Source organism: Hyperolius riggenbachi, chromosome 3 (assembly GCF_040937935.1).
Source record: "Hyperolius riggenbachi isolate aHypRig1 chromosome 3, aHypRig1.pri, whole genome shotgun sequence".
Classification (NCBI taxonomy): Eukaryota; Metazoa; Chordata; class Amphibia; order Anura; family Hyperoliidae; genus Hyperolius; species Hyperolius riggenbachi.
Window position 1 is genome coordinate 172,205,993 of NC_090648.1, and position 576,716 is coordinate 172,782,708.

The 576,716-nt window shown below is 43.3% G+C and overlaps 6 protein-coding genes and 1 long non-coding RNA gene across 15 annotated transcripts; 3 read left to right on the plus strand and 4 right to left on the minus strand.

The window, feature by feature from the left end:
• Nucleotides 1-28,299: 28,299 nt before the first annotated feature.
• LOC137563158 (uncharacterized) lies at nucleotides 28,300-274,774 on the minus strand. 6 transcript variants are annotated; one of them, XM_068275266.1, is made up of 5 exons: nucleotides 269,630-274,774; nucleotides 236,589-236,701; nucleotides 113,943-114,137; nucleotides 65,616-65,770; nucleotides 28,300-28,406 (listed from the first exon to the last, which is right to left on the minus strand). In XM_068275266.1, the coding sequence occupies exon 1, from the start codon at nucleotides 274,076-274,078 to the stop codon at nucleotides 270,392-270,394; it is 3,687 nt and encodes a 1,228-aa protein (XP_068131367.1). In that variant the 5' UTR covers nucleotides 274,079-274,774; the 3' UTR covers nucleotides 28,300-28,406; nucleotides 65,616-65,770; nucleotides 113,943-114,137; nucleotides 236,589-236,701; nucleotides 269,630-270,391. The 6 variants fall into 6 exon arrangements, 5 of the variants coding, with proteins under 5 accessions (XP_068131367.1, XP_068131369.1, XP_068131370.1 ...); XM_068275268.1 differs by lacking the exon at nucleotides 65,616-65,770; XM_068275269.1 differs by lacking the exons at nucleotides 65,616-65,770; nucleotides 113,943-114,137 and adding an exon at nucleotides 231,237-231,310.
• On the plus strand, nucleotides 103,658-223,409 carry LOC137563160 (uncharacterized). The gene is made up of 4 exons (XR_011030274.1): nucleotides 103,658-103,833; nucleotides 113,622-113,747; nucleotides 191,910-192,027; nucleotides 223,351-223,409. It is a non-coding gene; the product is annotated as an uncharacterized lncRNA (long non-coding RNA).
• Nucleotides 274,775-283,969: 9,195 nt separating the features above from the next.
• On the minus strand, nucleotides 283,970-297,353 carry LOC137563162 (large ribosomal subunit protein eL43). 2 transcript variants are annotated; one of them, XR_011030276.1, is made up of 5 exons: nucleotides 297,278-297,353; nucleotides 295,551-295,679; nucleotides 295,376-295,458; nucleotides 291,156-291,239; nucleotides 283,970-284,111 (listed from the first exon to the last, which is right to left on the minus strand). XR_011030276.1 is itself a non-coding variant. In XM_068275273.1 (4 exons), exons 1-4 carry the CDS (start codon nucleotides 297,278-297,280, stop codon nucleotides 284,048-284,050), a joined length of 279 nt encoding a protein of 92 aa, XP_068131374.1. In that variant the 5' UTR covers nucleotides 297,281-297,353; the 3' UTR covers nucleotides 283,970-284,047. The 2 variants fall into 2 exon arrangements, 1 of the variants encoding a protein (XP_068131374.1); XM_068275273.1 differs by lacking the exon at nucleotides 291,156-291,239.
• MFAP1 (microfibril associated protein 1) lies at nucleotides 297,337-310,986 on the plus strand. 2 transcript variants are annotated; one of them, XR_011030275.1, is made up of 10 exons: nucleotides 297,337-297,543; nucleotides 299,978-300,197; nucleotides 300,297-300,435; nucleotides 302,031-302,218; nucleotides 304,091-304,199; nucleotides 304,276-304,436; nucleotides 305,599-305,758; nucleotides 308,119-308,208; nucleotides 308,973-309,821; nucleotides 309,935-310,986. XR_011030275.1 is itself a non-coding variant. In XM_068275272.1 (9 exons), exons 1-9 carry the CDS (start codon nucleotides 297,465-297,467, stop codon nucleotides 309,153-309,155), a joined length of 1,329 nt encoding a protein of 442 aa, XP_068131373.1. In that variant the 5' UTR covers nucleotides 297,337-297,464; the 3' UTR covers nucleotides 309,156-310,986. The 2 variants fall into 2 exon arrangements, 1 of the variants encoding a protein (XP_068131373.1); XM_068275272.1 differs by having other exon boundaries at nucleotides 308,973-310,986.
• Nucleotides 310,987-323,127: 12,141 nt separating this feature from the next.
• HYPK (huntingtin interacting protein K) lies at nucleotides 323,128-331,184 on the minus strand. The gene is made up of 4 exons (XM_068275276.1): nucleotides 330,980-331,184; nucleotides 329,247-329,302; nucleotides 325,205-325,256; nucleotides 323,128-323,566 (listed from the first exon to the last, which is right to left on the minus strand). Exons 1-4 carry the CDS (start codon nucleotides 331,139-331,141, stop codon nucleotides 323,471-323,473), a joined length of 366 nt encoding a protein of 121 aa, XP_068131377.1. The 5' UTR covers nucleotides 331,142-331,184; the 3' UTR covers nucleotides 323,128-323,470.
• Nucleotides 331,185-338,139: 6,955 nt separating this feature from the next.
• SERINC4 (serine incorporator 4) lies at nucleotides 338,140-417,346 on the plus strand. Of its 2 annotated transcripts, none has more exons than XM_068275274.1 (13): nucleotides 338,140-338,305; nucleotides 338,516-338,714; nucleotides 343,329-343,496; nucleotides 346,080-346,258; nucleotides 358,284-358,363; nucleotides 369,252-369,345; nucleotides 371,624-371,835; nucleotides 376,019-376,114; nucleotides 380,462-380,588; nucleotides 389,015-389,087; nucleotides 389,220-389,265; nucleotides 393,216-393,369; nucleotides 415,583-417,346. In XM_068275274.1, the coding sequence occupies exons 2-13, from the start codon at nucleotides 338,628-338,630 to the stop codon at nucleotides 415,794-415,796; spliced, it is 1,530 nt and encodes a 509-aa protein (XP_068131375.1). In that variant the 5' UTR covers nucleotides 338,140-338,305; nucleotides 338,516-338,627; the 3' UTR covers nucleotides 415,797-417,346. The 2 variants fall into 2 exon arrangements, with proteins under 2 accessions (XP_068131375.1, XP_068131376.1); XM_068275275.1 differs by having other exon boundaries at nucleotides 338,140-338,229.
• A 5,886-nt stretch (nucleotides 417,347-423,232) lies between these two features.
• Nucleotides 423,233-516,787, minus strand: LOC137563165 (ADAMTS-like protein 5). The gene is made up of 13 exons (XM_068275277.1): nucleotides 516,289-516,787; nucleotides 493,945-494,014; nucleotides 480,807-480,970; nucleotides 477,491-477,551; nucleotides 477,308-477,410; nucleotides 471,445-471,572; nucleotides 467,041-467,164; nucleotides 460,346-460,429; nucleotides 449,546-449,709; nucleotides 447,396-447,564; nucleotides 442,836-442,934; nucleotides 427,654-427,725; nucleotides 423,233-427,548 (listed from the first exon to the last, which is right to left on the minus strand). Exons 1-13 carry the CDS (start codon nucleotides 516,303-516,305, stop codon nucleotides 427,214-427,216), a joined length of 1,590 nt encoding a protein of 529 aa, XP_068131378.1. The 5' UTR covers nucleotides 516,306-516,787; the 3' UTR covers nucleotides 423,233-427,213.
• Between the last annotated feature and the right edge of the window lie 59,929 nt (nucleotides 516,788-576,716).

The following is a 576,716-nucleotide window of genomic DNA, read 5'->3' on the forward strand; positions in this document are numbered from 1 at the left end:
TGTTTAGTGTCATAATCTGGAATGAGGTTCTAACTTTCTTATTCCCCCACACAAATGAGTTGATACATTTTTTAACATCTATGAACCACTGGGACTGTATAGGGATTTGAAGTGTACGGAAAAAGTATAAAATTTTCGGTAAAATGAACATCTTAAAGGCAGCGATCTTTCCCGACCATGACAACCAGAATTTTGAAAGATTTGCACATTCCTGTTTGACTGTGGATAGTAATGGGAGGAAGTTGTGTTTATATAGTTCTGAGGCGTATTGAGTTAATTGTATGCCTAAGTAGGAGACCGCTCTCTCTGCCCAGGGAAACGGAAACTGGCGGGATAGCTGATCCTTAAGGCTTGGAGGAATGTTTAGCCCCAGGATAAGTGATTTGTTGTTATTTAGTTTATATAGGGACACAGCCGAGAAGGCTTGAAGATCTTGTAATACGCCTTGAAGGGATACTAGAGGGTTAGTTAGAATTAAAGCCACATCGTCTGCGAAAAGGCTGATGACGTGGGTGTCCTTTTTGATTTTAACTCCTGTTATGTTGGGGTTGGAGCGAATTTTTTGAGCTAGTGTTTCCATAATTAATACAAAGATTATGGGGGAAAGGGGGCATCCCTGACGCGTACCGTTGGAGATCTTAAAGGGTTTAGATATAAAGCCAGCCGCGTTGACCCGAGCAGAGGGAGCGGAGTATAGTGCCATAACTGCCGACAAAATCGTTCCCGTGAATCCAAACTTGCTGAGTGTAGCTTTCAGGAATTGCCAATGGACTCTGTCGAAGGCCTTCTCCGCATCCAAAGTAAGGAGGAGAGAAGGCCTCCGACAGAGCTCCACATGTCTCAGAATATTGACCATGCGCCTGGTCGCATCAGTGGCCTGACGATTTTTAGTAAATCCTACTTGGTCTAATGCCAAAAGAGAGGGGGTGACATTCATTAATCTGTTAGCTAGAAGTTTTGCAAAAAGCTTCACATCAGAATTCAGTAATGAGATGGGGCGATAGTTTCCCAGTTCAGTTGGTGTTTTCCCTGGTTTTGGTAGGACTGTTATGAGAGCTTCTAAGTATTCCGCTGGGATTGAGCCTGACTTGGCCATCTCATTGAACAGGTCCGTGAGGAACGGAGAAAGGACGTCTGAGAAGGTAGTAAAAAATTCATTGCTGAAACCATCGGGGCCTGGTTTTCTGGGGATGAGAAGGGCGAGTTTAGTTCTTCTATTTGGGCAGCTGATAGCTGGGGTAGGTTTATAGAATCTAAGAAGGATGAGATGGTGTCCTCAGTCGGGTGGATGATTGAGGTATCTGAGGCTAGATTGTAAAGCTTAGAGTAGTATTCGCAAAACATATCTGCTATTTGTTTTGGATTTGATATGGTCTCTTTCGTTAAGGGATGCGTTAGATTGTGGATTTTAGATTTGGATTGCCTATGTTTTATTAGTTTCGCTAGATACTTTCCCGCTTTATTGCTTTGGGAGTAGTGATTGGTTTTAAATTTTTGAAGAAGGTGGACATATTGGTCCTGTAGCAGTAGTTTGAGCTCCTGTCTTAGAAAAAATAGGTTTCGCTCATTCTCTATCGAGGGGGTGTGTTTATGGATTTTTTCTTTTTCACCAATATGTTTCAGCAATGTATCGTACTTCTCTGACCTTTCTTTCTTAATAAAGGCTCCTTGTCTTATAAAGGTACCTCTCATTGTGGCTTTAAGAGCCGACCAGATAGATGAGAGGGCCATATTAGGTGTACAGTTGAACTCAAAAAATTCTCGGATTTCAGAGGATACCTTGTCTTGGAAGGACTTATTAGATAGAAGTGTATTATTAAGCCTCCAGAAGTATGGTTTGTTTAAGGCTAAATTATCATCCAGTGAGATGTGTACAGGCGCATGGTCCGACCAGGTTTTCAGGCCTATGGAAGCAGATAAAACTTTTTGTAGTAGGATTTTGTCTGTCAGAAAGAGATCTATCCTGGTATGAGTTTTATGTACGTGGGAGAAGAAGGTATAGTCTTTCTCTGAGGTATGTAATATTCTCCAAGAATCATAAAGATCATTCCATACCATTTGTTTATCTATGAAAGTCGTGAGTTGTGGCTTTTTGGAGGAGGTATCCAATTTTGAGGGACATGCATTAAAATCACCTCCTAAGAGGAGACGCCCCTGCTGTAATGGTTTGATCGTGGAACATAGTTTTTGGAAAAAGGCTCGCTGGCCCGTATTGGGGCCGTATACCGCTACCAGTGTTAGTAGTTCTTTATTAATAATACCTACGAAGATTATATATCTCCCTAAGGGGTCGAGCGTGACTGACTTAGGTTCCACTTTAAGGTCCCTGTGAAATGCCATTAACACTCCTCTTTTCTTTTTTGAAAATGTACTGTGGTATATTAGGGGGAAAGATGCATTATTACACAGACCAGTGTGTTTTTCTAATAGGTGAGTTTCTTGTGCAAATACAATATGTGATTTGAATCTCTGGACCTCAGACCAGAATAGATGTCTCTTGTAGGGTGAGTTGAGACCTCGAACATTATATGAGGTAATATCTAAGGGCATTTGTAATAGGACATGCTGACCAGTAGCAGTAAAACTATGGGTGGATCATAATTTTCTGGAATGATTGTCTCAGCGCGGCACATAGGTATCTCTTTGACAGGTATATGGATCATAAGAACAGTGCAGATAATAATATTATTAAGTATGCTATCAATCAGATTGAGAATAAACAGCATAGATATGCACAAGTCTAGGAACATTATCATTGTCATAAGAACAGGTAGGGTAACACAAAAATAAAACTTTGGGAGAACTGCATAGGAGTAGGGAAATCCTATTGCTGAAATGGTGAGGAAAGTGTGACATAGTTCAGAAGTGCACACTTCAGTCAGGGGGGAAAGTGAATATAACTCCAGGGAGTTACAAATTATGGCCATTTAGTGCAGATATTCGTAGATATGGAGAGTCTCCATGTAGGTAGTTATTTCTTCTTTTGGCTGTGCCATTCTTGCGATAGTTTAGATCCTCCAGGGTGTCTTGAGGCTGGGGCGGAGGCTTCCGGGACTGAGATCCGGAGTTGCTTGAAGATTTTATAGCCTATGTCAGAGGATGCTATTGCGTAGTGCTTATTATTATATGAGAAGAGTAACTTGGTAGGGAAGCCCCATTTATACTGAATTTGGCAGTCTCTAAGTGCTTTAGTAAAAGGTTGCAACGCTCTTCTTTGTTGCAGGGTATGGGCGGACAAGTCAGCAAATAGTTGGATGTTAGTATAGGGGTCTGGCAGAGAACCTGATTTACGTGTTGCTGCTAACAGGTCTTCTTTCACCTGAAAAAATAAAAAACGGGCTATAACATCTCTTGGGGTTGAGTCCGGTAAGTATTGAGGTTTAGGGAGGCGGTGTGCCCTGTCAATTGTAAGTTCTATCTCAGGTGTATCGGGTAAGGTTTTTTTTGTGAGAGACTGCAGGAAGTGCTTGAGCTCTGAGGGTTGTACCTGTTCAGGGATCCCTCTGAATTTCAGATTGTTGCGGCGGTTACGGTCCTCCATGTCTGCTGCCTTAGCTTTTAGCCAGTCAATGTCAGAGGATTGAGATGTGGAGGTATCTACCATGACATTATGCTCCCTTATAAGATCTCCTATTGCATCCTCCGTGTGATTAACTCTATCTCCTATCTCGCTTATCTCAGTCTGGAGGTTGTTAGTGATAACCGCAATGTCCGCTAGTAGGGATGTTCTAAATGACATGAGGATTTCTTTAATAAAAGCCTGTGTGGCTGGAGTCTCTGCCGCTGGGAAGGCCTCCATGGAGAGTGCGCCCGATGCAGTGAAAGATGGGGCAGGATTAGGGCTTACCCGTTCTTGAGAGGAATCCCTCCGTGGTCTGGACTTAGCCGGGCTGTCCGAGGGAGATGCACTGTCTGCTCGTTCCCCTTCATTTTCCGCTTCCCTGCTGTTCAGGTCGGCGTGGTGTTGAGTAGCGGCTGAGCCGGCGCCATCTTGGGCCTGAGCAGGGCGGCGGCTGCCTCGCGGTTGGAAGAAGTCTTGGAGCTTCTTAGGTGGTTGCGGAGGTTTCTTCCGCTTGTTTGTGCCTGCGACATCCATGGCTTCTCCGTCTGCCATTCTGGACCTAAATCGGAGCGGTAAGGAGGTGCTTTGAGCCGCTTTTGTCTGCACTTGAGCAGGAGCTCGGCTACAGCGCGTCCGTCTTCTCTGTTGCGCAGGCCACGCCCCCGTCCACCAGGGTTGTTGACAGAGGTGCATGGCTCTTCTACTGACCGCATATACAATTGCTCCATTATTATTGCCTGATGAAGCAGGATCAAATTTGCGAAATGCATTGCATTGTTTCCCGGAATATGTAAATAAACCTGTTGTATTTGACAAACACATTGGCAATTTTTGTGTTTGCTTGCAGGAGGTAAGTTCACCACTGCCTCCTCATGTTTTAAACTTTTTAGATATTTTTATCCTTTTGGGGCCTCTGTATCCATACTACGCCATATCCTATTAAGTTTTCTCCAAGGTGATATTATCAAACCTTATTAATAAAATATGTTTGAAGCTCCCACCAAACAAAAAATTGCTAAAAATAAGATTGACATTACTTTTTTTACCTACAGTACTTTTTAGTATTTTTGCAATAGCTACCGTATTTTTCGCCTTATAAGACGCACTTTTTCTTCCCCAAAATGTTGGGGGAAAAGTGGGTGCGTCTTATGCGGCAAAGGTACGGATTTTGGGGTGCAGAGGTGCGCAGGGTAGCAGTATATACATTACCTGCTCCTGCCGCCGCGCTCCTGGCTCCAATCCTGCCCGATCCTCTTCTTCCATCTACCGCTGGCCGCTGCCCCCGCCGAACATCGCTGGCCGGACCTAATTAGCCGCAGGGATACGCTATCATCACACGCATGCCGCCGAACAACGCTGGCCGGATCTAATTAGCCGCGCAGGGATACACGATCAGCACACCACGTGCGCCGGGGTCACGCATACGCGTGCGTGACCCGACACACGCTGATCTCGTATCCCTGCGCGGCTAATTAGGTCCGGCCAGCATTGTTCGGCGGCATGCGTGTGATGATAGCGTATCCCTGCGGCTAAATAGGACCGGCCAGCGATATTCGGCGGGGGCAGCAGTGGCCAGCGGTAGATGGAAGAAGAGGATCGGGCAGGATTGGAGCCAGGAGTGCAGCGGCTGGAGCAGGTAATGTATTAAGTGTACTAGAGGACACTTGCAGAGGGGGACACTGGCACAACAGGGGGGGCACAGGCACAACAGGGGGACATGGCAGGCACAGGGGGAACAGGCACAAGAGACACTGGCACAACAGGGGGACACTGGCACAACAGGGGGGCACAGGTACAACAGGGGGGCACAGGCACAACAGGGGGACATGGCAGGCACAACAGGGGACAACTGGCACAACAGGGGGCCACAGGCAGAAGGGACACTGGCACAACAGGGGGACACTGGCACAACAGGGGGACACTGCCACAGGGGACACTGGCACAACAGGGGGACACTGGCACAATAGGGGGACACTGACACAGGGGGCCACAGGCACAACAGGGGACATGGCAGGCAGAACAGGGGGACACAGCAGGCACAGGGAGACATAGCACAGGACCAGCACAGGGGGACACAGGAACAGCCAATCACTACACTGACCACATAGAGGAACATAGGCAGGCAACATGGGAACAACAAATCATAACACTGTCCCCTTATGTGGTGTAATAGTATGTAATGTAATTGGAAAGGGGAGTTAAAAAGTCCTTAAGACACCCCTGCATCATAGACACACCTAGGTTTAGTTTTTTCTTTTTTTCCTGATTTTTGCCCTCTAAATCTGGGTGCATCTTATATGCCGGAGCATCTTATACGGCGAAAAATACGGTAAGTGCTGAAAAGTCATTGTTTAGATGAAAAATGATCTTCTAGGAGAAAATTCAAGAGAAAGGTTAATTAGATAGAGCCCATGTGTAACATGTGTAATTAGAGCCCATGTGTAATAAGGGCCCATGTGTAACACTGAGGTTGCAGGTAGCTCCAGCCAGCGATGACTATGTGGGACCCAAGGCTGAAGTGGCCCTGTCTCTAGCTTGTTCACAGTCCTTTTATTGTTTGTGTCCCCCTCTTTCTAGCTGCTGGACATTTTAACTTAAATTTGGTGAAGAAACTCAAGGACAGTGGTGAAAGATATGCACGGATTGGCAAAAATAAATGAATATTTGTAGACGCTGAGCCTGCAGACTGTAGTGGGTACTGCAGCAGGTATTCCAGAGACACTGATTAAATAGGATAGAGTTCCTGTACATATCTATTGAATACACATTATATCCAGCATAGCAAGCATTCCTGCAGGCTCTACATTTGTGAGTAATGCCGCCATTCCCTTTGAAAGATCCACTATTCATGAGAGACGTGGGCTACTGCACATGTGCGCCTCCTCAATCACGCTCCCATGTCTGGGAGCATTCTGGGCTTACGCAGTTCTGAAAGACTTAACTGCACATGCACAGAGCACTATGATGATCTTTCGGAGGCAGCGGCACAATGATGAGGATTAGGAGGCCTGCGAGAGCCCTGATAGACTGCGAGAGGAAAACTACCCTTTTTTTCCCCAACCTCAGGTTTTCTTAAAAGGAAAATTGAAAAGTTGGCACAAAAGAGGAGCAGATGCTAAGATCAAGGTCCCTGATTGGTTGTTCTGCAGAGAAAAATATACTTGTGTCGTGTTCGCTTTAAATATCCAATCATATTTATTGAAATCCCTGAGGCCCCCCCCCCACCTCCAGTAATATAATCATGCATCTCAAGTGCTGAAGTATGACTAAGTCACAGATGAAGACTTTTTGTTTTGATGTTGGGCTTGCTTTAAAAATATATACTTAGTGCAAATAAAAATAATGTCATGTACAGTACAAAAAAACATTTTTATTGCCACAGTTATGTAGTTAGACCTTCAGTTTGGTGTCTTTTGACATTGGAACACTATGTATACCATTTATGTAGAGTCCTTTAATAGCTAATCTCTGACTTCAATTTAATGTTAAAATGAACGGAACATTTAAAGCGGGATTGTCACCATAAAAATCAAATATCAACAGCAACTGGTCTCAGTGTATTAAGTGATAAAGATGCTATTCCTGCATTCAAAACTTTCAAAACTGTTTCTGCTGTTATGGTTTGGAGTTATCACATACAGTACTTTAGGAGCACTGACCCTTTAGTAGTCAGTGCCAAACAGTTGCATGATGGGGGGTTCTTTTTATCTATAATATATTCCTCCTCTTCCATTTATTTCCCTGCCTAGCTGCCTATCTGAAACACAATCCTCTGCTTACTTGTGTTTACAAGCAAGGCTGAGATGACTCAGCGATTGGAGGAGAAAAGAAAAAAAAGGGCAGAAATTACATCAGGATTTAGCCTAAACTGTGGGCAAAAGACATTGTTCCCACCAGGAACAGAATTCTCTTCATTTACTATATAAAATTCACTGAAATTTACAATACCTGTGTTATGTAAGTAGATCAAGTATTTATCTACTTATCGGTATGTGTTTTTTTTTCCTTGGCATAGTATGGCTAATCCTCCTGCTTTATAAAAGCCCTACTCAATGCACATAAAAAATAATTTCTCCAAGCCTGCAGCTCCTTTTCTGTACTTGTAGCATACAATTAAAAAATGATCCCAAGTGTCTTTATTTCCATGTTTTCACCTGCATCTGACTGTGTAACCAGAGTGAAAATGTCAGAGGCAGGAAGGTAACAGGAAGGCATACTTTTGGACATAACAGATGAAGCTACCGTATTATGTCACCAAACCACCTCATATCTAGTCCTGCAATTATGTCAGCCTTTCTCACCTCATAAAAGTACAGCCACCAAGTTACCCATAACCCCATAACTTGTGCAGACACTGTGTCACCCGGATTCGATATCTATTGCAGGACACCATGACGCCCCTTTGTCCCATAACAGTGCTGCCACCATGACTCCCTTTGCCTCCTCCAAAAAAAGGAGGTGGCAGTAGTACTTGATTTATTTTTAAAGGGGAGAAATATGGTTACAACTGATATGGGGAAGAGGGGTAATGGTGGTCACACTCATTTTTTGGGAAATGGAGTGGATGGTGGCTGCACTTATTAGAAGGTGTAAATTGGGTGTTGTGGTGGCCACACTAACCAGGGTGGAGGAGATGGATGGGGGCTTAATAGCTGTGAAGATGGGTGGATTAAGGTAGCACTCTAAAGGCTCATACACATGAGCCACAGCGGTGGCTCGAGCGATTAAAAAAAAAAAAGCAGCGACAGCTCGTCGCCAGGTCATTCTGTGCAACAGCCGTACACACGGCGCACAGAGTGACACAGATTCAGCGGAAGCTGTCGCCGAAGGTTCCTCCCCCCTGCTGTCCCCCCGCCGGAAGCTCCATACATTGTGTATGGAGTTGCTGTCGCTAGTCCGCATACACACGGCGGACTAACGACAGTTGGGTTGATGTTGCGGCGACAGCTGTTGCCAGCGATTGGCCACGCCAATCGCCTGGCGACAGCAGCGACTAGCGACGGTTCAGGGTGCATGCTTCATACACACGGGAGACCTGTCGCCGCAACACGCGCGTGCCACGTGGTTGCGGCGACAGTTGTAGCCCGTGTGTATGGGCCATTATTGTAGGGAGGAGGGGAGTTTATGAGGACTGCACTAGCTTTATGACCCTGGGTGTGGGTAGTGATGCAGGAAGGGATGTCCCGTTTACGATCAGATGTCTTCACGTGTGTGTGTGTGTGTGTGTTATGGGACAATAAATTGACACGAGTTCCAGCAAGTCTTTGTGCAGACCCTTCCTTTGTAATTTTCATTATTATTTCTGGCCCCTGCGGTTTTTGCCCCAGATGAATCTCTTAAAGCTGTAGAGAGCATGTCATTAATATCCGCAGTGCAACCCTGCCATATGTACATTTCAAGACTGGGGCAGCAGTGGGGATCAGTCATGTAACTGCAAGTTCTACACTGCAAGACAGCTCATGGGTATTCCTTAGTACTGGTCCAAGCCATATCCCATAGAGCCATTATCAATCCATACCCTGCACAGATGAGGGCAAATAACTTCTGTTGTGAAGAAGGCAAAATTTACATTAGATTTGTATTATAATGCAAGTTAGGAGTGAGAGTTGGGAGAGAATATTTTTTATGTGTCTGAAGTTAGACTTTGAAGGGATACTGTTGCGAGAGGGAAGTGAGAGTCTGCCTTCTTCCTTTTAAAAAGTGGACCTGAACTCTTGCACGGGACAGAAGGAAAACATAGAGACATGCACCCTGTATGTATTTAAAGAGTTTAGCCTATCTAATTACTACTCATCTGTGACTAATCGCAAGTGTAATTTGATCTCTCAGCCGTATCAGCATCCTGCCTTGGCAGAGCAGCTAATTTGAAAACACAGGATGTTAACCCTTTGTCTGCTTCCATGAAAGCAGAAAGTAGACACACTGCATATTTATTGTAGGATTAGTATCAGCTGTAACAAAGAAATGTTTCTCTTTTAGGCTGTATTCTCAGTGGGACGTTGCGTTTTAATGCGATGTTAAAGTCGCAACGTGTCTGCGTTATGAGGTAACGCACTGTAAGCAGTGAGTTACCACAACGCAACATTTTTTAATGCGATTTTAACGTCACACTGTGAACGGCCCATAGGATTAGCATTGCAGTGTGGTAGGCTGCGTTATAAGACTTTATAACGCATGACCATAACATCCCACTGTGAATGCGACCTTAAAGTTATTATGTTGTTGCTTATCTTTAAGAGCAAAGAGGAAGTTCTGAATTCAGGTCTGATTTAAACTATTCTGTGTCTTTAATACTTTTGGCCTCAGACCCAGAACGAATATGAACATCAGGTGCTTTAATTTTAAATTGCTCATATTAGCCACATGCTTGTATCAGGTGTGTGATTCAGACACTACTGCAGCCAAAGAAATCAGCAAGACTGACAATGTTTAAAAGTAAATACAGTGGCTTGCAAAAGTATTCTGCCCCCTTGAAATTTTCCACATTTTGTCACATAACTGCCACAAACATGAATCAATTTTATTGGAATTCCACGTGAAAGACCAATACAAAGTGGTGTACACGTGAGAAGTGGAACAAAAATCATACACAATTCCGAACATTTTTTTACAAATAAATAACTGCAAAGCGGGGTGTGCGTAATTATTCGGCCCCTTTTGGTCTGAGTGCAGTCAGTTGTCCATAGACATTGCCTGATGAGTGCTAATGACTAAATAGAGTGCACCTGTGTGTAATCTAATGTCAGTACAAATACAGCTGCTCTGTGACGGCCTCGGAGGTTGTCTAAGAAAATATTGGGAGCAACAACATCATGAAGTCCAAAGAACACACCAGACAGGTCAGGGATAAAGTTATTGAGAAATTTAAAGCGGGCTTAAGCTACAAAAAGGTTTCCAAAGCCGTGAACATCACACGGAGCACTGTTAAGCGATCATTCAGAAATGGAAGGAGTATGGCATAGCTGTAAACCTACCAAGACAAGGCTGTCCACCTAAACTCACAGGTCGAACAAGGAGAGCGCTAATAAGAAATGCAGTCAAGAGGCCCATGGTGACTCAGGATGAGCTACAGAGCTCAGGTGGGGGAATCTGTCCATAGGACAACTATTAGTCGTGCACTGCACAAAGTTGGCCTTTATGGAAGAGTGGCAAGAAGAAAGTCATTGTTGACAGAAAAGCATAAGAAGTCCTGTTTGCAGTTTGCCACAAGCCATGTGGGGGACACAGCAAACATGTTGGAGAAGGTGCTCTGGTCAGATGAGACCAAAATGGAACTTTTGGCCAAAATGCAAAACGCTATGTGTTGCAGAAAACTAACACTGCACATCACTCAGAACACACCATCCCCACTGTCAAATATGGTGGTGGCAGCATCATGCTCTGGGGTTGCTTCTCTTCAGCGGGGACAGGGAATCTGGTCAGAGTTGATGGGAAGATGGATGGAGCCAAATACAGGGCAATCTTGGAAGAAAACCTCTTGGAGTCTGCAAAAGATTTGAGACTGGGGTGGAGGTTCACCTTCCAGCAAGACAACGACCCTAAACATAAATCCAGGGCAACAATGGAATGGTTTAAAACAAAACATATTCATGTGTTAGAATGGCCCAGTCAAAGTCCAGATCTAAATCCAATCGAGAATCTGTGGCAAGATCTGAAAACTGCTGTTCACAAACGCTGTCTATCTAATCTGATTGAGTTGGAGCTGTGTTGCAAAGAAGAAAGGGCAAGGATTTCAGTCTCTAGATGTGCAAAGCTGGTAGAGACATACCCTAAAAGACTGGCAGCTGTAATTGCAGCAGAAGGTGGTTCTACAAAGTATTGACTCAGGGGGCCGAATAATTACGCACACCCCACTTTGCAGTTATTTATTTGTAAAAAATGTTTGGAATCATGTATGATTTTCGTTCCACTTCTCATGTGTACACCACTTTGTATTGGTCTTTCACATGGAATTCCAATAACATTGATTCATGTTTGTGGCAGTAATGTGACAAAATGTGGAAAACTTCAAGGGGACCGAATACTTTTGCAACCTACTGTAAATATGATAGCCTTCATATCACTCTCCCTGCAGTGTACCTTTAATATTATAGAATACTGTATTGATCATTAGGTGCTGAAAATGATGAATACATGCACATATTCCACAGGTTCACAGAACACATTGCTCTCGTTACTCATGCTGCTCATAATGCCATCTAAGGTTATATCAGAGATTTAAATTAACAGTAAAACGTATGTGAAATCTATGCATTTCCTTCTATGCTTCATTGACCATATTTAATTATCTCTATGGTTTTGTCATACCACATAAAGCTTCTGTTTCATGCATATTTTAGGTGCTGGCAGATTGTATCCAGTTGTTGTGGAGCCTAAAGGACAAAAATGAAATTAATGATGCGTACAAATGGAAAGAGATGAGTGTATTGTCCTGGCACTGAACAGGTGTTTATGTTCCAATAAAAAATTGAGTAACAGGTATGAAAATATGGAAAAGGCTAAATAGTGCGAATCTGTGTATTATTTTGCTGCTGTGATTATACACTCAGGTATATATATTAATGACTTAATTCAACAGATAGTGCCTTATGCTCGGTATTAGAAGTTAAATACACTAACCGAGACATTGCACTCTGAATGAATTTTACTGAAGTCAGAGAAGTACAATGTGGATATTGGCCACTTCTCGTAGGTTTTTTACTTATCTGCAGAGGTACCAGGCAACTTAGGGAGAACAACCAGGTCATAGTGAAAAGGAACTAAATGGACCAAACAGGCAGCTACTAAACTAAATGGAACGTGCAGTAGAGCCTTCTTAAAGCCCAGCAATGGGAACTTTTATGTATATACCATCTGTTAGATCAGTAATCAGAGCAACCAAATACAGGCCGTCCCCTACTTACAAACAGGTTGCATTCTGGGAGACTGTAAGTTGAATGTATTTGTAAGTCAAGTCCTGTGTTATACATAGTGAAACGTTAATAACTGATTTACTTTCGGACAACTCTGGATTTGGACATACTGTATAGTATAAACTATGTTTTTTGTTTGTTTTCAATGTGCTTTTATCCGCTTCAGGACCACGGCAACACTTTCATGGGGCTCTCTGAAGCAATGCCACCTGCCCCTACTCTATAGATATGAGTTAACTGGGCAATGTACATTCTCATGCAGTCACCAACACTGCATAGTCCATGGGCAGTATGACAAAGTCAGAAGGTGGACAAACACAAGAAAGTAAATGGCGAATACTGTACATTAAAGGACCACTGTCGCCAAAATATTAAAATGTAAAATACATGTAAACACATACAAATAAGAAGCATGTTTCTTCCAGAATAAAATGAGCCATAAATTACTTTTCTGCTATGTTGCTGTCACTTACAGTAGGTAGTAGAAATCTGACATTAACGACAAGTTTTGGGCTAGCCCATCTCCTCATGAGGGATTCTCAGCCGTTATTCTTTATAAAGACACTCCATGAAAAGGATTTGAATAAAGATGCTGGTGAGCCTACGTGCTCGCTGCACACTTTTTGGCAGTTGGAAGGAGCAACTGCCATTCACTAAGAGCTAATGAAAATAAATAAAACACTGAGCATACCCCATGAGGAGATGGGCTAGTCCAAAACCTGTCGGTAATGTCAGTTTTCTACTGCTTACTGTAAGTGACAGCAACATAGGAGAAAAGTTATGTATGGCTCATTTTTCTCTAGAAGAAACATTCTTTTTATCTGCATATGTTTACATATAATTTACATTTTAAAATGTTTGCGACAGTGGTCCTTTAAATAGAACCTTGGCCACCTATGCTCCAGGGCCCCATAGCAGCTGCTATGGCTATTGGCACTGGAAAGCATGGCTCTGGTCTTAAAGCATACCGTTCAGTACCCAAGAGGTTAATAAAAAAGCAGTATTGTATAATTTGCATATGACGACATCATTTGGTTGTATCTCGGAAACATTGTAACTCGAGTCTTTTGTAAGTAAGGGGCTTCCGCTATTGTCTTTCTATCTGTTAAACATGACTTCATGTATCTAAAAATTTGGTCCTGAGTTTAAAGGGAACTCAAGGTAAGAGGGATATGGAGGATGATATACTTATTTCCTTGTATTGTCAAAAGTAGAGTCAAAACCCTGATGCAACCATATGGATAATCCAGAAAACCTGAGTCAGCTGAGTCAGAATACCCGATCTGCTGCATGCTTGTTTAGGGTCTAAGGCTAAAAGTATTAGAGACAGGGGCGTAGCTAGAAATGACTGGGCCCCATAGCAAAAAGATTTTATGCCCCCCCCCCATGACCTGCCACCCCCACGGACCTCGGACCTCCCACCCAAACATTCCTCCAGGACCCTCCACCCCAACCTTCCCACACACCCCTAAGTACAGTATAAGTGGCCAGGTCTGTAGGTGTCCCCAGGTTAGGTAGTAGTCAGGGGCGTAACTAGAAATCACTGGGCCCCCTTGTGGCAACAGCAATTTAAACTAAATACTGTACAAACGTTTTAACTCATACATGAACATTATGGAAAATCCAAGTTGAAACTAAACTGTAAAGATAAACAATTTCATCCATCCTACTCCTGAAAAATAAATTCATTTTTTTACAACCTCCCAGTTTTATTTTCTATTTTAAATGAGGCCCCCAACAAGACAAATTCAGCAATCATGAGGCCCCCAACAAGACAAATTCAGCAGTCATGAGGCACATAAATAGACAGCATTTCACATAAATGGGCAGAATGCCCCCTTAATATGGTAGACACCTCTCACCTGGCTTCTGAATTCTCCTGTACTGGCTGCTGTGCCTGGCAATACTGTTTTTGGCTGGATTGGGGATGATGTGTGGGCTGAAAGGCCTGGCAGTGATGCTGTGGCCTGGCTGGCGGTGATGCTCTGGCCGGGTTGGCTGGCGGTGATGCTGGGCTGTGCTTGGCTGGTTGAAGTAAATGTTGGCCTGACTGGTGGTGATGCTGTGGCCTTTTTGACAGTGATTCTGGGCTGGTTGGCTGGTGGTGATGCTGGGCTGGCTGGCCTGGATAGTTTAGGTAGTGACAGGTGCCCCCTAGTTGAGGTAGCGCCAGGAGTCCCCAAGTTAAGGTAGTGACAGGAGCCCCCCCAGTTCAGGTAGTGACAGGAGCCCCCCAGTTCAGGCAGTGACAGGAGACCCCAGTTCAGCCAGTGACAGGAGCCCCCCAGTTCAGGCAGTGACAGGATCCCTCCAGTTGAGGCAGTGACAGGAGCCCCCCAGTGTAAGTAGTGACAGGTGACCCCCAGTTGAGGTAGTGACAGTGACCCCCCAGTTCAGGTAGTGACAGGGACCCCAGTGCATGTAGTGGCAGGAGCCTCCAGTTTAGGTAGTGAGTGACAGGGACCCCCAGTTAGGTAGTGACGTACCCCCAGGTTAGGTAGTGAGTGACAGGGACCCCCAGGTTAGGTAGTGAGTGACAGGCGCCCCCCAGGTTAGGTAGTGAGTGACAGGCGCCACCCAGGTTAGGAAGTGACAGGAGCCCCCCAGGTTAGGTAGTGAGTGACAGGAGCCCCCCAGGTTAGGTAGTGAGTGACAGGGACCCCCAGTTAGGTAGTGAGTGACAGGGACCCCCAGGTTAGGTTGTGAGTGACAGGGACCCCCAGGTTAGGTTGTGAGTGACAGGGACCCCCAGGTTAGGTTGTGAGTGACAGGGACCCCCAGGTTAGGTTGTGAGTGACAGGGACCCTCAGTTAGGTAGTGAGTGACAGGGACCCCCAGGGTTAGTTAGTGAGTGACAGACGGCACCCCCCAGAATAAGTCAAGCCGCCCCTCCCCCTCCCTCCGGGCCCGCTCTGGGCTATTTTTGGGGGCTGGAGGGGTCGCAGCATGAGGGGAGAGCTTGGTGGCACGTCAGTGGGGAGGTGGGACGGGCCCCCTCCTCCCTCACCTCGGGCTCTCCCCTCTGCGCTCCCCTCCAGCATTGAATAAAGATTGTATGCAGGCGGCGGGGCAACGGCAGATACATACCTTCCGTGTGCTCCACGGATGCTCCTCTCTCTAGCTTCTGGCGCGACTTCCGGTATAAACAGGAAGTCGCGTCAAACACTAGAGGGAGAACCATCCACGATGGAGCGCACAGAAGGTATGTAACTGCCGCTTCCCGCCGTCTGCATACAATCTTTATTCAATGCTGGAGGGGAGCGCAGAGGGGAGAGCCCGAGGTGAGGGAGGGGGGCCCATCCCCCCTCCCCACCGACGTGCCACCAAGCTCTCCCCTCATGCTGCGACCCCTCCAGTACCTAGCGGGGCATCCCTGTGATGTAGGGCTCGGGCGGGCCCCATAGCAACGCTATTGTTGCTATAGCGATTGCTACGCCCCTGATTAGAGACATAGGATCAGGAAGACTGCCAGGCAACTGGTACTGTTTAAAAGGAAATAAATATGGCAGCCTCCATATCCCTCTCACCCCGGGTTCCCTTTAAGCAGCTCAACTAAAAGAATTGACAGCAGGTTCTGAGGAGAAGCAGGATACAGCATGCTGTTCAGATTACAAAAGGGTTGGAGCTCTGACCATACTCTGAGGAGATTGTGGTCCCAATCTCTGGAAGTCTGCTGCAGAAAGTAGTATTATGGTAGAGAACAGAGGCGCCAAAAGGATAAAAACAATATTTAAAAGTTTTAAAATTATTGCTTAGGAGGCAGTGGTGGACTCACCTCCCACAAGCAGACACAACAACTGTGTATTCACAAAAGGGACATTTATTGGTATACTCCAAATAAGGTTGCAACGCGTTTCGCAGGCCAAACCCGCTTCATCAGGCAATTACAGGAAGGAGCACACAACAGCAGTATGTCCAGATAGCACCTGGCGCCTCAGTGAGGCGCCAGGTGCTATCTGGACATACTGCTGTTGTGTGCTCCTTCCTGTAATTGCCTGATGAAGCGGGTTTGACCTGCGAAACGCGTTGCAACCTTATTTGGAGTATACCAATAAATGTCCCTTTTGTGAATACACAGTTGTTGTGTCTGCTTGTGGGAGGTGAGTCCACCACTGCCTCCTAAGCAATAATTTTAAAACTTTTAAATATTGTTTTTATCCTTTTGGCGCCTCTGTTCTCTACCATAATACTGATTGTATCCACCTTTGGTGGAGGGGGATACCCCTTCTTGTTTTTCAAGCCTACAGAGAGCGACTTCTTATTCCTGAGTGAGGACAGGCTAATCTCCTCACCTGCCTACACAGTGGTTGCCTGGAGGTAACCCTGGTTTGTGAGTATACAATTCATACTCTTTCCAATTATCCAATTACCTTGACATACTACACCATATCGGGCTCTCGGTTCTCTCTTCTTCATGCTGCAGAAAGTGACTGCTGAAAGACCTCTCAACCACCAGGTACTTTCAAAATTATTCTGTGAATCAAGTAGCACATCCACAGACAAAAACAAGTTCTGCAACATGAGTGCCAACATGGGACCGGGACAGCATTTGTGCCTGGAATGGGCCTTTAAAATATAAAGTGGTTTTATACAGCTTCAAATAAATTGAAGAATGATTTAGTTTTTGTATTTAGCATGGCAGTGAGACAAGTAAAATTATTTTTATCTGACGGCACTGCTGCGCCTCTCATTGAATAAGCCTGAAAGACAAAATAAAGGTCATATATAATTATCACTGTGCATCCCAGTATGTATTCCCTCTGACCTAAATCATTTTTCTTCTTGAGGTTTTCTGGACAGACAACTACTAGATGTTATCTGACCTCACAGTGGGTATTCTCTGTATGTTCTGTTCTTGGCTATAGCAATTTCAGTGCTAGACTGGTTAGTACTTATTAGGTGATTTGTCTGCGGACCAAAGAAGCGTAATTACTCAAAACTGTAAAGCTGTGCATAGAATTAAAGCGGACCAGTCACTTGATTGATTGAAAATTATGGCCTCATTGAAGCTCTTTTATGGGCAGCTCTCAATCTACAGTGGCCCGCACAGCCAGGACAGGAGGTGAAGATTTGGTGCAGGTATTTTCCTGTCCTGGCTGTGAGGTCTTACTGTACATTTTAATGTAAAAGTTATGCTGGGGATACACGGTACGTTTCTGTACCGTGTATCGACCAGCTGATCCGGCTAGCTGATAATATTCACCTGGCCCGATCAAGCCGCTCGACCCCCGCCTGCTCGATTCCCGCCTGCGGACAATTGCAGGGAATCGAGCGCTGATAAGGAAGCGCCGGCGGGGGCGAGCGGTAATCGATCCGCACGGACGAGCGGGGACGCGGCTGGGGTCGATCCGGAGGTTAACTACTTCAGCCTTCAGTCGTTTTCACTTTATGCATCCGAGCAATTTTCACCTCCCATTCATTAGCCTATAACTTTATCACTACTTATCACAATGAACTGATCTATATCTTGTTTTTTCCACCACCAATTAGGCTTTCTTTGGGGGGGGGGGGTACATTTTGCTAAGAGCCACTTTACTGTAAATGCATTTTAACAGGAAGAATAAGAAAAAATGGAAAAAAATTCATTATTTCTCAGTTTTCAGCCATTATAGTTTTAAAATAATACATGCTTCCATAATTAAAACTCATGTATTGTATTTGCCCATATGTCCCGGTTATTACACCATTAAAATTATGTCCCTATCACAATGTATGGCGACAATATTTTATTTGGAAATAAAGGTGCATTTTTTCCGTTTTGCATCTATCACTATTTACAAGTTTAAAATAATTTTTTTTTTTGAAATATTTTATCTTTACATTGATATTTAAAAAGTTTAGACCCTTAGGTAAACATTTACATGTTTTTTTTTTATTGTAATGTTTTTTGTTTTTTTTTGTATTAAACATTTTATTTGGGTATTTTTCGGAGGGTGGGATGTAAGCCATAGTTTTATAATGTAAATGTGTCTTGAGTTTTATTTTTTTCACTTTTAGTTGTAGTTTTACTTTTTGGCCACAAGATGGCGGCCATGAGTTTGTTTACATGACATCACTCTAAGCGTAACATACGCTTAGAGCGACGCATGGGGGACGTTACAGCCAGAAAAAGCGCAGCTTCCGAGAGAAGATGTCGCTTTTTCAGCGGGGGAGAGGAATAAGTGATCGGGCACCATAGCCCGATTCACTGATTGCCAGGCTAACGAACCGCGGCCGGGAGCGCGCGGACGCGCACACGGCCTCCTGGGCGTAGCTAGGACGTCCAGGAGGCCAAAGTAGTTAATCGAACCGCCGGTCGACCCGTGTATTCCCGGCATTACCCTTCAACGATTTATAAAGCTTTGTAGAGATGACTCATCATTAAATGCAGTATTTTAAAGATTCATGTGGTATTTGATTTCTCATTGCAAGGCAAATGGATACAGCTGAGATAAAATTACGATTTGTAATTATACTGGGATGTGAAGTGTGTTGCTCTTTTTAGTCTACTGATGGTTTGGTGTAATGTTTTAGACCTGGTCTAACATTCAGTAATTACACAATTCACAAAGGCAAACAAGGCGTAACCACGCCCACCTTTTCTGACAGAGATTAGACCAGCTGATTTCTTGTCAGTAAAGTAATTCTGTGAAGTATTTTAGATGTGAGGATGGAACCTTTTGAATTGATTATGCAGGAGTTTAATTGTATGCAGAGGAGAGCTCAACAAAGGAGAAGGATATCAGTCATAGCTACTTGTTTGTGACTTGCATCTTTTGATCATTTACCCTGCTTTACTCACCTAATTGTCAAATGGTTTAGACCAGGTCTAAAAACAGGTCTTAAACATTTGGTAATAGTGAATTCCCCTTTGATGCAACTGACCAAACCATCAGTAGACTAAAACCCATCAGTAAACTGCTTAGTGAATTGTGGCCATAGAAGACAGTGGCAGGCAGAGCTATGTGGCCGTCTGAAACCAGAGAGAGGCGAGTTCCCTGCCCGCTGCTCTCATTTCTGGAAGAGGGAGCCTGAAGTGAGGGGGAAGAGTAGGGCCCCCTCCCCTCCACTGTGTGCCCACTGCCCCCACTCCTGCCACTAAAAATGGCCCTGGGCGGGCCCCCCACAAGCCTTCAACTCTTGCAAGGGTTATTACTACACCCCTAGCTACATAATTAAATACACCCCCCCCCCCCCCCCAGAAAAAAATAAAAATAATAATTAAAGACAGTAGTCTTTATTTATTTTTCTTATTTATTTTTTCAATCACTGCATGTTTACCACTGAAATACCACACTTTTACCACACCACCCACACTTTTTATGGAAAATTACAGAAAAATGGTCACATGCCCAAAACGTTTCATCAGACATCCCCCCCCCCCAGGATAAAAAAACGATTGTGGTATCCCCCCCCCTCAAAAAAAAAAATGACCACACACAGCTACCAGAGCCAATGTAAGCTGCATTATGTGTGCAACGCTGCAATTTTACTAGGGTTTTTTGACCCAACCTCATAAATCTAAATAATTGTAGACTGATCTAAGAAAGAAAATTCATATTTAGTATATCTTTTTTTTTTGTAGGGGGCCTTTTTGAGCCCTTATAATTTCTGAGTCACCATGAGCTATCTGGATACTCTGCAATACTTTGTCTCCACACTGACAATTATGAACACAGATAGTGATGGAGAGATTAGTTTAAAGGTCCGTACACACGCCGGACTTTAGGCAACGACGGGTCCGTCGTTGCCTCCCGCTGGGTGGGCGTGCCAGCGACAGTCCGGCGTGTGTACGCTCTGTCGTCAGACTGATACAGCTGTTTCTGAGCGATCCGCCCGGCGGATCGCTCAGAAACAGCCGTATCAGTCTGACGACAGAGCGTACACACGCCGGACTGTCGCTGGCACGCCCACCCAGCGGGAGGCAACGACGGACCCGTCGTTGCCTAAAGTCCGGCGTGTGTACGGACCTTTAGGCTCTAAGCTTTCAATAACCATCCAGACAGGCAGGAACTAACACTGCTGATCGCCATCTCAGGAAAAGCACACGTTCACACGGTAATAATGAAAGATAACAAACAGTAATCACACAAACTACAGCACTACAGCTATGGAGTAAGCTGATCACTATGACAGGCAAAGCAATGTAGCAAGGGGAGGCTTTTATGTGGACATCCACCAATGAGAGCAGACATGCAAATTCCAACACAGCTGAATAGTAATCACTCAATCCTGTGCTACTCTGAAGACTGCAGGCTGATTGCGCATAGATAGGCTGCTCATTGCAAATGCATACAACACTTTGCAGCAGCATGTGTGCAGGGAATTCAGCACAGTCTGGCTGCAGCAAAGAGAAGATGCCCCAAGAGAGATCATGACACCTGAGAGCATGGGGGGTGAGGGGTGACAGTGGCAATACAATAGCAATGCAGAATTCAGGTTCCTGCACAAGGCGGTATAAAGCTAGCAGCAGTGGAGGTGTGAAACTGAACAAGAGGTCTCTATATATTTTACCTGTTATCTAATGCTGCAAAGTGATAGACCAGGTAAATGACTGATATCAGGAAAAAATGGAGTGTTTACCTGATCTACCACAAATTGTAAGGTGTGTATCTACCATCAGGGATGAGCTGCGGATAAAATCTGGATGATGAGTTTCATTCGGATTTCATCCTCTAATTACTGCACCTGAGTGGTTGTGTGCGCAGGGGGGGAAGGGTTAAACTTACCCAGCAGCCTTCCTTAACTCATCCCACGCTGCGTTCCAAGCCTCAGTCACGTGACTACTACGCTTCCTGCTTCAACCGGGAAGGAGGAAGTGTTTGTAGTCATGTGACCGCGGCTTGGAATTTAGTGTGGGACGCGCCGTGGGACGGGTTAAAGAAGAAGGCTGCTGGGTAAGTGTAAACCCCCCTCCCTTCGCGCACCTCCCCCCCCCCCCCCCCGCACACACCTGCTCAGGTGCAGTAATTAGAGGATGAAATCCGAATGAAACTCATTCGGTTTTCATTCAAATTTTATCTGGAGCCCATCCCTGTCTACCATTGAATCCGTTTCCATAACCTCACACACGGCTGCTTGGAATGTTATTGCTAGCTCCAGGCTGGAGGGAAAATAATGAACGCATCACAGATGTTACATTTTGTGAATTAGCACTTTTACCGCACAAGTCATTATTGTAAAGGATAAGCGAAGTGAAAGGGATATGGAGGTTGCCATACTTATTTCCTTTTAAGTAATACTAGTTGCCTGGCTGTCCTGCTGCTGAACCTCCGCCTCTAATACTTTTAGTCATAGACCTAGAACAAGCATATGTATATCAGGTGTTTCTGACGTTATTGTCAGATCTGACAAGATTAGCGGCATGCTTGTTCCTGCTGCTATTCAGACACTACTGCAGCCAAATAGACCAGCAGCCTCCATAATCTTCTCACTTCAGTTGTCCTTCAGGCCTCTTTCACAGTGGGACGTTGTGTTTGATGCGACGTTAAAGTCACACAACGTGCCCCTAACGCAGCGCATGTAGGTTATGAAATTGGACGTTATTTTGCACTGGGTTATGTGTATCTTGGTGCGCCGTTTCGTCACATACTGATGGAACGAAAACAGCGCATGCGTTACATTTAAAAAAAAAAAAAAAAAACCTTACTGAGCATGTGCAACACACATAACGCAGCAAATGTATTGCTAAACGCACAGCATGCAGCACTTTCTAAATATTGCTACATGTTACACACAACGCAACATGTGCACTGTGAATGTCGCACAGACTTTGTATTGCTGTGCGTTAGGCTGCGTTATAAATTTCCCGTCCCACTGTGAGGCTAGAAACCCACTAGGAGCGCTTTTCTGAGCGCTTTGTGATTTGAAAAGCTCTAGCTAATGTAATGCTATGGGTGTGATCCCACTTGAGTGATGTGATTTTATAAAAAAATCCCCCATAGCATTGCATTACCAAGAGCTTTTTTAAATCACTCATGCTTACAAAGCGCTCCCAGTGGGTTTCTGGTCTGAAAGAGGCCTTAAGGTTACCTTTGCATGTCCAAGTCTCATTTGTACAGCATGCAAGCCTGATTTGTAGGATCACTGTAAACCATACATTTTAAATGCAAGGCTATGCTTTTATAATGAATTAGATGGATTTATAATGTGGAGGTTTGTTCTTAGGTTTGATGTACACCTTATGGAGACTGATGGGGGATTTAGGCAGTGATTTAACTATTTAAAGCTCAAATACCATTATCATTTGAGATCTACCATTATAGTGTACCAATCAATAGTAGGGATAATCACAGATATGTAAATTGTTTTGAGTTGATGCATATTTATGCAAATTTATATTCAAATATATGCAGCTTGAAAATGGACCAATCAATTTAAACCTGGGTTTAGATGGATTGGTCTGTTTTTAAACTGAATAAATTTGAATAAAAATTTGCATAATTTCGGAACAATTTGCATCTCATTGATCATCCCTAATCACTAGTACTACCATCTACCAATCACTATAGAAGGAATACCCAATGGCCACATATCTGGAGAGGTTATACCAACCAACAGACAGACAGACAGACCCTGAACCTGTACTGTCTGAGTGCCCACAGCCTGGAGATGGAGTCAGGGCGGCACAGACAGACATTGAAGCCCCGTCATGTGCCTGCAGTGTGAGCAGGGGGCCCTGGAGGATGTGGCCCACTTCCTGCTATTAAATACGCAGCAATGACACCTGCCCACTTCCAGAGATTCTCCACCCTCATCCTGTATTTAACCTCCATAGGTCCGGAGAGGAAACGCTATATCCTACTGGAGGAAGAGGAAACAACGGTGCAAATAGCTATCTGATATGTCACTGCCTGCCACCAACTGAGAGGAACAAGATACCCTATGGACTGTATAACTATTAGGCTACTTTCACAGTGGGACGTTACAGGCGCACGTTAGAGCAGCCTGTACCGCAGCCCAACTCACAGTAATGAAAAATCAATGGGCTGTTCACAGTGCCCACGTTGTGTTACATTGTAACGTTGCACGTTCTATGAAAGTGCAGCATGCTGTGTGTTATACGCGGTTTTAGCCGTGTTAGACTGTTTGCACATGCTCAGGAATGTTGTTTTATTGTTTTTTGTGTGCAGGAGAGGAGGAGGGGAGAGTCTGCTATTTTGCCTAGCCACATGGCTAATTAATATTCACTGCACTGTAATGCCGGTTCTCTCCCTGCTAGCAATGAGTCATATGAATCATTCTCTGCCTGCCAGGAATGATTCATATGAATCATTATCGGTTTCTGCCTGCTAGCAATGATTCATATGAATCATTATCGGTTTCTGCCTGCTAGCAATGATTCATATGAATCATTATCGGTTTCTGCCTGCTAGCAATGATTCATATGAATCATTCTCAGTTTCTGCCTGCTAGCAATGATTCATATGAATCATTTTCGGTTCTCTGCCTGCTAACAATGATTTATATGAATCATTCTCAGTTCTCTGCCTGCTAGCAATGATTCATATGAATCATTGCCGGTTCTATCGAATGAAAACGGCGCACCAAGAGCCGCATAACGTGGCTCTATGTAGCGTCCACCTTTAGCACCACCATGCGTTGCGTTAGGGGAACGTTATGCGACTTTAACGTCCCCTGCAACGCAACGTCCCACTGTGTAAGAGCCCTTATACTGCTCCCTATAGTACCCTCCCCACCTCTCTAATCCCACAAATGCCCTCTCCCATGCATTACTCAGTTTTGCTTTGCCAATGCTAAATGTATTTGGTCTTGCCAATAAAGCTTTTTTTTTTATTGAATTGTGTGAGTATGGCTCCACATAGAATGGTGATGATCAGGTGGTGGTGTCCTAATCTGATCTTTATAATTTTGCACTCAATCATGTGTGTTGCTTCCTTGAGGTGGTGGCATCAAACATTAAGATTGAAAGCCTGGTTAATAAATGAGTTTTGAAAAAGTGTACTGTATATTAAACCCTAAATGTGGTTGGCCGCGCAGTTAAGGTGAGTGTAATTATTATAAACCGTCAAGCAAGAAGTTGAAGTGCAATTGGGACTTGGACATTTTAGTGCTGATCTTTATGTTGAGCTCAGTGACATAGCTAAGGAGCTTTGGGCCCAAATGCAAGTTTTACACTGAGCTCCCTCAAACACTCCATACATAACATAATAGCAATAGCACAAAAACCTTACTGGTCACAGTATCAAAGAGGTTTATATAGGGAGGGGAATAGTTTGTAAAGGATAACTAAATTTAGAGGGATATGGAGGCCGCCATATTTATTTCCTTTTAAGCAATACTAGTTGACTGGCTAACCCACTGACCCTTTGCCTCTAATACTTTTAGCTATAGACCCTCAACAAGCATATGCATATCAGTTGTTTCTGACATTATTTTTAGATCGGACACGATGCTTGTTTCAGGTGAGTGATTCAGACACTACTGCAGCCAAATAGATCATCAGGGCTGCCAGGCAACTGTTATTGTTTAAAAGGAAATAAATATGGCAGCCGCCATATACCTCCCCCTACAAGTGTCCTTTAATGATTATCACTATTCTAAGCACATAGAAAGGGGATTATTGCTATCATAGTAGAGCGAAGGCATAATACAGAAGCTGTAGGATTTTATGAAGTGGTTCCCTCTGGTTTAGGGCCCCCCTATGACCACAAGCTGTGTATCCTTTTATTGTTATGCCACAGAGTGATCTAAAATGTGTCTAGACTGTTGCTTCCTCCTCACATGTCCTATACCGTAAGTGATGTCTGAACTGCCTTATAGCGGTTAGTTTCCAGCTGGATAGTGCAATGTATAGGGTGAAATGTGTGTTATTGCTTTGTGAACTGAGTCCAAATGATTGTTCTGGGTGTCAGTAATGTCAGTTCCAGGCATGCAGTGCAGGGACAATATGCAAACTAATAAGATCTTATTATACTCCAGTCAAAACAGTAAGAACATTCTAATTGGTTGCTTTGGGTCACTACACTTTGATCTCCTTAACTAATTAAACCAATTGATGTAACTGCACTGATGAAACCCCCTGAAGTCCAGCTCTGTGTATCCCTGATAAATTGCATAATTTTCAAGGACAAGGAAATGTACCGAAATGCGCTGAAAACATCCCCTTCATATATTAATATTCAACAAGCATGTTTACTCTCCCTGTAATGATTATACGGTTTTACGGAAACACGGATCACATCAGTGAGAGACATATTATGTAGGAGGGTTATTCTTATGAACGTAAACAGTGCAATCTGCAAATGTCCTTGTGGGTCATTGCTGTTTATGCTCGCTTTCTGAAACTAGTCACATCTAGAGTCATACAATGAATGCGCATCATCACGTGGCTACAAGTTATCAACTTTAAAGTCAAGTGTACGTGAAAATATAATATACTACTGGTAAGAAGCTGCCATGTCAAAGCAGACCTTCAATTCAGAACTTCCTCTCTACTTTAAAAGATAAGCAACAGCATAATAACCTTTCAATAAAAACAGTTCTTTGTTACAGCTGATACAAATCCTGCAATAAATATGCAGTGTCTCCTTTCTGCTTTCATGGAAGCAGACATAGGGGTAACATCCTGTGTTTACAAATTTGCTGCTCAAGTAGTAGGACTCCAAACTACAGCTTGAAAAGTGCAAGGTGCTAGCAGCAATGAAGACTGAAGAAAGCCCAGGCATTTGCCTGGTGTCCTTCAGTCCTACTGATCCTCACATAATCATTTTTTGTCTTGATCAATTTGGGGTTGATTCACTATAACAAATAGAGTGCCTTATCAGAGTTAATGTATCTTATCAGAGTAGCATAGCGAGCGCTACGAACTTATGCCTGCTTCTTGGCAATAACGAGAACTCCACTCATCCTGCCCTGAGCCCCTGCGGGTCCATTCACTTTAAAGAGAACCTGAAGTGGGTTCGAAGAATCCTATTAGCACACAGAGGCTAGGTCTGCATATAATGCCCAGCCTCTGTTGCTATACTGTTTTCCCCCAGGCCCCCCCCCCTGCGCTCTGCTGTCCCCATAAATCACACAGCCGTGCTAGCGACGCGCAGCATGTTGATAGCCGGCTGTTTACCTCTGCACTTGTCACTCTCGACGCTCCCCTGCCTCCTCTATATCTCCGCTCCCCGCCTGCTTCCCTTCCCTTCAATCAGCCGGGAGGGAAAAGACGCAGGTGGGGAGCAGCGACAAAGAGGAGGTGGGGGAGCTGCGAGAGTGACAAGTGCAGAGGTAAACAGCCAACTAGGGATGTCGCTAGTGCGGCGTTTGATTTATGGGGGCCAGCAGAACGCAGGGGGGGCTTGGGGGAAACAGTATAGCAACATAGGCTGGGCATTATATGTAGACCCTGCCTCTGTGTGCTAATAGGATTTTTGGAACCCACCTCGGGATCTCTTTAAAGGACATTATCCCCGCACTTTGATTAATTGATTTGATTAAGTTTGCAGCGCTCACTACGCTACTCTGATAAGGCATGTTAACTCTGATAAGGCATGACAGCTCTGATAAGGCACACTATTTGTTATCGTGAATCAACCCATTTATCTTCATTGCTGCTTGCACCTTGCACTTTTCAGGCTGTAGTTTGGAGCTATACTATTTGAGTTTTGATTTTTTTTTCTCCTCCTTCAGGCCTTGTTCACATTGCGTTCAGCTCGCGTGTCCGTCCGCGGTGGGCTTATTTTGAGGTGTTTTTTTCTTTCCAATTCCCGGCGCTCGGGTGGGCGATTCTCTTTTGTGGTTAGCGGTTTCCAAAGCGTTTTTCCTGAGAGTTTTGGTAATTCAGGAAGTGAACTCTTTGATCCGGAAAAGAAAAAATACAATGTATTTATTCTTAAAAACGTGAACGCAATCGCTCCACAAGGTGGTTTTGTGAGCGTTTTTCCTATACCTTCTATTGAGGCGGAATCGCCTCAAAAATGGCTCAAGCACCGCTTATCTAAACGGATCGGAAACGAACCGCTTAGATATAAACTATCTCATAGAAAATCATTGTGTAAGCAATTCAGGGCGATTTTGAAAAATCTCCCACTCTTAAAAAATAACAAAATCACCTGCAGTGTGAACAAGCCCATAGCCTGATCTATTTCTTCTTAATTGCTGGCACTTATGCACTTTCCCTCTCATGGTTATTATTATTTTTTGTCCTATTTTTGTCTTATTTATATGGATTTACTTATGTGCTTATTTGGTTGTATTTTGTACTGAATATTGTGTTTCTATATATAGATTATTGCATATAATTATTTGGATCAGCAGAGACCTTGTATAATTAGTGATGGTTCAGATTTACATATTTATTATTCGTGACACCATGCACTCCACCTGTGGGTGGTTTTAATTGGTTTTAATTATGAGTGTTGGTTAATGTCTCAATAAAATTCATTAATTTTTGTGATTACAATGTTGGGTCAGTTTGGTGCTTTTTGAATAGGATCCTTTTCTCTCTGTTGTTTAAGGTATACAAAGGAGAGAAATAGCAAAAAATAAAAATCTTGATATGCTAAAACAGAAAACCGAGAGCCCGATATGGTGTAGTATGTATTGGAAAAGGAGGAAAATATGAAACGTAAGTATTTATACTTACAAACGAGGGTTACCGCTAAGGCAACCACTGTTGAGGCAGGTGAGGAGTTTAGGCCTGTCCCCACTCAGGACTAAGAAGTCGCTCTCTGTGTATAGAGGAAAAAAGGGTGTAACACCCCTCCACCAGGGGTGGACTCGTAGTATTGTAAAGATGTACAGAGGCGCCAAAAGGATAAAAATCACTAAAATTGTTCAAAATGATTGGGAGGCGGAGGTGGCCCAGCTCACCCAACACAGACACGATGCTGTCGATTAAAGCAATAACAGGTTTATTTACATACTCCTAGATACAACTGGCAGTGGCAACACGTTTCACAGGCAAATCCCCGCTTCATCAGGCAATAAACAGGAGTATCACACTGAAAAATGACAGAAGCAAAAACATAATCAGATGGCTGTGTGTGGCATTTTAGCATTATGTATATATGTGGTGTCAGACAATATTCACATGGAGTGTGTTAAGGATACTAATAATAATGTGCAATGTGGGTATGAAAATTATATAAAATATTATTATATATATAATGTGGTTCAAGATCAACCATTTGGTCCAATGTGATCAGTGGCGTAGCTAAGGAGCAGTGGGACGGACGAAGAAGACGTCAGACAGGTAAGATTGACCCCCTCGCCCACCCTGCACAGGTTTACTGGGAGATATCAGAATCATAATCAGAATATCCAGATAGAACTATCCGGATGTCTCCCGGATCCGGATTTGAGCAGCTCTACTTATGTGTCCTCCTCATGCAACAGCTTTACAGTCTCTTCTCTGCCTGGCTGACAGAAGAAAGAGGGGGATGGTGGAGAGATGGGCATGTCTGACCGTGAACTGGATAATAAGCAAAATTATCACATTTCTCATCTCTTAAATTACAGTCAGCATTTATACAACCTGCCTTCTGCTAGCTGATAAGGACTAGCTTTCATGTCAGGCTGGAGAGTGAAATGTGGTGATCTCTTAAAGCAAACCTGAGACGGGGATATCAACATTTTTACATACCTGGGGCGAAACTTTGGATGCCCCCATCCCTGCCACTGTGTGCCCACTGCCCGCTCTTCTGCGCTGTGCCCCCTCCTCCTGCCGCTAAAAACGGCCCAGGGTGGGCTCCCAACCACCTGCATTCTCTGCAGGGGCTATTGTTACGCCCCTGCCTGGGGCTTCCTCCAGTCCCCTCCAGCTAGATCGCTCCCATACCGCCGTCCTCCACTGCTCACAACAGAAAGTCCTCCGGACCAGGGCATACTGCGCACGCTGGCTGTGCGCACTCCCCATCATGCTCCCGTGGCCGGAATCGTACTGCACCTGCGCATGGAGGAGCACGCACAGCCTGACTGCGCCTGCACCGACTAGCCCTGACTGGACAACTTACGGGGCCAGTTGCGGAGGTTGTGGGCAGCGGAGGATGGCGGCGTGGGAACGATCTGGCTGGAGGGGGCTGAAGAAAGCCCCAGGTATGTATACATATTTGATATCCCCTCGTCTCAACTACAGTTTAAGGTGGCCATATACTTACCGATTTTCTTTCATGGCTATCCGATCATTTTAGTAATTTGAACAATTCTGCCAGAAATTGATGCCACAAACAATGGGTTGATCTCGTCGATTGAGCAGGATGCTAAATTTCAGTCAATTGGCCACAGGTTGGGAGGGCATTGCAGGTAGCGTTCGATTCAGCAACCGACGAAGCTACTTCATCTGCTGCTTCTTCTTCTCTTAACACCAGAGTCCCGGGACACCTGTGTGACATCCCAAAAGCTAGAGGCCAAATAATAGAGGCCTCTAGTGGTCACAATAGGTACTTGCCACAGTGCCCCTAGTGTCTGTCCTCCACAGCATTATGTCCCACATGCGCCCGGGTCTTGGGAGTGAAGAAACAGCAGCCGGTGGGGAAAGAGACCTGGACCGCACTGCAGACAGGCGAGATCATGCTTCAGCCACAATGTGCAACCCAGGGTGGCTGCTGAAATCGATTGAAAATCTGTGTGTAGTGTGTGGGAGGATTAGAGTAGATACTGTATATACTCAAATACAAGTTGGCCTTGTGTATAAGTCGACTCCAATATTCAACCCTCTTAAGCTGAAATTTTTATTGACTCATGTATAAGTCTACCCAGCAAAGTTAACGGCTGCACTTGGGGACCAGGAGGGGACGGCACTGCATGCAGTATTGCAGTCATTAACCCCTTCTGTCCCTTAAGTGCAGTCAATACCTCCTTCAGGCTCCCAAGTGCTGCAATTATTCAACCCCTTCTATGTAGCCCAGTACTTCCCCCCCTACCCTTTTCCATGTTAATTGTTGTGGCCAGGACTTTCAGACCAGTGTTTTCTTGACATTTCCTTTCCTCAAAAGTTCACTTACCACTGGGTAAATTGCTGCAAATGAGAATGTCACTATTAGTACACACATTACTCAGTGTTGCCAGTGACCCCTATGAAGTGAATCAGACCTAAATTTCTAGACTTATACTCGAGTAGTATATACAATAGATCTCTCTTTGATCAGATAATGATCGGAGAGGTATCTATCTGTTGGCCATAATATTTAGTGTTTCGCCCACCTTTAGCCTGCTGCCTGCACACACAACTTCATACAATAAAACTGGGTTACAATGTAAGATCAGTAAAGGTGTGAATAATAAATTGGATATATTATATTGTACACAATACATTCCTATCTATTCCAGTCCTTTGAAAACATGACATCAGTCATATGCTGGAAGCTTTACTTTTGTGCTTTTAATGGATGGATCTGCTTGGGTGTGGGACACAACATAGGAAAAATAACTTTGCACTCTTCTCAGACTAAGCTCATCTGCAGTGATAACATAGCTCCCAACTGTCCCTCTTTTGGAGGGTCAGTCCCTCTCTGGGAATGGGAACCAAATTCCCCTGCCCCTCTTTCCCCCTCATTTGTCCCTCTTCCAGGACTGATGTACAGATCTATGTAACTACGTATTTTCTACTACGATATGTGTTTAACTTACTCTTAACTTAAATTTTATCCCTATCCATTAAATTGATATATTTTTATTTTCAAATGTTAATATGAAGGAAAATGAACCAGGATAGAAAGTACCAGTGTGGTTTGAACTGTAAAACCGTATATTTTTCTTATGTAATCTTTATGGTGTGCATGGCTAGGGGGTTGCCAGGGGCATGATTAAGGGTGTGTCAGGGCATGAGTTAAGTGTCCCTCTTTCTTATCTCAAAAAGTTGGGAGGTGTGGTGATAATGATCTAATAGCTGCCTTTTTTAACACTGAATTTTGGAGCAGAATACCTTTTATACTTGTATCTGGTTAACCACCTTATACTACTACACATTCATTGACGGTGAAAGCATTCGTTTACAAGGTGCTCATCCCATGTGTATGGATACCGCTAGATCAACAAGCCTGTATCTGCGAGCCTTGCGACCAGTTCTGGACATATCCACCTATCTACTATGGACAAGCATCTCTTAATTATCTTAGATTTTCATGTGTGAAGAAGATCGTCTATTACCTTTCAGTTCAGTACAATAGTAAACAGGGCCGTTTCTTGGGTAGTGCGGGAAGGGTGACCGCCCTGGCCACAGACAAGAAAGTAGAAGAACGGGGGCACAGGCAGAAGAACATAACTGTTATGGAGCTGGTGAGGTGCGGTGCAGCCAAATGGAAGAAAAAAGAAGACTACCAGTGCGATCACCTTCCTTGGCTCCTTCTGGGCTGCCTGCGTCCGCGTGATGACACCTGATGTCCTGTAGCAGTACTGCAGGCTATCAGTACGCAGCGCCCATGGAGGAGTCGGCTTTCCGGGCTCTCTTCGCCTGTGTGTTTTCTTGGTCCCTGCTTCCTCCTATATAAGCGGCTGTTAAAAAAGGCAGCTATTAGATCATTATCACCACACCTCCCAACTTTTTGAGATAAGAAAGAGGGACACTTAACTCATGCCCTGACACACCCTTAAAGAGAACCCGAGGTGTGTTTAAAGAATGTTATCTGCATACAGAGGCTGGATCTGCCTATACAGCCCAGCCTCTGTTGCTATCCCAAACCCCACTAAGGTCCCCCTGCACTCTGCAATCCCTCATAAATCACAGCCGTGCTGTGAGGCTGTGTTTACATCTGTAGTGTCAGTCTCAGCTGCTCCCCCGCCTCCTGCATAGCTCCGGTCCCTGCCCCCGTCCCTTCCCTCCAATCAGCAGGGAGGGAAGGGATGCAGGCGGGGACTGGAGTTCTGCAGGAGGCGGGGAGAGCAGCAGACTGACACTATAGAGATAAACACAGCCAGCTCTGACAAGCTGTTTGTCAGCAGCGTGGCTGTGATTTATGAGGGATTGCAGAGTGCAGGGGGGCCTTAGGGGGGGTTGGGATAGCAACAGAGGCTGGGCTGTATAGGCAGATCCAGCCTCTGTATGCAGATAATATTCTTCAAACCCACCTCGGTTTCTCTTTAATCATGCCCCTGGCAACCCCCTAGCCATGCACACCATAAAGATTACATAAGAAAAATATACGGTTTTACAGTTCAAACCACACTAGTACTTTCTATCCTGGTTCATTTTCCTTCATATTAACATTTGAAAATAAAAATATATCAATTTAATGGATAGGGATAAAATTTAAGTTAAGAGTAAGTTAAACACATATCGCAGTAGAAAATACGTAGTTTCTCTCCGCTCCCTGCACCTTCCGGGTCCTATCACCGCCCCCTTCCCTGCACTTCTCATCCTTTGAGGCCCATGTAATCCGCCTGTACCAACCTCTCCCAGCCATCATTGCGGTCCTATATCACCCCCCATCTGCTCCAACTTCACTCTTCCTGGACAACCTGGCCTCCTGGCTCCCCCACATCCTGTCATCTGACCTCCCCACCATCATACTCGGGGATTTCAACTTACCTATCGATGAGCCTATCTCCACTGCTGCCAAGCAGCTACTCTCCCTAACCAAATCCCTTGGTCTCTCTCAGCACACAAATTCCACCACCCACCGCGCTGGTCATACTCTTGACCTCATATTCTCAAAGTCCACCTCCCTCAGCAACCTGGACATCGCACCTTTCCCTATCTCTGACCATCACCTCCTCACCTTCACTATCTCCCCACCTACAACTTCTCTCCCCACCCCTCAGCCTGGTCGATGGCAGAGAGACCTACGTAATCTCAGCCCAAATGTCCTAGCAAGTCCCCTTCTCTCCCTCTCCTCCCACCTACCCACCCTAACATGCCCCAATGAAGCGGCTGCACAATATAACCTTGCCCTCTCATCTGCTTTAGATCAAGCTGCCCCCTCAATCTTCCGCCCTATCAAGCCCCCCAACCCTGGCACAACACCCACACACGTAACCTCAGGAAAGAAACTCGAGCAGCCGAACGGAAATGGAGGAAATCACATCTCAATTCTGACTTCCAAGATTACAAGGCCAAACTGTTACTCTTCCACACTGCCCTCTCTGTGGCTAAACAAAGGTACTTTGCAGCACTGATTGGAACCCAAGCTTCCAACCCTCGACAGCTTTTAACTACCTTCAATTCCCTCCTCAACCCCACTCCTCCCCCTCCCAGCTCCTCCCTCTCAGCCAATGACTTTGCCAACCACTTCACCACTAAAATTGCAACAATACGCAATGAAATTTCCCTCCTCCATCCCTCCCTTTTCCAATGCCTCCCAGGTCGTCCCCTTGCCTTCCCTCCCAGCTGCTCCCCTGTCTCATCCACCCCTCACCTCTTTTGCTCCTGCCACCATTGATGAAGTCAGCCTGCTGCTAGTGGCTTCCCCCACCACATCCTCTCCCTGTGATCCGGTACCCGCGAATACTCTTCGTCCCCACTTCCCTGACCTGGCCCCAGTCCTCACCTCCTTGTTCAATCTCTCCCTTTCCACAGGCATCTTTCCCAAAGCATTCAAACAGGCCACTGTGCTTCCCCTGCTGAAAAAACCCTCACTCGACCCATCCCTACCCTCAAACTACCGCCCAATCTCCCTCCTTCCCTATGCTTCTAAACTCCTCGAACGCCTAGTCCACCAGCGCATTACCCAATACATCAACACCAATACCCTACTTGACCCCCTACAGTCTGGATTCCGACCTGCACACTCAACTGAAACCAGGGCCGGGCCGAGGCATAGGCTGGAGAGGCTCCAGCCTCAGGGCGCAATGTAGGAGGGGGCGCACAATTCATTCAGCTGTCATTCCTAATTGTGTTTGAAGCAGAGAGAAATAAGAAAAGGGGATACATAGCAGTGACTGCAAGCCAGATAACTAGATATTAAGGTGTTGGGGAGGTTGTGGACCCTGTGGCCCTCCTAGTCTAATAGCAATCAGTGTGTGACGGCTGGGGAGGCAGGGATGGAGGGGCGCACTTTGGTGTCTTAGCCTTGGGTGCTGGAGGACCTTGTCCCGGCTCTGACTGAAACAGCCCTCGCCAAGGTGGTCAACGACCTTACGCTTGCCAGGGCCAAAGGCAGTTATTCCATCCTTCTCCTCCTTGACCTCTCTGCAGCATTTGACACTGTAGACCACTCCCTCCTCCTCCAATCACTACAGTCCATGGGCATCCATGGTCTTGCCTTGGCCTGGATCTCCTCCTACCTATTGAATCGCTCCTTCACCACTTCCTTCAATGGCTCCTCCTCAACCCCTGCCCCCCTCTCAGTTGGGGTCCCCCAGGGCTCTGTTCTAGGCCCCCTTCTTTTCTCCATATACACTTCCTCAATTGGCAAGCTTATCTCCTCCCTGGGCTTTAATTACCACCTTTATGCAGATGACACTCAGATTTACCTCCATACCCCCGATCTCTCATCCACCACCATAAACAAGGTCTCCTTCGGTCTCTCAGCAATTTCCTCCTGGATGTCAGCTAGGTTCCTAAAGCTTAACCTAGACAAAACTGAGCTCCTGATCTTTCCACCCCATGCTGCTGCACCCATCCCAGATTTCCACCTCACAATCGACAACACAACCATTCTCCCTACCTCCCAGGCCCGCTGCCTGGGTGTCACCTTGGACTCTGACCTCTCCTTCATCCCACACATCCAAAACATCACCAGAGCCTGCAATTTCCACCTCCGTAATATCTCCAAGATCCGCCCATTCTTAACCCCGGACACGACCAAACTGCTCATCCATGCCCTCATCATCTCCCGCCTTGATTACTGTAACTCCCTCCTTTCTGGCCTCCCCCTGAAACGCACTGCCCCCCGTCAATCAGTGATGAACGCGGCTGCAAGACTCATCCATTCTTCGCACCGCTCTGCATCCACATCTCCCCTTTGTGAATCCCTGCACTGGCTCCCTATCCGTCTCAGGATAAGTTTCAAGATTCTATGCCTGGCGTATAAATCTGTGCACAAAACACGCCCTGCCTACATCTCAGAGCTTGTTCACAAGTATACACCAGGTCGCCCCCTCCGTTCCTCCAACGACCTTCGCCTCACCACCCCGCGCATTTCACACTCCCACGCCCGCCTGCAGGATTTCTCAAGAGCTGCCCCCACCCTCTGGAACGCCCTTCCACCACCCATCAGACTTGCTCCCTCTTTCAACACATTCAAGCAAGCCCTCAAAACCCACCTCTTTATGATGGCCTACCCACCTCCTACCACACAGTAACTCTCTAAGGAATATTTAACAGCCCCCCCCCCTAGTGTTTCCACCCCTCCCTTTAGATTGTAAGCCTCTGGCAGGGTCCTCCACTCCCTAGTGTTATCTACAGGATCATGTGCTCCTGTCCTATGACAGCCTGTACTTGTATTACTGGACCTACCTAACCAGCCCATATTGCATGATCATGTATTTTGTACAATTTGTATGTATAACTTTGTTCTATGTATATAACCCTATGTATGTCATCCTTGTATCATTGTATATATTTATTGTCCAGCGCTGCGTAATATGTTGGCGCTTTATAAATACAATAAATAATAATAATAATAATAATAAAGTAGGCAGATCTACTTGTGACCTGTGACTGTGTGACTGTCCCTAAAGAGTAAGGGTTCGCGAGTCCACAGGGTGGGGGGGAAGTTGGCGCAATTTTTACACCCTTGCCCTGGGTGAAATTTAGCCTAAAAACTGCCTTGGTAGTAAAGAGGAATAACACCTGCACTGAATGAATGCTGTATATGATGAGAAGTAAAGCTGCAGGCAGTTCTGGTGCAGAGGGCTCCATCCAAACCTTGTTCTAATGCTAGAGTTTAATTTGCTTTGACTTAACAGAACACTAGAAGCCATTTACTCAATGACTCTCAAGAAGGCCACTTCCAGAGAGCACAAATTACTAGATGCATTCAAGGCCTTGTTATTATAACTGTGACATTGGCTTGTTTAGCAAAGAGTAACGGGATGACACAGTTTTGCCTCATTTCAGCTAGTGCACTAAATGAGCTGTTCTGGAAATGTACAGACCAATTATTAGTCCTGCCATGCCTGTGACTGCAGTCAGCTGTATGTCAATACAAACATCCATCAAACTGCTCATCATCATCATTGCTGGAGGTGTAAACAGCACGGATCAGACACAGAGGAAAAGGAGTTACATTCCAGCTTTCTGAAGGAAGGAAATACTTCGTACTGTACATCAAAAGTCTGCCTGGAAGCAATCAGCAGACGCACAGCCAGTACAAACGTGTGTTGCCTGTGCAATGCCATAAAAGTAAAACTACTCACTCCATGTTCAAACCATAGTTCATAAAATGGGTCATATGCACATTGCTAAAAATAAGACAAAGAAAAGGCCTAGCATGGAACATAAAAATATTTTGCCTGAAGTATGGAAAACATGCGATTTCTATCTTGATATAATTATATACTGTGTGCTGTCATTCTGGGGCGCCACAACGGTAGAAGAATGATTTGTGCAGTCAGCTGGTTTCTGCTGTTTTTGTACTTGTTGCGATTGTACAATTAATCCTACAAATGGAAGTCCACTGATATGGGTTGTACCAACATTAGCAGCACGCTGCCCTGCAGTGCAGTAAACTGGAACTACAGAGTCAACCAGTCAAGTCATTTTAATATATTCAGTCCAAAACTTACAGACACACAGGGCTTAATGCAATTAACGTTTTCTCTTGAGTTTTCTCCTGGGAGATAATTTTTCATCTTCTATTTTAAATAACTTTTCAGCACTTTGCAATTGGAAAATTACCAAAAAGTATGTGAAAAAGTACTATCAAAATTATTTTGAGTATTGTCTTTCTTCCTGGTGGTTCAAATTGGATGGCCAAGTTTAAAAATAACCTAGGAGAAAACTCAGGAGAAAAAGTTAATTGCATTTGAGCCACGATATCTAAAACATTGTACATTGCTAATTAATGGAAATGTATTATCATATGCTTTAAAAAATGGTAGGATGAGCTAGGGCTTTAACATACCGTATATACTTGCGTATAAGCCAAGGAAAAATTGGTTGACTCATGTATAAACTCCCCAGTATAGCCCCTCCACAGTAGCCTTATGTGCCCCCAGTACAAGTCAGCCCCCCTCCCCATAGCCAGATTTGCCCCAAGGATGATACAGCTGTGTCTCAAGACATCACTAGATGGCGTAATAGATATGAGACACATTGATTGCCACAGAATACCCGATCATTGTACCGTTGACACATTGCTTGCATGCTCCGCACCAGAAGCCAGTGGACACAGGTAGTTTTGAGCAGTGCACTCTGTACACCATGTTGAAGAGGATAGGGGGTACGGACACAGCAGGGAGCCAGCTGGCAAGAGCAGGATCACTAGTGCACAATCCTTACGCTCCTCTGCCAGTAGTAAAACCTGTTCCACCACCATTCTGCTCCACTGACTCGCATATAAGCCAAGGAGGTAACTTTTTAGCACATTTTTTGTACTGAAAAGTTAGGCTTATATATAATTATATAAGGTACTTATATAAGGTACATTTGTTGTTTTCTTTTAAAATTAGTAACATTCTTATTGGAAAATGCCACAGAAAGGGATAAACAATACAAACAATTGCAACAACTACAGAAACTGTTTGCCAGAAATTGTACCCTGTACAATGACTAACCTACATGTTTTAGTTATCTTATCCATAAATGAACTAGGACGTGAGACTATTATCCCTTCATATGCCCCAGAACACTATAATATTCGAAGGTGAAGCACAAAGGAGGTAGACAAATACTTGGGTTTCACACTTTGTAGAATAAGTCAAGCGGCCAGAGGTTCCTTTATCCAAAAGGCTGTTAAAACAATAGTAGACATCCTTTGGCTCTATGTTGCAGAGACCTGCAGCCACCCAGTGCACATATACTGACAGGTGGACATCATCTCATAAACCAAATCCAAAGAGTCAGATCTCCAATCCACAAAATAAAAACCAATTAAAAACAGTTACAGAAACTAATACTCACATACAGTAGTGGGTCCTTGCAAACATGACGTGGTGCGTAAACAAGCCTTAAAGAGGAACTCCAGTGAAAATAATGTAATTAAAAAAAAAGTGCTTCATTTTTACAATAATTATGTATAAATGATTTAGTCAGTGTTTGCCCATTGTAAGGAAACTGTCAGGACCATGGTCCTGATATCACACTATGGGAGGGGTTTCACCACAATATTAGCCATACATACCCCCCTGAAGATCCGTTTGTGAAAAGGAAAAGATTTCTCATGGGAAAGGGGGTATTAGCTACTGATTGGGATGAAGTTCAATTCTTGGTTATGGTTTCTCTTTAAAGGAAACCAGAGACGAATAACAACAAAAGTTTTATACATACCTGGGGCTTCCTCCAGCCCCATCCGCACGGATCACTCCCACGCCGGCGTCCTCAGCCTTCTCCAGCTCCGGTACCGGGTCCCGTAACTTCAGCCAGTCGCGGCCAGTCTGACGCAAGAGTAGTACGCTCTCTACGTATCTCTCTGGCAACTGCCAGAGCGATGCATAGAAGGCACACTTCTCTTGCGCAGACTAGACATAAAATCGAAGTACCAGGAGGCTGAAAGGAGCTTTCGTTGACATGGTATCAACTGAGAACACTAACTCTTGAAGCTCACACAGTTAATTGCCTTCATGGATTTGAACAGAAATACACACCAATCCCAGCAACTGTGTGCTGTGAGACTGATCTTCAAGCAATGTCCATCTCATTCACAGGCATATTCAGACAGGAGAGGCACAGAGTTCATGTTAACACTTTCAAGAGACAGAATTCCTATATTTCTGTTTAGAGCATCCAGAGATCCACCTTAATGATTTTAAGGCAAGAACAGTGCCAATATATTTACAGAGAAAAAAACAACAGTAGCCCAAAAATTAAAAAAGAGATGTAGTGGCAACAGTATAAATTGAAGGGGACTAAAAATTAATCATTGCTTACATTTATCTCACTTGGTCTTAGCACAGTAGGCAACGAGATTACTTGAAATTAAGTCAAGTCTTATGTTCCAGAGTCACTTGGGCACCCTGAAGTGATTCCCTCGGTAACCCATTTAGCAGTTTTGTATGAAAGTGTGGGTGGTTTGAAAGTTTATGGAGTTTTCTGTCATGCTGCCCCTACCCTTTGGAACTCCCTACCACACCCAGTAAAAACAGCCCTATCATCGCTGGGTTTATTTAAATCCAGACTGAAGATCCTCCTGTTTAGTTTGGCATTTGCGGACCTGTAAAATTCTTCCTCTGTACCACAATTTACCAATCAACCAAATACTGGTCTGAGCCATGCTTATGCGATTTGAGTTCTACGGGAGAAAAGCACTTTACAAATGTAGTTTGTTGCTGTTATTGTACAGATGCTGAAAATCAGATACAAGTGGATGCACAAATGCGTGTCACAAATTTGTGTCCAGACCCTAAGGGACTTTCTTGTGGTAATCCAGAGTATGCATGGCTATGTATGTTGGTTAACCAAATGTGAATACAATACTTGCGTTTACAAAGGGCCAGTTCTAGACTTTTTGCCACCTGAGACAAACTTGTGAGAATGCCACCTCCCCCCCTCCCCCGATAGGTAGCCTGGAGGGGGTAGCAGCCAGGAAGGGAGAGCAGTGGGCACAGTGGTGGGGAGGGGGGTCAGACCCCCCCTCACCTGGGGCTCCCCCTTCCATGTTCCCCCTCCAGCTATTAGTGGTACATTTGCCAGAAGCGAGCGGGGAAACAATTACTTCCTTACGTGCGTTCGACCGCTCGCTGTGTCAGTTCCTGCAATGCCGTCCACTGTACTTCAGTGGCTGGCATTGCAGGAAGTGATGCGGCGAGCGGTGGAACGCAAGTATGGAAGTAAGTACCTACCATTGTGCCCACTGCTCCACCTTTCTGGCTGCTACCCCCTCCAGCTCGGTGCCCCCCCCCCCCCCACAGCCAGGCGGGTGCCACCCCCCACTACCTGAGGAACCTGCCTCACCTCGCCTCAAGGGCGGCCGGGGGCTGCACTTACAGTAACCTCAATGTACAACGATGAAAATAACAACCTTTAATCCAGTCTTTTTAAAAACATTGCTGTAAATTACTCATTTACTTAAAACGGGTATGTCCAAAAACAGGCATCTGTGCCTAGCTGCTAATTGACATGATGTCCTCAACTGTCTGCCTGTTGTACATTTTACAGCCATTCTGACACTTCTTCATTTTCACTTACAATGACTTGTTTTGTACTTTAACATAGGTAGTAAAGATGCAACCATACTCAGATATTATCCACAAGACCACATTGCAGAGTATTCAAAAAGTATGACCTTTGTAAGTCAATTAAAATTTGACATAATTAGAACTAATTACTAAGGATAAAATAGTCAGGCACAGTGGATCAGACATCAAGATGTCTGTATGACTACTCTATCTATTCACAAGATTGGCCTAAGGCTAACATGCCAGGGAAGTTGAGAATGCTGTAACACGTTCCACGTATCTTCATACTTCTGTAGGACAAGGTTTTACAAACCATACATCATATGATTTTTCGTCATGAATTTATGATTTGGTACAAGTCTAAACTGGCTTTTTCTGGGTTTTGTAGTGCCCTGAAGGAAGCAGTCTGAAATTTCCTTATTGGCTTGTAAAGTTTGTAACACTGCATGCTTGTTTTTAGAAATAATGGCCATTGTTTCTACATCCTTCTTCTTCATTGTGGGATAATGCTTTGCTCATAAAGGAATTGAATCACAAAACTCCAGTGAAACTTCTGTGTGCTGATAGCACAGGGCAGCTCTACCGGGGTTTACGAGCCATGCATGTGTTTTGCACTATGTGTACACCGTATATTACGTACATGGCGTAAACACCAGGGGTTTTGCCAATCAATCCCAAAGGGAGCTATGACACAGGAAAAACATTTTATTCCGTATAAGGCCTTTAGAGTTCCCAGTATTGAGCCACACATACACAATCAATTCATGTCCCCTAAACATTAAAAAAAAAACATTATTCCAATATATCATTATTATTCTATCAAGCTTGTCAATACATCAGTTGCTCTGAATCACAATGCCCATTTAAGGAAGAATGACCAATTAAGGTCTAGGTTAGTTTAAATATAAATAGGTAGATTTCCCCGCATCCCAAAAAAAGATGCCAGTCTAGGGCTAATGGGATTTTTGATCATGGAGTTTATTCATTCTTATACATTGAGCGAATTAGTGATTATTGAGTCAGGTCAGAGTTTTATTTGACATATAAAATTACAAATTCCTAAAATTGTATTTACAAAAGCAAACATCAGCACCTACAGCTATCACACTGATGAAACAATGTATTTGTACATATATAACCATAGCATGCCACTTTTAAGCAATAGGGACATAACGATGTGATGTTCATACTGTAGAACCAGTCTATAACCATAGAATAAGCTCCCAGCGAGTTTATATGCCCGTAAGTATTATTTATATCTCTTATAAGTACAATTCAGCCGAGGTAAACACAATTCTCGATGCGTTTTGGGAACAAGAAGCACAGTAAAGTTCACTTCCTCAGAAGTAATTTCCAGGCATAATTTACTTATTTAAGATGCAGGCTGGTATCTAAAAATTGATGCAAAGAAGGCACAATGAACATACTGTAGCCAGAGTTGACATTGGAGAGACATAGGGCACAAAGGAATGGCAAGGAGCAAATGAGGTAGGGACAGAGGAGAGAGAAGGGATATGGGAGTGGATTGGAGGGATAAAAAGGGAGGGAAAGGGAGAGGGAAGAGGAGGAATGGGAGGCTGGGAAAGGATAGGAAGGGTAGGAAATGGAAAGGATAACAATCAACCTGTATCCATTTGAATCCCCCCAAAACACATTGTGCAGCCAAGAACACATTACATGGTGTTGTCAAAAAAAGGAAAGAAGACCTGAGCACCAATGGTGAAGTGAATAGAGAAAATAAAATGTCAAAATGAGTTGTCTGTATATAGTATTGTATTCACATAAAAGTAAATAAAGAGGATGGACCATAGTTGTAGCTGAAAATCAACAGGACAAATTCAGTATGCTTCGCAGAATAAAGTATGTGTCCCTTCCAGAAGGGCAAGTTGTAACGTACCCAGGTGAAAATACCACCACCTAATCAAGAGATGATGGTAATTGGGTGTTTACACCTAAATGCATAAGAAAATGCATATGTACTGTATAACAAGCTTTCCCATGTAATTCAATATGTTCAATATGTTAACACACATTGGGCTTGATTCACTAAGACAAATAGCATGACTTATCAAAGTTAAAGCAAGAAGTTTTAAATCAGGATGATACCATTTATTGGCTAACTAAAAAAGAATAAGAATAAGCAAGCTTTCGGCCCTGCAGCCTTCGTCGGGCTTACATCCTGTTAGTTAGGCTGGTGGTACAGTCAGCTATATACATGCAACGTCAAAAGGGGAAAACTGATTTTTTTCAAGCATAAATACGTCATTGTTAGTATTTATAAGGAAGACGTAGGGGAAGTGAAAGGCGGTAATTGGTGGCATGTGAGTGGGTGGGGACACACACCCATAGAGGTAACGGTATGTAATCCACGCCCATCACACATGGACTGGTAGAAAAGAAGGAAGGGAAAGGATAATGGGAAGGGATGGGGGGGGGAGAGAAAAAGAGAGATGGGAATGGGAGACAGGAGAGGTAGAGAAAAGGGAAGTGGGAGGGAATGGGAAAGGAATCCATACACTTAGCATACCATGAATACGCTCCGAAAATGCCCCCCGTTTATTGTCTAAAAACCAATAAGATACATTTAGATCATTTAAAAACCATTTATTCCTTCTTATTTTTACTAGACCTATTCAGTTTTCCCTTTCAACACAATTCACATATTGCGCTAGATGTTACATGTTTGTAGCTCAAAAGCAGCAACCAAATAATCTTTACACATTAGCTTGTAACCCAATAATTGCACCTGTCATGAATTCACAAAGTGTGTGTGTGTGTTTGCGTGCGTGCATGGCCCTCAAATTGTCCTCAAATCCACTTAGTCTCTATTTGTAATAGGCATTTACATGAGTACAGTATTATTATTATTATTATTATTTAGTATTTATATAGCGCCGACATATTACGCAGCGCTGTACAATGTATATATATATTGTCTTGTCACTAACTGTCCCTCATAGGAGCTCGCAATCTAATCCCTACCATTGCCATATGCCTATATTATGTAGTGTAAGTACTGTAGTCTAGGGCCAATTTTTAGGGGGAGCCAATTAACTTATCCGTATGTTTTTGGAATGTGGGAGGAAACCGGAGTGCCCGGAGGAAACCCACGCAGACACGGAGAGAACATACAAACTCTTTGCAGATAGTGCCCTGGCTGGGATTCGAACCAGGGACCCAGCGCTGCAAGGCGAGAGAGCTAACCACTACGCCACCGTGCTGCCCATCAGTATGTTGTATATGTTTTTTTATATATGCCAAAGTTGCTTAATTATTTCCATTACAGTCCCAATTCTTTGGAGAAAATTAATGTATTTTAAAATTACTCTATGTAGAACATAATCATGATGTGTAGACTCAAACCTGGCACTATTCTATAAATACCCCTTCATATCATTAAACCACATCATTTATCAAGCACAATATAGTCATTTACAAGGAATTAATACATGACATCCTCTATCACACTGCACCTAAAATACTACATCTGCTAGATCTCTCCACAGATATGATAATAGCAGCCACTGAGTGCATGATAATTATTAAATGAGAAAAAAGTACTGAAACCATGAACATAATGCTGACACCATTTACCACAATGTAGTTTATGTGGTACTTTCACACCGTAGTGCTTTCCCGTAATAATTTCTTTTCTTTCAGAAAAAATTACTGTGACGCAAAGAAGGTGGTTAAGAGTGAGATATCAGATGACAAAATAGTATGAAATGTAGGCTAGGAGGTGCGTCAGACGTAGATAATTACATGTAAAACCACAGAATAAAAACGATCTCTAATAACAATAAATGGGACATCCTTGCTTAACTGTTCCATTGTGATAATGAGGAAGCTCCAACGTTCAGCCTCTGCCAACACTTGGTCATATCTGAAATGTATATTTGATGTACTTGTTGCACTGTGCACTGGAACTTTATCACTGAGCACGTATTCCCCTGACAAAGCCTCCCATTGAGGGAGTGAAACATGTAGAGTAGGTAGAGGGTCATATTTATTATATGTTAGTATACTAGTACTGTCACAAAGTAGTTGTGGTTGATCACATATGCCCAGACAGATACATAGGCCTGCAATTCTAGATACTCTGCTAAACCCCAACCCCTTAATAGGATTTTAATTGATCTAGATCTGCAGCTGATACATTTTTAATTGTAGTAATAAAAGTTATATTTTTCTTCAGGTTAAAATACATATTTGTTAACGCTTTGGTCAGCAACAGAAAGAGAATCTCAACAGGACTTTAGGTAGTGAATATATAAACTTCCTCAAACACTTTGCGACTTTGGCAGTTGGATAGAGCTGTAGGTTTTAATTTGGTTGCATTAATTTAATAAAACAGCTACATTTAGCAAAGCACACTTGAATTGCTCAGTCATTTGTTTTCTGGCAGATTTAAAAATTAGAATGTGGTTAACAAAAATTATACATGGTTATCCATAGTGGTGATTGGCGTATTTTAGGCCCCTTCTACATATACAGGTTAAACCTGCTTTGTGTTACCCTATTTTGTGGCAAGAGGCTGCAAAAGCAATGAAAGTCTATGGAGACTTTCATACTTATTGTGGTCCCTTGCGATGCACTGGAAGTTTCCGATCTGACGCAAAGGCAACAGTGCGTTACTGCAAGCACCATGTTTAACGCATGTTGCTTGTGGTAATGTAAGTCTATGGGCGACACACATAGTGTAAAGGATGGAGCCCAGTGCATTGCAGCATACATGCACAGACTGACGGGAATCCGAGGAAATCCCAGTGACGTACTGCCTGCCCAACAGGGGGCAGCGCTATGCATATGACCCTGTTGGCGCACTTTATCAAAGGGTCATATGTCTGTCATTTTTTTGTGTTACTATCGGATCCGGCAGGAGAATCAAATCCCCACTGCAACGCAAAAAATAGGTGTAAAACTGTCCTTAAAGGACCTCTGTCGTGAAAATCTTAAAATGTAATATACACGTAAACATACACAAATAAGAAGTAAGTTTCATCCAGAGTAAAATGAGCCATAAATTACTTTTCTCCTATGTTGCTGTCACCTACAGTAAGTACTAGAAATCTGACAGCACCAACAGGTTTTGGACTAGCTCATCTTCTCATGGTTTTCGGGGGTTTTCTTTATTTTTAAAAGCACCTAGTGAATGGCAATTGCTCCGTCCAACTGCCAAAATAATGTACAGTGAGCAGGGAGGCTGGCCAGCATGAGCTTATAAATCTTTTTTAGGGAATGTCTTTATAAAGAATAAAGGCCATGCTGAGAATCCCCCATAAAGAGATGGACTGACCCCAAAACCTGTCGGTAATGTCAGATTTCTACTACTTACTGTAAGTGACAGCAACATAGGAGAAAAGTAATTAATGGCTTATTTTACTCTGGGAGAAATGTACTTCTTATTTGTATGTGTTTTAAATTTGAAGATTTTTGCGACAGTTCCTCTTTAAGGCTACTTTCACATTGGGAGTTGCATTCCCTGTAAAAACAAGAACGCAACGGAAAGTAAAGGTGCACAACGAACGTAAAAGGTGCACCATGCATTATTCACACAAGCATACAGTCAATGAAAGCACTGTGACTCTTAATGCATGCAACTAAATATAAGTATATTCCTGGTCTCTGCATGAGTAATTTGTCCAAGGGCCAAAACACACTGCACTTCCCTTGGCAACACAATATACACAAAGCATTGCATCTGTGTTGCTCTTCACTGTAGCTTTGCCCCACACAACCAGAGCAGCCAGGATCGTCCACCAGGCAACCTAGGCACGTACCTGGGGCCTAGTGGGTGTCAAGGGGCTCACCTGTCACCTTCTCTGACCTCTCTCCACTCCAGCTTACCAAAAGAGCCACAAGGGGGCCCAAATCCACTACTCTGTCCAGGGTCCCATTACATCTTAATCCATCTCTGCATTCAGCTATGCTGCATAGGACAGCTCTGTGGTGCATCTAAAATGCATTCAGCTCTGTGGTCAGTGATTTGCCCTGGGCATCAGCAGGTTAGGAAGCAACATAGGTTTTAGTTATGTCTTTAGTAGTACCATTGTTCTTTCATATTTACATGCCTGGGGAAAGTATCTAGCATTCTATTTATTCTGTTATAAAACAAATTTGCATGTTAGAATGTCATGTGAACATAGTGATGTTTCTGCAGAGAGCATGTTTGCATCGTTGTAAAACAGGTAAAGTGCGGTGTACTCTGCTGAGTATGAATACACCTCGCTTTGCTCATTCAGGCAAAAAGGTGAGAGTTCCTTCTCTAGTGAAAGCATACTCCGTAAGACTCATTTGTGCACATGATGGCTTCTAACCACAAAGAATGTGATTATTTTTGTTACATGTGCAGGGGTCATATCAGTCATTTTCCTCTGCTTTTACAGGAAGCCTTCTATGAACTTTTAGTATGCCTTTGTGGAAAACTAAATGGGTTTTCCAGTTTTTCAAACAGAACTATAGTCTTTCTTAAGTGTTTCATAGCTGTCATGTGAAAGAGATCAGCCTAATGTAGAAAAAGTAAAAAATCTTACTAACACTTGGAAATTATATGGCTTGTATAGATGCATCGGGTAGCCAATGTCTTTATTTTACATGAAGGCTCTAGATCACTGTCATGACTTGAAGTCAATTTTTACTAAAATCCAATTCCATAAATATCTCCCCACTCCCACCTAAACTTGTTTTTTTTGGAGAGTCATGCTGCCTAAAAATGGTATTTAGGGGACATGTTTTCTAAACATGTTATTTGTGGCACATGTCTGTTTAATTATGTTTTTGGAGGCACTAATTATGATGTAATATTTGTGTAAGTGTTGCTGTGGAAAACAGTAAATAAACTGTCTAAATTGTCTAGTTTAATACCTCTCATATGGCTGTTTGTATGATAATTAGGGTCTACTTTTTTCTTTGGGAGAAGGGGCAGCGTCAAATGATTTATTGGGGGCACATCTGCATTGGCCGTGGCCTTGTGCCTTACAGCTTTTAACAGCGAGCATGTCATTATATAAATTTAATGTCAAATGGTAATTTATACTACACATTTTCCAGGTTATTCCATTTAACAAACTATGTCCCAACAGGGGACCTGACCTATATGTACAAAATTAGTGACATAGAGAATATCACTTGGTTGGTTAGCTGGGTATGGAGTGATGTACACCCGTGATTAACAGGTCACAAACATAAACGATTTATATGCGAAATCAGCAACTAGCAAATGATTGCCATTGTAGGTCTGTCTCGCACACCTACACCTACCTAGAGCAATTGCTCTATCACCTTGCTGTGATGTGAATAGCTACACCCCAGTATTTGATTTCCAGCCACCTGGTAGGGATCAGCAAAGACCTCTCATTACAAAGCATTGTGTTTTTAATAAATATATGTATTGATACTGACTGGTGCGAGAAAGACCTACAATGGCAATCATTTGCTAGTTGCTGATCTCGCATATAAATATGGGACATAGTTTGTTATTGTGTATTATTCACCTGTACTCCAATTCGGATTGTTTGTGCTAGGTTATTCCATTTCCAAGGGCGTGACTAGGAACTGATTCATAGTGCCACGGTGTTGTCTGTATTTAAGCAATAACTTTTTGAGTTGTTTTAAATAGCGGATGTGGGGTTTCTCTATGTGACCTTTGAGGCTTATACAGGTACTTTTAAAAAAATTAGCATATTGTGATAAAGTTCATTATTTTCTGTAATGTACTGATAAACATTAGACTTTTATATATTTTAGATTCATTACACACAACTGAAGTAGTTCAAGCCTTTTATTGTTTTAATATTGATGATTTTGGCATACAGCTCATGAAAACCCAAAATTCCTATCTCAAAAAAATTGCATATTTCATCCGACCAACAAAAGAAAAGTGTTTTTAAAACAAAAAAAGCCAACCTTCAAATAATTATGTTCAGTTATGCACTCAATACTTGGATCCTTTTGCGGAAATGACTGCTTCAGTGCGGCGTGGCATGGAGGCAATCAGCCTGTGGCAATGATCAGGTATTATGGAGGCCCAGGATGCTTCGATAGTGGCCTTAAAGGGGAACTTCAGCCTAAAAAAACATACTGTTATTAAGTTACATTGGTTATGTTAATTATAATAGATAGGTAATATAATTTTTTACCCACCACGTTTTAAAAGAACAGGCAAAAGTTTGTGATTCATGGAGGCTGCCATCTTTGTCATGGGGGCAGCCATCTTTTTGGTTGAAAGTAGGTGACAGGGAGCAGGAGACACAGTTCCAACTGTCCTGTGTCCTGATCATCCCTCCCAGCTGCACACGCTAGGCTTCAAATGTCAAATTCAAAATGTAAAAAAAAAAAAATTGCACCAAAACAGCAGAACGAGAGCAACAACATCAGTAATCCCATCATGCTTTGCACAGCATCAGGGAAAAAAGGCCGGGCAGTTTTCTTCTGTGCAGCTAAAAATGAGGCTTGGGTAAGAGAAACAAAGTTCTGATGCTGTGAAACTGTTAAAGAAACACCAGGCCTTTTCAGTGCTGCTGAGTCGATTTTTAGTCCGGAGGTTCACTTTAAGCTCATTCAGAGTGTTGGGTCTTGCATCTCTCAACTTTCTCTTCACAATATCCCACAGATTCTCTATGGGGTTCAGGTCAGGAGAGTTGGCAGGCCAAATTAGCACAGTAATACCATGGTGTAATGGATAGCGAAGATGCCGCCGCAGCAGTGAGCGGCATGGCGACTGTCTCCACGTCTCAGCCGGCGGTTTCTGCCACACTAATACATGGTGGAGTTTTGCCTGGGACTGTGAATGGCGGAGAGGCCGCCGCAGCGGTGAGCGGCATGGCGGCTGTCTCTGCGTCTCAGCCGGCGGCCTCCGCCGCGCTATTACATGGTGGAGTTTTGCCTGGTCCTTCAGTTGCACATAGACTGAGGGCTACGCGCGCCAGGCGACAGGACCTTTATGCGCATAGAAGGGGAGTCAGCTGATCGGCCGGTCAGCTGACTCCAGCAGTGCTCCTGATTGGCTGAGTGACTGGGGCGGCGCTATGGGGCGCTCTCAGTATATATAGGACATGCCTGTCAGTAGCTCCTCGTCTGCTGTTGCAAATGCTATGTGTTAGCACTCAGACCTTAGTCAGATCCCAACATGTGCTAGAACCAGCAGGAGCTGGGGATCCACACTTAGTCAGATTCTGTTGATAGCTAAAGTACTAATTGAATTGTATTATTTGTTATGACCTTCTGATAAGCCTTGACTACTCTTCTGCCTACTGATTCTGTGCTTCTGCCTATCTGATCCTGTTGCCGACTCAGCCTGAATACTACTCTGATTTATCCTTCTGTCTTTGCACCGTATCTGTCCGTCTGTTGCCGAATCTGCTTGTCTGACTCTTCTGCTCTCACCAGTGAGTCTAGTCTCTGGTGAGGGATTCTCTGTACAGTTTTATCACCTGCTCTTCAGGTAATCAACAGCTGCAGTACAGTCTGAATCACCTGCTCCTCAGGTGATCAGTAGCTGCAGTACAGTCTGAATCACCTGCTCCTCAGGTGACCAGTAGCTGCAGTACAGTCTGAATCACCTGCTCCTCGGGTGACCACCGACTACAGTCTGAATCACCCGCTCCTCGGGTGATCATTATATGTTGTATTACTGTAGCACCAAACACCTATCCTTACATACGATTGTCCTGTGACTTGCTATACTAGCATTATTGGTGATTCTGCAGACCACTACATAATCAGGTATAGCATCTGTATTATTGGTGATACTGCAGATCACCAATAATCAGAAAATCTGTTCTTGCTTACACCATTCGTTACATATGGTCAGTAAACCATTTACCAGTGGTTTTGGCACTGTGAGCAGGTGCCAGGTCGTGCTGAAAAATGAAATCTTCACCTCCATAAAGCTTTTCAGCAGATGGAAGCATGAAGTGCTCCAAAATCTGCTAGTAGCTAGCTGCATTGACCCTGCCCTTGATAAAACACAGTGGACCAACACCAACAGCTGACATGGCACCCCAGACCATCACTGACTGTGGGTACTTGACACTAGACTTCAGGCATTTTGGCATTTCCCTCTCCCCAATCTTCCTTCATACTCTGGCACCTTGATTTCCAAATGACATGCAAAAGTTGCTTTCATTCGAAAAAAGTACTTTGGACCACTGAGCAACAGTCCAGTGCTGCTTCTCTGTAGCCCAGGTCAAGCGCTTCTGCTGCTGTTTCTGGTTCAAAAGTGGCTTGACCTGGGGAATGCGGCAGAGCTGGGACAAGGTCCTCCAGCACCCAAGGCTGAGACACCAAAGTGCGCCCCTCCATCCCTCCCACCCCAGCTGTCACACACTGATTGCTATTAGACTAAGAGGGCCACAGGGCCCACAACCTCCCCAACACCTTAATATCTAGTTATATGGCTTGCAGTCACTGCTATGTGTCCCCTTTTCTTATTTATTTCTGCTTCAAACACAATTAGGAATGACAGCTGAATGAATTCTGCGCCCCCTCCTACATTGCGCCCTGAGGCTGGAGCCTCTCCAGCCTATGCCTCGGCCCGGCCCTGGAATGCGGCACCTGTAGCCCATTTCCTGCACCCGCCTGTACACGGTGGCTCTGGATGTTTCTACTCCAGACTCAGTCCACTGCTTCCGCAGGTCCCCCAAGGTCTGGTATCGGTCCTTCTCCACAATCTTCCTCAGGGTCCGGTCACCTCTTCTCGTTGCGTCGTTTTCTGCCACACTTTTTCCTTCCCACAGACTTCCTACTGAGGTGCCTTGATACAGCACTCTGGGAACAGCCTATTCATTCAGAAATTTCTTTCTGTGTCTTACCCTCTTACTTGAGGGTGTCAATGATGGCCTTCTGGACAGCAGTCAGGTCGGCAGTCTTACCCATGATTGCAGTTTTGAGTAATGAACCAGGCTGGGAGTTTTTAATAGCCTCAGGAATCTTTTGCAGGTGTTTAGAGTTAATTAGTTGATTCAGATGATTAGGTTAATAGCTCGTTTAGAGAACCTTTTCATGATATGCTAATTTTTTGAGATAGGAATTTGGGGTTTTCATGAGCTGTATGCCAAAATCATCAATATTAAAACAATAAAAGGCTTGAACTACTTCAGTTGTGTGTAATGAATCTAAAATATATGAAAGTCTAATGTTTATCAGTACATTACAGAAAATAATGAACTTTATCACAATATGCTAATTTTTTGAAAAGGACCTGTAAGTGCGATTTAAATTATACTGATGTTTTCCCAGTGAGCAAAAATGCTGTCACACTGTTAGTTTTAAATACTTCTAAGCTTAGTGTGTTATCTGGAGGGTGGATGCACTTTTTAAAGTACTTTATTATTATGGAATATTGTATTTCGCTTTCTTTTGTAAAAAGAGTATTGTACATACTGTATCTATTCATGGTTCTTTATCCCAAACATTTCATTGAATTTGGTTTGGGGGGGGGGGGGGGGCACACTCCTAGACTACTAGATTTGATGAAGATGTGGAATATCATCTTACTACACAAAGTTGTTATGGCAAGTTATACATTTGGTGATGCCCTAATCAAGTCAGGGAGGTCAAGTGTAACCTTGCCACTTTTTATTCTTGTATATGTTACGGCCAAAACCAGAAATCGGCCAATTCTAGAATTCCAAAAGGCTGGGAATTTCTGACATTGGCCGGCCAGTTCTAGAACCGGCCAATGTCAGTCGGCCAAAGTCCAAAATGCAAAAATCCCAGAACATCCCAGGACTTTTTATTAGTTAGTTACAGCTGATACAAATCCTGCAATAAATCTGCAGTGTGTCTACATCCTGCTTTCTTGAGAGCAGACATATTGTTAACATCCTGTGCTTTTAAATTAGCTGCTCTGCTCTGGCAGTCAGGTGACACAGGGGAGAGGGGGGATGCATGGCTGGGGGGTGCTTTGCTAGGCGCTATGCGTGGCTGGAGGGGGGGAGGCTTTGCTGGGCGCTTTGCATGGCGGGGGGTTGTTGGGTGCTTTGCATGGCTGGGGGAGGGATTTGCTGGGCGCTTTGCATGGTTGGGCGGGGATTTGCTGGGTTTTTACATGGCTGGGGTTTGATATGCTGGGCCCTTTGCATGGCCAGGGGGGCTTTGTGCATTGCTGGGGTAGTTTTGCACGTCTGTGGGGGGTGGGGGCTTTTCTGGCTGCTTTCCATGGCTGGGGGGAGGGATTTGCTGGGCGCTTTGCATGACTAGGGGGGGATTTGCTGACCGTTTTGCATGACTAAGGGGGGATTTGCTGACCGTTTTGCATGGCTCGGGGGGGGGGGGGGGGGAATATGCTGGGCGCTTTGCTGGGCACTCTGCATTGCTGGGGTAGTTTTGCATGGCTGTGGGGGCTTTTCTGGCTGCTTTGCAAGGCTTTGCCGTGCACTTTGCATGACTGCGGGGGAGCAGCCTGCGCTATTTCCAGACCCCAGATCAGGGCGACCAGAGCGGCGGAGAGAAGCAGCGCAGCGCGCACACTACCCGCCCTGACCCATACACTTCACATGCGGAAGTGAGCAATGACGTCACTTCAGCATGGAAGTGTATGCGTCTTGCGGGTCCGGGTCGTCCTGATGTGAGGTCTGACTAGAGGCAGCGGAGAGGAGAGCGGCACTTCGGGACTTGGCCGGCCACACTTATCCAGAACGCGTTCTGGCCGGCCAAAGTCCGGAGAAAACGTTTATTTCTGACATTGGCTGCATCAGCTGGCCACTTCTAGATTTGACCGGCCAGAACCCGAAGTGGCCAGACTTCGGGTTCTGGCCGTAACATATATAATGGTACAGAGTTACAGAGTACCCAGCAAGCTGACTCATATCTTAAGCTCATATTATAGTACAGTGAGGCTCAGATGGTTGAACGTGAGGGAGGTAGGGTTTTTTTCAGCTTAGATATCTGTGTAATGTAAAATATACCTACACTATAGTGTATACCTACACTGAGAGGCTATGAAATGTGCATGCTTATGTTTTGATATCAATGATTTCTGAATCACAAACCTAGTTTTTAAAGGAAACCTGAAGGAAGAAGTATATGGAGGCTGCCATATTTATTTCCTTATTTCCCAACTGAATCAAGCATGTAGCTAACCTTCTCAGATTTTCTTTTTTTAAAGATTCTTTTATTTTCAAAGAAGAAAAGAGAAAATACATGAACGTTGGACAAAAGTGTCACAAATAACATATCAACTTACATATAAAAAGTATATGGTCAGATTTATGCAATCAAGTGACTATATAATGTAGGCATACATGAAGGTCGATCACCCAGAATGGCTCCGCAGACATATAGATAAGAGTGCATAAGTAGATACAAAAGAGGGAAAAGATAACCTGATTAGAATTCAGTTTCGTAGAAAGGAAACTGTAAATTCAACACAGCAGGTATGTCATTTATAACCTATAACCTGGCTTCCCTGGGCCCAGAGGGATCATACACCAGGGAGCCTATAGTGGCTGGAGCTAAGCATACCACATGTGTCTAAAACACAATACCCCCCCCCCTCAATTTACAACGAGGATATGACAGGGACGAAAGAGAAAGGAGAGAGAGAGAGAAAGGTGAGAGGAGAAAGTTGTGAGTGGACGTGACGAGGACCCAGGGCAAACCGGAGGAAGAATCAGCATAAAAAGCAAGTACTCCCTTCACGCCAGGAGGAGGAAGATGATTGAGGGAGAGCCCCCAGGCCTGCCAGACTATATATATTCCCAATCATTTAGCTAATCAAGAGTGATCGGTAGCATTGTGTCTCTTGGAATCTAAACCATCCAGGTTTTCCAGTACCTTCTCAGATTTTCATCAAAAACACCTGATCTGCATGCTTGTTTAAGGTCTATGGCTAAATGTATTAGCGACAGAGGATCAGCAGGACTGCCAGGCAAATGGTATTGCTAAAATTAAATAAATATGCCTGCCTCCATATATCCCTCTCGCTTCAGGTTCCCTTTAAGTCAAATTAGGCTGAACATAGACATCATCTGACTATTAGCTTTGGCTGCCTCGTGATTCCCATAAAATCCCACTTGGTTTTCTGCTGAGCAGTTAGTGCTGTGCGAAAAACAAGAGGATGCGGGAGGGAAGGGGGGCTGGATGGTTGGAGGATCAGGAAGTCTGCATCTTGTGCTAGCAGTATACAATAGCCATGGGTACCAAATATCCAAAGCAGCTGATTACCGGAGACGCAGGAGAGGACAGAGATGCATGTAAAACTGTCACCTAAAATGACAATACCAAAAAATTTATCCTCAACTCTTGTTTTAATAACAACTGCAGCATTCTAGAATCTACCTTGATATCTGCCCCAAGGGGTACATAGAGAGAAGAAAAATGACAGGATATCTCTTTTCTGCTGTGTGTAAAACCAAGAAAAGACATTATCTTGGTTTCCATTTTAATCCATTCCCTGTTTGTACAGAAATAGTGTATTTATCCCTACATGCAGTTCCATAACACTAAAGCCCATCTCAATCTGTATATCAATCCAACTCTGATCTGTTCCTGTTAAACCTTCCAACCACCCTCCTATTTCCTTAGTGTAAAAAGGCCTTGAGTGTCTACAAGACCGGAATGTCAGTGCATTAGAACTGACAGCCCATTTAAAATCATTGGACTGCTTCCATCCAATGCGTTTTTTGAGTGAGGCGGGCTAAAAAACTGACAGCACATTCCTTCTTTACGAACACTGCATTAGGTCAGAGACACACTACTGAGTGCTTTTTAATCAGTTTTTATAAAAAATAAAAAAATAAAAACACTCCCATCGACTTGCATTAAAATCACGTCAAAAAAGCAATTTTTATAAAAAATCACGATCACAGCAATTTTGCCATAATTCTACAGCGATTATAATGCAAGTGAATAGGAGCATTTTTAAAAAAACATAAATGGAATGAAAAGCGCTCGGTGGTCTGTCTCTTCCCAAAAGGAACATTGAGACGCTATGGAGAACGCAAGTGTTAACTGTGTATGAACATGTATGGTGCCCAGAAAACCAGCATGAAAAGACGTGCCTGGAGCCGTCAGATCAAGTGGAAATACGGCCTTATTTAGAAGCCATACAAACAGCTAACACCACAATAAAAATATATAATGGTACAGTATAATAGTACAGTGCTGTTATCAGATTGAAAACCATCATTGCTGTTGAATGAATTTAGTCATAAAAAAAGATGGAGATACATTTTCTGTCTGTTTGAAAGGTAGATAGAAAGCCAATGATGGGTTAACATGTGACACATAAAAAGTAATTGCTTCGGCTATCATAACGTGATTCATTTCTCATATCTGATTCTGCTTCATCAGGAGAGTCCTGAGAACCCCGAGGATATGCTAAACGAAATATACAATCAACCAATATACAGGTCCATCTTAAAACTGATAACACAATCAATCATCAGAAAAAAAGGAAAATAAAAGTAAAGTGTCACAGAGAAGAGGACCCTCCTGATCTACTGCAGGTGAGATATTCAAGGTATTATACCAGAAGCAGATGTGGATTTTTGTAAATAATTAATATAGCCAGGGCTGGATTTCTGGAGAGGCCACAATGGCCTGGGTCTTGGGTGGCTGCAGCCCAATTGGGCACCTGAACGTGAAAGAGGGATTGCTATATATGGAAGAGGAGGCTGAAAATGGGGAGAGACACATGAAAGAGGGAAACTGATGCCCAAGGGAGCTGTTCATGAAGGGGAGGGACCTGCAGCACGTGGATGATACACATGGAAGATGGGTGCCGCACATGGAATGGGAGGGGGGCTGCTGTACCTGAAAGGGGAGCCACAACATAACTGGCCAAGGGGAATAAAAAGTATAAATCAGGCCTTAAAGGGACTCCGAGCAGTGCAGTAACTATGGAAAGATGCATACCATTTTGAAGCTCTCTTTCTCCTCTTTCCAACTATATATAAACCGCCGCCTACGCCTTTTAGTTTTCGCTACTTTCGCGGCGGCGGTTTATATATCGTTGGAAAGAGGAGAAAGAGAGCTTCAAAATGGTATGCATCTTTACATAGTTACTTGTATTACACAGGACGACACTTTCCCCAGTGTCAGCAGCTCCATTCAGCACAATGCAATGAAATACAAGGAACCCAGGGGGATATAATTACAAACATCATGCTGGTAGGTGTGAGGATATTATTAATTAGTTGTGGGTATGCTTAAAGTCATAACCACAGGCACTGCTCGGAGTCCCTTTAAATATAGGGCTTGATGGACGGGAGGCTGGTAATTTTTCCATGCACAGGCAGCATACAGGAATTTTCCTGGTCTTGGAGCCAGCAAAGTACACCTGTTACTCTATTAGTGCCACGCTCATTTCTATGGTAACGCGCCTTACCCTGCACGACACTGTAGTTCTTTTCAATGTAAAGTGATTTGAACCCCCCTAAAATTCAAATAGAGTTCCCATGAGGGTAAAAACCTTTCTGTTTTGGCCTCATATATAAAACATGTAGAAATGAGCAGATTACAAATCACTCAAGCTGTTTTTCATGTATACTTTACACATTACATCTGCACAGACTTCATCACACTGATTATAGAAACTGCATCAGTCCTATGGAAAATCTCACCACTCTCTCCCACATTTCATCAACATGTCACCTACCTTCATTAAAAAGGCACTCTCCCTTCATTTACTCCCCACCATTCTCAGAGATACTAAAGCAGGGCTCCTCCTTCAAACCCATATCACTTCACTTACATAGTACAGCATGTACACAACATCTTCTAATACTGTATAGATAAACCCAGAAGAGGAGATCATTTTGTGTTCATTCATCATTAATATAACTCTCAAAGTCAATCTCTGTATTATCTTTACCTGCCATTGATGACATAACTTGACATGACATTAAGTTATGATTTTTACTTATGTAAATAAAGCTAAAGAAAAGAACATGGATGCATGGAGACAAAGATGTCTTCCATTTAGAAGACGTAAAGCATGCAATAACAACAGGAGGTCAAAATGAAAGGCCGTGTCAGCTGTTATGGGTCAAGGATTTGGTACTGAGCAAGGTATCATATGCAACTTGGACAATTAGAGTTTATCTGTTGCAATGTCCCTGTAAATAAAATAAAATAAAATAAAATAAAATGATTGGATGTACCACTAGGCAACTTAAGGTTGGAGTGGCAACTTATATTTAGAGTAGCGGAACACATAATGTACAGTGGCGTAGCAATAGGGGTTGCAGAGGTTGCAACCACATCGGGGCCCTTGGGCTAGAGAGGCCCACCCTCAACCACAGTATTAGCTCCCTATTGGTCCTGTGCTGATATTATTTACTTCGATAGATGCTTTGAATAGTAGTGATCATTAACAAACTTGTTCCCCATCCCCTTCTTGCACCTCTGACACTGTGGTTGTCCTTGGCAGGTTTTAGTGTGCAGCAATTGTTATGTATAGAATGCTTGGGGAGGGCCCCAATGTACAACTTGCACCAGGGCCCATAGCTCCTTAGCTATGCCACTGATAATGTATATGACAGTACGTATACCGGTATTTAATATTAAGAGAAAATGCCCAAACTGTAGAATTTCTGTCCATTTTGCAGAGGAGCATGATGATGATGATCCCTAGGCCTTTATGGTATGGCTGTTGAAAGACATAACCTATTGGAGGAGCTGATAAAATGCATACATTATAAACACAAGGTTCAAACGTGGAGATTAACGAGAAAGTGTAATATTGCAGACAAATGAACAAGATACAATCCCTCTATTAAAAGATGTGAATTGGTGTAGCTATAAAGGTTTATGGGCTTGATAAAGGAGTCCTACTTTAAAGGACAAATTATGTGAGAGGTATATGGAGGCTGCCATAATTATTTTCTTTTAAGTAATACCAGTTGCCTGGCAGTCCTTCTGATGTATTTGGCTGCAGTAGTGTCTGCAGGGCCGGATTTGTACTTACCAGTGCCCTAGGCCTGCTGTCACCAAGCGCCCCCCCCTTCCCGCCACCACCACCACCACCACCAAAAAACATTCTGTCCAACTGTCTGACTAGCGATCACTGGTTTGAATGGGCTCATTTCAGTTGTGCTGCTGTGCCCCTCATTGAACAAAGAATCAGTGGATGCTCTGTCCTCTCACGATGGAAATTTGCGCTCCTGCTCGAATGTGCACAGCAGCCGATAGTGTTCTGGGAATGCATACTTGAGAAATTACGGTGATGTATGATCGGTACTCGTCAAGAATAACACTATACTGGCCTCGGTTGCTGTGCACATCTGGGCAGGAGCGAGAAATTACAGGGAGCGCAAGTGGCCAGAGCATGCGCTGCTTCTTTGTCCTCTGTGCGACTGGCTGCAGTCGGAGCCACAAACAGGTGGCAGGGCAGAGCAATGGAGAGAAGCCCATCCAAAACAGAGACCAGGTAAGTAGCAAACATCCTGTCAGGACCTACTTTGGATGTTTGGTTGTAATTAGTGTGGACCTGAACTCAGAACTTCCTCTCTGCTTTAAAAGATACTCAACAACAATAATAATAACCTTTAAAGAAAAAACATTTCTTTGTTACAGCTGATACAAATCCTGCAATAAATAGACAGTGTGTCTAATTCCTACTTTCATGGAAGCAAATATATTAACATCTTGTGCTTTAAAATAAGCTTATATGCTGTGGCAGTCAGGTGACACAGGGAAGATATCAAATTTGTGATTAGACACAGATGTGGAAGAATTTGAAAGGCTCTCTAAATACATACATGGTGCATTTCTCTGTTTTCCTTCTGTCCTGTGCAAGAGTTCAGCTCCACTTTAAAGCATCTGAATGACATTTATTTATATTTGCTGAAAAATCTACGTATCTCTTTTGAATGCTGAATGTACATATGGTGGTGGCAGTATACAGGAACAAAGTCTGAAGAAGGTTTATTAGCAGAAAGATTACTCTTTTTCTTTTAAGCCAATAAATGGTATCATCCTGATTCAAAACTCTCTGCTTTTACTGATGGCTAAGATGGTACAATGTTCTACTGCTACAGGAAAGCAGAAGGATGCCAAACCAAACACACTAGCATAGAGGTAGTAACAGCTCAGGTGACAGTGACAGTTTTGCAATGAAAGGGAAGCATACTGCATTTTTATTCCAGGCTGCAGCAGTTCTCATAGATGGTCGGAGCTGAAGGACAGAAAATGAGTCAGGAAAGAGTTAACTTAAGCAGAGACAAGATCACTGGCTAGGAAGAAAAAAAAGCAATAAATTAGGCCTAGATAAGAAAGTGTAATTTACAACTGCTGGGGTCAGTGTCACAGCTGTAAAAAAGAAGGCAAACAAACTAGCAGAAATGTTTGTGAATGCCTGCATTAGAACTCAGCGGAACTTAGTTTTATCTGCTTTGTAATGTAAATCCCTGGTATTTCACACATCCACTTGTACTGTATGTCGATCATATAAATAATTGGATCATCAGGTGACAGTTATGATTGATCCTGATTGTTATAATACATCAGGAAGTGAGAGATGCAGGGATTGGGGAACTCTGGAATTCATCTATTAGTGCAGAGCAGGGCGCTGGCTGGCTGCGCTGCGGGAACAGAGGAGATGATTTACGTTGACATATGCTCTCTCCAAGTCCTGCCGCCCTTCTGATCTTATCTGATTTTATCACCCTAGGCCATGGCCTTTGTGGCCTTTGCAGAAATCCGGGCCTGAGTGTCTCAATAACACAGGAAACAAGCATGCAGCTAATCTTGCTAGTTCTGAAAATAATGTCAGAAACATCTGATCTGCTACATGCTTGTTTAAAAGTATTAGAGGCAGAGGATCAGCAGGAGTGCCAGGCAACTGGTATTGCTTAAAAGTAAATACATATGGCAGCCTCCATATCATTCTCACCTTAGTTGAAGTTTAAAATCTCTATTGATTATGCTGGGGGTTGAATTTAGTGGGTAGTGCTTTTAAAAGAAAACAGGTGTTATGTTAACTGAATGTAGGAAGGGGTGGTGGAATTTTGTGTAGTCCCTGACGAAATCCATGTGGATGTAACGTGGTTGGTACTAATATAAAATGGCTTAGGTCATTTTTGATATACACATTTGTTTATGCTTTTTTTGTATGATTCTAATATGTTGGTTCTAATATGGCAGAAAGGAGTATTATTTGTGTTTTAAACTGAATGTGAACTGGAAATAAACTGTTCATATAAGCAACTGGAGTTTTTGAATTAAACCTAAATAAGATTTTCCTGAAGGCCCATATTTTTATTTTGGTATTAGGCAGGGGTGTAACTAGACTTAATAAGGCCTACCTGCATACCTGCAAAAATGATAGCATGGGGCCCCCTTGGTCCCTGAACCCCAGGAGGGTCACCTGATTGGGAGTCGACAAATGGCTGCAGAGAGTGTTATGCTGTGAAGCAGCATCTGAAAGCAGGAAAACATTACAGAAGCTCTTGTCACTAGGTACTAAGCATGGTGGGAGGAGGTGGCAGGGACGTTTTTTATGAGCAAATGGGTAGGTTTTTTATTTGCTAATTGGCTGCACTTGCAGTTGGAGAGAGGGAGAATGAAGGTCCCCCAAAGCCTTTGGGCCCCCCTATGATGGCAGTGGTCACAAGGGTGATTTCTCACCTTCATTTCTAGTTTAGCAATGATAGGAACTAAATGCAAACATCACAAACAGAACTGAGGCTTTTGAGCAGAGCAGATTGTCTAAATGATGGTTCTATTATTGGAGAAAAGTTAACTTCAGATGTACTTGGCTAGTTTGCTGGCATGCTTTAAACCTTACTTGGTAGCAAGCTGCTCCTGTGTGGACAGACCACAAACAAATCATTCCAGGCTCCAGCCCCTGGACTCTACAAGCAAGGGGAGGATGAAGAGGAAGATAAATACGGTGTGTGATTCCTTATCTTAGTAGCTAAACATTGCTGGAGACCAGAACTTGTATTTTACAGACAGGAAGTTTGAATCAGGATTCTCTAGCTCGAGCTCAAGCACTAGTTTAGTGGAAAATTTAGAAGAAAAACAGTAAGCTTTCAGCTAGTAAGTCTTCTTCAGACTCTATTCCTGTTGACTGACAATGTTAGAACATACAATCAGAAGAAGGTAGAGATTTTTTTGGGGCAAATATAAGTGTCATCCAGATACATAGTTAACTGTATGTTACTGAGCAGAGGAGCACACAGATTGGCACAGTGATTCCCGGGGGTGGGGACAGTTCCCCAGTGTGCCCAATTGTAGTGCCATCATTGGCTCCACCCCTGACCAGTGACATGCTTCCTGTTAGACAGGAAGTACGTCACTGATGTTCAGCCGATCGGTGCAATGCACATTGCACTGCCTCTACAACAATCTAAATAGATTGACTCCAATGCAAATGCCTGCCGCGTGTACTGCTCGGGAATGCACTGCAGAGGCTGCATAGTCTCTGCGCCGTCAGAACCACTTCCACCGCATTGCGTTGCTGCACTGCAGGTAGTGTGGCCAGTCTTATAAAGACTAATGGCCACTACGACGAGGGAACAGTGGGGGAGCGTACCGCGACACAACGTGACCCACCATGTGTGAAAGGGGCCTCACCTTTCAGGCAGAAAAAGAAACACAGCCTGGTTATAAATATACTTTCCACTGCAAATTCACATGTTTATCTCATTGTGTGATGTGTCACCTTGGTTACACTTTAATGTAAGCAAGGGAAGACTATATGAGGGAGATGGTGCCACTCCAGAAGGCTGACTTTTGTATAATTCTGCACTATATATAGATACAGGACACCTTTTTTTTATGCATTTTGCCCGGAGCTACTCTTTAGCTGGTTTAGCACTATTACCTAATATAGTAAGAACCTGTTTTACTCAAATAACCGTATGTGAAAAATGTTATTAAGAATCTGCTAATAAAAAGGATTTCTCAAAGTGTAATTTTTTTTATCAGGAATAAAACACGCAAACAACAAGAATAGATCAAGCTGCGAATGTGTAATGGAAATTTCCATTCTTGCTAAGTTCCAGAAGTGCCATAATTCACAACATGCAGTTTGTGAACATCACCAATTGAGGGGGGAGGGAATCATTGCAAATAGGTTATGCTTTACTGAGAATGTAAATAAGTACTGAGCAGAATTTTCCTACATAAAGCTGCTGGAGCCATCCTTTGACTCTGGCAAATGTCACAACTCACATTGAAATGTGAAACAAATATAAACCACAATTATGTAAATATGTAAATTCCACGTTAATCCTGCTGTACTAATATCTAGTCGCAGCATTTTTATTGTGAAAGTACTTCAATTTTATGTGTCTTTACTGCAATGATTGTTACCCTGCGCGTCTTGCGTATTAATTAAGCCGCTTGTTTCCCAAGAATCTGTTTTAGAAGAAAATTATCTACAACATTATTATTACTACAAGACTCTCATAAATACAGAAGTAGTACTAGGTTGGCTTCTTAACCTGTTGTGTGTATCTCATGTATCCATACTTTCAGGGTGTATTCCTGTTTGTTAAAGGGACCTCTTTACTAAATGCCTGTAAATTTGCTGTATACATACAATGCATGGCACATTTACCGATACATACACCATTTAAAGCGGAATATAATCCTGCATTTCAACTTTGCTCTAAAACATTATTTACAGCATATTATATGCAACCAGCATTTTATTTTTACTAGACCAGCATTGGAAGGGTTAAACACAGAGGTTTAAAGTTCGGTGGAGAGATATGCAGAAGTTCAGATAGATGCATTTAACTAAATAGAACGTAACAAGTGATAAATGTTACACACTCTTTGGCTGTCCTCCAGCTCCTTCTCAGTCAGAGAGAGTGAGTAACATTCCACACTTAGATACATTTATATAAACAAAATGTATCTATGTAAGCTTCCGATGGTCTGCATATCTCTCCAGGAACTTTAAAGCTCTGTGTAACCCTTCCAATGCTGGTCTAGTAAAAAAAAATGCTGGTTGCATATAATACACTGTAAATAATGTTTTAGAGCAAAGTTGAAATGTAGGGTTATATTCCGCTTTAAAGGATGCACGAGGTAAATTATAAAAAATTCAGATTTACTTAGTCAGTCAGTCTCTCGGGGACTTCTCCGCAGCGGTCACCAACCTGGTCAGGTCGGCGGCTTCTGCGCATGCATGAGCGCGCGGCTGCACTGCTCATGATCACACTCCTGTGGCCGGGAGTATTCTGCGGAGGGGTAGAAGTACTGTGCCTGTGCTGAACACTGCCGTCGACAGGAGTGCAACCACGAGTGGTGCAGCCGCACTTTCATGCATGCGCAGAAGCCGGCGACCTGACCAGGTTGGTGACCGCTGCAGAGGGGACACCCTCTACACCTGCACAGAATGCTCCTGGGGATGGGCACAATCCGGTACAGGTGCGGTTGTGCACTCGCGCATGACCCCTGGGAGACTAGTGGAGAGCGGGGCTGCGGCAAGGGACACATTGGCTTCAATTGGCTGGAGGAAGCCCCAGGTAAGTAAATCAGATTTTTTTTTTAATTCACCTCATGTATGCCTTAAGTAGATTGTACTAGGTGTACACAAATAGTGCAATTACGGAATAAAGGAAGAATGGGGGAAACGGTGGGCATGAGGACTGCACCTGATACATGGCTGCTCCCCCCGTTTTCAGTATAATGTTTGGCTCTGGTATCCTTTAAGGCAGGGAACACACCTGACTTCCACCATTCTGTGTTTATCAGTGACGTCCGAAGCGGCGTGCACAGAGAGCAGCCCGTTCTGGGTGTCAGTGTGCAGGGGGGTAGTCAACCGGCCCCCTGCAGCTGGAGTGTCCCAGCCGCCACTACACCCTTGCCATCAACTCACCTGCTTCCTGGAGTCCAGCGATGTCAGACTTCTTGTTACCGCTGGGCTCTCCCCCTAGTGCTGGCTTCGCTTCCTCGCGTTTAATGCAATCAATGATGCAGGAAGCAGCACCAGGCAGTAGGGGAGAGCTGAGCGGTGACAGAAAGTCTGCTAACATCAGTAGATTCCAGGACGCAGGTAAGATGAAAGCATGTCTTAAGTTGCGCGCTATACTCTGCATATCCTAGGTGCAACTATTCCAGGCTATCAATGCTGGGGGCAACTATTCCAGGCTACCTACATACTATGCTAGGCTATCTATACTTTAGGCATATATTCCAGGCTATCTATACTATTCCAGGCTATCTAAGCTGGGGGCAACTATTCCAGTCTATCTATACTATTCCAGGCTACCTATACTGCAGCAACTATTCCACGCTATCTATGCTTGGGGCAACTATTCCAGGCTACCTATACTATTCCAGGCTACCTATACTGAGAGCAACTATTCCAGACTACCTATACTGGGGGCAACTATTCCAAGCTACCTATACTGGGAGCAAGAGACTACCTATACTGGGGGCAACTATTCCAGGCTACCCATACTGGAGGCAACTATACCAGGTTATCTATACTGGGGGCACCTATACCTGGCATTGCCCACCGTGGCGTGATTAGCATGCCGCACTTCTTTCCTTTTTTTGGAGGTGGAGGGTGTCATTTAATACCCAGCACCGGGTGTCAAATGCCCTAGGTAAGCAACTGGTGTTTATGTGTGCAATCGTGTTTTCCCACTCAAGATTTTCTGTATTTGCTCGCAATTTTTCATATGCGGCACAATACATTGTAATTACGAAGGCATGAATCATGCAGAAAATATGTGCCAACTAGCTACTAGGCACTTACACAGTTAAACTCTTTATGAGAAAAGAGAATGATGTCACATGCTAAGAATATCCGTGAAATCCATATCTTGCGCTGGACAATGATCATAATCACTTTAATTAAATCTCTACAGCAAAGACTTTGAACTACTAGACCAAACACAAATATGGCATAGCAGTTCTGCTGCTATTCATATTTTCAGACTATTTGGATATTATTATTACACATTTATTTAACTACAAGAATTTTTTCACAGCATTTGCAGAAAACTTTAAACAAAATAGCTATTTCGATTTAAAGCAAACCTGAGCTGAAAATTCAAAATTCAAAATAAACATACACACGTCATACTTACCTCCCGTGTAGTCTGCTCATCAATCTCTTTCTCCTCTCCTGCATCCTGTTTTTACCCTGTGATTAATGTAATTCTCCATCCTCCATTTAGAAAATGTCCATTAGCTCATAACAGCTTCCTGGTCAGCACACTGTTAAACTGTAATATAACTTGAGCTGTAGGAAAGACATAGACATTACCTTGCACATCAGTTGTCTTTTCAGTTATAACTGACAGCGACCGTTATATAACTACATCACCTGATATATATCAGTTCTGACAAAATCTTGTAAGGGATCTTTTTTTTTTAAATGGTGAGCTTTTGAGAGGAACTGACAGCAAGGTAAGTATGTAATATTCATGTGCAGGTACACCATGTGTTTATTTTAAATCTTTTTACTCTGTTCAGGTTCACTTTAAAGGGAATGTCCAAGCAAAATAAAAAAATGAGTTTCACTTACCTGGGGCTTCTACCAGCCCCATGCAGCCATCCTGTGCCCTCGTAGTCACTCACTGCTGCTCCAGTTCCCCGCTGGCAGCTTGCCGACCTCGGAGGTCGGCAGGACGCATTGCGTACATTTTTACGCATTCCCGATAGTGCAGGAACATTAACGCATAAATTTTTACGCATTACTGGTTCAATGCGTAAAAATGTACGCATTGAACCAGTAACGCGTAAAAATGTATGCGTTAATGTTCCTGCACTATCGGGAATGCGTAAAAATGTACGCAATGCGTCCCGCCGACCTCTGAGGTCAGAAAGCTGCCAGCGGGGACTGGATCAGCAGTGAGTGACTAGGAGGGCACAGGATGGCTGCATGGGGCTGGTAGAAGCCCCAGGTAAGTGAAACTCATTTTTTTATTTTGCTTGGACATTCCCTTTAAGCATCACAATCTGTAAATGATGACCCCCCTCTCGCAAGTATTGCCATTCCTCCCCCGCCAACCTCCAAAAAAAAGAAACGCAAGAATAGATGGTTTCATTCTTTCCGTGACTCTTTTCTTCCTACACATGCCGTATTATCATTATTATTATTATTATTATTATTATTAACAATCATTTTTTTTGTAAAGTGCCAACATATAACATAGCGCTGTACAATAAATAGGAGTTGCAGATGACAACCCTTAAAACATAAATACAAAATATAACAAATTTAAAATCTAAGAGGTAAGTCAGTGTGTTTTTCACATCCCCATCACTAACGGTCTTTGCATGAAAAGCGTTCATTGACAGCAGACACACGGAGCCTGGGTTTCCTACAGCTGCCTGCTGGGAATAAAACATTCTAGGAATGCAAAGCAAACTTTTCCAGAGTTCACCTTGCAATAATTTCACAGGCAGCTTTGCTCATCAAGGGAGTAGACAGCATGGAGAATATTCCTGATATCTGAGGGCAGATCATTATATGAGGTCAAGAATTCACACTTTCAATTATTTTTCTTTGCTTGCTTTGTCTGCTGAATTCTATTATTGCAGAAGTGAAATATCCATTCTACACCAACTCAGAAATGAATACATGAATACAATGAAAGAAAGTGTTGGAGGATCTAATCTCCTCTCCTGGCAGTAAACAGTCTCTGCTTTTTGAGAGGAGTCTTGGACTCTGTCCAGACATTACAAAGCCTTTGCTTTCGCTGACCTAACACCTTCCTCTACAACAGCAGCATCATCCTCTGATTGATGCTACCCTGATTCCAAATTCTAATCTTGTCTCACCTTAAATGCCCAGCATTTAGCCTGCACTGGTTTCCTCATGTACTTGCAGAATTTTGGTTAATACAAGAACATATATATTATCTCACCCCGAATAAAATGCCGTTTTCACATTCAAGGCTTTAGTATTCCCTCTGTGAGGCCTGGAACCCACTGCAAAACGCTATCGCTAATCGCAAGCGCTAGCATTTTGTATGAGCAGTTTGTCAGCGGTTTCATGAGTGTTTTAGGAAGTGATTTTACAAAGTGTATCAATTTGCCAACGATTGTGTAGCGATTAGCGATTAGCATTTTAAAGTCTGATTGGTCCTTTCAATTAATTTTAATTTTGTTACAGTGTGTGGTAAGGTTAAAACGCTAGCAAAATCGTTCCATGCAGGTTTTAATGAGCGATTAAGCCAGCGTTTATATACTTTACATTGAAGCGCTAACGCTCCCAAAATGCTGCATGTCCTGCGTTTGTGATTTGAGGAATCGCAAACGCTCCAGTGGAAGTTGCCCCATCCATTAACATTAGCTGAACCTTTTGGCAAAACGCTAGCATTTTGAATCGCTCCAGAAATGCTCACAAAACCGCTCTTGTGGGTTCCAGCCCTGACTGATATAACCTAGTTACTCCAATGATAGGGCTATGTAAAGTAAAAACATATCATTATGAATGCATGCAGAGGACATAAAACTTCTGTGTGGCCAAGAAAACATTGTAATTGCAGAGAATTTATAAAAGGTCAATAGTTTAAAGCTATGTACTCACGCTCAATTATTGTTGCCAGTCAGGGTTCGGGAAGCAATGCCTTGGGCAACAATGCGGGGCCCGATACTGTACAGACTTATTGTTAACACTCAGGCTAGCGATGCGTTCTGTTGCTATAGAAGGGGGCAAAGGGACGACTTTGGCACATGATGGAGAGGCTTCACATGGGCAGGGGGAGCAAAAAACTTTAAATCCATCGGGGCTGCTTTGGTGTAGGACCCGTCATGTGAGATCCTTAACTCCCCTGTTGGTATGATTATTTCTGAATTTTAGTGTCTGAAGGCGGTGCAATTTTTTCACATGCTTTTAGGCCCTAAAAATCATACTGCTAGATAGATCTGGGGCAGCCTTGCACATTACTCACCTCCCATGGATCCCGTTTGGGAGTTACTGCTCTGAGCTGCAGATTTTTGGCCTGAGCCTGACTCAGGGTTACGGCTAAGAAGGTTAAGCAATGTCAGGAGGACACTGTATACACATGACCATAGGCCAAAACGGTAATTATCTGCCATTAGGGATGACTTATATCCAGTGTGTGCACGTAGCTTGAAGGATACGTCCAAGCTGAAAAAAAAAACAGATCTACTTACCTGGGGCTTCCTCCAGCCCCTGGCAGCCTATCTGTCCCTCGGCCCAGCTCCGGTGTCCCAGCATCCCCTCCGTTGCAGATGCCGACCTTACCAGGTCAGCATCCACTGCGCCTGAGCAAACGCGTTGCCGCGCGGCTTGTGCTTGCTCTTACGTGGTCTGGAGCATCTTCACAGGCGCAGAACGCTCCAAACTAGCTCCTTTAGACTTAACTGTATCGGAGCTGAGTAAAAGTTAAAAACATCATTCATCTGAGACAGTCAGAACTTTAAACCTTTCTTTTAACCTTTAAATTCAAAATTTGACTATAGATTTCCAGAAAAGTTCAGTTAAGACATAGGACTGGAGATATACACTTGAGTTTATTTTCATTTCAGGTTTGTTAAGAATCTATTCATTCTTCAGGAACAGGACTTTCTTTTTATAGTACATGTGCAAAAACATAAATCTTTTTTTTTAAGTCATTCCGCTATTTCTTTAAAAAAAAATGTACAATTCATTAACTTTATTGACAACAAAAATGTATTAACATACTTTGGAAATATGTGGAAATTGGAAAGTCACTTTTCAGAAAGCAGAAATGTTGTCTGAAGCGAAAATCAGCATTTTTGAGCATCCCTATCAAAAGGATTTCATCATCTAAGCACCTTTTTAAAATGCTGGTGATCAGAAAAACACTTGAAAGCTTTTGCAATGGGAAACAGCCCCTGGTGTTTATGCAGAGTGCCATGCTGCCAGTGCTTACAATGCACGCTACATTTAATAAATGCATGCTGATGCTGGCATACTAGCTTGTCTCTAGTAAACCAAATCTATCTGCTAAATAGCATCTGTGTTCCTTTTATGAGGTGCATTCATTCTTTATCTTTTCCTGCTGAGCAGTGTTTTAAATTCAAATATCCCAGGTCTGTTAGCAAAATGAACTTTCTCTTTAATCACAGTTGTGATTGGCCTTCCTACATTATGCAGGTACCAGTGGTGTGAGCTGTAGTACATAGGGGTGGTATTCACTGCAACATAGGTTTGAAAGACACACACTTTCATCCTATAATGCCCAGCATGATCCCAGACTTAAACTTAAAGTCATCTGGCCAATAGGGATAAAGTTCATTGTGGTGACAAAAAAGGGCTATTTTACAGTACATGTGATTCTGATTTCCGATTTTGATGCAATTTTACATGAGATTCCAATTTTTGATGTGATTAAAAAAAGTCCTGCATTTTTTCTCAGTTTTTCTTCGTGTGTTGCTAGCGTTCAGTGGAAATCGAAATCGAAAATGGGAATTGCAATTTACAGTGCAAAATAAGCCTGACAACTACTAACAAGATCTATAAAGGGACAGTGACTACTAGAACAAAAACTGAGGAAAAACCATATAAAGATTTGATAAATGCTACCGCCCTCTGTTTTATTGGTAAAATATAAAGGACCATGTTCTCCTCCCTATTTCTAACTGAAACACATCCCTACCCTACAAAACTCAACAGGTTTTGTCTCCTTAAATGGGGATGAGGGGGGGGGGGGGGGGGGGTTTGCCTCATGGGAAGGGTTTTTATACCCTCTAACTTTGCTCACCACCGTAGTGGGTAAAGTGAATTGCAGAAAAACAGGAGGTAAGGTTCAATAGTAATATTTATTGAGCTACAATCCTGTTATAATAATTATCTAGGCTTGCAGAATCATAGTTAAATTGTATTTGAGTAATTAGTGAGTACCAATATTTTTACCAAGTATTGTAACATCACCCAGAGAAGATCGGGGTACCTCAGCGACCTCGGAGGGGAAAATACCTGGCTGGCAACACAAACGGACGGCATGTCTGCTTGTTCTTCAAGAGCCCCAACTCGAAAGTATTTTCCCTCCTTTATATAGACAGAATTCAATGTCTGCACAGGCGTAGAACATGTTTCATCCGTTTACCTGTGCAGATAAGGGTGTGTGATCACCATGTGCTTGTATCAGTGCACCTGTGCAGACAAGATACATGACTGCGTGATCACAACGTGCTTTAGAAGCATCACAGAACACGTCTGACTATTGTTGCTTATGTGAAAACTCTGCACATTATCTCATATTTGACTAGTGTTGTAGATAGCAGCACTCTCATGGTCAATCTTCCATGAGAATGTTATGGTTAGAAATATCTCATAGCCAGTTTTTGATGAGAATGAAAAAATGTGTTACTTTGAATTATAACTGCCTGTGTTGTAATGAACTATCATAGAACATTAAATACAAAAAAAAAAGCTAACATATATACCGTGAACAGTAATCTCTTATCAATCAATCAATCAATCAGACATTCATGTCACTTTTGTATCTCATTCGGCCCTCGATTAGTGTTCACGAACCATATGTTGCAAACCTAACCCGAGACCGACGACACAGTGGAAGCAACACATAACAATTCCAAAGGAGTCGTCACAAGTATCATACAGATACACAGAATTAAGACTGGATGAATTAAGAAGTCCAACATTTTGGTAGCACTTGGAGAATAACCCATAAAAATATCCCACCAATGGTAAGAGGTTGCATCTGTAATTGCAGATCCAACTTTCACTCATTCTCCTGAAACAATTGTGGTAGCAATGACATGTTGTGCAAGAGTCTTGTTTAATAAAACAATATGGCGTCAGATATCTTCGAAAGCTAATAATATATTGTGTAAACGCGTGAGATTGAAGTCCCAATTAGGCACCTCAGGCATAATTGGTGACCAGAATTTGGTAACTGAGGTCTCCATATCCCCCTGCAAAATGAAAGTTTCATTATGCCAAATTAAAGAAGAAATATTAGAAAGAAAATCTGAAAAGGGAGTCTGCATATGTGGAATCACTTCTGTATTTGTGACCAAACACACTTGTTGTGAAGCTATTTCAACCATCATCTCATAGGACAATGGAAGAATTGTCCATTTACATACATTGACCGTATTCTGCAGAAGACAAGGTTCATAGACTGCCGACTGCAACTTACAGATTTTACCTTCCAGAGTAGAATCGCAAAAGGAAAGGTCATGAGTTTGATTAAAGATGTCAACATATAGACCATTAAATTCCGGGTACCAGAAATGCTGAGACCCAGGAACTCCCATAATCAAAGGCATGACTACAAACTTGCACATGACAAAAGTTTTGGTCACATTATACAGGGAGATTACACCAAAAACAGGATGCATCATTCATTGCACACCATTGCCTCAGCTTCCAAGTGTATCCACCAGTCTTGTGGAATTGAAGAATTAAAGGGAACCTAAACTGAGAAGGATATGGATTTTTCCTTTTAAAATAATACCTGTTGCCTGACTCTCCTGCTGATCCTGTGTCTTTAATACTTTTAGCCACAGCCCCTCAACAAGCATGCAGATCAGGTGCTCTGACTAAAGTCAGACTGGATTAGCTGCATGCTTGTTTCAGGTGTGTGATTCAGCCACTACTGCAGCTAAAGAGATCAGCAGGACAGCCAGGCAACTGGTATTGTTTAAAAGGAAACGTCCACATCTCTACTCAGTTTAGGTTCCCTTTAAACACTGTTCTCCAGACTTGCTCATTGCCAGTCATAAGAGCCTGTTGCATACTCGATTTTTGTTGAAGTTGATGCATAGTTTACTATGTACACACTGTCCAATTAACAAATTTAGTCAATTTAACATCGACCTTATTAGTAAAATATAATGAAGCATTAATCAAAGAGTTAGTCATGGTATCTACACCTGCAGATATTTTAGCAGGATGATATATAAAGTTGGCATCCATTTAGGCTGCAAAGTCATTATTGATTTTACTTCCAGCATTATGTAATCTATTAGTAAGAGTCTCTATATCAAAACCATTAAGAGTTCCAGTAAGATAACCGTAGCCACCAAGCAAGGTGTCTTACCAAGCTTGTTTGACTCGGCCCTCTGGACAAGTCTTTGAAGGAGTCAAAGTTATCTGTGTATGTAGAACAGTCTTTTGGGCATGTTGTCCCACCTTTTCACAGGTGGAAGGAAGTCTCTCATCACTCAATTGAAGTAGACATGGGTAATGTGGTCTTTTAGCAGGTTTAGGCGCCTGCCACACAGTTCCAGGAAGAATTAAATTAGCAACTGTACAGCAGCCTCCAGCTCAGCACTTCTGATTGGACTGGTTTTTGTGCAGTTTATCATCATCCATTGGGAAGCAGTTGAATTTATAGGCACTAGCTTAGTACCCGGAGTTCAGGCTCCAACCCCCGAAGTGACCAACAACACAATACCAAAGAGTCCGAGCATATGACATGCATGACATTGATCTAAAAGTACAAACAAGTATAAATAATTCTTGAAAGTAACATTTTTCTTGTAGGCCATGCTCCCACTGCTCTTTTCCAAACAAAATTATCAATAAAGTTTTTCTTCCCTACAGTAACTACCTCAGCTTTATCTGGAGGACCAGTCGGTCCTTGAACCCAAATTTTGTCTCCAACATTTACCAAATTAGTGGAACCAAAATATTCATCACCCCTAACTGGAGGGCTTCCCTCTCTACAAATAAAGGAATTAGGGTCCCTTTACACTTAATCAGCTGCTGTCAGCTGTAACCAAAATAACAACTGATGTACAGTCCAGCGTCCGTGTCTCCCTATGGCCTCTTTCACACTATACACTGAAAAATTGATGCCTTTTCACAATGTATTGCCATTGCGGGGGGGAACAAAAAAAACAAAAAAAAACTGTATGCGTACTAATGCATACCAACGCATTAAGTGTAAAAGAGCCCTCAGGAGAACCTGGGCTATACGACTCTCTGGCCTGTGTATACACAGTGTCATCCACCAAAAAACTTTGATCCATCCTAGCTTGTACCACCCCACCAGCTAGATTTTGGTATAAACCAAATCTTTTATTTGTATCATTGTATCATTCTAAATTAGAATATGCATACATTCTAGCATCTTTAACAGAGGTATTCTTGAACATATAATACACTCTATATCAGTAAGGTCTTAAACCAAACTTCATACAATTCATTAGAAACAACTCAATTCACACTTCATCATCACCACATTCTGCCACTTCATGTCATTCAGCTAGTCAGTACAACATTCAACCTAAAGAAACCAGGCATTTCTCTGCCAGACACACAAATCTCATTTAGTAACTAGTGACCCTAGCCCGTTTAAAAACAATCTAGGCCTTTCGGTGCGCATGCGTGTGCCTGCCGCGCACATGCAACCGCCGTGCGTGTGCACTTATACGCCGCTGCGTACACGCCCGGCGCCTCTGGCCCCATCCTCCCTCAGCTCTCCTCAGTGTCTCTGCGTCCCTCCCTGCACATGCGCAGTGCAAAAAAAAAAAACACTTTGACACAGGGACATAACAGACGCAGAGACACAGGCATATTATATAAAGGTATTGTGTTTTTCAGTCTAACTATGCAATATTTTCATGCTACATTGCCATTTCACATACAATTTTATTTCTTTCACACAGTCTCATCTAATCTAGCTTTTAGCTCATCAGGTAAACAATTTCACACCGGCACAATTATAGCTAGAAAACAAGGGAACCAGAGGAAAAGTTGCTGGCACAGATATCACCCTGACATCAACAGAATAATCACATTTAACCCTGTAACCAAAATGTGAGCATTTGCAGTGTTTTTAAAATTCTAGCAAAACCTAAATTAATCAGCCATATTCTTTGCTGGTCTATAATTGCCCAATCATCATTCATTTTATTTCAACACTGACTTCAGTAACAAGCTTAAATGAACAGTACACTCACAGTGCTGCACCAAACAAGACACACACACACGCACACACACACACACACACAAGAATGTTGTGTTACTATTTCTCACCTCTTTAATCTTTTATTTCATCAAATAAGATGCATATCCCATCAAGTAAGAGTTAAAGGTCAATGTTTTTTAGAGCATGTACCCCTGAATGAAAAATAATGCTTGCCAAGCGCCCCCAGCTGAGGAGAGCAGCATCTCAAACACTTACTGGCTCGCACACATTCCTTAGGAGCACTCAACACTCATGCACAATTTTTTTTTCAAACATTCCTCTATGCATTCAGTTAAACAAAACCAGACATATGAATACACAATTAATGAGGACTCACTATAACGGATTCACCATATAAAGCATTCACTAGAAACAACAAAGTTAACCCACCTGTCTTGTCCAGTTTATATTACCATATTACTCTACCAGTGCAGCCGGGTACTGTCACTTTAAGGAATTTGCTTTACAAGTTTAAACACAGCACTCCAAGTTTCTGTGGAGAATATACTCCGAAATCTACGCAACAAAGACACAGACTGTTAAAAAACTTAGTAGAAAGACCTGAGATTCACGGTCAGGATAGTGTCTGTCCCTTGTTTCCCATCCCTATTTTATCATGGGACCCCTCTAGAGTCTTATCTACATCTAGAGAGAACAACAACATCACCAGCTTTAACAGGGACCCCCTCTACAGTCTTATCTACATCTAGAAAGAACAACAACATCACCCGCTTTAACAGGGACTCCTTTAAGTACATTAACAACATTAAGGGGTTCTGCCCTAAGGCATTTGCATCACCTGGCTTAACAAGGACCTCCTCTAGAGTTTTCACTACATCTAGGGGTTCAGAATCTCCTAATTTACTCTCCCATGACTCTGCAAGCCCACAGCACAAGTTTGCTTCTGCAAAATATTGTAGGCAGGGGCTCTCGTTCCAGCCGGGAACCTCTACTTCTTCTTTGGTTTTTTGATCCTTTCTTTTAAACATCTTAAAACACTAAATTTTGAAATGGAAACACAGACCGGGATATCACAAGATATACTACTCAGTTATAAATATCAACACTCTTCTATCACCTCAGGCAAATCTCGTGAGGGGTAGCTCACAAGGCCTTGTGTACTGCTACTTGACCAATTGTTTATTTCACCTTTCGGTAGGCACTAGGACCGTCTCCTCTCGCTCCTCCACTCCCCGTCTCTAAGGTTCTCCCAGTGGCCCGTGAAATAGGGCTGCTTTCACTGAGATCATTTAAGGAAGCTTTGGCCTGGTATCACAGTCCTAGTTTCAGCCTCAAGTGGCTCACAGTACACGCTAACTGTAGACCAGGGTTCCCGGGCCAATAACAAAGCACCCACATCAATGGACACACTCAGCCTACCCCAGGACAGAGCCTGAATCTACCTATCAATTTTAAATTTTTGGCAATCTGCCAAGTGGGCAGGGTTTTTACTTAGAGGTGACCCTTGGCAAACTGCAAACTATTAACTAAACAATATTGAAATACCACAGTCAGTTCTCAAGATATTCAACTTTGAAACTTTTGGCAAAATGCCAACAGATGCAAATAAGACTTAGAAGACTAACCATTATATCCCTGTTGGAATTATTGCCATAACTATAATCAGTACAGAGATATTCACATTTGAACCCTTTTCTGACTTTTCTTAACCACTTGAGGACCTAGGGCTTTCTACCCCTTAAGGACCGGCCACTTTTTTTCCATTCAGACCACTGCAGCTTTCACGGTTTATTGCTCGCTCATACAACCTACCACCTAAATGAATTTTGGCTCCTTTTCTTGTCACTAATAAAGCTTTCTTTTAGTGCTATTTGATTGCTCCTGCGATTTTTACTTTTTATTATATTCAGCAAAAAAGACATGAATTTTGGCAAAAAAATGATTTTTTTAACTTTCTGTGCTGACAGTTTTCAAATAAAGTAAAATTTCTGTATACATGCAGCGCGAAAAATGTGGACAAACATGTTTTTGATAAAAAAAACCCCATTCAGTGTATATTTATTGGTTTGGGTAAAAGTTATAGCGTTTACAAACTATGGTGCAAAAAGTGAATTTTCCCATTTTCAAGCATCTCTGACTTTTCTGACCCTCTGTCATGTTTCATGAGGGGCTAGAATTCCAGGATAGTATAAATACCCCCCAAATGACCCCATTTTGGAAAGAAGACATCCCAAAGTATTCACTGAGAGGCATAGTGAGTTCATAGAAGATATTATTTTTTGTCACAAGTAAGCGGAAAATGACACTTTGTGGAAAAAAAAAAAAAAAAAAAAGTTTCCATTTCTTCTAACTTGCGACAAAAAAAAATGAAATCTGCCACGGACTCACCATGCTCCTCTCTGAATACCTTGAAGTGTCTACTTTCCAAAATGGGGTCATTTGTGGGGTGTGTTTACTGTCCTGACATTTTGGGGGGTGCTAAATTGTAAGCACCCCTGTAAAGCCTGAAGGTGCTCATTGGACTTTGGACCCCTTAGCGCAGTTAGGGTGCAAAAAAGTGCCACACATGTGGTATTGCCGTACTCAGGAGAAGTAGTATAATGTGTTTTGGGGTGTATTTTTACACATACCCATGCTGGGTGGGAGAAATATCTCTGTAAATGACAATTTGTTAATTTTTTTTACACACAATTGTCCATTTACAGAGATCTTTCTCCCACTCAGCATGGGTATGTGTAAAAATACACCACAAAACACATTATACTACTTCTCCTGAGTACGGCGATACCACATGTGTGGCACTTTTTTGCACCCTAACTGCGCTAAAGGGCCCAAAGTCCAATGAGTACCTTTAGAATTTCACAGGTCATTTTGAGAAATTTCGTTTCAAGACTACTCCTCACGGTTTAGGGCCCCTAAAATGCCAGGGCAGTATAGGAACCCCACAAATGACCCCATTTTAGAAAGAAGACACCCCAAGGTATTCCGTTAGGAGTATAGTGAGTTCATAGAAGATTTTATTTTTTTGTCAAAAGTTAGCGGAAATTGATTTTAATTGTGTTTTTTCACAAAGTGTCATTTTCCGCTAACTTTTGACAAAAAATAAAATCTTCTATGAACTCACCATACTCCTAACGGAATACCTTGGGGTGTCTTCTTTCTAAAATGGGGTCATTTGTGGGGTTCCTATACTGCCCTGGCATTTTAGGGGCCCTAAACCGTGAGGAGTAGTCTTGAAACGAAATTTCTCAAAATGACCTGTGAAATTCTAAAGGTACTCATTGGACTTTGGGCCCTTTAGCGCAGTTAGGGTGCAAAAAAGTGCCACACATGTGGTATCGCCGTACTCGGGAGAAGTAGTACAATGTGTTTTGGGGTGTATTTTTACACATACCCATGCTGGGTGGGAGAAATACCTCTGTAAATGGACAATTGTGTGTAAAAAAATCAAAAGATTGTCATTTACAGAGGTATTTCTCCCACCCAGCATGGGTATGTGTAAAAATACACCCCAAAACACATTATACTACTTCTCCCGAGTACGGCGATACCACATGTGTGGCACTTTTTTGCACCCTAACTGCACTAAGGGGCCCAAAGTCCAATGAGTACCTTTAGGATTTCACAGGTCATTTTTGTTTCAAGACTACTCCTCACGGTTTAGGGCCCCTAAAATGCCAGGGCAGTATAGGAACCCCACTAATGACCCCATTTTAGAAAGAAGACACCCCAAGGTATTCCGTTAGGAGTATGGTGAGTTCATAGAAGTTTTTATTTTTTGTCACAAGTTAGCGGAAATTGATTTTAATAGTTTTTTTTTCACAAAGTGTCATTTTCCGCTAACTTGTGACAAAAAATAAAATCTTCTATGAACTCACCATACTCCGTACGGAATACCTTTGGGTGTCTTCTTTCTAGAATGGGGTCATTTGTGGGGTTCCTATACTGCCCTGGCATTTTAGGGGCCCTAAACCGTGAGGAGTAGTCTTGAAACCAAATGTCGCAAAATGACCTGTGAAATCCTAAAGGTACTCATTGGACTTTGGGCCCCTTAGCGTACTTAGGGTGTAAAAAAGTGTCACACATGTGGTACCGCCGTACTCAGGAGAAGTAGTATAATGCGTTTTGGGGTGTATTTTTACACATACCCATGCTAAGTGGGAGAAATATCTCTGTCAATGACAATTGTTTGATTTTTTTTACACACAATTGTCCATTTACATAGAAATTTCTCCCATCCAGCATGGGTATGTGTAAAAATACACCCCAAAACACATTATACTACTTTTCCTGAGTACAGCGGTACCACATGTGTGATAATTTTTTGCAGCCTAGGTGCGCTAAGGGGCCCAACGTCCTATTCACAGGTCATTTTGAAGCATTTGTTTTCTAGACTACTCCTCGCGGTTTAGGGCCCCTAAAATGCCAGGGCAGTATAGGAACCCCACAAGTGACCCCATTTTAGAAAGAAGACACCCCAAGGTATTCCGTTAGGTGTATGGCGAGTTCATAGAAGATTTTATTTTTTGTCACAAGTTAGTGAAAAATGACACTTTGTGAAAAAAAACCAATAAAAATTAATTTCCGCTAACTTTTGACAAAAAATAAAATCTTCTATGAACTCGTCATACACCTAACAGAATACCTTGGGGTGTCTTTTTTTCTAAAATGGGGTCACTTGTGGGGTTCCTATACCGCCCTGGCATTTTACAGGCCCAAAACCGTGAGTAGTCTGGAAACCAAATGTCTCAAAATGACTGTTCAGGGGTATAAGCATCTGCAAATTTTGATGACAGGTGGTCTATGAGGGGGCGAATTTTGTGGAACCGGTCATAAGCAGGGTGGCTTTTTAGATGACAGGTTGTATTGGGCCTGATCTGATGGATAGGAGTGCTAGGGGGGTGACAGGAGGTGATTGATGGGTGTCTCAGGGGGTGGTTAGAGGGGAAAATAGATGCAATCAATGCACTGGGGAGGTGATCGGAAGGGGGTCTGAGGGGGATCTGAGGGATTGGCCGAGTGATCAGGAGCCCACACGGGGCAAATTGGGGCCTGATCTGATGGGTAGGTGTGCTAGGGGGTGACAGGAGGTGATTGATGGGTGTCTCAAGGTGTGATTAGAGGGGGGAATAGATGCAAGCAATGCACTGGCGAGGTGATCAGGGCTGGGGTCTGAGGGCATTCTGAGGGTGTGGGCGGGTGATTGAGTGCCCTAGGGGCAGATAGGGGTCTAATCTGATAGGTAGCAGTGACAGGGGGTGATTGATGGGTAATTAGTGGGTGTTTAGGGTAGAGAATAGATGGAAACACTGCGCTTGGGTGGTGATCTGATGTCGGATCTGCGGGCGATCTATTGGTGTGGGTGGGTGATCAGTTTGCCCGCAAGGGGCAGGTTAGGGGCTGATTGATGGGTGGCAGTGACAGCGGGTGATTGATGGGTGGAAGTGACAGGGGGTGATTGATGGGTGGCAGTGACAGGGGGTGATTGATGGGTGATTGATAGGTGATTGACAGGTAATCAGTGGGTTATTACAGGGGAGAACAGATGTAAATATTGCACTGGCGAATTGATAAGGGGGGGTCTGAGGGCAATCTGAGCGTGTAGGCGGGCGATTGGGTGCCCGCAAGGGGCAGATTAGGGTCTGATCTGATGGGTAACAGTGACAGGTGGTGATAGGGGGTGATTGATGGGTAATTAGTGGGTGTTTAGAGGAGAGAATAGATGTAAACGCTGCGCTTGGGTGGTGATCTGATGTCGGATCTGCGGGCGATCTATTGGTGTGGGTGGGTGATCAGATTGCCCGCAAGGGGCAGGTTAGGGGCTGATTGTTGGGTGGCAGTGACGGGGTGATTGATGGGTGATAGGTGATTGGCAGGTGATTGACAGGTGATCAGTGGGTTATTACAGGGAAGGACAGATGTAATTAATGCACTGGCGAATTGATAAGGGGGGGGGGGGGTCTGAGGGCAATCTGAGCGTGTGGGCGGGTGATTGGGTGCCCGCAAGGGGCAGATTAGGGTCTGATCTGATAGGTAACAGTGACAGGTGGTGATAGGGGGTGATTGATGGGTGATTGATGGGTAATTAGTGGGTGTTTAGAGAAGATAACAGATGTAAACAATACATTTGGGAGGAAATCTGACGGCGGGTTTGCGGGCGATCTAATGGTGTGGGTGGGTGATCAGATTGCCCGCAAGGGGCAGGTTAGGGGCTGATTGATGGGTGGCAGTGACAGGGGGTGACAGGGGGTGATTGATGGGTGATAGGTGATTGGCAGGTGATTGACAGGTGATCAGTGGGTTATTACAGGGAAGAACAGATGTAATTAATGCACTGGTGAATTGATAAGGGGGGGTCAGAGGGCAATCTGAGCGTGTGGGCGGGTGATTGGGTGCCCGCAAGGGGCAGATTAGGGTCTGATCTGATAGGTAAAAGTGACAGGTGGTGATAGGGGGTGATTGATGGGTGATTGATGGGTAATTAGTGTGTGTTTAGAGGAGAGAATAGATGTAAACAATGGATTTGGGAGGTGATCTGATGTCGGATCTGCGGGCGATCTATTGGTGTGGGGGGGGGGGGGGGTGATCAGATTGCCCGCAAGGGGCAGGTTAGGGGCTGGCTGATGGGTGGCAGTGACAGGGGGTGATTGATGGGTGATTGACGGGTGATTGACAGGTGATTGACAGGTGATTGACAGGTGATTGACAGGTGATCAGGGGGATAGATGCATACAGTAAACAGGGGGGGTGGTCTGGGGGGGGGGGGGTCTGGGGAGAATCTGAGGGGTGGGGGGTGATCAGGAGGGGGCAGGGAGCAGGGTGGGGGATAAAAAAAAAAATAGCGTTGACAGATAGTGACAGGGAGTGATTGATGGGTGATTAGGGGGGTGATTGGGTGCAAACAGGGGTCTGGGGGGTGGGCAGGGGGGGGTCTGATGGGTGCTGTGGGCGATCTGGGGCAGGGGGGGGGGAAAAATCAGTGTGCTTGGTGCAGACTAGGGTGGCTGCAGCCTGCCCTGGTGGTCCCTCGGACACTGGGACCACCAGGGCAGGAGGCAGCCTGTATAATACACTTTGTAAACATTACAAAGTGTATTATACACTTTGTATGCGGCGATCGCGGGGTTAACATCCCGCCGGCGCTTCCGTATGGCCGGCGGGATGTTGCGGCGGGTGAGCGGCGCCAGGCGGAGGCGGAGGATCGCGTCACTGATGACGCGATCGCTCCGCCCATGCCCCTACAAGGACCGCCGCCAATTGTCAATACGGCGGTCCTTGCGGGGTGCACTTCCCGGCCGCCAATTGTACATACGGCGGTCGGGAAGTGGTTAAATTTTGAGCTCTCGGTGCACAGAGGAACCCCCAAGTAAAATATCAAGTCAATTCAAGAGGTTCAAAGTGATTTTTAAAAGAAAGGACTGCTCGCAGCGCCAGTTTATGTTTTGCCTCACGGGAAGGGTTTTTAAACCCTCTTACTTCGCGAACCACCGTAGTGGGTAAAAGGAATTGCAGAAAAAATGGAGGAAAGGTTCAATAGTAATATTTATAGAGCTACAATCCTGTTATAATAATTATCTAGGTTTGCAGAATCATAGTTAAATTGTACTTGAGTAATTAGTGAGTACCAATATTCTTACCAAGTATTGTAACATCACCCAGAGACGATCGGGGGACCTCAGTGACCTCGGAGGGGAAAATACCTGGCTGGCAACACAAACGGATGGCATGTCTGCTTGTTCTTCAAGAGTCTCAACTCAAAAGTATTTTCCCTCCTTTATATAGACAGAATTCAATGTCTGCTCAGGCGTAGAACATGTTTCATCCATGCACCTGTACAGATAAGGGTGCGTGATCACCATGTGCTTGTATCAGTGCGCCTGTGCAGACAAGACACATGACTGCATGATCACAATGTGCTTGTATCAGTGGTTAGAAATATCTCATAGCCAGTTTTTTATGAGAATGAAAAAATGTGTTACTTTGAATTATAACTGCCAGTGTTGTAATGAACTATCATAGAACATTAAATACTAAAAAAAAGCTAACATATATACCGTGAACAGTAATCTCTTATCAATCAATCAATTAATCAATCAATCAGACATTCATGTCACTTTTGTATCTCAGGGGGCTTTTTCAGGAGTAATAAATAAAGTGATGTAGTCACATAAATATAGCACGTTGGCTTGATCTATATATTTCCATAGTGGTGCCCCTCTCATTCATTCCCATCTCCAATTCCCATAAGCTATCACCCTAAATGATCAGTAACAATTTTTGGGCGGGCTTAATGTGCCGGTTTGTGGTTGAATTGATTTCCATAGATAAGAAAAGCGCATATTATCCATAAAATGCACCGTGTTGTGCATTGCTTTAATGTGCATGTAAAAATGCATGAGATGTGAACAAGCCCGCTGATTAACATGGGCTGTGAGTTCTGATGTATTTTTATGCGGCATTAAAACTGACAACATTACATTATTGAGTATATTCACAAATCAGTAGTAAAATTGCTGTGTGCAGGCAACGCACGCCAGTATTACCGCTATTTATACAAGTAATGTAGTGTGTATTGCACAGATAACATAATCCCAGTTATGGACTGGTAACATGAATTATACTAGCAACATTTGTGTTGTGTATATACTGGTTGCGCTATTTGCCCAATGAGTGCTATATTATAAGTGCCAGTAAAAATGCCATGTGCTACTGCTGTTTTGTGAATATACCCGATAGTGTGTATGAGCCCTTAATCAGGTAGGGGAATTTGACCATATTTAATGGGGAACAGTAATTAACGGCACCCGGAATTTGTGCTCAGCAGGGTGAGCTGTCATTCAACACACCCTTTGCCAAAATAATGGGCGGTGTACATGCATGTCCGCCCGTATTACCCTTTCCCCATCTTTTAAAAAAATATAAATGATCTTATGATTAATGAAAAGCTTATCTCAATGCTAAAGGATACAGTCCCAGACTTCCAGCAGCCCTGGCTTGACTGGAGGGACAGAACTAGGATTCACAGCAATTAGGATGTAAAGTTCATACGTCACATTCTGAATGTTATTTCTGCAGCTGTACTGAATTATTATCTGCCTTGATGTAATGTATTATTATGACCAAGGTTGTCTGTTCTGTTCACCTATTTGAACAATTTACCTGTTTAATTTGTTTTCTTTTGAATGTCTGTTCTGCTTTGTAACAGTTTCAACTTGACCTGATGTGTACTACATAGAAAAAATGTTCTGTTAGCAGTTAAATAAACACTTTGTGCTCACATGCTAATGGAAATTGTCGATTGTCACTGCTCTTCATGTAGCTGTACATTGTAGCATTCTCACTGACAACTTGCACTCATTTATAAAGGATCAGTCTGTAGGAAGTGAGGAGGCCACCATGGCAGAAGATATGGTGAGATGGCAAAAGTCACTTTACAAAGACATGAATGACAAAGGCCAGATTGAGGAAGCAGGGCAGTGGAAGGCTTAAAGAGGAACTCCAGTGAAAATAATGTAATAAAAAAAGTGCTTCATTTTTACCATAATTATGTATACATGATTTAGTCAGTGTTTGCTCATTGTAAAATCTTTCCTCTCCCAGATTCACATTCTGACATGTATTACATGGTGACATTGTTACTGTGGGCAAATTATGTAGCTGTTTCTATCTGGTCTGGCTTTAACAGACAGCTGTAAGCAGCTATTTCCTGTCTGAACATTGTTACATTGTGGCAGTTTGCCCAGAGTACCGTACGGTACCAGAGCCTCTTGTGGGAGGGGTTTCAGCAAAAAATCAGTCATACAGCGCCCCCTGATGGTCTGTTTGTGAAAATCATTATTTTTCTCATGTAAAAGTGGGTATCAGCTACTGATTGGGATAAAGTTCAATTCTTGGTCGGAGTTTCTCTTTAAGGTGTGTAAACACACCCTATTCCCACTTAAAGAGAGACTGAAGCGAACAAAAATTGTTATTTTTACCTTCTAGTTTGCTTCAGTACTCTCATTAGATGTAAACTGCCGCATCCCTGCCGCAAAACAAGGGTTTTAGACCCCCCAAATCCCCGGGGGGCAATCCGGCCATCGCTTCCTGAAAGAGGCAGAGCTTTCAGCTGCAGCTCTGCCTCTACTGATGTCAATCGCCACGGATCTCTGCCTCTCCCTGCCCCTCTCACTCTTCCTTCAAAGAGAGGGGCTGGGAGAGGCAGAGATCCACACAGCAATTGACGTCAGGAGAGGCAGAGCTGCAACAGAAAGCTCTGCCTCTCAGGGCAGCACAATCCACGACCAAGATGGACGTGGATGTTTGCCCCGGGATTTAAGAGGTCTAAAGCCCTCGTTTTGCGGTGGGTATGTGGCGGTTTACAACTAATGAGACTACTGAAGCAAACTACGAGGTAAAAATAGCAATTTGCTTCAGAGTCTCTTTAATTTGTGTTACTTGCCATGATCTAACCCAATCCTGAAGGTGATCCTGCACCGAAAGCTGTACAGACACTTCACTATTCAACCGCCAAAGTGCCAGGAACATTACTATCAAACTGTCCTATAGGTGAGGAATACAAGATAAAATTACAAATAATCGTACTGTACAAAGTCTATACTGTTCTTTACTTTATTTTACCTGTAACCCTATTTTTATTTAGACCATCTTTCTGGTATACATTTTGTGCAGTGCCTCAGCCATGTACTCATGCTAGACTGTTCTTGGCTAACGAGGTTGACCAGGGCCATCTCAGTCAAGAATCTAGTGTGTACAGGTATCCTCCAAGGTTTATCAAGATCCCCTAAAGATATGGCGTGCTGGATCTTTAAAAGCGCGTACACACGCCATACTTTTGCCAACGGGTCCGCCAAGCCCTCCGCTAAACGGATCGTTCAGAAACAGCCTTATTACAGGGCATACACACATGCTACTGTTGGCTGAACGTCCACCCAGCGGGAGGGTCTGGCGGACCCGTCGTTGGTGAAAGTATGGCGTGTGCACACGCCTTAAGTCTTTAAAGAGAACCCGAGGTGTGTTTAAAGAATGTTATCTGCATACAGAGGCTGGATCTGCCTATACAGCCCAGCCTCTGTTGCTATCCCAAACCCCACTAAGGTCCCCCTGCACTCTGCAATCCCTCATAAATCACAGCCGTGCTGTGAGGCTGTGTTTACATCTGTAGTGTCAGTCTCAGCTGCTCCCCCACCTCCTGCATAGCTCCGGTCCCTGCCCCCCTCCCTTCCCTCCAATCAGCAGGGAGGGAAGGGATGCAGGCGGGGACTGGAGTTCTGCAGGAGGCGGGGAGAGCAGCAGACTGACACTATAGAGATAAACACAGCCAGCTCTGACAAGCTGTTTGTCAGCAGCGTGGCTGTGATTTATGAGGGATTGCAGAGTGCAGGGGGACCTTAGGGGGGTTTGGGATAGCAACAGAGGCTGGGCTGTTTAGGCAGATCCAGCCTCTGTATGCAGATAATATTCTTAAAACCCACCTCGGGTTCTCTTTAAGCGACAGTTGGTGGCTGACTATTGTTCAACTCTTTACCCTACCTGCAGAGGCTAAAGCATTTATACTTGTTTACTAAAGCATTTATACTTACCTGGGGCTACTTTAAGCCCCCTTTAGGCCATTGCCTCCCTTGCTGTCCTCTCGGGACGCCCCAATTGTCCGCTGGTGGCAAAGTCTCTCCCTAAAGTTGCCCAGCCACGCACCCATCATGCTCCTGTCCCAGTAAATTCTGTGCATTCCAGGTGATGGAAGGAGGCGCAATACAACATTACTGAGCTGACTGGAGGGAGAGACTGTATTGGCCAGCGGACGATCGCAGCGGCCCGGGAGGATGGCAACGGAGCTAGCGGCCTAAAGGGGGCAGACGGAAGCCCCAAGTAAGTATAAATGCTTCAGTAAATTTCATCTCAGGTACACTTTAAGCATTTGTAATGTGGTTTAAAAATAATCCATGCAGCAGTAATATCTGAATTATTAACTTAACACACAAATCTCTGGCTGTGAGACAGGAGGGGAATTCTAGAAATCAGTTCAAGCCTATCTCTACATTTAAACACCCTGGCAGAACTCCACATCAAATGCTTGGCTGATAAAATATCCTTGTGACAGTAGAATAATTATTTATTTAAAAAGATTGGCTCTACAGCCCTGCGGCAAAGAAGAGTATCAGGGCTTGTTTCCACTGTTGCGACGCGATTCGCCGGCATTCCGACGCTTGTAAAAACGCATGCGGATGCGTTTCTGCATGTGTTTTTGCCCGCAATTTCGCGTGCGATTTCGCATGGCAGGGTGCCATGCGAAATTAACCATGACACTGCCAGGGCAAAATAACATTGGAAAAGGTGCGAAATCGCACGCGAATCGCGGGTAAAAACGCATGTAAAAAACGCATGCGTTTTTACTATTAAATACATTAGCGGCGATTCGCACGGATTCCCGACGCAGGTGAAATCGTTGCCTCTTTTGTGCGTTTTTTCTCCGCAACAAAAAACGCACAACGCCACCGCAGGAGTGGAAACAGCCCCATCCACTCACATTACATGTGCGAATCCGCATGCGTTGGACGCATGCGGATTCGCGATAGTGGGAACGAGCCCTCACACACAGCAATCGTAGTGTTGTAACCTTACCACATATTAGTGCATTTCATTTAACCGCTTGTGCTTCTACACTGACTGCATCACTGCAACGGATTTGGCCACAATCCACAAACCAGCCCACTCTTTATGAACTACTTTCATATAGGGATTCTAATGACATGCACATTTGAAAAATGGTGCTTTTTTTATTATTCTGTTGCATTTTACGTAGGTTGTGGTTCTTGCATATAATAATTCGTAGGAAGACATTACACACTCTCTACAAAGGATGTGGTCTACCATTAACTATAGAGATTAAATCTGTTCAGTAGTAAGTGGAGTTTTTGTCTGTGTATAACACTACTGATAGGTGTTAAATGAATATTATCAACGTTCATCATCTGAAAGGAAATATACTGGTAAGTGTGATCGCTTCAGGGAAATGAAACAATGAGATATTATTTCTGTAAAGGTTCTTATGTTATCGTATCTCTAAAGTAAAATAAAGGAAATAAAATAGTTTCAACTGGACACTTTTCTTCTTCTGAAAGATATTTCAGGACTCCTACATAGAAGCTGAGTGACACTTACGGTATATGCTGATGTGAATTGTTTAAAGAGTAACTGTTACGCATAAAAACCAAAATCAATTCTCTATTTTTATCTGCAATACTGATAAAAAGGATTCAAAAAAGGCAATGACTAACTTCAAAATCAATCTTATTTTTTTTATTACTGATGAATCCTCATGTCCCCAGCTCCCCAGACACAGCTAGTTCAGCCTGATTGGCTGCAGCCTGTGTCACTCATGCCTATCCCTCTCTCATTGGCCACCTCCACATCTGCCACTGTCTGCCCCCTCCCCGCACTCCAGCCTGACAGGCATCTCCACCACTTTATTCGAGGGGCAGTGGGCACCTCCGCATCCATGGGGATCCCCAGCCCTGCTACCATTTCCAAAGGGATTCCCCCTGCATTTACCCTCAACCCTACAGCATCCCCACATGGCCCGCAGCATTATAGAGCTTAGCAGGGAAGAATATATGTAGCGCACACAGACTCGCCTCAACATGGTTCCAGGCGATGGAGCGAGACGAATGGGATGCTCCAGGGTTAAGGGTAAATGCAGAAGGAATCCCTATTGCTATGGTAGCAGGGCTGGGGGGTTCCCATAGATTCGGGGGTGCCACTAATGTAGGCTGGGGGGTTCTCATGGATTCGGGGGTGCCACTAATGTAGCGCTGGCTATTGTTGTGGGGAGGGGGGGGAGGGTGGAAATGAACTCAGCATCGGCTTTGCTGAAGGGACTAAAGATGGCCCCTGCCAGGGAACAGGATTTTCTGCATTTCCTTTTTTTTATTTGATAAAATTCACTGAAATCAAATTGTGGACAATGCAATACATCTGTCATGTAAGTAGAGCTAGTATTTATATACTTATACTGTATGTGTGTGTTTTTTTTATCTTAGCATAGTATGGCTGACAGCTCCTCTTTAAGCATCTCACTGAAAGTGTGAACAGATGAGTTAATTTATTCCATTAATTCAATCTAAAAAATATTTAAAGCGTCTATTTCTTTTCATTTTTCTGATTATGAGAGCGCTTAGCAGCAGAACAAAAGACTACAAATTGCAGCAAAAACTGAGATGGAAACCATAAGTATGAATGAGAAAATATTTATTGTCAATTAGGGAAAATACATGCAAGTGAGCACAGTGAAACCAGCATACATAGTAACATTTATAGTTACATAGTTTGGTTGAAAAAAACAAGACCATCTATGAAGTTCAACCAGAAAGAAAACAAAAACAAACAAACAAAAAACACAACCCTGAACTCGCACATATCCCAGTTGATCCAGGGGAAAGCGAAAAACCTACCAAGGCTTTTGCCAATTAGCCTTAAAAGGGAAAATTTCCTTCTCGCATCCAGATGGCAGTCAGATAAATTCCTGGATCAAGGAAAGCATCTGTCAGTAATCGCGGAAGAGCCGCCGCCAGGAGTCAGCGGCAGGCGGCTCTTTCCGCGCACGATGTGGCTAAACACGGGGAGGCAGCCGCCTCCACTCAGTCTGAGGCGGCTGTCCCCGTGCAGGGCATGGCGGAGCGCGGAATATCCGCCGCGTCGGACGCGGCGGTTAGCGCACGTGTCCCTGCTGCGGAGACACCGCAGAGCAGGGCTGCTGTGGCTGGGACTCGTAGTCCCTTCAGGTTTAGAAGGACACGCGTGTACGTGTGGAGAGGCAGGTCATTTATAGCAACCAGAAGTGAGTCAGCTGACCAGGCAGGTCAGCTGACTCTGGCTCCACTCCGCATTGGTCCAGCACTTGGGGAGGTGCTGGGAAGATGTGTGTATATACATACTGCTGGCTGGTCATTTCTCTGGTGTCTGGCGTTGCGATCACATACGTGGGAGCACCCAGATCCGTAGTCAGATCCGCAAGTGTGCCGGGACCAGCTGGAGCTGTAATCCTACACTTAGCTAGAATCTGTTAGCTTAAAGTACTAGTTTGATTGGGATTATCTGTTTTGACCTTTTGCCTGCCTGACTATCCTCCTGAACTCTGATCTTGTACCTCGATATTTCTGATACTCTGTTGCCGAACCCCGGCTCGTCCTAAGACCCTGCTTCTGCCTCCTGATCTTGTGCCTCGATTTATATCTGATACCCTGTTGCCGACCCCTGCCTGTACTTAGACTCCGCCTTTGCCTCCTGATCTTGTACTTTATCTGTCCGTGTGTGTACGACCTGGCTTGTCCGACCTCGAGAACCGACCTTACTGTTAGAGGCGGTTCCCCATTCTGTTAGTGACTCTTTCTCCAGAGGGTTACTTTCAGACAATCCTTCCTACTGTCAGCCTGACTCCTCCCGTCTTGGAGAGTCCAGGTCTGCAGGAGGAATACGTGCAGTACTTCTGACTGCGCTGAGGCTTTGTCCTCAAAGTGTTACTGTTACACCAAAACACTACACTCTACTCAGGTGAACAGAGGTTAGCTGGTATATCAGATTATCGGTGATACTGCAGATCACTTATAATCTGGTATACATCTGTATTCCCAGTGATACTGCAGATCACCGGTAATCAGATCCTCTCTGTGCTTCACCGATCGTTACAGAACGCCAGACCAAAAAACAGATGGACGCATGCACTGACTCTCTGACTGTGCTTGCCACTTCGGTGGATAGCATTCATCAAGCACTGGGTCAGCACAAAGCTTTAATTGATGCTCTATCAGGCTCTGTGCGAACCCTCCAGACGTCAGTTGATTCGGTGCGATCCCCTCCTAGTGATGACATTCGTATGCCCGTACCTGATAAATTTTCCGGCCACAAGTCTGACTTTCGGAATTTTAAGAGTAGAGTGTTATCATATTTCGATTTGAGACCGCGATCCTCGGGAACTGAGACCCAACGGGTCATATTTATTAAAACTTTGTTGACTGGTGACTCCCAGTCCTGGGCATACAATCTGCCCCCCACAGATACAGCTCTGACCTCGGTAGAGGAATTCTTTAAAGCCATGGTAGTAATATACGACGACCCAGACCTTGCTGCAACCTCTGAGCGGAAACTCAAACTTTTGCGGCAAGGCAAAGGCTCGGTCGAAGATTACGCGGCAGAATTTCGTCGGTGGTCAGTTACGGCCAGGTTTGATACCTATGCTTTGTTGGATTATTTCCTGTCTGGGCTGTCGGATGAGGTCTCCGATCTAATGTTAAGCCAACCCGAGCCCAAAACAGTCGATGAGGCCATCTCATCGGCCATTCGAATCGACCGTAGGCTACGTCATCAAAGACAGACTAGGGGCACTCATCGGGTCAGGGTAACATCTTATGCAGCACCTCCCGCAGCACCCCTGGTATCTCCGTCTCCTTCGGTCTTATCATCTCCCGTCATGCCTCCACCTGAACCGATGCAGATTGGTCGGTCTAAGCTGACCCAAGTGGAGAGAAGACCGAAAATGACGGAACAGTTATGTTTGTACTGCGGTGAAGGGGGGCATAGGGTACGAGACTGCCCCATTAAGCCGGATAAGAATAAGCCGGGAAACGCTACCGCCTAGGAGTTGTAAGGGGTGACACCCTGGGCGCCCAACTCACATCCCTAAGAGAAAAACGTTTGCTCCTTCCGTGTACGATTACATGGGGGGACAAATTTGAAGCCACGGAGGCCTTTGTTGACTCAGGCTCCGCGGCTAACTTTATGAGTTTAGAGTTTGCAGAGAAGTTGGGCATTCCACTCGCCCCAGTAAAACCACCTATCCAGGTTACTGCTGTGGACGACTCCCCACTACAAAGGGACCGTCCACTGTCTCAGACACCAGAGGTGGAGATCATTATTGGGGTCCTGCACAAGGAGGGTTTAAGTTTTTTTGTGTTACACATGTCTACCTCCACAATTGTCCTAGGTATGCCCTGGCTGCAGCTCCATTCGCCGCAGATTAATTGGGCTGCAGGACAATTAACCAGTTGGTCGGACTTTTGTTCCCAGCAGTGTCTAGGGAAAGTGACTTTAAGTCAGACCAAGATTCACGTGGAGGGTGTTCCCGAGGAATATTCTGAATTTTCAGATGTACCAAGGCTGCTGATCAGTTACCTCCTCATCGCCCTTTCGATTGCCCCATTGATCTCCGTGCTGGTTGTATGCCCCCTAGGGGTCACCTGTATAACTTGTCCGGACCAGAGAAGATGGCTATGCAGGAGTATATTCGTGACAACTTGGCCAAGGGCTTCATTCGGCCCTCCCGGTCGCCTGCTGGGGCCGGTTTCTTTTTTGTTAAGAAAAAAGACGGAGGTCTTCGACCTTGTATCGATTACCGGGGTCTCAATAAAATCACAGTGAAAAATCGCTATCCGTTACCATTGATAGACGACTTATTCACGCAGGTCACTAACGCAAAGATCTTCTCTAAATTGGATCTGATGGGTGCATACAACCTGATCCGCATTAGAAAGGGCGATGAATGGAAGACGGCCTTCAACACACCCGACGGGCATTACGAGTACTTAGTGATGCCCTTCGGGTTGTGCAATGCGCCAGCCGTCTTCCAGGAATTGATCAATGAGGTATTCAGGGAGGTATTGGGTAGATTCGTGCTGGTATACCTTGATGATATACTTATCTATTCCAATAACCTCTCCGAGCACAGGGTCCATGTTAGGTTTGTGTTGAACACATTAAGACAAAATATGCTTTATGCTAAAGTGGAAAAATGTATTTTCGAGGTGACCACTGTCACGTTCCTAGGGTATGTAATTTCCACCTCGGGCCTGTCAATGGATCCTGCCAAGGTCACAGCCGTGTTGGAATGGCCACAGCCAGTGGGGTTGAAGGCCCTACAGAGATTTTTAGGTTTTGCGAACTACTACAGGAGGTTCATTAAGGGGTACTCCACGATAGTTGCCCCCCTTACCAGTCTCACGAAAAGGGGGCAGATACCAACCACTGGTCCCCTGAGGCCGTGGCAGCCTTTTCTCACTTGAAGAAATTATTTTGCTCAGCGCCTATTTTGAGGCATGTGGACACGTCCTTTCCCTTTATTGTGGAGGTTGATGCCTCGGAGGTTGGGGTGGGGGCGGTGCTGTCTCAACGGTCAGGGTTGCAGGGCAGATTACATCCGTGTGCTTACTTTTCCCGTAGGTTTTCACCCGCAGAAAAAAAATACGATATAGGCAACCGGGAACTTCTGGCCATTAAACTGGCGTTTGAGGAATGGCGCCATTGGTTAGAGGGGGCAGAACACATGATCACAGTTTACACTGACCACAAGAACTTGGAATACATCGAGGGGGCTAAGAGACTAAGTCCCCGTCAGGCCCGTTGGTCTTTATTTTTTACGAGGTTCAGGTTTATAATCACGTACACTCCAGGCAACAAAAACATCAAGGCAGATGCCCTCTCCAGATGTTTCGAACCTGAGACAGCACGGCCTCCCACTCCTGAGTCCATCGTCCCGCAGAGACTAGTGTTGGCAGCCACAGAGACCTGGGAGGATTGGACAGAGGTTTTGGGTCCCTTTCAGCAGGATGTTCCTGAGGGAAAACCTGAGGGGGTCATGTTTATCCCACTACCATTTCATTTACAAGTTCTGCAACTGTTTCACGCCCATAAGAATGCTGGTCATCCTGGAGCTGCCAGAACGCAGGATCTGATTGCCACGTGTGCTTGGTGGCCTTCTTTGGCAACGGATTGCAAGGAGTATGTCAGGGAGTGTGCGGTGTGTGCCAGGAGTAAACCCTCCCGGCTGGCACCTGTAGGAAGGTTGCAGCCTTTGCCCAACCCCGAGTGAGCCATGGACCCACCTGTTCATGGATTTTGTGGGGGAATTGCCCAGGTCTGAAGGTATGTCGGTCATTTGGGTGGTAGTCGACCGTTTTAGCAAAATGGCCCATTTTGTGCCCCTGAAAGGACTTCCCTTGGCTCAGGAACTGGCCGAATTGTTCATCATTCACGTCTTCCGGCTGCATGGCATTCCGGAAGACATTGTGTCAGATAGGGGAGTCCAATTCGTGTTTGGATTCTGGAGGGCATTTTGCCACCAAATGGGCATGAAATTGTCCTTCTCGTCAGGCTACCACCCACAGACTAATGGGCAGACTGAACGAATTAATCAGTCTTTGGAGCAATTCCTAAGATGTTACGTTGCGGAGGCACAGAGTGACTGGGTAAAGTTTCTGCCTTTCGCGGAATTCGCACAAAATAATTTGAAGAGTTCTTCTTCCGGTTTCTCTCCATTCCAGATTGTGACAGGGAGGTCGCCCAAATTCTCCCCTTTTCCCGTTGTCTCTTCTCCATTTCCAGCACTGGAGGATTGGCAGAGGTCACCCAGGGACAATTGGGGAATTGTTAAGGGGAACTTGCAGAAGGCGTTCCAGAGTCAGAAGGGTCAAGCGGACAAGAGACGGTCCGTGGAATGGAAGTTTTAGCCAGGGGATTTAGTCTGGGTGTCCACACGTCACTTGACCTTGAAGCAGCCATCTGCCAAACTGGGCCCCAGGTTTGTGGGTCCATTTTCCGTGATTAAAAGAATCAACAACGTCACTTACGCCATTGATCTTCCTGCCAGCATGCGGGGCGTAAGGTCGTTTCACGTGTCCTTACTCAAACCTGCGGTTCATGTGGGTCCCACTCCTCCTCCTGTGATGGTGGAGGACCAACCTGAGTACGAGGTGGAGAAAATTTTAGACTTACGCATTATACAGAACTCGGTACAATATTTAGTGCATTGGAAAGGGTATGGCATTGAGGAGAGACAATGGGTACCTGGGAGTCGCATGCATGCGAACGAATTAAGGGAAGAGTTTCATGCCTTACATCCAGAAAAGCCTGGAAGGAGCTGTCCGGAGTCCACTCCTCGGGGGGTACTGTCAGTAATCGCGGAATGGCCGCCGCCAGGAGTCAGCGGCTCTTTCCGCGCACGATGTGGCTAAACACGGGGAGGCAGCCGCCTCCACTCAGTCTGAGGCGGCTGTCCCCATGCAGGGCATGGCGGAGCGTGGAATATCCGCCGCGTCGGACGCGGCGGTTAGCGCACAAGTCCCCGCTGCGGAGACACCGCAGAGCGGGGCTGCTGTGGCTGGGACTCGTAGTCCCTTCAGGTTTAGAAGGACACGCGTGCGCGCGGAGAGGCAGGTCATTTATAGCAGCCAGAAGTGAGTCAGCTGACCAGGCAGGTCAGCTGACTCTGGCTCCACTCCGCATTGGTCCAGCACTTGGGGAGGTGCTGGGAAGATGTGTGTATATATATACTGCTGGCTGGTCATTTCTCTGGTGTCTGGCGTTGCGATCACATACGTGGGAGCACCCAGATCCGTAGTCAGATCCACAAGTGTGCCGGGACCAGCTGGAGCTGTAATCCTACACTTAGCTAGATTCTGTTGATAGCTTAAAGTACTAGTTTGATTGGGATTATCTGTTTTGACCTTTTGCCTGCCTGCCTATCCTCCTGAACTCTGATCTTGTACCTCGATATTTCTGATACTCTGTTGCCGAACCCCGGCTCGTCCTAAGACCCTGCTTCTGCCTCCTGATCTTGTGCCTCGATATATCTGATACCCTGTTGCCGAACCCTGCCTGTACTTAGACTCCGCCTTTGCCTCCTGATCTTGTACTTTATCTGTCCGTGTGTGTACGACCTGGCTTGTCCGACCTCGAGAATCGACCTTACTGTTAGAGGCGGTTCCCCGTTCTGTTAGTGACTCTTTCTCCAGAGGGTTACTTTCAGACAATCCTTCCTACTGTCAGCCTGACTCCTCCCGTCTTGGAGAGTCCAGGTCTGCGGAAGGAATACGTGCAGTACTCCTGACTGCGCTGAGGCTTTGTCCTCAAAGTGTTACTGTTACACCAAACACTACACTCTACTCAGGTGAACAGAGGTTAGCTGGTATATCGGATTATCAGTGATACTGCAGATCACTTATAATCTGGTATACATCTGTATTCCCAGTGATACTGTAGATCACCGGTAATCAGATCCTCTCTGTGCTTCACCGATCGTTACAGCATCCAAGCCCTCTTTAAATGCAGATATGGGGCTTGATTGACAAAGCTGTGCAAATGCATAGCATGGCCGTGCTATGGGCTTGATTCACAAAAGCGTGCTAAGTGTTAGTACGCCAGTGAAAAGCTGCTTATAACGTGCAAACTGCCTTTTCGCGTGCTAATGCGTGAGTAAGAGTTTGCGCGCGTAAAGTTTTGCGTGCGTAAAGTTTTATGAGCACTACTTGCCGTGCAAAATCAGCCGCTTCATGTGCAAAGTAGTGTGATAAGCATACTTTGCACGCGAAGCAGCTGGTTTTGCACGCAAAATAGTGCGCAAAGCCGCAAACCTAAAATAGCACGCGAACAGTAACAGATTTGCTGTGCAAACTACTTAGCACCCTAGTTTGCACGTGCAATGCTTTTAAGCCCCATCTACACGATACGATTCTTTATACGATTCGATTACGATTCTATTTACGATTCAATTAAATCCTACATGTCCGATCGGGATTCGATTCAATTCGATTTGCCATTGCAATGGCAAATCGAACTGAATCGAATCGAATCCCGATCGGACATGTTGGATTTAATCGGATCGTAAATAGAATCGTAATCGAATTGTATAAAGGACCGTATCGTGCAGATTAGTCTTTAGGCATGCTAACTGTGTTGGCACCCTTTAGTGCATCAAGCCCTATGTGTTTAGCACTCAATGTGATGCACACAAAGGTTTACGTGCTTTACCACGGCACAATGCGTGCAATGTGTAGCGGCAACGTGCACGTAAAACATTGCGCGCATAAACCTTTGCGCGCATCACATTGCATGCTAAACGCATAGCACGGCTTTGTGAGTCAAGGCCATAGAGTTTGCCATAACTACTTTCTGAGGAAAAAAGATTCCAGGTTTTAATCACTCTCACTGTAAATGACCTCTTTCTAAATAGATGGCAGAACATTTTTTTTCCTCTATAGGCAGATCATGCACCTTATCCATTGTACAATCCTAGAGACAAAAAGCTCATCTGCCAAGCTTCTGTATTGGCCACGGAGGTTAATCAGGTCACCTCTCAGTTGCCTTTTTCCAAGCTACATAAGCCCAATTTGTTAAACCTTTCTTGGCAAGTAAGATCTTCCATCCCTGTGATTAATTTAGCTGCCCATCCTTATAGTCAATGTCCTTTCTATAGTGTGGTGCCCAAAACTGTATCTGATGCTCAATATGTGGCCTCACAAGTGATTTATACTGAGGGAATTGTATACTAGCACCTCAAGATTTTATTTCCCATTTTATGCTTCCACAAATTTTATTTGCTTTAGCTACCACTGCTTGGCATTGTATATGATTACCTAACTTGTTATCAACAAGTATTTCCAAGTCCTTCTCCAACTCTTATGTTCCCAGCTGTATGCCATTTATTTTATATGGTGCTCTACCTTTGGTACATCCAAGGTGCATGACCTTACATTTATCAACATTAAATTTCATCTCCCATGTGACCATTTTGTCAAGATCCTGTTATACTATGTCGCTAATCATCTTAGTGTTGATAATTATGCATAATTTTGTATCATCTGCAAATATGGCTACATTACTCTGTTTCATCTACTAAATCATAAATTAATACATTTAAAAGAATTGGACCAAGTACTGACCCCTGCAGTACCCCACTGCAAACAGTTTCCAGTTTTGAGTATGTTCCGTTTACCACCACTTTTTGCCTTCTATCCCTTAAAGTGGACCTAAACCCAGAACGTCCTCTCTGTTCTAAAAGATAAGCAACAACATAATAACCTTTAATAGAGATGGCCCAAAAGGTTCGCCCACGAACTTATTAGCATGAACTTTGGTGGTTCACGTTTGCAAATGAACACAAACTTTATGGCGGTTCGACCCGCCCCCTATATAACATCATTAGGGTCAACTTTGACCCTATACATCACAGTCATCAGGCACAGGGTAGCCAATCAGGCTACACTCACTCCTGGAGCCCCACCCCCCTTATAAAAAGCAGGCAGCGTCAGCCATTTCACTCACTCGTGTGGCTGCAGTAATTAGAGAAGGGAGAGGTGCAGCAGAGACATTAGGGAAAGTTTAGTTAGGTTACAGTTAGGCTCGTTAGGTTGCTCTTTCTTGCTGATCTTCTTGCTAAAAGGCACTCCTCCTCCTCAACAGCTCTTTTGAGAGCTAATGTTGTTCTTGTGATCTATTTTTTTTGTGGTTGTCCCACAGACACTTCTGTTGCATATACAGCCCTGTCAGTCAGTCTTAGCTGCTGGACCTTGGCCCCTTGGTAATTACTACTGTGCCACTGCCAGTTCGAGCCATCTCTAACCTTTAATGGGAAACATTTATTTGTGACAGTTTACTGATAAACAATAAATCTGCAGTATCTACTTCCTGGTTTCATGGGAGCACAGAAATGGTTTACATATTAGCACATAACTGGCACACACCCGAGGCACAGAGCTGACAGCTCAAATTACACTTGTGATTACTTGCTGGGAAGGGAGAATTAGACAGGTTGTTCTCTATAAACACACACAGGGTGGACACAGTTTGGATTTCTCTGTGTTTTTCTTTTTTTGTGTGCAAGAGTCTAGGTCCACTGTAACCAGTTCTCCATCCACATACAGTACACACATTTTATACAAGTCCCTGTATCCTCAACTTCTGCACCAGGCTATTGTTGGAAATAGTGTCAAAAGCCCTTGCAAAGACCAAGTATACTACATCAATTGTTTTTCCCAAAATCTACATTTTCATTTACCACTTAATCAGGGGCGTAACAAGTAATCACTGGGGCCCCCTGAGAAACTTAGGATGGGGCCTCCTCCCTCCATCCCCCTTGCTGACTTATCCAGCATCACTACAGTACAGAGCACTTGGGGAGGGGTAGAGAGGTTGGGGGCTGGGCGTTGTATAGGAGAGCCTGATGCACACTGTATAGAAGAGCCTGCTGCACACTGAATAGAGACTGTCTACAAATCTTTGTCTACAAAACTTTGTATGATTTATTATCAGTGGCTGAGCAGATGCATTCATTACAACAATTGTGCAGAGAATAGAAAGCTTTTTTTCTTCCGTGCCCAGACTCCTTAAGCATCAGTACAGGACACAGCATTGGGGAGGGGTAGAACAGCACTGTACACAAGACCCTGCTGAACACTTAATATGGACTGTCTACAAATCTTTGCCTGCAAAACTTCATATGATTCCTTATCAATGGCTGAGCAGATGCCGTCATTACAAAAATTGTGCAGAGAGCAGAAAGTTGGCAGTCTCTCAGGGCAGTGAAAAGAGACTACGTAGGCTCTCTGTGGCTTCTGGGCCTCCTGCATCTGCATCCCTTGCAGGGTCTATTGTTACGCCCCTGCACTTAATAAAAGCTGAGCATGTTTATGAGACAGGACCTGTCTATATTAAAACCATGCTTTCAAACTGAAATAAGATTATTCTGTGCTACATAATTTTGTAAAGCATCCCGTAGAATACCTTCAAACAATTTACACACAACTGATGGTAAACTCACAGGTCTATGGTTTCCTGGTTGTGATTTTTTTCCCTTCTTGAATAAGGACAAACATCAGCTGTATGCCAGTCATAAGGAACTGACCCACTTGAGTATAAGACATTGCAATCCTAATGACACATAACTAACTATGCAAAATAGACATCTATCTACCTATCATCTATCTACCTATCATCTATCTATCTATCTATCTATCTATCTATCTATCTATCTATCTATCTATCTATCTATCTATCTATCTACACAGACAAAGACAGAACAGCAGACAGGGACAAGGAAAATCAGAGTGAGAACAAGCAGGAATAAAAGACAAGAGATCAGATCAGAACATAGGTTTCAGAGCAGCGAGCATAGAACACAGCAACAGGACAGCCAAGCTAAGATCTTTTAATACAGATGTGTTGGCCTAAAGTATGTCCATGTACATACTTGGTTGGGGCTCAGTATGAATTACTGCATCAGTGCAGCGTGGCATGGAGGCAATCAGCCTGCGGCATTGGTGAGGTGTTATTATGGAACAGTGATCATTAAAGTGTACCTGAGATGGGGTAAAAGTTCTATTTAACGTACCTGGGGCTTCTTACAGCCCCCATAGCTTTACAGGTCTCTTTATTTCCTCCTGAGCTTCTTTTTGCCACTGTGCCCCTTCAAAAGCTGAACCAGCCATGGGCTACTGTGCATGCATGGTCCAGGCCGCCCGCCTCTTCCATTACATTCCTAGCCACAGGAGCATGACCAAGAAGGTCTGGAGCCGGAACCCCCAATGCACAGTAGCCCGGTGACGGGTGATCTTTCAGAGGGGCTCAACGGATCAGACTGGAAGGAAACCAAGGGACCTGTTAGGCTACAGGGGGCTGGAGGAAGCTCCAGGTAAGTAAAATAAAACTTGTTCTTCCCTTCTCAGGTTTACTTTAACCACTTCGCCACCCGGGTACAGTATATCTACGCTCCATTGGACTTCAGTTCCCCGCCCAGAGCGTAGATATACGCACCCCCCGCCGCTACTGCCGCTGCCGCTGCTGTCCGCGCTCCCGCTCGCACTCCCGCTCGTAATCACGCCGCCGGCCGCTCACCCGGACGGAGATCAATGACCGGGAAAATCCATTCCCGTTCATTGATCTAAGCCCCGCAATGATCCGCTGCTTCTCCGCTAAGCAGCGCGATCATTGTGAAAAAAAAAAAACTCTCTCAGCCTCCTAGTACTTCCTCCAAGCGTCCGGAAGGACGCTTGGAGGTCGCATTAAACAAAAAGTTACTGTTGCCATCTTGTGGCCAAATAGTAAAACTACACCCTAAAGCATTTTTCACATACAAATAGACTACTTTTACACAAAAAATTAACTCATTACCTCCCACACTCTCCAATTTTTATTTTTTTTGTAATTAAAAAAAAAAAAAAAAATTTACAATAAAAAAAATACATAAATAGTTACCTTAGGGACTGGACTTTTTAAATATTTATGTCAGGAGGGTACAACACTGTTACTTTATAAACTATGGGCTTGTAAATAGTGATGGACGCAAAACTGAAAAAAATGCACCTTTATTTCCAAATAAAATATTGGCGCCAAACATTGTGATAGGGACATAATTTAAAGAGACTCTGAAGCGAGAATAAATCTCGCTTCAGAGCTCAAAGTTAGCAGGGGCATGTGTGCCCCTGCTAAACCGCCGCTATCCCGCGGCTAAACGGGGGTCCCTTTACCCCCAAATCCCCCCTGCACGACTTGGTCGTACATTTGGTCGCTCCTGGAGGCAGGGCTAACCGCCGCAGCCCTGCCTCCAGTCGCGTCTATCAGCGGCGCATCGCCGCCTCTCCCCCGCCCCTCTCAGTGAAGGAAGACTGAGAGGGGCGGGGGAGAGGCGGAGATACGCGCAGACAGACGCGCGTGGGGCAGGGCTGCGGCAGTTAGCCCTGCCCCAACCAGGAAGCACTCCCCGGCTGTACCGAGGGGATTTGTGGGATCAGGGACCCCCGTTAAGCTGCGGGATAGCGGCGTTTTAGCAGGGGCACACATGCCCCTGCTATTTATGAGGTCTGAAGCGAGATTTATTCTCGCTTCAGACTCTCTTTAAACGGTTTTATAACCGGTACAAATGGGCAAATACATTTCATGTATTTTAATTACAGTAGCATGCATTATTTAAAAACTATAATGGCGGAAAACTGAAAAATAATGTTTTTTTTTCCAAATGTTTTCCTATTTTCCCATTAAAACACATTTAGAATAAAATAATTCTTGGCATAGTGTCCCACCTAAAGAAAGCCTAATTGGTGGTGAAAAAAACAAGATATAGTTCATTTTAATGTGATAAGTAATGATAAAGTTATAGGCAAATGAATGTAAGGAGCGCTGAAAGGTGAAAATTGCTCGGATGCTGAAGGAGTAAAACCCCTCAGTTGGGAAGTGGTTAAGTCAAACTTTTGGAAGCATGGGCAGGTGCAAAGTCCTGCTGGCAAATTAAATCAGCAGCTCCATAAAGCTTGTTAGCTCTTGAAGCTTCTGAATTTATCCCACATTCTTGAATGGGATGTACTTTACAATCAAGGCTATACTTATCCCTGTTGCTTGTGCATCATTTTTTGCCCAATATCTCACATAATGCCCCAAAACAACTGCTTAATTAATGTGTGAGAGTATAACAGTATATTTTACTTTCAGAAACCTGGGATACCAGTCTCTCCCATTGTAGAAACCATTATATGGAGGGGGTTGAAAGAAATGCATTCAAAGGAACACCTAGTAACTGGTTCAGTAGGTGGATTATACATGACAAAAAATGCTCACATGGGGAGATACAAAAAGTGACAGAGCAGCCTTTTGTGGATTTATGTTACATGTCAAAGTGGGTGATTTAGAAGTACAGTAGTGGTCTGGAAACACCCATGTGAAAATCTTTGAGAAAGTAACAGCTGTTTGTTTTTATCTGCCATGCATCTGTCAAAGTAGCCTCTTCTCTCCCAGCACCAATTGTCACTTGACTGCAGGAAGCTGGTAACTGTTTGTTCAGCAGCATTAACATGAAGCCCCCAACCTTTCATTATTTTCTCCTACGTTTTTTTCCTAGGACATGATTTCGAAAATAACTTTTCAGCACTTTATCATTGAAAAAATACCAAAAGTAGGTGAAAAAGTAATGTCAAAATTATCCAGTGTATTTTTTTCAGCCTGGTGGCTAAAGGCATTTTATTGACAAGATGTAAAAATATCAACTTGGAGAAAATTAAGGAGAAAAAGTTAATTACATATGGCCTACTGTGGCCCTTATTCAATTAACTTTTTCTCCTAAGTTTTCTCCTATAGGATATTTTTACACCTTATCAATAAAATGCCTTTTAAACCACCAGCAAGCAAGAAAATACACAGGATATTTTTGACAGTACATTTTCATCTACTTTTTGGTAGTGCTAACAAGTTATTTTAAACAGAACATGAAAAATTATCTCCTAGGAGATCTTCTGAATTTTCTCCTAGGAGATTATTATTCGTCTTCTATTTAAAATAACTTTTCAGCACTTTGTAATTGTAAAAGTACCAAAAATTAGGGGGAAAGTACTATCAAAACTATTTTAAGAATTTTCTTACTTGCTGGTAATTTAAAAGGCATTTTATTGACAAGTTTGAAAATATCCCTTAGGAGAAAACTTAGGAGAAAAAGTGAATTGCATATGGGCCCGCGTGTCTAAAATACTGTAAAATAAATACAGTGTTTCCTTAAAGGACCTCTGTTGCAAAAATCTTAAAATTTTAAAACATATATATGTAAACATATACAAATAAGAAGTATGTCTCTAAATGTAAAATGAGCCAATAATTACTTTTCTCCTATGTTGCTGTCACTCAGGGCCCGTTTCCACTATCACGAATTCGCATGCGGTGCCCGCATGCGAATTCGCACAGTCAGTACAAGTGGATGGGACTGTTTCCACTTGTGCGTTTTCCTGCACGTTTTTCTGTGCAGAAAAAATCTGCAGGGTAGGGCCCTCAGAATTCGCCTGCGTGTGGAATGCAGGCGAATCGCACGCAATGTATTTAATAGGGAAATCGCATGCGTTTTCCCCATGCGTTTTTTGCCGCGATTTTGCATAGGTACCCATGTTAATTCACACAGGCAGTGACATGGTTAAAATCGCATCACCCTTACCTATGCGAAATCGCATGCGAAATCGCGTCAAAAAACGCATGCGGAATCGCACCCGCATGAGATTTTCCTGCGGTGATTCGCCGGCGATTCCGCAACGCTATAGTGGAAACGGGCCCTTACAGTAAGAAGTCGAAATCAGACATTACCGACAGATTTTGGACTAGCCCATCTTCTCGGGGGGGGGGGGGGGTTCTCAGGGTTTTCTTTACAGGTAGTCCCCAACTTACGAACGACCCGCCGTTACGTATGACAAAGAATTTTTCAAATTGGACTTGTAGTTTTTGAGAAAATTGATTTTAAAAAATTCAAAGAAAAAATGGCTTTTAAACTTGTATAAGCAGGCACAGAAGGCAAAGGTGACACAGAGGGGGACACTGGAGGCAAATAGGGGCACAGAGGAGGTACAGGGGACAGAGAAAGCACATTGTTCTGACTCAAGAACAGATTCAGGTTAAGAACGGACCTACAGTCCCTATCTCGTTCGTTAACCGGGGACTACCTGTATTTTTAAAAGCACTTAGTGAATGGCAGTTGCTCCGTCCAACTGCCAAAAAAGTGTGCAGAGAGCAGGGAGGCTGGCTAGCATCTTTGTATAAATCTTTTCAGGGAATGTCTTTATAAAGAATAAAGGCCATGCTGAGAATCCCCTATGGAGAGATGGACTAGCCCAAAATCTGTCGGTAATGTCAGATTTCTAATACTTACTGTAAGTGACAGCATCATAGGAGAAAGGTAATTCATGGCTCATTTTACTCTGGAAGAAATGAACTTCTTATTTGTATGTGTTTTAAACTTTAGGATTTTTGCGACAGTTCCTCTTTAAGTCATTGAAAATGGCTATTACTTTGAGAATCCGCACAAAATAAATGTAGTTCTAGCATTACAAGTATCTCCACCCGTATTATATCACAATTCACGCACTCATTTCAGAGGACACCGGGATCTGAGCACATGCCCTTTTGTAACAGTGGCTTGTGTGAGATTGTTTGTGGATGTTGGCCCAGTTCCCTAACCCAACAAGCCGTGAGAGAGTATTAAATAGCCCTCTAATCACAGGACATAATCTGTTTACATAGGTATTACATAAAATAGGTGTGGTGACTACAACTGAGAAGCTTGATGAGTTTTGAATTACAGCACCAGAGATTATAATGTGTTTTTGTGCAAACAGTTATATGTGATATAGGGATATTATATTGTACCTCGCAACTGTGCATAAAGGCATGTAAATTAACCTTTCCATTTGAAATCTTAGCTGAACAGGCAAACAACTGTAACCATAGACCAGGATGTACAGCCAACGTGCCGTTGAAGGGATTATTGTCAAATGATATACCGTGAATAATGTTATTCTGCAGAATGAGACAAGAACTAGAATGCGTCATGTGTTATATCACTGGATTTATCTGTGCTGTGATTGAATGCTGCATTCTGTGTTAACTGAAATAAAATATGCAACTCACATCAATAAGTATATATACCATTGTAAATTATATCCTTATCTTATCAGCCATTGACGTACATTTTATTTTTCTATCAGGACATGAAAAACAATACAGTAATACAGTAGAATCTCTCTTTAGTAAACTCTGGCTATAGTAAACTCTAAAGTAGTAAACCTCTGGCTATAGTCAACTCAGTGCTCAGGTCCTGACCATGTGCCTGTATACAATGTATGACCAATCCTGATATAGTTGACTTCAGATAAAGTAAACTACTTGAGAAGATCCCTTGGAGTTTACTATAAGGGGATTTTACTGTATTCTTCTTTGTGCCCTAAACATTAAGAAATATCCAATCAGAGTATCAGACTTCTATCTTCTAAAAAATGGAATGAGGCATGAGATAAGTTTCAATATCCTGACCTGCTTGGTCAGATTGGGAAACACTCTTATTCTCATGGACATGGGCAGTGCCATATGGTATATCCTGGTGTCATCTGAGTTTAGGAAGAAAGACAGTGGACAGATTTGAAATGAAATGTCTATTCTCCCCTAGATAAGCTGTACCAAAATATGTAAGTCCATCTCTCCTCCCCGCCCACCCCTCCCCCCAGAATAAGCATATGTACTTGGACATGTCAATCAAACTAACTTGTTATGAAGAGTTCACATGTGTGCTGGCTGTCCTAGATAGACAGTAGGGGACAATTGTGAGGAGATGACCTCATAGTGGTGAAGTGGCCTAGTACAAAATCACTACAAAATCACAATTAATTTTGGAAGCAAAGATCCTCCATTTTGACAACTTGGTTGCTTTTATTGCCATCAGTGTTAGGCTCCCTGCACACTGCAAATCCGTTTTGCGATTCTGATTCCGTTTCCGATTTGCAATTCCGATTTTCCCTGAATGCAATCAACAGAAAAATGGAGAAAAAAACTCAGCATGCAGTAACGAATAAAAATCTGAATCGGATGTTAAAACCGATTAAAAATCTGAATCGGAATCGCATGCAGTGTGCAGGGAGCCTAAAAGCTGTTTGTGATTGTGTGTTTTAAATGCAGAAGGATAATAATTGTTGCTATGTAAATTGACCACATCCCTCAGCACCAGTTTTTCTCCTTATTTAGGTCGCAAGAGAATAAGCATGGCTAGCTTTTCTTGTGTATATATGATTATAGCAACACATTGTGTGTCAGTGTACGCTCTGTTGTAGCAGTGAGTGGAGGAAGGCAGTTCAGCATGATGAATGTGGCAGTGCTTCCTGCTGCCTAGAAAACTGTGCAGCATTACACTTTACTGCAGCGCACAGAGTGGAAAAAATATGATCCAAAGGGTCCATGCAAATAGATCCATTGTACATGTCCATTGCGTATCTGGTGTTCAGTGTGGTACACTACAACGCAGCTGAGGCAGTGTGAACTGCACTGATGGGAAAGCTTTCAAGACGCACCAGAGATGCTCTTTAGAACCTCTTTGGCACTCTTTTGGGGAAGAGTTTGTGCTTACTACAATTGACTTAAAGCGGACCCAAACCAAACATTTTTTTAATTCAAAATATTTCGTTGCACCACTCTGACACATACAAAGATAAATAAACACTCCTTCAAGCCTATGAGCATTTCAGTGCATGCTTTTCACCCTCCTCTTTGCATAACTAGGGTTATACAGGTGGCAGCCATTAGCAATTTCTCCTTTTCTGGACACCATCTACTCCACCAGTTTGCCGGATTCTGTCCCGGCAATATGAAAGGAAGGGAGGGGTTTCTCCAATAAATGTAAAATATTTTATATTTGTCATCATGCAGCTGAAAAAAGGCTGCTATTTATTATTATAATTTAGAAAATAGATTTTATTTCTGAAATCTTGTAGTTTTAGTTTGGGTCCACTTTAACTGCATTTCACTTAAAGGGAACCTGAACTGAGTAAAATTATTTCAAATACACACATGAGGTAACTTCAAACGAACATTACATAGTTACCTTACCATCAGTTCCTCTCAGAAGCTCACAATTTTCTTCTGACAATGATCCCTTCCAGTTCTGACAACATTTTGTCAGAACTGAAATATATCAGTTGCTGTCAGTTATAGCTGAGAGGACAACTGATGTGACAGTTACTGTCCATGTTTCCCTATGGCTCAAGTGGGTTATGTTACAGTTTAACAGTGTGCTGACCAGGAAGCTGTTATGGGGTAATGGCCATTTTCAAAATGGAGGGAAGAGAATTCTCTTGATCACAGTGGACAAACAGGACGCAGGAGAGGAGAAAGAGATTGATGAGTAGACTACACGGGAGGGAAGTATGACTTGTGTATGTTTATTTTGACTTTTAATTTTCAGTTCAGGTTTTCTTTAAGCAAACTTACTGTTTAAAATTTTGAAATTTCCTGGCAAAAACTGAACAAAGTGCAGGCAGGAATTTTGACCATTCACAGTAGTCAGTTCATTTCTTGATTTGTTTAGAATGTCTTTGATCTACCTGAAGGTGACAACATAAGTAATAAAAAACATTCTCAGTTTTTCCATTTACTTCTTTTATTAAAGCAGAGATGAAAAGAGGGAACCTGATGCGGTGCAGAATTGCTTCATAGGCAGTACTGCGGAGATCTCCTGGCATAATGCAGATAGTTGATGGGCATGTCAAGTGAGCAGGAGATGGTACAAGGGTCTAATTAATCACTTCTAAAGATCACATCCCTGTGAGCATGGCCATTATTACCACCAGCATAGAAAGTATAGTGCACATTTCAATGAAACAAATCTCAGTTCACGATAGTGTTAAATCTGAACTCTGGGCTCCAAACATATAAGTCTATGTCAGCCCCCCATTTCCTCCTTAATGTTGTTAGGTATTTAAATTACTTCATTAGTATTGTTCAAATTGATATCACATGACACATTCTGGCTCTATGATACCTCTAGGTAGTGCTTATTATAGTAAAATTCTTTAGCGCAATAGGGGAAGGGGGTGTCTATGGGGTATAGTTTCCCAAAAAAATGAGTGTGGTTAATGATTTGTTACATGCCCTTTTTCTATATGCTATAGATCACACACAAAGCGGTTTAATATAGTTCTCTCCATTATAGGGCTCGAAATATACGGCCCCTCTGATTCTGTATGTGTAGATCAGGCTGGTTTGCTATGTCTACACTGTTTTTCAGCATGATGCTTATGTCAGGGCTTACTAACTCTGTCCTCAAGTACCACCAACAGTGCATGTTTCGTAGAAAACTACGCAAAATCACAGGTGACTTAATTAGTGTCTCAGTAGATTTCCACAAAACCTGCACTGTTGGTAGTACAAATTTATAGACAGCAATTTTCAATGAACAGGACAAAAAAAGTGAGTGCATGTGGGCATTTTCAGTGTTGCTTGCGATTTTTCACCATAATCATTTTCGCATCAAAAATGGCAATTTTTTATTTCAAGAAAATTTTTCGCATATTTCATTGTACTTTCGCAAAATGCAAAAACTAAAAAAAAGTGATTTTTGGCAAACACTAATGTGAACCGGGCCTAAATTAGAGCTTTGCATTGAAGGTAATCATTTTTCGAAAAATAATGCTTACATATGTACATGATGAATGAAATAAAGTTGTCAAATCAATCACTTTCTAAATCTGATTAGCCTTGTGCAAAGTTCATCTACTGCTAATTTCAGTTCAGTGTAGATTGTAGACATTGCAATAAAGGCAAACTTTTTTCTTATAAGGATACTTTGGCACATTTTCCATTACACTTTAAACACCATTGAACTTCATATAATTAGCATTCAGAATATTAGAGACATGATAAAACACAATTGTTTTTTGCATCAGGGGTAAGGGAAATCATGCAAACAAAACAACCTATAAACCAAACAAATTAGCTCACAATGTAAATCATTGTTAGGATGATAGCATTACAACTTGCAGTAACAGCACTCTGATGTAAAGCACTACTGCAAGAGACTGGATATAGCTTGGAAAAGTAGGTCTCAAAAGACACAGTCGGCTTTCCTAACAGTAATGGGGGGAAACATAGTACCTGTAGGGTAGGGGTAGGCAAAGAGACCTAAGGAGTCATCACATGATTAATATAGTCTGTCTGGGACTGTCAATCAATCCATAGAGCTCAGATTAAGAAGTATTTGTCAAAAATATATTTTTGTAAGAAAGTAATCTCTTCATGTTTCGAAACATTAATTGCCATAAACTACTCCTTGATACTAAGGATGGGATTATATTTCCAATATTTAGGAATCAAACTCTTAGCAGCGTTAAACATGAATGGTAAAACTAATTTCTTGTACGACTTAATTGGCTGACAGATGTTATGAAACAGTATAACCCACAAGTCATGTGAAAGTTGTATGTCAGTAACCTTATGAATCATATGATTAAGAGATTCTCAGACAGGACTCAATTTGAGGCAGCTCCACCAGATGCCTGTAATGATCCAGTCAGCTGTCTGCACAGACAGACAGCTGTTTGACCATTCCTTAACTCTGAGGGCTGCAGGTCTCTTGAAAAGAGAGCTGTCCTTGCTTTGCAAGTTTCAGACCTGCTCTGCTGCTGAGGAATTTGCATATATTTGTTATGCAGATTGCCTACCTGCCTCTTTTGAAGGCTGGCAGTATAAATACCATGTTCTCCCAGAATCCTTTGTTGGTCATCTTTAATGGTTTGTTACTGAGAAACTCTCCTAGAGTTTCAGCCCTGTTTGTTTGTCAAAGTTTACCTTAGAGTATATTCCTTGGGACTGCACTAGGCAGTTCTTCTAGTGCAGTCAGGTTAATGTTTATCTGTATTGCCTGTCTTGTCTTGTCCTTACGATTGCACTGTCGCCAGCTGTTGGCGATGGTGAATCGTTTGGTCCAGTACCTGGATCGCACTTGCCCTAGCGTTAGTGGCAGTGCATCTCTCTAGTCTATGTCTTGGAGTTTTTCCGTAGCTGCGGTTGCTATTGGTTACTCCTTCTGTCTGTCTTGCCGTGTGGATCACACTCGCTCTGGCGGTAAGAGCAGTGGATCCTGCTAAGCCTATTCTTGTACTCTGATCACACTTGCTCTGGTGGGAAAGAGCAGTGGATCCTGCTAGTTCTGTTTCTGTACTTGGATCACACTCACTCTGACGGAAAGAGCAGTGGATCTTTCCTGTCCTGTCCCTGAACCCGGATCGCACTCGCTCTTGCGGAAGAGCGGTGGATCTTATCTGACCTATTTCTGTTTCCGTTCATCTGTCTGTCTGGAGCAAACGCTTGCGGTTGCCTGAGGGAAGGCAGCCGTTTAGCAAGCATTCCTGTTATTTGTTTATTTGTGTTCATTCGTTAGTCGGAGTGGCGTGCTTGTCTCTGTTGCGCTTATTGTGCGGAGTCCGCGCCGTAAACGCGTTCGCTGTTGCGAATGAGTGCGGTGTTCGTGTTTAGCTAGCGTTTGTTATTTTCCTCATCTCCTCATTGTTGTGTGCTGTGCCTTTGTTACTCTCGTGCTCTGTTCTGTTCAGCCTTGTGTCACTTCTGGCAATCTCCTCTCTCTTGCGATTGCGTTCCCGCTTTGTTTCTGCGAATGTGTGTTCGCCGTCGCTGGGTGGCGACTAGATTGGGGAACACACATTTAGTCTGTCTCTGTGCTCTCTCTTTTGGAGGGCTATCGTGCCCTACTTTGCCTTTATCTGTACAATTCCCATCTGGCATCTGTGGCCGTGCAGAGGCTGTGCTCGTCTGCACTCCACAGCTCCATCTGCTGGTGGGAGTTGCCCTCTACCGGTGCATTGCACCTAACCTGGGTACTATCTAATTATACACTTGTGGAGGATTTCCGCTGTGTCAGCGCGCCTCTTGTGCGCTGACCACGGAAATAGAAACCCGCAATCGTTACAATGCCTCCCTCTCCACATCCCCTCCAACAGAGTTCTGTGCAGTCATGGGGAAATTTTAAGACGCTATAGGGAGTTCTATGTCATCTAAACAAGATTTTATAATTTGCCTCCTTGATCTTAGAGCTAGTAAAGGAGGCGACCCAATTTCGCACTCCCACTTTCATAGAAAATTAGGATAGACAGGGAAAGAGTAGGATAGGACAATCCCATAAAGAACTGAAATATTATGGGCAGGTTTTTCGCTTTGAGATAACGACTCAAGAGCTAGGAGGTCTGCTGAAGATTGAAGAGGATTCCAGTGTTTCCAGTTCCAAAAGTTCAAGGGAAGAATCCCAGTGCTTGTCCTTAAGTCTTCTAATGGTGATATTTTTAAATCAGGCATAAGAACATCCCTCGGTCTCAACTCACACTTCCTAAAATAATGGCTTTTTTATCCTGGGGGGCATAAGAGTGGAATTACATCTAATCCACTTCAGCATTTAATCCACCAGACTTGAAAGATGTGTCTTGCTGTGGGGACAGCTAGGTAAGGTACATGGAATTGGAACTGAGGCACTCAGATTTATTCTTTCAATGGTTGTTAAACTAAAATTTGCTCCAGGCAAAAACATGTTTTACTGTCACTAGAATAGGTCTAGTCTAAGGTCCTGTTAAGATGTGATGCCCAATAGCACATTATTATATTGGGCATGCCCAATTCTTCCCTATCTTTTTTGTGTATAAAGTATCCAAAGCAAATCAACTTTTTTGATATTTGAAGAAAGTCAAACTTAATGTTCATCTTTAGTAAGCATCGGTTCCGGAGAGGCCTGATGTACTGGGAGTAGCTGGTACTAATGAGACCTCTGGGTGGGACCAAAGCTCACAAGAGAAGAGCAACAGCATGGGTGACAGCATGCACACCTCAGCTAGGCTAGCCTGTCATGCACTTCAAGATTAAAAATAAGGCACCTAGAGACTTATATTATTTTTAACTGTGTTTCACTATCTCCCTGGAATTCATTACATAACTGAGCTGCCACACTGAGCTCTTGTTGTGAGGATTTTGATCTTAAGCCTCATACAACAGTACAAGGCATGTCGCCCAGCAGGGATCAGTACCTGAACCCTTACGCAACACTGCAGACAGGGCCGCCTCTAGCCATTTTGTCACTCCAGGCGAGAAAGCCTGTGGCGGCCACTACAACACCCCTCCCAAATGGGGCACACAGGGTGACAAAGGGAGGTACTGGGGGACAGAAAGAGGCATGAGGGTCAGAAGAAGTCATAGGAGGCACAATGGGAGACAAAAGGAGGCACAATGGGGGACAGAATGAGAAACAAAGGAGGACAGAAGGAGGCACAGGAGGACAGAGGGGCAGCGGGCGGTACAGGGGGACAGAAGAAGGCATGAGGGCCAGAAGGAGGCACAAAAAAGGACAGAAGGAGACACAGGGGGACTGAAGGATGCACACAGGGGGACAGAAGGAGGCACATAGGGGGCCAGAAGGAGGCACAAAGGGGGGCATAAGAAGGCACAATGGGGGACAGATTGAGGCACAAAGGGGGACAAAAGGAGGCACAGGAGGACAGAAGGAGGTACACAGAGGGGCAGCGGGCAGTACAGGGGGACAGAAGAAGGCATGAGGGCCAGAAGGAGGCACAAAAAAGGACAGAAGGAGACACAGGGGGACTAAAGGATGCACACAGGGGGACAGAAGGAGCCACAAAGTGGGGCAGAAGGAGGTACAAAAGGGGCATAAGGAGGCACAATAGGGGACAGATTGAGGCACAAAGGGGACAAAAGGAGGCACAGGAAGAAAGAATGGGGCACAGGGGGACTGACGGAGGCACACAGAGGACAGAAGGAGACACAAAGGGGGCAGAAGGAGGCATAATGTGGGACAGAAAAAAGCACAAAGGGGGCAGAAGGAGGCACAGGAAGACAGTAGGAGGCATAAAGGGGAACAGAAGAAGGCAGAGGGGAATGTAAGGAGGCACAGAGAGACAGATGGAGGCAGAGGGGGACAGACAGAGCCACAGGGAGACAGAAGAAGGCACAAAGGGGCACAGAAGGAGGCACAGGGGGCAGATGAAGGTACTGGGGACAGAGGTGGCACATGGGGACTGAAGAGGCACATGGAGACAGAATGAGGCACAAAGGGAGACAGAAGGAGGCAGAGTGGGACTGAAGGAGGAACAGGGGAGCAGAGGTAGCACAGGGGGACAAAGAAAGTCACAAGGGGACATATGGAGGCACAGGGGGACAGAAGGAGGCAGAGGTGGCACAGGGAGACTGAAGGAGGCACATGGAGACAGAAGGTGGCACAAGGGGAGACAGGAGGACAAACAGGGGGTCAGACATGGCACAAAGGACTGAAGGAGGCACAAGGAGACAGAAGGAGGCACAAAAGAGACAGAAGGAGGCACAAAGGGGGGAAAAAGGATGTACAAGGCACAGAGGGACACAGTGGCAGCTGCCTGCAACTTACGCTAAGCAGATGCAGCAGAAACAAGTAATAAAACGCCTGTGGGGGTGGGGCTTAGTCAGGGAATGTGGCTTCATCCAGGGGCGTGGCTTCATCCAGCAACATGGCGCCCCCAGGACCAATTTCACTCCAGGAAATGGCCTGTACTGCCTATGTCCAGAGGCTCCCCTGACTGCAGAGCTGACGCTGTACAGACACATCACTGGAGGGCTAACGGAGTGGCACAGGAGTGATGTTATGCAGTGGATGGGGCAAGTGAGCAGACCAATGATCTCAGCTGCTGCTCAGCTGAAGTGATCCACCAAGCAGTGTCAGGGGGCTGCTGTACACACGCTGGATTAGTGTAGAATGTGTACAAGGCTCTAGAGGTGCAAAAGATATGGCTCAGCAAACAGAAAGGTGATTCTGTGTGATAGCTACACTGATCATAAGCAGTAGAATGCTATGCTTTGCTCTACTTACATTTATGTCTATACTGGATATGGCATCACACTATAGCATGGCTCCTTCCAGTTCTATCAGCTGCAAGGGAATTATGATTTTTACACAGAACACAGATTTAATTAATTTGGTGTAAAGGCAGGTAGAATAACTATATGGACAATAAAAAGTTGAGAGACAATTCTTATTGTATGTCATGCCAGACTGGAATTCTACTTTAAACTAAGTCATGGTACACAAAAGTCTATTTTTGATATCACATGTATCCAGTCAAAACAAATAGCAACTGCAATGTTATTTTTATTTAGTACTAGCAGTGGAATCACAAGCCTGGCTTGCCTGTGCCTGAGGGACTGAAGGCATTACAATCACCGAGGACACGTACAACACAGCTGACAGCCCAGATCAATATATTGAGGCACAAGATTGTACTGGTGAGTGGCAGCTTTTTAATAGAAGGCCTGCATTTACATGTTATCCACAATCAACTTTCACTGTCAAAAACTGAAATCAAAATGCAGAGGGGCCAGTAATGATTTTTGTTTCAGTGTTATGGTTGTTTTAAAGCAACGCACTAGTGTCATTTAATCTACAGGCCTTTTTCTTCAAAGCTGCTTCAATATATTTACCTCATGTTTTTCTGATGAAAGTAAACTGTGTGCTTCAATAAAACTCCAGTGACGTGCGCCATCTAATCAATATGGTATTGCTTCAACTTTCTCCTTTAATAAGCTTCTATTGTGAAGTCATGTTTTTTGAAGCCTCTTTCTTAGCAGCTGGTTATTCCTCTCACATCTGCCACACACGCTACTCCTGTTTTTCCTCTGTAAATATTACCATGACTTTGTTGAGTACCAACATCTCTGCTATGCTCGACAAATAAATTACATTTGCCATGGCTAACAACAATTAAAAATAAAGGACAACTCTGTAGAGCATCATTGGATTTGCCATTGAATACAAATAATTTTAGTGTTCAAAATAATACTTATTGAGAACATAAAAGGTCATACAGGAAAATGCAATTGTGCATAGTAGGCTCATTTTACATTACAAGCAGTATATTTTAATGAATCAAATAATGTGGCAGTGAAAGAACAGCTAGTATTAAAGAAACAAACTGTGGATAGGAAACGACCAATTCATCACAAAAAGCGAAAATTGCTCGCCAGAGAGTAAAGCTTATAATGCTAAGGGAAGTCTGTCTCAGTAATATTTAAGGTTAGATCAAGGTTGGTAAATGCATCTACTAAGCCGAGGGCAAAGAAAGGATGTGGTCCCAGTAATGAGGTTAATCATTGAGAACATTGAACATGGGCAGGCCTCCCCTATAGTCCAGCCAGGGTTGCCACACTTTTTCAAAATGGGGTAATGTATCAGACATTCTGGCATTAATGAGCTCATAAATTATCTTCCTGTCAATACACTGGAGAATATTGTCAAAATTCAGAGTAGTTTGCTTTCATCGAGTGGCAATATAGACTTTGACTGAGGCAAGTATGTGTTGAGCCAGATTGTGGGGAGCATATTTCATGCCAGAAGGTTGGATACCTAGAAGAAACATCTTGATATATTTGGTGATTAGCTTGATAAGCACACTAGAGAGGAGGCCTCCAATTCTTGTCCAGATAACTGAAGCTTCTGGGCAATCCCACCAACTTTGGATCATGGAACCTGAGTTGGGGGTAGCCTCTGAAACAATTGAGAGAAACAGATTGGTAAATTTGTGAGCGTCTCTGGGGAACTAAATAGGTTCTATGGAGTAGCCAAAGCAAGAGAATAGAAATAGAATTGAATACATTTTTTTAATATATTCATTTTAGTTTCAATCGTATCCATTGTTAAAATTACAACATATTATACATTGGTATGCAAAGGAATGAGGAAAAGGTTCCCTAATATGGAGAAATTCAAAATTTTTTGGTACAATCACAATCTGAAAGCAGTGGTCACTTGGACCGTGAACAAAGAACAGTATCTGTGTATGTTTTTGTCTTTCAAAAATTATTGGTATACTGAACAAAAGAATAAAGTGGTGCTGGCCACTCAAGGTACTAAGTAGAAATATGCAGCTAGCCTTTATTATATACCAAAAAAACTTGATTCCTCTTAATGTACAATAAAAACATTTCATATTACAAGAATGGATATATCAGGGTTCTACCTCCGGCACCAGCATGCAAACCAGACTGATCACTCAATAAACATGCATACACGGCCGTATCTGCCTATAATCATGTGCACTAAGTACCAAGGAGGCAAACGATGGCTCCAACCGCAATAACATAAACCCAGAAACCCCAAGTCTCTGTGTTGATGCTTGCACAATAAACTGGAGAACTGCAGAAGCCTTTCAACTCAGTCCCAGCAGCCTAGAAGCTCATGCATCATCGTACAGACACAATGCATCAGTGGTAGACAGGAGTTGCCTTCAATATGAGGTGGGATTCAAATGCAACATGAAGATAAACAACTTCAGGATTGATCGTAGTGGGTATGCTTAGTAGATAATATTTCACCACTGCCCGGCTGGCATTCTGGGCATTCCAGATATTTTCCATAGCGGATTTTGCCTCCCGTGGGTGTTCTCATACCTGAGTGCTGTCCCTCCAAGTAGAAGTGAGCCGCTATGTGTTTCTGGTATGCCACTGGTTTCGCCACGATCTACCCACACGTCAGTTTGAACACCCAATGGGGATCAGCAGGGATACGGAGGTCTGACTCACCATTCCGTCCCAGCTCCACCCATCTACACATTTTGCCCAATCAGGGCTTCATCAGGGTGTAGCTTAGTGCTTAGGGAAGTTCGCATTTATGCTGTTACCAACCAATAATGTTGACTTACAAGCAGAATATGTAGTATGTAGTATGTGGTAGCGCACCCAGGCTATGCATATGCATAGGTTAGGATTTAGCTAGTGTTAGGTCCTCTCCCATAGGGGGATGACTTCTCCGCAGTGGGAGGGACAAGTACTTAACAAGTTGCATGCAAGCTGTTACAGGAAACCAACATCCTCCAGTGGTAGACAGGTTATGTGTATGCGAGGTGTGTATTTTATCCCACAAGTGGGGCTTGCACTCTCTTGCAGGTAGGCACTTATCTGTTTTTAAGTAGTGCTGTTCATTTCTTTGCTATGTACTAATTTAATTCATTTTTGGTCAGCTGCTCCCACATAGCAGCCTTGCTTTTGATGTATATGCAGAGCTTCTGTATGGGTTCAAGGTGCGTTTGCAGTTTCTGGGGGGGGGCTCAGCGCACCTCTGATGGTAGGTCATTCAGAGGCGGCCTGGTGATGCGCTGATCCACCTTTTGCGCAATTTTCAATTTTTGATGTTTCTTGGTAGCGCACCCAGGCTATGCATATGCATTGCTTAGGATTTAGTCAGTGTTAGGTCCCCTCCCATAGGGGGATGACTTCTCCGCAGTGGGAGGAACAAGTACTTAACAAGTTGCATGCAAGCTGTTACAGGAAACCAACATCCTCCAGTGGTAGACAGGTTATGTGTGTGCTAGGTGTGTATTTTATCCCAAAAGTGGGGCTTGCACTCTCTTGCAGGTAGGCACTTATCTGTTTTTAAGTAGCGCTGTTCATTTCTTTGCTATGTACTAATTTAATTCATTTTTGGTCAGCTGCTCCCACATAGCAGCCTTGCTTTTGGTGTATATGCAGAGCTTCTGTATGGGTTCAAGGTGCGTTTGCAGTTTCTGGGGGGGGCTCAGCGCACCTTTTGTAGGCCATTCGGAGGCAGCCTGGTGATGCGCTGATCCACCTTTTGCGCAATTTACAAGCAGAATAAGAAGGGGAGTATGGCAGCGCCATCTTGCTTACTGGCAGATGTTGCACATCCTTTACTAGTGTTAATTTTAATTAGTTTTTCTCATACAGCCATATTGCTTTTCTTCAACTTATATGTCCCAGATGCTGTCCTCACCATAGTTTCCTACATTAATCCCCTGGTAGTACACAGCATAACATTATCATGTTCCTTGTTTTTTTCTATCTCTCATTTTCAAAAATGATTGGCCTCAAAAGTTTTAATATTCCCCAAATTTGCTCTGTCTGAATAAAGCCTAGAAGAAAACTAAAGAAGTATAAGGTTTAAATTAAAATGTATATTCTAATCCAATGGTAAGTCACATGAATCACCTTCAAAGCAAGGTCTCAGTACTAAAGTGGACACAAACAAAAAACTGATCATAAAATACTGATTTTGTATGAACATTCACTTAACTAATTGTTGTCTGAAGCCTCTCCCATTGCAACCGCAAACAAAATTACAGAAACACTGCATGTGTTTGCATTATGTGATTTTCCTGCATAAGCTTTTCGCAATTGTGTTTTTCATACATTTGCATTTTTAAAGATGATGGTAGCCAGAAATTAATGCAGCAACTCACTCCTCCAAAATCTGAAACAATGGTGGAGCAGCAGCTACAGTAGGTAATATTGGCCTCAATTCACGGAGCATTATCAAACGTTTATCAAACGTTTGATAATTTACCTCATGGGTAAAATCTCATTTTAAATTCACTAAGGTGTTATATATTTATCGAATGTTTTACCGGTAAAACCTTTAACAAATATATAACACCTTAGTGAATTCAAAATGAGATTTTACCCATGAGGTAAATTATCAAACGTTTGATAAAGTGTTTGATAAACGTTTGATAATGCTCCATGAATTGAGGCCATTGTCGCATTTTCTATTTATAAAGCTGTGGGTGCAATAGGTGCCAATAGGGTGGTCAAAGATTTTTTTAAGTTTGGCTCCTCTTTAACCACTTTGTCACTATGATGTATTAGACCATGGGCCAGCAAATGACATGGTAAGGGAAAACATTCTTAGCAGGTGTTGTATGTTGGACAGACTTGTGTACATAGAACACTGAGCCCTAGTGGAAAAACTGAAAATTTAACATTTTCTCCTATCAAGCCCAAAGTGCTTGAGAGCTGTAGCCACTAAGGATGCACTCAGAAGGCCATCTTGGAGCATTAGCAGTCTTATCCAAGGTTTCCTTACTGAATAGGTACTGGATCCAGGCAGGATTAGAACTCTGGAGTTGTATGACAAAAGTACATGATCTAGTCACTGTAATTGGGCTTGTCTTTGTGTTAAGCTAACGCTAGGAAACAGTGAGCCCATTGCACAACCCAATATCATCTCAATGACTGCTTAGCAATGCAGGTATTGGCAGCCAATAGAAGCTCGGTCCGACAGCATTAAGTTTCTAATGAAGACATGAAACAACAGAAGAATGGGAAACCTTTCACCATGGGAATAAACACAGAAGAGATTAGAAGATAACATTGTGACTAGCCATAAGCCTACTGATCACAACTGGATCAGCTGTGCAGGACAGAAACACCTGTTCCAACATGAGTGCCTCCTGATTGAATGGTTTTGAACTAGTCTGGGTGATATGTCAGCACAAGGTTTAAGTTGACCGATAACTATACAATCTTGAATGTACAATATTATCATTTTGTGTAGTTTACCAGGTTACTAAAACAACCACTTCAGAGTATTCTCAATCTGTTGGTCCTTATACTATGTTGATATGTTAAGGTAGCCATACATCTAGTGATGATGAGCAGATTTGACCAAGAGACAAATCTCTCTCTTAACTACTTCCCGACCGCCGTATATACAATTGGCGGCCGGGAAGTGGACCCCGCAAGGACCGCCGTATTGACAAATGGCGGTGGTCCTTGTAGGGGCATGGGCGGAGCGATCACGTCATCAGTGACGCGATCCTCCGCCGGGAGTCGGAAGCCCGGCATTTTGCCTCTGCTCGCCGGCCACTTAGCAGAGCCGGCGAGCGGAGGAATCCGTAAAAGCAACCAATCAGGATGTATAAGGCACTTTGTTAGGTAAACAAAGTGCCTTATACGTGCTTCCTCCTCGCCTCGTGGTCTCATTGTTGCAGAGACCACTAGCGAGGAGGAACCACTTCGTAAGTAACTCAGCACACTGTTGTTTTTGCCCTCAGCCTCCCTGATCACCCACCCCAGGCCTCATACCCCCCCTGATCACCCCAGCAGACCCCTGCCTAGCACCCTTGCACCCCTGCAACCCCCCCCCCCCCACCTGCAACTAACTAGCGACGCTGCCCCTTAGTTTAGGTCCCTAACTGCCTCCTAGTCACCCCTGATTCCCCCCCTACCTTTAGATCACCCCCAGACCCCATCCCAGACTACCCCCCTGTATACTGTATACATCTGTATACAGATACCTTACCCCCTGATCCCCCTCTGATCCCCCTCTGATCACCTGTCTATCACCTGTCCATCACCCCTCAGCACCCCCACCCATGAGAGCAGACCCTAACTGCCCCGCGGGGGTAACCGATCACCTGCCCAGGCCCTCGATTGCCCTCATACCCCCCTCCTGATTACATCCCCTGCTCTTTGTTTACATCTGTCCTCCCCAGCGATCACTAACTGATCTGCGATCAGTAACCCCCTGTGTCTGTCTCTCATCAGATCAGCACTCAGTCTGCCCCGTGCGGGCTCCTGATCAACCCCCCACCCCCTCAAATCGCCCTCAGACCCCCCCCCTAATCACTGTCCAAGTGCATTGTATTTGACTGTGCTGCGCTTGTATTCGATTGTGCTGCGCTTGTATTCGATTGTGCTGCAATTGTATTTGATTGTCCCGTGATCTGCTTCGATTGTCCCGTGATTGTTTGATTGCCTCTGAGACCCCACTTCCCACCAACCCCCACCCCACCCCACCACCACCCCCACCCCCCATCACCTTCCGAGTGCATCAGATTTGATTGTGCTGCGATTGTATTTGATTGTCCCGTGATCGGCTTCGATTGTCCCGTGATCGGCTTCGATTGTCCCGTGATTGTTTGATTGCCTCTGAGACCCCACTTCCCACCAACCCCCACCCCACCACCACCCCCACCCCCCATCACCTTCCGAGTGCATCAGATTTGATTGTGCTGCGCTTGTATTCGATTGTGCTGCGATTGTATTTGATTGTCCCGTGATCGGCTTCGATTGTCCCGTGATTGTTTGATTGCCTCTGAGACCCCACTTCCCGCCACACCCAACCCCACCCTCCCCCCCACTACACCCAACCCTCCCCTCCCCCCCACCACACCCAACCCTACCTTCCCCCCTACCACACCCAACCCTACTTTCCCCCCCACCACACCCAACCCTCCCCCCCCCACCACACCAACCCTACCCTCCCCCCCACCACACCCAACCACCACCTTCCGAGTGCATCAGATTTGCTTGTGCTGTGATTGGAGTCGATTGTGCTGTAATTGTATTTGATTGTCCCGTGATTGTTTGATTGCCTCTGAGACCCCACTTCCCACCAACCCCAATACCTCTCAAATACTCCCTTTTTGCTAGGTAGGTGCTCTTTTTTTCTGGGTAGTCTCGGAGGAAAACCCCATAAATTTAGCAATCCACAATGGCAAGAAGGGGGCTTTCCGATGACGAGGTATACAGGTACATGGACCAGTCGGATGAGTTCTTTTGGGAAGAATCATCCGTCGAATCTTCCGGGTCCGAATTTCAACCTGTAGAAAGCAGTGGTTCCCTGACCGATAGTGATGACGAGGCTATGGTCCCGGCTAGAGCCAGGCGTACCAGACCCCAAGTCGTTAGACCGCAGGTGGCGCAGGATCCGCCTCAAGGGCAGCAGGGTGGTGCTAGCGCTGTTGATAGTTTTCTTGGTGAGGCAGGCACCAGCAGCGTAGCATCTCCTGGACTTGGTACCAGTACTTCTGTAGACCCTGGCGAAGTGATGAGCGTCAGCATGGAAGTTGAAACTGGTACGGTGGCAAGTGCAGTAGTACCCCCGTCGCAGCCACCAAGAAGAAGACGGGCCCGTAGTACCCATAGACTCCCAGAGGTGCTGGCACAACCAGATTGGCAATCCCCTGATTCCGCCGCACCCGTAGTGCCCCCTTTCACTGCCCAGTCTGGAGTCCAGGTGGCGACAGCTCATCTAGGAACGGCCCTAGACTTTTTGCAGCAGTTCATCACCCAGGTTCTCTTGGACTTAATTGTGGTTGAGACCAACCGTAAAGCCACACAATTCATCACCGAGCACCCGGAGAGCATGTATGCCCAGCCTTTCGGGTGGAAACCAGTCCAAGTTTCCGACATTAAAATCTTTTTGGCCCTTATCCTTCACTTGGGACTAATGAAACAGAATGTATTGCGGGCGTATTGGTCTACGAACCCAGTACATCATGTTCCCTTGTACCCTGCTGCCATGTCCAGGACACGATTTGAGTCCATCCTGCGCTTCCTGCACTTCAACGACGACGAAACCTGTCATGAAAGGGGAGACCCTGCTTATGACCGGCTCCACAAAATTCGGCCCCTCATAGACCACCTGTCCTCAACATTTGCAGATGCTTATATCCCTGAACAGAACATCTGCGTAGACGAGTCCCTCTTACGCTTTACCGGGCGCCTTGGCATCAAACAGTACATCCCAAGCAAGCGCGCCCGGTATGGGGTGAAACTGTATAAGCTCTGTGAAAGGGCCACAGGCTATACATGTCGTTTTAGGGTCTATGAGGGAAAAGACTCAAAATTGGAGCCGGTCGGATGCCCTGACTACCTGGGGAGCAGTGGAAAGGTTGTGTGGGACTTGGTGTCACCCTTGTTCCGGAAGGGGTACCATCTTTTTGTGGACAATTATTACACAAGTGTGGCCCTCTTTCAGCACTTAAAGTTAGAAGGAATCCGATGCTGTGGCACTGCGCGGCCTAGTCGCCAGGGCTTCCCCCAACGGCTCATTACCACCAGACTTGAACGGGGGCAGAGGGCCGCCTTGCGTACTGAAGACCTGCTCGCGGTGAAATGGAGGGACAAGAGGGATGTTTACTTTCTGTCCACCATTTACACAGACACGACAGTCCAAATTCAACGGGCAACTAAGGTCATTGTAAAGCCCCTTGTCGTCCACAAATATAATGTCAACATGGGAGGGGTGGACTTCAATGACCAGAGGTTAGCGCCCTATTTAATTACCCGGAAAACAAGACGCTGGTATAAGAAAGTGTCTTTTTATCTGATTCAATTGGCAGTTTACAACAGCTTTGTTCTCTACAGTAAGGCTGGGAGAACTGGATCTTTCCTCCAATTTCAGGAACAGATCATTCTGGACATCCTGTATCCAGGAGGTGCCAGCCCCCCCCCCCCCCCCAGATGCAACTAGCCGACTGCATGGTAGGCATTACGCCTATCAGATTCCGTGTGCCCCAGGTCAACGCATCCGAAGAAAACGTTGTCGTGTCTGCAGCAGGACTGGAAGAAGGAATGACACCAATTTTTATTGTCCCCGCTGTCCTGACCAGCCTGGCCTATGCGTAGGGCCGTGTTTTGAGAGGTACCACGAGCAGGTACACTATTAGAACCTAGGGAACTCCAGACACAGGAGTAGGCACACACTCATTGGTCTTTTGCACATTGTCGCAGGGAGAGGAGAGGTAAGCTTGAAAACCAAACGGGTAAGCATAAAAGTCGGAAGAAGGATCGGTTTCCATGCTTGATATTGCTGATCTGTCCTGGGTTGGCGATATAAGACGGCATGTTTGAATTTCCCTTGAGTGTGGACACCCCCGGTTTATATGTGATTTGGGCCTATGATGATGCTTTAATGCCACACAGAGTCATCTCTATTGGCAGGCATATTGCTGTATCCTACAGGCATAATGCTGTATACTAAAGTTCTGAGGCCCAGTCACATAAGTAGGTGGCTCACCCTGAGTGCAGGGTGGCACGGGGTGTCTCTCTCCTGAGGTTATCACTGCCATTGATGTGGAGGAAGATCTGCCATTGATGTGGAGCAAGGTATGTTTGCCGTTCATTTTTCCTTTCAGCCCAGAGTGCATTACTTGTATACCCAATATAAGGAGTATAGCAGAAACTCCTAATACTGGCCATACATGTAATGATTGCAGAGACCCTAAAATGCCAGGACAGACTCCACAAATGACCCCATTTTGGAAAGAGGACACCCTAAAGTATTAAGTGAGGTGCACGGTGAGTTCATAAAAGATTTTAGTTTTTGTCACAAGTTAGCAGAATTTTTTTTTTATTTTTTTTTTTAACAAAGTGTCATTTTCCGTTTACTTGTGACAAAAAAATTTTTTTTCAATGACCTCACCATTACCCTCATGGAATACCTTGTTGTGTATTCTTTCCAAAATGGGGTCATTTGTGGGGTTTGTTAACTGTCCTGGCAAGTGGGCGGGGTGCTAAATTGTGAGCACCCCTGTAAAGCCTAAAGGTACTCATTGGACTCTGGGCCCCTTAGCGCAGTTAGGGTGCAAAAAAGTGCCACACATGTGGTACCGCCGTACTCGGGAGAAGTAGTATAATGTGTTTTGGGGTGTATTTTTACACATAACCATGCTGGGTGGGAGAAATACCTCTGTAAATGACAATCTTTTGATTTTTTTACACACAATTGTCCATTTACAGAGTTATTTCTCCCACCCAGCATGGGTATGTGTAAAAATACACCCCAAAACACATTGTACTACTTCTCCCGAGTACGGCGATACCACATGTGTGGCAATTTTTTGCACCCTAACTGCGCTAAAGGGCCCAAAGTCCAATGAGTACCTTTAGGATTTCACAGGTCATTTTGCGGAATTTGATTTCCAGACTACTCCTCACGGTTTAGGGCCCCTAAAATGCCAGGACAGTATAGGAACCCCACAAATGACCCCATTTTAGAAAGAAGACACCCCAAGGTATTCCGTTAGGAGTATGGTGAGTTCATAGAAGATTTTATTTTTTGTCACAAGTTAGTGGAAAATGACACTTTGTGAAAAAAACAATAAAAATCAATTTTCCGCTAACTTTTGACAAAAAATAAAATCTTCTATGAACTCACCATACTCCTAACGGAATACCTTGGGGTGTCTTCTTTCTAAAATGGGGTCATTTGTGGGGTTCCTATACTGCCCTGGCATTTTAGGGGCCCTAAACCGTGAGGAGTAGTCTGGAAATCAAATTCCGCAAAATGACCTGTGAAATCCTAAAGGTACTCATTGGACTTTGGGCCCCTTAGCACAGTTAGGGTGCAAAAAAGTGCCACACATGTGGTATCGCCGTACTCGGGAGAAGTAGTATAATGTGTTTTGGGGTGTATTTTTACACATACCCATGCTGGGTGGGAGAAATAACTCTGTAAATGGACAATTGTGTGTAAAAAAAATTAAAAAATTGTCATTTACAGAGATATTTCTCCCACCCAGCATGGGTATGTGTAAAAACACACCCCAAAACACATTATACTACTTCTCCTGAGTAGGGCAATACCACATGTGTGGCACTTTTTTGCAGCCTAACTGCGCTAAGGGGTCCAAAGTCCAATGAGCACCTTTAGGCTTTACAGGGGTGCTTACAATTTAGCACCCCTCAAAATGTCAGGACAGTAAACACACCCCACAAATGACCCCATTTTGGAAAGTAGACCTTTCAAGGTATTCAGAGAGGGGCATGGTGAGTCCGTGGCAGATTTCATTTTTTTTTTGTCGCAAGTTAGAAGAAATGGAAACTTTTTTTTTTTTTTTTGTCACAAAGTGTCATTTTCCGCTTACTTGTGACAAAAAATAATATCTTCTATGAACTCACTATGCCTCTCAGTGAATACTTTGGGATGTCTTCTTTCCAAAATGGGGTCATTTGGGGGGTATTTATACTATCCTGGAATTCTAGCCCCTCATGAAACATGACAGGGGGTCAGAAAAGTCATAGATGCTTGAAAATGGGAAAATTCACTTTTTGCACCATAGTTTGTAAACGCTATAACTTTTACCCAAACCAATAAATATACACTGAATGGGGTTTTTTTTATCCAAAACATGTTTGTCCACATTTTTCGCGCTGCATGTATACAGAAATTTTACTTTATTTGAAAAATGTCAGCACAGAAAGTTAAAAAAATCATTTTTTTGCCAAAATTCATGTCTTTTTTGATGAATATAATAAAAAGTAAAAATCGCAGGAGCAATCAAATAGCACCAAAAGAAAGCTTTATTAGTGAAAAGAAAAGGAGCCAAAATTCATTTAGGTGGTAGGTTGTATGAGCGAGCAATAAACCGTGAAAGCTGCAGTGGTCTGAATGGAAAAAAAGTGGCCGGTCCTTAAGGGGTAGAAAGCCCTAGGTCCTCAAGTGGTTAATCGAACCTGATTAAAGAGAGATCTGTTAGCACCCCATACACCACAGGCCAATTCCCGATCGATTTCAGCATGAAATCAATTCGGAATCGGCCTTGTGATTCCGCATCTGCAGCCTCGCCGCCCCAACAATGCCCCCCTAATGTCAAATGTCCCCATTGTGTCCAGTGCAAGTGATATGTTACCTGTCCACGGCCTCTGCTTGTCCTCTGCTGATTGGCAGGATTCTCCATACACACGTCTGACGTCACACACACGCGCTCTTACTAGGCAACCACGTGGGATGCACGTGTATGCAGAATGGAGGAATCCCGGAAGCATTGGAGGACAAGCGGAGGCCGCAGACAGGTAATGTATGACTTGCACTGGGCACCGGGGGGAACATTTAACATTAGGGAGGGGGATTTCGTCCCATTTGTCGATTGTCCTGAAATTGCACGCCGTTACCACCACCCGATCAAGCAAGTCAGCCCAACATATTGCAGCATGTGCAATTGACTATGCAACCAATTTTGGGACCGAAATTGGTCTCATTGCCGGTCGGGCAATCACTTGGCGGCACCGATTTTTAACCGATTCGATTATAATAATCTAATCAGTTGCTCGATCGGCCACCAAGTCACCTCATGTATGGCTAGCTTTAAGATTGTACAATCAAGATTGTATGTTTACCCTGAAATGTAAAATACTTACCCCATATAAACTGTAAAGGTGGCCACACACCATACAATTTTTTAAATATCTGTTCAATTTAAGAATTGCAATCAATTTTTCTGACTGATTGCAACATTTCAAAAAATATGACCAATGTACCACACACCTATGTTCAATTCTTCCCCAATTATGATAAAAAATGATTGGAAACTCTGAGAAAACTGCTAAGGTGTGTATATTAATAATTTGACAATCTGACACACACCATACAATCTTTAGAGAAATTGAACAAAAATATCTGGCAGTCCGGATAGATAAAAATCGAAAAAAACGGGAAATCTGATCGGATTTTTCAGTCGAATGAAAAAAAAGCTTTCGATTTTTTCGGGAGGTCCGATCGTTTTTATCGAATTGCCGTAAAATTGGATCATTTTATTGTATCGTGTGTGGCCACCTTAAGTCTGATTTATCAAAACAGAACTCCTAAATAGGCCAGACACACATTGATTTTACCATTTGACTCTCGACAGATTCCATCACTGTGATCAAATCTGTTGGGAATCAACGCCACAAAAATTTCGAATAAATTATGGCCTAAATCAATCGAAAATATTAATTGGACCAGATGGAAGTTTTTGGTTGATAGGGGGCGGGGCAGGAGCTGTGGTCAATAAGCCACCCATAGTGTTACACTATTGTAAATCATTCTGCAGTGTATAGAGGTATTACATTTCGATGAGAGAGGAATCGATCACTTAGGACCATTAGGCCAACATTTGTATGTGTGGCTACCGTTACTAGATATTTAAGACAACCGCTCCACTTTTTCTTCAGTTTTCTAGTCTGCTGTTGTCTTTGGTAAGCCCATTCGGTCCACAGTCCATCACACCCTTGCAGGGCCGGTTTAAGTAACAATGGGGCCCTAGGGCAAGATTAGCCTGGGGGCCCCCCAACAGACACCACCCTGACCAAAAAGCGTCATCAGAGGCCCTTTGTTGCAGCCAAATTTCCCTCCTGGGCCCCTGAGCTGGCTGCTGACCCTCCCCCAATCATCCCCCAGCTTAACAGACTCTGCAGTGTCCCTGGGGAGCAACAGTTTAGATGGGGAGGGACAACTTGGGGGCCCCTACAGGCTCTGGGGCCCTGGGGTAACTGCCTATTTTTTCCTATGGTAGCTCTGGCCCTGCACCCTTGTACAATATAAACTTCTGTGGAAATAACTAGTTAAATGGGGTAAAAACTCTCAGAGGCTTAATGACCAACTACTGTTTAATGTATAGAAGCAGTCTTTATATTTTAACACATGAAAGAAGTGAAACGGTAGAAATGAGAACTCAGAGTAGCTTAAGGAGCCTTGATTATCCTCTAATAGGATATAGAGCAGTAGAGGTGACTTATTAGTGACTGCGTTATGCAGCAAGGTTATGTTTAGAAAAGACACTGCCCCAGGCCGCTGATGAAGGTGCTTTTAATTAACAGCTTTGCATTTCACATGCTCTTACGTCTCCATGCATGGTCACTGTGATAATCTAGTAGAAATAACACAAGTGGATTTTTTTTTTTTTTATAATAGAACTCATTTACCAAATGGAAAAGTTTTATAGATCACATCTACATATTTTAATGTAGTCAGGCATCTCAAATGTAGAGCATTTATGAAGCTCACAATGTAATAATCAATATCTACCTGATTTTAGTTCACAGTTTTTATGGCCTTTTAATTTTGCTTTCTATTGGATTCTATGCTTTGCTATAATTCTTCTTTAAGGCATGTCTAAAATGTACAAGTGCTCTCAGCAATCACATAAACCATTCACATACACTTACGTAGTTACATTATACTGTATGTCAACGGTCTACTATGCTAATATTTGAGTATATACAACACAGTTTATTTATTTTTTTAAAGTGGCAATGTGCCAGTCTGCAAGCACAGGGTGGTGACCCGATCCGCCAGCAGTGCACCCAAGGCTTCCACGATGCAACCTTCCAATTCGAGGCACTCTCCTCTACCCTATGCAGTTTGCTCACCAACACAGTCATGCTGCCTAGCCACAGGATTTACACTTATTAGCACTGTGCTGCTCATATCACCAAGCAGCTAATGGTGAACAATTTGAGAAGCATTGTCTGGCAATGCATATGCCACCTGCAAGCCCTAGCTGCTCTCTTTGATCAGAACGCTGATTGGCTGGGCTCTACAGCGTAGTGCATATTACTAAATAGGAGAGAGTCGAATGCGCCTCTACCTAATCTCTCTTCACTGCTGCACTCTGGGCTGGTGCCTCTCTCACATCTGTCTCTGCCCAGTATTGCATAAACATGCGATCTAAATTCATATTCAGGGCTTTGCAGACCAGAAGTGACCACATGCTTTCCCAAACACACTTTTATTCCCATTTTATATTACAACTGAAGTTTGTTCATTGTTATCAGCATGAGTTCTACTTTACACAAGCTTTCTTTCAGGGCCGGATTTGTACTTTCCAGTGCCCTAGGCCTGCTGTCACCTACCGCCCCCCCCCCCCTTCCGACTGCCACCAAAAAACATTCTGTCCAACACTCTGACTAGCAATCATTGGTTTGAATGGGCTTATTTCAGTTATGCTGCTCTGCCTCCCAATCAGCCAAGAATCAGTGGATGCTCTGTCCGCTCAATAATTCTTGCAATTTGTGCTCCTGCCCAAATGTGCACAGCAGTGGATAGTGTTCTATCTGCTTTGTAATGTAAATATGTAAATCCCTGATATTTCTCACATCACACCAGGAATTGTGAGAGAGATGCTGGGATTGAGGAACTCTGGAACTCAGCTATTAGTGCAGAGCAGGGCGCTGGCTGGCTGCACCGCAGGACCAGAAGAGATGATTTACTTTGACATATGACCTTTTCTCTCTTCTTATCTTATCAGATTTTATCACCCTAGGCCATGGCTTTTGTGGCCTTCCCAGAAATCTGGCCCTGCTTTCTTTAGGATCCTTTAAGACTGCATCTCCAGCAATCTCCAGGTATCTGCAGTAGGATATCACATGTGATCCATTACACATGGATTGAATCATTAAAGAGTACCTTGGGTTAATTGAACATATCTTCTGAACAGTAATAATCCTTTTTAACTTTTAATATTTGTGTAAAATAATCTCTTGGCAGAAGCTGTGTCCTCACTATTTGATTCTGACTATCATTTGGATGGCTCAGACACCACCGCCATCTAGTGAATGGCTTGTAGGCATCTACAAGTAGCCTGCGGTATGTCATGAAAAATCACTCCCTATAATGGTCATGGGATCAGATTGGTGCAACTAGGTTGGAGGAGGAGGAGAAGGGGAGGTCACTTCTTCCATAAACACCTGTGAGCTTGGATGAGCAACTTTTGAGCAATGGAGTGTGGCTGCAGAAAGTTTGATAGGAATTCATGCAGAAAAAGTGAGAATTTGGGGGTAAAACTGAACCCTTCAACTTTTACCTTAATAGCCAGGAAAAATGATTGACCTGGGTATAAGCTGAGGGTAGGAAGGTGGTAGTCTGAGGGTTGCTTGGGTAGTTCAAAGTTGTAAACGGTGATCCTTCATTGTCATTGTTCTTAGATTATCATTTGTGGACAGTAGAGGAAATGACAGCAGCAACCTCTTCAAAAGACTATTTAAATCCAGATATACATAGATACAAAGTAAGGATCAGGATGTCCAAGCAGGTGGGTGGCAGGGACAGGTGTAGCCGAACTACTAACAGCTGTTTCACACTGCTATTCACACTTGGTCACAGCTGTGCGGTCCCAGGCAAGAATAGCAACGCAAAACAGGTGCCTGGTTGTCCTGATCTTTACTTTGTACCTAAGTATATTTGCATGTATCAGGCATTAAACATTTTTTTCAAGAGTTTGACGGTGTCATTTCCTCTTCTGTCCACAAACAGGTTTTTGACACAATCACGATATACTTTTAGATTAAGTCCGCTTCTGAGTGTCCCCCGGCATATGCAGGGCATGTCCGCTTCCCCCGAGTGCCCCCCTCCTCCCTATGCAGCCAGAATTGGGGTGTGGTCAGTATTACAGTGCACAGTGTGGTGTCTTCTATTTCGTTTCAAATGTCTAATGGGTTAGCATATGCAAATCAAGAATGAGTTACAAGTGATGTAATTACCCACAAGGCTGTGCATCAGTACGCCGAATTTTAATTAGGCCTACTCTGTGGAAGGGATGTCACCTTTTCAGCTGGATTTCCATTGGCTGCAGGACTTTTTCCCCTCTGAGAACTGGTTTTTTTCTGACGAACCTGCTATCAGCCTAACACTGGTGGAGAGTTAATTTCCACCTTAAATTACCTCTTAAAAGATTTCACTAGGGGACTGAATTTACACACAGGCAAGCTGATAGCATCTCCAGCCTTAGCCTGTAACAATGTGACAAACAGAACATGGCTGCCCTCATTGTATCACAGGAATAAATAATCATAAACTTTTGAAGCTGTTTGCAGCTAGATTTGCTGTGTAATCTAAACTTTAGATAAGATATGTAGACAAGTTACTTGTTATAGTTAGTTTTTCATTTCGGATCCGCTTTAAATGGGGGAGGAAACCGTTTGTTAATGATTACCACTATTCAAAGTTCATATAGAAATAATAGTTACCAGCAAAGCACCAATGAAGACCCAATGCAGAGCCCACTCTGGTCTAGGGACCCTGGTAGGGTCAAAACCTCTACATTTCCAATTGCTAGTGCTACACAACTGCCGAGAGAACTTTAGTAAGTTAGCCCCTATGTATTCTAGATCTTAGGGTCTCATCGGGTGGTACGCATACAGCGTGTGGTACTTCTGAAGCTTCTGGGGGTACAAAGGCTTCATATACTTAACTAAGTGTAACAAAATTTAGAGCTTTAGAAAAATGATAAATACTATATAAACAGCAGCACCAAATTAGTATTTTAGCTGAATAAAAGCAATAGTAATACTAATACTAATTTTTATGTACTATGAATATATAGATCTTCATCATGGGCTACTTGATACATTCTTCATCAAGCCTGGGGAGGTACTTGGTCTGCAGAGGCTTTCAAAAGGGGTATGTACCAATAAAATGGTGAGAAACACTATTCTAGAAACTCTTAGGCAGGTGGCAACACTAAATCATCTGAGGACCATTTTCTCCGACTGATGAAAGTTGCTCTCTTGAAAGGCATGCAATATTCATTGTAGGTGTTGCTGGAGATTGCAATCAGAATAAGTAACACCAAGTTGTTCTTTCTTTTCTATTCTACATTCACCAACAACTCTGAGCCAATATTGTTATGTTAATCATGCAACACAACAGATAACTGGATAACATTTTCTGACATGCCGAGCGATCTTGATGGATGGAATGGGAATGATTTGACATTATTTTTCTCAATCCAAGTTGAATTATCACAATGCAGCCATTCAGTTCTTACAGCTAGAATTCGTGAGTGCATACCTTTAGCTAGGCATACAATTTACATTTTAATATATTAGGACTTAGATTCCATATAAACAAATGTAACAAAAATGTCTTAAACACTGAGGCTTCGTTCACAGTGGCCGTTGAAGAACGCAATGGAACAAGAACACGGTACTGCATGGAATCTGCACATTTCATCGGATGCAGTGAAGCATACAGTCAATGAAAAGTATGAGTCACTCTAGCTGCTAACGCCCACATGTTTTGCAGTAACACACTGCATGTAGTGCGTTATGATGCTGCACGCCGTTATACCACAATGCACCTGGCCTTGAAGGTTAGGGACATTAGACTATAGCTATGGTAGGGATTCATTTGAGAGCTCCTCTGAAGGACAGTAACTGACATCACAGTGCATATACTGTAAGTATTTGATATTAATAGTGCTTCCTATTTCTAGCTGCCCTGAAGAGTCCAATGGTAGCCCTCCCCTTATACTGGTCCAGTTATAATGCTTCGCATTTAGGGAACCCAACTATAGTGCTTCCTTATTATAGTGCCCCCCCATTAGGCTGCTGCCCTGTTAGTTCTCTAACATTTGTCTGCTGCTCTTTTAGCTCTTCCTTGCTTTTGTGCTGCCTCATTAGTGTGCTCCTCTAATATTTTGCTCCCCCCCTTAATGCATTACCCTATTTATGCACTCCCCTTTTTGTGCCCAGCTATTATTGTGCTGCCCCGTTTGTCTGCTTCCTCCCTATTGTACATCCCCCATTGTGTACTCCCCTTGCTGTTGTGCTCCCTCATTTTTGTGCTTTCTCACCATGTGCTCTCCCATCCTTGTGCTTAGCTGACAGCAGAGTATTCTTACGTCTTAGCAAACACTTTCTTTTTCTTCCTTGAATCTCCTATTTCTACTGTGCTCCTTGCCCCTCCCATTGGCCTCATCAATCAGAAGTGATGGTCAGAGAGCAGAGCAGACACGGGAGAGTGCTTAACTATATATAACAGCCACTCCACTGCTAGCTGAAAGAATGAAACATCTCCTCCAGGTGCCCAGTGTAAAGTATACATTACCTGTCCACGACCTCCGCTTGTCCCCCACTGGCTCCCGGGATTCCTCCTCTGCATACACGCGCCCCTTATTGGAAAACCACGTGGGGCGCGCGTGTATGGACAGCGGAATGCACCTGGAGCAGTGGAGGGACAAGTGCAGGCCACAGACAAGTAATGTATACCTTACACTGGGCACTGGGGGGACATTTTTAATTACGGGGGACAGCGCCAGGGGTTCCGCTGCATTTGTTGATCGTCAGAGAAATTGCATGCCCTAACTCATGAAAGAATAAAGTTATGGTACAAGCAAGCACACCATTGTTTTTCTTGTGAAATTCATAGTAAGTTTGATGTGTCACATGACCCTCTTCCTATTGAAAAAAAAAATAGGATTCAAAATGGCCGACTTCAAAATGGCCGCCATGGTGATCACCCATCTTGAAAAGTTTCCCCCCTCACATATACTAATGTGCCACAAACAGGAACTTAATATCACCAACCATTCCCATTTTATTAAGGTGTAGCCATATAAATGGCTCACCCTGTACATCCCACCCCAAATAGCCGCAAATTATTTGCTTCTTCTACCTCTAAATCGTGATGTTTCCGCCACTGAAATCGCTAATTTGGTTGTTGGGATAATTACAGAGCTGGTGCCATTATGCAATTATTCTCTATGGGGTACCAAGATTACCTGAACCTGGTGTGTGCCATATTTACCTGTCTCTCCAAGAGAGGGGAGAACCTTCAGGCTGGGAGGCAGAGCCAGGACAAGGTCCTCCAGCACCCAAGGCTGAGACACTAAAGTGCGCCCCTCCATCCTTCCCACCCCAGCCGTCACACACTGATTGCTATTAGATTAAGAGGCACCCCAGGGCTCCCAACCCCCCAACACCTTAATCTCTAGTCATCTGTCTCAGTCTCTGCCATGTATGCCTTTTTCTTATTTCTCTCTGCTTCAAACACAATAGGGGAATCATAACTGAGTGAGTTGTGCGCCCCCTCCTACACTGCACCCTAAGGCTGGAGCCTTTCTCACCTCTGCCTCAGCCCAGCCCTGCTAGGAGGACACCACGCGTTTTCTGACCTGTGTAGTTTTCATTTTTTGCTACATTATAATTCTTTTTTTGCGTTTTTGGTCCGTTTTGCATTTGTGTTTTTTATTTTTTGCAATAATCAATTAAGTAAAATATAATAGCATAATATAAAAAAACTCATCAAAAACATATACCTCTGCATCTCCATTGAGATACATTATGTGCATTTTACATGCGAAAATTATGCAGCAAGTTGTGCATTTTCAAAAACACATAATGTAAAAAGCACAAACTGGATGGACGGATCAAAAACAAATTCATTTAAAAACAGATCCGTGGACACAGATAATTTTAACAGGTATCAGTTTTCGATCTTTGACCCGCCGTTCCGTTAACGCATGATAAATGCGACAGACTCTTCCATCCGGAAAAATCACTGCAGTCCGTTCGGCGGAACGTGTAATGGATCCGTTCTACCGGAGCAATATGAACGGATCCTACTCATTAACATAGGATCTGTTCACCTCCGGTAGGGTCTGCTCCATTTAGCTCTGCTAAACAGACTGTTTTTAAGGCTATGAACCGGACCTTAGTGGCAAAAATGCATGCATTTTAAGCAACACAAGCGTTTCTGCCTAGTGTGCTCCTAGCCTGAAACTGTGTGTATGTGTGTGTATATCCATGTCATTTGTCTGTTTCATTTATACAGCACCATGGAGTATGTTGCTGCTTTATAAATGAATAATAATCTATCCTATTAGTTTGCAGATACTTGGTAGAAAAGCTTTGTTTTGTTGTTTTAGAGCTATAAATGTGCACATATCCACTGGCTTTGCTAGCACATCTGATTAGCGGTTTTTGAAACAGTTATGGCTGGGAGCCATTTTTCCTACTTGAATAATCAGCAGTAAGAGAGATGCTTTGTTGTTGATCATTGATCAGTGACAGCTTTTGTAATACATGCCAGGTGCCTGTTAAAACGATACAGTGATTAAATGTCGGTTAGTTAAAATCTAGCTTAATAATTCACATGCAAGACATATTTGAATTTGCTGTTCAGACAGACCGGGTCCATGTGGGAATGTAAACTGCCTGATGAAGAATTAGAGATGTACTCAATAATATCATCAAAGTTTACAAGCAAACATTGCAATGCCTATACTATATGTATTTATTTGTTCATTCTTAAAGTGGTATTGTCATCAAAAACTGTATTCAGTATTGAAATGGATCAGTCAAAATTACCAGGAAGTGTATTTGACTGGCCAAATCCCAAGATGAATACAATTTACATTAAATATGCACGCAATGCAGAATTATTAGTATGTCACTAACTATCTCTACTTCATTGTTAAAGTGGTATTGCCATCTAATTTATATATAGTCTAAAGCATTAAAACCATCTGAAGCTAGCCATACACTTATTGTTCCAAAACAATTTATTCCTTCCCGAAAATAATTGATTCAGAAGAAATCAAATCCTACCATACACTGCACATCAATTTCCAATAGAAACTGCAGAGTTGCATGGTTGGATGCAGTGCAAAGCTATAGGTCATCGATCTGCCAATACTCTTTCCCCGTCCCCTGATTGTTTTACATTTTCCATCCTTTCTGACCAATTCTTTCAATTGATTTTTATCTAAAATGGATCAAAAATCGATCGATCTGACATGTTGGAATATTGATTCCTAGAAAATGAATCGAATCTGCAAAGAATCAAATACAAAAATCGATGAGCGTACGGCCACCTTGACTGGCTTTCTAGCACGGGCGTAGGGCTCGAGGTCGCAGCGGTCGCACCCGCGACTGTGTCCGGCTTCTGCAGCCTGAGGGGAGGGGCCCGGGGCCCCCCATCTGTGCGTGTTTATACTGGCAGCGGCAGCACTTAATTAACCTGTCCGGCTCCGGCGGGCTCCATTTGCGGCTCCCAGCCAGATACAGTGCATGCAGACACATCCACGCACTGTCTGCCTACCTGGTCTCCAGAGTAATTATCTCCCCTCCCTCGCTCTCTTCAGACAGCAGCGGCCACTTCAGTGTGTGTGACTGCTATACGTCACACACACACACAACAAAGTCATGCTGTCTGGGCTGGCTCTGATCTCTGAGGAGATTACTCGTCATCTCCTCTCTGCAGCTTCTGTCACTCACTCCATCCTCACCTTCCGGACCGCCCCCTCCACGCTCCAGTTGGCCCTTCACTGATCTCTGGCTGGCCTGGCTCCTCCCATATTCCTCGAGTGAGCTGCAGTGTGGGAAAGTCGTGTTTGTCGCCTGCAATTCTGCTGGACTGCTGCCATAGATAGTCTCTCTCCCTGTGTCCCGGGTCTCTCTGTGTCTCTCCCTGTGTCCCTGTCTCTCTCCTTAGCTGTCTCTCTCCCAGTGTCCCTATGTCTCTCCCTGTGGCTGTCTCTATCCTTGTGTCCCTGTGTCTCTCCCTGTGTCCTGGTCTCTCTCACGGTTTCCCTGTCTCTCTCTCTGTGGCTGTCTCTCTCCCTGTGTCCCTGTCTCTCTCCCTCTGTCCCTGTCTCTCCCTGTCCTCGTCTCTCTCCCTGTGTCCCTGTCTCTTTCCCTGTGTCCCTGTCTCTCTCCGTGTCCCTGTCTCTCTCCCTCTGTCCCTGTCTCTCCCTGTCCTCGTCTCTCTCCCTGTGTCCCTGTCTCTTTCCCTGTGTCCCTGTCTCTCTCCGTGTCCCTGTCTCTCTCCCTCTGTCCCTGTCTCTCCCTGTCCTCGTCTCTCTCCCTGTGTCCCTGTCTCTTTCCCTGTGTCCCTGTCTCTCTCCCTCTGTCCCTGTCTCTCCCTGTCCTCGTCTCTCTCCCTGTGTCCCTGTCTCTTTCCCTGTGTCCCTGTCTCTCTCCGTGTCCCTGTCTCTCTCCCTCTGTCCCTGTCTCTCCCTGTCCTCGTCTCTCTCCCTGTGTCCCTGTCTCTTTCCCTGTGTCCCTGTCTCTCTCCCTCTGTCCCTGTCTCTCCCTGTCCTCGTCTCTCTCCCTGTGTCCCTGTCTCTTTCCCTGTGTCCCTGTCTCTCCCCGTGTCCCTGTCTCTCTCCCTGGCTATCTATACTGAGGCACCTATTCCTGGCTATCTATACTGGGGCACCTATTCCTCACAGCACGTATTATTATTATTATTTAGTATTTATATAACACCAACATCTTCCTCAGCACTGTACAGAGTATATTGTCTTGTCACTAACTGACCCTCAGAGGCACTCACAAACTAATCCTTACCTGGCTATCTATACTGGGAGCACCTATTCCGGGGTTACTTATACTGGAACACCGATACCTGGCTACCTATACCCTAGGTACCTATACCTGGCTATTTAATGTAGGGGGGGGGGCCCAGGTCCAAATTCCGCATCGGGGCCTTGAGGTTTGTAGCTACGCCACTGCTTTCTAGGGTTAAAACTCATGTTTTACACTTCATTTAATCTCTGACTGGATTACTGGACTGAATTGTGGACAGTCCAGGAGGTGGAGAAGGACGGCGAGGGACCAAGCAGCCTGAAAGGGGCTGGAGGAAGCCCCAGGTATGTATGAAACCTTTTTTTATCTCAGGTTTACTTTAAATTTTTGGTTTGGTTTTGGTTTAACGTAAACTTGACTTCAGGATGAATAAGGTGTTTGTGTCCTAAATTCCTCTTTGATTCTCCAGTTATTCTTTAGGGGAGAACATCAGAGGGTCCAGAACACCACTGAGACTGTTCCATTACATTTAGTACTTTAGGGAATACAATACAAATGTTATTGCTGGAAAACTGTGTAATGTGTTATGGCTTTTACTGGTTAAAATTTAGCACAAACCTACAATGCAGAAAAGGTCACTCCACTTTGAGTGATGTCTACTTCCCAGGAGAAATATAAAAGTCTACGAATGTTATGTAGCCAGGGTTCACAAATTTAACAGTGTATGCCATTCAACTCCCACTGATACACTGCTTAAATATGTACTCTCAAAGGTAACCATGACATTTTACAAGACAAGTTCTCGTGTTAATACCTGTGACAACAAAAAATTACAGTACTTAACAAGATTTATCCATCTACCTATCTTGCATTCTAAATACTATGAGACCTTAGTATCCCTCTCTGCACAAAATAATCATTGAGGAAGCGATTACATTGTACTAAAGAGCTATCAATCAAGGCTTTGCTATAGAACATATGCAGCGCTATTATTGTTATTGATTTATAAAGCGCCAACATATTGCATGGCGCTGTACAAAGTAAGAAACAAACATGGGGTACTTAATACAGACAGTGGTGTACACAAAATATAGACATTGGTACAAAAATACAAAATTGGTACAAACAGTGATAAATGTAACATAATAAATAAGATAACAAATTGCAAGACACAAAATTAATTCAAAATGTTTAAGACACAAAAGGGTGGGAGAGCCTTGCCCTTATGAGCTTACAATCTAAAAGTAGTGGGCAAAAGGTAGGGTAGTATACAATATTCAAACCTAGAGACAGTGTGTTTTTAGATAATGTAGTAGGGAGTACAACTTGGCCAGAGGTTGAAGGCGGAATGGCCTAAGTTAGAAGTTGTATGCTTGTTGGAAAAAGTGAGTTTTGAGGCAGTGTTTAAGGATTTTGAAGTTTGGAGAGTGACGATGTGTTGTGGAGGGGCATTCCAGAGATGGGGTGAAGCATGTGAGGAATCTTGTGTACATGAATTGGAGGAGGTAATTCTAGAAGAGGACAAAAGTAGCCTGTGTGCAGATCGGAGATTGTGGTTGGGTTGCTATCTGGAACCTAATGAGGAGATGCACAGGGGAGAGATATTGTGGAGAGCTTTGTAGGTTAGGGTTAAGTGTTTGAAATTGATCCTCTCATTAATTGGTAGTTAAGAGAAGCTAGTTTATACTAGTTTACTCTGCTGAGCGATGAGGATTACCTCTGCTACAAATCGAAGAGTCCTACAGACTCTAAAGCTCTGTACACCTGTTAGACCGTGGCCGTCATAAACAAACAACATGTTAGACGATAATCAATTTAAAAAAATTGCCCAAACATCAGTAAAAGAAAGTGATTGTAGTTTATATAGAGTGATCCAACCTGGCTGATCATTTTGGATGATAATAATTGTTAGTCGTTTGTACCCAACAATTGATCCATTCAAAGTACTCACAAGTGCCAAATTTCACACTTCCAGGTCCTCAATTTTGCGTTTCCGCTAATGTTACGATTGGTGGACTGTTGTTGCGCCATTGCTGAATTCGTATGTCGCTGTCGATGTTTGCTCACTGTTAACTGTTGGGAACTGCTCTTTTTCCAATGACCACAGTTTAGTGTGTGTATGGATCTTTAGTAGTTAGTAACCTGTAGGACACTGCAGAATGTATTGTAACTTTGATGTGTTTCCCTCAAGCTGTCATTTCATTCACTACAGCTCCTTAAAAAAATAAAGGACTTGGAAAGCATTTTCAATCACTCAGTAACAAAATGAATAGCACTTATGATTGGAATTTGATATACATCGTAGGCTATATAATTACATTAACTCTCCCCACAATTTAAACATTGATATGGATTCCACCCAGTCATGTTATATTAGTGCTTGGTATAATTCTGCACACTACTTAATACTCAAGGGTGTTGGCATGGCAAATTCAGCCCAGCCTCCCAAGGTTATAAAGCTCCACATTGCTATAGTCACCTGCCACATCATACTGCTTGTTTTCTGCTTCAGACAGAATACAGTAGTTTCTTCCCTCTCGCCTTCACCTTTTGTTAAATCTGTTTGTTATCAGCCTGAGGAAGAATCATATGTCTGTACGAGCATTGCCAGGCATGTGAGAATGTCCCTGCTCAGGGGAAAATTGATCCACTGGTTTAGAGGAATCTTACAAAATTTCTGTGTAAATCCTCATACACTTGCTAGAGAGTTCTCAAACAAGATCATAAGTCGGGACTGTGTGTACGGACTCTCTGATGCATCACCATGAGATCAAGAGTGCAGAATCGTCTTGGCTAAGGGCATTGTTCTCCTACTTAACCCTCCCACTGGAAGCAACGTTCTGTGCCATTGTCCCTCCTCTCCCTATCCATAGCAACACGTTGCGAGATGTAGCCTTGTGATGCATCTTTACAACATTTGGCCCTGAAATGTTGTCCAAGGATCTAGTCCCAATACCTGTGGGTGACATTCTTCATGTGTGTACACACTTTAAGTCTATTCCTTTATCTGCAATGATAATTGTCAGATCATGCTTTGCATGGTCAAGAACAGGGGCCTAACTACTAACCATGGGGCACCTAGACAAAATTTCGATGAGGTTCCCTCAGTGTTCACACTTCCTCCCATGGTGACCCACACTCCCCCATGATCTGGGGTTTTTTCTCATGGTTCATATACTTGACTCTCCCCACTCATAACGAGTGTGGCCACAACAACCCCTGCTCCATAAGGAGGCTGTATTAAAGGAGGGATTAGCAGTTTGCCCTCCCCCCAATGGCTCTGACCCCCGTGACCACAGCGGCTGCTCCCCCAGTGGCTACACCTCTGATAAAGAGCCATTGCTCTTTCTATACTCAGCGTTGCCCTAATTTTAAAAGTAACAGAAGTCAAGCTTGTCTTTTCTGGCAGCACTATTTTAAACAAAAATTAGATGATTGCCACATTGGCTAACAATTTTGATCAGACATATTTTCTCTATGAACTAGTAGACCTTCCAGGACCACTGATCTCAGGTAGTGTTGGGCGAACAGTGTTCGCCACTGTTCGGGTTCTGCAGAACATCACCCTGTTCGGGTGATGTTCGAGTTCGGCCGAACACCTGACGGTGCTCGGCCAAACCGTTCGGCCATATGGCCGAACTAAGAGCGCATGGCCGAACGTTCCCCGAACGTTCGGCTAGCGCTGTGATTGGCCGAACGGGTCACGTGGTTCGGACCCGAACGCGCTCTGATTGGCCGAACGGTCACGTGGTTCGGGTAAATAAATACCCGAACCACGTCATATCTCCGCCATTTGTCTGTGGGTTTAGCTTTGGGTAGGCAGGCAGGGTAGTTCGCGCTCCAGCCACGCTAGCCAGGGTCCCCCCTGTCATTGTGTCACTGCTGGGAACAGTAGTACACCGCTTGCTCAGCCACACTATATAGCATTCTGTTTACTGCCACTCTGTGTACCTCGCTCAGCCACACTATATAGCATTCTGTTTACTGCCACTCTGTGTCTGCTGGGAATAGTAGTACACCGCTTGCTCAGCCACACTATATAGCATTCTGTTTACTGCCACTCTGTGTACCTCGCTCAGCCACACTATATAGCATTCTGTTTACTGCCACTCTGTGTCTGCTGGGAATAGTGGTACACCGCTCGCTCAGCCACACTATATAGCATTCTGTTCACTGTTCTGTGTCTGCTTGGAATAGTGGTACACCGCTCGCTCAGCCACACTATATAGCATTCTGTTTACTGTTCTGTGTCTGCTGGGAATAGTGGTACACCGCTCGCTCAGCCACACTATATAGCATTCTGTTTACTGTTCTGTGTCTGCTGGGAATAGTGGTACACCGCTCGCTCAGCCACACTATATAGCATTCTGTGCACTGTTCTGTGTCTGCTGGGAATAGTGGTACACCGCTCGCTCAGCCACACTATATAGCATTCTGTTCACTGTTCTGTGTCTGCTGGGAATAGTGGTACACCGCTCGCTCAGCCACACTATATAGCATTCTGTTTACTGTTCTGTGTCTGCTGGGAATAGTGGTACACCGCTCGCTCATCCACACTATATAGCATTCTGTTCACTGTTCTGTGTCTGCTGGGAATAGTGGTACACCGCCCGCTCAGCCACACTATATAGCATTCTGTTCACTGTTCTGTGTCTGCTGGGAATAGTGGTACACCGCTCGCTCAGCCACACTATATAGCATTCTGTTCACTGTTCTGTGTCTGCTGGGAACAGTAGTACACCGCTCGCTCAGCCAGAGTATATAGCATTGTGTTTACTGCCACTCTGTGTACACCGCTCAGCCAGACTATATACCATTGTTTACTGACACTCTGTGTACACCGCTCAGCCAGACTATATACCATTGTTTACTGACACTCTGTACACCGCTCAGCCAGACTATATACCATTGTTTACTGCCACTCTGATTCTGCTGGGAACAGTAGTACACCGCTCGCTCAGCCAGACTATATAGCATTGTGTTTACTGCCACTCTGTGTACACCGCTCAGCCAGACTATATACCATTGTTTACTGACACTCTGTGTACACCGCTCAGCCAGACTATATACCATTGTTTACTGAAACTCTGTGTACACCGCTCAGCCAGACTATATACCATTGTTTACTGCCACTCTGATTCTGCTGGGAACAGTAGTACACCGCTCGCTCAGCCAGACTATATACCATTGTTTACTGACACTATATAGCAGACTATATAGCATTGTGTGTACACCGCTCAGCCAGACTATATACCATTGTTTACTGACACTCTGTGTACACCGCTCAGCCAGACTATATACCATTGTTTACTGCCACTCTGATTCTGCTGGGAACAGTAGTACACCGCTCGCTCAGCCAGACTATATACCATTGTTTACTGACACTCTGTGTACACCGCTCAGCCAGACTATATACCATTGTTTACTGCCACTCTGATTCTGCTGGGAACAGTAGTACACCGCTCGCTCAGCCAGACTATATACCATTGTTTACTGACACTCTGTGTACACCGCTCAGCCAGACTATATACCATTGTTTACTGCCACTCTGATTCTGCTGGGAACAGTAGTACACCGCTCGCTCAGCCAGACTATATACCATTGTTTACTGACACTATATAGCAGACTATATAGCATTGTGTGTACACCGCTCAGCCAGACTATATACCATTGTTTACTGCCACTCTGATTCTGCTGGGAACAGTAGTACACCGCTCGCTCAGCCAGACTATATAGCATTGTGTTTACTGCCACTCTGTGTACACCGCTCAGCCAGACTATATACCATTGTTTACTGACACTCTGTGTACACCGCTCAGCCAGACTATATACCATTGTTTACTGAAACTCTGTGTACACCGCTCAGCCAGACTATATACCATTGTTTACTGCCACTCTGATTCTGCTGGGAACAGTAGTACACCGCTCGCTCAGCCAGACTATATACCATTGTTTACTGACACTATATAGCAGACTATATAGCATTGTGTGTACACCGCTCAGCCAGACTATATACCATTGTTTACTGACACTCTGTGTACACCGCTCAGCCAGACTATATACCATTGTTTACTGCCACTCTGATTCTGCTGGGAACAGTAGTACACCGCTCGCTCAGCCAGACTATATACCATTGTTTACTGACACTCTGTGTACACCGCTCAGCCAGACTATATACCATTGTTTACTGCCACTCTGATTCTGCTGGGAACAGTAGTACACCGCTCGCTCAGCCAGACTATATACCATTGTTTACTGACACTCTGTGTACACCGCTCAGCCAGACTATATACCATTGTTTACTGCCACTCTGATTCTGCTGGGAACAGTAGTACACCGCTCGCTCAGCCAGACTATATACCATTGTTTACTGACACTATATAGCAGACTATATAGCATTGTGTGTACACCGCTCAGCCAGACTATATACCATTGTTTACTGCCACTCTGATTCTGCTGGGAACAGTAGTACACCGCTCGCTCAGCCAGACTATATACCATTGTTTACTGACACTCTGTGTACACCGCTCAGCCAGACTATATACCATTGTTTACTGCCACTCTGATTCTGCTGGGAACAGTAGTACACCGCTCGCTCAGCCAGACTATATACCATTGTTTACTGACACTCTGTGTACACCGCTCAGCCAGACTATATACCATTGTTTACTGCCACTCTGATTCTGCTGGGAACAGTAGTACACCGCTCGCTCAGCCAGACTATATAGCATTGTGTTTACTGCCACTCTGTGTACACCGCTCAGCCACACTATATAGCATTGCGTACTCTGCCAGTCAGTGTGTATATTGCTGGGATCAGTAATACTCCACTCACCGTCAACCACTATATGAGCTCAACATGAGTTCCCCAGAGACCTCCGCTGTGAGCAGCACTCCCAACAACAGCAACAGCCAACGCCCCACGCAAGCTATAACATCCACCCCAGCAGCCAGTGGTCAGCAGCAGCCCTCCCCGGAGGAGAACGTTGTGTCCATCAGTCCGTCGCCAGAGCGATTAATGAGGGCTGCCATTGAGGAGATGATGGGGCCTGATGTGGAGGAGGAGGTCTGGCTCATGCCAGCATCCCAAGTTAATGTTGAGGACGATGAGGGGTCTGTGTCTGGGGATGTTGGGGTGGCAGAGGTGGTGGGTGGGTCAGACTCAGGAGAAGAGTTGTATGATGAGGATGATGATCGGGACCATCTGTATGTGCCTCAGAGTCCGACCCCGGAAAACATGTTGTATCGTGTGTTTAGGTACTAAAATCTGCGTTCCCTCACAGTAGTGTTGGGCGAACAGTGTTTGCCACTGTTCGGGTTCTGCAGAACATCACCCTGTTCGGGGTGACTATATAGCAGACTATATAGCATTGTGTTTAATGCCACTCTGTGTACACGGCTCAGCCACACTATATAGCATTGTGTTTACTTCCACTCTGTGTCTGCTGGGAACAGTAGTACACCGCTCACCCGCCACTGTATAGCATTGTGCTCTGTGTCACTGCTGACAATAGTGGTACACCGCTCACCCACCACTGTATAGCATTTCTGTACTGCCACTGTACTGCTGCCAGTCAGCGTGTACTTTAAGGATAAGTGAAATGAGGAAGAAATCCGGTGAAAGAGGGAGGGGCAAGGGAAGAGGTGTTTCCCCTGACGGTTCACGTACAGGCCACAGGGGAGCACCCAAGAAAACCCACTCAATACTGCCCATGTTGTCCAGGACAACAACCCTCACAGATCCAAAAGAACAGGACCAGATAATTACTTGGATGACCTCTCAAGCGTCCAGCAGTGGGTTAAGCAGCACCAGCACATCACGCACGAGGTCCGAGTCCTCAGCCAGTTAAAGTCTGGGCTTTCTTTGAAGACTGCACTGAGGATGTTACCATGGCGATTTGCAAGGTGTGCAAGACCCGCCTGAGCAGGGGGAAAAGTATTAACAACCTCTCCACCACCAGCATGAGCCGCCACATTCTATCCAAACATCCCACTCTGTGGGCAAACGCGGCAGGACAGGGTACCACCAGCAACACTGCCTCCCTTGGGTTCACCAGACTCACCACCAGACCCGCCTCAGCAGCAGCAGTAGCCCAGCCATTGCGTGGTTCACAACATTCACAAACATCAGACGATGCTGACACTGTCACTTTCCGGACTAGTGCTCTTGAGGTCTCCCAGTGTTCATCAAACACAACAACCAACAGCCCTTCGGTGTGCAGCGCTACGGTTGAGTTGTCTGTCTCTGAGATGTTTGAGCACAAGAGGAAATTGCCAGCAAATGACCCCCGGGCCGTGGCAGTAACAGCCAGCCAGCATAGCCAAGCTTCTGGCCTGCGAAATGCTGCCATATCGAGTGGTGGAGACAAACAGCTTCAAGGGCATGATGTCAGTGGCCATCCCACGTTACGTTGTTCCCAGCCGCTACCACTTTGCGCGCTCTGCAGTGCCTGAGTTGCATGAGCACGTGGTCAGCTAAATAACCCGAAGCTTGAAGAATGCCGTTGCCTGCAAGGTTCACCTCACCACTGACACCTGGACGAGTGCGTTCGGCCAGGGTCGATACATCTCCCTTACCGCGCACTGGGTGAACCTTGTGGAGCCTGGCAGCGATTCCTCACCTGCTACGGCGCGGGTGTTGCCCACGCCGCAAACAGCTGGATAACAACAGCAGCACCTACCTCTCTGACTCCTTCTCCTCCAACGCATCTCAAAGCTGTACCTCATCCGGAAATGCTAACCCAGCACCAGCAGCAGTAGGATCGTGGAAGCAGTGCAGCACAGCTGTTGGCATGCGTCAGCAAGCGTTGCTGAAGCTGATCTGCCTTGGGGATAAGCAGCACACAGGGGAGGAAATTTGGAGGGGAATAAAGGAACAGACGGATTTGTGGCTGGCACCGCTGGACCTGAAACCGGGCATGAAGCTAGACACCTGGCACGAACTGGCAATGTACGCAATAGAGGTGCTGGCTTGCCCGGCAGCCAGCGTTATGTCGGAACGCTGTTTCAGTGCTGCCGGAGGCATCATCACAGATCGGCGTATCCGCCTCTCCACAGAAAATGCAGACCGTCTGACTCAAATTAAAATGAATCAATCCTGGATTGGAAACGACTACGCAACACTCCTGGACCCCAACCAAGTAACATGACCGATGAACATCTGGGATGGTTTAGCGTTTCCGGTCCCTGTTTATTGAACCTCTCATCTGTATTACATTTATGACTGCATGGCGGCAAAAAGCATTGCTGCTATATCCGCACGCTTTTTGTCCTCATGCAAGGCCTGGGTTGTTGTGTCTCACAAAGCGTGGCCTTCTCCTCCTGCGCCTCCTCCTGTTCCATCACGTGTGCTGCTGCTGCTGCTGCTGCTGCTGGGTTACCGTTGCCGCGTGGTCCCTGTTTATGGAACCTCTTATCTTTATTACATTTATGACTACATGGCGGTACAAAGCATGCTATCCGCACGCTTTTTGTCCTCATGCAAGGCCTGGGTTGTTGTGTCTCACAAAGCGTGGCCTTCTCCTCCTGCGCCTCCTCCTGTTCCATCACGTGTGCTGCTGCTGCTGCTGCTGCTGGGTTAGCGTTGCCGCGTGGTCCCTGTTTATTGAACCTCTTATCTTTATTACATTTATGACTACATGGCGGTACAAAGCATGCTATCCGCACGCTTTTTGTCCTCATGCAAGGCCTGGGTTGTTGTGTCTCACAAAGCGTGGCCTTCTCCTCCTGCGCCTCCTCCTGTTCCATCACGTGTGCTGCTGCTGCTGCTGCTGCTGCTGGGTTACCGTTGCCGGTCCCTGTTTATGGAACCTCTTATCTTTATTACATTTATGACTACATGGCGGTACAAAGCATGCTATCCGCACGCTTTTTGTCCTCATGCAAGGCCTGGGTTGTTGTGTCTCACAAAGCGTGGCCTTCTCCTCCTGCGCCTCCTCCTGTTCCATCACGTGTGCTGCTGCTGCTGCTGCTGCTGGGTTAGCGTTGCCGCGTGGTCCCTGTTTATTGAACCTCTTATCTTTATTACATTTATGACTACATGGCGGTACAAAGCATGCTCTCCGCACGCTTTTTGTCCTCATGCAAGGCCTGGGTTGTTGTGTCTCACAAAGCGTGGCCTTCTCCTCCTGCGCCTCCTCCTGTTCCATCACGTGTGCTGCTGCTGGGTTAGCGTTGCCGCGTGGTCCCTGTTTATTGAACCACTTATCTTTATTACATTTATGACTGCATGGTGGTACAAAGCATGCTATCCGCACGCTTCTTGTCCTCATGCAAGGCCTGGGTTGTTGTGTCTCAAAGCGTGGCCTTCTCCTCCTGCGCCACCCTCCTCCTGTTCCATCACGTGTGCTGCTGCTGGGTTAGCATTACCGGTCCCTTTTCCTGGAACCTCTTATATGTATTACATTTATGACTGCATGCCGACAAAAAGCATGTTACCTGTGCAAAGAAAACAGACATTTCCCGCATTTAAAAGACAGTTTTCCCTTTGAAACTTTAAAATCGATTTTCTCAAAAACTATAAGCTCTTTTTGCTAAATTTTTTTTTCCTCTTGTACCCACTCCCAAGGTGCACATACCCTGTAAATTTGGGGTATGTAGCATGTAAGGAGGCTTTACAAAGCACAAAAGTTCGGGTCCCCATTGACTTCCATTATGTTCGGAGTTCGGGTCGAACACCCGAACATCGCGGACATGTTCGGCCTGTTCGGCCCGAACCCGAACATCTAGATGTTCGCCCAACACTAATCTCAGGGTACATTGTGATTGGGCATTGTCACAAATACATTCATGAATTGCTCTTGGCCCTACCTAGGATAAGGCTAGTTATTTAGCCACACTTCTCCCTTTTTGACTCTTGATTTCTTCAGCTTGTAGTAATGGTTCAGTGATCCAGTAAACACGTTTATGTGAAACAATATAGAAAGAAAGATCTTGTGATGGTAGTAATGTACCTGCTGTTGAAAATCTTGAAAGGGCTCGAAACTGACTGTAGTTATGGTGTATTGATTTTTTTTTCTTTTTAAGATCCTTCTGTGGCTTAGCCTTGTAGCAAGAGGTAGAAAACAGGAGGTGGAGACAGTTTGTTACAGTGATTTACTATAGGACCTGAAGCCTGATACATAAATTTTCCTCTCCACTACAGAGAAAAAGATGTTCCTCTCTCTTTATCAAACCTGTCTCAGATGTTGGCAGAAATGTCACAGGCAGCTGCCCGGTACTGGTGCACATGGGTCATAAAGCCAGAGAAACCATTGCTAGTTCTTGGATAAGTAACAAAAAAACTTGATTTGCAATAGATAAAGGCTAGATCCTGATGCAGTTTTAAGTAGAGAAAATAAAACAATATATTAACAAGCACTTAAAGTGACGAGGCGAAAAAAAAACTTATGATATAATGAATTGTATGTGTAGTATGGATAATTAATAGAACATTAAAAATCAAAGAAAATAATTTCATATTTATATTTTTAGTTATATAGCTTTTTTTATAACATTGCCTCATTTTCTAATATTTGCATTTTACAAACTAAACTCTGTATTTTAAACTATGAAATAGAGCAGAGCTAATGACCCTTTGAACTTCCCTGCAGTAAAACCTTACATAAAGTTGTCTTTCACTGATTCTTTGATGTATAAGTGCTTCAGAAAACAGCGCTGTCTTCGGACCAACTTGGGTCAGAGAACTCAGAAAAGCTCTTTTACATAGATACATAGATAACAACTGAAGTTCCTTAACTCTTCCTGAACTCAAAACAATATGAGACTCATATCTGTGCTACTACTGTTCTATTTCTTAGTTGTACTACACATACAATTCATTGTGCAAATCATTGTGCAATTCAGATGAAAACAGACATAGTGAACAGGCCCATGGGTGGTTCTCTTCTACCTGTCCATTTTCCTGCTGCCACCTATACCTGAAAACAGTGCAGCAGCAGACCTAGTGTAAGATGACTCCTATTAATAACAGGTTCCGGATACAGCTAATTGTAATATTTGGAGCCTCGTATTTCTGCCAGGCATGGTCGGACTTACGGTATACTTTTTTTGACCCTAAGCCAACATTCTTATTGCTCCCTATCCATGTGCAACCCTTTATTCTGTGTGTACCATCCATGTACAGCAGTCCCTCTCTTTCCTGTACTGCTCCTTTGAGCAGCATATCTTATTTTCCATGTGTTGTTCCTTATTTGCAGCCTCTATTTTCCATTAACAGGCCTCTCTTCCATATTCAGAAACCTCTTTTCCATGTCCAGCTGGCCCCTTGGGCTTCAACCGCCCAAGGCCAGGCCTTTGTGGCTTTTCCAGAATTCCAAACGTTGCTGCCAGGGCATAGATTTCAATAATCCAAGGAAAAAAGGCCTTGCTCAACTGGGAGTGAAAGAAGTTTAAACTTTAGCTGTAATACAAAAACATCAAATAGACAAGAGGTAAAAGCTGGCACATATCGGAGCTAGTCTTGCTCCTTGCTCATAGTAGATTTCAACGATTTGACGGGGTGGCCATCCCATGTAATACAAAAACATCAAATAGACAAGAGGTAAAAGCTGGCACATATCGGAGCTAGTCTTGCTCCTTGCTCATAGTAGATTTCAACGATTTGACGGGGTGGCCATCCCATGTATTTTTTTTATAGTTTTCAAACAATTTTTTGTCTTCTATGGAATAATAAATTTTTATATACTTACTAATTAAAAGGCTTTTTTTGTGCTGTATTATCTAGGAGTACATGCCCCACCATTACTATTTACACTGCCACAAAGGCATTTCTATAGAAACGTGTTCTTTTTCCCCAGAATCATTTTCCTTTTAATACTCATACAGTCAAGGTTGCAATGAAAAGAAAAAAAAAACAATTAGATGCTGACACACTAATGAATGATTAAAGAACTGACCTCATTAACAATTATAGATGCTAATACATCATGTATTTCAAAACTAGAAGCTGTGCAGGACTATTCCCCTGTGCTGCTGCTGTAATGATTAGAGTTTTTACTTAGGATAGTGCACTGAATGCCGTAGATAACATTGTATTGAGACATAACTGACCATTTATTACATTCTCAGTAGGTGTTGGGTGGTGTTACTCTATTCCCCTTCAGCTGACATCCCAATGAAAATGGAGATTACAGCAAAAAAAGAAAAGACATCTACAGTATTTAAAGAGGAACTGTCGCGAACATCTTAAAATTTAAAACACATACAAAAAAGAAGTACGTTTCTTCCTGAGTAAAATGAGCCATAAATGACTTATCTCCTATGTTGCTGTCACTTACAGTAAGTAGTAGAAATCTGACATTACCAACAGGTTTTGGGCTAGTCCATCTCTCCATAGGGGATTCTCAGCATGGTATTTATTCTTTATAAAGACACTCCCTGAAAAAGATTTATACAAAGATGCTGACCAGTCTCCCTGCTCACCGTACACTTTTTTTGGCAGGTGGACGGAGCAACTGCCATTCACTAAGTGCATTTTGAAAATAAAGAAATCCCTGTGAACCCCCCGTGAGGAGATGGGCTAGTCCAAAACCTGTTGGTTCTGTCAGATTTCTACTACCTACTGTAAGGGACAGCAACATAGGAGAAAAGTAATTTATGGCTCATTTTACTCTGGAAGAAACGTACTTCTTAACTGTATAGTTAACATAAACGTTAAATTTTTTCCGTGACTGAGGTCCTTTAACCTCCCTGGCGGTAAGCCCGTGCTGAGCACGGGCTATGGCGCGCAGGAGGATTTCTCAGGCCCTGCTGGGCCGATGTGCATAATTTTTTTTTTGCAACACGCAGCTAGCACACTCCTATTGCCGCCGCTCTGTGCCGATTAGCCGTCGCTCGCCGTGCCGTGCTGCCCCCCCCCCCCCCCCAGACCCCGTGCGCTGCCTGGCCAATCAGTGCCAGGCAGCGCTGAGGGGTAGATCGGGACTCCCAATGACGTCACGACATCGGTGAAGTCCTGCCGCCCGTCGCCTTGGAGATGGAGGAAGCCCTCCAGGAAATCCCGTTCTGTGAACAGTATTTCCTGATCGGAGATCGCCGGAGGTGATCGAAGAGGGTGGGGGGATGCCGCTGCACAGCGGCTATCATGTAGCGAGCCCTGAGCTCGCTACAGGATTTAAAAAATAAATAAATAAAAAAACTGCTCTGCTGCCCCCTGGCGGTTTTTAATACACCACCAGGAGGGTTAAAGCGGCACTTTTAAGTCATCCCACCAAAAAATGAGTTTTACTCACCTGATGCTTCCCTTAGCCCCCTGCAGCTGTCCGGTGCCCTCGCAGCCTCACTCCGATCCTCCTGTCCCTGCCGGTGGCTACTTCCGGTTTCGGCGACAGGCGCCGACAGGCTGGGAACGCGAGTGATTCTTCGCGTTCCTGGCCACAATAGCACCCTCTATACTGCTATTGCGGCCGGGGGGAGGGGGGGTCCGAGCTGGATCCGAGCTGGATTGTGGGCACAATTGCCCCAAAATGCAGGAAACCATGCGCTGCGATTCTGTGGTGAATCAAAGCGTATGTATGGAAACAGCAGACAGTGCAATCTATGCACTGTCTGCTGTCCCGATCGTATTTCCATAAGCGCAGCTGAAAGAACGCAAATTGGAAACGAGCCCTTGTTTTTTTGGGTTTTTTTTTTATTCTGGTCGTGGCATAGAGTCAAGCATGCCACTGGTAGAGTCAGAAGATCTAAAGACATAATGAGGATCTGACTAATGAGGAAGTATTAGAACAGTGAATCAACGCAACAGCTGGACTAGTAATATTTTCCAAAGACAGCTCAGAAAAGCCATATTCCTCAAGGCTTATTCACAGTGGGGCATTGCAGAGCTGCGTTATAAAGTCTTATGCAGCTTACCACACTGCGATGATAGTCATATGGGATATTCACAGTGCGACGTTAGCGTTGCATTGTAACGTGTAGCGCAGGGGCGGACTGACAGCTCATGGGGCCCCCGGGCAATAGGAGATTTTGGGGCCCCCATACCAGTGTTTCCCACCTTTCACGTTATATTTTTACAGACTAAGATATAATATTTTATTGACAACAGTAAATATGTTATATTTTATACTGATAAAAACCCCTGGGTAGCACGTAGCGCGGCGTGCCAAAAAATGGGTGTGGTCAAACAACAGAATATGGGTGGGGAAAAATATACATGACCTTAGCAGTGGTGTAAAAGGTCTGCCGGGGAAGTTTGAACTCTGCCATAGTGTTTCCCCGCAAAATACATGTAATCTGACAGCATTTCACCGAAAAATCCATGCAATTTGGCAGAGGTTCTTCCAAAATACAGATAATATGGCAGACGTTCCCCCAAAATAGACGTTATCTGGCAGCAGCGGTTCCCCCAAATACACATAATTTGGCAGCAGCAGTTCCCCCATTATACACAACCTGGCAGCGGTTCCCCAAAAATACACATAATCTGGCAGCTGTTTCTCAAAATACACTTAATCTGGCAGCAGCAGTTCCCCAAAAATAGTTAATCTGGCAGCAGTTCCCCCAAAATAGGTGCCCCCAATATAGGTAACCAGGTCAAAAGGTATCCCCAGTGGAAGTAACCAGGTCTATAGGTTTTCCTAGTGCAGGTATCCAGGTCTATAGGTGTCCCCAGTATAAGTAGCCTAGTCTACAGGTGTCCCCAGAATAGATAACCAGGTCTATAGATGTCCCCATGTAAGATAGCCAGGTCTATAGATGTCCCCAGTTAAGATAGCCAGGTCTATAGGTGTCCCCAGTATAGGTAGCCAGGTCTACAGGTGTCTCCAGAATAGGTAGCCAGGCCTATAGGTGTCCCCAGTACAGATAGCCAGGTCTATAGGTGTCCCCAGTACAGATAGCCAGGTCTATAGGTGTCTCTTGTATAGATAGCCAGGTCTATAGGTGTCTCCTGTATAGATAGCCAGGTCTTTAGGTGTCCCCAGTATATGTAGCCAGGTGTATAGGTGTCCCCAGTATAGCCAGGTCTATAGGTGCCCCCAGTATATACAGCCAGGTCTATAGGTGCCCACAGTATATGTAGCTGGGTCCATAAGTGCCCCCAGTATATGCAGCCAGGTATATAGGTCTCCCCAGTATATGCAGCCAGGTGTATAGGTCTCCCTGGTATAGCCAGGCGTATAGGTGCCCCCAGTATATGCAGCCAGGCTTGTAGTGTCTCCAGGAGGGGAGACAGCCAGTGAAGGAGGGCGATGGGCAGAGCAGCGGAGAAGGGAGGAAGTTCCCCCCCCTTTTCTCACCTTGGGGCCCCCCTTCCTGGCTCTCCCCTCCAGAATCGGTAAAGTGTCGGCGCAGCGGGTAGCGGCTGACAGCGGGCGGAGACTTACCGCTGTTCGATCAGTGCTCCCTCCGGTGGCTGAACAGCGATCTCCGCCCGCTGTCAGCCGCTGCGCCAACACTTTACCAATTCTGGAGGGGAGAGCCAGGAAGGGGGGCCCCAAGGTGAGAGAAGGGGGGGAACTTCCCCCCTTCTCCGCTGCTCTGCCCATCGCCCTCCTTCGCTAGCTGTCTCCCCTCGTGCTCAGGGCTCTCTGGCGGGCGGCGGGCCCCCCCTGACCACGGGCCCTCGGTCCGTGCCCGAGTGCCCTAATGGTCAGTCCACCCCTGGTGTAGCGTTATGGTAACTCACTGCTTACAGTGAGTTACCTCTAAAGACGCATGTTACCAGGTACAGGAAAGCATGCTTTTTACTGCCTGTGTGCTCTACTGTACCTACTGTATGCAATGGTAACGCAGCGTTAATGTGCGTTACCACCATTTTTTTGCATTACGTTGTAATGCTGCGTTGTGACTTTAAGGTCACATTACAATGCAACGTCCCACTGTGAATAAACCTTCACACTTAGGGCTCGATTCACAAAGCTGTGATAAATGCTATCATGGCCGGGATAAGCTCAGTGCGCGGGTTAGCGCGAGTAATAGTAAAGGTTTGAACGCATTATCTTTCCCCGTTCACGCGCTAACCCATATGTTAGCACGTGAACAGGAAAGTTAATGTGTGCAAACCTTTACTATTACGCGTGCAAACCTGTACACGTGCTAACCCGCGCACTGAGCTTATCACGGCTGTGATAGAATTTATCACAGCTTTGTGAATTGAGCCCCTAAAGCGCAATACTGCAGACAAATGTTAGCTAGTGTAATGGAACATTTAGTGTAGTTTTAGAAGCACACATTTTAAGGAAAACCTGTAATAAAGAAAAGTGCCCCTGGGGAGTCCTTCACACCTGTGCAGCATTGATCCAGCAATGGCTGGCTCCCTCGATCAGCAGCAGATGGAAATATTTACCTTGGAGATCCAGCGCTGGTGCAGTACCAGTTTCGCCCTTGGGCTCCGGCAGATATAGCCTAGCCCCCTATAGGGTCAGCTCTACTGCTGCAGGCCCTACCTTGTCGGTGGATTTTCGGGGGGGTCCCAGCGCTGGATTGGGGCTACACAGGAGGACGGGGGAAGCCTCATTAGGATCCAGAAGATTACCCCTCCCGAAATAAGTACCCCATAGGGGCACTCTTTTCCTTATAGGTTCTCTTTAAATTCCAGCAATAATTTTACTTAATTTCACAGGTTTGATATACCGTATTTCCATTGCCCTAGGGGCCCTTTTTCAAATTGGACGGCATGCAGGAAAAAAATGGAGAACATATGCAGATACGTAAAGCCATGCATGGCACGGTTAGAGGGATTCAGATGCGTCTCATGTCACAGCTGTGCCGGCATCGCAGTTTGCATCCAGTACATAAACTGATAAAGCTGGAAAGCAAAAAGCTAAATACCTGACCTTCTCATTCACTGAAACGCTTGACTCTAATTGGCCCATTCCAATGCACTGATAATGTTAGGGATATTTTTATTTTGCCACACACAATATGTAACTTTGGGGAGGCTTGGTTAAAGCAGCATGGTCACCGGGTGTGCTTCAGGAGAGCTTCGGGAACCTGTGCATAATCCTCTTCCATCCGCGGTCCCAGCTAGCCAACTAGGCTTCTAAATATATTCATCTGGGGAACACTGGTTAACCTTCCCAGACAATTATTTATTTGAGGCTCTGTTCCCGCCGAGTTGGAGGTAGTCCACATGCCAGGGACTAAATTTTACAAGAGGGCCTACCGTACTTCCGCGGCAGCCACAGGTGCCTACATCATCACATGGATGCTCTTCCTCTTGTCCACATGTAACAAGAAAAGGGTGAGCCTGCCCTTATGCCCCAGCAAGCCTAAAAACTTTCAGGGGTTGCGCCCAACCTCAGAGACACACATATTCCAACATATTACATGGCGCTGTACTATATGCATTCCTGTGGTACCAGCAGCATCTTCCCCCATCACCCCCTGCAATGGTTAATAGGTAGAAAAGACTAGCGATGTCCCTAGCCCAGGACGAGTGGGACTCTATTTTTCAGGGTATGAGTAGGGCCTCCATTAACTATGACCTCAAGGAAAGAGCTTATAAAATCCTGTATGACTGGTACAGAACCCTACTCAGACTGCACACTTCGGGTCTTGAACTCGCAGATGTGCTTTAAGAGTTGTGGGGCACCAGGAGATCAGGCCCACTGCTGGAGGTCAGCAAATTCTGGAATGTCTGCTTCCATCTGACATTTTTGGCTTTACAATCACAAGGGATCCTTTAGTGGCCCTCTGCCATAAGTCTATCCCTGGACTGTCTAGGCCCCAGAACGCTTTGGTTAGCCAGCCACATTTGTAATGCAGCACAGGCCCTGTTGGGCCTGAATTGGAGATCCCTTCCTTGACTTTTCCCAATCCATACAATTCAGGGTATCTATAATATGGAAAGACTCACCTCACCAATCGGCCCTCGTGATTTGAGGATAGGTGGGATCATTAGTCCACCTGGATGGTAAGACCAGATTCATAGGTCCAGATGATAGCAGGCTTGAAAGCATAGCCCAGTCCCATGCCTTGGTTTCTCTTTCCCACTCCCTCCAGTTGCATGATTGACATGTACCCTTTTACCATTTTTTTTTCTCCCGCCTGTCCATTGTAAGACTAATTGGATTGTTTTGCTTTTTCTTCCACATGACACTCTTGTTTGGATGTCACTGCTAAAGATGTTGTATCCTCATCAAGACAAGTTAAGAATGTTTTGTAACGTGTGTTTTATCATGTTTAACATTGTAAAAACTTCAATAAAAAGAAAGTTGATAAAAAAAAAAAAACCTAAATATGTAACTTTAGATTATTTTACTCAGCAAATAAACAATTACAGTATGATGATTTACACTGTTTATAGGGGTTTAGCTAGCATAGTCTATAGGGAGTTTAGTTGCTCCAGTATGGCTAGTATAGTTACCCCAGTATAGCTAGTATAGTGCTCCAGTATAGCTAGCATAGTGTCCCAGTATAGCTAGTATAGTGCCCCAGTATAGCTGGCATAGTGTCCCAGTATAGCTGGTATAGTGCCCAGTATAGCTAGCATAGTGTCCCAGTATAGCTAGCATAGTGCCCCAGTATAGCTGGCATAGTGTCCCAGTATAGCTGGTATAGTGCCCAGTATAGCTAGCATAGTGTCCAGTATAGCTAGCATAGTGTCCCAGTATAGCTAGCATAGTGCCCAGTATAGCTAGCATAGTGCCCAGGATAGCTAGCATAGTGTCCCAATATAGCTAGTATAGTGTCCAGTATAGCTAGTATAGTGTCCAGTATAGCTAGTATATACTCAGACACAGACCATACTGGGCCTGCGCAGTACGCTCCTGGTGACATCAGCGGGATCTAGGACACAACAACACAGGCGCAGTTGTTTTCAGCCTTTAAAGTCTGAAATTCTAGAAGTGAACCGGAGGCGGGGCCGGAGCATCGGTGAGTGGCTGCGGGGCACAGGATGTCTGTGGGGGACTATTAGAAGCCCCGGGTAAGTTCAACTCATTCTCCCCCGACCCCCCTACATTGTCCCTTTAACTACTTTGGCCTCCTGGACGTAGTAGCTATGCCCAGGAGGCCATGTGCGCTCCCGCGGCTGATCGCGCGTGTGCACGCGCGCTCCCGGCCGTGGTTCGTTAGCCTGGCAATCAGTGAATCGGGCTATGGTGCCCGATCACTGATTGCTCTCCCCCGCTGAAAAAGCGACAGCTTCTCTCGGAAGCTGTGCTTTTTCTGGCTGTAACGTCCCCCATACGTCGCTCTAAGCGTATGTTACGCTTAGAGTGACGTCATGTAAACAAACTAATGGCCGCCATCTTGTGGCCAAAAAGTAAAACTACAACTACAAGTGAAAAAAATAAAACTCAAGACACATTTACATTATAAAACTATGGCTTACATCCCACCCTCCCAAAAATACCCAAATAAAATGTTTAATACAAAAAAACAAAACAAAAACATTACAATAAAAAACAACAACATGTAAATATTTACCTAAGGGTCTAAACTTTTTAAATATCAATGTAAAGATGAAATATTTCTAATTTTTTTTTTATTTTATACTTGTAAATAGTGATAGATGCAAAACGGAAAAAAAGGCACCTTTATTTCCAAATAAAATATTGTCGCCATACATTGTGATAGGGACATAATTTTAACGGTGTAATAACCGGGACATATGGGCAAATATAATACATGAGTTTTAATTATGGAGGCATGTATTATTTTAAAACTATAATGGCTGAAAACTAAGAAATAATGATTTTTTTCCGTTTTTTTCTTATTCTTCCTGTTAAAATGCATTTACAGTAAAGTGGCTCTTAGCAAAATGTACCCCCCAAAGAAAGTCTAATTGGTGGCGGAAAAAACAAGATATAGATCAGTTCATTGTGATAAGTAGTGATAAAGTTATAGGCTAATGAATGGGAGGTGAAAATTGCTCGGATGCATAAAGTGAAAACGACTGAAGGCTGAAGTGGTTAACCACTTGCCGACCGCACGCTTATACCGTGCGTCGGCAAAGTGGCAGCTGCAGGACCAGCGACGCAGTACTGCGTCGCCAGCTGCAGGCTGATTAATCAGGAAGCAGCCGCTCGCGCGAGCGGCTGCTTCCTGTCAAATCACGGCGGGGGGGCTCCGTGAATAGCCTGCGGGCCGCCGATGGCGGCTCGCAGGCTAAATGTAAACACAAGCGGAAATAATCCGCTTTGTTTACATTGTACGGCGCTGCTGCGCAGCAGCGCCGTAAGGCAGGTCGGCGATCCCCGGCCAATCAGCGGCCGGGGATCGCCGCCATGTGATAGGGGACGGCCTGTCACAGGCTGCACAGGACGGATAGCGTCCTGTGCAGCCCCGATCCCCGGGGGGACAGGTAGGAGAGGGAGGGGGGTGAATGTCGCCGCGGAGGGGGGCTTTGAGGTGCCCCCCCCCGCCAGCCACACCCAGGCAGGAGAGATCGGACCCCCCCAGCACATCATCCCCCTAGTGGGAAAAAAAGGGGGGTGATCTGATCTCTCTGCCTGCTACCTAATCTGTGCTGGGGGCTGTAGAGCCCACCCAGCACAGATCACATAATACAATGCTGGTCCTTAAGGGGGGGTAAAGGGTGGGTCCTCAAGTGGTTAAAGAGACACTGAAGCGAAAAAAAAATAAATTATGATTTAATGAATTGTATGTGTAGTACGGATAATTACTAGAACATTAGTAGCAAAGAAAATATTTTCATATTTTTATTTTCAGTTATATCGTTGTTGTTTTTTTTGTAACATTGCATCATTCTATAATATTTACATTTTACACACTGCTCAGCAGTTTAAATGTTTTTACAGTTTTGCAGAACCCTGGTTGTGAATGGTTGGTCTACGTTATATGTGTTGTATGCAGAGCACTATGGAATATGATGGCACTAAAATAATAATAATAATAATGAGAGACAAGACAAGGCTGGTATACAGAAGACCATCAGTAGACTTGCAAACAGGAAAGGAATAAGTGGGCTAACAGGGATATACATTGGTGGTGTTTAGATCTCACAGCACAGTGCACCCACCAGAGTGAATCATTCAGTATATTCCATTTAATGTTGCGGAAAATGTGTCAGTGCTGTGTAAATGCATAATCATAATAGTAATGTCTGATCCCACATTTATATGTGCAAATGATCAGATACATCCAAGTATTTTATCTGTCTGGGTGGCTGTGAGCAGCAGATATCCTCTATTTTGTATCATAATTACCATAACAATGTAATTACAATGCAAGAATAGAAGAAAGAAAAGTATAAAACTAAATTGTGTCACCTGGGAAATGAAAACAAACTGAAGTACACCAGAGATCACCAGCGGGTGAGAAGACCCACTCTTCAGATGCCGTGCATATGGCAGACCTCAGTCTTTGTCACCTGCTAACTCATGATGAAGTCTTCTTCAGGCCAATCAAGAGGACATTTTTTGTGCGTGACAAGAGGTTTCTTAGAAAATAGTCACATCTGCCAGCGGCATAGGGATTCTCTAACTAATGTATAAAATAAGCCTTAGTTATGCTGACAGTGTTTTGCTTTTGCAGGTGCAAAGTATTGGAATGTATTCAAAGCAGACATTCAGCTCCTTCCCAATCATGCATATCACATCCTTGATACAAAGCCTATTTTTAAACTACAGCCTCCCAACAGGGAAACATACACATCCATACATGGTTCTTTGTCCAATTCAATAGGGTCATTGAGGTTCCTGATGTACAGATAGTAATAGGATATGCAGTGATTAACTCGGTAGTTCTCTGCACCTAGCCTCTACAACTGTTCCCAGACAGAAGCATCCTGTCTAGTGGTCCAGGATCCAGGACGAATTGCTGCATTTGACCATTAGGTTTAGTAATTCAAGACCAAAAGCAATTTATTTGTTTTGGGCTAGACTCTCTTCCACCCAAGGTCCACACACTCTATGGGAATTTTTCCAGGATCAACTAACTGATGCCCAGTGTAGGACTGGGAGCTGGAAAAGTTGAGGAAATCCACTTGCTGGCCAAGCAGCAGTAATCAGGTGTTGCTGCTCACAGTGAGGACTTGCTGCAGTTTTCTATTGGGAGTGATACTGCTGCTTGGCCAACCGGTGGATTTCCTAAATTTTTCCACCTCCCAGTCCAACACTGTTGATGCCCTCCTCACCTAGGTCCCAAACTTCCCAGGCCTGAGGGAGCCCATCACCCAGGATCACTTGCAGGGAGGGGGGGGGGGGTGCTGCTGTATTGGCTTCTTCCTCACCTCACCCTTCCCCTATCTATCCCTAGAGTCCATATGGTTGCTTTTTGTAAGTTTTCTATTGGATTGTTTTACAGTGCTACTGTAACAATGGTCCTTAGACAGATAAAACACAAGCTGGACGTACTGGTAAATGAGAACCGCGCTTAACAAAAAGCAGAATATTGCACACCACCAGTAACAGAAAAGAACAATGGTGTGGGACACTTTTCCATCCTTTAGGTTGACTGGCTTGAAGACACTAAGAATTTTATAAGGTTTTAAATCCTGTCTTTCATTCAGAACTTAAAAAGGATAAGCCAAAAACACAAGTGACTCAACATCAGGAGAAACAGTAAATATAAAAAAGGCAATTTCTGACGTAGTCACCACTGTACTGCTGGTGAATGACCTGCAGTAGACCACTCAAACACTGCATTCAACTATAAACACGGATGAATCATTTTTGTCCAAACAGATCATCAAATTGTTTTGCATGCCTGATTAACAGGAATAGATAATAAAATCACTCTATGCAGTTTTCCAGGCATTTGCATAACCATTCTTATAAATAAAAGATAACGAGAGCACATGATGACTAAAACATATTTTTCGTAATTTCTTGAATTTAGACATCATGCAATATACTATGCAAAATGCCTGTATAGATTATAACTTAACCTGAATAAAATAAATACAAAAAAATCATTTGCTGGACTGCTGCAGAAACTTCACATATTATAATTATTTGGGGTTTGCAGGTTGAGAAAAATGAGGGAGATGGGTTTTTATTAACACGAGACATCAGGACACATCCCAAATAATGTATGATAAAAGTAGTTTAATGTCTGAGAATTTGGAGCCATGCAAGGCATGGATAAGATGCTGCTTTATTGGATCCGACCAAAACAAAGCTGCTCTCTCTCTCTTTTTTTTTTTCTTCTAATTTCCAGGCTTTTGAGGCTCAGTCAGCAGGGAATACAAGGTACAGAGCGCCTGTGTGATTGTCACTTAAAGGACAAGGGCCAGTGACTTTCCAGTCGCCATCTCAAAGACAGCAGCTGTGTCATAAGGCCTGTATGAAGTCAGCCTGGCTGAGCAGTATGTGCTGTCTTATCTTTCAGCTGCAGCTTCTTTCATCTCCCAAAAGAAAGCCCTTATCACCGCTTAGTAATACCACCCCAATTCCCCATTCTGCGGAGATAAGTGCTTGGGAGCCTGTGCGCACATTGAAGGCACACAGACTGATTTCCAGCATAGCTGTGCATAAATAACAAGACGCTTCATCAAATATGGATGAAAAGCTCCCACACTTTTAGCTTCAAAAGAGTTAAAAGCCATGTAATGGACTGCACATGCAATAGATTAAGCATTATATTAACTAAAATGAAACAAGGAAGCATAGTTCATGTTATTCAGCAGTTAAGGGTAATATCCTGTGAAATGATCCTTAGATGTGTCTTCTGAAAGAGAAATACAAATGAGCTTCCTTCCAGGAAACATCAGATTTGTTTTCTTCAGGATTTAATTAAATACAGCATTTTATTCTATGTTTAAAATTACAGCCAAAGAGATAAATAAATAAATGCCAGCAATGATTCTTGTGACAGGCGGGAATGAAAAGGAATTTTTGTGATTTAGACCAGTGAAGTAAGAGTTCAAGAAGACATCAGACCACCTGATAGGACATGGGGTCATCTGATGACAGTTGTTATCTGCGTGAAAGCACACACCAGAATAGGCAGTGTGAGCTCCAGTGGACCGCCTGGACTTATTAACCACATGTTGTTTTCACCTTATGGATGAGAGGAATTTTCACATTTCAGCGCTTCTCCCTTTCATTCCCCAATAACTTTTTCACTACTTATCACAACAAAATGATCTATACCTTTGCTTTTTTTCACCACCAATTAGGCTTTCTTTGGGTGGTACATTATGCTAAGTATTATTTTATTCTAAATGCATTTTAATGGGAATAATAAGAAAAAATTAAAAAAAAAATGTTTCTCAGTTTTCGGCCATTATAGTTTTAAAATAAAACTGGATAAAAGCCACACATTTTATTTGCCCATTTGTCCTGGTTATTGCAACATTTAAATTATATCCCCAGTACAATGTATGCTGACAATATTTTATTTGGAAATAAAGGTGCATTTTTTTCAGTTTTACATCCATCACTAACTACAAGCACATCAATTAATAACAATATACCTTCTTGACATACATATTAAAAAAACAGTATTTCCTAATATCTCTGTAGGTGTAATTTTACTATTTTTGGCCACAAGATGTCCTCGCGAATTATTTTCTGTTAGCGTACTATAAGTACGCAAATAGGAAGTAATACGTGGCTGTGTTACTTTGGAAGTGACGCAGGCATCTCATTGATGCCGGTGATCACGGGTACCTAGAGGGGAGATGAATGAATGGGAACAAAGTTAGTAATTGGCTAGACTGTTCCCTGCTGTCTGCTAAACTGCTAGCTCTGTATTGTGTGAGCCGTGTTATACATCAGTTGTAGCAGAGTGTCTGCTAGCAGTTTAGCAGAGAGCAGGGAAAAGCCCAGCCTGTCGTTTCTTATCAGGCAGAGCTGATGTAATGACGCAGCTCAGCTGTATAGGAGACAGAATTGATGTTAAGAGCTATTTTTTTAACACAAGCTATATGGTGAAATTTTTGCTGTCCATATTAAATAACTGATGGTGGGGTAGTGTTGGGCGAACAGTGTTCGCCACTGTTCGGGTTCTGCAGAACATCACTCTGTACGGGTGATGTTCGAGTTCGGCCGAACACCTGATGGTGTTCGGCCAAACCGTTCGGCCACATGGCCGAACTAAGAGCGCATGGCCGAACGTTCCCCGAACGTACGGCTAGCGCTGTGATTGGCCGAACGGGTCACGTGGTTCGGACCCGAACGCGCTCTGATTGGCCGAACTGTCACGTGGTTCGGGTAAATAAATACCCGAACCACGTCATATCTCCGCCATTTGTCCGTGGGTTTAGCTTTGGGTAGGCAGGCAGGGTAGTTCGCGCTCCAGCCACGCTAGCCAGGGTCCCCCCAGTCATTGTGTGTCGCTGCTGGGAACAGTAGTACACCGCTCGCTCAGCCACACTATATAGCATTGTGTTTACTGCCACTCTGTGTACCTCGCTCAGCCACACTATATAGCATTGTGTTTACTGCCACTCTGTGTCTGCTGGGAACAGTAGTACACTGCTCGCTCAGCCACACTATATAGCATTGTGTTTACTGCCACTCTGTGTACCTCGCTCAGCCACACTATATAGCATTGTGTTTACTGCCACTCTGTGTCTGCTGGGAACAGTAGTACACTGCTCGCTCAGCCAACACTCCTGGACCCCAACCAAGTAACATGAACAATGACCATCTGTGATGGGTTAGCGTTGCCGGTCCCTGTTTATTGAACCTATCATCTTTATTACATTTATGACTGCATGGCGGCAAAAAGCATTGCTATATCCGCACGCTTTTTGTCCTCATGCAAGGCCTGGGATGTTGTGTCTCAAAAAGCGTGGCCTTCTCCTCCTGCACCTCCTCCTGTTCCATCACGTGTGCTGCTGCTGCTGCTGGGTTAGCGTTGCCGGTCCCTGTTTATTGAACCTATCATCTTTATTACATTTATGACTGCATGGCGGCAAAAAGCATTGCTATATCCGCACGCTATTTGTCCTCATGCAAGGCCTGGGATGTTGTGTCTCAAAAAGCGTGGCCTTCTCCTCCTGCGCCTCCTCCTGTTCCATCACGTGTGCTGCTGCTGGGTTAGCGTTTCCAGTCCCTGTTTATTGAACCTCTCATCTTTATTACATTTATGACAGCATGGCGGCAAAAAGCATTGCTATATCCGCACGCTTTTTGTCCTCATGCAAGGCCTGGGTTGCGTCTCAAAAAGCGTGGCCTTCTCCTCCTGCGCCTCCTCCTGTTCCATCACGTGTGCTGCTGCTGCTGCTGCTGGGTTAGCGTTGCCGGTCCCTGTTTATTGAACCTCTCATCTTTATTACATTTATGACTGCATGGCGGCAAAAAGCATTGCTATATCCACACGCTATTTGTCCTCATGCAAGGCCTGGGATGTTGTGTCTCAAAAAGCGTGGCCTTCTCCTCCTGCGCCTCCTCCTGTTCCATCACGTGTGCTGCTGCTGCTGCTGCTGCTGGGTTAGCGTTGCCGGTCCCTGTTTATTGAACCTCTCATCTTTATTACATTTATGACTGCATGGCGGCAAAAAGCATTGCTATATCCACACGCTATTTGTCCTCATGCAAGGCCTGGGATGTTGTGTCTCAAAAAGCGTGGCCTTCTCCTCCTGCGCCTCCTCCTGTTCCATCACGTGTTCTGCTGCTTGTGCTGGGTTAGCGTTACCGGTCCCTTTTCCTGGAACCTCTTCTCTGTATTACATTTATGACTGCATGGCGACAAAAAGCATGTTACCTGTGCAAAGAAACATGACATTTTCCACATTTAAAAGACAGTTTTTCCTTTGAAACTTTACAATCAATTTTCTCAAAAACTATAAGCTCTTTTTCAAATATTTTTTTTCCTCTTGTACCCACTCCCAAGGTGCACATACCCTGCAAATTTGGGGTATGTAGCATGTAAGGAAGCTTTACAAAGCACGAAAGTTCGGGTCCCCATTGACTTCCATTATGTTCGGAGTTTGGCGCGAACACCCGAACATCGCGGCGATGTTCGGAGAACGTTCGCGAACCCGAACATCTAGGTGTTCGCCCAACACTATGGTGGGGTGTAAGGCTTGGTGGTGTATTCTCCACAGTCAGCATGCAACGCATGAGCTGGCGTGGAGGAGGTACACACACTAGCACAAGGAAACAGGCTATCCCTAGTATAGTGGAGGGGAGGACTGACTCCAATAGGAGATTGTGGCGCACAGAGCCGGTGCAGATCTGACAGCCACAAACAATGCTTTCGTTATAACGTCTCAGCGCAAAGTAGCGCTGAGCGCATAAACCAGAACTGAGGAGATCAGGACAGGAAGACAGAATGAACGCTTGCTAGCTAGCGGCTACTTAGCGACAGCAAGCGTCCAAAACCAGACAGACTGGAATGAGGCAGCCAATGCGATGCGGCGATGGCGTGCCTCACAAAGACAGGACAGGATAGTCAGAAAATAGCAGGATTAAGATAGATGAACGTAACACAGATAAATATACAATAAGTATGTTTTCCTAGCGTATTACAATTACAGCTATCAATGAAACTATTTGTAACGTCTGACTAACATATGTATATATCGGCAATGAACCGATATATGACATAAGCAAGAACGCTGACTAAGACTGGAGTAATACAGGGGACAGGACTCAGAAGGATTCGCTATCTCTTCGCAGAGATGAACGCAATCCACAAACGGTAACAGGACAGGATTCAGAAGGATTCGTTATCTCTTCGCAGAGATGAACGCAATCCACAAACAGTAACAGAACAGGATTCAGAAGGATTCGTTATCTCTTCGCAGAGATGAACGCAATCCACAAACGGTAACCAGGAGCAGGGTAACTACCTCAGCACGGGTGGTCACGGTACGCGCAACCTACCAAAACGTGCTGGAAAGCTGACTAACTGCACACAGGATATAAACAGTTCGTGTACGTATACATCAGCGACACTGATGTATCAACGTAACACAAATACAAGGAAAATAATAAACGTGCTGGTATGCATATATATGGGCAATGAACCAATATATGATGCAAAACCAGCAGAGTATCTTTAGAACAAGAAACACGATCGGGGCTGAAGCGACAGCAAGACAGGCTTACACTGAAGCTATGAAAACCCAAGGAAACCCTGCAGGAAGCAGATCTTTATACTGAGGTCATCCAATGGGAGCAGACATGCAGATTCCCACACAGGTGAATGATAATCAGTCACAAGCTGACAGCAGGGAAAGACAGACAAAGCTATGCAGCTTGCATGGAAAGACATCAGAACTGCCTGAGCTGCAGCACTACTACTTCCAGCAACACCTGCTGCAGCAGCGATCATTACATGGGGATAATGGAACAGCATAATTTTCACCATATTGTCCTTTTAAACAGTCCATCCAATCGGGATATTTCTCTGGGCCGGCTGTTCTTCTATCTGACAAAGACCCCAAAGCAAGATTCTCCCTGCTAGTCTTCTCAGTCTCATCTATTTCCAAGAGAAATAATATTTCAACAGCGAGAAGGATAACCCTTGCCATACAGTAGTAACATATAATTAAATCTGAGAAGTAAACTGTGGGGAATATGACACATGAGTAATTCCTCACTCAGTGACACAATCACTAGCAGAGAATTGCCTGCATGCCTTTACATTACAGATGTATGTGAATATGGTCAGCACCACCATCAAAATTAGCTCTTTGTTGGGAACTGCTGCAACTCACTGCACACGTGGCAGGTCCTATGGCCATTAGACTGATTGGAGAGAATAACTACCATGTAAAAAACCCAAATGTGTGCACCTGGATACTATGGAAATGTGTTGTGAAGGGTGACATCGGCTCTATGTGGTGATCACAGTTTACAGTTACCCATAAGGAACAGTGGATTGTGAGCACTGGCTGCATGACACACTCTAACACTATACAACTTTGAATAAGTTAATCATATGCGCTGCCACTGACTCCTATCTGTTATTACCTTAACACCCTATATCAGGCCTGCTGCACCTCCACTAGATCACTACATGCACACTAATACAATCGATACAAATAGGTTTTTTTGAGATGGTGCTTCCCAAATATCAATATTGTCCACACACAGAATGAGTATACACAGTCCTTTGAATCCACTTTTCGTTAGTTGTGCCACAATGTCCAGAATATATCCATAGGAGCGAGAGAGAAAGGGACAACATAGTATAGTCTGAAAAATAGGCACGTCCAGGGACTGCCACCCCTGATATATATCTTGTGTGGTAAATTATTGGATCAACAACCTCCACCACATGTTCCTAAGCTATATATGATCCTATGAAGAACACGCTCATCTTGCCCTTATGCTGCCCCGACCCACAGACAGCAAGCTAGGTTTATGATAGCTCACTTGCTAATCACCATCCAGGCCCAGTCTCCGTTTGCAGAAAGTACCTCAGAACACATACAATGTAATTGCTTTATGCCCCTGAAAGGCAGGCTCACATCCAGAACTGCTGGTGTATAGTAAACCTATAGAATATATACATTTTTCATGTAGTGGTCACAAATAATGCGAGCTCTGACATCCTCCGCCTGCATGTTTGTGCTGCCATGAACCACTGCAGAGCTTCTCTCCAATTATGGTGACAAACATATGTAGTGACAGGCTTGTTCACTATCTTCTAAGAAGAAAGGAGAATGAGCGTAAAGGGACTAGATATCTTCCAATATATCAGAACATCCCTGCAGGTGATAATGTGCCTTTGTTGTGAGAAGAAGCCATGTTTATTTCCTGGTTGTCATCCTTTTCAATGAACAGTTGTTTGTGAAGGATGCCTGTGTAGCCCCCACAAAGAGATGTCTTCTGTTATGTACAGCAGCACATCTATACTTATAATGCTAAGACCCCAATTCCAAGAAAAGAAGCAGTGACAAGTACAAACAATGGCAGAGGAATGGTGAATGGAAAGCTATCACATAGAAAACATGTCTTGTCCTTGATAGCAAATTGATTCTATGATTCTCATTCGTCATAAATGGAAGTAGAGGATGCTCATATTAATTAATATAATGTAACTACAATTCACGGGGGCCCCCTCCCAAAAAAACTTTTATACCACACCAATGTTCACACCCCTTCCCCTTGGTGGCTCCTCACAGCCTGTGGGCCCATAAAATATGTGCAGCCATCATCACCTCCACACCCATAACAAGTGTAGCCACAAAAACACCTGATCTGGAGGATGGACTCCTGTATGGGCGCCCTCACAGCTCGGGGCTCCACTGCGGTCACAGGGGCTGTTTCCTATAGTTAAGTCCCTATTAGTCACTGTGGGCCTGATTTGGCAAGGAAGGCAAACACAGGTGAACGTTGAGGGCATATTTGATCCAGCCAACCTGGACTGGATTTACTAAATACAGTGGGTTTCAAAAGTATTCGGCCCCTTTGAAGTTTTCCACATTTTGTCACATTACTGCCACAAACATGCATCAATTTTATTGGAATTCCACGTGAAATACAAAGTGGTGTTGTAACGATTGGGGAATTATTTCCGTGGTCAGCGCACAAGATGCGCGCTGACACTACGGAAATCCTCCACAAGCGTGTAAAATAAAAGAACCCAGCTATGGTGCTATGCACCTGTAGAGGGAAATTCCCACCGGCAGATGGAACTGTGGAGTGCAGAGGAATAAACCCTCTGCACTGCCACAGATGTCAGTTGGGAATTGTACGAGGTGAAGCAATATAGGGCAAGATAGCCCTTGGAGAGAGAGAGCACAGAGACAGAATGTATGTGTGTCCACCAATCTAGTCGCCACCCGACGACGGTGAACACACAACAACGAAAACCAAGTGGGAACGCAATCGCAAGAATGGCGATTGCTAATACCGACACCAGACTGAGTAATACAGAGCAAAGGAACAGAATAAAGACAGAACTGATAACAAACAGTAATCCAACACACAGGAGCAGACAGGACTAACTACACGCGGTCACCACACGTTAAGCGCAGTAGCGACAAAGCACGTGCGCTGCACGGTCGCCACACGAGAAGCGCGATAGCAACAAAGCGTACCAACCCAGACTAACCAAAGAAGCACGAAAACAAAAGAGAACGCGAATGCTTGCTAAACGGTTACCTCACCGAGACGACAGCAAGCGTTCGTTCCAGACAGACAGACAGATGGAGCAGCCAGTAGCAACCGCTGCTCTGGCTACACTCCTAAGGCAGAAAACAGAAGGAACCACCGCCTCTACCGCTCAGGCGAATGCGATCCAAACAGACAGACAGATGGAGCAACCAGTAGCAAGCGCTGCTCTGGCTACACTCCCAGACAGAGTACAGAAGGAACCACCACCTCTACCGCTAGGGCGAATGCGATCCTAACAGACAGAACGATTTCCTGTCGACCGCCGCTGCGACAAGACAATCGCAACAGATAGACAGTACAAAGCAATACAGGTAACAAACAACCTGACTATGCTAACAGGAATGCTAGGGCACTCCCAAGGAACTACTCTAAGATAGCAATATTTAGCAAACAGTAAGCAAAGGGCTGAGACTCCAGGTAAGTTAGCAGGAACAAACCATCATGCCCAGCAAGGAATTCTGAGAGGAAATGGTTTTTATACTGCAAGCCATCAGAGGAAGCAGCTAAGTAATTTGCATGACAAGTGGATGCAAATTCCTCCCCAGAACAGCAACTCTGCAGCTTGCAGAGTGGAGACAGGTCTCTTTTCCAAGGACCTGCAGCACTCAGACCTAACAAATGGTCAAAAAGCTGTCTGCCTGTGCAGACAGCACAGCAGATTATTACAGGTGTACATGTGAGAAGTGGATCGAAAATCATACATCATTCCAAACATTTTTTACAAATAAATAACTTCAAAGTGGGGTGTGCGTAATTATTCGGCCCCCTGAGTCAATACTTTGTAGAACCACCTTTTGCTGCAATTACAGCTGCCAGTTTTTTAGGGTATGTCTCTACCAGCTTTGCACATCTAGAGACTGAAATCCTTGCCCATTCTTCTGTGCAAAACAGCTCCAGCTCAGTCAGATTAGATGGACAGCGTTTGTGAACAGCAGTTTTCAGATCTTGCCACAGATTCTCGATTGGATATAGATCTGGACTTTGACTGGGCCATTCTAACACATAGATATGTTTTGTTTTAAACCATTCCATTGTTGCCCTGGCTTTATGTTTAGGGTCATTGTCCTGCTGAAAGGTGAACCTCCACCCCAATCTCAAGTCTTTTGCAGTCTCCAAGAGGTTTTCTTCCAAGTTTGCCCTGTATTTGGCTCCATCCATCTTCCCATCAACTCTGACCAGCTTCCCTGTCCCTGCTGAAGAGATGCACCCCCCGAGCATGATGCTGCCACCACCATATTTGACAGTGGGGATGGTGTGTTCAGAGTGATGTGCAGTGTTAGTTTTCCGCCACACATAGCAATTTGCATTTTGGCCAAAAAGTTCCATTTTGGTCTCATCTGACCAGAGCACCCTCTTCCACATGGTTGCTCTGTCCCCCACATGGCTTGTGGCAAACTGCAAACGGGACTTCTTATGCTTCTGTTAACAATGCCTTTCTTCTTGCCACTCTTCCATAAAGGCCAACTTTGTACAGTGCATGACTAATAGTTGTCCTATGGACAGATTCCCCCACCTGAGCTGTAGATCTCTGCAGCTCGTCCAGAGTCACCATGGGCCTCTTGACTGTATTTCTGATCAGCGCTCTCCTTGTTCGGCCTGTGAGTTTAGGTGGATGGCATTGTCTTGGTAGGTTTACAGTTGTGCCATACTCCTTCCATTTCTGAATGATCGCTTGAACAGTGCTCCGTGGGATGTTCAAGGCTTTGGAAATCTTTGTGTAGCCTAAGCTTGCTTTAAATTTCTCAATAACTTGATCCCTGACCTGTCTTGTGTGTTCTTTGGACTTCACAGTGTTGTTGCTGCCGATATTCTCTTAGACAACCTCTGAGGCCCTCACAGAGCAGCTGTATTTGTACTGACATTAGATTACACACAGGTGCACTCTATTTAGTCATTAGCACTCATCAGGCAATGTCTATAGGCAACTGACTGCACTCAGATCAAAGGGGGCCGAATAATTATGCACACACCACTTTGCAGTTATTTATTTGTAAAAATTATGGATGAATGTATGATTTTCGTTCCACTTCTCATGTGTACACCGCTTTATGTTGGTCTTTCATGTGGAATTCCAATAAAATTGATTCATGTTTGTGGCAGTAATATGACAAAATGTGGAAAACTTCAAGGGGGCCAAATACTTTTGCAAGCCACTGTACTGAACACTATTAGGCGACATAAATATGCAACCCAGGCCTGGATCATACCAGACAAGTTTTAACATTTTAACATTACTGGCAGCCATGTACCACATTTGAAATTAAAACCTTTTGTGATAAATCCAGTGCAGTCTGGGTCTATAACAGAAATATTACACTGCAGATGGGAGTTTGTAACTACTACCTGCATGGCTTCAAACTGACCTACTTTTCAGCAATGCTTGAAATATACGGATAAGACTGGCAAAGGGCTGCAAACAGAGACGGATTTCTGAAAAGGCCTCAAAGGCCATGGCCTAGGGCGCTGAAAAAGCAGAAGGGTAGAAGGACAGCAGAATTGGGGAGAGATAAGAGGCTACATTTGAAAATAAATAATATCGCCTGCTCTGAAGCCGCCCTGCTTTTCTGCCTGATTTGCAGAGTTCCATGCATTTTCCTTACTTTCTGGTGTGCGGTGAGACAATGCTATCTCCAGGAACATACAAGCTTCAGTTTGGTTCCAGGGTTGTAGAGAAACATGGTTCACCATGTGCTTGCTGTTGCTGGGCAATCTGTAACTCTTATAACTCTTGTGGTTGTAGACAAAATTTCTGATCCGGTAAGGTAAACATTTTAATGGGATTATCAGCTCCACTTTACAACTCAAGTTGAGCTGAACAGTGTACAGCTGGTCAGACTCTGTTAATGATTTGAGCCATTCCTTCTACTCTCTATCCTCATAGACTGTAATGCTGGGGATACACGGGTCGACCCGGGGGCTCAATTAGCCACCGGATCGACTCCCGCCACATCCCCGCGCGTCCCCGCCGCTTTCCGGATCGATTCCCGGTCGTCCCCGCGGGCGCTCCTTATCTTCCGCTCGACTCCCCGCTATTGTCCGCCCGCAGGGATCGAGCGGGGAATCGATCCAGCGGGTCATCGGACCTGTCAGAAATGATCAGCTCCCAGCATCAGCGGCTCGATACACGGTACAGAAATGTACCATGTATCCCCAGTATAAGGGCCCTTTTCCACTAGCGATTTTAAAATCGCTGCGGTTTGCTAAATAACACAGGAATCGCAGTAGGTAATTTCCACTACCACGATTCATTTTTTTACTAAATTGCGATCGTGACGCGGAGCGATTTTTGCCGCAATTTTGCTATGTAGTGCATAGCATAGCAAAATCGCGATTGCAAACGCCGGGAAATCGCCGGGAAATTTTGGACTTTGCTGAATCCCAATCGCTAGCGTTTAGTGCGAATGCTAGCGATTGCTAGTGGAAAAAGGCCCTAGGGGAAAGAATTAAGGTTTTTTTTTCCCATAGAGAAATTTTAGGCAGTCCCTTCTAAGCTTAATCTTGACCCTTGCTGGTTCATTTTAAAGGTAGAAGTATTGCAGTAGAATATTTGTCCCATGTTAGCTAAAAGTAAAAAAGTAAAAAAAAAAAACGTGAAAGAATCAATTAGTAAAATAAATGTTGCCTTTTAATAGCTAAGCAACAGGTCTCTGATTACAGGAGGGCAGAGAGGGAGATGAATGCTGCTCTGCTACTTCCTGCCTGGTACACACCATGCAATTTCCCATGAGATAGACTGGTCACATTGATTAATTTCAACAGGTCCAATCTGATGTTTGCTTATGTTATAAGAAAATGTATAAAGCAGAAATCAAGCCAAAAACATTTTATTTTAGAAAACATAGGGAAGGGGTAGAGCCTGAGTCTGTGTTTTAAATGCTGAGGATTGGAAATCAATGCCGTACCAGAGAACCCCTTAAGCAATGTCCAAAAAAGCCAAGTTCAAACCAGGAATCAGATGACAATCTAACCAGCAAGTAATCCAACTCAACTCCAGGAGCAAGCCAAGGGTCATACACAGGAGATCGATAAGTCAAGCAAATAATTCCAGGGAGCAGATGAATCCGAAGTAAAAGAGCAAGCCAATGGTCATACACAAGTTGTTGATAAACCAAGCAACCAGTTCCTGGGAGCAAGACAAATCCATAGTCACCCACAAGCAGAGGTCAGACCAGGCAGCAATGTAGTATGAAGATGAGGTAAGAAAGTTGAAGTCACAACAGGAAAAAACACAGAGAAGCACACCCAAGCAATAGTCCAGAGCTTAAAGGGGAACTGCAGCCTAAACAAACATACTGTCATTAAGTTACATTAGTTATGTTAATTAAAATAGATAGGTAATATGATCTCTTACCCACCCTGTTTTAAAAGAACAGGCTAATGTTTGTGATTTCATAGGGGCAGCCATCTTTTTGGTTTAAAGGAGGTGACAGGGAGCATGAGACACAGTTCCAACTACCCTGTGTCCTGATCACCCTTCCCAGCTGTGTGCACTAGGCTTCAAATCTCAAATTTTAAAAAACAAATTTGCGCCAAAACAGCAGAAGGAAAACGACAACATCAGAAATCCCATCATGCTTTGCACAGCATCAGGGGAAAAATTCCCAAGCAGATATCTTTGATGGGGTGAGCTTAGCTTCTGTGCTTGGGTAAGAAAAACACAGTTCTGACTCTTTGAAACTGTTAAAGAAACACCAAGCCTTTTCAGTGCTGCTGAGTAGATTTTTACTGGAGTCTGGAGGTTCACTTTAAACTATCACGGGCAATAAGTACAAGTCAAGGGCAGCTTAGATACTCCAGCCAGCCAATCACACCACACCTCCCATCAGCCAACCAGAATCTACCAGAATCTAAGCTTGAGACAATGAGCCGGCTACTGACAGATGTTACTAGTGTCTGCGACGTAAGGAGTAGGCAAACCGTGTGATCACACAAGTCCGCCTCTTAGCACGGATACTTTGTGCATATCTCTGCACAACGTATGTATCCGGATTTCCATCCTTTACAGCCTGTCTAATAGATCTATCAGAGGAAGCTGTTGCACGAGTGCAGGGGATGCCACCTGAAACTTCAAGGAAACTCAGTCTTTCATACTGACTTGACCTGCTGGATTCACTGCAAGTAGCTGCCCTGGTAAACTCATGACAGAGGCTTAAGCATTGTCATAAAGCCTTTTCATACACAATGTCATATTTTTAGAAACTGTCACACCACTGTGTGATTTTCTTTTTCAGTGAAAATAGTTTTTTTGTGAGTAGGATAATATAGTCACAAATTCAGTCTATGTATATACGGTATTATGCAAGCTTACTGTGCATACACATATGCGTAATTTGATTAGCACCTAAGTGCAGCCTCAAAATCACACAAACTTAAATACTGTATTCTTAGATAAATATTGGTTATGACAAAGCCAAGTCCCATAAGAGCCACGATTAATTAATGTGATTGCCAGGGTATGAAAAATGAATTCCTCAGCAAACAGAGCATAGCACATAATAACCCATCTGATATTTACAAGTGCTACAGTCACACTTTTCTGTATTACCCCGAGCTCCAGGAGACTGGTGTGGGTACTGCATAATAACCATTAAAGGGAAGGTCCAAGCAAAATAAAAAAAATGAGTTTCACTTACCTGGGGCTTCTACCAGCCCCATGCAGCAATCCTGTGCCCTCGTAGTCACTCACTGCTGCTCCAGTCCCCCGCTGGCAGCTTGCTGACCTCGGAGGTCAGCGGGCCGCATTGCGTACATTTTTACGCATTCCCGCTAGTGCAGGAACATTAACACATACATTTTTACGCATTACTGGTTCAATGCGTACATTTTTACGCATTGAACAAGTAATGCGTAAAAATGTATGTGTTAATGTTCCTGCGCTAGCGGGAATGCGTAAAAATGTACGCAATGCGGCCCGCCGACCTCCGAGGTCAGCAAGCTGCCAGCGGGGGACTGGAGCAGCAGTGAGTGACTACGAGGGCACAGGATGGCTGCATAGGGCTGGTAGAAGCCCCAGGTAAGAGAAACTCATTTTTTTTATTTTGCTTGGACATTCCCTTTAATGAATGGGTTGTGTGAACATGATCTTGGTGATGGATTTGGGTAGGAAGTAGGATTTTCTGCAAAGTAAAGGTGGCCACTAACAGTCCAATTTCTAGCAAAAAATCGTTCAAGGGATCAGAAATTCTGATCGGATTGGTTGTACATAATGTCCATTGATGGGCACAATCCTTTACAAACGATTATAAAAATAGTTGTCCGATTGGATTTTCTAGTTGGTTGTGATAGGAAACAAAGATTGGTTCGTTGATGGTGTAGTGAACGATATTTCTTCCGATCAGAATTATCTGATCACTCGAACGATTTTTCGCTAGAAATTGGATCGTTAGTGGCCACCTTAAGGGATGAAAGATAAGGCATTACTGACTAGTGAGATAAATGACCGACTTGTGCGGTAAAACATGTTAGTTTGAGCATGTGGAAAAGCCACATGCACAAGCCACGTACTTACCTCCAGCTCTGATTTTTCAGAAATTAGCAAAATAGCATGCAATAGCATTGACAGACAGTAGGGAGCCAATAGAAAGAGCTCCCCCCAGCTTCTCAGCCCGATCCAATGCACTAGCGGGCAGGACTTCATATCGGCAGAGCAGAGCAGGAGAAGGAGGCATTAAATAGGCTTTTCTGCATCACTTTAGATGTGCAGATCTGTATAGTAGTGAGACCTGTAGTGGCATCTAAAGTGATGTAGGAAGCTTTTCCTTTCTAACAAGCTGACACAGGAACAGCTAATGCAGACCAATCCACACAGCTTGCTGCAGAAACCTACTCCACTTTCCACTGCAAACTAAACGGGGTTTTGGTGAAATGAAACAACATTTTTCAGTAAAATTACTGAACTTCAACCACAACTATGAAAATCTTTGTGAATTTAGATGCTCCTATGATCCTCCTGATAGATGCTCCTTTATGCCTCTCACTCCAAATTCTTCTCTTTCTCTACCATCCTTTGAAGTCCATGCATTCTGACTATACTCTAATTCTTCTAACCTCCAAATCACAGTTCTTCACTGCCCTGCTTCTGTTTCCTTAGATCACTGCTCTGCATGGCTCCTCCAGTTCCTGTCCTCTGAAATCCCTACCATCCTAACGGGTGATTTTAACATTCCTGTTGACACCAACAATTTAGTGATCACCAAACTTCTGTCACTCACTACCCCCTATGGCTTGTCTCAGTGGTCCACTGCTCCAACTCACACTGATGGCCCTACACTTAACGTCACCATGCGTCAACTTGGCAATCTACTGTACATGTGCATGGCTCTTCCTTTTTCCTTGTAATTAGTGATTCAGTAACCACCCATTGCCACCACAATTCCATTAGGTTGTGGGTTAGTGCAGGGATAACATCAGTGCTGGAACTGCATCTCCATGTTAAGCTTGGGGGTGTAATCTCCACAGTCAGCATACAACACATAAGCTGACGTGAAGGAGGTACACACACCAGCACAAGGGATCAGGATATCCCCAGTTTAGTGGAGGAGAGGACTGACTCCAATAGGAGATTGTGGTGCACAGAGCCGGTGCAGATCTGAACAGCCACAAACACTTTCGTAATAACGTCTCAGCGCAAAGTAGCGCTGAGCGCATAAACCAGGACTGAGGAGATCAGGACAGGTAGACAGAATGAACGCTTGCTAGCTAGCGATTACTTAGCGACAGCAAGCGTCCAAAACCAGACAGACTGGAATGAGGCAGCCAATGCGTTGCGGCGATGGCGTGCCTCACAAAGACAGGACAGGAGAGACAGGAAATAGCAGGATCGAGATAGATGAACGTAACACAGATAAATATACAATAAGTATGTTTTCCTAGCGTATTACAATTACAGCTATCAATGAAACTATTCGTAACGTCTGACTAACATATGTATATATTGGCAATGAACCGATATATGACATAAGCAGGAACTCTGACTAAGACTGAAGTAATACAGGGAACAGGACTCAGAAGGATTCGCTATCTCTTCGCAGAGATGAACGCAATCCACAAACAGGACCAGGAACAGGATTCAGAAGGATTCGTTATCTCTTCGCAGAGATGAACGCAATCCACAAACAGGACCAGGAACAGGATAACTAGCTCAGCACGGGTGTTCACGATACGCGCAAACTACCAAAACGTGCTGGAAAACTGACTAACTGAACACAGGAAATAAACAGTTCGTGTACGTATATATCAGCGACACTGATATATTAACGTAACACGAATACAAGGAAAATAACAAAATGCGCAAGTATGCGTATATATTGGCGATGAACCAATATATGACACAAGACAAGCAAGTAGCAACTTCTAGAACAAGAGCAGAACTAGGAGGACTCGCTGACCCCTTCGCAGGAGTCAGCGCAGTCCACACGGACCAGGAACGAGGTGGGGCACGAGCAGAGTAACAGATAGAGTCTGAAACTATGATAGCCCATGAGACATTGCAGGAAGCAGTTCTTTATACTGAGGTCATCCAATGGGAGCAGACCTGCAGATTCCCACACAAGTGAATGGTAATTAATCACAGGCTGATAGCAGGAAAAGGCAGACAATGATATGCAGCCTGCAGGAAAGGGACCGCCCCTCCACTGCAGCAGACAATGTTTGTTTACACAAAAGCATATTAAACTGTCATTAACTTCAGAGCGACTGCAGATGGAATCAGCAACTAGTTTAAGTGCAAACCAAACTATGCAAGCAAATGCATGTAATGACATTAGAACTGTTTGGTTTGCAATACCACTGCAGTCAGCAGTAAACGCTGCAGAAGCGATCATAACAGTACCCCCTCCCTTAAACGCGGCCTCTGGACGCCTATGAAAACTGACATATTTCTCCTGAACCACCCAAACCAAAAAATCAGAAGTGGGAAATCCAGCAAACTGATCTGACTGAAAATTCATGAAGGTCGGATCCGTCCGACAAAACCAAATTCCCAAATCAGTCTCACCAAAACTAGACCAATTGGAACCAGAACCTACCGAACCATGCCCGTCAGCACTACAAGCCTCAGTGTGATACCCATCAGAACCACGACTTCCAGAGAAAAGCCCCCAGAAACTCTCTGAGCGATACCCACCGCCTTCCCGGGACTGTCCAAAAACGCCAAAGCCTTTGCAATGCCCACCGGAACTGTCCCCACCAACACAAAACCCACCGTTGAACCAGTCCAAGGTACCAGGACAAGTTTCCTCAGAGATCTCCCAGAACACTTGGAAGCTCCAAAGAGATCCCCACAGGTCAGAACGCCCCTTAGGCTCACATGGAGAACCATCAAGAACCCCTATGGAACCCAGGGCAACTCTAGAGTCAGGGTCACAAGGACAAACATCAAGATCAGGGTTTTTAGGGACCAGAACCATCTCCGGGCATGCAGGCCAACCGGCAACATCAGAACATGTCTCCACTAGGGAAGCGTGTGAGCACGCCAACACAGACACACTTGGGCATTCTGGCATACGAAGCACATCTGGGCACACTGGCACAAGAGAGACTTCTGGGCATGTCAAGGAACTGCAAACCTCAAAGTCAGTCAAGGTAGGACCGAAACCAGGACTGGGCAAAAAAAAATCATCATGACTAGACTTCACAGTTACTGGATTGTCACTAAAAAATGCAGGATTAGACTTAGATGTCTCTGATTCCAGCAAAGTTATTAACAAATCATGTTCAGGGGCATTTACAAGACAGGACAAATCTTCTGATGTATGCACCGAACTAGACAGGGTTCCCATAACTTCTTCTGGACTAGACAGAGACTCATCAAATACACTGGATTGGAGCTCATGAAGGGCTGCAAAACAAGTCAGTAGTGCAGCAATCCCCACTGAACTAGGCAAAACTGAGTAACTCACTGGACAGGAAGGGGACTCAGGAATTTCTGCCACACCGGCCAGAGAACCAGAATTTTCCAGGATACAGGGCTGGGTTTCAGAAACACTCATTAACCCGGACTGAAATTCTGAGATTTCTATTATTTTTTCCAGCGAGTCAGAATTATCCATGTTACAGGGCAAGACTTTTGAAACATTCAGAGGACAGGGCTGGAGTTCCTCGGCTGTTACAACACTGGAGAGGGACTCAACAACATTGGTTAAATCAGACTGTGTACAGGGCAAGGTATCTGACACACTTGCTGACGAGGACAATATTTCAATGGCTTCTGCTTCGCTGGGCAGAAATTCATCAAGTTTTATTAGAGCAGACTGTAATTCCAAAACAGCTGCTAGACAAGTGAATATTACTGTAACACCAACTGAGGTAAGCAGTGCCTCAGACTGTTCTGCTAGAGGGTTTGAAGTATCCCAAGTACTGGGTGAAGCATAAGACTCTGTGACCACAGCTTCACTGGACAGGATCACCGAACAGTCCACATTGCAGGGCAAAACCATGGAAGCACCTGCTGGACAGCATAATGATTCTGTGACCTGAGTTTCATTGGAGAGATCTACTGCACAATTCATGGTACAGGGCAAGTTCACTGGAACATTTTCTGAACACGGTAATAATTCTGCGATTTCGGACTCACATAGCAGACGCTGTGAGTTATTCATGAGACTAGAGTGAGGTGTAGAAACAGGAAGATCAAAACACAATGTTTGCGCATCTAAATCACCATTCAATTGTGAAATTGGAAAATTCAGATGTTGGGGTTCTGAGATTTCTGGACAGGATTGCTGGGACTCAGAAACTGATGTAGTGCATCTATTGGCATCTGCTGGATCAGACAGGAGTTGAACTTTATTAACACAGGTAATTTCTGCAGAAGTATTTGCAGAGACAGGCAAGATTTTTCTGGTGTCTGTTTCACTGAACAAAGACTCATGAGTACTGGCTAAGCTGGACTCAGAAGTCAGCAGGACCTCTGGGTCCTCTGCTGAGAAATTTGTGCATGGCAAGATTAAGGAAGTATTAGTAATTTCTGTCTTACTGGGAAGTAACACTGAGTTATCCATGGTACAGGGTGGAATTACAGGAACTTCAATTTCACACAAAAGGAGCTCTGAATCACTCGCTGAATCAGCCAAAGGTGCTGAAGCAGGCGAGTCCTCAGGAACTGAGGAAGTGGAACAATCTCCACTAGACAGTGTGTCTTCCCTGGTATCAACTGATTGAATCGCATAAAAATCGTCCAGAATCATTCTCCACACATCGATCAATGGAGCCACAAAGTCATACCCACACACACCGGTTTTTATTAGGTTATAGGCAGACTTAATGCATGCATTCAATACTAATTCACTCTTTGCACTGTAAAACTGACAAAATGAACTTGCATCTTTCTTCCATTCATAGACCAGGGCTTCCATCTCTCCTTTCTCAAATGGAGGATCCCATGCATATTTAACAGCTGAGCATTCCGGCTGATCATAGTTTGCAAATGTGTTAGTGGCAGAAACATACATTGGGTTATTTAGCAGGTAATTGGCCGATTTCTTATTCCTAAGGATTTCCAATACCTGTAGCAAGTGTTGAACTGTAGTGTATGCAAATTTCCCTTGCTGCACGAATAAATTGATCTGTTCAATACTCTGTAATATATCTTCATAATCATATTCAGATAATTCATTTAAACAAGAACTTTTATTTTCCCTGGCTAGCAATGAAAGTTCATTAGTAGTTTCATAGGTCCATTTGACTCCCCTGAATGGTGACTGAATTTCATTATCTGCTACTGGCGGAGTCTCATTACAGATCTGATGCGCAGTCGCCAAGGGCAACGACTCCGCTGATTGTAACGCTTTTCTTTTGGAGCGTTTACGTTTGGCTTTAGACCCTGCTGCCTTAGCAGAAGAAAAGTTATCAGAACAATTATCTGCTTGCTGATTATTTTTGTAGGCAGTAGAAGGAGCAGCTGATTGACAAGCTGCCAGGAGCTTATCAAAAGGGCTAGGCAAATCGGTTTTGCGCAGCCAGTTATGGATCACAAACGCTAGAAATTCCAGTGGTCTTTCTTTTAAATTGGTATGATCCAAGACATCGTAGGCCCACTGAAACAATCTTCCCTTAAATAAAACATAAACTAGCTGGGGGGCCCACGTTGAAACAGGAGTAGCCTGGAGCTCAGGATTGGCCAGGAACCTGGCACATTCAGAAAAAAACTCATTTTCTGTTTCAGAATTGAGCTTCTCAAATTTCTTAAAGGAACAGGAACCATAACAAACAGTGTCATTTTTGCTGGGAACCCCCCCCACAATGGGGATTGGTAATGGGGCTATCATAATGTTAAGCTTGGGGGTGTAATCTCCACAGTCAGCATACAACACATAAGCTGACGTGAAGGAGGTACACACACCAGCACAAGGGATCAGGATATCCCCAGTTTAGTGGAGGAGAGGACTGACTCCAATAGGAGATTGTGGTGCACAGAGCCGGTGCAGATCTGAACAGCCACAAACACTTTCGTAATAACGTCTCAGCGCAAAGTAGCGCTGAGCGCATAAACCAGGACTGAGGAGATCAGGACAGGTAGACAGAATGAACGCTTGCTAGCTAGCGATTACTTAGCGACAGCAAGCGTCCAAAACCAGACAGACTGGAATGAGGCAGCCAATGCGTTGCGGCGATGGCGTGCCTCACAAAGACAGGACAGGAGAGACAGGAAATAGCAGGATCGAGATAGATGAACGTAACACAGATAAATATACAATAAGTATGTTTTCCTAGCGTATTACAATTACAGCTATCAATGAAACTATTCGTAACGTCTGACTAACATATGTATATATTGGCAATGAACCGATATATGACATAAGCAGGAACTCTGACTAAGACTGAAGTAATACAGGGAACAGGACTCAGAAGGATTCGCTATCTCTTCGCAGAGATGAACGCAATCCACAAACAGGACCAGGAACAGGATTCAGAAGGATTCGTTATCTCTTCGCAGAGATGAACGCAATCCACAAACAGGACCAGGAACAGGATAACTAGCTCAGCACGGGTGTTCACGATACGCGCAAACTACCAAAACGTGCTGGAAAACTGACTAACTGAACACAGGAAATAAACAGTTCGTGTACGTATATATCAGCGACACTGATATATTAACGTAACACGAATACAAGGAAAATAACAAAATGCGCAAGTATGCGTATATATTGGCGATGAACCAATATATGACACAAGACAAGCAAGTAGCAACTTCTAGAACAAGAGCAGAACTAGGAGGACTCGCTGACCCCTTCGCAGGAGTCAGCGCAGTCCACACGGACCAGGAACGAGGTGGGGCACGAGCAGAGTAACAGATAGAGTCTGAAACTATGATAGCCCATGAGACATTGCAGGAAGCAGTTCTTTATACTGAGGTCATCCAATGGGAGCAGACCTGCAGATTCCCACACAAGTGAATGGTAATTAATCACAGGCTGATAGCAGGAAAAGGCAGACAATGATATGCAGCCTGCAGGAAAGGGACCGCCCCTCCACTGCAGCAGACAATGTTTGTTTACACAAAAGCATATTAAACTGTCATTAACTTCAGAGCGACTGCAGATGGAATCAGCAACTAGTTTAAGTGCAAACCAAACTATGCAAGCAAATGCATGTAATGACATTAGAACTGTTTGGTTTGCAATACCACTGCAGTCAGCAGTAAACGCTGCAGAAGCGATCATAACACTCCAGCAGGATTACAGGCAACCCTACATCATATGCTGATAAAAGAGACTCCCTGTGCAGCTCCACGTGCTGATAAATGACTAGGGTCAGGGCAGGATTTACATCTATGGAGCCTTTAGGCACAGACGTTCTGGCGCCCTAAATTTCTCCCTCAATGGAATCCTCTTTCTTAAGCACAAAGAGTGTTTATGACTGTATTCCTGCAGGCAGAGCATTCACTATGGTACTCATCATTGCACAAACCAAACTAACACTATTGAGGACTGCTTCTACATTTTAGCATTCCCTATCAACTCCCTGGGTCATCCACTTCCTGAGACTTCCAGCTCATCTTGAATAACATCAGGAGTGCCTATGTCAGTGCCCATGTTAATGCCATTTGCATAACTTATACATGGGGACAAGAGGTAAACATAAATTGATCCAACTATGACATCAGCCTTAAGCCCAAGCTACACGATACGATTCTTTGTGCGATTCGATTACGACCCTATTTACGATCCGATTAAATACGACTTGTCCGATTGGGATTCGATTCAATTCGATTTGCCATTACAAAACAATGGCAAATCAAATTGAATTGAATCAAATCCCGATCGGACATGTTGGATTTAATCGGATCATAAATAGAATCGTAATCGAATTGCACAAAGAATTGCATCATGTGGATGGGGCTTTAGATTTCTATTGCTGTTTGTGTTGCTACTGGGGCACAGGAACATCTTTCTGTAAAAAGCCTCAAAGGCACAGGCCTTGAGCAACTGCAGCCCAAGAGGGCACGAGAACATGGAAGAGGAGTTGCTGAATATTAATGCAGAGGCTGTAAATGGAAAATAGAGTCTGAAAATGAGGAGCAACACATGGGAGAGAGTTTCTCCTGCCCAAGGAAAGGGTGCATGAAAGAGAGGGATACTGTACTTGGTGTCACAATCTTTCCTATAGCATGTTCTGTCGGTTGCAGTGGGACTGCAACCGGCCAGTTCTGACTTATCTACTTGCATTCAGTTGCGCATTCGCAATAAGTCTCATTGTCATTTACTATTACTCTGCAGTTCAGAGCAGCTCAGGATGCTGTCGTAACTCTTCCCTTTGTTTGCTGCATTTGAACTACAGCCAGATATCCCTGGATTTCCTACATGCATGTCGTTGCATAGTATTGCATGTATTTGTTTTGAGAGTCTTTCAACTGGTAGCGTGTGATCAAGCTGGCTCAGGATTGCGTAATTACCATTAAGCTGTGTGGGAATTTGCATGCCTGCATCCAATGGCTGATGCCGACACAAAGGTCTGCCTCCCATTTCAGACCCCGCCCGACTAGCGTTCAGCTCTCTGAGTTGTCGTTGGGTCTATGCTGTGAAAGTAGTTATTGTAAAATTGTATAATGCCATGCTCAGTATGTTCATGCCTGCTGGATGTTTGCTGACCTGCGGGGGTCAGTAAGGTCCTTCTGATCCTGATAGTTTGAATTCTGCCAGCACCACGTTGGTGACTGGTAGTATTACTTCTTGCCTTGTACCTGAGGACGTAACAAAAGCAGCGGTTGCCATTAGTTACGTCCTACCTGTTAGTGTTGCCATCGCTGAAGCAGCGACTAGATCCGTTTGTCTGTCTGTGGTCTGTCTTGTTAATTTTCATGACTTGTGCTTTAGCTAGTGAGTTATTTGAGAGCTACATTTCATATAGTATATCAGCACAATATATATATACTCTAGTCAGTCAGCATTGTATTATTGTAATATTGCATATTGTTTTGCGTTCCGACTCTTGCCTGCCTCTTGACTACTAAATCGCCTAGCCCTTCTGTATTACTGCCATCTGATCTATCATGTATGACCCAAGCCTGTTACCGACTACGTCTGTTGTGTATATAATCACATAGTATCTAGCCTGATAGGCGACCCGGAGCTGCAGTTGCGCTGGGCAATCTTGCTCCCTTGTTCATTACTCCTGTGTCCATCTGTGTAGCCTCTTCCATTACCCAGCTATATAGTCTGGAGCACACACGCTGACCCAGAAAGTATTCCTCCCCAGCATTACATTATGTCGGGCCCAACACAAACCCACATGAAGGAGGGCTCTGACACAGTGAGTTATGGTTCCTTGTTTTTCGAAAGAATTGAAAAGCTTGACTGTGAAGCAGCAAGCAAATTTTTGCCTGAATTTGTTAGATTTTTGTTAAACCCAGAGTTTCAGGCTACACCTTTTTTTACCTGGGCTGATCAGATAGTTTGCACTCTGTTCAAAGGCAGACTTTTTGATTGGACACTTGATGTTTTGAATCACACTACTCTGAGGGAAAAGCCTCTAGAATTTATAGCTTTTGTGATCTATAACTGGTTAAGAATATCCTAATTTTCATATCCTCTCAATGAACTCCTAGTAGCTAGTAAGTCAGCTGCATCCAAAAACAATCAGGATGCAGGTGATTACAATCAGCTTTCTCAAACTGCAGTGTTGTTGCCCATAGCAACCAGTCATTTGTGTAGTCACACTAACTTAAAGAGAACCAGAGACGAAGCACCCTCATGTATTTTATTACATTTATCAGTGGGAACTTTTAGTTTTATTCTTCTCAGTCTAATCTATCTGTTATCAACTGTGATACGAATCCACCGACTAATTCAGTCTAGGTTTGACCTGGAATCATTATAGCTGAGTCACTCTTCTGTGGAGTCTTTTCAAGCCCAAGCCTGCCCCCTCCTTGGTCAGATTTCCTATTTAGAGCTGTTGACATTAGAGGGGCTGCTGCTGCTGAGAAAGAAGCTCTGAAACAGACAAGTGTATCTGTGTGCAGTGTGCAGCCAGTCATTATCTACTGTATGCAGTTTCATTTCTATGAGAGACACTTCCTACAGGCAGCCACACAGCATACCAGAATAATAAAGTTGAAAGCAGACAGATGAAAGGCCATATTGGATATTTCCTGGAGCAATAATGGTTAAAAAACACTCAAAAAGGCACACCAGAGTGGCGAAATTATCAGGTAGAGCATTTATTCTTTACAAGCTATCAACTGATATGTTTATTTTGTGTGAATCGTTCATCTCTAGTTCCCTTTAAGATGTTCCATTTTTGATCCTGTGATGCTGAGAATCCCTAAGCAATTACCTTCTGTAAAGAAAAATTATCATTCTGTTTTGTTATTGCCCTTAGCAACCATGCATCAGGTTCCTAGTAATGATTCAGTTAGTCAAGTTGATTCTCTGTCAGAAGTAAACCAAGCCAAGTCCTCTCCTGCTAGCTTCCTGCAGACTGTTCAAGCTGAAAATTATGCCCAGAATAATTGTTTAGTTCCTGACAAGAATGAATGGGATTCTCCGTTTGAAAAATGGGAAATTGAAGCTTTGATTTATAATTTGAAGACTGATCGAGAATATTTCTATGAATTTTACACCGCTAAGAGTGACATAGTTTTGCATGCATGCATTGAGTCTGCTATTTCTTTGATTGCAATGAATCTGTGTGTGCTTGAATTTGTGATTCCTCTGATTGATGCGTGGAATGAGATCTTGTATGATCACTCGAAGTCAGTATGTGCAACACTCAGTAACCAATGTCAATTTTGTCTTTCCGTTGCCCCTAGCAAAGACATCACCTGCTAGCCTTGTTCCCCTTCAACCCAGAAGAGATGCACACCTCGCTTCTCTAGCTCGTTATAATGGCAGCAAGAAGTATTTTTCGACTTTCTTGCAGAATTCAAAAATTTTGAATTCATGTCCTTTCTTCAGATTAGCTACAGCATTTCAGCAGTCCAGGTTTATTGTCCTACTAGCAGACCCAAGCCTGTTTATAAACGGTCTCTAGGTCTGTGTTTTCTCCCCGCCGCCTGTTACTGCTCACGCGAGCGCACTTGCCGCACACCCGGCCACCCGCTTACACACCCGCCCAGCTCCCTGGCCCCATCCTCCTGTCTCTGTGAGGCTGGGTCCGTGCTGCGCACATGCGGAGTAGCAAAAAGCACGGACCCAGCTACACAGGACTTGACACCTTTCGACGTTAGGCGGTCTTGGGGCTGTCACCTTCCCAATGCCTATCAGCGTTATGCGGTCGGGAAGGAGTTAAAAGACTCAAATAGAAAGACGACTATTACACCTACAGATGCTAGTACTGTCTTTTACCCCTCCCACCGGCATACTGTCTTGTTGTAGCCTTTCACTCTGCATTGTCATTTGTTCTCCATATCTAGAGCATCTCTAGAACGTGCCACTTCCACCTGTGCAACATTTCCAAAATACTTCCCTTCCTATCCCCACAGATCACCAAACTCCCGGTACATTTTCTCACTATATCTTGTCTTGACTACTGCTACACCCACGTATCTGGTATTCCTCTAACTAGACTCACACCTATAATAAATCCATCATAAATGCTGCATAATCCTTTTCACCACTCCTCACCTTCTGCTCTTCTCTGCAAATCTGGACACTGGCTTCCATTTCTCCTCAGAATAAGATTCAAACCACCATGATTTTCCTTTAAATCAATCCACTGCTCCTGTCCCACTTACATTCCTGACCTTGTACAAACATACAGGGCCAGGCCGAGGCAGAGGCGAGAGAGGTTCCAGCCTCAGGGTGAAGTGTGGAGGGGGCGCACAACTACAGGGACCTTCTAATGACTTCCTTGCTAATAATCTCTTCTAAAAAATAGCTGCAAAACTTGCTGGATCACATGGGCTGTCTAGTGTTCTACAGCTTAGGTTCTCAGCACGTGATACATAAAAGATGCTTAAAACTATCTTTTCAAAAAAGTACATGAAGTAATACGTTTAAGAAACACAGTCGTACACTGTACTCCATCCTTAGTTCAATAGCTCCAAGATATTTATACCAGAGAAATGGAAGTAGTTAATGGTTTTCTGGTTTAGTAAAAAGTCAAGTTATTTAAGTTTGACAAAATGAGATGCTCAGCATAGGTAGTGCTGTCCATTTTTGTTTATGCATCAAGGGTAAGATTAAAGTGTACCTGAACTCAGAAGCACTTCTACAAATAAAATTAATAAATGAGTGCCCCTCTCAAGCACAATTCTACACATACCTTTTGTTTGCACTTACCATGCTGCTTTCCTTGTTGATTCTGAGAAGCATTATGAAAGTCAATATCACTGACTTAAAGGGAACCTGTACTGAGTAAAATTATTTAAAATAAACACATGAGGTAACTTCAAATGAATATGAAATAGTTACCTTGCCATCAGTTCCTCTCAGAAGCTCACCATTTTCTTCTGACAATGATCCCTTCCAGTTCTGACAACATTTTGTCAGAACTGAAATATATCAGTTGCTGTCAGTTATAGCTGACAGGACAACTGATGTGCCCGGTAATGTCCATGCTTCCCTATGGCTCAAGTGGACGATGTTACAGTTTAACAGTGTGCTGACCAGAAAGCTGTTATGGGGTAATGGCCATTTTCAAAATGGAGGATGGAGAATTCCCTTGATCACAGTGGACAAACAGGATGTGGGAGAGGAGAAAGAGATTGAGGTGTAGACTACACGGGAGGTAAGTATGACTTGTGTATGCTTATTTTGACTTTTAATTTTCAGTTCAGGTTTTCTTTAACATGCCCCTCTATCAGGGGTGTAACTATAAATTATAGGCCCCACCAGCAAAACTTTGATAAGGCCCCCAATGCCCACACCCTTTACTTTGCCTACCCCTGGTGACCCTCACAGCCTGGGGGCCCATCTTTAAAGAGAACCCGAGGTCGCGAGGTGGGTTCTAAGAATGCTATCAGCACACAGAGGCTGGGTCTACATATACTGCCCAGCCTCTGTTGCTAAACAGTTCCCCCCACAGGCCCCCCTGCACTCTGCTTGCTGCCCCCCATAAATCATATGCCGAGCTGTTGACACACAGCGCGTCGCAGCTGGCTGTTTACTTCTGCACCTGTCAGTCTCGCCGCTCCCCTGCCTCGTCCGTAGCTCCCGTCCCCGCCCGTGTCCCTTCCCTTCAATCAGCAGGAAGGAAAGGGAGGCATGCGGGGACCGGAGCTATGGAGGGGGCGGAGGAGCGGCGAGACTGACAGATGCAGAGGTAAACAGCCGGCTGTGACATGCTGTGTGTCAACAGCTAGGCGTATAATTTATGGGGGGCAAGCAAAGCGCAGGGGGCCTGTGGGGGGAACTGTATAGCAACAGAGGCTGGGCAGTATATGCAGACCCAGCCTCTGTGTGCTGATAGCATTCTTAGAAGCCACCACAGGTTCTCTTTAAAGGGTCATAAAACAAGTGTGGACATCAGGATCTTCACACCTATAACAAGTGTAGGCACAAAAACACCTGAACTGAAGTATGGACCTCTCTATCAGAGCTGCAGGTATGGGAGATGATCTGAAAGCACCCTGAGGGAAAAAGCTGAGACAATGGGAAAAAGCTGAGCCCTGGTGGTGCAGTAGGTCACAGAGAATATAATAAGTGAAAATTGTAGAATGCGGTATTCATAAAGGGAGGTTGCAGACAGGCAACCAACCACTACAGGCAGGTGGAGATGAACAAATCCGACTCCACTCGAGTATCCAACCCACCCAGTCGAGCTCTTGATACAAAATTGCTAAATGGTTCCAAAGTGTAGCAAAGCCACTAGTGAATCAAATAGAATACCCCTTCAAAGGGGGGTGAGAAGCACAAAAGTGGAAAAGAGACGCCCAGGGAATCATTAAAATTAAGTTAAAAACACATAAAATAGAAAAATGTGAGGTAGCTTACCTCAATGAAGATAAATTCATTTACATAATTAATTTTAAAATGCACTGGCCAGGAGTAAAACCGACCTTAAGGCACCATTTCTGAAAACAAAGCAGTACATTCTGATGTGGCAGAACGGTTCAAGCTTCCAGATGCCCTGAAATTCATCAGTGATCCAATCACACTATCACCTACTGCATGACCTTGGCCTGAAGTTGTGAGTTAGCAGCTGTTACAATACTTTGCAGACTGTCTGGGACAGCAACCTCTGGATCTCCACATTATGAATGCTAATTCCATTTGTCCGCGCTGCAGATGCCCTTGTACACAGGGCTGTTTGCAGTCTTTATCATGTTTATGGATACTGAGGGGCCTCAGCGGAGGCCTGTCACTAGTAAAAGAACTAGAAAGGCGTAACAGAAGTTCCCTCAAGACTCTCAGGGTCTTGAATTAAACAATACACGTGGCTAATAGAGTGTGAAAGGGCAATACCAGGGCACTAATTAAAAGACCGCTATAAGTAGAACACTAGAGTCACTTCATGTGTAATATGTGAACTAACTGGCAGTGTATGCATATGAAGAGACCCACATTAGCACATAAACGGAAATATGTGACATTTATGTATCTGTTCAGTGTAGTATGTTGCCTTGTAGGCAAAATGAAGCAAGCAAATGACAGCTGTTAGGTATTACTATTCTCTGTAGAATAAATGCTCAGAAAGTCATATGTGTGATAGGAAACATCATTCATCACTAGAACACCTTGATTTTCCATTTTAATCATTTCTGCTCTGAGACGTACTTGAAATTTTCTTATTTTAAAAAAAATCCATAAATGTTAATAAAGACTCTCTAGCATAAAGTGACATGTAAATGATGCCGTTTCTGTATAGCGGCTCTTTAAGATACATGATAAATGATGCTGATTATGAGAGAGACAATTATGGATTGTTGCCCTTTAAACTCAGCTTTCTAGCGATAAAATAAATGGAAAGTGTGAGACTTTTGAAACAACCAGCAACCGCCCGCTGGAGAGATGTGAAATTTCCCAGCCTGACTTGCCAAGTATGTGCTAGCTTAACAAAAGATAAGGGAAATGTACAATAGCTGTTTCCCTTTGTCTATGACAACTGTTTTAAAGTCCAGTTATGATAACGCATTTTCTCAAGAGCTTTACAGAGCAAATTATAGAGTTTATATCACTGACCGTCCCTCGGAGGGGCTCTCAGCCCTAGAATATAGTCAGGTGTTAAAGCGGACTCAAACCGAACATTTTTTTAATTCAAAATATTTAGTTGCACCACTCTGACACATACAAATATAAATAAACACTCCTTCAAGCCTATGAGCATTTCAGTGCATGCTTTTCACTCCTCTCTTTGCATAACTAGGGTTATACAGGTGGCAGCCATTAGCAATTCCTCCTTTGCTGGACACCATCTACTCCACCAGTTTGCCGGATTATTTGCCGGCAATATGAAAGGAAGGGAGGGGTTTCTCCAATAAATGTAAAATATTTTATATTTGTCATCATGCAGCTGAAAAAAGGCTGCTATTTATTATTATAATTTAGAAAATAGATTTTATTTCTGAAATGTTGTGTTTTTAGTTTGGGTCCACTTTAAAGTGGACCTGAACTCAGATCTCCTCTCTGCTCTAAAAGATACACAACAGCATAATAACCTTTAAAGCCAATGGGTACCGCTATAAAAAAAAAAGTCAGATACTCACCTAAGGAGAGGGAAGGCTCGGTCCTAATGAGCCTTCCCTCTCCTCTCCCGGGGGCCCTCGGTGCTGCGCTTGCTCCCCCGTTCGCGTCCGCCGCAGGGACTTCGGAGGTCTTCGGGAGCACTCGGGCTTCCGAAGACGGGCCGCTCCATACTACGTACGTGCGAGCGCGTCGTAGAGGGCGCTCGCGCATGCGTAGTATGGAGTGGCCCCGTCCTCGGGAGCCCGAGCACTCCCGAAGGCTTCCGAAAGCTCCCTTCGGCATGCGGAAGTGGCAGTATTTGACCGAACTGGTCGAATACTGCCACGTGGGATCCTGCGCGGGACCGGGCACCGGGAGAGGAGAGGGAAGGCTCATTAGGACCGAGCCTTCCCTCTCCTTAGGTGAGTATTTGACTTTTTCTTTTTTGAAACGGTAAACATTCACTTTAAACAAAAAAACATTTCTTTGTTACAGCTGATACAAATCATAAAATACATCTGCACAGTTGCTACTTCCTGATTCATGGAAGCAGACATATTGTTTCCAGCCGGTGCTTTCAAATGGGCTTATCTGCTTATCTGCCATAGGCAGTCATGTGACACGGGAGAGATCACATTACAACTTGTGATTATATACAAATGAGGAGGAATTACACAGGCTAAACTCTTTAAATACATACAGGGTGCATTTCTGTTATGTTTTCCTTGTGTCCTGTGCAAGAGTTCAGGTTCAATTTAAGGGTCAGCTCTCCTGAACATGCAAATCATCTCTTTCTGCCCCTGGAAGCAAGGCTGCCCATTCAGAACCGCTGGTGTACAGTGAGCCTGTAGCTAATATATTTTAGAGAGCCACACCAATCCAATAGACATAAATCCTGACACTGACTTATTGGTCCTCATCAGTGCATGGTATGGATTGATATGGCACTATGGGATAGGACAATGTCTTCCACACACCTCAGCTCTGTGTTATTCAAAAAAAATGCGTGCTCTGCATGTCAAACAACGCTATTTTTACGTTTTATTAATTATTGTACAATAGATGATTTCTGAGCAGGTTCTGAGCTGGTTTATTTCTGATCCTTCCAGATACTCCTGTTATAGCCTGATAAAGTGGGCATAGGCCTGTGAAACACCTTGCAATTTTGGAGTTACGAATAAAGCGATTTTCTGTTGATCATTGACCATTTTGAGTCTGCTTGGGGAGGTAAGTCTACCCCTACCTCCCTTTTACAGCTGTTTTTAAATATTTTATTCCTCACTTTCCATTACTTGGTTGCCTTAGTGGTAACCCACCCTGTGAGTACCTCACTTTCATTATTTACAAGATACACCGTCTGGCATTAACTTACTACACTATCAAGGGCTCATTATTATTTTTCTCTTTGTGATTTTTAAAAATATATCACTCCACTAAGATAGCACCCAGCAGTGCAGAAACTCATCGAATATGTATCCATGGGCCAAAGGCGCTTCTCAATGTTCCGTACAGCTCATTTCCTCTACTCTCTGTATTTAGCCAGTGAGTGAATCAATCGGGTGTGAATATGTGACACCAAAAGTAGGAAAAGCAACATATGCTAGACTACAGCTCCCTGCATCTTGTATTACAGTAGCAACCATGTATCCTCTACATATGCAGTTCACAGGAAGTAGATTGGGAGCAATTTAAGACCTGGTACCAGGAAACTACTAAAGGCTTGTACACAAGTCCAACATGCACACAACCACATGACCAACACGACAAATCACACAACCTGACGAACTACACGACCTGTATGCCTAGACGGTTAAACTACCAACTAAATTAACATACTGCGCACACAAAAGGAATGACGGACTACACATTCAAAACCAGTACAAATCTTTCAAACAACTTGTACACATGCACCAACTGCATGATATCAGACCAACATAGATCCGACAGTTGGATTGGGCAAACCGCCTGTTATCAGTTGCTTGTCCAGTTGTTTACACGCATACATATGCCTGTTTATCGTCCAACAGACTAAAGTCAGATGTTGATCAGGCTGCAGGCTGGTCCGTGTGTACTTAGCTTAACCACTTCAGGACCACAGTCTTTTCGCCCCTTAAGGACCAGAGCCTTTTTCTCCATTCAGACCACTGCAGCTTTCACGGTTTAATGCTCGGTCATACAACCTACCACCTAAATGAATTTTACCTCCTTTTCTTGTCACTAATACAGCTTTCTTTTGATGCTATTTGATTGCTGCTGCGAGTTTTACTTTTTATTATATTCATCAAAAACGACATGAATTTTGTCAAAAAAATGACTTTTTTAACTTTCTGTGCTGACATTTTTCAAATAAAGTAAAATTTCCTATACATTTGAGCGCGAAAGTTATTCTGCTACATCTCTTTGATAAAAAAAAAACCATTCAGTGTATATTTATTGGATTGGGTAAAAGTTATAGCGTTTACAAACTATGGTGCCAAAAGTGAATTTTCCCATTTTCAAGCATCTCTGACTTTTCTGCGCACCTGTCAGGTTTCATGAGGGGCTAAAATTCCAGGATAGTACAAATACCCCCCAAATGACCCCATTTTGGAAAGAAGACATCCCAAAGTATTCAGTGAGAGGCATGGTGAGTTCATAGAAGATTTTATTTTTTGTCACAAGTTAGCAGAAAATGACACTTTGTGACAACAACAACAAAAAAAAAAATTTCCATTTCTTCTAACTTGCGACAAAAAAAAAATGAAATCTGCCACGGACTCACTATGCTCCTCTCTGAATACCTTGAAGTGTCTACTTTCCAAAATGGGGTCATTTGTGGGGTGTGTTCACTGTCCTGGCATTTTGGGGGGTGCCTAATTGTAAGCACCCCTGTAAAGCCTAAAGATGCTCATTGGACTTTGGGCCCCTTAGCGCAGTTAGGCTGCAAAAAAGTGCCACACATGTGGTATTGCCGTACTCAGGAAAAGTAGTATAATGTGTTTTGGGGTGTATTTTTACACATACCCATGCTGGGTGGGAGAAATATCTCCGTAAATGACAATTTTTTTATTTTTTTTACACACAATTGTCTATTTATAGAGATATTTCTCCCACTCAGCATGGGTATGTGGAAAAATACACCCCAAAACACATTATACTACTTCTCCTGAGTACGGCGATACCACATGTGTGGCACTTTTTTGCACCCTAACTGCGCTAAGGGACCCAAAGTCCAATGAGTACCTTTAGGATTTCACAGGTCATTTTGAGAAATTTCGTTTCAAGACTACTCCTCACGGTTTAGGGCCCCTAAAATGCCAGGACAGTATAGGAACCCCACAAATTACCCCATTTTAGAAAGAAGACACCCCAAGGTATTCCATTAGGAGTATGGTGAGTTCATAGAAGATTTTTTTTTTTTGTCACAAGTTAGCGGAAATTGATGTTAATTGTTTTTTTTCACAAAGTGTCATTTTCCGCTAACTTGTGACAAAAAATAAAATCTTCTATGAACTCACCATACTCCTAACGGAATACCTTGGGGTGTCTTCTTTCTAAAATGGGGTCATTTGTGGGGTTCCTATACTGCCCTGGCATTTTAGGGGCCCTAAACCGTGAGGAGTAGTCTTGAAACCAAATGTCGCAAAATGACCTGTGAAATCCTAAAGGTACTCATTGGACTTTGGGCCCCTTAGCGCACTTAGGGTGCAAAAAAGTGCCACACATGTGGTACCGCCGTACTCAGGAGAAGTAGTATAATGTGTTTTGGGGTGTATTTTTACACATACAGATGCTGGGTGGGAGAAATATCTCTGTAAATGACAATTATTTGATTTTTTTTACACACAATTGTCCATTTACAGAGAGATTTCTCCCACCCAGCATGGGTATGTATAAAAATACACCGCAAAACACATTATACTACTTCTTCTGAGTACGGCGATACCACATGTGTGACACTTTTTTGCAACCTAGGTGCGCTAAGGGGCCTAACGTCCTATTCACAGGTCATTTTGAGGCATTTGGATTCTAGACTACTCCTCACGGTTTAGGGCCCCTAAAATGCCAGGGCAGTATAGGAACCCCACAAGTGACCCCATTTTAGAAAGAAGACACCCCAAGGTATTCTGTTAGGGGTATGGTGAGTTCATAGAAGATTTTATTTTTTGTCACAAGTTAGTGAAAAATGACACTTTGTGAAAAAAACAATAAAAATCCAATTTCCTCTAACTTTTGACAAAAAATAAAATATTCTATGAACTCATCATACACCTAACAGAATACCTTGGGGTGTCTTCTTTCTAAAATGGGGTCACTTGTGGGGTTCCTATACTGCCCTGGCATTTTACGGGCCCAAAACTGTGAGTAGTCTGGAAACCAAATTTCTCAAAATGACTGTTCAGGGGTATAAGCATCTGCAAATTTTGATGACAGGTGGTCTATGAGGGGGCAAATTTTGTGGAAGCGGTCATAAGCAGGGTGGCCTCTTAGATGACAGGATGTATTGGGCCTGATCTGATGGATAGGAGTGCTAGGGGGGTGACAGGAGGTGATTGATGGGTGTCTCAGGGGGCGGTTAGAGGGGAAAATAGATGCAATCAATGCACTGGGGACGTGATCGGAAGGGGGTCTGAGGGGGATATGAGGGTTTGGCCGAGTAATCAGGAGCCCACACGGGGCAAATTAGGGCCTGATCTGATGGGTAGGTGTGCTAGGGGGTGACAGGAGGTGATTGATGGGTGTCTCAAGGTGTGATTAGAGGGGGGAAATAGATGCAAGCAATGCACTGGCGAGGTGATCAGGGCTGGGGTCTGAGGGCGTTCTGAGGTGTGGGCGGGTGATTGGGTGCCCGCAAGGGGCAGATTAGGGTCTAATCTGATGGGTAACAGTGACAGGTGGTGATAGGGGGTGATTGATGGGTAATTAGTGGGTGAGAAGATCTGCGGGCGATCTATTGGTGTGGGTGGGTGATCAGATTGCCCGCAAGGGGCAGGTTAGGGGCTGTTTGATGGGTGGCAGTGACAGGGGGTGACAGGGGGTGATTGATGGGTGGCAGTGACAGGGGGTGATTGATGGGTGATTGACAGGTGATCAGTGGGTTATTACAGGGAATAACAGATGTAAATATTGCACGGGCGAATTGATAAGGGGGGGTCTGAGGGCAATCTGAGCGTGTGGGCGGGTGATTGGGTGCCCGCAAGGGGCAGATTAGGGTCTAATCTGATGGGTAACAGTGACAGGTGGTGATAGGGGGTGATTGATGGGTAATTAGTGGGTGTTTAGAGGAGATAAGAGATGTAAACAATGGATTTGGGAGGTGATCTGATGTCGGATCTGCGGGCGATCTATTGGTGTGGGTGGGTGATCAGATTGCCCGCAAGGGGCAGGTTAGGGGCTGTTTGATGGGTGGCAGTGACAGGGGGTGATTGATGGGTGGCAGTGACAGGGGGTGATTGATGGGTGATTGACAGGTGATCAGTGGGTTATTACAGGGAATAACAGATGTAAATATTGCACGGGCGAATTGATAAGGGGGGGTCTGAGGGCAATCTGAGCGTGTGGGCGGGTGATTGGGTGCCCGCAAGGGGCAGATTAGGGTCTAATCTGATGGGTAACAGTGACAGGTGGTGATAGGGGGTGATTGATGGGTAATTAGTGGGTGTTTAGAGGAGATAAGAGATGTAAACAATGGATTTGGGAGGTGATCTGATGTCGGATCTGCGGGCGATCTATTGGTGTGGGTGGGTGATCAGATTGCCCGCAAGGGGCAGGTTAGGGGCTGTTTGATGGGTGGCAGTGACAGGGGGTGATTGATGGGTGGCAGTGACAGGGGGTGATTGATGGGTGATTGACTGGTGATCAGTGGGTTATTACAGGGAATAACAGATGTAAATATTGCACGGGCGAATTGATAAGGGGGGGTCTGAGGGCAATCTGAGCGTGTGGGCGGGTGATTGGGTGCCCGCAAGGGGCAGATTAGGGTCTAATCTGATGGGTAACAGTGACAGGTGGTGATAGGGGGTGATTGATGGGTAATTAGTGGGTGTTTAGAGGAGATAAGAGATGTAAACAATGGATTTGGGAGGTGATCTGATGTCGGATCTGCGGGCGATCTATTGGTGTGGGTGGGTGATCAGATTGCCCGCAAGGGGCAGGTTAGGGGCTGATTGATGGGTGGCAGTGACAGGGGGTGATTGACGGGTGATTGACGGGTGATTGACAGGTGATTGACAGGTGATCAGGGGGGATAGATGCATACAGTACACGGGGGGGGGGTCTGGGGGGGGGGGTCTGGGGAGAATCTGAGGGGTGGGGGGGTGATCAGGAGGGAGTAGGGGGCAGATTAGGGACTTAAAAATAAAATAGCGTTGACAGATAGTGACAGGGAGTGATTGATGGGTGATTAGGGGGATGACTGGGTGCAAACAGTGGTCTGGGGGGTGGGCAGGGGGGGGTCTGAGGGGTGCTGTGGGCGATCAGGGGGCAGGGGAGGGGGAAATCAGTGTGCTTGGGTGCAGACTAGGGTGGCTGCAGCCTGCCCTGGTGGTCCCTCGGACACTGGGACCACCAGGGCAGGAGGCAGCCAGTATAATAGGCTTTGTATACATTACAAAGCCTATTATACTTGTTACATGCGGCGATCCGGGTGCTAGTAACCCGCCGGCGCTTCCGAACGGCCGGCGGGTTACAACGAACGGTGGGCGGAGCCAGTCCCCGGCGGCTGATCGCATCACGAATGACGCGATCGCCGCACAGCCACTCCCGCAGCCGCCCCCGCCGATGGGCGTATTGCGGTCGTTTGGGCCCGGTCTTTGCCGCCGCCCATCGGCTGGGGGCGGTCGTTAAGTGGTTAAAGAGGAACTCCAGTGAAAATAATTTAATATAAAAAGGTGCTTAATTTTTACAATATTTATGTATACATGATTTAGTCAGAGTTTGCTCATTGTAAAATCTTTCCTCTCCCAGATTCACATTCTGACATGTATTACATGGTGACATTGTTACTGTGGGCAGATTATGTAGCTGTTCTGGCTTTAACAGACAGCTATAAACAGCCATTTCCTGTGTGTGTCATTGTTACATTGTGGCAGTTTGCCCAGAGTACCGTACGGTACCAGAGCCTCTTGTGGGAGGGGTTTCAGCACAAAATCAGTCATACAGCGCCCCCTGATGGTCTGTTTGTGAAAATCATTATATTTTTCATGTAAAAGTGGGTATCAGCTACTGATTGGGATAAAGTTCAATTCTTGGTCGGAGTTTCTCTTTAAGACAGTAGAGGTCTGAAGGCTGTAAGGATAGGTGCACTGCTGCAGGCAAGCAGAGCTGTTCAGTGCTAAAGGTAATATTTGTCATTTACACCACTCAACATGATTATTTGAGAATGTGTTTCATTTTGAGTTTACGTGGGCTTTTAGTGGGTACTTGTCGCCTGCCATTTGTTATTGTAACATTTTGCATTTTGTACTTCACTTGTAGTTTCAAAAATGAGTTCCTGTACTGCAAAAAAAAATTATATACCTAAGACTGAAAACACTGCAGATGTAATTACAGCTCAGATAAAAGCACTTCAGACTTATGAGGATTTATCCACGATCTGTTAACACAGGTCAGTGTAAATATTAGGAAACTAACACAACTCTGCAACAACAGAGAATGTTGAAATGATGTCAACAGAAGGAGCATCATCTCTTCATGGGAAAACAGGCAGTGCTGCAATATGGTAAATATTCACTTAACAGGAAAATCCACAGTGGTTTATTGTGGCTAGTCAGCAGCAATTGTCCTATGCTACATCTCTCAAATATACTTACATGTTTAATTCAAAGTGTAGAAGTCAGTAATACGAATATAAAAATAATGCATAATTGGGTTGATAACAGCCTTTATGTTACATAGTTACATAGTTATTACATAGTTATTTGGGTTGAAAAAATACATACTTCCATCAAGTTCAACCAGAGAACAAAGCACAACACCAGCCCGCTCCCTCACATATCCCTGTTGATCCAGAGGAAGGCGAAAAACCCTTACAAGGCATGGTCCAATTAGCCCCAAAAGGGAAAAAATTCCTTCCCGACTCCAGATGGCAATCAGATAAAATCCCTGGATCAACATCACTGGGCATTACTTAGTAATTGTAGCCATGGAGGTCTTTCAACGCAAGGAAAGCATCTAAGCCCCCTTTAAATGCAGGTATAGAGTTTGCCATAATGACTTCCTGTGGCAATGCATTCCACATCTTAATCACTCTTACTGTAAAAAACCTTTTCCTAAATAAATAGCTAAAACGTTTTTCCTCCATGCGCAGATAATGTCCTCGAGTCCTTTGAGAAGGCCTAGGGACAAAAAGCTCAGCTTTTATATTGCCCTCTGATGTATTTATACATGTTAATTAGATCCCCTCTAAGGAGTCTTTTCTCTAGACTAAATAAACCCAGTTTATCAAACCTTTCTTGGTAAGTGAGACCTTCCAACACACGTATCAATTTTGTTGCTCGTCTCTGCACCTGCTCTAAAACTGCAATATCTTTCCTGTAATGTTGTGCCCAGAACTGAATTCCATATTCCAGATGTGGCCTTACTAGAGAGTTAAACAGGGGCAATATTATGCTAGCATCTTGAGTTTTTATTTCTCTTTTAATGCATCCCCAAATTTTGTTAGCTTTAGCTGCAGTGGCTTGGAATTGAGTACGATTATTTAAGTTGTTGTCGATGAGTACTCCTAAGTCCTTCACCAAGTTTGATGTCCCCAACTGTATCCCATTTATTTTGTATGGTGCTAGACCATTGGTACAACCAAAATGCATTACTTTACATTTTTCAACATTGCATTTCATCTGCCATTTTTGTGCCCATATAGCCATCCTATCCAGATCCTGTTGCAATATGTCCCTATCTTCCTGTGATTTGACGATTCTGCACAATTTTGTATAATCTGCAAAAATAGCAACTTTGCTTTCTACTGCATCTACTTGGTCATTAATAAATAAATTGATGAGCACTGGACCCAGTACAGACCCCTGTGGGACTCCACTGCTAACAGTCACCCATTTTGAGTATGATCCATTGTCCACAACTCTTTTTCTGTCCATTAGCCAGTTCCCTATCCATGCACACAGACTCTTCCCCAGTCCTTGCATCCTCAACTTTTGCACCAGACTTTTGTGTGGAACAGTGTCGAAGGCCTTTGCAAAGTCCAAATATATCACATCTACAGCATTCCCAATATCCACATTAGCGTTCACTACCTCATAAAAGCTGAGCATGTTAGTCAAACAGGACCTGTCTTTAGTAAACCCATGTTGATGCTGAGGAATAAGATTATTTTCTACTATGAAGTCATGTATAGTATCTCTTAGTAACCCCTCAAATACTTTGCATACAACTGATGTTAAGCTTACAGGACTATAATTTCCTGGATCTGATTTTTTGCCCTTCTTAAATAATGGGAAAACGCGGGCTGTACGCCAATCCCCTTGGACTCTGCCAGTTGAAAGAGAGTCACAAAAGATAAGATAAAGGGGTTTATCTATAACTGAACTTAATTCCCTTAGGACCTGAGGATGCATGCCACCCGGGCAAGATGCCTTGTCTATTTTTTTTTTTATTTTTTTTTCTTGTCTATTTTTAATTTATTTAGTCTTGCCTTCACTTCCTCCTGTGTTAAGTATTTAATATTACAGTTGGAAGATTGAGACTTTTCTGCATCTGTAATTTGCAACAGTGATGTTTCCCTTGTGAAGACAGAAGCAAAGAAAGCATTTAATAACTCTGCCTTACCTTGGTCATCCACCATTGAGTTCCCTCCCTCATCCTTTAGGAGTCCAATACAGTCAACCTTTCTTTTTTTAGAGTTGATGTACTTGTAAAACTTCTTTGGGTTAGATTTGATATCCCTAGCGATTTGATTTTCAGCTTCAATCTTTACCAGCCTAATTTTTTTTACAACTTTTATTGCACTCCTTATAATTGCTTAATGCAGCCTCGGCCCCCTTCTGTTTTAGGACCTTATAGGCATTCTTTTTCCCCTTCATTTTATCTCTAACCTTTCTATTAATCCATAGAGGCCTTTTTTTTATTCCTAGACATTTTGTTTCCATATGGGATATACATACTACAATATTGATTGAGAATAAGTTTAAAAGCTTGCCATTTCCCTTCAGTGTCCTCCCCTTGTAGTACATTATCCCAGTTCACCAAACTTAGTGCCTTCCTGAGTTGATTGAACTTTGCTTTTCTAAAATTCATAGTTTTAGTGGTCCTGCTGCCCCGCGGCCTAACAGTCACCAGATCAAACGTTATCATGTTGTGATCACTATTTCCCAAATGTTCTTGAACCTGCACATTTGATACATTATCTGGTCTATTAGAAATTATCAAATCCAGTAACGCATTCCCCCTAGTTGGTTCCGTTACCATTTGAGTCAAGTAATTGTCCTGTAGTGCTGCCAGAAATCTGCTGCTTTTACCAGAATGGGTAGCCTCAATACTCCAGTCAATGTCTGGAAAGTAACCCATAACTATGACCTCATTTTTACTTGCAGCTTTTTCAATCTGCTGTAATAATTGCAGTTCTGCAGCTTCATGAATATGTGGTGGCCTGCAGCATACCCCAATAAGCAATTGGCAACCTTTATTTCCACCATGCATATTTCATCTTCACAATCTTTCTCCATCTCATTGTTCAGGACAGCTGTAAAAGAATTCTTAACAAAGAGACAAACCCCTCCACCTTTTTTCCCTGTTCTATCCTTCCTAAACACATTGTATCCCTCTAAATCTGCTATCCAGTCATGGCTTTCATCCATCCATGTCTCGGTTATTCCCACAATGTCATAGCCTTTGTCAATCAGAATGAACTCTAGTTTGTCCATTTTATTTGCAAGGCTCCTAGCATTGGTTACCATGCACTTTATATTTTTACCACCACATTTTCCAATTTTGGTTACCTGAAATGGGCTACTTGAAGTTTTACCAACCTCCTTACTCTTTACACTGTCTCCACCCCCCATAATGTTAGGCTCCCACTGTCTTTTTACCTTATCTTGTCTACATATTGAGACTTTACCCTCCCGCCTCCCCCCAGATTCTAATTTAAAATCTCCTCCAACCGTTTAGCCATCTTCTCCCCCAATGCAGCTGCACCCTCCACATTAACGTTTCGTGCTAAAACTGTCGGTTCCAACGGATCCGTTCTTTGTTTCGAACGGATCCGCTGTGGACCGATTTAAATCCGCTTCCGGTCCGTTTCAGTTTCGTTTGTATCCGTTTAAAATTTTGGAATACATTTTGTATCAGTTTCCGTTTTAAAGGGGAAGTTCTTACTCCGAGATATTAGCTATTGCTGCCCCTTCCTTCTTACTTTTGTGAGTCCCATGTGGGGGCTTCCTCTGGACAGGAGACGGGGCTTCCTCTAGACAGGGGGCGAGGCTTCCTTCTGGCTAACGCTCTTCTAAACTGCAGTTTGAAATGCGGAAGGCAGGGCTAACGGCAGGTGGGGCATGGCTTATCGTGACAAACTACATTTCTCTTCATTGTTGCCCAAGTAAATGGTTGTCGCTGAGCAGGTGGCAGGGCTTCCTGTGTACCATAGCAGGAATCAGAGCAACCCCCCTGTTAGGAAGTCACACACTCACATTCCACTGGCAGCGATCTCCCCTGTTGCTGAATCATTTTGCTGTCCTGTGTGAGTGAGTGTCCTGTGTGACAGACTGACTTTTCAAAATGCAATTTCTCTTGAATGGCAGCATCACAAATTGTGTGAGCAATAGAATAATACCCTTCTCACCTTTGTAAAAAAATAAAAATCTAGGGTTTTGAAAATCAAAACAAATACTCCTTATAAGTCCATGGCGTGAGGCTTGCAGATCACTGTAAATGACTTGAAGGTGGAAGTGACATTTACACAGCAGTTAGCGGAGTTACGCTTTAAATCTTGTAATGTTCTTATGCGGTAGATCACGTTGGCAAGAAGAAAGTTAAATCACTGGCATATTTTCAGCACTCCGTCTAAGCCTCCAGCACCTAGCATGTCATTTATTTGTTTACCTGGCAACTATGCAGTATCTCTTGTTCCAATGCAAATGTCAGATTCTGTGTACCTGCTTAAAGCAATGTAATAAGGTCTACAGGGCAGATCATTCCAGTTTTACCACATTACACTGATGAAAGCCTTAAAAAAACAGAAACTAGACACATTTTTTCTTTTTCTCCTGGGCATTTTCCTGCCGTGTGTAGACTATGTCAAATAAAAAGTAGCTTTTCTTATTTCAGCACATAGGAAGGCTAATAATTCTAGGCATAACTAAAGAGGATCTGAAGTAGTTTTCAAATTCTTAATATTAAGCCTCATTACACTCCATCATTACTAAAAGTGCAAGTATTTATTTATATAAGAAATGTTTATTACAGTACTTTATTTTATTTTTATTTTTTTTAAAGCTTTATTGTTCATCTTCTTCTACATTTGTAAAGCTACACTTTAAGGGGAACTGTAGTCAAAATAATGTAATGAATATTTTTTTTTTTTTTTACAAAATTATTTTTTATAACCTATTTAGTCATTGTTTGCCTATTGCAAAATCTTCCCTCTCCCTGATTTACATTCTGAAATGTATCTGTAGGTGATCCCTGTAGAATGTTTGTTTACTGAGAGTTCTAAAGCCAGTAGAAAAGATCTTTGGTCTCCCAGAATGCTCTCATCCTTCTTTTTTCTTCTGATTTAATTATGTATACTTCTATGTTCTATAATTTCTTCTGTATTTTTTTTCTTCATGTTATTATTTGTCTTCTTCTGTTAACTTTCCTACAGCAAAAATACACATCCCATAGTCCTTTGTGTACTGTTAACTACTTTGGCATAAATTCATCACGGCTGACGATAAAAAAAAACAAGTTGGGAAAATACAGCATTCTGTATTTTAGACTTTTGTGTGCTAATTCATCAATATTTTCACAGGTGCGGTAGAAGTTCGGTAATTTTCCAAAGCCCTTTGTCCGTAACAGCAGAAGAGTTTGAGTAGTCTATGTTGTTACATCTATTCTCTGTGCAGAGACAGCATTACAATATAAGAGGCATCCCCACATCCCGTTAGATGTACAAGTTAGATTTAGAGCAAGCAGCGGCAGTAAATCTGTCTATTAGTCTCCATTAGTCTTTCTTAACATTTTATTTCTTTGCCATAGCTTAGATGAACTCCAAGAAACTTTACACATGCTCTGCTTAGGTGATTTCCCACTAGCTCCTCCGCATATTCAAACAGGAACCTAAGAGGTTAAACTGCCAAAGGGATATTTCAAGGAGTCAGCACCATCTTCAAAGGATAAGCTCTTTTATTAGTATCAGAACATCAAAAATCCAGGAGATCAAGCAACCAGCGACAGCTCCGCTGTTTCGGGCAATCTGCCCTTTCTCAAGCTGTTAAAGCATGTCCTCCACACTAAAGTCTCACATCATGTTCATATATATGGCTAACCAAATAGATCAGGTGACTGCAGTGCGACCAATCGCGCGTATGGGGCCGCCCGCGGACCTAATGGGGAACTACCAGCTTAATATTTAAATTCTGTTCAAGCCCAACCCCTCATGGCAACAAAGTTCCAAACGCCACCCCCTATCGCAACACAGCGATTCCTAATAGTATCAACTTGTCGTAGGGACGGCCAGATCTCTGCAGGTGGGTGGGGCTTGTATCCCCTGTGAATGCGGAGCGTCTGGTTGCCTAGATACAAGGTGACGCGATTGCCGCTATGTGGAGGCGTGTGCGGCATCGCGTCACGCTGTACGTGAGGTGTCACGTATGTCTATTGAAGTATACGAGGAGGAGGGGGACGGAGAGGCTCGCCGTGCACGCCCATACACACTGCTGATGACGGCGTAAGTTGCTACTATTAGGAATCGCTGTGTTGCGATAGAGCTTATCCTTTGAAGATGGTGCTGACTCCTTGAAATAGCAATTTGGAAGGACACCTGGAGTGCACAGGTGATTGGAGTGGAGAGCACGTCTACTTCTTCCTCGGTCCACCATAGGTGCTTGCTACACATTGTTTTGAAACTGCCAAAGGGAGGCAGAGGTCACGTTTTTTGATCCAATCTCTCTGCTCGCTGCCTGGGGGGTAGGAAAGCTGGACCCGCCAGAGAAGGCTTTGAGTTCAATCAAACAAGCTTGCAGGAGACAGGGGCTGTTTCTATTGGCTTCTGCTCCTGTCAGTCATAGGTAATCGTCTCTGCTTCCTTGGGTTTTGTGAGTCCTGCACTAATTACGAACTGATTCCGACAGAGGAGAACTGCCGGTAATTATAGAGGGATTTACTGCATGCTGTAACCTTGATGAATTGACATTTACTGACATTTGTTGAGGTGTTTACCGCACAAGTCAGCAATTTACCTCACTGCTCTGTAATTTCAGCTTTTCCTAAGTGCTGGGTAAAATCAGCTGTTTTCAGCATTAACGACTGCATTAATGCATGGTAAATTGACACCTTTGAAGACCTTGTATGTTAATCCTCTAATACTTAATCTAATGGTGGCCATACACGGTACAATAAAAACATTCGATTTTCCCGTTTATTCGATCTAAATGATCGAATTGAATGAAAGTTGAAAATATTTTTTTTTTCGATCAAGAAATTCGAACGATTATCCCGTTTTTTTCGGGAAAAATGATCGGACATGCTGGAAAAATCTTTATATTCGATCTAATGGAATAATCGAACTAAATTATCTATTCGAAAAATTGTACCATGTATGGCCACCTTAAGCCTATTATTTTTTATTTAGCATCAACATCTTCCGTAGCGCTGTACATAGTACAAAACAAATATTGGGGAACACATGCACATGAGAAGTTCAAGACACTGTGCAGTCAGGACAACCAGTAGTACATGTACAAATACATACATAGTTAATGTGTAGTTGGTACATTGTGAGAATCCCAGAGTGAAGTGCAGATAATTCACTATATAATAAAAACTTGTAGAATACTGTAACATGATATATATATATATATATATATATATATATATATATATATATATATATATATATATATATATATATTGGGGACACTTTGGCGCAGTTGGTGAGCTTAAGCGCGTTAAAGCGTAACCAAGAGCCCCTGTCACTGTTTTCCTGTTGTGTGCTGCAGCCCCTCTGTAATTATATATATATATATATATATATATATATATATATATATATATATACACACACACACATAGTAGTGTATATATATATATATATATATATATGTATATATATGCTATATATATATATATATATATATATATATATATATATATATATATATATATATATATATACAAACATCACAGCATGGTTAGCGGCCATGTTTTTTGTTTGTAAATACTGCCTAAAACTGGCGATTAAAAGCCAGGATCGCGACGGGGGGCTGTGGAACCGGCAAAGAGGGATCCAGGAGATCTCAGTGACTTGATTGGTATGTTGTTTATTGTACAAATCGGAGAGTACAGATTCACTTTAAGGGGCAAGAGACTGCTTGTATGCAAGGAGTTAATGACCACCACATATTGGCTTTAGATCCTCTTTATGAGGAGTCCGCCATTTTAGATGGAAAGGGTAGGGATAAGGTCCTTGACAGGATTCAAACTTGGGATTCTAGCCCTACAAGGCAAGATTGCTGTCCACCAGGCCACTCTCCCCATTTAGAAAAGGTAACACAAAGTTCAGAATCTGCATGATACCGAGTTTTGTGACTTTAAAGTATTTTGCATTGGAGTCTATGGTGCCAACTTTACCATTTAATTACAAAACCATCACACATATTGTCACCAAATTTGCCATCCTGTGTCAGGCAGTCAGGGCCACTTGTGGGAATATGTCACAGTTGGTTTTTAAATGTTTGTGATGATAGAAGTAATACTTTTGGTGAAGAAACAGATGTCTTAACCTGGAGAGGGGTTTTAGTAATTAGCATCACCAGGCCATATTCATTTCCTTTTAAACAATACCAGTTGCCTGGCAATCCTGTCGATCTTCTTGCATCAGTAGTGTCTGAGTCACAACTGTGAAACAAGCATGTGGCTAATGCAGTCAGACTTGAGTCAGAGCAGCTGATCTGCATGCTTGTTTAGGGTCTATGGCTAAAGTATTAGAGACAGACAGATCAGGGGGACAGCCAAGCAACTTGCATTGTTTAAAAGGAAATAAATATGGCAGCCTTCATATCACTCTCAGCTCAAGTTCCCTTTAAATTAAATCACAATACTATAGAGTGTGACAGTTAGCCAATGGGCTCAGCTTAAAGAAGCAGGACGTAACAGGCACACATTTATGACTCCTTCCTGAGTGTCACATCAAATAACAAACTGTTTCATAACAATGAAAAAATACATTAAATTAAGAAAAAGGATACAATGGCAACTTGTGTTATGTATTCATAGGTTTCCTTACTTCACAGGATCTGGACACAGGGTCACTTTAAGTATAACTAACACATAAAGGCTGTAATCAGCCCAATTATGCATTATTTTTATATTTGTATTACTGACTTTAACACTTTGACTTTGAATTAAACATGTAATATATTTCAGAGGTGTAGCATAGGACTATTGCTGCCGGCTAGCCACAATAAACCACTGTGGATGATTACAGGAATATAAGAAACACTAGGAGGAGGTCCCTGCCCTTACGAGCTTACAATCTAGAGGGTGGTATACTCAGCAATGAATGAGCATGGTAACATGCTTGAGCTTATTATCCCATGAGATCAGTTAAGAACTTATAAGGAATGTCCTTTCTAATATGTGACCCTGCACTCCCCCAGGCAGAGATGAGGAGTTGATGTTGAGGTAAGTAATATCTCATCACTCCCAGTTCCAGCAATGATCACTGCTCTGGCCTTGCAGCTTGCCTACTCCAGCTCCGTATTCAGAGTCCTGGCATGATGACATCATTAACTATATGCCGACCGGCTAACACCAATGGGCGTGGCCGCGGCCCAGGACCGCCTACCGCCGATTGGCGTAAAATCCTGGGGCTCTGATTTGCAGGAGATCGCACACAGGGCGCCACGCATCTCCTGCTCGGGGGCGGAGCTCTGCCCCCTCTTCAGTCTCCGAGCTGTGATTGCAGCTCGGGAGACTGTTAGACGGCGTGATCAACGTCTATTTACATAGTACAGCGCTGCGATCAGCAGCAGCGCTGTACTGGGGACAGCCGTGTGACACGGCTGTCCCCCTGGGGGACAAGAGAGCGATCGGCTCTCATAGGCAGATGACAACTGATCGCATGATTGGCTGGATGCAGGGAGGGGAATAACCAAATAAAAAAAAAGCATATTTTGTTTAAAAAATGCACAGATAAATATTTATAAAAAAAAAAAACAACTTGGGGGCAATCAGACCCCACCAACAGAGAGCTCTGTTGGTGGGGGGAATGGGGGGGGGGGATCACTCGTGTGCTGTGTTGTGCGGCCCTGCAGCTTGGCCTTAAAGCTGCAGTGGCCATTTTAGTTAAAATGTGCCAGGTCTTTAGGGGGGTTTACCACTGTGATCCTCAAGTGGTTAAGCCAGACCTGGAAAATTAGACATAGGGGGTGTAGGTACACTAAATCCATGTATACTCTTTCGGGACCACGCCTCATGCACACTAAGGTACTGTAATCAATTACCTAACGTTTCTTTTAAAATTAAATTGATTTTATTACTAGTACAGTACAAGTAGAAAAAAAGTATGTGACACAGAAAACAAAAAAAAATTGTCTCCAACTCTAGCAACATAATTTAAGTTATGTGATAAATGAGATAAATAGCTGAATGCAATTTACACTTTTTATCTACTGCAGCACTGTGTATGTTAAAGCTATAATGTGTGAAAATAGAGAAATGGTGTAAGATTTCAAATATATATATATATATATATATATATATATATATATATATATATATATATATATATATATACTGTGTTTCCCCAAAAAAGGCACTGTTCTATATTAATTTTTCATCCAAAATATGTACTAGGGCTTATTTTTGGGGAGCTCTTATATTTGTGGGGGTAGCCAGCTCCCCCTTTAGTATAAAGCCAGATCCCCCAGTATATGGCCAGATCCCCCTCAAGTATATAGCCAGATCTCCCAAGTATATAGCCAGATCTCCCAAGTATATAGCCAGATCCCCTAGCTAGTATAAGTAGCAGATAATCTCCCCACCACAACCACCACACGGCCGATTTACCTCCCCTGCTTCTGCCTCTCTCCTCCAGAAACTTGGATCCCCCTGCAGGCTGTGGCTAGCACTGTGCATAATTCAGCCTGAGCTCAGAGCTGCAGAGCCTCACTGATCAGCAGGGAAGGCAGCTAAAGTTGTACAGTAACAGCACCGCCCTCTACAGGAAGTAAACTGAGATCTCTTCCTGTACACAGGCTCTGTTACTGTTCAAGTTTAGCTGCCTTCACTGCTGATGCATCTGAATTATGCACAGCGTTAGCCACAGTCCACAGGGGGATCCAACTTTCTGGAGGAGAGGGGCAGAAGCAGGGGAGGTAAATCGGCCACAGCAGCGGCGGAGCAAGAGCGATGCGGGAGCGGGGAGCGCAGCTAGGTCTTATTTTCAGGGGATGTCTTCTCTTGCGCAGACGGGCCACGACTGGCCAAGGTTACAGGACCCGGTACCGGCGATACAGAAGGCTGAGGACGGCGGCATGGGTGCGATCCGTGCTCATGGGGCGGGAGGAAGCCCCCGGTATGTATAAAACTTTAATTGTAAATCGTCTCTGGTTTCCTTTAAGGGCTTAAATTGAAAGATAGATTGCAATACTGGTTTTAATTGGTTGTAAAATAAGTGATAATAATATTAATTGTAATATTAATCAAAAGCAAAAAATCGAGTGATCATTGAATAGTGTATGGCCAGCTTTACTCAAACCATCCCCCCAACAAAGCATGTGCAGCCATTCTGATTTTCCCAGCAATCTCAGCTACAAAATACAGGAGATCATTGAAAAGCAAAATTATAAAAATATCCTCACGTAGACCCCATTCCAGGAAATGCTTTTATTTTATTGTGGGAAATAAGCTAGAAACTTTAGGGGGATTTCATTTTTGCCTGTTCCCCTACTGGAGAACTCTTCCCTTGCCTTCTGTCTCTGTAAACTCCATTAGGGCCACAAAGCTCAACTAAACCCAAGACTGAATTTAAATTCTTAAAAGGAACCTGAGGTGTGAGACCTATGGAAGCTGCCATAATTATTTCCTTTTAAAAAATACCAGTTGCCTGGCAGTCCTGCTGATCTTTCTGGTCAGTAGGGTCTAAATCACACACCAGGAACAAGCATGCAGCTAATCTAGTCAGATTTTTGTCATAGACATCTGATCAGCGTGCTTGTTCAGAGCCCATGGCTTAAAGCAGTGGTCCTCAAACTAAGGCTCATGGGCCGAATGCGGCCCGCCGAGGCTTTTTCACTGCCCCCTCCCCCCAAACACAAAATGTATAACATATAGATGCGGCCCACTGTACCTGTAAATATCACCTGCTTGCATATAGAATAGCAGTGCTGGCATCACCCATCCACATACTGTAGAATTCAGCGAGCAGTAATTCACTGGCTTCCAGTCCAATTCTGCATTAGGTGACACTGCTGCCCAACTGGACGGCAGGTTGGTCACCTGGATATGCTTCACTGTCTGGTGCACAAAGACTGAATGGCTGCTGCTGGGAGTTCTCCTCCAGGCATGATTAGGGGGAATCAATACCTAGATGCAATGTAATGTTTTTCTGCATCATTATATGTATGTTCCGGCCCCCCAGCAGTCTGAATTATGTTGACAAGACCCTTGATCGAAAACGTTTGGGGATCTCTGGCTTAAAGTATTAGAGGTAGAGAATGAACAGGACAGCCAGGCAATGTGCATTGTTTAAAAAGAAACAAACATGTCAGCCTCCATATGTCTCTCACCTTGGGTTCCCTTTAAAGCACACATATTGTCAGTGCAGTTTCTAGGCTAAAATGCACCCAGGGCGAGGGTGTAAAAATTGCGCCCCCCCCCCCTAGGTTAGATAGGTAGGTGCCTCTCAGTATAGGTTAGATTAGGTAGGTGCCCCCTAGTATAGGCTAGATTAGACAGGTGCCCCCCAGAATAGGTTAGATTAGGTAGCTGCCCCCCAGTATAGGTTAGATAAGGTAGCTGCCCCCCCAGTATAGGTTAGATTAGGTAGGTGCCCCCTAGTATAGGCTAGATTAGACAGGTGCCCCCCAGAATAGGTTAGATTAGGTAGCTGCCCCCCAGTATAGGTTAGATAAGGTAGCTGCCCCCCCAGTATAGGTTAGGTAGGTGCCCCCCAGTATAGGTTAGGTAGGTGCCCCCCAGTATAGGTTAGATAGGTAGCTGCCCCCCAGTATAGGTTAGATTAGGTAGCTGCCCCCCAGTGTAGGTTAGATAGGTAGCTGCCCCCCCAGTGTTGGTTATATTAGGTAGCTGCCCCCCAGTGTAGGTTAGATAGGTAGCTGCCCCCCAGTGTAGGTTAGATAGGTAGCTGCCCCCCAGCGTAGGTTAGATTAGGTAGGTGCCCCCCAGTGTAGGTTAGATAGGTAACTGCTTCCCAGCGTAGGTTAGATTAGGTAGCTGCCCCCAGTATAGGTTAGATAGGTAGCTGCCCCCCAGCGTAGGTTAGATTAGGTAGCTGCCCCCAGTATAGGTTAGATAGGTAGCTGCCCCCCAGTGTAGGTTAGATTAGGTAGCTGCCCCCCAGTGTAGGTTAGATTAGGTAGGTGCCCCCCAGTGTAGGTTAGATAGGTAGGTGCCCCCCAGCGTAGGTTAGATTAGCAGCTGCCCCCCAGCGTAGGTTAGATTAGGTAGCTGCCCCCCAGTGTAGGTTAGATTAGGTAGGTGCCCCCAGAATAGGTTAGATAGGTAGATGCCCCCCAGTGTAGGTTAGATTAGGTAGCTGCCCCCCAGTGTAGGTTAGATTAGGTAGGTGCCCCCAGAATAGGTTAGATAGGTAGATGCCCCCAATAATGGAGGGGGGAGCCGCAGGGAGGGCAGCCCGACCTCTCCCTCCCTCTCCTCTCCCGGGCGCCCTCCGTGCTCCCCCCTCAGATGCAGAGTCCGTGAGCAGCAGGGAAGCGCTGTTTACAACTCACCGGCTGCCTGGCTCCAAGCGCTGCTCTCTCGCCGCTGGTCTCCTCTCTCTGTATACATACTGATACACGCTGCTTCCGGCTACAGGAAGCACCGTGTATCAGTACGTATACAGAGAGAGAGAGGAGACCAGCGGCGACAGAGCAGCGCTTGGAGCCAGGCAGCCGGTGAGTTGTAAACATCGCTTCCCTGCTGCTCACGGACTCTGCATCTGAGGGGAGAGCACGGAGGGCGCCCGGGAGAGGAGAGGGAGGGAGAGGTCGGGCTGCCCTCCCCGGCTCCGGCTCCCCCCTCCATTATAGCGCCCCCCTCCCAACAGCGCCCCGGGCGGCGGCACGCTCCGCACGGGGCAAGAAACGGGGCTGCATATTGTTTAGTGTGAATTGCTTTGGGCATTTTCAAATTCAAAAAGCCATTCTCTAGTTGTGCTTTCCTGCAGCTCTCTACCTATTTATACAGATGTAATGCTCCTGCAATTTGCTGCCTCCCTGGTCAGAATATGTCTTAAATCCTGTACACAATTCATTTCACAGGATATCAATCATTCCAGCATAATAACAAGACTGCCACCGCCTGGCATAAATCTAAAACCTATACATAACCCACAAGGAGCTGTCAATCAATGCACTCATTTATTAATACAATAAAACCATCTGCAGAACACACAATGGAAATAATCATCTCCTATAGTGAAAACCTAGACATGTAATTCCCAATGTAATAACACACATAGCCCCTATATTCCTTCACATTCCGGCAGATACCACTAGAATTCCTAAAGAGCTTCTTATAACTATTTGTTGCTGTATATTGATACAGTATGTAATCTCGTCGTCCTAATAATGTTTATCCTAGGAGGTTATGATGTCACATAGCCTTCTCCCTTACAGCACTTTGGGAGTGAGACAGGTAAAAAGGGTTTTGCGTGCCACCTTAGGCCATAATATGAATTAAGGCTCGCTGAGTAATTTGGGTGCCAGCAATAGCCGGAGCACAAATTACGCTATAAACGGCATAATTTGGATGGCAGCAATAGCCCCTACTCTTCCCCTACTGAATTAGGTTATCAGTAAGGGAATGGTTTTGTAAATAGTCGGGAACAGTGATGGACAAAGCCAACAGTGGGCCCCTGTGCAGAATAAACAAAGGGGCCCCATATGAATGACCATAATCATATCAGATTATAGTTGGATCCAAATAATATCAATGACATAAAAGTACATGAATCTAGGTTACATTCTGTAGGCACTGTGTTAATGTAGCACACACATTGTGTATTACTGGGCCAAAAGCAAATATCACTGTTCCTCCTGGGTTTCAGAGAGAAATACACAGAGAAGAGCCTACGGAGCTGTATGGGCTCTAAAGGGCATGGGGCCCCTGTGCAGCTGCAATGTTCCTGCTCACTACACAGAGGGGCAGAAAAGCATTTCACAGTGATACATCTTGCCAGCAGTAAAGATGCCAGCATCACTGATAGATTTAAAAATGTAAATCAGAGTGAGGTAAGAGTAGGCAAACATTGACTAAAAACAAAAGATTTTATTTAGTGATAGCACAGGCAACACGTTTCGCGGGTCTGAGCCCGCTTCCTCAGGCCAATAGCAGTGCCAAACTAAGTGATAAGTTTAGCTTGGGAAGCCTTATCACTTAGTTTGGCACTACTATTGGCCTGAGGAAGCGGGCTCAGACCCGCGAAACGTGTTGCCTGTGCTATCACTAAATAAAATCTTTTGTTGTTACAAAGATTTTGTCATCATTGAGGTAAGCTACCTCATTACCTTTTAAACTGTTTTTAAACATTTTTATCACCTCTTTTACCCAAATAGTGCATCCATTACCCCCACACGTCACCCGTCTGAGGGGCGGAGACAGAGCGTCTGTGGTTCTACCACGGTAGAGATCTGTCTCCTTCCTTTTTTTAAAGGAGTGCAACCACATCCAGGCACCCGGTGACCCCCCTGAGTGGAGTCGGGTTTATTGTTTCTACCTGCTTCCTGCGGTCGGTTGCCCGTCTGCAACCCACCTTTGTGAGTAGTTCTTTTTACTTCCATGATATCATTTGTCTTTACGTACCACATCATTGGGCTCCCTTCTTTTTTGTCTCCTGTGTATTTTTCCAGAGGGTGTTTCAACACCCAAACCAAACTACATTGACTAAAAAATGTATAAATAAATATTTAAAAAATTACCATTTTTTTCATTAAGTTATAGTCAGTAAATGTCCCTTTTATCTGATGCATATACACACAAATGTTATTTCATAGATCAGGTTACAGTTTGGGGCAGGGTACAGAACAGAAATGTTGTCAGGTTCCAGCTTTGTGATGGAAAGGGAAACATGCAGGGTAGCAGTTTCCACAGGTGGTTATAGATTTCTGTTGGGCTAATATGTATTATTATATAGTTACTTGATTTATTATGGAGCATTATCGTTTGGGGGATTGTGACTTGGATCAGATGATTTGGAGCAGATATTCCTCATATTGCTATTGGTAATGAGGTATGATTTGATGATGTCTAATGCTTATTAATAATATACTATTCATGATGGAATCTATACTGTGGGTCTCATCACATAAAGAGCAACAGACAGGTTTATGGTGGTCTTATGAGGGCCACGTTCGTATTAGTAATCTTCTGTATATATAAAACGGATATTAGTATAGGTATGTATGTGCCGCGATCACTCAAAAACTTGGTATACAGATCCCTTACTACCTGGAATGTCTGGGATGTTCTGGGGGCCTGTTGTCCCCCCCTGCAAAGCTGGGTGGAACCACAAACAGCCAATCAGATTTCACCCTTTCACGTCAATGGAAAAAATGGAAAAGGCTGCCATTCTCACAGTAATAAAGCCAGAGTATTCAAACTTGGCAGAATTGGTCACTTGGTGATTGAGGTTAAAGATTCAGAGAAAGTGGGTGGAGCATAAAACAGCCAATCAAATTTCAGCCATTCCTTTTAAATGGGAAAATGTAAACTGCAGCCATGATTAGACGCAGGGTTCTCCAACTTGCCACAATTGGTCACTGGGCTGGGATTAATATTCAGGAAAGTGGGTGGAGCAGCCACAACACAATAGCCAATCAAAATTCACCTATTGATTTTCAAGAGGAATATTTAAATTGCTGCCATTCTTACACTGTTATTGGCAGAGGCCTCAGACTTCCTATGGTCGGTCATTGAATGATTGGGGTTCAAATTTACTAGCGGGCAGAGCCACACACAGTCTAACAGATTTGTTTCATTTCAATGGGAAAATTAACATTATTGATGCCAAGGACCCCAAAGCTCACAAACTTGGCCATTGAGTGACTGCGTGTCAAGGTTAGAAAACAACAGCCAAATACATATGCGTGCAATGCTGGGTATTCCACTAGTGCAACATATAGTTCTATAGATTACAGAGATTAATGACAATCTTTATTTGGTACTTACGTATTATTCTGTTGACATAACAGCTTATCTGCATACAGCTGATTTGATGGCGGCTGCCATTAGCGATACATACTGTATTATTGTGTCAAAATAGTTAAGTAAAGGTGCTTTATTACAGCAGTGCCGGTAATCTTCTCCTCTCTGGATTACATGTGAATTTGATTACATCCTCCCATCAGTAGAGCTCTGCATGTTGGGAGCACCTTTACAAACAGTTATATAGTGGATTTGTTACAAACACAGAAAGAAGATGACATCTTGCAGTAATATAATAGCAATTGTCAGAAAATCCAGCATCACTGATTGCTATTCCCCAAGGCAGGGTCAGGTGAACAGGATGGGGCAAGCCTCGACAGGAGTGACACTGTCACCTGATTCAATCATACACGTTCAGCTCAGGTGACAGCAATCTAGTGCCCGTCTGCCTGTGGACTTACACTGGGCTGAAATTTGCTAAGTGCAGAGTTCAGCTTTAGGATAGAAAAGCACACAAGCATAGAAATTGAAACAATTGAAAAATTCAATTTCTACAGATCAATTTTTCTGGCTAGATTAGTCTGCTGCAAGGATTGCTAAACTGAAAATTCAAATGATCTTTTTTTTAGGTGAACAAACATTCAGTTAAAAATGACCTTTCTGAACACCGCTTTCTTTTGTCTGTTGCTGGCCTAAAGCTACCTATACACATGATTAGATCAGATGCCTCTGTACTTCGCTGCAGAAAGTAAAACTTCTGTATTAAAAAAATAAAAATGTTTTATGTGGACATATACAAATTATGGTACTTATCCGTTAGCCGGGCGCATCCGGCAGGTGGCGCTAATTACTATTCCCCCTCCAGGCCGACATGGATAGTAGGGAAAGATGTAACTCTGGTGGAGTTCTATCGCCACCTAGAGGATGCGCCCGGCTAACGGATAAGTACCCAAATAATTATGTCATTTAATGTTATTAAAATTTCTTTACATTTTGCAGGAACTGTATGTTCAAATAGCAATTTTTTGACAGACAGATCATTTTGGTGCAGAGCTGCGCCAATGATTTGGGCGCCGTCATAGGGCGTAATGAGAAATACGGCTACAGCGGTGCTCAGTCACTATTTTGGCCACTGCCGACTGCCGGAGCTCAAATTAGAAAAAAAGAGGTAATTTGGCTGTCGGAAATCACCAATGCCCAAATTACATCCTTCCCCAGAGTTTTGACAACTCGGAGGGGGAATAGCATTAACGCCACCCAGGACTCCGAGTTTGGCTGGAGCAGGGTGTGCTGTCTTTCAGCTTCACCTTGTGCCAAAAAATTGTCAGCTGTGTTTTTGTATGTATGCTAAATAAAGGCTCATTTTCTCTGGTATAGGTGGGATCAGATGTGATCAAGTGATCTATGCATGCCTTGTTCATCAATGCATTCAATGCATGTGTGGTCCAGAGAATTGATGGATGCTGCAATTTTTTTCCCCTCACACACACACACACACAAAAAATGTATTAGGTAGTGAATTTCAATCGGCTGTCAGTGCAAAATAGTTGTTTGTGCGCATATAGTGTCTGGAATTTGGTCATAGTGAGAACGGAGCCTCCCTCTTCCTGCATGTGTAAAGCTGGGGAGAGCAGAATAAATTAAAAATCTGGAGGAGGATCAGCTTAACTACAGAAAACTGACTACCTGCATTCCTCATTTTGCTGGCAATAATGCTGAGCTATGCATGCATGTCTCTGCACCATATAATACATTTGAAATAATGATTGAAAACGCATTTGTGCTGTATAGATCTGCACTGAGGGTATTGCTTTTCTAAGCCTTTTCTTATCCTCAAAACTGGAATATCAGTTTAAAGCGGACCTGAACTCAGAACTTCCTCTCTGCTCTAAAAGATACACAACAGCATAATAACTTTTAAAGAAAAACATTTCTTTGTTACAGCTGATACAAATGCTGCAGTAAATCTGCAGTGTGTCTACTTACTGCTTTCATGGATGCAGACATGTTTTTAACATCCTGTGTTTAAAAATTAGCTGCTCTGCCGTGGCAGAATAAATTCCTGAGCTGACACAGCTGAGAGATCAAATTATGATGGTGATTAGTCACAGGTGAGGGGGAATTAGAGAGGTTAAACTCTCTAAATACATACAGGGTGCATTTATCTGTTTTCCTTCTGTCCTGTGGAAGAGTTCAGGTCCACTTCAAAGTAGACGTATACAAAACCAGAGTAAAATTGACACATACAGGCAGCGCACAGCAATCCTACCAGTACTTGTGCAAGTTATGTAGCATGTTATGTACACAATGCGCACATTCCTAATAAAACGTGCATTATGCAAACATGTGTACATAACTTGGGTTGCGTTATTTGCACAAGTACTGGTAAAATTGCCTTGTGCTGCCTGCGCATGTCAATTTTACCGCAGTTTTGTGAATATGCTCCTATATCAAAAAGCCTTATCTATAATGACAAAAACATTTTCTAAAGACCACTCCCTGGGCTCACGATCATGTGACTATGATTACCAAGATGCCTGCCCTTCTGAGAGATTTACATTTCATGCCTACATGCAATAGAGTTAGGCATAACACATTTAGCACCTTTAAATCAGGACAGGTAAATTTCTTGATTAAACAGGCGGATTTTTTTTTTTTTTGGTAAGAGGCTTATACTCTGAAAAGTGTATTAGCTACAGTAGCTTGCAATCAAAGTAAGTCCTAAGATAAAGTACCACTTTAATTCTTTTGTCTGATATGCACCGAACACCTAACTTGGTCCCTGTGACACAAGAGTCACATTATAATTTATTAAAGCTCAAGAATTCGCTACGCAGGAACGTCTGCATAAACCCACGTACATTTTTTATATTTCGCAAATACTAGCCTTGCCACCTTTGAGTCAGAAAAAATGATCATCTTGACCCCTGCTATGACAGATAGAATTAGCAGGTATTATTTGTGACCTATTTAAATCAACCTTTCCACAGGAGTAAATGCTGTCTAAATCTCCAGCCGGAAAAAAAATAGCTGTAATATAAAAAGCCTGGGTAGAAAATTGTTACTGCCAGCCTTCATAAGATCATATGGAGGTTTGAAAAATGTTATTTTCCGCTCTGCTCTACAGTTAAGCTTTAGGGTAAATTGTAATAACGCAGCTTTTCTAGAATGCATTGTTAAGTCTCATGACACAGTCTCGCCTTTTGCCCGAGGCTTTGGCATTTCTTTTTTTTTTTTACATGAAAGGGACTAAAGTCTGCAATATGCAATAATCAACTTTTATATGTTCTAAAGCCCATTGAATCCTGGCTAGCCATTTATTTGTAATCATCAAACAGTAAGCCATTTTCAGACGGTGAATGCAGGAAAAGTCTCGATACTTTAGCTAAAATTTCAGTCACTTGCTGCGCGGTTCCTCTTGAGAAATTATATTTTCAAGCTCTGGCAGAGCGCTCAAACTGCATCCAGTCTATTTCTGTCCAGCTAATTTACAGAGGTGTTCCTATCCTAAGTACTGCATTACATTCTGTCCAATGTTCTTCAGATTCATATAAATCTCTGTAATTAAACTCTCCAGACTATGCAATCAGTTTTGTCCTGATTCTATATCAGGCCACCATTTAAGTGTCTTGTGTCGGCTTAGCTAAAGGTGTTCACTGGCTTGCTTCCAGGGCACTCAGAATTTGTATTTAGGCTACAGGTAAATATTCAAAAGAAAAAGAGACTATTCTAAATAGATCACCAACCCAGGAAGTAATCAAATAAATATATCTTTATTGCAAATTAATCATACTCGTGGTTGAAAACAATTAAAACTTTTATATATGATGAGAGGGGCAGGGCCAGTAATTATACATGGTTGTAATAATTTCTTTATAATAAACACGATCCAGTCCACAACGCAAGACGGATTAAGCACCAATGCAAAAGTACAAAAATTACAAAAAAAATACAGTGTATAAAAAGACCACCACAATAATTGAGCGATTTCCTTGGGCTGTCGCAGCAAAATTCAGGAGAAGCCCCCTACCCTTGCAAATAACTGAGACGATCAACAAAAACCATTTAGTGCTAGAGTGCTCTTAAATTGTGCAAATTCGACACAAGTGATACATTTCACAAACCATGGGCCCCTAGAGGTAGTAGTATATGAGCATCTCAAAATTTGATCTCCCGTTTTATGCTTACCAGAATTTTATTTGCTTTACCTACCACCGTTTGGCATTGTATAGGATTACTTAACTTGTTATCAACTAGTATTCCCAATTCCTTCTCCAAATCGGATGTTCCCAGCTGTATGCCATTTATTTATATGGTGCTTTATTTATATGAAACACTGTTTCCTGATCCTACTGACATTCAGTTTTCCTCTGTTTCTAATATGTTATGTCACTTTATATTAAGGCTCATCCATACTTGTTATAGTTTGGATAATTTTACTGTACAACCTTACTACTTCTATGTTCAACAAAAGTGAAAACTAAATTGTGCAAATTCCACAAAAGTTCATACAGTATGCATAGTATTATTAAGATATACTGTATTATGCAACTGATTTGTGCAGTAAGATGCAGATTAGTCACAATATAGTGCGAGTGCAAAGGTGCATATGCAAATCACTGTAAGAGAACTATCAGACTGTCGAAGTCCTCAAATCACAATGGGAATTACGGTAAACCCATCTATTCAGTGCAGAGCCCCTGATGAGTCATTTATGACAAATAGCATAGGTCGGAGCTAGGAGACGCATGATGCTCAAGCACAAGGAAGTAAAGGAGAAAACATGTGTGGACGGCAGCGGCCAGAGACGTGCTGGTAATCAGACGGCATTCATTCATTCAAGTGCTAATTTTCCTACTGACACCCTGCAAGTGCAATATGATTATGTTTTGAGATCTAGATTCAAACTGCTGCCCAGGTCAGAGGAGGGCTGGTACGCTTTTTAAGTGTCCAACCGGTGACTGACACTCACAAGGGGGGGGGGGGGGCTGTCTTTATTTTCCTGGAGTGGGACCAGCTTGTTCTGGAGTGAATTTAACAACTGAACTATGAGCACCGCTCATTTATATGCTTAACTGTGCTAGAGATGGGTGTGGTTATGCACGCTCACAGGGGAAAATAACATAAGCTAAGGGAGGAGCAGCACAAACCGAATTTTATGCAATACTATGCAAAGCATGCACGCAGCACGCGGTGCTCATAGTTCAGTTAGTAGCTAGTAGAAAGTGAGGTGTTTTTAATTTCATTTCTCCCATTTAGCTGACCCCTGGGCTTTTGGCATGGTTCCCACTAGAACGCTGATAAAAACTAGCACTTTTGCCTGGTTAGAGTAGGACTCACCAGATTGGGGACACTTTGGCGCAGTTGGTGAGCTTAAACGCGTTAAAGCGTAACCAAGAGCCCCTGTCACTGTTTTCCTGTTGTGTGCTGCAGCACCCTCTGTATTTATATATTTCTTATGGAGTCTGGGGACCTCCAGTGCTGCGTGCATGCTTTGCATAGTATTGCATAAAATTCGGTTTGTGCTGCTCATCCCCGGGTTATATTATTTTCCCCTGTCAGCGTGCATAACCACACCCATCTCTAGCACAGTTAAGCATATAAATGAGCAGTGCTCATAGTTCAGTTAGTAGCAAGTAGAAGGTGAGGTGTTTTTAATTTCATTTCTCCCATTTAGCTGACCCCTGGGCTTTTGGCATGGTTCCCACTAGAACGCTGATAAAAACTAGCATTTTTGCCTGGTTAGAGTAGGACTCACCAGATCGGGGACACTTTGGCGCAGTTGGTGAGCTTAAACGCGTTAAAGCGTAACCAAGAGGCCCTGTCACTGTTTTCCTGTTGTGTGCTGCAGCACCCTCTGTATTTATATATTTCTTATGGAGTCTAGGGACCTCCAGTGCTGCGTGCATGCTTTGCATAGTATTGCATAAAATTCGGTTTGTGCTGCTCATCCCTTGGCTTATCTTATTATATATATATATATATATATATATATATATATATATATATATATATATATATATATATATATATATATACAGTGGGTTGCAAAAGTATTCGTCCCCTTGAAGTTTTCCACATTTTGTCATATTACTGCCACAAACATGAATCAATTTTATTGGAATTCCACATGAAAGACCAACACAAAGTGGTGTACACATGGTACACATGAGAAGTGGAACGAACATCATACATGATTCCAAACATTTTTGTATTTTGTATTGCAAAGCGGTGTGTGCATAATTATTCGGCCCCCTTTGATCTGACTGCAGTCAGTTGCCTATAGACATTGTCTGATGAGTGCTAATGACTAAATAGAGTGCACATGTGTGTAATCTAATGTCAGTACAAATACAGCTGCTCTGTGAGGGCCTCAGAGGTTGTCTAAGAGAATATTGGGAGCAACAACACCGTGAAGTCCAAAGAACACACAGGACAGGTCAGGGATCAAGTTATTGAGAAATTTAAAGCAGGCATTGGCTACAAAAAGATTTTCAAAGCCTTGAACATCCCACGGAGCACTGTTCAAGCGATCATTCAGAAATGGAAGGAGTATGGCTCAACTGTAAACCTACCAAGATAAGGCCATCCACCTAAACTCACAGGCCGAACAAGGAGAGCGCTGATCAGAAATGCAGTCAAGAGGCCCATGGTGACTCTGGATGAGCTGCAGAGATCTACAGCTCAGGTGTTAGACTCTGTCCATAGGACAACTATTAGTCATGCACTGTACAAAGTTGGCCTTTATGGAAGAGTGGCAAGAAGAAAGGCATTGTTAACAGAAAGCATAAGAAGTCCCGTTTGCAGTTTGCCACAAGCCATGTGGGGGACACAGCAACCATGTGGAAGAAGGTGCTCTGGTCAGATGAGACCAAAATGGAACTTTTTGACCAAAATGCAAAACGCTATGTGTGGCGGAAAACTAACACTGCACATCACTCTGAACACACCATCCCCACTGTAAAACATGGTGGTGGCAGCATCATGCTCGGGGGGTGCATCTCTTCAGCAGGGACAGGGAAGCTGGTCAGAGTTGATGGGAAGATGGATGGAGCCAAATACAGGGCAAACTTGGAAGAAAACCTCTTGGAGACTGCAAAAGACTTGAGACTGGGGCAGATGTTCACCTTCCAGCAGGACAATGACCCTAAATATAAAGCCAGGGCAACAATGGAATGGTTTAAAACAAAACATATCTATGTGTTAGAATGGCCCAGTCAAAGTCCAGATCTAAATCCAATCGAGAATCTGTGGCAAGATCTGAAAACTGCTGTTCACAAACTCTGTCCATCTAATCTGACTGAGCTGGAGCTGTTTTGCAAAGAAGAATGGGCAAGGATTTAAGTCTCTAGATATGCAAAGCTGGTAGAGACATACCCTAAAAGACTATCAGCTGTAATTGCAACAAAAGGTGGTTCTATAAAGTATTGACTCAGGGGGCCGAATAATTATGCACACCCCACTTTGCAGTTATTTATTTGTAAAAAATGTTTGGAATGATGTATGATTTTCGATCCACTTCTCACATGTACACCACTTTGTATTGGTCTTTCACATGGAATTCCAATAAAATTGATGCAGGTTTGGGGCTGTAATGTGACAAAATGTGGAAAACTTCAAGGGGGCCGAATACTTTTGCAACCCACTGTGTATATATATATATAGTGTGTCTGATGCTGAAACTAGGATATTTAACATATTATTAGATATACTGAATAATATACAACATTTAAATGTATATTATTGCAGTGCCTCCTTAAATGATCATTGTAGAATAAGTAATACCTTACCTCTTTTCACAGTTGCTTTGCTTTATTTGATGACATAAAACAGGATGCAGGTCCACATGGAACAATCGTTTTTTTCATTTAGCTACCAGCGCTGTGTAATACATAGCGACTTTATGACTAATTTATAATAATAATGCCTTTCAGTAGGCATAAGGCACAAAAAAGTCTGAAAAGCAAATTTCACCTTGTTTACTCTGTGCTATTACTAACTGTAACTAAGCTATTTTATTTTTGTTTTTTTCAGAATCCTCCGGACATTTTACTATTCCAATACACTCTAAGCCATAGGAGTTAAATGGGGACCATCTGACTTTTGTTGAGGTGTGATTATAGAATTAGTGACTAAAAATGAATGTTGTACAATCAGCGCTGCAGCGAGTTCAAACCTTCTCAGTGGGCTGTGAAATCTGCACACTGTCATCTAACACAACATAACAATGGCTGTATTTCTATTCCTCTTACAGAAATGTCATTCTACAGAGAAAAGGGGGGCAAAAACATAGCTGAATTGTTCACACATTGTTCTCTAAGGCTGGAGATTATTAGAAAACAAATATGAGCCTGCACAGCTGGCCTACACTTATTAAAATGTGTCTGCTATTAAATGGCAGATATCCAACCCCAGCCTGCTTCATATTGGGCTACCCCAAGTGATTGCTTCTGTATACACACACATGATGGGTTTGATTCATGTAAGGTCAGCAGCATTGCAATATGTACAAATCCAGTCCGGGCTCAACTAATCATGTGGAATTATTCCTCCTAGAATGAAATTTTATTTTCAGCAGTTATACAACATATACAGACCAGCACAATGTTTTGGGCAACACGCCCTTTGTCAAGTGATTGATCAACTGGTGCAAACTTAACACATATATAGAACACAGTGAAACAAACACACCCACATCAATGATCAGTGGGCGGGCTCAACCTTTAGTTCACATATTAACCCTTTTGAGTAGAGAACAGCTATAGCATAGCATTACAAAAAACATGTCAGACTAAAGTCCTCATTGAAGCTATTCGATAACTGCGTCCCCAACCTATCCATCCACCAGGCCTCCCGCCTTAACAGGGTGGTCCTATTATGTCTACCTTCCTGCTTCTGGACCACCTCTAGTACATGCACAGCAATGCCATCGGCCTTACAATGAGAGGTACTTTCCTAAATTTAGATAAACATCGAGCAACAGCCGGGAACTGTCCAAATCAAGAGATTTATTGTAAGTCCAGATGACATGCTGTATTCAGGAGCCACTGGTGTGTAGTATGCTGGGAGTGGGTGCTGAGGATGACAACCTTTTTTCCTTTCGTATGCGTGTCATAAATTTAGGACAGGTTTTCAGAATCGCCTATGTTCCCCAGTCTCTCTGCTGCCTGGAAGAATTTTTGAATCAATCCCAAAGTTTCAGTATTTTTTTTTTTTTTTACCCTAACTTTTACTTAGAGGAACTTCATCCCAATCAGTAACTGATACCTCTTTCCCATGAGGAATCTTACACTTTTCTCAAATAGATCATCGGTGGGTCTGTATGGCTGATATTGTGGTGAAACCCCTCCCATAGTCTGATGTCAGCACCTAGGTCCTGACAGTTTGCTGTCTGTAAACCTCATTGCATTGTGGAAAATAAAAGCTATTTCCAATTGCCAAGCAACTTGTATCTCCCTCTGTGCATTTGTATATCTATAAAAAACAAACAAACAACAACAACAACCTTTTAGCCTATCACAATGTTAGTGGGTGTGGTTATAAATAATGGCAGTTGGTGCCGTCTAGTTTTTTTCTTGTCTTCCAGTTGTAAAGATGATGATATGCAGGCTCACTGTGGATCAAACAATATGAACAAATTACATGGCGAATATCAATCATTTCTTGATCTCTCTCTCTCTGTTTTTTAACTTCTAACTTTGTAATGTATGGCTTTGTTTTTTTTCCCCTTTCTGCTTAAGTTCCTCTTTAAACTATTCCACCATTGCACACAATTAGCACAATGCGGTATGTACCTTGTCATACGACTAGCCTTCAAGCTAGCTTCTCAGTGATAATCTTGAAAAACAAAACAACGAAAATGCTTTTACTCTTGCAGAGGCCCAGTGACAAGACCAATCCAGAAGCCCATATTGATTCCCTGTTGCATCTGCAGTCACCAGTGTTTGCAGCAGTTCACTGATTTCAGCAGCGTGAATAGCTGATACTGTCATCGTTGTATTTTGTACAGCGGCAGCAAAAGCAGATGTTTCTGCTGGAGATATGGGCACTGGGCAGCTCCAATGTATGACTGTATGATGTATGAGTCAAGAAACTTCTCTTCTCCTGTCATATGTCCTGTCATAATAGGTCTTTACCAGCGAGAAAAGCTTTTTCACGCCTATAACTTTTATCTATCCTGAGCCATCGGTGTGTGCAGTTGATATTACTAAATAAATAAAAATAAAGAGATTTTGTGAGATCCTGGTTCATGTTTCTTAACAGGGCTATAGAGGATATAGATTAGGCTTAAATTAGGCAATTTCTGAAGTGGTTTTCAGGTCAGCCAATAGCAAAGAGCTAAGCTTAGTGCAAGCAGGTCATATTTCATAATGAGAGTTTTACAGATGGGAAATTCTGACAGTTTGTCAAATCCAGGATGGCTGATGTCTTACAGATACAATGCAAAGCATATAGAATTGCCTGGAAAACAGCAATATATATTGTAAATGCATACACTGTTTAAAGTGGTTTAGTATATAGTAAAGTTGCAATGAAACAGCTGGAACCATCTAAGACTTGTAACATAACAGCAGACTACAGTATGAAAATGAAGTGCTACAAATAACACGGCCTATGCACATATTATCCCTGGCATATTCCTATGTTTCTATCTGTAAGGTCACTAAATTCAATGCAAACAACCCTGATAGCCAGGCAGTGGCGTAGCTAAGGAGCTGTGAGCCTCGATGCAAGTTTTACATCGGGGCCCCCCAAGCACTCTATACATAACAATTGATATGGCGCACCAAAATCTGCCAATGGCAACTACAGTGTCAGAGGTGCAAGTAGAGGATGGGGAGAAATTTGTTAGTGATTACTACTATTTAAAGTATCTATAGAAGTGATTATTTTGAGCACAGGACCAATAGAGAGCTAATACTGTGGTTGAAGGAGGGCCCTTGTGGCCCAAGGGCCCCGATGCGGTCGCTACCTCTGCACCCCCTATTGCTACTACGCCCCTGTAGCCAGGAATAGGTCTCTGAGTTTCCAAAGCACAAACACTCTTTATTTTAAAGGATTGTGACAGGACTTCTTGAAAGTACAATAGTACATTTGTAATTGCACAGTAGGGTGCGTACACATGCACAGCTGTTGTGGCTGGAAGGGTTGGGACCCGATCCATCAGGCAACAGTTTAGGGGCGGAGTGCTGTACAGCATTCATTCTATGGAAGGGGAAGAGGGACAACATGTAGCGCAGAAGGTAGTGGCCTCCCACAGGAGGGGTAAAGAGGAGATTCATGCCATTGAGAAACAGGGAAAGGTGTTCCACTTGATGAACCACACCATTCCAGATTCAGTTCAATCACTGAATTTGAGCTGTGCCACAAATGTGTGAGGACATCAGCCCTTGGGCATTGGAGTTTGTCATCCCTTCCCTTGGGGATCGCTGATTAAGATCTGGCATTCCAGATCTAAATGAGCTCCATTCAGCGGAGTTCCATCTAGCGTTTGTCGGCACCTTTAGTGGTTTGTTACTGCATGCTTACTATTGCAAAGCAGGTGGTTTCATCTCATGGTGCTCAGCGACAAGCAACGAAACTAGGCGCCACCATAGCAGTAATATTATATTGTTATAATGGGCGGGGTACGTAAGGGTAATTCGGGGTTATTACATCTCATTCCAAGTTGCGATAACTCAGAGGAAGAATAGTATTTTACGCCATCGGATTTGGGCAGCTGCGTGCCATCATGCGGCTCACTCTGCACCCAGCTCACCAGATGCATACATATGCGTGCGCTACTATTGATCCAAGTTAAAGAGTGATTGTCAGCCACAAAATCAAATTCCATTTACCCACTGCTCTGTGTTTAATATGCAGCCTGCAACCTTACCCTGTATTGCAAGCACTCAATCTATTCAGAAATGTTTCTGCTGTAATAAATCTTATCTCAGTCATCCTGGCTCTATTTTTGCCATTGCCATTAAGAAGGAAGCTTGTCATCACCCCTTTCACATTCCTGCTCCTCACTGATTGGCTGTGGGCAGTTCAGTGAGCTGCTGAAATTTGATCTATGTTGTGCTCACATGCGTTTACAAAGTAAGCGAACTGTGACAGTGCAGTTTCTAGGAGGAAAAATAGAAAGGGAGGAAATGACATCAGGATTGGCTTCAGTCAAATGTAAGCAAGATGGAAAATGCCAGGAACAGAATTATCTTTATTTACTATATAAAATTCACTGAAATAAAACCGTTGACTGTACCTTACATCTGTTATGTAAGAAAAACAAGTAGTTACCTACTTATACAGTATATGTGTTTTTTCCTGAGATAGTATGGCTGTCTCTCCTGCTTTAAGATTTGAGTGGCTTGCCTACAGACTAAAACCTAACATTTTTTGTGAACAGTAACAATTAAAAAAACAGGGCTCTCAGAATTATATCAAGCAAAGAAATTCAGCATTACGCTCTGTACAACTCTATAAGAGATGCTAGAGGTACGGTATGTAGAATACATAAATAGATAGAAATTATTTTCTCCCTCAATGGATTCTTTGTGTACTTTCACATTAATAACTGGTCCCTAAATAAAGCAATGCTTCTGATTGAGAATATGTGACCTACAGCCTTGGCTAAACACATGGCACCTGACAATTAAAAACATCAAAAACATTGTGTACTGTATATTTTACATGGTTTGAGACTGTAAGCAGAGCACAGAGGGGATGAATTACTAAGACAACTCTTGGATAGACATCTGGGGCAGTTCATAAATAATCCTGCAAAACTAATCTGGATTTACGAAACATCAACAGCTATTAAGTGACCAAGATATTTGGCCATATTGAGGATCGCCGACATTTTGTTGACCCACTCTGTCAGTCCCACCACTGTCTGCCTATCACACAACATATACAATTCAAGATCCTAGCCCTCCACTCAAAATCACACTAAAAAGTCCTTACTACTTAGCTACACTTGTCTCCAGATACACTCTGCATGTAAGCTCTGATTTATTAAAAACATTCTCCTCTCCTCCTCTCTAGTCACCTCTTCTCATTCTTGCATGAAATATTTCTCCAGGACTCCCTGTTTACCACCACTCACCCACCCACACTGAGCATCTTTAGATGGAACCTGAAAACTCATTCTTCATGCAAGCTTATGATCTTACCTAGCCACCAACCACCTCCTTGTACACAGTCCCCCCTACCTGTCATTCTACCCTATTCTATAAGCCCAATTGGGTAGGTTATTTCCCCTTATGTGTTATTACTGTTTTATGAACTGTACATTTTCACACCTTCATGTATGAAGGATTACTGACCAGTTGTTTATCTGTACCAAATTTCCTTGTAACTGTCTGTACTGTATATTCTCTGTGGTAAAGCACCATGGAAGATGCTGCTCTGGTGCTGTATAAATACAAAATAATAATAAATAATAATTACAAAAAATAAGCACAACAATGGTTAGACATTGTTTGCCACCTAATAGTAAAGGTTTTTTATTTAATAATTCTAGTCTGGTTTTGCAGGATCAGTTATGATGTTATATTACTCTCACTCATCTTTATGCCAGAAATGTCTTTTGAATCTGTAAAATGACTACTTAGCCACAAAAAAAGTATTTAAGGCATTAACACACATTGATAAAAAAAATTACAATAGGTCTTGGGCAACATGTGAAAAGCAGAGAAAGCAATGTAATTACCATCCCCATGGCAGTGTTAGCTGCTCCCTGCTTGTCAGCCGCTTGTCAGCTGACACCACTCATGTCTGGGGACAGCAGGGCCAAATACTATGATCCTCTTCAGGTTAGCCACCTCTGCATTAGGGAAAATGGGCTAATTGGTGGAAGAAGAGGGCATGTCTGAGGAGGATCCCATGTCTGACCCTGCAGGTGACTGTGCTGTCACAAGCAGTAAGCGTAGTCAATTCAAGCCTCCACATGACCTCTCAGTGATGACATTGTCATGGAATAGGCAAGCATATCGTTTTCTAATCACAGGCTTTTCCCCTCTCTTGGCATACTTTCAAACATTCTATCGTTCTGCTTTAATCCAATAGCAGCTTCAATACAGTTATCTTGTTTGAGATAATTGTACTGCTTTTGACCTCAGTCAGCAGAACTCCTTATGCTGTAAATTCTTGGAATGCTTTGATCTCTCTCAACTAGCAGAAAATATAGAAACTGGAAGCTGAAGTCCTCTGTTATCGTCTCATACTGCCCCCTCAGGACAAATGGCCATAAATATGCATTACAGCAGTACTAATTAGAAGCAAGGAAATGTAACAAATAAGAAATAAAAAAAATGTACTAAAATAAATTGGCATGGAGCACTAGCAAGCCTCTAAATAAATTGGCTGCTAAATGGTTAAAGAATATGGATACCTTTAAAGTACACATATCCTAAATGCTGTTTTCAGCCCGCCTAGCAAGTCCTAGTATCTGGTACCTGCTCCCACCTGACTGTACTTGCATGTACTGGGGGAGGCCTAATACTCGCTTTGTTCATTTCCATACTATGCTGCTGCTCCTTCCAGCCACTAGGTGGTGCAACAAAGCATATGGAAGAGAGTGTATAACTTTATGTCAAGAAAGAAGCCATCTATCTTATTATTCAGTATAGGCAATATGCCGCGGAGAAAGCTGCAGCACAGTATGTAAACACTATGTTGGCCACTGTGTTCAGGCGAAGGCAGGTGCTGTGGGTGCTTGAATTGTGGTTAGGGGTGCTGAGAGCAGCATTTACAATGGAAGTGCTATAAGGTAAATCATAGTCATGAGTCACAGTTAATTGCTGCATCACCCTTTCCTGCATTAACCCATTTTTAGTACAATAAGAGCTGTACATTTCAGGGGAATTATAACAGATGTAGCACTGGGAAATGTAAAAAAGTTACTTTACAAAGTGGTTCTAACAAGATGTGAGTCTCAACACCATCTGGATCTGCATTAGTCTTATGCATGTAATATGGTTGGGAAAAAGTAGAATTGCTAGTGTCTGCACAACCACCACATTAAAATACTCATTTCATGCACATTGGCAGGTCTTTTATTTAAGTGGTCATAGATGGCTTCTTCTGCTAATAGTCTAGAGATCCATTAGCTGGCTTTGCCATGGCGTAAAGCAACCTCATTTGCAAGCTGCGAATGCTTTTAATGTGCCAGCGTGTCACCTCTCTAAGGGTATGCAGTGCCACTACGCATAACATCTGTTTCCTAAAATAGATAAGCGCAAATAGTATACTAAGAAAGAGTGGCGGAGCTGCTATTTCTGCAACACAATATTTCTGACATTTTTATGTAGAAAAACATAATGTGTGGCTACTGCTCAGACCACAGCCATAAATTGTAATGTATGTCAGCTGAAATGGTATTAAAGAGTAACTATGGCCTTTATTTGTTGTTAGATACAGAAGTGAAAACTATTGGCTTAAAGCCCAGTTCTTTTTATTATTATTATTATGATTTTATTCCTTCACCCTCTCCCAGAAAATCTCAGGAATAATGTGGGTTAAAAAGTAAAAAGCTCAGTAAATACCCATTCAGAAAAAGTTTTGTAGAATGTGATAGACCAGCCTGCCTCCCCTGCTCATAGGGCTGAACAGAAGGGGGCTTAGTGGTCCCGGCCCCGCCCCCACTTGACCTTCCAGGAGGTCATGTGGTGCCGCATCATTGACTTGCAGTGCATTGTCCTGTCTCCAATGTGAGAGGTGAAGTTTGAGGAAGAATTTGGTGGCTGTCTTATGACTTCTGAAAAAAAAATAATTAGCCTAACTTTTTATCTTAGTACTATTTGTGGTTTGTTTGGGGCAGGAATAAGATCAGTTAAATAAACAAAAATAAACAAAAAAGCTTATCAATGTAGGTTAATGTTTTAAAAACCTATTTAATACAAATACTAAGTGTATTTGCAAATGTGTATGCTGATTACCTTTGTAGGTGCTTCTAACTTTTTAGCAGTGCTTCACAATAGCTGAGCCTTTATTTGGGTACATAAGGACAACCCTGCAAATCAACATTACAATAGATAAGATCAATCCATTGCTTTACTATGCGTTCCATATATCCAAACTCCATCTGGTTTATCACCTTCCAATGGTCATGCATGACTGCCAGCAACCACCTGCCTATAAGTTATATGTTATTACTCAATATAATCCCTTTTGTGCGGTTAAACGGACCCTAAGCATTAAGGAAATAAAATGAAATCCAGGCTTACCTGGGACTTCCTCCAACCCCCGTAGCCCGAGCAGTCCCCTGGCATCCTCTTCCTCCCTTCCATGGCGGTTCTGGTAATCCGGCAATTTCTCTAAAGACTGAATCACGCATGCGCAGGTCTCTTACGGCAACCAGCGTGATGATGCGCAGGGTGTGCGCCGGGGCGCATGTGCGACATCAGCAGAAGTCGCCGAATTACTAGAGCCACCAGCAGCACCATGGAAAGGAGGAAGAAAACGCAGAGGGACCTCGCGGGCTACGGGGGGCTAGAGGAAGCCCCAGGTAAGTCAGGATTTCCTTTTTTCCATACTGCTCAGGGTCCCTTTAAATAATCAAACCATTTGTCTGATTTTTTTCATCATGCTAGCGTAGCATCCTCTTCAGCTGGGTGTTGTTTTTATTTTAGCTGAATAGCCAATAAAGTTGCCTTCAGAAATAAGCGATCTGCAGGAAAAAATGACAACTCTCCACTGGAAGGAAGAAACTGTTGCATTGATACAGTGATTTGTAATAGGAAGAAGATAAATGGGCTCCTAGTTGGTCATACAGCCAGATTACAGCTATTGATAACTAGGGATGGCAATGCTTAGGAGAATTTACAGAGAAGCATGTGATCAGTTTCATTATCTGATATATTTGTAAGGTTCTGATTTGCTGTGATGACTTCCTGGTTTAACTCATGATCATGACCAGCAAATCAGAGCCTTACAAATCTATAAGCTGATCAAACTGATCACATGCTTCTCCATGAGTTCTCCTAAGCATTGCCATCCCTATCGATAATTTGAAATTTATTGCAACATGGGGTTGCAATAACTCTGATGAGAAGATGCGGCCAATTATTATTATTATTATTATTATTAATATAGCGCCGACATATTCAGCAGCGCTGTACAGTGTATATATATATCTTGTCACTAACTGTCCCTCAAAGGAGCTCACAATCTAATCCCTTACATTGCCATATGTCTATATTATGTAGTGTAAGTACTGTAGTCTAGGGCCAATTTTAGGGGGGAGCCAATTAACTTATCCGTATGTTTTTGGGATGTGGGAGGAAACCGGAGTGCCCAGAGGAAACCCACGCAGACACGGAGAGAACATACAAACTCTTTGCAGATAGTGCCCTGGCTGGGATTCGAACCAGGGACCCAGCGCTGCAAGGCGAGAAAGCTAACCACTACGCCACCATGCTGCCCTCTTATGACACCTCTTATGGTGCCCACACACATCTGGATGTTTTCACAGCCCTACTAAAATGTTTAGGGCGAGAAGAAATTCATCCAATGGCTGTGGCTATAACAAGTAGCATTCCACCCTCTGTTTCAGCTAGAGACATAGGATGGCTATCAGCCATGTGAAGCACAATCCATTAGAACAAATAATTGCATCACTATCAATGCTGGGGCTGAGTGACTTGTTCACCTCTATGGAGAGGGAGGGGCCAAACAGAACAGGGATGTCTTGCAAATTCAGGGCCAGTCCTAGAAAAAATGGGGCCCTGGGCAAAATGTATTTGGAGCCCCAATGACCTGCACATCTCCCCAAAATAGCTGCATTAGGTGGCTCCGTTGTTCCCTTCCCCTCTTCTACCCTGATATTGTTAGGTTATCCCTGCAGGACCCCAGAGCTGGTTGATGGGCCCCCCAGGTCGCCTTCAATTTATAGTGCTCTCCCGGGGCCCCTGATTAGCATCAGCGGCAGTGGCGTGCACTTACCAGTCCAGCCAGTACACTCTACTTTCAGGCTGTGTCCTTCTGTCTTCATCCTCATTGGTGCGTCTTTTCCATAACCCACAACCAACAGAATGTATGTAATCACATAAGATGCTCCTGGGTCATGGAAAAGAGGATACAATGACAGGTGAGTGTGCTCCACTGTCTCCAATACTCTGCAGAGTCTTGGGGGAGCACTATCAATTAGGGGGAGACCTGGGGGGCCTGTCAGCTGTCTAGGGCCCTGAGCAATTGCCCAGTTTGCCCCTATGGAAGCACCGGGCCTGTTTGCAATCACTAAAAGCTATAATATTGACCAAAAATAGCCAGACTGGATGAGAGTCATCTTACAGTTCTACTGAGACGTTTTAATGCAGCAATGACTTTGCATGCACTTATAAATAGAACATGAAAATTGTATGTAAAGCTCAAAAGTATATATGCTTCCAAAGGCAAATTTCAGGTACACCATTTACTGTTTACTGCTTAACTGCTTCAGGGCCTCACAGTCAAATCTACGCTGTGTTTATGGATGTTCATTTCTGACACGGTGTAGATTTAAAGAGGAACTTTAACCAAGGATTGAACTGCATCCCAATCAATAGCTGATACCTCCTTTCCCAAAAGATATCTTTACCTTTTCTCAAATAGATCATCAGGGTCATCTGTGTGGCTGATATTGTGGTGAAACCCTTCCCACAGTGTGATGTCATGACCATGGTCCTGACAGTTTGCTGTCTGTCAACCTCGTTGCATAAGGCATGGTCGGAATAGCCAATTTCCGATTCCATGGTAATTCCGCATACCGCCACTACCGAAATTCCGCTACCGTTTCATTCTGAGGGAATTCCTGAGCCGTTCCACGGAATTCCGAGATACACAGAATTCCGTCAGAAAATCTCCTCATCCATCCATCCTCTTATATCATCCAGTAGGGAATTGCAGATTTTCAAAACAGCTTATATACCATAGCTGGGATTTGAACCCAGGATGCAGTGTTTAGTAGGTATCTGTCTTAACCTCTAGACCATGAACCACACTACATGGTAAAGCTATCCTAGCATAAACCATACTACCATTATGATCAATGCAATAGAAAAAGTAGTATGATTAAGGATCGGTACTTTTTGAAAAGCATGCTTATATACCATAGCTGGGATTTGAACCCAGTATGCAGTGTGTAGTAGCTAGTAGGTATCTGTCTTAACCTCTAGACCATGAACCACACTACATGGTAAAGCTGTCCTAGCATAAACCATACTACCATTATGATCAATTCAATAGAAAAAGTAGCATGATTAAGGATTGGTACTTTTTGAAAAGCATGCTTATATACCATAGCATATCTATTGAATTGATTATAATGGTAGTATGGTACATGCTAGGCCAGCTTTAGCATGTAGAACAAGGTCCTTCAGCACCCAAGGCTGAGACAGCAAAGTGTGCCCCCCATGCCTCCCACCCCAGCCATCACACACTGATTGCTATTACACTAAGAGATGCCCCAGGGCCCCCAACCCCCCCAACACCTTAATCGCTACTTATCTGGCTTGCAGTCGCTGCCATGTATCACCTTTTCTTATTTCTTTCTGCTTCAAACACAATTGGGAATGACAGCTGAATGAATTGTGCACCCCCTCCTACACTGCGCCCTGAGGCTGGAGCCTCTCCAGCCTCTGCCTCGGCCCGGCCCTGAGTGTGGTTGATGGTCTATGGGGTAAGACAGATACCTACTACCATGTAGTGTGGTTCATGGTCTAGAGGGTAACACAGATGCCTACTACACACTGTGTCCTGGGTTCAAATCCCAGCTATGGTATATAAGCATGCTTTTCAAAAAGTACCAATCCTTAATCATGCTACTTTTTCTATTGAATTGATCATAATGGTAGTATGGTTTATGCTAGGCCAGCTTTACCATGTAGTGTGGTTCGTGGTCTAGAGGTTAAGACAGATACCTACTAGCTACTACACACTGCATCCTGGGTTCAAATCCCAGCTATGGTATATAAGCATGCTTTTCAAAAAGTACCGATCCTTAATCATACTACTTTTTCTATTGCATTGATCATAATGGTAGTATGGTTTATGCTAGGATAGCTTTACCATGTAGTGTGGTTCATGGTCTAGAGGTTAAGACAGATACCTACTAGCTACTACACACTGCATCCTGGGTTCAAATCCCAGCTATGGTATATAAGCATGCTTTTCAAAAAGTACCGATCCTTAATCATACTACTTTTTCTATTGCATTGATCATAATGGTAGTATGGTTTATGCTAGGATAGCTATACCATGTAGTGTGGTTCATGGTCTAGAGGTTAAGACAGATACCTACTACACACTGCATCCTGGGTTCAAATCCCAGCTATGGTATATAAGCTGTTTTGAAAATCTGCAATTCCCCTACTGGATGATATAAGAGGATGGATGGAGGAGGGAGAGAGAGAGAGAGAGAGAAAAAGAAAATATTTTGATGTGATTTCGGAAAATTCTGTCGGAATTATAAATTTCCGCGGAATTCCGTTTGAGAAATTCCGTTCCGACTAACAAAATCGGAATTATTAATTCCGACCGGAATCTCGGAATTAATAATTCCGTGGAATTTTCCGACCATGCCTGGGCATTGTGGGAAATAAAAAAAAAATTCCAACTACCAAGCAAGCAGTATCTTCCACTGTGCATAGAACTCTCAGAAAGGAACATTGCACAACGATCACCTGGCAGGACTAAAGATGTCACTATCAGTGAAACATTTCAGTATGTAAATCAGGTAAAGACAAGATTTGCAATAGGCAAACACTGACTAAATAATGTATAGGTGAATATTATGGAAAATAAGAAATTGTATTAATTATGTTATTTTCACTACAGTTCCTCTTTAACAAATGACAGCCAAGTTCATTCATTGACTCCTGACCCTGTGATGACTGTGAGACAATCAGTGAGGATTAAAAAAAAAAGGCTCTGATCTTTAAAGGGGTTTTGTGGCATGTTAAAAAAAAAAAACCTGACACTTACCTGGGGCTTCTATTGGCCCCCTGTAGCCGCGCTGTCTTCCTACGATCCTCCGTTCCCCACCGCCGGCAATGGTCAATTATTCGTCTAACAAGATGAATAAGTGACCGGTTCGCATGCCACAAAACCCCTTTAAGGGGTCAGAGTACTGTGGTACTAGAGAGTTTACTTGTGTGACCAATGTATGACCAATAAAGTCTTTATGTCACTGCCAGCTCCTAACAGATACAGTACACATCTTGGAGATCCTATATTTGCCAGTTACGGCTCTTAGACAGCCTGATTTACTAAAGCCCCAGAAAAGAAGAGTGGGATTGTTCATTCAGCCTTACCAGGCAGTAGCGTACCTCATGCTGTGCAGGATGTAAGTCATAGCAATGTGCTGGGATTCACAGGTTCTACCAGTGACCTTAATCATGGATTTCTTCTTTATTTTCCTTTGTGACTGAAATAAAAAGAATGAAACTTTTCATGCAACATATAGTACATTTTATTCCACAAGGCTCAACGTATTAGACTGAAATGATGATCTGCCTCTTTCTAGTGAAATGAATAGGAGCTGTTCGCTCATGCACAATATCACAGCAGTGTATCGCCAGTGATCGCATTGCTCCGCCATGTATGAAAACTGTCTATTGCTTTCTGCACATGTAAATACACGTGAGCATGTCAACATGCATGGTAGCATGACACTGAGACTTCATACTTTGTTTAGATTGTCATGGCTATGCAGCTGTACATGTGAACAGATCTATAACGTTAATGTATTTTATTTTGTGGTATCCTAATCCATTGTATTCTTTTCTCAGGATTCAGATTTGTACAAGTGCACCGTAAGAAATTAACTTGAACTGATCTTAAAGCAGCAGGAGAGCCATACTATCCCATGAAAAAATATATATACGTAGATAAATACTTGTTCTACTTACATATGTATTGTACTGTCCACATTTTGATTTCAGTGACTTTTATATAGTGAACAAAGAGAAAACAGTTTCTGGAATTTTCCATCTTTACTGCCTCTGACTGAAGGCAATTCTGATGTCATTTCCTCCCTTACTCTTTTTTTCTCCTAGAAACGGCACAGCTTGCTTTGTAAACGTATGTAAACACAGCATAGATTGTGTTTCAGGAGCTTCTGCAGAGGGGTTAGGTGTATTCTCAGTGGAAGGGGGCATACCAAGCTTCTCTCTCCTCAGCAATGTACCAAAATAAGAGCCAAGCTGACTGAGATAAGATTAATTGCAACAGAAACATTTATGATTATATTGGAATGCTTGATAGTAGTGAAAATGTTTGTGTACTGTGTTAGCCAAACAAATTATGTAAAAATCTATTAACCCTTCGCACACTCACATGCAAATGTTCAAACAAATGCATTCACAGATTCACTCATCCAGGCACAACTGTTATCCCTACAGCTAAATTAAAAGCCAGGGTTTTAGTTCACAGAAGAATGCATTCTTATGCTTAGTCACCTATACTGCGCAGAAGTACCCAGGTAAACATAGGTGTCCTAACTCTGGCCCTGTAACATGCATAGTGCAGACATGCAAACACATTCATTGCATCAAACCTATCAATGGATTAGGAGCACACATCCTAACTTCCTCTCCTGGGAAAGACGGTGCATCTTACCAATCGCACAAGGGAGCTAACGTTATGTGTCCATGTGCACCATGCGCATACACCAGCATAAGCTGTGTGCATGCTGACAAATACATACAGGGGAAGGAGGGAGTGCACTGAATTAGACCCTAGCCACAGGGGTCAGTAGTAAAATGGAAATACATATATCCAGGCACATCGCCTCTAGTTAGGACATTAAATAAATTATTAGGGAAAGGGAGGTGCTGAAGGGGGTGTGGCTAGAAAACAGCAAAAATCTATTAACCCTTCGCACACTCACATGCAAATGTTCAAACAAATGCATTCACAGATTCACTCATCCAGGCACAACTGTTATCCCTACAGCTAAATTAAAAGCCAGGGTTTTAGTTCACAGAAGAATGCATTCTTATGCTTAGTCACCTATACTGCGCAGAAGTACCCAGGTAAACATAGGTGTCCTAACTCTGGCCCTGTAACATGCATAGTGCAGACATGCAAACACATTCATTGCATCAAACCTATCAATGGATTAGGAGCACACATCCTAACTTCCGCTCCTGGGAAAGACGGTGCATCTTACCAATCGCACAAGGGAGCTAACGTTATGTGTCCATGTGCACCATGCGCATACACCAGCATAAGCTGTGTGCATGCTGACAAATACATACAGGGGAAGGAGGGAGTGCACTGAATTAGACCCTAGCCACAGGGGTCAGTAGTAAAATGGAAATACATATATCCAGGCACATCGCCTCTAGTTAGGACATTAAATAAATTATTAGGGAAAGGGAGGTGCTGAAGGGGGTGTGGCTAGAAAACAGCAAAAATCTATTAACCCTTCGCACACTCACATGCAAATGTTCAAACAAATGCATTCACAGATTCACTCATCCAGGCACAACTGTTATCCCTACAGCTAAATTAAAAGCCAGGGTTTTAGTTCACAGAAGAATGCATTCTTATGCTTAGTCACCTATACTGCGCAGAAGTACCCAGGTAAACATAGGTGTCCTAACTCTGGCCCTGTAACATGCATAGTGCAGACATGCAAACACATTCATTGCATCAAACCTATCAATGGATTAGGAGCACACATCCTAACTTCCTCTCCTGGGAAAGACGGTGCATCTTACCAATCGCACAAGGGAGCTAACGTTATGTGTCCATGTGCACCATGCGCATACACCAGCATAAGCTGTGTGCATGCTGACAAATACATACAGGGGAAGGAGGGAGTGCACTGAATTAGACCCTAGCCACAGGGGTCAGTAGTAAAATGGAAATACATATATCCAGGCACATCGCCTCTAGTTAGGACATTAAATAAATTATTAGGGAAAGGGAGGTGCTGAAGGGGGTGTGGCTAGAAAACAGCAAAAATCTATTAACCCTTCGCACACTCACCTGCAAATGTTCAAACAAATGCATTCACAGATTCACTCATCCAGGCACAACTGTTATCCCTACAGCTAAATTAAAAGCCAGGGTTTTAGTTCACAGAAGAATGCATTTTTATGCTTAGTCACCTATACTGCGCAGAAGTACCCAGGTAAACATAGGTGTCCTAACTCTGGCCCTGTAACATGCATAGTGCAGACATGCAAACACATTCATTGCATCAAACCTATCAATGGATTAGGAGCACACATCCTAACTTCCTCTCCTGGGAAAGACGGTGCATCTTACCAATCGCACAAGGGAGCTAACGTTATGTGTCCATGTGCACCATGCGCATACACCAGCATAAGCTGTGTGCATGCTGACAAATACATACAGGGGAAGGAGGGAGTGCACTGAATTAGACCCTAGCCACAGGGGTCAGTAGTAAAATGGAAATACATATATCCAGGCACATCGCCTCTAGTTAGGACATTAAATAAATTATTAGGGAAAGGGAGGTGCTGAAGGGGGTGTGGCTAGAAAACAGCAAAAATCTATTAACCCTTCGCACACTCACATGCAAATGTTCAAACAAATGCATTCACAGATTCACTCATCCAGGCACAACTGTTATCCCTACAGCTAAATTAAAAGCCAGGGTTTTAGTTCACAGAAGAATGCATTCTTATGCTTAGTCACCTATACTGCGCAGAAGTACCCAGGTAAACATAGGTGTCCTAACTCTGGCCCTGTAACATGCATAGTGCAGACATGCAAACACATTCATTGCATCAAACCTATCAATGGATTAGGAGCACACATCCTAACTTCCTCTCCTGGGAAAGACGGTGCATCTTACCAATCGCACAAGGGAGCTAACGTTATGTGTCCATGTGCACCATGCGCATACACCAGCATAAGCTGTGTGCATGCTGACAAATACATACAGGGGAAGGAGGGAGTGCACTGAATTAGACCCTAGCCACAGGGGTCAGTAGTAAAATGGAAATACATATATCCAGGCACATCGCCTCTAGTTAGGACATTAAATAAATTATTAGGGAAAGGGAGGTGCTGAAGGGGGTGTGGCTAGAAAACAGCAAAAATCTATTAACCCTTCGCACACTCACATGCAAATGTTCAAACAAATGCATTCACAGATTCACTCATCCAGGCACAACTGTTATCCCTACAGCTAAATTAAAAGCCAGGGTTTTAGTTCACAGAAGAATGCATTCTTATGCTTAGTCACCTATACTGCGCAGAAGTACCCAGGTAAACATAGGTGTCCTAACTCTGGCCCTGTAACATGCATAGTGCAGACATGCAAACACATTCATTGCATCAAACCTATCAATGGATTAGGAGCACACATCCTAACTTCCTCTCCTGGGAAAGACGGTGCATCTTACCAATCGCACAAGGGAGCTAACGTTATGTGTCCATGTGCACCATGCGCATACACCAGCATAAGCTGTGTGCATGCTGACAAATACATACAGGGGAAGGAGGGAGTGCACTGAATTAGACCCTAGCCACAGGGGTCAGTAGTAAAATGGAAATACATATATCCAGGCACATCGCCTCTAGTTAGGACATTAAATAAATTATTAGGGAAAGGGAGGTGCTGAAGGGGGTGTGGCTAGAAAACAGCAAAAATCTATTAACCCTTCGCACACTCACATGCAAATGTTCAAACAAATGCATTCACAGATTCACTCATCCAGGCACAACTGTTATCCCTACAGCTAAATTAAAAGCCAGGGTTTTAGTTCACAGAAGAATGCATTCTTATGCTTAGTCACCTATACTGCGCAGAAGTACCCAGGTAAACATAGGTGTCCTAACTCTGGCCCTGTAACATGCATAGTGCAGACATGCAAACACATTCATTGCATCAAACCTATCAATGGATTAGGAGCACACATCCTAACTTCCTCTCCTGGGAAAGACGGTGCATCTTACCAATCGCACAAGGGAGCTAACGTTATGTGTCCATGTGCACCATGCGCATACACCAGCATAAGCTGTGTGCATGCTGACAAATACATACAGGGGAAGGAGGGAGTGCACTGAATTAGACCCTAGCCACAGGGGTCAGTAGTAAAATGGAAATACATATATCCAGGCACATCGCCTCTAGTTAGGACATTAAATAAATTATTAGGGAAAGGGAGGTGCTGAAGGGGGTGTGGCTAGAAAACAGCAAAAATCTATTAACCCTTCGCACACTCACATGCAAATGTTCAAACAAATGCATTCACAGATTCACTCATCCAGGCACAACTGTTATCCCTACAGCTAAATTAAAAGCCAGGGTTTTAGTTCACAGAAGAATGCATTCTTATGCTTAGTCACCTATACTGCGCAGAAGTACCCAGGTAAACATAGGTGTCCTAACTCTGGCCCTGTAACATGCATAGTGCAGACATGCAAACACATTCATTGCATCAAACCTATCAATGGATTAGGAGCACACATCCTAACTTCCTCTCCTGGGAAAGACGGTGCATCTTACCAATCGCACAAGGGAGCTAACGTTATGTGTCCATGTGCACCATGCGCATACACCAGCATAAGCTGTGTGCATGCTGACAAATACATACAGGGGAAGGAGGGAGTGCACTGAATTAGACCCTAGCCACAGGGGTCAGTAGTAAAATGGAAATACATATATCCAGGCACATCGCCTCTAGTTAGGACATTAAATAAATTATTAGGGAAAGGGAGGTGCTGAAGGGGGTGTGGCTAGAAAACAGCAAAAATCTATTAACCCTTCGCACACTCACATGCAAATGTTCAAACAAATGCATTCACAGATTCACTCATCCAGGCACAACTGTTATCCCTACAGCTAAATTAAAAGCCAGGGTTTTAGTTCACAGAAGAATGCATTCTTATGCTTAGTCACCTATACTGCGCAGAAGTACCCAGGTAAACATAGGTGTCCTAACTCTGGCCCTGTAACATGCATAGTGCAGACATGCAAACACATTCATTGCATCAAACCTATCAATGGATTAGGAGCACACATCCTAACTTCCGCTCCTGGGAAAGACGGTGCATCTTACCAATCGCACAAGGGAGCTAACGTTATGTGTCCATGTGCACCATGCGCATACACCAGCATAAGCTGTGTGCATGCTGACAAATACATACAGGGGAAGGAGGGAGTGCACTGAATTAGACCCTAGCCACAGGGGTCAGTAGTAAAATGGAAATACATATATCCAGGCACATCGCCTCTAGTTAGGACATTAAATAAATTATTAGGGAAAGGGAGGTGCTGAAGGGGGTGTGGCTAGAAAACAGCAAAAATCTATTAACCCTTCGCACACTCACATGCAAATGTTCAAACAAATGCATTCACAGATTCACTCATCCAGGCACAACTGTTATCCCTACAGCTAAATTAAAAGCCAGGGTTTTAGTTCACAGAAGAATGCATTCTTATGCTTAGTCACCTATACTGCGCAGAAGTACCCAGGTAAACATAGGTGTCCTAACTCTGGCCCTGTAACATGCATAGTGCAGACATGCAAACACATTCATTGCATCAAACCTATCAATGGATTAGGAGCACACATCCTAACTTCCTCTCCTGGGAAAGACGGTGCATCTTACCAATCGCACAAGGGAGCTAACGTTATGTGTCCATGTGCACCATGCGCATACACCAGCATAAGCTGTGTGCATGCTGACAAATACATACAGGGGAAGGAGGGAGTGCACTGAATTAGACCCTAGCCACAGGGGTCAGTAGTAAAATGGAAATACATATATCCAGGCACATCGCCTCTAGTTAGGACATTAAATAAATTATTAGGGAAAGGGAGGTGCTGAAGGGGGTGTGGCTAGAAAACAGCAAAAATCTATTAACCCTTCGCACACTCACCTGCAAATGTTCAAACAAATGCATTCACAGATTCACTCATCCAGGCACAACTGTTATCCCTACAGCTAAATTAAAAGCCAGGGTTTTAGTTCACAGAAGAATGCATTCTTATGCTTAGTCACCTATACTGCGCAGAAGTACCCAGGTAAACATAGGTGTCCTAACTCTGGCCCTGTAACATGCATAGTGCAGACATGCAAACACATTCATTGCATCAAACCTATCAATGGATTAGGAGCACACATCCTAACTTCCTCTCCTGGGAAAGACGGTGCATCTTACCAATCGCACAAGGGAGCTAACGTTATGTGTCCATGTGCACCATGCGCATACACCAGCATACGCTGTGTGCATGCTGACAAATACATACAGGGGAAGGAGGGAGTGCACTGAATTAGACCCTAGCCACAGGGGTCAGTAGTAAAATGGAAATACATATATCCAGGCACATCGCCTCTAGTTAGGACATTAAATAAATTATTAGGGAAAGGGAGGTGCTGAAGGGGGTGTGGCTAGAAAACAGCAAAAATCTATTAACCCTTCGCACACTCACATGCAAATGTTCAAACAAATGCATTCACAGATTCACTCATCCAGGCACAACTGTTATCCCTACAGCTAAATTAAAAGCCAGGGTTTTAGTTCACAGAAGAATGCATTCTTATGCTTAGTCACCTATACTGCGCAGAAGTACCCAGGTAAACATAGGTGTCCTAACTCTGGCCCTGTAACATGCATAGTGCAGACATGCAAACACATTCATTGCATCAAACCTATCAATGGATTAGGAGCACACATCCTAACTTCCTCTCCTGGGAAAGACGGTGCATCTTACCAATCGCACAAGGGAGCTAACGTTATGTGTCCATGTGCACCATGCGCATACACCAGCATAAGCTGTGTGCATGCTGACAAATACATACAGGGGAAGGAGGGAGTGCACTGAATTAGACCCTAGCCACAGGGGTCAGTAGTAAAATGGAAATACATATATCCAGGCACATCGCCTCTAGTTAGGACATTAAATAAATTATTAGGGAAAGGGAGGTGCTGAAGGGGGTGTGGCTAGAAAACAGCAAAAATCTATTAACCCTTCGCACACTCACATGCAAATGTTCAAACAAATGCATTCACAGATTCACTCATCCAGCGCAGTATAGGTGACTAAGCATAAGAATGCATTCTTCTGTGAACTAAAACCCTGGCTTTTAATTTAGCTGTAGGGATAACAGTTGTGCCTGGATGAGTGAATCTGTGAATGCATTTGTTTGAACATTTGCATGTGAGTGTGCGAAGGGTTAATAGATTTTTGCTGTTTTCTAGCCACACCCCCTTCAGCACCTCCCTTTCCCTAATAATTTATTTAATGTCCTAACTAGAGGCGATGTGCCTGGATATATGTATTTCCATTTTACTACTGACCCCTGTGGCTAGGGTCTAATTCAGTGCACTCCCTCCTTCCCCTGTATGTATTTGTCAGCATGCACACAGCTTATGCTGGTGTATGCGCATGGTGCACATGGACACATAACGTTAGCTCCCTTGTGCGATTGGTAAGATGCACCGTCTTTCCCAGGAGAGGAAGTTAGGATGTGTGCTCCTAATCCATTGATAGGTTTGATGCAATGAATGTGTTTGCATGTCTGCACTATGCATGTTACAGGGCCAGAGTTAGGACACCTATGTTTACCTGGGTACTTCTGCGCAGTATAGGTGACTAAGCATAAGAATGCATTCTTCTGTGAACTAAAACCCTGGCTTTTAATTTAGCTGTAGGGATAACAGTTGTGCCTGGATGAGTGAATCTGTGAATGCATTTGTTTGAACATTTGCATGTGAGTGTGCGAAGGGTTAATAGATTTTTGCTGTTTTCTAGCCACACCCCCTTCAGCACCTCCCTTTCCCTAATAATTTATTTAATGTCCTAACTAGAGGCGATGTGCCTGGATATATGTATTTCCATTTTACTACTGACCCCTGTGGCTAGGGTCTAATTCAGTGCACTCCCTCCTTCCCCTGTATGTATTTGTCAGCATGCACACAGCTTATGCTGGTGTATGCGCATGGTGCACATGGACACATAACGTTAGCTCCCTTGTGCGATTGGTAAGATGCACCGTCTTTCCCAGGAGAGGAAGTTAGGATGTGTGCTCCTAATCCATTGATAGGTTTGATGCAATGAATGTGTTTGCATGTCTGCACTATGCATGTTACAGGGCCAGAGTTAGGACACCTATGTTTACCTGGGTACTTCTGCGCAGTATAGGTGACTAAGCATAAGAATGCATTCTTCTGTGAACTAAAACCCTGGCTTTTAATTTAGCTGTAGGGATAACAGTTGTGCCTGGATGAGTGAATCTGTGAATGCATTTGTTTGAACATTTGCATGTGAGTGTGCGAAGGGTTAATAGATTTTTGCTGTTTTCTAGCCACACCCCCTTCAGCACCTCCCTTTCCCTAATAATTTATTTAATGTCCTAACTAGAGGCGATGTGCCTGGATATATGTATTTCCATTTTACTACTGACCCCTGTGGCTAGGGTCTAATTCAGTGCACTCCCTCCTTCCCCTGTATGTATTTGTCAGCATGCACACAGCTTATGCTGGTGTATGCGCATGGTGCACATGGACACATAACGTTAGCTCCCTTGTGCGATTGGTAAGATGCACCGTCTTTCCCAGGAGAGGAAGTTAGGATGTGTGCTCCTAATCCATTGATAGGTTTGATGCAATGAATGTGTTTGCATGTCTGCACTATGCATGTTACAGGGCCAGAGTTAGGACACCTATGTTTACCTGGGTACTTCTGCGCAGTATAGGTGACTAAGCATAAGAATGCATTCTTCTGTGAACTAAAACCCTGGCTTTTAATTTAGCTGTAGGGATAACAGTTGTGCCTGGATGAGTGAATCTGTGAATGCATTTGTTTGAACATTTGCATGTGAGTGTGCGAAGGGTTAATAGATTTTTGCTGTTTTCTAGCCACACCCCCTTCAGCACCTCCCTTTCCCTAATAATTTATTTAATGTCCTAACTAGAGGCGATGTGCCTGGATATATGTATTTCCATTTTACTACTGACCCCTGTGGCTAGGGTCTAATTCAGTGCACTCCCTCCTTCCCCTGTATGTATTTGTCAGCATGCACACAGCTTATGCTGGTGTATGCGCATGGTGCACATGGACACATAACGTTAGCTCCCTTGTGCGATTGGTAAGATGCACCGTCTTTCCCAGGAGAGGAAGTTAGGATGTGTGCTCCTAATCCATTGATAGGTTTGATGCAATGAATGTGTTTGCATGTCTGCACTATGCATGTTACAGGGCCAGAGTTAGGACACCTATGTTTACCTGGGTACTTCTGCGCAGTATAGGTGACTAAGCATAAGAATGCATTCTTCTGTGAACTAAAACCCTGGCTTTTAATTTAGCTGTAGGGATAACAGTTGTGCCTGGATGAGTGAATCTGTGAATGCATTTGTTTGAACATTTGCATGTGAGTGTGCGAAGGGTTAATAGATTTTTGCTGTTTTCTAGCCACACCCCCTTCAGCACCTCCCTTTCCCTAATAATTTATTTAATGTCCTAACTAGAGGCGATGTGCCTGGATATATGTATTTCCATTTTACTACTGACCCCTGTGGCTAGGGTCTAATTCAGTGCACTCCCTCCTTCCCCTGTATGTATTTGTCAGCATGCACACAGCTTATGCTGGTGTATGCGCATGGTGCACATGGACACATAACGTTAGCTCCCTTGTGCGATTGGTAAGATGCACCGTCTTTCCCAGGAGAGGAAGTTAGGATGTGTGCTCCTAATCCATTGATAGGTTTGATGCAATGAATGTGTTTGCATGTCTGCACTATGCATGTTACAGGGCCAGAGTTAGGACACCTATGTTTACCTGGGTACTTCTGCGCAGTATAGGTGACTAAGCATAAGAATGCATTCTTCTGTGAACTAAAACCCTGGCTTTTAATTTAGCTGTAGGGATAACAGTTGTGCCTGGATGAGTGAATCTGTGAATGCATTTGTTTGAACATTTGCATGTGAGTGTGCGAAGGGTTAATAGATTTTTGCTGTTTTCTAGCCACACCCCCTTCAGCACCTCCCTTTCCCTAATAATTTATTTAATGTCCTAACTAGAGGCGATGTGCCTGGATATATGTATTTCCATTTTACTACTGACCCCTGTGGCTAGGGTCTAATTCAGTGCACTCCCTCCTTCCCCTGGATGTATTTGTCAGCATGCACACAGCTTATGCTGGTGTATGCGCATGGTGCACATGGACACATAACGTTAGCTCCCTTGTGCGATTGGTAAGATGCACCGTCTTTCCCAGGAGAGGAAGTTAGGATGTGTGCTCCTAATCCATTGATAGGTTTGATGCAATGAATGTGTTTGCATGTCTGCACTATGCATGTTACAGGGCCAGAGTTAGGACACCTATGTTTACCTGGGTACTTCTGCGCAGTATAGGTGACTAAGCATAAGAATGCATTCTTCTGTGAACTAAAACCCTGGCTTTTAATTTAGCTGTAGGGATAACAGTTGTGCCTGGATGAGTGAATCTGTGAATGCATTTGTTTGAACATTTGCATGTGAGTGTGCGAAGGGTTAATAGATTTTTGCTGTTTTCTAGCCACACCCCCTTCAGCACCTCCCTTTCCCTAATAATTTATTTAATGTCCTAACTAGAGGCGATGTGCCTGGATATATGTATTTCCATCAAACAAATTATGTAGGCCGAAAAAAACCAAAGCCTTGTAAAAGTAATACCTTTTAATGGCTAACTGATAAAAGTTAAATTATGCAAACACTGATGCGGGTAAATAGTAAACTCATATAAAGCCCTGTTTGCTGCCATCTACGTATTTTGTAAGAAGTTCTTCCACAACTCATTCTCTTCCTCCTTATACTTTTGGCATACCCCTGAAGTAACAGTAGGGGCTTTATACAGGGATGTCATGTCTTCCAGAGAGCTGCAGTCTCTCCGTGGAGGAGGAATAGTGCTTATACCACCTCCTTCCTTTCCACAACTGGAAAAAGAGAGTCTGTCACAGCAGCTCGGGGAGAGGACAGAAATGTGGGCATCCTGGGATGTGGAGTGGGCGGCTATGGAAGAGGTGGGGTTGGCCTGTCACTCTCCTTGCTTTTATTTTCACACAGACTGACAAAAAGTGTGCCCCCATATGCGGTGGGTTGAGCATTGTAGCAAGTGACCCTAGAAGTTGAAGATTATTATAAAAGTACTAGGGAGGTTTTGAATGGCGGAAATAACATGCTAGGTAGGGAGATGGGAGAGCAGAGAGAAAGTAATAATAAAAAAATATATATATATATACCACCACAGTGGGCATGTACGAGTATGGTCTGTGCATGGAAGTCCAGTAGAGGTAGGTGCTAATGTACAGAAGAAAATTGCTCTGTGCACCAACTCTTCCCTCTACTGGGCATGCACTGACCATACTCACACATGCCCAGTGCAGTACTCGTACACAGCCGCGACCAGAACATTAGGAGAGACCCAATGCTGGAATGGTGGGATGTAAGAGGAACCAGGAAGCCAGACTATCCAGAAGCTTCCCACTACTAAGATAAGTATATAAATATACTTCAGGATTGCTTTAAGCCTTTACTTGGGCCAGATGAGGACATAGGCAAATTCATAGTAAATGTGTGAAATGGGATTGCTTGGTCATGTGCACATTTATTTATTAGTGTAAATAGAGTAATTAGGCCCAAAGTATTTGAGTAGCAGTTAAACTAAATTTGCTAAACAGATTGATAGACGGAACGTCTCATGCATTTTTTTAAAGGTTTCTTATGGCTTATACACACTGTGCAATTTTTTCCTCAGATTGACAGATTGATCGATAATTTCTCAAAATTAATCAGAAACAGATTGAACATGCTGGAAATGATCAATCTGATAATCTGATGGAAAATTGCATGTTGTGTATAAGCCTTTATATCTGAGGTAAAGCCAAATAATAATTCTAGCAAGTGCAACAAAATGGTCAAAAAAAGAAATAACCAACAACAGAAGAAGAAGAAACTGGATTAAATTCTGTATTTTCCGGCATATAAAACTGGGCGTATAAAATGACCCCGCAACTTTTCCAGTTAAAATATAGAGTTTGGGATATACTCGCCGTATAAGACTACCCCTCTTCAAATGCACAGTAAATAAAAATGAAAAAAACCCATCATAAACTGGTACTATGTATGAACAGATACTGGTGCTGTACTGTATGTGGTACCCAGTATATAACAGTATACAAGCGATTGACTGGTTGGATTGGTCAACTCTCCCTCTCCCTTAGCAGAATGCTCAGCTCTACTTGTATCCAAGTGGATTGGTCAGCTCTCCCTGAGTCCCTGTCATCATCAGAGCGGTATGGAAGAATAGATCGTGCTGTGCCCATTAAACACTCGTCTTTTGCCTGTCTGGCTCGCCCTTGTATCCTATTTACCTCCTTCTCCTCCTCTCAGATCTTGCACATGTGCGCCTCCGCCGCTTCACTACAGTCCTCAGCAGCTAGATCTGAGAGGCGGTAACAGGATAGGGCGGGCCAGACTGGTGGAAGAGGCGTGTTTTATGGACACAGCACAATCTCTTTCTTCCATACCCTGGGCGTCCCAGACCATGCAGCGTGAGAAGTGAGCTCCCCCCAGCATATGCGGTGACTGCAGAATCTACAGCACTCGGTAATTAAACATCAGCATGTCGTGTACGCGTATCACGTATCAGCATCACATAAACATCAGAATGTCGCGTACGCGCTTTGTATATCAGCATCCAGTATCACCTGGCATCGATGACACCCAGTGTATAAGATGATCCCCGACATTTCAGAAGATTTTCAAGGGTTAAAAAGTAGTCTTGTACACCACAAAATACAACCAGAGATGTGGCGAACGGTTCCCGAACCGTTCGCCGGCGAACATCTCTAAATCCCTGTGGCTTTTACCACTTCCGGGTCGCTCTGACCCGGAGTAGTACGCCTGCGCTGCCTGGCGGAGCGCGTCCTAGATCGCGCTCCTGTTCCCGGGCACTTTCTGCGCATGTGTGTGACGTCATGAACGACGTCACGCTCATGCACAGAGAGTGCCTGGCAACAGGAGCGCGATCTAGGACGCGCTCCGCCGGCAAGTGCAGGCGTTCTACTCCGGGTCAGAGCGACCCGGAAGTAGTAAAAGCCTCAGAGATGTTCGCAGGCGAAAAGTTTGCCACATCTCTAAATACAACTAAAACAAAAGAGTGAATGGCAGACAAAAGAAAAGGGACATTGGTATGTGAATAAGGCAAAAGCTGTAGCATTCATACTGCCTAGGAGATTATTTTCTATATCTATACAACTATTGTAATTTACTGTAATCTGTACATGACACACATAGTGATAGCACACAGCGCCTACTTATCTCCCTTGGTCAGTTTCACAAAATTATTCAAAGTAATGAAAGAATTCCGGACAGCCACAGCCACCATGCACACTCAAAGATCTGCATCTAATTTGGAATCCTTCCCTTTCACCTACAGAAAAGGGAACAGTTCTTATTGCCACACATTAAAGGAAATCCATTGAAGATGGAGCTGCCGAGGGTTCACGTACGACAGCCAGGCCAAGGAAGGGCAGATCTCATCTGTGTTTGAAACAGGCGATAGATCTTCTTCTAAGGCAGTGTGAGAATATTCTATAAGCTCAGTACTAGGCTTAGTTTTACAAAATTGCTAAGCATTATGTGAATTTTCTTCTTTAAATGTCAGGTAGGCTACAGACATTGCTTCTGATTTCCATATATATTATATTATAGCCAAACTCCGTGAAAGAGGCAGAAACTTCAACTGTTACAATAGTGGCCAGCTCTCCTATTTACAGCAACACTGCCATCTAGCCACACAGAGCGTCACCAGAACTACCTGCTCCTCTTTATACACACAGCAATGATTAATGGGCTTGGAAACCCTCTGCATACGAGGGAGCTCTGGATTTTATATGCAACATAAATATATTTGAAATGTTATGATGTAGGGTTAGGTGCATTATCATACCCCTTCTTGCTGGTTATTTTCTATGTTATCCTTTAGATTGTAAGCTCACAAGGGCAGGGCTCTCTCACCGTTTCGTGTCTTGGAATTTGTTAAACATTTTTTTCATCATGTTGCTTTTATTATTACTAATTCTGTATTTTGTATTGATTCTGTATTTTGTACCAACTCTGTATTTTGTATATTGGTGTATACTATTTTCTGTATTATTATGTACTTCATGTTTGTTTCTTACTTTGTACAGCGCCACAGAAGATGTTGGCGCTTTATAAATTAATAATATGTTAAGGGATAAACATTTGTAGGCCTGGTTAATAAAACAAAATGGACAACAAAGACAGGTATAGTGCCATAATTATAACAGTGGTGAACAGGATTTCAGAAATGGATTATTCCTGTATTGTGACTATCCTAAAGAAATAATTTCCATTCACATGGCTGGAGTATCTGACTGCCATTTTGGACAGTCTGTCATTGCTTAGACTCAGAGCTGGGACTAGGTCCTCCAGCAACCAAGGCTGAGACACCAAAGTGCGCCCCTCCATCCCTCCCACCCCAGCTGTCACACACTGATTGCTATTAGACTAAGAGGCACCCCAGGGCCCCCAACACCTTAAACTCTAGTTATCTGGCTTTCAGTCACTGCCATGTATCCCCTTTTCTTATTTCTCTCTGCTTCAAACACAATAGGGGAATGATAAGTGACTGAGTCGTGCGCCCCTCCTACACTGTGCTGGAGCCTCTCTCGCCTCTGCCTCGGCCTGGCCTTGCTTAGACTGTTGTTTGTGATGTTGTGGTAGGTGGCTCATTGCTTTATTGTGGTTATTTAGCATTATTATCAGAAGCAGCAATCTGCAGCATAAGTAGTATACAGGGTGGTTGATACAAATACCTCTATTCTCTATTGGTTTTACTTTTTATCTAATTAGCTTGCATCTAGCTGGATGCAACAGACAAATTCAACCAAACACATCAGGAAATACAGGTCTGTGCCTAGCAGGACATTGGGTCTGTCTCTCTAAAGTTTGGTACAGTTGCTGCTTGCAGGCAGTGCTTTGGACATCTTGACTGGACCAGGAAGAGGCTTGGTAAAGGCTGAGGAGCCAATTAATTACCCCAAAGTGCTACTTGGCCCATTCACAAAAGGTCAAGTGGATCTGGTGAGTTTGTCACCAGTTGGATGTAAGGTGGAAGCTCACGTTTTCATTCCACATCAATCACATTGGAACAGGTTAATTCTACTATTGGCTGGGCACCTTTCAAAAGGCATTACTGGTAGACTGTTAGGTGCAGTACTGAACCACACACATTGTAGGGAAATTCTTAATGAAGAGGATTTGTAGCGCTGCTAATACTCTTTTGTATACCCCTACTCTTAACCCACCCTTACTCTCCTTCTATTGCATTGATGCTTTTTGGGCACCAGTGTCAGTATGTAGTTTTACGTCCCCCAAATATGGTACAGAAAGATATAGCTCGGTATGTAAATTACCGATATTCTGCTGTTGGGCTCTAGCTAATTCAGATAGTAAAATATCTGTAATTTTATTCACAAATACTGTATATAAGCTCCTTATTTAAACAGTGCATCCCGTGTTATTGCCTCCCTTGACATGGCTAAGGTAAGGCTTTGATACGATCGAATGGCCTTTCCTCTCAGCGGTCCTTGCCAGGTTTGGTATAGGGGAGAACTTTCAGAAATGGGTACGTATATTATACTCCCAGCCTTCGGCCAGAGTCAGTACTGGTACATGGATTTCCCCCTCCTTTCCGTTGGGTAGGGGCATGAGACAAGGATGCCCGCTGTCTCCACTCTTATATGCTCTGGTCGCAGAACCCTTAGCATGCCATATTCGTGCCTCACCTGAAATCTCAGGCTTCAAAACCAAATCCACTGAAGATAAAATAAGTCTATATGCAGACGATACGATCTTGTATCTTGCAGATGGTGGACCATCTCTGTCTCGTGCCCTTAAGATCATAGAAGAATCTGGTTTTTACTCTGGGCTCCAGGTAAACCGCTCTAAATCAGTTCTTCTTCCACTTGACCCACTCCCAAGCTCTCCATCTGATAACCCTCCGCCCCTGCAAATAGTTGACTGGTTCATCCACGATGCAAAGCCTGGGCAAAACTCCCATTAGTGGTTGCAGGTAGAAACAGCCTAATTAAAATTATACTGCTACCTAAAATTCTATACATCATCCACCACTCCCCTGTCTATATTCCATGCGCCTTCTTTATAAAACTGAAATCTGTACTTCTTAGCTTCCTCTGGGGAAAGGGTGGGGCTAAGTTAAAAAGCTTGTTACTACAAAATCCAACCAATTTAGGTGGAATTGCATTTCCCGTATTTCAAAAGTATTACTGGGCAGCACAACTTCAGCACACTTCTGCATGGTTTCTAGTCCCAGCCTCATGAACACTGAATCGCTCGGATATCCACAAGACCCCACTTTTGGAAGCCCAGCCCTTGATACTCTCCGATGTTTTGTCCCTCAAGATAAAAAACACTATACAATTCTTATGCAGGCTGCACAGGTTTGGAAATGTGTTAACAAATTATACAGTGATAAAGGCATTGGAAAGCATACCCCTTTGTGGGATAATCCCAAGCTCATCGAATTTAATAAAACTATACCTGACTTTTCATTCTGGATAACCAAAGGTGTGATCATGCTTGATAATATTACATTCAATGGCCAGATTCTTTTGTTCTCTGAGATAGCAAATACATATTCCATCCCTGTTAACCAAGAATTTAGATACTGGCAGCTGAGACACGCCTTTAGTAAACAATTTGGTAACACCCCTATACAAATTTATAACTCCCCTATCATAGAAATGATTAAGAACGGCCCAATCAGACAAATGATAGGTGAGTTATACAAAACCCTTCTGGACTATGGTGCAGAAGAACTTACCACCCCTTTATGAAATAAATGGGTATCTTGTGGGTTGGACATCACAGATGAAGACTGGGATGATGCTCTTTTTGCTCCTAAAAAGTTTCTCCTTGCGTAAGGGAACGTATTACGCAAATCTATATACTGCACCAGGCCTACCTAACCCCCAAACAAGTCTCCAAATACAGCTCACAAACCTCTGACATATGTCCCAAACGCCACATTTCCTCCCCAACCTTTTTCCATCTGATTTGGGAATGCCCAGCTATCTTTACTTTTTAGGCCCAAATTACTACATTTCTATATGACAAGATGGGTTGTCCTATGAACTCTGACCCCATATTGTGCCTCCTTGGTGTAATTCAGGATGAAGCACTTGATAACTCACTTAAAACCTTTTTATCTGAAGTCTTGTTTATGGGCAGACTAGAGGTGACATGTAGATGGCTAGCGCCCACGCCACCTTCCTTTGAAAATTGGGTCAAACGAGTCAGCACTGCTTTGCCACATAAAAAAAAACTTGTTTATTTGCACACAGGTGCACAAAAGAAGTTCCATCTATTCTGGGACAGATGGAAAAACCGGTAACATTCATACAAACTAAAAACTCCACATGCTAGTGCCCCCCTGAATGTTTCTGCATATCTTGTGCAATTACTACGTCCTCTTAGGTATTTGTTTAATCCACCACTATTCCTAATATTTGTGCTTGCTGATACATATACCTTCCTATACAAACATACGTTATTTTCTCTGTGAATAATGCTGAATACTTGGGTTTGCAGTAATGCTCATGTACATCTCTTATATGCGAATGTATGCCTTGTAACTTTAAAATCCTGTTCAATAAACTTTGTTTTGGTTAAAAAAAAAATATCTGTAATTTTAACCTGACCACTTCTCACTTGAACCCTCCCTCTGCTGATGCCTAAACCTATCCTGACCCTTGTGCTTCAATCTCTGCTGATTTTAGCTCCACCTTCGCTGCTACAAAACTCCTTCCGCCAACATTCAAGCTGCCTTATTTTGATAATTATTGGGCGCCGCTGGTGCCCTAAATTACCCCCTGGGCACCTTCATAGCTGCCATTAACATTGTGGTCTATGTGGCGCCCATTTACCAGGCAGCTGCCAGTGCCCGAATTACCTGCTTTGACCCATGGTTCCTGTAAGAGTGTGACAAAGGACTAATTTTTAGTGAATTCTGCTGCTAAATCTAATAGATTAACAAATTGGGTTAATCCTCAAAAGGAGCATGAAAAATACAGAGACAGGAGACGAATACAGAGAGAAATACAGAGAGATACAGTTTGCCCAGCTGGGGCTGAAAGAGACCAGAAAGCCTCCTTACTAAAATGCTATGCAAAACAGAAATTTGCCTTCTTAAAACACAAGGTATTTGCGATTATTCTGGTTGGAGTGAGCTCTGAGGAGTCCCACAATGCATCACTGCTGAATATGCAAATCACCTCTTTGTTGACCCTGTAAGCTAAACACACCTCTAGAACCGCTGGAATGCAATGCATATTCAGCAGTGATGCACTGTAGAAGGCAAACTTATTTTTTGCAAGACTAAAGTAGAAAAGAAGAATGACAGAGTCCCAGGTCTCCCCCCACATCCACTTGTTTAATCAATGCATAATCCATCCTAAATCAAAAGTGCCATGCTTGTAACGCATTTGGCTTGTTCAGGAAACATCCATTGGAATAAAGCCAGCATAGCTATAGCAACGCAGAGAAGGAGTAGGCCTGCCTTTATCCTTTATTTGTGTTTTTCTTTCAAAGTAAGTTTTTATTTGTGGTGGAATTATCACATTTTAGTTACCTCTTTCAGGCCACCTGCTTGCGATTGTCATAGCCAGAACACCAGAAAAACATAGTAACATGTGGTTGCCACAGCAACTTGTAAACAAGACAGCTACTGGGTAATCCATTCCTCAGCACAAGGGTAGGGCTTTTACACAGATTACTTGCAGCCCACAGGCTTTATGTAATTATTTTATTTAGCGACAGAGAGATCACACTACAAGTTACAGGCCATCATCAGGTGTCCATAACATATAGGATGATCTCTCTATTGTCAGATAAAAAGACTACCAGTCAGTGGCAGGGGCGGACTGACAACTCATGGGGCCCCCGGGCAATAGGAGATTTTGGGGCCCCCATACCAGTGTTTCCCACCTTTCACGTTATATTTTTACAGACTAAGATATAATAATTTACTGACAACAGTAAATATGTTATATCTTATACTGATAAAAACCCCTGGGCCGCGTGTAGCGCGGCGCGCCAAAAAATGGGTGTGGTCACGCAACAGAATATGGGTGGGGCAAAATATACATGACCTTAGCAGTGGTGTAAAAGGTCTGCCGGGGAAGTTTGAACTCTGCCATAGTGTTTCCCCGCAAAATACATGTAATCTGACAGCATTTCACCGAAAATCCATGCAATTTGGCAGAGGTTCTTCCAAAATACAGATAATATGGCAGTCGTTCCCCCAAAATAGACGTTATCTGGCAGCAGCGGTTCCCCCAAATACACATAATTTGGCAGCAGCAGTTCCCCCATTATACACAATCTGGCAGCGGTTCCCCAAAAATACACAGAATCTGGCAGCTGTTTCTCAAAATACACTTAATCTGGCAGCAGCAGTTCCCCAAAAATAGTTAATCTGGCAGCAGTTCCCCCAAAATAGGTGCCCCCAATATAGGTAACCAGGTCAAAAGGTATCCCCAGTGGAAGTAACCAGGTCTATAAGTTTTCCCAGTGCAGGTATCCAGGTCTATAGGTGTCCCCAGTATAAGTAGCCTAGTCTACAGGTGTCCCCAGAATAGATAACCAGGTCTATAGATGTCCCCATGTAAGATAGCCAGGTCTATAGATGTCCCCAGCTAAGATAACCAGGTCTATAGGTGTCCCCAGTATAGGTAGCCAGGTCTACAGGTGTCTCCAGAATAGGTAGCCAGGCCTATAGGTGTCCCCAGTACAGATAGCCAGGTCTATAGGTGTCTCCTGTATAGATAGCCAGGTCTATAGGTGTCTCCTGTATAGATAGCCAGGTCTTTAGGTGTCCCCAGTATATGTAGCCAGGTGTATAGGTGTCCCCAGTATAGCCAGGTCTATAGGTGCCCCCAGTATATACAGCCAGGTCTATAGGTGCCCCCAGTATACTGTATGTAGCTGGGTCTATAAGTGCCCCCAGTGTATGCAGCCAGGTGTATAGGTTTCCCCAGTATATGCAGCCAGGTGTATAGTTGTCCCCTGTATAGCCAGGTCTATAGGTGCCCCCAGTATATGTAGCTAGGTCTATAAGTGCCCCCAGTATATGTAGTCAGGTGTATAAGTGCCCCCAGTATATGCAGCCAGGTGTATAGGTGTCCCCAGTATATGCAGCCAGGTGTATAGGTCTCCCCAGTATATGCAGCCAGGTGTATAGGTCTCCCCGGTATAGCCAGGCGTATAGGTGCCCCCAGTATATGCAGCCAGGCTTGTAGTGTCTCCAGGAGGGGAGACAGCCAGTGAAGGAGGGCGATGGGCATAGCAGCGGAGAAGGGGGGAAGTTTCCCCCCCCTTCTCTCACCTTGGGGCCCCCCTTCCTGGCTCTCCCCTCCAGAATCGGTAAAGTGTCGGCGCAGCGGGTAGCAGCTGACAGCGGGCGGAGACTTACCGCTGTTCAGCCACCGGAGGGAGCGCTGATCTGTGTGCCACTAGTCTCGGCTTGAGAAGCCCAGACTAGTGGCACACAGATCAGCGCTCCCTCCGGTGGCTGAACAGCGATCTCTGCCCGCTGTCAGCCGCTGCGCCGACACTTTACCGATTCTGGAGGGGAGAGCCAGGAAGGGGGGCCCCAAGGTGAGAGAAGGGGGAGGTGAACTTCCCCCCTTCTCCGCTGCTCTGCCCATCGCCCTCCTTCGCTAGCTGTCTCCCCTCGTGCTCAGGGCTCTCTGGCGGGCGGCGGGCCCCCCCTGACCACGGGCCCTCGGTCCGTGCCCGAGTGCCCTAATGGTCAGTCCGCCCCTGGTCAGTGGTGTGATGCTTCATTCTTCCCTACTGAGTAGTCATTGGGGTGCAATGATGCCTGAAGATTTTCTTTGTATTTCTCCCTAAGCATCCCTATTCAGTTTGTCAGAAAACCACCTCTGCGAAGGATAAGGTCTCCCAGAGCCATTATTCAGATTCTGGGAAGAGTGATGCATTGTAAACACTCTTGGACCTTCACCTGTTCACCAGTGCGGGAGGGGGAGGGGGGTTCATTGACACAGGGGTGGGTAGAATTTAGACTCCCAAAGTTACAAGAGAAAGACCAAGCGTCATTTTTAGGCAACACATTTATGATGCGATCCCCGATCTCTGGACACTTCAGTTTGGATCACAGAACCAAGGTGCAGGTCGCATTGGAGGCTCACGACTTTACTGCTATCTACTGTGTCTCCTTCCCTATTGTTTCCACCCCACTACCCTCTAGATTGTAAGCTTGCAAGGGCAAGGACCTCCTCCTATTGTTTCTTATTGTGTTGTAATTTATCATATGTGTACCAATTCTAGTGATATCTCAAACCACACATTAACTATGTATGTATTTGTACTTGTATTGCTGGATTGTCATGATCGCACAGTGTCTTGAACTTATCATGTATATACTATATGTTCCCCAATATTTGTTTTGCATTATGTACAATGCTATGGAAGATTTTGGTGCTATATAAATAAAAAATAATAATAATTATAATAAAAGGAGATAAACCTGAAGTTTGGAGCTGTCAGGAATCTTGTGTTGCCGCTTTCTGCCTGCTGGTGGCGACATGGAGCAGGACTGTCATGGACTTCTATTATTCCACCAGCAGATGGCTCTGAGGACTTTGCATTGTCCTGAAACTCCACCATCCACCAGCAGGGGGTCAGTTAATGCTATTGTAAGGACTTGCAGTTCTTTATCTGATTACCTGTTACTGACCTTGCTCTCCTGTTTGACTCTGATACTCTGCCTGATTCCTTATTACCGTGTATGATTGTATTTATTTTTATGTTGTTACTTTCTGTATATATGATTGTGCACTTAGATAGTCAGGTGTTGTATATATTTGTCACTGCTTCCCGGGTTATTTGTATATCATTGGTATCATTCATAAAGCTGTTGTCGGTAATGAGACTCAGTGCGGAAAAACACCGCTGCCGGTATTTTAGACTTCTGTGTGGGCATTCATAGAAAAGGATACAGTTGCGATAGCAGTGCGGAGATTTCCCGAACTAGGCTGGCGGTAGGCAGGCGGTAGGCTTGCGGAAACAGGAGAAGCTGCGGAGTTGATACATTTCTCCGTGTTCCGCTCTGCTGCAGCTGCCTGGGAGGTCTGTGTGTCTCCATTCACTTACATTGTTATCGCCAGATCAGAGGGAGCGGTATTCCCCGTCCTCATACCGCTTGCGGTAATCTTTATGAATTGACAGTTTGTTACATTTTTTATGATAATCATCGCACAAGGTGGTGATTTATCGCTCTGCTCAGAAATGTCAGCTTCGCATGCGGAAAGAGACTTTATGAATGGAGACTTTGCTAAGAGATCGGTAAAGTGAGCTGTTTTCAGCATTTCCGCATGCGGAAATGCTTTATGAATGATAGCCATTGTGTGCTGTGTATAGGTTTGCATGATATTTGCAATAAATCTTTATTTTTGCACCTTATTCCCTAGTTCCAGTGTCTGTATACTGCAAACTGTGGTCAAACCCTGTTTCTTCATTCAGGTCTGTGACAGGGGCTTTGTTGAGACCACATCCCAATCCATTTGGAGGGGATTTAATTCAGATCCTATTGCAGAAAAAGTGTAAATGGATTTTTAATCTGACTATTACCCATCTGGCCTAAATTTCCTATGTCTCTGCAGATTTTTGCAGATGTGATGAAGAGAGGGAAGCCTTCCCCTCATTTCCCCTCCTGTTGCCTCCTTTTGTTATTCTTTTTTGTCCCTTTAATCAAGGATTTATACTTTTTGGTACGATATTGTAGTCAGTTATGGGAGGTCCCCTTTTCCCTTACTTTTCAATTAGTTATTCCCTACACTCTACTATTGCATGCTGTTATGATGCTTATGATACACTTAGGGCTCGATTCACAAAGCGGTGATAACCCAGTTATCACGCCTAAAAGACTTTAGGCGTGATAACCTTTGCACTACCAAATTTATCACCGCTTTGTGCTCTAACTCGCGCGAAGCTACCGCGCGTACGCGCGTACGCGTGTACTTGCGCGCGCAAAGTCCCATAGGGCTTAATGGGCACTTCGCGCGAAGCACGGTGCGCTGCGCGCGCAAAACTTTGCGCGCGGGAGTTTGCGCGAATTCCTTCAGATCACGCCTAAACTAAGTTTAGGCGTGATAAAGGGCTTTTCACAGGCGTGCAAAGTGTTTGCACCGCTTTGTGAATCAGGCCCAACCTGCGCTTTCCACTGAGGAGTCAGCATTATAACCAATGAAACGCATCAGACCCTATTCGTGGTGCTGTCCAATTAGTCTCCCTGACTGGTCCAGCTCCCAGATACATGCTAGTAGCTGGCTGTTTAAATCACCTTCCATGTCTGCATTCATGTGCTCTTTGTGGTGACGGGAGTTCATTAAGGATTGTTTACCCCAGGAACATGCAAGTACTCTGTCTTGTCACACTGTGTAGCTAGATTTATGCATTCAGTGTAGTGCACTGGTTACCCTTTGAATGATTTTTTTCTTTTTTTATGTGGTATGGATACACTACACAATAACAGTATTGCACCTGTGGCCTGTGTGTCTGTTTTTGCTTCTGAAGGATTGCAATTGCAATGGACTCTGTGGATACAAAACTGTTGTTGCTCATACTACATAGCACCATCTGTTGCCAATTACCTGTTTGTTCATGTGGAGCATTCCCTTTAGAACGTTTTTCTTTATTTTATTTCACTTTATTTCACTTTTTCTCCTGAGTTTTCTCCTAGGTGATGTTTTCATATCGTGGGCCATATGCAATTAACTTTTTCACCTGAGTTATCTCCTTGGAGATAATGTTCATTTTCTCTTTAAACTAACTTTGCAACATTTTACAATTGAAAAAGTACCCAAATGTTGGTGAAATAGTACTATCAAATTAATCTTGAGTATTTTCTTGCTTGCTGGTAGCTTAAAAGGCATTTAATGAGAAGTTGTGAAAATATCACCTCAGAGAAAACTGAGGTGAAAAAAGGAATTGCATATAGGCCAATGTGAATTGATTAAGTCTGAATGGAAAAAAAGGCTCTGGTCCTTAATGCCGGGAATACACGGGTCGACCGCCGGATCGACCCCAGCCGCGTCCCCGCTTGTCGGCGCATGCGTGCGGATCGATTACCACTCGCCCCCGCCGGCGCTTCCTTATCAGCGCTCGATTCCCAGCCATTGTCCGCAGGCGGGAATCGAGCGGGCGGGGGTTGAGCGGCTTGATCGGGCCAGCTGAATATTATCAGCTGGCTGGATCAGCTGGTCAATACACGGTACAGAAACGTACCGTGTATCCCCAGCATAAGGGGCGAAAAGACTGTGGTCCTTAAAGAGAACCCGAGGTGGGTTTGAAGAATATTATCTGCATACAGAGGCTGGATCTGCCTATACAGCCCAGTCTCTGTTGCTATCCCAAACCCCCCTAAGGTCCCCCTGCACTCTGCAATCCCTCCATAAATCACAGCCACGCTGCTGACAAACAGCTTGTCAGAGCTGGCTGTGTTTATCTCTATAGTGTCAGTCTGCTGCTCTCCCCGCCTCCTGCAGAACTCCAGTCCCCGCCTGCATCCCTTCCCTCCCTGCTGATTGGAGGGAAGGGATGGGGGCAGGGACCGGAGCTATGCAGGAGGCGGGGGAGCAGCTGAGACTGACACTACAGATGTAAACACAGCCTCACAGCATGGCTGTGATTTATGAGGGATTGCAGAGTGCAGGGGGACCTTAGTGGGGTTTGGGATAGCAACAGAGGCTGGGCTGTATAGGCAGATCCAGCCTCTGTATGCAGATAACATTCTTTAAACACACCTCGGGTTCTCTTTAAGTGGTTAATAAGCATGTGAAGAGGAAATATTACAATTTTTTTTTTAAATTATAAGCTTGTAAATAGTGATGGACGCAAAACTGAAAAAAATGCACCTTTATATCCAAATAAAATATTTCCACCATACATTGTGATAGGGACATAATTTAAATGGTGTAATAACTGGGACAAATGGGCAAAAAAATGGGTTTTAATAATCGTAGCATGTATTATTTTAAAGCTATAATGGCCGACAACTGAGAAATAATGATTTTTTTCCATTTTTTTTCTTAAAGCAGTAGGATCAGCCATACTATGCCAGGGAAAAAAAACACATATATAAGTAGATAAATACTTGACCTACTTACATAACACATGTATTATACTGTCCACGTTTTGATTTCAGTGAATGTTATATAGTAAATTACGAGAATTCTGTTCCTGGCGGGGGCCATGTCTTTTGCCTACAGTTAAGGCTAACTCGTGATGTCATTTCTGCCTTTTACTTTTTTTCTTGTCTCCTCCAATCACTGAGTCGCCTCAGCCTTGCTTGTAAACACAAGTGAGTAGGGGATTAGGTTTCAGATAAGAAGCTGGCAGGGAAATAACGGGAAGAGGAGGAATAGATAATAGATAAAAAGAACCCCCAGCATGCAATTCTTTGGCACGACTAGTAAAGGACCAGTGTTCCTTAAGTATGTGATAACTCCAAATCATAACAGCAGAAAAAGTTTTGAATGCAGGATTAGCATCTTTATCACTTAATACACTCAGACCAGTTGCTGTTGAAATTTGATTTTTATGGTGACGATACCACTTTAATATTCCCGTTAAAATTCATTTATTAAAAAAAATTCTTAGCAAAATGTACCACCCAATGAAAGCCTAATTAGTGGCAGAAAAAAACAAGATATAGATCAATTCATTGTGATATGTAGTGATAAAGTTATTGGCGAATGAATGGGAGGTGAAAATTGCTCAGATGCATAAGGTGAAAAATGACTGAAGGCTGAAGTGGTTAAGCAGAAGATGAAAAACTACCTTGTAGAAAAAAAACTTATGAGAAAAAGTGATTTGCATATGGCCCAATGGCCCATATGCAATTAATTTTTTCTTTTGAATTTTCTCCTACGTGATCTTTTTAAACTAGTAAATAAATACCTTTTAAGTCACCAGAAAGCAAGAAAATATTCAAAATAATTTTGATAGTACTCTTCACTAACTTTTTTGTACTTTTTCAAGATCTAGTGGCTGTCTTAGGGCTCGTTTCCACTATCGCGAATCCGCATGCATCCAACGCATGCGGATTCGCACATGGTATACAAGTGAATGGGCCTGTTTCCACTGTTGCGTTGGTGATGTGCGTTTTTTTGAGCGGTGAAAAAACGCACAAAAGAGCCAACGAATTCGCCTGAGAGTGGAATGCATGCAAATCGCATGCAATGTATTTAATAGGGAAATCGCATGCGTTTTCCCCATGCGTTTTTTTCTGCGAATTCGCATAGGTGCTGATGTAAATTCACACAGGCAGTGACATGGTTAAAATCGCATATACCCACACCTATGCGAATTCGCGGCAAAAAACGCATGGGGAATCACATCCGCATGCGATTTCATCAGCGGTGGAATCCAGGTGATTCCGCACCGCAATAGTGGAAACGAGCCCTAAGATGAGTTTCTCCTACATAACTTCTCCTACAAGAGATTACATGGGAAGCATGTGACTGATTTTTAAATCTCTGGCTGGCTGGTAGTGATCACATGATCATACAGTATCTCACATCTAGCCTCTGTGGAAGTTAAAACAGGAACCAACATAAAATGATCATGACTAGCCAATCAGAGATTTATATCACTATCACATGCTTCTCCATGGATTCTCCTCCTGTAGCATAGGAGAAAATAATATGCAACTTGTTTGAAAAATATTTATCTGTACAGCAGCCTGTATGTTGGCTTTTATATAAATTAATAATAACAACATAGCACTCAATTTTAAAAACAGTATTTCAAACCTTTGCTGTGTTTGTATAATATTAAGATAATTTCATGCAAATTCATGAAAAGTCTTAGGAGCTCACATTTATTATTTATTTATTTATTGTATTTATAAAGCGCCAACATATTACGCAGCGCTGTACATTAGTTTAGGTTACAGACATGTGGTCTTACAAATGTATATTTCATAGCTGGAATCCATTTTTAATTAAACAAAGTAACATCAAGTACCTTGTCTACCTTTTTACTGTTGGCAGCATCATACAACAGAACATTTCCACTTCTGAACAATCACAGTTACATATTTCATCGCATACTCGGGCTTCTAGCAACACGATGTAATATAGAAGTCAGCTTCAGAGAAATCTACTGATTAAGAACAGTACTGAACACAAGCTGACTTTCAGAGTTAAAACTTTTCTTTGTGCTGTATTAAAAATAGTTTGCTCTTTCAAGACACAAGATGCTGTTTTTCTAGTGCTAAAAAGCTGCATAATTTAACAGTCTAGTTATAACCCAGACCTCGTTAATCAGCTGTGCTGTGAGAATGGCTGACCCCAACAGATACCTTGTAAGATGCAGTGATGCGTGCATACATTGCCTGTGTTAACTTACAGTGGAAAACTCTATTTTGGTTTATGATTATATAAATGCCATACATACCATTCTGTAAATTGGTGTTAGGAAAGTCTACCTTTTCGGTTGTAGCAAGCACCTTGCTACAATCGAAAAGGTAGACTTTACCATAAAATTTAGGGAAAAACATGTGAATGATTTATCTTTGTAACTAAGCAACAGGATGCATTTGGGGGGACAAGATTTGTACATTTGAATTGCACATATTCCTGCTTGTGTTGGTGGCTGACTTCCCAGGCATCTATGTTACTAAAGCCAGAAACTCCTATTAGTGTTAGGTGTAGCTATTCGTTTCAGAACAAGTACACCAGCCTAGCTCAGCCATGGATTATAAGGATAATCAATGAGATGCAAATATTTCTGAGTTCGTACAGGATTCTGTAAATTTGTATGCAAATCTATTCATCTTGAAAATGGACCAATCAAGTCCAACCAAGGATTAAATTGATTGGTCCATTTTCAAGCTGCATATATTTGCATAAACGTTTACATAATCCTGTGTGAACTAAGAAATATTTGCATCTTATTGATCATATTGATCATCCCTAGTGGATTATAGACACTGGGGTCTGATTTACAGACTACGTTTGTTTCCAGAGGTTGACATTTATGTTGTTAAACTTGCACTAAATGCAACAAGTTTAATGAAAGCAAGAAGTTTTGAATCAGTATGATTCCATTGATTGACTGACTTACAGTAAAAGAATACGTGTAAGCTTTCAGCTGTGCAGCCGTCGTCAGACTTCAATCCTGTAGTCTGACGAAGGCTGCATAGCCGAAAGCTTATTCTTATTCTTTTAAGTTAGCCAATAAATGGTATCAAAACTTCTTGCTTTTACTGATGGCTAACACAGTACAATACTCTACTACAAGTTTAGTGACAAATAATTTACCTGTTGGAGTTAGAGCGGTCTGTATATTATTCCCCAAAGCAGTTGAGCTAGGTTATTGCATCTGTACTGAATCTTTAACTAATATATATCATTCATTATTTTGCTAATGCTAACCGCACACATATAGATTTTAAAGCAGTATACCTACAGAGATAAAATACTTAAATTATTGAAATAAAAAAAGAAGGGTAAGTATAAAAAGACTGCTAAGTCGTTACCACAGAAGGTTAAAAGGCGGTTAGTTTGCATACTTTAAATTGTGCAGCGGTTTGCCGGTGACGAGCGTCCCGCGATTAGCGATCGTGATTAGCGTGCATAACACGCTAATCGTGATCGCTCCAAAACCGCCGCAGTGTCCAGTGATTTTTCCACGCTAATCACGGGAAAATCACTCCTGCAAAACGACGGCGGTAATCGCCGGCGTTCTGCGGTTCTAAGTGGGAACGGGCCCTAATGGGGGAAAAGAGGTGCCCCAATATGCAATATAAAACTATGTTAAAAGCAAATAAAGAAAATCAAATCGCTAGGGATATCAAATCTAACCCAAAGAAGTTTTACAAGTACATCAACTCTAAAAAAAGAAAGGTTGACTGTATAGGACTCCTAAAGGATGAGGGTGGGAACTCAATGGTGGATGACCAAGGTAAGACAGAGTTATTAAATGCTTTCTTTGCTTCTGTCTTCACAAGGGAAACATCACATTGCAAATTACAGAGACGGAAGAGTCTCAATCTTCCAACTGTAATATTAAATACTTAACGCAGGAAGAAGTGAAGGCAAGACTAAATCAATTAAAAATAGACAAGGCACCAGGCCCGGATGGCATGCATCCTCGGGTCCTAAGGGAATTAAGTTCAGTCATAGATAAACCCCTTTATCTTATCTTTTGTGACTCTCTTGCAACTGGCAGAGTCCCAGTAGATTGGCATACAGCCACGTTTTCCCATTATTTAAGAAGGGCAAAAAATCAGATCCAGGAAATTATAGACCAGTAAGCTTAACATCAGTTGTGTGCAAACTATTTGAGGGGTTACTAAGATACTAAGAGATACTATACATGACTTCATAGTAGAAAATAATCTTATTTCTCAGCATCAGCATATGTTTACTAAAGACAGGTCCTGTTTGACTAACATGCTCAGCTTTTATGAGGTAGTGAACGTTAATGTGGATATTGGGAATGCTGTAGATGTGATATACTTGGACTTTGCTAAGGCTTTCGACACTGTTCCCCACAAAAGTTTGGTGTAAAAGTTGAGGATGCAAGTACTTGGGAAGAGTCTGTGTGCATGGATAGGGAACTGGCTAATGGACAGAAAACAAAGAGTTGTGGTCAGTGGATCATACTCAAAATGGGTGACTGTTGGCAGTGGGGTCCCACAGGGGTCTGTACTGGGTCCAGTGTTCTTCAATTTATTTATTAATGACCTAGTAGATGTAGTAGAAAGAAATGTTGCTATTTTTGCAGATGATACAAAATTGTGCAGAATCATCAACTCTCAGGAAGATAGTGACATATTGCAACAGGATCTGGATAGGATGGCTATATGGGCACATACATGGCAAATCAAATTCAATGTTGAAAAATGTACAGTCATGCATTTTGGTCGTATCAATGGTCTAGCACCATACAAAATAAATGGAATACAGTTGGGGACGTCAACTTTGGAGAAGGACTTAGGAGTACTCATCGACAACAAGTTAAATAATCGTATTCAATGCCAAGCCGCTACAGCTAAAGCTAATAAAGTTTTGGGATGTATTAAAAGGGAAATAAAAACTCGAGATGCTAGCATAATATTGCCCCTGTTTAACTCTCTAGTAAGACCACTTCTGGAATATGGAATTCAGTTCTGGGCACCACATTACAGGAAAGATATTGCAGTTTTAGAACAGGTGCAGAGACGAGCAACAAAATTGATACGAGGGATGGAAAGTCTCACTTACCAAGAAAGGTTAGATAAACTGGGTTTATTTAGTCTAGAGAAAAGACGCCTTAGAGGGGATCTAATTAACATGTATAAATACATTAGAGGGCAATATAAAAGCTTGGCCGATTAGCTTTTTTGTCCCTAGGCCTTCTCAAAGGACATGATCTGCGCATGGAGGAAAAATGTTTCAGCCATTTATTTAGGAAAGGGTTCTTTACAGTAAGAGTGATTAAGATGTGGAATGCATTGCCACAGGAAGTAGTTATGGGAAATTCTATACCTGCATTTAACCACTTAATGTTTACAGTACAGTAGATCTACTCCCCTAAAAAACTTCATCTAAGCCTCAGGGGAGTAGATATTCGTAACTCTGCTACAATCGCCGCTGTGCGTGCTCTCACGTGCTCATGCACAAGTTCTTACTGCCACATGTTAGCCCGGAGATCAATGAATGGGAATGCAGTTCCCATTCAATTTTCTAGTTCCCCGTGTCCATGATCGCACATCAATTAGATGCCTGCGGTCATTTGTAAACACTGTAACTTACACTTACACGCATTAGTTCCTGTTTGTGTACTAAAAGCATGCGCAGGAAGCTAATAACTGAGGACATCTTGTGGCCAAAATTAAAATTACACCTACAATCATTTACTTTAATAAAGAGACCTGCACATAATTTAAAATTAACCCCTTACCTCCCACTCTCTCCCATAAATGCCCAAATAAAACTTTTGCATTTAGAAAAAATTATAAAATAAAGTTAAAAAAAACCCGACATAAATAGTTACCTTAGGGACTGAACTTTTTTTTACATGTATGTCAGGAGGGTATATTACTGTTATTTTTTTAAATTATGGGCTTGTAAATAGTGACAGACGCAAAAATGAAAACCTGCACGTTTATTTCCAAATAAAATATTGGCGCCATACATTGTGATAGCAAGATAATTTAAATGGTGTAATAACCAGGACAAATGGGTAAATAAAATACGTGGGTTTTAATTATGGAAGCATGTATTATTTTAAAACTGTAATGGGTGAAAACTGAGAAATAATGATTTTTTAATTTTTTTTCTTAATATTCCCATTAAAATGCATTAGAAAAAAATAATTCTTAGCAAAAGGTACCACCCAAAGAAAGCCTAATTAGTGGCAGAAAAACAAGATACAGATCATTTTGTTGTGATAAGTAGTGGTAATGTTATTGGCAAATGATTGGGAGGAGTGCTGAAATGTGAAAATTGCTCTGGTCCATAAGGTAAACGAGCGGGGACGAGTGGGGAATCGATCCGCGCGCACGTGCGGACAAGTGGGGACGTGGCGGGGGTCGATCCAGCGGCTAATCGGCCGCCGGGTCGACCCATGTATGTCCAGCATTAGATGCTTTCCTTGCATTGAAAGACATCCATGGCTACAATTACTAGGTAATGCCCAGTGATGTTGAGCCAGGGATTTTATCTGATTGCCATCTGGAGTCGGGAAGGAATTTTTTTTCCCTTTTAGGGCTAATTGGACCATGCCTTGTAAGGGTTTTTTCGGCCTTCCTCTGGATCAACAGGGATATGTGAGGGAGCAGGCTGGAGTTGTACTTTGTTCTCTTGTTGAACTCGATGGACGTAAGTCTTTTTTCAACCCAAATAACTATGTAAAATAAGAAAAATGAGGTGGCTTACCTCAATGAAGAAAATGTATGTAATAAATGTATTTATTTTTATTTTTTAATTTTAAAATGGCCTGACAATGGTTTTGTTGGTCTATGCCCACTTCCTCAGGCTGAATAAAGTGCCAAATGGGTGCTGTGAGCCAAATTAAGAGGCGTTTTGTATCTCTACCTGCTCATAGTAGTTGATTGGCCCTGTTGCTACCTCCCTTGGTGAGTACCACTTTTTCTTTGTTTATCAATTACCTATTATTATGACATACTGCACCATCAGGGCTCCCGTTGTTTCTTTGTTTTTTCCTACGTAGGGCGTCTGAACACCCTTCACACTTGCACAATCTTGCATAATGTGTTACTTAGTGATTTTTGGTTTGAAAACCCATCTTTGTGAATACTCACATGTTTATTTTCACTTTATGGAGACAGTGCACTGGTAGGAAGTGACGTCATGGTCAGGAGTGCTGCATCGCCGGAGAGGACCGCGAGATTTGTATGGAGTATGGACAGGCAAGGCAGCACAACACTACACACATAGTCTCTGGCAAGGACTCTAGCGTTTTACACATGGGCATTGTTCTGTTTCGAATTCCCGCTTTATGTGTGAGGCATACTCCAGAAGACCCAGTCTGTATAGCAGTATAACTCCACACTGATTTAGAAACCTCCACAGGCAGTTTACTCGATGAAATAATGACTCCAAGTATAATCTGTAGTATCTTTACTTGCGTTGAAAGCATACAAAGATGTTTTTTAGAGCATATTCATAGGTAAAAATATGATGCGACTACAAGCACAGCAGGATCTCCTCACTAACTGAACTCAACTGTTGCAGAAACATCTAGACAAGGCTGTTGAGCAGGGAGTTACAGTTGGGAAATGCTAATTAACTAAATCGTGCAGGGGGACTGGAATATACTAATACAAAAAATATAAATAATGTTAAATAACATTAAAAGAGGCTGTTGTGACAGCACACTCCCCGCTTGGTATCGGTAGATACCACTATATATAATACAATTTAACATTGAATACTATATGTATAATTAAGACTTGTAGAGAAGAGAGAAAACATAAAACATAAACATTAATTCTTGAATGCAGATCTTTGAAGAATCTTCCATCACTGGAGAAAGGATGTAACTCCGTAGACTCGAAGGCATATCAGGCTGTTCCCTTGGATCGAGTAGATAAGACATCTTCATTTGAAGGCAGGAGTAAGACTGTCTCCGTGATGGGTCTAAACAAAGTCTTAACACTACCATTTCTTGCTGTCTTCACTTTCACCTTGCGAACCTTTCCATCATCGCTAGTGATTGCCTTTATAAAGTGATCATTCATATCGGGTTTGTTCTTCAGAATTTTTTTAAGTGAAGTTAGCCTAGAAATAACTTGTTTCTTGTTATTTGGAAGCCTAATTCTTGGTGAACGAAACGGTAAAGGAGCTACCCAACTGTTAGTTTCATCCTTGAAGAATTCATTATTCAAGATGTTTATGAACTCTTTATCCTCAATGGAAGGAACTGTCTTATTGTCATCACGAGTTATTTGGAATATAGTGTCACCGAAGTCTTGATGAGAACTGATCTTACAACTAATTTGCTTTTGTACATCGCATGAAGTCTTTAAACTGAAACTCTCCTGAACTTGAAAGTTAAAAGGATGTTTAAGTGAATGAAAGGTGCCTTCAGATTCTCTGATGCTGGTCTTGCATGAGAACACATCATAAGACTCTTGAAATGTATTTAAGCAAACATCTCCTATTATGACCCATCCAAAATCTAGTTTCTGTGCATAAGGGGCATCATTTGGTCCATTGCATTGTTGTCGCACCTTATGGACTCTTGGGATATCTCTGCCTAAAAGAAGGAGAATCTTTGCATCATCATCAAGCGGTGGAATGTAACTGGCTATGTGTTTCATATGAGGATGATAAAGAGCCGCTTCTGGTGTAGGGATCTCTTCTCGATTGTTTGGCAACTGATCACATTCGATAAGTGTTGGAAGTGGAAATTCTGTGTTTCCATACTCAGATGCTACCACAAAACCATGTGCTCTTCTTCCAGATACCTTAACCAGGCCTGAGCAAGTTTGTAAAGTATAGGGCCAGGTTTCTCCTTGAATATTGAACACGTTGAAGAATTCTGGACTTGCTAATGAACGGTTGCTCTGGTCGTCAAGGATAGCATACATCTTCACTGCGCTCTGTGGTCGTCCTTCTGGATATACCTTGACAAGACATATTTTACTGCATGACTTTCTGTGGAATCCTTCTTCACATACCTCAATACATTTTGTGGATACAGATGCTGTCATTTCCTCAGTACTCTCCCCGCCATAACTTGGTGTGGTCTTTGAGGCTTGAGCAGTTTGAAGCACTTCTTTGGGAGAACTAGGATGATAAGCCGTTATGTGTTTATCACTGTTGCAGTCAAAACATTTGACAGGAACTTTACAGTCTTTAGCAAAGTGGTCTGTAGATGCACAACATCTATAACAAATATCGTGTTCTCTGAGGAAAGATTTGCGCTCTTCAAAGGGCATTTGTTTAAACACACGACAATTTCTAAGAGGGTGTGGCTTGTTATGAATAGAACATTGATACCTAGGATCATTTTCCTTGACTTGCTGTGGTTTAAAATCAGAGTCTTGAGAACTTGAGAAGATTCCAGTATTCTTGACATAGATAGAGTTCCGTGAGTCCTTAAACTTGCCTTGAGTATCGCAATTTAAAGGTGTTGAAGGAAGAACTGTAGTATCAAAAAATAAAAAGCTTGGGTCATTCTTTACAGTAGCTATGTCTCTAATGAATTTGGAGAAAAAAGAAAAAGGTGGAAAGGATACTTTATAGTCCTGTTTATATTTAGATCCTTTCTTTGCCCATTCACTCTGAATATTCGGTGGCAACTTCTGTACAATTGGGTTTACACCATGAGCTGTATCCAAGTAGACAAGACCTGGAAGGTGTGGGTCTGCCTTGGCTCTTTCTACTTCAAGAAGAAGGTCGCTTAATTCTTGAAACTGGTGGTTGTCCTTGTTAGACAGTTTTGGGAAGTTTCGAAGTCTCTTGAATAAGGCAAGCTCAATAGCTTCAGAACATCCATAAACTCTCTCTAATCTCTCCCAAACTATGTTAAGACCCGTTGCTGGATCATCGCAATGAACAGATTTCAGTCTTTTAACTTGTTCTGATGACTGCGGTCCCAACCATTTGATAAGTAGATCAAGTTCTCCTATAGGTTCAATCTCCAGGTTCTGGATTATAGTCTTGAATGTAGCTCGCCAACCTCTGTAGTTTTCTGGTTGATCATCAAATTTCGTTAGTCCAGAGTTAAGAAGCTCTCTGCGAATCATATACTTGCCAACTTCTTCAATTTCAGACTTTTCTGATTTTATTTCTGTACGTGGAAATGCGTCACCACTGCAGACAGTATGTGGCTTGTGCTGTTCCAGTGGTGATGTAGAGAATGGAGATGCAGATGCGTTTACTCCAGGCGAGGGTTTGATCTGTGTGATGTTTGGAGCATGGGAGCTTGAAAAAGACTGTGTTATGAGATTCATGGGATTTGTTCCAATTGGTTGTGATATTTCTTTGTGATTATATCTTGCTGAGGTCTGACAAGGTGTATAGATTTGTTCTCTTGGACTTGTAGTGTTGGACAGCATAGCAGAATCCTTCAAAGGTACAGTGTTAAACTGAGATTCATGTTTTAACGATATGCATTCTGGCTGTTTACTTGCTGAACAGGTAGGTGCAGAGACTTCAGCTGTAAGTAGGGGAGTATATCCATTGTTCTGGTTCAGAACAAATTGCAAAGTTCGTTTAGCAGGATCGTCAGCAGACTTTAGGCTAGGGTAATTAATTCCTTCTTCCTCTTCCACAGCTTGTTCGAAGACCTTTAACCTTGCTAGAGCTGCTGCTTCTTCTCTTTTCTTTTGCAGAAGTTCTAACTGGGCCTCTGTCTCTGCCTGCACACGTGTTGCTTCTGCCTGCACACGTGTTGCTTCTGCCTGTGCTTCTGCCTGCACACGTGTTGCTTCTGCCTGTGCTTCTGCCTGCACACGTGTTGCTTCTGCCTGCACACGTGTTGCTTCTGCCTGTGCTTCTGCCTGCACACGTGTTGCTTCTGCCTGTGCTTCTGCCTGCACACGTGTTGCTTCTGCCTGTTTGCGTGCTGCTTCCGCCTGTTTGCGTGCTGCGTCCGCTTTAAGAGTCGATTCTTGTTCAAAGCAATAAGATTGTGCTTTCGCAGCCTCTGCTTCTGCACGGGCTTTGACTAACTGAATGCTTAATGCTGACCTCTGGGAGAGTGACTGCAGCGATTTGCTTGATCTAGTAAATCTGTGAGAGGTTGCTTGCACTGACAGTTTTTTTGAGTGTCTAGAAGAAATAGAGGTACAGGATGTAGTTTCGATCAAATTTGCTATCCTATTCTCTAACTGTAACTTCGCTTCCATAAACGCAACATGTCTCTGTTGATCAGCGGTGGTAAAGTCATCCAACTCTTTTGACGCTTGTTCTGTACTAACTTGCGATAGAAAGGAAGAATATTTTTCAGAGAGTTTCCTGTAATTTTCATATGTCTTCTTAAGTCTTGTAAGTGCATTGTTTAATTGCTCTCCATTACTGCCAGTCTTCTCAATATCAGATATGTGTTGCAGCGTTTTTATCCACAATTCAGACAGACTATGAAACATTCCTTCACTTTCTGCTTCATACCTCTCTCTTGCCTTTAGAGAAAGATGTATTGACCGCCTTGGTCTCTCAGGTAGTACAACATGTTTATCTGAATCATCTTGACCGAGCATTAATTCATCTTCCATGTTAATAGAATGCGCAGAAATAGACATGCTCTATGGCTGCAGATATGATGCTTATGAATCTTATCACTGGGTGATTTTTTTTTTTTTTTTTAAACTTAATAGCGATAGTCCCAAACAGAAGAAATGTACAATTTCTGAAGCAGTCTGTACTCACTGTATTCACTGTAGGAAGGCAGACAGGCAATTCTTGTACTTTTTTGCTGAACGTCTATTTACTCTTTGTAGACTTGTGTTTGAGGTGTAGCTAGGTAATCCTTTATCGTATTGCAGATCAGTCCTTTACTGATGAGATGACAGGAAATCCCATTACCTTCTTGCAGATATCGTATTTTTACTGTTCTGTTTCGAATTCCCGCTTTATGTGTGAGGCATACTCCAGAAGACCCAGTCTGTATAGCAGTATAACTCCACACTGATTTAGAAACCTCCACAGGCAGTTTACTCGATGAAATAATGACTCCAAGTATAATCTGTAGTATCTTTACTTGCGTTGAAAGCATACAAAGATGTTTTTTAGAGCATATTCATAGGTAAAAATATGATGCGACTACAAGCACAGCAGGATCTCCTCACTAACTGAACTCAACTGTTGCAGAAACATCTAGACAAGGCTGTTGAGCAGGGAGTTACAGTTGGGAAATGCTAATTAACTAAATCGTGCAGGGGGACTGGAATATACTAATACAAAAAATATAAATAATGTTAAATAACATTAAAAGAGGCTGTTGTGACAGCACAGGCATGACTATTGGATTTAGAAGAACTGCGAATATAAGTGGACTTTGAATATACAGTTACTGTATATATGGATTGTCCCTGCAAGCTTGAGTCTATTTGATAGCTATAGGATCCAAACGGAGGAGTAAATAGAACTCTCTTACCATCTGTTTATGACTTCACATATATTTTAAATATGGAACTTCATGTTGTTCCATTCATTGTATGGGTTATATATGCACATCCAATAATTTATTTTATGAGGGCCCTCAATATCTAAGGGACACCAGAAGGTTCCAATGTTTGAATTTTGTGAATGAGTGCATGTTGAGTATTTTATATATACCTTTCTTCTATTAGTGTGGAGCATTGCACTATTTTTTAATAAATGATAAACATTTTATATATAAAAAAATAAGTTAGTGCCATTCTGAGTATTCAGTGCTTCCAACTTTTTGCTTTTTTGATCCATAGTGGGTAGGAGGGTCTTTCCCACTTAATATTGGGCAGCAGCAGGTTAAACAGGATTGTATTCAGCAGCACCCTTTGCTCTCCAAAGACATCTTTTTGGGCTAACTAAATGTTGGTAGCTGAATCAGCCAGCTTCATAACCCAGCACACATCAGTTTCCTGACAGGTGTAATGCCTGGAGAGGGTGGAGACAGTCATTTTTAATAAGTAATGTTAACCGGTTCAGCGCCGCAGTGCCGAAAATCTCATGCATCCGAGCAACGTTCACCTCCTATTCATTCGCCTATAACTTTATTGCTACTTATCACAATGAATTGATCTATATCTTGTTTTTTCCGCCACTAATTAGGCTTTCTTTGGGTAGTACATTTTGCTAAGAATTATTTTTTTCTAAATCCATTTTAACAGGAAGATTAAGAAAGAAATGAAAAAAATTCATTATTTCTCAGTTTTTGGCCATTATAGTTTGAAATTAATATACGCTACCGTAATTAAAACTCATGTATTTTATTTGCCCATCTGTCCCGGTAATTACACCGTTTAAACGATGTCCCTATCACAATTTATGGTGCCGATATTTCATTTAGAAATAAAGGTGCATTTTTTAAATTTGCGTCCATCACTATTTATAAGCTTATAATTTTAAATAATATAATAAGATACTTTCTTGACATGCATATTTAAAAAGTTCAGACCCTTGGGTAACTATTTATGATGTTTTTTTTTTTTTTTATTGTATTTTTTTTATTTTTTTTTAATGAAAAGTGTATGTGGGTAATTTTTGGTGTGGGAGAGAAATTGCTAATTTTAAATGTGAGATAATGTAATTCTTTAATTAAAACTGTGTGTGGGTGCAGTTTACTATTTGGCCACAAGATGGCCACAGTGAGAAAAGTCCTGGATGCGAACGATGTCGCATCCAGGAACTTAAATGCAGGGGAGTTGTTTCCTGGGGGGCAGAAATACCACGCTCTCTGGATAGAAAGCGTCTGTATTTCTGCGGGGAAGTTAGATCGGTGAATGGGAATTATATTCCCATTCACTGATCGGGGGGCTAGCGGCGGGCGGCGGGTGCGGGCGCGCACCCGATCGCGCGCACCACGCAGGGAAAGTAGCAGTGCCTTTCTGGACGAGAAAGCTCGTCCAGAAAGGCCGAACTGGTTAACCACTTCACAACTGAGCAATTTTCACCTTTCAGCGCTCCTTCCAGTCATTCACCAATAACTTTATCACTACTTATCACAATAAAATGAACTATATCTTGTTTTTTTTGCCACTAATTAGGCTTTGTTTGGGTGGTACATTATTTCAAGAATTATTTTATTTTATATGTTTTTAATAGGAAAATAAAAAAATTGGAAAAAAATAATTTCAGTTTTTGGCTATTATAGTTTTTAAAGAGGATCTGTAACGTCAAAAGATCCCTTGGGGGGTACTCACCTCGGGTGGGGGAAGCCTCCGGATCCTAATGAGGCTTCCCACGCCGTCCTTCGTCCCTCAGGGGTCTCGCTGCAGCCCTCTGTGAAAGATGACGTCAATATTTACCTTCCCGGCTCCTGCGCAGGCGCTCTGACGGCTGTCGGCTCCGAACTACACGGAAATACCCGATCGCCGTCGGGTCTGCTCTACTGTGCAGGCGCAAGTTTCCGGCGCCTGCGCAGTAGAGCGGACCCGACTGAGATCGGGTATTTCCGTGTAGTTCGGAGCCGAAAGCAGCCACAGCGCCCCCGCTGGAGCCAGCAAAGGTAAATATTGAACTGACAGTCGGGTCTGTCGCCGGCTGTTCGGAGGGCTGCAGCGAGACCCCCGTGGGACAGAGGACGGCGTGGGAAGCCTTATTAGGATCCGGAGGCTTCCCCCACCCGAGGTGAGTACCTCCCAGGGGATGTTTTTGAGGTTACAGAGTCTCTTTAAATAATTCATGATACCATAATTAAAATCCATGTAATTTATTTGTCCATTTGTCCCGATTATTACACATTTTAAATTATGCCCCTATCACAATGTCTGGTGCCAATATTTTATTTGGAAATAATGGTGCATTTTTTCAGTTTTGCGTCAATCACTATTTACAGGTCCACAATTTAAAAAAATAACAGTAATAGACCTTCTTAACATACATATGTACGAAGTTCAGTCTCTAAGGTAACTATTTAAGTAGTTTCTTTTTTTTTTAATTATGAAAAAAAATTTGGGTACCTTGGGGAGAGTGTTGGAGGGAAACGGTTAATTTTATATGTAAAATAATTCTTTCAATGGAAAAAAAATTTTTTGATGTAATTTTACTATTTGGCCACAAGATGGCCTCAGTGATTTTTTTCTTTGAATGGTCCTGTAAACATACTATGTACGTTTTCAGGAAGTGTAATATGAATGGGAATTTTTTTTTCACGATCGTGCGGTTTCATATAGAAGCTTCGGGGACTTAGATCAATGAATTCTCATTCATTGATCTCTGGGCAAGCAGGTGGCGACAGGAGCGCGTGCACGAGCACGAACAGCGGCGGGAGTACCTATATCTATGCCCCGGGCGGGGAAGTAAAGTTTAAAGGGGCGTAGATATACTGTACGGGGGCGGGGAAGTGGTTACATTCCTAATGGTGGATTTGATTGTAATTGTTTTGATAGTTCTGTTTGTACTAATATTATTCAAGCAAGGTCATAGTCACATGTAGATTTGTTAAAGTGCTATAACTGTATTATTAGTGTTTAGAAAAAGAGGTTAGTAAGAAATAAATAGAAAAGAGTAACCTTTGTACAAAATATAGGAACTACACGTGATATATATAGCTTTTTGGAATAAGCACACACCCACTAAGTTGTTCAACTTCGTTTTTTCCCCTTTTAAGTCCCCTGAGGACATCTCCATAACTGTTTTTTGAAATTTGAGGGTTTTTTTTAGCTACTTGGCTAATTTAGCTTGATGAACTTTCAACTCTTGTCTTATTCAGTTTTACTAATTTGCCTGCGCAAGTGTTCTTTGTTGTTAGACCTGTCCACTTGAAGATAACAGATAATAACAACAGAGGCGCCAAATTAGAGTAAAATAATTTAAAAACCGTTTAAAAGGAGGGGGGTTGGTGGTTACCACCCTCAGATATATAATGACCAGCCAATAAGTCGTTATACATAAATAATAAAATTTATTATCAATTCTCCAGGTATGCAACGCGTTTCACGGGTCAAGAGCCCGCTTCATCAGGCAATTAGTGTTGGAGATACACTAAGAAACAAAGACAAAAAATAAAAGAAAACATACAATATATCAAAAGGATGCTGGGTATATGTATAATGGAAATTGTATATATCTGAAACATACACAATTAAATTTTTTTAAAATTATTTTACTCTAATTTGGCGCCTCTGTTGTTATTATCTGTTATCTTTTGATCTAGTCCACCCCTGGTGGAGGGGTACATCCCCACTTCTGTCTACAGAGAGCGACTTTTTAATACCTGAGTGGGGTCAGGTCATAATTCTCCCCACCTGCACTTCCAGTGGTTGCCTTTGTGGTAACCCAGACTTGTGAGTATAATACTCGTAATCATTTTGTCGTATTTCCTTTACGTAACATACTACACTATATTGGGCTCTCGTTTTTGTATTCTTCTAAGCTGTCCACTTGAAGACTCATCTGTGATATCACCCATCGAAGACTTTGGAGATTGTCTGATTCAATTCCATTCTCATGGATTGATGCAGCTCTAAAAGGATGAACATCTTCTGTAAGAGTGAGCCCTCCTGCACCTGTCCTCCTCCTGTGGTGGCAATGACTGCTTTCGGCATTACTTCCATGTCATCCTTTAGGAAGAACTGCACCTCTGCTGTTGCAACTGTGATGTGAGTTCTCTCTCAAGCCGTCATCTGGGATGAGAAATTGAGTTCACCCTTTCCTGCCATCTGCAATCTGGCTGCAAGTACTACTTCTGAGGCCTTTTGTAAGGAATGTTTTTGTGCCTTTGGGGTGCCCAAATGCCGTACAATGAAGCAGCCCACAAAAAAAGCTCTGTGTGTGACCACAGGGGTTACATGGCCAGCTCTCGACCCCCATCGTCCGTTTGCCCCAAGACAGCAAGAGCTTGGCAGGAACACATGTGTTCATCATGAGGGATTATGGTACTGAATTCACTACTCTCCATTGCCCTTCAGATGAACAATGCTTGACTCAAGATTCATCAAACTACAATAATGAATTAACATTTCCTGGACCCACCAGAAGATCTTTTGTTCAAAATGCATTAACATGTTTTAACCTTATGGGTGATGTGAGGCTTTAGGCAACCTGTTAAGGTTTATCACAATCAGTTTTTCTTTAATCTATGCAGTTAGATTAGTATTATATATAATATTGCAGTGTACTAGTCTATACAATGAATATTACCACAAATAAAGAAAACCCCTAGAAAAAGCACTACTCCAGGTATTTGAAAAAAATATATAAATGATCTTTATTACAACATGATCCATGGGCAGCACGGTGGCGTAGTGGTTAGCTCTCTCGCCTTGCAGCGCTGGGTCCCCGGTTCGCATCCCAGCCAGGGCACCATCTGCAAGGAGTTTGTATGTTCTCCCCGTGTCTGCGTGGGTTTCCTCCGGGAACTCCGGTTTCCTACCACATCCCAAAAACATACAGATAAGTTAATTGGCTCACCCTTAAATTGGCCCTAGACTACAGTACTTACACTACATAATATAGACATATGGCAATGGTAGGGATTAGATTGTGAGCTCCTTTGAGGGACAGTTGGTGACAAGACTATATATAATATATATATATATATATATATATATATATATATATATATATATATATATATATATTGTACAGCGCTGCGTAAGATGTCGGCGCTATATAAATACTAAATAGTAATAATAAAATAATAATAATTACAATGTTTGGCACTCATGATAGTTTAAAAATTGTTAAAACCATTTAAAACACAAACCATAAAATTCCTTTTCCAATGAATAATAAAAGCCACTGTTATATAAATTCACTACAGTTTGTAATGCACCAAACCCTAGAGGCTCAATAATGATCCCCCAGGGTGGCTGAACCTGGGTTCAGTACCATACAATATAGTAAGGTCCGTCTTGAGGTGATCCTCTAGTCTCTCCTTTGCCAAGCTGCCCTGCTTTACCATTCCTCCACACCGGGCTAAGTATCTTACACTATCATCCACTTGTACACTTTATCTCTATAGGCTGCTTCCACATTACCTTAGGGGTTGCCCTCATAACGTTAGTGGTGTTCATAGGCAATTAAAGATATATTCACATAGCACGAGCACTTTTGTATTTGATTGTTATGAATGCATATGGTATTTCTTCACTTTATTTTATTTGAGATAACATTTATTGAGCATCTTTTTTTTTTAATATAAATTCATTTGTATTTTATTGCACGGTAGTGAACCCGGGTTCAACCACCCTGGGGGCTCATTATTGAGCCGCCAGGGTTTAATGCATCACAAACGGTTTAATGAATCTAATCATATTCAGAATATTTTGCAGTGGCTATATTCATTGGCAAAGGAATTTTATGGTTTTAAATGGTTTTATTAATTTTTGAACTTATGAGTGTCAAACATATTGACTTATGGATCATGTTGTAATAAAGATCATCCACCGTATTTATCGGACTTTAAGACGCACTTTTTCTCCCGCAAAAGTGGGTGGGTGGGGGGGGGGGGGGGAAGAAGTTGCATCTTATAGTCCAAATGTGTGGCCATGTGTCCCCCTACAAGGAAGTGCAAGACCAGAGGGCCCCAACTTACACAGTCCAGCTCAGAGTCCTGCATTTTCACATTTCATTTTCATTCCCACGCTGCTGGTGGCAGACTTCAGTGCACACAGTAATGCACCAGCTCTCCAAGTACAAGCCTGTCTTTGGAAGCTTCTGTTCCGCCCAATCGGGCCCCCCTCCACAGCATCTGGTACACTGCTGTCCACTGTTTCCTTTCCAATCTACTAATCAGGTAGGGGGCGTGCCCCAGACCCACCAATCAAGACCGTCCCCTTTCTCTCGTTTCCTAATCGGACTCAATGGTCTCCCCGGTAGGACCAAGGCCTCATTATTTGGCCAATCACTGTATTCTTTGATTGGCCTTTCCTGATTGGTAGGTGGCTTGGAAAGGAAACCGTGAACGGCAGAGTATGCTGAAAAAGGGGGGCAGCCGGTACATCAAAGTGTGTGCACCGAAATCTGCCCCCATCAGCACAGGGATGAATGGAAGCATTTCCTCCAGCTGAACATGCAGTACACCAGACGCTGTGGAGAGGGGGTGGACCAGACGGAAGAGAAGCTGTGCAACCATGTCTGCCACCAGTGCAGGGATGAAAGGATGCACGCTTCCTCCAGCTGAACATACGGTAAATTGCTTGCAAAGCTGGCTATGTGCAGTGCTGCTGACAGAAGCGTTGATCATGAGGGTCAGCGAACAGAGGACATGGGATAGACAGGTGACAAAGGGGTGCAGACAGGTGACACAGGGGGACGGACAGAGGACACAGGATTGATAGGTGACACAAAAGGTACAGACAGGTAACAAGGGAATGGACAGAGATTAGGAACAGAGGACAGGATTTGAACGGAAGGGGGGGTGGGGTTCGCATTTTATTCCCCCCCTGGATTTCGTCCTCTAAACCTAGGTGCGTCTTATAGTCTGAAAAATACGGTATATATTTTTTCTAATGCCTGGAGTGGTGCTTTCTTCTTTTTTGGTAGCTTCATTCATCAGCTTTTTTGGTAGCTTCATTCTTTAACCCCAGCACACTCAAGCTATTTTTGCAGGCAATGCAGACACCGCCTCTTTTGCTTTTAACATACTGTTGTGCTCAGTATGTTCCTAATGAAATCTATATGCGTAGATCCTGCATACCATCAGTAAGTGCACAAAACTCATACCCAGGGGGACACCTAGTATTGCTGTTGAAATTGAATGATCCTATTTAAAAGTACGATTAAAAAGGGAGGATTGTGAATTACAGAAATCCTAAATCTTTTTTATATTAATTCATAAGGGACCAGTCCTTTTCTATTATATTACCTGTTATGCTAGATACAAACAACGCAATTTTGACAGATGGACTATTTACATGTCCAACCTGATTTCCGATTACTTCTATGGAAAAATTAGAAAGCAGATAAGGTATGTTGGAAATAGTCGATCTGACAGAAAAATTTCATTGTGTGTACCTAGCATTATATAAACCAAAAAACTAATTATTTACCTTCAGAGACAATAGGAACTTCTTGTCCTTCACAGAACGTGTACATTTTTAAGAGTCCACCAGCGTAATTCACTATTGTGTACGTAAATATAATGACAAACTAGGGTCAGGTAGCCAATCATTTAAATGTATGCTATTCTGTACAAGCAACTGATTGGTCTGTAGCCAAGCACACTGGAATGTATGGTGAGCTGTCCTGATGCACACTGCTCCCCCATTCTCCTCTGCATACCTCCTTTCATAACTAATGCCCCTCCAGCAGCCTCCTCCGAGTCTCTAGTCGGGCAAGCCTGTCCTGGCTCTGCTGCATGTGACAGTGCGCGACCACAAGCGCTCTGGGAATGATGTAATCGTGATGTCATGCACAGAGCACTCCCGGCTACGCAATGTAGCACGCATGCAGCTGGGTCAGCGCAGGCATGCCCATCTCCAGCGACCCGAAAGAAGGGAGAGCGGAGGGTGGCAGAGGACTGGAGAGCAGTGAGCATCAGGACAGCTCCCCATACATGCCTGCACCCCCCATTTTTCCTGTTTTGGGCTCTGGTACCATTCAATAATAAAAATAAATGGCTTACCTAAGGAGAGGGAAGGCTTTGGTCCTACAGAGCCTGAGTGCTCCTGAAGCCGAGCGGCTCCATACTTCGCTCGCGAGTGCACAGTATGGAGCTGCCCCCCGTTGGGAGCCCAAGTGCTCCTGAAGCCCAATCGCAGTACAAGACCGGTGAGAGACTGCTAATGGGGGAGCCAATGCAGGCACGATGGGACAAGGAGAGGAACAGGAAAGCTGTATAGGAACCATAGCCTTTCCTCTCCTTAGGCAAAGATCGGGTTTATTTTATTTGTCAATTCTTATTTATTTTAACTATAATTGCCTGGCAGTTTTTGTGATGTCCGATAACTGATCTGGAACTAAAACACCTCTCACAGTAAAAAAAAATGAAACAATGCCAATGCTAATGAAACAGCATTGTTTCTTTCCTGAGGTGAACTGTTCTGTCTGCCTCTGAAGTATATCTGATAATCTGAACATTTATATAGCGCTTTTCTCCTGTCGGACTCAAAGCGCTCAAGAGCTGCAGCCACTGGGACGCGCTCAAGAGGCCACCCTGCAGTGTTAGGGAGTCTTGCCTTGAACTCCTTACTGAATAGGTACTTGACCTAGCCAGGATTCGAACCCTGGTCTCCCATGTCAAAGGCAGAGCCCTTAACCAGTACACTATATATAGGGTAATGTCTGGCTCATTTATGTGACTGGGAACTGGGGTTTGCGTGTCCTCCCTGTTTGGCTCAGTTTGCAGCAGGGCTGTGGAATGAGTACAAAAATCATGACTTTTTCATTTTCACATCAAGCTCCCTTTAAGTTCTTTCAGCTTTACACTAAAACAGAAATACAAACCCACTCTGCAGGTATTCTTCTTTAGATACAGCAGCAAGACAATACCAAGACAAAATGCTTCAGGTTACCCAGTTAGCGTACAAATAAACATGACAGGAAAGTTTCTATTTTACAAGACATCCTTTATTAAAGAACAGTCCAGCAAAACACAAGGACAGATTTACAGAAGGACAGTTGATCTACTGGTCTTTCAGTTCCTTCAGTCTTCTGATGGCAGATTTCACTGTGACAGCAGAAGTGGTGCTGAAATAACAGAAATAGATTCAGTCAAATGCAATAAACTGTTCAACGATGCTCCCCTTTATGCTTACATGGAGCACAAGGATAAAGAGAGCAATCTTACAGGCAAAGGCTAATTATATTTTAGTGCTGAAGTAAATGAGGACACCATAATTGCCTTTTGAGCACTACTGAGAATTAGTTTTTCAGAAGAACATCTTTTGTTGCACAGATGGGAAAGGGAGAGCAGTCATTGGGTCTGGAGTACAGCAGCACAACAACAACAGATATCAGAAGCTTTTCTCATTTTGGTCAGCAACTCACTTCATCACTTAGAACCCATTTGTGCTAATAGAACTACCCCCTCCTAGTTCAGGGACAGTCTTTAAAGTTAATCTGCAAAACAAGGATTGCAGCCTATTCCTCATAATAGCATTTCTAATACAAAGATTCTGAATACAGTTTCTAGCACACACACAAAAAAATAAATTATAAAATACAATTGAATTGTATGCATGTTGAAAACACAACATGAAACATTTTATACAGTCCTGATTCCTAGCAAAACAATTCCAAAAGCAACTATGTAGTATAAGGGCACAGTTTATTCCCTATATTTCTCATCTACATGAGGGGTAAAATTATCCATATAAGGCTCCCGCAGAATAAAGCACATAGCTAGCTTCACAAATTCTGAGCAAGCTGCTAAATACATATATGAACTGCTTAGCAATCCTGTGCAGCCTTACTTATGGTTGTATATAGCCCTACAATTCTACAGTCAAAAGGAAAACCCCATTACTACTTTCCTTTGCCAACCCACGGCCACCCTCTTCCCCCACCCCAAAAAAACACCTCAAGTCTATGACACCTACAAATAGTCCTCCCTATGTCAGCCTGTGAGGTACCTCTATATTCTTCCTTCCCAGTGTAATAGGGCAGCATTCCTTAACCTGCTGAGCGGTCTGGACGAGCTCAGCTCGTCCAACACCGCCAGAGGCTGCCGCTCAGGCCCTGCTGGGCCGATTTCCACCAAATAAAAAGCAGCACACGCAGCCGGCACTTTGCCAGCCGCGTGTGCTGCCTGATCGCCGCTGCAGCGCGGCGATCCGCCGCGTGCAGCGGCGAAAGAGGGTCCCCCCAGCCGCCCGAGCCCAGCGTAGCCGGAACAAACAGTTCCGGCCAGCGCTAAGGGCTGGATCGGAGGCGGCTGACGTCCATGACGTCACTCCGCTCGTCGCCATGGCGACGAGGGAAGCGAAACACGGAGGGCCGCCGGAGGCGATCGGAAGATCGCCTCCGGAGCGCCCTCTAGTGGGCTTTCATGCAGCCAACTTTCAGTTGGCTGCATGAAATAGTTTTTTTTTAATTTAAAAAAAACCCTCCCGCAGCCACCCTGGCGATTTAATCAGAACGCCAGGGTGGTTAAAGGAAACCTTAACTGAGAGTGATATAGATGTTTCCTTTTAAACAATACCAGTTGCCTGGCAGTCAAGCTGATCTCTGTGGCTGCAGTAGTGGCCGAATCACACCCTGAAACGAGTATGCAGCTAATCCAGTCTGACTTCAGTCAGAGCACCTGATCTGCATGCTTGTTGAGGGGCTGTGGCTAAAAGTATTAGAGACACAGGATCAGCAGACGATTCAGGCAACTGGTATTATTTTAAAAGGAAAAATCCATATCCTCAGTTTAGGTTCCCTTTAAAGAGAACCCGAGGTGGGTTTGAAGAATATTATCTGCATACAGAGGCTGGATCTGCCTATACAGCCCAGCCTCTGTTGCTATCCCAAACCCCCCTAAGGTCCCCCTGCACTCTGAAATCCCTCATAAATCACAGCCACGCTGCTGACAAACAGCTTGTCAGAGCTGGCTGTGTATCTCTATAGTGTCAGTCTGCTGCTCTCCCCGCCTCCTGCAGAACTCCAGTCCCCGCCTGCATCCCTTCCCTCCCTGCTGATTGGAGGGAAGGGACAGGGGCAGGGACTGGAGCTATGCAGGAGGTGGGGGAGCAGCTGAGACTATTACATAAAAGAACATGCACACCAGACAAAAGATGCCGCCCTGCATGATCGCATCTGTTGCCTATCTGCTGTTTGCCTGTTTGGACTTTTATTGCCCGTGATCAAGAGGCTCAAATTGCCTCGAAACAGCGCTGCTGTTGGGTAAATTCTGACTTTCCTCCATCTCTGTGTTTGTCAGGATATTGTAACATTGTGTCATTGCTCATTGTTCAGTTAAAATTGTGCTAATATGTATATGTTTGTATCCTGCCCGTTTATCTGGGTTTATGTACAAGTTTTCTATTTCAATAATAAGCATTGCATTTAAAAGCATCTTTTGTCTGGTGTGCATGTTCTTTTATGTAATATTCATGTATTTTTATAACATTGCACCCTGCGTGATTATGCATTGGTCTATATAGTTTGATGGTCTATTTATATGGGTGTGCAGACCCTAATGTACATATAGAGCAGCTGAGACTGACACTACAGATGTAAACACAGCCTCACAGCATGGCTGTGATTTATGAGGGATTGCAGAGTGCAGGGGGACCTTAGTGGGGTTTGGGATAGCAACAGAGGCTGGGCTGTATAGGCAGATCCAGCCTCTGTATGCAGATAACATTCTTTAAACACACCTCGGGTTCTCTTTAACATCTTTATAGCATGTATTACTTTATGAAAGATTGTGTTTGCCAACTACTTTTTGATGTGGATTGCCTGAAGCACTCCTCAGCTAAAAAATCTAGAATTGTTTTACAAACATGCCTTTTCTAAAACAAACATATTCAAGCTGGTTGTGCGTTTTGTTTTTCACTCAAAACTTCAGGATTTTAAAGTACCCCCCCTGCAGTATGCATACCATGTGCTGAGAGCCTAGTTTCTAGGGAATCTCAGTGTGACTGAGGGCCAGTGCACACCAAAAAGCACAAGTGCAATCGCAAATGCTCAGTGCTTTTTGAAGTGAGGTTTCAGAGCGATTCTAGGCATGTACCTAGCAATGTTTGGAGCAGTTTGGTGTAGTGTTTTATTTTTGTTACAGTAGAGCTGGAACTGAACAGCTTCTGTAACAAAAACGATTGGAAAATCGCTCTGTTCTAGCTCTTTCCAGAGCGACTTTCCTATACTTAACATTGAGGCTAAATCGTCTAAGAAAAGCAGGGCTGTGGAGTCGGAGTCGTGCAATTTTGGGTGCCTGGAGTCGGAGTCGGGAAAAAATGCACCGACTCCGACTCCTAATGAATTTGTAACTGTAATTAAAATAGAAAATATGATAAAATGTTCTATTTCTCAGATAAGTCATTAAAAATAATGTGTATATATACAGTAATAGCTGTGCTTTGTCCACAAAAATGAAATAAACCAATCAAAATTAGTTACTTGTGCTGCTTCAATAAAGCAGTCCCCGTATTTTTAAGGCCAGATATACATATCTGATTGTGACTATATATGATGTGTACACAGGAATCTCTTAAATATACTAAATAACATCTATGCTGTAAGAATAAAGCCTGATTTGTAGCTGTGTCACTAATAGAGATGGTCAACGAGATGGAAATAATTCCGCATTGATGCTGATTTATGCAAATGTATGCACTCCCTTTGCTGATGAAATCAAATAATTTGATATGTTATTAAAATTTGGTTTGGTGACTACAAATTAAAGGGTAACTGAGACGGATGAAAAGTAAAGTTTTATACATACCTGGGGCTTCCTCCAGCCCCCTTCAGGCTAATCAATCCCTCGCTGTCCTCCACCACCCGGATCTTCTGCTATGAGTCCTGGTAATTCAGCCAGTCAGCGCAGTCCGGCCGCATGCCGCTCCCACAGCCAGGAACATACTGCACCTGCGCAATAGTGCTGCACAGGTGTAGTATGCTCCTGGCGGTGAAGTGTGTGCATGCGCACCTACGCCTGACTGGCTGGTGGAGGAGGACAACAAGGGACTGATTATCCTGAAGGCGGCTGGAGGAAGCCCCAGGTATGTATAAAACTTTAATTTCATCTGTCTCAGGTTTACTTTGTTACACAGTAGTACTATACTCTACATATGCACTCCCCACAGAGCTGCAGGGAATCCACTGAGAATGCTGTGCACATTGAACACCGAGGTGTTGTCTGTTTACAATCTCCTCATTCCATGCAGAGTACCTGCACATCATTCTTACATGTACCCACACTTACATTGCCTAGGGCCTGATAGATGTTCTTTGTTCTGGCCTGTACCTTTTACAAGTACTCTTACCAAGGACTAGTTTTAGTCTAAAGGGAATAAATATAGTAGTCTACATATGCTTCTCACTTCAGTTGTCTTGTAAAATTCCTAAGCGTTGGCAGTTGAGACGAATTTCATGTTACATACTTTTAATCAACAAAATTGCAATATGCAAATTAGAGGAGTCGGAGTCGTGGAGTCGGTGGAATCCTAAACTGAGGAGTCGGGAGTATTTTTGGACCGACCACAGCCCTGAAGAAAAGTCCAGAGATGCTGCAGGACCCACGTTTGGGAGAAAATTACATCACTCTGGTGTGATCCATCCCATTAAAATACATTAACCAAGCACTTGTTGAGAACACACTTCAAAATTACCCGAGAACTCTGCTGGAACTGCAAAGCATCACAAAATGCCAGAAATCTCTTGCAAGTGTGTACAAGCTGGGAAAGGCCCTTCCCTGCACCGGAATCAGCATGCACGCTGAAGCGAACACTAAGGCAATTTGGCTTAACTGCACAGGCTCATCAGAAACCAAATTTTACACACAAATCAGCTGAAATTTACAGCAACAGGCAAGTATGCCTATAGAGATGCTCATCTTCAATAACACCATGCTTAGTATTATCTCAAAAGTTCCTAGCTAGTAGTACAGAATGGGAGGGAAGAAAGCTTGACAATGGGGCACTATGGAAGACATTTAACGGTATAAGACTGCAAATCTGTTTTGCTATTCCGATTTTCCCTGAATGCAATCAACAGAAAAACTGAGGAAAAAAACGCAGCATGCAGTAACTATTAAATCGGCATCGGGTGTAAAAACCGATATAAAAAAAAAAACACATGGAATCGCAGCATGCAGGCAGGAGCCTTTGAATTGCATGCTGTACTACTTTACAAGGCCCATGAAAACCCTAGGAGTCAGATTGCCTTAAGGGATACCCGAGAGGAATAGTGTACCTGGGGCTATCCTCCAGCCCCTTCAGACAGCATAGGACCAAACAGCCTGAAGGGGGACTGGAGGAAGCACCAGGTAAGTATGGAATCCTGACACACTATTTGTCTCTGGTACACTTTAAAGTTTACAGCTGGTTCCTAACTTTACTTTCTAACTACTGTTAAAGGAGCTGGTTGCCAACATTGTTCGTATGGCTTCTAAATTCCATATTTGTCTACCCTTGTCCTATACACCAAAGCAGTCTAATGTTTCACTATGCATTATGTAGCATTCAATAGGGACTTTGATCAAACAGTAAATATAACCCATGACAAAGCTGCCGGTTGAGTGGAAAGATAGCCTATCTCGTAAGGGCTGGCGGCCAGAGGAGCAGCACCCTTTAAGTAATGAGGATATTTCCCCTCCCCCAATACCAAACCATTATAAAAAACTCTAATGTGATGGTTTGTTTTAATTGCACAAAAAGCATAAAAAAAAAAAAAAAAACCAGGGCAGATTTATCAATGCCAGAGCAAGGAAACCTGAAGCGGAACTGGTACAAAAATGGATATGTACAAATTAAATGTTCTGGCTAGTCGCTCCAAGCGACTGTTCCATTTTTTACACCAGATTTAGTCCAATTCTCCTTGCATTGGTTTTGATAAATCTGCCCCAGTGGTACTCATTTCAATTTTCAGGAAAAATAGGAGGCGCCCTTAGACATATCAGCAGTAGGTAATATGTTAGTATGATATAGGAAGGAAGGTTCTCGTGTTCCTACCTTATAGTAGTGAATCTCACACGTAAGGTAGTAGTAAATACTTCTTAAATTTTATTGGGGCACAAATGACAACGCGTTTCTCGGCTACAGCCGCTTCATCAGGTCTGTGGGTGTGCCTTAGAATTAGTGTCACTATCTCGTAGTAGTAGTAGTATTTACTACTACCTTACGTGTGAGATTCACTACTATAAAGGTAGGAACACGAGAACCTTCCTTCCTATATCATACTAACATATTACCTACTGCTGATATATGTCTACGGGCGCCTCCTATATCTCCTGAGTCTTTGCCACCCCTGTATAGGGGAGTGTACACTTGGAAGGATTCCAAGTGACCAACTTTACTTGGAGCTGCAACCTAACCTACTATCAGAAGCAAGGCCGAGTGCGGATGGTACTTCCTCACATGCGAGAAAGGTGGTTGCTTTCTATAGCAACCCAATTTTGTGAGTATATCTCTGTTTTTATACACATATCCTGGTGTCCCTTTGATAATACACCAGATCGGGCTCCCGGTCTTCCTGTGTTTTTTGTTTTTCACAAGAATCATTTCAATTTTCAACTTTATACTCTAGGTTTATACATACATCCAATCTTGACTGGCCAGTTTTACCATTTCCATACAGTACAAGAGCTGACTTATACAACCAGTTCATAATATTCAAAATCTGTTCGACCTCATACTACATTGAAGTAGTAAAATTGGCCACTCAAGACTGGATGTGTGTACCAGGATATACTTTCAACGTCAAGCTTTAATCTTATTAATAAGGCATAGTAAAGATTTTACCTGGTACGCGCCATGTGATTTCCCATCAGAGTTCGAGTTGAATCAATGATTTCCGACAGGTCCAGTCTAATTTCCACTGATTTTTCTGATCGATTTTGTACAGTAATAGGAAAATCGATCAGAAAAATGTTTGGAAATCAGATCAGACCTATCGGAAATTATTGATTCCACACGAAATCTGCCAGGAAATTGCATGATGTGTACCAGGCATTACAGGCTTTCAGCAGGAAAAGCTTAACTGGCCATACAGGCAAGACAGATATATCAAATCCATGCTGCACAGTCAGTGACTATCAACAACAGTGTTATAAGTATGCAGATGTAGTTGTCAGAGGAGCTGGCTTACTACTGCCTAGAATTTTGGATGCCAGTCTGGTTTAGGGGACCCAGCAGGAAACCTCATGGGAAAAAGTTCTCCAATCACAGCACCCTGTACAGCAGGAAATAAGTGTTTGTGTTATCCATTTCAGCCCGCTAATAACTTTATCACTACTTATCAAAATGTATTATTCTATATGTAATTTTTTCAGCCACTAATTTTGGGTGGTACATTTTGCTAAGAATTATATTTTTTGTATAAATGCATTTTAACAGAAATTTTAAGAAAAAAAATGAGGTACTTATCCATTAGCCGGGCGCATCCGGCAGGTGTCGCTGTTGCTAATTCCAATGATAATTGCTTCACGTAACAAAACTGAATGTTAACGCCGCGGGTGGAGCTAATTGCATTCCTAGTTATGATAACAATATGTGTATTAAAAAAAGTGATTTAATTAACTGAGAAATAAGCCGGCGGCAATGTAACAGATCAAGCGCCGGCTTAGTGTCTCGCTCTTCCTCCCCCCTTGCCCTCTCTTCTATAGAGCCCTTGGGGGGGGGGGGGGGGGGGGGGGGGGGGGGGGGGGGGGGGGGGGAGGCATGCGTGTCCCCCAGAGTCGTTTGTCGCGGCAGGGAATCCTGCCTGTTTTATTGCGACAAACGACTCTGGGGGTCCCCCCCCCAGGGCTGCCAGTGTTCTATACTAGAGAGGGCAAGGGGGGAGGAGAGCGAGACACTAAGCCGGCGGCTTGATCTGTTACATTGCCGCCGGCTTATTTCTCATTTAATTAAATCACTTTTTTAATACACATTGTTATAACTAGGAAAGCAATTAGCGCCACCCGCGGCGTTTCATTCACAGTTTTGTTACGTGAAGTAATTATCATTGGAATGAGTAAAAACAGCGCCACCTGCCAGATGCACCCAGCTAACGGATAAGTACCAAAAATGGAAAAAAATAATTTGTCAGTTTTCGGCCATTATAGCTATAGCTTTAAAATAATACATGCTACCATAATGAAAACCTATGTGTTTTATTTGCCTATTTGTCTCGGTTATTACACCATTTAAGTTTGTCCCTATCACAATGTATGGCACCAATATTTTATTTGGAATAAAGGTGCATTTTCTCAGTTTTGCGTTCATCACTATTTTTCCATAAAAAAATTAATTTGGGTAATTTTTGTTGGGAAAAAAAACCAGTTAATTTTTAATGTCGTGTCTAAATTGTCTTCAAAAATGTATGTAGATGTAGTTTTAACTAGCTTCCCGGAAGCACAAGGCGGACGAAGAACTTTTTTTTTTTCTCAGAAAAACTGCGGCCTCTGATTAAGAGGCCGTTCACTGATCCCCCGTGCTGTTCAGGGCTACCGGGAAACAGCGTGCCACTGCAGCAGAGCAGCTGCCTGGGCGTGATGATCACGTCCGGGCGGCTGAAATCATTAAAGAGGAACTGTCGCGAAAATCTTAAAACTCCTACAAATAAGTACATTTCTCCCAGAGTAAAATGAGCCATAATTTACTTTCTCCTATGTTGCTGTCACTTACAGTAGGTAGTAGAAATGTGACATTACAGACAGGTTTTGGGCTAGCCCATCTCTTCATAGGGGATTCCCAGCATGGTCTTTATTCTTTATAAAGACAATGGCCTCAATTCACTAACCTTAAAGAGGAACTCCAGTGAAAATAATGTAGTAAAAAGAAGTGCTTCATTTTTTACCATAATTATGGATAAATGATTTAGTCAGTGTTTGCTCATTGTAAAATCTTTCCTCTCCCAGATTCACATTCTGACATGTATTACATGGTGACATTTTTACTGTGGGCAGGTTATGTAGCTGCTCCTAGCTGTTTTGGCTGTTAGAGAGCTGTAAACAGCTAATTCCTGTCTGTGAACATTGTTACATTGTGGCAGTTTGCCCAGAGTACCGCGGTACTCAGAGCTTCTTGTGGGAGGGGTTTCAGCACAAAATCAGTCATACAGCGCCCCCTGATGGTCTGTTTGTGAAAAGCATTATATTTCTCATGTAAAAGGGGGTATCAGCTACTGATTGGGATAAAGTTCAATTCTAGGTTGGAGTTTCTCTTTAACTCCTGTCTTTAATAAAACTCTTCTGAGCTGTTTTACAGTTATCACCATGGTGATACAATTGTGATAACTGCAAAACAGCTCAGAAGAGTTATTAAAGACAGGCGTTAAAGAGAACCCGAGGTGTGTTTAAAGAATGTTATCTGCATACAGAGGCTGGATCTGCCTATACAGCCCAGCCTCTGTTGCTATCCCAAACCCCACTAAGGTCCCCCTGCACTCTGCAATCCCTCATAAATCACAGCCGCGCTGTGAGGCTGTGTTTACATCTGTAGTGTCAGTCTCAGCTGCTCCCCCCGCCTCCTGCATAGCTCCGGTCCCTGCCCCCGTCCCTTCCCTCCAATCAGCAGGGAGGGAAGGGATGCAGGCGGGGACTAGAGTTCTGCAGGAGGCAGGGAGAGCAGCAGACTGACACTATAGAGATAAACACAGCCAGCTCTGACAAGCTGTTTGTCAGCAGCGTGGCTGTGATTTATGAGGGATTGCAGAGTGCAGGGGGACCTTAGGGGGGTTTGGGATAGCAACAGAGGCTGAGCTGTATAGGCAGATCCAGCCTCTGCATGCAGATAATATTCTTCAAACCCACCTCGGGTTCTCTTTAAGAGTAGTGAATTGAGGCCATTCTCTGAAAATAATTAATACAAAGATGCTGGCCAGCCTCCCTGCACACTATTTTGGCAGTTGGACGGAGCAACTGCCATTCACTAAATGCTTTTAAAAATAAAGAAAACCCTGAGAACCCCCCTAGAAGAAGATGGGCTAGTCCAAAACCTGTTGATAATGTCACATTTCTACTGTAAGTGACAGCAACATAGGAGAAAGTAAATTATGGCTCATTTTCCTCTGGGAGAAATGTACTTATTTGTAGGAGTTTTAAGATTTTCGCGACAATTCTTATTTAAAGCGGATCAGAGATGAAAAACTAACTATAACAAGTAACTTGTCTATATATCGGATTTAAAGTTTAGATAGTTTGCACAGCAAATCTAGCTGCAAACAGCTTTAATAGAAAATTATTATTTCTTCCTGAGATACAATGACAGCAGCCATGTTGTTTGTAAACATTACATAGAAGCAGGCTTATCTGTATCTTGAGCCATCCGCCTGTGAAAAAAAAAACGAATCCCCCCTCCTCCCTCTGAAATCAATGGCTAGTAACACCTCCTCCTCCTGCCCAGACTGAGCTCCTATGAGCCCTTGCTACTGCCAAGACTCTCTGAAACCCTGTGGGCGTGGTTTATTTAGTTTTTAGAGAATTAGAGTATTAAAAAAAAAATATTTGGCTTGAGGAATGCCCTATAAACAATAGGAAAGGAACACAATTATGCAATGTGTAAAAGTTCACCTCAGATCCATTGCGAGTGGCCGAATAGTTTGGGTGCAGTTTTACTACAACCTATCCAAGATTTGAGGTCAAGCATAAGGGTACGTACACACATCCAATTTTGATTTTACCACTTCCATATGCTAACCGATTCACAATCACACTTGTCACTGTGCTACGATTCAATGGTCGTCATTGCAGGCATACTCGGCTACCAGAACAGATGCGGCACCTGTGCTGATGAAAATTTGCATTTGTATCCCTATGCCGTGTCATGCACAGCTATGGGCATTCGGAAGTATACAGTGAAACCTGTATGCATTCTTTTTCTTGCCTACATGCAATTTGGATGCAGCCTATTGATTTCAATAAGCAGTGGTTTTGCATCGCAATTTGTGTGCTGAAGAGGTCTGGGATTTGCAGCTTTAAAGGGGTTCTTTCGCGAAAAAAGTAGGCAGTTAAAAAATGTGACAGATGACAGGTTTTGGGCCAGTCCATCTCCTCATGGGGGATTCTCAGGGCTTTCTTTGTTTTCAACAGCATTTCCTGAACAGCAGTTTAACTGCCAAAATAGCAAGATACCAGCCGGCCTCCCTAATCACTTGCACACTATTATGTCAGTTAGATTTTGCAACTGTTGTTCAGGAAATGCCGTTGAAAACGAAAGCCCTGAGAATCCCCCTTAAAAAGATAGACTGGCCCAAAACCTGTCATCTGTCACATTTTTTAACTGCCTACTTTTTTTCGCGAAATAACCCCTTTAAGAAATAGGACCTACTTCAAATCTCCATTCATAAAATAAAAAATGATGTCAATCTTTTTCAATATTACTTACTTGTAAGTCCAGGCTCCACCAGCCACAATTTTCATGCAAGAACCGCAGTGCCAGATTCCAACAGCCTTCCTCTTCATTTTGGTCTGAGGAAAAAGTAATCTTGTTAATTCCCAAAGTACTATACAGATTACAGCAAACGTCTTACTTTTAAGTTCAACCAACAAGCAGGCATTACCTTGCCACAGAAGGAGCATGTGTACTTAGCATGTTGGCTAATTTCAATTTTCTTAACCATCTTCCTCAGGGAAGCACCATAACGGGTCCCATATTTACCCACAATGCCGACCTTCTTGGTTCGTTTGGCCTGAATGGAAAAAATAAAAAAACAATATAGAAAATGATGCATACAAGTACAAATACTTTCATGATGAAACTTCACACTTTCTCAAGAGTTAAAAGCCAAACTCCCATGTAAAAACAATTTTTTTTATGTATTCATGAGTTTTTATAAAGGCCTGTAGAGATGTTGTCTGGTTGTAATATTCCCTTTGCAATACAATGTGAGTCTTATCTTCCTTGGAGGATCCAATACTCTGCAGGGACTAACCAGCATTGCAAAGCTGGTCACCTAGCAATAGGCAGTTCCCTGGTAATAGAATCTGATCTGCCCTAAAGTTCTGATTCAGCCCACAGGAAACCTGCTTCTTGTAGCTTTCTTGGGCTGATCCGGAACCATGCAGAGACTAACCAAGGCCGGTCGCCTCTGGTAATAGGCATTCCCCCTGGTAATAGGATCTGATTTGCCCCAAAGTTCTGGATCAGCCCATGGGAATCCGGCCAAATGTATTATCAAAAGTGAGTTAATTTAATTAAATTGAGCCTGCGGCAATGTAACAGATGAAGCCGCCGGCTTTGGCTCCGCCTCCTCCCCTGCTTCTCTCCTATAGAACAATGGCAGCCGGGTGACAGGCGTGTCCCCACGAGTCGTTCGTCTCGCCAGGGAAAGCAGAGCGGGGAGGCTGCAGACATTGCTCTGCAGGAATGAATGGCAGGATTCCCTGCCGCAATGAACGACTCTGGGGGGACACGCATGTCCCCGGCTGCCAGTATTGTATAGGAGAGAGGCAAGGGGGAGGAGAGTGCGCCGAAGCTGGCGGCTTCATCTGTTACATTGCCACCGGCTTAATTTAATTAAATTACTTTTGACAATACATTTGGCTGCAGCGAGACAGCCAGTAAAAAAAAAACAATAGAATCGGTTACATTACACTTTTGTTATGTGACTATTAATGTAATTAGCGCCACCTATCGGATGCGCCTGGCTAACAGAAAAGTACCTAAATATGTAAGCCTTCAAGATTTTTAAAGCCACAGTATCCCTAGGGATATAAAGTGTGGGAAAATGTCCCCAATGGAGAAATACTGTTCATTTTCTAGTTTTTAGTTATACATGTCAGTTAGGGGCAGTTTTAAAGGATGGATGTATTATGCTGTATGTTGCTTTGAACGCTCAAGGTTTGACATTTAATCTATATAAGCCTACTTGCTTTTAGGGAACAGAATCTGAACACACACTCCTGTGATACATTACATCTTCTAGGGCTGTTTCTCACAAAGCTCTCAGACAAACACAATGTGTTTATATGTACAATTCTCAGTAGCAATAGAAGCTCTGCAAATCTCGGAGTTTCTACAGAATAAACTCGTCGCTGTTCACAAAATAAGTGATGAGGCCAGCAGCGACTCTCCCAGTCCGGTATATTCCTGCAGCCTGAGCCACAGTCCATCCATATCCATGTACGGATCATAATCTCCCCTCACTCACTGCACTAATACAGACCCCAGCTGTACGATACGACCCCGGGGAGCCGGACACACATATCAGAGACAGAGCGGGGCATTTCCCGGGGAAGGATTGCAGGGGATTGTAAAAACCACCGCGGAGAAGATCAAAACTCTCACCATCTTTCTCCAGGACCCGAGCGGAAAGGGAGGAGCTCTCTGCGCATGCGCCACTTACAGTACGCGCAACAGGAAGTTACCATAGAGAGGAGAACCCTTCCATCTACGTCTAGGGCTTTCTAGGTCCTCCAAGTTTTTTTCGGTTTCTGTAATAGAATTGTGTCGGTGCTGAGCCGGTACCGGAGCCATGGCGTCTTCCAACGCGCTCAGCAAGCAGCCGCCCATCCAGTCCACGGCCGGAGCCGTGCCTGTCCGCAATGAGAAAGGTGAGGACCCGGCTACTCCAAGCTACGTCTACCCGAGGCTGCTGCCGCTGACAGGCCCTAATACTTTATACATGCATTATTGCGGAAAATACAGGCTTGCTAAGTACTATCCAGTGCAAAGCTGAAATGTCATCTTGTGTAAGGGGCCAATTGTACAATAATTGTTGCATGATGATTTATACACAGCTGTTAATTTTGTGCAGCGCTAAATCCCAGGCAGTCACTGGGTATAACGTATTTTAACCTTGCATAGACCGTGTCCCCATTTCTTGACTTGGAAATTGTCAGGCAAAACACCTTTTCCATTTTGGATATAAAGTAGTGGTCAGATAATCTGTCAGATTTTTATTTTTGTCTTGGACCCAGTTTGGAAGATCTCCCCCCTTCACCCCCACTTCCTGTTCCTGTAATAGAAGTCAGTAGACCCGCATATGGGATGAATGACATAACTTTCACAATTGTACAGTTTTTATTTGAGAAGAAGTTGGAGATAGAGCCCTATTTCAGTGACAACTCTCAAACAACCCTACTGTTGATGAAGTTACAACAAAATGTAAAATATAAAGGAGAATATCTGTTGGCCTGGATTCATTATCAAGATTAGGGATTACTGTATCATGGGACTCAAATCTGTTCCAGTTTTTATCACATTTGTTGGGATGGCCCTAAGCTTATACATTGGTATGTTCCGCCAGTCCGTTCTAGTGGAGACTTGTGGTTGTTTCCATTTCATCAGAAGACATAGAAAAATAGGGATCTAATGAACAGTTTCCAGTGCTAGTCTACTTTAGGGAACCCAGAAGGAAAACTCTCAGGGAACTGTTCTCTAATCACAGCACCCTCTACAGCATGAAGCATTGTGATTGGCTGTATAGTGTGGGCATGGATTACAGTTTATTGGTAAGTTAGCGGTTGGAGAGGGTGCCTTCCACCCAATCATGTTGGAGGAATTTCCCTATGATGCTTCCTGCTGGGTCCCCTCAAGTAGACTAGTGCCTAGTTTCTTATGCTCATTACACTTACATTCTCCAGGCATACCTAAACAAACATTTGGGTTGAATAAACTTATCACAGGCACTAATAACACTTCTAAGATATGCATTTCGGGATTCTTTCCTCTAGATGTGCGAGGTCTAGTAGACTATCTTGCCTTATGAAAGGTGCAATACTATATTTATCTCCACTTGTCTGTTTCATTCAAATGTTATAAAAGATAGAGATCTGTTTGTGCTTGTTATTTTGTAGATGGGTAGAATCTATAGGTGAGGATTGGAGATTCAGGATACCAAATCTGGCCTTGATTGCATGTCTTAAAGGAGACCTGAGATCAAAGAAAGAAATGCATTATACAGTATATTATAGTAAATTCAAAGGGACCAGTAAAAGTAGTTTACTATATCAAAAGTTTACTATATCAGTATTGGTCATACATTGTATATTTATCCAGATATATTTGATGGGACCAGAGCAATGAGTTTACTTTATCCAGAGGTTTACTATAACGAGATTCTACTGTACTTACCTGGGGCTTCCTCCAGGTGCTTAAAGGCCGTGGGCTCCCTTGCCATCCTCCCAGGCTGCTCCGTTGTCCCACAGTCGGCTCCAGTAAATATTTAAGTCATGTTGCGCTGCACATGCTCGGTCCTAGCCACACTCACATCCGATCATGTTCCCTTGGCCGGAAGCTTTCTGCGACTGCGCAGTCCGCGAAGACTGTAACCCTTCCAGCAATTGGATCGTGGTACACATGGCTGTGACCAGCACAATTGAGCTTGATCGCTGACTCCACTGTGGGAGAATGAAGGGGATCAGAAGGATTGCAAGGGAGCCCATAGCTTACGGAGGGCTGGAGGAAACACAGAAAAGTGAATTTCTTCAGCAACTATATGTGAAATAAAGACTTTTTACTGTGTGCTGTGCAAGAGTTTGGGTCCGCTTTAAGTGGAAATACTGGAACAGAGAATGTCTTGGCATCTAAAATTCATCGGTCAACAGACTAAAATCTTTAAATTTGCCCTCTACAAAAAATGTGGTTTATGTATGTATTCCCGTGTCCTAGCCAAAATCTTCTGCAGATCAATAAAGGAATTATTGTCAGAGAGCAGTAGGTGAAATAACCTTCTTTGGAAGCTAAAAACGATTGAGTCAATTTGTTTAAAATATGCATGAGACACCCAAAACAGGGAGATCTGAAGAGTGGATTAAAAAATTATGGCCAAAGATCATTATAGTGATACTTAATCTATCGGCTAGGGCTACCTTACGTTTGATGTGCTATATGTAAATCTTGTACAAGTAGACTCGTGTCATATTTTTTTTTTTTTTTAGGGAAGGCTGTGGTCTGTGTTATATGGCCTAGTGATTTAGGAGATAGCAGCAGTAAATTCTGCTTGTAATATTCACTCAACTTATGCTCTCACAATTTTTGTTTAAGGTGAAATCTCGATGGAAAAGGTGAAGGTGAAGAGATATGTCTCTGGTAAAAGACCTGACTATGCTCCTATGGAATCTTCTGATGAAGAAGATGAGGAGTTCCAGTTTGTTAAGAAAGGGAAGGAACAGGAGGTTGAAGTTGAGGAACCAGCAGAGGAAAGCACAAGTGATCCTCGTCTACGCCGGTTACAGAACCGTATGAATGAAGATGTGGAGGAGAGGTAATGGATTCAATACAAACAGTTTAAAGCAGGATGCCATTGCAGACAAAATCGACAAAAAAAAAAGTCAGTGAAATACTTAACATTTGTTCTCCATAGGTTGGCCAGGCACCGTAAGATAGTAGAGCCGGAGGTGGTGGGAGAAAGTGAGCCGGAATCTGAACCTGCTGAAGACTGGCGTGTAGACCGAGAGCGAGAGGACACGAGTGAGGAGGAGGAAGAGGAGGTGGATGATGAGGTGAGCACAAGTCATGTGTTTTACATTCCCTGCCTTATTTGGGCCATCTTGTGAACTTTGTACCGCCAGCTACATTCTAAAGCATCATATAGAATCCTATCTTGTACCACACAAGACTGCTTCTTTTACAGCACGAATACTAAAATATATTGAGGCACACTTTTTTTTTTTACAAAACAAGAGATTGAATTAATAAATGCGTGGCAGCCGTGCTATGTATCAGAATTGTTTTAGGTCTGTACTTCTTTATACACATAATTGTCATAATTGTCATATTCCCACACCACGTAAATGCATTTGGTCCTTTTATATACTCTCTTCCCATCATCTGTATTTACATTGTACATGACACCACCCTGGCGTTCTGATTAAATCGCCAGGGTGGCTGCGGGAGGGTTTTTTTCAAATAAAAAAAAAACTATTTCATGCAGCCAACTGAAAGTTGGCTGCATGAAAGCCCACTAGAGGGCGCTCCGGAGGCGATCTTCCGATCGCCTCCGGCGCCCAGAATAAACAAGGAAGGCCGCAATGAGCGGCCTTCCTTGTTTTGCTTATATCGTCGCCATAGCGACGAGCGGAGTGACGTCATCGACGTCAGCCGACGTCCTGACGTCAGCCGCCTCCGATCCAGCCCTTAGCGCTGGCCGGAACTTTTTGTTCCGGCTGCGCAGGGCTCAGGCGGCTAGGGGGGCCCTCTTTCGCCGCTGCTCGCGGCGAATCGCCGCAGAGCGGCGGCGATCAGGCAGCACACGCGGCTGGCAAAGTGCCGGCTGCGTGTGCTGCTTTTTATTTGATTAAAATCGGCCCAGCAGGGCCTGAGCGGCGACCTCCGGCGGTGTTGGACGAGCTCAGCTCGTCCAGACCGCTCAGGTGGTTAAGATGAAGCCTAAAAAGATTGCTGCTTTTTGTGGTGACTTCTTATTGGCTAGCACAGTAGCAAGTTAGTTTAGAAAAATCCATACAGGTTACATATGGTTAATTGCTCGGGGTTTCGTTGCACCTTATCTCTAATTATAGCCATAAAACATTTTTCTGTCAGTAAATGGCTTTTGAGAGCAGAAAATATATAAAAAGGGTCAATAATTCATAGATTTAAGCTCTGGCATGCTTCAATGAAAGTGTCTTGAGCTGAGACAATGAAACAGTAAAAACTTAAAAACTAGATTTAAATATGAAATATTTAGGGATATCTAAAAAAGTCATTTTTAGGAGACGGAAGATAGATACAATTGTTTTGCTCAACAATTTTTCACATCAGATGTCCTTTAAGATGAAGCCTAAAAAGATTGCTGCTTTTTGTGGTGACTTCTTGTTGTCTAGAACTGTAGCAAGTTAGTGTAGAAAAATATATACAGGTTACATATGGTTAATTGCGCAAGGTTTTGTTGCACCTTATCTCTACCTTTGATGATCCGTTTAACATGATGTTGCACTAGATTCTCACTCTAATATTGCAGTGTAGGTATGTGTGCTGGGCAGACAACTCTGTGCGAAGATTGTCTGTGTTCTGTAAAATCAATAATTCTTCATGTAGTAGCAAATTTATGACCCTGATTTACCCTATTCACGTGTGCAGTTTTGTTTTGTTTTTTTAGGAAATTGAACGTCGGCGTTGCATGATGCGGCAGAAAGCTCAGGAAAAGAAGACTGATGAGATGGAGGTGATGGAGGTAGAGGATGAATGGAAATCGGGGGAGGAGTCAGAGTCTGAGTCAGAATATGAGGAATATACTGACAGTGAAGATGAAATGGAACCAAGACTCAAACCAGTATTTATTAGAAAGTAAGTTCAGCAGGTTAATTCTACAAACTACAAAAGGCTAACGGCTGGTTCCGATTCAGAAATCATTTGTGATTTCTGAATCCTGAAGTACTGCGAATCGCCCTGCAGCCATTTAATGCAATCACTCCCCAAATCCTGCATACAGCACTTTGGCAATCGCAACACTGCAGTGGAACTCCTCTCATAGGCTTCCACTGTTGCAGTGCTTTTCCAATCTGCAGCATTTGGGAAGCACTGCAGGAAATGGTCTAGGGCCTAGGCTTAAGGCTGCATTTACACAATATATCTGTTGTATTGTGGGTAATATAAACATAAAAGTGATTCCACACTCCCGTCAGTATAGCCAGCAGTCTTATAATGTGCATTTCCCAAGTCTAAATGGAGTGACGCCCACTCTAATGCATATCCATTAAGTATAATTGCAGAATAATTCTGCATGCTAACTCATTGCCCATATGATACTATTGGTACGTTTACATCTCTGCGGATGCGGGTGCCTGCATGCAGTGAGCTATTGTATAACTTGTGTGAATACGTGCACGTTGCATAGACCTTGACCAGGCTTTGAAACGTGTTATAATGCACGCAGTGTCTGTCACAGTACACACACATTATCACGTGTGCGTCATGCAAATCGCATAGTATAAATCCAGCCTAAAGGTTGATCTTGAGTTGTTTTTTTTTTTGTTTTTGTTTTTTTACTGTCTCGCCCTGATTTTTGATGTTTCTTTACATTTTTCCTGACTAGTTCTGTGTATTATAGTGAGCTATATGGTAGCCGGGGTAGGATCTTCTTAAAGTGGTTTATTATACCTTCACCAAGATCAAGAGAGCTGCTTTTTAGAATTGCAAGGGAAAGTGCTAGTCAGGTTTTCACTGCTGTTTTCATTAGTAGGCATTTGTAACTTGAAATGATGAATAACCAGATAAGATAGCTTACCCAAGGAGTTTGAGTACCTGGAAACTGTTTTTGATACTGCTCTCAGGGGTTGATTGATACTCCTACAGGCAGCACTTACACGATGTATCTGGGCTTTGCAGTATTGTGGAGAATGCAAGAGGGTAGCACAATTCTCCCCCCCCCCCTCCCCCTCTACTACATTTTGTAGTTCTGTTGTTTTGTTTACTAAGTAGTTTGTAAGGGCGGTCCATTTGGTGGTTGTTGACATTTACTGAACACACCACAAACTTTGAGTGAAAAGTGTCATACATAACTACAAGGACTGTTACCCGACAGAGCCAATGCTGTGCAGACACTTTGGTAGCTTCCGGGCTATTGACTCGTTCTGTTGCTATAGAATGCGGAGAAGGGTTGACAACGTGGTGCAGGATGGAGTAGTGAGATAATCCGTCAGGCAGATAGTGGGCTGAGGCACTGATAGGGGTTGGAGTAGACATGCTAGATTATCAGCAGATTTGGCTTTGACCTGCTGCCTAGGCTGAAAACCATTGTGTGTGTGTGTGTGTGTGTGTGTGTACAAGTCTTAAGAATGAACCAGACCAAATAGCCCAGTGCATACTTCTGCTGTGGAGTGCAGCTTACTTGAGTATCTGCCTTCTACTTGTGTTGTTTGAGCGGTGGCAGATCTTTGTTGGCAGTAGGTTGCACATGTAATATGGATGAATCTGCTGCTGCGTCCTGTCCACTGATATCAGCATATATAAGGTAGTATACTATTACTCTTATCAGTCAGCCAGCGCAACTCTGTTGTTTGCTATTTGTCAGACTTCAGACACCTGTTGCAACAGCTGTCTTTTTTATGATATGCCTCAAACTAAGATCTGAGAAACACAGACTGTTAACATAACTGTTCACAAAAATTGATATTTTCAACCATTTTTATTGGGTAATTTATGTATCTGCTTCTCAAGGAAAGACAGAGTAACCGTTCAAGAAAGAGAAGCTGAAGCGCACAAACAGAAAGAGCTGGAGGCTGAAGCCAAACGCATGGCAGAAGAGAGACGCAAATACACATTAAAGGTACTGGCAGAAAATATATTAGTGTATGAAGCAGTGGTTCCATGTCTCCATTCCTTCATGTGCCATTCTCTTCCAGATTGTAGAGGAGGAGACAAAGAAAGAGCTGGAGGAGAACAGGAGATCCTTGGCTGCCCTGGAGGCACTGAATACAGATGATGAAAATGATGAGGAAGAGTATGAAGCCTGGAAGGTTCGAGAACTGAAGCGCATTAAACGTGACCGTGAAGAAAGAGAAGCGTATGTTACCTTCTTTGTTGTCATACTGAACATTAAAGGGGAACTGAAGAGAGAGGTATATGGAGGCTGTCATGTTTATTTCCTTTTAATCAATACCAGTTGCCTGGCAGCCCTGCTGGTCTATTTCTCTGCAGTAGTATCTGAATAAAACCAGAAACAAGCATGCAGCTAGTCTTGTCAGATCAGACTTATAAGTCTGAACCACTGAAACACCTGATCTGCTGCATGCTTGTTCAGGGGCTATGGCTAATAGTATTAGAGGCAGAGGATCAGCAGAGCAGCCAGGCAACTAGTATTGTCTAAAAGGAAATAAACATGACAGTCTCCATATACCTCTTTCTTCAGTTCCCCTTTAAGGCATCAAGTCTTAATACAGATACGTAGTTAATGGTATTTGCAGTTCCTCATTACTAATACTTAAACCAAAGTGTATCTTTAAAAATCAACGAGTTGTGTTCTATAACAGGCATCTAAAACTTAAACTTTTGTTGGTATGCATTAAAATACACATCAAAAGAATGTGATAGTTGCTGATAGACAACAAGTGTCCCCTCTCTGTACATAAATCCGAAATCACCTAGACATTGTGCCTCTCGGGTGTTCACAGGACAAAGAATGACTGTAACATGTTAAAGCCCTCACTGTATCAGTGGATCACGAGTGTGCCGTGGCGATTGCTTGTAAAGCCAATTCCACAATATCATTAAAGAGGCAAAATGTGGGGACACTACAGACTAGGTGATTAGGTAGAGAAACCTAGATACACTCAACATGTTTCACCCCTAGAATGAGGCTTCGTCAGGAGCAACCCACAAGTGCACACACAACTCATAAACCATACCCCTACCATAGACTTATACAAACAATGTGATCAGCTACAGCAACATATCCAGTTCTGGCTCAGATCGGAGCCAGAACCTGTTGGAAGTTCAGTTATGGGTATATACTATGTAAAAGAAAAACAAAAAAAAACCTGTAGCACATCTCACTTAAATTTCACAGTGCCCTTCACTGTTGTGTGGGATGTTCTGCTAAACACTTGTTGCCATTATTATCAGACTTTCTCTGATACGGTTTTCTGCCTATGTAAAAGTTTGCAGTACAGTGATCATAATGAATAGGAGCATTGTAGATGTTAAATTCTACTATATTCTTGTTACAGCATGGAGAAAGAAAAGGCAGAGATTGATCGCATGCGTAATATGACGGAAGAGGAGCGCCGGGCAGAGCTTCGTGCTAATGGCAAGATTATTACCAATAAGGCACTTAAAGGAAAATACAAATTTCTGCAGAAGTACTACCACAGAGGAGCCTTCTTCATGGTAAGAAATGACCCTTCAATGAGGCTTGGAGGACTTTGCAACACATCACAGAGACACTTTTTGCAAATATATTCTTTAACTACCTAATGACCACGTCACGCTAATGGGCATGAACACGGTGGCAGCCCCAGGACCGCCTAATTGGCGTCAAGTCCTGGGGTGGGGTTTTGCAGGAGATTGTGCTCACAGATACACGTGCATCCCCACTAGAGTTCATTCTACCAGTGGCGATCACCGCTAGGAGACTGTTAGATGGCAAAACCGCCATCTATTTACACTGTACATCGCTGGGATCTACAGCAGCGATGTACTGGTGACAGCCGTGTTACTCGGCTGTCCCCCTGGGAGACACAGGAGCGATCGGCTCTCATAGGCTAATGCCTATGACAGGCGATCACGCTGATTGGCTGGCGGGGGAAGGAAGGGATGAAACAAATAATAAAAATAAGTATATTTATTTAAAAAATTTTTTAGAAATAAATATACAAATAAATAAACAAACATTGACGGATCGATCAGAGCCCACCAACAGAAAGCTCTGTTGGTGGGAAGAAAAGGGTGGTGGAATCACTTGTGTGATGAATTGTACGGCCCTGCAGCGAGCCCTTAAAGCTGCAGTGGCTTAAATTTAAAAAAAAAAAAATAGTCTGGTCACTAGGGGGGTGTAAGCCTATGGTCCTGAAGGGGTTCAGCAGGAGAGTCAGGCAACTGGTATTTTAAAAAGAAAAATCCATACCCTTCTCAGTTTAGGTTTCCTTTAAATTGAAAATTACAATACGATACTCCACGAGAGTCTTATTTACTATTGCTGCTTCACATACAATGAATTATCTTATACCTTTACTTTCACTTTACAAACCTTAAAGGAATTATCAAGCAAAGTTTTTCCAATATAAATGGCCTACCTGCCGCTGTTCAGTAGCCCAATCTGAGCTGGATCTTTCTCCCCCCACAGGGCTTCACCGGCTCCGCAATTCAGGCCGTTTGTATTTCGTGCCCCGGAAGTAATAATATTAGTGAAATATTAAAACTTCCCTGCTCCTGTACTTGGAACGCAGGGGGTAGTTATTGTGCATTGCATGCTTCCGTACGTTCACGTACTGCTGCGCACGTGTAGTAGAGCGCCGGAGGAGGGTTTGAGCTTGCCTTCGTCACTTGAAAGCCAAACCCTCTGCTTCTGCCCCCCCCCCCCCCCCCATCAAACACGTCCACTCCTCCCAGCCCACTCCTAAATGGATGATTTGTGCTGGGAGCGCGCATACAGGCTAGGCGGTGGCTGTGAGAGTGTGCTGGGAGGAGTGGGCGTGTCTGATGGGCGGTGGCAGAAGCGGAGGGTTTGGCTTGCGAGTGACAAAGGCAAGCTCAAACCCTCCTCCAGCGCTCTACTACGCGTGCACAGCCATACGTGAATGTACGGCTGTACGCATTAGGAGCTCACTGCGCCAGCGTCCCGCAGTTACTAAAGTTATACAGCGCCTGCGTTGCCACAGTAGTTCCGGGTCGCTGGGTAGCCCGAGGTCTGGTCCCCGACCGGGGCTTTCTGCACGAAATTGATACATTTGGACGGGGAATGGAGGGCGCGATCAGGCTACAAAAAAGGTTAGTTACATGCAGTTACATGCGTGTTAGTTACATGCGTGTTTTACATTTGTTAGATTGCCTGATGACTCCTTTGAAATTCCCTGTCTAGCTTATACCCTGGAGATGCTATATTATATTCTTCAGTGTGTAGAGAGAGCTTGCAGCGTGCCCCCATTATTAGGTTTGCTGTGATTAAGGTATCTACTTGTAAAACATGGCTTCAGAGGTAGATTGCCAACATCTGATGTTGCCTTACATCACAAATTAAAAAGGGTAATATTTCTGCAATTTTGGGCTGCCTTATCAAATCAGAGATAAACTGAGATTTCTATTTAAATATCAAAATTGTGTTGGTCCATGTACAGTAGCATCACCCTTGCCAGTACAACTGCTCTTATATGTATTAAAGAAAGCATTTTGGACCATAAATCCTACATAAAGTCCACATATATATCTAATTCAATTTGTCAAATTACAACCAACACCTTCTATCCAGGACTAACGTGCAAACAAAAAGCTTTACCACTATGTAGGTAGTAAGATTGGAGATCAGTCAGCTAGAGTTGGTCTGAATCAGCAGTGATGCATCTGCTCTTGTTTTAGCCACCTTAGTATTCCATATCGCTCAGCCATGCTTACGTGTTGTACATAACACATTTCCCATCACTCACTGTCCCGTGAAGGGGCTCATAATCTAGCATCCAAAAAGAACCTACAGAAATAATAAGATAAAAACTCCTTATAATTATTGTTCTAACTTTTTTTTTTCTTTGCTCCAGGATGAAGATGAGGATGTGTATAAGAGAGACTTCAGTGCCCCCACATTGGAAGATCACTTTAATAAGACTATCCTACCTAAAGTCATGCAGGTAAAGAGAATATTCACAACCCCAAGCACAAAGCTGGTGCAAAGAATACAAACTGTTTTATTTATTTTTAAACATTATTTGCCCAGGTGTTTTGAAGCCATTATATTTAGTGCTTATTCAGTGCTTATTCACACTGTCCAGTCTGAAGCTATGTGGCATCATCCTGTATAACTGAAGGGAACCACATGTAACAGCATCACAAATTGTTGCCGACAGGTCTAGTTTTTTATGTCTGTGGTGTGAATAGATTGACATTCAGCAATTTAGGCAGTTGCCTAGCAGTGTTCACCTCTTAGCAATGTATTTAGTACAAACAAACTCTAAAGGGACTGAACACAATAGAGTGCTACTGTCCACTTTTCAGCCACACATCAATGTTATATAATGATACACATTGCTGACAGAAGCGCACTAGTGTGCCCAGTACACTACATTCAGACGTAGACACATGCAGCAGTGTGTCTCACAGCCTGCAATCTTTTTTAAATGTGATCAAGACTGTAACTTCAGGAATAAACTGCTGTTGCCTTAAAAGAACAACCCACAATGTAGATCATAAGTATAAATTGTTTTAGCTGGAAAGCAGCCCCTGTATAGGAACAGAGGTCTCCTTTACTCATGGTCTTTGTGAATAACAATGATACTCTTGTCTCTGTGTACTACCTAGATCATTTCCAGTATTCCGTATTATTGTGAAATGTATTTAGAAAGAAATCCTTTCACATTCCTTTTTCTTATGTAATAATTTTTTCCATTTGCTGCAGGTCAAAAACTTTGGACGTTCTGGTCGAACGAAATACACTCACTTGGTTGATCAAGACACAACGTCATTTGACTCTGCCTGGGGACAGGAAAGTGCCCAGAACACTAAGTTCTTCAAGCAGAAGGCAGCAGGTGTAAGGGACGTGTTTGAAAGACCATCTGTAAAGAAAAGAAAGACCAATTAGTGGATCAGTCACAGACTTTTTCTTTTCTTTGTAAATAAGTATTTTCTTAATTCATGTAGCCAACAGCTGACCTTGCCAATGAAGATGGATTGTGTAAATATTAACAATGGTCTGTACATCCCTTTTTTTTTTTTTTTAATTATTATTAAACCTAGAGCCTGTTTGGTCAGTTCATGCATTATGTAAGTGGAACTGGTGACTTTCAATAAGTTAATTTTTGTGCATGCTGTATTAAAGGGAACCAGTAGTGAAATGGATATGGAAGCTGCCAACTTTATTCCCTTGTAAAAGAATTGCTACGTGCCTTAATTGTCATGCTGATACTGTACTTCTAATACTCAGAACTCCACATTAGCGTACTTTTCCTGGGTTAGGGAATTAAATGCCACTGACTGCTTTCCCTGATCTTTTGGCTTTAGCCATTTCTGTGCCAGTCACAATTTATTTTAACCTCACTAGCGGTACTGACGGTTATGCACGTTAATACAAAACATGCTGTGAACAGTATTGAAGCGCATACACGTAAATACTTAACTGCACTGTATACTAGACCCTGGTTTGACACATTTTGGCAAGTTACAGGGGGAAAAAAAGGTTATGAAATTTAATTGGATCACTTTTTGCACAGAAATCCTGGGGAAATTGAACACCAGGGAGGTTAAAAAGGCTATGAAGATGATACAATGTACTGCATTATTTGCCTTTCCCAGGTTTTCTGGGCCATTGTTTGTACTTCTTATATATAAACCAAAATAAAACCAAGTTGAAAAAAAAAAAAGGCTATGAAGATAGCAGCTTCCATACTCCTGCAAGCTCAAGGGAACCAGAGACTAAGCATCCTCATGTAATTTACCATATATATCAATGGGAACATTCGAGAAAACACATAACCTGCTCTATTTCATTCTTTACTGCTCAGCCTGCTTATCAGCCCTGATAAAATACACAACTGAACATTCAGTCTGGCTTTGCTCAGGAATCTTCATAGCTGAGTCTGTCTTCTCTGATGTCTTTTCAAGCTCAAGCCTGCCCCCTTCTGGCTCTGCTATAATGACTCAGCTATAATGATTCCTGAGCAAAGCCAGACTGAATGCTCAGTCAGGGATTTTATCAGGGCTGATAACAAGCAGGCTAAGCAGTGAAGAATGAAAGAGAGCAGGGTAGGTGTTTTCTCTAATGTTCCCACTAATATGTGGTAAAGTACATGAGGGTGCGTTTGTCTCTGGTTCACTTTAAGCTATCTGGACTCTTTAACAAGCAACTTTATAAAAGATTTAGTGTTTTGAACTCGGAATTAATTAATTGAATCCCCAATGTCAGTAAAATACAAATCACAATCCTTAAGAATAGTTATATATAGCGATTCACTATCTCTTGGCCAGGAGACTTCTAATTTGATCATCTGGTGATGTAGACAGCTGAGGTCCCTATGTAGAGATAACTCTGGAATAAAGTAGCTCATAGACTAGTGATTATCTCATCCCTGGTTGTCCTAATAAAGGAACAGTGGTATGTGCAGGCAGCTACAGTATATTCTGTTTGCCAAGTTTTTTGGAGTCTAGTTCAGTTACCAGCCAAACATTACGCTGTACTGCCCTTCTGCAGAATGTAGATGTTCTCCATCAAAGATCCACATGAAACCTGGTCAGAATACTCTGTGGGGCTGGACATAGGGAACATTTCTAGACCTGTCAAAACACTTGAAACAATGCCTTGGTCATGTTTGGTGTACGGCTGTACGCAGTAAATTATGCTTGTTTTCCTTGTATAGACATGTTCTTTCAGAATTTTATAAAAAGCAGTTGTAATAAATGTCTTTTACATGTCAGGTTATCATGTTCTGCAGTTCACAGAAAGTACACTGATCCTACATAATCAGTTTTAAAGACTTGCAAGAAAGGGTTATTGTGTTATGGACTATACTTCTCTACGCTAGCATCACCCACGGACTTTGGTTTATCATCCAAAGCAATATGCACTGTTGTACATAATTTAAGCAGGGGAATAAATACTAAAATTGTACCGTTTTAAAGAGAACCTGAGGTGGGGTTCTAAGAATATCCGCACACAGAGGCTGGGTCTGCCTATACAGCCCAGCCTCTGTTGCTATGTAGTATCCCCCCAGGCCCCCCCCTGCGCTCTGCTATGCCCCCATAAATCACAGCCGCGCTGTCGACAAACAGCGGGCTGTGTTTACCTATGTATTGTCACTGTCGCCGCTTCCTGCATAGCTCCGGTCCCTGCCTGCGTCCCTTCCCTCCGATCAGCGGGAAGGGAAGGGACGCGGGCGGGGGACCGGAGCTATGCAGGAGGGGGGGGGAGTGGCGAGAGTAACACTACATAGGTAAACACAGCCTGCTGCGTGTCAACAGCGCAGCTGTTATTTATGGGGGCATAGCAGAGCGCAGGGGGCGCCACTACATAGCAACAGAGGCTGGGCTGTATAGGCAGACCCAGCCTCTGTGAGCGGATATTCTTAGAACCCCACCTCAGGTTATTTTTAAAGCTTAATGAATTGACTTAAAAGTGGGATATTGAGTTGTCTTTACAATATATACAGTAGTCTAAAATAACAAATGCTACAAAAAATATGAAACTAATGCCAATACCTAGTGTTGCTGCGATATAGGGTATCTGGAGAGGCACACCTTACCGTCAACCGTTGGGTGCTTAGCCTGGATGCAAAAAGCCACATCACTCCAGCATGTAGAATACAATATCAGCTAGTACACCAATATCAATTTTCCAGGATATTTATTCCTTATAGTATGCACAACATGAAAATAGTTTTGGGGCCACGGCCGGTCCCCTTCATCAGATACACTGCAGACATACAATGTATGTCTAGTAAAAAGTGTCTAGTCCAAAATTATTCATACCCTTCTCAATAATAATAATAATTATTTATTGGATTTATATAGTGCCAACATATTACGCAGTGCTGTACAATAAATAGGATTACAGACAATGATAACGGGTGACAGCACAATACAGGTAATAGACAATAGATACAACAATACAGGTAATAAGATACACATCACAATGTATATAGTAGTACAATGACAAATCATAGTGGTAAAATACAAGTTTCCATAATTCTGGGTAAAGTGCACACAATCATGTATGATACACAAGGGGAGAGGGCCCTGCCAAAGGCTTACAATCTAGAGGGAGGGGTTGGTGACACGAAAGGAGGGGGTGCAATAAGAAGTTCTTGGCAGAAAGGATTAGGGCAGTGTTGAGTTGAGGTAGGCCTCCTTGATGAAGTGAGTTGAGTGCTTTTTTGAAGGTGGGGGCAAGCCTGATGAGTAGTGAGAGAGTTCCACAGGATGAATAATCAATAGAAAAGCATATTGGCTATTACAGCAATCGAATACTTCCTATAATTGCAGACCGGCTTTTTGCATGTCTCCACATGTATTTTTGCCCATTTATCTTTAGCAATGTGCTCTAAATCTTTCAGGTTGGAGGGTCTTGCCATCACCCTGATCTTTAGCTCCTTCCACATATCAATTGGATTCAAGTCAGGACTCTACCTGGGCTACTCCAAAACATTAATGTTGTTGACTGCTAACCATTTCTTTTATTATTATTATTTATTATTGATTTATAAAGCGCCAACATATTCTGTGGCGCTGTACAAAGTAAGAAACAAACATGGGGTACATAATACAGACAATAGTGTACATCAATATACAAGATACATAATTAGTGACAAAATACAAAAAAAGATACAAAATACAGAATTGGTATATAATAAGTCAAATGTATGATTTCCAAGACACAAGAGGGGGAAAGAGCCCTGCCTTTGCTAGCTTACAATCTAAAGGGAATGGGGAGGAAACAAAAGGAGGGATTTCTTCACCACTTGTGCTGTGTGTTTTGGGTCATTGTCATTCTGAAATTTCCACTGGTGCCCAAGGCCAAGGTTTTGTGCACTGGCTGATGTTGTCGTTGAGAATACTCATGTATTGCACTTTCTTCAAGATGCTGATTACTGTGATTAGGTTCCCTAATCCATTGGCCGAACCCCCCCTCAAGCATTAGGTTCCCACCACCATGTTTGACAGTTTGGATGGTGTTCTTTGGGTTGAAGGCTTTTCCTTTTTTACGTCAAATGAAACATTGTGACCAAACAATACAATTTTTGCTTCATCTGACCATATCACAGAAGATCAGAAGTTGTCTCCTTTGTCCAGATGAGCATTTGGAAAGGCCAAGCAAGCTTTTGTGTACCTTATATGGAGAAGTGGCGTCCTCCTTGATGTGCATCTGTGGAACCCAGCAGTGTGCAGTGTTTGTTGGATTGTCTGCCTTGAGACATTGGGCATGATTCACAAAGCTTTTTCACCAGTTTTCCTCTATTTTTAACTTATCTATGTTACTTTTTAAAGCTTCCAAAGGACAAAAATATAATATAATTAAGGAAAAAAGTAATATTGAAATGAAGTTAAGCAGGAACAACTTACTTTGAGTGATTATTTTGCTTGTAAATGCACTGAAAGGTTATTTTTTATCAATTTGGTGATAAATAATTCATTTATGAGAAGCATTGTGAATAGAGCCCATTGCCACCAGCAGAGTCCAGATTCACCAGGATGGCCTTGGTGGTGATCCTTGGATTCTTTTTCACCTCTCTCACTATCCTCCTGGCCAGCACCGGTGTCATTTTTGGCTTCCGATCATGTCCTCTGAGATACTCCACAGTGCGGAACATCTTGTATTTTTTAATAATACTTTGCACTGTAGCCACTGGAATTTGAAAACATTTAGAAATGGCCTTGTAGCCCTTTCCTGACTTATGAGCAGCCACAATGTGCAGCCGCAGGTCCTCACTGAGCTCCCTTGTCTTAGCCATGACTATCCACAAACCAACTGTTTTCACCTGTTGACTTGATTAAAACAGCTGTTCCCAATTAATCAGTGTAATTAGGATGCTTTAGAACAGCTTGGCCTATTTGGAATGGTATAGAACTTTGGATCTTCCCATAGACTGTGACAGTTTGTGAAGGGTATGAATAATTTTGGACTGGATACTTTTTGCTCAAATGTAAATAAAAGCTGAGAAATTTTTCTTTTTCCTCAATAATGCCTTTTGTAAATCATCTTATCTTTTAGGAGATGCCTATGTCATTTCCCATAAAAAAATTACTTGCTGATTGAATAAAAGTAACTAAAACTAAATTTGCCAGGGGTATGAATAATTATGGGCAGCACTGTAATGTACTATATGACACACTTTTTCTTCCCCAAAACGGCATCTTATATTCAGAAGGTACGGTGCAGAGTGCGCAGGAAAGCACTTTCATATCCTGCTGCCATGCTCCTCCTCCGTCTCTGGCACTTGTACAGAAGGGTGCTGTGGCGGCTGCAGATGGGAGTCTGAGGAGAAGAGGAGGGTGGCGGCTGGGATCCTGATATGATGTGTGAAGGATGGTGCCTCGAAGGACCGGAATATACAGCACAAGATTACTGGAGGAGAAGAGGGTCAGGCGAGATCTTCCGCTGCAGGTGTAGTGTAGCTGGGAGGGGGTTAGAGTAGTGTGCCTTTGCCGGTATAGTGTACACTGACTTTGAGAGTCTGTAGACATCTAGCCAGGAAATATTGTGAAGTGCAACTAATAATTGTGTGAAATTTGCTTCTGAAACCTACTTTCCTGGCTGTAATGTTGGTCTCCAGGCTATCTTGCTTTGTAGTCCTCTTGAACACATCTGCAGATCAGGAAAGCCGGAGCTTCAGGTGAGTGAATCACATAACACTGTAGCCAAATGAGCAACATTATAGCCCGAGAACTAGCATGTGAGAAGGTGAATATAGTGGCCTCTATATATGCTTTGAAAACAGGTTAAAAAAAAAAGTGTCTGACACCTGGATCAGAAGCTTTCTTTTCTCTTGGCTGTATATTTCTCTTGCTTTAAGACAATGTTCACAGTAGGAAGTTGAAATGAATTATTTGAAAAAGGAGATGAAAAGTCACCTTGCACATTATGCATGTGGTGCGACATATAGTGAAGCATACATTACATAGGAAACAATGGATGCTTCACTGTCATTGTTAACATGCAGCACTGCATGCATTGTGTTCTGCCCGACAGTTCTAATACGCTAATGTCAACATATGCAAAGCGATTATATTGTCCAATGCACTTCTCTGGCTCACTGGGAACAGCCTAAGAATGTTTTCCAGGCTGTAGTCAGTAACGTATCACCAACGCAATCTTTTTAGTGTCCCTTTCGTATTAAAATGATCACAAGATATATATGTCACTTGACGCTACAAGTATCATATTCAACAATACTATCACAAAACAAGGTGAAAAGGACAATTGAGCGGCACTAAAGAGACCTAGCGACGGCAGTTTCCCATCTCTATGAGAGCTTGGTCACACTGTAGTGCTGTGCAGAGCCCGCCTCTTTGTCTTGTATGACAATATATTCTTCAACCCTAACCTGCACATAAATCCCAAGCCAAATCCTATAGCACTACCGTAGTTCATGTCCCAGTGGAGAAAACACTGCATCAAAGAAAACTGGTTATTTCACGTTGCTTCAGTCACAAATAAAACTAAACTAAAATCCAACAGCCTTTTATAACATGTACAGTAACTATTTTTTTATTGGGTTGAGCAATAATCGTTAGCAAACTGCATATATATATATTTTATACCATATTCTCTACACACAGAACTACAACATTTATATATTGTAAAAAAAAACAAATGGCTGGAGAATATGGTCCTTTCTAGCTCTACCCTGAGCAGGGAGAAGAGTCTGAGATGGCTTTTCCTCCTTTCACCTACATTGAAATGCAACACTAAAGGTATAAAAATACCATTCCACAAGGTTACGGAGGTCATCAAGGACTGTCACTGTGTGTAGTCAACTCACAAGTCGTTTTAGAAAGGAACGCATTGGCTACGTAAACAGCATTTTGGGGTCTGTAAAAATATACTTGGCTATTGTTTACAGTGAGAATAGAAAAGTCACGTATGTGAATTTGGGGCACCATGGAAAAGCATGTATCGGAACAGTGCTACTCCACTACCAGTGCCTAGCCCTAACACTCCCTTGGTGGTGCAAAACCCCCCTTCCTGATGCCTAACTGCGCCCCCAACCCTCTTCCGGATGCCTAACCCCCCCCCCCTCCCCCCCCACACCTAACCCAAACTGTCCCCCTGCACACACAAAAAAAACTAGAAAAAAGCAAAAATTCTGCACCCGAATTTCCCTTTTGGCGCCAGCTCGCCGACACTTTCAATTAAAGTCTATGGCGGCGCCCAATTTGTCCAGAAGTCACATGCGCCTAATTTGCCTGACACCAAAAAGTCACTCTTCAAAATACATGTTTTGCTTTTTAGCCAGACATTAAAAGCGGGATTGTCACCATAAAAATCAAATTTCAACAGCAACTGGTCTGAGTGTATTAAGTGATAAAGATGCTAAGCCTGCGTTCAAAACTTTTTCTGCTGTTAGGTTTGGAGTTATCACATACTTAAAGTGGATCCGAGGTGAACTTTTACTCATTGCATAATGGTGTTCCTTTCCTATTGTTTATAGGGCATTCCTCTAGCCAAATACTTTTTTGTTTTTGTTTTAATACTCTAATTCCCTATAAACGAAATAAACCACGCCCACAGGTTTTCAGAGAACCTTGGCAGTAGCAAGGGCTCATGGGAGCTCAGTCTGGGCAGGAGGAGGAGGAGGTGTTACTAGCCATTGATTTCAGAGTCAGAGGGGAGGAGGGGGATTAGGTTTTTTTTTTCACAGGCTAAGTACTCAAGATACAGATACGCTTGCCTCTGTGTAATGTTTACAAACAACATGGCTGCGGTCATTGTATCACAGGAAAAAATCATATTCTATTAAAGCTGTTTGCAGCTAGATTTGCTGTGTAAACTATCTAAACTTTAGATAAGATAAATAGACAAGTTACTTGTTATAGTTTTTCATCTTGGATCCGCTTTAAAGAAGTAGTCAGGCAAAAAAAAAAAGTTTCACTTACCTGGGGCTTCTACCAGCCCCATGCAGCCATCCTGTGCCCTCGTAGTCACTCACTGCTGCTCCAGTCCCCCTCCGTCAGCTCGTTTAGTTTTTGCCGACCTCGAGGTCGGCGGACCGCATTGCGTACATTTTTACGCATTCCCGCTGCTACAGGAACATTAACGCATACATTTTTACGCGTAGCGGTTCAACGCGTAAAATTTTACGCGTTGAACCTCTAACGCGTAAAAATGTATGCGTTAATGTTCCTGCACCAGCGGGAATGCGTAAAAATGATGTGCTGATAGTGTGGAGGAGGTCCAGGGATGATTTTGAGAGATTTGTCAAAGATCTCAATTGCAATACTCGAAACGTTCGGTTGACTTTCTCCATTGATCTGTCCAGTATTTCATTTTTGGATCTTTTGATCTTTAAGTGTGGTGATCATTTGGAGACCAAAACGTTTCGAAAGCCCACTGCTGGAAATGCCCTCCTCCATGCTGCCAGTCATCATCCGATGTCCTTGGTTAGGGGAATCCCCGTCGGTCAATTCCTGAGGTTGCGACGCAATTGTTCAGATATCGAGCAATTTAAAACCGAATCGGTGGAATTATATAATCGATTCTGGGAAAGAGGTTACGAGCATAGAGTTTTACGTCGCGCATATAATCGTGCTTTACATGAAGATAGAAACCAATTGCTCCGCCCTCGTGCTCGTGCCCCCACTTCTGGTGGTGGTACCCGCATTATTACTATGTACAACGCACAATGGTCTGAAATAAGGAAGGCACTTGATAGATGTTGGCATGTCCTCCAGTTAGATGAGAGCATCAGGAGAATTGTGGGGCCGCGACCTTTACTTACCGCAAGAAGAGCTAAAAATTTACGCGATCATTTAGTAAGGTCAGAATTAGTAAGATCACGGCCTAGAACATGGCTTGATAGAATTCCGCCCCCAATTGGTATGTTCCCTTGTGGTAACTGCAAGGGTTGTAGGTATGTTTTGAGAACAAGAACTTTTGAGTCACAGGATGGATTGAGAGAATATAGGATAAAATCGTTCTACAATTGCAATACGACCTGGATTGTCTATTTGCTTATGTGTCCATGCAAAAAGTACTATGTAGGGATGACTACTCGGGCCTTTAAGGCGCGCTTGCTGGAACATGTGTGTGACATTGTTAGCGGGGAGCGCATATCCTCAGTTGCGGAGCATTTCCAGGAGGAACATAGGGGATCAACGGTGGGGTTACGTAGATTGGTGATTGATAATCTGTCTCCATCATTTCGCAATATACGCACGGAAAAAATGCTCTTACAAAAGGAAGCCATGTGGATGCACCGTCTGGGATCTGTGTTCCCCGCAGGTCTAAATATAGACTTCTCTTTAAAATGCTATTTGTAGAGTTGCTGTGTCTCTCTCTCTCTCCCCCTCCCCCCCCCCCCTTTTTCTAATAAAGCTGTGCTTTTATGCCTGTGCTATCACCAAATCTGGTTAAAGACGTTGCTTTGCTCTGCAATAGGTAAATATATGTAAAAAGTGATACAGCGTTGCTGTGTGTCGGGATGTCCGCGGTGGGTGAGAGATGGGTTCGCATATGTTTGTATGAATATATGATGCAGTCATATTGTTTAACTCTTGATTCTGTCTGTGATATCAAAAGTATGACTTGAGTCAGGCGTTTATATGAGAACAGATGAGATGGATCTATTATCCCCTTTCTGTCACTTCTTCACCCTGATTGGACGGCTGTAACTCCCACAGTTGGAAATGCAGCATTGCTGCGTTAGGAGAGGAGGAGCTGAGGATTCCCTTTAAGAGGACGGCTCACATCTCTAAGCCCGGCCCTGATGAAGCTTGGTGACGCCAAGCGAAACTAGTCGGCGATTGGTTGCCTCCATCCAGCCCACTGACCGCGGACTCACCTGGCGGTGATGTGCAGGGGAACCTGTTGCAGCGCGTGAATTGCGGTGCCCTGCCAAACAAACCGGCTGCCTGGGCTAAGACCGGCATAGGGTGTGCATGCCTGCGGACGAACTGTCACAGGCGGGCTGGGCGTTTGGAAGAAGAGAGGTGAAGAGAGGCGGACGAAGACCGCTGCCCTCTACCGCGTACTGCCGACGCGCTTGGCGGATCTCCCAGCCATTGAAGTCTGAGACTTACTGGTGGTCTTTGATTACACGCCGGACCGGAGCGCACCCAGGGGGGCCCCCTTTTGTGGATTACAGTTTGAGCAGCCTGCCTGCACGGCTGATTGAAATAGCCAGGTGAAGCATTATTCCTATCCAGCCTGCAACGGACATTTGGAGGTCGTGAGTATGGGAATTTACACACAGTGAATTTATTATATGGCTTAGTATGCCAGTCCATTCGAATGAGATAGCATTACATCTGTTCGGAGGACATTGGACACTTTTGCTACGGAATCCTGTGTGTCTGAATCTAGGCTGCTTATCAGTCTCTTGTCTCCCGCAGGCGGACTGACCGTGTTGTTATTCGTGGGGTACCCCGTAAATATCTGGATGCGTATGGTGTGAAGTGTGTTAGTGTGGCGTGGATGTTGGCCTGGTTTTAATTGACAACAGCGCTGTTGCTTTTATAGCTCTGTGTGCATTGTCTGGTTAGTCTTGCAATATATGTATAATAGTCAATAAAGTTTTTCCAATTTGCATACACCGTTGAGTTCTAAGGAGCCCTTTGTTAATTGATTTGCACTCACAAATGTGGCTCAGGACCATTGCCCCATCTGGTAAAAGTGATGTATAATGTACTTACTTAAATCCCTCTAACTCCCTACTCCCTATCCCGTTGTTGTGCATCCTGTGCCCTCGTAGTCACTCACTGCTGCTCTGGTCCCCCTTCGTCAGCTCGTTTAGTTTTTGCCAACTGCATTTCGTACATTTTTACGCATTCCCGCTGGTGCAGGAACATTAACGCATACATTTTTACGCGTTAGAGGTTCAACGCGTAAAATTTTACGCGTTGAACCGCTACGCGTAAAAATGTATGCGTTAATGTTCCTGTAGCAGCAGGAATGCGTAAAAATGTACGCAATGCGGTCCGCCGACCTCGAGGTCGGCAAAAACTAAACGAGCTGACGGAGAGGGACTGGAGCAGCAGTGAGTGACTACGAGGGCACAGGATGGCTGCATGGGGCTGGTAGAAGCCCCAGGTAAGTGAAACTTTTTTTTTTTTTTTTGCCTGATGACTCCTTTAAGGTGCACTGGCCCTTTATTATTCAGTGCCAAACAGTTGCATGCTGGGGGTTCTTTTTTTTTCTATAATATATTCCTCCTCTTCCATTTATTTTCCTGCCTAGCTGCTTATCTGAAACATGATCCCCTAATCACTTGTGTTTACAAGCAAGGCTGAGATGACTCAGTGAGTGGAGGAGAAAAGTAAAAAAAAAGTAAAGGGCAGAAATGACATCAGGATTTAGCCTAAACTGTGGGCAAAAGACATGGTTCCCAACAGAATTCTCTTAATTTACTATAACATTCACTGAAATCAAAACATGGACAGTACAATACATGTGTTATGTAAGTAGATCAAGTATTTATCTACTTATGTGTTTTGTTTCCTGGCATAGTATGGCTAACCCTACTGCTGTAGGACACACATCCAGTGAGGATTGGCCAATTTTTACACCTCCACATAATATGAGGGCTGAAAGATTTTGAATACTATGAACAGATTGTGTAGGTAAGCTCTCATACTACATGGAAGCAGTAACATTGGCCAATCAAAATTGAATGTGTGTACCAGGCTTTAAAAAGCCAAGTTAACCAGTTTGGGGTCCTGGCAATTTACATTTCAGCTGTTATCGATATAGCAAAAACGTTTTAATACTCATGACATTTAAGTGATTAGGTACTGTGTAAATTGTTTATTTTTTTCGGGACAATCTAGGCTTTCTCTGGGTAATATTTATTTTTCCCATAAATTATTTTATTTTATAAGCATTGTAGATGGGGAAAAGAAGATGTTAATGCAGAAAATAGATGACCACTGCTACAAAACACTTCAAAATCTATTATTTGTCTCTTCCTGGTTAAAATGATACAATACATGCCTTATCCATGTCCAGGAATAGGAACTGGTAAAAGATATAATAGAAGTGATCTCCCCAGAATTTTTTTACAGCCGGGTAGGCGAGATGAGAGAATTCAGGGCAGGTGCGTCTCTGCACAATTCTGCTTACAGCAGAGGAGGAGGTGAGCTGATAACATCCGGGTGCTCACCAAAACTAGCCGGGTGGAGCACCTGACTAAAAGAGCCTGGGGAGAACACTGAAAATAGAACAGTTCAAAGAAAAGGCCATGTGCAGAGTAGTGTGTTGTGGGGCAGTGCATCGGCCACTTTCTAATGGGCCACCTATAGCAACGTTCACAGTGCGGCAGGGTGCGTTGCAGTACAACGGCATGCGTTACTGCAAAACCCACACATTAACCGGTACAGTGAAGCATACTTTTCATTGACTGTAAGCAACGCAGCCGTAACGAGCAGTATGATTTTTCCGTTCTGATGCATTTCTATTATACAGGGAACACAACAATGTGAACATGGCCTGAGATGGATAAACCATTATCCTTCCCCACCTCCATGTCAGTGCTTTTTGGAACAATCTTTTTCTATGCTTACAGCTTTGCACATTCATGCCCATTCCACAATTTTTTTCTGGGACTTCTCAGGGACATGTTACCATATAAGTACTTGAAATAAGTTATCCCAAATTCAGCTTTATATTACTTTGCTCAGCACTTGACAAAACAAATTTTGCAAACAAGATGAAAAAAAAAAACATTTAGGAGAAAACTCAAGGTAAAGAGAAACCGTGACCAAGAATTGAACTTCATCCCAATCTGTAGCCGATGTCCTCTTTCCAATGAGAAATCTATTCCTTTTCACGAACGGATCATCAGGGGGCTCTGTATGGCTGATTTTGTGGGGAAACCCCTCCCACAGGAAACTGTGAGGACCATGGTCCTGGCAGTTTCCTGTCTGTGAACCTCATTGCATTGTGGGAAATAGCTGTTTACAGCTGTTTCCAACTGCCAAAAAAGCAAGCACCATGTCCCTCCACTGACATCACCTGCCAGCAGTAAAAATGTCACCATGTGATAAATGTCAGAATGTAAATCATGGATTTAAAAGATTTTACAATGGGCAAACACTGACTAAATCATTTATATATAATTATTGTAAAAATGAAGCACTTTCTTTTATTACATTATTTTCACTGGAGTTCCTCTTTAAGTGAACCAGGACCCTTGAGACTGTGCAAGATTTGCCCAGTCCTTTTTAAAAGTGTTTAGGCTCAAACTTGATGGTGACCATTGGTGAACTGCAATCTTCATCTAGACATTGCACAGATTTCAATAGGGTATACTGTACGTTTTGGCACTGACAAAGCTATGTAAGGACATTCACTAGTGGGAACACGGGGCAATAAAAATGCTACCTATTTGTTTTATGCCTTTTCTACAAAATTCCAAACCTGTGCAATTGGTGCACTCCCATCTGAGTACAAGCTTCTATGTACTGGGTATGTGTGAGTAAGCTGTGCACATGCCCAGTTACAACAAAGGAACTCATGCATGGAGGAAAAAAAAAAAAAACATGCATGAAAGTCTTTCTTCTACAATTTTTTTTCCATTACCAGGTTGTAATAGGACAAACACACTGAATGAACTGCTGCATAGAGTGGCCAGGATTTGCTAGGCTGGTTAGGTACACCATGCTGTGTGTTTACAGTGGCAATGAGGCATACTTTCATTGTACTGTATGGTCGCACTGCAATGCTTTTTGGCTCAGTTGCATTGTGATTTTATCACAATGCTCACAATGAAACAATGAAACTTACCCAGTATGAGAGGATTCTAACACAAAATACATCAAAAGTTGCTAGATTGTTTCTAAGAATCTGCAACTCTTTTATACCTGACTGAAGTTCAGCTTATGTATATTGTGTAAGGAACACACACGAGAAATTATAAATCAGACTTTTATTCAAAATAACTTATTACACGCTGCCATTTTGGCTCAATGATGGCTAATTTAACATCTGAGCATGACTGGATTCACCATTAAATGTGTCCATTTATTGTACTTCAAACAGCATGAAAGCCTATGTAAGTTGTGTCTCTTCAACAAATGTGGAACTACAAGTCCCAGTGCATGTGTCAGGATACACCTGGACTTGTAGCTCCACAGCTGCCAAAGAGATGCACACTATATGTCTCTGGTATAATGGTGTGTCCATCACCCAGAGCTCCCAACCTTGGCGGTAGGTTTCCTTAGGGCTGCATCAGTGAATGGTTTCTATAAACCAGCTCAGTTGGTCAGAGCGATGAGAGCTTCTACTACATTTCCCATGTGTTCCCTTAAACTTCGTTCAGCTGCTGATCGGGGAATTTCCATCTCATTCATCTGAAGAAAAGAAGAAAGAAAACCGTAAAATCTGACCCCTGTTATTAATAAACAATGCTTATGCAAATACTTTGGGTTATGGACAGATACAAATAAAGGCGTGTGATTGCTAGCAAATTGATCAACAGAGGGGTTTATATCACCCTATAAGGGCCCGTTCACACTGCACGCGTTTCCAGCCGCGTTTTGGAAACGCGTGCAGGTGGCCAAAACGCACGACATCAGACATTGCATAGAGTGCAATGTCTGATGTTCACAATGCATGCGTTCCGGACCTGTGCGGTCCGGGAACGCATGCTGCACGCAGATTTTGCAAAAACGCGTGGCTGTCCCATTCACTTTTCAGTGATGGGATTAGCCACGCAACGCACACAAACGCGGATGGCCATGCGTTCGTACGCGTTGCGTTCCGCACGCATGGCCATCCGCATTTCTGATTTGAACGGGCCCTAAGTGAGCATTTCTTAAATGGAACGTGAAGTGAAGAAATCGGTGCTGCCGTATTTATTTTTTAAGTGTACCCGAGATAAACATGTACTGTATGTACAGTGCAAAGCATTAATAACCAGACTGTTTCTTTTTTCATTTTGCTGCCTTAAAGAGTTTATTTTCAGGCGTGCAATTGACAGCTTCTGTCTTCTTGGTATCTTGTCCAGAATATAGTAAGTGTCCCTGATAAGCAATTTACAGCCATACAAGTTTTCCTGACAGAATACAACTGAGGGCAGGGGAGAGAGAGAAAATAGCTCATGTATTTTAACTCTGGTAAACTTAATAGACCGCCATTGAGCAAAGACAATAAAAAATTCAATTTACATTTGTAAATGTTTAAAGTGAACCTGTGTGGAAAAAAGTTCCCCTGGGGCTACTTAGCTTGGAAGGGGGAAGCTTCTGGATCCTAAAGAGGCTTCTCCCGCCCTCTGCAGCAGAGGGGATTCAGCTCTGCAACCCCTGAAGAGCTCCTTGTCAGGCTTGTCGGCGTGCACACTAGCATCTCTCCACTCAAGCTCCAGTGGAAATAGCCAAGCCTGATCAAAGGTCCTCTACAGCGCAGTTGTAGACGCCTGCACAGTACAGCGGACCCGATCGGGCTCAGCTATATCTGCCTGAGCCCAAGCGGAGAGTCACGCTTTTTCCAGGAGCTGTCAGCGCTGGATTCCCGATGTGAAGAGGACGGGGAAACCTCATTAGGATCAAGAAGCTTCTCAATTCCGTGGCAAGTACCTCCCAAGGGCACTTTTTGTCCTTACAGGTTTTCTTTAAAATAAAATCATGAGACATGTAGAAAAAAAAAGTCCTTTTTAGGAGGATAATACAATTGTTTATCTCATCAGTTTGTTTTCACCTTAGATTCACTTTAAACAACACCAGTTGCCTGGCAGCACTGCTGATATTTCTAGTGTCAGTAGTGTCTGATCCGTCTGAAACATCTGATCTGCATGCTTGTTCTGGCTCTACGGCTACAAGTATTAGAGGTAGGACAGGTATTAGATCAGCAGGATAGCTATGCTTAATATACTGGTGCTTCATAAAGGAGGGACAATAATTAGACAACCTTGAAAGCTAAAAACACCATCTGTAAGGTTTTAAAATTGGTGAAATACATCTAGCCCCCAATTCAACCAAATCTATACTCACAATGAGCTCCACATCTTCCTTCTTGATTGTGACTTTGGCAAGCTCCTTTTCCCTGAAAAAAATAGACACATAAAATGGACAAGTTATAGTATTATGGTGCCATAAGCAGAAAAACAACAAATGGTGCAACACCACCTTGCTCTGTAGCTACAGACCAGTATAAGTGTCCTCCTGACCATTAGCCATCTGAAAGTGCCTACAGTGGGTGCATGTGTCAGAAAGGACCATGAAGCAATGAAAAAAAGTGGGCAGGTGTGAGGAAACAAATTTTATTTTAGATCATGTAGATGTTATGACACATACAGTGGTGTGAAAAACTATTTGCCCCCTTCCTGATTTCTTATTCTTTTGCATGTTTGTCACACTTAAATGTTTCTGCTCATCAAAAACCGTTAACTATTAGTCAAAGATAACATAATTGAACACAAAATGCAGTTTTAAATGACTGTTTTTATTATTTAGTGAGAAAAAAAAACTCAAAACCTACATCGCCCTGTGTGAAAAAGAAATTGCCCCCTGAACCTAATAACTGGTTGGGCCACCCTTAGCAGCAATAATTGCAATCAAGCGTTTGCGATAACTTGCAACGAGTCTTTTACAGCGCTCTGGAGGAATTTTGGCCCACTCATCTTTGCAGAATTGTTGTAATTCAGCTTTATTTGAAGGTTTTCTAGCATGAACCACCTTTTTAAGGTCATGCGACAACATCTCAATAGGATTCAGGTCAGGACTTTGACTAGGCCACTCCAAAAATCTTCATTTTGTTTTTCTTCAGCCATTCAGAGGTGGATTTGCTGGTGTGTTTTGGGTCATTGTCCTGCTGCAGCACCCAAGATCGCTTCAGCTTGAGTTGACAAACAGATGGCCGGACATTCTCCTTCAGGATTTTTTGGTAGACAGTAGAATTCATGGTTTCATCTATCACAGCAAGCCTTCCAGGTCCTGAAGCAGCAAAACAACCCCAGACCATCACACTACCACCACCACCATATTTTACTGTTGGTATGATGTTCTTTTGCTGAAATGCTGTGTTACTTCTACGCCAGATGTAACAGGACAAGCACCTTCCAAAAACTTCAACTTTTTGTCTCATCGGTCCATAAGGTATTATCCCAAAAGTCTTGGCAATCATTGAGATGTATTTTAGCAAAATTGAGACGAGCCTTGATGTTCTTTTTGCTTAAAAGTGGTTTGCACCTTGGATATCTGCCATGCAGGCCGTTTTTGACCAGTCTCTTTCTTATGGTGGAGTCGTGAACACTGACCTTAATTGAGGCAAGTGAGGCCTGCAGTTCTTTAGATGTTGTCCTGGGGTCTTTTGTGGCCTCTCGGATGAGTTTTCTCTGCGCTCTTGGGGTAATATTGGTCAGCCAGCCACTCCTGGGAAGGTTCACCACTGTTCCATGTTTTTGCCATTTGTGGATAATGGCTCTCACTGTGGTTCGCTGGAGTCCCAAAGCTTTAGAAATGGCTTTATAACCTTTACCAGACTGATAGATCTCAATTACAGTACTTTTGTTCTCATTTGTTCCTGAATTTCTTTGGATCTTGGCATGATGTCTAGCTTTTGAGGTGCTTTTGGTCTACTTCTCTGTGTCAGATAGCTCCTATTTAAGTGATTTCTTGATTGAAACAGGTGTGGCAGTAATCAGGCGTGGGGGGTGACTACAGAAATTGAACTCAGGTGTGATAAACCACAGTTAAGTTATTTTTTAACAAGGGGGGCAATTTCTTTTTCACACAGGGCCATGTAGATTGAGTTTTTTTTTCTCACTAAATAATAAAAACCATCATTTAAAACTGCATTTTGTGTTCAATTATGTTATCTTTGACTAATAGTTAACGGTTTTTGATGAGCAGAAACATTTAAGTGTGACAAACATGCAAAAGAATAAGAAATCAGGAAGGGGGCAAATAGTTTTTCACACCACTGTACACCCTCTCACGGCAAATGTACTCCCTAGTGGCAGAGTAGAAACTTACCCATGTTTACCTGAAAATAAGACAGTTGTCTTTTATATAACTTTGTTCTAAAAGACGTGCTAGGGCTTATTTTCATGGGATATCATATTGCTATGCTTTTTATCCTCTTGCCTTCTCTTACTCGACTGGATCCACAGGTATGCTGCTGTACTGATTAGTAACCTGCCCTGTCATCCCTGCACACAGCTGATAACTTTGTTGTGTGCAGGGAAGACAGGACCAGTGCCCGATTGGTATTGCACCGCCCGTTTGCTGGCCTCTTGCTCCTTTGTAAGGTAGCTGCAAATAGGGCTTATTTTCGGAGTAGAGCTTATATCTTGAGCATGTTTGAGATTAAAGCTAAGGTTTATTTTCAGGGAAACAGGGTAAAAGACCTGCTGCTGTCTTGGTGCCAGATAGCATAGGACACCTCCCACAGGTGGGAGCTATGTTGTCAAGATCTCTAAACAACTATTTAAGTGGTTTGAGGCAAGGGACACACTAGGAATGCTTTGCAAGAAATCGCAAAAAAGCGCCCACGATTTCATGAATTGTGGCAGTGCTGTGATTTCACAGAGCAATCACGAATTTGGCTCTTCAGACACTAATGCGATCACTCCCCAAAATACTTGAACACTGGTATAGTGCTTTGCAAATCGCCAGCAAATGGTCCCAGGCCTTAATGTTTTGGCGAATATGTATGCTTCTGTAAACTGAAACAAGAATATTAGCCTTTATAAGAGTGCAGAATTAAATAAATAGATAGATAAAGATGCATTACAGGCTAACAGCGCGACACGGGAGAAGACCGCAGCTACAGCAAGGGACACAGACACTTCTAGGGGATGGAAGAAGCCCCAGGTAAGTAAAAAAGCCTATGCTTATTTCACCTTGCAACTCCTTTAAAGAGAACCCGAGGTGGGAATTACTTTTACTATTGGGGCACAGAGGCTGGTTGTGCGCACTAAGACCAGCCTCTGTTGCCCCATCGTGTGCCTCCATGTCCCCCCTGCTCGCCGCTATACCCCCCGCATTGCTGGCGACACGCAGCGTGTCGCCAGCTCAATGTTTACCTTGCGCTGTCTGTCAGCGCCGCTCCCCCGCCTCCTCCGCATCGGCGCCACCCGCCGCGTCACTTCCCTCCTATCAGCGGGAGGGAAGGGACACGGTCGCCAGCTCAATGTTTACCTTGCGCTGTCTGTCAGCGCCGCTCCCCCGCATCGGCGCCACCCGCCGCGTCACTTCCCTCCTATCAGCGGGAGGGAAGGGACACGGGCGGGTGCGCCGATGCGGAGGAGGCAGGGGAGCAGCGCTGACTGACAGCGCAAGGTAAACATTGAGGGGGGTATAGCGGCGAGCAGGGGGGACATGGAGGCACACGATGGGGCAACAGAGGCTGGTCTTAGTGCGCACAACCAGCCTCTGTGCCCCAATAGTAAAAGTAATTCCCACCTCGGGTTCTCTTTAAAACTACATTTTAGGAAGAATGTCTACACATTTGTGGTCATCTTGGAAGCTTCTAATTGCCTCATCTCCAAATTATGAAAGACAACTTTGGTGCAACAATAATCGCTGACAAAAAGGTGGCAAATTACATAAAACTGATAAAGAAAATCCATAAGTCAAGTCACTTTTATTCACAATTCCATGCAAATGCTACAGAGAGGAATTAAAACCCCACTTGTGGTAAAATAAGTCATAACACTAAAGACCAAGTCTAGGTTCACAGTGGAAGTTGCATTGTGTTCCCTGTAAAAGCAGGAATGCAATGGGTAAGCCACGTTGCACATTATATACGCATTGTGCCGCATACGGTGAAGCATGGTCAATGGAAAGCCTGCTTCACTATTGCTGTTAACATGCACATTTTGCAGTAATGCACTACATGCAGTGTGGTGGGATGATACGTGTTGTGAGGTCGCACTGGCCCCACTGTGAAAGTCGCATAGGGGTATCATTGTATTGTGAATGGCCGTGTTACAATATGGCCATTACATCGCAACGCCCCACTGTGAACGTAGCCCACGGCATTACAGAAAAATCAGAGGTGAAACAAGGTAAAATAATGCCATAAACTTACCTTTCCTGTTTTGCTTTCTGTTCTCTTGAACGTCTGTCTCCAATCACTGACATAGCCTAAAAAAATGGAGAAAAATGCTTATAAAATGTATCTGGATCCATAGGCATGCAGCCTGCTGAAATAACCCACTACTGCAAGCTAGTGGAGAGCAAAAAAATCTCCAACATGTTTATGTCTACTGACACAGATGGAGGGGGGCTAGTGTGGTTGAGGTGAGCCAGCCTGAAAGTCCATAGGGAACAGTTCTCCAATCACAGCAACGACTACAACTTGAAGTATTCTAACAGGCAGAATAGTGTCGGTGTATTATTATTACAACCTATCCGAAACCTAGTAGTTTGAGAGGGTGTTGTCCACCCAATCATGTTAGCAGAATTCCCCTATGGATTTTCACACTGGCTCACCTCAACCATGCAATGCTAGCGCCGAAAGGGGAAAATAGCAAGCCAATGAAAGACATCGGCTCCTGATCCATTAAAAGATAACTGCTTAATTAGGCAGCAGTCAGTGAAATCAGTGGAGATTTACATGGAAGGGAGATGTTCTTGTTCATCACTAGTGATGGGCCAAACAGTTCGCCTGGCGAACCTCTCTGGGCCTCTTACTACTTCCGGGTCGCAATGACCCGGAGTAGTACGCCTGCGCTGCCCAGCGGAGCGCGTCCTAGATTGCGCTCCTGTTGCCGGGCACTCTCTGCGCATGAGCGTGATGTCACTCATGACATCACGCACATGCGCAGAGAGTGCCCAGCAACAGGAGCGCGATCTAGGACGCGTTCCGCCGGTCAGCGCAGGCGTACTACTCCGGGTCATTGCGACCCGGAAGTAGTAAGAGGCCCATGGATTTAGAGATGTTCGCCGGCAAACGGTTCAGGAACCGTTCGCCACATCTCTATTCATCACTAGCTGCTCTGCGTAATATGTTGGCGCTTTATAAATAATAATAATAACAATAATCACTACCCTGAGTTTGTTATCAGCAAATCCGATAGCTTACGGTGGCCATTAACGGTCCAATTTCTAGTGAAAAATCGTTTGAGTGATCAGAAATTCTGATCGGATTGGTCGTAAATTATTTCCTTTGATGGGCACAATCAATTATGAACGACTATAAATATAGTTGGCCGATTGGATTTTGGTCAAACCAAAATTTGGATTTTCTAGTTGGTTGTGATAGATAGGAAGCAAAGATTGGTTCGTTGATGGTGTAGTGAACAATTTTTCTTTTGATCAGAATTATCTGATCGCTCAAACGATTTTTAGCTAGAAGTTGGATCTTTAGTGGCCACCTTTATGCTGCTCATCTATAGAGCACAGAGATCCTTCAGTCACCACAATTGGGAATGATGGCATGAGTCATGTCTTCCAGTAGCCCACTATCTGCCACTGTCATTGCAGAGAACAGTGAGACACTGTATAACCTGTCTATAAAGTAAAAGTTCATTTTGATGGTAGCACAAACCATTTTCTATCAGGTCACTCAACCTGCATTACTGGTTCTGACCAATTATAGTGAGTCAGAGGCTGTTCTATGACTTCCATAGCGGCATAGAACAAGGGCTCTAATTCTTCCTAAGTAGAAAGAAGAGGAGTTCCTCTGTAACCAGCGCCTGTAGCGTTGTTAGTGGATTTGCAGCTTGCTCCTGTGCAGTGGCAGTCTGGCGGAGGGCGGTGTGATGAGCCCCGCATGGGGCGCAGTGTGATGGATGGGACAGCTCTCCATGCTGCACTCACCGTCTCCAGATTGGAGCTGTGGATCTCCTTCTCCTCCGCATAGTCCGTCACTCTCTCCAGGTCCGCCGCTCCGCTGTCATGTTTGCGAGGCTTGTCCGCCGGCCGCTCGGTACAGTTCTCCTCATTCTCCAGCTCCAACTCCACATCTCCCTCTGCAGCCATGTTTCCTGTCACAACCGGAAGACGAGCGTCAGCTCTGCCCGCCTCCGGCTGCCGGGGCCTGGGTGACATCGTTTCCTGCGCCGAAGTGCATGCTCTAGACACCGAGAAGCTTCGGCAGCCATCTTGAGATCTGGCAAAAGATACATTTTTGTATATTATATTATTATTGTTAGTGTTTATTGCAGTGTTAGAGATTTATGAGTTTACAGCAAGAAGGGATAGGTAGTTTTAGGTGTAGGGTTTACAGTAGGGCTAGATTTAGGTAGAAGGTGGCCATACACACCATTCATTTTTCTTTACATTACAATCAATTTTTCTGTACAACCAATCGTTTATATACATTTGCTATAAAATTGGATCATTTTATTGTATTTTGTGTGGCCAATTACGTAAAATTTCAGCAGTATTAGTGCTTAAATTTACTCTGCGCCCTTTTAACATGCAGAAACCTGATAGGTTTGCCTCAGAATGCTTACAAAATGGAGATAACTTTTGATTTTTCTAAACAATTGCTATATGTTTATACATTTTTTTTATTTTCCTTTAGTAATAAAAATATAAACAACTTCCAGTACTCCTCTGAACAAAACATTTCCACTTGTGCAATCTGTATTTGTTCATCAACAGTGGCATGGCAAAAGGCAGTTTTTGCAATCTTGTCATTGTGGGGGATTTTTTTTTAAATATTACAACTTTTGCAATATACAGTATATATAGTAAACTCCGAAGGACTAGGGAAAGTAGTTTACTATATCGGAAGTTTACTATATCAGTATTGGTCTTACCTTGTATATTTACACAGATGCATTTGCTGGGACCTTAGTAATGAATTTACTATAACTAGATGTTTACTTTATCAGAGTTTACTATAACAAGATTCTACTGTATTTCATTTAGTGATAGCAGAAGTAAATAGCCAGTGCTCCTATTTGCAAATGGCCACTAAAGATTCCAAATACAGGATCTTCTCAAAAAATTAGCATATTGTGATAAAGTTCATTATTTTCTGTAATGTACTGATAAACATTAGACTTTCATATATTTTAGATTCAAATACACACAACTGAAGTAGTTCAAGCCTTTTATTGTTTTAATATTGATGATTTTGGCATACAGCTCATAAAAACCCAAAATTCCTATCTCAAAAAATTAGCATATTTCATCCGACCAATAAAAGAAAAGTGTTTTTAAAACAAAAAAGTCAACCTTCAAATAATTATGTTTGGTTATGCACTCAATACTTGGTTGAGAATCCTTTTGCAGAAATGACTGCTTCAATGCGGCGTGGCATGGAGGCAATCAGCCTGTGGCCCTGCTCAGGTGTTATGGAGGCCCAGGATGCTTCGACAGCGGTCTTAAAGCGGAATATAACCCTGCATTTCAACTTTGCTCTAAAACATTATTTACAGTATATTATATGCAACCAGCATTTTTTTTTTACTAGACCAGCATTGGAAGGGTTACACAGGGCTTTAAAGTCCCTGGAGATTTTTGCAGACGCATCCGAACTTGAGTTAGATACTTTTTGTTTGCACAAATGTATCTAAGTGTTTATTGTGACTCATCTCTCTCACTGAGAAGGAGTTGGAGGACAGCCAAAGAGTGTGTAACATTTCTAAATATATACATATAACTAAATAGAATGTAACTATCTGAACGTCTGCACGGAACTTAAAATCTCTGTGTTTAACCCTTCCAATGCTGGTCTAGTAAAAAAAAAATGCTTTTTGCATATAATATGCTGTAAATAATGTTTTAGAGCAAAGTTGAAATGCAGGGTTATATTCCGCTTTAAGCTCATCCAGAGTGTTGGGTCTTGCGTCTCTCAACTTTCTCTTCATAATATCCCACGGATTCTCTATGGGGTTCAGGTCAGGAGAGTTGGCAGGCCAATTGAGCACAGTAATACCATGGTCAGTAAACCATTTACTAGTGGTTTTGGCACTTTGAGCAGGTGCCAGGTCGTGCTGAAAAATGAAATCTTCACCTCCATAAAGCTTTTCAGCAGATGGAAGCATGAAGTGCTCCAAAATCTCCTGATAGCTAGCTGCATTGACCTTGCCCTTGATAAAACACAGTGGACCAACACCAGCAGCTAACATGGCACCCCAGACCATCACTGACTGTGGGTACTTGACACTGGACTTCAGGCATTTTGGCATTTCCCTCTCCCCAGTCTTCCTCCAGACTGTGGCACCTTGATTTCCGAATGACATGCAAAAGTTTCTTTCATCCGAAAAAAGTACTTTGGACCACTGAGCAACAGTCCAGTGCTGCTTCTCTGTAGCCCGAGGCAGGCGCTTCTGCCGCTGTTTCTGGTTCAAAAGTGGGTTCATGCTTCCATCTGCTGAAAAGCTTTATGGAGATGAAGATTTCATTTTTCAGCATTACCTGGCACCTGCTCACAGTGCCAAAACCATTGGTAAATGGTTTACTGACCATGGTATTACTGTGCTCAATTGGCCTGCCAACTCTCCTGACCTGAACCCCATAGAGAATCTGTAGGATATTGTGAAGAGAAAGTTGAGAGACGCAAGACCCAACACCCTAGATGAGCTTAAGACCGCAATCGAAGCATCCTGGGCCTCCATAACACCTGAGCAGGGCCACAGGCTGATTGCCTCCATGCCATACCGCATTGAAGCAGTCATTTCTGCAAAAGGATTCCCGACCAAGTATTGAGTGCATAACTGAACATAATTATTTGAAGGTTGACTTTTTTTGTTTTAAAAACTCTTTTCTTTTATTGGTCGGATGAAATATGCTAATTTTTTGAGATAGGAATTTGGGGTTTTCATGAGCTGTATGCCAAAATCATCAATATTAAAACAATAAAAAGCTTGAACTACTTCAGTTGTGTGTATTTGAATCTAAAATATATGAAAGTCTAATGTTTATCAGTACATTACAGAAAATAATGAACTTTATCACAATATGCTAATTTTTTGAGAAGATCCTGTATTGTTGTACTGCTGTAACTGGATCTCACTGACTGTGCTATCTGAAAGACAATAAAATCGATGCAGGTCATTGGGTGAAATTGTTACCTATTCGGAAAAGAATGGCTCATAACCGCCTGTTGTATAAAGGTATAACAATATTTATTAGGTAAATTTAAAAAAAAAAACACTTAAAATCATGAATAAGCATATTCTCCCTATATATATATATATATATATATATATATATATATATATATATATATATATATATATATATATATATATACACAGTGGTGTGAAAAACTATTTGCCCCCTTCCTGATTTCTTATTCTTTTGCATGTTTGTCACACTTAAATGTTTCTGCTCATCAAAAACCGTTAACCATTAGTTAAAGATAACATAATTAAACACAAAATGCAGTTTTAAATGATGGTTTTTATTATTTAGTGAGAAAAAAACCTCAAAACCTACATGGCCCTGTGTGAAAAAGAAATTGCCCCCTGAACCTAATAACTGGTTGGGCCATCCTTAGCAGCAATAACTGAAATCAAGCGTTTGCGATAACTTGCAACAAGTCTTTTACAGCGCTCTGGAGGAATTTTGGCCCACTAATCTTTGCAGAATTGTTGTAATTCAGCTTTATTTGAGGGTTTTCTAGCATGAACTGCCTTTTTAAGGTCATGCCACAACATCTCAATTGGATTCAGGTCAGGGCTTTGACTAGGCCACTCCAAAGTCTTCATTTTGTTTTTCTTCAGCCATTCAGAGGTGGATTTGCTGGTGTCTTTTGGGTCACTGTCCTGCTGCAGCACCCAAGATCGCTTCAGCTTGAGTTGACGAACAGATGGCCGGACATTCTCCTTCAGGATTTTTTGGTAGACAGTAGAATTCATGGTTCCATCTATCACAGCAAGCCTTCCAGGTCCTGAAGCAGCAAAACAACCCCAGACCATCACACTACCACCACCATATTTTACTGTTGGTAAGATGTTCTTTTGCTGAAATGCTGTGTTACTTCTACGACAGATTGAACAGGACACGCACCTTCCAAAAAGTTCAACTTTTGTCTCGGCGGTCCACAAGGTATTTTCCCACAAGTCTTGGCAATCATTGAGATGTTTTTTTTAAGCAAAATTGAGACGAGCCTTAATGTTCTTTTTGCTTAAAAGTGGTTTGTGCCTTGGATATCTGCCATGCAGGCCGTTTTTGCCCAGTCTCTTTCTTATGGTGGAGTTGTGAACACTGACCTTAATTGAGGCAAGTGAGGCCTGCAGTTCTTCAGATGTTGTCCTGGGGTCTTTTGTGGCCTCTCGGATGAGTTTTCTCTGCGCTCTTGGGGTAATTTTGGTCGGCCAGCCACTCCTGGGAAGGTTCATCACTGTTCCATGTTTTTGCCATTTGTGGATAATGGCTCTCACTGTGGTTCGCTGGAGTCCCAAAGCTTTAGAAATGGCTTTATAACCTTTACCAGACTGATAGATCTCAATTACTTTTGTTCTCATTTGTTCCTGAATTTCTTTGGATCTTGGCATGATGTCTAGCTTTTAAGGTGCTTTTGGTCTACTTCTCTGTGTCAGATAGCTCCTATTTAAGTGATTTCTTGATAGAAACAGGTGTGGCAGTAATCAGGCCTGGGGGTGACTACAGAAATTGAACTCAGGTGTGAGAAACCACAGTTACGTTATTTTTTAACAAGGGGGGCAATCACTTTTTCACACAGGGCCATGTAGGTTTTGAGTTTTTTTTCCTCAATAAATGATAAAAACCATCTTTTAAAACTGCATTTTGTGTTCAATTATGTTATCTTTGACTAATAGTTAACGGTTTTTGATGAGCAGAAACATTTAAGTGTGACAAACATGAAAAAGAATAAGAAATCAGGAAGGGGGCAAATAGTTTTTCACACCACTGTATATATATATATATATATATATATATATATATATATATATATATATATATATATATATATATATATATATATATATATACATATATATATATATATATATTTGGTGTAACTTAAAGCAGACCTGAAGTAAGTGAAAAAAAAAGTTTCACTTACTTAGCTGGGGCTTCTGCCAGCCCCCCTTGCAGCCGCTGTGTGCCTGCGACGTTACCAAACGATACTCCGATCCCCTGCTGCAGCTCCGTTTCTTAACCACTGACTTACAAGTTGGCAGCTACTGCGCCTACAAGGCCCTGGCCGCACGCATCCTCGCTCCCTCTCGCATCGCCGGGAGTGTCCTGCGCAGGCGCAGTACGAGGAAACCTCATACTGCGCCTGCGCAGGATGCTCCTGGCGACACGAGCGGGAGTGAGGGCGCGCACATCGTAGTGGCCGCCGACTCACAAACCGAAAATGAGCTGTGACGAGGGACTGGAGGGTTGTTTTGCCATGGTGAGGGCACAGGACGTCTGCAGGGGGCCAGTAGAAGCGTTGGGTAAACAGGTTTCCTTTAATAGCAAGTAAGGACCTCTAAATAATTATGTACTTTGGATAAGTTCAATATTCAACCGCCCAGTACTGAACCCGGTTCAAGAAAGAAAAATGCAAAAATAGTGAATAACATGCATAGTGGAGTCCGCGATCCAGCCAGGTCGTGTGGCACTGCACCTATGCGCTTCCCCCGACCTTATTGCACTCCATGCCTGGGAGCATTCTGTGCAAGTGCAGCTGCAGCCTTTCCAAACTGCGCATGTGCAGAACGCCCCCACAATAGAAGTGCGATTGGGGGGTCAGCACAGCTGGGACCGCACATGCGCAGTAGTCCCCATCTGACTCAGGTGGTGACTTTACCAGGGCTAACATCGTCGCAATGGAGGGAACCAGGAGAACAGTGAGGAAGCAGACGGACTACAGGGTGCTAGAGGAAGCCACAGGTAAGTATAAATCCTTTTACTTCATTGTCTCAGGTAAACTTTAACTTGCAATGCTTTTTGGGATGTGTGAAGATATTAGAGCACCCAGCAGAAACTCAAGGAGAACATGACTACATGCAGATAGTATCCAACACGGGGTTCAAACATGGGACAGAAGCACTGCAAGGGAGTAATGACAAGACACAGAACATTTATATCACAATTTTGTCCTGGTGGACTCAAAGCACGAGAGCTGCAGCCACTTCAGTGTAGGAACACACTAGGCAGAATCTTATTTGCATTTTCCATAGCACATAGTGGAAAACGCATATGCGATTCTGCCTAGTGTGTTACTACCCTAAGGCACGCTCCACAGATGACAACAATCTTTAGCCTTGCCTAGAGACTCCTTACTGTTTTACACACTGGCTTGAGCCAGGATTTGAGCCCTTGTCAAAGGCCTGAAATCCCACATCAACAGCCTTACCAGTATGCTACCTAGCTGACCCTGCTAATGTTAATAGCAAAATTTATGAGAATGCTAATAGCAAGAAATCGTAGGCGGCACATGGGTCCATCATATCATATAGAGGTTTGGTGTCCTTATGCATATACCAGCACTGTTCTGGTGTTGCTCCTGTCACTTCATAGCTGTTGGATGCAATCTTATCCTAGCTAAATTAAGAGTTAATGAGCTTATCTACATCCTTAGCAACTTTCAGTGCAGGAAACCAATCCAGATCCAGCACAGGTTGTTTAATAGCTATTCCGTCTTCAGTCAATTCCAAGTTGTACGTTTGGGATAATAAACTTTTAATACTACTACTAAGTCTATTACAATATATAATTTTCATCACAATAAAGTAATATTAGTGATTTTATATAATTTATGCATAGGCATCAGCGCTGCGTAATATGTTGGCGCTTTATAAATACAATAAATAATAATAATAATAGGCTGATGGACCTATTATTTCTGTAATGCTACTAATTTTTTGGTGGCTTGCTGAAAAGCAATATTTGCCAGATACTCAACATCCAAATCACTAGACATTAAGGATATGTATAGTGTGACATACAGGCAAATGGCTTTGAACAAATCCTATTTGATGTTCTGAGCCTTCCCCCTCCTGTGCAGATGGTAAGACGTAGCCTGACTGCCCAGAGTTCAGAGGCTTATCTCTTTTTTATAGCATTGCATCTTCACCGGACAGTCCATGCATGGCGAGGCTGCTTGGAATTTATCATAATTCTCCATCTACCTACAAGTAGGAAAATGCCTGGTGAGTAGAAGATATTGGAGTTATAAGGGGCTGCTCAGGTGGGATGCTGTCAGCAGCAATCCTGATATGGTAAAGGGTGAGTACTCATTCTTTAATGTCAACAAGTATCATGATCATTGTGCACCACAATGTAGCATTTAAATAAGTTGTGAGGAATACCGTATAGCTAATTAGAATATAGTAGAAAGTCTAAAGATATAACCTCTAAAAAATAATTATTCGTATTTTATTAGAAAGTATTTTTTTGATACCCTTGGTCACTTACAGTGGAAAACATGCTTTTCAGGTAAACGATGTATCTTTACTACCAACAAGAACAAACCAGAAAGTGGACAATGTTTTCATCCAAGTATCATACCCTTAAATTGTAAAACGCCACCCACCTCTCCTTCACAGCTATGAGGCTTATGGATGAAACAGCTGTTCGCAAAGCCTTGAGAAGAAATAAGCTATGCACAGATTTCATAGAGTCAGCCTCTTACCAGGTAAATACCATTTGTTGATCGGAAACAAACATGTATCTGTTCTTGCACACAGCACATGAGAGAGTCTAGTTTAATATTTTGCAATATTTAGAGTAAGGTTTTAGTTTTTAAGATAGTGATAGATACTGTAGATGTGACACACTCTTTCTTTACAAGTTTAGTTATTTTCTACTGTGCAATGAACAGACGCGTCAGGAACGGCCCTACACCGCTGCTGGAGAGAATTTTGTAAAATGTCCAGCTGGCAGCATTTGCAGCTTTGGACATGTGACCACATTGGCATACAGGGGCATTGCTAGCCCCACAGATCAGTGGCACGTGCCCCGGATCTATTCTGGGGTGCCCCGGATGTCCCACAGGCAGAGTAGAGGCTCAAAAGCACCCAGCATGGCACCATACAATACCCAGCATGCCCCACAGATGCACCCCAGCTCCCCACATGGTACTACAAAGCACCCAGTATGGCACCACAGCACGGCATTACAGCACCCAGTGTGCTCCATAGCACCCAGCATGGCACCACAGCACACAGCAATTGGGGTATGCAGGGCTCTATGGTGCCTCTATGTGGGCATATTGGGTGCTGTGATGCTATGCTAAGTGCTGTGATGCCTTTATGGGGGCATGCAGGGAGCTGTGGTTCTTCTATGGGGGCATGCTGGGAGTTGTGGTGCCTTAATGGGAGGCCCATGGGAACACGGGAGGGGGTCCACTAGAAGGTCAGGGAATGCTATAGGGGGACTGCCAGAAAACCTGGCAGTAGGCCAGCCCATGCAGACGAAAGCCAGCCAGCACAGAAGCCAGGTAACTGCCTAGTTATGTTTAAGTGACACTGCCTATTTACGTGATTTGCTGCTTTTTTTTTCTTTTTGTACTAATGGAGAGGGGCGCTTCTGCAACATTTTGCTGGGCAGACCACTGATAAATTCATGTCAATTTGGATTTACCCATGTCCACACCCACATTCTGGTGCATGGCCACACCCATTTTTTGGCTTGAGTGCCCAAAAGTGTCCCGAATCTCTAAGGATCCTAGCAACTCCTCTGTTGGCATGTATTGGATAGGCTACATGATGTCACATGGCATTTTGGGTGGGGGAAGTGAGGTGCTCTGCTAAGGAGCAGAGCTAATTGTGCGAAAGAGCCCTTAGGCCTGTGGCCCACTAGAGAGCTTTCAACTTTTTAGGAATCGCCTTTAATTCCAAAAAGCGCTGGGGCAATACAAGTGAGCTAGAATTATTTGCACTTCATTGACCGTCTCTTCTTTATACTGATTTGACCACTAAGAGTCAATGGAAAATATCTGATAGCGCCTCTGAAATCAAGTACTAGCACTCGTTAGTGCTTCTTTAAGTAAGCCTGAGTTGAAAACGATGATTTATACTTGCCTTGGGCTTCCGCCAACCCCATGTATTCGTGGGCTCCTTCAGTGTCTATCTGCACCCATCCGTTCTCCTGCTGTCCTTGGTCACGTTCCTGTGGCCGGGAGGGTTCTGGACCTCTGCAGTTAGTTAAGACTTGTAACAGCACTGGTGCAGAATGCTCCCAGCCAGAGCCTCACTTACCACAGCCTAACAGTAGTCCCTGACTGTCTCATTTGGGAACTTTACCAGGTTTGCTAGTGGTGGAACAGATGGAACCAGACAGGAACAGAGAAAGCCCACGGACTATAGGGGGCTGGAGGAAGCCCCAGGTAAGTATAGATTCTTGTGTTGTTTTCATCTCAGGTACACTATAAAAAGAACCTGAAGTGAGAGATATGAAGGCTGCCCTCTCCATTTCCTCATAAACAATGCCACATGCCTGACTTCTGTAGTGATGCTCTATCTCTAATACTTGAAGTCACTGACCCAGACTGAGCATGCAGATTAGGTGTTCTCACTCCACTGGCTGCATGCTTGTTCTTGATGTGTGACTCAAAAGCAACGAAAGCCAAAAACTAAGTTTTGCAGGTACAATACAATATACAATACAATAACATTTCTAAAGCGCTTTTCTCCCATAGGACTCAAAGCGCTTAGGCTCTCTCAGATTCAGTAGTTGGTAGTAGGATGAAGTATTCACACAACAAAAGTTATATTTCTGCAAATGCCAAACTGAACAGGTGGGTTTTCAGTCTGGATTTAAACACGTCCAGGGATGGAGCTGTCCTGATCTGCTGAGGTAAGGAGTTCCAAAACGTAGGAGCAGCATGACAGAAGGCTCAGGGACCAAAGGTTTCCAAGTGAACTCTGGGTATGACTAGATTATTAGAACCTGTGGATCTGAGATTGCAGGGATTGGGCCGATCTTGAATAGGACCCTCCATTTTATAGGTAGCCAGTGAAGGGAGTGCAGGACTGGCGTTATGTGGCAGTGACGGGGTTGGTTGGTTAGCAGTCTGGCAGCAGTATTCTGTATCAGCTCTACGTGGTACAAGTCTTTTTTGGAAGGCCAGTGTAGAGAGCATTGCAGTAGTCCAGTCGGGGTGTAATGAAGGCATGAACTAAGGTTGGTAGATCTTCTGGGGGGATGAGGTGCTTGATTTTTGCTATGTTCTTCAGGTGAAAATAGGATGATTTCACCACAGCAGAGATGTGAGTTCTGAAGTTTAAATCCCCAACAATTAGAACTCTCAGGCTACGCACATGATCAGAGCTGTGTAGATCTGTGTCTCCTATTCTCAGTGGTGAAGACTGCAAGTTAAGGTGTTTTGTTGTCATGGGCTGCCCTCCGATCAGAAGGACTTCAGTTTTGTCTGCATTTAGTTTCAGCCAGTTGTCACACATCCATTGCTGTAGTTCGCCTAAGCAGGCGTTTATAGTTGGAGTTGGGTCTGTCACACCAGGCTTGAAGGAAAGATATAGTTGGGTGTCATCAGCATAGCAGTGGTATGTCAGGCCATGTTTTTGGATTCGTTTTCCAAGCGGTTACATGTAAATCGTGAAAATCAGGGGAGAAAGGATAGAGCCCTCGGGCACCCCATACTTAAGTGGTACAGAAGTGGACAGGAAGGGCCCCATAGACACTTTTTGGGTTCTGCCACGCAAGAAGGATTGGAACCAATGAAAACTATGCCATCAATGCCGCAGTATTCCTGTAGCCTGCTTACATCCTCCACCGTTACCCTGAGCACTGGCGTGCCACAGGGCTGTGTATTAAGCCCTCTCCTCTATGCACTTTTCACCCATGACTGCCAGCCTATCCATACCTCAAACATAATTGTTAAGTTTGCAGATGATACGACTGTCATTGGGCTTATATCAGACAATGAGGAAGCTGCATACAGAGAAGAAGTTAGGAACCTGACTGCATGGTGCGACATTAACAACCTGTTATTAAATACAAAGAACACCAAAGAAATTATTCTGGACTTTAGGACCACCAAAAAGACCACTCACCTACCGCTAATGATCAATGCAGAGGCTGTGGAGAGAGTTTCCAGCTTCAAATTTTTGGGAGTCACCATCGCAGAGAACCTGTCCTGGGCTGACAATGCTTTAGCTGTAACTGGCAAAGCACAACTACGCCTCTACTTTCTGAGAAAACTAAGGAGCGCTAACCTCCCACAGAAGCTGCTGGTTAATTTCTACAGATGCACTATAGAAAGCGTTCTGACCAATTGCATGACGGCCTGGTACAACAGCTGCACGAAGGCTACTAGAGAAGCCCTGCAGCGAGTTGTTAAAACAGCAGAAGCCATTACTGGCACTGAACTACCATCACTGGAACTTTTGTATAATACTCGCAGCGTGAGAAGGGCCAAAAACATTATCAAGGACAACACTCACCCTGGAAATGCCTTGTTTGAGCTCCTTCCATCAGGTAAACGTTTTAGATCAATCCGCACACACACAAACAGACTGAAAGACAGCTTTTTCCCATCCGCCATAAACTTGATGAACTCTGAATCCTCTCTGAAATAATTAACACTGTGTACAATTGTTTAACCATCTGTAATACCTTGCATACTTGTATAATTTCTTCTCTTCCTTGTTACTATCACTATGCTCCCTATATGCATCGTGGGGTTGTCATGAAAAGTAATTTCATTGTGTTACACAATGACAATAAAGTTAATTGAATTGAATTGAAGATGTCATGGTCAACTGGATCAAAGGCTGCAGAAAGGTCTAGCAGTATCAGGATGGAGCACTCTCCTCTGTCTCTTGCCATGCGCAGTTGGTTGCATATTTGGAAGAGGGCAGTTTCAGTGCTGTGGTGTTTCCTGAATCCAGACTGGAATGGGTCAGAACTGTTGTTTTGTAGGATTTTGGCTTCTAGCTGAAGGTATACAGCTTTTTCAATTAGCTTACCCAGAAGAGGAAGGTTAGAGACAGGTCTGTAAATGGTCGTTGCATCTGGGTCCCGATAGACAGTTGGCATTGTTTATAAGGGAAAGAAGATGCCAAAGCTGCTAAAAAAAACCTTGTCAGTGCTTGTACTTGTTTGCAGCATTCCCAGTGTGAATGTGCTGTATGGGTAAACGTATATCCAATGTCTGTGTGAGAGGTAAACTGAACCTTTGTCCAACTATGTACAGTTTATAAATACACAGTGAAAGTAATAATAATAACTGCATGTAATGGTATTATTGTACACTCACCATTCTTCACTGTTCTATTGTAACTGGCAGATCTGTTGTTGTTGTGGACCCTCACCATGCTCTCTGTGCTGGGCATGCTGCCCCAGCATTAAAGTGTCCACTGGCACCAGGCTTCTATACACGTTCTTCCACATTCTGGCCTCTACTGTCTGCTGCCTCATGCTTTCCAGAAAGGTGTCAGAAACTGTCAAGGAACATGTGAGTAGCAGATTACTATGAAATATATAATGCTTTGTAAAGTTTGTAGTACTACAAGACTATTATTTCACTATTGTTTGTAGTATGTATTAGGTTGAGTGATGTAAAACAATGCATGAAGGCTCAGGGCTATTTTTTGACATAAGATCAGCTAATGGTCTGATGGGCTTGAAAGTACCACATGGTTGGCAAGGGTGCTGCATTCTCCCTTCTACCACTACTAAGAATAAGATTATTGATCTAAAATGGTGGTGCTGGTCGTTGTGTATTGCATAATGAAGGTAGCTGGTATCTGGCCGACTGGACTATTGCACAGAGGACTGTTTGGAGGGTGTGCCACCCACTTGTGGCTTCCCTTCTACCACTACTGTATGCTGCTGTCTTTCTAATCATATCCTGCTGAGGTTGACCAGGAAAAACATTTGATTTCACCTGCTTTGCACTTTCTTTGACAATTCAGCTCTTAAATTACCTTCAGTGCTCATCACATGATGTCATTCAACAAGTGCTGAGGGAAGAATGGAAGTTAGACCAAAACTGAAATGGTTCGTGGTGGTGTAAAATGGACAGCACTCTCACCTTGCAGCATAAGGTCTTTGTCTCAAATCAGGGCCAGGACACTATCAGCATGGAGTTTGTATGTACTTGCTTGGGATTTTTCTGTGTACCCTGGGTTTCTCCAATTGGCTTCCCACCAAAATTGGCATCAGACTATGATAAATGTAGGACTATGGTAGGGATTACACTGTGAGCCCCTCTGAAGGATTATCAGGGAATGACCATACTTGTTACATTTGCAAATTACATAAGCATTTTTGCGTTTCTGCATTTTTGTTTCTGCCTTATGTGATTTTTTGTGCACTTTTTTGTGCGCTTTCAAATGTATTAGTGTGCGTTTTCTGGAAATCTACCAGCCTGTCATACAGTCATGTGCCCATTCATAACTGTATGACTGTGTCTTTTTAATAAGAGTTGTCCCAGCCTCAGTGTCAACACTATATAGTCTGTATAGCGCTTATCACTGAAGAAGGTGTCAGTGTCATATAAATACAAAATAATATAAATAAAATAAATCCAGTGTACATCTTTGCACCACTTGTCACACATCAGACATGATAGCTGTTATAGGGAAGACTTAAAGAGACACTGAAGCGAAAAAAAATTATGATATAATGAATTGATTGTGTAGTACGGATAATTACTAGAACATTAGTAGCAAAGAAAATATTCTCATATTTTTATTTTCAGTTATATGGCGCTTTTTTTTTTTTTTTTTTTTTTTTTTTATAACATTGCATCATTCTCTAATATTTGCAGTTTACACACTACTCAGCATTCTAAATGATTTTACAATTTCTAAACTGTCCTCTGGAGAGCAAAAGAAAATACAGTGACTGACAGTTGAGATGACAAGCTTCAGAAGATAGAGCTCTCTTTGTGGAGCTCAATGGCTCTTTTGCATAGATAACAACTGGAGTTTCTTAACTCTTTCTGTACTGGAAACAATATTAGACTCATGTCTCTGCTCCTAATGTCTTATTTCTTAGCTGTACTACACATACAAATCATTATATCATATTTATTTTTTCGCTTCAGTGTCTCTTTAATGGCTGCACATGTCCTATGGGAGACATGATGACTGCATTGCTACAGTGGGATTATCACTAGAGGCCTGTGGGGTTTGTGGTGGGGAACATAATTACACCAAGGACATTACAGGTGGATGCACACGCACTGTCTTGCTTGGTACACAATGGTTAGTTATGAGAGACAACATATCTACGGTATATTTCTCTAGCTGTGGATTCTGCATTACAGACGCAACATTTCCACCATGATCAATATCCTAGAATTCTTATGGAAGAATACACCACTTCCATCTCCTGCAGAGCATATTTTCAAGATAATAAAACCAAGATTAAATGGCAGATACATTTATTTTTGTATTATTATTTAGTATTTTTATAGTGCCGACATCGTCCGCAGCGATGTACAGAGTATATTGTCTTGTCACTGACTGTCCCTCAGAGGGGATCACAATCTAATTAGGCAGCAGTGTATGGAGGAAAAAGCGGGTTGGCACTAAGGTACTGGCAAGCGTGCTGTGGTAGTCTGCAAGGTGCCCCTATATCAGCATGATAGAGCGTGCTCTGGTACAAGGTAAGCAGGCATGCAGCCTCCGTAGATGCGCAGACGTGCGCGAAACGGCCATCAGGCTTAACCACCAGCACCCACCGCACCACCAGGTACCCCACCTCTATTTCCATTTTATTCACTGTGCCAGCCAGCAACGTTTTTGTATGTGTTACTCTTTATGCATGAAGAAGAATAAATCAGCTACTTTGCAGTGCCGGTTTCCTCTGCTTGCTTTCTCCCTTGCCACAATCTAATTAGGGCCCACAATGTAATCCAAAAATGGGTAGTATTTACCTAGTCAAGGTTTAAGAAATGTCCTCTATAAACAATTTGTAGCAGCAAGACCCCATATGTGTCACTGTCTGAAGGATAAATAGGTATCTATGACGAATACGGGTGGTTCTCTTGCTGGCTTGTGATATGTAGTTTTCCTTTTATTCCCTACAGGTGCCTTGGATTTCTATGTTGTGCAGACATTTGCCTGGAGGACCAGACTGTGACATGCTTGTGGGGTATACAGCTGTGTACCGAGTCTGCTTTGGGACTGCATCATTTTACTTTATCCAGTCAGTTTTCCTTATCAATGTGAAATCCACTCTTGAATTCAGGGCCATGGTGCACAATGGGTAAGTATAGCAGCCTGGGGCTGAATGATTACTTCATTGCAGTACTTTTTTTTTTATCACTGTTACTTAGCCCAGTCATATCTTACCTAGGCTCGGCTCTACTAGTCATATTACCCATTAGCTAGCTGTAAGAGGGCAGTGTGTGTGTGTACTATAGGACAGGGGTCCCCAACCTTTTTGAGCCCGGGGCCCACTGTACCGACCTAAATTTTCTCCAGGGCCCCCCGGGGGGGGGGGGGGGGGGGGGGGTTGGAGGGGCGTGGCTAGTGGCGGCGCCAGTTACCACAGTATAGCAAGTACAGTTAGCCCGGTATAGCTAGTACAGTTAGCCCAGTATAGCTAGTACAGTTAGCCCAGTGTAGCAAGTACAGTTAGCCCAGTATAGCAAGTACAGTTAGCCCAGTATAGCAAGTCCAGTTAGCCCAGTATAGCTAGTACAGTTAGCCTAGTATAGCTAGTACAGTTAGCCCAGTATAGCTAGTACAGATAGCCCAGTATAGCTAGTACAGTTAGCCCAGTATAGCTAGTACAGTTAGCCTAGTATAGCTAGTACAGGTACCCCAGTATAGCCAGTAGTTACCCCAGTATAGCAAGTACCGTTAGCCCAGTATAGCAAGTACCATTAGCCCAGTATAGCAAGTATAGTTACCCCAGTATAGCAAGTATAGTTACCCCAGTATAGCCAGTAGTTACCACAGTATATCAAGTATAGTTAGCCCAGAATAGCAAGTACAGTTAGCCCAATATAGCAAGTACAGTTAGCCCAGTATAGCTAGTACAGTTAGCCCAGTATAGCTAGTACAGTTAGCCCAGTATAGCTAGTACAGTTATCCCAGTATAGCTAGAACAGTCAGCCCAGTATAGCTAGCACAGTTAGCCCAGTATAGCAAGTACAGTTAGCCCAGTATAGCATGTACAGTTAGCCCAGTATAGCAAGTACAGTTAGACCAGTATAGCAAGTACAGTTAACCCAGTATAGCAAGTACCGTTAGCCCAGTATAGCAAGTATAGTTACCCCAGTATAGCCAGTAGTTACCACAGAATATCAAGTATAGTTAGCCCAGAATAGCCAGTAGTTATCACAGTATATCAAGTATAGTTAGCCCAGAATAGCAAGTACAGTTAGCCCAGTATAGCTGCCCCAGTGTAGCCAGTAGTTACCCCAGTATAGTGCCCCAGTGTAGCTAGGATAGGTGCCCTCTAGCCCCCGCGGCCGCCGCTCCTGTTACCTTATGAGCGGGCGGTCGCTTCCTTCCTTATATTCCCCCAGGCGCTTCTCTCCTCGGTTGCAGCATCTCGTAATACAGCAGCGCTTCCCGCGCGGCTGCTGTAAAGAAGGGAAGGAAACAGGGCACCGGCTTCCTGTAGCGGCGATCGCCGTTACCATGGGAACCGCTGCCCCGCCCCCTTCCCTCCTTACAGCAGCCACACAGGAAGCGCTGCTGTAATACGAGATAGGAGAGGGGCTATGGGGAACATAAGGGAGGAAGCGGCCGCCGCTCTTAAGGTAACAGAAACGGCGGCCGCGGGGGGGAGAGGAAGAAAGGCCAGATCCGCCGCGGCCCCCCAGAAATTTGCCCACGGACCCCCAGGGGGCCGCGGCCCCCAGGTATAGGACATTATTGCATTCACTTTTTCTGAGTTTTCTCACAGATGTTTTCTCATTTTATCAACAAAATACTCTTTTCTGCACCTAGCTAGCAAGTACAAAAATACTAAAGGGAGGGTATAAAAATAAATAATGTCAAAATTAAACACATTTGCACCAACTTATTTTGAGTAATTTTTTGCTTGCTGCTCATATTCTGTGAGTAAACTCAGGAGAAGAGTTCTTATTGAATCAGGGGCTGTGACTGCATAAATGCCCTCAGCATCAGAAATATTGCAGATGTGAGCATTCTATCAAGAGAATGGTTGAAATATAGGAAGGCTGTAAAATACATTTTGCCCGCATCACATTTAACTACTGTTGTGTCTGGATGGTCAATTTCCAGCAGAGTTATAAATTAAGAATCACTTTTCAGTAATGTTTAAACAGACCCCTTAAATTGTAATTTTTCTTCAAAATTTCAGAAGGTAATTAGCGTTGACAGAATCCTAAAACTTCTGCCAGTGGTGCAGTAATTCTTCATCAGGTATTGACTTCTGGAATAAAGATGTTAACACAGATTAGTTCTGCCAAATCAGAGCTGTGTCAGTGAAAAATCGCTGTGCAGTTTTAAACTCTCTTTTTGTTTTTTGCAGTAGAAGGATCTGTAGAAAGGGGAAAGTGTGCTGCCTCTCATTGCATTTCTGTTCTTTCTAAAGTTCTGTTGCCAGCAGGTAGAACTGATGTTGGTCAAAATGTACATACCACATATTCACCTATTCTGTTCTTTCTTCTAAATCGTTGGCTACTTGGGTGTCCTTTTCAATTAACGTTATTTAATCTATTGCAGTTAAAAAAATGATCCCATTCAAATAAATGCAATTCACAAATAGATTAACTTTAAAGAGAACCTGAAGTGAGTAAAATTATTTAAAATAAACACATGATGTAGCTGCAAATGAATATTACTTACTTACCTCGCCGTCAGTTCTTCCCAGAAGCTCACCGTTTTCTTCTTACAGAGATCCCTTCCAGTTCTGACAATATTTTGAGAGTTCTATGCACAGAGGGAGATATTGCTTGCTTGGCAGTTGGCAAAAGCTGTTGTTTCCCACAATGCAATGAAGTTCACAGAGAGCATACTGTCAGGACCAAGGTCATGACATCACACTGTGGGAGGGGTTTCACCACAAGATTTATGTATCAGCCACACCGATTTATTCACAATATAATGAACTAGCATTTTAAACTTACATACTTCAAGTTCTGTTTATTCATTCAGATCAGTTTCACAAATGTTTGAATATTTCTGAAAGAATGGCGTGCCCAATGACATGAAGCAGAGCCCTTATATAGCTGTCATAAGGATGGAGATAACAGTCCACTTATAAACTGATGAAGATGAATGAATCTATCCATAATAGATGACAAGTCCAGCAGAAGGCAATTCTTGTGACAGGCCTATCTGTTTCAGCTGAATACCTTTTATCAAGCACTTAGACGGTATATAAATCCAACAGGCATATTCCAGATATTATAGCAGTAACACAGGGCAATGAGGCACATAGCTCTATAAATAAATCGTGCTGCTTTTATATCTGCTGAAATCTCCCCCTTCACCACTTCACAATGCTTTCTAAAAATACACAGAATTGGTGTTAAATGTCATTACATGCAGTTTCCTGCAAATGGGTCTAAAGTGTTTACAGCTACTTTCTATAAGTACATTAATATTTTTTTTTTTACTTTAAACTGTTTTTTCCCCCCTTGCTTTCCATCATTCAGTTTCTTATTACTACTACTCTAGATACTAAGCTTGAAAGGCTCTCCTGTTCAGTAAGAAGAGATTTGCAACTATTGAGATTTCCTTGCGTTAAAGAACACCTGAACTGAGAGGGTTATGGAGGCTGCCATATTTATTTCCAATACCAGTTGCCTATAATAAGTCCTGCTGATCTCTTTGGCTGCAGCAGTGTCTGAATCATACACCTGAAGCAGGCATGCAGCTAATCCAGTCGGACTTCAGTCAGAGCACCTGATCAGCCTGCTTTTTCAGGGTCTATGGCTAAGAGTATTATTAGAAAAAGAGGCTCAGCACGATTGCCACAAAATCTGCATTGTTTAAAATGAAATACATATGTCAGCCTTCATATCCCTCTCAGTTTAGGTGTGCTTTAAAAAAATGCATTGTGCTCTCAGAGTAAGCCTCTTCTTTCGCAAGCATTGGTGGCTATTATTCCATATTACATTGTAGGTCAACATCTCTGTGAAATAAAGATTTGCTCTTGATGACCACTCAGCATTCTTCATTGAAACGAATACAGTGCTGCATCAGTTTTTTGTGATTGCTAAAATGTGTTATCTGTAGTACCTGGTGACTCTACCCAAAAGGGGGCATTTGGCTGACATTAGTATGTGCTGATGAAGCTTTCAAATGAAAGAGTGACTTTTTAGGCCTAGTGTTCTCCAGCATTTGTGCTGAACACCTGGTCGAAGCAGACACAAGCACATTGTATTTTACATGTTTTTGAAATGCTGTTAAAGAGAACCCGAGGTGGGTTTGAAGAATGTTATCTGCATACAGAGGCTGGATCTGCCTATACAGCCCAGCCTCTGTTGCTATCCCAAACCCCACTAAGGTCCCCCTGCACTCTGCAATCCCTCATAAATCACAGCCGTGCTGCTGACAAACAGCTTGTCAGAGCTGGCTGTGTTTATCTCTATAGTGTCAGTTTGCTGCTCTCCCCGCCTCCTGCAGAACTCCAGTCCCCGCCTGCATTCCTTCCCTCCCTGCTGATTGGAGGGAAGGGACGGGGGCAGGGACCGGAGCTATGCAGGAGGCGGGGAAGCAGCTGAGACTGACACTACAGATGTAAACACAGCCTCACAGCACGGCTGTGATTTATGAGGGCATAGCAGAGTGCAGGGGGACCTTAGTGGGGTTTGGGATAGCAACAGAGGCTGGGCTGTATAGGCAGATCCAGCCTCTGTATGCAGTTAACATTCTTTAAACACACCTCGGGTTCTCTTTAAGATTGATCTGAGATGCTTCTGCCGCAAGTTTCCAATCCACTTTGAGATGTATTCATGATTACCTGTATTTAGATGGGCAGTCCTCCATCTGAAAAATAGTTCCTCCTGCCAGGTGCGCCTGCCTGTCAGCAATTTGTTCCCTTGCCGCTCACTTGAACATAAAGACACCCCTGCACAGTACTGCTGTACTCCCTAGTCGTTTGGACTTCTCAATGATTGTCTCCCATTTCCCGATGTCTCAATGTATATCTCTCTTGTTTGTCAATGCAGTATCTGTCTATGTAACACTGTCAATGCCATGTGAACCACAATCAATTCCGGGTACCATAATCTTCTTACTTGGCGAATAAATATTGATTCTGATTCTAATTTAAAGTACAGCAATCTGTATTCTGCTGCAGGAGACTACATTTTAATTCCATGCATTCTCTTCGGAAATTGTGAATTTTACAAAAATGCAAGTGAGAAGCAGAAGGTTATGGTTGGGGGGGGGGGGGGGGTTAAGTGTTAGGCATAGGTAGAGGGGGTGCTATGGGTTAGGCATCGGTAGAGGGAGGTTTTAGGGTTGGGTATCAGTAGAGGGAGGGTTCTGTGCGGGCCAGAGTTAGGACACCTAACCTGGGTACTGCTGCGCAGTGTAGGTGACTAAGCAAGAGAATGCATTCCTGTGAGGAATAGCAGGACCGCCGCCGCCGCGCAGGGCAGCATGGCGGCGGCCTCCGCTTCCCAGCCGACTGACTCCGTCGCTCATGCGGAGCAGCCGGCACACTCTGCTAGGGACACCGCCGCCGCGACTGGCGACACGGCGGCGGGTCTCGCATGGCAGCAGGCGGATTTCAGTCCGCAGGCAGACGCGGACCCGGGGCCTGGCCTCTCCATTACCCAGAGGCAAAGGGTCGCACGCGCAAAGAGGCAGGACTTTTACCTCCTACGTAGGAGGCTCAGCTGACTCACTAGTCAGCTGACCTCAGGAGGTGTCTGGATTGGTTGGGGCTCTGGGGCGGCGCTGAGTAGCTCTCTAGCTACAAATACAACTTGCCTGTCAGTAGCAAGTTGTCTGCTGTCGTGAATACATTGTTGTGTTAGCGCTCAGACCTTAGTGCAGTGCCCTGGTGTTGATACTAAGGATTTCACACCTTAGCTTAGGAATATTATTGTATATTGATCTGTGTTTTGACTCTGGCTATCCCTGACTACTCTATCTCTTGCTGATCTTGTACCTTTGCCTATCTGATCCTTGTTGCCGACCTCTGCCCGTTTACCGATTACTCTTCTGTCTTCCGCTCCTGTACCGCTGCCGTCATCTCTGTTGCCGAACCCTTGCCTGTCTGACCTTTCTCCCTTCAGTGGAACGTCTCCCACTGGAGGGTTATCTCTGAGGCTTGCCTCTCCGAGACGCCTGCCCCAAGCAGACGATTACTGCTGGGGGTCGAGATTCCTCACTCAGCCTGATTAGAGGATCTCACTCACGGGGTTCCCATTCAGAGGTAACCACACCTCTGAGGAATTACCGTGAGGTGGATATTTCCACACTTCTGTGATATTACTGTCTTTATTGTGTTACTTTTGCTGAGGTGCCCAGAGGTTAGCAATATATCTGTATTATCGGTGATTCTGCAGATCACCAATAATCGGGTATATATCTGCATTCTTGGTGATACTGCAGATCTCCAATAATCAGATTCTCTCTGTGTGCTAACATCGCTCATGACAGAACAGCAGACCATTAGTATGGAAGCACTACGCAGTCAGATCGAGACTCTAACCAACTCACTTAATAACCTCACTGAGGTGGTTAATATGCAACAGACTCAGATCAATCAATTGGCTGGGTCTGTACGGGTCTTGCAGACGACTGTGGCCACAGTGCAATCCCCTCTGGTCACAGATCTCCGCATGCCAGTGCCCGAAAAGTTTTCATGGCAAAGATCTGACTTCCAGAACTTTCGTAACCGGGTTTTATCTTACTTTGAGTTACGACCTACTCAGTCAGGTTCTGAGCAGCAAAGGGTGACCTTTATTAAGACCTTATTGTCCGGGGACTCGCAAACCTGGGCATATGGTCTTCCACCCGAGGATACGGCTCTCACATCAGTTGAGGAATTTTTCAAAGCGATGGCTATAATTTATGATGATCCGGATGCTTCGATCACTGCCGAGAGGAAGCTCAAAACTCTCAGGCAGGGTCGAGATACGGTTGAGGTTTACGCAGCAGAGTTCAGAAAGTGGGCTGTGTCATCTAGGTGGGGGTCTCACGCCTTGTTAGACTGTTTTCTGTCAGGCCTTTCAGACGCAGTCTCTGAGTTAATGGTGGGACACCCAGAGCCCAAGTCCATGGATGACGCCATTTCCTTGGCGATTCGGGCGGACCGAGGGGCAGTCGAGGGGCAGAAATGCAGTGAGAGTTTTTTCTCATGCGTCCTCATCGCCTGCCCCTCCCACCGACGAGCCGATGCAAATCAGACAGTCTCGGTTGACTTGAGCCGAGAAGGAACGTAGAAGGGCAGAAAATCTTTGTTTATATTGTGCAGAGCAGGGTCATATTGCTCAGAATTGCCCCAGGAAATCGGGAAACGCTGCTGTCTAGGTGTAGTTAGAGGTAATACCCTAGACGCACAGAGCTTACCTCTAAATCAGAATAATCGGTTACTTCTCCCGTGTTCCATTTCCTGGGGGAATTTTACTGTTTGTACGGAAGCTTTTGTGGACTCTGGGTCCGCGACTAATTTTATAGATTACGAATTTGTGAAAGGACTGGGTATTCCCTTACAGCCCTTAGACCGACAAATAGTCGTCACCGCTGTAGATGACTCTCCTCTACAGTGTAGACAACCTCTCTCTCAGACCCCAAGGTTGTCATGCACGATAGGGGTTCTACATAAAGAGAGTCTACAGTTTCTTGTTTTGCGCATGGCAACCTCCACCGTTATTCTCGGTATGCCCTGGTTACAGCTCCATTCCCCACAAATAGATTGGGCCTCAGGTCAGTTACTCAGCTGGTCACCTTATTGCCATACCCATTGTTTGGGGAGGATTGCCATGTGTGCCGCCAAGGTAGAGGTTAAGGGGATACCAGCACAGTACGTTGAATTTGCGGATGTGTTTTGTCCTAAATCCGCTGATAAACTCCCACCACATCGGAGTTTCGAAAGTCCTATCAACCTAAGATCTGGTTGTATGCCTCCTAGGGGTCATCTTTATAATCTTTCCGGACCGGAGAAACAGGCAATGCGGGAGTACATTACCGAGAACCTGGCTAAGGGGTTCATCCGCCCTTCTCGTTCACCAGCAGGGGTGGGGTTTTTTTTCGTTAAAAAGAAAGATGGTGGTCTTAGACCCTGTATTGACTACCGAGGTTTAAACAAGATCACCATAAAGAATCGCTATCCATTACCTCTGATAGACGATCTTTTTACCCAAATCACCAATGCCACTATTTTTTCGAAATTGGACCTACGTGGGGCATACAACCTGGTGCGCATTAGGGCTGGTGACGAGTGGAAGACGGCCTTCAATACACCCGACGGGCATTACGAGTATCTGGTTATGCCCTTCGGGTTGTGTAACGCCCCGGCCGTCTTCCAGGACTTGATTAACGAGGTCTTCAGGGAGGTGCTGGGGAAGTTTGTCGTAGTATACCTCAATGACATATTGATTTTCTCCCCAAACCTCGAGGTGCATCGCAAGCATGTCAAATATGTGTTGACGAAGTTGAGACAAAACGTATTGTATGCAAAACTAGAGAAATGTCTTTTTGAGGTCACTCAAATTCCTTTTCTGGGATACATCATCTCTATGTCAGGGCTCTCTATGGATCCAGAAAAGGTTTCGGCGGTCCTAGAGTGGCCGCAACCGGTAGGCTTGAAGGCACTTCAGAGATTCCTTGGTTTTGCTAACTACTACCGGAGATTTATCAAAGCATTCTCTTCGGTAGTAGCCCCTCTGACTGATCTAACCAAGAAAGGGGCCGACCCCTATCAGTGGTCCTCGGAGGCCCAGGCCGCCTTCAATACCCGGAAGAAACTGTTTTGCTCGGCACCTATACTGAGACATGTTAACATCGCTCTTCCCTTCATAGTAGAGGTAGATGCCTTAGAGATCGGGGTGGGGGCTGTGCTGTCTCAGCGCTCGGGTCTGCAGGGCAAGACACATCCTTGTGCCTATTTCTCATGCAGGTTTTCTCCTGCTGAGAGAAACCATGATGTGGGCAACAGGGAACTGTTGGCCATCAAGTTAGCCTTCCAGGAATGGCGCCATTGGCTGGAGGGTGCAGAACACACCATTACGGTATATACTGACCATAAGCACCTGGAGTACATTGAAGGGGCTAAGAGGCTCACTCCCCGGCAGCCCCGCTGGTCACTATTTTTCTCGCGTTTTAGATTTGTTGTCACGTACACCCCAGGTTCCAAGAACATTAAGGCAGACGCTCTCTCCAGATGTTTTGAACCGGAGACGGCTCAGCCCGCACTTCCCGAGAGCATTTTACCTCACAAGGTGGTGCTGGCAGCCACTGAAACCTGGGAGGACTGGGCAGTCACACTGGCGCCTCACCAGCTAGATACCCCAGAAGGGAAATGGGAATGGGTCCTCTTTGTTCCACTCCCGTTCCGTTTATAAATCATGCAGCTATTCCATGCCCATAAGAACACAGGTCACCCAGGGGTCACCCGCACTTTAGACCTACTCACAAGGTGTGTTTGGTGGCCTTCATTGGCCTCTGATTGCAGAGAGTTTGTCAGAGAGTGTGTGGGGTGTGCCAGGAGTAAACCGTCTCGCCAGGTTCCAGTGGGTACCTTGCAACCCTTACCAGTTCCAGGTGAACCATGGACCCATCTGTCCATGGACTTCGTTGGTGAGCTTCCCAGGTCGGAGGGTATGACTGTGATATGGGTGATCGTGGACAGGTTCAGCAAGATGGCCCATTTTGTTCCTCTTAATGGATTCCCATGAGCTCAAGAGTTAGCCGACCTCTTCATACAGCACGTCTTCCGATTACATGGGATTCCGGATGATGTGGTATCGGATAGAGGAGTTCAATTTATTTCAAGGTTTTGGAGGGCTTTCTGCCATAATTTGGGTATGAACCTGTCCTTCTCGTCTGGGTATCACCCACAGACCAACGGGCAGACCGAGAGGGTTAATCAGGCACTGGAACAATTCCTGAGGTGCTATGTGGCAGATGCACAAACGGAATGGGTTAAATTCTTACCCTTTGCTGAGTTTGCTCACAACAACTTGAGAAGCGCTTTAACGGGCTTGTCCCCTTTTCAGGTTGTGTCAGGAAGGTCCCCTAAATTTTCCCCATTGCTGGTGTGCTCCTCTCCCTTCCCAGCCCTGGAAGAGTGGCAGAAAGTTTTAAAGAAACTTTGGGGACAAGTAAAGGAGAATTTGGGAATAGCCTTCCAGAATCAAAAGAAACAGGCCGACAAGAGACGGTCAGTTGAGTGGCACTTTTCTCCTGGGGACATGGTGTGGGTGTCAACAAGACAACCATCCACCAAGTTGGGGCCCAAGTTCATAGGGCCTTATCTGGTGGCCCAAAAGATCAATGAGGTCTCGTATGTGATTGATCTCCCAGCCAGCATGAGAGGTGGGAGATTGTTCCATGTTTCGTTGTTAAAACCAGCAGTATATTCCCGGCTGGTACAGAATTCCGTACAGTATCTGGTCCATTGGAAAGGGTATGGGGTGGAGGACAGATCTTGGGTACCTGAGAATCGCATGCATGCTGAGAAATTAAAGAAGAAGTTCCATCAGTTACATCCTGAGAAACCGGGTAGGAAGTGTCCGGAGTCCACTCCTCAAGGGGGGGGGGGGTACTGTGAGGAATGGCGGGACTGCCACCGCCGCGCAGGGCAGCATGGCGGCGGCCTCCGCTTCCCAGCCGGCTGACTCCGTCGCTCATGCGGAGCAGCCGGCCCACTCTGCTAGGGACACCGCCGCCGCGACTGGCGACACGGCGGCGGATCTCGCATGGCGGCAGGCGGATTTCAGTCCGCAGGCGGACGCGGACCCGGGGCCTGGCCTCTCCATTACCCAGAGGCAAAGGGTCGCACGCGCAAAGAGGCAGGACTTTTACCTCCTACGTAGAAGCCTCAGCTGACTCACTAGTCAGCTGACCTCAGGAGGTGTCTGGATTGGTTGGGGCTCTGAGGCGGCGCTGAGTAGCTCGCTAGCTACAAATACAACTTGCCTGTCAGTAGCAAGTTGTCTGCTGTCGTGAATACATTGTTGTGTTAGCGCTCAGACCTTAGTGCAGTGCCCTGGTGTTGATACTAAGGATTTCACACCTTAGCTTAGGAATATTATTGTATATTGATCTGTGTTTTGACTCTGGCTATCCCTGACTACTCTATCTTTTTCTGATCTTGTACCTTTGCCTATCTGATCCTTGCTGCCGACCTCTGCCCGTTTACCGATTACTCTTCTGTCTTCCGCTCCTGTACCGCTGCCGTCATCTCTGTTGCCGAACAGTGGAACGTCTCCCACTGGAGGGTTATCTCTGAGGCTTGCCTCTCCGAGACACCTGCCCCAAGCAGACGATTACTGCTAGGGGTCGAGATTCCTCACTCAGCCTGGTCAGAGGATCTCACTCACGGGGTTCCCATTCAGAGGTAACCACACCTCTGAGGAATTACCGTGAGGTGGATATTTCCACACTTCTGTGATATTACTGTCTTTATTGTGTTACTTTTGCTGAGGTGCCCAGAGGTTAGCAATATATCTGTATTATCGGTGATTCTGCAGATCACCAATAATCGGGTATATATCTGCATTCTTGGTGATACTGCAGATCGCCAATAATCAGATTCTCTCTGTGTGCTAACATCGCTCATGACAATTCCCTTGTGAACTAAGACCCCGGCTTTTGACTGTGGGGATAACAGTGGTGCCTGGATGAGTGAATCTGTGAATGCATTTGTTGAACATTTGCATGAGAGTGTGCAAAGGGTTAATGTTTTTTGCTATTTTTCTGGCCACACCCCCTTTAGCTCCTCTCTTTCCTTAATTATTTAAATGCCGTAACTAGAGGCGATGTGCCTGGATTTATGTGGGTTTTTTTCAGAATACAATACACGTGATCGAACGCCATCTGCGTTGCCTCGCATTGCTCTGCTGAGTGCATCCTCTGCAGTGAACGGGTCAGCGCTGCAACTGTTTTGCAACTTTATTGATCGGTATAAAGTTTGCAGAGTTAGCTTTTATACTAATTTCTGCAACAATATGATGAAACTTGTGGGTACAAGGCAGCAAATTGCTAGTTTCCAGCTGATTTCTGATAGGAGAGATATCAGTCATTTGATGGATCAGGTGCCCATCGTGTAGTGTATGGCTAGCATAACTATACTGGTTTAGTCAGGAGTGTCCAGGCACTGACCTGTTTTGTGCTGTTCTTTGTAGGTTTTGGTTCCTGAAGTTAATGATATTAGTTGGAATGTGCGCTGCAGCATTCTTCATCCCAGCTGAATCTTTTATACGAGGTAAGGAAAAAGACAAAATGATCACATATAATGAATCTCTTTAAACTTTCTGTATGTGACACTGTGGGGATTATTTATGACTACCCCTATAATCTGGCTTCAAGAAGCACCACAGCTGTGAAACAGCCCTTGACCAGATTTGCAATGACCTGCTCATGGCCTAGAGCCAGAGGCGAGTGTTCCATCCTGATACTGCTTGATCTCTCAGCAGTTTTTGAGATAGTTGATCATGAAATCTTGCTTAACAGGCTACAAGAGTACTCTGGCTGGCTATGATGGTTTAGTCCTTCGATGGTTCTCCTTTTTCCTGGCTGGCAGAACACAATGGGTAGCCTTAGTGCCTTTCCAGTCCAACCCTGTACCACTAAAATATGGGGTGCCCCAGGGCTCAATTCTATCCCCTTTGTTGTTTACCATATACATGCTGCCACTCAGGAAAATCATCCAAAACACGGTCTGACATTCCACTGCTATGTTGATGACACCCAGCTATATTTGTCATTCAAACCCGACTTGACAGACCCCATTCCAAAATTAAAAACACATGCTTAAAGGGGCACTACAGCGAAAAACTGTACAATTTAAAATATGTGCAAACATAGACAAATAAGAAGTACATTTTTTCCAGAGTAAAATGAGCCATAAATTACTTTTCTCCTATGTTGCTGTCACTTACAGTAGATAGGAGAGATCTGACAGAAGCGACAGGTTTGGACTACTCCATCTCTTCATAGGGGATTCTCAGCAATGCTTTTATTCTTTATAAAGATATCCCCTAAAAAGGATTTAAACAATGATGCTGGCCAGCTTCCCTGCTCGCTACACAGTTTTTTGGCAGTTGAACAGATCAACTGCCATTTACTAAGTGCTTTTGAAAATAAATATATCTCTGAGAATCCCCTATAAAGAGATGGACTAGTCCTAAACCTGTCACTTCTGTCAGATTTCTACTACCTGCTGTAAGTGACAGCAACATAGGAGAAAAATCATTTATGTCTCATTTTACTCTGGAAAAAATGTACTTATTTGTATGTTTGCACATATTTTAAATTTTACAGTTTTTCGCTGTAGTGCCCCTTTAACTTCAGGAGTGGATGAAAGACCACTGCCTTAAAGGGAACCAGAGACACCAGACACAGAAAAAGAAAAGATTTCATACATACTTGGGGCTTCTTCCAGCCCCATATGCCTGGATCGCTCTCACGCCGCCATCCTCCGCTTTCTGAATCCGCCGGTACCGGGTCCCGTCACTTCCGGCGGACACGCTCAATTGTCCGCATGATTGGGGGATCCCTCCATATCCTTACGCGTGTGGCTGCGCACTATGCAGCTGCACACGTAAGGGTATGCTGGGAGCCCCTGTGATGCGGACAATTGGCCGCATGCTGACGCCGACTGGCCGAAACTACGGGACCCAGAACCGGCTGATACAGGAAGCGGAGGGCGGCGGGGTGAGATCGATCCGTGCGTATGGGGCTGGAGGAAGCCCCAGGTATGTATAAAATCTTTTTTCTGGCGTCTCTGGTTCCCTCTAAAGGGGACCAATCACCACTTTTTTGCCTTTGTTTCTGATAGCGATAGGAGCTGCCATGTTCCCCCCTCCTATTCTAACTGTCAATTATTTATCCACAGGGAAGGTGTGAAGATAGAATCTGTGACTTCTGTAAAGTCTTTGAAGCACATTGTGCAAGCTACACACACCCCCTGCCCTGCTGATCAAAAGCTTTTCTCTATGCTAATGTGTACAGTAGTTCTTGTCTCCCTCTGGCAGGCCATGGAAGTAGGACGAAATAGATTAATAAAGGCTTGTGCTTAACCTTTGAATGTAAAATAAGAGAATATATATATATTTATATACAATATATATATATATATATATATATATATATATATATATATATATATATATATATATATATATATATATATATATATAATGGTCAGCACCATTGAGGGTAGGGAACTCAGACCTACTGTGCAGCTTGGGTGTGCTGATTGATGGGGAATTAAACTTAAAGAGTATCTGTCAGGCTGCAAAAGCTAATTTAAACCTCTATTCTCCTGTGTTAAACAGTTTAGAAGGAAGCAAAAAAGGCAATACTGAAGATAAAAATCTCTCTTTCATTTGATGTGTGCTTATCAGCAAAGCTGTTAGACCCAAGCTCTTAAGAAGCCGAAAGCCGCATACCATACTGCAAAGCATTCTGGGGCCCTCCCCTCGGCTGCTAATGAGAAGTTACAGGGTCAAGTTACAATAGCATGCAACTCAGTCCAGCGCACAGCACTGATAAATCTCCAGGCAGAGTACACTGCAGGAGTCCGCTATTGTTCCTAGGCACATGGCTAATTAATATTCACTGCACAGTACTGTTATTCAGTACGAGCTTTTCTGTGAGTGGAATCATCAGGAAGCAGGCAGGACATGACGACACATTTGGCTTCATAGGAGACAGACAAACATGGAACCTGCCATGAGCTGTCAGGAGCATCAATCTCTGCATATACTATATAAAAATTCTGTGAAATCCAAACGTGGACAGTGAAATGCATATGTAATGTAAGTACAGCCAATATTTAGCTACTGATATATGTGTTTATTTTCTCTGAGACCTTATACCTAACAGCTCCTCTTTAAAGGGGCACTATGGCGAAAATTTATAAAATTTAAAATATGTGCAAACATAGACAAATAAGAAGTACGTTTTATCCAGAGTAAAATGAGCCATAAATTACTTTTCTCCTATGTTGCTGTCACTTACAGTAGGTAGTAGAAATCTGACAGAAGCGACAGGTTTTAGACTGTCGTACTTCTTATTTGTCTATGTTTGCACATATTTTAAATTTTGCAATTTTTCGCCATAGTACCCCTTTAAGTAATCAAATTTCAGCTGTTGTGAAATCCATTTTTTCACCTAAGGAACATTGCAAAAATTAAGCCCCTTATTCCTTCAGAGGATCTTCCAACCTAGTTTAGGCCTTTATCACATCACAGCTGGACTATTGCAGTGCCCTCAAAGCTGGAAGAAAAATACTTCTTACCTGGGGCTTCCTCCAGCCCCTGGCAGCCGACATGTCCCTTGCTGCAGCTCCGTTTCCAGCCTGTGGCCTGGGGCCTCTCTGTTCGTGATGGCGACCTCGCCAGGTCAGTATCTTCTGCGCCTGCGCAAGAGTCACTGTTAATCACGTTCATGTGGTCTGGAGTGTATTGCGCAGGCGCTGTAGTTCTGACACCGGAGCTGTGGTGAGGGACATGTAGGCTGCCAGGGGCTGGAGGAAGCCCCAGGTAAGTAGATGTCTTTTTTTTTCCAGCTCGGACATTTCCTTTAATGCCGGCCTTGCAAACAAAAACCTACACCGCCCACAGCTAGTACACAATGCTGCCATAAGACTGTTAACAAGCCAACCCCACCTCTGCCAAATAACACAAATCCATTGCTCACTACACTGGCAGTGGCTACCCATAAAATGGAGAATCATTCTCAAAATTGGCATGCTAACATTCAAATCCTTACACGACCTAGGCCCCGTATACCTGAAGGATTTGTTGCAACTGCGTCACCCATCCATAACCTCAGCTCAAAAGGATCCAATAACTTGACCACCCTCAGAGTCCAACTAAAAACCTTTGGAACCAGAGCCTTTTGTCATGCTGCCCCTACCCTGTGGAATGCCTTGCCAAACTTAATCAAGACAGCTCCAACCATCAACATGTTTAAATCAAAACTGAAAAGCCACCTGTTCAGTCTGGCATTTATAATCACATGACTTTTCCCCCTGTACACATCACTATGTACTGATCTGAGGCAAGCTTATGTGCTTTGGGTCCTACGGGAGAAAAGCGCTTTACAAATGTTTTGTTGTTATTGTTGTTGACTCCACACAGAAGACAACACAAACCAAGCACTCTGGGTGATGTATTTTAAATTGCATGGCAGACAGCTTTTTAATCTCCCTCCTTTTCACTCAGAAGTTAGATGTAAGTGCACAATGTCACTGAAGATTTGACCTTTATTGACACTTTTTAAATATGGCAAAAATAACTGACAAAGGGGTTAACTTACTAAACTAATAGCAAATGGTGTAATCTGCATTACAGAAATAGCATGTGAGTTGTGGACATGATGTATTTTGCGCTAATTGCACAACACACATTACGTTGTTATGTAAACACCTGTAAAATTACCATGAGCACACTATCACTTTCAGCGCACATCAATCACTATCAGCGTACAGCAATTTTACCGCCATTTATTACCACTAAATCGAGCCCTAGATTTTCTGAGTAGTGAATTGTTCCAGTGGCTTTGGGCATAGCAAGTGCCAGAAGAGCCATCACAAATCAGTAGAATCCAGTCAACCAACATTTCCCATCCTGATTGGATTATAATTTCAATTGGTTTTGTGCCGTAATTGATTACAATTACGATCGATGCAGCATTTTGTGCAGTAGATTTCTGGCAGATTTGATTACTCTGATCATTTACTTTCTGATCGGAAATCACTTGTGGCGCAGTCATTTTGCTACTTTGAACTATGTGATATCTATTAGATTTCAGCAGAAATAGCTTCACCCACTGCTAGCTTTGTACCTCCCATTGCAATTAAAAGTCTGCAGCCATCAATATCCCATCTCATCGCTTTGTGCATGGTAGATTAAAGTTACCACCTTCAATTTTCAATCCAATCAATAATTTGATAAGAATTTTTAATTGATTTGTGTTGCCATTCAAAATGATTATCAATTCAAATATTTAATTCATTTAAAATGTTGTGTAGTAAAGGACCTGCTTAATCCATATTTCAGTTTTGAATGTGTACTGGAAAGTCACAACTCATACTAGCTTATTATTGTAATGATCCGCTCAGAAGTCGGCACAGACAGACAGCTGTTTGACCATTCCTTAAGTCTGAGGGCTGCAGGTCTCTGGAAAAGAGACCTGTCTTTACTTTGTAAGTTTCAGACCTGCTCTGCTGCTGAGGAATTTGCATATATTTGTTATGCAGATTGCCTAGCTGCCTCCTTTGAAGGCTGGCAGTATAAATACCATGTTCTCCCAGAATCCCTTGCTGGTCATCTTCATGGTTTGTTACTAATGAACTCTCCTAGAGTATCAGCCCTGTTTGTTTGTTAAAGTTTATCTTAGAGTAATTCCTGGGGACTGCACTAGGCAGCTCTTCTAGTGCAGTCAGGTTGCATTATCTGTTTTGCCTGTGTTGTCTCTCCACTGCGATTGTCCTGTCGCTGAGCGGTCGACAGGAAATCGTTCTGTCTGTCTGGGAGTGTAGGCCAGAGCTGCGGTTGCTACTGCCTGCTCCATCTGTCTGGATCGCACTCGCCCTAGTGGTAGTGGCAGTGCCTCCTTCTGTATTCTGCCTCAGGGGTGCTAACCAGAGCAGCGATTGCTGCTGGTATCCCCATCTGTTTGTCTGTTTGGATCGCACTCGCTCTAGCGGTAGCAGCGGTGGTTCCTTCTGAACTCTGTCTGGGAGTGTAGGCCAGAGCTGCGGTTGCTGCTGGCTGCTCCTTCTCTCTGTCTTGTCAGATACGAACGCTTGCTGTAGGCTCGGTGGGGTAACCGTTAGCAAGCGTTCGCGTTCTCTATTTCGTGTTGTGTGTCATTGGTTAGTTAGGGTGGCACGCTTATCACTCGGTGCTTAACGCGTGGTGATCGTGCTGAAACGCGTTCGCTGTTGCGAATGAGTGCGGTGTTCGCGTTTAGCTAGCGTTTGTTATTTTCTTTATCTTCTGATTGTTTTTTGCTGTGCCTTTGCTACTCTCGTGCTCTGTTTTCAGCCTTGTTTCACTTCTGGCAATCGCCTCTCTCCTGCGATTGTGTTCCTGCTTTGTTTCTGCGGATGGGTGTTCGCCGTCGCTGGGTGGCGACTAGATTGGGGAACACACATTTAGTCTGTCTCTGTGCTCTCTCTCTTTGAGGGCTATCCTGCCCTGCTTTGCCTTTATTCGTACAATTCCCATCTGGCATCTGTGGACGTTCAGAGGCTGTGCTCGTCTGCACTCCACAGCTCCATCTGCCGGTGGAAATTGCCCTCTACTGGTGCACTGCATCCAAGCTGGGTACTATTTAAATATACGCTTGTGGAGGATTTCCGCTGTGTTAGCGCGCATCTTGTGCGCTGACCACGGAGATAGAAAACCCGCAAACGTTACAATTATACAGTATATCTTAGACACTGTTTTGGTGAGGAAATATTATCAGATTTGTGTTTAGTTGGATAAATGGCAGTTGGAGTATAATGCCGGGCATGCACCATGCAATTTCTCATTTTATAGACGGGTCAAATCGAATATTTCTGACAGATCCAATCTAATGTCTGATAATTTTACTGATCAGTTTTTCGATCACTTCTATACAAAATCGACCAGAAAAACAATCAGGTGTCAAATTGGACCTGTCAGACCTAATCGATTTAATGGTGTATACCAGGCATAAGACCTTTTAGGCACTTGGTACTTTAGAAACTGTGTTGTTTATGATTTAGTATGCAACTGCATATGCAACTGCCAGTACAGAATGGAGGGAACAAGGCTACAGTGGCCAAACCTGTCTGTGTTTCTGGATATCCTACATAGGAGATCCAGTTTAATGTTATGATGTACTTGGGGAATTCTACTGCAGGTTTGAACATCAACCAACCCATGTAGGAAACCCGAGGGCCACCCATTGGGCAACCCCCACCTCTCCTAGTACTAGCAGTGCCCTCCCAGAACCAGCAGTAGTCCAGGTGTCTGACGTACTCAGGCACCTCCGGAAACGAAATCCTAGGAAAGCCTCTGGCCCAGACGGCTTGTCATCTATGTGCCTGAGATCCTGCGCTAGCCAGCTAGCCCCCGTGCTGACCTCCATTTTTCAGAATTCCCTGTCGGCTGGCAAGGTACCTTCCTGCCTTAAAAGGTCCACCATCATACCAGTACCCAAAAAAACAGGTGTTACGGATCTCAACAACTACAGACCCGTGGCCCTTACCTCAACTGTCATGAAGATCCTTGAAAAATTGGTCCTCCTCACCCATCTGAAAAACTCCACCAACGCTCTCCTAGATCCACTTCAATTTGCATACAGGGCAAACAGGTCCATAGAGGATGCCATCAACATCAGCCTGGCATATATCATGGAACATCTGGACATACCCAACACCTACGCCAGGATCCTCATCCTAGACATTAGCTCTGCTTTCAATACGATCTGCCCGAACATCCTGTACAACAACTTACCGCAACTTGGGCTTGACGGAAATCTCTGCACCTGGATCAAGGACTTCCTCACAAACAGGACGCAACAGGTTAAACTTGGCAGCTGCCTCTCCCAAATGAGGACCACAAATACTGGCGCCCCCCAAGGCTGCGTACTGTCTCCGATCCTGTTTTCCCTGTATACAAACAGATGTACCTCAACTGCTGACTGCGTTAAGGTAATTAAATTTGCAGATGACACCACCATCCTTGGTCTCATCAGTGGAGAGGACGAATGCACCTACCGCAGTGAGATTGAGCGAATCTGCAACTGGTGTAAGGACAACATGCTTGTCCTAAACGCTGCAAAGACCGTCGAGTTGGTTATCGACTTCAGGAAAAGTCCCCCCTCACTCAGCCCGGTATTCATCGAAGGCACTGAAGTCACCAGAGTATCAAATGTTCAGTTTCTGGGCACCACCAACACCAATGACCTGAGATGGAGTGAAAACACCACTTAATGCCAAAAGAAGGCGCAGCAACGGCTGTTCTTCCTAAGACAACTCAGGAAGTTTGGTATGCCGCAGGAGCTGCTGTCTAGCTTCTACACTGCCACCATCGAGTCAGTCCTGTGCTCATCCACCATCGTGTGGTATGGGGGAGCCACCACGAGTGACAGGTACAGACTACAAAGAGTAATCAATGCAGCGGAAAGAATAATTGGTTCACCCCTGCCACCTCTGGACCTCCTCCACGCATTCAGACTGAGAACAAGGGCTTACAGGATCACAAATGACCCACACCATCCTGGCAGCCGCTTCATCAACCGCATGCGCTCAGACCATCGCTACAGGGCTATTTCCACCAAAACCTCCAGGTACAGGAACTCTTTTTTTCCCCCAGTGTGCCTTCTGAACTCAAGTCACACACACACAGGAAAACTAAATAGCACATCTGTGACCCAGGCCTAAATTAATGTTTACCTATTCTGTGGTTACCGCATGTAGTGTGCACTACAATACCTAAATTCCCTTGTCTGTACATGTATTTGCACTACCTGGTTTTAATGTCTTTGTCTGTCGTCATTGAATGCTTTTTCACTACTATGCTTCTAATGCCTTTGTACTATGCTTTATGCCGATGTGTACCACAAACAATTCCGAGTGTGTCAACTGGTGCACTTGGCGAAATAAATCTGATTCTGACAAACAGATAATTGTACTTACATGCTTAAGTATCTTCATCCTTTTTAAATGTTCACAAAAGTATTGTTATCCTTGAGGCCCCTTTTACACGTAGACGCTTTCATTGAGCTGCAGAGAGGGTACCCCTCTCTGCAGGAAGGGCAAAGCAACGGCAATGAAAGTCTATTGGGCCTAGTACACTTACCCCGCCGCGTTGTGTTGCACCAGAAGTTTCCTATTGGCTGCCGACCTTCCACAAAGTCAACAGCGCATTACCGTCGGACGTCTGCGGGAACACAGCGGTGGAATGCATGATAATCAATAGGTGACACAGAAATGTAAAAGTTGTTGGCGAGATCAACTACATACTGTATTACGCAATCCCAATTGTTATACTTTGTAAAACTCCATGGTGGTGACTTCACAGCTTGGAGCTCCACAGCAGAGATCCTGCCAGGAAAGGCAGCCGATGTTTCCCACCAACTTCCACTTGTAGCTGAAATCAGTGTTGTCTGGACTGAGCCAGTAATGAATGTGTGGGAAAAGTAATTTGATAGCTGTTCTGCTCCATACAGTAAAATTCATCTTTAAATCCTCCGTGGCATAGGAACATTTATATTGATTTTGGAGATGCTTCAAAATACTCCATCACATTGATTGGTCTTTATTTCAAGATTAGTGACAGCTTAAAGGAATTGGTGATCAAGCTAAAGACGTAGTCGGTGAGACAGATATGAGCTTGGCCTGATGAACGCGAAAGAAAATAAGTCCTATAGCAAAGGCTTGGTGATATATTCCCAACACTGTATTGTGTATTTTATGCTGAACCTTTCAGCTGGTGATTAATCACGCAGAACTGAATCTTACATTTGCAACTGAATTTATAACGTATTGTATTGTGTGCCATGGCAGGAATATCATTTTTTTTTTTTTATTTCATTGTGAGTTTTCACAGAAAAAGTTTCAGTCCTGTTTATTGTGTTTATTACAGTGGACCTGATCTCTTGTACAGGACAGAAGGAAAACATATAGAAACGCACCCTGAATGTATTTAGAGAGTTTAGCCTGTCTAATTCCCCCTCATCTGGGACTAAGCACAAGTTGTAATTTGATCCCTCAGCTGTGTCAGCTACCTGCCATGGCAGAGAGCTAAATGGTAAACACAGGATGTTAACAATATGTCTGCTTCCATAAAAGCAGGAAGTAGACCCACTGTAGATTTACTGTAGGATTTGTATCAGCTGTAACAAAGAAATATTTTTTGTTTAAAGGTTATTATGTGTTGCATATTTTTTAGAGCAGAGAGGGAGTTCTGAGTTCAGGTCCGCTTTTACTATAACTATTCTATTCTAATTCTCAGTAGCAGCGAGTGAGCTAAGCTCTCTCCAGCTTCAGCAATCTGCTATATATTGGTAATTGTGTCTCTGTGGGGCGCTGGATTCTTGATGCTAAATCTCCAGAAAATTATTATTTTTTTATGTTTTCAGAACATAAATTCGTTATGAAAAGTACAATACTGATTTGCTACATTAAATACAATTCTGAGGATTATAAGAGCTCACACTGGAAAGATAACTGGTAACCATAATGGAAGAATTGTACAGTAATAAATGAACTATGTGTACAGTATATGTAATACATCTGTAAACATGTCAGAGGATAAGGTTTAGAGTGGGTTAGATCCTCTAATCTGAGTGAATGTAAGTTAATTTGAGCTGTGCCAGAAATAAATGTGTAAGGACCTTGGCCCTTGAGGGGTGGAGTTGGCCATGACTGTATAAGTTAGAGAGAATGGAGCAGGAAATAGGAGGGAATGGGAGGCGAACACGCTGAAACCAGCGCAGGAGATTTGGGCGCAACGCAGGAGATTTGGGCGCAGCGCAGGAGATTTGGGTGCAGCTGGCGCCACCATAGGCCGTAATAGGAATTATGGCTATAGCAGCGCACAGGGAGTACGGTAACTTCAGTGCCGTCAGAAGACGGAGCAGAAGTTACTTTTAAAACATAATAATTCGGCTTCCAGCAATTGCTGGAAGCCAAGTTATTTCATTTCCCACCATCCATGGCGGCCTGGAGGGGGAATAGTATTTAATACGGTCGGGACTTGTGCGGCAGCAGGATCAGCCATATACCGGCTGAATCCTGCACCCAAGTCTCCAGCGCCGTTATGGATGATGGGAGAAAACATTATACCAAGCCTGCTGCTACCTGTCTGCAGATTAGATTTTAGCCAAAACTCAGATTTTTCAAGGAGGGATTACTGGAAAGAATCACACTGGCAGGATAGTTAGGAAGTGATGAACCTGACCCCAGAGTATATGAGGTACATATAGTAGACTGAGCTCTTTTGGAGAAAAAGACAGATGTAAGTTGTTTTGAGCCCTTGGTAAAGTGTCACCTATGTCAGCATTATAGAATAATAGAAAATAACACTAATATATAGAAAATAACAGCTGCTCAGTGTAACACGCTTCTGTCACATCCACTTTCACAAGTGTTTTTTTCCCCACAGTGTGGCATTATATCGGAGTGTGTGGTGGATTCTCATTTGTTCTCATACAGTTAATTCTGATAACTGCATTTGCTCATACCTGGAACAAGAACTGGTAAGATGTTTGTCTACTCCTAGAACAGACAGCTTTTTATTACTATCATTATTATTATTATTGATTTATAAAACACCAACATATTCCACGATGGTGTACAAAATAATTAACAAACATGGGCTACAAAATAATACAGAAAATGGTGTAAACCAATATACAAAATACAGAGTTGTTACAAAATAATCAGTACAAAATACAGAATTGGTCATTACAGTAACAAAAGTAATATGAATAAAATGTGTAACAGCATGAATACTATTTATTTGCTTTATCAAAAAGATCAAGTTTTCAGTATATTATATATGCTTTTTTATGCTCCCATCTTGGAAAGATATATACAATATATTGAAAGATAGCATTTTGTATCTATTGAGCTAGCCTGTAAAAGGTCTGAACATTACTGCTAAAATTCTAATTGCTAACAAAATACACTACTATTGCTCTTCTCATGTAATAGACTTTGTAACCACCTGGGGGCAGTGTTGACATGGTGTAAGAGAGGAGAAATTCTTTGCCTAGAATTTTGCATCATAGACACTAATTTATTAGAAGCATGCATGGGCAGTTATACATATTTTAGGGTGTTGAAGTAAACAAAGCTAAAGAAAAGTCTATATATAAATCTTGCAGGACCTGCACTGTTTCCGTTGTCTGAGCTATTGATCTTCTTAAACAGTTTGCATTGATCTGTTCGGAAACACAATGGGGGATTCTAAATAAAGGTGATGTGGAGTGACTCTGTGTTGCTTTTGTACAATTCAGCATTGTAATCCCTTGGTGCTGCTGCAATTGGAAATCAGGGAACTCCCAGGCAGTAGCTTATGCTTAGAGCCCTTTCATTAAAGCAAACCTGAAGTGAAAATAAACTGATGAGATAAACAATTCTCTGTATAGACCCGCTCCTAAATAGAGCCTTCCTGCAATCACATAGTCTTATTTTGGTTTTAAAGGTGGAAAGCGTTAAGATGTTGATACATATGTCTGCGCCACCTACAGTGACATAAGAGTACTGCACTCTAAGTACTGCAAATGATTACTTTTTTTTTTATGTTTGTTCAACTTTCATAGAGACAAATCTTCAACTATTGATTTTTTATGTTTCCTGCTCTGAGAAGTGTGTTTTTCTCAGCCACACAGGAGTTCTATGATCCCTAATTAGTTATCAGTGAGTCCAACTGCAGTAAAACATGTGAGAAAAACAAAGTAGCACACGCTAGTTTTAGGACAGGGACTGCACATACCGGTAAAAGTTTATCTCCTCATGTTACATGTCACGTCAAACACAAACACAACAACAAACACAAACATTTGTATTGCGCTTTTCTCCTGGTGGACTCAAAGTTCCAGGAGAAAAACATTAAGTTATCTTTTCAGGTCCGCTCTTGTGTCGGTTTATAAACCCTGGGAATATTGAGGGTATAAATTGGGTCAGTTAATAAAGACCCAAATTTCACCAACATAGTACCATCAAATGTCTGTTAACTCTTTACATACAGTATGTAATTTATTAGTCAAAGGGTTAAATGCTTTCTTGTACAGTGAACAGTGAGACATTGGGTAGGAAGAAGACACTAGCACGCTGCAGTGCTGGCCATGAAGCATGAATCTCTAAGCAACAAAGGGAGGACATGGGTGGGAATAGCCCTGTGCTGGGGAGTAAAGCTACATACACACGGGGGACAATTGTCCCCCTTTGCATGGCTACAAGGGACCAGGGAGCGACAGCTCCCTGGCGGCGTCAGCTATCCACACGTCTCACCAGAAAGGCAGAGATGCGGCGGAAGCTGTCTGTGAATGGAGCATCCCCCGGCCGGATGCTCCATTCACTTGCATTGTGTTTCCTGTCGCTAGTCCGCATACACACGCGGACTAGCGACAGTTGCGGCGACAGCTGTAGCCGGCAATTAAACATGTCAATCGCCTGGCGACAGCTCCGACGGGCGACGGTTCGGGGCGTGCGCATCATACACACGGGCGACCTGTCGCCGCAACACGCGCGTGCCACGTGGTTGCGGCGCAAGCCGTACCCCGTGTGTATGAGCCATTAAAGCTGTTCACTAGTTGGAGAACATCCACTCTCCTGGTAGCTTTCAGTTCTCTCAGTAGATTCTGGTTCATATGCCTCTCTGGAATGACTGCATCAAATATGAATTTTGTGTGAACAATGCCATAGTCCCCCATTCACCTTTACAATGAACAATATGGGAGGATGAACTAGGGTTTTAACATATGCTGTTATTAAAACCTTTGAATGCCTTTCCACTTCTTTTCCTTTCAGGCTGACTGGTGCTTCTAAAGACAAACGCTGGTACATTGCTGTTGTTGTGGCCACACTACTCTTCTATTCCTTTGCCTCTCTGGCCTTCTATTTCCTGTACAAATTCTTCACCCATCCAGCTGGCTGCCTGCTGAACAAAGGATTGATCAATATTAACATCATCTTGTGTATAATCATGTCCTTTGTTTCAGTCACTCCCTGCGTACAGCTCAGTAAGTCTTTCCTTTAAACTGATGCTCTGCAGTGAAAGAGGGAGATGAGGGATGCATTCAATAAAGGCCAGTGGCAGTGCCCATAGAACAGTAGCCCGTAGGTAATAATAGAGATTTCAGTTTACTAGAGAAAGATCAGCTATAAAAAAGCCATAGCTTGCAAGGAATGCAGGAAGTATGAGTTCTATTTTTCGGTCTAATGCAAACTGTGACTTTCTTGTTTTTTGGTCCTGTCTGAAAAGTGTTTGCCCTCTGACCATCAAATAAATAAACTTACTTAAACCACATCAGAGCTGTTATTTCTCTACTACCGCCTTTAGTAATCCTATTGGCACAAATCATATAGTGAGGCCATGTGAGGTCATGACTTTGTCTACTTAGCATGTGAATGGTATTCTCGTATCTTGACATTTGTACCAAAAGGGACTCTGAGCATCATCCTGCTTTGATGTTTGTATCCCCTGCAGTTATGAAGCCGCCAGGACATTGTGCAAAGGCTTTTACTTGGGCTATTAGAATACAACAGGATACTTTCTATGGGCTTAATTTAACAGCATGTTGCAAAGATCACTGACGTACTTAATCGCAGTGGCAACCAATGAGAAGCCAGCATTCATTAGCATTTTACATACCATGCCTGATGCAGAGACATGAGCAGTCAGGAAAGCCTGGAATTTTAATCTTCTGAGCCAATAAATGGTATCACTTTAACCTTACGTTTTCCTACTGTGATCTGTGAGTAGAACACTTTAACACTTTACTGTTGAGTTGGGAAGGCTAAAATTGATAATAAAACATCATGGTCTAGTTAGTTCAGCAAGTGTAGTCCATTAGAAATGCTAAATTCTGATATTAATTCTAAATGTTTTAGTATGTGCAATTAAAGGAGGCCTCTTTCGTTCATGGAGGTCTCACTCTCTGTAGGTAGTTCAATATTTTAAAAACCCATTAATATAGGTCTAGGTAAAGCATTGCTGAACCAAAACATCCCCCAATCACCTCAAAAAATAATAATAATAATTTGTTCCTAAAACTTCTGACTGCTGCTAAAATATATATTGAATCTCAATGATATTCTTCTACTTTAGACTATCATCAAGCTATAAATTAAATGTATTATATTTTTCACTGAACACTTAGGGCTTGATTCACTAAGACAAATAGCACGCCTTATCAAAGTTAGCACGCCTTATCAGAGTAGCATAGCGAGCACTACGAACCCGCAGGGGCTCAGGGCAGGGCGAATGGAGCTCTCGTCATTGCCAAATAGCAGGCATAAGTTTGCTATGCTACTCTGATAAGGCGTGGTAAAGTGGTATAAAACTCTGACATAATATTCAATAAAAACATGTTTTCCTACTTTTTATATGCCATACGGTTATCATATTTGCTTTTGTGCATAAGCATTATTATTCATTTAGAAATGACAAGTTCTCAAAGTACAATTTTTTTGCTCTGAGAGCTGCTTTTGCATTTTATTCATAAGTGGTTTATTCATCTTGTAATGTACGCAGAAATGCTTTCTGAGTGTCTGTCTGTGTTCAGGAGAGTCTGCACAGTCAGGGAATGTGTTACATTCCTCACTTAATACAACTAAGTAAACACAAGATAATGTTATCTCCAGTTCGGATGCATCCAGCTTTCCCTGCAGGGAGCTTGTAAGTCCTGTGTTTAACTAGTTGAAAGCTAAAGTAAAGTAAAAAAATAAATGGTGGTAGTATATAATATGCTGTAAATAATCTTTTAGAGCAAAGAAGAAATGCTGGCTTTCATTCCGCTTTAATTTTGATAAGGCGTGCTATTTGTCTTAGTGAATTAAGCCCTTAAAGAGCTGCTGTCGTGAAAATAAAGTAATGATTAAAATAATGTAGCTTATCTATTTTTTTTTTCAATATTAATTTATGAATATGACTAAGGAGCCATGAGTTTGCTCCGATACACATGAGCTACTGTTTGTCCACACATGCTTCAATAAAAATTGTACTTTTATCCTATAGCCGGTATAGCAGGATTCTTCTCTCTTACTATTAATTTATGAATTATTTATTCAGTCTTTCCTCTCCCTGATTTACATTTTAATAATGTGTCACAGATGGCGATATCTTTAGTACTGTCAGGTGATCTCTGTGGAATGTTTGTTTTATGAGAGCTCATTAAAGGATACCCGAAGTGACATGTGACATGATGAGATAGACATATGTATGTACAGTGCAAAGCACACAAATAACTATGCTGTATTCCTTTTTTTCTTTCTCTGCCTGAAAGAGTTAAATATCAGGTATGTAAGTGGCTAACTCAGTTCTGACTCAGACAGGAAGTGACTACAGTGTGACCCTCACTGATAAGAAATTCCAACTATAAAACACTTTCCTAGCAGAAAATTGCTTCTGAGAGTAAGAAAGAGATACAAATGGGAATATCTTATCAGCGAGGCACTGTACATACACATGTCTATCTCATCATGTCACATGTCACTTCGGATATCATTAAAAAAATTACCGTAAAAGTAGGTATCCTGAATTTACTGCATTCTACAATATGTCACTACAGTGCCTCTTTAACAAGTATTTTACGTTATTTTGGATTTCTAATATGATATATGGAGTCCATGGTTACATTTAACTTATGATTTATTTCATTTATCGTGACATCCAAAGACATAGAGGACACTTAACTTTATCCTTTTTATTCTGTGTTATATGGAATGTTTGTTTATTATTATGGCGCCTATTTAGCTGTGAGTTCTAATTTGGTTAGCATACTACTCAAAAGTAACTGTGTAATACTGATGACAGTACTTTTATTTGCACGTATTGCGCTTACTTTTGTTGGAAAGGAAGTACCAGACTTTTACTTTCCATCATTAATTGTACTTGTTTGCAACCTTTCAGGCTATTTACACACCAAAACGTTGCTTTTTAAGAGATGTTATGGTCGCATAACGTGCCCCTAACGCAATGTATGGTGGTGTTGAAGTTGGACGTCAGATTGAGCTGCATTATGCAGCTCTCAAAGCAGCCGCTCCAGGTTAGTGATAGGAAGTCCAGATCTTTTTAAGGATTCGGATCATTTGAATCGGATCATTGAAAAGATCCGGATCTTTGAACCAAATCATTTGAATCATTTTACTAGGGAAGCAGACTGGGTGAAATGACTAGCAGGACAGGACTTTCCCTGCACTGTACATTCTGTATGTTCCTGTTTCTTCCAGACAGACATCCACTGTGAACCGAATCTTTCATTGTGATGATCCGGATGATTCGACTCACAAAAAAGATCCGGATCAAATGAACGATTCTTTCATGATCCGGACAACACTACAGTCCCACCACGAGTCACCACAGTGCAGTGAATATTAATTAGCCATGTGGCTGGCAGCGGAGGAAAAGGGGAGACCTCCTCCTCCAACATTGCTGAGCATGTGCAAGCAGTCTAACGCTGCTTAGCCCAGTATAACGTACGGCATGCAGCACTTTGTTTAAACGTGCTGCGTTACTATGTAACGCAACGTGTGCACTGTGAACAGCAACATTGATTTTACAGTGCTGTGAGTTAGGCTGCGTTACTGGCTGCTGTAACGTGGGACTTTAACGTCCCACTGTGAAACCAGCCTCAAGGTATACCTTACTTTTTCATGTCACAAAACCTCTGTAAGGCCTCTTGCACACTGCATGCGATTCCGATTCAGATTCCGCTTTTTAATCAGTTTTTACATCCGATTCAGATTCTGATTTGCAGTTTGCTCCCTGCACACTGCAAATCGGAATCTGAATCGGATGTAAAAACTGATTAAAAAGCGGAATCTGAATCGGAATCGCGTGCAGTGTGCAAGAGGCCTAAGAGGAAATTTTACATTCTGATCTAAAGAATAAAAAAAAATCTCTTTTTGTTATTAATTTATCATCATACTTTCTATAATAAAGTCCTTCCTGTTTCATATCTGCAGTTAGATAAGCGCCCAGGATCAACCACTACACATATCATATCCACTTTTATTATAATTTTGGAGATCGTAGCAGTTTAAATATAAACTCAGGCATCAGACTGGTGGTTTCGCTTTTTTATATCGCTAAACCACATTTGTGAGTTTGTGGAAGTTGTTACAAATCATCACTTGGTTAATTGTCCATTAAATGAGAACTTTCCTACTTTTAATTCTCTTTTGTTTTGTTTTGTTTCCTAGAGCAGCCTCGCTCTGGATTGCTTCAGGCTTCCATCATCAGTTGTTATGTGACATACCTTACATTTTCTGCCCTGTCTAGCAGGCCACCAGAGAGAGGTGAGTAAAAAATGTGATGAGGTTGCAGAGAATGAATCTTTTCAATCACTGTCATTGTGATTTCATATATTGACATACTGCTTGTCTGTCCTGAGTTGAACCTTTGCATTCTGGAGTCTGTCAGTCCTGCTTTATGACCCCGTGTGAGACAGCAGCACATCCTCTTTCTATAATAGGGATTGTGTTCATTGTGGGGGTTTTATATCAAAGTCTCCCAAATAGATCAAACAGTAATTGTCACAGCGAAACACAGTGATTCCCTTTTATTATTAGCTCACAATACAGCCCATTTTCCTGCTTCGAGTGTAAAGTGTACCCTTTAATCTTTTCTGCTGGCAGAAGTGTATCAGTTTTGTGACATTTACAAACTCTCTATCACCTTCTCTCATTTGGTATCATGTTCTGGTATTTCCGTGATTATCAGTATCACTTTATTTTACACATATTTCATCTCTTTGCTAATGGCCCCTTATTCTATGACCTTTCTAATGTTTCTCGGTTTGTCTCTCTGAAATGTTTTATCTAAAGCTGTGATTTTCTTTCTTTGTACATCTTATCACTCTATTATTCCTGTCTGCCTTTCCCGACTCTTAACACCTGCTTTGGATAGCAGACAAAAACATCTACATCAAACATATGGAGCTTTTGCAGTGTGATATACATAAAAACTACAATATATGTCTTTCATTGTATATAGATGATAAGGATGAAAAACAGACCTGGGTGGAACAATTAGTAATGACTGCTGTAAAGGAACTAAAAATAAAAATGTGTTTGATAAAAATCAAATACAAAAGTGGTTATGCAGTGTTAAATGTGAAGTCCATCTGAAAAAATGCATATAAAAGCTGAAACTAAAACCTGGCAACACATGAAGGCCCTGATCCATAAAGCACAGGTAAAACTGCTTTGCGCACTGTACGCACGTCAATATTACTGTTGTGTTAACACAAGCAACATAACAGGCATATTCAAGCAACACATGTATTCTATACATAACAGGCGATACATTATTTGGGCCCATTACGTCGGTTGCGTAAATACTGGAAAAATTGATGTGTGGTATGTGTGCAAATCAATTTTACTATCACTTTGTAAGTCAGGAGACAAGTCTGGTACACACTGTTGCCTGACATGATCTCTACAGAATGGAAAGGGCAAAGTGCTTTCAACAATTGCAATACAGACATGCTATTTTTTTTATTATTATTATTCGTTACAACAAAGTGCATTTGCATAATTTAGAATGTAGCTTTTATTGTAGAGCATTAGTAAAATTTACATAGGGCATGTAAGAAAAAATAGATTTTTGACCAAGATGATCAAGGACAACCTTACCTTGTCCACTGCCAGGTCTCACACTACCTTTAGATATCCACACTGGATGTTCCCTGTTATAATGTGATGCTCTGTGCCTTAGTGACCTGTCACTAGCCTCATGTATAGTTACTTGGGGATTAGAGGGTTGTGCCACCACCTCTGGAGATGCCATACACCCAGGCAGAACATCTAACAGTAGTGGGGAATTAACAACTGCGCTCATCAATGTGGCAGCATCTTATGGTGCTGGTTGTTTATAGAGACTTCACCATATGTTCCCAGCTTTAGTTACTGTTCAGACATTCCTTATGATTATATCAGTGTGGTCAGCTAAACAACCACAGAATGTACGTTATTACACATATACAACCTGACATAAAGAAACTTATGGGCAGCATTCATACACCTGTTTGCAGAGCCGGATTTACCGCAAGGCACTATAGGCACGTGCCTACAGGCGCCTGATGATGGAAAGGCTGCTCACTCCTCTCCCCTAGTATATTCCACCCTCCTTCCCTATGCAGAGTCCTGAGCAGAGTGTAAATGAGAGGTTACTCACCCACCTCTTGGCATTCCACCGTTGAGATCTCCCTTCCGTCAGGGGTACGTCTAGCTACCTAACTAATATTGAAAGTACCTCTGGATACCAAATGCTAGGGGACACCTGTAGCTGCCTGTGATGTGCAAGGAAAATAAGGGAGAGGTGACAGCTGGGCCAGCCAGCACACTTGCAGTGCAGTTTGGTGGGAGTTTGTAGGTTCATGGAGGGAGAAGTCTAGGGTGCCGGGGACATCTGTGCCTATAGGCTCCTGTAATGTAAATCCAGGCCTGCCTGTTTATTATCAAATGTCATGGAGATCTGGATCAAGTGAGCTCACTTAATAATACTAAATGCTATAAGCAAAATTCACTAATCCACATCATTCATTTATAATTCATACTGGTATTTACTGAAGGTTATTATAATTTACACATCATCATTCCACATTCCACTGACTTACTAAATACATATGAACTCAATGAATGGATGTCTTTTTTCAACCCAAATAACAATGTAACTATGATTTAGCAGAGACCTACGGTAATACTATGAACAGAATACCTATTACATGTAAATGCTATGTCCAGCCAAAATAGATATTGTAATGTTATCCCTTTGCTGGCAGGTTGAATCCTGTCCTGGTTGAAATGTCACCATAAGACTTCCTGGCACTGCATGCTTCCTGTGGCCATTGCAAGGCACAATGATGGTGACACTCACCCAATTGACTCTTTATATAACAAATATTGGACATGATGCACTTAATGGGTACCTAAACTGACATGTTACATGAGGCCAAAGTTACTAAACGTTGGTAAGATTGTCCTGAACAGGCAGAGAAAATGTACAGTTACTTAAAGGACTTACGAGGCCAGAACAAAAATGCATTTTTACTTACCTGAGACTCCTCCAGCCCCTAGAAGTCATTTGGGTCCCTCGGCATAGAACCAGTACTCTCCGGCGTCAGTAGTCTGCGCAGTTACAGTATGCTCCCAATGACATGGCTGCGTACGCATGGCGGTTACTCACATGCACCCGTGTATGCGCAGAAGGCAACAATCCATCAGAGATCAGCAATCCTTACAGGGCGATGCCGGAGATGACCAGAGCTGTGCTGAGCGACCCAAATTACCTCTAGGGACTGGAAGAAGCCCCAGGTAAGTATAACTGAAATTTTGTTCTGGCCTCATGAGTCCTTTAAACCAACTACTTAGCACATGTTGCTCCATTAGCAGAACCCATGCTGTTACCTGGGTAATACTCGCATTGCTAGGGTAGTGCGAATTGCGCTAAGTGTGCAACACGTGCTAAGTAGTCAGCCTAAGTAATGGTAAATCATTTATCTAATCATAGGTCATATTCACAAAACATCAATAAGATGCATGTCGATTTTACTACGATATAAAGATTACTGCAGGGAAATCTCAAAACTAGAGTCACAGAGAGCTAGAAAATACTGTGTTGGTGGTTCAGTCTACAATAGGTACTAGTGTATGAGGGTTACTGCTATGTAGTTGTTGTGGGGCTATGGGGTGGTATGGGATAGTGCACAGCAACTTTACCTGTACTTATGCCAGCAGAGCGGCTTGTCTTGTGCAATTAGTGCAGCCCACTGTACATTGTATATACATTTTTATAGACCCATTCAAACCCAAAACATGCTCCCTTTTATAATATCAAATTACTTGACTACAGACAGCATAGTGTTGACCAATTAATTAATATCCATGACCATCACCTAAAAGGCCAGATGTTAAAAAATTATGAAACAAATAAATTACAGAAGTGAATATTTGGCTCACCAGTTTTAACGAGCTTCTCGAAATAGAGTTCCCATACCCCTTGGATGCCTCAATGACCATCTCTAGCGAACAAAATAGATGGACAATGCTGTATATTTTCTGTTCAGATAAACTCAAAAATTAGCCATACTATTTTAAATAAGGGTAGGTCTTAGCCAGTTATTACCCTCCACACCTTCCTTTCTGTTTCTTCCGTTCCAGTCTACCTTCCTCTTCTTAGAAGGCATCACTATCCTGCTATTCTTTTTTTCTTTCCTATCCTTCTGCTATAACTTTTTACTCCCTTTTCTAACTTTGTAGTATTATAATATGTAATTATGATTAGCAAACATGATAAGACTCTATGTCCAACACCAAGAGCATGGTGATGAAGCCTATCAATATGATTGGGCCTTCTATGGCTAGACTCTATGTCTATGACTAGACTCTGAGCTAATCTGGAAAAAAAAGAAGTGAATATTTGCAGACAGCTACATGTGACCATCATATACCATGCTTCCATCCTATCTGAAAAGTCTAGGTGCACAGAAAACAGTCATAAAATAATCATGAAAGTGTCAATCATAATCCAGCATACCCAAATGCACAATAACTCCCTGCCAATCCCTTTCCTTTCACTCTGTATTGCAGTATAACTAATTGCATTATTTCACCTTTCATTTTGTGTCTACACTTTCTTTGCAGTTCAGGTCCGTGGACTCAATATCACTGTGTGTGTTCCAAGTATGAGCAGAGATGGACTGCAGACTGAGGACACATCAATCGCCATTATTGGGGCAGCCATTATGTATATTTGTGTCTTGTTTGCATGGTAAGTGTGCATTTTACAATGTATGCAGTAAAGTAGCAATATAAAATAAAAGTTAACCTGTCATTAGAGCTATATATGTCACTTAAAAGATGTATGCTGATGTCGGTTCCATTCAAGGGTCTCAATTTTTTAGCTAGATGGTTTTCATTACAATCAAGAATATTCCATTTTTAAAAGGGGATCCGCAATGGCAGCCTCCACATTTCTGAAGGATTGCTGGAAGGTTAGGGCATTAGTGATGCATGCTTGCTTTATATACAAACACCTACATGTGACAGATTTTGTTGAGTTAAATTCAGTTTAGGTTTGAAGTATTATTATTATTCATTTATAAAACGCCAACATATTCCATGGCACTGTAAAGAAGAAGAACAAAACATAATTACAGTTATAATTGTAATATTATGAACAAAATATTTAGCGAATTCCAAGACACAAAAGATTGAGAGACCCCTGCCCTTGCAAGCTTACGATCTAAAGGAATAGGGAGGAAACAAGTGGGGTAGTATACAATATCTATAGCTAGTGGCAGTGTCTTTTCCATTAGATTTAGTAAGGAATACAACTTGGGTAGAGGTTTAAGGAGGAATAGCCTAAGTTAGAGCATATGCTCGTTACAAAAAGTGAGTTTTAAGGGAGTGCTTAAAGATTTCAAACGTTGGAGAGTGATTTATGTGTTCTGAAAGGAGAGTCCAGAGGAGGGGTGAAGTGCATGAGAAGTCTTGTATACGTGAATGCAAGGAGGTGATTCTAGTGGAAGACCCAAAAAGGTTATGTGCAGATCTGAGATTGCAGTTGGGTTGCTATCTGGAAACTAGTGAATAGATGTACAGTGGAGAGAGATAGCAGAGACCTTTGTAAGTTAGGGTTAAGTGTTTAAAAAGGATCCTTTGGTTAATTGGCAGCCAATGAAGAGCTTGAGAGAGAGGAGCAGCAGAGGAGGAGCGAGAAGAGAGATGAATGGGACAAACTTCCAAGTTCAGTACAGATTGAAGTGGTGCCATTCTGTTAGTTGGTATTGCACAAAGCAGTTTATTACAATAGTCCTAATGAAATATTATCATTCACATTCTTCATCTCAGAAAAACGTTAGTAGGTAAAGACCCATGGGTCCTTCCTTATGGGACAGACAGAAGTATAGCCTTCTACCTCCTTCCTATCACTGCCCTATGTATTGATCTGCTTTGGGCGGGGCTTGAAGGAACACTGTATAGGGGATCATTGTGTACCTACCAGGTAATCAGGATACATGCTAGGTAGTTTTACTAATAATTTGGCAGTACTGCTGCTGTCACAATAAATTTGGCTCATATGTACAAGAAAATAAAGTCCAGGCACAGCGCAGTTCCACTAACCTTTATTCAACAACATTCCTTTTAAAACATACACTGAGCTATTGTGAATGCCTGCAGTTGGGTTGCCAGTTACAGAGAGGCTAATTCTTGTTCAAGATGCTTCTATGGAGGTTGGCATGAAGGGACTTTTGGAATAAAGTACAGTACGACTGGGCTGTGCCTGGACTGTCTTACTTTGAACATATAATACATTGCTAATCACCTTTGCCCAGAACATAACCATAAGACAAGACAAGTTTTACAGAAAACTTTTCCCCATAATGCCTAGCAATATGGAAGGAATTTGCCCCAGCGTGGAACCAAGGCATAAGGATTTGCATGTTCGCTTGCACATGCGTTTGCTGTTCACCTAGTTAACTGCACCATGCCAAGTTCCACCATCACTATTGCTCAGTATTGATGGATCCCTTATAACTGATCAGACTCTTTCCAAATAATCCAGGTCAGGTCTGCACATTTACATCATGTAGTCCAATCAGTGTGAAAAATACGTCAGAGTCCCCAGTATCTGGCACCAGTGGGGATTGCCTGATGCCGGATACATGTGTTTAAAGCAACTGGCCTAAAAAGCACCTCCCCCCCTAAATACTGAGCCGTAAGTGACGTCTAGCAGCCTTCCTGTAGCTCCTAGTGGCTTTCTGGCTTCACCGTGCACAGAAGCCAGCCTGTCACCTGACCCGTATCAGGTCAGGTGACACGCCAACTTATGTGCACGGAGCCCACTAGGGGCTGCAGGAAGGCTGCTAGACGTCACTGGAGGCTCGGCAAGTATTTTAAAAGCCTCACAACCTACCCAAAACAAAGTCCCCGTTATCCCTCAGGCATGCTGGTTAGTTGATACTTCCAGTTGCCTCAGTTCCAGATATTGGGGACTTTGCTATACAAGTAAATAAGGCCGTGTGTGTGTATATATATATATTTATATATTTATATACAATGTAAAATCCATATTACATGAAAAATACAGTATAAACTGAATACAGTTCTAATGCAATTGCTTTTGAACACAACGATTTTCCCTATAACTGGATGCTAGGAGGCTTATCTTGTAACTCCTCAAGCACAAGACACTTGTTCAGTTGTGATTAGCTGGGATCTGATATACATCAGAGTGGATGTAGCAAGGAATGCGAGGGAGGCAGCATGCATGATTGGTGAAAACATGAAAATATTTACAGTATCTGAATGAGGTCACGAGGCATTGCCAGCTGTTATAAATAATGTGGTCTACTATACTTAAATAAGCTCAGGGTGGAAACGCAGAAAGGTCAAGAGCAGAGCAGCAGGGGAACTATGGGAAATTGCTGCTTCTGCTGGCATGCTGAATATCTTCTCTAATGAAGCCAACAACATTGGAAGCTGCAAACTCTGGGCTGGGACAGCTGCCCTCTGGATATGTGCTCCCCAGTACACACCTACTTATGGGCTTGTGTTAGGACTGTGCTGCTGTAAATGTTTCTAACCGCACTCTATTATTATACAGCCAAGCTTTTTACTGCTGCTAGTTAAGAAGGGAGAAGGGTCACCCATAAAAGACTCACTGCTCCTTATAAAAGGACTTCAATAAAAGTGTCTTCTTTGTAAATGAGAATACAGGTGTGGTCTCTCAGCAGCCGTATACCATGGCTACCCTGTGACATATCTGCAGGAAGGAAAGGAAAGCATCTGTGTTGTCATAGTGAACCGGCAAGTTGCAGTTGTTATTTTTGTAATGCAGGTTCAAAAGATATAAGCCAATAATGCCCTTCTGTGCGTAATGCATGCACATTCTTCCTTCCCAAAGTCTCTGTGCAGAAGTCTAGCTATGCCTACTGTGACGCACTGACCATAGATTTATACCTATAGACATCACACGTCCCTAAGGAAGCCTATGTCAGGAACACGTATATGGGTTCATTTATGGCAAGGATTCTAAATTAAAAGTATTTCAGGTTGCCAATAAAAACTAAACAGATTCCATGTTTCACCTTTAAAGAGAATCTGTACTGTCCGATTTGTACAATAAAAAACATACCAATCGAGTCACTGTGATCTCCTGGGTCTCTCTTTGCCATTTTCGCCTCTCCCTGCCGCAATCCTGGCTTTTAATCGCCAGTTTTAGGCAGTGTTTACAAACAAAAAACATGGCCGCTAACCAGGAAGTATATATATATATATATTATGTGTCTATCTATCTATCTATCTATCTATCTATCTATCTATCTATCTGTCATGTTACAGTATACTGCAAGTTTTTATTACATAGACTCCACTCCAGTCTGGGATTCTCACAGTTTCTCAGCATGTGACAGGCAGCTCCCTCCCCCCTCAGCCTCACAAACTGCATCACAGACAAGCTGAAACTGAGAGCAGGGAGGCTGTCTGTGAGGAATAAACCAAGCACACAAAGCCTGCAGGGGGCGTGCATGACTTGTATTAATTACAACAGAGGCAGCCCATTCCTCCATGGGTCCACAAAGCTTGACAAAGAAAAGAAGATTAGATATATTACAGAGACAGTGCAACTAGAAAAGGCTGCAGTAAGCCAGAGCACATTAGAACAGGTATAGGAACTTATAGGATAGAAGAAATAAGGCTGAACATTTTGTTACAGAGTCTCTTTAAGCCTAGACTGTAAATGCCTGCTGAAAAATATTGCTTTTAAATGTTATTATTATTCGCTTCTATTTATAAAGCACCCATGCATTACCAGTGCAATGTGCCATAAATAATAGTGGGTGCCAATTACAAACTTACATAGATAAAACATACAAAGTATTGAGATATCCCTGGGATGGGGGTAATGCGTGGGAAACAATTTCTTTGTTCAGAGGAAGAGCAGATAAAATGAATAGGGCTGTATTTGTGGAGGTTGGAAGTGGAACACATTATTATGAACTGTAAAGGTGAGAATCCTGTAAGAAAAATACAGTATATATCATATTGTTTCAATTCCTTCTTAAACAACTTACTATGATAAAAAAAAAACTGTAAACTTATGAATGGCTGTGAATGAGTTTGTGAGTTTCCATGCATTTCCATAAGTTTTTACTCCAGATGAGTTGAATTGCACTGCACAGCAACTCACTGTTGTAGTGTGAATGATAAAATGAAAGTCTATGGACTTTCATGTTCCCTTGTAAAATGAGCACTATGTGCAGTGTGTCAAAACACACTGTAACTCACTCAATGTGAATGAACTCTTATAATGCATTTATTTGTACACAGTACTTGCAATGTAAATGACTTATTTCCTAAGTAGCTATCACCAACCAGGGGCGTAGCAATAGGGGGTGCAGAGGTAGCCACCGCATCGGGGCCCTTGGGCTAGAGGGGCCCCGAAGGGCCCTCCCTCAACCACAGTATTAGCTCTTTATTGGTCCTATGCTGATAATATTCCCTTCTACAGATGATTAGATTAGCAGTGATCATTAACACACAGTTTCCCATCCCTTTCTTGCACCTCTGACACTGTAGTTGTCCTTGATTGGTTTTGGTGTGGCGTATCAATTGTTATGTATAGAGAGCTTGGGGGGCCCCAATGCAAAACTTGCACTGGGACCCACAGCTTCTTAGCTATGCCACGGTCACCAACCGTAGTTATTGCTAATATGATGGTTCTGAACCTCTTACTGATAGGTTTCAGACTAGTCTAGTTCCTCTTGAGTGATTCTCAAGGTTTCCTTTATTATTTTCATAGCTTTCCCTGGCAATCACTTATGCAAAGATGCAGGATGGTCTGCCTAGTTGTGTGTCACGATTCTGGTGACTGTAGTATATTTGAAAAATAAAGGGAAACTTGATGGGGTATCTATTAAATGGGAGATTTGGGCGCAGGATAAAGCAGATAAACCGCTTACCCTGCTCCTGCACAAGTCCCGGAGATGCTAATTACTATTCCCCCTCCAGGCCACCATGAATAGTGGGGGAAAGATGTAATCTGGCTTCCAGCTATTGCTGGGGGCCGAATTACAGTGTTTCTGTAGTCATTTGTGCTCCGTCTTTTGACGACACACAAATTACTTACTGAGCGCCACTATAGCTGTAATTCCTATTATGGGCTGTAGTGGCGCTGGCTGTGCCTAAATCTCCTGTGCTGTTTTTACAGCGCTTGCCTTGAGGTTCCCCCAGGAGGAGATGAACTAGTACAAATCCGGTTGGTCAGCAGGTCAGAGCCATCAGGTTATAACACCTACTGTCAAAGGAAGAAAAACATTTACCATATATTTACTCTTGGAAAATATACATATGTAGGGATTTTACATTTTTTTATTATAACAGTCCTATAAGGGAAATCCTTCACAAGAAAAAGCGAAACTATAGCTTAATTTGAGAATATTTCATAATTGCCCCTACAAAAAACATATGCTTTATCTGGCCAATGGAGAGAGGCGATCCTGTGCCTTCTGTAGTGATAATCTTATAAAGCATCCATAAACTTTGGCTGACAAAAGATCAGACCTCACACGGCTCCTCTTTGAACATCTTCATCCTTTATTACTTCTGTTTTGCGCCTCTGGAGTTCACCAGTACATTACTCTCGCTTTGGCCTTCACAACAACTAGTTTATTCCTGTAAAGTTTTTGTCATTCTCTTCTCGTACTCAACAGTCTGTTCTCAAAAAGAGAAAAGTATTTATGCAATGGCAATTACAATAATCCTCTTTCTCCATACTTTATAAAGGAAAAAGTACGGTAGTTATTTTTATTTTTTATTTTTTGAACTTTCACTTTTATTTTGTTTATTAGTTTTTTTTTATTAGAAAAATATTACGGGTAGTTCACAGTGCTCAGTTAAGTTTCAAAATAATTCTGCAATTCTGCATGTCAACTCACTGCCCATACCATTCTATGCGGCTGTTCACACTACTGCATTGCAACTGATTGCGTTATTCTAACTCACTACATGTAGGCTTTGCAATAAAGTTTTGGTCCAGGCTCCACTGTAGTTCACAGTACGGCTAGGTTCACAGTGGTCAGTTGCATAACACACATGTCATAATGTGTTATAATGAGTGTAAACTGCAATGGTGACTTTAATACAAAGCCTGCATGCAGCCAGTTACAACACAGTACTGTGAACAGGCCCATAGAATTGTATGGGCAGTGAGTAGGCATGCAGAATTATCCTGCAATGCAACTGAGCACTGTGAACCTAGCCCAGGCATGGGCAAACTCAGCCCTCCAGCTGTTAAGGAACTACAAGTCCCACAATGCATTTGCCTTTATGAGTCCTGACTGTGGCTGTCAGACTCCTGCAATGCATTGTGGGACTTCTAATTCCTTAACAGCTGGAGGGCCAAGTTTGCCCATGCCTGACCTAGCCCTTACACATGATGTAATTGTATTCTGCTAACTCTCTACAGCTCTCTCCTTCTGTAAACTTTATATGATACATGGATGTTGCTGCTTCTTCTTTGCATGTTTGCTGCTTCTTCTTTGCATGTAGCACGTGCCTTTCTGTACCTTTAATGAACTTGTTGATTAAACAAAAATGGAATAAATAATTCAGATTTAAAGTTAATAATTTTAGATGAATGCATAATGACCTTTCTTTGGGTGGCCCCTTAAAATATGCGCCTCCGCACACACAATGTGCTGATTATAATTCTACCTACTTGTGAAGTGCTTATTTTGCTACATGAATTGACTGCACCCCATCACTGTTCATTGTCATGCTAGCGTGCAAAACAAAAATTCCTACGGAAACCTGCAACTAAACATCACATTACCACAGGTGACCACTAACATGTGCTGCCCCTTTCCCATTCATTTCATTAGAAAGGAATGTAATGATGCTCATTTCAGTGTAGAGTATTAAGAGAGATTAACTAACAACTTGTCAATGTTCTTCTCTCTGTAATACATAGGAACGCCACATCAGCTGCCATAACACATTATATGGTGCTAATATACTGACAGATTGTAGTCAATTAAACTAATTAGCCTCACCAGTCCAACTCTATAATTTGCTCACAGCCCACTGGATGTGCTAATCTGGTCAAATAACACTCTTCACCTCCGTTAATAATCTTATAAACATAAGTTAACTATATGTAGGCAGCTATATAGACGACAGTGAGAATAAATGGAAGCCTGCATTGCCTCCTGGCAGTGATAAACTGGAACAGTGCGCTAGTGCTACCACACTTGGGAAATCGGCCAGGGCCTCAACCTCCTTAGAGGCACCAAATCAGGGATGTTGGAGGTCATAATAACTTTACTACTGGCATGGTATTGAAAGCAAGGGGTCCCACATTCATTTTTGCCCAAGGTCCCACTTTGCGTAAAACTTTCCCTGAGCTGGAAATGAGTAAAGTTTCTATTACTCAGTGTGGAAGCTGTCAATGCGATCAAGATTTTTCATCAGACAGAGAAAATAAGTATTTCAAAACGATCATACTGTTTTTGCTAGACTATTACTACTCTACATTGGCTTATCAAATCCATTCCAGAGCAACTGCTTTATACAACTGTATTGAATTTTGTTTAGGAGAGGGTGAGACAGAATATACCGTATCTGTTTGGTTTTTGGTATTGAAATTGTCCCAGCTAGGGACTTTCTCTTTTCTTGTGGTGCCTCCAGCAACAGCAATAGGATAACACACAGTTGGCAACTCAGGCAATCCCTTACTGCATGGATGTCAAACTCCAGTCAAGGGCCGAGGTTCTCACACATTTCAGGCACCGCTCAAATTAATTGATGGGACTGAATCAGGAAAGGTGAGGTTCATCAAGTAGAACCCATTTCTCAGTTTCTCTGTCCATCCTAAACACTGGCGTGGATATGGCCCTCAAGGATTGGAGTTGGACAGCCCTTATTTACTGGATAGTTACCTAATATATAAAGTAAAGAGAATCTCACAAATTTGCTTAGACAGCCATAAAAAACCTGAGAGTGGTTGAAAGCCACCCAATCTCTATCCAACATTTAGGGAAACATTATTTTGACTAATTGTTCGCTCTCTGGTTACCTGAGGGCAGACCTCAGCAATCTCCTGCTGAAAGTCATGTAGTCTTTTACTGCTGCAGAACATTCACGTAATATTTTACATGCCCAGCGCATTGAATTTGGTCTTTTTTTGTTTTACAGCAATGAAGCCTCGTACCTTGCAGAGATGTTTGGTCCAATGTGGATGGTTAAAGTCTACACCTACGAGTTTCAAGTTAGTATACTTATCTTTATAGAACTGATCTACCTTGTATTCAGGATGATTTCAATAACCTAAAGCATTAAACTTTGCATGACTGGTATTCCTGGCTTCTATAACATTGTTTCTTGTACATTTTATACGCAGAAGGCATCCTGTTGCTTCTGTTGTCCTGAAGAGGATGAAGAGCAGGGTGAGTCTTTTAAGCCTTAATAAGGTTGGAGTTATGTACAGTAGGTCATACTTTGACTGTGTTCTGCTCGCATCAGGCTGACTGGAGCTTGGCCAGCAATGTGTATTGCGCTTTAAGAGCTTATTAATAGATGAAATCCGCTTGAGTGGAGAGCAGAAGAAGATGCACTATACTTCTGTTGTTTTTCAATAATAAGACATTCAGTACCAGAGGTACCCATACACATAGGTTTTTACAAAACATGGAAAAATATTCTGGCCCAACCCACAGCACAATAAGGAACCCTAAAATGTGTTCCCAGTTGCAAGTAATAACTTATAAAGGGGAAATTAAGAGAGAAGGGACACCTTAGCCCCCTGGGCCCTGACGATTGCTATTGGTATGTCCATACTTATGCGCTGCAGTAATCCATTACATACCAAATTAAATGGCACATGTTTACTTAACCAGTGCGGGACCATGGTAGGTAGAATCTATGCCGCACCTGTGGCTCTCTAGTTCTGTTGCAGCATAGGTTCTATGCGGTGGCTTTCCACGGCTCCAAGCCAATCCCCGCCAGCCGCCACAGACTTGGCTGTTTTGACAGCCAAGCTTCCTTCTATCGGTAAGGAGCCAATTCCTTTGGCTCTTTACCAGGTGATCACTGTGAGCCAATCACAGTAATCAAAGAACAGCCGCATTAAAACAAGGCTTTGGTTCTTGAGGAGCCAGAGCCTTGCATTCCGAAATAGGATAAAATACCAAAGAAACACTTAATGAGGTAAAAACCTTTATGAATTGTCATACAGTTATCAGATAATTTATCAAACTATTACCACATGTATGAAAATCTTAGGGAATACCCAATAAAAATATGTTTTTAGGTAATTTACCATCCATGACATTTTTACCGAAGAGGTCTTAAAGGATTTCCAAGGTGAATCTATCTTTACTTACCTGAGGTTTCTTCCAGCCCCTAGAAGTCATTTGTGTCCCTCACCACAGCTCCAGTCTTCTCCTGGGTCCCACTGGCAGCCTCTGAAAGATTGCTAACCCATCATGTCTTCTGCACAGTAGACGTGGGCGCTTTTACGCGTGGGGCAGGTTCACGCCCACACGTGCAGAAAACGCCGACCCATTGGGGGTCGGCGATCCTTCAGAGGCTGCCATTGGGACCCAAGAGGTGACCGGAGCTATGGCAAGGGACACAAATGACTTCTGGGGACTGGAAGAAGCCTCATGTAAGAAAAGCTACATTTAATTTTTCACCTTGGAAATCCTTCAAGGCCAATAAACATGCTAGATGCATGTTGCACCAAGATCACTCAGGTGACACTGCAGGGCCGAGGCTGACACTCATGTTGGTAGCTTGAAGGCTAGCAACGTATCCTGCTCCTTTGTGGGTGGGGAAGCGGCACAGGAGTGACATCACAAAGCAGCAGGGTAAGTGGGGAGAACAGAGCTTTCGGGCGACACTTGGCCCAAACAATCTACCAGGTCAGATTGCTGGCCATGCGGTCGAAAGGGGTTGGCAGCGATGTACACACACTGGATTCTCGGCACAAGCGGTCATTATCGGCTGAGTTTCATCTAGCTTGTGTACAGGCTTTAGTGGTTTTCTCTAGTGTTTGCTCTACAAATGCAGATACAAATTACAATAGCAATTGTGGACAGCAGTTCAGGTTAGAAAGGTCCTGTCTAATTACTGTTATTACTCTGTCCATGTCAGTAGTTGGGGAAAGTAATGGCTTGATTAGGCTATATCCTACAATCAACTGAAAGTTTCATTCCTTGGGAAAACAAAGCCAGATTTTATGACTTCTTTTGGAACAAAGCCTCCTATGTATCTATTATCCTGGAGCCTGCTAGTGTTTATTTGACGTATTTTGTTTCATGATGGCATTGGTTTTGGTGTCTCATCTGTATAACTGCATTGAAAAGAAGCACTAAATACACATCTTTCTGCAAACATCAATTACCCTTATTATGTGCTCATGACAAAGTGTCAGACAGTTGTAATGACGTGATTTTTAGGTGTGTATTACCCACCACAGCGCACTGTAATTATGTGTTCCCTGTTTTCTTTCTCCTCTTTTGAGGCAGGCAGCACCAATCAGTCTGTCAGCAATTGTCTTTGACACATCTGTCGTAAACAGAAACATTTACATCAATGAACTTGCATTCATTTTTCTTCAGAGCCAAAAAATAAGGGTATACGTGAAAAGCTAAGAAATTGACGAAGGTTAATCAAGGTCTTTTTCAGAGCCACCCAGTAGGAATAGATTTATTTATTATCGCACAGAAATTAAAGACATACCAGCAGTGGTGTAGCAATAGGGGATGCAGATGTTGTGACCGCATGGGGGTCCTTGGGCCAGAGGGGCCCTCTCTCATCCATCTTATTAGCTCTTGATTGGTTCTATGCTAATAATAAACACCTCTATATGTGCATTGGATAGTAGTAATCCTTAACAAGCTATTTTCTTTCTCTGATCACACCTCTCTGACACTGCAGATGTCCTTGGTAAGTTTTGGGGCTCCATATCAACAGAGTGCTTGGGGCCCCATGTAAAACTCGCATCGGGGCCCCAAGCTCCTTAGTTACGCCACTGCATACCTGAAGTGAGAGTGACATGGAGGCTGCCTTATTAAACAAAATTACTTCCTGGCCTATCCTGTTGCAGTAGTGTTTGAATCATCCACCTGAAACGAGCATGCTCCAAATCCAGTCAGACCTCAGTCAAAAACATCTGATCTGCATGCTTGTTCAGGGTCTATGACTAAAGGTGGGTACACACATCAGATAAAAGTCTTTGGAAAATGAAAGATCACAGACCACTTTTACTCCATTCCATGTAGTATGAGAGCCATACCTACACAGTCTATTTTATGGAGCTGAACTTTCCATCAGATAAACACCTTGTTTAACTGACATTCATCTGCATATCTGACAATCATCTGCAGATCTGAATATCCATCCTGGTGGATCTGATCTGCAGATGATTGTCTGTTAAACAAGGTGTGTATGATGATCTGCAGATATCATAGACTATGAATGCATTTTGCAGGAACGGATCTTTTGCAGGAACTGATCTTTTGCAGATACTGATCTGTTGAATGTGTACAGCATCCTTGTTTTCAACATCTTGCAAAGATTTTTATCTGATGGGGAGTTCAGCTCCATAGAATAGACTGTGTAGAGTATGGCTCTCATACTACATGGAAGAGGGTAAAATTGGTCTGTGATCTTTCATTTTCCAAAGACTTTTATCTGATGTGTGTACCCACCTTAAAACTATAAGAGGCAGAGGATCAGCAGGACAACTAGCCAATTGGCCTCAATTCACTAAGATCATGCTGGAGATAATAAAGCAAGAGAAAACTTACCTCCACATAAGAGAGAGTTATCTTATCTCTTCATTCCTTAATTTACCTCCTTTGTAGTTAATTTACCTCCTTTGTAGTTAATTTACCTCCTCTGTAGTTAAGTTACCTCCTCTGTAGTTATTTTCACACGCAGTTAATTGACAGCCTGTCTTTAACGCTGGAGTTATTTTAAGGATTGGAGAGTTAACTTAAAGACAGAAGAGTTAACTTTAGGTTTGCCTGAGGTAAAGATAACTCTCTCACTGTGTGGAGGTAAGTTTTCTCTTGCCTTATTATCTCCAGCATGATCTTAGTGAATTGAGGCCATTGTGCATTGTTTAAAGGGCAATAAAAATGACAGCCTTCATATCCCTCTTACTTCAGGCGTCCTTTAAGCAAAATTAGAAGTCATGCAGAAGCCTGTATATATTAGTCTGTATAGAACATTGCAAGAAAAAGCTGTATAAGTGTGCCTGCTTGTCAGCTGGCAGTGCAGCTAGTCAATTTACAGTGATGCTTAATCATATTTTGGAAGTTATGTTTTATTTGCTCATTGCTTTGTACTGAAGGCCCAACAGTCTGTCTGCTTGCTTCCTTTGTGTTAGGAGAAATAAACTGTGGGGAAGATACAGATGCCACTGGTGGACAGACAGTGATACATGATGAGAGGGAGCGTGTGATCTACAGCTATTCCTTCTTCCACTTTGTGTTTGTGCTCGCTTCTCTCTATGTGATGATGACGCTCACCAACTGGTTCAGGTGAGCATTCCGCACATTCCCAGGTGCTCAGTTGTCATGCTGTAATACAGGAGAGGCTAGCTGGGAAATAACTCACTGTGATTTACTGTGTGTTTAGATAGGGTCCACAAGAGCTCTTCTCCTTCGTTTATTGTGCCTATTGACAATTTCTTCCATGGCGATTCAACAACTGAAGCAACTTGTCTACTATAAGTTCTTTTTATGCCCCATATTCTTTTCTTATTAAAAACCCGGCAGTCGCTCAGGTAACGTTAGCTGTTCAGTTCTGTGGGTCAGTTTACCTGATCTGCGATGTGTAGGTAGATAATTAACACAGCACCTGTAATCCATATAGTGACTGCTAGAAGTGTATTGACATCTAGAAGAAAGAGGCGGCCACCAACCGTTTCAGTGACATTGGTGGTTTATTGTGACAGGTTCTAGATTACAAAAAGCTCCATGCAAACATCAATCAACTAGCTACTACTGACTTATGACGGAAATTAGGAATGGGAGAAGTGGAGTAACTACCGGTACTACGAGGCAAGCTGGACTCATAGTTTCTCCACCTCTCCTGCTCCTTACTTCCGTAATATTACTGCCACACTCTTAGCCACTCCAATCACTGTGGTGGCAACCAGAGGAAGGGGTGGAGCCTCGGACTATTTAGCTCTCTGCACTTCCACACACCAGCCGGGGACAACAACATGTCCAAGCGTCCTATAGAGAGGTGAATGGCCGTTGTTAGGTTCTTTTAGTGCCCATGCACCCACCACTACTCCCACGTACACTTATCTTGCTACACACGGCAGGAGCCATCACGAGTCAGTAGTGGCAAGTTGATTGACCTTTGCATGGCGCTTGCAATCTGGAACCTTTCTACTGGAAATCTATTATCTGGTTTTTTTTCTTCCGCATATTTTGCTGGAGCACACCGGGGCTACAAGCAAGCTGCAGAACGTGATAAGACCTTTCCTCTTTTTTCACTTTACACCATAAAGAGTGCCGCAAAGTCTCATACCTCTTGGATTTTTCACCGCTAGGAGTGTAGTTCAGCTTATATCACTGCTCTGCATAAGCCATCACAGCTATTGGCACACAGCATGATCTACAATCATTCTCTGTTGCATGATCTGTGACATGCCAGGAGATTTGGATCTAGCATAAATTGTCTAATAATTGCTCTATGGAATATATAAATACCATGCTGAATGTTCTATTTGATTCATGTCTGTTCCTGATCCTCAGAAAACAAGTTGAAAGTTGCACACTTGCCTTACAGTGTTCCCATTGCTACAAATATCTTGACATGTATGTACGGTATGTCTCTCTAGCAGGATTTGGTGGGAGTTTGTACCATGCATAAGACTTCAGGATGCCATGTCCAAGTAAAGGGAGAGCCCAAACCTCCTTAAAAGCAGTCTGTTGATGCATGTTGCTGCCTTTGCCCTGTCTGAATGGTGGGTTTAATGAACTGTGCTTCGGGTATGTTTGCTGGGACTGGAAGCAGGTTTCTCACTGGAGAGTGTCCTATTAACTCATGGTAGGGCAGTCAGTGAGCCACTAGTTTTAAGACTGTGACCTGTTACTTTGCCTGGGCAGAAACTAAAGACCCATACACACACTGGATTGATGTAGCCCAACGGGATTCGAGACTCGATCCTTCAGGCAACATTGCTGGGCCCTTTAGGCTGACGATGCATTCTGTTGCAATGCAGTCATGGGTAGAGCCAACAGAGCAGCGCAGATGTGACGTCTCGCAGTGGGCAGAGCGAGCGGCATGAACAAAGGTATAGGCTGTTGCTCAACCAAATTGATCTGCCTGGTGGATTACATGCCTAATGGCGGTCGGGGGCCACTGTACACATGGTGGATTATCAGCAGAAAAAATACAGAGGTGGTCATTATCGGCTACCTCGGCCGAACCTAATAACGCCTTTTGGACGTAGCTGCTACGTCCAAAAGAATGCTGCCGCCCTGCTCCCGTGGCTGAATGACTGAGGATTGTGGCCAAATAGTAAAACTACATCTACATACATTTTTTTTAAATAAACACACAATCAATTACATTTAAAATTAACGGTTTACCTCCCACACTCCAAAAAATACCCAAATAAAAATTGTAATTTAAAAAAAAATTACAATTAACAAAAAAAAACCCATAAATAGTTACCCAAGGGTCTGAACTTCTTTAATATGCATGTCAAGAGGGTATATTACTATTATTTGTAAAATTTTAAGCTTGTAAACAGTAATGGATGCAAAACGGAAAAAAATGTACCTTTATTTCCAAATAATATATTGGCACCATACATTGTGATAGGGACATAATTTAAATGGTGTAATAACCAGGACAAATGGGCAAATAAAATATGTGGGTGTTAATTATGGTAGCATGTATTATATTATTGCTATTGTGGCCGAAAACTGAGAAATAATGATTTTTTTTCTTAATATTCCCATTAAAATGCATTTAGAAAAAAATAATTCTTAGCAAAATGTACCACCCAAAGAAAGCCTAATTGGTGGCAGAAAAAAACAAGCTATAGATCATTTCATTGTAATAAGCAGTGATAAAGTTATTGACAAATGAATGGGAGGTGAAAATTGCTCAGATGCCTAAGATGAAAAAACGACTGAAGGCTGAAGTGGTTAATCTACCGTGTGTATGGGCCTAAAGCTATCTTCTGGAAGCCCTTAGATACCTTATCAGCTGTGGCTTATTCTATAAACATATCTACAGTATTTGTATTCTACAAGAAAATGGTCCTGGCGGGGTCACTTTTGTTTATTGCTTTGTCCCATATGTTGGGGGTTCTGCTTCAAAATTATGTCTGCATCCCATTTATTTGCGCCTCCGTCCTATCTGATAACTCCAATACAATACCCGGAATAATAGGAAACCTATTAAAAGCCTTAAGAGAAAAACAAAACATATAAATTATAAATAACCCTTAGCAGCCACTCTGCAGCTTTCAGCATTTTTGCAGTTGGGCCAGTAAAAGTTAATACAGTAGTGTACTGTACTGTTATCTGGCACCAATGGGTGTCAGCTGATGCCAGAAAAGTGTGTTTTCTGGTTACTTGAGACTCAGTGTTAAAAATTGGCCTAGCTAATACAGTACTGTACCCCACTTTATATGCATACATGAACTGCCCCTAAGTCAGAGCTTGATGTGCATTGTAATGAGTGATACAAGTATTTGATCCCCTATCAACCAGCAAGGAAATTTGGTACTTTTCTATGGACTTGTTGTAAAATTGGATCATTTTATTGTATCCTGCATGGCCACTAGGGATGATCGGAACAGGCGATTTCCAATAACGCGGAAATTCCAGATTCCGCAGTAACGAAATTCCGTAACTGCTACATTCCGTCGGATACCCGCGGTATTCCGCGGAATTCTGCATTCCGGCGGAACCATATCCACAATGTTAAAGGAAACGTAATGAATGTTTCCTTTTAAACAAATAGCAGTTCCCTGGCAGTCCTGCTGATAACTTTGGCTTTAATGGTGGCTGAATCACAATCCTGATTACAATTTTTTTTGGATAAGCAGGAGTTGTCGTAGGCCATGGGACCTAAAGGTGGTCACGACGGTCATCACAATTTTTTTTTTGGAGCAGCAGGAGTTGTCGTAGGACATGGGTCCTAGAGGTGGTTTCATGGCGGTCATCACAATTTTTGGGGGAAAGCAGCAGGAGTTGTCGTAGGCCATGGGACCTAGAGGTGGTTCCACGGCAGTCATCACAATTTTTGTTTGGAGCAGCAGGAGTTGTCGAAGGCCATGGGACCTAGAGGTGGTTTCACAGCAGTCATTATAATTTTTGGGGGGAGCAGTAGGAGTTGTCGTAGGCCATGGGACCTAGAGGTGGTTCCACGGCAGTCATTACAGCAAAATTTTAATTGTCTGTCCAATCTTCATCGTGAATCAGTGAGAGGGGCCTTGTAATTATCACTGATCCATGACTCGTTCATTTTTATGAACGTTAGTATGTCCATATTGTCTGTGGACAGACGAGTCCGGTGGTCGGTGACCACCTCACCTACAGCACTAAATACTCGCTCAGAAAGAACACTGGCAGCGGGGCATGCAAGAACCTCCAGTGCATACTGAGCGAGTTAAGGCCAGGTATCCAGTTGTTTTGTCCAATACTACATGGGGTCATCATTACTCTCCATATTGTCTGGAGCACTGGCCGACCCCAAGTAATCATTCACCATACGGGCCAGTCACTGGCGGTGACTACTTTGCCCGCTGGTGGTGCTGCTGCTAGAAGGAGTATCTGGCATTGACTGATAAAATTCCTTCAACATACTCAGCAGGTTCACAGATTGGCTATTGGTGCTGCTGCTGGGAGTGGGACCACCAGCCCTTTGCTGAGTATGATGAGGCTTGGTAGCTTGGGCCCGAGATACAGGTGCAGTAAACGCATCTTCTACCCAACAAAGAAGGGCATCCCTGATTTGGCTCATCCTGGCGTCTGCTTCGGAGGGGGTTATGAACTGCCGCATTTTCCCCTTGCACCGGGGATCTAAGATGGTGGCCATCCACATGTCGAGCCTTGATTTTAGAGTTTTCATCTGGTGGGTCCTTACGGAGGCACTGGAGCATATGCGCAGCCATAGGGAAGAGATGTCTGCCATTAATCACCTCTTCCTGGCTGTCAGAACTGTCGTCATTCTCCAGCTCCACATCATCAGAATCTTCTTCCCACCCCCGGACAATGGGCTCTTCTGCTTCCACAAGCTCTGCCTCCTCATCCAGGACTTCATTCACTCCCCCACTTTACTGACCACTGTTCAGTAGGGCTTCCTCCCCCTGTCCGAGCACTCTGTCAAGAGCCTTGTCCAGCATGAAGATAATAGGGAGCACTTCTGATATGCTGCAGTGCTCCTCAATGACCAATTTTGTTGCCTGCTCAAACGGCACCAACACTTTACAGACCTGTCCAAACAGCTGCCTCTGGTCCCCAGTAATGTAGTCCAGTGGCCCTGTTCTGGAGAAAGATGTCTGAGACAGGTATAGCCTGACCGCCATTCGCTGCTCCCACAACCTCTCCAGCATGTGGAGGGTGGAGTTCCACCGTGTTGCACAATCAGAAATAAGCCTGTGCTGCGGCAGGCTATGGCGGCGCTGCAGCAGTTTCAAGGCCGCGGTGGTGGTTGCGGGGCAACGGATGTGGGCTGACACTTTTCGTGCTGAGGCCACAGCATCCTTCAAGCCATCAAAAGTGTGTAAAAAATTCTGGGCTACAAGGTTGAAGACGTGGGCCAAGTAAGGTAAGTGAGTGTAGCCACCTTCAGAAATGGGGGCCAGCATGTTGGCACCATTATCAGACACCACTGCTGCCCTACCAGTTTGTGGACTGTGCCCCCTTCTGCAGACTGATGAACAGTGTTGCTCCACAATGGCGGATCCCCAGCCGCCATTATTTTGCCAGGAATACTATCCCTGCCCTTCACCAGCACATTGTGGAGTGTGTTGGCCGGTCTATGGATCACGCTGGCTGGCTCTGTCTAACCCTCTACACACAGCAACTACTAGTACACTACACTACAATCTATCACTGAAACTAACAATCTACTGTCACTCTCTCACAAATACACCTAGCTAGCTACTACAGCTCACACTCAAAGACTATTGTTTTATGTTGAAACAACTGTCTTTCCTCTCTCCAACACCAGACTGAAACCCACAAGCTTTCGTGACTGTCACACCTCTCTTATATAGAAAATGGTTGGGATAGTTGATGATAGGTAGCTAGGAGCAGGTTGCTAACGTAGGATTGGTTGGTTTTTGTTAAGACTCTAATTGGTGCAGAAATTCCGTTTTTAATGCAGAAATCATCATGTTTTAAGCTTCTGTGATGGGTCTATCCCCTTCTGATCCTTCTGATTGGCTAATGCAGCTTTTACACGCTTTTGTTTAAATTCCGACGGAATTCCGCATAGAAATTCCGCTATTTCCAATTAGCGCTATAGCTTTTCCGTTCCGGCTCAACGGAACGGAATTGCCAATTTCCGACCGGAATCGTGGAAATCTCCATTCTGCGGAATCCGACAAGCATCCTTAATGGCCACCTTAAGGCCTCTTGCACACTGCATGCATTTCAGATTCCGATTCCGCTTTTTAATCTGTTTTTACATCCGATTCCGATTCAGATTTTTAATCTTATCTGCATGCTGCGTTTTTTGATCCGTTTTTCTGTTGAATGTATTCAAGGAAAATCGGAAACGGAATCGGAAACGGAATCGGAATCGGAATCGGAATACGGATTTGCAGTGTGCAGGGAGCCTAACAGCTGTGAGCAAAGCAAGGCAGCGGTCCCAATGAAACATACTGAAGTGGTTTAGGAAAACACCAGAACAATCATAGAAATGACTGTCTAATACAACTCATCAAATACTTGAGCTATACAGATATTGGTTGATAAAAATTGGTTTCAGTTTCATTTGGAAAGCGGAGCTACATTTTAATTTCTACTATTATTCTGCTATATCAAGTCACAGCTGATAGGCTGGTGCAAGAACTCCTTTTTAAGATTCTCACGGAAGGCATGTATGAGGGACTACAACTTGAAGTGAACCTGAGATGGGCCAAAAGGAAAAAATTATACATACCTGGGGCTTCCTCCAGCTCCCTTCAGGCTGATCTGCCCCTCGCTATCCTCCTCTGCTGCCTGGATCCACCGCTACAGCTCCCAGTAATCTGGCCAGTTGGTGCGTAGTGCGCACACGCCCAGCTCAATAGTACAGCCGCGGGAGCATTCTGCACGGGTGCCCATCTGTGCCTGTACCGACTGGCCTCGACTGGCCAAATTATGGGGCGGTGAGGGACCGATCAGCCTGAAGGGGGCTGGAGGGAGCCCCAGGTTTTTTCCTTTTGGGCCATCTCACGATTCGCAGTATTTCATTATTCTTTACAAATGCACTCCCTGGATAGGATCTATATTAGGATGCAGACCCCACCCCCACCCCATTTGCACACTATTCTGGCCGGTGGAATGAACAACTAATGTTCACTTAGTGCTTTTGAAAATAAACAAAACACAGAGAATCCCCCATAAGGACATGGGCTATTCCAAACCCGTTCTCAGATTTCTACTACCTACTGTAAGTGACAGCAACATAGGAGAAAAGTAATTTATAGCACTTACTCTGGGAGAAAAGTAAAATATTAATACAGCAGAACAATAGCCTTTCTGCAGTCCTTGCTGTGATTTGCTATGGCTCAGACCAGGGCTGCAAAGACCAAACAAAAATGTTTACTAATCCAGGCCTGGTTTATAGGATCATTTATATTCTCCTGTGATCTCCAGCCCTGGAGTCCCCTAATAAATCAGGCCCTATGAGTTACTGAACAGTGGTAATTTCTATCTGCATTATTAAATAGCGTGTACTCTGTACCTCATTAAAATGCACACACGCCTGGAGTGTATACTGATCTATAGCCCTACAGCAGCTATTTGCCATTAGATATGGCTTCTTTCCCAGGATTGTATACAACTACAAAAAGTTGGCTACTTCCCAGTTTCATTACTTTTCTGAAAGCTGGAATGATTCCTCCCATCTGTATGTTACTCCAGGCCTCACAGCAAGTAACTGCAAATCCAGCAATGGTAATGTTATATTTCAAGCATAATGGTAATTAGGGAGAAGGAAAAAGTAACCTAAAGTACGGTAGGTAGTTTACGTTGAACTAAATAGGTGGGCAGTGTGATGGTTTAAAGAGACTCTCACTCTCATTAATACGCAGGTGTGATACAGTCTCAGGAAACTCACATTACTTACAATTTACTATGTGGAGTCTGGCTGCAGGTACAGTTTATTATTATTATTATTTATTGTATTTATAAAGCGCCAACATATTATGCAGCGCTGGACATTAGTTTAGGTTACAGACAATATTTAGGGGTGACATACAGCAATAAGACAATACAGGAATAATAGAAAACCAGATCACGCAGCACAGTATGAGTACCAGGTAATGCTTAGCCAGTCACTGGATGGGAGCATGGAGATTAGACAAGTTAGGTTCACTCAGATCCATTGACAAGAAAAATAAATAAATATATAAATGTTATTTTGTCTTGTCTTGTCACAAGACAAGACAAATAACATTTATATCACGCTTTTCTCCTGGCGGACTCAAAGCACCAGAGCTGCAGCCACTAGGCAGTGGCAGTGTTAGGGAGACTTGCCTAAGGTCTCCTTACTGAATAGGTGCTGGCTTACTGAACAGGCAGAGCTGAGATTCGAACCCTGTCTCCTGTGTCAGAGGCAGAGCCCTTAACCATTACACCATCCAGCCATAACTACACTATCCAGCCACCACTGGATGGGTGTACGGTAATGGAGGTGCTTGAACAAGTAGGAGAAACAAGGAGGAGGACCATGCCATAGGCTTACAATCTAGAGTTTGTTGTGGAAATGTATATACAGCAAAGTCCCCAGCGTTCAGCACAGGCAAGGATTGCCTGATGCCGGATACATGTGCTTGCCAGTTCTTGAACCGGTGGTAGAATAGCACTAACAGCCCCCCACCCCAGAGCAGCAGAACTTACTTACTGATCATCCAGGTACCATCTGCTACACATCCTGCAGTTTCCAGTGGCTTATAAGGGCTTCTGTGTTTAGCTTCTGGCTCATTGTCTCAGATGACACGCCGGGAGCCGTACATGGACACCTGAATGCTGCTGGTAGTTCCCGGACGATTGGAAAGGAGTTTCTACTCTGAAAACCCCAATAGTTCAGCCCCATTATTCCCCTCAGGCATGCTGGTTAGTTGAGACTTCCGCTTGCCTGAGTTACAGATAACAGGGAATTTGCTATTTATGTGACAGCCAGTACCCAAAGTGTAGTCACTTTGGGTCTGGCCCGGCCAACGGGCTGTTGCAGCCAGTGTCGGGAACAAATTGCGTTTGGAGGCAGGATCTGAATTTTTGCCTGGATCTGATATATATTTGTACTGGAGATAGCTGTCATTTCTCAGCCCTTTGCCCCCTCCCCCCTTTGACTGATCTTGATATTTATTTATTGTATTTATAAAGCACCAACATATTACGCAACTTGTCATGACGTGATTTGTAGGTGTGTATTACCCACCACAGCGCACTATAATTATGTGTTCCCTGTTTGCTTTCTCTTCTTTTGAGGCAGGCAGCACCAATCAGTCTGTCACCAATTGTTTTTGACACATCTGCCGTAAACAGAAACATTTTCATCAAATGAACTTGCATTGACTTTTCTTCAGAGCCAACGTTCTTAATACGTGAAAAGCGAAGAAATTGACTAAAGTTAATCAAGGTGTTTTTCAGAGCCCCCCAGTAAGGATAGAATTATTTATTATCGCACAGAAATTATCCTTCTAATATCTCTTACTGCAGTAGTGTCTGAATCATCCACCTGAAACGAGCATGCTCCAAATCCAGTCAGACTTCAGTCATAAACATCTGATCTGCATTCTTGTTCAGGGTCTATTTATTTATTGATATGGCAGGCTATTGGTGCTCTGCAAGACACATGGTCCCATGACCAGGGAAGACAAGAGATGACGGAAAGGGGTATTGGGTATTAGACTCCTCAGAAAAGCTTACAGCAGCAGGGCTGTAATATTAGCTATAGCAGCTATAGTGGCCAATATGGGGCTCTGGAGCAAGGTGACAAACAGGAGTCCTTAATGTGTTCCCCTAACCTTATCATGTTTCTCCACTCTGACTTTACATCTCAAACTCCATGTGGTGTATGCAAGCCCGGATTTACCTCACAGGAGCCTATAGGCACAGATGTCCTGGCACCTTAGACTTTGCTCTTCATGAATCTACAAACCCCCACCAAGCTGCAAGTGTGCTGCTGCCACTTCTCCCTTACATTCCTCTCAGGTTGCTACAGGTGCCCCCAAGTATTAGGTAGCCAGGGATACCCTCAAGTTTAAGTAGCTAGAGGTGCCCCCAAGTATTAGGTAGCTAGATGAACCTCAGTATTAAGTAGCTAGAGGTGGGGGCGTGACCGGAAGCTCATGAGGTAGAGACGCACTTCGGAGAGGCTCCGTGCTTAAACCCGTTTTAAAGATATTCGCCGGCACCCTGGCCGCCCTTAATACCACCCAGGACACAGCTAAGAATCCCCGCAACCCGCAGCCCTTCTCGCCGGTCATGACTCGCAGAGCCACAGAAGCGGCGGCGAAACTCCACCAATTCAAACATACCAGCCAAGATGGCGCCGATACTCCCAGTGTCTCCGGCACTCCAGACAACCTCTCGGAAGATGAAACCTCCCAGCCAGCACCACTACCAAGCCCGCTTGAACAGCTCCTGGAGGGGGTCTCAGCATGTCAGGCGAGTCTTGCTGCTATAACTGTTTAAACTAGAAGAGGTCCGCACGGATGTCTCGTTAGTGAGGCAGGACATGCAGAACCTGAGAGCGCGTGTCACCCAAGCGGAAGACCGCATAAGTTCGCTGGAGGACTCCACTAGGCCTCTGCAGCCAGCAATGCAAGCAACACAGCGGGAACTTAAAACTTTGCACTCCAGGCAAGATGACCTTGAAAACAGGAACCGCAGATCCAATATTAGAATCGTAGGCCTGCCCGAAAAGGTAGAAGGCCCCAATCCAGAGTTGTTTGCGGAAACACTTCTTACCGACATCTTTGGCAGAGATACTTTCTCTTCAGTATTCATTATAGAGCGGGCGCATCGCATCTCACCTAAGATACCCCCGCCCGGTGCCCCACCACGCAACTTCATCTTCAAAGTCTTGAACTACAGCGACAGGGATGCCATCCTCCGTGCCGCAAGGAACAAAGGGGAAATCACCTATCAAAACGCCAGAATTTCCTTTTATCCCGACTTTTCCCTGGAAGTCCAAAAGCAACGTGCACTATTTACAGCAGCTAAAGCCCCCGTGCTCACCAGTCACCTTCAAGATCGCCTGAACAGTGAGTAACTTTCGCTTTACACCTCACAAGAGACCCTTCGCCCTGATGGTGGTGAACAAGACTAATCTTTCACCTGTATCGCCTTGCTGAACCTTACCCACCTAGAGGCCAAGGCCTCAGAGTCCTAACTACTTTCCGCAACAATGGCTGTCCTGATTTGTGACGCACCTACTTTCAATATAACTACAGCGGCCTATGCAACATCTTCCTGAAAACTCATATACACATACTTGGATACCTACATAGGCTACTGCTGATCCTGAGGATCTTATGGCAAGCAGTTCTGTTGTATTCCAGATCCTGCTATAGCATGGATGCAAAAAGGAGGCTTGCTCCGTGAACAGCAACCACAGTGTTGCACGTTATTATGGGTGCACTATCATGCTTTGCATGGACTAATGTCTTTTTCTCTATTATGCCACTAACCGACAACAGATATCTCTGCACTGTACCCCCCCTTACCCTGTCGTCCCTCCCCCTTTTTTTTCCATACTCAACCCCCCCTGCCCAAACCCCTCGTCCTAATCCCCCCCCCTTTTTAATTTTTCCTCTTCACCCCCCCCCCCCCCCCATCCAACACCTGTTTGTTGACAGTGCATTGTGTCATAGCATAATGGATGTGAATGCGGGACATTTCTGGGACTTGGGCATATAACTTATACTGAGTTCAGTAACTGGCCGGGTGCCTGATGGAATATGTAATTTCCATTCTTTTTGGGGCACGGACCCCCCCCCCCCCCTCAGATCTCAAGTGCAACCTCCACCTCTAGCACTAATGTGTCTCTACCTCGTGCTTCTGTTGTGTTATCTCCTCAGCTACTATTTGGAGTTAGGTTATAGCTTCTATGTTAGCTGGTTATATGTTATTGGGTTTGGGGTTAAAGCCCTCCTCGTTTTAAAGGAAGGGCAGGGTGGGCATTGGGATCTACTTTTAGTAACCATTGTAACTGGTGCAATTCAGCATTATGCATGCAGCTATAGAATGAACACATGCTATTTTTATAATGATATAGAACAATGCAAATTACTTGGATATACTGTCAAATGGCATCTCAGCTAACCTTAATTACATGGAATGTACGAGAAGTGAACGATAAGATAAAGAGGCAAACACTGCTATCCTATCTGTACAAACAAAAACCTGATATAGTGGCTCTTCAGGAGACCCATCTGTCGGGCACTAAAACCTTAAGTCTTCGAAGGGGGTGGATGGGCTGGGCATACCATGCTACATTTTCCCAGACCTCACGGGGAGTATCAATCCTAATCAATAAGAAACTTCAGTTTCAACTTATTGCCTCTTAAATTGACCTAATGGGTAGATTCATCTTTCTCAATTGTACTATAGCGTGTTTGCCTCTCCTCTTATTGGTATATTATGTCCCCCCTCCATACTCAGTTACCCCTCTTAAAGAGGGTTTATCCTTCATAATGAGATACCCTGGGGTCCCCGCACTTTGGATGGGGGACTTTAATTCGGTCAAAAACCCAAAACAAGACAGGTTCCCCCCCCCACAAATAGATAAAGAAACCTCCTTCTCTTTATTCTTAAATGAAATAAACATGCTGGATGTATGGACCCATTTGCACCCTGGGGAGCCAGGCTATAGCTGCTCCTCAGCTACATACCGTACCCTATCGCGTATTGACTTTGTTTTGGCGTCGCCTCATCTGCTTCCACTGGTATCACAAATTAAGCTACTACCCCGTTTGGTCTCAGACCACTCCCCCATTCAGCTTTCTATACAATGGGGAACTCCTCCTCCGCCCAGACTATGGAAATTTAACCCATTTTGGTTGGATGTCATGGGAGCAGATGAGAAGATACGCAGAGAGATAACAGAGTTTATACACATTCATAGAGATGAAGATAACAGAATGCTAGTATGGGAGACCTTTAAAGCCTACCTAAGAGGTATCCTTATCAAAGCAGTCTCTTCCCATAAAATGTCAAACGTGCAAGAGGAGCAAAAACTCCAGGCACAGGTATCCTCCTTAGAACACAAATACCTTCAGGAGCCACAGCCCACTAACTATGAAAGTTGGCAACGTGCTATTAGAAGCCTTGCCCTACACCACGAGGAGAGGGCCAAATCCTCCCTTTTTTTTCAAAAACAGACATACTATGAGCAAGGGGAGCGCACTGGTACCCTCTTAGCTAAAATTTCACGTACATATGCAGCACCCCCTGTAATTGCATCTATCTTAGATAAGGCAGGTGTTGAGGTACGGGGCCCAGAAATTGTAAACTCCACATTTCGGGATTACTATAAGAACCTATATCAAACTAAGTCGCCAGCAACTCAATCAGACTCTGAGATATTCTTAACTGAAATTAATCTCCCACGCCTTTCTCCTGAACAACGTGACCTACTGGACAAACCTTTTACCATAGCTGAGCTTGAAATGGCAATAGCTAGCTTCCCCTCCAAGAAAGCCCCCGGCCTGGACGGTATCCCTACTGAAATATACAAAAGGTTCTCAGAAGAACTATCGCCCTTACTCCTAGAATTATATGAAGAGGCCTTTGAAAAGGCTACACTGCCTTCTTCAATGCGTGAGGCCTTAATAGTAGTGCTCCCTAAGCCTGGGAAGAATATACTTTTATGTGAATCTTATAGGCCCATATCTTTACTTCCGGTCGATGCTAAAATCTTGGCCAAAGCACCTGCCATTAGACTTAATACTGTAATCTTGGACCTAGTTCATCCTGATCAGACGGGTTTTATGCCTGGCAAGAACACGGCCATAAACATTCGGAGACTTATGGCAAACCTCCAATGTGCACACAGCAACCCAGGCCAGAGAGCGGTAGCCTCGCTTGACATGGCTAAGGCCTTCGATACCGTCGAATGGCCATATCTACAGGCGGTTCTTGCCAGATTTGGATTCGGAGACAGGTTTATGAAATGGGTACAAATACTATATACAAATCCCTGTGCCCGCATATGCACAAACTCCTGGGTCTCTGAGTCCTTTCCCCTTGAAAGAGGTACGAGGCAGGGGTGCCCCCTGTCCTCTCTTTTATATGCTTTAGCAGCTGAACCCCTTGCATGCAGAATCAGAGATCATCCAAATATACATGGTCTTCGTACTCCCCATACACATGAGAAAATATTCATGTATGCGGATGACACTATTCTATATTTGGCTGATATAGGCCCCTCTTTAGATCTAGCACTTGATGTAATCCAGGAGTCTGGGTACTACTCAGGTCTTCAGCTAAACAAAGGAAAATCAGTAATCTTACTCATAGACCAGCCCGACCCAGAATTACCTGTACCTTTGCAAATTGTGACAGCATTTAAGTATCTGGGAGTTACTATCCATCTAGATCCTAAACAATACATACACAACGAGATATACCCTCTTCTCCAGTTAGTCAGAGACAAGAGCAGATCTTGGACTAAACTTCCCCTTTCAGTGACTGGCAGAGTCAACCTAGTAAAAACGATCCTCCTCCCTAAAATTTTATATGTTCTCCACCACTCTCCAGTATATATTACTCAACACTTTTTTAAACGCCTAAGGTCGTTAATACTCAGTTTAGTATGGAACAATGGGCGGGCGAAAATACGCTATAAGCTAATGCAAAACCCCAATGGTGAAGGCGGACTGACCCTACCCTCATTCCAAAAATACTATATTGCGGCACAGTTACAGCAAGTAGCAGCATGGTTCTCCTCAGATGTGGCTTACAACCCAGAAATATATGGCTACGATAGGGACCCCAGATGCGCTTCCCTTGCTCTAGACCTTATGAGGTGTACTTTACCTCGTGGCCCCAATGCACATACCCTTCTTGACCAAGCAACTTAAGTGTGGCAGTGGAACCTTCGGTATTTCCCTACCACCCAAATGGAATCTCACATTCCCCTTTGGAACAACCACCACCTCCCTGAACTTATGGGCCTCCCTGATGTCCATCTCTGGGTGTCAAAGGGTATAGTCTTCCTGGGTCAGATTTTGGAGAGAGGCAGGCTTCTCTCATTTGGGACTCTATCTTCCAGATTTGACCTTTCGTCCAAATTTTACTTTAGATATATCCAGTTATCTCATGCCTTTAAAGCCCAATTTGGCACTTCAGCAGTGCCTATACATACATCCCTTGTTATAGATAAAATCCATAATGGTCAACAGAAACATATGGTGGGAGACCTATACTCAATTCTTATTCAACATAAAGCCGAATTACACAACGCCCCCTCTAGGGGAAAGTGGGTGGCATGTGGCCTTGAAATTAATGAAGAAGACTGGGATGATATTCTTCAGGCGGCTAGACTTACTTCCCCATCTATTAGAGAACGCCTCACCCAGATATACATCATCCACCAAGCTTATCTTACTCCCCTAAAACTAGCTAAGTTTGACCCCAGTATATCCCCCGTTTGCCCTAAATGCTCCTCCGCTACTCCCACTTTCCTGCACTTAATCTGGGAATGTCCCCCTATTGCAATGTTCTGGAAACAAATAGTACAATTCTTGCATGACAAAATGGGCTGCCCTGTGAAGATGGATCCTGCTATGTGCATCTTAGGTTTATTTACAGATGATTCTATGTCTAATAACACCAGAATATTTATCTCTCAAACCTTATTCCAAGCCAGGCAAGAAATAGCTCAAAAATGGCTTTCAGCTGAACCTCCTACACTCCAAGCCTGGATAACCAGAATTGATCGCACTCTTTCATACAAGAAGCTAATCTATCTTCACAGGAACTCCATAAATAAATTTCATCTGATATGGGATAGTTGGATAGAGAGATAGTCACTTTAAAATCTCGGTCCTCTCCTGCCACACAATGTTTCCTTGCTCTCCACGTTCCCACTTGACCTTCAATAATATGACCCACTATACCATTTAGGTTGTATCAGAAATCTGTGCCTCAAATGCATGATAATGCTTCCACTCTTTGACACCATGTAAAAGATCTAAACCTTTAAATTACAACATTTGACTTGTGTATCTCCTTATTTTCACTATGTAATTATACACCTTGTCTGATACTCTGCATATATGTTCCATATATACTTCTATATGTGCATTCTGCCTTGCACCAGGCAGTGTTGTAACTTTCGCTGCATTGTTCTCAATAAACTTCGCTTTGGGTTAAAAAAAAAAAAAAAAAAGTAGCTAGAGGTGCCCCCAAGTATTAGGTAGCTAGAGGAACCTCAGTATTAAGTAGCTAGAGGTGCCTCCAAGTATTAGGTGGCTAGAGGAGCCTCAGTATTAAGTAGCTAGAGGTGCCCCCGACTGAAGGGATACCTAGTCAGTGGAATGCTGAGAGCAGGGTGAGTAACCTCTCATATACACTGTGCTCTGTATTCTGCATAGGGAAGTAGGGAGGCACTAGGGGAGGGGAGTGAGCCGCCTTTCCATCAGCAGGTGGCTGTAAGCACGTGCCTACAGTGCCTTATGGTAAATCCGGCCCTGGGTGTATGTACTGGAAGTTCAATGCTAGTTTATGATGCAATGTCAACAATGTACTGTAAGTTCAATGTCATTACTCAAGTGTGTCTAATGGTGCCCATACATGGTACAATTTTTTTCATCCAATCTTACCATTTGTATGTAGTATAACGGTAAATTAAGTGAATATACTTAAAGGATAATGTAGGCAGTTCCCTTATATTACACAGAAACTGTAAGATTGGATGAAAGAAATTGTACCATGTGTGGGCAACATTAGTCTGAGATCTCAACAAAAATTTTGCAATGAGCCTCCATGTCTAGCAACATCCCTGCACAGCACTTACCGTTCTTAATGATTTATTTGAAGGGGACTGTAAGCTTCTAACTTCCAATACTTGATAAAGCATCCCCAGGATTTCAGCAATGAGACTGATGTGCCTTGCGGACAAATATGGCATATGTCTGCTGCCAGCTGTATATGTCTGCACAAGCATAATGTATTACTACACTCTCAGCAGCTTCATAAACCATGACTGTGAGTTATAGGACTAAACTATTCTAGCCACACACTGGCAGATCTAAATTAATGTGCGATAACATTTCATTATTTCTCAATCACAAATTCATCAAATGCCGTGTGGCAATATACAATCTTAGAATATGTTTAAAAATGAGGTTTATTAACTAACCAAGGTTTTGCTGGGGAGCCATAATTTATATATAGAAAATATTTCAAGAATGCACCCTTTAAAGAGACTCTAACAAAATGTTGAGCCTTATTTCTTCTATCCTATAAGTTCTAATGCCTGTTCTAATGTGGTCTGTCTTACGGCAGCCTTTCCTAGTTGCAATGTCTCTGTAATAAATCTAATCTTCTTTCCTCTGTCGGCTCTGTCGGGCTCAGGCTGGAATGTGTGGAATGTGCAGCACTGCTTGTCATTGGCAGAAGCTTTACACACCCTCTCCAAGCTCTGCATGAGTCACACAGTGAGCTGTTCTCAGCCTATCATACTCTGGTTAGAAGCCATGTCTTTTGTTTGTAAACACTGCCTAAAACTGGCAATTACAAGCCAGGATTGCAGCAGGGAGTGGCAGAAACAGCACAGAGGGGCCCAGGAGAACATAATGAAGAGAATGGTATGCTTTTTATTGTAAGAATTTTAGAGTACATTTTCTCTTTAAGTGTCCTTTAGGGCTCTTTCACATCAGCCAACGCATGCAGGAGCCGTTCTCCTGCACGTGTTGTCTGCCGGCGGCGTGTCGTCGGGTATCTGCGGTGCGACGGGCCTTTTGGCTAAGATCAAGTGTAGTATCTGTTCTTGAAATTTTTGGGAGACATGTTACTAGGAACCCCGGCCTGGTCACCCGGGGGAAGGAACCTTGAACGAGTTGAGCAGGGGGGATGGGAACCTCTGGTCCTCTAGTAAAGGTGTCCGTCCTGGTTCATAATTCTCAGGAATTGATTGAATGGATCTATACAATGGTCGAGGCTGAATAGCTGAGGGCTTTGCTTAGGCGTACTGCCCCTGGAAGTGGCGCTCCAGGTGCACCTGAAAAAACCTGAGATGTGGCAGATCTCAGGCGGAAGTAGGGTGCTTTGGTCTGTACTGCCCATATGCAGAGCTGACTAACGCAGCTCCCCGGCCTTTTGGCTAGGGAGAGTGCGGAATTTTTATCACTCCGGCCGCAAGGTCGGGGCCAGCTTGCTGGCACCGGGGACTTCGGTTCCCAGGGGACTTCGGTTCCCACCCGGCTCCCCCTCGGGGGAGCCACCCGGACCATGTGGGATGCCACATGGCCAGGCCCTTTGGGTAACCACTGGGCACAGTCGGGGTCCTCCTCGGAGGACCCCAGGATCCTCCAACCCCTCGGGTGTTGGAGGATGCCACCCCCTGCGCCGATGGCAAAGGGGGAAGGTTCCCTTCGGGGAACAACCGGAAGGGCCCTGCTGTATTGTGGGGCCCGTGGCTACTCGTGCACGTTTTGTGGGGGTGCTTTAGGGCACTCACGCTTTTTCCGTGCACGGGGCAAATAGCCTTGCTAACCGGGACTCCTGTTGCTTGCAACAGGAGCCAAGACAAGCAAAAAAAAAAAAAAAAAAAAATCTGCGGTGCGACGCAATCAGCGGTGGTAGCTGGTAATTAAACCCGACGGAAAACGCCGTCTCGCGGGTGCGTTGGACAAAAAACTGTGCCCGGGTGCGTCGGAACCACAACGCAACGAAACGCAGCGTCGGGTGTAAAAAGTAAAATGAAAGTCTATGGATTTTCATTTCACCTTGGTTAACGCAAACGTAAACCGTTTGCGTTAAAGCACAAAATCGCCGTAAGTGTGAAAGAGCCCTTACAGAAAGCTTTTAATACAGTCCTTAATAAAGCAGATTGACTGCATAACAATATTCCTAAAACAAGAACTTGTAAGAGAGCAGGCTCCTGTTTGTTTACATGTAGGCAGTGCATTAAACGGTCTCAACCGAATGTCTGCAGCCTCAGCTGACACCAAATCCACACTCGCGCTAAAGCCTCATATTCACCGGGGTGATCTGTGAGGTTCTCTGTCACCTGGCAGGGATCGGTATGCAATCCCTTGGGCGACAGAGTGGAGCCGACTCTGTACTGACGCATCATCAGCCTTCTGGCTATCAATGCATCTATTACTATGCAGGGTTGCAGGGGGAGAACAGGCAGCGTGCGACGTAGCAAATTTCCTCGGGTGGGGGAGAGCAGTGTGATGGTGTGGTGCTCAGGCGTCGGGGATCACTAAAGATGCCGGATCGTTAACAGACGCCGTGTGGCCACTGCACACATTGGTATGACTCCCTGATTCTTGGCCATGGCGGACTTTATCGCACGCCACAGCCTTTTTTAGGCCAGGGTGTGTACATAGCTTTAAGCCATGAGTGTTTCCTTTAAGGATCAAGCTCAATCCTTCAGGTGTCACCGCAGTGCATAGCTTCCTACAGACACATCTGTGGCTACAGCCAGGGCCGGATTACCAACCAGGCAACAAAAGCAGTCGCTTGGGACCCCATTCAGAGTCAAAGGGGCACCATTAGCACATAAACCAGCCCTTGCCATCCTGTCAGCGGTGGTTGGAAGGTATAATGGTTAAAGGGACTCTGAGCAGTGCAGTAACTATGGAAAGATGCATATCATTTTAAAGCTCTCTTTCTCCTCTTTTCAATGATATCTAAACGGCTTCTCTATGCCTTTTAGTTTTTGATATTTTCGCGATTGAAATCGCGGCCACAGGACGACGTTTCTCCAAAGTCAGCGGTGGCTGGATGGTATAATGGTTAAAGGGACTCTGAGCAGTGCAGTAGCTATGGAAAGATTCATATCATTTTAAAGCTCTCTTTCTCCTCTTTCCACTGATATATAAACAGCTGCTCTATGCCTTTTAGTTTTCGATATTTTTGCGATTGAAATCGCGGCCACAGGACGACTTTTCTCCAAAGTCAGCGGTGGCTGGATGGTATAATGGTTAAAGGGACTCTGAGCAGTGCAGTAACTATGGAAAGATTCATATCATTTTAAAGCTCTTTTTCTCCTCTTTCCAATGATATATAAACGGCTGCTCTATGCCTTTTAGTTTTTGATATTTTCACGATCGAAATCACGGCCACAGGACGACTTTTCTCCAAAGTTGGCAGCTCGATTCAGCACAATGCAATGAAATATAAGGAACCCAGGGGGATATAATTACAAACATCATGCTGGTAGGTGTGAGGATGTAATGAATTAGTTGTGGGTATGCTTAAAGGCATATCCACAGGCACTGCTTGGAGTCCCTTTAAGGGCTCTGCCGCTGACACAGGAGACCAGGGTTCGAATCTCAGCTCTGCCTGTTCAGTAAGCCAGCACATATTCAGTAGGAGACCGTAGGCAAGTATCTCTAACACTGCTACTGCCTATAGGGCGCATCCTAGTGGCTGCAGCTCTGGCGCTTTGAGTCCACCAGGAGAAAAGCGCGATATAAATGTTATTTGTCTTGTCTTGTCAAATGATGCCGTGCGCTGCTGATTGTCTTCAGAGCCAGGCTCTCCTCCTAGGTCCCCCTCCTGCTACTGTGCACTCTGCCGCTGCCCACTCCACCCTCCCTTCCCACAGAGAACCACAGCTGCAGCAAGAATAATAGCAGCAGATGGCAAACGCTCACTCACCTATCCATGATCCAAGCAATAGAGATCCCGTCATCTGAAACCCATCTGTCTCTTCTACAGTGCAGCCGCTCGCTCTGAACTTCCTGATTCTCAGATCAGACATGAAGTAGGAAGTAGTAATAGTAGTAGTATCAGAGCGGCAGCACTCTAGAGGAGACAGATGGGCTCCGGATGACGGGACCTCTATTGCTTGGATCGCAATAGGTGAATGTGATTCATCTGGTGCTGTCATTCTCCCCCACTGCGGCTGCCTTCTCTGCTGGACTATCGTATTCACTGGGATGGAGGCTGCATGGTGGCTGTCTAGTTTGGGAGGAAATTGGTTGTTCGGTGGTGGGAGTGGTTATGTAATTACATAACCACTCCCACCACCGAACAAAGAATTTCCTCCCAAACTAGACAGCCACCTGTCTGGGGAACGGCTTCCGGTTTGGCGGTGTCCAGAGCTTTCTGCTATTGCCAGGCTGGAGATGCAGGGGGAAAGTGCTGCTGCTGTGATATCTGGCGCCCTCTTCACAGGGGTGCCCCAGCCCCTGAGTGCAAATGTCCCAGCCATTCATCTCTCACTCTGCATTTTGCCGCTGCTATTCCCTGCATTGTGCACCCACAGAGGAAAGCGTGCTGTTGCCCATAGCAACCAGTAGCTCGGCTGCCCGGTGTGTGCGACATATTGCTGTGCAGCTGCATCTTCTGATTCTATTACGACATGATGGGGGGGGCCCAAATCAGTTACTTTGCTTAGGGCCCCATTTAGCCTTAATCCGACTCTGGCTACAGCGGAGCGAGGCATCTGTCTCTAACATAGAATGGGTGATGGCACAGTTGACAATGCTGACTGGATTGACTCTGCAGATCAGCAGCGCACTGGTGAGTCATCACGATCGTCCCTGGTCTTGTAGAAAACTACATAAACTACATAAACGTTCACTGCTATGAAAATCGACCGGAAATCAGATCGGACATGTTGGAAATAATCGATCTGACAAGTAAGTCTGACAGAAAATTGCATTGTGTGTTCCTAGCATAACTCTGAAGGGTGGCCCTTTGAGCACACCCTTAGTGGCTGAAGCTCTTTAACGCTTTGAGATCAACAGGAGAAAAGCGCTATACAAATGTTAGGATTTATTATTATTTATATGAGCCGTTTTAATTAATACAGAATTTGCTTAAACACTTGCTTTTTATGTTTTCCCGTAGTTCAGCATCATAGGAAAGGAATACAGTCTTATTTCCTCTAGAGAGGCTGCATATTAACATGCATCCATAATATTGTAAAGTCTTTATATCTCAAGAAAATGTTGCCTCCCATTGCCAATAACACTACTCTTAAGAGTGAACTTGTGCTGATAGAAATGTGGGAGTTATTTACAGTTTTCAGGTAGTGAGTCACTAACCTGGAGAGGTTAGATGTTCTGACCTGCATGCCTGTTGTGGATCAATGAATCACTATGGGGTGAAGTCATGGAAAAAGTACACCAGCCAGGGAACCAGCAACTACTCAATAGGAGGGTAAGGGTATCCCTGTATACCTGTCATCACTAAAAAGGTTTACTTTAAAAAAGAAAAAATGTTTGACTCTAGACACTACTAAAATGTTAGCTACTAGTTTTCGGGACACACCTCACAGTGCTGGGAAACACAACACATGAGTAATGTTTAATTATCGGCATGACTAATGCTTAAAGATGATGTGTTCTCATGCAATGTCTTTCCTTTGTAGTTATGAAAACTCATCCCTGGAGACCATCTTTACCCATGGTAGTTGGCCCACATTCTGGATCAAGGTGGCTTCTTGCTGGACTTGTGTTATTCTTTATTTGTGGATACTTCTGGCACCAACATGCCTTCCAGGACAAGGACAGGTCCACAAGGCTGGCCCTCCACAACACATACTGAAACGGAGACAATTCCGCAGAGTCACAGTTTCCAAGTGATAACCTGCATTATCCTTTACACCTACAAATACTTTCTTTCATGGCGGCTGGTTGCTGAGGCCAATGAGAAGTGAAAGGGATCCAATGTTTAGTGCTGGCTGCATGAGGTATTGCTGGATGGAAAAGGAACGCAATGAAGATGGCTGATGATGATGGGGAGATAGAAACTATAAACCTGGAGTCAATTAAGAATTTTATAATGTTAGACACTCAGATGCCGCGGAAAATTGCAGTTCATTTTTAGATATTTATGACATTGGATTTTTGGCTTATTTTTGGACTTAGCTTTAGAGAAGTGGTGAATTGGGCTAACAGATCTCTAAACAATTAACAGCTCCTGGCTAAATGAATCAGCTGCTAGAAGGTATGAATCAGCTGCTAGAAGTCATCCAACTCAACCCTCCTCACTAAGCTTAGTAGGAGACATTTCAATTTAATTTTTTTATTATGACTTTTTGGCATATTAAAACATGATAGTGTTGCTTTCATTTTGCAATTTCAACAATCAGAAGAACAATGCCAATCTGACTGGCTGAAACCAATCCACTGTCATCTGCACTATTTTTTTCCCTCTATTAAGTGTTTCACATTTATTGTTTCTTTCTGAACAGATCTGGGATATTAATAACTGAAGATAAGCACGATATGGACCAGAGCTGTTTTGACAGTTTATCTATGTCCCTATTTAATCAGCAATAGCTTTATCCCAACTTATGACACCTAAATGAAATATAGTATATATTGTTTTTTTTTTCAAGACAAACTAGACTTTCATTGTATGGCATTTTTCCCCCTCAAACAATTTTGTTTTCTATGCATTTTAATGGGAAAAAGAGGGAACATTTTTTGAAAAAAACACATTTCTCAGTTTTATTATCAATTTCAATTTAACAATAAAAAGTGATATTGTAGATAAAAAAAACACAAATTTTGTTCTGCTATTTCTACCGTTTATCACAAAACTTAGATTATGTTCCTGTCACAATTTATGGTGAGGATATTTGATTCTGAAAATAATGTTACAAAGTATATTTTTCACTATGAACTGAGAAAATAAAAGTATTTTTAATGGTAAAAATCAATCTTGTTGTCTCAGGGAACATATATTCCCTTTCACCAATTAGTGCTGCAGCAGATAGTGCCGGAGGTGTGCACAGGAGCAATGCCCAGTTGGGCACAGCACTGCTTCAGCTACAAGATGTACAGAATATCTACATCCTCGTGGCTTAGATGAAGTGAAGTCACAGAGGACATAGATATACTGTAGTGGTCGATAAAGTGGTTTGAACAAGCTTATAGCTATGGCCATAGCAGATCATTTGATAAGTATTGTTCCCAGTGCAATGGAAAAAGGGGTGTGTGTCAGGAAGGAACAGTAAATGAGAGCAAATAAGCACATATACACCTCAGGAAGATGATGTTGTGAAGGGAGTTTGTTTTCTTTCTTGTGAATAATAACGGCAGGAAGGGGCAGGAGTAGTGTTAGAATCACATTTAAAGTACATCTTGCTCTAGGAAAAACAAATTCAAATAAACGTGAATATACACAAGTCCAGATTATCGTAGTCTGTACAGAAACAAGCAACTATTTTGTTTTTTTCTAACCTTTTTTCCCCTCATATTTGTGTCTGCTGATAGTCTAAAGCCACATACACATGGGTCGCACAGTAGCGCAGTGGTAAGCACTCTCCCCTTGCAGCACTGGGTCCATGGTTTCAACCCCAACCAGGGCACTATCTGCATATTGTCTGTATGTTCTCCCATGTCTTTGTGGGTTTCCTCTGGGCACTCCAGTTTCCTCCCTCATTCTTACAGATAATTTACTGGTAATTGGCTTCCCCCTTAATTGGCCTTTTAGACTACAATCTACATTCGACTGTGGTAGGGATTCCATTGGGAGCTCCTCTGAGGGATAGTTAAGTGACAAGACTCTATACTCTGTACAGCGCTGTGGAAGATGTCAGTGCTATAAAATACAAAATATTAATAATAATACACACATTAACTTGACAGGGGCGTCCGATATTTTAATCAAGGCAGGTTAAGTGTATCATGGAGTTTGGAGAGCTGTAGGTCATTCACATACAGCTATACGCTGGCCTGTACAGCACTGACAGACCTTGTAGGATGCTGCTGCTGAGGCAATGAAATCTTAAGTTCCTCCAAAGCTCAATAGGTTAAGCGTCAGAGAAGCATCACTGTGGAAAATCTCTAATGAGCTGACATTCTTAAACACTGACCCTTGCAGAAGGCACTGAATGCTTAGGAGTGAGAGACACTTTCTTACCGTTACCAAGGCTTGTATGTGACTGCCCAAGTAACACGCCTGATTTCTGAGAAACACTGTACACTTTGATATGCTAATGTCTCCAACGTTTCATTATAGCTTTTATTCCTGGAATGCTTAACAAATCTTGCAGATAACATATTTTGGGAGCAAGCCATGTACAACTGTCGCCTACAGGCAGCACAATAGAACTTGCTTACAAGCTGTGCAGCTCGCATACCTCTGCTTTCATCTATACATAATGGGATTACTGCACTACAGCTACCTGAAGTGTCCCACAAAAGCCCCATGCTTAAATCCTGTGAGGGAATTACCTTGACTGGCAAGGTCAGGCGGGATGTGAGCTAGAGTTACACTAGAGCAGCCAGGCTGTGTGCAGCGTAGGGGGTCAATGTCCATTATTTATAGTCAGGGTGACTGGATTTGTTTGGAACACGTAATTTCTGTTTGTAGAGTGCCATGACAACACAGCATTCAGGAAGTTGGGTGACTATATAGAACAGGGCCAATCTGTGCTCTACCTGCTGTTCTGCTATGTATAGCTTACGTCTAGGCACACAGCCAGTCCTACAGCACAGCAACCCAAACTCACTTTTACCCACAGTACAAATGATAATAGAGGATTTACCATGTATACTTCAATACAAGTCAATCTCGTGTATAAGTCGACTGAAATATTCAACCCGCTTAAGCTGGAATTTTTTATTGACTCAAGTATAAGTCTACCCAGCAACGCTAATGGCTTCACTTGGGGCCCATCTCTTCTGTTGAGTGGAGCTCATGTTTTTGTCCTACCCACAAACAAGCCATTCAGTCACACAGCCTTCTCATTCACTTACAATTTTCACAGCTAGTCATCAAACAGAAATGCACTGGGTAAATAAGCCCATCTAACAAACCTAACATCTTTCCTCCAAGAAGCTGGTGCTAAAATATGAATGCACATTGTTTATAAAACTGTTTATTGATGAACTAGCTTTCATTTAATTAGTCGAAGCTTTATCCTGTCTGGAGCGTCTGAATAAAACGTCCATAAAGGCAGGTTTATGCATCTATTTATAGTAATTACATGATCTAGCAGACTAATCCGCTAAGCAACCTGTCATAGTGAAAGAAGAAGTGATGTTAATCTTACTGTCTACGTGAGATAAGTCAACAATGACTACATTCCTTCTCATCAAATTATTATTTGTGAATACCGACACATGATTAACTATAAAAATGACAATGGCTGTAAAAACCACACTGATGAATTTATAGATGCATGAGGGCTTCCTAGTAACCAGAGAGAAATTGTTTTCTTGCGGTGTATTACCTCTTGATAGCTGACAACGCTGACTGCAACACAGCAGACACAAGCCTTAAAGAGGAACTGTGGTGAAAACAACAATTAATAAGACTGCTTATTGTTAATAATATTCATTTATAGATTATTTAGTCAGTGTTTGCCCATTGTAAAGTATTTCTTCTCCCTGATTTACATTCTGAAATGTATCACTGCTGGTGACATCCTTAGTTGTGCCAGGTGATCTGTACGGAACGTTCGTTACTGAGAGTTCTATGCACAGAAAGAGTAGTAGTAGTGGCAATTAGAAACAGGCGTTATTTTCCACAATGCAAAACGGTTCACAGACAGCAAACTATCAGGACCATGGTCATGACATCACACTGTGGGAGGAGTTTCACCTCAGTATCAGCCGCACAGACCCCCCTGATCTATTCGAGAAAAGGAATAGATTTCTCATGGGAAAGGGGGTATCAGCTACTGATTGGGATGAAGATCAATCCTGGGTTAAAGCTTCTTTTTAAGTGTACCAAATATAATGGGAGTCTCTGGTTTTGTACAAGGTTAGTTTATCTTGGAATACAGTGAAAAATAGTATACAATCTAAAGAGACATTTATAATGGCTCAAGAAAATAAAATCACATTATTAATGATTATGTTCTGGAATTCCAGCTGAATTACATAGCCATTGCACTTATCTTACACCTTATTACCTTACACACACTTCCCAAAGTGGTAAACAAGACACATGGAAATTTTTTTCCTGCCCACCTCCTCAGGTTCTCAGGCCCCAGTAAATAAAATATCATGGCTGCAGAAAACAATTTTTTATGAGTGCCTATGAGGTTCCCAAACTACTGCCGCTAACGGGCACCCAAATTTCTTGTTTCTGTAATAACCCCCTCAAGAACTCTTCCTGTGCTATATATGTCTTTTTGTAGTACATAGAAAAACCTGGTTAGAGTGGACAACATCTGTCCTTTTTTGCCCTCTTTTTACAGGCAGAGGGGAGAACATGTTAACACTGGTGACCTGAGCAAGGGAACAGTGAGCAGGGACAGCTGGGGCAATGCACTCGCATACAATGCATTTAGAATCTGCTACAACACAAAGCAAAGCAGGCACTCTGTCAAACTTTGCTCATTACTGATCCAAATGCTTTAGTCTGGCTCAGTACAATTAAGCAAAATGATATTTTAGAAATGCACACAATGTGCCCCCTTCAAGCACTTATGTGCTCAAGACCGCATTGTGATAAACTAGAAGAGACCAATAAGACATTCTGTCCTGGTACAATATTCCAAGACAGTCACAAAATAGCATCTGTTCATACCTTGCTTTAAAGCCTATCTGTGGGGAAAAATAGAAAAACTAACTGATTTTTTAGTCCTGCTTTTCTCCTTCTCCAGATCCACTGTCCTCAGTCTAGTCTGTGACAGGTGTCTGCATACACCATTGTCATTCTCTCCTCAGGTCTCCCAGATAACCCTCTGCTGATGGGATAGTGGTCCAGTCAATCCAAAGCAAACCACAGAGCTGAGTATACCGGAAAGAAAAGGACTGGTGGTGGCCATTTTAGTTTCGGAGCCCTGCAGACTTCAGGCCTGTGAGACTGGTACTGAGGGGGCAATGAAGGTCAAAAGATTGCAGATGAGCAGCATGAACTGGAGAGAGTTTTTGAGAAAGTTGCACCTTTTTTTCTTCACAGGTTAAACTATATTATTACATGCAGTTCTGCCTTATTTAGTGTGCATGTGCTAAACTTGTTAGTGCCCAACTTGTAAAACCAGTGTATGCGGCTGTTACAGGTAGGTGCATGTTATCATTGTCACAGCACTAAGTGATCCTGAGCCAAAGCTTGGGTACAAAATTAGATACTTACCTAAAGAGAGGGAAGCCTCAGGATCCTATTGAGGCTTCTTTCCCTGCTCTGCTGTCCCAGTCACTGAGCACGCCCCCCCAGAAGATTAGCGACAATGCATGGTTGCTAATCATATGGGGCCAAACAGCTCTTCTTCCTCCATCATGGCTGCACAATAGCCATCCCAGCCTGCCCGCAGATGCGTAGTAAGCCGTAACTAGCTTTAGAGTATGAGTCAAAATAAGTATGAGTTATGATACCACATCTCTGAAACGCATCAGCTGCTGTATCTGTCTTTTTGGATGTGCCAATGCAAAACAGAAGTTTGCCTTCTTAACCTCCCTGGCATTATGATTATTGAAGCCATGCAATTTTTTCACAAGCTTTTTCAGCAGCTCCTGCATATCACTCAATCAGGAATGGGATTACCGCTCTGAGCTGCAGATTTCCATCCCGAGCCTGACTCTGGATTACTGCTAAGGAGGTTAAAACAGAAGAGGCTTGATTCACAAAGCGGTGCAAAGTGTTTGCACGCTGGTGAAAAGCCCTTTATCACGCCTAAACTCTGTTTAGGTGTGATAAGTTTAGGTGTGATAAGTTTAGGTGTGATAAGTTTCGGCGTGATAAGTTTCGGCGTGATAACTATAGCACCAACTGGGTTAGCACCGCAGTGCACAGCTGATCAAAAGTTTTGCGCTAGCAAAGTCTGGTGCACTTCGCATAGAGTTTAACCTCCCTGGCGGTATGATTTGTGCGGCTGCGCGGCCGCGGGAGAGTTTTTTTTCACTTTTTTTTTCTTTAGCATGTAGCTAGGCTAGCGCTAGCTACATGCTTCCCCCCTCCCTGCGGCGTCCCCCTGTACTCACAGATCGCCGCCGGTGCCGCTTGCCCATAAGGAAATCCCGTTCTGAACAGGATTTCCTTGAGGGCTTCCCCCGTTGCCATGTCGCCGACGTCGTGACGTCACAGGGAATCCCGATCCACCCCATAGCGCAGCCTGGCGTCGATTGGCCAGGCTGCGCAAGGGGTATGCAGGGGGGGGGGGGGGGCGGCCAGTATCGCGGCGGGTAGCGGCGCATCGGCGGCGATCGCAACAAACACACAGCTAGCAAAGTGCTAGCTGCGTGTTTGAAAAAAAAATTATGCAAATCGGCCCAGCAGGGCCTGAGGAATTCTCCGCGGCGGCTTGCCCAGTGTCCAGCACGGGGTTACCGCTAAGGAGGTTAATGGCGCTGCTTTGCATGCGGGACTTTGCGCGCAATCTAAACTTTTCTAAACTTATCATGCCTAAACTGGCTTTTCACCAGCATGGTGAAGTCTTTCAGGCGTGCTAACTGGGTTAGCACCGCTTTGTGAATCAGGCCCAAGGTATTTACCATTATTCAGGATGGGGAGAGCTTTGAGATGTCTCCCACAATGCATCACTGCTGAATATGCAAATCATCTTTTGTTGCCCCTGATAGCAAAACACACCTCCAGAGCCACTGAAATGTGATGATATGTCGGCTTGTTCAGAGCCAAACTAATCCAATATGTAAACAATTTCGGATTGGTTGATCCTCTTCAGTGCATTGCATGGATTAATATGGCTCTGTGGGGCAGGGCTTGAAACACCCAGATGCCCAGCAAGCTCATGGTGAACCAGAACTCCTAGCAGTGTGTAAGGGGCTACAATGGACCAAAAAACCTCCCCTTACACACTCCTAGGAGTTCTGGTTCACCATGAGCTTGCTGGGCAATCTGTAACTCTGGATGTGCCAATAAAGTTATCTGGATTTTACCTGCCCACGCTGTGCTGCAGGCTCTTGTACATAAAGCTTTAGAGTACCACATGCATGTTATGTACAGCAGCTTGTGGATTTTAATCACAGGATCTAACAAAACAATGATATAATACTACGTTATCTGACGGCTGCCTGCTGCCTTTCTGTCAGTGGAGTTACTCTTTAACATTGTACTGTATACCAAAAGTAGGAAGAAAGCAGGACAGATATGTTGAGACTTTGTTTAACTTTTTTAATAAATGTGTTGTAAACAAATCCCAAACACACGACGACAATCATACTAAAACTCTCACACACCTTTTGTACATAATACCTTGTATAAATATAGGATATCTTGCACACGTATGCATGACTCGTTACATTTATAAGTGAAAGTTCATTGCCGAAGCATGTGAAAATAAATTATGCATTTTGCAGATGCATCTCTGTGTTTTCATCTATAAATATAGAGCTGAATATACATCATAATACAGCTTGTAAAAAATAGGACATCTAGGCATTGCATTTGGCTTATAAAGAGGAATACACACATATTTGGCAAGATCTATGTCGAAGAAGCCATCTTTGTGGAAATTCTGTTAGTCACAAGAATAAAGTACATAAGTTTACGAGGCAAGCAGAAGCAGTCCAACCACGCCAGGCAAATACCTCCAGTGACTACACAGAGTCCACGGTCCACTACCTCTACATGCCACACCTCCTCACATAAAACACGTCCAGCAGAACTTGGCATAGATGAAGGTTCAGGGAGGGTTCACACTTGTCTTTGCGTTTAATACTTCAGATTTTGGCACAGGGGTGTAACTAGACTTAACAGGGCCCCCCTGCAAAAATGATAGCATGGGCCCCCCTTGGTCCCCGAAACCCCATGCAGGTTATGTGATCGGGAGGCGGCAAATGGCAGCAGAGTGTGTTCTCCTGTTAACCATCCTGGCGGTATGGACGAGCTCAGCTCGACCATTACCGCCGGAGGCTGCCGCTCAGGCCCTGCTGGGCCGATTCTGATGAAATAAAAAGGAGTCCGCTGCGTGCAGCGTTGAAAGAGGGTCCCCCCAGCCGCCGGAGCCCAGCGCAGCCGGAACAAATAGTTCCGGCCAGCGCTAAGGGCTGGATCGGAGGCGGCTGACGTCAGGACGTCCATGACGTCACTCCGCTCGTCACCATGGCGACGAGATAAGCAAAACAAGGAAGGCTGCTCATTGCAGCCTTCCTTGTTAATTCTGATCGCCGAAGGCGGTCGGAATTACGCTTCAGGAGCGCCCTCTAGTGGGCTTTCATGCAGCCAACTTTCAGTTGGCTGCATGTAATAGTTTTTTTTTTTATTTAAAAAAAACCCTCCAGCAGCCGCCCTGGCGATCTTAATAGAATGCCAGGGTGGTTAAGCAACGTCTGGAAGCGGGAAAAAAATTACACATGCTCCTGCACATGGTTTTTATGAGCGAACTGGGAGGTTCTTTTGCTAATTGGCTGCACTTGAGGGTGGGGAGAGGGTGGAGGAGGGGCCCCCAAAGCCTCTGGGCCCCCCTGCGATGGCAGTGATCACCGGGGTGATTGCTACGCCCATGTTTTGGTATACACGATTCTACATTTTTGCTTTTATGCGAACGTTTACATTGCAATTTTTGCATGAATGCCAACAAAGATAAATTGCATTGATAAAATCTTATTAACTTCAAAATTGCATGAATTTTTTTGCACAACATGCAATTTTTCTGTATTGTGAAACTTGAATTGCACACAAAAGAATGGCAGACCTGCCGCACGAATTTAAAATGCAGAAAACTGAATGCAGATTCACATTTGAACACAAATGAGCAGGGCCGGCCCGCTCATGAGGCGGGGTGAAACATTTGCCTCAGGCGGCAGATCTGGGGGGGCGGCACCCGCCTGTCCATAGACGCTGGGGGCCGCCCACCGAGCTGGAGAAGTAGCGGGCAGAAAGGGGGTATTGGGCCTAGCGGCGGGGAGGGGGGTCGGACCCCCCCTCCCTCGCCTGGGTACCCCGATCTGCGCTCCACCTCCAGCGTTACGTACGAGCCTGCATATGATGAAGATTTGAAGAGGCAACGGGCGGGGGAATCGCTCACCTCTTCCGCGTTCCATCGCGTGCTCCACTGACGTCACTGTATTGTAAGTGGACGGCCTTGCAGGAAGTGACGTCAGTGGAGCGCACGATGGGCTAGGCCCAATACCCCCTTTCTGCCCGCTACCCCTACAGCTCCCCCCCTAGTTTTGCCTCAGGCGGCAAAAAGTCTAGGGCCAGCCCTGCAAATGAGTGCAATGCCATTGAAATAGATTACATGTGCAGCGATTGAGTTTTTTGGAAAATCACGGATTGCATAACCTGCATTCAGTAAAAAGTCACTGCCATGAATGTTGCCAGATGCTGGGCATTCTGCTGGAAGTCACAGACACAATTTCAGGGAAATCATCAGGGAGAGATCCATCTGAAGTAGTAAACTCTGTATGGCACACTTCTCAGTAGTCTGGAGTCTCCTCAGTTTAGGGGGTCCCAGCAGGTCTAGCTGGTGATTATAGTATCCAGGCCTGGCCACCCCCACAGTCAGTTTGTGGTTACTGTGCTGGGCACACATTTACCTCAGTCACTGTGAGGCAGGCAGAAGAAAAACAAGCAGACTGCAGCAGCTGCCATACTTCTGTCCTCAAAGGGTCATTTTAAGGCCTTCACTTTGATTTTAAGTAAACTTGTCAAGAGAGAAATATGCAGATCCCTTGGCTATAATGATTTCTCCATACTCATGTGGGACAGGGTTGCAGGTCAGTGGTGCTGACTTTCCTGACTTTTTACAGGAGGGGATGTTTCTCTCACAGGGATTTCATAATAATGAAGTGACAATCTCAGTAAGTTGTGATCGAAATCTAGTCACATGCTGGTTCCGGGGCCAGGACGTCCCCAAAAATAAAGCTGAACAGATTTATCTTTTTTGGTCTCTAACTACTATGGAGCCTGAGGAGTCCACTTATTTAATAATAAAAACTTGCACTGTGTAACACTGCTGCAATAAGTAGCAATATTTCACTCCTGGCTGCCAGCAAGGCATGCTAATGCTTTAAATAGGTCACATAAAGGGCCTGTTCAGACTATGCGCGTTCCTAGACGTTTTCAGGGAACACGTACGGGTACCAAAAACGCATAGAAACGGCTCCTAATGCTTTTGAATGGGCTAGTTCACATGTATGCGTATGAGACGCATACGTTTCTCATCCGCATTGCTGCACGCAGTTCTGTCCGTCCCGCATAGAAACGGACGCAATGAAAGTCTATGGACGCGTATCAAAAACGCGTACTATTGCGTTTTTAGCGTCCGTTTTCCTCTGCGGTTCCCATAATTTTTTTTTTTCCCCTGGGTCACATGTTTGTGCAAAACGCAATAGAAAACGCATTCAAACGCAAGAAAAACGCATGCGTTTTTCAACTTGCGTTTCTTTGAATTTATACGCGTTCTACAAACGCAGCAAGTATGAACAGGCCCTAAAAATGCTATTTGGCCTGACTGAACAGTGAGAGCGTGTGAAATCCCCCTTTCCCTTTAACTAAAAGAGGCTGCAGCAACTGGTACTATGTGTTTAACAAGGGGTCATCCTCCTGAGTGGGAGGGGCTTGCAGTTACTGACGATTACAAGCTCATCTGGGGCTGCATGAGTGTTTGGCAATTTTTAGGTGGTTTAGCTCTCCTGACAGAGACAAGTGATGTGGTACTAACATGCCTTTCTACCTCTTTAAGGCCTCTTGCACACTAATGCCAGTCTGATTTTTGATACGATACGATTTTTCATTCCGATTAAAAAACGTAGCAAAAATCAGAATGTATGAAAAAAAAAAATCGGAATCGCATGTAGTGTGCAAGAGGCCTAAAAGTAGGATATGGACATTTTTCTACATTAAAAATGCAAACTCACAGCTCACACTTCTAACATTCCTTTGTAAATGAACCTCAGAAAGTCAGAGACAGCTACCTCCACAAAGAAGCTTTGTGACTGATTTCCTTCAGATTTGCTGCACATACATTTACATACAATGTCATTCATTATAGCACCAGCAGTTATTAAATATTACAATATGTCTCCGTTAGCAAGCGGTCCAACACATTGAGCTGTAGAAAAAGACAGCGTATTATACACTCGGCTGATAAACTTATCAGTTGCGGTCTATGTAAGATCGTCTCTCAGCAGCAGCATTACTGGTTCTCCTGTGAGCTCTTTTTGTATCCATACTTGGCACATTCTTGATCAAGATTTCGGAGCATATTGTCCTCCTTTGGCTTGTACGCCCGCACGAAGCTGTGTGTTTCTAATAGTATTCGGTTCAGTGTGTGCTCATAGTTGACGTGCCTCCTGGCCATTAGGATGTATTCCCTCTTTTCCAGCAGGTTGGGGCAGTCACAGGTGTTGGGGACCCACATGTATTCCCTTCTTAGAATAGGGAAATTGTTCTTATAAGTCATGACCACCTGGACATCGTAGCACGTCTCCTTTCCCACAATCCTCTTGCTGATGATTCTCCCTCGGAACACTGCAGATTCCAGGAAACACAAAAAGCATACTCTTAATTAAATCTCCAGCCAGACAGGGCCTGCTCGTCTGTTGGCAGAGCTAGAAAGAGATCACAGTGACTTACCAAAGTCCTTCTGACAGTACTGCTTTATTTTGTTTTGCAGCCCTTTGACTTTTCTGCATTTTCCACATTGGTCTGGAAATACACAAAGGAAATTGGGGTTATTTTCTAGTGTATATGTTAAAGATCATGTGCATTAAACACAAAATCCCAATCACTCAAAGACAAAAAGAAAGGATTGGATAGTGTGGAAAGGAGGAGGAGCCTCTTCTGGTGGGTCCCTAGTGTGGAGATTGTCCCTAGCTTCCTGTAATTGTAATTTCCTTGGCTTTAATACTGACTCTTGAAGTCCCAGGAACAGAAAATGAGAGAAGAAAGTACTGTACTTGACAAAGGTTCTTCTTTCCAACTTTACACTATAGAAAGAAAATGGTGATTATATCGTCTTATAAAATATACCCTTTTCCTGGGAGGACACAATAGGTAATGAACAAATCCGGTTCTAACCCTTTTCCAGACTATAAAAGGTTTTTTTTTCTACCAGAGTTAAGCAGCCCATACACTCAGCCGATTTTCTGGCCGACCGATCGATCGCGATCGATCGATCGATCGATCGATCGCAAATCGGTTGGCCAATCGACCGATCGACGGCCGATTTCGATCGATTTCGATGGATTTCCATCGAACTAGCAGGGTGGAAAATTTAGGTCGATCTGATGAGATTGCTTATCAGTTTGCATTGGCCTTAATGGAAATCTGATGGCAAAAAAATGCCATCAGATCGAATTTCAACAGATTTCAAACTGAAATCTATTGGAATTCTATCCTGGTAAAAAATGTTCTAAAAACGCATCAGATAGATCATCAGATGCATTTCTTATCTGTCTGCTGCCAATCTGACGAGTGTATGGGCACCTTTAGACTTGAAGGTGGAACTCCGGACAAACCTTTTATTTTGGACAGATTTCAAATGGGTTAAAATCTGTCAGTTTTTATTGCTGTCCATTCAGGAATATTTGCCCTCACTTTTGGTGAGCTAAACTTTCCACTTCACCTGATTGTACTGTTCTTAAGAGACTACTCTAGGGGTGGAGGATTGTGTCATTGGAACCACAGTGCATTTCCCAAAAGAATAAATGGACAAAGCAATCCAGAGATGTGAAAAAGGCAGTTGTAGACACAGCAATACCTAGACAGCAACTCAAGCACCTACACACTTTAATTGTTGTCACCTTAAATGATCTCTAAGGACAGTGTTCCCTAATCCTAACCTCAAGGCCCACCAACAATACATGTTTTGCATAAATCCAAAGAGGTAGTTAATCAGCTCTTCTGAGACACTAATTACCTCAAAACATGCACTGTTGGTGGGCCTTGAGGACAGGGTTGGGGAACTCTGTCTTAGGATACTTTCACACTGGTGTTGCGTGGAGTACCCTGTAAAAACAGGATTGCAACACAATGCAATAGAAAATTTGTATTGTGTGTTATGCGCGTAATGTGACGCCTACAGTTCAGGGATAGTATACAGCGCTGCAACTGTAAATGTGCACCTTGCCAGCACTGCACAGCCTGCTTCGCGTTATTCCAAGGGATCCGTTGCACCACATCACTAACACACTGTTGTGAACGTATCATTACACTATAATTGCATCACATTTGATTCGCGATTATAGGGTCTGATGAAACTCACCTCAACAAGTCAGTGTGAATGTAGCCTAAAAGCAATCCTGAACTAAGTAAAATTATTATTAAAAACAAACACACAATGTACCTGCGAATACACATATTACATACTTGCCTCCTATCAGATCCTCTCAGAAACTCGCTACTTTGTTCTAAAAACAATTCCTACCAGTTCTGACTAGATCTAGTTGGAACTGAAAGCCTTGGGGTCCTTTTCAACTGTATCAGTTGCTAGAAGCCACTGGAGAAACCGCTCACACCACCCTAGGACAGTGCCAGGACCAGTATAGGCCAATCCAGCAAGACAGAAAAACAGAAGGATGTCCGCACGATGTCCTACAAATCAAGTTCCTTTATTATGGACATATCCAAGCATGCTCACACATCATAAAGCTGACATATTTCGGACTGATAGGTCCTTACTCATAGCTAAAAAACAAAGACACTAGGTTACCTTATATACCATCCTCCTGTGGAAGGGGTGGTCCCTGAAACCATAGACACTCCCCTTAACTTCCACATCCAGGAAGGGATATTCACAGTTCAAAAATAATTATCATTAATTGTTCCATACAGAAGAACACCTCTCTTTAATACTGCATATTATATGGTATACCTACAATTTGCCAAATTTAAGATATATAGAAAGAATAATAAAAAAGATAAAATCAGATACTGACAAAAAGTATGAGAGCAGCAAAACAAGGCAAAGCCCCTCTACATTAAGTTATCAATGCCAGATCCCAACGGGAGTTCAAACCTTTGGGAATTCTCATGCCCAATCTAAAAATCCATAGGGCCTCACGACTGGTAAGACGTTTGGACAAGTCCCCACCTCTCTGGGCTGGGAAAACCCTTTCCAAACCATGAAAGGAGAAAGAGGACATGTCACCACCGTGCACCTGGCGAAAATGCTTCGCCACATTCGAAATATTCGTGCTAAGCCACCCTGGGCCACAGTAATGTTCCCCAATTCTGGCACGTAGAGGTCTCGTAGTGCACCCCACATACTGCAGGGAACACTCAGTACATAGATAAGATATATCACATTCGAAGTTCCACAATTAGTAAATTGTTTAATGGGGAACCTGCGCCCATTAGAGGTTGATCTTGCCTCTCGTGTTCGCCTATGTACACCACAGTAGCGACAGGTCCTCACTCCACATCCATATGATCCAGATAGGCTGAGCCAGGTAGAGGATCTGGGCTTAGATTCAAAAAGGCTGGGTGAGAGGGATTGAGCCAAAGTAGGAGCCTGCCTACTGGCAAAACTTACTCCTTGCTGTAGAATAACACGTAAATCTTCATCCCCCTTTAACACAGGAAGATACTTCCTCAGAATGGATACGATCTTATTAAATTCTACACTATAAGTTGTTACAAAAGTGGGCCTGGAATCTAGAGTATCACCCCCACCAATTGTTGCCAATCTACCCTCCACCTTCTTAAATTCCTCTCCGAGCCACTTCACCTCCAAGCAATTGCGGCACGCCCTGATAAACTCACCAACAGGAACCGCTCAAATAGTGTGCTTCGGATAACAACTCATGGCTCGGAGAGTGGTATTACCACTGCAGGACTTCCGAAAAGTCCTAGTATAAACCATTCCCTGGGTTGGATCTCCCACCAAAGTGACGCCTAGGTAATCTACTGATTTGACCCCCCCAATTAGAAGTGAACTGCAGATTGAAGGAATTTGTATTCAGGTCACTCAAGAAGGTGGGGATATCCTCAGGGTCCCCCCCCCAGACCAAGAGCAGGTCGGCAATATACCTCCCGTACCACGCAACACTCCCAAGACAGCGACCCCCACCCCCAAAGATGTGGCACTCCTCCCTCCACCCCATATAGAGGTTGGCTAAAGATGGGGAAAACTTAGCCCCCATGGAGGCACCACACCTCTGGAGATAGAAGCCGCCCTCGAACATGAAGTAGTTGTGGGTCAGGAGGTACTCGACGGCCAGACATATAAAGGTCCGGAGCTCCTCAGGGTAGGTGGAATACTTCCCAAGATGGTACTTGATTGGTACTTGCTGTCAGTTATAACTGAAAGGACAACTGATGTGCAAGGTAATGTTCATGTTTCCCTATTGCTCAAGCAATATTACTTGTTAACCGAGTGCAGACCTGGAAGCTATTACGGGGTCATCCCTATTTTTAAAATGGAGGAGGGAGAATTCCATCAATCACAGTGGACAAACAGGATGCCGTAGAGGCAAAAGAGATTGATGGGTAGACTACGTGGGAGATAAGCATGACCTGTGTGTGTTTATTTTGACTTTTATTTTTCAGTTCAGGTTTGCTTTAAGGTCATTTTCAGAGGCACCTTTAGAATGATTGCCATTCAAACAAGCTGTTTAGGTCACGACTGAACAATGTAACAATGTATTCATTATAGTAGTATGAGGGGGGAGGCATGCAGCATACACTGGCCTTTACTTCCATCTTGTTACTGAATTGGAAAACATTTGATAAGAATAGTCAATAGTCTATATAAGCATAATGTGACAGCTGGAGACTGACAGGCTGGCATAGCTAGTATCTCTGTGGTGCACACGTTCCTCCAGCAGGGTACAGACAGATAAACTCAGACACTTGTGCGGTCGGTTTTCTGCCTCTGGAGAATGAAACACTGATATACCACATGTTCAACACGTATCGGTCTGCTACAGTATCATCTGAAAAAACAAGTCCCTGACTGCTCACACACCCCATTCCTTTCCACACCGCTGGGAGTTCACCACACATCTCAGTTCGGGAAATGCGAGGCTGGCGCCGTGCCAGCGTGTTTTTGCCAAATAGCTGACATCCTGACATTTTTTTTCCAGATAATTTTCTGCATCTTCGCTTTGCCACTCCTGAAATGATATCCTGCTAACAGATCAAAGGTAGCATTTACAAGCAGCCAAGCAGAAACTATGAGGGAAAATGGCAGTCTAACGCTAAACCAGAAGCAGAAAATGATAAAAATATATTTGTATACCAGCATTTACCCCACTGGCGAGGCTGGCATGAGGCAAGGATTTTTCCACAAACAGGAATGAACAAATGATGAGAAGAGCATTCCTGTGGCTTCAGTAGTGAACACTAATACCTGTCAGGAATGTTTGCTCTAGTCTTCAGCTCTACATTAGGGGTCTTACCCTGAAATATTACAGGGTAGAAGGAAAATTCCACTTTCATTATACAATACCCATAAATATAGATTTGATTTGTTCATTTTTATTTGCAAACAGGTACGAATTTGCAAAACTAAAAGTGAACTGAAATGGCACGCAGCCATGGCAACAGTACTCAGTCTGGAGCACAGATTCTTCAAACGTTGCTGCAGAGTAACTTGCTCACCACCGTAGGGTTCACTGTTAGGCCCTGTTCAGACTATGTGCATTCCTAGCCGTTGTTACAGAACGCATACAGAAAGATTTTACGCATAGAAACGGCTACTAATGTTTTCTAATGGCCTCGTTCACATGTATGCGTATGAGACGCATACGTTTCTCATCCGCATTGCTGCACGCAGTTCTGTGCGTCACGCTCAGAAATGGACGCAATAAAAATCTATGGACGCGTATCAAAAACGCGTACTATGGCGTTTTAGTGAGCGTTACTCTCTGCGGTTCCCATAATTTTTTTTCCCGGGTCACGTGTGTATGCAAAGCGCAATAGAAAACGCATTCGAACGCAAGAAAAACGCATGCATTTTTCAACTTGCGTTTCTTTGAATTTATACACATTCTACAAACGCTGACAGTCTGAACAGGGCCTAACTCATTTGCAATATTCCAGCAGTGGCTACCAAACGTTGACACACCCACCTAACAGTTTGTGTTAGAAACCATATTTTAGAAGCCAGATTAAATACTACCTGCCAAGAGCCACTGAAGTATGTAGACATGGACTGCATCTTTCACAATCTAAAACAATATTCTTAAAGTAACCCCAAAGTAAACCTAAGCAATATAAACTGAGCATATAATCATATAGAGCATAGTCAGAAGGCAGCTTCAGTGAAATCCATTTGGGAAAAGCGGATTTTGGTTTCAGAATCATGCCTAGGAAAATCATATGCAAATTACTATTAAGGGAGACAGTTCAAAAATGTCATAATGAAGTCCCTCTCATTTCACTTGCTCAGTCTCCCTGCTGGTCCTGATGGAAGACTTTACTGACCAATAGAAACAGAGTAGGACTTGAACCATTTGGCCTGGGGGTCAAACACAACCAAGTAATGGGGACGGAGAAAAGCTGAAAAAGGTGGGTGGTGCCAAAAGTGTCACAGATATGGTGTGAAAAAGTTCCCATACTCAAGATTTTCAGCAATTGCCATTGAGTTTTCTGTTTTTTATCTCCCTGTTGTGTATGAATTCACCCCAGCTTTCTAGTTTACCCACACAGTATGTCCTCAGCTTTGTAGTTCTTGCTAACCACTGGGAAGGATCACTTCTGATAGAGACTGTGGCCACCTGTGACTGAAGGCAGATATTGGGAGCCATCTATAGGTGCATACACACATCAGACTATAGTCTTTGGAAAATGAAAGATCACAGACCAATCGTACCACCCTTCATGTAGTATGAGAGCCATACTCTACACAGTCTTTTCTATGGAGCTGAACTCCACATCAGGAAAAAATCTTGGCAAGATGCTGCACACACAGATGCTGTACGGACACAGAAGATCAGTATCTGCAAAAGATCTGTTCCTGCCAAAAATCCATTCCTGCACATTGCAATGATAGTCTATGAGATCTGCAGATCATCATACACACATGATTTAAATGACATTCATCTGCAGATCAGATCCACCAGGATGGATTTTCAGATCTGCAGATGAATGTCAGTTAAATCATGTGTGTATGATGATCTGCAGATCTCATAGACTATCATTGCAATTTGCAGGAATGGATTTTTGGCAAGAACAGATCTTTTGCAGCTACAGATCTTTTGTGTCTGTACAGCATCTTTGTGTGCAGCATCTAGCAAAGATTTTTTTCTCATGGGGAGTTCAGCTCCATAGAAAAGACTGTGTAGAGTATGGCTCTCATACTACATGAAGGGTGGTAAGATTGGTCTGTGATCTTTCATTTTCCAAAGACTATAGTCTGATGTGTGTATGAGCCATATGACTGCTAACAGATATTGAGGGCAAATTATAATATTGCAGTCGGCGCTCACCTTGCTAGTCCTATAAAGGAACACACCCATCCTTTCAAAAGTGAATAGCTTGAACATAATAAGGCCTTTAATGTTCATAGAAAAGTAGCCCAATGATCTTAGAGGGGAAGGGAGTGGAGGATGTGAAGCGTCCCATCACCACCATAAGTGCACCTCACTCAATATCTCATTATGAGCAATGGCATATCTTGCACTGTGTATCCAATATGTCCAACATAAAGGCAAAGTTAAACTCAAAATGCTACCTCCTCCTGGACAGCAACACTGCTATATTGAGCCTCTTTCATCAGGACACCTTAATAAATGGCCAGATCTTCCATTGTGCACACTCCAGGATAATAGACTAAAAGTTATACAAACTTACAAACATTCATTCTTTAGATGGCGGCACAATTTTCCTGGTAAAGGCAGGTAATCCAGCGTTCCCATCTAGCCCCGAGAACGCATGTTGGAACATTTCTAATTCCACCACTAAAACTCTACTATATCGTTCCTATTCCATCAACAAACCTTAAAAGACACCTGAACTGAGAGCGATATAGAGGCTGACAATTTTTTTTAAACAAATACCAATTGCCTGGCTGTCCTGTTGATCTCTTTGGCTGCAGCGGTGTCTGAATCAGCAAGCAGCTAATCCAATCAGAAATCTCTGATTTGTATGCTTGTTCAGTGTCTGTAGCGATGAGTATTAAGAGACAGAGGATCAGCAGGACAGCCAGGCAATCTGCATGGTTTAAAAAGGAATTACAGGTAAACATCAGCCTCAATATCCCTCTCAGTTCACGTGTACTTTAAAAATGAAGGGTGGAGGACGCTGAGGTACATGTGGTAGAGGAGGGTAGAAAACCAGAGGCACTCCAACAGCCAAGGCAGAATGATGCATGGCAGATGCACATCTGCTCTCTAGGCAGGGACTCACAGGGCCAGATTTATCAAAGCATTACCAACAGTTTGTTCTTCTTAAACAGCTCTAACCAGCAGAGGAACTGTTCAGCATGATGAGAAACTTCTCAAATCCTATGTAATAGCGGCATTTTAGCATGGATTTCTGGAGCTGCACTACAGTTAAGAAAAGTGCAAATCCATCCGTAAACTGCTGCAAATTAAGAACTGCTTAGTAGCAGTTCTACAGATAGTGCAGCAGTGCAGGTTAGGCATGATTTGTGAAGTGCACCTCCCCCGGCTTCCAGGTGTCCTGTGAAGCTGTTCTGTGCTTAACCCTTCCAGTGTTGGGCATCGATGCAATGCAGCAGGTGTATTGGTTACCTTAGCAACAGAAATTTTCCTCACATACTGAACTGCCTGAGAAACTCCTATTTTACTACAGTTTTAGAAGGGATCTGCACTATTTGGTGATTTCTTAAGATGCCTGTCTGCATGGATTTCAAAAATATTTTGTCTTAGGCACTCTTGATAAACGCCCCCTATAGACTGCAGGCAAAGCACATACACCAACCAATTACACTATAACAATACTACAGTCCTGAGGTCTGTCCTGCTGCATCACATGAAGTTGGAATTTTAATAGGTCTACTTTAAATCATGGAATGTACACTGAGCAGATAATTACAAGTAAATGAGAGCAATGAACTTTCACCACATTGAGTGTCCACACAACAGAATGACAGCTGCAGGGTTCTGTATTACAGCACAGAGGAGAGATGAAAACATCCCACAGCTGTTCTGCATGACACTGCACTCTCTGTACTGGCCGGACAAGCATCATGTGCGCTCTGACAGCTGGGGAGACTTCTCCACCTCAACTACATGATAATGATAAGGATTCTCTGAACAAATGAAAAAGATCTGTAATATGCAGCCTGTGATTACTCCGCAGTATAACATCTGCACTGAATGAAAATCCTACCAAGCATGTAATGGACATAGCGATATGCAAGTGCTCTGCAAATATAATGATGCATAGGTAGCGTATGCCCCAGTGTCTTTATGGTTGCACTGTATATTTTCAGACGTTCCCCCACACCTTACAGCATTGTCTGATATTTCAGTTCAATAATGATTATTGACAATACTTCAGTCCAAGCACTGAGTTCTGTCATATGGAGAGGAGCAGGAGGATAAGTGATCATCTCACCACTGAAGGAAATTTAAAGGACGTTCCTGTGGCAACAACGGCAGTCAGTGTACCATAATACCATGGTGAGTGTACCACAATAACCCTGAAGAGGCATACAGCATTGCCTCTGCCCTACTTCTGCCCAGACTCCCCACTCACACTCCGGTAGTGGCATGTGTTGCAGAGGTGGAGACAGGCAGTCTCATTTACTTGAATCACAGACTAACCAGCAAGCTCGTGGTGACCCATTTACTTGAATCACATGGGGGTGCAAAACTCAGTTCTGGGCAACAGCAGCGCTGAGGTGCATGCACCGCTGCCAGTATGAATGTAGCAGAGTTTGGGTGGTGATAAGCGCTACTATATTTCAGGGATCCCCATCTCCCCTTAGCTAGCCAGTTCCTAATTCTACCCTCACCACTCCTCCATGCTTAACACAGACCTTAACCTCTTGATTACTACCACCTCCTTGCCCCCAAATATGTCTCATCTTAGCTTCTCACCTAACCTAAGTCAGCTCTCTTTCACGTGCCTAACCCAATACAGGGCCGGATTTACCATAAGGCACTGTAGGCACGTGCCTACAGGCGCCTGATGAAAAGGCGGCTCACACCCCCTTCCCTATTGCCTCCCTCTTTCCCTATGCAGAGTTTCAAGCAAAGTGAATTAGAGGTTACTAACCCTGCTCTTGGCATTCCACTGACAAGCTCACTCTTCACTAGGTACTTAATATTGAGGGTACTTCTGGCTACCTAATGCTAAGGGCCACCTGTAGGCACTTATGACGGGCAAGGGAAGTAAGTGAGAAGTGACAACTGGGCAAGACAGCACACTTGCGTGCAGTTTGGTGGGGGTTTGTAGGTTCATGGAGGGCAAAGTCTAGGGTGCCAGGACGTGTGCCTATGGGCTCCAGGAATGTAAATCCGGGCCTGCCAATACCTCAACTTTTAGCTACTGTAAATTTTACCCTAACTTTCCCCTTTAGCTGATATCTAACCTTAGTAAGACCTATCAGTATACTGCTACTTTTGGACATCCAAATGACCTCAGTGACCAATCAAGGACCAAATCTCATTGCTTCACAGTTTTGTCTTGCCTCTTAAAAGCCCTTCCATATTACAATAGAAATGCTATGCAAGTACGTGCTAAACTTAGATTCAGAGAAGCTGGTTTCACCTTTATTCACACCCTAGGTGATGAACTAAGGTGCAGACTGTAATAGCGTGAAGCCCATCCCAAGGTGTAAAGGCAAACTAAGGATTGTGAGTTCATGTGAGGAGAACACCCAGGAACTTTACACTCTCGTAATCAATGTAGAACACAACTATGAAAGAGAGAGTGCTGGGAATTCTTTCTGCTTGGATACAGTCAAAAATAGGTGAATCATAGATTAATAAACCCAAGAGAATTTTAAGTCCGTTTCCTCTTTGTTCTGTAGAATGCAGAAAAACCACGGGAGGTCTTACAAAGCCACTTAATATTAAAGAGGCCAGTAACACAAAATATTTCTACTCACTTTAGTTTTTGTTCTGTGTAACCCTGTCTGGATTGATCTTAAACAAAAGCGTTATAAGCACATTCCTCAGAAATACGTTTAATATCAACATTTACCTGGAAGCAGCTGGCTCACCAGACAGAGGATATTTAGTAAGGTAAATTACAATGGCTAAAGCAAAGTCAGCACAAAAATGAATGAACGTGTTTAAAACTGCATGGAAAGGCAGCAGAACTATTATGTTAATTATACAGCAGGGGTGGCCAAACTTTTTAGGCCAAGGGCCATATTGCTGTTCTTGAGAGTGTAAGGGGGCCAAACTTGCGAAATTAAAACACAAGTTTTACTGATTGGCGTTAGGTACGTGTGCCTTTGACATTTTGCCAAAACATTTCCATAGGATAAACCATATGCCGTGTGCAGTTAGCACAGTGGCAGCTGCTAATCAGTGGCTGTTACTGCTGCTGGCACAGTGACAGCTGCTAATCCGTGCCTTTTACTGCTTCTGGCGCACTGGCAGCTGTGCTAATCAGTGCCCGTTACTGCTGCTGGCCCTTGCATATGTGCACCGTAGCTTCAGCCAGCGTGCCACATAGAATTAACAACTGTAGAGAGCTTTGAGGGCCACCAGAAATGGCTTGACGGCATTTTGCCCCCCCGTGCCGGACTTTGAACATACCTGTTATATACAGCAACCACTGCATAGCAAACCTATCCTTATGTTTAAACACTACAATACCGTCTACTGCCTAAAGTAACAGATATGCATACCACTATCATTATTACTTATTTCCTGTGGATGATTTTTTACATCTTGCTTGTGAAGTCTACATTATGAACACTGGGTAAATACGCTTTGTATTTTTTTTTCAATAACTCTGAATTGGGACTCCCATTTCATTTTTGCAATAACTGATCATAGCGAAGGCCGTTTTTTTAATCAATTCAGTGTGTTTAAGAAGGAAGATACTTACCATAAAATTAACCATACTTACCATAAAAAGGAAACAAAAAGGTTCACATAACTGTATTCAGTGGATTTTAAATACTAAAACTACGTACACACTTTAGATTTCTGGCCTGGACAAAACCATCAAGAAGGATAATTTCACACAAAGAAAGTCTTAAGTTTGTACAGGTGTCTCCCCAACATTATGGTCCTCCCCCCAGCCATCTACCAGCAAAGCAGGTTGTTTCTGCGCATGGCGCTTTGCGCCTAAGCTGGACGCTGTCAAAGCAGCAATCCTATGATGCGTGCCCCGTGTAACAGTAAGGCTCCCTGCACACTGCAAATCTGATTTGCGATTCCGATTCAGTTTCCCATTTCGATTTGCAATTCTGATTTTCCCTGAATGCTTTCAACAGAAAAACGCAGAAAAAATGCAGCATGCTGTAACGATTAAAAATCGGAATCGGATGTGAAAAACGATTAAAAATCAGAATCGAAATCGCATGCAGTGTGCAGGGAGCCTAAGGCTCCCTGTAAGCTGCATGCGATTCCAATTTTTAATCGTTTTTACATCCGATTCCGATTTTTAATCTTTTCCTCTGTTTTTCTGTTGATTGCATTCAGGGAAAATTGGAATTGCAAATCGGAATTGCAAAACAGATTTGCAGTGTGCAGGGAGCCTTATTCGGGGCTCCGCCGGTTGCCAGACCCTCAATTACAACTCCCTCCAAGTTGCGACAACTTGGAGGGGAAATAGTATTTAACGGCACCTCGGAGTTTAGCAGCAGCAGGGAGCGCCGTCATTCTGCTCACCCTGCGCTGAACTGCCTGGCGCCAAGATGACCTGCACACATCTGCCAGGATGGATCTCTGTCCCTGTGAAAACTCCATAGACAGTTCCTACATTATTTCTCCCCTACCTTTTCCCCTCTCCATAGGACAGAATATGCTGCTCAGATGGAAGCAGCACAACATTTGAGTACTGCAATTATTCCAAAGCTCCTGTCTGAACAGATCTCTGTGTGTATGTAGCATAACAGTTCTAGTCCCTGTATCAGTTCATTCTCTACAACACTGTAATTTAACTATTTAAACACAGATAGAAATGGCACATATACCAATTTTAAAAAGCACTCTGAGCAGCCTTTCTGTCCTCTCACCACTACTGGACCCCACATAAACCCCTGTCCGTCCCAGCACCTCTCAGACTGTAGCACACCAGTCCAACCTCCACAGCAATGCCAAGGATTGACATGGTGTCATTTAGGGAAGGGGGTTACACTGTCACATGGAGAAGGGTTAGAGCTTGACTAACACCAGGCCAGGGGGAAGGGACTGGCCAGGGAGATTCCCCCCCCCCCCCCCCGCCCCCCAAGTGAGCAATTTGGTAAATATACACAGCATGGTGCAGAGCAGGAGGGTGGGCAAGCTGGTAAATATATACAGCATGATGCAGAGCAGAGGCTTGTCTGGAAGGTCTGCATGTGGGCAGCTAGATAAAGTATAGGTTGAAAAGTTTTTGATGGTCCCTAGACTCAAGGAGGGCTACTTGCAGACAGTCCCTAGACTCCAGGTGGGCTGCTTGTAGCTTATGTGAGAGATTGGCCGGGACATGAGTCATAGTACAAGCAAGAAGCCTCTGTGTGATGTGAGACTGCAATACCTTATATACTTGCATATAAGCCTAATTTTTCAGCACAAAAACTGTGCTGAAAAGTTACTCCTCTCGGCTTATATGCAAGTCAGTGGAGCAGAACAGATGGTGGAGCAGGTTTTGTTACTAGCAGAGAAGCGTAAGTATCCTGCACTGGTGATTCTGCTCTTGCCAGCTTGCGCCCTGCTGTGTCTGTACCCTCCATCTCCTGCAACATTGTGTGTAGAATGCGCTGCTCAAGACTACCTGTGTCCCCTGGCTTGTGGAGTAGAGCGTGCAAGCAACGTGTCAGTGGTGCAATGATCAGGGATTTTTCCTGTGTGGCAATCACTGTGTCTCATATTTATGACACCATCTAGTGGTGCCTTGAGACACAGCTGTATCATCCGCGGGGCACATCTGGCTATGGGGAGAGGGGAGAACTAGTACTGGGGGCACATCTGGCTACTGTGGAGAGGGCTTATACGTGAGTCAATCACTTTTTCTTGGTTTCTGAGGGAAAAGTGGGTGCCTCAGCTTATACGCGGGTCGGCTTATATGCAAGTATATACGTAAGCTCTCTGCTCCATCTATCCATGGTGGCTGGATAGTGTAATGGTTAAGGGCTCCGCCTCTGACACGGGAGACCAGGGTTCAAATCTCGGCTTTGCCTGTTCAGTAAGCAAGCACCTATTCAGTAGGAGACCTTAGGCAAGTCTCCTTAACACTGCTGATGCCTATAGAGCGCGTCCTAGTGGCTGCAGTTCTGGCGCTTTGAGTCTTTAGGCAAGTCTCCATAACACTGCTGCTGCCTATAGAGCACGTCCTAGTGGCTGCAGTTCTGGCGCTTTGAGTCCGCCAGGAGAAAAGTGTGATATAAATGTTGTCTTGTCATCTCAGGCCATTTTCAGTCTCTCTCCCTCATTTCCCTTTGTATCCCTCCTTCCCCTAGTGCTGAGTGTCTGTGTCTTCTTTCTAAATTCAAATCCAAAAAAGATTTATTGGCAGGACCAAATACATTTAGCATTGTCAAAGTTCTGGTGGAGCTTGCTGGCTACTCTGCAACTCTTGTCATACAGGAAAGCTATATAAAAGTGCAATGCTGGTGAGGCAAATATCTTCTTCCCTCTCTTCCAGCTTTACTCCCCTCTTTGCCTCTCCCCTTTTCTCTCCTCTTTGTCCCCCCATCTTACCCTCACAATTTATTCATCCCAATCTTGTTAGTAGTAACTCTAACCTAAACCTGGCTACACATGCATTGATTTCTACTGACAGATTCTTTCACTATGATCGAATCATAATGGATTTTTCACCTACCAGTGCTGAGTATGTATGTGGCCTGTAGGGTGTCCTACTACAGTGAAGTGGGTCATGGGCAGACAGTGATGCACTGCCCCCCCCCCCCCCCGACCACCAATAAAAAGCAGGTCCTTCCCACTACTATGATAATACCCATGTTGCAGTATCCAACATCACTGCAACCCCACTAACAAAATAGGTTGATGGCACAGGAAAAGGGGCACAGGAGCCTTGTGGAAAAAAAAGGATGCTGCCATAGGCACCCAGTATAAAAGTAGAGGGAGGTCTTAGTGTTAGGCATTAGTAGAGGGAGGTCTTAGGGTTAGGCATAAGTAGAGGGAGTTCATAGGCTTAGGCATCGGTTGAGGGAGGTCCTAGTATTAGGCATCGGTAGAGGAAGGTCTTAGGGTTAGGCATTGGTAGAGGGAGGTCTTAGTGTTAGGCATCGGTAGAGGAAGGTCTTAGTGTTGGGCATCGGTAGAGGAAGGTCTTAGAGTTAGGCATCAGTAGAGGGAGGTCTTAGGGTTAGTCATCGGTAGAGGATCGGTAGAGGGAGGTCTTAGTGTTAGGCATTGGTAGAGGGAGGGTTCTGTGTGAGTGTAAGGTTAGGTTAAGACATAGTAAAATATTGGTAAAGTTTACCAATATTTTACTATTGGAATTAAGTAGTAGAATATCAGAATTTTACTAATATTCTACTAGCGGTAATCACCTGTGCCTTTTTTCCATTTGCCTTTTTTATATGTACGCTTGTTTATACCTAGCGAGACAATGTTGATGCACCGAATGGTCTAATTCCAATCTGAATTTTACACTGCAACATATGGTATGACTATGTCCAGCACTGTAGTGGCAGGCTTGTAGCAGATCACACACACCTTCAAAATCGCATTACTTTTGTCTAATGAAAAAGAACAGTAATAACTATTTACCATGTCGTTTGTTAGATTCTTCAATTCGGTTCAGCTCAGTGTCATCTCTTTCCAGCCGAGGTTGGTGTGGACGCATCCTCATTGGTGTTGGTCGTGGTGCTGGTAAGACAAAATGTAAACCATTAACATTAGCCAATTTTACTGGTTATTACTAGATCAATATGGGAAGGTGCCTAAGCTATACGTGGATCTGATACCATACTGAATTTTAGAACATTTTAATCTCTGTGGTCACTGCTGCTCAAAAGTGCGTGTTTCAATGTACATGACTAGCATATAAATAAATATATAAATAACTAACTAGGGTCACAGTTAAACCCCATAATGTAAGTGTTATATGACTGGTTTAAGGACACTAAATGGGGAGCTCCATATATTTATTATTGATTTATTCATTTTTAGTTAGCCAATAAATGGTATCATCCTGATTTAAAACTTCTTGTTTTTACTGATGGCTAACATGGTACAATACCCTACTGCTACTACTTATTGATTTATAAAGCGCCAACATACTCCGTGGCGCTGTACAAAGTACTTAATAATACAGACAATGGTGTACACCAATAAACAAAATACAGAATTGGTACAAAATACATAACTGGCATAATAAATACGCATTTGATAAATAAAATGTATAACAAGTTCCAAGACACAAAAGGGTGAAAGAGCCCTGGCCTTGGGAGCTTACAATCTTAAGGAATGTATTTGGGGGAGGGAGGACGAGAAACAAGAGATGGGGTAGTATACATTAATCATACCTAGAGGCTGTGTGTTTTTAGGATATCTAGTAGGAGTACAACTTGGCCTCAGGTCAAAGGGGGAATGAATTAGATTTATGCTCTCTATCAAAGCACTACAGTATATGAATATGGGAAACGGACACAGATACCTGCAAGAGTAAGGGCCACACTTCCACACTGGAAATTGCAATCGCAATGGCGGTGAGCTGTGATTCTGTGTTTTGCTTGTATTATGGATGTGATCAGTGGGAGTGATTATGCTTCCCGATGTGTAAAAAAAGAAAAAAGCCAGTTTTTTAAAAATGGGATTCGCAGATCAAATTACATATCACTGCAACGACTATGCAATTTGTGTGCTCCCATTCATTTAACCCAATCACAAACACAGGGAAATGCAGCAGCAGGAATTACGTTTGCAATAAGGTTAAAACCGCAAAAACCCATTCGCTTCCAAAACCGGATGGAAGCAGTAGGGAAGTGCCCTAAAAGAATAGTATGGAAACAGCACAGCAGCAACTGCACAGCTGAGTCTCAGTTAATCACAATTTATAGAACAAAAGATGTGCCAGGAATGTGTGTGTCAGAAGACTATCTGCATAGTGACAGGCACATTGCACTGTTTACTCCATGTATAAACATGAAGGGGAAGGAGAGATTACACATCAAAGTGCTTTTTATCAGGATTATCAAACAGCAATTAGGCCAAGAAATATTTCCATGTTATAAATGGAACAGCTTGCTATTTTGATCTTCTGTATGGGTGTTTACATAATATATTGTATGTGTGTGGGTGGCAAACAGGGAACTGACAGGTACTGCGGGTAAGGCATACCAATTATTTAGTTCCAGACACTCCACTTAGCATGATCTATGAGACTTAACAACTTAGCATGCATGACGCTACATTTATCACGACTGCTATAGCAGATCAGTGCTTCAGCAAAGCGTATGTTTATAACGGGTAGCCTGTGTAAGCGAATTCGCCAGAATTACATTATATTCTTGTCAGTTTACTAGATTCAGGCAACAACTGTTACAGCCTATGAACGATCTCATGTAAAATTCCTCATCATAAACAATGGTAGACTATACATTAGCATTCACAGCCTGTCACAGCTAAGTTTTCAACTCAATCACCTGTTAAATCCTCATTTTGCATTCACATTCCGGGACACCCCGACAGCATACAACTGGATGGGATAGGTATTTCTGGCACCTGTTTATGAAGTCAGCTTATCCAAATGCTAAAATGGATTATGGGTAAAATAGCCAGATTACTTTTTGGTTTTGTGATGCTGTTTCATAGATGTTTTCATTGGTAGTCCCAAGTCATTTATGGAAACCTAATGGATTTCCTTATTGCAGAATCTCATGTCTAATCCTCACTTACCCCCATCACTTAACCCTAATCTACCATTAATTTTAACTTTTTTTTTTATTATTATGCCTAACCCTGAGAACTCAAACCAATCTCTGCCTACTCTACATCTTAGCCCTCACCCTCCTGTTCAACATCTAACTATATCTCATACGGTATGTATACCTACCTGGTCTTTAGTGTATGGTGCGGATAAGGCTACAGCTTTTGGTGCTTAATTTTGGTGCCAGTATAGCCACTGTGGTTTGCCAGGAATGATTGCACTCCACTTTGACTTCAACATTTGGCTTCTGCAAAGTAAAACACCTAGCGCAGATGACTTCCAGCTCATAGAATCAATTAAATATTGTCAAAATTAAGCATCAAGAGCTGCCACAGCACTAGCTTTATAATCGTGCACCAGATTTCTACAGTACCAAACATAACTTTTTTTTACAGGCAGTGGTATTCTTATCTGAAAGCACAACTGCAGTGGGAGGATCATGGAGGCTGACATGTATTTATTTTTAAACAATGCAAACTGCCTGTCTGTCGATGCCGATCCTCCACCTGTAATAGTTTTAGCTATTACCAAACAAGCATACAGATCAGGTGCTCTGACTGCAGTATGACTGGATTCGCTGTATGCTGGTTACAGGTGTGTGATTCAGATACTACTGCAGGCAAAGAGATCAACAGGACTGCCAAGCAACTAGTGTTGCTTAAAAGGAAATAAATATGGTGGCCACCATATGCTTCTCACTTTAGGTGTACTTTAAAGGAGTGGGGGATAACTGAGATACTAAAAGCTGTATTAGGCCTGATCTTTCGCCTCTCTAGTCCCAACCTGCAGACAATTTCACATTCTCAATAGAGCTCTTATGTTAAATTCAGACAAACAAAACACTTTAATAAATTGGTTTATTCTGTCTTAACTAGAGCAAATTATTTCTATTTGGTTAACTTTTATAAGCTAACTATGAATAAAAAGGGCCCCTCAAGTTTACAGAGCAGAGGAATACAGGACTTGACTGTGTTAAGCAAATGAACCAACACCCACGTTTTGTACATCTAAAAGATAACTTTACTATAGTATACAGGAAAAGCACAGAGTAAATTAAACTGCACATCTGAGAGTCTCTCAGAATGGAGCAATCTTACGGCAGCTTCACCAGAAATATAATATTTTCTTCTTCTCGCTCACACCTCCAACAACTGTTTGATACCCGGGGGGGGGGGGGGGGCATGGAGTGCAGTAAAAGGCATGGAGTGCAGTACCACCTGGCCTGCGGTTTCTAATTCGTGGATACTGAAGTTAATGAATCCAGTAAGGGCAGCAGTATCCCACACGCCAGTCTTTTTCAAAGAACTCTCTCCCCATATCTCCTTCCTTCAGCAGCAATAGATGCCCTACCCACACAGCAGGCTATTAACTCCTAAAGCTGCGTTGCTTTGAATCACAAACACATTTTTTATCAATTTATTTCTTATCTGTAGAAGCCTATAAAGGTTCATACACACCAACCAACTATCTGTCCAACTATCTGCCAAACTTGTCTGTTAAGCCCCATTCACACGCTCAACAGCGGTCTTTTATGCAGCACAATTGTCAAACAACTTTTGTTGTGAAACAAGTTGAAACAACAACAAAAAGTCTTATGATATTGATCAAACAGCTGATAAGACTGATAAGAAGTCAATCCAATTGAATTGACTTCTTATCAGTCTTATCAGCTGTTTGAACAATAGCAAATTACTTTTTTTAGTTGTTTCAACTTGTTTCACAACAAAAGTTGTGTGGGGCTTAACATGCAAGTTTGGTAGATAGTTGGACAGATAGTTGGCAGGTGTGTATGAACCTTACACACACTTGGTTATAACTAAACCTTCTGCTCAGCGACCACATTGTATATTTAGATATGAGCCTGGCACTGAGCTTTCAATCAAAATTTATTTACATATCATTACTTCCATCTGATGTTTTTGATTGAACTAGACTTTGCAGCAGATACGGCTGATCTGAGGGGGTAGGGGGTTGAGTGAATGGGGGTGATCAACTAATGAATAAGCAGATGCTCTTAAGGAACCAGGCCCTCCTGTCATAATAAGGAAGATAACTATGGAAGATGGCTTCAGTATTGATTGCTAGCAAAATTAATGTTATACTCAACTTGCTCATTAAAGGTGTTACAGTAACTTGCATTATATTGATCACTGGTAAAATCCATCCCATAGATAGCACCAGACCATGTGTATGGTTTGCACTGTACTTTTCTGTTACTTCAATAAACTCCAAATGTGACTAGTTCCAGTACAAAGACAATTGTCATTTGGATGATATGCTATACAGTTACAGAGGGGTAAACAGGAATGACAAAGCACTACAATACACCTGAAACAAAAAAATGGTTTACACCATTGTTAGGAGTGTAAAAAGCAGCAGCGTGTTGGCCATATACTCACCATAGTGTCTTGATGTTGGCGTTGCTGTAGTAGTTGCAGGGAGCGTTGGTGGAAGCACTTTCTCCATAGTATCTTGCAAAGAGCTGCGGTCTCTCTGGTGGTTAATATAGTATTCCTTAGGAAGCCAGTATTCATACTCTATACCTGAATTTTGTTCTGTAAAGAGAACCTATAAAAAAGTACAATACAGCTTTATTCCTTCTGTACATTCATATAGTGAAGTCTTACTATGAATGCTAGCAGTATTAGGACTAAATAGCATTAAGTTGGTTTCTGGTGGATCATACAATTCTTGTTACATTTCTATAGGCCAGTCTGGGCTGGAGTGACTTCTCTATTGTACTGTTTTCTTGCTCAGTCCTATCTATATGTGTGGCAGGGAATATATGTGAATGGGTTAGACATTCAGCAGGGTTGTGTAGTAAGATTATGGTAGCTTCTCACATTCTTGGCCAAATATACCATCTGAACAGTAATGCTACAGCAGTCCGTATGTAATGGATAAAATGATTTAACTGAACAGAACTGCACATACTGTATATTACAGCTTGCTAAATGAATGATTATACACTGTCCCCATATAATGATAAGCTTTATGCCAGGGCTGTGGAGTCGGTACATAAATAATCTGACTCCTCAGTTTATGAAACCACCAACTCCAGGTACCCAAAATGGCTCAGACTTAGACTCCTTAGTGTAATACTTACCAGGGCTGTGGATTTGGTGCAAAAATCATCCAACTCAGACTCTTCAGTTTATGAAACCACCAACTGACCCCAGGTACCCAAAATTGCTCCGAATCAGACTCCTCGACTCCCGACTCCACAGCACTGCTTTATACTAAGGTGTATGGTGCGTATCAAGCTAAACATACCCTAAAGTACATATGCTTAATCTGCAAATTATTTTCCTGACTGAAATTTGGGGTATACAGATGTAAGCTTTTTGCATCACTGGTGTCCAATCAGATTTTAGTGAAAAATTAAAAGAAAAATCGACCAGAATGCCACAACCACTAGCAATGTGCTATTCAGTGCTGTATAAAGATATCAAGCCGTTGTATACCAACTGTTACCAATCAATCAATAAAAGAACCGCCTTTCCTGATCAATGTTTGACCAATTTTTTTTCAGCAAAAATCAGTTGAAAAAAGCCCCAGTTTTTAATACATTTTTGTTCTACTCAATGTTTTGACTGAAATAACTGTCAAGGGGGTTCTTGGAACACTCTGTCTTGATCCCTCTCTTTTTCCTCTCTCTTCCCACTTTCCACCTACAATTTTCAATTCACATACTGCGGGGCGTCTGAATTGCTGCAGAGCAGTTGAGCATTGTGGCAGCTCTGCTCAACATAACACCCAGATGGACCGTCTATATGACTACTCTGTGTAAATTCTTTTGCACACTTGTTACTGTGCTATTACCACCCCTTGTACTTGGTGAAATAAAGTATTCCGATTCAATCCACAGGTGTTAAACTCAAGGCCCGCGGGCCGAATGTGTCCCTCCTTGCCATTTTCATGTGGCCCTCGGGAGCTTCCAAAGTTTATCACTGGAAGCAGCAAAACAAAGACAGCGCACTGCCTTCCCATCCACAGTGCACACCCGGTGACCATGTTTTTGGTTGAAACCATGGCAGTTTGAGCCACAGTGAAATTAGAATGGGGCCCCCTCCTTGGTTCCAATAAAGGGTTGTGTCTCTTCTGTTAATCCGGGCATGCTGTGTGCTTCCATACCTTATTCTCCTGATTACGTGACATATGTAAGGAGCCAGAGGAATGCAACATAGAGCTTGTGGCTGTCAGAGTGATCAGAGGAGACCCAAAGCAGCACTGGAGTAGGTAAATATTAAACTGCTTCACTGGGGTATTCTGCAGAAGGGGAGGAGCAGGCACACCACAGTTGCCATAATTACCCACTTAGTTTGAGACAGTTCAATAAATGTTAAATCTTAACAGTCTGGCCCACGGCTTAGACTATGCTTAGATTTTGGCACCTTACGTGATTGAGTTTGACACCCGGTCTAATCTATTAAAATTGCTAATTCTTTCCATACTGCACTTATGCTGAAACAGACACAATTTACTACTCCCATATTTAAAAAATCCAGAACTTTTTTCAGTACAATATATAAATTGTCTTAAAACAAACCATGATATGTAGGTCCTCATCTGTTGGTCCTGTTGCTTCAAAACTCTCTTGATTGTCAGCAGAGCGCTTGTACTGGATTTTGGTTCCTGCCACATTGAAGACTCCAGGATAACTAATGGCCCAGTTACCATTGATCACATAGTGATAGTTTCTATTTCTCAGGGCTGTAAGAGAGAAGCATGTGGTCAGTGAGTATATACACATTACAGTAGAGAGGATTACAACATATACATTCCACTGCTCACTTAACAAGATAACATGAGCTGAGGTCTGGCTCCACAGCGCCTGACTGAGCGGTCTTACCTCATTTTATGAGTTCTTTTAATGTGCAGGTGCTGCAGTAATAATGATTAACAGTGGCAGCCCATCACACTTTTATTACCAACAATTAAGTAATAAATTTAGAAATAATAAAAATTAGACAAAGACGACTTTAAAATGTGTCCAGGCTAATTTACTGATGCGGTGCAAACAGCAGTGATGAGATGTAAAGTGTAGCAGCCCACATCAATCGTATTTCACTTAGAATTATATGACTAATAGATACATTCTGAATGCTTACTCTGGGTTCATGCACTCTAAGGGCTTGATTCACAAAAGAGTGCTGTTAGCACGGCCGTTTTTGCGCGAATTTTCGCATTGCGCACGATCGCGAATTTTCGGGCGAAACGATACTGTTTTCGCGCACAAACACGAATTTTACTGCGAAATCAATATCGTTTTCGCGCGAAAACGTTATCATTTAGCGCGAAAATTCGCGATTGCGCGCAATGCAAAAATTCACGCGAAAACGGCCGTGCTAACAGTTAGCACTCTTTTTTGAATCAAGCCCTATGCCTTTAAAAAGGTTTCCACCTCACACTATGTCTCCCTAAGACCTCCGGAAATTCATGGAAGCTTTCCAGCACACTTCTTGGTACGCTAAAGAAGCCTTGAAAGGCAAGTTAGACAAGCTAGCCATTATTTGAAGTGCCCATTTTAGAAGAGAGCACGGGGTGGAGGGAGGGTTGAAACAGGATGTTTGGGGAGTTTAGACAAGACAAATAACATTTATATAGTATTTTTCTTTTCTCCAGGCAGACTCAACGCGCTTGAGCTGCAGCCACTAGGTGCACTAAGTAGGCAGTAGCAGTGTTAGGGAGTCTTGCCCAAGGACTCCTTACTGAACAGGAGCAATGTTTTTTATGACAACTTACTCATACCTACCTATGTCATTTACATAGCTAAAAAAAAAACAATCCCTTAAATGAAAAGCATTTTCCCAGAATCTTACTTAAACCTTCTCCATGATGTTAACCAGTTTAACCCTAGCCTCTCTTTTCACAACAATAACCTCCTTAGCAGCTAACCCTTCCCTGAGAGACAGGATATCATGTTTACACCAGTTAAAGAGTTAGCATATTACAACACCCTTTCTTATCAGGTGTATTTTGAGGCCATTTTTCCACATGGCGCCGCTGCGATTTTCCTAACACCATTCCCTGTTTAAATCGCTCTGCAGCAGAGTGCGCCAACAGGGTGATTTGCGTAGCTCTTTCTCCCTGCTCAGCGACGTTTTCTCGGCTGGACAGGAAGTACGTCACTGAATTCTGAACGATCGCGCATGTGCACTGCACCACTAAAATCTAAATAGTCAATCTAAATAGACTCCAATGCAATTGCATGTCAAGTAGTACCGTCATGGTGAGTCTGCGTCACCTCTGCGTCATCAAAGAGACTAAAAGCCATATCCACGACGTGATTTTTCCCGACATCATTTAACAAAGCCTCGTTAATATTGCACAACGCAAACCCCCAAATGCGATTGCTCATTTCTAAACAACCTTCACAGAGGATCCAAATGCGAATGATTGTTCCGATCGCCAAAGACTTATACACAAAAAGTACCGCGATCCCGTCATGTGCCGTTGTTTGTACCCACTACAGAAGATGGATCAGGGAATGAGCGTTGGAAGTTCCTCCGATCCATCTACTGCAGTATTCACATGGGTACCTAGATTTACGGGCACTGCGAGAGGAATGAGTACCAAGATGAGACGTGTGAAAGGGGCCTAAATAGGTCTTCCATGTTTTGTCTTGTTTTTCACAGCATGTAAGCCAGGGCCGGGTCGAGGCGAGAAAGGTTTCAGCCTCAGGGTGCAGTGTAGGAGGGGGCACACAACTCACTCAGCTATCATTTCCCTATCATGTTTGAAGCAGAAAAGGAGATACATGGCAGTGACTGCACGCTTGATAACTAGATATTAAGGTGTTGGGGAGGTTGTGGGCCCTGTGGCCCTCTTAGTCTAATAGCAATGAGTGTGTGTGACGACTGGGGTGGGAGGGATGGAGGGGCGCACTTTGGTGTCTCAGCCTTGGGTGCTGGAGAACCTTGTCCTGGATCTGATGTAAGCTGTAAACAATAATACATTTGCTGGACTTAATCACACTCATGTTTATCACAGACATAGGCTTTTGTGTTTTGCTGCCAAGATGCTGCCACATAGGTGCCTTTGCTCTGTGGATATCTGATCACTTGTTTATTGACACAGAACAAGAATAGGAACACTTTACTTCAGATCATTTATAAGCATCACTTCAATGCACACCTCTTCCAAGAAAAAAAAATGAAAAAGAAAAAAACCCAAGAATACACATAGCTCCATTTCCTTCCCTAAGAGAACATTATCTTGGAGGCAACAAATTAGTCTTTTCATCTGATCATAGTTTTTTTTAAATGAGCTATTTAAAGTGGAGCTTTTTCAAGTTTTAAATACTAAGTTTAGCAAATGCCATCCTCTGTAGCAAGTATTTTGGTACAGTGCAAAGGCAGGGCTCACACAGGAAAGAACTATTTTGAAACATAGCAACATAACAAACAGAATAAAATGTTAAAAATCCATGCAAGTTCAGCAATCACTTTGCTTTTGTCATACGGTGTCTACTTCTTACCTGCAGGCATTCCATTGTGTATTGCCATACAAATAGGAAAGAGACAGTTACAGTTTCAAAGCAGAAAACTCTACTTTTGTTACAAAAATCCAACCAATTAATATAATTGGCAAATAAGTAATTTTATAAATTAACGTTATTAAAAACTGAATTGTCGTTTTAATCTGCAGCTAGGTGCGATTTTCTAAAACGGCTTCAAAGTCAAGTAATCTTTTCTAAGTCACAACAGTCTATGTAGACAAGTCACTAGAATTCTTGTCTCCCTGCCCATGTAGTAGTCTCAAAGGAGGAAAATGGCAGCATTTCAAAATGTAGGCTACACCCGAAATGACCAGCTGCATAGATGTGCAGAGCCCAAAACACGGGCAGATTACACAACTTGCATTCAAAACAGATGCAGCAAATGGAGGACATTAGCTTCCAAAAACAGTTTGCGTGCAGATTGTTCAGTACTAGACTCTTCCACGATGTTGACGTGCCCTCACAGAAGAGACCTAACCACTAAAATGAAAAACATAGTGTAAACCTGAGGCTGCTAGCAACAAATGGTCCACACATTTTCTAAAGAAAAGCAACACATTGGCAGCGCTCCTAATCAGGCTGCAACTGAAATAAAACCAACAGAGGTGTGCAGTGTCCCCCAGGGACTTATATACACACCTTGCATACAAGTCAGATGAAAACTATGCACTAAACCATAATCTAAATAACTTGATTTAAAACTGATACACATGAATGCAGCTAGCCACAAGCAGACTTACACTTTTGTGCAACAGGAGGAAAATGGCAGCACTTCCAGATGCAGGCTGCACCCAAAATGACCAGCTGCATAGATGTGCATAGCCCAAAACACAGGCAGATTACACAACTTGCATTCAAAACAAATGCAGCAAATGGAGGACGTTAGCTTCCAAAAACAGTTTGCGCGCCGATTGTCCAGTACTAGACTCTTCCACGATAATGATATGCCCTCACGGAAGAGACCTAACCACTAACAATTAAAACATAGGGTAAACCTGGGGCTGCTAGCAACAAATGGTCCACACATTTTCTAAAGCACAGCAACAAATTGTCAGCGCTCCTAATCAGGCTGCAACTGAAATGAAACCAACAGAGGTGTGCAGTGGTAGTAGTCTCACAGCTTTTAACAGAAGATAGAACAGACCATGGGAAGAATTTCAGGTACCCCTCATGATGTACACAGAAATGTAACTGGTCGTTTCTTTGTTGATATACTGGTTACTGATGCTTACAGAGATGCCATGGTTCCCGTTCAAAACTGGGACTGATCAAAAGGATATAGTGGTGAAAACTCTCCTACAAAGCACCAGCTACTAGGAAGCGCACTGGAATGGACTTTATGTATTTACAGAACAGAAGCAGACAGGTATCTGTTAAATCGTTAGCTATATCCTTCCAGTGTAGATATTAATACAGCCTTTATTTACTAAGCACCAGTACATTACGGATGAGCTCTTGGAATCAGAGCAGTTCCGAGTTTCGATTTTTGCATTGAAAGTCAGCAGTTCTGCATACAAAACGCGAAAATTGAAAATTGTTCTGCTCTGCCATTGAAGTCAACAGAACAAAATATTGCGGCTAATGCTAAAGTCCCTGTACATGCTATCTTCAACAAACTTGCCATGTATGTTAAGGCAATTAGTAGGTCCATGGTAAAAAAATATTTTTTCAAAAAGATCACGTTGTGAAATCCGATTCTAAAGTTTCATAGGAAAAAAATCTTTAAACTGGGCAAATGGCACTTTGCTGCGGTACACGGTACTGCATTCAGAGTTCTTAGTTCTGTAGACATTTCATGAAAGCGGACAGCATGGGGGCCCCTCTCCCAAGCCTCCTTCCTACTAATCTAGTGAAGAAAGCATGTGGGGGGCTTTGTTATTAACCGCTGAAATCAGCACCATTAACTTCAATAGAAAATGCCTTTGGAACACAAAAATTGGAACATGAAATTGGGTATTTGCTGGTGGAATGCGGAATTCCGACAAATTAGAAATTCAGCTGTTCCGATAGAGTGGTGAAGTAGGCCGTAAGTGGCAATGGCAGGGGACATGCATTATTACTATGGCAATATTTACTTTGGCCTACAGCCACTTATTTATGGCATGTTTCAGGTATGCTTTAAAGTGTACCAGAGACCACGTAATACAAAGAATCAATACTTACCCGGGGCTTCCTCCAGGCCCATAAGCACATGCGAGTCCCTCGCCGTTCTTCCGTACAGCCGCAATCAGTCCTGGTAACTGGTTCAGTCGCGTCAGTCGGGGTCTTTTGCGTAGAGATCCTGCACATGACCCCGACCGATACGACTGAGGCAGTTACCGGGGCTGATTGCGGCTGAACGGCAGACTGCGGGAGGATGGCCAGGGACTCACACATGCTTATGGGGCTGGAGGAAGCCCCGGGTAAGTATCGATTCTTTGTATTATGTGGTCTCTGGTGTACTTGAAGGAACACATATAAAAACATGCTCTGCCACTAGGTGCTTACTGAGGAATAGGGAAATATTAATGCCTTGAATCGGGCTTCGAGTGTTTGTACACAGCCTACTTCTTCTGCTTCCATGCACCCACAAAAAACTGCCTCTAAATGGGGAAATATCGGTAGAAGGAAAGAATTGTACCTCAGCGTGGAGCCAGTGATAGGGCGATGGCTGAGATCTGAGATGTACATTTCGTGAATGACAGGTAGGAGGAACACTCCACCTTTACACACAGCATTCAACACATATGAAAGCAGAAAACAGATATCATTCCAAGAAGTGAGGAACAGTCAGAGACGACATAGAGCTGTCTGCTGTCTCCACAGAGCTGATTCCTGGGCAAGATGTTACCTGTCTGCCATGTGAGTCCCAGGAACAGATAAGAATATGCTGTACGAAAAGCCAGAGGGCTTTGACAGGTTTCCTAATGAGATATTTCAGCTGAGATTACATACAAGCTCATTCCGATAATGTCGGAGAGTAGGTAATTCTTTTTCCATGACATAAATATGAAATAGCATTGAACGTACTCATTGTGGCATCTAGAGCAGGAAAGCAAAGTGACGCCCATGTCCCTATAACAGAAGTGTTTTTAGAACCGCATTTAAAGAGACATGTTATGACAATATAATGCCCCGGAATTTACTGCAGTGTCACCATTACGCTTTCCGCCTACTTTCTGTCACACCATTCCGTGCCATAAATCCAAAATATTTAACTGACAGAGGATATCAGCTAAAGATGAATGAATCTCAGAAAATAATGAAATCTTCTATAGTATTATAGAATTATCCAGATTTATGAAATTATTTAAAATTATATTTAGAATAGGTGTAGAATTAAATAATGATCATACTAACAAGCGCATCCTTTATGCTGTTATAAAAAAGTATACCGTACTTCCTCTCCCTCAGGAGATTTCCTACAGCTTCCTGTTGCATTCCTGGGGCAGAAAATGTTTCCACAGTGGAAACATGGGGAGAGAGGGGGAAGCATGCTTCGAATGTTTTAACTCAACCCCAAATTCCATCCTAATCAATAATGGAATTCTGATACTGTTCCCCATAAGAGATATAGGAAAATCCTGGCTTCATATTGCTGACAAACCATTCTTCTCCATAGCAATCTGTGAGGAACAGGACAACTGTACCGAGAAGTATATGGAGATTTCCATATTTATTTCCTTTTAAACAATACCAGTTGCGTGGCAGCTCTGCTGATCTATCTGACTGCAGTGGTGTCTGAGGCCTGGTGCACACCGAGCGGTTTTTGAAGCGATCAGCAAACCGCTTCCGCCTGGAAAAACGCTTGGCTAATGTATTTCAATGGGATGGTGCACACCGGTGGTTTGCGGTTTTTAGCAAACCGCAAACGTGTGTCCTGCAGCACTTTTGCGGTTTGCAGAAGCGTTTCTGCCTCAATGTCAAGTATAGGAAAAGCTCAAACCGCTCTGGAAAATGCTAGATCAGAGCGGTTTTTCAGGTGTTTTTGTTACAGAAGCTGTTCAGTAACAGCTTTACTGTAACATTATTTGTAACCTGCTACACAAAAACGCTCCCAAAAACGCTAGGCATATTTAGAAAACGTCTCTAAACATGCCTAGAATCACTTTGAAATCTGCTCCAAAAACATCTAGCGTTTTGAGAATCTGCTAGCGGTTTTGGTGTGCACTGGGCCTGAATCACAACAGAAACAAGCAGGCAGCTAATCCGCTCAGATATGCCAATAATGTCAGAAACTTTTGATCTGCATATGCTTGTATGGGGTCTATGACTAAAAGGATTAGAGGCAGAGGATCAGCAAGATAGCCAGGTAACTGGTATTGCTCAAAAGGAAATAAATGGCAGCCTCCATATCCCTAGCACTTAATAAAGGGTGTGTTGCCCGAAACATTGTCTGGTCTGCATGTGTTGTATAACCACTGAAAATGAAATGAAATTCTTGGAGGAATATTTCCACATGATTGGTTGAGCCCGGACTGGATATGCACATATTGCACTATGAGGATTGATGAGCCCTCATTCCAGCCTGTGACCCTTTATGTTCATTAGACTTTTCCAGAGGCCTGCAGGTACCTTGCTTTGTTTGTGTAGCCTCCATATCCCTCTCATTACAGTTAAAGCCTCAGTTTTGCCACCCATTTTTAGTGCATAGAATAGTAAGTTTGCATTAATTAGCAAGGCACAAACTTTTGTGCAGTGGGCATCTGACAATTTTGCACTAAGTATATTTAAAATGCCAAGCTGGTTAGTTCTAACTTGTTCCTCTAGCTCCTTATTGGTGGGACAGTGGGATTTCCTTCTCAAGCACAGAAAAGATCACCTGACCACACCTACCTCCTACCTGCTTATTGTGTAGTAAAGCTTTCAACCCTTTTCAAACCCTCTTCCGTGTGTTTATAAGACCCAGAGATGAGAGATGTGCTTCTCTCGTCACCTTGCCCTGTCTGCAATAAGAAGCAATTCCTCACTTTTACTGTAATCCTGTTATAAAAACGCACTGGTGGGAAAGGTTAAATGCTTTTTTTTTTTTTTTTTTTTTACACAGGAATAGGGAGATCACACTCTTGTCAGCTGTACTGCTGCAGTACTGGCCAAAAACGGTTAAAAGCCTTCAAAGGAGGTAAGAGGTGGGCTGGGTAAGGCCCGGTTCACATTAGCGGTGGCCGTCCGGAATCGCCGTGCCGGAGCCGGACCGCTTGCAGAACGGACGGAACGGACGCACGGCAATAGCAATGAAAGCCTATGCGTCCGTTCACATGCGTCCGTTCTGCCGGACCGGAGCCGGACCGGATCCGGACCGGATCCGGACTCCGGCGTCCGTTCCAACATGCGCTATATTTTGGTCCGGCTCCTCCGGCAGCCGTATCCGGGGCGGAGCCGGACTGCACCATCCGGCCAATGGAAACCAATGAGAACCGGAGAGCGCACAACACACTGGCTACAAAAACCGGACGTTCTACCCCACTTCCTATGCATTTTGGATGGGGACCACATGGGCCCAGCATTCAGGTGGGGCAGCAGCGATTTCATGCTGGAGCTCTAGGCAGCAACATGTCTGATTAGTCTGATAACGAGGAGGCGAACAACAGAGAATTCCCAGGTATACGAGTAAAAAATGCCTGGATCCATGGTCCCAACTGCAGTCTCTGTATCCACGGATGGTCTCCACACGTCCACCTGTCTCCAACAATGACCCCAGACCCTTCTGCTGACCTCCCAGACCCCAGGTAATAACAGGTTGTTATCTCCTTAAGAAACCGGATCCGGACCGCAACCGTGTTCACACCGCACGGAAACCGGATGCAAACGGACCGGATCCGGACCGGATCCGGATAGGAACCGTACGGATCAGGTCCGGTCCGGATACGGTGCGGTCCGGACATCCGGTGCGGTTTTGACAAAACCGCAAGTGTGAACGGGGCCTAAGGTGGTCTGTACTCAAAGGGAGAGATGGTCTCCTGCCCTCTCCATCCTGACTACTCCATGTGGGTGATGATGTGATAAGGGGAAGAGTTTTAAAATAATGTACAATAAAAATGTGGAGGCTGTAATAGAGGTTTAATACCTCTGCACCCCTGTGTTAAAGCTATGCTCATTAGTCCAGGGTGCCAGATATATCAACATAGCAATAAATTAGATGGTATGATTACTTTTTTCAGTACTGAGCGCTAGAAATGATCACCTGTAAAATAAATAACAAAGAAGCATGTGACAGGCTTGATCATGTCCCAGATTTGTAAGTTGCTGATCTATTGCTCACAATTCCATATTATTTCTGCTCCCCAAGTAGGTTAAAACAGGAAGTAAGTGACTAGCCAAGTGGAGACTTAGAGACACTAAAGAGAAAAAAATGATGATGTAATGAATTGGTTGTGTTGTATCGATATTTACTAGAACATTAGTAGCAAAGAAAATATTCTCATTTTCATTTACATAGTGTTTTTATAACATTGCATCATTCTCTTATATCTGCAGTTTACACACTACTCAGCATTCTAAATGAGTTTACAGAGCAGGCCAGTGAACTACTGACCTGTCCTCTGCAGAGAAAAAGATAATACTGTGGCTGACAGTTTAGATAACAAGCTTCAGAAGACAGAGCTCTCTTCATGGAGCTCAATGGCTCTTTTGCATAGATAACAACTGGAGTTTCTTAACTCTTCTTGTACTGGAAACAATATTAGACTTATATTTTATTTCTTAGCTGTACTGTACATACAAATCATTATATCATAATTTTTTTCTTCGCTTCAGTGTCTCATAAATCTATCATATCATGAAATTGTTCACATGCTTCTCCAGGATTCCTCTAGGTCAGGGGTGTCGAACTCAAATACAAAGTGGGCTGAAATTTAACACTGGGAACAAGTTGCAGGCCAACCTCAATGTCGAGTGGCCTCCTCCCTAATAAAGTTCACTGGTGTCGAATGGCCCCCTTCTTCTTGTACACAGTTTCCTGGTGTCTAGTGACAACTTCCTCCCCTATACAGTCACCTGATGTTTAGTGGTCCTCTATCCCGTGTACAGTTCCCTGGTGTCTAGTGGCCCCACTCCCCTCACAACCAGTTCCCTGGTGTCTAGTATTTCCCCCACACACCCCTAATCGGCTGACTGGTGTGTAGAGACCCCCTTCCTTCACCTGTACAGTTCCTTGTTGTCTAGTGTTTCCCCCCTCCCTTTCCCATATGGCTCTCCTAGTGATCTAGGGCTTTACCTCCAATATAGCTTCCCTGGTGGTCAGAGTGGGCCAAAAATAATGCAAAGAGGGAAAAACACTTGTGGGCCAAATTTGATAGTTCTGCAGACACGATTTGGCCTGTGGGCCAGAGTTTGACATGTAAACTCTAGGTTATTATTGCTATTGGGCTCTGCACATAGCATCTGAAATGTATTCAGAATTCAGAGAGTAGTCAATGAGTAACAGCAGCATTCACTGCTCATCGTTAAAGGATGTGTTAAAATCTTGTGCCAGGAAGAAGGACATTTTGCAGAACTATGCACTTTGAACGCTTTCTGACTTTCTATTGGTATCTGCATGTTACTGCACTTGTGAGTGTTACTTATGGTCAGGTGACTCTGCTCTTCCTTATATGTGAATTGTGCCACTTGGAAATTACCCAATCAAATGTGCACCTACCACCAATAATAATAAACTCAATGTCAAAAAAGCCAATGAATACAGGTCATGGGCATTTAAAACTGTCCCAGAATAAAAACCTTTATTGTAATAAAATGTCATGCATTAGTTACATAATAGAAAACATTGCTAGGTGTTTTTATATAGCTGACCCATGCTTGCTGTAATAGTTGTGCACAATGCACCTGTCCACATCCCTGACAGAACATTGCTTAGTAGTTCCAACATACCCAGGTAATTATTGCTCTTATCAGTCACCCGGATGTTAGTGGCACCTGCAGGGATCATGGTCACTTCATTGTAGCCAAAAAGCCCTGAAAATGACAGTAATGAGGTAAAGTGAGTCATAGTGGAGCATTGCATTCATTTGAAAGAAGTCAAACATATTATCTGTCCTTTCCTATCCCTGGCTAGTGTGCTCCATAGCCAGTGCTTATACATCTTAATATATTTTCTCTCAGGGTTTCAAAACATTAAAAATTTCAAAAACATACAGGTAAGTTAATTGGCTTCCCCCTAAAATTGGACCTAGACTATGATGGACATATGGCTTTGGTAGGGATTAGATTGTGAGCTTCTCTGAGGGACAATTAAGTGACATGACTATATAATCTGTACAGCACTGCGGAAGATGTTGGTGCTTTATAAATACTAAATAGGAATAGTTAAAAATGATCAGGAACATATGTATGAATGAGTCACTGGCACCTACTTCTAGGGTATTTAAGGGAAAAAAATGACACAAACCAAGAGGACACTTGATAAAATGACCCTTCCGAAAAAGGAGTACACATCTCAATACATAAAAAAAAAAAATGGTCATTTTGCTATAATTTCAATATTAATAAAGCATGATCAATCCTATGGAGATGTACAGTGCTAAATTGTGATTCCATAAGGGTCCATTTATGCCAACATAAAAAAAATCTGAAGTGAGAGGCTTACAGAGGCTGCCATATTTATTTCCTTTTAAACAGTATTAAAGGGGAACTGAAGTAAGAGGTATACGGAGGCTGCCATATTTATTTCCTTTTAATCAATACCAGTTGCCTGACAGCCCTGCTGGTCTATTTCTCTGCAATAGTATCTGAATAACACCAGAAACAAGCATGCAGCTAGTCTTGTCACATCTGACTTTAAAGTCTGAAACACCTGATCTGCTGCATGCTTGTTCAGGGGCTATGTCTAATAGTATTAGAGGCAGAGGATCAGCAGGGCTGCCAGGCAACTGGTATTGCTTATAAGGAAATAAACATGGCGGCCTCCATATACCTCTCTCTTCAGTGCATAGGTAGCATTGAATCACACATCTGAAACAAGCATGTGGACAATCCAGTCAGAAACATCTGACTGGTATACTTGTTCAAGGTCTATGACTAAAAGTATAAGAGGCAGAGGGCTTGATTTACTAACCGGCGCTAAGCCTGTTAGTGTGCCTTATCTGAGGTTAGTGTGCCTTATCTGAGGATAGCGTGCCTTATCTGAGGATAGCGTGCCTTATCTGAGGTTAGTGGGCCTTATCTGAGGTTAGTGGGCCTTATCTGAGGTTAGTGGGCCTTATCTGAGGTTAGTGGGCCTTATCTGAGGTTAGTGGGCCTTATCTGAGGTTAGTGGGCCTTATCTGAGGTTTGTGTGCCTTATCTGAGGTTTGTGTGCCTTATCTGAGGTTAGTGGGCCTTATCTGAGGTTAGTGGGCCTTATCTGAGGTTAGTGGGCCTTATCTGAGGTTAGTGGGCCTTATCTGAGGTTAGTGGGCCTTATCTGAGGTTAGTGGGCCTTACCTGAGGCTAGTGTGCCTTATCTGAGGCTAGTGTGCCTTATCTGAGGCTAGTGTGCCTTATCTGAGGTTAATGTGTCTTATCTGAACTTAGTGCCCCTTAAGTAGCTTTGTGCACACTAAAAGATGCACAAAGCTACATCGCGCACTGTCTGATAACATCGCACCCGCTATACTGTACATGATGCGATGCAACCTAAACGGCGCATCAGTGCACCGTTATCGTCGCATCCGTTATGGTCGCATCATATACAGTATAGTGGGTGCGACGTTATCGTCGCACCACGTGCAAAGATCGACGCATTACGCTGTGCGCAGTGCAGTGCGCGATGTAGCTTTGTGCATCTTTTAGTGTGCACAAAGCTACTTAAGGGGCACTAAGTTCAGATAAGGCACACTAACCTCAGATAAGGCACACTAACCTCAGATAAGGCACACTAACCTCAGATAAGGCACACTAACCTCAGATAAGGCACACTCACCTCAGATAAGGCACACTCACCTCAGATAAGGCACACTCACCTCAGATAAAGCACACTCACCTCAGATAAGGCACACTCACCTCAGATAAGGTTAACGCTGTAGTTTGTGTGCACTAAGTAATAAGGCACACTAACCAGCTAAGTGCCGGTTAGTGAATCAAGGCCAAAGGATCAACAGGACAGCCAGGCAATTAACATTGTTTAAAAGGAAATAAATATAGCAGCTTTCATATCACTCTCACCTAAGGTTCCTTATAATTGCCAGGCAAAGTAAAAGTCCATTAATTTCTTCAAAATTAATATGATAGTTCTCTCATGGAAAGTTTCAAAAGTTTTGAACCTCAGGGTACCACCACATACAGTGTAAAAAAAAAATCCATAGACGCTATTAGATGTTAGAAACAGTTATTCGTTGAGTGTTCTATTGTAGCCAGTCTAATTGGTGAATAATATAATGGTGGTTTTATCTAACTTAAATTAGTTTATCTTTCACACAAATGACAGTGTCTGTGTATGCAGATTCAAACTCTCTCCAGTCAGACTCTGTGACAGTTGTACTCTGTTTTAATAATACATTGCAATACGATGACATTTCTTTAAAGGGGAACTGAAGAGAGAGGTATATGGAGGCTGTCATGTTTATTTCCTTTTAGACAATACCAGTTGCCTGGCAGCCCTGCTGATCGTATGCCTCTAATACTATTAGCCATAGCCCCTGAACAAGCATGCAGCAGATCAGGTGTTTCAGTGGTTCAGACTTATAAGTCTGATCTGACAAGACTAGCTGCATGCTTGTTTCTGGTTTTAATCAGATACTACTGCAGAGAAATAGACCAGCAGGGCTGCCAGGCAACTGGTATTGATTAAAAGGAAATAAACATGACAGCCTCCATATACCTCTCTCTTCAGTTCCCCTTTAAAAGAGTTTTTTTTTTTTCAAAAATAGAGGCCTAACATTTGAAAGACATTTTACATTTATATTAGATAAACCCATTTGAGATCTAACAGCATGACACATCTAAATGTATCAAAATAGGGAGTGCATGGGTAAATCATATTCATCTCTTAAAAGGCACAAAGGCACATATTCTATTAACTTTTCTCCTGAGTTTTCTCCAAGTATATATTTTCAAACCTTACCAATAAAATACCTTTAAAGGGATTCTTAAGCCTGGTAAAAAAAAAACAACAACATTTTTACTCACCTGGGGCTTCTACCAGCCCCCTGCAGCCATCCCGTGCCCTCTCAGTCACTCTTGGATCCTCCTGTCCCCCGCCGCCAGCTACGTTCGATTTCGGCCGACAGGCTCACTGCGCCTGCACATGTCTGGCCACCCGTCTCCTTCTTTGCGCTCCAGTCTGCAATAGTGCTATTGTGGATTGGAACCCAAAAAAGACTACGCGTCGCCAGGCCTGTTGGTGAATCGAAAGTAGCTGGCAGGGGGACAGGGGGATCCGAGAGTGACTGAAAGGGCACGGGACGGCTGCAGGGGGCTGGCAGAAGCCCCAGGTGAGTACAAATATTTTTTTTACTAGGCTTAAGTGTCCCTTTAAAGCTCCCAGCATGCATGAAAATACTTAAAATATGTATGATGTGATATTTTCATGCAGCTTTATGCAAGTCAACAATTCTTAAACTTAGGTCTTCTGAGAGCTCTTTTGTGAGGGGCATCATTCACATCAGGCAATGCTTCTTGGGAAAAGCAAACCCAAAACTTTTAATATTGGCGTTGCCCCTTCTTCGTATAGGTAAGCCATTTTACATTTATTACATCCATGGTTATTTTTGGGGCACCTTCTCCCTCCAAGTGATATTGTTTAAAGCCCCCTATCTATTTGAGGTTCCTGTCAATTGATCGTTTTGTGTACCCAAACAATCGTTTTTCCTGGAATGCGACCCATACATTTGAAGACAAAGAACCGGAGTGGGGACGGGATTTACTCACTTGCTTTTATACTGTGGTTGCCGGTCTTGCAACCCACCTTTGTGAGCACCTCATCACTTTGTATTTATCCAGAACCTGACATTAATATACTATACCATAACGGGGCTCCTGGTCTCTCTCTGCATTTTACCTGTATCCGTCTCAAGACTCCTCTGGACTACACACCTCCCCACACTGGCTGTATATAGACCTAGGTGCTGAATGACTCATTTAGTAGTCCCATTTCATCCTACCTAGGTGGAACATCTCACTTTAGATTTTGACCATTTCGTTTTCTAATCAGGTCCACGGGTCCTGATTAGCCAACACTGGTAAAATGAGCGTAAAATTATTATTTAATTCTTTAGCATTGTACTATAGAGGATGAGAAATGAAGAGGGCTAATCTCCGATACCTCATTATGGAAATAGCATATGAATTACCCGTTTTCTTTTCAAAGACTTACACTTCTCTATATTGTTTCCACACAAGAGCGGTTACATGAAGTTTGGATAAATTAGTAGACTTTAATAATGAATAATGATCAATAAAATATATTTTAAACAGTGATGCTGGTCTTGTACTGCATCCAATAACTATGCAGTCAGGAAGCGAGAATAAATGTTGTGCAGACTCGCTGTCTTGGTACAGGGTTAAAAGAAACGAGAGCTGTACACATTGACACGTGTAAATTTGCTGAAGTAGTTCTATTTATACATGTATGTGAAGAATTTCATTTACTAACACTAGGAAGAAATGTGATTGTTCTCAGCTGTTTTCAGTGTACCATATCCAGCCAAGTTTCTTCACACACCTGCCTATTTACATTACACTTTATCTCAGAGGTAGGACCGCAGTGAACAGAATGCTGGTGGAACCACAAACCGCTGCTATGCACTTCAGCTAATAGCATATTTACTGTAAATCCTAAGCTGCATACAATAAAAGTATGTTGAGCAACAGTATGAACATTATGGTAATGGTTTCTCACTACAGTACCTCTTTTTTTATTGGGATTCTATTGAAAATCTCATGTATATACAAATGCAAAAAAGATACACTAATTCCAGTCTTCTTGACAAAGTGTGCATTTAAAGTCAAAAGGTCCGTACACACGCCGGACCGGAGGCAACGATGGGTCCGTCGTCACCTCCCGCTGGGTGGGCGTTCCAGCGACAGTCCGGCGTGTGTACAGTCTGTCTGCAGACTGATACGGCTGTTTCTGAGCGATCCGCCCGGCGGATCGCTCAGAAACAGCCTTATCAGTCCGCCGACAGACTGTTCACACGCCGGACTGTCGCTGGAACGCCCACCCAGCGGGAGGTGACGACGGACCCGTCGTTGCCTCCAGTCCGGCGTGTGTACGGACCTTTACAGTGACCACTAGTGAATCCAATCTTTTGGTCCAATCTTATCAAAACTATGTAGTAGAAGGGTAAACTGAGTGATTACATCAGATGGACACTTTAGACAGTTGTAATGCGCCTTAGTTACAAAAAAAGAAACCAAGGAAGTATCACTCCTAGCAGCCAAATATGTGGCCTCATCTCAGGAAAGGCAAGCATCTCTCTGGTTGCTGCAGGTAATGACACTATCTTTTCTACAGTTACTTTCTTATTTTATACTTTATCTGCATTAAAGTACTGTTCACACTATGGGAATGTGGGGTCTGTTAGAACAGCATCATGCAACCACCTGTGTTCCTGTACCATGCAGTGCTGGCTCCATTCACTGCAGCAGCACTGTGCAGCACACAAAAATGCAGTACTGTATGGCAGTGCACACAATACTTTCCATGCAGTGTCTGTTGTCCTTACAAATCACATACTATGTGCATTGTGCTGTACTGCAATGTAGTAACATGTACACTGTGAACAAGCCCTTAAAGGGCGTAAAAAAAAAAAAAAAAAAAAAAGAAGTTACAGAAGAGGAAAGGCTCTGGATTCCGGTTCCTCTCTCGGACTCCTCATTACCCCGCTGTCCCCCATTTAAATTTCTTGCTGGCTCGGGTCTCTTCGGAAGGCTTTGGAAATACTCAGGTCTCTGAGTACTTCCCAAAATGAGCAGCTCCGTACTGAGCATGCGTGGGTCTAGTGGTGGAATAAGCATAACACAGAGAAGACCAGGAAGAGTATGTAACTTTTTTTTTTTTTAGAAGGCTACAGGTATCCTTTAAGCAGACTTATAGTAAGAGATGATTTATTTCAGAATACATCTTCCATTGCCGTTGTGAGCATTTTTAAATGATGCTGATCTTTTGTCTGCAGGAGTGTCACAGTCAGACCTGAAACAAGCATGCAGCCAGTAAACCATTTAGGGTCATTGCTTCAGAACATATAAAAAGCAAAGGATTGCTGTGACATATCAATATATTTTCCACAGACACATAATATCACACCGTCTAGCATTCCTAGAGCAGTACTACTCACCAGCTTAGAAGGGTTTCTTACAGATGAACCCAGACGCATCCACAGTACTGATAAACTTCATGTCATGTCAGGTTACTAGACTGATAACCAGAGGAGTGCCTGACATGACCAAGAAGTTCTGTACAAGCTGATCCGTTATAACAATGTTTGGGTGAGCAGCTATAACAGACTGATCTGTTTCACGTGTTACTTGGTACATAAGCAATTAGATAAATGAGCTACTGTAAGCAGCATATCTCTGTCCCAGCCCTGCCGTCTAGCCTTGCAGCATGACCTGTACTCTGTGTGAGCGAAGTGCAATGTGACAATTACCAGAGGCCGGGTACTTTGTAGTGTAGACATTGTGATGGTGTCGACATGATACATTTCTCCCGCCACAAACTCCACAGATGTCCATCTTCTCATCTGACCCCAAAATGGAATCACAGCCTACTTGCTGTAAAACAGATAGAGGAAAAAGGTTTGATCAGGTATTTAAGTTTTTTTTATAGCAACAAAAATAGCATGTATTTTTTTTTGATGTAGCATTGCATAATGTTACATCTGTCATTTGCGATATATTTATATTACTGATGCTTGAGGCAGCACTGCACAGAGAACACAGAACCATTTACAGGGGGCCAACTTCATGAAGCTTTTACATTTGTCTCGGTCTCCAAAACAGCTCAGTCTAAGTCCAAACAACAGTCATATACTGAAGACACTCTAAAGCCAATATTATCAGATGCCAGCTTTGGGATATTTCTGGAACAGTGGCAGAAGACAGAGCAGAAGGAGCAAACACTGAGTTTATCTATGTATTGCAGTTTCTGCAATGATCGGAGGTAACCTGCCATTCATAGCAACAGCTGAGTAACTGATTTGCAGCCCAAGGCCCTGGAATATAAACCAACTGTGTTGGCTACTCCTCATTTGCCGGTTATGACTGGAATATTACCTCCATACCCAGCAACTGAGGACATATACCGGAGAACATGGAATCTTTGCATTTGATCTTTGATTCTGCCTAATGCAAAAGTAAAAATACTAAGTTGGGCGTGGAAAGGGTTAAATGCTTTATTACCTGTTATTATTTATTGTATTTATAAAGCGGCAACATATTACGCAGTGCATGTCGAGCAAGGAACCACTGGGATGATGATGTAGAGATTGCTAAGCTGTAGTGCTGGCCATAAAGAGTTAATCACTCAGCAGAGGGAGGAGGAGGGGAGGTCAGGTGATCTACTGAACATTGACAGGCGTTAATAGTTGGGAAATTCCCATTCTCCTTGCAGCTGCCAGTTTTGTCCTTCTCAGAGGATTCACTAAGACAAAGCCTGTTCTCTTTGGCTGCTGAACTCACTCAACCGTCAACCTCCTAATGCTGCTGCTTTATGAAATACCATATGGAATCCTCTATCCTGTTACTGGGCACCCTGCATGAAATAAAGGTTAAAGGGAACCTGAAATAAGGGATATGGAGGCTGGCATATTTAATTTTAAACAATACCAGTTGCCTGGCAGCCCTGCTGATTCTCTGCCTATAATGCCATAGAACCTGAACAAACATGCAGAACAGAGGTTTGAAAAATTTGACAAGATTAGCCACATGCTTGTTTCAGGTGCATCATTCAGACATTACTGATGCCAGAATTTTGAGCAGGACTGTTAGGCAAGCGGTATGGTTTAAAAAGGCAAATATGGCAACCACCATATTCCTCTCGCTTCAGGTTCCCTTTAAAGCTGTCACATTGGAGGGGGCACTTTACTGTACTTTTTAGTGTAGAGAATACACAACAGAAAATCTAATCAACATTTACAATGTGAAGTTCTGTAATGCCCATCAAAGCAGAACTGTTTAATGACGAAGGCATATTAGGCATAAAAACCTGTACAAATATGTATAGCTATATGTACAGTCACATGCCATTGTATACATTCACAAGTGTTCTGTTCATTAAAATACACAAGTAGGAAATATTTCATCCTTGATCTGAAAATGAGAAAACATTGCTTCTAACACTTGTAATAAATCAGACACTGCTTCAGTCAGAAATGTGGATGATGTATTGTGGTTATGTGGTACAGCAGAAACAGATGTGACCTAGTAAACAATCTGTATCTGGCAAACTATCTTCTAAAGTGAATACAAGATAAAGGGTGAGGCATGCCTAAAGGCTCATACACATGCTCAACAAAAGTCTTTTAAATGCACAATTATCAAACAACTTGAAGTTGGACAACTTTTGTCAAGGCGTTATCAATGATAAGAGGCGACCACCAACTGATACAAAGCAGCTAAAGTCAATCCAACTGTTGGATTGACTTGACGAACCAACTGAGAGACGTTGTGTCCAACATGGCAATGTGTACAGAAGTCTGCTATGACTTTTCAATGACTTCCATTACTAACTAGAACATATTAGTCGTTCACCAGATGAGCAACAATATGTAAATTTGCAGTTGTTCGTCAAGTTGTCCAAGTCGTTCTGTGTGCATAATAGTAGATGATGTGCATAATAGTAGATGTATCTTTCTTTTTTAATCGTAGGCGTTTGTAAACTTGTTTATAGTAAAAGACTTTTGTTGAGCGTATGTATGTGGCTGAAAAGATAAAATGAGCCTGAGTTCACCTCACTGTCTAAACTGTCAGCAATGCTTGACATCTTCACACCCTCGCCCAGCACCCCAGAAACCCAGGGCTCTCCTAGGCGGAGCAGTTGTTTTCAGCGCAGCAGATTTGGGCGCAGCTTTTAAAACTCTGTAATTCGGCCTCCAGCTATAGCTGGAAGCCGAATTATATCATTCTCCACTATCCACGGCGACCTGGAGGGAGAATAGTAATTAACGTCGCCGGGACTTGTGCAGCAGCAGCAGGATAAGCCATACCGGCTGTATCCTGCACCCAAGTCTCTCGCGCTGATTAGAGCCGTATGCTTCCTAGGTACTAGTGGATAGTTCTGCCTTCTATAGACAGTTGCACAGGCAGTCATGTTTAATTTTCCCATTTTTCCTTTAAAAAAACATCCATTTTATAGAAAAAAAAGTGAATGTTATTTTTTTTTTCCAATCAAGAAAATTCAACTGATTTTGTAAAATTATAAATAAATATCTGTCGGTCATGGTGGAAACAGTGTATAGAAAAATTGCTTTGATTTATCAAACAATACAATCAATAAAATTGAGTTTTAAAAATCTAAAAAAGAAATACAAACAATTGTATGGTGTATGGCCACCTCAATACAGGGTTAATGAAGATTTTTTATGTTAAACACAACTCCAGCCAACATACAAGTTTTGAATAGCATGAAGGAGGGTTAGAGCCTCTGTCAGGTGTTCTGTTTTGTCCTATAGAGATGGGAGGGGGAAAACAATTCAGGCATCTTCAGGGTCAAGGCAGTGGTGTAACTACAAAGCCATGGGCCCCAGTGCAAACTGAACTCCTAGAACCTCCTCCAGGACTGTATTGCTTGATACAGCACATCAAAAATGTCTTTCCAAGGGCAGCCATTGTGTGATAGAGGAAAAGGATTGGTTGGTTACTAATTACCACTATCCAAAGAATCAATAAAGATGATCATTACCACTAAAGCACCAATAAAGAGCTAATGCAGAGAAAAAAGAAGGGTCCCAGATGGGCTCCTCAGGTGCAGGGGCCCTCGTGCAGTCACATCCCCTGCATCCCCTATTGCTACACCACAGAGTAACTGCAATCAGATAATAAAAAAACTTCCTTTGCTCATCAACAGAGTTTGGACAGGCACTGAAGACGGATTGCATCTACAGGCTACTGACCCCAAATAACGGCAAATGATACCGGCAATACACTAACCACCAAATACCTGCAAATGATACAGGCAATACACTGACCACCAAATACCTGAAAATGATACAGGCAATACACTGATCACTGAATACCTGCAAACGATACCGGCAATACACTGACCACCGAATACCTGCAGATGATACAGGCAATACACTGATCACTGAATACCTGCAAACGATACAGGAATTAGACTAACCAACGAATCATTTTAAACGATACAGGCTGACCACTGAGTGATCAAAACCAATTGATTTTGCTCATGACATGTCTGTATAGTTATTTATGCAAATAGTTTAGATGTAGAAATTTGATTATGAATCTAAGGCTTAAGTTAACTACAGTAATCAATATCTTTCAGATGAAAACCACCCATTATATGGTTTCCAATATGATCGATCGAATCTGTCTTTGCCCGGGCAGTTTTCCCCTTATGCTGTGCAAAGCATGATGAGATTTCTGACGTGGTTGTTCTCATTCTGCTGTTTTGGTGCAATAATTTTTTTTTTTTTTACATTTTGAATTTGATATTTGAAGCCTAGTGTGTGCAGCCGGGAGGGGTTAACAGGACACAGGACAGTTGGAACTGTGTCTCATGCTCCCTGTCACCTCCTTTCAACCAAAAAGATGGCTGCCCCCATGACAAAGATGGCAGCCCCCATGAATCACAAACATTTGCCTGTTCTTTTAAAACAGGGTGGGTAAAAGATTATATTACCTATCTATTCTAATTAACATAACTAATGTAACTTAATAACAGTAGGTTTGTTTAGGCTGAAGTTCCCCTTTAAAGATTATTATGCTGTTGCTTATCTTTTAGAGCAGAGTGGAAGTTCTGGGTTCAGGTCCGCTTTAAAGAAAACATAAAACACCTTTCCCATACGTCAGTGAATACCTGACACGGTCAGACTTACCAAGCATTGCCCATTGATGCAGAATCCATCATACTCCACATGGCATGACGTTCCATCCAAAACTCTGCCAAAATTATAATAGAAATTTTGCCCCTGAGCCAAGCAGCTTAGTTCACAGTCGCCTTGTCCTTAATAGGAAATAGAGAAAACACAGAGAATGTATTTTGACATATTACTGCATGAGAATCTGCGACTGGGCATTAGGAACATGGAATGGTTTTTCACAGTAGTGTGCTAAAAGTAGTTTTTCACAAAAGCTTTCCATGGCGTGGGTTGTCTGCTAAATATTGTCAACATAAACGTGTAGTTACTCCAGCACACCACAGTGTCAGCATTGATATGTCGACACTTTCGGATATAAAACTCAGATTAAATATCAAAGGGACACCGGTCTGGCACAGAACACTCATTTGCTAATGTGCCTGTATTCTGGGAATGAACATGCCAGCTCTGGGTGGCACAAAGGACAGCATGCCTTCACTAAGGAAACCCGAGGCTCACAAACAGAGGTTTAGAAAAAGCAGCCAGAGAAAGCCAGGCCGGTTCTAGGTTCTTGCTGCCTGAGGCAAAACTTGTGAGCATGCACAAATCCCCCCCCCCCCCCCCCCGATTCGGAATGATTGTACAGCACCCGACAATTTACTCGGCTTCATTTAATGTTCTCACATGACATGCTGCAGCTCAACACAATAGCACACTGGCTGGCTGTGAGTCTGTGACAAACAGACTGCTAACCCTCAGCCACTCCATTCCTCCTCAGGAAGGTACACACAGCACAAAAATGCTGCCCCTGAAATCTCTGTGCCTGATGCAAATGCTTCACCTTGCTTCATGAGAAAACCGGCCTGAGAGAAAGTATCATTTCTAGAGAATGGGCTGCTTTTACAAAAAGTTTTGGTGCATTTTCAGTGTGTTTTAATGTGCTTGTCATGGTTACCCAGGGCCGGCCCTAGACTTTTTGCCGCCTGAGCCAAACTTCTGCAAAATCGCCCCCTCCCCCCCAAGCCATGGGTGGGGGGCCGTCGAGCTGGAGGGGGTAGCGGGCAGGAAGGGGGTATTGGGCACAGCGGTGGGGAGGGGGGTCAAACTCCCCCTCTATTACCTGGGTCCACATATCTGCACTCCCCCTTCAAATTTTAGCCGCTACTGGTAAGAGGCAGCGGGCAGGGACGACTCACCTCTTCCGCGTTCCAGCGTGCATTCTACTGTCGTCACTTCCTGCAATGCCGCCCACTGTTTTGTAAGTGGACGGCATTGCAGGAAGTGACGACAGTAGAACGCACACTGGAATGCGGAAGAGGTGAGTCGTCCCCGCCCGCTGCCTCTTACCAGTAGCGGCTAAAAGCTGGAGGGGGAACGCAGATAGGGGGACCCAGGCTGTGCCCAATACTCTGCTGTGCCCATTACCCCCTTCCTGCCTGCTACCCCCTCCAGCTCGGCGGCCCCCCACCCATGGGCAGGCGGGTGCCGTCTCCCCAGAAGTGCCGCCTGAGGCATTTGTTTCACCCCGCCTTATGGGCGGGCCGGCCCTGAAGTTACCAAATTAAAATGTTTCATGCAGATATGCAAGAAAAAGGAGTTGGTATACAACTGAAAAGAGCGGATGGTAATAATGTAAAATGGAACACAAAATCAAAGCAAAGCAGAAATGAAAATAAATGTATGAGATAACTAATTGTGTGTGTAGTAGCAATAGTACATAGAACTTCCTCAGTCTCAGTATGACGCATCAGGAGGAGCTGCCACTAGGGGGCTTCAACTGATTGCGTCATTATGTGATGCATGAGAAACCGCAGGGGGACAGTGAATGGAGAGAGGACGGGCCGCGCAGCTTCCGGGCAGCACCACCATGGAACAAGTGAAATGTCCCTGATTTGGCTTCCACTGTGCCTACTCTGCTTAAAAAATGCCAGCAGTAGTCCCCGGCTGCGTGACGTAATCGCGGCAGATCGGCAGGCGTTCGTATCGGCGGGTCGTTCTTAAGTCGGGTGTTCGTAAACCAGGGACTACCTGTACACAGTAAAAGCAAAAATTTTGCTTAAAGGACACATCCGAGGAGGAAAAAAAAAGATCTACTTACCGGGGCTTCCTCCAGCCCCTGGCAGCCTATCTGTCCTTCGCCGCAGCTCTGGTGCCCCATTGCAGATGGTGTCCCGGGGTCCATCATTTCAGATTCCAACCTCATCTTCTGTGCCTGCGAGAGTGCGTGGCCACGCCGTTCAGTCACGCTTCCTTGGCCAGGAGCTTACTGCGTATGCGCAGTACTTCTGGTGAGGTCCGCATCCGCAAATGGAGGGGACCCCGGGACACCGGAGCTGTGGCGAGGGACAGATAGGCTACTGGGACTGGAGGAAGCCCCAGGTAAGTAGATCTTGTTGCTTTAAGCCACAGTCCTCTGCAGAAAACCACAAACATTCAGGCCCAGTTCACATTAGAGTAAAAAAAACAGTCTGTTCCCGGATCGGAAGGGAATGGATTGTAACAGCTGGGAACGGATCCAATGTTAACTTATGGATCCGTTCACATCCCTCCATTCAAATGGATCCATTCCGCACGATCCGCTGAACAGTCCACAAGTTTCCTGCTGCACCAATTTTTCTGAACCGCTGAGCCCAGTGGAACGAAAAAGTAAGCTGAAGCATCGCATTGGGGGCAATGAGAAAACGTAAGATTTCTTCACAATGTTGAAGAAACGGACCATTCTAAATAGAAAAATACACTTTGGGGATATGGAGAAACGGAATGGTAGCAGGGGAACGGAAACTGAGTGAAAATAGATCCGATTGACTGGTGATCAGATTGGTTTTCAGGGATCCGTTTGCCACTTGGTAATTAGTGTCTCAGCAGAGCGTATTAGCTACCTCTGAGGATTTCTACAAAACATGCACTGTTGGTGGGCCTTGAGGACAGGGTTGGGGAACACTGCTTTAAGTTGACACTGCTTCATGGGACACGAACATAAAATTCAAACACTGCTCTAAAGGGGCCCATACATCTAACGATTTTACCGCCGATATACAGCAGTGATCGAATCTGCTGTGAAATCTTTGTGCAAACGCTGACAGAATGATCGATTTCAGTTCGAAATCAATCGTTCCGGTCGATTCGTCCGTGCGGAAGATTTTGCTCGATCGCTGGCGGGTTTTTCTCCATGCTGGGCTCCGAGTCCGGCTGGCTTCACTGAACTTCCTGGCCCGGCAGGAAGTTTAAACAGTAGAGCACCCTCTACTGTTCCCCGGACAGGAAGATCAGTAAAGCCAGCCGGACTCGGAGCCCATCACGGAGAAGAAGACAGCGGAGAGAGCAGGGACACGCGGTGGAGCAGGTAATGTATAGCTGGCGGGGGGGGGGGGGGGGGGGCGGCAGCTTCACAGACGGTGAATCGATTTCTTGCTGAAATCGATTCACAATCTGTTTGCAGTAAAGGCAGCCATATGATCCCTCTCTGATCAGATTCGATCAAAGAGGGATCTATCTGTTGGTCGATCTGATGGCAAATCGACCAGTGTATGGCTACCTTTAAAGTAAACCTGAGATCTCGCAATAAAAAGATTTTATACTCACCTGAGGCTCCCTTCAGCCTCATGAGCACCGATGCATCCCTCGCCGTCCTCCTGAATGCCTCCGTTCGGCCGCAATTAGTCCCAGTAATGTGTCTCAGTTGTGCATGTCGTCTCTTCTGCACATGTGCGGCCCCTCCACACATGCACAGAAGAACCGACTAGTGCGACTGAGCCAGTAGAAACATTTCAAATTTCATTTCAGTTCTAAAATATTAAAGATAGCACAAGTAGTAACAGGATTTTTTTAGTGGTATAACATTACTGGAAGGGTTAATAACTCAACCCTCCACTAACTCAGAGGCTAATTGATAAGCTTGACCAAATTATCAGATGGTCTTGTGTTACTATTTGAGACCAAACAAAGCAGAGGAGTTTCTTTGCCTTACAAGGGGAGAAATGGAAGGTAATCTGCATTGTTTGATCTGCAAATGCTGGACATAAAAACATTTGTAATCGTTTAGTGGAACTTTGAGTTATTAATCCCTCGAGTAACTCTATAGCAGTCATTTTTCCTTTTAGTCCTTATGCTGTATTCTTAGTCCTCATGCTGTATTTACAGCTTTAGAGCAGAGATGACATTTTGGTACTTAAAATTTTTATTGAGGAAAATGCAATACAAAAAGTACAACCAGCGTAGTAATGTATCCAGTACAGTTAGTGAACATGCATGCAAAAAGCCTCAATAAGGTTTTTTTCTTTTTTTTTTTCCAAAATAATAAAATCAGATGGAGAGCGAAAATGAAATCACGGATATTAGTACCAATAACATATAAAACTTTAGAGAGATTACATTTTGAGTTTCTGAACTAAAGGACTAAAATGTCTGGGTTTTCTTTGCATATACTTGTAGCTCTCTCTCCAGTAAGACCTTCTCATAGACATTTGTTGCACAAGCGTTTGGTGGGCGATTTTAAAAATCGCCTGCGTGTAAAACCCCCCCCCGAAAACGCCTACAGTGTGCACGAGCCCTTATTGCTGTTTTCATCCTGATAGTTCCCGCTCTCTTTTAGATCCTGTGACAGGTTTAGAACTGCAAGTGAGAAAGAAATCCCTCACACGAGGATGGATACACAGCGGTATGGACAGAAATGTCCATCCATAAAAACATGCTGTGAACAGTATAAACGTGCATACACATCAATACTCTCCTGAACTGTATACTAGACCCTTGCTTGACACATTTTGGCAAGTTACAGGAAAAAAAAAGTTTTAAAAATACATTTTATCACTTTTTGCAAAGAAATCCTGGGAAAATTGAACGCCGGGGAGGTTAAAAACCTGGCAACATTGTCACCCTTTTGCATCTGGAAAATGGTTAGACGCTGCAGGTGTTAATGCAGTCCAGGTTTCCTTCGAAAAGGTTTTTCAAGAACTGTAAATGAGGAAGAAATATACCAAAAACAGTTAGAAACCTAGCAAAGTAGTACTAGTAACCCTTCTGCATTTCATCCCAAAGAAAATAAAACATTTGGGTTGGAGTTACAGTTTAGCACACCTGCACCTACTAAAATCTAGTGCCTGGTACACACCATGCAAGATGGGTTGATAGATCATTTCTGACGGGTCCGATCTGATTTCCGATAGTTTGTTTTTTTTCCAAATGATTTTGTATAGAAGCGATCGGAAAATCTATGATAAAAATGATCATAAATCCAATCGGACCTGTCGGAAATGATCTATTCGACTCATCTTTCTGATGGGAAATTGCATGGTGTGTACCAGGCATAAGTTCTTTCATACTGAGTCGGCTTTGCTCTTTTTCTCCTCCAGACCAAAAACTAAACTTCTCCAAGGCCACATCACTTAAGGTGGCTCTAAAACTGGTCGATCTTTTACTTTGATCGATTATTATAAATGAATCGAGTTGTCATTTAGATGTAGAATCGATTCTTATTGGCCAATATTCGATCAAATTTTTAAAATGAATCAATTGAGTATGTCGGGTTATTTCAATCGATGGAACAAGAATCGAGAGCTTTTCAATATGTATTCAATCGATCTTTACTTGATCTGATTCATCAGTGTGCTTATTTTGTGATCGAAAATAGCCTCCGATTGATTAAAAGTGGGAAAATGGAACAAACATCAACCCTAGTGTATGGATAAAAAAATCGACTCGTGTTCAATCAATTCATCGATTTTGAATCGATTCTAAGGAATCAATAGGTCAATCGATCGTCCTATAAATCGACCAATTTTATGGCCAACATTACACACAATTTAGGAGAGTGGTACATAGTAAACACAATTATGTTTGCGCGCCTGATAAAGTATAAAGAGAAGCATGTTCAGCTGTTTACCTGACTGGAAAGGGACCCATCTGTAATAATTTCCCATTAAAGGCTTATTGTTGTATGCAGAACACTGAAAATGGCGGAAATCAGCAACTCCTGATGGACAATCCTGTGTAGGAAAACTTGATTATGTTTTGCTGTACAGCAGTAAACACAAGTGCTGTGAGAGGACACAGAACAGGACATTACCTTCATGTTACATGCTTGGTATTGCCTTGTGTCTCCCAGACAGTCCGGCCCCGCTGCATCTCTATAAGGGAAACAGCACAAATTAGAGCAAAATGTAAACATTTCATCAGCCAGCTGTAAAGGTTAATGCTGTAACCAGACACCAATAAGACATTATCTGTTACAGAAATACATCTTAACATTTAAGTACAGAGACATGAATTCTTCTGCTGCCAACTATGCAGGAAAGGACATGTTTTGCAGCACATAAATAAAAGGCGTCATAACAAATGGCTGTTCCGAAATACTGAAATGCAGAAAAAAAAAGTACATGGTGTAGCCTGGTAATACAGAATATGTTATTTCTAAGGCGCTTCATAATTAAAGCCTATAAATGATCCACAGGCACTTAACCCCAAACACAAAGAGGAGTTATTCCAAAATATGTTCTAAACACTGCATAATGAAAGCCTATGAGCGATCCAGAGTCACTTACACCCAAACACATACAGGCTTATTAAAAGGCACTGCATTCCTAAGCATGTGCTCTGGTCCCACCGCAAGAACATAAATTGTAGGAAACTTCACATGTATATAGTCAAGTCAATCATGTCAGCAGTGGGGCTTAAGGGCAACTTGTCAAGACAGAATAATGGGAACTACCGTCACTATCCTGCTGGTCGATTTCAGCCATCCATCCATTCTACTGAATCGAAAGATTGGAAATTGATTCCATCAAATTTATCGATCGATCAATTTGCGGCCGATTTCGAGCGATTTGATCTATCTGAAAGGATGGAAAATCTAGCTCGATCTGCTGCTGGTAGCAGATCCATGGCCCATAGAGTTGCATTAGATCTAATGGTTCCGATAAGGCATTTAGATAGATTTCCAATAGATTTCATTCTAAAATCTATTTGAAATCTGTTCCTAGTGTGTGGCACACATTAGATAGATACCTGTCAGATTCGACTTGACAGGCATCTGACAGAAATATATCTGATGGTTGAATCTGCTGCAAATATATAAGTATGTATGGCCACCTGTGTAATCTATAAGTGTATGGCTATATAAGTGTATAGCATTGATTCAGTATACCAACAACTTCATGAATGTTCACCAAAGAGATTTATCAATCAACTAGTCATTTAGCCCTCCCGTTAAATAATGGGCGCTAGGGCTATGACGTCAGGACGCACAGCCGCGCTCTCCGCCGCGCTCCCCAATGGCCGCCCGCTCCCTTTGTCCCTGTCCTCCTCCTGCCGGCTACACATGTGCAGTAGCGCAAAACCACGGACGCAGCCAGGAGGAGGATGATGCAGGGACAGTTAGGGATTATAATAGAGGATAATACAGGGATAAGGATAAGAGCCATAAACTAGTCTGTGGAGCTAACAGAGGTGCTGTCAGTCATGAAGAAGACATGGGGCAGCGGGCATAGCAGTTGGGCCTGCCACCCCATGACTTAGTTCTGGTCACTGCTGGTACCACATGACTCATGGAGTGGAAGCAAACTGCCAGCTGCTTGCAGTGTGGATATGGGTACATGTAATCCACTACAACTGTGAAGCTGGCCTTACACTGGATGATGTGGCCAACAGATGCATCACCTTCAGATCATTATCTGATCAAACTCTCCACACATTGTACACAGATTTTCAATAGATTTTAGCATGAAAACAATTGAAAATCTGTGCACACTGCCTAGCAGGTCCCCAAGTCTCCCAGTCCCCAAACCCCCCAGCCATGCACAGTGTAGGGGGCGGCTAATGTAGGGGCAGCAAAAGGTACTCTCACCTGTCTCCCAGCATTTCTTCCTGTCTTCTCTCCCCTGCACGGGATTCTTCCTGTCTCTTCACTCCCTTCTGACCAAACACTGAAGGCCAAGCACTAGGAGCGTCGTGGCACTTACCTTACATGGCCACTAGAGGCATCTAGTATTTGGCCTCTAGTGTTTGTCACGATACACAGCTCCCCAGGAGTGAAAAGCCAGAAAGAATGATTCAGGTCATTTTAGCGCTTATTCAGTACCACTTAGCTGCAATGGACTGTAAGCACTCAAACCCACTAGGAGCGATTTCTATTCGCTAGTGATTTGAAAAAGCTCTTGCTAATGCAATGCTATGGGGGGGGGGGGGGGGGGGGTTAATATAAAATAACATCGCTCAAGTGGAATCACATCCATAGCATTACATTAGCAAGAGCGTTTCAAATCACAAAGCGCTCAGAAAAGCGTTCCTAGTGGGTTCCAGACCTAAGGTTAATTACGGCTATAGCGGCACAGGTGAAATTACAATAAAATCACTAATTTAGTTGCTGGAAATAGCTGGACCCCGAATTGCAGGGAGAGCTATCTTTCAGCTTCTCCCTGTGCCCAAAATGAATGCAGCCTGAACATATGGATGCCAGGAAAAAGCCCTGGCAATGGAGAGACACACTAGTGGACGGGTGAAAATAGCTTTTCTGCTGCGACAGTCATCCCAAATTCAAACGCCGCTAGCGATGCACTCCTGACGCTAATCAAGTGAGATCTTCCTTCTGGATTGATCAACCAAAACAATCATATCAGAGGAAAATCGATTGGGAATGGTTTGCGACATCGGTGTCTAGCATATTTGACCAAATTATCGAATCGGACAGATATTGCTAAAATAATATTAGTAGTGTATGGCCACCTTTAGTTTTGATTTTTATACTGCACAAGAGTTTTTGCAATACAGTAAAACCTTGCAAGTAACTTGGTTTAGGAGCGCTTTGTAAGACAAACATTCTATAAAATTTAACTTGATAAGCAAGCAACGTCTTCATATACAAACACAGAATGTTTAGTCATCACTGAGTCAATGGTTCTCACTTTGTATGAAATATTTTTCTATATATGTTTTTGGAACAAATCATCAGAGTTTCTACTGATACTTATAGAGAAATTTGCTTGATATAAGAGTGTATTGGATTAAGCAGTTTCCAAAACGAATTATACTTGCAAACCAAGGTTCCACTGTACAGTGTTATGTTGAATGCACATTTTTGTTATTATTGTATTTAGACACAGACACAGAACATTTGCGCTTTTCTCCTGGTGGACTCAAAGCGCCAGATGAAAAACTCATTAGGCAGTAGCACTGCTAGCGAGTCTTGCCCATGGTCTACTTACTGAATAAGTATAGGCTTGCTGAACAGAAAGAGCTGAGATTCGAACCCTAGTCTCCTGTGTCAGAGCCCTTAAAGTACACTATCCAGCCACTGTTTTACATAAAATTCAGTTGTAAAAAATAAGTGTGAAATAGGGCTTTAAAAAAAGGTTTGAGGCAGTGTGAGTACCATGAAATACTGATACCTTACTATACATTGCCGTGTGCGCACCGCAGCGCCCCCTCCGCATGTCCGAGAACAGGGGGACCAGCTTTGCCATGAACCCCACTCATTGCTGGATTTCTGTGGTGGACTGTGCTCTGCGCCAAACCAGTTCACTGCTCCTCTGTGAAATGGTGTCCTTTGAACCTATTAAAACAAAAGTGAGAACAGCATCATCTAGCTGCTGTAGAGAACAATCTCCGTTTGTGAAAGCACAAGATGAAGTGTTATAGTAAAAAACAGAAGTCCCCTATATGTAGTCAATGGAAAACCCTGCATGAAGAGCAGAAACAACCCAAACATGATGTGTTTGTAATTTCTACACTCATTACCTGACAGCAGCACGGGGGTATGCTGCATAGTCCTTATAGAATGGGGCCCAAGGGGTTTACATATATACTTACTTTTATGAACATGAACAAGGGCTGTCTGTTCCATCATCCACTCTCTGAAGACACAAAGAGACAGTGAAGACTTATCACAAGACAATCAACACTCATCTTGTGTTTCCAAAGCTTGTTAAACATGGATTTGCTGGATGGCAAGCCAATAATAAAAAAAGCATGTCAAGACAGCGAAATGGTGGCAGAAAATAAACGAGGTGGTAACATAAGCTTAATGCACCGGTAACAGGGGAATCCGAATCTCACACTCAGCTGCGCTGTGACACTTCAACAATATGTTCCAACAGACACAAACCACAAAAGGCAAACAAAGAACCTGACAACAGATAATGCTCACCTGTCCAGCTTCAGTTGTTTTTTTGTGCTGTGTAAAAACAATCCAAATAATGACCTTCTAAACCCCCTCAGTGATGCTCCATGGAGTGCTGACACATTGGGCCTACACCAACCCTTCCTGGAAATCAGCACTTGTGTTTGGGGATAAAAACAGAAGCATTTCACTACCATTTCAAGAAACTGTGAAAACACTAATTACGCCAGGTGCCTGCAAATACTAATATGGTCCAAGGAGTCATTCACATGGTTTAATCTATTTAAAATCCATGCTTCTATTACCACAGAATGTTCTACAGTGGAATAAAGCAGCCATATATATCCCGGATATCAGTCTTGCATTCTTGGAAAAATCAACAATTGGATAAATACCAAATTCCAGGCACACCTAACACCATTTAATCCCGCTACTAATCCATTAAAGCTGCACTAATGGCATGCTACTTATATTTTTAAATGGGGAAGAATGTGCAGAATCAAACAAACAAAATGTTTTAACAAAATGAAGCATGCAATTTTACCGCACCCTACTGCAGGGCAATGAGAGTCTATGGAGACTGTCACACTGTGGCAGTATGGCGCGATGCAACAGAAGTGACGGTTTTGCCACATCCCCGATGCTCAGATAGACCTGCGTTACTGCGCGGTGCTGAGACAAGGTGCAGCAGGCCGGAAGTCATGTAAGTCTTTTCACATGTTAATACATATAAAATGACTTGACTGACTGCAGCCCATTATTCTCTAAATTTTCTAACATTGAGGGAGAGAGTACAGGTATGGTTACTGAGTCACAGCTATTATGTGGGGAAGATTAGGTGGGACTGGGGGCAGGTAAGCTTTGGATACTAGAACATCTGCACAGCCAAAGGAGAGGGGATTGACTAGGCACCCCTTGGAGCAGGACTGTCACTTCCAGAGCTTCTTTTACAAGAAGTGAGACACCAATAATGACTCATCAGATTTTTATCAGCATGTCCCCAACCTGCCTGTATCTGCATGGAGAACATAAAGGAAAGCGAGGTCAGATTGTTGGCCAAGTTATTCATCTGGTCCATTTAGAGACAAAAACTACAGGATTGGCTGGACTGACATATTCAAGAAAGCCAAATATTTCATAAATGTTCTGTGTATTTATCCCCTTAGCTGGCACTCATGTTTAAATGTGGCATTTGCCATATTTCGACTATGGATGATTCTTCTGGCAGTATGTGATTCAATCAATAGTATGAAAGCTGACTAGCTTAGGCCTATTAACTCATATATGTAGATCTCCTAACCAACTGACAAACTGCACCAATCAACTACAAAATCCAACTCCCAGGTGAGTCAAGTGAAGTACTTGAGTAAATTCGTTAAACGAAGATGGTTGCAGAGAGAATATCCAGACTGTAGCGGAAAGATTGTTTAAAGATCTGTATGCATGAGGGACGTTAAACAAATTAATCCATTGTCAGTGTCATTGTACATCGTCATCTGTAACTATTGTTTACCTGTTTCTTTTAAGATAGTTACACATTGTCGGTTGGAATGATCGTTCATCTGTCATTTTGACAGATGAAATCTTGCGGTGGTTATGGACCTTAAAATGACACACACTGCCACAGAGACAGCCTCTGTATTTCTCTACCAATTTTTCAATAAGATACTGAATGGCTTTGGATATCTATCTATACTCATGACTAATTTTGCTGGTAACACAAATGTTGTGTTTTGCAAAAATTTGTGGCTTTAGTTTTTACATTATTGTGCAGAGCATTTGGATGCATATTCATTCATAGTAAAGAGCAATTACTTAAATTAACTTTAATTAACATTAAAAGTTCACTTAATCATAAAGCCCATTTTCACAGCTAACTTTATTTCAGAATATAGTCCTATCATCAGCAAAGGTAAAGGAGGGAATGAGCAGAGATTAAATCAGTCGTTCTGATCTGAATTGTTACACCATATACCATAACATTGCGTTATCCTGAAATGCACGTGGCAGTAATAGTGTAATGGGCGCTGCTCCCCTGGCATTAGTACTGGTAACATTGGTGTGTGCTACCTGCACCTGGCAAATTTAGCGCCCTTTTTATGCATCAGGCTCTATGTAACTCAAAACGCATGCTATTTTAACTGTCCCCATAGGCCCCTTTAACACTGAGGCGGTGCAGTAATTTTACCGCACCCTACTGCAGGGCAATGAGAGTCTATGGAGACTGTCACACTGTGGCAGTACGGCGCGATGCGACAGAAGTGACGGTTTTGCCACATCCCCGATGCTCAGATAGACCTGCATTACTGCGCGGTGCTGAGACAAGGTGCAGCAGGCCGGAAGTCATGTAAAGGGGCCCATACACTCAGCCGATTTTCTGGCCGACCGATCGATCCCGATCGATCGATCGATAGATCGATTGCAAATCGGTTGGCCAATCGACCGATCGACGGCCGATTTCGATGGATTTCCATCGAACTGGCAGGGTGGAAAATTTAGGTCGATCTGATGAGATTGCTTATCAGTTTGCATTGGCCTTAATGGAAATCTGATGGCAAAAAAATGCCATCAGATTGAATTTCAATAGATTTCAAACTGAAATCTATTGGAATTCTATCCTGGTAAAAAATGTTCTAAAAACGCATCAGATAGATCATCAGATGCATTTCTTATCTATCTGCTGCCAATCTGACGAGTGTATGGGCACCTTAAAGCGGAATATAACCCTGCATTTCAACTTTGCTCTAAAACATTATTTACAGTATATTATATGCAAAAAGCATTTTTTTTTTTTACTAGACCAGCATTGGAAGGGTTAAACACAGAGGTTTTAAGTTCCGTGCAGACATTCAGATAGTTACATTCTATTTACTTAGTGTGTAACTGTTTATCAATAGATACATCTCTTTGGCTGTCCTCCAAGCTCCTTCTCAGTGAGAGAGATGAGTCACAATAAACACATATTTGTAAACAAAAAGTATCTAACTCAAGTTCGGATTCGTCTGCAGAAATCTCTAGGGACTTTAAAGGGACTCCGAGCTCTGAAAAAAAAGGAAAGTTGTACTCACCAGGGGCTTTTTCCAGCCCAGTGCTGGTCGGGAGGTCCCACGCCGGCGTCCTGGCTCCTCTCCTTCACCCCGCTCCGGAATGGCTGGCAGGCCGCAGCCCGGGCGACACTCTCCCGAGTGTCGGGCTGCTTCTTCCGCATATGACGCGGATTACGTCACACGCCGGCCGCCTCGCGTCATCACGGCGGCCGGCGTGAAAGTACTGCGCATGCGCGAACAAAGCGCGCATGCGCAGTACTTTCACGCCGGCCGCCGTGATGACGCGAGGCGGCCGGCGTGTGACGTAATCCGCGTCATATGCGGAAGAAGCAGCCCGACACTCGGGAGAGTGTCGCCCGGGCTGCGGCCTGCCAGCCATTCCGGAGCGGGGTGAAGGAGAGGAGCCAGGACGCCGGCGTGGGACCTCCCGACCAGCACTGGGCTGGAAAAAGCCCCTGGTGAGTACAACTTTCCTTTTTTTTCAGAGCTCGGAGTCCCTTTAAAGCCCTGTGTAACCCTTCCAATGCTGGTCTAGTAAAAAAAAAAATGCTGGTTGCATATAATATACTGTAAATAATGTTTTAGAGCAAAGTTGAAATGCAGGGTTATATTCCGCTTTAAGTCTTTTCACATGTTAATACATATAAACTATAGAAGGTCAACGTGACTAACTAGAGTCACCAATTTGCTATTGTCAGAACACAATGAGGATAACACACATTTCAGGCCCATACACACGTCGGATTTTTCTGAACGACGGGTCGTTTGAACGTTCCGTCGTTCAGTCGTTCGCACGCGGAATCAGACGTGTGTACGGACTATCGTTCGCGTGATAAGACTGGTTTCCAGCGATCCGCCCGGCGGATCGCTGGAAACCAGTCTTATCACCCGAACGATAGTCTGTACACACGTCGGATTTGACGTGCGAACGACTGAACGACGGAACGTTCAAACGACGGGTCGTTCGCAAAAATCCGACGTGTGTATGGGCCTTTAGTATCAACAGGTAACAGATAATAAGAACTGCTGATAACAAAACTAGTACAGCTGTGTACCACACGTCTGCCCCGGTGTGCGCAACCAGGCAATCCCAGGAGATAACATACAACAATTAAAGGGGCACTATGGTGGTGAAAAATTGTAAAATTTAAAATATGTGCAAACACAGACAAAAAGACTGTTTTTTTCCAGAGTAAAATGAGCCATAAATTACTTTTCTCCTATGTTGCTGTCACTTAAAGTAGGTAGTAGAAATCTGACAGAGCTGATAGGTTTTGGACTAGTCCATCTCTTCATAGGGGATTCTCAGCAAGGCTTTTATTCTTTATAAAGATATTCCCTAAAAAGGATTTAAACAATGATGCTGCCAGCTTCCCTGCGCCCTACACAGTTTTGTGGCAGTTGGACAGAGCAACTGCCATTCACTAAATGCTTTTGAAAATAAATATATCCCTGAGAATCCCCCCATGAAGAGATGGACTAGTCCAAAACCTGGCGCTTCTGTCAGATTTCTACTACCTACTGTAAGTGACAGCAACATAGGAGAAAAGTAATTTACTCTTGGAAAAAACGTACTTCTTATTTGTTTATGTTTGCACATATTTAAAATTTTACAATTTTATGCCATAGTGCCTCTTTAACATTTCAGGTGGACCGGATGCCCAAATGGATCATTTACCCAGGTAACACCCCTTATAGCTTAAAGGGGAACTGAAGTAGGAGGTATGCGGAGGCTGCCATATTTATTTCCTTTTAATCAATACCATTTGCCTGGCAGCCCGCTGATCTATTTCTCTGCAGTAGTATCTGAATAACACCAGAAACAAGCATGCAGCTAGTCTTGTCAGATTTGACTTGAAAGTCTGAAACACCTGATCTGCTGCATGCTTGTTCAGGGGCTATGGCTAACAGTATTAGAGGCAGAGGATCAGCAGGGCTGCCAAGCAACTGGTATTGCTTAAAGGGAAGGTTCAAGCAATATAAAAAAATGAGTTTCACTTACCTGGGGTTTCTACCAGCCTCATGCAGCCATCCTGTGCCCTCGTAGTCACTCACTGCTGCTCCAGTCCCCCCCTGGCAGTTTTCCGACCTCGGAGGTCGGCGGGACGCATTGCGTACATTTTTACGCATTCCCGCTAGTGAGGAACATTAACACATACATTTTTACGCGTTACTGGTTCAATGCATACATTTTTACGCATTGAACCAGTAATGCGTAAAAATGTATGTGTTAATGTTCCTGCACTAGCGGGAATGCGTAAAAATGTACGCAATGCGTCCCGCCGACCTCCGAGGTCGGAAAGCTGCCAGCGGGGGACTGGAGCAGCAGTGAGTGACTACGAGGGCACAGGATGGCTGCATGGGGCTGGGAGAAGCCCCAGGTAAGTGAAATTCATTTTTTTATTTTGCTTGGACCTTCCCTTTAAAAGGAAATAAACATGGCAGCCTCCATATACCTCTCTCTTCAGTTCCCCTTTAATCTCCAGGATTATAAGGGGGACAATTTGCAAGAAATTCCCCTGTTTGAGCTATTTATTTGCAACAGAGAAATACAACAGAAAAAAGAAATAGAGAAGAAAAGAGCGTAGAAAAGAAAGACAAAGGAGAATGAGAAAGAAAAGATGTGGCCCGTTCAAAGCACCAGAGGAGCCCATGGTATATAAGTAAAACATGAAACCTGAAAATCCCCTACTGGGGCTTAATGAGAAAACAACGCCAACTTAACGTGGCCAATCCATAGTCTGCAGCCGGCCTTTGATGCAAAAATTCTTATTATTGGTTATAAAAATATATATAACATTTAAAATATCTTAATACCAGGAAAAATAATTTAATATACAGTATATTATATATATATATATATATATATATATATATATATATATATATATATATATATATATATATATATATATACACACATATATACTGTAGAGTGTAGATTTACATTTTATGACTTATACATTAGTTGATCTTCCCTCTGTACAGCTACAGCTTTACCCAGCCCACAGGTGAGAGGTTTTAGTCACCTGGCTAAAGTGTAAAGAAGACGTGAGACTATGATAAGAATCCACTAGCCCTGTACTTTGTACTCACCTATAAAGCCTGAGAGCTTTAAGTGGATGATGACATGCACACTTCTCACAACAGCACTTGGGGCTGCAACCAAGCCTGCTATAAGCATTCATTTCAAGGTGACCTGAAGAAGTTTACAGAAAGAATGTATATGCTGGGTGGGTTTGTTTTAGAGGTAAGAGGCTACCAAATGGTCTGACCCTAGAACAAATTCCACAATAGAATGTAAACATGCATGCCTACATCTCAAATGATTCAGAGATTACTTCAGTACTCTTAGAGAAGTTTCTGTTGCATTTGAGGTGTGGTTGCAGCGCATTGCATTTCTTGATGTTCTTTTTTGCGGTGTTTGGAAAACTTCAAATGCAGTTCAATGGCAATATGTACCTGTACAGTGACTGTATGCATGCTTAGCCCCTGTGAAGTAGCATGTTCTGTCCTATGTAGATAGGAGGCAGGAAACATCAAGCTAAGAGCTGTTGCCAGTCTGCTGTCTATAGGCAGCATTATCTTGCAGGAGCAATATTAGGAGGGTGAGTTGCTATTACAAAGTAAACACGGGATTGTAAAAAACTGGCGATGGCACATCTCCTAAACAATCCTTTACGGGAATTCACTAAGTGCTTCCCGGCCATCACTACTCCCGCTCCACTTACAAAAACAAACAAAAAGCCCCCACGCAAGCCTTATTAACTCCTTGTCTCCCTATGAGGTTATTACTCTCTACAAAGTTTACCTCCTGAGCAATACAAGCTGACCTTGCACACTGCCGCCATTGTAGAGCCCCAGAAGAAGTGCATGGAGCGTCAAATGGTATTGGGCCATCATTTACTTGGTCACCTACAGTACAGAAAGGTACTTTGTTGTAGATATAAAATTGTGTGTACTATTGCACAATAAGCATTGCACTGAATAAAGCATTTGGATTTGAGACAGCAGTGCTGGGAACTGTCTACTCTATTCAATCAGTCTGCATACTCTATGGCTGCTCACGTCAGTTTCAACAGTGCAGACTCTACATTCTGTTTCCAAATTATGGATTAAAAGATTCACATTTACATTTAATATCAAGTTATAATGTGGGTGAATATGTGGGTGAAGTCGGTGTAGGGAAAGGCTGAGATTTGGGCTTTTGCTGCCTTTCAGTGGCTTTTGCTGGCTTTCAAATGCAACGCCAGCAACAACAAATGACTTCTAGAAGCTGCATGTTGCTTTAGAGATGAGACGAGGCGCCGGGATCTACTGACAGGCTTTCATGAAAACTTGCAAAAGCTCCCACTAAACACTCCCATTCACTTGCATGGGACAGCAGTAGATCCATAAAAACATTACTTTTAAAATGCCACATTTAGGCCTTGTTCACATTATAGGCGGTTTTTGTAAAAAAATTTAAGCGATCCGCTTAGAAAAGCAGCGCTTGAGCCATTTTTGAGGCGATTTGCCTCAATGGAAGGTATAGGAAAAACGCAAAACGCTCACAAAAATCGCTTTGGTAAGCAATTGCGTGAGCATTTAAAGAAAAAATACATTGTATTTATCGTTTCCGGATTTTTTTTTCCAGATCAAAAGACGGCAGCGCTCTGCAAAATACAAAAACGCAAAAATGAGCGAACGCGCAGAAAATTGCCAGAAAACGCTTAAAAAAAGCAGAAAAAAAGCCCACCTCGGATGGACACGTGAGCCGAACGCATTGTGAACAAGGCCTTAATGCCAGCAAAACGTCTGTGTGAACGAGCCCGTAGAATAACTCAATCGGTTGCAACACAGAGATGTAAACAGGCCCATAGATTTGTATGAGCAGCGAGTTGACATGCAGAATTATTCTGCAATGCAACTGAGCACTGTGAAAGGAGCCTTACATATCAGTTTCCTGGTCTATCAAAAACTAAACGTCATTTAAGTTTGTTCTCCTGTCAAGGTTTCAGTTTGTAAACTGCATAAACCGATTTAATGCAAATGTACTTGTAGCCATTTTCTCCTCAGCCAAGTATGGCAAATGCGGCCCACCAAGCTTTTTCTGGTGGTGCCCAAAGCTCTCTACAGTTGTTATCGCCATGCGGCCATAGCTGCGTTGGAGCACGCGAGGCCACATTGTGTTTTCGTTCTGCCTTCCCCTTTGCTCACCTGTAGGTTATCAATCATGAAATAAAACGTTGGATAACCTTTAGGAGAAAAGTGATGGTAAGCATGAACCAAGGATGGAAAAAACGGAGACATTAGCATTACGACCAAATGTAAACTGCTTCATGCCATTGTTCTCCCCATAACCATGTATGGCTGCAAAAGTTGGACCCTAAGAAAAGCAAATAAAAGAAAAATCGACTCCTTCGAGTTGTGGTGCTGGCGATGGTTGCTTCGCATTCCATGGACAGCAAGAATGACGAACAAAGAAGTATTGGAGCGTATAAGACCAGACATGACACTGGAAGGCAAGATCACCAGACTCAGACTCACATATTTCGGCCACGTGATGCGATCAAATCCATTAGCGAAAGACCTAAGGACAAAACAAGACCTAAAGACCTAGGACAAAACAGTGGAAAAAGGTGACAAGGCCACCAGAGAACACGCTGGCTTGACACCATCAAAGCTGACACAGGATTGAGCTGAAGGCAAGTGGCGGAAATAGTACAAGATCGGACAGCATGGGGAGAGCTAACCCATAGAATCGCCAAGAGACGGATACGAGTGAATGGATAACATCATCATTATCAGGTTATCAGCTACCACTGTAGCAGTAACAGCCACTGTTTAGCAGCTGACACTGTGCTAAATGCACACTGTATATGGGTTTATTTACTGTGGAAATGTTTTATTTGACAAATGTCACAGGTATAGTGTATCTAATGGCAATCAGCAAAAATGTTGTTGAATTTCCCTAGTACGCCGCTACCACTCTCATGGACAGCGATGTGGCTCTTGACCTAAAATGTTTGGACTCCCTCTGTCCTAGGAGGTAATTTTTAATCTTCTGTTTAAAATAACCTTTCAGCACTTCACAGTTGAAAAACTACAACAAAAGTAGATGAAAAGTTACTATCAAAATTATTCAGAGTATTTTCTTGCTTGCTGATGGCTTAAAAGACATTTTATTGATGAGGTGTGGAAATATCACCTGGGAGAAACATAGGAGAAAAAGTGAATCTAATAAAGGCCAAGGAGAGATCAATCATGAGGGAGGCCCACTGCACACCAAAACCTCTAGCAGATCCTCAAAATGCTAGAGGTTTTTGGAGCAAATTTCAGAGTGATTCTAGGCATGTTTAGAGAGGTTTTCTAAACATGCCTAGAGTTTTTTGGAGCGTTTTTGTGTAGCAGATTACAAATATTGTTACAGTAAAAGCTGTTACTGAACAGCTACTGTTACAAAAACGCCTGGAAAACCACTCTGATCTAGCAGTTTTCAGAGCGGTTTGAGCTTTTCCTATACTTTACATTGAGACAGGTTTGCTAAAAACCGCTGGTGTGCACCATCCCATTGAAATACATTAGCCAAGCGTTTTCACGGTTTGGGAAACGCTTCAAAAACCGCTCGGTGTGCACCAGGCCTTTTTAGTGTAACAGAGCTGTACATAAAAAAAGAACCGATACTTAACCGCTGCTTCCTCCTGCAGCATAAACATGTGCAAGTCCCTCGCCGCCCTCCCGCGGTCTGCCGTTCAGCCTCGTCAATCTGGGCTACTGCGCATGCAGGAGGATGGCGAGGGACTCACACATGTTTATGCTGCAGGAAGAAGCAGCGGGTAAGTATCAGTATTTCTTATATTTACAGCTCTGGTTTCCTTTAAGTCATGTAAGAAGCGATAAATTGTGAGTTAATAAGTAAGGTGAAATCATTCAACAGAAAAGCTTTGTGAATCAACCCCACGATGTTCAAAACAATCTCCAAATGCAGCAAAATAAGACAGGCCTTGTTTGAGATAAAAAAAAATGCAATGCATCAAATAACATTATAACAGTGCACCACTTTATCAAATTGTGTTTGCTCAGCAACGACTTTACTTTGTCTACAACACATTGTCTATTTACTCTGCATGGTCAAATATCTTGTACAAATATTGTACTGTTTCTTTATTTCTTGTTATTCTCAGTAAATACTTAAAATAAAAAAGGGTTTGTTTACTACCCACTATTTTGGATAACATTGTGTCAAGTATGTTGACAAGTTATATGTGTTCAGAAGAGTCCTCAGAATTTGTGCATAAATGCTATTCAATAATTCCTTTATGTTTTTAACTAACTAAAATAATTCTTCTGGCTTATTTATACATTACTTATTTTGTAATCCCCATATTCATTGTAACAGATAGGCCTCAATTCACTAAGGTTATCTCCTGTCTTTAATAACTCTTCTAGAGTTGTTACCATGGTGATAAGGCATGTAGTATTCAGGAAACATTTTACCTCAGGCAAACCTAAGGTTAACTCTTCTGTCTTTAACTTAACTCTTTAATCCTTAAAATAACTCCAGAGTTAAAGACAGGCTGTTCATTAACTGCGTGTGAAAATAACTCCAGAGGAGGTAAATTAACTACAGAGGAGGTAAATTAAGTACAAAAGAGGTAACGTAAGGAATGAAGAGATAATATAACTATCTTAGGCCCGGTTCACACTTGCGGTGGCCCTCCGGAATCGCCGTGCCGGAGCCGCACCGCTTGCAGAACGGACGGAACGGACGCACGGCATAGCAATGAAAGCCTATGCGTCCGTTCACATGCGTCCGTTCTGCCGAACCGGAGCCGGACCGGATCGGATCCGGACTCCGGCCTCCGTTCCAACATGCGCTATTTTTTCATCCGGCTCCTCCGGCAGCCGTATCCGGGGCGGAGCCGGACTGCACCATCCGGCCAATACAAACCAATGGGAACCGGAGAGCGCACAACACACTGGCTGAGAAATCCGGATGTTCTACCCCACTTCCTATGGGGATTGTTGCGGCGATATTGGATGGGGACACATGGGCAAGCATTTTGGAGTGGAGCAGCACAGCTGGATCCGGATCTGGAGATGTTGGCAGCATGTCGCAGGTGGAGGTGAGTGCTAAACAGCAGAGGGCCTGATTCCACAGGTCCCCCTTCTGCTGACCTCCCAGACCCCAACATTTTTTTTGTTTTTAACGTTACTTTTGCCAAACGGATCCGGATCGCATCCTGATGGACACCTGATGCAACCTGACCGGATCCGGATCGGATCCGGATCAGAACCGTACGGTTCCGATCCGGATCCGGTCCGGATCCGGTCAGGTCATCCGGTCCGTTTGGCAAACAACCGCAAGTGTGAACGGGGCCTTACTGTGTGGAGGTAAGTTTTCTCTTGCCTTATTATCTCCAGCATGATCTTAGTGAATTGAGGCCTATGACAAGTTCAGGAATAACCTGAACCCAACACAAGTCCCCCCAGGGGTACACATACCCAAAGCAGGTAATTTTTACACCGTATAGACAGTAGTGTTAATTGCGGCTACAGTGGCAGCCAGTGTGCAATGTGGGCGATGGCAGCACACAATAAATTGCGGCCACAGATATTGGGCGAGAGGAGAGTTCAATGACGGAAGGCGGCGCTGACATCGGCAGAGGGATCGGCTGGGGGTTGGTTAGTGTTAGGAGTAGGTAGAGGGAGGGTTAGTGTGAGAAGAGGGTTAGGTTAATGGTGCTCATACATGGTACAATTTTTTCATTTTTTTCTGATTAGATACATTTTGTTTGATTGTTCCATTAGATAGAATATAATGATTTTTCCAACATGTCCGATCGGATTTTTTATGAAAAATGGGGATAATCATTAGTCTTGATAAACAAAACAAAAAAGATCATTTTTGATCCAATCCTTTTGGTCGAATGAACTGGAAATTGAACGTTTTTATTCTTATACTGTGTATAGGCACCATAAGTGGTAGTATAATATTGTTAAAAAATTGCCAATATTATACTAGCACCCAATAGTGGAAAATCAGTAATTTTACTGATATTCTACTAGCAGCTTCCCTAGCACCAAATTACAGCAGCACCCTTTTTATGCGTACGCACCCGTACCATGTACTGAGAGTCTAGGGCATAGTTTCTGGCCAATGCTGCTATACAAGGTGATAAAATATGGGCAATGAGGAATTTGAGCTTACATTTCAAGAACATGTAGGGTTTTTACTCTTGTAAATGCTTGGCTGGGAAAATACAATAAAACACAACAAGCAGCATAAGTGATTGCTTAATATCACAAAACTACTAATAAAGTCTAGCCACAGAGAAATACTCTTGCTAAACTGATGAGGCGGGCGGTTTACTGTACCTGGCAGAAAGATGAAATAATATACAGGACCACAACCAAATACACAGAAGCCAGACATCGATATATCAACCTGAAAGAGAAGCACAAAAGAAATAAATGTACGGGTTCGGAACATAAACTACAAGTTATAATACACATGATATACGTCAAGAGTTATGCAGCCTGCCAGAAATAGGAAGACTGTAAATAGCTGCAATGCGTTTAAAAGTAAACATGAGCTGTCAATGCCATCTCTTCCATTCCAGGCAGCCACTGAATGCCCCTTGATTAGTCTATGTATACAAACAGGAAGCCTGCTATGCACAGGCCAAATACCTTCCTCTCAACCAAACCTCTTCTCCTGTGGTGATAAAATGGATACATACTTGGAATGGGTGAGGCAATCAATTTGATTATTAGAAAGTGATTAATACACTAATGGGATTTCTTTGTCAGCAGAAGTAAAAAAAAAAAAAATAACGATTCCAGCCAATAGTTGGATGTCCTGGAAAGGGGTAAAATCCCCCTGAGTTTTGCTCGGTTCTCTACTGCACAGTTGACCACTGTCCACCCACTTTGTCTGTTACGGTACCTCAGGGCTCTGACCTTGCCTCCCTCCATCTCTTTTTTTAATCTACATCTACAGAGACAGGCAACTAATAAGTTGCTATGAATTACAAAATAGTTTCTATGCAGATGATTCACAAATTATAACTCACCTGAAGGCCTCATTTTTATTATGCATTAATATTGTAGTGACTGGAAGCTTTCTATTTTTTACAGTTATCCCTGGGTCACAACTGACTATTCAGAAATTAATTTCTCTATACAGCTGCATCAAAAACAGTGTACAGTACTGGCAATTTTTTTTAAAGCCTCAAGCTGGCCACTAACGGTCCAATTTCTAGCGAAAAATCGTTCGAGCGATCAGAAATTCAGATCAGATTGGTTGTAAATAATCTCCATTGGTGGACACAATCGATTATGAACGAGTGAAAAAAATGTCGCCCGAATGAATTTTCGTCGAACGAAAATTTGGATTTTCTTGGTGGTCGTGATAGATAGGAAGCAAAGATTGGTTAGTTGATGGTGTAGTGAACGATTTTTCATCCGATCAGAATTTCTGATCGCTCGAACGATTTTTCTCTAGAAATTGGACAGTTAGTGGCCACCTTCAATCACCCTTCCTCACAAAGTAAATCCCCTGTTACTGCCAACAGAGTAGCAATAGGAGATCCAGGGGTTACAATAGCTGGACCTCTTGACCTGGGTGCCCATCTAGACACCTCCTTCAGCCATTGCATTAAAGCCTTAGGGTGCTGAGGTAATAAGGTCACCTCATTAACTGTTCAACCTCTATCACTTGCAGCAGTCTCTGGAAATTAGGTTTTTCCTGCTACTGTCCAGAGATTCTATATCTACGCCGCAGTTTCTTGAGTTCAATACAAAATGTTCTGCAAATGTACAGCAGAATTGAATAAACAAGCTTAGGGCCTATTTAGAAGTATATATTTTACATGCAAGAGAAGCTATACCTGTATGTGTAAAAAGCTTTACCGTTTGTTTTGTTTTCACTGTTGGACAGGGAAACAGGCTGAGGACAAGCAAAGCAGCACACAGATAAATGGTAATAGAGCAGCAGGCACTGTGTTCAGGTAATGAGGGTATTGGAGCTCAGGCAATGTGTGCCACATATGAGATGTTTAGACGCATCATTAGGCCCCAGTTTCTGTACCACGCAGTCATAACAGCCTGTTAGATATAATCAGCATGAAGGGACTGTTCCTGATGGCAGAGATTAGTCACCAGAGGAAGGGCTGTGGAAGGTGTGCTTTGAGGCTGCATGTATGACTGACAAGGGGAAGCGATAGTGGCAGGAAGCCCCTGTGGACAGGAACAATTCACCTTTTCATTCTCCATCACATGATAAATCGGCATTTGTAATTTTTCTCCTATTTTAAAAACAAAATTTTCTGAAAGACAGTGTATAGTCAGTAGCATAGCTTAACAATACACATGTGGGCATATTTGCTATCATAATGACATGAAGAGTAATGTGCAGTAAACCATTACAGATCTTTTTCCCACTAGTCTGATTTATGACTGGCTGTCATAGGTTTCTGTATAATGACTCATTTTCACTATTGTTGACTATCATTATCTGCATTATGTCCATAGGTTCAGCGTCTTAAAGTGAATGGGAACCGCATTTAAAAAAATTAGATAGATACTTACCCAAGGAGAGGGAAGGCTCTGGGTCCTATAGAGCCTTCCCGCTCCTCTCCTGGTCCCCTCGTTCCAGTGCTGGCTTGCCCGGTAGCAGTATTTGACTAAATTAGTCAAATACTGCTTTAACCGGCCGAAGGAGGCTTCAGAAGTCTTCAGGGAGCCCGAGTGCTCCTGAAGAAGGGCGGCCCTGTACTGCACCTGCGCAAGCACGTTCTCTTGCACGATCACAACTGTGCAGTATGGAGCCGCACGTCTTTGGGAGGACCCGGCTCCCGAAGACTTCCAAATACCCTTTCGACGGGGGGGGGGGGGGGGGGGGGGAGCCAGCACAGTATAGAAAGCACCGAGAGAGGAGCCGGAAAGCTCTATACCACCCAGAGCCTTCCCTCTCCTTAGGTAAGTATTTGCTTCATTTTTTTTTTTTTAAATGCGGTTCCCATTCACTTTAAAAATCAAAATTAGACCTTCAATGGTTCACAGCACATCACAGGACTTTGCACTGGCAACTTCATTTCATCTAGTCATTTATTGACTAGGGATGATCAATGAGATGCAAATTATTCTGCATTGATGCAGGATTATGCAAATGTTGTATGTAAATTTATGCAACTTCAAAAATGGTCCAATTGAATCCCACACCATGGCAGGATCTGATTAGTTAGTTTTCAAGCTACTCGAATCTGCATACAAAATTTGCAGACTACTGCAGCAACTCTGCACTACTACTACTTTCAAGCAGAACTGGATTACACGTTTGGGCAAAAATGTTGCACTAATATAGAGTCAAGCAAAATTGGAAATTTCAATGTGGTCAGTGTTGCGCAAGAGTGGTAAAAAAAAACAAGTCATGGCCCCAACCATAGCTTTTAAAGTACAGATGCATTATAATGAAAGATTTGAAGGACTAGTTGGATCCCTGTGCATACAGACATCCTCCAAGAACTGTTATCTGAAAAATTCTGGGATCTAATTCCCTGTATAATTTTGTTTTGTTGCTGTGGTTGTTGGGATGATTTTGGACAATCTTCAAAACAATTTGTGTCCAGCAGTTTTTAGTGCGAGTGTCTATGGGCTCTAACAGGGGTACATAATCGTTCACAATTTGAGTGTATGCTCATTTTATAGGAAATATTGTAGATTGGTTAAGAGTTCTGTGGATTTCAAACACAGCAATACCACTTCACACATTTATAACTAAAATTAGGTTTTCAGCAATGCAAATTCCTGCAGACACTCTAATCCTTAGGTGTCCTTAGCTTTCCCCTACTCTTTGGAAAGTCTTAGGATGCCTCATGTATGTTTAAATTCCTCTCCACACCCTCTGTCTGTTGGGGTACCTCAAGGCTCTGCCCTTGGTCCCGCTCTTTTCTCCTTCTATACCCATGGATACAAGCGACACGTTAATGAGAATTTCATAATAATTTCTTTGCAGGGAAGGATGTACAAATCTATCATGCAAACAGAGAGAACACATAGTAAATCCTTTGGGACAGTATTGTGACCAGGCATTGAACCTGGGACTCTAGTACAAAGATAGACTTTGCTACCCATCTAGACATTAGTCTACTACAATGCATCCTCCAACTATCTTGCGGTTATATTTTCAATCATGTGTCTGCTTGTAAAAAAAAAAAACTCTTAACATGAGAAAAAGCAGAACTAATTTTTTAACCATCTCAATTCACATCTCTGCCTGAAACAACATTAAAGTAAAACTTTTATTTAAGGCATACTTCAAATAAATGCGATGTTATCTGCATACTGAAATAAATTCTTATTACAATGATGGTATCTCCATACTGAAATAATATGCATGCTTACTGCAGTCTGTTTGCGCCATTTTTTTTTCCATAGCCAATGCTTTGCTATCTGTTTTGCTTGCATTAGAACTGCCATCTTACTGGTGACATCAGCACAATGCACATAAACAGGTAGTTCACAGTATTTTCGCCCTTATGTGTTTTGCGGATTTATGCCAGAAATAGGAAGACTTTAGAAGACTTGCGGCTTTATCCAATGAGACTGATACTTCTCAGCTGACAATACCAAGAGCTTGCAAGCATCCAGCAGGTACACAGCAGCAGGTGACAGACAGCGGATCACTGCCTGCATAGCACAGGCCTGCTTCTTAAACCTGCTGCATATGGGTAATATTGGACTCTGTGCTCACATTCACTCACATAATCAATTCCAGACATCTTCTCATCAGCAATCCTACAAGTGGTAAAATTGGAGAATCTTTGGCCAATCAAGATTGGATCAGTGTATGCACCCTAACTTATCCAGCTTTTTTCTAACTCCCCAATTGCTGATCCTCTTTAGCAAACCATCTACCTGCTACCTACCAATCACAGTAGAGTACCTATTATCTGGAACTCTGCTAACCAGCAGTCAACCAACCAGCACAAATTGCCGGCAGTACTCATAGTGGTGATGGCCAACTTCTTGTTGGCTTTATTGTGCTTAAAGACAGGGTTCCATAGCTCCCCCAAGGTTGATATACTTTCAATTACTGTATTTTAAAGCAGGATTGTCACCATAAAAATCAAATTTCAATAGCAACTGGTTTGAGTGTATTAAGTGGAGATGCTAATCCTGCATTCAAAACTTTTTCTGCCGTTATAGTTTAGAGTTATCACATACCTTAGGAGCACTGGCCCTTTAATAGCCATTGCCATTCAATTGCATAGAGGGGCTTCTTTTTATCTATAATATATTCCTCCTCTTTCCTTTATTTCCCTGCCTAGCTGAAACATGATCCTCTGCTCACTTGTGTTTACAAGCAAGGCTGAGGTTACTCAGCAATAGGAGTAGAAAAGAAAAAAAAAGTTAAGGAAAGAAATGACATCAGTATTTAGCCTCAAACTGTGGGCAAAAGACATAGTTCCCACCGGGAACAGAATTCGCTTCATTTACTACATAAAATTCACTGAAATTAAAACGTGGACAGTACAATACATGTGCTATGGCAGTAGATTTGGTGTGTGTGTGTGTGTGTGTGTGTGTGTGTGTGTGTGTGTGTGTGTGTGTGTGTGTGTGTGTGTGTGTGTATGTGTGTGTGATGTGTGTGTGAGAGAGATGTGTGTGAGAGATGTGTGTGAGAGATGTGTGTGAGATGTGTGTGTGTGTGTGTGAGATGTGAGTGTGTGAGAGTGTGTGAGAGTGTGATGTGTGTGTGATGTGTGTGTGATGTGTGTGTGATGTGTGTGTGAGATGTGTGTGAGATGTGTGTGAGATGTGTGTGAGATGTGTGTGTGCGTGTGTGTGTGTGTGTGCGTGCGTGTGTGTGTGTGCGTGCGTGTGTGTGAGGTGTGTGTGTGTGTGTGTGTGATGTGTGTGAGGTGTGTGTGTGTGTGTTTTCCCCTGGCATAGTATGGCTAATCCTCCTGCTTTAACATTTAATATATGCTATATAGCGCTATTATATATATGTACATCTGCAACTATGTCCAGTGGCGGTTACTCTATTTCTTTCTCATGATGATATAACAGTATCTTTGAGGGGGGCCTTACCGAATGTATTGAAGAGGTACATGTTGGCCATCAGTGAAATAAAAGGGAAGACTGCTGAGATACACATGCAGACATATGACTATGGTAGGGATTAAATTGTGATACCCTCTGAGGAACAGTTAAGTGATAAAAAAAAAAATATACACTGTATAGCGCTGCGGAAGATGTTGCCGCTATTTAAATACTAAATAATAATAATACGTAGAAAATCGTAACCGATTGCAGACAGAAATTTATAAATAATGCTTAATATAATCCTATGAAATGGGTTGTGAGGTAATGTTGTATGTTAGTCTGTATTCATTATGTAAATTAATATGAAGAGTCATTTTAAATAAGTTAATAAACAGTGAGCTGCCACACAAATATATCCCTTATGAAAGGACATCTGATCCAAAGGAAGGAACAATGTGACTGGCATGTGGTCTGTGACCTGTCCTATAGTTCAGTTGTGAAACAATATGAGAGCCAGATGTGCCCAACTGCTTTATTTCAACTTCAACTAAAGGGAAAAAACACCACATCAAACAGCCCTGCAAATTCCACATTTAATGCACAGATTAAAACATGGATAAAGTAGATATTTTCTATGTTACAACAACATAAAAGCAGAACTATGGAACCCACACCTAATCTCACGTACGACACATCGCTCTGCAGACACATATGCACATACTGGATTCATTATGATGAATGCAACATTCGGATTTCCTGTTTAAATTATTTCCTGTAATTAGGAGAATCTAAAATAGATTTTAATAGAAAAAAAATATGACTCCTGAGTCCCCAAACTGACCATGGCACAAACACTCAGATAAAGCTATTTCTAGGTGAAACAGGTGTGCATTCAGTTTTGCTGGAATCCAACCATATAAATTCTGCAATGCATGGCAGAGAAAGTAAGGGCCCAGGTCACACTTGTTTTAAAAATGTATCCGTTGGATACGTTTTTAAAGCTCTGCAGACATGCAGGAAGCGGATCCTTTGTTAAAAATAGGACCCGATTCCACTCGTGCAGAAACACGGATCGCACACGAATCCGTGTGGCACGGAAAGAAAACATTGAGAGTCCTTTTCCTGCACTGTCTGTTCTCACTAGGCTAGTGGCTGCATCCGCGTCGCCCGGTTTTGTCACGTCCACACCACCACCTTAACGTATTACTCACGTGTCCCGCCTCCCCATCCCCACCGCTTGGTCCATTCTAAACAGCCCGGTGGTTGGGGATTCTCCATTGAGCTGCAGCAAACCCCTTTAGCAACAGGGAGAATTCTCATTGGTTCATGTTGCTAGGGAGACTTGGCCTGTTGCAGCCTATGGAGAGTCATGCTTCTGCTGGCCCCTGGGCTGCTGAAGGGACCGAGCGCGGGACGAGCGGTGGCGCGAGGCTTACAGGCCAATGTAACAACGCTGCAGACATGGAACGGATGTAGAACGGTGTATTTACGCAAAGCAGATTCAGTATGGACGGAACGCATATGCCTCGTGGATGCCGTTCTGCATCCGCACAAGTGTGGATTGAGCCTACACAATGAGGTTGATTTACGAAGTTTGGAGAACATAAGTGATGCAGCAAAATTGGAATATGGCCAGTTCAGTACCAACATATAAAACCCCCTTAAAGCAAACCTGAAGCTTTTCTGAAATATAAAAAAAATAATTAAAAAATATGGTACTTACCTAAGAAGGGGAAAGCTCTGGCTATTGAGCCATCCCGTTCCTCTCACGGGCCCCTCGTTCCAGCACTGTCTCTCCAAGGTCAAATCTACTGCCACAGGATGCTTCAGGAGTCTTTGGTGGTTCCGAAGATGGGCAGCTCTATACTGCGCGCATGGGCTACCGAAGCCTCCCGCTTTGGAAGAGAGAAGTCTCTGACCATGGTAGCCTAGAGGGGGTGTCCATGGTGGTCTGGCAGGTTTCCCTGGTGGGGTGGTCTGGTGGTCCCCCATATGTAGAGCTGGCAGCAAGAAGCATGCTGGGTAATTATGGTGGGGTGGTCTAGTGGTCCTTCATATGCAGAGCAGGAAGGAGAGTCCATTCAGCTGCAGTTGCTGCATTGTGATGGTCAATGAGATGCAAACAATTTCGAGCTGATGCAGGATTATGCACATTTTGTATGCAAATGTATGCAGCTTGAAAATGAACCAACTGAATTTTACCTCAGCAGGATATGATTGGTTCATTTTCAAGCTGCATAAACTCAAAATTATTTGCATATCATCAACCATCCCTAATTGTGATCACTACGCTCATCCGTGATCAGTGAGGGAATATGTCACAGGAGTGTGCAACTTCACTAGAGATTAACTTACAAGATATGGTTGATCTCTCCTATACAAATTAGACTAGAGGAGACTTCATGGTGAATCATGTGATCATTTTGTCCATCAATTTTCAAGTCTCTGAATGGCTGCTTGTGATCTGATCATGTCTTTCTTCTTGCTCCTGTGTAGACTAAAATGAGTAGAAGGGAGATTTGACAACATTGCTGTGATCATTCAATCAGAGACTTGCAAAAATGATTGCCCACAAAGTCAAGAGATGGGAGGACACCTGAAACAAGCAGGCAGCTAATCCAATCATAAACATCTGATCTGCATGCTTGTTCAGGGCCTATAGCTAAATGTATCAGAGGCAGGGAATCAGCAGGACAGCCAGGCAATGTGCATTGTTTAAAAAGAAATAACTATATCAGCCTCCATATCCCCCTCACCTCAGGTTCCGTTTAATTCAAAGTGCTAACATATTATGCAATCTTGTACAATAGGTTAAAATTACAGACATAAAAATGAGAAACTATGAGGACACATGTAGAGAAGGGAACCAGGAGTTTGCAATCCGTAAGGGCCGGTTCACACTGACGCTTGGCTGGCGTTTACTGCCAGCGTCTGGAACTTGTTGTTACATGCTCCCATTGAAGTGAATGGAAGTGTTTGTATCGGGCGGCGTGTATTGTTTGTGCTAACGCGGTATTCCGATCCCGATTTTCCCCGTCATTCCAGGCGGCGCCCAGGGTCGATTACTGTTGTATCTTCATGTCCCCTGCGGGAACGAAAAACGCAGTTCATGACGGGAAGCTGACAAAAGTGCACACAAGCCCCCGAGACACGGCAAAAGGGACGTCACTGGAAGCCGGGCAGAAGCCTGTGTGAACCGTTGTTTTCATAGCTTTCAATTATATCAGTTTAGGTATAGTTGGGAGTAAAAAAGTCAGCCAAACAGCTAAATATACGAGGACTGTAGGTATAATGAGCTCAACATAACACATTGTTGCCTCTGCTTATTCAAGTAATATGTCAACATCAGCGTTGCTATTCTGAGCCTTGTATTTGTATGCTTGTCTGTGTACAGAGCTATTACACCTGACAAAGCATTTTTTCTCTAGACTTATCAATCTTCCATTACTCTTCACCCAAGTGGGGTGTTTTTCACCTACCAAGATAATACAACACACACACACAATTCTAAAATTTCTACATTCCTAAGAGGTGATGGATAGCAAACATGCCTGCCCCTAAAAAGAAGGACATCCAACACTAAAGTGCACTTTAAAGTTTAATTTTCAAGCTGTCCCAGGTTCTGTCAACAGGATCAGAAGACAGGTAAAAAGCTATTCCAGCAAATACCGTAAGTCAAGCAGGGTCAGCGAAGCAGAGGAACTAGCAAATACTATGTGGTAAAAACACTTAACCTATGTGTGGCCAGTCCTAGGAAGCTTTCAGGACATGGCAGTTCCTGTGTCCTCAGAGGGTATCAGACTCATGGGCATCTTGGGAGAAATCAGTAATTGCTTTAGAAATGGAAGCATGTTTATCAGGTTCCAGAGACAGCGACATGCAAAGTTCCTGGCCCCTTCCGATACTGGGAAACTCTACATTCACTTCTTTGGTATAACCATAGCTCCCAACTGTCCCTCTTTTGGAGGGACAGTCCTTCTTTGGAAACTATATCCCTATTTTTCCTTCTTTCAGGACCGATGTACAGATCTATGTAAATGTATGTATTTTTCTACTGAAAAATGTGTTTAATTGACTCTAAACTTTATTCCTATCCTTTAAATTTATATATCTTATCTCAAAAAGTTGGGAGGTATGGTATAACATTTCTAAAAATGTGAATGGGGTAGAGTGGCAAGCAATTCCTTTTGCTTACCACCGCCTCACAAAGCGGTGCCCCATGCCCTGTATGACAGTCACACCCTCCACCACTTACTAGAATGGAAAACGTTAGTGGCTGTATTAATCAATCAATGTGAATGATACAGCCGCTAAATGTAGAAAACGGGGGATGAGTGACATGTGCTTTATGTACCCTCTGAAAACAGACTATGGGAGGCTATACTACTAGGATAACAAAGTGTCCCTCCAGAAGAAATTGGAACAGGTCAGTAGCCCCTGAATATCATCATCAAGAGAAGGGTTCAGTTGCTGCACACCACTGCTGTGTACCAGCAGAGAAAACATGCCCCACTGTTTGTCTCCAGTGATGTGTGTACATATACAGATATCACTGGGCAGGTAAAAGTGAATAGTCAGATTGGGTGCTGCACAACATATGATGTTCTGATAGGCAGGTAGATGAGCCCTATTAAACACTAAAATACAGTTTTGTCTGCCTGGGAAACAACAGGTTTATCCAGATGTCATTCATACACTTGAGTTTTCATTGAGTCTGCCAAAAAACGATATTCATGTACAACGTTATACCAGTTTGGCAGCTGGATTATGCCGTCCTGTCCAACTCCCATACAACCTCAAGACTAGCTTAGTGGTTATTGCTGCTAATCATGGTCAAAAGTGACAGGAGGACAAGGCAAATGCTTTTACCAGCGTTTCTTCTCAGCTAGTGCTCACTCAGATAGAACTTTAATACTGTATAATACAAAGCATGAAAGCAAGCGTCTTCACTTTACTGTGTCAATAACGACCATAAAGGCAAATTGGTCATGTGTTTTACCTTTAAAAACTTTTATAAAATTCAGAATTACATTAGGAACAACCACTGCGGGTTTCAGCTCATTAGATTTACTAATTAACTTTTATTTTTTAAATACTATGCATCATTGGTCCAGATGTAACCTCCTTCACATGTCATCGGCCTAAGTCATCATTAGTTTTCTAATTGTGGAGGCTTAATGAGTGTAAATTAGCCCAGGAGCAAAGACCTTATAGCCCAGGCCAATTAAACCAAGCATACACAAGGGAAGGATTCTTTTCCTTAGGAAATGATTGACTCCAATTTGAAACAGAATGTTTACACAACACAAGTAACTAATTTCCCTGCACAGAAAAGTCATGCATAGAAGACCATATGAATACCAGGAAGTACAAGATATAACATGCATGCACTGACCAGGGATATGAGAAGGACCTAGATGAATGATGGAGGGGAGTCAGGTCTCAAAGCTACTTTTTGACACAGATCAGATTAGGCGATGAGTTGTATGCAGGCTGATGCGGGCAAAGAGGACAGCCAGTTCAAGGATATATCAGTATTTGTTTATATTAACCTGACACTTTATTACACATCAAATACTAGACTCTACTCTACTAAATGCAATCCTCCGGTTTTTACTGGAACTTTAAGAGGTTTTACATACCAACTGCAAGGCAGCTGAGTAGACAGATGACCCTGGAAGACAATCAAGAGTATTTGAATGGAAATTGTTAGTGCGCGACAGTGCCTAAGTTACCACTAAAGAGCTTAGATTTTATCGGAAGAGCCATTACTCATCAATAGATCACACAAAACCTTGGCCCTTGTTATTGCATTCATAGCATTCTTAAAGTGGCAAACTTGTTTGTTTTACTGCTCACTCATAAGTATTGTTCAGGTAGCGCAATCATCATCGATCCCAGATACTTGAAGGAAATGTGCATCAATCTTTACACAAGGCTATACTTTAGGGCTGCTTCACACCAAGAGTGTTTTTGAGCACTTTTCAAAATGCCAAGCTAATGCAATCACTAAGCAATTGCGATTGTGGCGTGACCCAGGCCTCATGCAGCCTTATCACCCTGTTTGCAGCACTAAATTTGAAAAATAAAGCTGCTGATAGCCCTGATTCATGCTTCTGAAGTTGAGCCTCTTACTGACAGGTTTTAGATTAGTCCTTCTTAAAGGGGTTCTCTGGTACCTGTAAAAAAGCTAAAACTGACACTTACCTGGGGCTTCTATCGGCCCCCTGCAGCTGTAATGTCCCACGCCGTCCTCCTCCGATGCTCCGTTCCCCGCTGCCGGTAACCTGCTAATTATTCGTCTAACTAGACGAATGGAACTGCGGCTGCGCACCCATGGCCGCACGCGTCACCGGGAGCTTACTGCGCAGGCGCAGTACAAGAAAACTTTGCAGTAAGCTCCCAATGACGTGCGCAGGAGCGAGCACGCGCCGCAGTTCTGTTAATCTAGTTAGACAAATAATTCGCAGGTTACCGGCAGAGAACGGAACATTGTAGGAGGACAGCGCAAGAGATTACAGCTGCAGGGAACTGATAGAAGCCCCAGGTAAGTGTCAGTTTTCGCTTTTTTACAAGTACCCGAGATCCCCTTTAAAGCAAACCTGAAGGGTTAAAAAAAAAGGTTAGATACTTACCACTGTAGAGGGAAGCCTCTGGATGCTCCACCGCCGGCTGGGACCCTCTTCCTTTTTGCGCCCGTGCTGCCCTCTACATATGAGTGTGGCCTTACTACACAGGTGCCAGAGCAGCTTCATGCTATGGTGCAGGCGCGGGTCATACTTTCCGCCTGTGAGGTGCTTTGTCATGGAAGCGAGTGCAGCTGCGAGCAATATAACATTAATTTCCTCTTATTGAGATTCATCATGTCATAGTCAACCAGAATGTCTTATCAACTAACAGGTGTGTCAAGAAAAAAAATTGAGGAATTTGCATATTGCTAACTTTTTGGGTTGCTTCCCCTAGGTTGCCTGAGATTCCAAGTACCAAAGTTTAGGCTTCTCCCACCACAGCTTACACTTTACCAATGCAGTACCAGTCCAAAAAAAAAGCTGATTCCACCTTAATTTGGGCCTGAGCCCACTAACGCAGTTGTGTCCCCTATTCAGTTACACATCAATGTTACAGATGCTGAAAAGTGGACAGAGGAGAACACAACTGGGCGAGTGGGCTCAGGCGCTTTGTGATGCAGGGTAAGCAATGTGGTAAAGCTGCACAGTATGCAGAATTACAAGTGGTTGAGTTTCTTAGCATACTGTAGGTATGCACTAGAACTTAACACAGTGTCATAAACCTGCACTCTATTTAAAGGGATACTGTAGGGGGGGTCGGGGGAAAATGAGTTGAACTTACCCGAGGCTTCTAATAGTCCCCCGAAGACATCCTGTGTTGGCGCAGCCACTCACCGATGCTCTGGCCCCGCCTCCAGTTCACTTCTGGAATTTCTGACTTTAAAGTCAGAAAACCACTGCGCCTGCGTTGCCGTGTCCTCGCTCCCGCTGATGTCACCAGGAGTGTACTGCGCAGACACAGACCATAATGGGCCTGCGCTGTGCGCTCTTGGTGACATCAGCGGGATCGAGGACACGGCAATGCAGGCGCAGTGGTTTTCAGACTTTAAAGTCTGAAATTCCAGAAGTGAACCGGAGGCGGGGCCGGAGCATCGGTGAGTGGCTGCGCCAACACAGGATGTCTGCGGGGGACCGTTAGAAGCCCCGGGTAAGTTCAACTCATTTTCCCCCGACCCCCCTACAGTATCCCTTTAAAGTGTCCAGCCATCTTAAAGAGAACCTGAGGCGGGGTTCTTACAACGCAATCCCCATACAGAGGCTTGGTCTGCCTATAGAGCCCAGCCTCTATTGCGATTTAGCTTCCTCCAAAGCCCCCCACTGCGCACTGTGAGACCTCATAAAACACAGCCGCGCTGTCGACACGCAGCGTGTTGCAGCAGGCTGTGTTTATCTCACAGCGCGCAGGGGGGGCTTTGGGGGAAGCTAAATAGCAACAGAGGCTGGGCTCTATAGGCAGACCCAGCCAAAGTATGGGGATTGCGTCCCGCCTCGGGTTCTCTTTAACAGCTTTAGCTTATCTGGACGAGTATTCTCGTCAAGGTAGGCGCCGCTTAAGGCTAACTGGACAAGTATTCTCGTCCAATGTTTAAGCGTCAGGTGCGCGGCGTGCATGCCGACGTGACTGCCACCCCAAGTGGTGGTATTTTTATGTTGGCGGTTGGGTAAGGGAAGCAAGGCTTCCCCGAACCAATTGCAGTGCCTGTAATGAATAGATATGACCCCGATCAGGAGCGAGCCATGTTCATTCATAAGAAAGATGGTGAATGAAAGTAAAAAAAAAAGTAACACCTCATGTTTCTAGCGCCATCTAGTGGTGAAAACCACACCAGAGTTTTTTTTTTATTAAAAAAAATAAATTATATATATATATATATTGTTGCAAAGCAGTAAACATTAGGAGGATGACCCTGCCCTTGCGAGCTTACACTCTAATGGGTAGTGGGGGGGGGGACACTAGGTTAGGGGGTGGAGGATGGATGAGGCAGTGACCCTTTGCCTCTGATTACAATGTGACAGATAAGGGCTATAGAATGTTATAAGCTTGTAAAGGTGTGTTTTAAGAGTGCGTTTGAAGATGCCCTGGTTTGGAGAATGACGTACAGGCTGTGGAAGAGAGTTCCAGATAAGGGATGATGCTCGTGTAAAGTCCTGGATGCGAGCATGAGAGGAGGTGATCAGCTTAGAGGCCAGGAGAATTTCTTGGGAGGAGCGAAGGTTGCGGGGGGGACAATATCTTGAGATTAGTGAGGAGATGTATGGAGGAGACAACCCGTGGAGGGCTTTGTATGTTAGAGTCAGGCGTTTGAACTGGATTCTCTGGGTAATGGGTAACCAGTGAAGAGAGCGGCACAGTGGGGCTGCATTCGGAAGAGCGTGTGGAAAGGTGAATGAGGCGGGCTGCTGAATTTAGAAGGGATTGGAGAGGTGCTAGCCTGTTTTTTGGAAGACCACAGAGCTGGGTGTTGCAGTAGTCTAGGCGGGAGATGATTAAGGCATGAACAAGCATTTTGGTGGCCTCTTGTGTGAGGAAGGGACGGATATGGAATATATTTTTGAGCTGGAAATAGCAGGTGGTGGTTAATGAGGCAATGTGAGGTTTAAAGGAGAGCTCTGAGTCAAGTATAACCCCCAAGCAGCGGGCCTTAGTGGTTGAGGTTATTGGGGTGTTATCTACAGTTATGGTTGCAATTGGTGGGGGTGTAGATAGCGATGGTGGAAAAATCACAATTTCCGTTTTAGTCATGTTGAGTTTGAGGAAGCGGGAGGATATGAATGCAGAAACGGCACGTAGACAGTCGGGGACTCTAGATAGTAGTAATGACAGATCAGGAGCTGAGAGATAGATTTGGGTGTCGTCCACATAGAGGTGATACTGGAAGCCAAAAGAGTTTATTAGTTGTCCCAGGCCACGAGTGTAGATTGAGAAAAGAATTGGCCCAAGAACAGAGCCTTGAGGTACACCAACAGACAGTGGGTGTGGGGAGGAAATAGTGTTAGAGAAGGATACAGTGTAAGAGCGTCCAGAGAGATAAGAGGAGATCCAGGAATGTGCTTGTCCCTTGATTCCTAAAGATGACAGTGTCTGCAGGAGCAGAGCATGATCAACTGTGTCAAAGGCAGAGGAAAGGTCAAGGAGTATTAGAATGGAGAACTGGCCTTTGGATTTAGCTACCAGTAGGTCATTAGCAACTTTCGTGAGGACAGTTTCAGGGGAATGGTGTGTGCGGAATCCAGATTGAAAGGGGTCAAGTAATGAGTTGGTAGAGAGAAAGGCAGACAATTCTGAATAGATGCGACGTTCCAGCAGTTTAGAAGCAAAGGGGAGGAGCAAGACAGGACGGTAATTGGATAGAGAAGTTGGATCTAGACTGTGTTTTTTGATAAGTGGTGTGATGATAGCTTGTTTGAATAAGGAAGGAAAAGTGCCAGAGGAGATAGAAAGGTTGAATAGAGTTGTTAGAGCGGGATTAAAGGAGGAGGAAAGCTGGGGGATTAGATGAGAGGGAATGGGGTCCAGGGCACAGGTAGTGAGATGTGCTTTTGAGATTAGTGAGGAAAGATACTGTTCAGTGAGTGTGGTGAAAGATGTTAGAGTGGGAGAGTGGTCTTGTGGAGCGGGGGGAAGGCAGTTAGTAGTGAGTGAGGGTGCAGGCGGACAGAAGAAATTTATAGGTGAAGGTTGAGCTGGTAAAAATGGTTGTGTGTTGAAGCTATTACGTATTGCATCAATCTTGCTTGTAAAGTATGATGCAAAGTCGTCGGCTGACAGACATGTGGTAGGGGGAGGAGGTGGGGGACGAAGTAGGGAGTTAAAGGTGTTAAGCAATTGTTTTGGGTTGTGGTACTGTGAGGAAATGAATCCCTTCCAAAGCCCCCCCACCCCAGTTACCAAGCAAACAGATGAAGAAAAAAAAAAAAACCTGTAAAAAATAAAGTTATTTCTCAAAACAAGTACTGCCCACGAAAAGTTTAATTTGTGGCCAAAAACAAAAAGATATAGATCATTTATGTGTGATGAGTATTGATAAAGTTATTGGCAAATTAATGGGAGGAGCGCTGACAGGGAAAAATTGCTTCCATCCTGAAGGTGTAAACACCAGCGGGCTGAAGTGGTTAAAGGATTTAATTTCAACTGCCATTATCCAGGACCAGAATTTTCTACGCATTTGAAAGAGTGCAGTTTTTTTTAAAAGTGAACCTCCAGACTAAAAAAAAAAAAAAACTACTCAGCAGCACTGAAAAGGCTTGGTGTTTCTTTAACAGTTTCACAGCATCAGAACTTTGTTTTTCTTACCTAAGCCTTATTTTTAGCTGCACAGAAGAAAACTGCCCGGGCATTTTTCCCCTGATGCTGTGCAAAGCATGATGGGATTTCTGATGTTGTTGTTCTCCTTCTGCTGTTTTGGCGCAAATATGTTTTTTCTAATTTTGAATTTGAGATCTGAAGACTAGCGCACGCAGCTGGGAGGGATGATCAGGACACAGGACAGTTGGAACTGTGTCTCATGCTCCCTGTCACCTCCTTTCAACCAAAAAGATGGCTGCCCCCATGAAATCACAAACATTTGCCTGTTCTTTTAAAACAGGGTGGGTAAGAGATTATATTACCTATCTATTTTAATTAACATAACTAATGTAACTTAATGACAGTATGTTTGTTTAGGCTGAAGTTTCTCTTTAACATTATCCTGGCATTTGCTTCAGCTTGTCAAATCCTAGAGAAAAAAAAAAAAAACAGTTTAGGCATATATTGTGGATACCTGCCAGAAACTCAAAGTCCTGATCCAAGTTTTATTCATTTAATGGCTACCTCTCACTAAAGTAGCATTCTAGGCGCAAGTTTCATAAGTACGTAACATCCCCTACTGTAGAAACCACAGCCATAAGAGTGAGAGTGGAATCTCAGCCATGTCTCCCCCGAAATGGAATTTCAGGGTCAGGACACTACCTGCATGAAGTTTGTATGATCTTTATGTATTTGTGTGAGTTTCATCTGGGCAGTCCAGTTTCCTCCAACAATATTATTTCTACCAAATTGGTCTTAGACTATGGTAGGGACATTAGACTAGGACTATGATAGGAATTTCATTGTGAGCTCCTTTAAAGTACAGTTAATGACATGACTAAAATGTTTAGAAGATGCTATATGAACTAATAATAATAATTTGTTTTTGGTTTATTAGAAATTGCTTGGATGGGGCTTAAAATGACCCTTTTTAGCTTTGGAGATCATTCTCATAAGCCACCAGAGAGCAATTCTCTCCTTTTGGATCAGTGGACAGCCAAAGGATGGACAATGTCTGCACACCGCAATTTCTTCTTGCAGACTTCTAAATGAAGAAGAAAGAAAATAAAAAGTGTAAGATCCTGTCTAAGAACTTCTAATGACACCTCCTGACTCATGGCAGATGAAAGTGATCATATCTGTTCAGTATCCATCATGACCTACTGCTGGCCTCACTCTTCCAGTTTGTTGATTGTTGTCAGAATAATTGATGGTCACAATAATTGATGGTCATTTTGACATTACTGCTTGTAGCTTTTGGCAGCTCATTCTACTAGAAATGACACTCTATACCCAAGTAATCTCTACAAATCTCCGGATAATACACTTGGCATGCAAACCACACAGATTGGAGCAGCTGTCACTTGCTTCATTCATTCCTGATTTTCTTACTCTAACAATGGACAGTCACAAAGAATAAGCCTACTATTTGCTGGAATCTGGAGTATGACGCTAAATACACATCCACCTGGAAATGTACCTGTGTTGCTATAAGCAAAGCTGACCAATAGGAGAAGCAGCACAGCTCACATTTTCCAGATCTTGTGTGGTGGTTTGGGATGGAGAAGCGATCTTGCATGGTAGTTTTTGATGGAGAAGCTTTTCTAACATATCTGAAGAAGCTATATATTTGAATTATTTATTATGCATACACACATGCTCACACAGCCTCAAAGCAACATGTGTTTACTGTAGATCAAGAATTGTCTGTCTTCAACTGGTCAGAATAATTACTGTAAAACAAGTGTGCTAATACAGCCAGAACATCAGACCACACAACAGGTGTCTACTTATAAAATGATTAAGGAACGGGTCACAGGGACAGCTGTACGACGTTTACCGCCGGCAGTGCCGATACCATTATTTGGGCTTGATTCACTAAACTGTGATAACTCAAATATCACATCTTATGAAAAGATATCACACCTTATCAAAGTTAACATGCCTTATCAGAGTAGCATAACAAGCGCTACAAAACCACACGGGCTCAGGGCAGGACGAGTGCCATTTCCAAGCATAAGGTTCGTAGCACTTGCTATGCTACTCTGATAAGGCGTGTTAACGTTGATAAGGTGTGATATCTTTTCATACGGTGTGATATCTTTTCATATGGTTTGATATTTGAGTTATCACGGTTTAGTGAGTCAAGCCCTTTGTGTGAACCCAATTTTCATGCGGTCCAGACCCCGATTTTGTCGTTGTTTGAGAGAACCATGGGTCATTTAGAGCTGCACTCCCATGTCCCTCTGCGGGGGTGAAGGACGCTAGAAGCCACCGAAAGCTTTTATGCATGCTTGCAGTAAAGCATTCAGGCAAAGCACTGGGGGGCCTGTTCAGACATCCATTTGAACCGGCCTCAATACTGTCTGTATACAAAATGATTAATTCAAGGCTGGTTCAGTCAATGAGGCTACTTTCACAGTGCGGAGATACGTTGCGCTCCTGGAAAAAAAGGATCGCAATGGAGGGGAAAAAGTACAACGGTGAAGCATACAGTACATACAAAGTATGTTTCACTGCAACTGTTCTTGCACACACTATGCAGTGCCACACATCATGCATTGCGTTATGCCAACGGATCCGTTGCACTGCTCTGCTAATGAGCCGATGTTAACGTACCATTACAATACAATTGCATCAGGTTAGCAATGCGATTGTATGGTCTTACAATGCACCAGTGTTAAGTAGCCTTAGATGCTAATAATTCTGAGTTCAACAAATGTAAGCAGCTTGAAATTGGACCAATCAAATCCATTTCCCAGTCACAAAAAAAAAAGCATAAAGTTTGAATGAAACTGGAATGATTAGCATCTCACTGATCGCCCCTATAGTCAGTGGAGCCTCTGCTGTACTGTAAAAAGGTTTCCCCGGTTTATAGAGCATTTTAAATCTCATTTTCCACAGAAATCTGTTCCATAAAATTCTGATAAGCATCTGGATTTGCTGTTTCTTTCATGTCAAACCAGGAGACTGTAACATTTTCTTTCTTGTAAAGTGGTTAATATTAAACTGGACAAAAAATAACTCGGCAGTTGGGAAACTTCCTTCTATCCAATGATTTTCTGCTTAATTAAGGATTACAGTATTCACATCTCATCGATCATCTCTAGTATTAAATATGGACAAAGAACATAAGCGGACCTGTTTGGATCTTTAGACACCTTTTGACATAAAATTCATATTGTGTGTGTGTGTGTGTGTGTGTGTGTGTGTGTGTGTGTGTGTGTGTGTGTGTGTGTGTGTGTGTGTGTGTGTGTGTGTGTGTGTGTGTGTGTGTGTGTGTGTGTGTGTGTGTGTGTGTGTGTGTGTGTGTGTGTGTGTGTGTGTGTGTGTGTGTGTGTGTGTGTGTGTGTGTGTGTGTGTGTGTGTGTGTGTGTGTGTGTGTGTGTGTGTGTGTGTGTGTAGATAGATAGATAGAATTTTTTTGGACTATAAGACTCACCTTTTTTCCCCCAAAAGTGTGTGTGTGGGGGGGGGGGGGGAGTCACTGCGTCATAGTCCAAATAAAGGGATTTCCTGACCTGTGAACGCCTGCCAATACAAATCTCCAACACTCCACAATGTCGGGGACTCCCTGTACTATGCCCATGAAGAGGAGGACACAGGGGGACAAACGGAGCATCGAGCAGAACACAAGGAGGACAAAGACAGACACAAGGGGGACACAGGAGAACATAAAGGGGACAGAGGGGGACACAAGAGGTATAAACGGGGCATGAGGTACAAAGGGGGCATAATCTACAAGATGCCCCTTCGCCATGGATGCACCAGGTTTAGTATATGTATATATAAATCTAGCTGCATCTTATGGTCAGGAGCATCTTATAGTCCGAAAAATACGGTATATATACTGTATATATCTATCTTGTGTGCATGTGTGAGTGTGTGTACGTCGACATTAATCAAGTCCCCAAACTTGGCACAGTTGGTCACTTGGTGACGGAGGTTAAAAATTTAGTGAAAGTGGATGGAGCATAAAAACAGCCAAATTTCATCAATTCATTTTATATAGAAACATTTAAACTGCAACCATTTTTAAACTGTTAATGGTAGCGTTTTCAAACTTGGCACAGTTGGTCACTGGGTGCCTAGGATTAATATTCAGGAAAGTGGCTGGAGCCTTCAACAACCAAACACATACCCGATCAACGCCAGGTCTTCAGCTAGTGCTAGTACCAGTAGCTGATAGTGTACTGGTTAAAGGCTCTGCCACCAGGTTTTTTACCTTGGCTCTTCCTATTCAGTAAGGAGACCTTGGCCAAGACTCGCTAACACTGCTACTGCATATAGAGCAAGCCATAGTGGCTGCAGTTTTGCCTTTGAGTCAGCCAAGAGAAAAGCACAATATAAATGTTGTGTCTTTTCTAGCAAATAAGACAAACCTTATAAAACTACATTATATCATTGTACCGTGTATGTAAGGGAACACATGACGGTATGCTTCTTCTAGCAGTTCCCCCAATCGGGACTAGTCTAGTTTAGAGGACCAGCAAGAAACCTCATAGGTAGCAGTTCTCCAATCACAGTACCCTCTTACAGCATGAAGCTTTGTGATTGGCCGTATAGTGTGGGCATAGTTTACTGCAACCTATTGGTAATCTAGCAGTTTGAGAGGGTGCTGTCCACCCAATCACTTTAGCTGAATTTTCCTATGAGGTTTCCTGCTGGGTCCCGTAAAGTAGACTAGCGCCCCCCAATCCATGCCTGTATGTAAAAAGCTGTGACACTGACATAGTTCTAAACAACATAACATTTCTTTTAGTCAAGAAATTGAAAGCATCAGTTGTAAGAGATATGTAACAGACGTGAAAAGCGACTAAAGCTATGCACACACCACTATAAAAAGGTTGGTGGAAACATCCTATGAACAACAGATTGCAGCACAGTCTTGAAAAAATGTAACCAAGCAACGGCCAACCAATATCAAGCATTTGCCCAATCCATTCGACAGATCAACTCAGACGACTGTTGGGCCAGCCATGTGTGTACAATGTCATTTAAATGACATTATTCTCCAAAATGTGCATATGTTGTGCGTAATGTTGCTTCTGCACACATTTTAAATGATTTGTTTTTTTGCAATATCTGTGTACAGACAGCGTCACTGTAAAGACACTTTGTTTGCCTTTTATCGGCTGTTGTTTTCGCAACACTGGTCATTTGTTTGCGGCAACTTCTGTATAGCTTGTGTACGGACTGGCCATACACTGCTCGATGTGGCCAAAAGATCATAGTCTTATCAGGGAGGAATCTATCCAATTGAATGCTTCACACACACTGAACATAGATTTTTAACTTTGAAAGTAATTTTCACCTAGCTTTTGGTATTATCTCCTAGGAGAAAACTGAGGAGAAAACAAAGTGAACTGAATTAGGGCCAGATTGTTTTTTCCAGCCAATTAAATCACTTTAATCAAATTGAAATCAATATTGGCTATGCCAGATAACTGAGCAGCTTGGGTTGGAGTGGTGGGAGATATCAGTACAATGCCTGCAGTCTGACCAATTCTCAATCAGATTGCAGACTGACCCCAGTGGCGAAGTGGGAGGCAACAGGTTTTATCATCAGTATGTGTCCAGTCTCCTTAATTCTCAAACACACATCATGAGACGGTTTCATGCAAATTAAACTTTCCAGGTGTAAGCCTGTGGGGAAGATGACTTGCACATTAATTACTAACAACTGTTATCAGCATTGCAATTATTTACAGAATATTATCTTCCTATAGTATTGGCATGTGACCTAATAAAGCATTCTATGCCATGCATATTGGGGATGATGGGACATCCTTATATTGAATGACATGGACTTACCTGCAGCTAGGAAGCATCCTCCTGCCTCGTGGTTCTGCAGAGGTTAAATCACATGAAACCAGCAGCAATTAAACAGCAATAAACCAATGAAGCAGCAGTGGTGATATAGGAGACTGAGCAATCCCAAAGTGTAGAGTGAGAAGTTCTAAGATCCACAAGCGATCATTCCGCAGTGTGATAGGGGAGAGCAGTGCTGGCACAGCAGCCATGGTCAGTCAGGCAGAGGACTAGTAGTAGCCAGGCTGTTTGCGTCCTCTCTAGCCCATAGCTTCAGTAGTTGTACCTCCAGCTAAGCAGCACGCCCACCCTGCTACTCCATGGGAAGCTGTTCCTGAACGTGCGGCGAGCGTTTTCGTTGTTGATTGTGCAAGTGTGTAACAACTAGCAGCAGAGAGAGTTCAGCAGCTCTGCCCTCCCGCCCTGAGCTCTCCCACACCCTCTCTGTGTGCCTTGCTGCTCCACTCACTCACTGGAGGTGTCCTGCCTGAGCTCCTGTGGGGAGGAGGCGCTGCCTCTTGCTGGATGACACCGGCAGACTGACTGATCTCCAGTCACTACATGTGCAGCCTGCTTCCTGCCTGGTCACACTCACACCTGCCTGACGCAAGGGAGGCTACCTGCTGGGCTTACCTGGCTGCCAGTCAGGTGCTGGGGACATTCTTTAAGTTATAGTGGAGAATTTAGGGACTTCCCAGCACAGCTATAGAAAAGTTTATCAGAAAGACACTTGTTTTTTTTTATGGAACGTGTTATTACCTACAGGCATGCCAAAAGGGGAATGCTTTATTTACTTGTTTCCTTTATGCAGATACCACTAGGTGAGATGATTTACTTATTTGCTCAATGCAGGGACCACTAGGTGGGATGACTTATTTCAAGGGTGTAACTAGGGGAGCAGCGCCTGCAATTGTAAGGGGCCCAGAGCTGCATTGGGGCTCCAACTGTTAACCTTCCCTTCCTCTGATGCAAAGGACTATACTTCAGGTGTTTTTTTTGTGGCTACACTTGTTATGGGGGTCATGACAACTTTTTTTTGGGGGGGGAGGGAGAGTGGGCATGAACTAGCTACGCCACTCATTTATTTTTGTTTTTTTGCAGGTGCCAGCCAAGATGCAGAGCCATGTGACCCTTTGCAGGCTATTCCAAATTGATGGCCCCAGAAGGGTAGCTGCGGCAGGGCAGGGAGAGACGGACACCAGCCTTGGTTGCGTTGGGGGGAAGGTGTGCATTTGAATCCGTGCAGCCACAGCCTGGAACAATTGCACAGCAGATATGTGTGCCACTGCGCATAGCTCAGCCGCACTCTCATCTCCTGGGTCTGACAGGTGGCAACTTTTCTGGGCCATCACTATCCACTCTGATACAGGCGGTGCAGTAAGGGCGGTGCTAGTCTACTTTAGGGGACCCAGCAGAAAACCTCATAGGGAAATTCCTCTACCGTGATTGGGTGGACGGCAGCCTCTCGAATGTTTGGGTCAGGGGCGTAGCAAAAGGGGGTGCAGAGGTAGCGACCGCATCGAGGCCCTTGGGCCAGAGGGGCCCCGAAGTGTCCACCCTCTATCACAGTATTAGCTCTTTGTTGGTCCTGTGCTGGTAATAATCACTTCTATAGATGCTTTGAATAGTAGTAATCATTAACAAACTGTTCCCCATTCCCTTGCAACTCTGACACTGTGGTTGTCCTTAGCAGGTTTTGGTGCGCCGTATCAATTGTTATGTATAGAGTGCTTGGGGGGGCCCCATGTAAAACTTGCACCGGGGCCCACAGCTCCTTAGCTACGCCACTGGTTTGGGTTTAAGCTTGTAGTAAACTATGCTTATGCTATTCAGCCAATCACAATGCTTTGTGCCGTAGAGGGTGTTGTGATTGGAGAACTGTTCCCTATGAGGTTTTCTACTGGGTCCCCTAAACAAGACTAGTGCCAGAAGGGCTACTGAGTGTGTGAACACGTAACCCTTTGTATGAGTAATTCGGGTGGAGTGATTTGTTGAATGGGCAGCACCTCTCAGTAATGCTGGGAATACACGGTTCGTTTCTGCCATGTATTTCTGCTCTCAATCGTTTTTGCCGCTCGATTCTGCAGTCGATTCTCTTATCTTTCGCTCGTTTTTCTTATCTTTTTCCATTCACTTCTATCAGAAATCGAGCGGCAAAAGAATCGAAAGTGAGATCAGACATGTTGAAAATTATCTATCGAACCATCTAATCACCTAAAAAACGAACCGTGTATTCCCAGCATTAAGTCTGTTACACACATACGAGTCCTGTTGCCTGGCAAGAATCTGGACTTAATCCCTCGGGTCGCATTGAAGGGCCAAGGCTGTACAGACATGTCGCTAGCCTGTAGGCTAATGATGCGAGGTGTTTCACGCGACGAGTGGGGTGAGTACAGAGAACAATGCTCTCGGCAAGGATAATATGTCTGGCAAATTGATAGCCGAGACTTCAGGGGCCACTGTACACACGTTAGGTTCTCAGCAGAGGCGGTTGTTATTATCAGCTGCCTTGACAGAGTTTCATCTAGCATTTGTATACAGCTTAAGTGAGCAAGCACCTCTCAATATCAACCTGAACAAGTGATTGAGGGGATGGCTGAGAATCTTAGCGAGCAACCATGGTCCAATGAGTGGAGGTGGTGCACTTTAGCATCTCTGCCTTGGGTCCTGTAGGGCCATGTCCCAGCCTTGTTTAACTATCCCAAGGTAGATAATGCAAAGTTGTCCTATGTGTGAGTTCACACTGGAGCTCTTGTAGTGTGCACCAGCCCTAAGAGTAGGTCCACACTTCTCCGTGCACAGATCGGATCCAGTTTGGTAAAAAAAAAAATCCTTTTGTATCCCTTTTTAATGTATTTGGAGCATACATTTCTAATCCGTGGAAACGTATGCCCGGGGGAAGGGGCGCCAAAGTGGAGGGGGAAGCAGCCAGGATGGGGGTGACAGCGGTAAGCAAGGAGGGGGGTCGTTGTCCCCCTCCCTCACCTGGGTCCCCTGTCTCCGCTCCCCTTCTGCTATTTACGCAAATTGTTAAAATATAGTGTCAGCAGCGCTTACCTCCTCTCTCTGCGTTCCCCCCGCTCGCTGCTAGACTTCCTGCAATGTTGCCCTCTATACTTCGGAGGGCGGCATTGCAAAGTGACGCGGTAAGCGGAGGAAGTAGAGAGAAGGTAATCTTCCCGCTCGCTACGGACATTATATTTTAACAAATTTTGCACAAATAGCGGGAGCGGGGGACCCAGGTGAGGGGGGGGGGGGAACTCCCTCCTGCATGGTGGCCCCCTCCCCACCCTCAGGCTGGGACACAGAAACAGATCCGTTTCTCTGTCCAAATCTGCCTCTGTAGAGGGGGATCTGTTTTGCCATTGATTTTCACTACTCCTCCGTGTATCCAGGGTCTGTGAAAATGTTGCAAATCCGGACCATCCGTTCAGGTTTTGAAAATGGGTCCCCCAGAACGCAGCCGGATCCGTTTTTTAATGAGTGAAGACGGATGCTATTTTTAACATTGCTATCCGTGGCTCTGTTTTTGATCCAGGCCAAATAACAGTGCCACAGATACGTTTTTTATACAAGTGTGAACCTAACAGTATGACGTGCGTTCACCATATATGTGAGACATACAGACATTGTACAGTATCCCTCACCTTTTGGGACTGCAGCGGTGTATTACAGAAGAATTACACCACATGGGACTGTTAAAAGTGTGGAAGGAGTCTAAAGGACAAGACAAATAACATTTATATCGCGCTTTTCTCCTGGCAGACTCAAAGCGCCAGAGCTGCAGCCACTAGGGCACGCTCTATAGACAGTAGCAGTGTTAGGGAGACTTGCCTAAGGTCTACTACTGAATAGGTGCTGGCTTACTGAAAAGACAGAGCTGAGATTCGAACCCTGGTCTCCTGTGTCAGAGGCAGAGCCCTTAACCGTTAAACCATCCAGGAATACATTCTCACCGGATTTAATTAAAGTGATCGAATCTGCAGAGCACTGAATTTCTTATAACTGCTATTTTACTTTACCCCAAGGAGTTCCTGTTTTCTTATACTCTGGTATCTGTGATCTATGGTTGGTGATCAACACAGAACTACACTTTTTTTTTTTTTTTTTATTGTCTTCATTGTTTATTTGACTTTCTGTCAGCCATTCACATTAAAGCTCTGGTGATCCCAGACATAGGAAATGTGGAAACATCTTCCCAGTGAGAACACAGGCAGCAGGAACAGTCTGAGGATATTGCCCTTATCTACCCTAACCAAAGCAAATTAGATTTGTCTGAAATTGGGCTGTAAAATGACCAGGCAAAGGCCTGGTAAAGGCCTATGTTAAAAAAAAAAAAAAAGCGAGATGCTTCTGCATGCATTCTATCTGACAACTGGTTTTTGTTAGAACGGACCTGAACGCAGAACTTCCTCTCTGCACTAAAAGATACTCAACAGCATAATAACCTTTAAAGAAAAACAGCTGATACAAATCCTACAAAAATCTGCACTGTTTCTACTTCCTGCTTTCATGGAAGCAGACATAGGGTTAGCATCCTGGGCTCTCAAATGAGGTTATCTGCTGTGGCAGTCAGGTGACACAGGGGAGAGATTGAATTACAACTTGTAGTTAGACACAGATGAGGGGGAATTCAGTTCTCATTTGCATTGAAGTGGCAAACGGATCCGTGAAAACATATCTGATTACCGGTCAATTGGACCCATTTTCACTCCATTCGCCTTCCGCTGCTTCTGTTCCATTTCCCCATATTACCATCAACTAACGGATCCCTGAAGTGGATCTTGCCCTTTAGAATGATCCGATTCTTGACTAGTGTGAAGAAACATTCTGTTTTCTCATTGCCCTCAATGCAGCTCTTCAGGATCCATTTCTGGTCCGCTGGGCTCAGTGGTCCAGTTGTCCAGTAAAATCGCTGCAGCAGGAAATTTGCGGTCCGTTCAGCGGTTCGTGCAGATCCGATCCATTTGAATGAACAGTTGTGAACAGATCCATAGGTTAACATTGTATCCATTCACATCTGTTACAATCCGCTCCCTTCCGATCCGGGAACAGACTGTTTCTTAGCGCTAATGTAAACTGGGCCTTAGCCAGACTGAACTCTCTAAATATATACTGTACAGGGTGCATTTCTCTCTGTTTTCCTTCTGTCCTGTGCAAGAGTTAAGGTCCACTTTAAGGGATGTGGCTGAAGCTTTTGTATATAGCAATACATTTTACTTTCAGTCCAGTCCGGTTTTCAGTTCTGTATAGAGTGAGGAACGGTTAGACTAGGTTCACAGTACCCCTAGTTCGCTGTGACTGGCCACGTCAAGGATGTGATGCACATTCCGCTGTGTCTGTCCATGTAATCATTATGTCTATAGTTGTGGTGTAATGCCTGGGGGTTATACTTTCTGACCACCCAGAGCAACAAGGCTAGTGGCTGAATAATGGAAGAGGCTACACAGGTTGCCCAGAGCAACTGCAGCTCTGGGCTTCCGATATCGCTACAAATAAACCACAAAGGCAGCGCAGTGCGATGTTGCACTGCCTTAGGGCCTGTTTCCACTACACGCAGATTGGATGCAGAATAGATGCAGAAAAACTGACTCCAATGAATGCCTATGGGCCTGTTTCCACTAAACGCGATTTTTCTGATGCAGATTTTCCCATAGGCATACATTGGAGTCAGTTTTCTGCATCCGTTCTGCATCCAATCTGCGTGTAGTGGAAACAGGCCCTTAGCGATAGCAAGCATTCAGACAGGTACAAGATAGGACTATAGATTGGTGCGTAACTAGTAGCAACCGCAGCTCACAGTCACGTCCACAGAAGCAGAGCAAGCCGGTTAACAACCAGTCACCAGCAAGCATCCACACAGGCAAGACTACAGGAAAGAACGTAACTAATAGCAACCGCAGCCTTTAGTTATGTTCTCAGAAACTAGAGTAGCAGGAATTCTACCATTTACTAACGTGGTGATGGCAGAATCCAAGCTGTCAGGATAATGGACTTCAATGACCCACGCTGATACAGTGAACGTCCATCAGGCATGGAAACAAGGCAATAAAAAATAATGCAGAAAAATAACAAACGGCTCAACTAATGGATAAATATATATTAGCAAGTCTGCATATATATTTATCAAGAACTAGCTAAAGCACACATAATAAGGTCGCATTGAACTACAGTAACAGATCTAGTACAGAGTGACAAAGTGCCCAGCAGACCAGCGTACTGACCGCTATGTCGGGCAAAGTCTGAAATGGGAGGCAGACTTTTATGCATCAGCCAATGGATGCAGGTATGCAAATTTCCACACAGCTGAATGGTAATCATTCAATTCTGAGCTGGCTTGATTACCATTTGCTAGCTGAAAGACTATCATAACAAATGCATGCAGTACTATGCAACAACATGCATGCAGGAAATCCAGGGCTATCTGGCTGCAGTTCAACTGCAGCAAACCATAGGAGGAATCCTGACAGCATCCTGAACTGCAGAGTGATTGCAAATGACAATAACACTCACTGTGAATGCGCAACCGAATGCAAGCAGACAAGTCAGAACTGCCCAGTTGCAGCTCCACTGCAAGCGACAGAACATGCTACAGGAGAGATCCTGTCCTGACTAGTGATGGGCCGAACAGTTCGCCTGGCGAACCTCTCTGGGCCTCTTACTACTTCCGGGTCGCAATGACCCGGAGTAGCACGCCTGCGCTGCCCGGCGGAGCCCGTCATAGATCGCGCTCCTGTTGCCGGGCACTCTCTGCGCATGAGCGTGACGTCACTCATGACGTCACGCACATGCGCAGAGAGTGCCCGGCAACAGGAGCGCGATCTAGGACGCGCTCCGCCGGGCAGCGCAGGCGTACTACTCCGGGTCATTGCGACCCGGAAGTAGTAAGAGGCCCATGGATTTAGAGATGTTCGCCGGCGAACGGGTCGGGAACCGTTCGCCACATCTCTAGTCCTGACATATAGATACTATACTCTGCGGTGTCCAGATAAGTTGTGCAGGATGGGATTTTGTTCTGCTACAATATCTGACACATGGAAATTTGTGAACAGATCAGATAAATAACATGAGATCCTTTCACATATTGGTTTGTCCATTGATGTTGCATAAAATTGTTATTTCATGTGTTGGGCTGTTGGCTGCTCTGGCTCTACCAAAACTTGTATCATTAAATGTTCTTATGGTTCCATGCAGCGGTACAGATGATGCTGCTATAGCAATTAAAAATAATAGCTTTTCCCATTCCATCCAAAATTTAGACTATAACTAAGACCAAAATAAAAAGCATAGGAGAAAATGCAAAGCATTACAGATGCTGAATGTCTGAGTGGTGTTGATTTGTTACAGCCATTTCCATTACTTTTTGGTTTTATTATAAACAAAATATCAAAATCATATTTATATCATAGAGGAAAAAATGTCTTTATGTGGACAGCTTTAAAAGGAAGGACTGACCGAACACTTTTAGGCTCATCTGTCTGCAGTTAGTTTTGTTGAACATTTCACAGCTGCAAGAAGCGGAAAATAAATCGCTGCTATTGTTGGTACAATGGAATGGTGTTCATTTTAATTGGCTTTAACAAAGAGCCAAATATTTTGAGGGTTTGAATATCATAATGCTACAATAGTAGTGCATTTACATCTTTTTAACCCCTTTTGAGACCAAGGCAGTTTTGTGTCCAAAAAAGCAAAGTTTGTTTATGATGTTTCTTTGTTGCATGACCGCAGACCAGTGCAAACACTCTGTAAGGTGACTGGGTGTTAACCAGAAGATGTTCCAGGGTCCAGGCTGTTAAGCTACATACACACAGGCTACAACTGTCGCCGCAACCACGTGGCACGCGCGTGTTGCGGCGATAGGTCGCCCGTGTGCATGGCGCGTGCGCCCCGACCCGTCGCTACTCAGAACTGTCGCGGGGCAATTGGCACGGCCAATCGCCTGGCGACAGTTGCCACCGCAACTGTCGCTAGTCCGTGTGTGTATGCGGACTAGCGACAGCAACCCATAGGGCAATACACGGAGCTTCCGGCGGGGGGAGGAACGTCGGCGACAGCTTCCGTCGCATCACTAATCCCTCTTCCGCCATGTTTATGCGGAGGGACCTGGCGACGTGCTGTCGCCAATCTGTCGCGCACACGCTCCCGTGTGCTAGCACCCAGCTACATTTGTAGCTCATGTGTACGAAGCTTTAGGATTGTCCTACTCATACCACTGCGCCATTCCACTATATAAATGAATTGTAGTTATACCGTGTTTGTGATGCATTTGTACCACAGTTGTAATGTATTTGCTGTTTTTTTGAACACAGCAGGAAAGAATATACAGTATGTGGAAAACTAACACAACTGAAAATCAACCATGGTAAACCCCTAGTCTACACAAGCCCTAAGAGACACCGATCCAGAGTATGAGGCATCATCATCAGTAGTAAAGACATTGAGTACTCCTTGCCAGCCCTAGATCTAACAGTGACCAGGGCTTATTTGAAAGTACCCCCAGTCTGGTATAACCCAGGTGCATCACCATGCTGCATCATCTGGTTAAAGGGCAACTGAAGCAAGGGTGTTATGGAGGCTGCCATATTTATTTCCTTTTAAACATCACCAGTTGCCTGGCTATCCTACTAATCCTCTACCTCTAAAGCCTAATCTACACGGTACGATTTTTAGCCCGATATGCGATCGATATGCTAATACGATTGCTAAGATCGCATATCGAATCGATCGCGGTCTCTACACGACACAATGGCATTTCGATCATGATTCGATTAACGATGCACCTCCCACAGAGTTGACAACTCTATTGTGGGCAGGACAAAAGATCGACCGTTCGCATATCGATCGCATATCGATACTACACTACCAAAGAGTCAATTGCCGCTATCGCACTCGATTTAATCAGATAAATTCCAACCTGTCTGATTCAATTTCAATTCCCATCGAATTTCGACCACAGAATTGAATAGACACGCTTTTTTGGCACGCGATTTTGTACCCGATTCAATATTCTTATCGAGTCGGGTATTGAATTGGGCAAAAAATCGTACCGTGTAGATTGGGCATAATACTTTTAGCATAAACCCTGAACAAGCATGCAGCAGATCAGGTGTTTCTGACATTATTGTCAGATCTGAAAGATTAGCTTCATGCTTGTTTCTGGCATTATTCAGACACTACTGCTTCCTAATAGACCAGCAGGACTGCCAGGCAACCTGTATTGTATAAAAGGAAATAAATATGGCAGCCTCCATATATTTCTCACTTCAGTTGTCCTTTAAGCCTATCAGTATAGTAGATTATCTCCAGACTGACCGGACTGATGCTGGGCATAGCATCTCTTCAGTCAACATGGAAAAGACCGCAATGAACACAGAGACTGCTGCAAACAAGCAGACAAGATTCTTCAAGCAATGTTACAATAAGATCTTTAGCGAAACTTTTTAACTTTTAGCAAAATAATAAAACTTTTTTCCAACCAGGGCAAGAAACAGGATGTAACAAACGAGGCAGCTGCGGCGAACAGTGCCGCCGCAGCTGCCTCCATGCCGCCACCCGTCCTCCCGGTGTCTAGGTAACTTAGCAGTAACTTCTGAAAGGAAGTTAAAGACCCTCAGGCAGGGTCACAGTCCCGTTGAGGTTTATGCTGCTGAGTTCAGGAGATGGGCAATGTCAGCCAGGTGGGGGCAGTACGCACTCTTAGACTGTTTTTTGTCAGGATTGTCTGACCCCGTGTCTGATCTCATGTTGGGTCATCCAGAACCCAAGACTTTGGATGAAGCCATATCTTTGGCCATCAAGATTGATAGGCGAGTTCGCTATCAAAAGCAAACTCGGGCTAAGCCCTCAAGAAGCTTCTCTTCTTGTACTTTCTCAGCTCCTACGCCTTCCTCTCCACCCGCTGACGAGCCAATGCAAATATGACAGGCCAAGCTCTCAGAAGTGGAGAAAAACAGAAGGCGAGCAGAGAAGCTATGTTTGTATTGCGCCGATAAAGGGCATTTGGTTTCTGCTTGTCCTAAGAAGGCGGAAAACTCTATCGCCTAGGAGTAGCTGGAGGTACTACCCTAGGCGATCCAGATTTACCTCTAAATAATAAACGTGTGTTGCTTCCGTGTGCTATCACCTGGGAGGGCTAGGTTCACACTACCCAGGCATTTATAAATTCAGATTCCGCTGTAAATGTCATGTCCAGAAAATTTGTGGATCAATTTGGGTTTCCTTTGATTCCTGTGGGGGAACAGATTAAGATCACAGCTGTGGACGATTCTCCACTGCCACTCACCATCACTCAGACTCCTGTGTTGTCATGCCAGATTGGGGCCCTGCACAGGGAACAAATGCAGTTTTTGGTGTTAGAGATGTCCACATCCACGGTCATCCTGGGGATGCCGTGGTTAAAGAAGCACTCCCCGGACATTGATTGGCGTACCAGGCAGTTAATAAGCTGGTCACCTTACTGCCATGTCCATTGTCTTGAGAAGGTTCCCCTCGCAGCTACTGAAGCACAAGTAGTGGAGACCGTTGAGCAGGATTTTGAACCCTCCGGGGAAGAGTTTGAGTTGGATTGGGCATCAGAGTTGGCCCCTTTTCAACAAGAAATCCCTGAGGGCAAACCAGAGGGGGTTCTTTTTGTTCCCCTCCAGTTCAGATTCAAGGTCTTGGAGACATTTCATGCCCACAAAAATGCTGGTCACCCTGGGGTGGCTCGTACCCAGGAATTATTGAGTCGGAGTGTGTGGTGGCCCTCAATCAGTTCCGATTGTAAAGAGTTTGTTGGAAGCTGTGCCCTTTTGTGCCAGAAGCAAGACTTCTAGGCGAGCTCCTGCAGGCACCTTACAGGCTCTTCCAGTGCCCGAGGAACCTTGGACCCATGTGTTAATGGATTTCGTGGGCGAACTGCCTCTCTCTGAGGGTAAAACGGTCATATGGGTGGTGGTCGACAGGTTTAGCAAGATGGCACACTTCATCCCCTTGAACGGACTCCCCTCTGCACAGGAATTGGCAGAGCTGTTCGTACTCCACATCTTTAGACTGCATGGGATTCCCCAGGATGTGGTGTCAGATAGGGGAGTCCAGTTCACTTCTCGCTTTTGGAAAGCCTTCTGTCATCAAATGGGGGTGAAGTTGCCATTTTCCTCCGGCTACCACCCACAGACCAATGGTCAGACCGAGAGGGTAAATCAGGCCCTTGAGCAGTTCCTCAGATGTTACGTGGCTTATACCCAGACCGATTGGGTTAAGTTTTTACCCTACGCCGAGTTCGCCCACAATAACTTGAGGTCTGCATCGTCAGGGTTCTCTCCGTTCCAGATTGTTACGGGGAGATCACCCAAATTTTCAACACTGCTAGTGGTGACGTCACCACTTCCAGCTCTGGAACATTGGTCTGGGTCCATGAGAAATACCTGGAAAAAGGTGAAAGAAAATTTGAGAAAGGCTTTTTCCATTCAGAAAAAAGCAAGCTGATAAGAGACGTTCTGTCGAGTGGAATTTTGCACCCGGAGACTTGGTGTGGGTTTCCACTCGACATCTGTCCTTGAAATTGGGTCCCAAATTTATAGGGCCCTATCCTGTTCTCAAGAAGGTGAATAAAGTTACCTACATGGTGTCACTCCCACCTAGTTTCAGGGTGTAACGATTGGTGTCAACACACAGAGAGAATCTGATTATTGATGATCTGCAGAATCATCAACAATACAGACGTATACCTGATTATGGATGATCTGCAGAATCACCAATAATACAAGTATGACTAACCTCTGGACACCTAATGAAGTGTAAGTGTTTGGTGTAACTGTAGGCTATCTCCCGAGAGGCGGGAGACAGAGATACTTTGGCCAGAGACCACCTAAGGAGCAGGTGGCCCTCGGCTATGCAGTGACTATCTCCTAATAGAGGGGATAGAGATAATCTGGCAGCCAGTGATTCCCTGGTAAACTGGTAATCAGACTGTACTGCAGCCAGGGGACTCCTATGAGATAGAGGCCACTGGCTGCACTGCAGGAAGGACTCTCTGAGGAGCAGGAGGTCCCTGCAGCTAACTGACACTTGGTGGAATAGTGTCACGGATAGTACAGACAGGCTGAACACTCGAGGAATGAGTGACAGCCAGAAAGGTCGGGCAACTGGTAGACAGATATAAAGCACAGTCCTAGTCTGGGGTGTGAGGTCCTTGGTCTCGACACCCTGGAACTAGTCTAAGGAATAACACAGTGTCCTATACTTGGGTGTGAGGTCCTTGGTCTCAACACCCTGGAACTGCTCTAAAGTATAATACAGCAATGACACAGTAATCCTAAGCTTGGGTGTGAGGTCCGTGGTCTCAACACCCTGGAACTGGTCTAAAGTATAACACAGCAACGACACAGCAATCCTAAGCTTTGGTGTGAGGTCCGTGGTCTCAACACCCTGGAACTGGTCTAAAGTATAACACAGCAATGACACAGTAATCCTAAGCTTGGGTGTGAGGTCCGTGGTCTCAACACCCTGGAAGTGGTCTAAAGTATAACACAGTAGTAACAAGAACGTAATATGGCTAAGTGTGAATTCCCAGGTCCACCTGGTTCTGACACACTGTGGGATCTGACTGAGGTCTGAGTGCTCACACGTAAGTATTCGCAACGGCAGACAACCAGCGACGGACAAGCAAGATCTATATATACTTGTAGTGCTGTGCAGCTCCGCCCGAGCCACTCAGCCAATCCAGAGCTTAGCTGGGATCAGCTGATTGGCCTGATCAGCTGATTCCCCTTCTGTTGGTATAAATGTCCTGTCGTCTGGCGCGCGCACACGTAGCTCTCCATCTGTGTGCACTAGAAGGCTCAGACAAACCAGACGCATGCTGCTGTGCGGAAACCGCCGGTCTGAACGCGGAGACAGCCACCCCGCCGCCAGACCGCGCGGCGGCATCTCCGCTATTCATTACACAGGGGTGGTAGGACGTTTCACGTATCACTTTTGAAACCTGCCGTGTGTGTGGATTCCACTCCGCCCCCCTGTGGTGGTTGATGGAGAGCCTGAGTACGAGATAGAAAGGATCTTGGATTCCCGGCGAGTGCGTAACTCTTTGCAGTATCTGGTCCATTGGCGAGGGTATGGTCCAGGGAAGAGATCCTGGGTACCACTCTCTCGCATGCATACAGAGGAACTCAGGGTGGAGTTTCATAGGTTGAATCCAGATAGGCCGAGTGGTGCGTGTCCGGAGTCCACGCCTAGAGGGGGGTACTGTAACAGGCGAACATTGCCGCCGCAGCTGCCTCCATGCCGCCACCCGTCCTCCCGGCGTCTAGGACACCGAGGACGGAACGTACATTTGGTAGGGGGGTCACCGTCTCGCGCGGGCACGCACACAGACGGGACCTTTATGCTGGGAGGAAGCCGGTCAGCTGACCTGCTGGTCAGCTGATTGCAGAGGAGACTCACGGCGCCCAGGATTAGCTGTGCGTAAGGGGGCATGCCAGTGAGGTCTCCTCTGCTTCTTAAGCCTCCGGGCTTTATTCAGAGGTTGTCTGTTGTCGTGAATACCTCGTGTGTTAGTGCTCAGACCTTAGACTAGATCCCAGGTGTTGATATCAAGGACTTCACACCTAGACTAGGATATTGTTAATATTGTACTGATTACCTGTGTATGACTCTTGGCTAAACTCTGACTCTGATCTTGCTTTCTGATTGTGTACTTCTGCCTATCTGCCTTAAAGTTGCTGAACCTCTGCCTGATTACCGACTCCTCTCCTGCCTCACGATTCTGTACCGATACTTACCTCTCTGTTGCTGAACCTCTGCCTGTTTATCGACTACTCTCCTGCCTCACGATTCTGTACCGATACTTACCTCTCTGTTGCCGAACCTTGCCTGTCAGACCATTCTACTCACCAGTGGGCCCTCGCCACTGGTGAGGTGATAGCTTCACCAGCTCCTCTGGTGAAGTTATTCTTTAGTGCAGTACTGTTTGCGTTTTCTGCTCCTAGGCTGCAGTACAGTCTGAATCACCTGCTTCTCAGGCGATCATTAGTTCAGTACTGTTTGTATCCCCTGCTCCTAGGTTGTAGTACAGTCTGAGTCACCCGCTCCTCGGGTGATCACTCGGCTGCAGTACACTCTGAGTCACCCGCTCCTCGGGAGATTCGGTCTCTTCAGTATTGTATCTCCAGCTTGCTGGAGCTTGAACCCTATTACACGGTCAGTGTACCGATAGTACCTCACCAGCCCCTCTGGTGAGGTCTCATAAAACTATTAAAGTTACGGTTGCACCAAACACTACACACTCAGCTCTTTGTGTTGCTATACTGGTATTATTGGTGATTCTGCAGATCACACATAATCAGGTATAGCGTCTGTATTATTGCTGATTCTGCAGATCACCAAATAATCAGACACCTGAGTTGCTACACCCAACCGTTACACAGGAACAGGAGAAGAACCCTAAGGCAGTGGAGACTGCGTCACTGTTTGGATTTTCTTAGGTGATTTGTGCAAATGATGTTCATCAATAATATGGTCACAATACTTGTGGAATTTTAAAGGATACACATTTTGCATTTTTAGCTCATAGGCCATGTTCTTTAAAACAAACCTAAAGCGAGGAAACTAATTTCAGGATGGAAATTTACCTAAGTAGAGAGAAAGCTCTGGATAGCAAAGAGCTTTCCCGATCCTCTATCCATCCTGTCATTCCAGCGTCATCCCCGGGTGTAGCGAGTAAACCCACTCAGTCGAATACCTCTTTAGAATTACCAAAGTAGTTCTGAGGTCATGCAAATCTGTACTGCTGATGCACAAGTCCAAACTCATGCTTATACAGTACAGATGTTCTCATCCTTGGAACCCCTCGGGGATGCAAGTAGTTCAGAAGATTGCCTGAGGAGTTCCAAAGAGCTATACGGTGGAATAGCCACAAACGGGGTGGTGATGAAACGATGGGCTAGACAGAAGAACGTGAAGGCTGCTACACCATCTACCTTCCCTCAACCTAGGTACGTTAAGTATCAAACATGAAGTGAGTTTCCTTACTTAAGGTTTGCTTTGTCATGCCAGGACATTTTTTCACAATTTATACTGATCACAGTGATATCCTAAATAGCACTACTAATGAAGAATGGCACGAAGAAACTGATCCGTCACTCATGACCAAGTGGAAGGTGCTGAAGCAATGTCAGATACTAATCTGTTGTGCTGGCACGTTCTTTTTGTTGTGGTGATAGTTGAGAATAGTTTTAGCACCTTGCTTCAATTTGTAAGTAACCCTGTAACAGACTAATTTTACTAAACATACATATGTCCCCAGGCAAAGAGGCAGTTACAGAGTTTCAGACACCACAGGCAACCAGGATCATTAGGAAGCCTTGCACAAGGACTCTTTACTGTTTTAAATACTGGCTTGAGCTGTTATTCAAACCCTTGTCAAAGGGTTCAAATCCCACATCAAATGCAACAGCTTTACCGTTATGTTATCCAGCTACCCACAGGGTTCTGGCCTAACAAGTACAGGTGAAATGTGAAAATTTTGAATAGCGTGCAAAGGTCCATTGATTTCAGTAATTCAACTTAAAAGGTGAAACTAATATATGAAATCGGAAACCCTTTGCAGATGTTTTGGATTAATTAACTGATTAGAGTCTGAGATTTTGATTTTGGTGTTTTGATAAGCTGTAAGCCATAATCATCAAAATTATAACAAATAAAGGCTTGAAATATTATTTTTTTTGCATGAAATTAGTCAATTTCATATATTAGTTCTACCTTTTAAGTCGAATTACTGAAATAAATGGCATTTTTCAATTTTCATCTGTAAATAATGTTTGGACTCGTTTAAGAAGGATTCTTATTATGTAAGGTTAGAACTCGCATAAAAAAGACCACGTTATAGTTCATGTGCATGCTAAAATATTAAAAAGTACCACTATTTTTTATTTTTGCAGTGGGTTACTCTTTTTTACTTCTAAAATAAACAAATTATAAAATCATACTGAATGCATACAGTCAATAACTGATGACTACCTGACCAAGTCCATGGCAAACTGGAGGTTCCTGAACAACAATCTGAGAACCTCTGTACTAGAATACATTCCTAGTGTATTTGTAGGGATATAACATTATATGGATATTTCAGACATTTTCTCCAAACACAAAAATAATAAGTAACCAAACGTTAGGAACCTGTATAGACTAAGAAAAAAATTATTCTGTCCACCATATTTTTTTTAACTTGTATACAGTGTTTCTCTGAATATTCTCTTTGTGTCCGTGTGGCAAGTATTAGTTTATTGTTGTATTTGTATTGCTGGATGTCCTGATTGTACAGAGTTTTGAATGTCTGTATCTATGTTCCCCACTGTTTGTTGTGTACTATGTACAGTGCTACGGAAGGTGTCGGCACTATATAATTATAAACAATAATAATGTTAGGGTAAATATAAACAAACTCCTATTGTCCTGCAATTGTGGAAACCATAAAAAGCTTGACTGGCCTTGTATATCTATGCACAGGTGAAGGTTGAAGAAAGGCCAGATGGTGGTGATGCTGTTTATGTAGGAAGTGAACAGTAGTGATCAGGTTAGTTTTCCTAACTTCTCCAATGCTTGCTCTGTTATGCTAGGTACACACCATACAATTTTCTAGCAGATTTACCTGCTAGATTGATTATTTCCATCATGTCCGATCTGAATTTCGATCGATTTTTCAATCTTCAGGTCTTCTTTTAATAGTTTTTTCTGACCAATTTACCAGTTGATTTTCGATCGAAAAACAACACTTAAACTATCGCAAAATTCACATCGGACATGTTGGAAATATCGATCTGGCAGGTAAATCTGCCAGAAAATTGTATGGTGTTTACTTAGCATTAGATTATAGTGTGAGAGAAGTTACTGTCAGCAAGAAATGTACAATCCAAATTCTAATCTACAGATATCCTGCTAGTATGTTTAATGTAGAAACTTCTGACCAATTGCATTATGGTGCCTAAACATGGTACAATTTTTTTCATTTTTTTTTATTCGATAATGTAATTCAATTATTCCGTTAGATCGAATATAAAGATTTTTCCAACATGTCCAATCTGATTTTTATTCAAAAAACGGGATAATAGTTTGTTTTAAACTTTCATTTGATCCAATCGTTTTGGTTTAATAAATGGGAAAATGGAACGTTTTTATTGTAACGTCTATGGGCACCATTAGATAGATATCAGGAAAGAAGGCATGGCCAGGATCCTATACATTGTAAATTCATGTTTCTGATTTAGCAAGACTTTTTGTAATATTTTGTGTTTGCAACATTGTTGCTGCTGCCCTGGATAGCTAATACTGGCCACACACAACACAATTGCATTTTCCTATACAACTGACCCGATGTAAAAAAAAAATCAGGAAGTTAAAGGTTTAGATTGTGGTATACTGTACTGTATTCTTTCTGAAAAGCTATCTAGACTCTTTAGATTGTTAATCTAAGGGCTGGTTCACACGGACGTCTGCCCCGCGTTTACCGCCGGCGTTTGGGACTCTGCGTTATACTTCAAGTGAATGGAAGCGTTTGCACCGGGCTTTTAGCTGCGTTTGCTCGAACGCAGCGTTCAGATCCCGTTTTTCCCTGGCGTTTGAGGTGACCCTGGATGCTACATGTAGCATCCTGGGACAGTTAACCGCTGCGGCTAATGTCCCCCTTTGGGGGCGAAAAATGCTGACTGCAACTGAACGCCACGGAAAGCCACTGAAAGCTCGAACGCAACGCTGCCGAACACAACGCCTCCGAAAGCCGGGCAGACGCCTGTGTGAACCAGATACAGATATACAAAGTATCAAGGGCATACTTTCAAGCACGGTACCCACTTGCGCCGGATCAAAGGGAGCGGACAGTTTAATGTCCACTCTGATGGTCTGGCTGTAGCACAGGGCAGATGGGTTCCCCCCATAGGCCATACGGGGGAACGCAACCACCTGCCCGGGATTATCACGGACTGCACAGAACTGCAGTCTGCTTACTGCAATATCCGATGCAGAGCAATTACTGTGAATGGCTCCTATATATAAAATAGGAGCCGTTCACTGTCAGTTTAACAATGAGCGGAGAATAACATTTCAGCAGTTTGAGTAACAGCACGCTCATGGGGAACCGGAACTCCTAGGAGTATGTAGGGGCTACAATGGTCCAAAAGGCCATATTACTAAAATACTATGGAAAACAAAAGTTTGCTTTCTTCTTCTGAATAATTTCAAATACTATCTGTTTTAGGAAGGAAAACTTTTGTTTTCCAAAGCATTTTAGTAATATGTCTTTTTTGGTCCATTGTAGCCCCTACATACTCCTAGGAGTTCTGTTTTACCATGAGCTTGCTGGGTACTCTGTAACTCTGGGTGTTTAAAGTCCTACCCCATAGAGCCACAATAATCCATGCCATGCACCGATGAGGATCAACCAATCCGAAACAGTCTGTATGCAGGTTGGATTATTGTGGCTCTGTACAAATTAACAAGCTGACACGTCATTGCATTCCAGTGGATCTGGAGGTGTGTTTAGCTTACAGGGACAACAAAGGATGATTTGCATAATCAGCAGTGATGCACTGGGAGACATCTCAGAACTCACACCAACCTGAATAATTGCAAATACTTTCTGTTTTAAGAAGGCAAACTTTTGTTTTTCAGCACTTTGCAATTGCGAAAGTACCAAAAAGTAGGTGAAAAAGTACGATCAAAATTATTCTAAGTAATTTATTGCTTGCTGAGGATTTAAAAGGCATTTTATTGACAAGTTTGGAAATATCACCTAGGAGAAAACTCAGGAGGAGAAAAAGGTTATTGCATATGGACCAACATTCTGTTCTCTGTGTAGAATATTTTATGGATACAGTAGGAACCATTACTTTGCAAGTTGTTGCAGTTTGCTAATGCTAGCTTCTGAAATCATGTAAAAATGTCTGAAACAGATATAAGGTATACATGCTGCAAGTATTGGAAGTAAACTCATGGCAACCTACACGCGTGTATCAAAAAAGGGTGCCTGGAAAAAAGGGCGCGGGATATAGCCGAAATTATAGGTTGTAATGTAAAACAATATTTTTCGTTTATAGCTTGTAAACGAAAATGTAGTGCTAAATAGGTTGAATAAACGGAAATTAAATGGCAAAATACCGTCTATAACAACAAATGAATTCTGAAATGAAACATCAAATAGCGTCTATAACAAAGAAACGATATTTACATGTGTATTAAGCATAGTAATACAATAGTAGATTTTACAAGTATTTTACTTCAATTATACCTAACTGTAGGCTCACACAGATCTCTCCCTATCCCTAACCCCTAGACCCCCCTCCCCTTTGTGTAAATATACATAGTTTAATAATTTGTATACATTACTTATATTGTGCTGTAACTATACTTAACCCTACTCTCACACAGAACCCTCCATGTACCTATCCCTAACCCCTAGACCCCCTGGTGGTGCCTAACCCTAACCACCCCCTGGTGGTGCCTAACCCTAAGACTGCCCTGGTGGTGCCTAACCCTAAGACTCCCCTGGTGGTTCCTAACCTCAACCACCCCCCTGGTGGTGCCTAACCCTAACCATCTCCATGGTGGTGCCTAACCCTAAGACCCCCTTGGTGGTGCCTAACCCTAACCACCCCCCTGGTGGTGCCTAACTCTAACCACCCCCTGGTGCTGCCTAACCCTAAGACCCAACTGGTGGTGCCTAACCCTAAACCCCCCTGGCGGTGCCTGACCCTAACCACCCCCCTGATGGTGCCTAACCCTAACCACCACCCTGGTGGTGCCTAACCCTAACCACCCCAGAAATTCGTTACCGTTTGTATGCAAATTTTAAGGCAAATTCTCATATGATTTCACATGTTTTGCAAATTTAACCATGTCAGGACCTGTATGCAAATTTCCTATTAAATACATTGTATGCGAATCGCCTAGCAGTGTGAGGCAAGCGAATTCTGATGGCTCTGCCGTGCATATTTTTCCTGCACACAAAACCGTAAAGAAATCCTGACAAGTAGAAACAGCCCCATCCACTTGTATTGCCTATGCGAATTCGCATGCGGGAAATGCATGCAAATTCATGATAGTGGAAACGGGCCCTTACCATAACGCCACACGTTACGATGCGACACTAATGTCGCACTGTGAACGCCCCATAGGATTAGCATTGCAGTGGGGTAAGCTGCGTTACAAGACTTTATATCGCAACTCCGCAATGCCCCACTATGAATGCAGCGTGAACCAGGGGCGGACTGGGCACTCGGGCCCGCCAGAGCACCCTGAGCAGGAGGGGAGGAGTGCAGTGAAAGGGAGCAGTATGCACAGAGTGGGAAAGGGGGGAAGTCTCCCCCCTTCCCTCACCTTGGGGCCCCCCTTCCTGGCTCTCCCCTTCGGTAACTCGGCGGCTAACAGTGGTCAGTGGGCGGAGACTTACCACCGTTCCTGCCTCCAGCAGCAAGGGACGCTCTGCTCTGTGCGCAGCTAGTCTGGTCATCAGTAGACTAGACTAGCCGCGCACAGAAGAGAGCGTCCCTTGCGGCCGGGAAGAACGGCGGTAAGTCTCCGCATGCTGCGCGCTGTTAGCCGGTGAGTTACCGGAAGGGGAGAGCCAGGAAGGGGGGCCCCAAGGTGAGGGAAGGGGGGGAGACTTCCCCCCTTCCCCACGCTGTGCACACCACTCCCTTTCACTGCGCTCTTGAGGGAAGGGGGGGAGACTTCCCCCCTTCTCCATGCTGTGCACACCGCTCCCTTTAACTGCGCTCCTCCCCTCCTGGGGGACACCTATAGACCTAGCTACATACTGGGGACTTATACTGGGAATACCTATACACCTGGCTAAATATACTGGGGACACCTATAGACCTGGCTTTACTGGGGACATCTATACACCTGGCTACATATACTGGGAATACCTATACACCTGGCTACTTATAATGGGGACACCTATACACCTGGCTACTTATACTGGGGACACCTATACACCTGGCTATACTGGGGACACCTATACACATTGCTACATATACTCAGAATACCTATACACCTGGCTACATATACTGGGGACATCTATACGCCTGGCTACATATACTGGGAATGCCTATACACCTGGCTACTTATACTAAGGACAACTATACACCTGGCTATACTGGGGACACCTATAGACCTAGCTACATATACTGGGGATACCTATACACCTGGCTGCATATACTGGGAATACCTATAGACCTGGCTACATATGCTGGGAACACCTATAGACCTGGCTATCTGTACTGGGAACACCTATAGAAATGGCTACCTATTCTGGAGACACCTGTAGACCTGGCTATACTGGGGACACCAATATTCCTGGCTACCTATTCTGGGGACACCTATAGAGCTGGCTATCTAAACTGGGGACACCTACAGTATAGATCTGTATTTGATCTGTGGGGGGCATGGTATCTGCATTTGATCTGTGAGGGGCATGATATCTGCATTTGACCTGTGGGGGGCATGATATCGGAATTTGATCTGTGTGGGGCATGAGATCTGCATTTGATCTGTGTGGGGCATGATAACTGCATTTGATCTGTGGGGGGGCATGATATCTGCATTTGATCTGTGGGGGACATGATATCTGCATTTGATCTGTGGGGGGCATGATATCACAATTTGATCTGTGGGGGCATGATATCTGCATTTAATCTGTGGGGGGCATGATATCTGCATTTGATATGTGGGGGACATGATATCTGCATTTGATCTGTGTGGGGCATGATATCTGCATTTGATATGTGGGGGACATGATAACTGCATTTGACCTGTGAGGGGCATGATATCAGCATTATGATTATTTTCTGGTGAAACACTGCCACAATAAATGTATTTTCTGGTGAAATGCTGCCGCAATACGTGTATTTTCTGGTAAAGCGTTGCCGCAATATGATTTTTTTCAATGGGGGGCACCACAGGTTTTCTCGCTTGGAGTGACAAAATGGCTAGAGGCGCCCCTGCCCACGGTCACGCCTTGCTGCACTCGCACTGAGAACCCTGTTCTTCTGGGTGAGCTGGAGATTGGTGCTAGGCTACCTTGGAGAGCTGGGAATGGTTTCTAGGCTGACTGAGGAGCTGGGGATAAGTACTAGGCTGGCTGGTGCTGGGTACTAGGCTGGCTGTGGAGCATGTCTGGATAGACATACAAACTTTGGTCTCCAAATCTTGTATCTCTATCCAGACACACTCCCCAGTCAGCCTAGCACCCATCCCCAGCCAGCCTGTAGCTATCCCAAGTTCTCCAGCCAGCCTTTACCTATCCTTAGCTCCCCAGTCAGCTTAGTACCCATCCCCAGTATATTGGTTGGCTTAGTAGCCTTTAAGAAACTTAATTGTTTTTAAACAATAATAAGGAATATTGCATTAGAGGTGGACGAGCCCGTGAGCGTGGTGGTATGGTACATGGCCTACACTTATGGCTCTAGGCCCCGCATGACACTTGCCCCAGGCCTGCATACTCTAAGGCCGCTCTGGGCAGGGCACAGCAATTTTACCAATACTTATACTGACAAGGTAGCTCATACTGTGCAATTACCATAATCCGCGTTATCTAGGTGAATTGAGCATTGCTAGGGTAATGCCTCATGCTCTATCAATGCACATTGGGGATAGTCCCAGGTCATACCCGACCTTCCACTCTCTTGCCATTATCGAAATCGATGAATAGATCAATCAATGACAATGATCAATGATTCATACTAGTACGTCTCCCCAGCAGTAAATCTTAACTCATAAATACCTCAAGGCAAAGGGGCTCTCATAACCCTGTATTACTTTAATAAGTTATAAAATATATTGCACTTACATATACAACAATAAAAATGGGCTCAGAGTTTTGGATACAGGCTCTCTCCCATTTACGGGGCTATTGGCAGGCTCTACCCGATGTCCTGGGTTCCCACACGCTGAAGCACTGGCTGCTCGCTCTGTCCGCTATCCTCAGTGCTTGTTCACCTCCTCCTCCTTCTTCCACGTACAAAGGTCTCATCACATTCGGGTCTACGCAGTGAAAATGCTGAACTGAGGTGTTATTCGGGGCCAAAATCTACTAGTAGTCCCAAACACTAGCGATTACGATTTGTTAAATATTTTCAAAGTGGTTTTCGAAGGGCTCTGCAGGAATGCAATTTTTTTCCTGCAATCCTTCATCCACATAGGGTTCTACTGTCCTAACACTTTGCCGCTCGCCTTCAAACGCTGTACATTGGACTTTGGTTTATCTGTTTTTGGAAAACCACAAGAGTAAATCACATTGAAAGCACTCATTTGTGTTTGAGGATTTTTGCGCATGATGCATACTGGCTGTCTTAATTCTGGCTGGGTATTTTCTATCATTGACCCAAGATGCTATAATCAAGGCATAAATACTTACCCATAGCTGCTTCACTAATCCAGACTGTCTGTGGATACTGGTTAATTCAACTATACACTTGTACACATATAGCTTACAGGTGTGGCACAGTCTGTTAGCAGCAGCTAGAGATGGCCAGTGAGAGGGTAATAATTCCTGGTTACATGAAAATAATAGTTTTATGCCCCTCAGGCGTCCATAATGAGTTTCCCAGTTTCTGTAATAATCAGGGTTTTTTCAAAGTCCTCATTTGCCATTGTTTACTGAAGTATTCCCGACAAAAATGTGTTGTCTGCTCTGTTGCTTCCTAAATACAACGCTGGTAGAGCTCCAGCAATAGCATACTTGAATTTCCCACTGGGGTTTCCAATTGGTCCATTGCTGTGGATGAATGTGAGTCCTCAGAAGCCAATTCAAATAACCCAGTGGGAAGCTAAGATAAGCTTTTGTAGAGCTGAATGGAAAATTCCAGGTAGTAAATCCGGTAATGCTGAAAGTGGACCTGAACTCTTGCACAGGACAGAAGGGAAACATAGAAAAATGCACCCTGGGCCATATGCAATTCACTTTTTTACCTGACTTTTCTCCCAAGAGATAATTTTTCTTCTTTAATTTAGAATAACTTTTTAGTACTTTGCAATAGAAAAAGTACCAAAAAGTAGTGGAAAAAGTACTATCAAAATTATTTTGAGTATTTTTTTGCTTTCTAGTGATTTAAAAGACATTTTATCGACAAATTTGAAAATTTCACCTAGGAGAAAACTCAGGTGAAAAAGTTAATTGCATATGGGCCCCTATATGTATTTGAGTTTAGCCTTTCTAACTCACCCTCATTTGTGTCTAATCATAAGTTGTAATTTGATTTCTCCCTGTCATGTGACTGCCACAGCAGAGATGGCAGACAAGTTAATTTAAAAGCACAGGCTGTTAACAATATGTCTGCTTCCATGACTCAGGAAGTAAAACAATGCAGGTTTATTTTAGGATTTGTATCAGCTGTAACAAAGAAATGTTTTTTATGTTTAAAGGTTACTATGCCGTTGTGTATCTTTTAGAGCAGAGAGGACGTTCTGAGTTCAGGTCTGCTTGAAGGGTGTTCTTGGTCAGGAAGGATTGGATAATTGACAGCCCTTATTATTATAAGTTTTCATATCACAAATCTGTAAAATGATTGTTGTTATTTTAGGGATCTATGTAGCTTTTGTGGTTATAGGGAGTAGCCTGTTTTCTTGCTTCTAAGGTAACATTGAGATGACTGCCATGTGCGACCAGATAAAAGAAATAGGGAGTCAGGTGTCCGCCAGCTACAAAAATGAATGTGTCATGTGCCCTCAGATAATAGAATTAAGTAGCCAGGTGCCCCCTCAGATACAAGAACTAAGTAGCCAGATGCTCCCGGATTCAAAAATTAAGTAGCCATGTGTCCCAGAAATCAGTATTAGGTAGCCATGCGTGCCCTTCCCTCAGATATCAGTATTAGGTAGCCATATGTGCCTTACCCCAGATATCCATATTAGGTAGCTATGTGCATGCCCGTTTTTAGGGCCGTGCGGCCCGTGCCGCCGCCCTGGGTACTGTTGGGAGGGGGGCTCTGTAATGGAGGGGGGAGCCGGAGCCGCGGGGAGGGCAGCCCGACCTCTCCCTCCTTCTCCCAGGGCCGCCCTTCGTGCTCCCCCCTCAGATCAGATGCAGAGTAATTAATTAGCGCAGCAGGAAGCGTACATAACTACTCACCTCCCTGCGTTCCACTGGCCGCTCACTCGCCGCTGATCTTCCCCTCTCGGCATAGACACTGATACACACGCTGCTTCCTGAGTATAGGGGTTGACTTGTATGCAAGTCGGCCTCAAATTTCTGATGCATAGTTGAGGGGTGGTTTTGGGGGTGCGCACCTCTCTCTCACTTTAAAAAAAAAAGCAGCAGCAGCCAGCATGCTTTACCCCTCACCTTGCTAGAGTACCACATGTGCGCACCCTGTAAACTAGTTAATGACTTATACTGTACAAACTTTATGACTAGAAGGTAGAATTCAATATTGTTTTCCATCAGCTGTGAATCTGCCTGTAATCCAAAATGCTACCGAATCTCTTTTCACACCTGTTCAATACCATTTGGAATGCTAGATGTTTGCAAAAGGAGATCCCTTGTCAGTTTGTCTTCATGTGTATGCTTAAAGAAAACCTGAACTGAAATTTAAAAGTCAAAATAAGCATACACAAGTCATACTTACCTCCCATGTAGTCTACTCCTCAGTGTCTTTCTCCTGTCCAGTGTCCTGTTTGGTAACTGTGATCAAGGGAATTTTACGTCCTCCATTTTGAAAATGGCCATTACCCATAACAGCTTTCTGGTCAGCACACAGTTAAACTGTAACATCGCCCACTTGAGCCATAGGGAAACATGAACATTACCTGGTACATGCGTTTTCCTCTCAGCTATAACTGACAGCAACTGATATTTTACTGACAGCAACTGATATATTTCAGATCTGACAAAATGTTGTCAGAACTGGAAGGGATAATTGTCAGAAGAAAATGGAGCGCTTCTGAGAGGAACTGATGGCACGTTAACTATGTAATGTTCATTTGAAGTTACCTCATATGTTTATTTTAAATATTTTTACTCAGTACAGGTTCTCTTTAATACCATGATGTCTTATTCAGTTCTTGTTTCTGCAATTTATAATATATTATGCCCCTTCCTAGCCTCCTTTCTCGTGGCCTGTCTCTGGAAGATAAACAGCACAAGAGGCCTGGTATTTGTTAAGTGAAAATCCTCTTTATTTTCTTCATTCGTTATCTGACTGTAAAACATTTTTATGTCTTGGCAGCAGATGCACTTGGCTCCATTCTGCCTTTTACTGCTGTAACGTCTAATTCCTTGCACAGCTTTTGTGTGATATCTCAGTGTGGTGTGGCAATGAGACCGGTTTCCTGAATCACTCTTCTTATGTGATGTCTGACATTTCCGATATCTGTCATACTGGGAGCTGCTTTGGGATATGCTGATATTTTTCAGTTTGTTAAAAAAGATGACCGCTCTTTGAGGATTACTTCATCATGAAAACCTATAGTGGCTATGTATGGAACATCTCCCGAATACCACAACAAACAATTAGAGAACGTCATTTTATTTAAATAACACCCAAACGAAGAGGCTGACATATTTATTCCCTTTTAAACAATGCAGATTGCCTGGCTGTTATTATATAACTAGTTTGCCTAAGCCCGTTAACATAACAGGTTCTAGGCCTCACTGACAAGCTCGCGCGCGCGCATCCCGCCCACACGTCCGCCCGCACACACGCCCCTGTGATCTGCGCTGTGTGTCCCTGTTGCTGTAGCAACCACAGGTACGCACAGAAACGTTACAGCCGGCTGAACTGCCCGCACATGTGCAGAAGGATTCTGCACGTACAAACGGACAGGGGACCTAGAGACACTTGCATATTATTGTATAGGCTAATAATAATAGTAAAAGACATGGAGGCGCCCCAAACTATATATAAATAAATAAATCTGGCTTTGACTGCATGTATTCATTATTTGTATCATCTAACATGTACAGCCCTACAGAGGTTGAAGACTGGTAATCACACAATACAATATAACGCAAGTTATATCATCACCAGGAGCATTGTTTCCCGTTGTGGATGGGGTGTCAGCAAGCGCTTCACTGAAACTGCATCCTTTTTTACGATCATTCCTCTTATACCTCATCCAGATATGGCCACTTGGTATTTCCATACTAAATCCTTTTGTCATATGTAGGAATGGAGCCAATTATCTAACAAAATTCAGCTGTGCCAAGCTAAGAATGTCATTATAACAAGTGTATTCGCCCGATGCCTCTGAATACAGTGCTTTAGAGCAATACTGAAGAATCATTCATGCATGGCGAGCTGGCAGTACATACTGGCTTAGTGCTAAGTGTAACTATCTTTAACCTGAGAACTGCAGATAGGAAAACTTGTTGCAAGCTAATCTGCAACAGCTCTTTCATTTTTAAGGGTCATAGTCATAAGACACACTTTAACAGAATGATGAGGTATAAAGGAAGCATTATGATTCATCCAGCTTGTGCAATATGCACTGTGCACTGATTGCATGTTTGTGTATATTATATCCATGTGGAAGATGTTACAGTGAGGCGATTTCAGTACCACGCAACCTATAAACCTCAGAAAACAACAGATGGCTACATACCTCCCAACATTTTAGGATAAGAAGGGACACTTAAAGACACGCCCCTGTCTCACTTCTAACCACGCCTCCACCACACCCATCACCATGCATATCACAAAGAATTAAGAAGCAAAAGATGCAGTTTTATCATTCAAACCACAATGGTGTTCTCTATCATCAGTAGTTTTCCTTCATTGTAACATTTGAAAACAAGAACGATATCATTGTAAATGATGGGAATAAAGTTTAGAGTCTATTAAACACATTTTTCAGCGGAAAAATTCATAGACAGTGGTTTGCAAAAGTATTCGGCCCCCTTGACGTTTTCCACATGTTGTCATATTACTGCCACAAACATTAATCAATGTAATTGGAATTCCACGTGAAAGACCAATACAAAGTGGTGTACACATGAGAAGTGGAACGAAAATCATACATGATTCCAAACATTTTTTACAAATAAATAACTGCAAGTGGTGTGTGCGTAAATATTCAGCCCCCTGAGTCAATACTTTGTAGAACCACCTTTTGCTGCAATTACAGCTGCCAGTCTTTTAGGGTATGTCTCTACCAGCTTTGCACATCTAGAGACTGAAATCCTTGCCCATTCTTCTTTGTAAAAACAGCTCCAGCTCAGTCAGATTAGATGGACAGGGTTTATGAACAGCAGTTTTCAGATCTTGCCACAGATTCTCGATTGGATTGTGGAAAACTTCAAGGGGGCCGAATACTTTTGCAAACCACTATATGTACATAGATCATTACATGAGTCCTAAAAGAGAGACAAATGAGAAAGAAAGAGGGACAGAGGCATTTGGTTTCCAAAGAAGGACTGTCCCTCCAAAAAAAGTGACAGTTGGAGCTATGTGCTATGAGGCAAGGGCCTTTTAGGTGATTTTAATCCCTTGTTAGTAAGAGTTTTTAACTCCTTGTGAACAACTGCTTCAGGTAGATAGAATCCATTACCAATAATTGAACATCATTCCAATCAGTAGCTGATATCCCCTTTCCCATGAGAAATCTTTTCCTTTTCACAAACGGATCATCAGGGGGCTCTGTATGGCTGATATTGTGGTGAAACCCCTCCCACAGTGTGAAGTCAGGACCATGGTCCTGACAGTTTCCTGTCTGTGAACCTTGTTGCATTGTGGGAAATAACAGCTGTTTACAGCTGTTTCCAACTCTTGAAAAAGCAAGCAGCATCTCCTTCCACTGACATCACCTGCCAGCAGTAAAAATGTCACCATGTGATAAATGTCAGAATGAAATCAGGGAAAAGAAAGATTTTACAATGAGAAAACACTGACTAAATCATTTATACATAATTATTGTAAAAATGAAGCAATTTTTTTATTACATTATTTTCACTGGAGTTCCTCTTTAAATCAATATACTGTATTTCCATTCCAAATGACAACAAGGATTTAAATCTCCTGCTAACAATGTATTGTCTGAGGAGCTCCACCCTAAGGCTGTGGAAAGCTAACGTGGTTGCACCTCAGTTGTTCCCAAACCAATTATGCGCAGCCAAAGCTTGTGCCTCTTTGTGTCTCTTTACTCAAGTATGCTTTGGCATTCAATGTGGTCATATGTGTTTTATAGAAATATTATTGTATATAAAGGAATGATTACACATTCACAATAAAGGTTAGATAGTGGAGAGTGAAGGTAAAGGTTGCTTTCTCTGTGGATTACTTATGGTCACTTTGCTGCCTCCATGGTAACTAGTAAACTGAGACAGACCTTGTGCGTCTCTCCAGATTAGTCCTTCACCAGCGTATGACGATACCCAAACGTTTCTTCATTATATAGATTATTATGCTGTTTTAGCACTTGGTTATGTATACATTAATATTCTTAATTTTTTTAAGGGTTTTTATTATCACAAATCGGTACAATATGCAAAGAAAACATTTTAGGTGCAATATGACAAGTAAATATCAAATGGAACAAACAGGCCAATGATCAAGCCAAAAACATGCCATTTTAACATATACCGATCGGCGATTGCTAGGAAATGTGACATTTTTTATTTTATTTTCCCCTTATCTCATTTGCTTGTAGCCCTCACTCTGGTTACATGTTCCCACCTCACTCCCGGTGCTGGGGTCAGGGGGCCATATGCAATTCACTTTTTTCTCCTGAGTTTTCTCCTAGGTGATATTTTTAAACTTGTCAATAAAATAAATATTAAACCCCCAGCAAGCAAGAAAATACTCGAAATAATTTTGCAAAACCATTCTGGAAATCCACATTGACCTTGCTCTGATTAGTGCTTATTGGTCTTCTCATTCATCAGCTTCACTGCGGTGATGGAACTGCCCTAATGTGCCCTCCAAGTCTGCCTCACAATACCATGTAGTCAATGTAAAATGCCCCATCAATGAGTTTACCTCCTCTTTTGTAAAGCCAGTAAGAACACATTTTTTTCCACAGCAAGAAAAAAGTTGTTTGTTCTCTTTTTCATCATAACTCCCAACTGTCCCTCTTTTGGAGGGACAGTCCCTCTTTGGGAGCCCTGTCCCTCTGTCCCTCTCTTCTCCTCATTTGTCCCTCTTTCAGGACTTTGTCCCTCTATCTATGTAAATATATATACTGTGTCTAATGCTTGGGGGTTATACTTTGACCACCCAGAGCAGCAAGGCTGGTAGCTGAATAATGGAAGAGGCTACACAGGCTGCCCAGAGCAACTGCAGCTCTGGGCTTCCGATATTGCTACAAATAAAACACAATGGCAGCGCAGTGCGATGTTGCGCTGCCTTAGCGATAGCAAGCATTCAGACAGGTACAAGATAGGACTATAGATTGGAGCGTAACCAGTAGCAACCGCAGCTCACAGTTACGTCCACAGAAGCAGAGCAAGCAGGCTAACAGTCACCAGCAAGCATCCACCCAGGCAAGACTACAGGATAGAACGTAACTAATAGCAAACGCAGCCTATAGTGACGTTCCCAGAAACTAGAGTAGCAGGAATACTACCAGTAGAGTTGGGCCGAACCTCCGATTTTAGGTTCGCGAACCTGGTTCGCGAACTTCTGCGGAAGGTTCGGTTCGCGTTAAAGTTCGCGAACCGCAATAGACTTCAATGGGGATGCGAACTTTGAAAAAAAAAAATTATGCTGGCCACAAAAGTGATGGAAAAGATGTTTCAAGGGGTCTAACACCTGGAGGGGGGCATGGCGGAGTGGGATACATGCCAAAAGTCCCCGGGAAAAATCTGGATTTGACGCAAAGCAGCGTTTTAAGGGCAGAAATCACATTGAATGCTAAATGACAGGCCTAAAGTGCTTTCAAACATCTTGCATGTGTATACATCAATCAGGTAGTGTAATTAAGGTACTGCTTCACACTGACACACCAAACTCACCGTGTAACGCACCGCAAACAGCTGTTTGTGTAGTGACGGCCGTGCTGGACTGGTGCGCACCATGGCGAGAGTGCAGGTTTTGGTGGCTTTACAGCCCATATGGTCGCCTGGCTGATGTAGCTGAATGACAGAACAGTGACTGTCCAGCTGATCAAATTTGGTCTGACCACAATGAGGCAACGACCTTATTATCGTGGGTGTGCCCCCCGAGACACTCATCTAGGCGCCGGTCATTGCTTCATTGTGATACGCAAGCCCCTTCACCACGGCAAGGTAATGATCACGAAGGGGAATGGGCGCATGTACATGCCTTTTCTTTTGTTGTTGCAGCTGCCCGCAGTGCAGCCAGAAAAATTAGGCAGTCATGTACACGCACCAGAAAAATTATTGCAGCGGCCTAAAAAATTCAGCAATCCGCCTGGAGTCCCGGACCCTGTTGGTGGTGGCGGAGAAGGTAGTCAAGCGGCCTGCAGGCAGACATGCTGTGTGGAGGGACTGGGAGCGACTTAGTCTTCTTGGGGCAGGCCAGGCAGCCAGTCACACGGCGTGCAGGCAGAGATGCTGTGTGTGCGGGGACTGACTTAGTCTTGGGGCGGGCAGCAGCCCTCCGGGATCCATGCCTCATTCATTTTGATAAAGGTGAGGTACTTAACACTTTTGTGACTTAGGCGACTTCTCTTCTCTGTGACAATGCCTCCAGCTGCGCTGAAGGTCCTTTCTGACAGAACGCTTGCGGCAGGGCAGGAGAGAAGTTGGATGGCAAATTGGGACAGCTCTGGCCACAGGTCAAGCCTGCGCACCCAGTAGTTCAAGGGTTCCTCATCGCTGTTCACAGCAGTGTCTACATCCACACTTAAGGCCAGGTAGTCGGCTACCTGCCGTTCCAGGCGTTGGTGGAGGGTGGATCCGGAAGGGCTACGGCGAGGCGTTGGACTAAAGAACGTCCGCATGTCCGACATCACCATGAGATCGCTGGAGCGTCCTGTCTTTGACTGCGTGGACACGGGAGGAGGATTAGTGGCAGTGGTACCTTGCTGGCGTTGTGCCGTCACATCACCCTTAAAGGCATTGTAAAGCATAGTTGACAGCTGGTTCTGCATGTGCTGCATCCTTTCCACCTTCCGGTGAGTTGGTAACAGGTCCGCCACTTTGTGCCTGTACCGAGGGTCTAGTAGTGTGGCCACCCAGTACAGCTCATTCCCCTTGAGGTTTTTTATACGGGGGTCCCTCAACAGGCAGGACAGCATAAAAGACGACATCTGCACAAAGTCGGATCCAGTACCCTCCATCTCCTCTTGCTCTTCCTCAGTGACGTCAGGTAAGTCAACCTCCTCCCCCCAGCCGCGAACAATACCACGGGAAGGTTGAGCAGCACAAGCCCCTTGCGATGCCTGCTGAGGTTGTTCTCCTGCCGCTGTCCCCTCCTCCTCCTCCTCCCCCAAAGAAACACCTTGCTCATCATCCTCTGAGTCTGACTCGTCTTCTGCACACGACTTCTCTTCTTCCTCCTCCTCCCCCCTCTGTGCTGCCGCAGGTGTTGAGGAAACAGCTGGGTCTGATGAAAATTGGTCCCATGCCTGTTCCTGCCGTAACGGTTCCTGGTCACGCTCATTCACAGCTTCATCCGCCACTCTACGCACAGCACGCTCCAAGAAGTAAGCGTAGGGAATTAAGTCGCTGATGGTGCCCTCACTGCGGCTCACCAGGTTGGTCACCTCCTCAAACGGCCGCATGAGCCTGCATGCATTTTCCATCAGTGTCCAGTTGTCGGGCCAGAACATCCCCATCTTCCCAGACTGTTTCATTCTACTGTAGTTGTAGAGGTAGTGGGTCACGGCTTTCTTCTGTTCTAAACAGAACAGGTATACAGTGGCGGGTTTACTAAACAGAACAGGTATACAGTGGCGGGTTCACAGAACAGGTATGCAGTGGCAGGTTCACTGAACACAACAGGTATGCAGTGGCGGGTTCACTGAACAGGTATACAGTGGCGGGTCCACTGAACAGAACAGGTATGCAGTGGCGGGTTCACTGAACAGGTATACAGTGGCAGGTCCACTGAACAGAACAGGTATGCAGTGGCGGGTTCACTGAACAGGTATGCAGTGGTGGGTTCACAGAACAGGTATGCAGTGGTGGGTTCACAGCACAGGTATGCAGTGGTGGGTTCAATGAACAGGTATACAGTGGCGGGTCCACTGAACAGAACAGGTATGCAGTGGCAGGTTCACAGAACAGGTATGCAGTGGTGGGTTCACTGAACAGGTATGCAGTGGTGGGTTCACAGCACAGGTATGCAGTGGTGGGTTCACAGCACAGGTATGCAGTGGTGGGTTCACAGCACAGGTATGCAGTGGTGGGTTCACAGCACAGGTATGCAGTGGTGTGTTCACAGCACAGGTATGCAGTGGTGGGTTCACAGCACAGGTATGCAGCCAGACAGGAACAAGTTAAGCCTAACTAATCTTTCCCTGAGAGACAGTCTGCAGCAGCTCGCCCTACTCTCACTAACGCAGGCAGCACACGAGTGACCGTAATGGCCGCCGCTGCCTGCCTTATATAAGGGGGGGTGGGGCTCCAGGGGCTAGTGTAGCCTAATTGGCTACACTGGGCCTGCTGACTGTGATGTAGAGGGTCAAAGTTGACCCTCCTTGTGCATTATGGGGCGAACCGAACTTCCGCAAAGGTTCGCCTGCGGGACGCGAACGCGAACCACTGAAGTTCGCATGGAACCGTTCGCAGGCGAACCGTTCGGCCCAACTCTAACTACCAGTCACCAACGTGGTGATGACAGAATCCAAGCTATCAGGATAATGGACTTCACTGACCCACCGCGGATGCAGTGAACGTCCATCAAGAATGGAACTAGGCAATACACAATAATACAGAAAAATAACAAACGGCTCAACTAACGGACAAATATATATTAGCAAGTCTGCATATATATTTATCAAGAAACTAGCTAAAGCACAAATAATAAGGTCACATTGAACTACAATAACAGATCTATAACAGAGTGTCAAGGTGCCCAGCAGATCAACGTACTGACCGCTATGATGGGCAGGGTCTAAAATGGGAGGCAGACTTTTAACTGGCATCAGCCAATGGATGCAAGTATGCACATTTCCACACAGCTGAATGGTAATCATTCAATCCTGAGCTGACTTGATTACCATTTGCTAGCTGGCTGTGAATGCAAAGGACTCCCATAAGAAATACATGCAGTATTATGTAACAACATGCATGCAGGATATCCAGGGCTATCTGCTAGCTCAGCTGCAACAAGCAAATGGTGGAATGCATCCTGAGCTGCTCAGAATTGCAGAGCGATTGCAAATGACAATGAGAATTATTGCGAATGCACAACCGAATGCAAGCAGATAAGCCAGAACTGTCCGTTTGCAGCTCCACTGCAACGGACAGAATACGCTACAGGAGGGATCCTTACACTGTATTTCTCTACTAAAAAAATGTGTTTATTGACTCTAAACTTTATTCCCATCCTTTAAAGTGAACCTCCAGACTAAAAATCGACTCAGCAGAACTGAAAAGGCTTGGTGTTTCTTTAACAGTTTCACAGCATCAGAACTTTGTTTCTCTTATACAAGCCTCATTTTTAGCTGCACAGAAGAAAACTGCCCAGGCTTTTTTCCCCTGATGCTGTGCAAAGCATGATGGGATTTTTGTTTTTGTTCTCATTCTGCTGTTTTGGTTCACTTTTTTTTTTTTTTTTACATATTGAATTTGACATTTGAAGCCTAGCGTGTGCAGCTGGGAGGGGTAATCAGGGCACAGGACAGTTGGAACTGTGTCTCCTGCTCCTTGTCACCTCCTTTCAACCAAAAAGATGGCTGCCCCCATGACAAAGATGGCAGCCCCCATGAATCACAAACATTTACCTGTTCTTTTAAAACAGGGTGGATAAGAGATTATATTACCTATCTATTCTAATTAACATAACTAATGTAACTTGATGACAGTATGTTTGTTTAGGCTGAAGTTCCGCTTTAAATTTATATATTACAAATTGTAAAATGTTAATATGAAGGAAAATGAACCAGGATAGAAAGGACCAGTGTGGTTTGAATTATAAAACAACATATTTTTCTTTTGAAATCTTTATGGTATGTGTGACTAGGGGTGTGACGGGGGCGTAATCAGGGGTGTGACAGGGGTGTGGCTTAAGTGTCTCTCTTTCTCATCTTAAAAAGTTGGGAGCTATATTTTCATTGCTTGCAAAGTGTATAGCTTTCCAAGGCTAAAGAGGAGTAGTAAATCATTTTCCAAAGTTTGGATGGATCATAAAACAATTCCACTTGATTTGGGAATGGTGGAAGGAAAGATCTTGAGTTGTGTGGTTCTTCCAGTGTCCATAAATTTGTATTTACTATCTGGGCGCCCATAGTGGCTACATAATATCTTAAGGCTGTACAGCATGTATGCGAAGCAAGAGTCCTAAGTGCGCATTTGCAAACATTTGTCTAATATGTACATGTAGTGTAGCACCTCTGCCTTTAATTCTGCCTTTCTTTTGTCACTCATCAACACATGATTACTGCTAACTTGTGTATATTTACAGTTGTTCTACTTTGTTGCCCAATCTAGTTGATACGTTTGTATATGATTTTCTTTGTATGCCATGACATTTGCTGTTAAAGTGAACCTCCAGACTAAAAATCCACTCAGCAGCACTGAAAAGGCTTAGTGTTTCTTTAACAGTTTCACAGCATCAGAACTTTGTTTTTCTTACCCAAGCCTCATTTTTAGCTGCACAGAAGAAAACTGCCTGGGCATTTTTCCCCTGATGCTGTGCAAAGCATGATGGGATTTCTGCTGTTTTACTCCTTCTGCAGTTTTGGCACAAATTTGTTTTGTTAAATTTTGAATTCAAGATTTGAAGCCTAGCGTGCGCACCTGGGAGGGGTGATTAGGACACAGGACAGTTGGAACTGTGTCTCATGCTCTCAGTCACCTCCTTTCAACCAAAAAGATGGCTGCCCCATGAAATCACAAGTGTTTCCCTGTTCTTTTAAAACAGGGTGGGTAAGAGATTATATTACCTATTTTAATTTACATAACTAATGTAACTTAATGACAGTATGTTTGTTTAGGCTGAAGTTCCCCTTTAAATAAACTTTTTATTGGTAAAAAAAAATTTTTCCGGATGGATAGTGTATTAGGTTGGATCCAACACTTGAGGGTGGCTCTCCTGGCTGTAGACATAATGAAGTGAAGCAAAGGGCACAGTTTCTTGTGGTTATCTTGTTCTTGAGGAGTCAGCACAATTGAAAAGACTGAGGGCTGGTGCACACCAAGCGTTTTTGGTAGTGCGTTCAAAACCACTGCCGCCTGTGAAAGCGCTTGGCTAATGTATTTCAATGGGATGGTGCACACCAGCGGTTTGAGGTTTTTAGCAAACCGCAAACGTGGCTCCTGCAGCATTTTTGCGGTTTGGAGATGCGTTTCTGCCTCAATGTAAAGTATAGGAAAAGCTCAAACCGCTCTAAAAAACGCTAGATCAGAGCGGTTTTCCAAGCGTTTTTGTTACAGAAGCTGTTCAGTAACAGCTTTACTGTAACAATATATTAAATCTGCTACCCAAAAACGCTCCATAAAACGCTAGGCGTGTTTAGAAAATCTCCCTAAACATGCATAGAATCGCTCTGAAAATCTGCTTCAAAAAACTCTAGTGTTTTGCGGATCTGCTAGAGGTTTTTGGTGTGCACTGGGCCATAGTCCAGAACATCTTGTGACCTCCTTAGCACAAATCCTATTAGCAAACCTCCTCCCAGTAGTGAATAAACTCACATGACCAAATTCAGTGTCAGCAGCACTGGTATACTTGCATGGGGGATAAGCTGGAACATAAAAGCTTGGGGGTGGGGTTTGTACTTTATGTAGAAGGCATACTTGGCCTTATGAATGAGCAGTAAATGGGAGGTTTTTCTTTATTCAATCTTTTTATGAATAATGTATGGATATTGTATCCTGAAACAATTTTAGATCCCATGACTTTAACGTTAAACACTTTTCCCCAAGCTTTCATGGAAAGTCGCTTTAATTTGTCCTGACCTATATCTTGGAGCTCCTCATATTCTCCATTATTTTTTGATGCAGAAAAGTTGGCACAGCTACATTTTAAACCGGGGTGTCTCAAACTCTGCCTAGTAAGCAATTGCATTGTTTAAAAAGATCTAAATATTTCGGCCCCCTTATTCTCACTTCAGGTGTGCTTTAACCCTCTCAGCCGTTGCCCCGTACGCACTTTGGCTTTTCGTGAAACTGTTCTTGCTCATCTCAACTAGGTATGGACAGTGGCACTTGCTCCTCCTCCTGCACAGGCTGGTCTTCCCACCACATGCACTGCTCTCTGTGAGGAGCGCTCATGCACAGATCAGGAAAACAGAGCTAGAACGGGGCGGGCTTGAGGAGGAGCCCTCACAGCTATAGAGCTTCTGCGGCAAATCAGGCGACTGATAGCCCAGTCGGGGATTTTAATGGGGGTGGGAAGAGGGGAAAGGATTACAAGCACACAAAGCAGTACGGAATAAAATAGACAGCTGGGTAAGTGTCTGTTCTCATGTCCCCACTAATGTATAGTATTAGGCCCCGTTCACACTTGCGTTTTGGCATGCAAACAGACCGAATCCGGATCGGATCAGGACCTGATACCATACGGTTCCAATCCGGTCCGTTTGCATCAGGAATGTATCAGGCTGCCATCCGGATCCATGTGGTAAAAACAGCGAAATTACTAATAAAATTGTTGGGGTCAGCAGAAGGTGCACCTGGTGCACCTGTAGAATCAGGTCCTCCGCTTTTTAGGCCTCACCTCCACCTCCGACATACTGCCACGTTAGTCACTGCTGCTCCACTGCTGCCCATGTGTCCCCATCTGAAATGACCGCTATAATACGCATAGGAAGTGGGGTAGAACGTCAGGTGTTTGTAGCCAGTGTGTTCTGTGCTTTCCGTTCCCCATAGGTTTCTATTTCCGGATGGTGCACTCAGGCTCCGGTCCAGGTGTGTGGGCCGGATGATCCGGACACGAAAAATAGCGCATGTTGGAAAAGTGTCCGGAGTCCGGATCCAATCCGGCTCCGTTCTGTACGGAACGGACGCATGTGAACGTCTGCATAGACTTTGCAGTGCTATGTGGAACGTACGTTCCGTTTGTACAGTATATGGTCCGGATCCGATCAGGCGGATCCGGACAGGGAACGCTAATGTGAACCAGGCCTTATTTTTAGCAGGTTATCTCATCTCAGGTACACTTTTAAATGCAAAAAAAGAAAAGAAAAGGAGATCCACAACACATCACATTTTCTTTGAAAAAAAAAGTTGCAAAGAGAAAATGTGTAAAAGAAAAACAAATAATTTGGGAAGCACATACAGACATATCTGATGTACCTGCTGAGATTTTAAAGGGATTCTTAAGCCTATAAAAAAATCAGTTTTACTCACCTGAGGCTACTACCGGCCCCCTGCAGCCGTCCCGTGCCCTCGCAGTCACTCGTGGATCCTCCTGTCCCCCGCCGCCAGCTACTTCCGATTTTGGCCGACAGGCTCACTGCTCCTGTGCAGGCCTGACCACTCTTCTCCTTCTTCGCGATAGCACTATTGTAGAGGGGAACGCGAAAAAGTCTACGCATCACCAGGCCTATCGGTAGGGGGCCGAGGGATCCAAGAGTGACTGTGAGGGCACGGGACGGCTGCAGAGGGCTGGTAGAAGCCCCAGGTGAGTAAAAATTATTTTTTTATAGGCTTAAGTGTCCCTTTAAAAATGTATTTCTCTCAGCATTAATTATATGATTTGTATTTTATTTTGCATGTTATGTTTATTTTGCATGTTTGCATGTTATGTTAACACCTTGCATTTGTACATACTCACCCTAAGCTCAGTTCAGGGAATATCCATTCATTTTCATCTTATGAAATCATAACATATTACCTTCAGGTGTACTGTTTTAAGTGTTTTTCATTTCAAACTTTTCTCACTTCCAGTAGATAACAGAGTGAGTAATGACCCGTGAGAACAGAGTGATTGATGTGTTGAGTTGAAATAGGTGGTGGCAATGAGATTTAACATAGACGCTATGTGATGAGATATAATGAAGCAATGTGGGAGAACCAGTAGATGAGATACAGAGGAGGATATAATGGTTAATAATGACAGCATTGTGGAATAAGAATTACCATAAATACTCAACTATAAGTCTAGACATTTAGGTCTGTCTCACTAAATAGAAGTATATGGGTTGAAAAAGCAACACTGTGTAATGACTGTACTAATAGTGACTTTCCCATTTGGAACAATTCAGTGGTAAGTGACACTTTCTTGATAAAGAAAATGCCAAGAAAACAAAAGTCTGAAAGTCCTGGCCACAACAATTAACAAGGAAAGGACAGGGGGGGGAAATACTGGGCTGCAGGAAGGGTTTGGGAAATACTGGGCTGCAGGAGGGGAAGTGAATAACTGCTGCACTTGGGGCATGGAGGAGATATTGGCTGCATTTAAGGGACAGGAGGGGTTAATGGCTGCAATACTGTATGCAGTGCAGTCATTAACCCCTCCTGGGCCCCGAGTGCAGCTGATAATTCTTACTGGTCCTCAAGTACAGCCATTAAAGGAAACCTAAACTGAGAAGGATATGGATTCTTTCCTTATAAAATAATACCGGTTGCCTGACTCTCCTGCTGATCCTGTGTCTCTAATACTTTTAGCCACAGCCCCTCAACAAGCGTGCAGATCAGGTGCTCTGACTGAAGTCATACTGGATTAGCTGCATGCTTGTTTCAGGTGTGTGATTCAGCCACTACTGCAGCTAATGAGATCAGCAGGAGAGTCAGGCAACTGGTATTATTTAAAAGGAAACATCCATATCCCTCTCGGTTTAGGTTCCCTTTAACTTTGCTGGGTAGACTTATACTTGAGTTAATAAAAAAAAATTCAGCTTAAGAGAGTCAAATATTAGAATCAACTTATACACTAGGTTGACTTATACGATAGATAAGTTAGAATCACATTTTTTAAGAAGTTATATAAAGGACACCCAACTGTCTATAGTATAACTACAGTTGAATCCTAACATCACCAAATTAAACTGATTATGATTGTAACTCCTTCATATTGGAGTAGACATCTTGGCCATTATTCGATTCACATTTTCTCCTACGTTTTCTCCTAAGAGATCATTTTTCATCTTCTGTTTAAAATAACTTGTTAGCACTACCAAAAAGTAGGTGAAACAATACTGTCAAAATTATTCCGAGTATTTTCTTGCTCGCTGGTGGCTTAAGGGGAATTTTATTGATAAGGTGTGAAAATATAATCTAGGAGAAATCTTAGGAGAAAAAATTAATTCACTTTTCTCCTAGATGCTAGTTTTTCAACTTCTGTTTAAAATAACTTTTCAGCATTCCCCTATTGAAAAAGTACTACAATATCCAACTTTTTCGAATAACTCATCGTCCAAGTCGGACGATGTCATTTGTCATTTGAATGACAAGTTGGACGTGTGCACGCGCTGTCGAGCGACTGATAACAGCTGGTTTGCCCAATCCGCTTAGCGTATCCGTTGGACCAACTGTCATTCAAACGACTGTTAAGTCCATTCATGTGTACAAACGACTTTTAGTCGTTTTTCCAACTAATAGACGTTCAAACAAGGTGTTTGATCAGTCATTTAATCTAGTCCATTGTTCTATCCCAGTGTTTCTCAACATTACATTGGTGTGAACCCCTTTTATAGCCCTGTACTCACCAAGTACACCCTAGCATAGTAAACATTATCACAAGTACCCCTTGACAAATATATAATAAATCGTAGTACAAGATAATTAGTTCTAAACAATTTCCAAGCAATTACTATTGCTTTTAATTAGCTAAAATACTAATTAAAAATGAGTTATAATTTTCTAAAACTCTAAATTTGTTGTTCTTGGTTAGGTATATAAAGCCGAGTACCCCCAGAACCATCAGAAGTACCCCTTGGGGTACGCGTACCACATGTTGAGAACCTAGGATCTATCCAGTCCATTGTCCATTATCAAGTTGGTTAAAGAGGAACTCCATTGAAAATAATGTAATAAAAAAAGTGCTTCATTTTTACAATAATTATGTATACATGATTTAGTCAGTGTTTGCTCATTGTAAAATCTTTCCTCTCCCAGATTCACATTCTGACATGTATTACATGGTGACATTTTTACTGTGGGCAGGTTATGTAGCTGTTTCTAGCTGTTCTGGCTTTAACAGACAGCTGTAAACAGCCATTTCCTGTCTGTGAACATTGTTACATTGTGGCAGTTTGCCCAGAGTACCGCGGTACCAGAGCCTCTTTTGGGAGGGGTTTCAGCACAAAATCAGTCATACAGCGCCCCCTGATGGTCTGTTTGTGAAATGCAATAGATTTGTCATGTAAAAGGGGGTATCAGCTACTGATTGGGATAAAGTTAAATTCTTGGTCGGTGTTTCTCTTTAAACGTCATGTAAATTAGGTAAAATAGCATATCAGCCACTTTGTTTGTCAATGTGTACATGTGTACACTTTGTTTGTCAATGTGTGCAATGTAGTCCATTGTTCTATCCAGTCCATTGTCCATTATCAAGTTGGTTAAACGACATGTAAATTAGGTAAATTAGCGTATCAGCTGCTTTGTTGGTCAGTGTGTACATGACTTTTGGACAACTTGTGGTTTGCACATCAAGTCGTTCAAACGTCCAGTTAAAACGACAATAAGGTGCAAAGTTAGACGTGTGTACGCACCTTAAGAAGGCATTTTATTGATAAGGTGTGAAAATATCACAGTGGGGAAAAAGAAAACTTGAATTGTATATGTACCCTTGTCTTTTCCCAAGGCTTAGCCTAACCCCTTCATCCCTGTCTATACCGCATGACTCTGCTCCCTGACTCTGATTCTGCCCCAGTCTGTTCTCCCTGACTGTTCTCCCTAAAGGCTCGTACACACGTCTGATCAAAGGCAACGAGGGGTCCGTCGTCACCTCCCACTGGGAGGGTTTTCAGCAGACAGTACAGCGTGTGTACAGTCTGTCGGTGGACTGATAAGGCTGTTTCTGAGGGATCCGCCCTATTGGTGGGGGGATCAGCGGAAGGTAGGTTAGTGTTAGGGGTATATGGGGGGGGGGGGTAGTTTAGCATGAGAAGAGGGTTTGGTAAAGTCATAGCACAATATCTGTAAAAAATGACCAATATTCTACTATCAGGATTAACTGGTGCCCTATGGCAGAGAATATCAGTAATTTTACCAATCTTCTACTAGTGGCTTCACCGGTGCTTAAATTACCGCCGTGCCCTTTTTCCATTTATAGTGTAAAATCCCCCTGCCAGGAGAAACAGTCATTTTTGTTGGCACATTAATATCGGCATATATTGTGATATGAATGTAATTCACACATACAGACATGGAATAAAGCTGATAGGTTTATACAATACTGCACAGGTTCTGTTTTAGAAACGGATGCAGTGTTTAGCCTGGAGAATGAGGGAACCTGGGTTACCTGTATGGCCTCAGCCAGCTGGAAACTCAATCACTCTGCTTACTGTTGCATAAATGAATGACAGGACTGGCTGCATTAGGAGCTATTACAAAATTTCCTCTTTCCATCTTCTCCATTATGTATTATTCCATTGTCAGGTTTTCCATTATCAGATATTCTGGTACAATAAAAACGGAAACATGGAAAATGGAACTAGCAGTATTCCTTCCATTAAATCCTGCCTTTGTTTTGGCTGTTTTAATAAATCTCTCATTGTGCTTATCTCTAAGGGCTAGTTCACACTTATCGTAAAATTACGTTGCAGAATAATTCTGCATGTCAACACACTGCCCATACACTTCTATGGGGCTGTTCACAGTATTGAAATGTGCCTTCTTAAAACAGAATGGATTGTAAAGGTTGGAGTGAACATATGAGGTATCTTACAGTGCATCACTGCTGGATATGCAAATCATTCCTTTGTTGTTCCAGATAGTTAAACACACCTCCAGAACCGCTGGAATACAGTGATGTATCAGCTTGCTAATATTACTCCTGGGAGTTCTGGTTCACCATGAGCTTGCTGGGTAATCTTTGGGTGTTTCAAGTCCAACTCCGTAGAGCCACATTAATCCATGCCATTCACTGATGAGGATCAACCACTCTGAAACAGTCTACATGCATGTTGGATTAGCGTGGCTCTGTAATATTAACAAGCTGACAGATCATTGTATTCCAGCGGTTCTGGAGGTGTGATTAGCTATCAGGGACAACATAGAGACAATTTGCATATTCAACAGTGATGCATTGTAGGACACCTCATATGCTCATCCAACATGAATAGTAGCAAATACCTTCTGTTTTAATAAGGCAAATTCCAGTTTTGCGTAGCATTTTAGTAAGAGGGCTTTGTGGTCCTTTTTAGCCCACTAGCTTACACACGCCTAATAGTTCTGGTTCACCATGAGCTTACTGGGCATTCTGTAACTCTTAAGCTGCATACACACGGGTTACAACTGTCGCCGCAACCATGTGGCACGCGCGTGTTGCAGGGACAGGTCGCCCGTGTGTATGACGCGTGCCCCGAACCGTCACCCGTCGGAGCTGTCGCCCGGCGATTGACTTGGTCAATTACCCTGGCGCAACTGCCGCTAGTCCGCCGTGTGTATGCGGACTAGCGACAGCAATCCCATACACAATGTATGGAGCTTCCGGCAGGGGGAGGAACCTTCGGCGACAGCTTCCGCCGCGTCTCTGAGACGTGTAGATGGCTGTCGCACGGGCGGAGCTGTCGCCGAGCTGTCGCGTGCGCGTCCCCTGTGCGCTGGCGACCAGACACAAAAGTCCCCCTTGTGTACGTACCATTACTGTCTAAAACACTGACATACAAAAGTCCCCCCCCCCCCGCCTGCACATATCATATCATTCTATATAATTGCATATCATTCTAGCATTGTTATAGGTTCTAATTCACCATCTTGAATCCATAATAAAATGGAACTTGGGTCAGAGTTGTTTTTTAAGTTATGGATGGAGTAGAGGTAGAGTCCCTTTTGAGGTTTTATTACAATGGAAATCATAAATGTTGTCTATGATGAAAGATTCCCCCCACTCCATGTTGTCTTCAAGAAAAAAATGGAGTAAAATGGAAATCCTCCATCTGGGACACAGACAGAAAAATAAACCGGACAGTGATTCTTCAAATGCGAATACTTTCTATTCGAGGTAATGATCTAACCGTGCGCTCCTCTATTTGCTCCAATAATGTTTCACCTGGATGTTACTACCAGTCTATGTATATGCAAATGCTACTGGGTCGCTAACTACCAAACAGAGTGTATATCTCAGTTAAATAGACAAAGAAAAGGAAAGGTATAGCGCTCAACAGTTCAAAAACAGATAGTCAGACCGATATGGTCTTGGCTCCTTTTGGGCTCCTTCCAGTAACTACCGTAGTTATCCCTATACCACAGTGGCAGATATAAAATACATGTAGGATTATAAAAATATAAAAAATATAAAAGTCCCAAGAAACATAAAAGTCCCACAATTTCTTCTATAATTCTTCATACACGATCTTCCTCAATGTAAATGCATAACACACATGCGCTCACCAGATCCTATGGCCAACCAATCACGATCGGCAATCACGCTTATGATAATAATCCGTGGTCATCAACGGCTTGCTGCACGGTTCCCGCACCTTCAGTGCTCGGTACATGTAAACAAATACATAATCATAGTGCAACTCCGCATCAAGCTCCTTATTGCACCGCCACCAAAATAAATTCCACTATCATCAGTGATGCCCTGATTTTTAGTATGCACCCAATGTGCTGTCACCCGTTTTTCAAACCAGCCTCTCACCTGATTTAAATGCTGGCTTTATGACAGACCAGCTTCAGCGTTTTTTTCATAAATCGGCGTATCAGTCAGATTGTGGTTGCCTATGAACTAAACAGGCCTGGACATAGCGTAATACTGTCTTGTTTATTGTAAAATAATTAAAAATAGTGCACTCACAGATTCCAAATAAAATTGCGCATTATAAAATCCAACTCCCAGGTCAGCGTCTCACTCGCTCCGTAGGCTCCGCCCAACTAGTTTCGTCATTCGACTCATCAGGGGCATGGCCTATCGGAGCCGAGAGACGCCATTTAATCCATCCTTCTAGTCACATGATCCCTTACTTCAGTACATTTCATTCGCCGCTTAATGTATGTCATTATACGCCAGCCTCCCCTCTAGGTGGAGGTCCTCAGAACTACAATACCCATAATCCTGCTCATCTCCATATTCAACATTCAACGCTGGCGTGCAGCTTAGAGAATGTATTGCGGACTACATTACCCATACAGACTCCCCGTCTATTAACACATAACTTAAGGGTTACCTCCAATTAAAATTATTTATATTAGTTGCAAATAAAATGCATTTACCTAAATGTCGTCTCAAAATTCCTAAACATATATGCTCATATGTATCAATGTACACCCCTAATACCTATGGGAAATCAGATATCACCACTTCTCTGCTACCATTCTCCCCACATATCTGTTAATAAACGCAGCTCATAGAATGTACCTCCGCTTTGCATTTGTCATAGAGCACTGCCGATGCGCACATACACACATATCATGCGCATCGGCCAAAGCTCCACCAATTAAGTTGTTATCCAATGGCTACTGCACAAACGATAAAAGTCCATCCTAGTACATACAGTTATGAACTTGTTTCCACCAATCGATACCAATCACTTTATACCGGCATTTCATATACCCTAAACACTACAGTTTATATTGTAATCATGTTCACACTGTCCTTAACCGTCATAGATGAAACAATTAAGGTCTAATTCGACGTTCAACCCTCCTGGAGCTAATGTCTTCAAATTATATATCCAGCGAGTTTCCAACTTTGATATCTCCCTAACCTTATGACAGCCCCTCCATCTTGTAGTTAACTTCTGCAAACCACAAAATTTCATGGCTGATGCATCCCCCCCATGCTTCTCTGCAAAATGTTTGGAGACACTGTGTCCCATAACTCCATTTTTAATATTATTAATATGCTCCCCTATTCGTTGTTTAAGGGCTCTTTTGGTACGTCCCACATACTGCAGCCCGCACGGGCACCATAACAGGTAAACCACGTGCGTGCTGCAGCAGTGGATAAACTCCCTCACTTTAAACTTCATCCCTGTCTGTAAAGATATTACCTCTTTTGTTCTAATCCCCTGCGCTTTTTCACATGCCGTACATTGGCGGCAGGGATAGAAGCCTATATTACCCCATGCATCAGTCTGATTCATTACTTTAGGTCCCTCCACATACGTTTTTACCAAGCTCTGTTGCAGATTTCTCGCACGTCTATATATAAACTTAGGGTGTGCTGGGAGTGACCTCCCTAGAACAGGGTCATTTTTAAGTAGACCCCAATGTTTCTTATATACCTTTTCAATTTGTTTGTATTGAGAATTAAAATCCAGCATAACCGCGTATTCAAAGGCATTGCTACTGTCATTTCTAGTGTCCCTTGGTTTCAACAAATCTTCTCTATTCCTCATACCTATTTCATCAGCTACTTCTTCAAGTTGTGCTCTACTATACCCCTTCTCAACAAATCTATCTATAAGCATGTTTGATTGGGTAATATAATCTACCATATTAGAACAGTTCCTTCGTATCCTATTAAGCTGTCCTTTTGGAATATTCTGCATCCATTTCGGATGATGGCAGCTATGTGTTGGTATATACGAATTCCTGTCCGTTTTTTTAAAAAACGTCTTAGTGCCCAGACATTTATCCCTTTTTATTAATACTATATCCAAAAAATCAATTTCTTCTTTACTAAACTTCATAGATAGGTCAATTCCCAATGTATTTGTGTTCAACCACTGCACATATTGTTGCAATTCCTCCTCTTGTCCTTCCCATACCCAAAACAAATCGTCTATAAATCGTCTCCAGTTAATAACTTTGCTACTATTGGGATCCAATAACACAGACCTCTCCCATTGGTCCATAAAAATATTTGCCACACTAGGAGAGAACTTCGCCCTCATAGCACACCCTACCGTTTGCAAATAAAACTCACCATTATACCAAAAATAATTGTGTGACAAACAAAATGTTAAGAGTTCCAGAATGAACATAATCTGGTCCTCCTTAAGCAAATCCTGATCCATCAGTGCTCTTTTGACAGATTCCAATGCCTTTTGATGCGGAATGATGGTATACAGTGCCGACACATCGGCTGTAACTAATAGACAATCTTCATTAATCTGCATCCCGTTAATAGTCTGCAAAAAATGCTTGGTATCTTTTAACAGATGTGGAAGAGTTGCTACAACTGGTTGCAGAAATCTATCTATATACTCACCCAGTCTCTGATTAAGGGAACCTATCCCACTCACGATCGGCCGTCCTGGTGGATTATTTTGGTTTTTATGAATTTTTGGGTTATGGTAGATCACCGGAATGCGTGGTGCATCTATCATCAAATAACAAAACTCAGAGTCATTCAGAATCCCTCTGTCCAAACCATCCCTAAGGATCTGTCTCATCTCCTCTTTATACTTACTGGTTGGGTCACCTCTTAGTTTACTATATGTGCCCAAATCAGACAATATGTTTTCCATTTCTTCTTTATATTGTTGTATGTGCATAATAACCACCCCCCCTCCTTTGTCAGCCGGTGAGGGAGTTTATCCACTGCTGCAGCACGCACGTGGTTTACCTGTTATGGTGCCCGTGCGGGCTGCAGTATGTGGGACGTACCAAAAGAGCCCTTAAACAACGAATAGGGGAGCATATTAATAATATTAAAAATGGAGTTATGGGACACAGTGTCTCCAAACATTTTGCAGAGAAGCATGGGGGGGATGCATCAGCCATGAAATTTTGTGGTTTGCAGAAGTTAACTACAAGATGGAGGGGCTGTCATAAGGTTAGGGAGATATCAAAGTTGGAAACTCGCTGGATATATAATTTGAAGACATTAGCTCCAGGAGGGTTGAACGTCGAATTAGACCTTAATTGTTTCATCTATGACGGTTAAGGACAGTGTGAACATGATTACAATATAAACTGTAGTGTTTAGGGTATATGAAATGCCGGTATAAAGTGATTGGTATCGATTGGTGGAAACAAGTTCATAACTGTATGTACTAGGATGGACTTTTATCGTTTGTGCAGTAGCCATTGGATAACAACTTAATTGGTAGAGCTTTGGCCGATGCGCATGATATGTGTGTATGTGCGCATCGGCAGTGCTCTATGACAAATGCAAAGCGGAGGTACATTCTATGAGCTGCGTTTATTAACAGATATGTGGGGAGAATGGTAGCAGAGAAGTGGTGATATCTGATTTCCCATAGGTATTAGGGGTGTACATTGATACATATGAGCATATATGTTTAGGAATTTTGAGACGACATTTAGGTAAATGCATTTTATTTGCAACTAATATAAATAATTTTAATTGGAGGTAACCCTTAAGTTATGTGTTAATAGACGGGGAGTCTGTATGGGTAATGTAGTCCGCAATACATTCTCTAAGCTGCACGCCAGCGTTGAATGTTGAATATGGAGATGAGCAGGATTATGGGTATTGTAGTTCTGAGGACCTCCACCTAGAGGGGAGGCTGGCGTATAATGACATACATTAAGCGGCGAATGAAATGTACTGAAGTAAGGGATCATGTGACTAGAAGGATGGATTAAATGGCGTCTCTCGGCTCCGATAGGCCATGCCCCTGATGAGTCGAATGACGAAACTAGTTGGGCGGAGCCTACGGAGCGAGTGAGACGCTGACCTGGGAGTTGGATTTTATAATGCGCAATTTTATTTGGAATCTGTGAGTGCACTATTTTTAATTATTTTACAATAAACAAGACAGTATTACGCTATGTCAAGGCCTGTTTAGTTCATAGGCAACCACAATCTGACTGATACGCCGATTTATGAAAAAAACGCTGAAGCTGGTCTGTCATAAAGCCAGCATTTAAATCAGGTGAGAGGCTGGTTTGAAAAACGGGTGACAGCACATTGGGTGCATACTAAAAATCAGGGCATCACTGATGATAGTGGAATTTATTTTGGTGGCGGTGCAATAAGGAGCTTGATGCGGAGTTGCACTATGATTATGTATTTGTTTACATGTACCGAGCACTGAAGGTGCGGGAACCGTGCAGCAAGCCGTTGATGACCACGGATTATTATCATAAGCGTGATTGCCGATCGTGATTGGTTGGCCATAGGATCTGGTGAGCGCCTGTGTGTTATGCATTTACATTGAGGAAGATCGTGTATGAAGAATTATAGAAGAAATTGTGGGACTTTTATGTTTCTTGGGACTTTTATATTTTTTATATTTTTATAATCCTACATGTATTTTATATCTGACACTGTGGTATAGGGATAACTACGGTAGTTACTGGAAGGAGCCCAAAAGGAGCCAAGACCATATCGGTCTGACTATCTGTTTTTGAACTGTTGAGCGCTATACCTTTCCTTTTCTTTGTCTATTTAACTGAGATATACACTCTGTTTGGTAGTTAGCGACCCAGTAGCATTTGCATATACATAGACTGGTAGTAACATCCAGGTGAAACATTATTGGAGCAAATAGAGGAGCGCACGGTTAGATCATTACCTCGTTTTGTTAACATTGTGTATAAAAACTCTGTGCAGCATACTCAGATTTTCAAATGGAGCTATTTAATATTAGGAATAGAGGGATTATAGATCTCGATAAAGTGTTCGTGAAAGAACCAGATCCTAACCATCTAAGTCTGGATGGGTTGTTTAAACAATTACAGAACCTGATGGTTAAGGAAACGAATGCCTGGTGGGATCTGGCAAGTCTTAAAAAACAAGCCACTGAAGGAATAATCCCTAAAAGATTTAGATGGGATATACTCCCGAATGATGGTGAGGAGAATGATGATAATGATAGAGAGCTTGGAGAATTTTTGAATAATTGTGGCATAAATTTACTGAAATTACTGGCAAAGAGAAAGCAGAACCGACTGGATAGATTGGGAAAAGAAATTGATACTATTAAAAATAAACTGGAACCGTTTAAAGAAGAGGAGGAGTTCAGTAACAATGCAGGGGGGTTGAATAAGATGTTACAGAAATGTGATAAAGAGGTATGCGAGATTAGGATTAATAGGTTCCAAAATGAATGGCAGGAATATAAAAATAAAGTGGCATACAAGTGGCAGGTGGAACAAAATAAGAGACAGAAAAAGGAGGAAGAAGTACAGAAATCTAATGGTAATGGTCAGGAAAGTAGAGGGACTCCCATGGTGGGAATGCCCAGTTTTGAACAACAGGGATCTGAATATGTTGGGGAGATGCAGTGGGGGAGGGGAACTCAGAATGTAGGACCCTCAAGAAACACACACCCTGGAAGAGGTATGTATGGGTCCCCTTATAGAGGGGGAGGTAGATTCAGTAGAGAAAACCAATGGGAAATGCCAAGATATAATAGGGGTCGTGGTAATAGGGGGAATAGGGGGAATTTTATGGGACCCCAAAATGGAGGAACATATCAATACCCGACACTGGCCAAAACCTTCAGTCCACAGAGAAGAGCCCCTGCTAAAGGAAGTTGGGAGGAAAGGGAGAGGAGAGAAGCCTTATTACCCACATACAATAGATTTGAACCGTTAGAAAGGGAAGCAGGTGAGACTGTCCATCGACATTTTTTAGGGGACAGGGGGGGAGGGATATGGGGACAAATGGAATATCAAGGGAAGAATGTACGCAAAAGAAGCACAGACGAGGAAGAAGAGGAGGTAGACATGAAAAGAAGAAGGTAGACACTAAGGGGATCTTCAATATTAGTGGGGTGACTATTGACCCCGCTGAGTTGAGGATCCTAGATAAGGGTTTGAAGTATGCCCCCAAACAGGGAATTAACAAATTTAATGCGTATATAGATACACATAAGTTCATGCGGAAAATGAATATTAAGAAATATTTTTTGTCAAAAGAGGGCCCCACAAGTCGGGCAAATATGGGGGGTCCTAGCCAGAAGTATGTTCACACTGACCTAAAAAACCGATCAACGTTCAACCCACCGGATTTCTCTAAAGAAAGTACGCTTGTAAACTTTAAGAACATGGTATTAAAAGATTTAGAAGCAATTCAGTTTAAAAAGAATAAAGATGAGAATCATCTGATTAACACACTGAGCAAGCGAAAAGAGATTATAGTGAGACCGGCTGACAAAGGAGGGGGGGTGGTTATTATGCACATACAACAATATAAAGAAGAAATGGAAAACATATTGTCTGATTTGGGCACATATAGTAAACTAAGAGGTGACCCAACCAGTAAGTATAAAGAGGAGATGAGACAGATCCTTAGGGATGGTTTGGACAGAGGGATTCTGAATGACTCTGAGTTTTGTTATTTGATGATAGATGCACCACGCATTCCGGTGATCTACCATAACCCAAAAATTCATAAAAACCAAAATAATCCACCAGGACGGCCGATCGTGAGTGGGATAGGTTCCCTTAATCAGAGACTGGGTGAGTATATAGATAGATTTCTGCAACCAGTTGTAGCAACTCTTCCACATCTGTTAAAAGATACCAAGCATTTTTTGCAGACTATTAACGGGATGCAGATTAATGAAGATTGTCTATTAGTTACAGCCGATGTGTCGGCACTGTATACCATCATTCCGCATCAAAAGGCATTGGAATCTGTCAAAAGAGCACTGATGGATCAGGATTTGCTTAAGGAGGACCAGATTATGTTCATTCTGGAACTCTTAACATTTTGTTTGTCACACAATTATTTTTGGTATAATGGTGAGTTTTATTTGCAAACGGTAGGGTGTGCTATGGGGGCGAAGTTCTCTCCTAGTGTGGCAAATATTTTTATGGACCAATGGGAGAGGTCTGTGTTATTGGATCCCAATAGTAGCAAAGTTATTAACTGGAGACGATTTATAGACGATTTGTTTTGGGTATGGGAAGGACAAGAGGAGGAATTGCAACAATATGTGCAGTGGTTGAACACAAATACATTGGGAATTGACCTATCTATGAAGTTTAGTAAAGAAGAAATTGATTTTTTGGATATAGTATTAATAAAAAGGGATAAATGTCTGGGCACTAAGACGTTTTTTAAAAAAACGGACAGGAATTCGTATATACCAACACATAGCTGCCATCATCCGAAATGGATGCAGAATATTCCAAAAGGACAGCTTAATAGGATACGAAGGAACTGTTCTAATATGGTAGATTATATTACCCAATCAAACATGCTTATAGATAGATTTGTTGAGAAGGGGTATAGTAGAGCACAACTTGAAGAAGTAGCTGATGAAATAGGTATGAGGAATAGAGAAGATTTGTTGAAACCAAGGGACACTAGAAATGACAGTAGCAATGCCTTTGAATACGCGGTTATGCTGGATTTTAATTCTCAATACAAACAAATTGAAAAGGTATATAAGAAACATTGGGGTCTACTTAAAAATGACCCTGTTCTAGGGAGGTCACTCCCAGCACACCCTAAGTTTATATATAGACGTGCGAGAAATCTGCAACAGAGCTTGGTAAAAACGTATGTGGAGGGACCTAAAGTAATGAATCAGACTGATGCATGGGGTAATATAGGCTTCTATCCCTGCCGCCAATGTACGGCATGTGAAAAAGCGCAGGGGATTAGAACAAAAGAGGTAATATCTTTACAGACAGGGATGAAGTTTAAAGTGAGGGAGTTTATCCACTGCTGCAGCACGCACGTGGTTTACCTGTTATGGTGCCCGTGCGGGCTGCAGTATGTGGGACGTACCAAAAGAGCCCTTAAACAACGAATAGGGGAGCATATTAATAATATTAAAAATGGAGTTATGGGACACAGTGTCTCCAAACATTTTGCAGAGAAGCATGGGGGGGATGCATCAGCCATGAAATTTTGTGGTTTGCAGAAGTTAACTACAAGATGGAGGGGCTGTCATAAGGTTAGGGAGATATCAAAGTTGGAAACTCGCTGGATATATAATTTGAAGACATTAGCTCCAGGAGGGTTGAACGTCGAATTAGACCTTAATTGTTTCATCTATGACGGTTAAGGACAGTGTGAACATGATTACAATATAAACTGTAGTGTTTAGGGTATATGAAATGCCGGTATAAAGTGATTGGTATCGATTGGTGGAAACAAGTTCATAACTGTATGTACTAGGATGGACTTTTATCGTTTGTGCAGTAGCCATTGGATAACAACTTAATTGGTGGAGCTTTGGCCGATGCGCATGATATGTGTGTATGTGCGCATCGGCAGTGCTCTATGACAAATGCAAAGCGGAGGTACATTCTATGAGCTGCGTTTATTAACAGATATGTGGGGAGAATGGTAGCAGAGAAGTGGTGATATCTGATTTCCCATAGGTATTAGGGGTGTACATTGATACATATGAGCATATATGTTTAGGAATTTTGAGACGACATTTAGGTAAATGCAATGACGAAACTAGTTGGGCGGAGCCTACGGAGCGAGTGAGACGCTGACCTGGGAGTTGGATTTTATAATGCGCAATTTTATTTGGAATCTGTGAGTGCACTATTTTTAATTCTTTTACAATAAACAAGACAGTATTACGCTATGTCAAGGCCTGTTTAGTTCATAGGCAACCACAATCTGACTGATACGCCGATTTATGAAAAAAACGCTGAAGCTGGTCTGTCATAAAGCCAGCATTTAAATCAGGTGAGAGGCTGGTTTGAAAAACGGGTGACAGCACATTGGGTGCATACTAAAAATCAGGGCATCACTGATGATAGTGGAATTTATTTTGGTGGCGGTGCAATAAGGAGCTTGATGCGGAGTTGCACTATGATTATGTATTTGTTTACATGTACCGAGCACTGAAGGTGCGGGAACCGTGCAGCAAGCCGTTGATGACCACGGATTATTATCATAAGCGTGATTGCCGATCGTGATTGGTTGGCCATAGGATCTGGTGAGCGCATGTGTGTTATGCATTTACATTGAGGAAGATCGTGTATGAAGAATTATAGAAGAAATTGTGGGACTTTTATGTTTCTTGGGACTTTTATATTTTTTATATTTTTATAATCCTACATGTATTTTATATCTGACACTGTGGTATAGGGATAACTACGGTAGTTACTGGAAGGAGCCCAAAAGGAGCCAAGACCATATCGGTCTGACTATCTGTTTTTGAACTGTTGAGCGCTATACCTTTCCTTTTCTTTGAATACTTTCTATTCAAAACAAAAAACTGTATTTTTGCCTGGATTTTCTATGTCAGGTTTTAAGCACAACTGGATTTCTATAAGTGTTGGGTCACGATGTAAAATTTAAATAAAAACAGAATGTCTTCTAATTCTACCACTTACACAATACATAAAATATCATCAGTGTCCATTGTTGTGTCTCTGCTTTCCACAATTCCCTCTTTCATTAATCTATTATGCTTTTCACATCTCACCATTTTTATTTACTTCAGCTCTCTTTCTCTCTCTCCTGCTCTCTCTCTCTCTCTCTTGTTCTCTCTCCCCCTCTCTCTCGTTCTCTCTTTCTCTCTCTCTCTCGTTTTCTTGTGTTATCTCTCTCTCTCTCTCTCTCTCTCTCTCTCTCCCACTCACTCTCACTCATATGCATTTTTCAGTATGTTAATTTTTGTACTATTTTATAAAAAAAAAAGTGAATGTTTAGAAGACTCTGGTGTTAAAACATGCACTAGTGACCCCAGTGAATTCCAAAGTCACAGGAAAATGCAATTTGCTCCTGACTGCAGTGCTGCCCCCTAGCACAAGTGGCTGCTTTTGAACTTTTATATTTTAGGGCACAGGCTGTGTATGGCTGGGAATAACAGGAAGTGTGACTAGACTTTCCTGCACAAACATCCAGCACACAATATAGGCGTGCAAGGTCTCAGTGGAGCCCTATTTTCGGGGGCTTTAACAGCATGGAAAAGCTGCCTAGAATAGCATTACCACCAGTTTCTCTAAATTAGAGACATTTCAGGTTCAATTTAAATACAAAGCACTGTTCCATACTAGGTCACAGCCAAATGATGGAGTCACATGAAAACAGAATTTGTTTGTGGTAAAGTGCCAAGTCTGGGAGATAACCAACAAGTTCATTGGGCCATCAGCGGGGATTTGCAGAAATCTAAACACTGTCTGAAATGAATTTTCCCACAGAAATAACTTTCACCCAATTCTGCCCATTTACAACTGGCCCAACTCTAGCTAAAATCCATCAGTGCTCTAGAGAAAGAGCAGTGGGTTAAGTATGATAAAGTATATGAAGAGACTTCTGTTTATCCTGTAGTTACACATGGCCAGAAAGGCAGCAGCAACTGCAGGCGCTAAACCTGAGAGGCTGATCCTCACTGGCAAACAGCAGACTTATGTGGTATTTATAAGCAATTCCATTCAACAGATACAATTCTCAGTGAATTGCAGATGCTATCAGGAAAGTGTGCTACAGCCACTCAACTTGTCTTAAAATCTAAGAGAAATGCATTTTTTTTAGTTTTTCAGGTTTACATTATTGCTTGTTACTGTTGGAGAGATTCACTTACTTTCTGTACTTAAAGGGATCCTGAAGGTAAGAGATTCACTTACCTGGGCTTCTGCCAGTCCCCTGCAGCCGCCCTGTGCCCGCGCCATCCTGGAATGCTCCTCTGGTCCCCTGCTGCGGCTAAGTTTTGTTTTTCGGCGGCTAGCCAGTCGCTGAGCCACTGTGTCTGTGTCACAGTGGCCATCGACTTTCAAGTCGGCTGTACCGAAACGTAGCCATGAAGGGAGATCGGAGGATTGTTCCAGGATGGTGCGGACACAGGACGGCAGCAGGGGGCTGGCAGAAGCCCCAGGTAAGTGAAACTCTTACTTTTAATGTATCTTCAGGTTCCCTTTAAGGAAACAGGAGGTGAGTATAAACTTTAAGCATGACTTAGAAAATAATTAAAAACCTTTCCCGATTTTAATTAATCCTCACATTATCTAAAGCTTGATTAAAAGGTTTTTGGAGGGGGTAACTGAACTTAGAGAGCCCCCCTGCAGGATAGAGTTGTTGTTTTTTTGGTGGTGGTGGGGGGGTTAGAGTTGTTAAGGGTTCGCTATTAAAAAAAAATACCTATATTCTATAAGTTCATATTCCTCTCCAAAAGAACTTTTTCCTGCCATTTATTACAATAGGTTTTACGTTTTCTCTCACTGTCCCCGACTTCCACCCCATCTGCACCCTATTATAAAATCCAGATTTGTCTTTTTATATCATCCTATGGATAACATTTAAATAAAAAAAAATCTGATATTGTTATATTACAACTATATATTACAAAAGGGTCAGCTGTTGACTTCCAAATTTCTTTTGTGAGCGCCATGTGGGTCTTTCATGTTGAAAGAGCCCCATCTAGTGGTGGCAAGGCAGACCTGCTTATCTAAGTTTATAAAATTCATGTCAGATAATTTCATCAGATCAAGATCAGCAATATGTAGGTCTCAAAATATTTTCACTCTTTAAATCCCAAATCAGCTCACAATTGAAGAAAGCAAATTGTATAGGCAATAACGATGATAAGTGAATATAAGCAGTGTGTAGAAGAAATGTGCAGGACTTTTATCGTAGGCTATGGGCCCATTTACACTTAATCAGTTTGTGTGCGTTAATACGCGTTAGTACACCTTGGTGCATGTTAGTACGCGTTTTATCCATAGCAGTGCATTGCGAAAAAGATTTCAGTTAAAATGCGTTAAGTGGGAAAGGTGCCATAGGAAAACATGGGCATTACTTTGAAAACCAGTTTTCTTTCAGTTATAACTGAAAGCAACTGATAAAGTGTAAACGGGGCCTTAATGAGAAACTCCAACCAAGAATTGAACTTTATCCCAATCAGTAGCTGAAACCCCTTTTACATGAGAAATCTATTCCTTTTCACAAACAGACCATCAGGGGGTGCTGTATGATTGATATTGTGGTGAAACCCCTCCCACAAAAAACTCTGAGGACCATGGTACTCCTGGCAGTGTCCTGTCTGTGAACCTTGTTGCATTGTGGGAAATAGCTTTTTTACAGCTGTTTCCAACTGCCAAAAAAGCATGCAACTGCCAACAGTAAAAATGTCACTATGTAATAATTTCAGAATGTAAATCAGGGATTTAAAAGATTTTACAATGGGCAAATACTGACTAAATCATTTATACATAATTACTGTAAAAATGAAGCACTTTTTTATTACATTATTTTCACTGGAGTTCCTCTAACCATCTTAGCGGTATGGACGAGCTCAGCTCGTCCATCACCGCCGATGGCTGCCGCTCAGGCCCTGCTGGGCCGATTTTGTTCAAATAAAGAGCAGCACACGCAGCCGGCACTTTGCCAGCCGCGTGTGCTGCCCGATCGCCGCCGCTCTGCGGCGATTCGCCGCAAGCAGCGGCGAAAGAGGGTCCCCCCAGCCGCCTGAGCCCAGCGTAGCCGGAACAAAAAGTTCCGGCCAGCGCTAAGGGCTGGATCGGAGGCGGCTGACGTCAGGACGTCGGCTGACGTCCATGACGTCACTCCGCTCGTCGCTATGGCGACGATCTAAACAAAACAAGGAAGGCCGCTCATTGCGGCCTTCCTTGTTTATTCTGGGCGCCGGAGGCGATCGGAAGAACGCCTCCGGAGCGCCCTCTAGTGGGCTTTCATGCAGCCAACTTTCAGTTGGCTGCATGAAATAGTTTTTTTTAAATTTAAAAAAAACCCTCCCGCAGCCGCCCTGGCGATCTTAATAGAACGCCAGGGTGGTTAAAGTGATTATAACTGCAGTGCAGCTTACTTTCTCTGTCCTGTACTGGCAACTGCTGTTCAGGTCAGTCATCTGTGACCATCCGCCCATGAGGCAGGGTGAGGCAGGTTCATCAGGCGGCAAAGGTGGGGGAGCAGCGCTCGTCTGGCCGTGGGTTGGGGTGCTTGGAACAATGAAGGAAGAGGTGAGTAATTACTTCCCCACCCAATGCCTGATACGCTGTGCACACAGCTGGAGGGGGAGAGTGAACGGGGGACCCAGGTGAAGGAAGGGGGGATCTGACCCCCCTCCCCACCGCTGTACCCGCTGCTCCTCTTCCTGGCTGCTACCTCCCCAAACTACATATTCTGAGGGCAATTGTACTACCTATAGGGGGTGGGGTAGCATCCTCACAAGTTTGCCTCAGGCAACAAAAAGTCTAGAACTGGCCCTGTGTGTGAGCATGTAAAACTAAAAGAAGGTAAAGGAATAGATGCCTAATTACATTTCCTAGAATCCAACCATTACAGTTCTAAACCGTGGCCCCTATTCAATTAACTTTTATCCTGAGTTTTCTCACAGGACATATTTTCACATCTTACCAATAAATACCTTTCAAGCCCCCAGCAAGGAAGAAAATGCTCAAAATAAGCTTTATATTACTTCCAGCCTAATTTGTATTCATATTTTTCAATTGTTAAGTGCTACAATTGTGTAGCTAAGATGAAAAATGATGATCTGGGAAAAACCTCAAGAGAAACATTAATTATATAAGATCCCTTGGCCCATATGCAATTACCGGTAGCATATCTACAAGTTTTCTCGCAGAATACCCAGATAGCTCATGGTGACCCAGAAGCACTAGGAGATAAGGGGCTAAAAGAAGCATGTGCTTTCAGCACATGGTGCCGGCCACATATCGCCTGACTGGGGCGCCGTTAAAGCACTAATGTTATAGTGCACACCCCACGCACGGGTAATTTGGGGTTCTGGGGATTGCTGGACCCCAAATTACCTCTCCCTCCGAGTTGCTACGACTCAGAGGGGGAATAGTTTTTTACGCCGCCAGGAATTTAAGCAGCAGCAGGGTAAGCCGTCATTCGGCCCAACTCACCGGTGGCACACACATACATACGGTATGCCTAAATGAGCCCAAAAAGCCCTCTTACTAAAAAAGTGATGCTAGATGTAATTTTGCCTTTTCTTAACAGAAGACATTTGCAGTAATTTAACCAAGTTACCTTTTTCTCTTGAGTTTTCTCCTAGGAGATCATTTTTTTATCTTCTCATTAAAATAATTTTTAGCACTTTGGAATTGAAAAAGCACTAAAAAGTAAGTGAAAAAGTACTATCAAAATGATATTGACTATTTTCTTGCTTGCTGGTTGTGTAAAGGGTATTTAATTGACAAGTTGTGAGAATAGCACCTAGGAGAAAAGTCAGAAGAAAAAGTTAAATGCATATGGACCCCTGGTGTATAGTGAGCCTATAGCGTATACATTTGACAGAGCCACACCAATGCAACATGGATACAGCAGTTTTGGACCTTATGGTCCTCATCAGTGCATGGCATGGGTTGATGTGGGATAGTGGTTGGACCGGTACAAAAGATGACCCAAATAGCTCATGATGGCCCGAAACAACTAGCAGAAAATTAATGCACAAAGCCATATTAAAGAAGATCTGAATTAAAGAGATGTCTGGCATCCTCTGCACCTTGTCATGTTCATATAGTATTTACACTACCTTACTGCACTTCACCCAAATGGTAATGATGATGATTATAATTACTGGCTTTATTTAATTGCCAGTAATATTGTAATAGATCTCGCTTTTCTACTTGTGCCTTGGCACATAGCACAAGAAACTAGCCTAAACCCTGGCACACCCCTTATACCCATGACGTTTGCTTCATGTACATGTCCTCTTGCCAGGAGTCCACTTGCTCCTTCAAGCACAGCATGAAACAGCTGTTAATATTGCTCTACTACCTTCTATGCAAGTCTACTGTATATGACAGATGTTCCCTGCCCAACTTCACCAGCTTCAACCACTCAGGTTTTGTGCCAACAGTCCTGCTCATATGCCAGGCAGCTCTACACCACAATCAGGGTTCCTCTGTTCATCATTGAAAGCCTTGGCTTGCCTTGCTTGCACTGCCTTAATAATGGGCTCCATTCATCATTATGACCAAAGTATAACAGCGCTAGGTCTACGGGAGCTACCGTACATCTGTTGTTGGCTTACAAATAACACCATTTCTACAATTTCCCACAGACAATAACAGCCCTCATTTCAACACATACTTTGTACTGTGAATGTCTTTAATAATATTTCTTACATTGTATACAGTGTACAGATTACCCTGTTACTTTATTCTGTCCATACTTTTAAAAATTACAAAAAGACTGCAATTTACTGTGATCTTCATTTTTTATTGTGAAGAGAAAACAATGACAAAAAGTAACTGAAAGGCAGAGGAAAAGGATTTACAAGCTGTTCTTTTTATAAGCTTTTTTTCAGATGACAAAGGCAAAAATCGAGGAAGACAGGAGATAGGCATTATCTGTATCTGTAGAAGTGTACTGGATAGTGTAATGGTTAAGGGCTATGCCTCTGACACAGGAACCAGGGTTTAAATCTCAGCTCTTCCTGTTCAATAAGTCAGCACCTATTCAGTAAGGAGACCTTGAGCTTGACTCACACACCGGTACTGCCTAGAGAGCACATCCTAGTGG

What these genes read in the sequence shown, in the direction of transcription:
- LOC137563158 (XM_068275270.1), bottom strand. Translation starts at nt 274,078, where the DNA reads ATGTCTATTTCTGCGCATTCTATTAACATGGAAGATGAATTAATGCTC.
- LOC137563162 (XM_068275273.1), bottom strand. An exon ending in CATGCTCCTTCTGTGGCAAG is followed by an intron (nt 295,459 to 295,550) that starts GTAATGCCTGCT and finishes CTTTTTCCTCAG; the next exon opens with ACCAAAATGAAGAGGAAGGC. An exon ending in GGTGGAGCCTGGACTTACAA is followed by an intron (nt 284,112 to 295,375) that starts GTAAGTAATATT and finishes CTGTTATTTCAG; the next exon opens with CACCACTTCTGCTGTCACAG.
- MFAP1 (XM_068275272.1), top strand. Translation starts at nt 297,465, where the DNA reads ATGGCGTCTTCCAACGCGCTCAGCAAGCAGCCGCCCATCCAGTCCACG. An exon ending in GACGCAAATACACATTAAAG is followed by an intron (nt 304,200 to 304,275) that starts GTACTGGCAGAA and finishes ATTCTCTTCCAG; the next exon opens with ATTGTAGAGGAGGAGACAAA. An exon ending in TCCTACCTAAAGTCATGCAG is followed by an intron (nt 308,209 to 308,972) that starts GTAAAGAGAATA and finishes CATTTGCTGCAG; the next exon opens with GTCAAAAACTTTGGACGTTC.
- HYPK (XM_068275276.1), bottom strand. Translation starts at nt 331,141, where the DNA reads ATGGCTGCAGAGGGAGATGTGGAGTTGGAGCTGGAGAATGAGGAGAAC. An exon ending in ACAGCTCCAATCTGGAGACG is followed by an intron (nt 329,303 to 330,979) that starts GTGAGTGCAGCA and finishes CCATTTTTTTAG; the next exon opens with GCTATGTCAGTGATTGGAGA. An exon ending in CAGAAAGCAAAACAGGAAAG is followed by an intron (nt 325,257 to 329,246) that starts GTAAGTTTATGG and finishes TATTTTTTTCAG; the next exon opens with GGAAAAGGAGCTTGCCAAAG.
- SERINC4 (XM_068275274.1), top strand. Translation starts at nt 338,628, where the DNA reads ATGAGGCTTATGGATGAAACAGCTGTTCGCAAAGCCTTGAGAAGAAAT. An exon ending in TAGCAGGCCACCAGAGAGAG is followed by an intron (nt 376,115 to 380,461) that starts GTGAGTAAAAAA and finishes CTTTCTTTGCAG; the next exon opens with TTCAGGTCCGTGGACTCAAT. An exon ending in TGAAGAGGATGAAGAGCAGG is followed by an intron (nt 389,266 to 393,215) that starts GTGAGTCTTTTA and finishes CCTTTGTGTTAG; the next exon opens with GAGAAATAAACTGTGGGGAA.
- LOC137563165 (XM_068275277.1), bottom strand. An exon ending in ATGGGTCCCTTTCCAGTCAG is followed by an intron (nt 471,573 to 477,307) that starts GTAAACAGCTGA and finishes TTTCCTATTAAG; the next exon opens with GACAAGGCGACTGTGAACTA. An exon ending in GCCAACATCAAGACACTATG is followed by an intron (nt 442,935 to 447,395) that starts GTGAGTATATGG and finishes TTGTCTTACCAG; the next exon opens with CACCACGACCAACACCAATG.